Here is a 576,716-nt window from a genome sequence, read left to right on the forward strand (position 1 = left end):
TATGAATCTTCTCCACAACTTCACTTTCAGGTACAGCGGTACCTCGGGTTAAGTACTTAATTCGTTCTGGAGGTCCGTTCTTAACCTGAAACTGTTCTTAACCTGAAGCACCACTTTAGCTAATGGGGCCTCCTGCTGCCGCCGTGCTGCCGGAGCATGATTTCTGTTCTCATTCTGAAGCAAAGTTCTTAATCTGAGGTAATATTTCTGGGTTAGCGGAGTCTGTAACCTGAAGCGTATGTAACCTGAAGCGTATGTAACCCGAGGTACCACTGTACTTCTCCCTGTCACCCTGTCATTTTGATATTTGGCAGGGAATGGGGAAGGTGCAAAAGTATTTTTCTGAGGAAAATTTCTGAGATTTTAAAATGTTCTTTTCCGCATGCCTTAGGGGGTAAATACCACATTGTGGAATCTCCCCCCTGCCCCACCCTCATACCCTCCAACATTTCTCAGACGAAAATAGGGTTGTCCCATTCCACAATGATTTCCAACATATATATATATACATACACACATATATATATATATATATATATATATATATATATATATATATATAAACTTCCCTATACAGGATTGCCTTCAGATGGCTTGGGGGTTGGATAACTCCATACCTTCCAACATTTCTCCAGTGAAAATGGGGACGTCCTAAGGAAAAGTGGGACTGGAATCAAATCAGAAACTGGGATGGCTTCTCTAAATGAGGGACATCCCTGGAAAATAGCGACACTTGGAGGATCTGCACCCCCTCAAATGCCTCAGAATAATGCTAGGCCCACGGCATTGTAGAGGACGAAGAATGGCTACCAAGATAGTTGGCCTTGGGGGTGGGGAGAAAGAAGCTATGCTGCTACCATTGCTAACAGCAAATCCCCATCCCAGAGAAATCATCTGAGAATTTTCCTCCCACACAAAAAATTGTGTGATATGCTCCCCGCTCCTGACCACATGCTCCCCCTCAACCAGTTTCTCTGCCTACAAACAGGGTAGAGGATTCTGAGAGGCCTTTAAAAACCATTATTTTACTACGTACTTATTTTCCTCAAACCAAAGCTGCAAGTTGATTTGAGTATACATCAACACGCAGATAGATAATAGATTGTATTGCACTTCAATCACTTAGAAGCCTGAACTGTTTTTATGCTGTTTTATTTTAGTTGTCATTATTGTGGGCTTCCACTCCCCCTTTTTTCTTTCCTTTTTTTAAACTTTTATTCAAAAGTTACAATACAGTTACAATACAATACATTTTCAATCAATATATCCTCTCCACTGACACCTCTGTGATGATGGTGGCATTAAAATACCCTGTTCTTCTTCAAGAAAAGAGAAAAGGGAGAGCAGATCGTGTCAAAGGTATCTTTTTTGGAGATGCCTTTGATTAGTCGTCGAATGTATGTGAGGCGTTCTGATAGAGCAATACTCTAGATATTATTAACCCAAGTCTCTGTTACTATATTAGAAGTTCCCTTCCATCATTGGGCAATAACTAGTCTAGCTGCTGTGAACAGGATAGCAATGAATTATTTAGATTTAAGGGTAGAATTTAGGGTCAAATTTAATGATAACAAGGCAAGTGCCAAATTAGGAGGGATAGATTATTTAGTGATTTTTGGGGTCAGATTAAAAACTTTCCCCCAAAAGCGTGGACCATGGTACACTACTACTAAACATGAATATAGGAACCACGTTCTCCACAACCTTTCCAACATAATAGTGAGCTTAAAGAATTTATCTTTGCAAGGTGTGTGGGGGTCCAATGCTACCAAAAAATAATTCTAACAGGAATTTCCTGGAGGTGAGCCAAATTTGTTTTTAAAGCTGAATTTCACCATATAGATTCCAATGTGAGCTTTCTGTTATTGTTGTTGAGTGGCCTTGTTTATTTATGCAGCCTGTGCCTGGACTCCACCACTTCTGACTGCAGGAGTGAACACAACTGCAGTTGGCTCAGCAAGCAAGAGTCCTTATACATGATGTGAAAAGGGGGAGAATATTATGCTAATTTGCAAGGTCACAAGGATGCAACAATGTAAATGTCAGACTAAAGGGCTGACACCAATCAAACCTCTCAGTTAGCACTAAGCCCTAAGTCATATTGCTTCTTCATTTGTGTTGGAATGCTCCACTTCTTGACTTCTTCATTCAACTCCAGTTCTCAAAGCACTGCTTCTGAGATTGAGCTGCCCTTCTAAGGCTTCCTGTCGCCATGAGTAAGGCTGGAATTCCCATAAAATTGGTCCCTGGGGAAATCACAAAACCCCACCCAAGCTTCTGGGAACCAGTCACATCTCTTACAGTTTTGAAGGGGAGAGAAATTAAATGACACAACCTCCTCTGTATTCTCTGGGTTCAGCTTGCTCACCCTCCTCATTGATCTCTGGCATTAATTTTAAGTCTTTATGTAGCTGCTTCTGTTGTAGTTTTTCCATTTACTTGTTATTACATAATGGTCATATTGTATAATTGCGGATGCTTTCTTCTTCACCGGGGGCACAGGAAATTAATCCTTAAAATAATGATATGCCAGGAAGTAATGGCATTATTAATAGCTGTGATATCAAAAGGCACTGGCGCAACATAACTGGGAAAACAAGCAGATTTGGCAAGGTGCAAAAGGAAAAAAGACAGCACAGGGACATTTCAAATAGCAAACTAAATGTGAATGTGGGACTTTACATGAATGCTCTTGGGCTTTACCACTTGAGTGTCTGACTTTACTCCTGGTTTGCATTCAGCTCCCCACTCCTAACGAGCTGCCAGAGCCATCCCTGCCCATGTTCCTCACTGTCATTTCTGATCAGACAGAGCTATCACTGTAATCTGAGGGATGGGGCAACTCCCCTGTGAGAAAAGGTTTAAGCATTTACTACTTTTTAGCTTAGAAAATAGCCAAGTAGGAGTTGATGGCTGATAAGAGATGTCCAAAGTTTTCCCACAGTTTGCTTCAGAATACAGATTACAGTGGATGCTCGGGTTGCGAACGTGATCCATGCGGGATGCACGTCCTCAACCCGCAGCATCCACAACCTGCAGCGGGTTGCAATTCGGCGCTTCTGCGCAAATCGTGATTTAGTGCTTCTGCACATGCGCAACCGCTGAAACCCGGAAGTAACCTGTTCTGGTACTTCCGGGTTTCGGCAGTTCACAACCCGAAAAAATGTAACCTGAAGCGTCTGTAACCCGAGGTATGACTGTGTGTGTGTGTGTGTATATACACACACACACACACACACAGAGAGAGAGAGAGAGAGAGACTCTGAAAGTGTGATGTAGGGGTTAGTGTGTTGGATTAAGAAGGGGAAGATCAAGGTTCAGATCCTCACTCAGCCATGAAACTCACTGGGTGACCTTCAGCCTTTCAGTCTAATTTACCTCACAGGGTTATTATGCCTGAGCTTCTGGGACATAAGGGTAAAAACATACCGAGGGGGTGGCAGTGAGGGGAAGTTCTTTGTTGCTGATTTATATCTTGTATTATCTGTAAAAGAAAAATAAACACTTTAAAAAAGTGAAAAAGAGAAAAGTATATGATGCTGAAAAACAGTCAAACAAAAATCCACCCAATGAGCCACCCTTGCCAGACCCTGTCCCCAAACAAGATCAAAAAGCACTTTAGCTATTATTATTGTTTGGTAATTAAAATGTGCAGCCAGCCCTATGCACACTTTGGTGGGAAAGGTGTCGGTCTGTAATAGAGTATCTCCTTTCCATATAGAAGGTTCGATCCCTGGCATCTCAAGTAGGAGAATGAGAATGTCACCTGAGATCCCAGAGAGCTGCTGTCAGTCAGTGTAGTCACTACTGAGGTAGATGGACCCAATGGTCTGACTTGTTAAAAGACAGTTTCCTCTATTTCTGTGGGAGTAAACCCAATAAAATACAGTGGAACATGTTCTTCTGAGTAGTCACACACAGGATTGCAAGGTTAGAACTAGGCCAAAGTGCATACAAACTCCATTATATCAGGGAAAATTCTTTGCAAACAAGTGTATATTGATCAAAATTGCAAACAAATATGTGTACATTAGGTGAACCTTTCAATAAAATGCTGAGAAATTTTCATGAACACTTATTTTTATTTTTGCAAATGTGGAAATGTAGAGAACTGAATTTAAGACTGGAAATAAGAAAGTGAGAAAAAACTGAAATTATATTTGCACATTCCTGCTTGTTAGTGATAATCTTAAATTACATTTCATTTTCATTAAGCCTCCAAGAGACTAAAACAGAATACAGTACACAGATACATAGTACACTCAGAAATGTTCCATCTTTCTGTTAGATTTCACATGCAAATGTTTCAGGTCTCTGCAGGACAAGCCCTGAATTTATCATCATGTTTACAACTTTCTAAAAGTCAACAGAAGAAACAGGGCATCAGTGTTGCTGAAGCTACAGGGAAGAAATAACAGCCAAGACTATAGAGAGCTGATTAAAAACAGAAAGAAAAACAGACAGTGTAAGCATTAATTAAAATGGGGGGGCGGAACAATTTTTTCAATACAACTTAAGAGCCAAGATAAATGTTGTATTGTGTCTACACATATTGAAGGGACAAGCAGTAATTACGGCACAGCATTTTTATATTTTAAGTATGTTATTGACATTTTTCATTATGGGTGGATGGATGGATCGGCAGATAGACAGGCGGACAGTCAGTATATTGTATATATGGAATAGGAAATATGCACACCTGTCCCTTCATGGACAGATTATCTGCATGTTCTCCTTGAAGCCTACGAAATACACATAATTGCCAGATGTTATGCATGTTAATCGCTCATATTCTCCTCTCTCTTCTTCCATTTCTCTTTCTGTAAAGAGGAATGTAAGTTGAGTTGTTAATGTGTGTAAAAATGAGCCATTGTGCACATTCACCAAGCCTCTTGGATAATGTGCAAATAATCATTCCATGAAGAGGGAATTGTGCACATTTCCTGATCAATATACATATCCCCATCAAGCTTTGGAGGATGTGCATACATTTACTAAATTCTGCATATTCTCTGGGCAATGTCCACATTCTCCAGTTAGTATGCCTCGTCTCCAACAAACCTCCTTTCCCCACTATTTCTTATTCAGAAGTTTGCAATCTGGGCTGCCAGGGCTGCTTCTGGTCCACTGCTTAACCTGACATGACCACCTCCTCACATGACCAGCTATTCAACTTAGGGAAGACTACCAAGCAAGGGAATAAATAAATAATCTATATATGGAACTGTACCCCTCTCTTCCTATGTTGATTTCCAAAATCCATTAAATGCATGTCATATGTTTGTATATTGCTTTGGGCTACATATAGGGATAATTTTATCGTGCTTAGTTTCCCATTGAATTCAATGTGAAAAGGCGGTAATGACTAACTCACTAATGAATAGAAGCTAATCACAAATAAGTGCAGTGCAACCCTATCCTTTGCATGTTTACTCAAAATTAAATCACACTGCATATACAGATTTACGCCATAGTGATTGTGTTTAGGATTGCAAGCCTTTGTTGTACTCTACTTCCTTGCTGGTTCTCTAGTAACTACTGAGAAAAGGTCATTTAAACAAAGAAAAAGAATCAAGCAGGTTGTTCTCCCTTTCGAACCCTTACATAATCTGTATAGTTTTGACAACCTTGCATACACATAATAGTGTTCTTCCACATCCAGAGTCAGGATGTTATTGAACCACCAGTATTTATCTAATTTACAAGCCTATCATGCACGTAAGAAGTTCTCATTGTTTATAGGTCAGGACCTTGCATTTGTCAACAGGAATATGGAAGGATGTCCCAGCCCTCACCCTGATATGTGGACCTGTGTTGGATGTGCCTCTCAGCAAAAAGATACTGGAAGTCTCTCGGCAAGGTTATAAATAGCAAAGTAACATAGGAAACTGCTGCCTGCCAATCAGACTGTTGGCAAGCTTAGTATTGTCAACATCAGTCTTCCCCTAAGACTATGTTTGATGGGACTATTGTATTCCATAATATCTGTCAGTTGATGAAAGCTGGTCTACACTGGTTGGCAGTGACTCTCTGGGGTTTCAGGCAACGTGGAGATGCAAGGGATTGAACTTCAGACCTTCTGCATACAAAGTGAATGCTCTAGCACTGAACTCAGGAGCTCAATACTTCAAGGACTGCCTCTTTCCATATGAATTTACCCGGACCCTGAGATTACCTTCTGAGGCCCTTCTTCCTGTGCCTCCTCTTCGAGAGGTCAGGAGGGTGGCAACACGAGAACGGGCCTTCTCTGCAGAGGCTCCACCTCTGTGGAATGCTCTCCCCAGGAAAGTTCACCTGGCACCTTCATTATATACCTTTAGGCGCCAGGCAAAAATGATCCTTTTAAACCAGGCCTTTGGTTGATTTGATTGACATCTTAGGCCCTTTTAAAATGTGTTATTTTATGAGGGGGAGAGGGTTATTGGGTTGTTGTTTTTATTTTGATTATATATTTTGTGGCTTTATATTTTGCTTTTATTCTGTGAATTGCCCTGAGACCTCCGGGTATAGGGCAGTATATAAATTCAATCAATCAGTCAGTCAATGCATGGAAATTTTGTAATGAGGTTAATCTTGAAAGGTTTGCAAAAAGAGCATTTGCAGAGTTTCTACTTTATTTCAGAGCCTGTAACATTTAAAGGAGAAATACATTTGTGTGTGAAGAAGGCATGTGATGTTCCGATTCAGGGGCAACTAATTATTTTGCATTTGTGGCCTGACTTTCCTTTGGGAAGCTTATGATGTCATGGTTACCCATCCAGGCACAAGACCTACTAACTGTAATCTAGGCTACTGAATAAAGTGCTTTCACACCGTTTTGAGACTGGCAGATGCTACTCTAGTGCTTTTGCTATCTGCTCCTCCATGCTCAAGACAGATACATTTTACAAATAAACAGATACTATAAAAATACCATAAGTTCCAAGTATGGATGGGGAAGTCTCTCAATATCAGTTTCTGTCAGTTTCTTGTTTTTCAACTCCTTGGTTCAGTTCTCCACATTTCCACATCAGTTTATGATTTTTTAAAAAAGTTCTCATGAAAATTCAGCAACATTTTAATATGACTTTCTTCTTAATATACACATCTTTGTATATAATTTTGACCTGTACACACATTTTTTACAAAGCAACTTTTCCTTATGTAGTCATGCTTATACCATTAATTATTATTATTATTATTATTATTATTATTATTATTATTATTATTATTTGTGTACTCCCCTTCATTCACAGATCTCAGATCGGCCCATACCAGAAAAAATACAATATAAAAACACAAAATACATAATAAAAATAAGAACAAAAACAAACCAAGAATCATCCATCCCTCAACACATTTAAGAGGGTATGAGATGTTAATCAGCCAAAGGTCAGGTTGGAGAGAAATTTTATTGCCTGGTGCCTCAAAGTGTATAATGAAGACACCACCCAAACCTCCCTGGGGAGAACATTTCTCAAATGGGGAGCCACTGCAGAAAAGGCCTGTTCTCATGTTGCCACCCTCCAGACATCTCGTGGAAAAGGCACATAAAGAAGGGCCTCAGAGGATGATTTCAAGTTTTGAGTAGGTTCATAAGGAGAGGAGTTGTCCTTGAGGGATTGCGGTCTGGAGCTGTTTAAGGCTTCATAGTTCAAAAACAGCACTTTGAATTGTGTCTGGAAACTAATTGGCAGTCTGTGCAGTCAGGCCAGGATTGATGTTACGTGCTCAAACCATCTTGCCCCTGTGAGCAACCTGGCTGCTGAATTCTGCACCAGCTGAAGTTCCCAAACAGATGTAGCCGTATGTATATACACCCATTCAGAGGAAGTGTAACTCTATCAGGAGCAGGCAATCTCCCACCCATCTGGTCTAACAGTGCCTCAGTCTTATCTGGACTGAGTTTCAATTTGTTGGCTCTCATCCAGTCCATTACTGAGGCAAGACACTGGTCCAGCACTTCCACTGTGCCACCTGCAGTTGTAAAGGAGAAATAGAGCTGAGTGTCATCAGCATACTGCTGACAGCGTACTTCAAACCTCTGGATTTTAACAGCATAGGGAATAAAACAGAACACATTGAAGATGTTGGGATACTGCCAGGGAGATAAAGTCCATCTGAGCCCCAAGCTCGGTGCCGGACGATCCATCGACCTCCCTTAGTCACGCAGTATCTAGCAATTGTAGCGACACGAAGCCTCAAGAAAAGATAGCCACATTCTTGGACTTGTGCACACTCTATCAGCAGAATTCACACAACAGAAGTTGCACAGCATGAGAGCAGAACATGCATATTTACAGTTTATTAGGCGTTGGTCAGGACAAAGAAGGCATGACCGTCTGCTCCGACTGCTCAGGCAAAAACAGCCAGAAAACGAAACGAACTTACAACATAAACATCCTGTGAGACAGGAACTTACGCAGGCTGTTATACAAACATCCTGCTCCCTTTTAAGGTGGAACGGAAATATCCTAACATCCTCCCCCTTTCCGTGTAACCTGTAGTACCTGTGGTTCAACCCAATTGCAACCTTTGTGCGTAAACCTTCAGTTGTTCTCTGTTAACAACCTTAGACAACAGATCAGCAGGAATTTCATTTCCTGGCATGTAGGACACCTGAATGAGTCCTTTTTGAATACACTCTCTTGCACGATGTAGCTTAATCTGCAGGTACTTGGTCCTTTGCTTGCAACTCTCCGAGTTCAGCAAAGCCAAACAAGATCTATTGTCTTGATACACTTGTATAGGACATTTCACAGAAACCCCAATGTCCTTAAACTGTTGCATCAACCATTCACAATCCATGAGTGAAAATGACAGAGCATTGAGTTCTGCTTCACAGGAACTTAGGCTAACTGTGGTCTGCTTTTTGCACAACCAGTCAAACAGGCAGTGGTTGTACATGTAGCATACTCCAGAAGTGCTTGTACCATCCGTGGTGTCACTTCCAAAACTTGCATCTGCAAAGATTTCAAGACCTCCAGTCTTCTGACTGGTGAACCTCAGCCTGTAGTGCATAGTCCCTTTCAAATACCGGGCTATGCGCTTCAGAGCTTTCCAATCCTGAACAGTAGGATTGTTAGCATGTCTGCTCAGCAGGTTAGTGCTTACAGCAATGTCAGGTCTCGAACATCTAGCAATGAAATTCAACTTGCCTAGAATGCATCTGTACAGCGTTGTGTCAGAAAACGCTTCAGCAGTACTGTCTACCTGGTAACCTGTCACCATCGGTGTGTCTGCTGGGTTTGCATCAACCAAATTCAACCTGGTTAATACATCAGCAATTTTCTGTGTTTGGTGTACCAGAAAATTACCTGCTTGGTCCCTCTCCACCTGCAGAGAAAGATAGTTGGATACCTCACCAAGATCCTTCATGTCAAAGTGCTCCTTCAGCTGAGCTAGGGTGCTTTGGTAGAAAGCCTGATTCTTCCAAAACATCAGAAGATCATCAACAAAACATAAACAATACAGTTTGTTTTGCCCCTCCTCCTTGACAAACACACATGGATCAGCTTTGCCCTGGTGAAAACCTAGAGAAAGCAACGTTTCAGTGAGTTTTGTGTTCCAACACCTGGCACTCTGCTTGAGACCATACAAGGATTTCCGCAGTTTACAGACCATTCCCTTCTGTATCTGCATCCCGTCAGGTGGAAGCATGTACAGCTGCTCGTTCAAAATCCCGTACAAAAAAGCTGTATTAATGTCATGATGGGAAACATGCAGTTTCTCCTCCGCAGCGATCTTGAGCATCAGCCGAATGCTCTCATATTTGACCGTGGGTGAGTAGGTCTCGTGGTAATCCTGCCCTGGTACCTGTGAAAAACCTCTGGCAACCAATCTGGCTTTGTGTCTGACAACCTTGCCATTCTGGTCTGTCTTGGCCTTGAAGACCCATTTGCTGCCAACCAGTCTCATTCCTGGGACTACTGGTACCAGTTCCCAAGTCTGGTTCCTGTTCAAGGAATCAACTTCAGCCTTCATGGCATTAAGCCAAGGCTCAGCATCTTTAGAGGTTAACTCCTGAACCTCTTTGAAGCTTGAAGGTTCCCACACCTTCTCTGAGCTACTAAGAACAGCAGTTGCCATCTTAGCAAACTCATCAGCAAATCTCTTTGGAGGTTTGCCTTTGGTCGCCCTTTCAGACCTGCGAACCAGACGCAAGTCTTCTGGACTCATCTCCTCCTTCTTAGGAGAAAAACGACCAATGGTGAACAGTGGTTCTTCCAGTTCATTGTCAGACTCATCAGATGGTCTGACTGAGGCCTTTGCGCTCTTGTAGTCTGCTGTGTCATCACTGTCACTGACAGCAGCAGCAGCGCCGCCCACTGAACTGGAATCCGAACTCTGATCATCATCATCATCATCCTCATCCTCAGTTTCCTCAGCTTTCTCAGCATGATCTGCTTTCTTCACATCACCTTCATCCTCCTCTGGGTAACTCTGGAAAATTCCCACATTTTCCCCCCACTTAGGATTGTACTCAACACTCCTTGTGAACTTTATGGATTTAGAGTTAGTCATCCATACTCTGTATGCACCTTTTTCGTACCCCATGAACAAACCATGTGCCCCACGCTTCCCAAGCTTGTTGCTTTGTGGGGTGTGTACCCACATGTCAGAACCAAAGATTCTCAAGTGCTTGGTGTTAGGTTTCTTACCAAACATTTTCTCATAGGGAGTGCAGCCAATAGGTGATGACAGTCTGCGATTAAAACTGTAAACAAAATTCGAGAGAGCCTCCCCCCAAAACTTCTCAGGGAGGTTGGCATCATGCAACAAGGTTTTTATTCCTTGCAGCAACGTTTGATTTGCTCTCTCCGCAAGCCCATTCATCCATGGCGATCTAGGCGTTGACAAGTCATGCTGGATTCCCTTCTCAGTCAGGAAAGCTTCAAACTGCTGAGAAGTGAACTCCCCGCCCCGATCAGTAAACAGACAGCCAATACGTTTACCGTGAGCATTCTCCAACCAAGCACAGAATGCCTTGAACTTAGGAAATGCTTGCGATTTCTGCTCGAGCATAAACACATGAATGTACCTGGAAAAAGAATCAATTAGAACCATGAAGTACCTTGCTCCTCCCAAAGAGGGCGCTAGAGGGCCTACCAGGTCTGCGTGAACTAGCTGGTAGGGTTTGGAAGCCTGCCTGCTAGACTCCTTGCCTTTTGGAGCAACCTTCACCTTGTTCTCTGCACAAGATACACATTTCATGTGATATTTACAAGGTTTGATGTCCAAACCTTCAACCAACTCAGGCATCTTGGCTAGCGCTTGCCAAGAGAGGTGACAAAATCTGCGATGTGCATCGTGAATGCATCCTGCATGAAGAACCTTGTTAGTTTGTGCAACACAACAAGTATCAGCATTAGACATAGCAACACCATTGTCATCATAAGTTAGACAGAACAAACCATCCATCAACTTTGCATGCAAAATGTCCTCTTTGCCTTTTCTGATGACACAGACAGTCCTCTTGAAGGTAATTTCAAAACCACGCCGATTTAGCTGTGGGACACTAAGCAAATTGTCCGCAGCTCCTGGAACAAAAAGTACATTACTAATGGTAGTATGCAGACTTTCAAGTTTCACAGTCCCAACTCCTGTAGCTTGCAAAGTCCTTCCATCAGCCAGCTGGACCTCTCCATCTTGAGGTGTGAAGGAGACAAACAGATGGCGGTCTTTGGTGAGATGGCGCGTGGCCGCAGAGTCAACAATAAACCTGGCCTTCCCCTTCGAAGCAGATTTGCTGGCAAACAAAACCTTGTTTTCCACCAGCGTGGGCTTTTGCAGCTTGCCTTTAGCCTTTGGTGAAGCTGTGCCAGCAAACATAGCCTTGTTTTCCACTGGCGTGGGCTTTTGCAACTTGCCCCCCCGCTCCTGGCCACCTGCAAGCATCTTGCTCTGTTTACATCTGGTCTTCCGGCCTCTGCAAAGGCTCTGACCTTGGTTCTCACGGGAAACAGAGCTCTCAGCTGCCAACTCCTTGGCTCCCCCTGGAGGCTGGAATGCTGCCTGGGATGACATCACAGTCAGCTCCCCCTGCAGCTTGCAACCGGTGCCCTCGGCATCCGTGCATTCACTCGCATTCTGGGAAACAGCCAGGACCTCCGATGCAGTCAAACTCTGGGCTGGGATGACTGGCAGATGGGCTATCTTCAAAGCATTCCACATCTGACGTGCAGTCGTGTCGCCAGCTAGCGTAGCAATTTCCTCCAGAGAGACGGACAAGACTATTACGTCTATGGCTCTCGAATTCTGAGCCTCCCATCTCCCTGTCAGAGGAACTGGAGGGGCTTCTGAGACAGTATGCCAGACTCCAAACTGACGCAGCAAACCCTCACACCATCTTGCCCAGGTCTCATAATTGTCCCGATTTAATTTAGGACACTCAGCAGCTTCAGAGGCTTGGAAAAACTCCATTCCAGCTCTTAACGCCAGCCGTGAGTCTTCTTCACTTCAGAGACTCCTTATCTTGGCACCCATAAATCACGAAGCCTGCTTGGCTCGGTTCCCAGGCCAATTAGGCCAGCCGGACATCAAAGAGGCTGCCGCGGCAACAGAAAAGCCTCTGCTTTCGCTTTTCCCACACATACCTCAGCAGAGTGGCGCAGCGGAAGCGTGCTGGGCCCATAACCTGTTGTTGGGATACTGCCAGGGAGATAAAGTCCATCTGAGCCCCAAGCTCGGTGCCGGACGATCCATCGACCTCCCTTAGTCACGCAGTATCTAGCAATTGTAGCGACACGAAGCCTCAAGAAAAGATAGCCACATTCTTGGACTTGTGCACACTCTATCAGCAGAATTCACACAACAGAAGTTGCACAGCATGAGAGCAGAACATGCATATTTACAGTTTATTAGGCGTTGGTCAGGACAAAGAAGGCATGACCGTCTGCTCCGACTGCTCAGGCAAAACAGCCAGAAAACGAAACGAACTTACAACATAAACATCCTGTGAGACAGGAACTTACGCAGGCTGTTATACAAACATCCTGCTCCCTTTTAAGGTGGAACGGAAATATCCTAACAGAAGATTCCATGGGGCTGAAAAGCATTCCCCAAGTACCACCCTCTGGAAACGACCAACCAAGTAGGACTGGAACCACTGCAACGTGGTGCCACCCATCCATAACTTGGACAGTCACTCCATGGTTGATGGTGTCAAAAGCTGCTGAGATGTCGAGGAGAATTAACAGGGACATTTCTAATGCATACTTCCCCCTTGTAGTTCCTTGTTTGTACTCATTGCTTGGCTAGAAAACTGCATTGCAAATTCCAGAGAAGTGTGAGTTTCAAAGGATGACTGAATTTTGATTTGCATCTTGGTTTGGAAAGTGTGAACCAACCAGCTAAATTCACCTATAAATTTGAACTGAATGGAATTTCTCCCCAATCCTTAAACCCCAATGATTTCCCTCAGAAGAAAACAGGTCCTTTTGTGGTTTTGTATAAAAAAGAATTCCCACTTGGGGAAGTGTAAACAAAACTGTTATATTGAGTCACGGCCCTCCTGGCTTTGTACAGCTGAGCAGGTCCTCTCTGTCACATTCTGTCATTCTTCTGAGATTCCAACATCCCTCAGGTTAATTCCATCAGGACGATTGTTGGGCTGGATTTTGTGTTCAAAATGTGTGTGTGTACATAATAAGGAAATACCATCCCAGTGACCCTCCCCACTGTTCCTCACTTTTTTCTGCAGCACCCAAAGCCCACAAGTTTCTTATACTACAAAGACAAAGGTAGACTTTTCAAGGTTTTCCATTACTGGGCTATTAAAATGCAAGGTGCAGGTAACATCCATGTCAAAATCCCTTTGGAGCAAAAAGCTTTCATTTTGCCAGTCCACATATTCAGTCATGACAGTTGTGGGGAAGCTTGAGCATGTGATTTTATTATTTTAGCTATTTTTTGGTTCTACACTTCCTGACTTGCCTTGCTCTGTGAGCTCCTTCACCAGATCAGAACAGGACTCAAAGTGATGCTTTAAATGATGTTTGTACCTTTCACATAATTGCTTTATACCTCTTGTTCTCTTAGGGCTAAAGCAGCAGCAGCAGCCTAGAGTGTGTTGTACCCTTGCTGACCCTGAGCCTGACAAAGTAGTGCTCCTTGCATCAGCTTCTTGGTGGCCTAGAATGGTGTTCTCTTAGTAATTAGCCATTGCCACTCTGAGAGGATCAATAAACCATGGGGTGGGAGGGTTCAGTCTTCAATCAGCAAGAAGTATTTGTTGCATGAGCAGATGGCAGCATAAAGCTTTTTGCACACCTTGTAATCACAGAACCTCCAGCAGAGATAAGTGAGCATGGATTTGCAAATCTGGAAAGTATCTTCAGCAACTACATTTCTACCTTTCCCTATTCATGTAGCACTGTGATAAATTACAAAATTGATCCAAACTACTCATAATTAGGGCTTCACACAAAATACAGCTGGAGCCAAGCTTCAGGTGAGCCTGTTGGAGGCAGCCCCAGATAATCCTAGGCTGGGTTGGGCTATCCAAAGCAATATGAGGCTGTCAGTGGTTGGGAAGAAGGAGAGGCCAGTGGCCCCAAAATGCTCCCCTCACCAAACACACTGCAGTAACAGCATACCCCGGCAGAACTGAATCCTCTACTCCACAGCTAGGGAGCAGACTGGGTTTCAGTGCCGCAGGAATAACTCTATGGCAGAGGGGAAAGGAGACCTGTCTATCAGCTGAAGGAGCAGCAGCTTCAGTGAGCTCACTTCCTTCGCCCTGCCTGAAAGAACACTCAGCTCCAACGGTTTGGGACTGCAGAAGCAAGGCAAAAGGACACATCCTGTCCCCATTTATCTGGTGCTTTGCTGCAAGCACGGGCAATACACTACTGGAAAACACAGTGAGGGAGAAATGAATATGATAGTGAAGGAATAGTGTAAAAGGGCTGCAAACAGCTATGGACACCTCCTTCCAGTAAATGAGTTGGGGGTTCGGGGTGCCATTTTGGATCCTCAAATCCAATAATTTTTACCCCAGAATCTCCCCCAGGAAATTCCTTGGCTTAGTGCTAGAAAATGACATCTGTATTAGGTGTGCAGAACAGGTGACCCATCATGTCCAGGGTAACCCTCCATGTGGTGGAGCCAACAGTTGCTCAATAAGCTGTTGTCTTGTGCAAGTGGTCCTCAATTTTGGAAGGGCTTGTTAGGCTTTGCTAGGATCCTATAAAACAGGTGGACAAAGAACAATGTTCATTGATGTAGGGGCAGAATTGATGGAAAGTTGTGATTCATTTTCCTGAGAATTCCCCATATGATTAGAAAGTTCACCCACACAAAACTTTTGGTCTCAGGACACTTAAGCTCATATCTACAGCTGTTTTAATCAACACATAGAGGGAAGGTAGAAAAACTAGCATTTTGAAATGCAGTACAGTGGAACCTTGGTTGTCGAATGCTTTGGACGTTGAATGTTTCAGCTTTCGAACGCCGGCAACCCAGAAGTGGATGCTTCCATTTTCAAAAGTGCCTCGGATGTTGAATGGCTTCCGAGGTGCTTTTCTCCATTCAATGGATTTTGCTGATCAGCAATTACGCCTCAGTTGTCAAACATTTCGGAAGTCGAACAGTCTTCCGGAGCAGATTACATTTGACAACTGAGGTTCCACTGTATATATAGATTGTGATTTCTGCCACTGACATATTACCTGGATTTCAATTAGTATTAATGAGGTTGGATTTTCATCATGTCACAAAGTAACACACATTTTTAAATAATATTTTTATTGCACTAGTAGTGAAATACATAAGAAAATCAATCTAACATGTATGTGATACACACACACACACAAAATTGCCCCAAGCACTGATGTGCTGATTTGTGTTTTAGATGACTTATTTTATGAATATTTTAGTGCTTTATTTGTTTCAATCCACTGGTGTAATTCCATTGCTGATCCTTGGTTGTACATCACCCTGGGCTTTCTCAGAGGAAAGAGAGATTAATACATATATTTTATACTACTAATATTAAATATTTTAGATATTAAATGTTGTGCAATGCCTAATAAGATATATGGCTGGAAAACATCCTGTATTTTAGAATTCCAGTGCATTGATTCAACAGATAAAGAATGCTATTGGGTAAATTCTTAAACAATGCTCCCATACCTGGGAAGTTAAGAAATAACTTTAGATGCTGCTGGTGTTTGATGTTTTATTATACTTTAATTCAACTGCTACCTCTGCCCTAGTACTGGGTTTGCAGATATTGTTTTCATTTATGCTTTTCTATTATAATGATTTTATGACTGCAGTACCCATTGCACTTTGACAAAGATCATGCTTTTTCTATTGTTTGTTTATATTAAAACAAGAGAGAGAGAGAGAGAGAATTTCAGTATGTTACAAATATGCTCCACTTCTCTGTATATCTTTTATCTACCTGCCTACCTTCTCTAACTTCAAAGGCAAACCTACTCATGTTTGCTTAGGAGTCCTGTTGAGTTCAATGAGACTTCCAGGTGCGTATGAATTACAGTCATAATCCTACTATATAACCCTACTATATCCAAAGCAATTATTGCATTGGCAAGTTTAGATTAACCATATTTGGAACCAAATGTGCATTCAAGACAGGTTACTATTAGAATCCCCACTAAAATATTCTAAGTTGAATGATGATATACTTCAACCGTGTAATTACTAATAATATATATTATGGTGCCCCTTTTGACCGCTCTCCTCCCAGGCTGTGTGTCATTCCAGGTCTTCTGTGGGTGGGTGGGAATGGGAAGAAAGCCCTGTTCATCATGTGTGGGAGGGGATATAATGCAACTGGACTACAGCTGAAAATGAAAGACTATTATTCAAGGCAAGAGTAGCAACACAGTGACCGATATTGTTCTGTGAACCACCCTGAAACCTCTGGGTATGTCAGTATATAAATTCAATAAATAATAATAATAACTCCCATCGTATCAACACTTGGCCATGGAGGGTACCATGTTGGCATTAAAAGGACCAGTATATTTGGATATACATTGAGGAAGTCCCATTGTAATAAGGGTCAATAGAGAGAAAACAATTAGAATGAATCATTTTAGTGAGAACTAGTGAGTCATCAAGTGCAACTAAAGCCCACAAGGCATGTGTGGTGCTCTAGCAGATGCATGGCAGATGCTTTCTGCACCCTCACCATCAACAAGGGAGGTACAGTAGCTGAGACAACTGCAAAGCAAGTAAAATTGCTGCCACCATCTCTATGCTTTATTTTGCTATTGTGCCCCATGTGAGAAATGCTGAGGCATCACTGGAGGGCCTAACCCACCTACTTCTAGGTGGGGTGGGGAGTTGAAAGGGGGACAATTGTTGATTCAATGTGAATGGGTTTTTTTTTCTTTTTACTAGGGAGTGGGTTTGAGGTTTTGTTTATCTGCTAATTAGTGGGTGGGACTATTTCTTTGCTTATTATTTGAGTATTGTCAATGTCATTTGCTACTATTTACAGGGCTGGTGTGTTTTTGTTTTTCCATAAGTGATGTTATGCAAAATTATATGTATCATATGAGCCCCCCTAATGTATTATATAAGCGACTAATAAGTTTAATAAACAAACAAATGGATGACATTCCTACTTCCCACCATCTTTATAGCTACAGGCAGAAAGCACACACTGAAAGTTTGTAGAGCTCCTGATGGACACACCCCACTCCCCAATACGAACCTGTGGGTTGCATATAGTTTAGCAAGTTAATGGTGCATCCACTTTCTCCATCTTAGAATAAATTCATATATGTATGTACATTTATCTGTAGAGAGTGAATGTCTTTGCCCCTACACTAGGCATGGTGAACTGATGGCCCTTCAGATATTGTTGAGCTGCCATCTGCCTCAGCCAGCACTGCCAACAGTCAGGGATAATGGGAACAGTAGTCCAACAACGTATGGAGGCTCACAGGTTCCTTGGCTCTTCCATATGCAGTTCTGCTTGAAATTCAACTTCACCAGGTTCTCTGGCTGTGTGGATACTCATTGGGCTATTTGTCTTGCCTGATGCTCAGTATTCAGCAGCGGCATTTTACAGCTGATTCCCCCCCCCCAACAATAGCATTCAATAGCCTCTGGCAGCTGCCCTGCAGAGGATGCCAGGATCTGGCAGTAGCCAGACATACAGCTATCAACCTTCAAAAGTATTTGGCAGCAGGAATACAGGTAGCAGCCATTATTTGATAGCATCTGACTGCTGGGTTGCAGTGGAATTTAGGGGCTTTGGAACTCATTTAATTTACCTAGGCTGCAATCCTGTATCCACTTACCTGGGAGTAAGCCCCATTGAACTGAATAGTATTTATTTCTGAGTAGATTGTGAATAGGATTGTGATGTTAGCTAAAGAAACACAATGCTAAATGCTGGCATCCAGGTTTGATCCCACAATCCAAACAGCAATATTCGAGATCAAATTTTGCCATCAACACCCAAATTTAGAAACCCAAACTTGCACCTGATTTTGGGGTGGGGTGGGGAGAGATAATTTTGGGCTCTGAGCATCAAACAGCTGCATAGGCTTGCAGGTCACAGACTTGAAAGCAGAAGTTCATATCAACACAAACCAGACATTTAGACAGAGATTTTGTACCTGTTTGTGGAAAGGGCTAAGGCTGCAAGGTGTCACTGCAAAACAGCCAGATCACATATAAAAGGTAAAGGTAAAGGGACCCCTGACCAGTCGTGACCAACTCTGGGGTTGCAGCGCTCATCTCACTTTATTGGCCGAGGGAGCCGGCGTACAGCTTCTGGGTCATGTGGCCAGCATGACTAAGCCGCTTCTGGCGAACCAGAGCAGCGCACGGAAATGCCGTTTACCTTCCTGCCAGAGCAGTACCTGTTTATCTACTTGCACTTTGACGTGCTTTCGATCTGCTAGGTTGGCAGGAGCAGGGACCAAGTAAAGGCGCTCACCCTGTCACGGGGATTCGAACTGCTGACCTTCTGATTGGCAAGTCCTAGGCTCTGTGGTTTAACCCACAGCACCACCCACGTCCAGGTAGCTTAATGTGTGTTTTAAAAGAAAGTTGTCTCTTATATACAACAGCTGGGATAGCTCAGTTGGTAGAGCGTGAGAATATTAATCTCAGGGTCATGGGTTCAAGCCCCACATTGGGCAAAATATTCCTGCATTGCAGGGGGTTGGTCTGGATGTCCCTCATATTCCCTTTTGACTTCACAAATTCCATGATTCTATGATATCATCTTAAGCATAGCTTCAGTCCCAAGGGTTTTGAATATACCTAAAAATCACTATACCCAAACCCCTGGAACTGCTCCACTGTTAGCAGGCAAATGGGGAAGAGGGAGAGAGAATCCCACGTGTTCCCAGAACTTGTGCACCAAGTGGGTCTTGCCCAGAAGGCAAGACAAAGTGCTTAAAAGCTCTTTTCATGCCAGGTAGCCCAAGCAGACCCAGCAGGCAAAGAGCTTTTAAGCTCTCTGCCTTGCTTGGAAGGAAAGGCCATCTCAACACACCAGCTGTGGAAGCCTACAGATGCTCATGCGAGATATGACAGGTACTCAGATGGCATGAGATCTCTCAAAAGCACCTCAGAGCCAGTGCACCAAGCAGCCCTTGCCCCCTCCCCCTAGCAAAGTGAGGAGCTTAAAAACTCTTCCCACACCAGGTAAATCAAAGCAGACCCAGCACAAAATAACATTTACGCTCCTCACCTTGCTTGGCTTTAACTTGCGGAATTCCAACCAGCCTGCCTTCAACCACATATGGTTGAAATCGTGTATGTTAAATGTGCATAAGATGTGTTATGTGCAGATAGAGAACTCATTCTCTGCTTGAGAATCCTTAGGTGGCCAATGCAACACTAGTACAAGAGGAAGGTCTCAGCTGCCTCATGAGAACCATTGCAAAGCAATCTGCAGAGAAAAAGGTCCTACTGGGATGGTGTGTGTGTGGAAAACTGGTATGGGTGACAGAGTATCCTAAAAGATGGCATTTGGGCAGCCCTACATTTTAGGGACGCAGGTGGGTTAAACCACAGAGCCTAGGACTTGCCGATCAGAAGGTCGGCGGTTCGAATCCCTGCCACGGGGTGAGCTCCCATTGCTCGGTCCCTGCTGCTGCCCACCTAGCAGTTCGAAAGCACGTCAAAGTGCAAGTAGATAAATAGGTACCACTCCAGCGGGAAGGTTCTGGTTCGCCAGAAGCAGCTTAGTCATGCTGGCCACATGACCCAAAAGCTATACGCCGGCTCCCTCGGCCAACAAAGCGAGATGAGCACCACAACCCCAGAGTTGGTCATGACTGGACCTAATGGTCAGGGGTCCCTTTACCTAGCCCTACATTGGGGGGGGGGGGCTGAAGCTCATCACAACCAGCAATGAGGTTGAGGTGACCACTGTTCAGTGGGATTGTTCCACAACAGATCACCACGGATTTTTTTTATTAAAAAAATTAACTGCTATATCTCAGATTTTGATTAAAATTGTTGTACTGGATCATCTCATTTTACATAAAGCACATTTTACAAAGTACTGTTTTCCTGGTTTTTCTAGCGTGTTCATGTACGGTTTCATCATAGGAGAGTTTCCTTGCAATGCCATTTTCTGGAGACAATATGCATAAAGATTCAAGTGCTCTTCAGCAGAACAGCCACCTCACTGCCACACTCTACTTTTACAACCTCATCTGTGCTAATGACTCTTAAACTTTGGGATAGTTGAAATATCTAAAACAAATAATTAAGCAAATTGTGTTGTGTGACTCAAGTTGGGTCTACTAGACCTAACATTTTAAAGCAATGTGGTCTAAACTGCTTCTGGGTCACCTCCAGGATTACGGGCCCTGAAGCTGAAGATTCATTAGTTTCATAATAGACGCACCCCTGAATTTGGGCGACTGGTTGGATCTCTCAACCGAAGGACTCCACAGGGCAGCATTGAGTGCAACATTCTGTTACTGGCAAAAAATAAGTAAAATGTAGCCGATTGCACCAGTAGCTTTTGTACATCTTAGGCAGAATACTGAAAGGCAGAAACAATTTTACTTCTTAGAAAAATGACTAAGCATGGCCTACACACATTCCCCTTCTATCTCTTTATGTGAAAGAGCTAAAGATTTACTTTGCAGATGAAAGATGAACTTTGAGGGAAGGCTAGGAAGGCCAACACTTCAACACTGCCGCCTACTCTCACCTCCGTGACCACAGCCATGACTCAGACACAATACCTGTTCAATATGCAATCAAGGCCACATATTCAATTGTGCTCTATTGTGTGAATATATCAGTTCAGTCCTTGATCCCCAACCTACTTTTGATATGACTTTCTTTTTTCTCCTTGAATGCATGACTCTAAGAATACAGGAAGCTACCTTTTTCTGAGTCAGACCACTGATGCATCCAGCTCATTGCTGCCTACGCTGGCTGACCATAACCCTCCATGGTTTCAGCCAAGAGTCTCTCGCAGCCCTGCCTGGGGATGCCATGGACTGAAGCTGATAGCTTACAGAGGAGATGCTCTACCACTGAGCTATGTCTCCTTCTACTCTGAGGCAGTGGAAACCATTTCTGCTAAAGGGCAAGCTGTTGTGTAGTCCTGCTGTCCTGTGCAAATCCAAAATATTGCTGGATGTGTTTTTTTGAGATGCTGAGCTTATCTTTGGCTTCACATTGGACAATCTGGTTTGCTCTATTCATACAAAGCAGCCTGTTTACCTCATCCTGTGTTGTGTCTTCCTAGTGTCAGAGTGTATCCATTAAGGGATGTGTTGTTTCAGGTTGAGTCTAAGTGACAGATAAAACACTTATGGTAGCAAGATTTCCTGGAAAGGATGGGAACTGGTTGAAACAAGGTTTAACAATACTGAGAAAGCTAACTGGGGAATAGGGATGGGCTCAGTCCCCAGTTCTGTCCCATTGCATGCCACTGGTACTCAAGTCAGTTCTCTCAGCTCATGCATAATAATAAAAACATGCACAAACTTAAACTGTGCATAGTTGGTGCAGAAATTTAATGCAAAATACACACCTTTCTGTACTTTTTGGTGCTTTTGCCTATAAAATATGCATTTCATTTGCATTTCTTATTTTTGTGTGCACATTTCCTGCATCACAAAATCTGGAGAGTGTGTTAGCTGATGGGGAGTTGTGTTCTGATCCACATGCAAGCTCAAGAACACCTGATGACAATTGTTTCACTGTAAAAAACAACAACATATTAAACAATTGCCTTCCCATCCCTCCTGGGGACAGGAATAGCTTAGAAGGAGGAGGAGGAGGAGGAGGAGGAGGAGGAGGAGGAGGAGGAGGTGGTGGTACCCCACCCATCTTACTGGGTTTCCCCAGCCACTCTGGGAAGCTTGCAGCAGAGTATATAAAAACACAACAACAACAACAACAACAACAACAACAACAACACAACAGCATATCACGCATTAAAAGCTTTCCGATACAAGGCTGCCTTCAGGTATCAAAGGAAGCTCACATAATTATTTATCTCTTTAACATCTGATGGGTAGGCAGTCCACAGGGTGGGCATGACTACTGAGAAGGCCCAATGGTCTATTTCAGTATAAGGCAGCTTCCTATGTCACTATATGTGTGTGACCATTTCAGGATTATGTTTCTGCAGTGTCTTCTAAATAGGTGAGTTTGTTCTATAGCTTACTGATCGAAGCACCATTTATATCTAGGACAATGTTTACCAAAAATCATAATCTTGGTTTTAGAGTAATTTATATATAGGCTTTCCTGTTTGCAGTAGGTGCTGAACACCTCCAAGAGATTTTTGAGGCCCAATATGGAAAGAGAGGAGCACTAAATCATCTGTATACATCAAGATTGAGATCTTTCTGTTCCTAATTACTGGAGAAGGGGAGTTTGCATTGGCTAAATACGGTACCAAATCATTAATATAAACATTTTTAAAACGTGGGAGCCAGAATGAAACCTTGCTTCACTCCTCACTATGTTTTAATAGCATCAGTCCTTACTCTGTACCTCATTTCTGTGTTGCAGTATAGTTCTTGGATCAATAGCAGAAGCCTGCAGTTGATGTTGGCAATTTAAATTTTCTCCCATAGTCTATTTGGATTAACAGAGTCTAATGCAGCAGAAAGATCAATAAAGGCTACATAAATATTATTCTTAATGTTCTTAGTATATTTCCTTATAATACGGCTCAGAGTAAAACATTTGTTCAATGGTTATTGTTTCCTCCCCTGAATCCCACTTGTTCCTCATATTGGTAATGTGGGAAAGAAACAATTTGACTGAAAACAAATTTCCTAAATGCCTCAGTTCCACTTTGAAAATATGACCAGGTAATTCAGAACTTCAGAATCAAGGGAGTCATTGCAATGTTAGCATTTGTCCTTAGGAGTAACCAGTAATTCCAGCAACAAATGAAAGTGTCTCAGTTGCTGTGACGGTTTTCTGGGAAATGCAACAGACTTACTGATAAATCCAGGTTTCCATGATGGGAATAGGGTGGAGGCAGTTGTTCCAGTGAAAAGTTATAAATAAGTGCACAGTTTAAAGAGGGGACAGTTTATAAACCTGTCGTGCAGAGGTTAGACAAGTCTCCAGGTTTCAAGACATCCTGAACTTGCCTTTAGCTTCCCAATGCACCCAGTCATTGTAACTGCCGGTAAGTGCCAAGGGAGACAGACAGCATATCCTGGAAAATGCGGCATCCTGTTGCAGAGCTAAATAAATAAAAGGACGCACAGGAAGTATGATCTGCCAGAGATGTAAAATGGTTGTGCTTCCCTTCCCCTTAAATAAAGAGAGAGAGAGACTTTCTGACTTTGTGGTATAAACACTTGGTCTGATTCAGTTTTGTTTCTATTACAATTTCCTATTCAAAGTCCACTACAATCTTTGTTGTGCTCATAACAACCTCTGCAGCAAGGAGTTCTTCCTCATCCTCCACCTTATTGTACACTTGGGAAACTGGCTGTGATGCCCCCAGCATGCCCACCAGAAGGGATGAGCAGCTGTGTAATAAAGAAACCTCATTTCTGCAAGGAGGATCTATTGAATCAATGTCCATTTATTCCAAATATAAAGACAATGGTGGCAGTGGTGGCAATGGTTCTCCAAGAGAAAACACCTTGCTGAAGCTAAGCAGGTATGCATTTGGTCAGTGCCTGGATGGATGACCAGCTAGGAATTACATGCACAGCCACATACACTGATCCAATTTGCAAAGGAGGTTTTAGGATGGCATGACCAGTGCTGCGGCACTGGGTGCCATGCTGCAGGCGACAGGCTTTGCACAGAATGCCGCTGAAATTTGAGAGCCCAAAGACTGTTACTGCAATCTGGGGTCCAATCTGGTAGCTGGGATTAGATCCAAAGTGGGCTGATGCAGGGCTGACCCAACATGAATCCTGTCCCTGAATTGATTTGCGTTGGGTGTTGTTTCCCCAGTGCATTTGCTGTGGATGCAAGCTCATGAAGCAAAGCCCTTCAGAGCAGAATTGAACTGTCTACCCACCAGCTGATGGATAGAGGGTTCAATCCTGTTGGGTGCTGTTTCACCAGTCCATTCCCCACAAGGGGTAAACTGGCGAAGCAGACTCTGTTGTGGCTTCCTGCATCTCCTATTACCACCACCACCCTCCTGGTCTTTTGGCAGCCCTATATCAATCCAGGTGGGCCATCTCAACCTGGGGAGATCCAGGGCTGCCAGAGCCCAATCAACCAGAAGCCCAAACCCAGCTGAAATGGCCTTATTTGGTTCATGATTCAAGCCTCAGCTAGAACCAGTGTACAAGTGAATTAGAAATGTAATAAATGCTGTGTATTGACTTAGCAAGATTTATATGCCACTTACCGGTAATTTAAAAAAAAGTGGTTTACATAACATACAATAAAAACATTTTATATAAATTATAATAAAAACAGGCCTCAAAACTAGTAGACATAATAAAGTTATCAAAACTTCATCTGAAAACAATATAGCATTGGGTTAGGCTGAGGGTTGCAGAGAGTAGGTGTTGCTACATTGAAGGATTGATTTTTTTGCAAATGCAGAATGATTATTACCCAGGACATGTAAACGTGGTAGTTCCACATACTGAAGCAGCTGAATGCGGAGTAAGGAAACTGTCCCAAACTGTTCAGGTCTTCATATATACTAAGTAACATATTGAATTTGACCCGGTAATAAATTGGCAGCAGTGGCAGATCTCTGAACAATATACTGATAGGATCTCACTCACTTCTATCAGTGATCATTCTGTACTAACAAGTTTCTGGACCAAGAGCAAGTGGAGCTCCACTAAGAGTCAACTGCAAGAATAACAAGGGGCAGCCATTCCAGCAGTGGGGGAAGCTCCTTTGGCTCTGCTGTGACAGGCCAGCCCCACTAGGCCTGCTCTCCCCTCAGCTGTCATCTGGAGGCATTCATTGCCCCAGACTGCCTCAGTGGGAGAGACAGGAAGCAGAAGGCTCACTCCATCACATTTGTGAAGAGCCCAGCTCCATCAGGCACCTCCTGCCCCTGAACTGGGCCAACTGGGCATTAGAGGAGCAACTGTTCAGAGACTGGTGCCTGAGCTTTGGTTTTGATTTTCCTCTTCCCTCTCTGTCCCCTTTTCCTTGTGTGTTGTGGGGTTTTAAGCTGTAAGCCTGCAGGAAGGGACTGCCTTGTCTTGATTAATTGATTGATTGGTTGCATGTAAGTCACTCGGGAAGCCTTTTTGGCTGAAGAGAGGGGTACAGATGCTCCAAATTAAATAAACAAGTAAATCAAATCTTTGTACTCCATGATAGCCAGATTATGAAATGAAATAAAATAAATAAATAAATAAATACAGCTTCTTATGACTGAAATTCGTTAGAAGAACATGGTGAAAAGAAGCATAGGATGAGGACTCAGAGGAAGGGGAACTTGAAGATGAGAGACGACTGAATCCGGAGCTCTGCTGCCTCCAGGGCAGAAGATGGTGGCACTGGTGGGTGTTTTTCCTTTCCCCTCCTTTTCTGTGACCTTAAAATTTAAAAAAAAGAACCACAACAAAATTATTTCCCCTTCTATTGTTCCCAGTAGGAGAAAGCTTGGCTTTGCCCTAATAAGGGCACATATGTTCCAAAGGTGCCCTTCATAAGTGAGCTTTGCTTACTTGACCATAAACCAGAACAAAATCACTACAGATTAAAACCACTTACAAAACCACGAGTCACAACAAGACCTATAATTGGAGAAGCAGGAAAAAAGTTATCAGAACCCAAACCTTCTGTTTTAATTGTTGTGCTGTTTCAATGGGTTCATTTTATTGCATATTTCAGTTGTGGTTTTTTTATGGTTGGAATGAATTCTTTCATTGTGTATTTTAATTATGTGTGTTTTTATTCTTTAGTTGGCTTTACACTTGTAAACAACTTAGGACCTAGAAGCCATAACATAAATAGTGTATAGATGCCTCTGAACAAATTAAGATGAGCTTTGAAATGCACTCAGAATAATATCATGTCACACACATTTCCCAATGTGATATACAAGACACAATAAAAACCGCTAAAAGCAGTCAAGGCAACACAGGAAACAGAAATATGTTTAATAAACAATATAAACATTCATGTCAGAGACCCAGTCATGCAACTATCAAAGCCCACTGAAACAAAAATTACTTTTTTCTGGAAAGTACAGATAGGGTGACACAAAACCCCACACATACACTAACTAGAATAGAAGCATTACCACCCCACCCCACTCACCATTCCCCCTCCCCTTTCCCCCTTTTCTTCCTAATGTAACACTAATGTCTCACAGCAAATGAAACTGATCTGTAGAAAACATAACTTGAAAAAGAGACATTGCACATACTTTTGTAAACCAAGAAATCTTTAATAAAAATATATTTTTTTAAAAAAAGTAAATGAATGCAAAGGAAAAAAACAACCCCAAAAAACTCTATACTGACAGCTCTGTTCCTGAGCTTATGCCATAATAAATTTGTTAGCCTTTACAGTGCCAAAAAATAAAAAATAAAAAGTGACTGCAGAATATCTGCTGAATTCACTATGACTACATCTGAAAGGCATGATTGGAGGACTCTGTTTGGAGAAAATAAGCTCCCCAGCTGGTTGTTTTGTGCAATACGTGCTAATAGACATGATCAGTCTAGTTCCCTCAAAATCTGATTACCACATCAATCTGAAAATGGCATCCTGAAGTAAAATGTTGACTTGTGGTCAGGAATCTCAGTTTGTTTGGTGTTACGTGAAAGACCTCAGGTGGAAACTGTGTTAACTACTTACCTTTGGTCCTGGCGGAAGTTTTTTTTTAAGGGGTGGGGTGGCGGCAGGGTCACCCTGGGCCTGCCCTGTAGGCAGAGACCCTACAGCACTACCTGCTAAGCTTTTAAGAAAATGAATCATGCTTCTGGGTTGCGTTTATAAGTCTAAAATAATCAAGTTAATAAGGGAGGTTGCAATTGTTTTTCTTTTCAGCTTTTCAGGACTCGTCTGGAATTGCTGATTAGAACATATGTGCCTGTTAGATTGTCTCATTATGTATTAATCAACTCTGTTTTCAGATCAGAACCAAGTAAACCACTAAATGGAGCTCCCCCCCCCCCACGCCATCAAAGCTAAATGGCACATTCAGCGCATTTTCTATTTTGGAGTGATATTTAGGAGTGATATTTTAACTGGAAAATGTGCATACTCAAAAGTACAATAGAATCTGACATCCCATTATATACAGAGGAGAGTATTTCCAGTGCCTCATCTAGGAAAGTTGCTACTGCATTAGCCCTTTATGCCAGAAAACTGCAAGTTGTATGTATTTGATGCTAAGACTTGATGCTTCTTATTATTAATTGTCTTATGCCTGTAAAACATATTGTTAGCACTTGTTAAAAAGGGGGGGGGGGAGAGAAAGTGCAGATAGGGGCTTCCAGAGTTTCATCCCCTAACATTGTCTCTTCTTTGAATGGAATATGTCTTTAACAATAAACTAGGATAGAAAACTTTGTAAGATCTCTTAAATAGTACCCACTGTGAAATTTAATCACGAGTATTTTACTTTTGGAAGCAACCTGTTTCAATACTTCCCCCACCCTCGGAGTTTAGGATGTTAAACAGGGAGTGTGTTAAAAAGGGAGTTAGTAAAGGCTCAGCAGCAGACAGAGTGGCGTGACTGTGCCACTCACCTGACCTCCCTCCAGCTGAGTCAATTTAGCATACAGTGGTACCTCTGGCTGCGAACGGGATCAGTTCTGGAGGCCCGTTTGCAACATGAATAGAACGCAACCCGCAGTGGCGTTTCTGTGCATGCGTGAGCCGCGATTCGCTGTTTCTGCGCATGCGCGTGACGTCATTTTGCGCATCTGTGCATGCGCGAGCAGCAAAACCCGGAAGTAACCCTTTCCAGTACTTCCGGGTCGCCGCAGGACGCAACCTGAAAAAATGTATCATGAAGCAAACATAACATGAGGTACGACTGTACTGGGGTGGAGAGCAGGAGGAGCACCATGGCATCAAGTTCAGCTTGGTACAAACGCACCAGCAGGAGTACTGGATTTGTTCTGCTGGAATGTTTGCACTGCACCACACTGGGGGCGGCTTAACCCCTCCCACTCTCTATCACGGTGAACAGCAGGGACTCTGCTGGATGGAGATCAGGTAAGTGGTGCTGCCCCTCCAGGCCACCTGCCACTTTTTTGTTTCTTTTGATTAGTTGCTTATTTCTGTTTCTTACACAGTCTTTCGGTTAACAGGTGACTACAGGTTTGTGAAGTTATACAAATGGGTGTTTAATTTATTTTAAGACACAGGTATAAACATTACAAAGATAATTAAAATTAAGAACAAATATAACGATACAAGACTAAATGTCCATTTTAATTCCCATTACCACTGGACAAAAAGTATCATGAACATTATCATCCCAAGGATTTATTATTTTTAAAAAGCAGTTTTTCTGTAAACAAGATTGCCTTGATACCTTGCAAAAAATATGTTAGTTTTTTTATAGTGCTATTTCCCACAAAATTATGTTTAACTATTCAGAGATTTGAGGTTTGTGATTATTTTCAACAAAGAGCAATGCACATTCTAGTTGCTGTTCAAAACGTTGCTATTACATGTCTGATTCCCTCCTTTAAACGACGTAACACAGTTGTCAAAGTGCAAGTACCATTTCATGGACTATAACTAAAATTTCTTGCATATCAGGTGCAATGCTTGAGTATGGCCTAGAAACTGTTTCAATACGCCTTTGTGTTTTTGTTTCTTTGTTTTTTAAAAAAGCTTTTTAGCTATTGTAGGTTGACAGCCAGAAAAGAAGGCATAGCAATGTAATATGACCAACCACATCCTAGGCCAACCTCTCTCACCACCAAAGAAATACAAGTGAATAGAAAACGCAACTTTAAAAAAAGAGACAATGCACGTATTTTTGTAAACTAAGAAATCTTTAATAAAAAATATATTCCCCACTCACTCTTCCCTTGGTCAAGAGGTGGTGAGGGTGGTTAACCTTCTCCCCTTGAAAAATACATAGAGCTGAAAGAGGAAAGGATTGTTAAGGATCAGCTTAATTCTACTGCATCCAGCTTTTACCAGATCCCTTGGAAAAGTGAAATGTGTGTGCACACAACTAGTCTCCTAGAAGAGGGGGTGATCTTGAAGACAGGTGGAGTCCAGGGGTGGAATTGGCCAGAAGGGGTGTCACCCACTGCACTCACTCAAAAATTCAATAATTCTTTCCTCCTTAATTATTTTGTAAGATAGATGAAACATTATTCACACCACTGAGCAGTTTCCCCACCCACACCCCAGACTTGTGTCTTTTTTCCACCATCGCCGCATCTAGCAGTTGGTCCCTTACCTTTCCCGCCCCGACCTGGCCACAGTCATCCATGCGACGGTCACCTCCAGGCTTGACTACTGTAATTCGCTCTACGCGGGGCTGCCCTTGAAACTGTCCCAGAAACTCCAGTGGGTGCAGAATGCTTCAGCGAGGCTCCTCACGGAGTCTCTGCCATGGGAGCATATTCACCCAGTGCTTTTCCAGCTGCACTGGCTCCCGGTGGAGTACAGGGTCAGGTTTAAGGTGCTGGTTTTGACCTTTAAGGCCCTTCACGGCCTAGGACCCTCGTACCTACGGGACCGCCTCTCTCGGTATGCCCCACGGAGGACCTCAAGGTCCATAAATAGCAACACCCTGGTGGTCCTGGGCCCTAAGGAAGTTAGATTAGCCTCAACCAGAGCCAGGGCCTTTTCAACACTGGCTCCGACCTGGTGGAACACTCTGTCTCATGCGACCAGGGCCCTGCAGGATCTGATTTATTTCCGCAGGCCCTGTAAGACAGAGTTGTTCCGCCTGGCCTTTGGCTTGGAGCCAATTTGATTCCCTCCCCCTCTTTCTTTTTTCTTTTTCCTTTCTCCTCCTGTGATGAGGCTGCATTTTAATATTTTAATGTTTCAATATTTTAATATTGTATTTTAATCTTGTTTTTAAGTTGTATTCATTCAACTTGTTTTTATTATTGCTTGTTAGCCACCCTGAGCCCGGCCTTGGCTAGGGAGGGTGGGGTATAAATAAAAATTATTATTATTATTATTATTATTATTATTATTAGGGGTATATTCTTTGACATATTGTTGACACAATAGTATTTTATTATTGCTATTATTTATTGAACTTAAAAGTCCCTTGTCACTTAAAGGTGTCCAAACAACTGACTTTGAAGAAGAATATATGCACATATGCCATAGGAGGGGAAAGAGGGGTGTGTGTCATATAATACTTTCATATTTCATATAAAATACAGCTAATGGGGGAAAACAAAAACACCACACTAGCCCCATAAACAGCAACAAAAAACATTAGAAATACTCAAACAATAAATAAGGCAATACTCCCACTCACTAATTAGCAGATAAAAAAACCCTCAACCCCCTCCCTAGTCCAAAAACCATTCACATTCATGAGTCCAGGATAACACAGTGCATTGGTGCATTAGTGTTATATAGGACCACCCATAAATCGTTCCACTCTATTAGTTTTTCTGCAACGCTTCCCCAGTGTTCCTGCACTATTGCCATCAGGAGGGAAACTCTTGCACTATAGCACAACAAAAGGGGAAGAGAGAAACCAATCCCGGAACATTTGTGGTATGAAAGGGTATAGGATTTGAGCCCAAAGCAATGGGGCATGCACTGGATTGGAATCGAAGCAGTATGCCCATCCTGAAACTGTTGCAGGTGCAAATAGTATTGAAAGCGGAACCACATATAAACTCCCCAATACCACCATGAGCACAAGTCATCATGAATGAGCACTGAAAAAGGATTTCTGGAGGGGTCTTCAGTGCAGGAAAAGTGGCAGAGCTCAATTGGGACCACAGGACCACTTTTATCCCCCACCAGGGGTGGGTTGGAGTAGCACAAATGCTGTTCTCAGTGGAAGGAAGGCTCCCGTTCACATCAGCCTAAAACTCTTGCCCAAAGATGCATCAGAAAATCTGTCTATGAGACATTCCTTGAAGCAATGTAATTGCATATTAAACAGAAAAGGAAAAGGGGAAATACCCACAGCTATTTTTGCCTTTGACTCTGATGTTTCCTTGCAGGAAGAAACCTCTACCTAGATAATAAATGAATGATATAAATCATGGAGCTACAGAGTAGGAGATTAGTAGAGACAATGAAGTGGTTTATTGTTGAGCGTTGTTTTTTAGGACCCCCCCCCCCAAATGTAGAGCTTTTTAAGGCCAGGGCAAAGCTCCGTCTTTCAGAAATTCCATCTTTGAAATCCTGGCAATGGCAGTCCTATACTTTGTTCATGCATAATGTTAAACCAAACCATGACTTATCATGGTTTGGTCACTTTAGTTCTCTAGTCTTGCTACTGCTATTGCACTAGTGTTATCTAACCCACAGTTTGGTTTGGTTTGGTTTGGTTTAGCATATCATCTGAATTCAGGATCATGGTTTGTTACTGGTTTGCAGCTTGTGGTTTCTTTGGAGAGACAAACTGTGAGCCCAGGTTTGGATAACATGCATAGTTAAACTGTGGCCTAACAGCAGCAGTACAGGAATTGAAGCAGACAGGCTGCAGTCTCGTCTACGGGAGCCCATACAGTCACACATCTATACTAAACCATGGTTAAGTTTATAGTTACATGCAAACTAAGCTAATATCTGCTGGGTGTGAAATGCTCTTGAGGATCTGACTTAGAGGATGAGGTAAAAGCCTTCTCATTTCAAGTTAAAAATACAGCAGGGAGTGCTGCATGCCTTTGGAGAAGTTTGAGGTTAAGGCCTGTGCAAAGCTTGTCTGAGGCTCATGGTGGGAGTCTTATTCTTGGCATGACAGCATAAGTATGGCAGGCCCCTGGTGGGGGCCCCTCAGCTAGCTTAGCCCTCCGAGGCCTGTGGCAAGTGTACTTCGCTCCCCCAACCCTGGCATGGGCTTGTTTACAAATGCATGTCATGTTAAGGAAGGGGAGAGCAGATATTTTCATTTTGGTGGTCAGGAATGGTTGGTATATACATATACATTTATTTTCTTTTTATATCAACTGAATGGCTTTGTTGGAAATTAGCAACATCAGGTGACTTTCAGCCCTGGGGGGTGGGAAACAGCAAAAACTATGAAGAAAGGCTGCAATGATGTTTCTTGAGTGATGATGCTATTAGCAGAAACACTGGGTGCTGCTCTGTTAGCATGATCTAATGACGCAACAATGGAATCTCAGTACTTGATAGCATTCCGCCAATACATTTGGATTTGGATAATTGGAAAATTATAGATGAACAAGTTATTAAACTTTGGGTGCTTACAGATGACCTGCTTATTTAGCAATCATCCATAATTTGTTTGCTGGTAGATAAGACAATGTTGGCTATTTAATGAGCGCCCATTCTGATTTGTTTGTGAGGAGAAAAGATGACCTGTTTGCAAGGGCATTTTGCCGTCACTTTCCTTGCTGAAAAATGTCTGATATTTTGGGGAAGTGGGTTTGTTGTGCAAGACCTCCTAACCAAGTATAATTGTGCAACCTGACTTTGCTGGGATATGATTGAATTCCACCCCAAAATAGCAACAGTCCATAAGTGCCCTTTCTAACTCTTCAAATAGCTTTTATGATGGCATGGACCAGACTTCTGCTACAAGTACTAATGGAGAGTCAATTTAGCCATACTCAATTGGAAGAAAGAATATGCCCTTATGAAGAGGACCATTACAAAACTCTTCATCATTTTATAATTTATTGAAAATATTATAATGGAGTTAGAAGAATTTGATCCTCCTACTTTAAAATAGGTTATCTGGTAAACTGACAAGTGATGTAAAAAAATCTGTAAATTTTTCTTTCTCCCAGTTTCTCATTTTTCCAGTCTTCAGTTTTCCACACTTCCACAGCTTTTCTCTCAAGTATTCATGGGAATTCACCAGCATTTTAGTAGGAATTTCTCCTAATTGACACATTTTTGCTGAATACACGGATTTTCCCTAAAATTTATATTTCCCATAATATAATACATTTCTGTATATTATTTTCACTATTATGCACCCTAATGTGTTGTGCATGGAGTAATTTTTATGCCCACTTTAACCTGCTCATGCACATCTGCACACATTATATGGCCGGAGAACTACATTGCAAGATTCAGGGAAATGTGAATGTTGAAAGATTGCTGTTTTTCAGTTCTCCTGTTGCTTCAAAAAGTGAATTAGCAAGGTTCATCTTTAAATGTGAAGTGGATCAAATCTCTCCCCCACCACTCATACACTGACAGATGTCATATCAGAATTATGAATGAAGGAAGAGGAGATAGTATCTTCCTTTTAAAAGTCTGGTAAGCAGGACAAGAGGCCAGATGATCTCAGGTGAGTTGATCTTGAGAAGGGCTGTAGCTCAGAGGTTGAGCCTTTGTCCCATCTTCTGCAGGGTACCACATTGGCTACCCCAATGTATACAGTGCACATCGTTCTTCTGCATTGTGACATGAGTGTTGAGCAATACAAGCCTATTCAATAGGGTCAGCCCAGGAAAACAGAATTTGAATCCCTGCCTACAAGAGTGTTTGTTACCTGTCCTGAATGTGCTGCCAACTTCCTTGAAATCTGTTTCATGATATGGGTGAGGTTTTGGCAAAGGGCTCTGATCCTTTCTGATGGATGCAGAAGATGGGCAACCTGCCGCCCTCTCTGCTCCAATGAACTAGGAGGACGGAAAGGAGAAACAGAATACAACAGCCTGGGTGGTGTGTTTTTTATGGCCATAATTCCAAGGCCTCCTTCCTGTAATCCCTTGCTTAACGAAACATGTTGGGTTATACAAAAGCTAGTGTAGTGTAGCAGACCATTGTTTGTGCAATCTTATGTCTGCAACAAAGGTATAACATAATCCTTAATAATAGGAGTCTATGCACCGTAGAGATCATTGAGAGTCATCTGGACTAGAATCAGCTCTGAAAGTTGGTTTCCAGGTGGAAAAATCTAAATTGGAAACAGAACTGTTAGAACCCAAAACTAAGACTTTGTCAAAAATGTATAACTTGCTGCTGAAATGGAATACTCAGGATGAGACGGTTAAATCTGTAATGATTAAGTGGGCACAAGACGTTGGACACAATATTATGTTTGCTGACTGGGAACAGTTGTGGACCACCGGGATTAAATTTACGGCATGTAATGCCTTAAGAGAGAATATTATGAAAATGATATATAGGTGGTACATGACCCCAGTCAAGCTTGCAAAAATCTATCATTTGCCCGATAATAAATGTTGGAAATGTAAGGAAACTGAAGGTACATTCTTTCACCTTTGGTGGACGTGCCCTAGGATTAAGGCTTTCTGGGAAATGATATATAATGAATTGAAAAAGGTATTTAAATATACCTTCTTGAAGAAACCAGAGGCCTTTCTCTTGGGCATGGCCGGCCAAGTGGTGCCAAAGGACAGAACTTTTTTTATGTATGCTACAACAGCAGCAAGAATACTCATCGCAAAGTATTGGAAGACGCAAGATCTACCCACTCTGGAAGAATGGCAGATGAAACTGATTGACTGTATGGGATTGGCAGAAATGACTAGCAGAATCCGTGACCAGGGAGAAGAGTCGGCAGAAGAAGATTGGAAAAAATTTAAGGACTACTTACAGAAATACTGTAAAATTAAGGAATGTTGAATGATGTTGGATTGAAATTGAGTGGTTTCTAGCTGTAATGATATAAAGGAACATGGAAAAAAAAGGTTTGGATAGAAAATAAGGCGATATTATAAGCTGTAATGCTTTAAGTTAAGGATTTGCTGAACAAATAATTTGAAATGGAATACAAGAAGGGGAGGTATGAGGAGGTCAGAGAAATATGTTATTGAAAAGTTTGTATTATGAACTATATGTTTTTTTAATCTTTTTGTTTGTTTTTTGTTTGTATAAAAAATTGAAAATCTTAATAAATATCTTATAAAAAAAAATAGAATCAGCTCTGTGCATAGCTGAGCTATGCCATGCGCTTCCAGGACTGCAGCGAGGAGTGTCTTCCTAGGCACTTAAGCATTCTTGGGGTTTGGACTGCTCCTAACCAGCCAGGCAGCTCCACCAGTCTCTGCAGCTCACTCTAACTATTCCAGTCTGTTAGGCCTTAAAGCTGTCAGTCTCTGAGCTTGTGTTGCTGCTTCCATGAAGAAAGAGCAGGGGCCTGTCCTGTGATGCTTTTCATAAACTGAGAAATACCTAACAGTGAATCACCACTGTAAGAACTTTGCAGACTTTGGCCCTCCAGAGGTTACTGAACTACAACTCCCATCAGCCCCAGCAAGCATGGCCCATGGGCAAGAATGATGAGAGCTGTAGTTCAGTAACATCTGGAGGGCCAAATTTTGCCCATCCCTGATTCAAAGCACTAGGCTTTCTTTTACCATGGTCAAAGACTCAGTTCGGAACCCACCACCACCATGTGCATTTGCACACACGCACACATGCCTCAACACATTTGCTTTCGAAGGGCATAAGAAGTAGGTAATATATTATTTGAATACAAAATATATATTTATATATAATATTTTAATTGATCTCCAACATAATTTACACAACAAAATATCCAATGTAACTTATAACAAGTAAAAGAAGAAGAAAGCATGCATTTTACAGCTTTAGGAGATAATCGTGTATATCAATTTATAGCATTATAATTTTAAAGTGGTATCACTGATCAAATTAATCACTTTTGTTGAATCAATGCCAACAACTATATAGTTTTAATTCTATCAATGTTTAATTGTTTTTTAATGATTGGGTTTTTTCTTATTTTTATCTGTAAGCCACCTTGAGTACTCAGAGAGAAAAGAAGGGTTATAGCTAGCTAGCTAGCTAGCTAGATGATAGATAAATAGATAGATGATAGATGATAGATAGATTAGATAGATAGATAGATAGATAGATGATAGATAGATAGATAGATGATAGATAGATAGATTAGATAGATGATAGATGATAGATAGATAGATAGATGATAGATAGATATAGATAGATGATAGATAGATGATAGATAGATAGATAGATAGATAGATAGATGATAGATAGATAGATGATAGATAGATAGATAGATAGATAGATGATAGATAGATACAGATAGATTTGATAGATGATAGATAGATGATAGATAGATAGATAGATGATAGATAGATAGATAGATAGATAGATAGATGATAGATAGATAGATAAATAAATAGATGATAGATGATAGATAGATAGATAGATAGATAGATAGATAGATAGATAGATAGATGATAGATAGATGATAGATAGATGATAGATAGATGGATAGATGATAGATAGATAGATGATTGATAGATAGATGATAGATTAGATAGATAGATGATAGATAGATGATAGATGATAGATAGATAGATGATACAGATTAGGAAGCAAGTGGGGGGAGGGGCAGGAGGTGCTCAGATATGGCATGTGCATCACCACCTAGGGTGTGGCTACTGTGTGTATTTTGGGATGGGGTAGTTCGATATGGTATTTTCATGCATCCTTTAAAAGTGTGATGCTCCTTCAAGAGATGCCAATTTGAGGCACTGAAGCCGTTCCACTCTCTTAGTAGGCAACTGTGAAACGGCAGCAGCCCCATTTGCAGTTTCAAGCTGTTACGTGACAAACGATGCATTTCTCCTAATTATGAATATGTCTGCTTGACTGAAAGGAGCCCTTCTGCTGCTGCAGCTGGTATCAGCTTATCTGTTCAGCATCCTAAATCGGTAACCTGGAGATAGCTGATATGAGAGGCATTGATGCTTTCTCCACAAGGGATGCCCAAGACTTTGTTCAAGCTTCTCTCTCTTTTTCCCTTTTTGTTGTTGTTGTTGTTGTTGCACCAAGAGCATCTAATTTGGGGACAGGGAACATGTGACTCTGGATATCTGGTGCATTCAGAGAAAGTGAATATTGTGCTACTTTTCCTGATTCAATCATTAGCGCTTCTGTTCCATTTTCTACTGCTCCTTTCACACAGCTGTACCAGTTGTCTTATGAAACTGTGGCTTTTTGAAAGATATACCTGTGTTCTTAAAACAGTTAAAATGTTCTAAAAACAACTACAGCTTATTAGGTTTTTTAGTTTGTTTGTGTGAGCTGCTTAGAGATTTCTTTTTATATGGCAGGGGTGCTGACTTGGGCCCCAGGTTATGGGTGCCCAATGGCGCCCGTGATATAACATGGCATTGTGACGTTGTGACTTCTGGTTTCTATCAGAAGTGCAGGACACTACCAGAAGTTGTGTTTGTAAGCCTGGCAGGGTCTCTGACATCCTCTGGGAGTTCTCATTGGGGCTCTTGTGTGACTTCTGGTAGAAACTGGAAGTTGCGCCCATGTTGTGGGTGCTAAGCACCCCCCCCCCCAAAATGTGTGGCTGCCCTGACACACAGGGCCCCCTAGACCCAGCACCTATGTTAAATGGTGCAACCATGTGGCAGTTTGGACTTCTTTCCTCAAGTGCCTAAATCATCAACCCATTCCTACTTAGGAGCAAGGACTGGTGTTTTCCTTCTCCTCTTTGAGGGCACAATGTCAGACATTATTCATCTTGAAGGAATCGGGGTTTTCCACTCAAGATCCTGCCAACTACCAGCTACCTGTGAAACCTTACTGAGTTGTTGGAGTTCTTGGCCCTTAACTCAAAATATCACTGATAGCCTTGGAAAGTTCCCCTGGAGTATTCTCTGAGAGCCAGCTCCCCCCAACCAACCTCCTTCTCCCGTAGTCACCGTAAAAACATTTCCTACTTGCTGGAAAGCAGGAAAGTATGAGATGGAAGCATGGAGGGGGATATCTACAGATCCATGCGGATTTTCTTAAACTGGCAAACTGCTGCCCTGTGGGTCCTGTGAAAGAATTGGTTAGTGGTTTGTGAGAAATCAATGGTTTTGCTAATGGCTCATGCCATCTACCCTCCAGAAGACTGCCCATTAGATCATTCTGGCTTTGCCTCCTTCCAAACCGAGTCTGCTGTTTTTTCAAATTGTTTTCTGCCTCCCAATGCAGGGACACAGCAGGACTCCTCACTTCCAGAAGCAGCTAACTGTTGAGTCAATATGACACTAATCATATTTTACTGGGTGTCAGCTAATTTTGCCCTATCTCTGCAAGGGCCTACTTAATCACTCCTGATGAAGAGGCACATTGGAATTACCTGTCTATAGAGAATGTTGCATCCCCACATGACTCCCTGATCTGGACCCACTACATTCTAATAAAGAAGCATGGAGAAACATGAGGCATGTGTGTGAAGAGGTGAGGTTGCTTGGAGGGCAGATGGTTCTGATGCTTACCCACTCTAAATTAAAACTTTTGAGGCATAAAATGCACCTCCAATTCTATCATCTCCTTGCCAAAAGAAGTGTGCCTTTGGGGATGTTTGGGAAACACTATCTTTGACTCATCCAGGATTAATTTAGCCTTCTGGCTAAAGCCAATAACTGTATTTAACCTTCATTCTTGTTTATTCATTCCAGGTCTGGATTATTGCTTTGTAAATCAGGCTAACACCCATCCTACTATTGCTTAATTGAGCTTCCAATTAAAAGTACAATGAGTCTTCCCTGTCCGTCTGCATCTGTTTTAAAAATTAACTGGGAGGAAGGTGGGTGTGACAACTGCCACAAGAAAATAAAACACTAAAAGCTCTCCCCATTACCTCCTTCCCTTCATGGTGCATTGGAATGAGGATATATTTACACCATTGGTAGGGGAATTACCTGCATCAAAACACTGCCCAAGAAAGGCTAACAAAGGCTAGCATTCTTTGTTGTGTTAAAGCAGAAATGTTTGGTGGTTAATTGCTTTGCAAATGTGTGTGGTGGATTGAATCAACCACATGTTTCACTCTGCAGTAGAGGAATCCTACAAATAATGCTCTGTTTATAACAGGCAATCCAAATTTTTTTGGTATAACCAAGGAATAACCAGCTGCACAAATTTAAGATGGGGGACACCTGGATTGTCAATAGTACATGTGAAAAGGATCTTGGGGTCTTAGTAGACCACAAGCTTAACACAAGTCAAAGGTGTGGAGCAGCAGCAAAAAAGAGCTAATTCTGTTCTGGGCTGCATCAACAGTAGTATCCAGATCAAGGTAAGTCATAGTACTACTTTATTTTGTCTTGGTCAGACCACACCTGGAATACTGTGTCCAATTCTGGGCACCACAACTGAAGAAGGATATTGACAAGCTGGAACGTGTGCAGAAGAGGACAACCAAGATGATCAAGGGTCTGAAAAACAAGTCTTATGAGGAATGGATGAGGGAATTGGGTATGTTTAGCCTGGAAAAGAAGAGATTGAGAGGAGATATGATAGCAATCTTCAAATATCTGAAGAGCTGTCACATGGAAGATGGAGCAAGCTTGCTTTCTCCTGCTCCAGATGCCAGGACCCAAACCACTGGATTCAAGTAACAGTGGTACCTCTGAATGTGAACGGGATCCGTTCCGGAGCCCCGTTCGCATCCTGAAGCGAACGTAACACTTGACTGTGTGTGTGCGGGTTGCGTTTCACCGCTTCCGTGTATGTGCGTGATGTCATTTTGAGCGTCTGCGCGAGCGGCAAAACCCGGAAGTAATGCGTTCCGTTATTTCCGGGTCACCGCGGAGCGCAACCCGAAAATATTCATCCCGAAGCTACTTCAACCCGAGGTATGACTGTAAAAGAAAGGAGATTCATACTAAACATCAGGGAGAACTTTCTGACAGTAACAGTTCTTTGACAGTGGACTGTACTCCCTTGGAGGTGATGGACTCTCCTTCACTGGAGGTTTTTAAGCAGAGGTTGGATGGCCATCTGTTATGGATGCTTTAGTTGAGATTCCTGCACTGCAGGGGGTGGGACTAGAAGACCCTCAGAGTACTTTGTGATTCCATGTTTCTATAGTTCCCCTTTTTCCACTTGGGCGGATGGTTGGTGATGCTTCCCCCCCCCCGCTGTTCCACTAGTATTCTTCAGGTTACAGGTGTTCTGGGGCTGGGTGGGGCTGGATCCCAAAATGGACAGGGCCACCCACTTTCTCTCCTTTAATATCTCTCTGTCTCTGTCTCTCTCTCTTCCTCCTCACCTGGTGGGGCTGTTGAGAGAGGGCAAATCTCTCTTATTGGAGGAACAGATTGCTTTAAGAGAGCCTTCTCTTACCTATCTTCCTCTCAAAAAGCTCCATCCATTTTGGCTTTCCTCCTCTATTTCACATACTTGAGGCCTCCTCTCACTCTGGGCTTCCTGTACCCACGTGACATTCAATCTCCAGTTCTGCAATCCTGTGAATGCCAACTTGTAATTAAGTCCTGTTGAGTTCAATGAGTTGTTATCCCTGATATCAATATATAGGATTTGAGCCTGAGTGAGATTCATTTGCAGAAAAATACATGCACATGGACAGAATAGAACAAAGTCCTGCTTCCTTACTATAGTGATATAGTTTAGCACTGAGAGGCATTCCCACATATGGGGCACTGGTTAATAAATATTGAGGAAATTATTATTTGTGGGCACACCCTCAGGCCACAATAGATTGGAACAGAGAAGGGGTTCAGGCTGCATTCACTTTGCTGAGTCACTCTGCAGATTCAGGTTGGGATCTATATTTATGGATCTAAAATCATTTCACACTGTCAGAATACTCGAGTGAAGAGGACCTTGGAATAACCTGGCAGACACCATTTCTGGGATATACAACGTGTTAACAGCGGACAAGGGAACCATTAAGAGCAGAAGGCTTCTGTAAGTACTGTTGAAGTGAAAGAGATCCATAAAAACATGGATTTGCTACAACCACCTGCAAGCCTTCAATTGTCAGAGGCTATTGTGGGGAGTGACAAACAATGGTTAGAAGTTTACCTGGCAACAACTGGAGCAGAAAAGAGAAGTGAAAAAACAAAACTGTAAATGTTTCTACATGTTGTGGGAGTGAATGCCTTGGACTTTTGTAATAGCTCTAGGTTTGCAAAAGGTGGAGAATATGAAACTAAGTTAAATTTTGGCCAGAGTTGAAGAATACTGCATACCTAAAATGATGATGATAGTGGTGGTGGTGGTGAAAATTTGGAAAGAATTATTCTGTACATGCATGCAAAAAGCAGATCAAACTGTTTATCATTATGTCACACAGTTAAGAAGGGTCAGTAACAATTGCTGCTTGAGTGAATTAGCAGGATTTCTAACAAAGCCACTTCCGGACCTGTCCAGGAGGTGGGGTTGCAGGCTTCACGCCCACCCCACGTGAGCGGGGGCTGGTTTCAGCCCCCACGAGAGCAGGGGAATCCCGGCCGCGTCGTCCACCCAGCCAGCCGATCGGGTGGCTGGGGGGCGTGGCCTGCCCTACTTAGGGCCAGCGCGGCCGGGGCTCGCGCTCTTATGCCGGCTAGCCCCCACATTTGTTTCCCGCATATCAGCTGTTCCTGTTTGTCAGAGATCTTATCTGCATTGCCTGGAGCGTTCCTGCCTTGCTTCTTTGTTGCCTTTGTTCTTGAGCTGCAGGGCACCTCATGGAATTTGCTGTTGCTTGCTCGTGTGGCGGTTAGGCATTGGTAAGAAGGGGTTAAGAGGATGTGGGGGGGAGGAACGCCGTCACCTCCCCCCAGAGAATGAAGGGTGGTCCGGTAAAGGACTCCGGGGGGTGTGGCCCTGTCCGAAGCCTATGGAGGTGTGGGCCTAAGGCACGCCCCCGAGCGGTGACCCGGGGGAGCTCCTAGTTGACGTGCCTCAGCAGGAGACTCCCCCACTATGGTGTTAACCCTTCCCGTGTCTCCAGCAAATGGGCTGGAGCCGGATAGTCGATAGGACCAATGCCTAAGCCAATGCCTCTCATTCCTGAATTCAATAAAGTTGTGGCCTAATTCACCCATTTAACCTTAAATTCTGGTGTCTGGTGTCTTTATTTATCCTTGGTGGGGGGGCGGGAACTCACCACGCAAGCAATAGAATTGTCTCTGGTGGCAGAGGAGAAAGTCATCAGAGAGGTTTCTACAAGAATAAGATCACTCAAAGATATTAGGATTTGAAGAATCTTGAAGCCACAAGCCAAAGATTTGAATTTGTCTGAAGGTATTGTTTGTAAACAGATTATGACAGAACACTGTATAAGGAAGTCAGCTGGAAAACTGGAAAGGTCTCCTTCTACATACTAGACGAGAAAGGCTGAAGAGAAAAGCATTTCATTATTGTGCCATGGAGCATAGTCCTAAATAATGCCAAGCATTGGGGGGGGGGATGTTTTAACTGTGAGCATTATCATTTTGCAAGGTGTTATCAGAGCTTCACAGGCAATAGTCAAATAAACCCAGTGTACTAAGATTTTTCATTATATTTAACAGTAATGGAAATGAAAGAAAAGAGGCATAACTAAAACTGGAACAAAAGTTTCAAAAGTTTCAAAAAGCAAATAGGTGGTCCTTTTTGGGTGATACACAATTGTTGTGGAGAAGCTGTACTCCAAGGTTTAGTTAGTCTGGCTAATCTTTTTTGACCTGAGGCGTGCATTCACACTTGGCCAGCTGCCTGAGGGCTGCATGCCATTGTTGGCTCACCACTACCCACCCTCCCTATTTTATGTATGCACTGAGGATGGGTGAATCTGTCAATTCTGGTTTCTCTCAGTTTCTCATTTTTCCACTCATAAGTTCATTTCCCCACATTTTCATAGCATTTCATAAATTTTCTTTTTTTTTAGTGTGAATTTCTACTAATATACACACTTTTACAAAGCAAAATATAATGCATCTCTCTACCCTGTCTTTGCTAATATGTGCATTTTATACACTACACGCTTGTTGTATGTGCATTTTTTTAATACCTTGACTGGAGAAATGCATTGCAAAATTCAGAGAAGTGTGAATTTAGAAGGATAACTGTGTTTCAGATGGCATATTATTTTGGAAAGTGCAAATTTAGGTTGCTTCACCTGCAAAATAGGAACTGAATTGAATTTCTTTCCCATTCCTAAATGTATGCACGCGCACACACAGAGGCACACAGCCTCCATCTTCTGATCCATGCAGCTCAGATGAGAATGGGTGGTTATTGTTCCTTCTCTGCTCATCAAACGGTTACTCTGATAATCAGGGATGGTTTAATTTCCATCAGTGTTGAGCTCCATGCATCCCAGCTCTGTGCCTAGCCTACTTTAATTTTCTTTTTGCACCCACTGCCAAAATTAATTGGGTCTTGCTTGGCCAGAAAAAAACTGCTTGGTATGGGGTTGGGTGAGGAGCCACCATTAAGGCCCTAATCATTTAGGATCAGATCACCTGAAGGACAACCTGCACTTGTATGACTCTGCCCATAATCTTTCTTTTTTATCCCATAAGATTTTATTAAAGCTTTTTCATAATACAATAAAAGAAAATAAATTAATTTAAAAAAACAGAGATAAAGAGAAAAGAAAACTCTCTCAAAGGTAGCTCTTGACTATTGTCACCCATAGAAAGTGGTGGACTCTCCTAGCTCTCACCTGTGAGCTTCCCTTTCTTCTCCAAAACTCTCACACTGGAAGATCTTCACTTCCCTGTCACAGGGTCCTTCCACCAATGTTCTACCACCTTCATATACAGTGTTACCTCCATTTTTGAACGTCTCAGAAATTGAACGTTTCCGTTTTCAAACGCTGAAAACCCAGAAGTAACTGCTTTGATTTTCAAATGCTTTTGGGAAGTCAAACGTGCCACACAGCTTCCATATTGAGTTTTCCATAAACAAACGATTCCGTAAGTAAATACTTTTGCTTTCGAATGTTTTGGAAGTCGAATGGTCTTCTGGAATGGATTACATTCGAAATGACCACTCCCCACATCAAATGGGAGCACCTTTTGTGCCTTTTGTGGCCGTGTGCAAAAAAACTGTGGCGTTGGGTTGGCGGTTTCAGGCCTTGGGTGGAATCCTTTAGTCTCAAGCCTAAATGGGGAGGGGGGCGTGAAGCAGTGACCCACACCCCCTTTGTGGCAGTGATACCAGGGTTCCCCGTTAAAGGGGTCTTGAGGGGAGGCACTGGCCATATGCCAAGAGGTTGTCATTGCTCTCCCCTCCAATGGCGGCAAAACAGGGAGTGGGCTCCCTGCTTGAACATACGTTCTCCAGAGCCAGCCCAAACCCCACACATTCTGGATAACCTTGAAGTCTCCCAGATCCCCAGCTGGGGACTAGGAAGGATAAATGCCCAATGCCTGAGACAAGGGCTCCCTACACCTGAAACTTAATAAAGTTGTGGCCAATTTTAATCCCACAGCACGTTGTCTTGAGTCATTATTCCACTCGGGGGTCGCCTGGGGTTGGGGGACTCCACCTGTCCACACAAACCAAGGTAGCACTGTATGTGTCATCCTTGAACTCCAATAGTGGCCAAGAGCAGAGGACACCAAAGAAGAAAAAAGGAATAGAAGAAAGGGAAGGGAAGAAGAAAAGAAAGAAGAAAAAAGAAAAAAGGGGAAAGGTCTTCACATTTTCCATTTGTCAGTTACATTAAATAAATTATTCAAAATATTCACTCAAGGATGACATTCAACTATTCTACTTTCTGTCAAGAAATATTTTGTCCAATTTTCAGATCCAAAGGTTTCAAATACATTCATTTTTTCTTTTCACACAAAAAGTCCAAAAGGGGTTATCTAATTATTATTTTTAAAGGTCAACAATGGTTTTTCTCTAATCAACCATATCAACCTTGCCTCCAATAATTTCAACAACCATGCCTTCATAATAAACAATAATAAATATTTCTGTCTTTGTCCATATAAGTCTCCTCATTGTGTTCATATATTGAGATATTATTCCACAGTTCTTTTCTTATATATCCATTAATTTGCACCCAGTTCTGTATCCTCAGTTCCCATTTCCTGTTGTGTTTGCCATGGTTTTCCATCCTTATCTAAAACTATCCATTTCATTTGCATTTCTTCCATTCTTTTTCCAAGAGGAGTGCCAGAAATTTGATAGCTCTTTCCTCTGAGTTCACTCCAAGTTGTACACAAAGCGTTTTCTATCTCAGCTCTATCAATGCCAGATCCAGATGTTTCTCCATCTTTCCATCCAAGACTTCATTCCACTCCTCCAAAATCACAACTCTTCCATTTGGCTGTTTCAATCCTCCAAACACCTCTATGAAGGACTTTTCCATTTCACCATTTGTTCCCTCCAACTCTACCATTTCAACCTCTGCCATTCCTTTATCCGTATTCTTCTCCAAAGTCTCTGCATCATCTTTTATTCTGCTTTTCATTTCACTCATCCGAGGCTTACTTTCATTTCCCATTTAATCAATCTTTGATCTAATCAATTTCATTTGCTCAGCAAACATTTGCTGAAGAATACAAACAGTAAGTGTAATGTCCAAATATATACTTCCCATACTGAATGCTTTTGCCATACTGAATGTATTATGAACAACTGAGTCTCATTACATCTCACATCTCTACCTTAAGATCTTCACAGCCTTATCTCTTAATGTAACATGAGACCCAACAGACATAGTCCATGTAGAATGAACAAATTCCTTTCCCACACAGTATCAAATGGCAGAGTTACTTTCAATTTTTAAGCAGGACTTTCATTGAGAAAACAAAAAATAAAAAAATTTCTCAGTACAATTCTTGTTTGTTTAAAACTTGCTTGTCTCAAGCCATAAGACAGGCTTTTTGTTCTCCCTTCAACCCTTTAACAGTTGACTTCCCTTCCCTTCTTCTGGAAACTAGAATGCAGTTCATGCACCAAATGTAAATCTCCATGGAGACATCTCTCTCAGTTATAAATTATAACTGTCAAAGAACTAATTAAGAAAGGGAGGGATTTTGCAGATCTAATGCATATGCAGGGCTCTTATGTGACTTTTGGACTCTGCCCATTATCTTAAGATATTTGTGTGCCCATTAGTGAAATCAGGTTGGCAAGCACACAAGACAGAGCCTTTGTGGTGGTGGCCCCACAGTTGTGGAACTCTCTTCAATTTAACATTTGTTTTGCTCTTTCAGTTCTACTATTCTACTGCCTTTCCTGAAGAGAATTTTGCAACAAAAGGAATTATTAATTGTCAGCGCTGCCCAAGGTCCCAGCTCACACAAGACCAACGCTGCTTCTTGCTCAAGTTCAAAAGTCTTTATTGAAGTTCAGTCTCATTTCCAGACGTGCAGCGCGCAACGCTACATCTATCCGTCAGATCATAGAAGTCCCATCTGAATCTCCGCCCCCCTGACACCAGCTTAAGATTCTAGCTTTACTCCACCTCTTCCTCTGTTCCTTCTTTCTCTGGGTCCTTCTGCTAGTCGGAGTCTCTGCCCTCCGAGATTCTTCTGACGCTGATTCTCCCGACTCCTCCTCCCCCCTCTTTCGGGCTTTAGGACCTGGCTCCCAATCCGGGTTTTCTGCTGTCCCGCGCTCCTCCACATTTGAACTTGGCGCGCGCGCGCAGCCTCCCACTTTCCTTCTGACCGTTACACTTGTGTCACTGCTCCCCCTTTCGGGGAGGCTAGCTGGACCTGCCCTTCCCTCCGTCTCCCCACTCCCCGATGGAGGAGACGCTGGTCCTGACTCCCATGCCTCTTCTCCCCCACTGTGCTCTGGTGGGGGAACTGGCCCTACTTCTCCGCTACTCCTTTGGGACTCCCCTCTGGTTCCCTGTTTATGGATCGTCCCCTCTGGGATTCGCCTCGCCCTTACCATAGGCGCCCCCTCCTGGGAATCTTCTGATTCGCTGGAGAAGCTCATGGAATCTCTCGGTCCACTGTCATATTCCCCTACGCTCCCCTCTGATTCCTCTCCTCCGCTCTCTATTTGCTCTCTCCCCTGCTCTTCTGCTCCTGAGCCTCTGACATCCATCCCCCCCTCGAAGCCCCCCCTTCCCCCCTCCCCCTCTTCGGGTGTGGGTTCCAGGTGCTCCAGCGCTGGGGGTGTGAGTGCTGGCTTCCGTTCTCTCTCCCTGGTGTGCAACCGTCCAGCGGGATCAGGCCCCCCCACGATGGGTTCGTCGACGTCGACTTCCTCTGCTTCCATTTCTCTGCTGTCGTGCTCAAAACCAAGATCCTCCCCCCACACGTCCATGTCCTCCTCTCCCCCCGGTCCCTCGGGTGAGGCTGTGTGCAAGGGCCCCCTCAGCAGTTCCCTGCTCCACCCCACTTCTGGTTGAGTGTCCCACCAATAGGAGCGGTCCGTGGCAAACCCCGAGAGCGACCCCTCCGGGGAGCTCATCCCCGGCGTCGGCTCCTCATCTGAGGAGAAACCTTGGAACGTGCTGGCTGACAGTGTGGGTGTGAAAAGCCAGTCGTCAAAATACTCCGCCGGCATGGGTCTGTGTGGGAAGATCGAATGGAACTCGTCTTTGAGATAGTGCTCCTCCACGGCGTAGCACGGCACCCACTCGTTGGCGCTGGCCGGAGTACCCTCCCTGGCGAGGAGATATTCAACTCCCTCTTCCCCCCATCTGGAGTCCAAAATCTCTGTGACCTCGTTGAGTGGCGTCGCCCTCTGTGGTCCCTCCCCTGCTGGCGATGGGCTACGTGGAGCTGGTGCGGTCCCTGGCGCCTGAAACCTGTGGGGCGCCTTGTAAGGCGTGAGCACTGACCTGTGAAAGACTGGGTGCATTCTGGAGCCCTCCGGGAGTGTCAACCGGTAGGCCACTGGATTGATTTGTGCCGCGACCTGGTAAGGTCCCAGCTGCTTGTGTCCTAGCTTCCTCTTAGCTAGCGTTCTGGCCGGCACTGCCTGAGCTGCTAACCAGACCTAGTCCCCTACCTGTATGTCTTCCCCAACCCTCCTGTGCCTGTCTGCCTGCATCTTGTAGGCGTGTTTCGCGAGTTCCAAGTGCCTTCGGAGTTGCTCATGGACCTCCTGTAACTCTGCGGCTAAGTGCTCTGCCCCCCGTGGCTCCCCCTCTGCCTCGGTCTCCAACCCCGGGAAGGTTCTGGGGTGGCGCCCATTGTTGGCGAAGAACGGTGTCACCCCTGTAGACCCGTGCTTCGTGTTGTTGTAGGCAAACTCGGCTAGCGGTAGGTAGTCCACCCAGGTCGAGGGCTGTTGATTGGCGTAGCATCGCAGGTACTGCTGCATGATGGCGTTGACCCTCTCCGCTTGTCCGTTGGTCTGCGGGTGTCGTGCCGACGCTAAGTTGATCTTGACGTTCAGGATGCCCAGCAGCTTCTGCCAAAAGTTCGAGATGAATTGGCGGCCCCGGTCGGACAGGATGGACCGCGGCAGGCCGTGAGCTTTGAACACGTGGTCTATGAACAGCTTGGCGGTCTGTTCCGCTGTGGCCACCTTCGCGCACGGAATGAAATGCGCCATTTTGGTGAAGAGGTCTACGACCACAAGTACTGCTGTTTTGCCGCGCGAACTGGGCAGATCTGTAACAAAGTCCAGGGCCACTTTCTCCCATGGTTCGAGCGGCGTCTGCAGCGGTTCCAGCAGACCCGCCGGCTTCCTGTGTACTGGCTTGGCCCTTTGGCAGGTGTCACACCTGGAAACGTAATCCGCAACTTCTCCCCGCACCTTGGGCCACCAAAAGTCCCTGGTGACTAATTCCGCCGTCTTGTCCTTGCCGAAGTGCCCAGCGCTGGGCGCGTCGTGCAGCTGCTGCAAGACTCTCGCGCGAAGGTCTTCTCCCGGTACGTAGAGAGCCCCTTTGCGGAGGAGTAGTCCGTCGCGTATCTGGAACTCGTCGTCCCTCGCTGTGCCGTTTCGCACCTCCTCCATCTTGGTTTGCGCAAACGAATCCGCCTGTAGCGCACGACGGACTGCGTCCAGGTCCACTGCGGCTGAAGCGCACGCCCACACCTCTGGTGCGAAAATGTGTTTGGCCGCTGCCGGTGCCGCTTCCTCGAGATACTGCGGCTTCCTGGATAGCGCATCCGGAAATCGAAATCTGCAAAGAACTCCGCCCAGCGGATGTGTCTCTGGTTCAGGAATTTCGCCGTGCGCCAGTACTCCAGGTTCTTGTGGTCCGTGCGAACCTGCACCGTGTGTCTGGCTCCGACGAGGAAGTGCCGCCACGCCTTGAAAGCTGCATGAATGGCCAGCAACTCCCTGTCCCAGATGGTGTAGTTCTGCTCCGACGTGCTGAGCTTCCTGGAGTAGAATGCGCACGGTCTCCAGTCCCCTTGCGGATCTTGCTGCAACAGGACCGCCCCCACCGCTCTGTCCGAGGCGTCCGTTTCAACCCTCATCGGTTTGCTGGGGTTTACGTGTAGCAGCTGTTCTTCGGACGCGAAGAGACGCTTGAGCCTCCGAAAGGACTGCTCCGCCTGGTCCGTCCAGGTGAACTTCTTCTTCTTGGAGCTGAGGGTGTCCGTGATGGCCGCTGTCTCCTTCGCGAACCCCTTGATGAACTTGCGATAAAAGTTGGCGAAACCGACGAACTTCTGGACCTCCTTCCGGTTGCGCGGGCTCTTCCAGTCCAACACTGAGCGGACCTTGGCGCTGTCCATGGCAAGTCCCTTGTCGGACAGCTTGTAGCCCAGGAAATCCACCTCTGTCGTGTCGAACTGGCACTTCTCCAGTTTGGCGTAAAGTCTGTGCTCCCGTAGTCTCTGCAGGACCTCCTTGACGTCCTCCTCGTGCGCCTCCTGCGAGTCCGAAAAGATCAGGATATCATCTAAAAAGCAGACGCACTTCTTGTAGAGGAGTCCCGCTAGCACGTGGTGCATGAAAGCTTGGAAACAATGGGAGCCATTTTGGAGACCAAACGGCATGACTCTGTATTCATAGGTTCCTAAAGGCGTAAACATGGCTGTCTTCCACTCGTCGCCCTCCCGCATGCGTATAAGGTTGTAGGCCCCTCGTAAATCCAACTTGGTGAAGATCCGTCCCTTCCTCACCGTCGCGAGCAGGTCGTCAATTTTGGGCATGGGGAATGCTGTGGGCTTTGTCCTGGAATTGATGATTCTATAATCCACTATGAGCCTCCGTTCGGGCGTGTCTCTCTTCTTCACGAAAAACACGGGACTGCCCCCCACTGCTTTGGATTCCCGGATGAATCCCCGCTTCAAATTGCGATCTATGAACTCCCTGAGTTCTTGCATTTCGTCTTCAGACATGGAGTACAGTTTCCCAGTTGGCAGCGTCGCCCCTGGCAGGAGGTCAATCTTGCAGTCGTAGGGTCTGTGGGGAGGCAGCTTGTCTGCTTCCTTCTCGCAGAAGACTTCCAAAAAGTCCTTGTACTTGTTGGGCACCGCTTGCACCACGCCTAGGTGTAGCTGCGGTGCATCCTCTTGCCCCTCTCCTTCCTGGCAGGTCTGGATGCAGTGCGCTGCGCAGTAGGAAGAGCAGAAGGTCAATTGCCGCTGGTACCACGCTAATGCCGGGCTGTGCCTATCCAGCCAACTCATGCCCAACACTATGGGCGTGTCCGACAGGTGGGTGACGTTGAAACTGATGACTTCGCGGTGGTTTCCAATTTGCATCACCAGAGGCGGTGTTTGCTGTACCACCTCTCCTCCCAGTATCTTCCTGCCATCTACCGTGACAACATTTAGGGGCATCGTGGCTGGCAGGAGTGCTATGCGATGCTGCTTGACGAAGTCCAACCCTACAAAATCTGCGTTGCTACCAGAGTCAATGGTAATAGGGACCTCCAGGGTGAGCCCATCGGGCAGCTGGAGCGATGCAGTGAGTTGCACCACTGGTTTGGGTGGGAGGGGGTCTGTGGGCTGCAAAATCTCTGGGGACTGTTTCACTGACTCGCCTGGTTGAGCCCCAGAGCCTCCATCTCCAACCAGGCGTCGCCTTTTCCCTGCTGCTCAACTCCCTGCTGAATTCCTCCTTTAACAGTTGCTGAGGCTGCAGTGTGCTTCTGGAGCCTCTGGGGACACTCTTTCGCCATGTGCTGTGCACTGTCGCAGATGTAACACTTCCTGCTCCCTCTAGGAGCCTTCGCCTTGACTGCTCCTGGTGTCTGGGCTCTGCTTGCTGTCTGAGCCCTTGCACCTCCGATTTCCATTGGCTCCTCTCCACTTATGAGAGGAGGCGTGGACTGAGCGCGCTCTGTCTCTCTGGGTAGGAAGGGAGTCGTTCTAACTGACGTGTTTGCTCTTCGCCCCTCCTCCCTGCTCCACGGGCGTTCTTCCAGGCGCACCCCAATTGCAAGCGCCCTTTGGACTACTTCTGTTGTATTTTGGGGTCTCTCCCCCCTCGCCAGTTCATCTTTAACGGCTCCATTCAGCCCCTCCCAGAACAGATCCCTGACGGCAGCTGAGTCCTTCTGCCAGCCCAGCACATTTACTAACCCAAAAAAGCGGGAATGATACTGGCGCACCGTCGCTCTCCCTTGTCGCAATCCATGCATTTCCCTTCTAGCGACATCCACATCCACCGTTGATTTAAAGCAAGCGTCCATGGCTCCAATAAAAGCGCTTGAATCTTTGAGGGCAGGGTCATTTTCGCGTAGCAAGGTTCGCAGCCACGACTTAGCTTCCCCATGCAGATGAGTGATTATGAAACCCACTTTCTCCTCCTCATCTCTAAAATCTTTCCGAAGCAAATTGAGCGCGAAGACTACTTCTGCTCTGAAGTTAGGGTACTGCTGCAGGTTCCCGTCAAAATGGGTCACAAGGCTTGCCCCCCTTTTCCCGAGGCTAACTCCCTCCGGCTTGGCTCCCAGCTGCCCCTCCTTTCCCCATTTATCCCACCTGGCTTGCAGATCCTGGCAGAGCGCAGCTGTGTCTTCTTCTTTTTTCCTAGACGCAGCTAATTCTGCGTAGAGCGTTGACACCGCTTCCTGCAATTGCTTGACTTTTTCCTCAGTCGTCATCTTTGCCTATCTCCGTGAGCTCGCAGAGTTTATTGGAGATGGGACTTACTGTCAGCGCTGCCCAAGGTCCCAGCTCACACAAGACCAACGCTGCTTCTTGCTCAAGTTCAAAAGTCTTTATTGAAGTTCAGTCTCATTTCCAGACGTGCAGCGCGCAACGCTACATCTATCCGTCAGATCATAGAAGTCCCATCTGAATCTCCGCCCCCCTGACACCAGCTTAAGATTCTAGCTTTACTCCACCTCTTCCTCTGTTCCTTCTTTCTCTGGGTCCTTCTGCTAGTCGGAGTCTCTGCCCTCCGAGATTCTTCTGACGCTGATTCTCCCGACTCCTCCTCCCCCCTCTTTCGGGCTTTAGGACCTGGCTCCCAATCCGGGTTTTCTGCTGTCCCGCGCTCCTCCACATTTGAACTTGGCGCGCGCGCGCAGCCTCCCACTTTCCTTCTGACCGTTACACTTGTGTCACTGCTCCCCCTTTCGGGGAGGCTAGCTGGACCTGCCCTTCCCTCCGTCTCCCCACTCCCCGATGGAGGAGACGCTGGTCCTGACTCCCATGCCTCTTCTCCCCCACTGTGCTCTGGTGGGGGAACTGGCCCTACTTCTCCGCTACTCCTTTGGGACTCCCCTCTGGTTCCCTGTTTATGGATCGTCCCCTCTGGGATTCACCTCGCCCTTACCATAGGCGCCCCCTCCTGGGAATCTTCTGATTCGCTGGAGAAGCTCATGGAATCTCTCGGTCCACTGTCATATTCCCCTACGCTCCCCTCTGATTCCTCTCCTCCGCTCTCTATTTGCTCTCTCCCCTGCTCTTCTGCTCCTGAGCCTCTGACATTAATGAATTTGAGTGGTTCCAGCTGGGTAGAGTCTCTTGGGTAAAATCACAGAAGTGCATCATCATGACAATTTGTCTTAGGCAATTATACATATATGGGCACACCTGTCCACACTTGACTGTGATCTTAGGCGCCTCTGTACACCACATTACATTTCAGTTTAAAACTTACCTCTGACTCCTACAACATTTTTTTTCTCTCTTTAAAAAAATAAAATGCTTTTATGTTGTCTTATGCAAGAGAGAACTTTTGCACTTGTGGACAAACAAAATAAACTTGTATGTTCCAGTGCCATCTGGTGACACCTACTATAATTACACTGTTTAATTAAGGGACATTCATTCATTTGTGGTAGGAGCCAAACCCACCAAGGACCTTGCCATTTTTCTGCTCCCAGTGTAATTTCAAATCTCACAGAAAGCATTCCACTGTTTTACTTATCCACTAAATCTGCAATCCTATGTTTACTGGGAGGACACCCAGGGGCTATAGGGAGCATTGGATCTCCTGCTCTGAGGGGGAAGAGATTGTTCCAGACTTTGAGATGGTGATCCAATACATTTAAAGCAAAAATAAAATAATGCAAAATAGACGTTATCAGTGAAGACCCATTTATCCAAGTGGGAAAGCCTGTTGGAAGAAAGCCTCCACTGAACTCAGAGCAGAATTTTCAGAATGGCTGGGCTGCCTCTGTTCTGTGGAACAGAATTCCTGTTGAGATACTGCAGGTTCCCACTATCCACACTTTCCTGGAACAATTGAACACATTTTTCTTCCAGCAGGCTTTCCCACTTGGATAAATGGGTCTTCACTGATGGACCAGTTCAGTTAACCTCAGTATGTTCTCAGCCAGCCTCCACCTGCCTGCCTTTTTCTTTAAAACCAGTCCAGGGGGTGGTACAGCCTGTCAGCTTTATTCTCCTTAGTCTTGTGTTTGTCCTTTGAGGAACACAGCAGGGAGGATGAGGAAGAGTACAAAACTGGAATTAGTTGGCTCTGCCAGCCATTGACTCTGGCTCCAACTATTGCTGGGCTTTCCTGCCTTCTGCCCTACCAGTCTCAATGGGCACCAACCAATGATGTCTCAGCAACTGTGGAACAAGCTTCTGAAATCTTAGGAACTTGCAGGAGAAACTTTCATGCAGCAATCTAGTATAAGGTGGTCTCTCACATAACCTGGCCCTGAACTGTATATGGTCTTGTATTTTAAGTACCAACAACCTGGGCTGGCCTGGTAGTGAATTGGCAGCCAGTGCAAATCCTACAGACAGGGTGTTATATGTTGGTGGTAATTTGCCTCCACTAACAACCTAGCTGGTACATTCTGCACCATTTTCAGCCTCCAGACCAACACCAAGGGTAGCCTCAGATATTATGCATGGTTATTATCCATTGCAAAATGCAAGTGGCATCATCGTGCATGCTACCTCATTGGAAAGCACAGGTGTTGCTTATCACCCATCAAAGCATGGGCCTGACATAATTGTGCATCATTTACCAATGGGAAAGAAGAAACATGAGCATTTATTGACTGGCTTAAAGTGCACATCACGTCACTATGCTTTCACTGCCCCCTCATACTAACCCAAGAACACTTTGCTTATTGGGGCGTTTCTCTTCAGTACTGACTAAATATATGATTTTTTGGAATAGCTTCATTGCAGCAAAAATGTTAAGCACTGGGGATGTCTGTGAGTAATTTTATTTGCTGTGCTTCTTGTGTCTGTTTGCAGCTATAAGCCTGTCACATGCTGATTCAGACAATTGGCCCATCCAGCTTACTTTTGTCTAGACTGGCAGTAGCTTCCCAAGGGCTTAGGTGGCGGCTTTCCATTCTCTCTCTCTCCCTGCTGGAATATGATAGGCCCCATCAGTATTGGCTTTCCGCAGGCTCTTGAATCTTTCACTGGTTGTGCTTTGAATCACTATGAGTAATGGTAATTTTCTCTCTTATGTTACCAATGAAACAATATAAAGTGTTGGTCTATTGATGGATGTGAGAAGCAGATTAAAAATGAAGATAATAATTTATGTTTAAATTTAAATTTAGATCCAACCTCATTGAGACAAATGCTGAGGATGTGGGGGGATAGATTGTTTATTTTCTGGAATACTGACATATGTGGTGTATTAAACCACACTGGGGTAGAAACATCTTTCTTGAGCTAGCCACGTGTCAACTGTAGTTTATTTGTTTATCTCTCGAGGAAAGCTGTTTCCTAAACTGTTTTGTACTGATTGTCTATCATTGTGCCAGAAAAATATTTCCAGTGTCTGGTTATGCTGCGTCTCACCGCTTGTAATAAATGCCTTATTAATTATTTATTATGTAATTCAAGATTGTTGTCTTGAAATATATTTAATAAAGCTAATTCAAGTTTGATTTCCATTTTTTTTTGCTATTTTATTAATTTCTTGGAATATCAAATTCCAGAAAGTCTGGATTTTTGCACATTCCCACCACACATGCAGATATGTACCAAGGGTGGGGCAGCCCCTCCAGCAACATAGTAAGGCATGAGGATGGATCATTGCCAGCTTCCTAGGGGTCAGGTACCACCTATATATGTGTTTTAGGGTTAATTCTCTATTGCTTGCCAAAATAGGGTCAAGTGAACCCACCAATGCACTAAGTAGAATTTTGTAGATTGTGGAGGTTATATCTGGGCCTTGTCTTTCTGTGGATATTGCAAGTCTTTCAAAAGGGACTAGAGGTCTTGTGGCTGCTTTACTGGTAATTGGGTTAGCAGAAAAGTGTGGAGTAGCGGTTAAAGGGTTTGTAAATTTTAGTCCACATTTCTTGGTCTGATAGTGGTGTATTTTTGCTATAAAAGCCACATTACCAGTATAGAACTTTTGAAATAGTGGGTGGAAGATGAAGTGTCTCAGTGGGGACAGCGCTGAAGTTAGGATTCCTGCCTTCTCTTTCCATGCAATTAAGCATGATTTTTGTGTATTTTGTAATGTTTTAGTTATTGCTTATAACTACTTTTGTTATGTTATTGTTATGCATTTTTTCATATTGTAAGCCAACATGAGCATAGTTTGGACTGTGTAAAGGTAGCATATTAATAAACTTATGTATGTATCTATATAGGTTTTGAACTTTTAGGCCAGTTCTAATATTTTGCTTTAAGAAGGGGTATCCTGAGGCTGAAATTCCCTCAATTTGTTTTGCTTCCAATTGGACTCATTGTTTTGAAGTATCATCTAAAATAAAAGGGAATGTATGTCTTACTTGGCTAGCAATGAAATATACCTCCAGTTTTGGGACTCCCCAGCTTCCTTCAAGTGTGGGGAGGGGCAGGTGTTTGGTACTTTTTCTGGACCTTTTGAGGGGAAAATTATTTGAGGCTGTTTTAACAGGCTTGAGTATTGCACATTTTAATTGCAGGTATCTAAATGTAGATGTCTTACTATGTATACTATGTATACTATGTCTTACTATGTCTTACTATGTATACTATGTATACTATGTATATAAATTATTATTATTATTTTGATTGCAGATAGTTGTATTTTTTATGATTGCCATTCTTATTTTTCTGTTGGCTTCTATTTTTTGTGAACCACCTTGGTATTCCTTCTTAAAATGAAAGCTGGTATATAATATTTTATATAATTTTTTTTTATAATAATAATGAGGCACGAGCACCTTTTGATTGGAGCTGCTGGGACCTTCTGCATTCAGTGCCTGTATGCACCCACTGATGATCTGTAGACCCTTCCAACAGAACACAAACAGCTCATCACCATCAAGATCAAAGCTGTTTGATCAAGCTGAAGGACTAAACAAGAAGAGTCATCAAATGTTCAGGTCAGCTTGCACCACAACTTGTATGATACACTGAATGAAGTGGCTCACTGAATATGTACAGCTCACATCATTTGTCCTTATTTTATGGAAGATGTTCCTAGTGAACTATGTTACATAAGAGAGAAAGAAAAGAAGTCAGCCTTTTGGGGAGGCAAGGTATTCTTCTTCCTTAGAAACTGGTTGCTACGACAGAATCATTCTGCTCTGTGGACCAAAGGGAGAAGCAGCCTATCCTTTGTGTATTTGAAACTATTTTTAACAAGGAAAAAATATACATATGCAAACTGTGTCTTTAGTTCTGTGTTATCACAGCCTTGCCAAACACAAGATGAATGATTATTATGATGTGTTGGGTGTTTTATTATAATTATTATTATTCACCATCATCTTAACAGAGATTTATATCCCATCTTTCCTCCGAAGTACTCAAGGCAGCATGCATGGTTCTCCTCTCCACTTTCCCCCTCCACTTTCCCCCTGTGGGGAAGGTTGGTCTCTGATTGTCCATCTGTGGCTGGAGGGTTATACTGGTAGGCGGGTAGCAGAAACCCCCAAGTGGAGGAATCAAATTTCCTTTGTCATCCTGCTAGTCTTCTAGCCAACTGTATCTCAAGGTGTAGGTGGCAGAGTTCCTCCTCTTATCTCCTCCCTCCCCTCTCATTACCTTCCAGGCCCCACAGCCTCAGAAAGGAAAAGATCCCACTACACTTTGAATCCAGAAAACGTCCTGCTGGACCATGGGAAGGATGTCTTGTGCATGAAATTCTTGCTGGCAAAGAGCCAAGCTGGGGTGCCATCAGGGGGCAAGCAGACAGAAGGACCATGTGTATGCCACCTGACCCAGTGCCATCATCCAGATGTTTAACAGCAGATATGGGGAACCTGTGGCCCTTCAGATAGTGAATAGCAGGTGATCAAAATCACAATCATAACAATTCCCTGCTTAAAAAAATATATGGAGAATGGTGCTGGATAGGGCAGTGAACACAAGTTACCTTTGTCTGCTTGAGCCTCCTAACACTCCAGCAGGATTCTTTGCCAGCCAAAATGTCCTATCAACCACAGCCAACATGACCAATGGTCAAGGATTATGGGGGCTGCAGTCCGATAACATTTGGAAAGCCACAGGTTCTCCCATACCTGTTTTAAATGGTGGTCAACCAAACCTCCATACCTCTTTGAGGGTGGTTATCCAAAACAGAAGAAAAGAGAAATTGCAGATGGCTTGGTACTTTCATACTGTCATCACCACTGCATGATTCAGTTGTTTTGGTGTGATTAGACAAATGTTTATGCTTTAGTTAACCATGAACCACAATGGCCAAGAGCGGGTAATAAGAGTATTTTGGCATGGTGGGCTGTTGCAAGCACAGCATTTAGGATTGATTAGCATGCTTCTGCACAAGTATGAACACATAATCAACCCTCTTATTACAACAGTTACTGTATGTAAAGTATAATAAAATAAAATATAGCAGATGTGTGGAGTGGTCAGCCATAAAACAAATAAAAGGCTGGGTGTTTGTCAGTGGCAGACACTGGGGTTTCAAAGTTCAGTGGCATCCCGTGTGATGCCAAAATACAGAACCCCGTGCCTCTTCCCTTCCATTCTATATCATAGTTGTGGTGCCCCCAAGATTCAGCCCCCAGTGCAGCTGAACTGGTTGTGCTGCCCTAAATCTGCCTGTGTGTGTCCATGAAAAGAAACTTATTTAGCATTACATATTCTTCAATTATAAGTTGAGCAAATTTTGATTTTCTTTTCCTGGAAGCAATAATGTAAAATCAAGAGCTTTTGAAGAAAACTGCAGAGATTAATAAAGCGTATGGTCGGTTAAGGGCTTTCAGTGAGTCCAGTAAGCTTGTTACTCAGACACTAGAAACATTTGATTGAACACTTGAGACATGTAACTGAATTAGAAGTATTTTACAGTAGCATTTGGATTGTGGCAAGAATAGAATTGGCAGCCAGCTGGAAAAGCCATTGATTAGCTTCACAAATGCTCACAGCTACAAATCTGGTTGGTTGCAGAAATGGTAGTTAGCTTCCTTAGCTAGGTTCCAGCAAGGGAAAAGAACAACAGTGATCCCCAGTGACATGTGCAATTTCTTATTGCAAGCCTTTTTGGTTGCTGAGCAAACCATAGAAAGATTCTTTTCTTGTTCCTATTGCCATTGTCTAAAGAAGCTCTTTGTATTATGTTATAGATAGCTACTTGTGATTTCAGCAGGGTGTTTTGGGTTTTTTTAAGTCAGCTCTTCCAATTCTGTCAATTGCCATATTTTATTCTAGGTGCCTGGTTGCTGTTTCGTTTTCCTGGATTAGCCACATAGTAGGATCCCACCCAATCAGGGAACACATACTGGATGACATCCCAGTGCTTTGTAGCCAGTCAGATTTGGGTTTCCAATGTCACTGTGGGCAATTGTCAGTGAGGACTATTATTATTATTATTATTAAAAAATTGTATACCGCCCTTCATCTGAAGATCTCAGGGCAGTTCACAACATAAAAATACAAGATTAAAAACACAAATTTCATAATAAAAACAAGAACCAACCAACCAATAACCCCACTGTCCATTTAATTTCATTTATTTAAATGAATGCCTGGGTGTTTTCATGAGAAATAGTGAAATAAAAAAATTAAGGTCTTAGATATATAATAAATGTTCACAAATGTACCAAACAAACACGTACATATGTGTATAAACCACATGTCTGAAGCAGCACAGGAAAACAGCCATGAAGCCATTTTGGCTCCCAAACTGACCAAATGTTTTCTCTGCAAAGTCAAAGAAAAATGGAAAAGCCTCCCCATTGTCTTTTCCTTCACAAATCCTGTCTTAAGGGTATGTCTGTGTATGAATAGGGTGAGCCTGTGACCTGGCTCAGGAACTACGTATTTATCATTACAAAAGACTGGCCAGGCTCCCCAGGGTATCCAATCAAGTAAGCATTAACAGGTAACCTACCAGACAGGAGGTAAACAATGCACTCAGATTTCTGGTAAACAACGGACTCAGATTTCTGTTGTAGACCAGCTCTTTCTGTGATGTAGGCATGATGTGTCTGGGGGGTGGTCTTGAGCTACACCCCTTCTGTGATGTATGTATGATGTTTCTGGAGGTGGTCTTGGACTCCAGGGTGGGCAATTTAAAATGTCTATATAAGGGCGGGCACACCTGGGTTCTGGGTCCTCCTCCTTCTCCTGCATGTGAAGGGGGCACCCTGTTGCAACAGTTCAATAAAGATCAGGCTTACGAGCTGCTTTGCTTCTCAATATTCTCTGGTTGGCCTCTATTCTTTTCTCTGACCGATGGAGAACCTACAAAGGACTCTATAAGGGCTCTTGTGCCCCCCATAAGGGAATAAGGGCAGATTTTCGTTTATTACAGTAGTAAAATGTTATCAAAAGTAGATTTTTTTTGCATACAAAATTTTTGTGGAAAACTGTGAATAGTTTGGGACCAGCAATGGCAAGAAACTCTGACAGGCCCTCACCAGACTGTTTAATTACTGTACAAATTAATTTGCTAAACACGGCATGTTTAGCCTGGGGGGGGGTTAAGTCCTAAAACATTCGTAACCCTAATGAGTGTCATTAAATAACTGATTACTAGCTATTGTTAAGTGTTTTTCTAGAAAGCACTGAAAGATGAGCTTCAGTGCTTTGATTTATCAAAGTTAGAACTGGCAAAATAAGCTGCTTTGTTACACCTGTGGTTTAGGAAACAGGGGTGCTCTGCTCAAGAGCAAATATGATTGTGCACGGGAACAAATACCAATCTGAGCTTTCTCAACAGAATAAACCAGGAAGCAACCCAGAATTCAGTTTCTGTTCTTTGAGATAGCAAATGAATGTGCCTTTGCAACTCACAGCAGGCAGGCATTTTTATAGCACCAACTTACATTGGTGCAATAATCTCTCTTTTCTCTAGTGGCAGAGCATCTGCGTTGCATACAAAAGGTCTCAGTTTCAAATGCTGACATTTCCATTCTAGATGGACCACTGGCATAAGGCAGCTTCCTTTGTTCCCAGCTCTGAGAGCAGTAGGTCAGTGAGGTAGCCTAGAGGTCTCTAAAATCTGTTTTAGTACCATTGCACTTCTGAGGATCCTTTTTTTGGGGGGGGGGACACCTTTGCAGTTTTATTGGTGTGGGTATGTACCAGAGTGATCCCTGAGACTAGCAAATGAAAGTCAAATGCATAAATTCTCATGTCAATGTATCATCATATTTTGCAGTTCCATATTAAACCTTTCTGTTTCTGAAGCAGAACTGATGAATTATGAATTTTCCATTGATATGTTTTCATTATTATTTCAAATTATTATCCAGAACATGTTTCACGTGCAGTTTGCAATAGTCTTCAGATCCTTCAAGTCTACATTCCCCCTTCCACATGCAAGCATTGATAAAGCATTGCCAAAAAAGTGATTTTAATGAAATCATATATACAATCACATCATATCTCTTTGTGTGGCACCTTACCAATGAGCATGCTCATTCGTGTGCATGAATAAAACACTGCACAAAAATAATTTGGCATCAACACTGTGGTTTTTGTTTTTGTTTTGTTTTGTTTCAGCAGTATTTTATTAATGGTTACCAGGACAACTTCTTTTGCAATGTTTCACTCATGCAAATGTATGTGCTAGTAATGAAGGGCAAGGTGCAAAACAAACTGGGGAATACTGAAAACTGCAAGTAAATATGCTCCAGATCTGGAATTCATTTTATAAATTCTCCAAGTTAAAGAGGGAATTCAGGAGAAGTAAAATACAGTGGTTCTATGCAATGCTACTCTTACTCAGAGAAGACCCATTGCAATTAATAGACCTAAGCCAGGTCCACTAATTTCAATGGGTCTGCTCTGAGTAGGACTAATATTGGCTACAACCCCAGCACATTAGGGTGCCCCATCAACCTCATTCTGTCATCAGCCAGCCTCCTGTCTGCCTTCTGACTTAACAACCAGTCCAGGGGAAGGGCTACTTGTAACCTTACATGTCCTTAGTCTTGGTGTTGTCACTGTAGATTCCATCAGGGAAGAGGATTGGGACAAACCCAAAATGAGTTGGCTCTGCTTGGTGTTTGCTGCCGTGTCATCTGCCCTGCCAGTCTCAATGGGCACCAGCAATCATTAGGGAAGTGCAGAGTGGAGGAATGGACTCCTTAAATCAAGGAATGGACCAGGAGAAACCGTTTCCTTGCTAATTTGTTTACTTTCTCCAAAATGAAAAGGTTAAAAGGCCCTTATCTGAATTGTCCATCATAGCCACAGTTAAACCAACCCCTACCTCTTCTGTATAGTTTTGCCGAGTTCATTGAGATGAGATCAGGTAAACAAAGACATGGCCACAATTCTTTGTAAGGAGGCAAGGACATTACTGCTCATACATCATAGAATCATAGAGTTGGAAGAGACCACAAGGGCCATCGAGTCCAACCCCCTGCCAAGCAGGGGTGGTCAACCTGTGGCCCTACAGCTTCAGCCAAAGTGGCCACCAGTTGGGAATGATGGGGGCTGTAGTTGAGCAGCATCGGGGGTGGGCTGTCCACTGATTTTCTCTGTTTTACAGAATGGAACAGGTAAATGCTGGCAACACTGATCTTGTTCTGGGGTGGGGCCATGGTGGTGTGGTGGTGTATGTGATTTGCTGCCTCCTGACAGCTGCTCATAATCCATCACAACTGGGTTCCAATCCCACTGCACACGGCCTCAGTTCTTAACCACTGGCAAGCTTTATTCTCTGCTTGGTTCCACATTAGTGGAGAGGAAGTGACCCACGTAGCTTTTGTAAGAACAAATGAGGTAATCTGATGAACTAAAAGTACATTATAACAAAATATAAATGTGCCTAATAACAGTATGATCCCTACATGAGCTGTCAAGACACAGCAGAACTTCCATGTTTAGAAGCAGGTTTTCTCAGGTTACCAGATAGTGGAGAGAGAGCATTGTATCTTGCTTGTGAAATCCCCAAGGCACCAGGGTAGCTATTGTGTGAAAGCACAAAGTGGAGTGATGGATCTTCACTTGGTCCAGAAAGACAGCAGACAATAATTCGTAGAAGTGTTCCATAACTTTGTAATCAGAAAGGCATATATGTGCTTTGATAATTAGTCACTCTACTCCACATTAAATTTGGCAGCCCTACAGACTGGATGATGGGTCAGTTGTGCTTCCATGTGATGGTTTCTGGGTGGCATTGGGAACATAGGTGGAAAGCATATCCTATGAAGCAAGAGTGCCAAGTAGCATGGACTTGAGGGCACACAATGCATTAACTCTGCTGAAACTAAGCAGGTTTCAGGACTCATCTAGACTTCCTTTTGTAATGCATTTCTAGGCACAAGCCTGCGCTTTAAAGTTCCATGTATGAGTGTGTTTTCTTTTCCTCCAGCCCTTTCCTCATGAAAACCTGCTTTTTTTACCACTGAATCAGAGCAAATGTCAATATACAAAAAACCCAAACTGCATTTGTTATGATTCAGTGTTGAAGAGTGGGCTTTTCTGGGAAAAGCATTGGGGAATTTTTTTAAAAAAACGACAACACTCAGTCATGGAGCTTTAGAGTGAGGACCTGTGCCTAGAAAGCAGGGGGGTGGGGGGAGGTAAGTGTGGATGAGCCCTCAGTGTGTGTGGGGGGGGGACGATGACAGAGAGATGGAGGAATGCTCTGCTACACTTTACCAACCTAGGTACCAAAATGTCTGACATTCAGAAGCAAACAACCACCAAGTCTGGAGGTAGCAAACCTCATTGAAGGTCTGTGCTCCCCCCCCCCTTTTTGCAGTGGTTTCTGTGACTGCTGGAAACTGAATGTGTAAACTGGTCTCTGGTCACACCAGTGCTGCAGAACAGTGGAATTATCTGCTACCAACATCCAGTTGGAAGGAGACAGAATTAGGCTTTTACTCACACCAAGATACAGAATGCTGTAGGCTAGTCAGAGCTTTTTAATAATTAACTAATGTTGCCTGCTTTGTCATTGCATTTATTTATTTACTTGTGCTCTTTACACCTCAGGCCACATGTTTTGTAATGATGCTATCAAGAAAAGCAAGCAAACAAACATTTGGGTCACCAGATCGGTGACAGCAGGGACAGTGAAGTCAAAGGAGGAGCTGGATAGAAACAGCTGTCCAGGCAAAAAAGAGCACCAGAGAGCATCAAGGCAGTGCAGATACATCTGCTGACACCTAACATCGGAGTGGGAGGAGAATTCTGACCCTTAGGAAAACTTAAGAAACCTGGCCTGTGGCTTTGCCTTAGTCCTGAATGGAAGCATTGTCCAAAACCTGGTACAACTTCCAGCTATTAAGTTATCACTTCAGTGGATGTGCAGTCAAGGAGTGAAGAACTGGGTGTTGTGTTGGATTAATACCTGCTGCAAACTGCAGGAAATGTACCTCGGCACAGAGCACTGCTTTCTTCTTCTTCTTCTTCTTCTTCTTCTTCTTCTTCTTCTTCTTCTTCTTCTTCAAGGCAATGACTCATCCTGTGGGTCCCAGAGTCACCACTTTGAAAACCAAGCATAAATCTGATATGTGTAGAGAGAAACCATGTTTCTTTTTTTTAATAGAAAAGAAATGCCCAGAGATGTCTTTTTTTTAACTTCTTTTTATTTAACTCCATAAATATTTTTCATAAGGCTCAGTGTCTTTTACAACACTTTTTTTTAAAACACTGTTTGCTTGCTTTTTTTTTTTAATACACACAATTCTGACATTTGTTTGACAAAGTCAAACAATCCAATAGAAACAAAATAATAGAACTGGCAAGTGAGAATTAGCTGGGTTACCCAAATCCTCCATTTATCTGCTCCTTCAGACCATTAAAGCCTCCCCCACAACACACACACAAAAACCTCAGCATACGGCCCCAAACTTGGATTTTCAATCTTCTTCCAACCTCACTTGCATTCTCTGGCAAGAGCCTCTCTCCAGCCATCATGCCATTAAGCTCCGACAGGCTCATTCTTAATCTTCTCAAGGAAAAATAAGCTTGGTGATGCCATGCAGAACTTACAATAGCTACTAAATATACATGTTCCCTGAAATGTAGCTGCAATTAAAAAAGATGACTGAGCATAAAGAGAACGGAACCAGAAACCCAAAAGCACCACGGTGTACTATCAATAACATTGCAAAGGATGGCTAGCGTCCATCCAAAACTGAAACAAATTTCAAATATATGTTGTTGTTTTCCCCCTCTATTTATTGTCTATTTACAACTGTTAGATGCACCTTTGCCTTGCCTCCCCTCCCTTAAATTTTAAAAGAAGGTTAGGGAGCCAATAATCTTGAAGATAAATCCTTTGTATTTGCAAAGTCAAAGGGGTAATGTGATCAGTGGTCTAGGGAAAGAGGCGTGGGGAAATGCCCCCCTCCCCAAATATATCTATATATGCCAGAGAGATCCTGTGTACAGTAAGCGCATTACAACCGTCCTTGATGTATACCTTGTGATACCACAGCTTCCTCTTCTTCTGGCAATGGAAAGTTGAAGTCTATGTAACATGCTCAATCTCTGATACTCCTCCGACATTCTCCCTCCCCAAATCTGAGCAGATGTAAGCATTCGAGAATAACAAGACAGCCCAACCTGACACCAGCCCTCCCCGTCAAGAACATGTGGTAGGTAGTAACACTGGCACCCACGGCTGGTTCTTCATGGCAGCAATGCTTCGTTCCTCGTAGCACCTTGGCAACACATGGAAAGGAGGAGAGTTCTTGAATGCCACTAGCCGGGGCAAATGCACTCCCTCTGTTGGGAACAAATGCCAGCATCTGCTCTGCTTTGGCACTGAGTCGGCAAAGCTCTTCCCCTTTGGGTATTATTTTTTCCACTTTAAGAAAGATGCTGGGAGTCCAACAAGTGGCTCTTGTCAGACCAAGCGAATCTTGATTTATGATGCAAATAATGGTGTGACGATGTTGGTTTCTTTTTTTTTCCTAGCGCTGAATAGTTAGGAAGCATCTTCTCATAAAAATAATGGATGTTTCATTTTCGCTCTCTGGGGCACAAAACAGTAAATGAACAGGCTTAACTAATGTGTTTGTTACTCCCACCTCTTATGCAATTAAAAAGGCAAAGGAATAAGTAAAACTTTCATCATGTTGACAACTTGCCCCTAATTTCTCCATTTCTCTCTCTCTCTCTCTCTCTCTCTCTCTCTCTCTCTCTCTCTTTCTTGCTAGCCATTCACAAACTGCAATAAATTCTACCTCCAGTTTCATAACCCTGGTTCAATTCCTAAGCATCTGCCTAGCTAGGAAAACCAAGGTATTAAACAAATGAGAGTCTATATTAAAACCTGCTCTGTTACCCACTAACATGCAAAGTTAAAAAAGAGCACCCCACCCCCAAACCTGCAATAAAAATATGCTCTTTGTTGATACAAAACTTTGTCACTGACTCTTCCCTTTATTGGTCACTCTGCACTGAAAATCTGGACACACTAAGGTCAGTTGGGAAGACTGATCCAAAGCCAGCACCCAGGGAGTTGCTGCATAAGTAGTTCTGTGCATGAAGAGCCACCTCTCCCTGGAAATGAATGCAGATGGGACTGTTTCACACACACACTGCAGTGCTCCTCTGCAACAGTTTGCCTGGAATTAGGTGGTTAAATTTAACGGGATAAGATGAAGTTGGGAGAAAATGCTTAGACTGCCTTTGTGTTTAAGGCATGAGATAAGTTCAACCACTTATCTTGCCAGTTCATTTCTTTTCTTGGAGCTTGCTGTAGCCCTTCAGACCAGGATCACTACTCAGACCAGGAGCATCCTCTACTCCTGGTTTAGTAGCCCAAGAGAAGATTAAAAATTATGGGGTGCAGCTGAAGAAGCCCATATCAAACATCATGGCACAAACAGTGTTGTGCACATTGAACTGGCTGTTGTCATCTGTTGTGGGTTTATGGGACGAGGACCAGCAAGAGTTGAGACACATGTTACAGTGACATGTGTTAGTGTTAACAAAACATCCTATGGATGCACCTGAAAGAGGCTTCTTTCAACCTAATAATGCACTCAAGGGCTGTTATTCTAAAATTTTTATTCTAAAAATCTGTTTGTTTGTTCACTGGGTAAAATATGAAACTCCAGATGTTTTGAGCTACAACTCCCACTAGCATCAGCTTTATGAGCAAAGCTAATTAATCTTCCCTATTTAAAGGCGGGCCAGATTTGCCTAGGAAGGAAAGAGAATATTGTGACCAAAAAAACCCAACAGTGAACAGGCAAGAAAGCAAAGGATGTTGGGCCATTTTACCGTCTGTTTTCAAAGGAGTCTTTTTAAAAAAGAAAAGAAATTTAGCCTTTTTAGCCAAGCTCATCCTTTCTTTGCAAGCTAAGCATTATGAAGGTAATAGGCTTGGCATCCAGAGCACCTACCACCTAGCTTCTCCTTTTCTTCCTCCCACCTGCCCTGGTGACATATAGGAAGCAAAACTGTGTGGTGTCACCACTTTGTGGGCTTCCATTCCTGTGCAAATGGCAATCAGCGAAGGGGAGAGACTCACAACGCAGTGGAAGATGTCAGGCCAACCATTTTAGCTTCCTGGTTATTCCTAGGCACAGGGATGCTTCTTTCAGTGCAGCCTTCCACAACCTGGTGCCTTCCAGATGTTGCTGGACTCCCAATTCCCATCAGCTTTAGCCTGCACAGCCAATGGTCAGGGATGATGGGTAGTTCAAAACACCTGGGAGGACCAGGTGATGGAGGAAGGCTGCTTTAGATAATGCAACACTCTGTTATTGTTTAGCCTTGGTATCTTAGGTGAGCTACTTCTATGTCTTTGCAACTAAATGTGGGGTGCACACTTCACTCCTATACGTATTTGTTCAGTGCAGAGCTGTCCACTGAAATCTCGACCCTATTTGTGAGAGACAATTTCATCAAGCTTCTCAAGGGTTAGAAATTCTTCAACAGTTTCTCAGAGGTAGGATTCACCATTATCAGTGGTGGCAGCAGCTCAGCTTCTTTCTATTTCTGCCCTAAGGGGTTTCTTTTGTTGCAAATGGCAGCAAGAACCAACTGTGTTGGCAGCTCAGCCTCCATCCTGTATCCTCCACAATGCCCCGGGCCTCATGTTATTTGGGGCACTGTAAGTATGAACTGGCTACTGCAACACAAAATAAGTAGCTAAATAAAAGAATAAAATGGAGAATATCTGGAGGAAATTTCACAAAGTAGCATCCTTTTTTCTTTCTTTCAGGAAGCACTGAGGAAAACAAGAGGAATCTCTGGTATCATGCCTGCTGAGAAATTTCAGCTTTGTTCCACTGGGGCTTATTCCTTAGTAAGTGTGTTTAGGCCTGAAGCCTTTGACAACAATCACATTATGGAGGTGCCTCCCTACCAACTTCACTTGGGAGGCAGGTGGCCCTACCAAGGTGGAGGCATCCAATGCACCTGCTCAGTGGGTGGGAACTTAAAAAAAGCAGTGTTCCTCCTGCTGGTAGCAAGCATAGGGCCCTGAAACTGGGGTGGAGCAGCGCAGGCTGTGGATCAGCTGGATCCAAAGCTTCTCTGATTGGGAGCCCTCAGCTACACCAGCCTGGAGTTGGTGTGACTAATTGCTTTCAGTGGGGGTGGGGAAGTTAAAATGTTGGGATCTGCCAGGCCGAAAAGCTTGGCAAAACCACCGCCCCCCGCCACACACCCAAACCCTTTGCACCCTGGTTGACATGAGCCACCCAGGGTTTGGATGTGGTGGTACCTCTGCCATATAGCTCTGGTCGCCACTGAGGATTGTTCTTCTAGTGAGATGAGACCAGCGCCTATCTAGGAACTCCAAAGTGAAATTTACAAGATGGCTTTGAAAAAATGCATTTTTTAATAGAGAAAGGGGAGAAGAGAGAGAGAGAGAGGAGGGGGAGAAAAGAAGAGAGTGGGAAGACAGAAAGGCAGAAAGAGGTTGGATACTGACAGTGATGCCTGTTTGCTGAACAACTGCTATAACCTATATGAGAATCATCACCAAGCTATGAGCCTGAGCTCAGCACATTCCTCGGTCCAAATAAGCATTGCAGGTCTGCTCATATATGCAGCACTAAGCTCCTTCCATGGATTTGATACCTTAATAATGGGGGAAATGCTTCTGATTACTAAGGCAATGATCCTACAGCTAATAGCTCATTATTACTTGCTAATGCTGTGCATGGTAGTTAGAGACCTAAGGCTACAACTAGGGACAAATGAAATAGGTCAGACACAAATGTCTGTATAATAGTTTGTCTTCACTGGGAACAATGCATCTCTAAACATTAACCAATGGTGCATAAAAGCCACACTACATATGGCAGAATCAACAGGTCTCCTTTTATGGGGAAAGTGGCCAGTTCATATGGGATATGGACCCACAAACTCTTTCCTGCAAATTGTTTTGAGTCTGTAGGTTGTATAAATAGAGCACAGGGCACTGTAACTGGCAGATCTTTCAGATAAAAAATAAAACAGAAAATGGTAAAATCAAAGGGGAAACTTGTTTGCAATAAAATATATAACCAAAATGGGTACAACCCTAAGGATATTACTAGGGGGGTTAAAAAAAGATGAAGTTATGCTCAAACCACAGAGTAAGATGAAGGGAAGGGGGGGGAGTGCAATTTAAAAAATGCAACAACATCAGCTAAACTGACATAATTATTTGCATAATAAAGAATTGGATGCCCTCTTACCATCCTGCACACCTGGGACACAGTCCAACAGGTGCTTCTGCTTTCCAACCTCCATTTACCTGGGAGTTTGCGGAGCAGAAGGGTCTCATGTCCAGCATCCCTCTACCCAACATTAAAAAGCAACAGAAGTACTGAGCAGCATATTATACAGTGCACAATGGAGCATGGACTCAGAACAGAAGTATGTGGGGAGATAAAATGCAGCTTGTTGTCTTGTTTTAAGTCAGCATTCAATGTGTGTGGTACAATCGCCCCGGCACACCATCTGAGCACATCCCATTGAAGCAAATGAGGCCTCTCATTCCTTTCTCAATGGTGCTCAGACAGGAACAGGTTGCATCCATGGTGGGCTGTGGGAATGAGATGTAGGAACAGACACTTCTTTTCTTTTCTTTTCTCGCCATGCGCCCAACCCCCTTCTAAGAGAAGGTAATCTATAAATAAAACCCCAAAGGAAATATACACCAGTGTGGCGCTGGATGGAACATGTCAATGGAGGAAATGCACAATGAACAAGAAATCATCCCGGGAGACGATTCTGAGACAACAAAACAAATTATATATATAAGAAAAGAACAACAGTAACAACAATGGTTCCAATGGTGCCAAAATAAAGCAGGTTACATGATCAGAAGTACTTGGTGCTACTTAGAATATAGTAGCAGAGACTGCCTCCCCAAAACAACAACAACAAAAAGGTTTTTGGTCCTTCAAATATATATACATATATATGTATGTATATGTATATATGCATGTCTGTATATATACATATATCTATATATATATCTATATATATCTATATATATCTATATGGTTTTTTTAAGTTGCAACAGTGCTTCTCCAAAAAAAGGTCCATCTATAAATATATATTTTTAAAATATTTTTAAGCATTTTTTAAAATTTATTTTAAAATTCTCCATCTCACTCTATATATTATTTTTTGAATGGCGTTAACCTGCTGAAGTTTTGCCAGAATGGTGACTGGCTGCGTTTGGGTTCGTTGAATTCGTAGACCTGGGGTTGGGCTATGCCATCGGTCACCATGTATTGTCCCTGATTTAGTGGATCCTGGGGTGGTGGGTAGGCTGGAGGAACTGATCGAGAGTAGCCAACACCTGTATGAATGGTGGAGGAAAAAGAATATGGGGTGGGATGGAGTAGGAAGAAAGAAACACCCATCAGAATGTACTGGCTAAAGATATGAACATCCATTCATCCCAGTTCCCAATATTACATCACATTCTAGCACAAAGGCTTATTTACACATTACAAAGCTTCAAGCTGTCTCTTCAAAGGGCTGTCACATGGAAGAAGGAGCAAGCTTGTTTTCTCCTGCTCTGAAGGGTAGGGCCAGAACCAATGGATTCAAGTTACAAGAAAGGAGATTCCAACTAAAAATTAGGAAGAACTTTCTGATAATAAGAGCTGTTTAACAGTGGAATAGACACCCTTGGAGGGCTGATGTCCAGTGATGGACTCCCCTTCACTGGAGGTTTTTAAGCGATGGTTGGATGGCCATCTCTTATGGTTGCTTTAGTTGAGATTCCTGCATTGGAGGGCGTTGGACTGGAAGACCCTCAGGTTTCCTTCCCCCTCTGTGATTCTACTCATCTACAAGTGTTTGTATGAAAGACTGTGCACTTGTTATTTGTGCAGCTCAACTCTTGGATACGCAGGTTCACTTGTGGAATGTTACATGTGAATGACTATATCAATATAGAGATCAACTGTTTGTGAACACAGGTACACAGATTGTACTCTAGCTGAACGTAATGTATGAATACCCCTCAAGAAGCAGAATCCAGGGCAAGGCCACACAGGGAAAAGCAACCTTGTCTCCTACTTCTTAATGGTTCCTGTTGAGCTAGGAATATAGGAAGCTGCACACTGATGTGAGGGTAGCTTGACTACCAGGATTAGCCAACATAGTGCCTTCCATGTTGCTGGACTAAAACTCCCAACACCCTTGACCATTAGCCATGCTGGATGGGGCTCATGGATAGAAGTAGAACAGCATCTGAAGATCACCATTTTGGCTAGCCCATTGTACAGTGCCTCTCCAGGGTTTCAGGCAGGGTTCCCCTCTACCCTCTACCTGGAGATGCCAGGGACTAAACCTGAATAATTTCCATGCAAAGCATGTGCTCAAACACTGAGCTACCCCACTCCCAATATTAATGGTGGTTGAGAGCATACAGAAAAGAGGCGGAGAGGTAGCTCAGCTAATTAATAAACAAAGACGAAGAAAAATACCCAGGCAAATCAACACTGAAAAGATGCATAATAAATGCATTAACTTACTCACTTACTAATAAATGCATTTGTGGGTAAGATATAGCTCTCTGATAAATGCCAAACTGAACCATATTTTAAGGGGTAGGAAGAATGAATCATTTTCTGAATCAGCTCTGTTCAAAAAAGTAGGATATCCTTTCTCGCCGAATACTTGGTCATTAGCTATTAGTCATGATAGCTAAAAGAGGAAACCTTAACACATCTAACTGCTAGATGTGAAGCAATCTGCAAATGACAGTTATCTTCATCCTGCTTATTACTGGCGACTGACACAGGTGGAATACTGGGCATGGGGAAATTTGATCTGACTGAGCACAGCATAAATATGTCATTGCAATATTCTGCTTCACTGGGGTTTGCAAAGAATTGCACTGTTTGGTTGTATTATTATTATTATTTCTAGATTTAATATAGCATAGGGTAAGAATATTGTCCTATGCTCTCTGAATACTTTAACATTACAGATTTCCCTTTTAATTTTAATTACTCCAATAAAACCAACAAAGGCCAACATCTAATTGATTCTCAGAGCTCTGTATACTTATAAGCATGCTCAAACTCCAAAATGTCTCAAAAATTGAACAGCAAACCTTTTGAAGCCTGTGCTGGATCAGAGCAGATTAGAAAAAAGCCAGAAGGGGGCAGTCCTAGCATGGGAGCAGCTGGGCAATGAACTGCCAGGAGATATGGATGAATACATTCAGGTGGGAAGCTGGTGAGAATATTATTTAGAGTTCACATCCAGAAACATATGCCAGAGGGCATTACGCTTCATTTTTTGAGACATTTTGGAGTGATCTGGGAAAGATTCCTACCTGAAACTCTGGAGAGAAGAAATAGATTCATAAAAGTGCCTAGGCTTTATTGAAGTACAAAGCAGTTTGGAAATGGCAATCTGGGAATGTTTGTTTTTTACTCTAGGTCATTCCCCTAGCGTAAAAAAAACATTCTCAGATTGCCCCTGCAGAAAGGCATTGTGTTGCCCACATGCATCAATGTACTACAGCATGGGTAGCCATACACCAATGCTCTATGCAACTCCCACCATCCCTAGCCATTGACCATGCTGTCTGGGGTGAATGGGAGGTGGAAACCACATCATCTAGAGTGCAGCAGGTTGGCTACCCCTGCTCTGGGGTCCATCTGCACTGGATCCCTGTTGCCCTCCATGCTCAATTCAAGGTGCTGGTGTTGACTTACAAATAACCCTAAGCAGTCTTAAGCTCATATTTAGGAAGCTGTTTCCACCTTACATGTCTACACAGCCAGAAGTGCTTTCGTTACTCTAACTATGTGCTTAGTCAGAACCACCACTACACTCCTGGGATGCTTTTTCCATCAAAGCCCGAGCATTTTCCTGAAGCAATGCAAGGCATTTTAAATTAGTATAGTGTAAGGCATTGCAAACCACTGGAACAGGGTGGTTTGTATACATCCAAGCCCATCGTCCTAAACTGAGTGTCAGGTGCTTAGAACTATGAGTGGCAGCCACAAGATAGACAATGACCTGCCTGCAAATATTGTAAATTCCTTTGGACTAGCAGCAGAGTCATGGTAGGTGACAAAGGAGTTGAGAACAAGGATGCAAATACCCAGAACCTGTACAGACTTGGCCCTTGCATAAAATTCAATTTTCTCCCAGGCAGAAAAAAGCAATAATCATCCTACATGTGGGGAAAACAATAATAATACTTTACCAGTCGGACAATGTGGTCAGATAAAGCTCAGTTAAGGCAGCAATCCTAAACACCATTGGACACACTTAGATTTACTTCTGTTTAGGATTGTACCACATGTCAGCATTTAACCCCTACTAAACACATTATGATTTGACCCTGACTGTAATCTAATGCAAAAATACGAAACTGCATCATGTCTGTAGAAAGGTCTCTCCACCCCCACCAATTAAAGGTTGCATGGGAGGAGAGGGTTGAAATGGGGGGAGACCAGAGGAACATCCCCCTCCCACTTCCAGCATTGATGCTCTGATAAAAAAAAATGGACACCTCCTTGAGTGGATGCTTTAAAATGAACCAAACCAAGGGAAGTCACAATCGCAGGTCTCCTGTTGTGTCTTTGACTCTAAATCTGGAATCTTGTTCCTGATCACTGAATGCAATATTCTGTTTGGGTAAGAAATGCCTCCAATCTTTCCCTTGTGCACTTTAAGCTTAGCAGACTTAGGGAAAGTATAGAATTAGTTTAGAGTTGCCTTAAGTAGTTTAATATGGCTGGGTTTTCTCAATCTGAAACTGCAAATCCCAGGAAATCCAAACTCATTGTCATGATATCATTTCTGGAGGGGTCTTAATCCACCACAAAGCTCTGAAATCTTTTAACTAAAGAGGCACCTGGAGTTCTCACCATGCAAATTTCCCCCTGGATTACGAAGTTCTGAATCTAGGGATTCAGAAATCGATTCTGCAGTGGAACTGATGAATTAGGAATCCTAGGTGAGCCCTCCTCTGTTTGCTTGTGCAATTGCTATCACATGGTGTGTGCATGCATTTGTGTGCTACCAAATCCAAACCTTTCTGGCACATCGCTTTCTGCTTTACAGCCCACTGTGAGAGGGAGGGCAACATTACGAAGCAGGAAGCCTCCTATAGGCTCCTTAAAAAATCAATGGGGGAGCCACACCAATGGAGGTGGGGCTTGGCAGTGCACCCCACTCTCCTTCGTGTGAAGGCAACTGCATAGCAAAGAGAATGCCTGAAGAGCATTATGCAGGCTTTTTTGCTGCTCTTTATTACTGAATTTTGACAGTGATATGCATGGCAGCTTCCCACAGCTTTCTGGGCCAAACTACACAACATTAATCACTTCATTCACCCTGGAGTGAATGAATTTTTGTTTCAGAAACAGCCAGCATTTCCCCTCCAAGTGTATCAGAAACCTGGTGTAGCAGGTAGGGGTCCTTTAGTCCTCTGGCTCCCCACTGCGATCCCAATCCAGATTTTATCCTCCCTTGCAGAGGAAACAAAACCATGCACTCAAGGACAAACAGTGTGGTTAGCAAAGGGCCATGGAGGTTGGCTCTCTGTTCTGTTGTTCTTCCTTCCTCATGCTTCTGCAGAAACTAGCATGTGCCCAGAAGCAAGCCTGACATGAGCATTTTATAAGGAGAAAGGTGAGGGATGGTCTGAATGATCTCTCTGGGGTCCCCTCTTCCAAGATCATGTAGTTTGTTGTTGTTGTTGTTGTTGTTGTTGTTAAGTAAAGTAAAATTAATAGTGTGCTAAAGAGGTCTATACTGGTTCAACAAGTTTAGCCTGTCAGATCCCGTTTTTGCAGCAAGTTCTGGCTAAGGAAATAACCAGATGACATCTGCTTTGCACAGGGTAGCACTAGATGATCCTTGTGATTCTATGATTCAATTCCATGATTCAATTTCATGATTATCGAAGTGGGCTTTTTATTTTCTTTATATCCCACTTTTCCTTGAAGAAGCTAAAGCTGGTATACAGGAGTCCTCCCTCCTCTCCCTTTACCCTCACAATTCACAGAGCTACATTAAGTTTAAAGTGAGTGACTGGCCTAAGGACACCCAGTAAGCTTCATGGCTGAGTGGGCACTGGAACCCTGGTCTCCCAGGTCTAAATCTAGCACTCTAGGTGGTCTACTACACTGCTGTGGCTCTTGAATTTTTGACTCAGGCTGAAAGAACGAGAAAGAAAAGCAACTCATAGCTGAGTTGGGCTGCACAAAAGGGGTTCTTAATGAGAAAATTTCAATATATGTAAAGCTGTGGACTCTCCAGATATGCTCAACCTGTGTGTGTGTGTGTGTGTGTGTGTGTGTGTGTGTACCACATATCACAAAACACCAGTTAAGTGTCAAGTGATGTCCTTTAAATGAAACGAAAAGCTTGAGTAAGGATTGGGAGCCCTGAAACCACACCACTCAGGAAATTGGGGTTATGCATGACTATGCATGACTGCACCAAGATGCTTTCTGTAATGTTTTACTGATGTACTTGTCCGCACATGCCAGGAGTATGGTCCCAATAGTGTAGGGGTTTTAGAGATGATTTAGAATAGCCTCTGTATACACAACTGCATTGTGTTTGAAGAGCTAAGCACACATACTCCTGCAGCTTCTGCACTGTAAATCTTGATTTCCCCATCAAATGCAAGAGAAGTCGCTGGGCTTTTGTTGTGCACATTTGGATCAAATGCATTCTGTAGGTTTTTCTCCTTGCTATTGTTCTATTCACGTCTCCTCCCTGTCATTTTGCAGAAAGTGGTTACCTACACACTTCCATTTAATGAGTCTACTCCTCATCTCCTGTTGAATACTCTCGGGATATGTGGCATGCCCATTCATGAAGTAAGTGGCAGTTTATTGTCAAGTTCACCTCTGTTAGATTGGCTCGTGTTTTTATGTTTCATTCCCTTAAACACTTCTTTTTGCTCCTTCCCCACTGCCTTAGGAATTCTATCACTGACAAAAAAGAGGGTCTATTCCCCAAACACAGGGAACAAAGGAAAGAACTGCAACAGAGAAATATATTGTTGTGTTTTATATGTTTTAGAGGATGCAACAGACCAGAAACTGGGAACCTGTGGCTTTCCAGATGTTGTCCCACCAGCCCCAGACAGCATATGAAACAGCATATTGAATCAGGGGTGATTATTGGGAATCATAGTCCAACAACATCTAGAGGGTCTGAGGTCCCTTCTCCATGTAAGAGACAATTACTGGAAGAACCCACAAGAAAAAACACCTTGCTGGATGGGATGTTATAATCAGAAATTTTAACTAGTCTCCAGGAGCCACAATCTACAAATTATACAGAATGAGGTGGTAGATTTCTGGATAGTATCAGACTGCAGGCATGTGTTATATTAACTCCCCCTACCCCCAACATTATCTTAAACCTCCTTGCAGGTGATGAGCTAGTATATCAGAGGCAAAGCATACCTCCTTACTTTGAGTGCCAGCTTACAACACTTTGGGAGTTTGTTTTATTATGAGCTTTATTTGAGAAATCTATACACTGCCTTTCTGCATGCAGCCTTCAAAGCAGCTTATTGACACAGTTAAAATGTTTGTGTGGCAGCTTAAAGACTAATAACTTTCATGGCGGCACAAGCTTTCACAGACTAGGCACATGCATGCTACGTAACTGTTGTTTGTTTGTATAGAAATCCTTCTAATTGTTATCTCCAGGTTAATGTCTTTGGTTTAAAAGACACATACAGAGAGAGAGCACAATTGGGTTTTCACTCCATTTGTTTCTCCAAAGCAGGAAGACCAAAGATGTCTAATTATATAAGGAATTCCCAGTATTGCAGAAGACATTCACACTGCACAAGGAAGGCACAGCCTGATCAACTAGAGAAACAGAAACTAATTAATTTTATGTTGAAAGCAGCCTGGACTAACATTATACCTCAATTTTTCAGAGGATCCATAGAGAGACAAAGAAAATGAGAAAGCAATTGTTATGTTAAAAAACACTAAACACAATTAAGTATGCTGTTTTTGTTCGGATGAAGGTCTAAAGCAATTTAACTGTAAATTTAATTGGAAATGTTCATACAGAGTCTTGGGTTGACTTGAGTTTCATTAAGCATAATAAAGGCTATGTTCATAACCTGCTAGGAACTTTTCCTGATATAAATGAGAAGAGGAAATCTACTTCTGCAAGCTTCTTTCATTTCAGTGTACAGACGTATCTCGGAAGTCAAACAGAATCTGTTCTGGAAGTCTATTCAACTTCCGAAACGTTCGACTTCCAAAGCACAGCTGTTGATTGGCTGCAGGAAGCTCCTGCAGCCAATTGGAAGCCACGTAAGCCCCATCGGATGTTTGGCTTCCAGAAGAACATTTGAAAACCGGAACACTCACTTCAGTTTTCAATCGTTCAGGAGCTGGAACGTTCAACTCCCAAAGCGTTCGGGAGCCGAGGTATGACTGTACTTTGTTCAAGAAGCTGAAGGAGTATGTGTGCTTTGTTCAAAAGTTCTCCAGGCCATCTGGAGTATGGTTTAATTATGGGAAGATGGCATAAAAATAATGAGGATGACTGCCCCACTTAAAGGATGGAAGAATCTGCTGTTTTCCGTTTTTCAGTTTTCTGTTCTTCAGTTCACCGCATTTCTCTATCAGTTTGCAGTTTTTTTCCAAGGTTCTCATAAAAAACTTACTCATTTTCATGCACATTTTTGTAAATATACACATTTTTGCAGGCCATTTCTCCTATTATAATGCAGTTATCCTAATATTTGCACAACATACACATTTATGCACACACTTTCCTCAAATATATGATTTTTGTGTGTGCGTTTGGTTAGGAAACTGTATTGCAAAATCCAGAGAAGTGTAAATTTCGAAGAATATCTGCATTTTGGTTCATGTATTGGCTCAAAGAATGATAATTTGGTGGGATTACATGAACCAAGATGGATTCTTCCCCCTGCCTCCCCCCCCCCACCAAAGAGACCATGCACAGGTAATTTACCTTTCTGTTTACTGACTTTCCTTACTGTCATTGCTGCCTGCCGTTTCTGATTTTCAGAAATTTCAAAACCTAAAGAGGGTGTTGGAGGAAAGTGAATGTGACATAAAGGTCAAAACAAGCATTCTCTTCATCATGGTAAAAAAAATACAATCCCCAGATTTTATAGGTGAAATCATGTAGTTTTATTGTTGTGTACACATACTCTAAATGGAAGGTAAACTCCAGCTCATATAGTTTAAGATCTTGCCAATCAGCTAGTGTGCAAAATTAGATTGTCTGACTTAATGCCCCACACGGGTGTTCCCAGTGCTACTATCCTTTTGAAGGAGGAAACAAGGAGCCTGTACTCATACCTTGATAAACCATCAAATGCCTCTTCTACCCTTCCCAACTTCCTGTGCCCCTCCACACTATGGAATTTGTGATGAACTTCAAAAAACCAATAAAGATATGTAATGTGACCACACCACACTCCCTTGTGTGCGCACACAAGAGACATGCACTCATCATGCACATCCAGACCACAGAGACACATGCATCCCCCTGGTGCTATCTTTGTCACTCCTACATGCACAGACACTTCACACATATACAACTAGATCTCCCTCTCTCTCTGCCCAGGTACATCTCCCCCCCCCCTTTACTTTTAAGGAACACAATAACATGAGAAGAGCCTGCTGGATCAGGCCAATGGTTCATCTAGTGTCCTGTTATCAAAGTGGCCAAGCACATACCTCAAGCAGGACCCAAGTGCAATAGCACTGTCCCCTCCTGTGGTTTCCACTATGCACACATGCACACGACATTCTCACAAAAGAATGGCCAGACTCCCCAAGTAATGCAATCAGTGACCATTATCAGGTCCTGGCAGACAGAATTTCTGCTGTAGACCGCCTCCTCTGCTGTTGACCGCCTCCTTCAGTGATGTATGTATGATGGATTGGGGTGGTGGTCTTGGGCTACAGGGTGGGCAATTTCAAAAGTCTATATAAGAGCTTGCACACCAATGTTCTGGGTTCCTCCTCCCTCCTGCATGTGGTGAGTGAGCACCGTGTTGAACAGTTTAATAAAGATCTGGCTTCCTGGCTGCTTTGCTTCTCAGTATTCTCTGGTTGGCCTCTGTTATTTTCTCCTACTGATAGGGAACCCACTTAAAGACTCTATATGGGCTCTTGGATCCCCCATAAGGGAAAAAGGGCATATTTTGTTTACAACATACCCTTCAAGCTCAGGTAGCAAAATATCTTGAGACGGTCCTACTCGCCAGCAACTAGTCTCGGGTATCAGTAACCCACCAGCTGACTTGACCCATCGGGCTCACCTATCTTTTCATCTTCTTGCACCATCTTTCTCTCCTCCCGGAAAGCTCTCAGCCACCGCAGCTTTTCCTCCAGCTTCTTGGCAAAAAACAAGTGCATTTCATCCGTCTCCTTGTTGCGAAGCTTGAAGGCATTCTTCATGCTGACATTGAAGTCGTCATCCCTTCCATCTTCGATATCCAAAACCTCATACCGATCCATGTCAATGCGTCCTTTGTAGTACAGGATGTCTCTCCTTATCAGGTCCTATGTGGAAAGTTGAAAAAGAAGCCATTTTAGAATCTAGGTGGACTTAAATACCAACTTAATGTCCTTGGGATATTTAACAATGTAATCAAAGAGCATAATATGAAAGGCTGCTAATTAAGGTGGTCAGAGCTTTAGCTGCTGAGCGTTCTTAAACCTTATCCTTAATCGTAATCCTAGAGCACTAGGAAATGGGATGTCTGGGTGTGACTGCAGCATTCACTCAATGCTGGAGGTATGCAGGCAAGGATTGGATAGTAGTTTTCTATTCATCTATGAACTTCAGCCAGGAATCCACAACTCCACTTGCAAGTTTGCCAGGGATACCTTCCTTCCCTCTCCTAGTCTTTTGGTGAGCAACACATTCAGCACCCACAGAAATCCCTACCATAGGACACATATTCACTGTAATCTTCAAGCAGGGAATAAGCAGGAGTCCCTTGTAAGAAGCAGAAGAGACTTTCACTGTTCTCCATACCCCACACAATGGAGAGAAGATGCCATTTTCCTAAGTCCTCTGTTTATGCTAGACAGTGCAGGAGAGAGGACTCCAATCATATACTAGAATGAGCTTTACTTTGGCTTTTTTCCATCCTATGCTATCAACATCTTTCTTTTATACTCATTCTTCCAATGTTCCATTCTCTCTAAAAGTACAACCATTTGACAATGGGGGACATTCAGGATTGAGAGAAATCCAACAGGAGCCAAAACCAGTCTTTCCCTGAAGTTCAGACCTAGTTCAAACTGAGCTTGCTTCTAGAATCTTTCATTTCCCTTTTCCCAAGCAATGTTCTTTTTTGAAATGAGGGTGAATGGCAGTGAACATTGTCAACAACAAAGCCAGGAGGTCTAAAACATGCCCTGGAGCAGAGCTGGGGAAACTGTGGCCCTCCAGATGTTGACGGACTACAAGTCTTATCATTACTGACTAATGGTTCTCTATTGCTGATGCGAGAGCCACAGGTTCCCTGTCCCTGCTCTAGAGCATCATTTCCAACCAGGATGCACAGGACTTGTAATTTCCTATGCCTTAAATGTTCTGTTCTGGGAGGCAGAAGAAACCACACATTTCAAAAAGCCCAGCAGGAAATAGCACCCTAATGATACTCCATGACTGTCCAGACCATAAGGTTGATACATACATGGTTCTGGCCACTGTCAGCAAGCTCTTCCTATTGCTGATCTTACTCCTATAACTAGTTTGCTGGGGGAGCAGTGGGAGATGGAAACTGGCAGGGAGATTTCAGGGGGAACTCCTCAAGCCATGATTTTTTTTAGCTCTATCAAAAGAGCTTGGAATTGCAGGGTTTAAAGTGTGCATGTGGGATGTACATTTCCCAGAACTGTTTGCTATTTATTTCTAACAGTTTAGGTTTCTTAAACAAATTTCTCTCTGCTTACTGAACAGCTAGATATGTCTGGCAAAGCTTAATATCCCTTCCTGCTTCTGACTTGCTTGCATTGCTTGAGCCATCAGCCAGCCTGCCTGGTTGCTTATTCTAGCTCAGTGAATGTGCCACACTGCAAATATTTGGAAAGATCTTACAGGAAATTCAACAGAAGGGTACCACAAAACTTGCAGATGTTAGCAAACACCCATCTTATCACAGAACATCTCCTATTCCTATCCACATAGCAAGATATAATATAAATCATCCAAGATTCAAGACATAACTGTTTCTAAGGTCTTAACTTCTGATGAACCTCAGTGCAGCCCAAATGAAAAGCAGGCCCTGCTGTATCAATCATTTATATGACCTGGCTCTAGAAAAGCTAACTCATCAGGAAAAAACACAAACCCACAGAAACCAATTATGTAAAAAGGCACAACTTTATAAGGAGAAGCATACGATAACCCTTTAAAATTTAAATAGCTAATTTCAACAAAACTGAAGCAATGCTGTCTTTTACAAGAGAACCATAAACATATCTCAGGCTGTGCAATGTTGATCTCATGACCATTCAAGCAGCAAGGAGTTGAAATTTCTTGGAAATTTTGTTTCAAGGCTTTTGAAAACCACCTTTTGAAAAGATAAATGTCACACTGAAATACTAATCTTAGCAGCAGGAACAAGTAGCAGACCAAACATCAACAAGATTTAATGGTGAAAAGTCCAGGAGAGGTTTTGGGCCAAGGGTAATCGGCAAATGATAATTTATTTAGACACAGACACTCGTTTAGGACTGCTGGCACAGAGGTGGTGGTTAAAAAACAAACAAATCCCATGCTCTAGCTATCTGAATAGCTTTTTCATAGGAGCAGTAGGGGAATCAGCTGAGTCAGCTGACCTACATGAGTATTAGGTGACTCAGCAGATAGCCAGTACAACCTGGTCAGCTCACCTACAGAATTATCTGGTTTTCAGGTTTGGGTGAGCACAGGAAAATGGTTGTTTAAAAGGCAGAATTCCTGGGGTGAAACTTTGGTTCCCAGCTGCATGGTTTTTAAAGGGGAAAAACAACAGCAAGGACTAGGCACTTGAAGCTGGTGATGCAAGGAGGACTGACTGAGTGCCAGCCAGAGCTTAAGAGAAAAGGGTAATGGGACTGTAGTAATCAACTTCCCCAGCCTAGCACCCTCCTGATGTTTTGGGATATAACTTTCAACATCCCTAAGCAATGACTATGCTAGATGGGGCTGGTAGAAATCCAGTCTTAAGTTCAGTTTACCCTCATTTCTACATCAGTTTATGATTTCTCTGTGGATGCATTTCCATCCTCATTTCTTTTAATACACACATTTCTCAGTTCAATTGTGTACATTAATTCCACTAAAATACATACTTGTGTGCACTTTTCCTTAATATACACTTTTGGGGGGACTGCATTTTTTCAGTTGGAAAACTACAACACAAAATTTGGAGGAGTGCAAATTTCAAAGGAAAGCTGTTTTTTTAATTCATGTATTGGTTCAGAAAGAATCCATTAGGTGCAAATGTGCATGAACACATTTCTCCTGCATTCCTAGTAAGGTGATTGTTCGGTAGGGATACAAATGAAGGACAGAAGCACTTGAGGGGAAAGGTGAGCAATCCAAGTATGAATATACAGTGGTACTTCAGGTTAAGAACTTAATTCATTCTGGAGGTCAGTTCTTAACCTGAAACTGTTCTTAACCTGAAGCACCACTTTAGCTAATGGGGCCTCCTGCTGCCACCACACAATTTCTGTTCTCATCCTGAAGCAAAGTTCTTACCCCGAGGTACTATTTCTGGGTTAGCGGAGTCTGTAACCTGAAGTATCTGTAACCTGAAGTGTCTGTAACCTGAAGTGTCTGTAACCCAAGGTACCACTGTACTTAGTTTGAGATGCTAATAAGACACCCAAATGCAAATATCAGAAAAGTGTGTGTAGGTACAGATTGCCTTGTGGTTTACATTTTGCTTTTGTTTGGTTATGTTTGCACTTTTTTAAAAATAAATCAATGAAACATTATTTTAAAAAACAAAGTAAGTAAGTGCAGAAGGCTTGAATTGAAATTGCATTAAAGGTACAGTATCTGGTCTTATCTTGCAGAATAAGGTAAGTCCAAATGATTCACCAATTCTGCATTCATTCACAGCCTCTTGAATCAAGTCTTTGTTAGTTAGTTAGTAAGTCTACACTTCTGCAACTGGCTTTTGACAGACCAGTTTTATATCTTCCTTCCTTTCTTTCTTTTTTTTTGCCTAGATTAGAATGTTTATGCTGTTTGAAGGAGCTCTCCAGAGTGCTGGTCTGTTTCACTGTGGCAAAGGTTTCCAACCTTTCTGAGTCCACAGCTCTCTTGACCAACTAGCGTACTTTTCCGTGTATAAGACTAGGTTTCCCCCCTAAAAAATAGTGTCAAAATTTGAATAAGGAGGTTTCATTACAGATAGTATAGGACGCCAGCAATGCGGTTATGAGAGGGCTATTTGTCCAACAAAACTCAATAAAAAAGAAAGAAAAGGGACATAACTCTAATATGACAGGAGATCCTCCATGATGAATTCTGGTGACCTTGGTATAAGTCTGATCACAAAACATGACCTGAAGTCATTCAGGAAATGTCCAGAGTTTCTCACATCTTGCATAAAGGTCAGCATGTGTAAATTTAGCTGCCAATACAGTCTATTCACCACCTGAATAGGAGCTATCAAGATAATGGTGAGATAATTTGAAGGCAGAGAGAAAACAAAGGATGACACTAGGATGATATTCTTTCAACCTAAAACCTCCAGATTTCAGTAGTTAGTTTGGCTCTCCTTGCTCCAACAAAAATAACTCACTCACTGTTCTCAAGGAATCAGCACATGTCTGCTTCACTTAAGGACAGATATACTCCCCTCTGCATTGCTTAACTTATTTTTAGTGTGAGTCCTGCTGGTAAAATTGTCATGCTCACTTCTGTAGGCTTTTGAGAAGACATAGGGATTCTTTCACTCTTTAGATCAAGGTAGGATTTGCTGCCTGCTTAAACTGTATTTTTACAGCATTTATGTAGTCTGTCATTTTCATTTCATATAATAAACCAAGCTCTCTTTGTTAATTTGTCTCTCAAGGAACTTAATGTAAAGCTATTTGTTCACCTTTAGAAATTACTGGTTGTCCATCTGGCAGTTAAAGAGATTGTTAGGATCACCAGCCCAAAACAAAAAGTATTGGATGTCAAGAACATTCATAAATGGACACACATTGTAACTCTAGCAAATGACCCCAAACCTTTATTTAGTGTGTGTATGGATGCACATGACTGCTGGACATGCATGTGAGTTCAGACACATACTGTAATAACTGGATAAGTCTGACTTATATGCACATTTCACGCTCTAGGAGCAAAAAGCTAACTGAATTGTAGATCAACTTTGATCTAGAGATCAAAGACACGTAACCCATACATTTCTTTAGAAATACACATGGCTATGATTATGAATGATGCAGTTATTTAAGAGTCAATGATATTTTGCAGTAAAAATAATACAAACCCTCTTTATTAATTTTCAAAGGGAAATTCCATTTTGAGCTCCTTGGAGGAAATGTGGGATATTTATTTATAATGAATAGATAAAATGTGAATGAGATGCAAAAATTAAGTCAGTGATAATTGGAGCTTAAATCTACGTTAAATAAGAACACCTTTAATTTTTTACAGTGGCAGATTGGTGATAACTGTTGAGTTGATTGTATTAACACCTGCAATGGAACTTCTGCATTAAGGTAACCCAAACTCTGACCCCCCCCCCCGAATTCAGCAAACTGCATAAATAATTCTAATTGAGAGCAGAAACTTTGCTTTTAAAATCAAGCTGAGCTTTTGAGGGAGCTGCAATTGCAGGACTGTGGAATATAAACAGCTGTGTGTTTGAACTTATTCCTCAAGTCTTAGTTGGCAGAGGCAAATTCAGAGTTCTAAAATTCAAGGAGGAATTCTGGAGAAGGGAATTTAGTTATTTTTACATGGTCCAATTAACCACATCCTTTGAATGACTCACAAATTTAAAAATCAACAAAATGCTAACGCAAATGCAATCAAAGCTAAAAACAGCTGTTACAAAAAAAACCCAAAAACCTTTGTCAGCCTGTCAGTGCAAAACCAGTAAAACACTTAAGAAAATAAAATAATTTAGAGATAATTTCTCCTAGAAGACTGTGACAACGACACCAATTATTGTTGAGGAGGATATTCCAACACTGTGGCATCACCACTGAGAAGGTTCTTTCACTAAAAACTAGGTGGGAAAACCTGTAGAACAGCTTCTGATAAAGATCTCAAGGTCTGAGCAGGTATATGGAGGAGGAGGCCATCCTTCAGGTATCCCAACTAAAAGGCATTTAAGGCTTTGAAGATTAATACCAGTACTTTTCACCGTGCTCAGAAATGTCATGGTTATAAAACTATGCAAACCAGTATTACAATAGCATGATAATATTACTCAGGCGCTGTGTTTATCCCACAGCGACAGCAAACACAATAGGGTGAGTGAGTCATCTGAATGTATGCTCTCTTGCGCTCAGGAGCTGAATTAGAGGAAGAGTGAAACCCAATTCTATCACATCAAAGTTAATTGAATAATGTGGAAGGACCCCCTTTTGTCTTGCAAAGAGAATTACCCATCTCAACCCACAGGGCTTCGATATTGAACTTCCGACACCTTGACAGAAGAGACCTTATTAAAATTAATAAGCATCAACATGAAAGACAGAGCCATGAAGCCCTGAGATTCAAAGTCAATCCGTCAGAAGAAGTCACAGCTTTCCCTCATTGTGCCAATTCCCTGGTGGCAGGGAGGATGCATTCATTGTATCCTGATGTGCTCTGCTGACAGTGACATTACACTTCTGCTTTCCGTGCTCCCCCCCCCCAATTTAATCAAATTATGCTGGAACACAGAGGTTGAAAATGCAGCCTTCTTCTCTTTTCATCAATAGATTTCCAATGCATTTACAAAAGAAGGCATTAGGACCTTTACAAAAGAACACAGATATAGGGAGAAACTAACAGGAAGAGGTTATACAGAAACCCTACACAACAACTTGGTTATTTGACCCTAGCTTCCTCCCTTCCCACAGAATCCTTTATTCAGTTGTTTGAACTAGAGCTAAACATGGAATTTCCAGAGCTTTCCAAACTGTGTGTCGTGACACATTAGTGTGTCGACTGCAGTGTAACAGGAACGTTCCCCAAGCTCCTCCTGGAGGGTTAGTTTAACCTCTGGTTTGCTAGTAAAACGGAATTACTGTGTCACAGAATAATGCAAAACTGAATTACTGTGTCACAAAATGATGCATGTCCAAAAAGTGTGTCGCCAACTTGAAAAGTCTGGAAAGCTCTGCTGTACACCCTGAATCCCCCCACCCAAAACACCTAGTGTTAGACCAAATCAGACCATATTTTATTCTTTCGGGTTGAGGGCCTCTACCCATAGTTTGGACTAACAACATATCTGAACCATTTTCAGACTGAAAAGGATGAATAAGAAATTAAAGGAAGCCAACTGCAGTAAGCAGTGAGTTATGGTTCACCAGGGGTGTCATAACATTCAAAGACTCTCCTCCTTTTCTGAGGGGGAAGTAGACTAAACCCTTGCTGCCTCCAGAGGGCAGCTATAGATTTCACTTGGATTGGTCAAACAACATCTGATCCTTTTATATACGTTCATGCAAAAGTCTGTATTCCCTTTTCCCCGCATTAAACTGCACATTTTTCATTAAAAATTCTATTTAATGCCAATTTTTCAATGTATTTTCCACAAAATACTGATTTCCAAACATATTTTGCTCAAGGTACACTTTTCTAAATGTATTTTATCCTAAAAATACACATTTTAAACCACACTTTGGTAAGTGTTTTTGAGCTGAGAACTATATAACAAAATTCAAAAGTGCAAAAGTGGGTGAATATCTCTGTTCCAATGGGCACAGTAGTCTGTGTGGCACAGATCAGGTAAGTCCTCACAGGAATTCACAAAGATTAAATTCTTCATACACCCCAAATTTCACTACCTTTTTGCAGAGAACCATCTGATGATCGAAGAGGAAGAAGACACGCTGCTGGCTTCGTCCATACGGCTGATAAATCCAGGACATCTCTCCTGTATAGATCAGCTCAGAGCTGCGATCCAAGATGTCCTCCCCCTAGAGGGTATAAGACAGATGGGAGAATAAATTATCCTACCTCTCTAATTAATGGAGCATCATTTGACAACAGGGTCCTCCTATGAAATGCAATAGAATATGGAACATAAAACAGAGGTAGAAAATCTTGCTTGCAGAATGGGGAAAATCCCTTTTATTTTCAGGGAATACAAGCAACATGGACAGAAATTTAGTATGCTGTATGCAGAAATTTAGTTGTTTCAAACTTCCCACAGGGATTCACATGTACCAATGGGTAATAGTACATACTTGAAAGTGATAAGGTATTCCTTTTTTTCTAAATTGAATGTGAATTTTTTACTTCAAATTTTGACATTTTTACTTCAAATCTTGACATTTGAGAGCTTTAAGACATATCCGCATTCTTGCTTTGGCAAGCCTTAAAAATGAAATCTCATAAATAGCTGTCAAATAGTAAGTACCATTATATGCCAACTCCATCTATAGAACAGATATGCAGTGAAAATGAAACACCATTGCATGCTAACATCAAATAGTATCAGACACATCTACCATTGCATGTCAGCTATCAAATACTGTCAGATATTAACTGTCAAAATGAAATATTGCTGTGAGATAATAAATTTAGCAAACAGTTCAGCCTCCTGAAAATATCAGACATCAAAATTTGCAGGAGACAATTTCAGGTAACAAATTAACTATTCTAGATGTAGGGAGGAAGAATGTGTAAATCACAGGTGGACAGAAGATTGATCTCTGGGTGATTTTCAGTAGATGAGCAAGGATTCTTTTACCCTCAATAACAGCTGCAACAAACTTAGCCTCCACCTCCGAATTATATGGACTGTGCAAGGAAAAATTGCTGGGTTCAGAACTCTTTACAGTGGTACCTCTGGATACAAACGGGATCTGTTCCAGAGCCCCGTTCGCATCCTGAAGTAAACGTAACACGCGACTGCACATCTGCACGTGTCGCGTTCTGCTGCTTCCATGCATGTGCGTGACGTCATTTTGAGCATCTGCGCATGCGGCAAAACCTGGAAGTAACACGCTCTGTAACTTCCAGGTTGTCGCGGAGCACAACCCAAAAATATTCATCCTGAAGCTACTTCAACCCGAGGTATGACTGTAATTACAGGAGTTATTTACTGTGTATGTGGTTTTTTGCACTAGGTTAGTGAATCATTGAAATCTAGCAGAGTACTCTGCTGCAAGCCTGCTGATACCTGCTGTAAAGCCATCAAATATCAGGAAGGAAATTGGATTATCAGGCACTGGCTTCTTCTTCTTTTTTACACTGGAACCAATAGAAAGATCCAGCATACCTTGCTTGCCTAGATAGACAGTGGAAAGATGTGTACGTCTGTAGAAAGCTCTGTCATCTGCATGGTGGGAATGTAGCCTACTGTACAAAACTAAGGGTTGTGTCTGTTGTTTTGCCCTCTTTTACCTTTGGCTCTGCCATTATGAGCCTGTGGCCCCCAGAAAACTGCCCACAAGGCAATGAAAAAGGCCCCACTCCCATCCTTGTAGATCAAGGATGGGGAACCAGATGCTTTTGACTCTACCTCCCATCAGGCCAGGATGGTGGAAGCTGGAGTACCATCTGTAGTCTACACAGTGGAGGCAAGAATCTTCTCTTCACTACTTTATATTAACTTTATGTTACAAATTAATCCATTTTTTCAAAGGCTTCTGTTTCCTTTTTTAAAAGAGAAATTATTCAATAAAACACTTATTGGCCATCTTATGTTTTGGTCAGGAAAAAGGAGAAGAACCCCCTGCCTAACAAAAATAGAACATTTGCTCCTGGAGCCAGTTTTAGCAGTAGCTAAGGCCTGAGGACTTGAATGCCTCTGCAAGTGCTCCAAGATAATTAACTGAATCGAAAGTGTTGAGTCCCTGCAAGGGATGGAGAAATGAGACTGAGATTGAAAAAGATCAGGTTTTTATTACACTGAATACTTTGGGAGCCCCACTTAAATGCACTGTATCAAGGGTATAAATAGATGCATTTCAACTCTCTGTTTGCAAACATGCACAGACCAGCTTAGGTGAAAAAGCTGACAGCCTCAGAGGTCAGTATGAATTCCATATGCAAAAGTACAGTCAGCATTTTTCCTCCAAGACACGGTGATGTGCCCTGCAATGGTTAGGTTGGAGGAAAGATGCTTTGGGGATGTGGAGCCTAACATATAGGGAGGAGCTCCAGGATGCCTTCTTTTATTTTTTATTTTTTTAAAAAGACGTATTTAGTAGACTGCCCTGAATATTCAGACAAGGTTTCCCCTGACACAATCCCCACACACGTAAAATAGATTACAAAGAAACAATTTCAAACAAAATTTACATATGAACATTGAAAGTGTTTGTAATGAGCATAGTCAACACGAAACCCAAGCTGCCTCTCACACAGTGACCATTCAGCATCTTTCAGATAGGGGCTCTCACACAATGCCTTAAAAACACAATAGGTGACTAGAGTTCATTTAAGGACAGCTCTAAGGCAGGTCATCCATAGTTGCTATAAGTTCTGAAGCATACGCAAGACTCTGTCTCCTTGACCCAGATGTGTGCTATGTATAAACATACCGGTTTTCTCCTCCACCTCCCTAGGGAGACTGGTGCTTTGCTCAGAAGGTACTGGATTCTCTCCACATATTATATATCTTTTAGAAAGTGTGATGATGACATTTGGGGGGCAGTTAGGCAAAGGTTGCTAGTGTTCATGAATTTCAAATATCCCAATGACATCAGTGGGGATGTTCTTTAGAACTTAGTCCATACACCTGTGCGCTTATAGAAGCATGGAAGAACAATGGGTTGCACTTGACCAAATTATTCCATGATCTCTGATGTGGGCTTGCAATGAAATGGTAAACCAATAATCCAATACAAAGAATCTCCATATTTGGTTGGCAATTAAGTGCCCATGCCTGGTAAAAGGATGGTTTCTGCAGCCCTTTTCATTAGCAGGTTGGTCATGCATGACTGACAGCTAATAGCAAATCACACTTCTGCCAGTGTGTTGCTTCTCTTTCCTCTGCTCCACTTTGGGCCATTATGTAAGGCTTCTTTATACCCTCTTATCCGCCACATTCTATGCCTGGTTATGCAGAAAAATAGAGAACAACAATGCACTGTGGCATCCTGGGCCCTGATTCACAGCTTTCATCAGCAACAAGGATACTGACACTCAGGACCTCCAGGTATCACTTCTGCGATAGTCTCGACCCCCAGAGAGCATGGAGCATGAGACCTGCTTGAAGAGGATTGACTTTCTGGCCTCTCCCATGGTGGGCATAAGGGTTTTCGGATTCCCTATTGACCCCTTGAGGAGAATGAGGAGACTAGGGTTCAAACACTGAATAAGGTTGTGGTCCACCAGTTTCCAAGACTATTTTCAGGACATTTAAGACTTCCAATGGGAGTAAAATTTTGAGCTTACCTGATCATGTGAGGTGGCTGAGCATGGTATGTGAGAGTTATTTTCAGCAAATATTTATCCAACCGACTGCAGCCACCCCCATTTCCTCATCTCAACACCCTCCCCCGAAAGGAGGGATTCTGTGGGTCACTTCCAGATGACCTGTTCATTGAGCATTTACCCTGGTTTGTTTGTACAAAGTTTGCAAACATCAGCTATTCTTTTAGAACTCATTTTGATTTGTCTGCAGGAAAGTGCAATGACATTGCATCAAGCAAATGTTATCCCACACTTTCCAGTGCATTTCCCAGTCACTTTCCTTATTACAAAAGGTCCAATTTTGGGAGGAAGTGGGTTTGTTTATCAACTTTAATCATGCAACCTGAATTTGCCTGTATGCAATTGAATCCCAAGTGAAAAGAGCAGCAGTATGGAAGCACCCATGACTTTCACTGAAGAGTGATAAGTTGGGGAGTGCAGACCACTGGTGAAATGATTCAGACCACTGGTGAAATGATTCAGACACTCAGACACCCCTTGGCCACCTCACCAGTAAGGTAAGAGGGACAAATTCCTGGTACCCCACCCATGAAAATTTCATCAAAAGTTCACTCCCCTTTTATCAAACAAAGTTCTTTTCTCATTAACTGGTGGAGAATGGTTGAAGGAAATTGCAGAAGGATGGGGGTTTTTTTGGCACTGCACCAGTTGCATTATTCAGCAAAACATGCCCTTTCCATGACTGAGCCTCCAGTGCTTTAATGATTGATTGATCAAAGTTTTGGGTGATAGAAAGATAAGAAAGAATGGAAAAAAGCAGGAGAAATACCATCTTTTTCATCAGCCTCATTTTTCAGACCCTCTGTTGCCGGAGACAGGAGTGGGGGATAAAATAACCTTCCTTTCTTGCAGAACCTCCATATGAGTTTCCCCCTCCCTCAAAAGGTTATCTCTTGTCAGACTGCTCTAGCTTTGAAAACAGGAAGTTTGCTGCATGCATCATATTTTTTTATTCACAACGGTCTTTGGATTTAATAATGCGGCATTAGTCCGCAGCCAGCTCTCACACATTACATAATTAAGGGCACGGAGGCTTCCATTAGAGGTTCCATAAATAACTGGAAGGTTTCTGAGCTAGAAGAAATTTAAAAGGACAGTGCCAATTACATTTTTTTACAGTTATTCATCTTTCAGTGAATTTAATATTACTGGAAAGCGCAAAAAATCACACCTCAGAGAATGAGAGTAGCACATTAGGTAAGGATAAATCTGGCTGGGCAGGGGGATAGAAAATTTGACAGATTAGATGGTGGAACCATCTGAGCTTCAGAACGCCGTTTCTCAGACAGAACAGCTGTATTTAAAGTTAACTCTAGGGGCTAACATGGTGAGCACAAGGAAAACTGTAATCACTGACAGCAGAAGTTTCAATAACAAGTCTTGAAACACAGTAATTTATTGAATACAGAAAGCCAATACAGAATGGATCCCAGTTGCGGACAGGATCCATCTCAGAGCTCCGATCGGATCCCGAGGTTTCTGCAACCGGAGGGACCGCTTCTGTGCATGCGCACAGCGCAGTAGAGTGCTTCTGCGCATGCGCATGGGGTGAAACACTTCCAGATTTGCCGCTTTCGCAACCCAAAGTTTACGTTACCCAAGGGTAACGTAAGCCGAGGTGCTACTGTAAACAGCTGAATCCAATGAGAGAACATATGTATTGTATTACGCTTGTAGTAGTGAAATCTCGGGCACTGATTGGCTGAGCTGCTTCCTAAGGCACGGAATGTTCATATGCTCAGGGAATCAAACAGTTTGCGGTTCAGATTCTGGGAGGGAAGGACCAATAGTCTGTTTGGCTGAGATTAAAACCTCACACAGAGAAAGGCCAGGACTGGCAGGAAGTCCCGGGACAGAGGGTAGCCTAAAGATGGGATGGAATGATAGGTGCAAACAGTGCTCCCCCCCTAAAAAATGTTTAGGGGTTCTATCATTTTCCTACTCATATTGAAATACTGCCCCTCAATGAGGCCAAACTTAGATTAACAAAATGTTTAGGGGTATGCGTACCTCTGTGTCACCCCAGAAAAATAGCACTGGGTGCAAAGCATGAGAGAAGGCCGTGAAATGACAAAGAGAAACCTGAAGGGTAGGGCGTATCCAACAACCCTTGAAGACCCAATATTGCAGAAGACTGGCCCAGACCAGGCTGTAGCTTTAGGAATTGAATGATGTTATCACTACACTGTGACAACTAAGGAAAACCTAGTGGGACGACAGGGGACAACTGTGTATATCCCTGAATTTGTGCATTTGTGTGCATTGAAAGCAGTGGGGAATTTCATATTTGCATTTCAACTACCAAAATATTTTCTATGAGGCAATTGGAGCATAATAAACTAAGAGCATAAGAAGAACCTGTTGGACCAGGCTAATGGCTCATCTAGTCCATTATTCTGTCCTCATAGTGGCCAACCAGATGCCTGCAGGAAACCTGAAAGCAGGACCCGAGCACAAGAGCATTCTCCCCTCCTGTGGCTTCTAGCAACTGGTATTCAGAAGCACTACTACCTCCAAGCGACGGTGCTGCAGATGACACTCAAAATGCTGCAAATGACACCCACTGCACCATTTCACCTGCAAAACATCTCTTTAGTGGCTTTTTAGAGCTGCTTCCCCATGTTAACAATTTACACAAGGCAGGCACTGCACATAAGGTGGAGCAAGTCACCTGAGATACTGACTTCCCCTCCCCTGCCTGGTTAGAGCATTAAGTCCAACAAATGGACCATCCTGAATAGGTCCCCTGGTTCCAAGTGGTCCCCCCCCCCCAAGTAAACATGCTTAAGATTGTTCTGCACAGCTGATGACTACTGAGTTTTAGCTGCTCCCCGCTCCCAGTTTCCTTTCCCCTTGGTTGACTTCATAGCCATTAGTAGCTTACTCCCAATCTTGATAAGGCTAAAGGAAGATAAACTCAGAGAACAAAACCTGAGCTGGGCTGGAATTAAATGTCTGATGGCGGGGCGGGGGAGAACACCACTATCTAGCTAACCCACGGGCATTTGTGTTTTGCAAAGGCCGACCCCCAAATTTAACCTTCAAACTACAGGATTAACAGAACAACCTTGAGGGCCAAGCAGAACTATGAATACTAATGCTGACACAAATAGGCCAACAAGCTTGCTTCTACTTCATGTTTCCAAATCCTTCCTCAGATATGCCATGGTTTTTTTAGAGCAAGGGTGGCTAACCTGCTGGTACAGGAGCCTGATTACTCCTATCCCATAAAAAAAAATCTGCCCTCTCCAGCTCCTCTGATGATAGTGGCAGCAGGAAAAAAGTGTGGGAAACCCAGCTAAAGTAGACACAGTGGGTCACAACCAAGTAGCTCCTACTCAACATTGCATGGCTGACAATTGCAAAGACCACCAGGGGCACTGGTAGAGTTGTGTGTGTGTCCCAGACCGGGATCTCTTTCCCCTTCCCCTTTGAAACATAAAAATGTAACAACAACAACAACAACAACAACAACAACAACAACAACAACAAGTTGTTACCCTGCACATCTGGCTAGGTTTCCCCAGCCACTCTGGGCGGCTCCCAACCAAATATTAAAAGCACAATAAAACATCAAACATCAAAAACTTCCTTAAACAGGGATGCCTTCAGATGTCTTCTAAAAGTCAGATAGTTGTTTATTTCCTTGACATCGGATGGGAGGGTGTTCCACAGGGAGGGCACTACTACCAAGAAGGTCCTCTGCTTGGTTCCCTGTAACCTCACTTCTTGCAGGGAGGGAACAGCCAGAAGGCCTTTGGAGCTGGACCTCAGTGTCAGGGCTGAATGATGGGGGTGGAGGTGCTCCTTCAGGTATACTAGGTATACTAGGCCAAGGCCGTTTAGGGCTTTAAAGGTCAGCACCAACACTTCAAATTCTGCTTGGAAACATACTGGGAGCCACTGTTGGTCTTTCAGGACCAGTGTTATATGGTCTCAGTGGCTGCTCCCTGTCACCAGTCTACCTGCTGCATTCTGGGTTACCTTCAAAGGTAGTCCCATGTAGAACGGATTGCAGTAGTCCAAGCAGGAGATAACTAGGGCACGCACCACTCTGGCAAGACAGTCCACAGGCAGGTAGGGTCTCAGCCTGCGTACCAGATGGAGACATCTGCCCTGGACACATATGCATATATATTTGCCTATGCAAATTGCATACAAACCGATGCAGTGAGCCTGTGCTCCAGGTGTTTATAGAGGTTCAAAATACTTCTATTTGCCCACCTCTAAACTCTCTCTATGCTTCGAGGGAGCTGTGAGGCAGTTCATTAAATTAGGGTATGGATCAAGTTGTTAAGTCCCTTCGTGTTCCTTGTTCTCAGTTTTTTAATCACTCTGGACATACCCTTCTTTTGCCTCTGCACTCAATTCCTCTTAATTTCCTATGTTCAAATGAACGGATGGGTTGCCTGTTCAGGAAGCAAAGGGGTTGACAGGTGCAATACAGACCTGCAAGGGTAGGCAAACAGTTGCTGTTAATGCCATTACATTATTATCCCTACAAATTAATTTCAATGCAAAGGAAACACAATGCAAAATGTGAGGGGATGTAATTAATTATGGAAAATTAGCAAAATGAATGCAAGAACAACAGTGAATGCCAATCGTTTTCATTGCATTGATCTCTGTTCTGAACAGGAGACAAATAAGTCAACCTTGGCAATTTCCAATCCCCTTTCCATTTTTGTCAGAATTCTCCCACATTCCTAACTGCACAACAGCCCTCAATTCATTTTCAAGGCATTACCCTTCAGCTTGGCCACCCTTGTGGCAAATTGATCAGTTCCTCAGGCAATTGAACATTCCTTGCAAACAAGCACCTGCTCAGCCAATTAATACAAGAAGTTTAATAGCCACAAAAGCACTACAGTACTCTCCTCTAAATGGTTGGTATGCTTGGAGTGCTTTCATCTTCAAACAGGTTACAGTTTTCTTTTTTAAAGTGACTTGTGTTTGGGCAGCCTCCCGAATGATTTGGAAAATTAATGTAAAAAAGAAAATCCCAAGGAGAGAAAATTGGCAGATAGCCACGGTTTGCTAAAAGTGAATGCCTCAAAGTAGTAATGGTGGTGGAATAAAAATAGCAATCGATCCAAGACAGAGGTCATATTATCCTTCCACCCATACATGAATATTAAGCATCTTGAGGCTGAAATGTTCCTACACTGAGATTTTTTTTTTAACAGCATGAAGATCCTTACAAATGAGTCACATGAGATCACAGGCAGGCATCAAAATACAGGGAAGTCACATCTGAGGCTATATTGCCTCCCAAGCAACTGCTTTTGAACACAAGCAATAATTCCAGGGGTAGCCAATGTTGTGCCCTCCAGATGTTGCTGGACTACAACTCAGCTGGGGATGATAGGAACTGTAGTTCAGCACCATGTTGGCTACCCCTGCAATAACCCACAATCAATCTGTTGCAAACTGGTTTAGCACTTGCGAGTTTTCTTTCCAAGTTATACTTCCACTCATCAAAGTGACTCCCAGTGAGAATCAAAAAGGCTTTTGTTGGGATTGCACTGCTTAAAAAAAAAAAAAGGAAGGCTATTGGCCCTACATCTACTACCCCATTTTTCCTACATGAAATCTGTGAGCCTGACTTCCACAAAGAGCCCTAAGAAGAGAGAGAGCAAGAGGCCTTGAAGGAGCTGCCACAGGTACCTGGAGAGAACTGAGCAGGCACAGGGGCCACTTGTACACAACCTCTTCCACTCTGATGAGATGGCTTGTATTTCTATTTAAGTGATAGCGATAGCTGCATATATACGTGCAAAGCAACCTATGCAATTTCATGAAAAGTGTGTTCTGTTCTATTCTCCTTTTGGGGTTTGTGTGTGTGATGCATTAAGTGACGACCGTGTGTGTGTGTGTGTGAGAGAGAGAGAGAGAGAGAGAGAGAGAGACAGATGCAGGATTCAGCTAACACACACTAGCTCTTATTTAATCAGATCGCTTTGTTGCATATTTTAAGTATCAAAGCTTATATTTTAATGGGTTTGTTTTATTGGGTGTTTATAGTCACATGCTTGTGTGGTCTGTTTTCTATACTTGAAACCTGCTAACAAGCCTATATTGGCATCAGATGGCATATAATATAAATATATAAATCATTTTACTAACCAAATTCCTCATGACCAGTTAAATCTCTCTGGTGGTCTATCTCCACACTGTGGCAAAATAGCATTTGAGAGGTTGGGTGTGTCTCATTTTATCCTGGGATGGAATCTGCCTCCTAGCAACTCCCTTAATCCCAGCAGAAAATTTTAAGGAATCTGATCATTCCTTTCATTTGCCCACACAGTTATTAAATATAATTGGCTGTGACAACCCACATAATTTCTTTACTTCACAGCTCATGGCAGCTTAAATGTGTCTGCTGAGAAATCCCCTGATGCTTTTTGTGTTGGGAGAGATTAAAGAGTTAAAATGGACTGCCAGATCTACTATGCCACAGTAACCATGGTGATAGCACGGACATTATAATAATCTTTTCTACCTGGTCATTATAACAACTGTATAACAATATGCAAGAACTGAGACCTGGTTTGCTTATTTTCTTCTTTCCTTCTGCATTGTCTCTATTAAATTGCATGCTATTTTAAATTCATTTATGTACTTATTTTAAGATGTTTATACCACCCTTTGTAATATATATCCCTGGGCAGTTTACAATACAAATTAAAAATGGTAAATACAGTAAGACAAAAGCAAGTGTAAATGGAAAAAGCATTATAACATTTTTAAATGACTTGGTAAGCGACTGTGTAGAGAATAGCAAAGTATTTGCCTGGTGCCTTAAAGATAACAGAGAAGAAACCAGATGTGCATTTCTTTGAAGAGGGGCCTCCTTAGCTAGGCACCACAGGTGAAAAAGCCTGATCCTGCTTCCACCATCCACCTTATATCTGATGGCAAGGGTACCTAGAGAAGGACCTCAGTAGAAAATTGTAGCATGTGGGCATGTTGAAACGAGGGTAGGTACCTGGAGCCACAAGCTTTAATTTGCTCAGTACATTGGCAGAACATTAGTATGTAAGTGCAGTAAGTTAATAAACCAATCAAGCAATCAATCAATCAATCAATCAATCAGTGTGTCAGTTTCCTAGCCATTCCTACACAGAAGTAACATTAGCAGTCAAAACAGAGTCAGTCCAGGACATTTGGCTGCCGGGGGCAAAGGATAAGATGCCCTCCCCATTTTGCATAGAGAAGTCAGCTCTATGGGGACTTCACTCTTTCTTTAGCACCAGCAATGGGACAGCATCCTCCATTGCACCCAAAGGCAGCAAGCTAGTTTAAGGGACACAGAGCAGATTGGGTGGCCTGCTTCATGCCCCTCAACATGTGTCACCTGAAAGGGCTCTCTCACTCTGCCTAATGGTAAGGCCAGCCCGGAGCCCAAGGAAATGGAATATACTAACAGATATAACAAACTGGCATTTCAAATGAGTATCCCAAGGCAGCCCCATGCATTGCAGTAATCTAACTTTGAGGCTGCCAGAGCATGTGGACAAGCTATCTAAACTCCATCAAGAGTTGCAGCTGGAAATCAACAGGCAAAATAGTGCTTTATACTACAGAGGTAGCTTGGACCTCTCAAGGTAAGCCCTAAGAGTCTTTCGGTGAGAACATCACAGGCTGCGTTTGTCACAGAGAACCTCCTACAAATGCAACCTCCCAGGTAAAAGTGCAATAACTGTTTGCCCAGAACATAAGACACTGGATCTGATCTGGAGCATCACACTGAACGATGGAAGAAAATTACTATTCCGTGTGCAACATACCTCCCAGTCCAGAACTGAGGCCTGCCACTGAGCAATCTTGTCAATGTTTTCCAGTCTCCTTTTCCTCTCGTTTATCTGCTGAGTCACATTCCGCATAACGGCAAGAGCTGCAGCCACATACCTGTAATCACTATGCAGAAGAAGGGGGGGAGGGAGAGAGAAACCAGCCTGAGAAATGCAAATGGAAATTTTAATAAGATACTCACTGGTAAGCTGCCTTAGACCAGGCCGGGGCATTGGTTCATCATAGAATCCGAGAGTTGGAAAGGACCCCATAAGTCTACTCTGCCAGGCAGTGACCCTCTAGGGTCTTAGGAAGGGGTCATCTCCATCATCTCCTACCCAATTCTTTCAACTGCATTGAAACTGGGACCTCCTGTATGCAAAATATGTGCTATTACAAAGAGCCATGGACTCTTCCCCCATCCACTTTAGGCTGCCTTCGCTTGCTCATTCCATACAGGCAGTTACTCCCTGGCTCCAAGCAGAATTTTCTACCCAGCTGTGGTCTCATTATTCATTAGAATATCAAATCCAGAGCTCCATGGCTGGAGCCAGCAGAGAATACACAGTGCGTAAGTGGCCTTGCAGCCCCTGAAGACAGAAGAACGGAGGCCAGTCAGTTCAACTGCGCTGTAAGAGGTTTTTTGTGGCCACAGAGTGATTCAAGGAGTGCCATATGGCATCCTTCTCTGCCCTTTTAGCCCAGGCAGTGTTGGCTCTCACTGTTGATGGCCTGTGAGCTCTCTATGCAAATCAGAGGGGGATTTTTCTGCTTTCTGGATGTGTGTGTGTGTGTGTGTGTGTGTGTGTGTGTGTGTGCATGCACATGTGCGTCATGACACAGAAAGAAAATAGCCTCCTGCCAGGGCCAGCAAGGACAATGAGCAGTCTTTTGAAAAAGTGATGTTGGAATCAATGCTATTGATTTCTGCCTTATGCTTTACTTTCCATTCCAAGAAACCTTAATGTTCATCACAATTGGAGAGCCAGACAGGGCCAGCTGCCATCTCAGTGTCATCATAAATTTATGATTAACTCGGGACTTACTATTGACTGCTGACTAATGAGAAAAATGAAGAAGCCTGCTGAGCATATTTGCGTCCTGGTTGAGGCTGCACAGCTGCGCTGACTGGAGACAACAGGAGGTGTAGTGCAAAATATCTGGAGGGCACCAGGTTGGTGAAGGGGCTCTGCAGAGTCAGTTTCCTTGTTGAGCAAGAGGACTGGAGGTGTACAGCTGTGGTTCTGAAGTATAGCCCTTTCCCCACTAGGGATGAGCATATAAGTATATTCCCAGTTCATTTTGGATGTCTTCGTTCATAAATCCACCCTGTCCCATTTCTGCTTCAATTTGCAAATTGGCTTTTACACCACACAAAGCTTCACATTGTTTAGTGTGCGTGTGTGTTTTACAAAATTACGTATTTTATATGTGCCATGAGTTCCATGGGAATGTCATGGAGCAGATGGCCAAATCCTGAGGAGGAATGGGGAGAATTTTCAGAGATATGCAAAACCCAATGAATAGCTGGATCTGCACATTGATGCAAGAGGCATAGATCAGGTTGGTTTGTATCAAAGTCAGTCTGAATTCTTCAAGCACCTTTATCTCTGAGCCCCACATCACTTGACACCACATGGTAGCATTTCCATCAGAATCTAAAATGAGGGTACTGGCAGAATTAATCTGTCAATTTTTGTTTTCTCTCTTATTTTTCCAAGTTCAGTTCTTATCCAGAAGAGGGTTTTTAAAAAAAGTCATGATGAAAATTCATCAGTATTTTAGTGTGAATTTCTCCTTATATGCATAGTTTTGTAAACAAAATATAGGCATATCCCCCTGATATGTGTGATACATGCATATTTGCACACATTTCTTGACTGGAGAATAGCACGGCAAAATTCGGAAAAGTGCAGCTTTTGAAAGGCAACCATGTATCTGTTTTCATTTGTTTTGGAACGGGTGAATATTAGGGAGTTTGTCTTTAAATTCAAACGGAACCCATTTTCTCTTCTATCCTCACTAGCAGCATCCTCAGTGCATCTTGACACCTGCCCTGTGCAGAATGTTCCCATGTATTCAGCTTTAAAATGAGTTGCTCATTTTAGCACAGAGTTTACTCTGGCCTCCTACAAGCACCTGGTGTGTTCCCACGCGTCATTATGTCAGATAAAAAGTACGCCAGTTCCTGCTATTTATTTATGGTTTTGTTGCAGCCACCCATGCTGCTTTTGCATGTGGAAGAATGTGCTTGTTCAGTGGAGCCGAGGAGATGTGTAAGATGGCAACTGGACAGACACAGTCAGGCTCAGATCCCTGTGGCTGGAGAGGCTGCAGGTTGCAGAGGAGAAAAGCAAAACTAGAGGCTGAGGCCAATGGCAGAAGCCAGGGCCAAATGTTTGATGGATGTGAAGTACAACTAAGCAGAAAAGAGACTGGCAGGCTGAAGGCAAAAACCAACAGGAGGAAGTTGCAGGTGGCATCTGGCTGGGCAGAAAAGCATCCTAGTGGCTTCACTCAGTGATAGACAGCCCAAGCTGAGGCCACATGGACACCATACATTTAAAGCACACAGGATTCCCTCAAAGAATCCTGGGAACTGCCCACCGTTGTTGTAGCTCTGTGAGCAGCAAACTCTACTTCCCATGATTCTTTGGGGGAAGTCATGTGCTTTAAATGGCATGAATCCAGCTTGAGAGTGTGGTAGGCTTTGTAGCTATACAGCAGGGGTGGCTAACACTCTCCGAGTGTTGTGGAACATCAGCTCCCATTATCCCTACACAGCTAGTGTCAAGACAAACGCCCTCAGTCTTTGTGTGCCACTATGTGGGCAAATGCCTCTGTGCCACATGCTCACAGATCCGCTGATCAGCCAAATCAGTTGGTACCAAATTGTGTATACCTATAGTATGCAGCAGGGAACCTCAGAGTCAAGAGCCAAATATGTCCCTCCAGGCCTCTCTATCCGGCCCTCAGTACAGTCGTACCTTGGATCCCGAACGCTTTGGTATTTGAACGTTTTGGCTCCCGAAAGCCGCAAACACAGAAGTGAGTGTTCCAGTTTGCAAATGATCTTTGGAACCCAAATGTCCAGTGCAGTTTCTGCAGCTTCCGAATGTTTTGGAAGTCGAACAGACTTCGGGAACAGATTCTGTTTGACTTCCAAGGTACCACTGTATTGTACCCAAGCTGCACCCCTCCCCAGCCTCCCTTACACTCTCCTAGCTGGAATGTGTCCTTGAACCTGATGGTGCTTCTTGCTTTTGCAGATGGGGGATAGATGGTGGTGCATAGAAAACAGTCCAGTGAACAAATGTATAATTTACATCCATTGCTCCACCCACTGCTGCCTCTAGCCCTGACCACCACTGGCATGTGGCCCCTGGAAGTCATTCCCAAAAGGGAATGTGGCCCTTGGGTTCAGATTCCCCACCCCTGCCTTGTGTGCTGCTGCCCTTGTTCTGCCTCACTGGCTGACATTGGTGGAGGGTTGGGGAAGGAAACGGAGCATGATGACATCACTTTTGGTATTTTTAGCTGTCAGCAGGAGAGAGAGCCAAAGGGGAGGCGATCCTGGGCTGCTGATCTCAATGGCAGCGACGGATGCTCAACGTCTAATTCCAGCCTAATTCACTCATTTTATTAGAGGTGTCATCATGACCGAGGTCCCCTCCCCACCTCCCCTCCATTCATTAATAAAATGAACATTTAGAAAGAGAGCCTGCAGCTTCAGCTGAACCAGCAAAAACACACAGATGAAAACCATCAGAGGAGAGGGAGGGAAGGCATTTGGCCAGGCCTTATACCTTAATGCCATGAAATTGCTCCTTGGCTTTAGGTGGACAGGCATCGAGTTGTTCGCAATGCTTAAGCAGGGAACATGGATGAGGCTCTCTGCCAGCCCATCCTATGCTAATTAGCTAATTAATTCAATTAGCTAATTGAAATAAATGGCATTAAAAGTCTTGTTTGCCTAGATGGACACCAGAAAGGACCGTCTGGTATGGTCCTTGTTCTACAAACCCTTCATTATGGGAGACACAGAGATGTCCCTGAGGTTATTTAAACAGCTACCTGATGCTGTTGGTTCAGATCAGGGACGGGGAACCTGTCTGGCCAGGTGGGCTGGATCGTCGTCTGTCCCCACCCCTTATGTTTCTCATATGCAGACTATGAGTGCAGTTGCTTATTCTAGTCAAAATAGCAGCATCCATGCACGATCATGCAGTATAAGGAAGCTTTGGAGGATCCCAAAGTTTGCAGGAATAATAGTAATATAATGACAACAGCAACTCCCATCTTCCCTGATCAGTGGCCATCCTGGGGCTAATGGGTGTTATAGCAGTTGTACTATCTTCCTCAAAAGCTTAGGGCAAATCAAATTAACTATTTCTAAAATCATTTAAACTCCTTTGGGAGGACTTCCAAAAGATGCTCAGCCTAAGGAACTTGTCAAATCTCTGAAGTTCCATGGGTGATGGGCAGGCAGGGGCTGAGAGCAACTCCTGTTGCCCTCCTTCTACCAGATCCCTATTTTAAAGAATCCAAACCCAAACACCAGTGTACCTGTGGTCCTGTGCAGTGTACTTCAGCAGCTCTGCCAGCTGCAGTGGGTATTTGCAGATCTTCTGCACAGGTGTCAGAAGGAAACCATCAATGGCAATGTCAATCATCTGCTGCAAGAGGCGGCATGCTTCAAAGAAGTGCTGGTATCTGCCATCTTTCATTAGTTTGGATAGCTCCATGCACGCATCCAAGTGATTGTTGCAGTACTCTGAGTAGATCCAGAAGCCATCTTGCTGCAAGGGGTGGGAGCAGGAAAGTGGGGGGGGGGAGGGGAGGAAACAAAGAAGTGTATGAGAAACATCACAAACCATCAGCTACTCACCTAGAGATGGACCAATCAGTTTATTTTCAGTCTATCTCAGTTTTGCATGCATTCATTCACAAGTCCATTCTGTCTTGCTGCTGCATCAATCCACAAAAACATTGCATTTAAAAAAAAATACATTTCTATTTGCAGAGAGCTATTATTAATTTATTGGACATATTATCCATATAGATATTCATATTTGCAATTTCATAAAAACACCAATGTGATTTATAACAATTGTATCTATACTATGGGCAAACTAAGGCCAAGGGGCTGGATATGGCCCAATCGCCTTCTCAATCCAGCCCGCAGACGGTCCAGGAATCAGCGTGTTTTTACATGAGTAGAACGTGTGCTTTTATTTAAAATGCATCTCTGGGTTATTTGTGGGGCATAGGAATTCATTCATTTTTTCCCCTTCTAAATATAGTCCGGCACCCCTACAAGGTCTGAGGGATAGTAGACCGGCCCCCTGCTGAAAAGGTTTGCTGACCCCTGATCTATACATTGTAAGAGGTATTTTACATATTAGTCATTTAATGCAAGATATGTGACTTTTGAAAACATGCAGGGTAAAAATGGCACAGCATGAAGCCAAAACAATAGGGGGTGGGGTGGGCAGGGATGTGTGAAAAATGCCCTGGGGAAAAGGTGTTTTAACACTTTCAAGCCTAGCACTGCTCCTCTGGTCTGCTTTGAGGCTCCTCTGAATCTGATTTGATGCAAAGGAGAGGGATGGGAAACCTGTGGTCCTCCAGATGTTACTAGACTACAACTCTCTTACCATCGGCCACCCTGGTAGGAGCTGATGGAACATTCAGAGCAGCTTACATGATATCCTTATCTGGGCACAAGTGCTGAAATTCCTGAGTATGCCATTCCTGAAATTCCATCATCCTTACTACACAAGCTCTAAATTCTGGCTTATTTGTATTTGTATTCTATTTTCCTTCAACAAGGTCAAGGTGGCGTGCATGTTTCTGTTAGGATATTTCCGTTGCACCTTAAAAGGGAGCAGTCACAGAGTCTGTGTATTTCCTGTTGCACAGGATGTTTCTGTTGTGTCTTTGCTTTCGTTTCTTCTTCGTGCCTGAACGCTGAAGCAGGCGGTCATGTTTTTCTTTGTTCTGACCAACGCTGAATAAACTGTAAATATGCTCTCCTGCTGTGCATCTCTCGCTGTGTGAATTCTGCTGACAGAGTGTGCACCAGCCTAAGAATGTGGAATACTGTTTCTGAGGCTTCGTGTCGCTAATTGCTGATACTGTGTGTCTACGGGAGATCGATGGATCGTCCGGCAGCCGGCTTGGGGGCTCAGATGGACTTTATCTCCCTGGCAGTATCCCAACAGTTTCTTCTCCTGCCTGTTTTATCCTCACAAAATTCACGTAAGGTAGATTAGCCTAAGAGACAGTGACAAGCCCAAGGCCATTCATCATCATCAAACCTTTATTGCATTAGCATACAGCCATAGCAGGATAAGACAGAAATGCTAGAGAGAAGCAACCTAACAAAATTCAAAACAATATTACTGGCATTGTGACATTTAAATTACCCTAAAACAATAATGTAAAAATTTAGTTGCCAGCGCCGGGAATCTAAAATGCAGATGTATATAAAACATATAATGGCCCCAAAATAGGCTCGGCACATTAGGTTAAAAAGGTAATACAAAGAATTAAAACAGATCCAGGTCTGGGACACACTACCCAGTCAGTGTAGCCCTGAGTTTCAAAGCCTGCACTATAAAGATTGCCACCCCACGTGAAATTTGGGGATTTGCGTCCACAAGAAGCGATTTCAAACAGTCTTCCTTAGATGTGATGGTGGGCGGGATCAAGAGGAGGAGCTTAGTTCTTATTAGCTCATAAATAGGGCAGTAGAAAAAGAAGTGTATGAAGTCCTCTACTTCATTCATTGGGCATGGACATAGACGCTGAGTAATGGGGGTCTTAAAGTAAATCCCCTGCAAGAAGGACCCAAGGCCATTAAGTGGGCTTCGTAGCTGAGTGGGGATTTGAACTTTGGCCTCCAATATTCAATGCCAGGGCTAATTTTTGTAAAACCTTCTTGACCTAGGAGAATGTATACTATACTTCACAGATTTCTCCCTCCTCTGTGGAAAATGGGCAGAGCTGTCAGTTTTGGCTTCTTCTAGTTGTTTTTACAACCTAAATGTGAGTTCTCCATATTTCTGCACCAGTTTGTGATTTCCTTTTCAAAAGCCCTCTTGAAAATTCATCAGCAGTTCTCAAATTTTTGCAAGTAATTTTCCCTGATGCATTTTTGAATGATATTGCATCCTAAGAAATGCATCCTTATGCACAGTTAGCCCTAATCTTTGTGCAAACTTAGCCTTAGCATTTTTGTACACACCTTTTAGCTGGAGAATTGCATTACAATATTCAATGAATTTTGGAAGGATAGTCATGTTGCTGTTTGCGTGTGAATTAGGTATGCAGTAAAATGCTAAACCAAACCAAATTTCTCCTCCATCCCCCTCCCCTCAGCTTCCTTTTTTACGTGGTTCTGCCAACAAGGTTTCCTTACCCTCTTCTATTGGAAACCGACAGCTGAAGTTAAACTTTCTGACCTTTGTGGCAAGAGCTCTGCTTGGAGCAAAGCCATCACATCCACAGATGGATTTTGACAGTTTCCAGTTCTGCTTATTTCCTCTGCATGTTTTATAGCATGGACCTCTGCGATCTATTTTGTTTTGCGTGTGTGCTTTTTTACTAAAATTTTGATGTCTATCAACTGGAGCCAAGTGCAAATGGTAGTTCAGGTGGTTGAGCACGCCGTAAAAATTAAGGAACAGGGTGCCTCTGAGCACATGCTTCGAGTATAAACGTGATCAGTATCAGAACCAAGTTCACAAACCCTTTCATACAAAAACTCACTCCTAGTTTTCCCTCGATTATCTTTTCCAGCCACCTAATATGACGACAGCAGAGAGAGAAATGTTTTGGGCTGTTGTTTTTGTTAGAAAACTGGCAATCAGAGACCTACTAGTATATCCTAATCTACCTTCTGCTCACCCCTGCTCAGAAGCCTGCTTGCCAATAATAGCCTGAGCTTGAAAAGCAGAGAAAAGTGCTGCTATTACAACCTCATCCCTTTTTAAACAACAACAACAATGAAACTGCAGGAATGGGGAATCTATGGCACTCAGAGAGAAGCTGCTGTGAATGGTTTTAATTGTGCCCTGTTGTAATTTCATTAGCATTTACAGTGTGGTTCTCTAATAGTATCTGAAGTGTTGCCGGTGTGAAATATAGCCCAGCCAAGCCATAACTGAAAGTAATATATTTATGCATAAAAGGTTCTAGCATCCTAGATAGCTGCATCCGCTTACATAAGTGCCAAGATAGTGCTTTATTTCCCCCTCAAGGAAAAGCTCAAAAAGCAAGGCTGCATGATTTTCTTGACATTTCCTGACGTATTTACAACACTGGCCATTTCGTCAGCTCCCATAACAGTGGAGCTTATGTAACAAGGGAGGACGGGCTTGGTGGGATCTCTGAGAGTGAAGGCTGTCAGTTTAAGCATCCTACTCATTGTATATGTTTATGTACCAACTGGGAAAAGTCAGTGTGGTACAGTAAGTGTTGAACTAAGATCATCAAACCAAAAAAGGGGGGGGGGGGAAAGAAAGATTTTAATCTCTTCTCAGCTGTGAGGTTCCCTGAGTCACTTTGGGACATTCATTATCTCTCAAGATCACCTATCTCACAGGATGGTTGTGAGGATGAAATATGGGAATCCGCTTTTGTGGACTACAATTTAGTTCATCAAATGCTTGGAGCATTATCCTGAATTACAGATATATATTATATGCACATGGCTGGGAGAAAAGGAGACTTATGAACAGTGGGGCCAGAGGGGAATTAAGTGGAGAAAGTCCAGAAAGTAATACCTGCATTATTAACAGTGGTCATTCACACAATTTGGTGATATAACACACACACATTGATAAGCTAACTAACGCGTGTAGTGTGATTTTAAAAATGAAATGAAAACCTTTGTCCCAACTCAAGCCACATATGGAATAATTTAATTACTTGATTAATTATAACTCAGCCATTTCAAATTACACTCCCCTTTGTTCAAAAATGGTCATTGCAAGTTGTTGTTGTTGTTGTTAATTACATTTATATGCCACCCTTCATCTGAGAATCGCAGGGCAGTTTACATTATTAAAAAATAAAAATTCTTAACATAGGAACAAACCAAAACAATACCCCTCCTCACATGTTTAAAGGCTATAGATTGTTTAATTAGTGGAGCCTAAAATATGTAATGAAGGCACGGGGCGAGCATTCTGCAAATGGGGAGTCACTGCAGAAAAGGCCTGTTCTATTGATGCTGTCCTCCAGACCTCTTGGGGAAGGGGCACACGTAGAAGGGCCTCCGTTTATGATTGCAGGGTCTGGATTAATTCATATGGAGAAAGGTGGTCCTTCAGTTACAGAATGTTCTGCAATACTGAAAAGTTCCTCTACTGGTTTTTGAACTCTGTTATTTCTGATGTCAGATTTACATCCATTTAATTTGTTGTAGAGATTCACCTAATGGGGATGCAAATTGTTCATTCCCTGCTCATCAAATGATTAGCCTGATGCGTGGGAAGGGGAAGATTTGTATCTCCATACTAGGCTGGGTGAAGAAATTTAAACCTCTCCAACCAGCCAGCACTGTATTTACCTCCCTCATATGTAATTTTTTCTTCCCACTCACAAAAGCCCCCTGATTTTGGCAGTAGCAAAAAGAAAAAGATGGGGGGTAGGTGGGGGGAAATACGATGGAATCGCAGCCCCTTGCCAGTGGTTATCAACTCATCATGTAGAGACTGGTCTGAGACATACACACTGTATATTATATTATTATTATTATTATTATTATTATTATTATTATTATTATTATTATTATTATTATTTCAATTTATATACTGCCCTGTGTGGTACATCCCAGTGTGGTGTACAACATTAAGAACACATTTTTCAGAGCACAATAATAAAAAGCAGAATAATGGACAGCATAATAATAAAATAATCATAGTAACTGCCTCCCACACCCCCAGACCTTTAACATGCCATAGATTATTTAATGGCCAAAGACCTGGGTAAAGAAGAATGTTTTTGCCTAGCACCTAAAGACATGTAATAATGACGCCAGGCAAGCCTCTCTGGGGACAGCATTCCACCACCAAAAAGGCTATTCTTGTACCTCTCTATTCTGTACCTCTCAGGGAATGGGGACATAGAAAAGGGCCTCAGATGACAACCACAGTGTCTGGGTCAGTTCATATGCAGAAAGGCGGTCCTTAAGATATTGAGGTCCTGAGCTGTGGAATGCTTTAGAGGTCAACACCAGCACTTTGAATAGGCCCTAGAAACTAACTGGCAGCCAATGCAGTTGGGCCAGGATTGGCTTTATAGGCCAAAATCATCTTGTTCTGATGAGCGATTTGGTTTTTTGGTTTTTGCACTAGCTGAAGTTTCCAAACTGTTTTCAGAGGCAGCCCCATGTATAACGCCATTGCAACAATCCAGACTAGAGGTTTCCAGAGTGTAGGCCACAGGAGTTAGGCTATCCCTGTCCAGATAGGGGTGTAGCTGTGCCACCAGCAGAAACTAACAGAAGGCAGTCTGTGTCACCAAGGCCACCTGGGCCTCAAGCAACAGTAATGGATCCAGGAGCACCCCCAAGTTAAGGACCTGATCCTTAAGAGGGAGGGTAGCCCCTTCAAGACCATCCATCTGGTCTACAAAATCCCCCTCTAACAGTGCCTCTGTCTTATCTGGATTGAGCTTCAGCTTATTGGCTGAAACCCCGATTGAAATGGATCTAGGAAATCAGTCTCCTTCATGAGCCCCTGGATCTCGTCAGCAATCACCAGCTCAAGAACCTTGCCCAGAAAAAGGAGGTTGGCAACTGGCTGGTAATTAATGAAGTTCCCAGAATCCAGGGATGGTTTCTGAAGAAGCAGTCTTATCATTGCCTCCTTAAAACTCATTTTTCCACGCAGGGAAAAAACAGTAATTGTGATGGGGGTGGGGGTGGATTTCTTCACCTGAAGCAGGCTCCCAGTTCTACGCAATTGCAATTTCTATGCAATTATTCCATTTGAAGAGTAATTAGTAAAATCTGTGTAATACGTCAGGGATAGAAGTGAGTGTGCGAGAGAACTCTTTTTAACCATTCTTAGCTTGTTGAGATGAGCTAAGTCGGGGATGGAAGGTGAATCATCAGCAGGTGATTAAATCCAAACCCAGGGTGAGCGGGCATTTCCCAGCCATAGTGGGCATTCAGCGATGCATTGGGAAGGAGCCCAAGGGGGGAAAGGGGGTTTGCAGCATCCTGATGGTAGTCAGAGGTTCCAGTGGGCGGAAATGCAGGATTATGGGGCAAAAAGTAGAAGGTATGACAGCAAGCTTGTCAAACCAGCCCATTTCTTTAGGCAATTGTAAGATAATGGTCTTAACCAGCCACCATGATTAGCATAAACCACAGAAGTTCTGTGATATTATCTCCTGTTTAATTGCTGCACAGTTTTTAATGGGATTGTTTCATTGTAGATTTGAGTGGTGGACTTCAGAGTTTCAGAGGAGTTTATGCATGACTAACTCTAGATACAGGGCTAACTTAGATCTAGTCATTTCAGTGGGTCTACTCTGAGTAGGATTTAGTTGAGCAGAAAACAATTAACAATAATAACTGATGTAAACAAATGAAGAGTGTCTGATAGAATATCACTACGGAACAGGCTGCACTTATATAGGATTGCTGCAACTCGAAAACCTTTCTGAGCTGCATTCAGAAGCACTTAAAATCAGAATAAAGCAGGGAGAGTGAAAGCTAGTTGTGTACTGACGATTTATATTTAGAAAACCAAGAATGGATCAACTTAGACACAGCTTGAGCCTGATCACATGATTTAAAAGAAAAGAGGCTGTTTGGAGTAAGGATGTGCATGTGGGATGAGGGAGGGGGAGCCTAATTATCCTAAATTATGTTATCAGGCATAACAGTTCAAAATGAACTTCGCCAGCTGCAGTTTGTGGAACAGGAGGAGGCTCGCTACATGGTGCCTTACTGTTTATGGGGAGGTATTTAGTGCATGCATGTCTTTGAGAGTCAAGAGGCACCTGTTCTCTTTCTCCGATATTTACCTGCTGGTAGTTAAAGGGAAAGGCGTAAAAATTCAAAGAATAGCAATGCTAAAGCATGGACAGGCATTCAAATAAAAATGTTAACAAGGCAACCTCATGCCAAAAAACCCTCCAAAGGCAAGTCAAAGACTAAATTGAACAGCAACAGGCACCAGATAAGGATCCCTCTCCTTACACCCTTGTCTATGTTAAAATTGCTTTTGTAGTTGCTAATGTGCAAAGGCAGGGGTGGTGCTCTCTCCTAGGTCACGTTTCCTAGAATGCCTCACTCTGAGAATAGACCCCCCTTCCTGAGAGTTGAGAAAGCAGTAGCTTTCCTTTAAAAACCAATTTCAGATAAGCAAGGGGTAGGAGGGCAGAAGATAAGGAGAGCAACCCTCAGCCACCTTGTGTTTTATTTGGTCTGCTAATAAAAATCGTGGGTTTTTTAAAAAAAGCTCAACAACTTTGGGGTCATGCTCAACAACTTTCCAGGTATCCTGGTTTTTACATTTTGAAATATGGCAACCCAAGTTTTATGTAAAGGAAGGTGGTGATGAGTGGTTGGGAGGGCCACAGAAGGCACCTGGCAGTGCCACTACCTCACAACACACCCTTATGTAGCTTTTGCCTGCAGGTTGCAGAGTCAGATATCAGGTAGCAGTGCAAAAAGTTCAACTCCTAACTCCTCCTGCTCCTATCCTGACTACCTGTGCTACGTGTGGCTCCCATATAGCAAGCTCTGGCTGTTGCTGTTTCCAGTACAGTTTTATGAGCATCAAATTAAGCAAACTATTTGCGGCATCTTCTTATTGCTGACATCCCACACAATCTTTCAAAGCACACATGTTGCTATTGATCTGAATTCCATCATTGGTTTCGAAGCCCCAAAGTGTGGGCATAGGTGTGTTTGTTGTGGCGGGAAACATATGACTTATGAATCATTTTATTAATTTGAATGTTTTAGTCATTGCTAGTTCACCTTCTGTGTTAATTATCTGTAAAACATTTATTTAAAAATAGTTGCATCCCTCCTTTCTATTGTAAAAGAAGAGAGGCAGTAACAGCCATGGTCAATAAACACAACCCTAGAAGAAAGGGTCAGCTCAAAGCAATTCATCATTTGAGCAAAACAAGCACTTGCTGGAAAGAAACATTTTTAAGCAGATGGCACAAGGCCAGCAGAGATGGGTCATGCAAGCCTCCCTAGACAGGGACTTCAAGAATCTGGGTATGTCCACAGAGAACGGTCTCTCCCACGGATTATTATGATTAAATTTCTTAGTGGCTTTTTTTCTTTTTCTTTTTAACAAAGGTAGTTCAAAGTTACTTACAACAATAGCACATACATTAAAACCATCATAAAACAACATGGAAAAATCTAAAACTCATTCATATTCATAAAACTCAGTCATTTTCAAAAGGAAGATCCTACTCTCTGAAGGAGGCCACAGATAATTAAAAGCCAATGACCTGTCAGAAAAGAAATGTTTCTGCCTGGTGCCTAAAGATAAGTAGTGATGACCCCAGGTGAGCCTTCCTGGGGAGAGCATTACACAAGTGGGAGTCACCTGGGAAGAGAGCCATTGTACTGTTGCTACCCCCACAAACCTACCTGGAGGGGGCACATAGAGAACAGCCTTATATTATGTTTGCAGGGTCCGGGTCAGTTCATATGTGAAGAGGTATTATCTATCAATACTATGAGTAATTAAGAGTATATTGTGGGAACTGTAATTTAATATGTTAATGTTTGTTGTTAATCTATTCTTTAATAAATAGAAGTTACCATTAAGAACATAAGAAGAGTCTGTGAGAGAGGAAACTTGGCAGCAACAATACTGGAGAAGGAAAACTCCAAGAATGTTGTCCGTCTGCAGGAGGAAGGAATGGGTAACTCCTCAACGCAACCTCTATGATGAGTTGGGGCTTTATGTTCAAGAACAGATACTCCTGTCCTCTGATATAAGAGGTGGCAAAGAACACTCTTATGGGTTGTGGTCTTATGCAGAATCGCACAGGGGCCTTAAACAAGTGTACTTTGTTAAATAAATAAATAAATAAATAAATAAATAAGATGAGTTACTTCTCCCTCTCAAGCTATTTCCCCTCAAAAGCACTTACATGCTCCAGAAAACACGGCCCAATTTCACTGAGATGGGGGTCCTCATTGTTGTACTGCTTCTCTAAGTCCCTGACAAAGCCCATCTGAAACCGATAGATGTCTTCGATGTTGCCAAATATTATCTTCAACTGTTCATCACTGAACATGTCTCTTCTCTTCCGACATTGCTTCAGGTAACCCTGTGAGAAACAGAGAAAAGAGGACACCAGTGGATAAGGATGCTACAAATATTGCAAACAAATGCCCAGTGTTCAATTACACTTTTTCCTGAAGCAATGAAACTAATATTTTCTGCATTCTCTTGCTTTTCGAGGATCTGTAAACCAAGCCTTATGAGGAATGGTTGAGGGAGTTGGCTAGGCTTAGTTAGATTGGAGAAGAGAAGACTGAGAGATGACATGATAACTATCTTCAAATCTCTGAAGGGATGTCACATGGAAGAATGGAGCAAGCTTGTTTTTTGCTGTTTTGCTGAACAAATTCAAAGACAAGAAAGGAGATTCCGACTAAACATCAGTAAGAGCTGTTTGACAGTGTAACAGACTCCCTCGGAAGGTAGTGGACTTTCCTTCCTTTTAAGCAGAGGCTGGATGGCCATCGGTCATAGATTTAGTTGTGATTCCTGCATTGCAGGGAGTTGGAACAGATGACCCTTGAGGTCCCTTCCAGCTCTACATTTCTATGATTCTATGTGTACTGTTGTGAGCCCCTCAGTAGTGACACCTCTCACATTTTTGGGCTTGCTTCTGGCACATTTATAGAAAAGCTTGACCACCAAGCTGCAGAGGGAACATGTTTCTCGCTGAAATGCTCCATAGGATATGCCATGATGGCTTGGTGAAGTTCCCCAAGGCTGAACATGACTAATGTGCAGCAGGTTATCACCTGAAAGGGCTACTCCATGGATTTCCCAGTAAATTTATGCCTGTTATGCAAGATGAATGTCATACAGTCACTGCTCATATCCTCAGATTCAAAGGACAGATGATCAAAGGCTGGAGAAGTCTGTGCTTGGTGATGGGCTATAAATAGCCTCCAGACCATCTCCTTTTAAAGTACGTTTCCATGTAGTAGTCCCTGTGGTATTGCACAAAGTTGGGGAGTATTTGCAGGAGGTTAAGTGCTAAGTTTTCAGAGTCGTGGGTTAGGAGACAGATGCATTCCATCATTGTTCATCTATCTTCCCTCCTTTTCAAAGAACCAGGAGTGGATGGAATTTATCTAGTGGGTAGCCTGGAACTGTACTGAATTTGAGGTCTCTCAGATAACCCAAAAATTCTTTTTAGAAAATGCACACAAGTTCATTTATCATGCTTTTCCAATGCAGAAACTATGCCTATATTTACAGGGCTCTAGCAAAAAAATGCTACTGCCAGCCAGGGAGGTCCTGCTTCCCTCTGATATTCTCCCTCTCCCAGCACTGGCCCAGTAATGAGCAGCAAGGAGACAACTGTCTCTGGAAGTGAACTAGTGTTCCAGTGCCTGCTGTTTGCCTCATTATTAACATGGATGGGTTGTCAACCAGCCAGCAAGCAACACACCCACCAAGCAAGGTAAAGCTGCTTTATACCCAGACAACTGGTCCATCTAGCTCAATATTGTCTACACTGACTGGCAGTGGCTCTACTGGGTTTCAGGTATGGGTCTTTCCGAGCGCCCTACCAGGAGATGCCAGAGATTAAACATCGGCCCTTCTGAATGCAAAGCTGTTCCTCTACCACTGAGCTATGGTTCTAATAGTGGGGCTCTGTTGTTGATGGTGGTGGTAGTGTGCATGTTGGAGTGTCCACTGCAACATACTCAACCTGTGCTCAAGTGAGCACTACAATACTGCTGATTGTCCTCTTGCTGATGATCTCAGCGGACAGCTATGATAGTGGCATCTTCCGCTGAAGCGCTATTACTTGTACCCCATGTTACAGAGGCCTGACTGGCTTCCACTTAATGTTGCCAATCCCATGTTGTGGAACACTCTTAAAATATCCCTTTGGTCATGCCTCATGATGTGGTCTGGGAAGAGTCCTAAGGGGTACAAGGTCCCCCATCCTTGCCAAAAGGCAAGAAACCCATTTCCTTGCCTCCTTTGTGAAAGGCAAGCTCGTGCCAGCGCCCTTGGATTCCACTTAAGCACAGAACAGAGCCGACCAATTTAGATGGAGCCTATAGAGTGATTAAGCACTCTCTCTCTCTCTCTGGTAATCATGATGTCACTCTGGTTTCGAGCACTTAATCTGGGCAAAGTGAAGTCCGCCCCCTGCCCCCCCCCGAAAGTGGCATATAGGCCATCACGTTGCAAATGGGAATGTTTGCTGCAGTCGTCTCTAGTTTAAAAAGACGTCTGGAAGATTTGTCGCAACTCTCACCTTCTGGCAGGTTTTCTCATTCGATTCCATTTGGGATAATAAAGAGCAGAGTACAAGGCCTAGCAATATAGTTTGCCTTGACACAGTGATTTTAATTGCAGGCTGGAGTAAATGGGAGCAATTCCAACAGAGCCATCGGCCTGCTACAAATTCGACCCAGGAGATCCAGTTTAAGAGTATCAGGCACGGTCAGATGCAAAAGCTGCTAGCTTTTGCTGGCAGGAAAATAGGAGAAGATTGGGGGATGGGAGGACAGGGGAACACACACTGAAGATGCTATTTCTTCTGCGGTGCAGAAAGATTCCTCTGATTAAAAGGGGGTGTAAACAAAATTAAATGTACCTGCTTCTACACTAAAACCACAAAGCTCCCCAGGATGCAATAAGACTGCTACTCAGGAAACTGCCTTACACTGATTGAGCCTGGGTCCTTCTGCATGCAAATCAGGGGACACAAGTGTGGAGAAAATGTCTTTTTATTTGCTTAGGTGTTCTTGATCTTTTTTTTAGAAGCATGGTTTATTTAACCTGCATGTTAATGACTTTGTTTTTATGCTGTTCTGCTATTTCATTGATGGTTTTGTTGCTCTTTTACATGTTTGTAAGCCACATTGAGAGCCTCTTCAGTTGAAGAGTGGGATAGGGACGTAACAAGCTGCCTTATACGGAGTCATACCATTGGTCCATCTCGCTCAGTATTGTCTACACTGTCTGACAACGGCAGCTATCCAGGGTTTTGGGTGGGGTTCTCTCCCAAAGGCTGGGGATTCAATCTGGGACCTTCTGCATGCAAGTCATGTGTTCTTGCCCTTCTCATAAAAAAGAGCGAGAATCCAGCTTACATGGTTCAGAATAAAGGGATTTTTTAAATAGGAACATAGGAAGGTTCCTTTGACTGTTGGGGTCCCTTCCAACTCTACAATTGTATGATTCTAAGTTAGACCATTTGTCCATCTACCTCAATATTGTCCACACTGACTGGCAGCAGCTCCCCAGAGTTGAAGATGGGGAGGTCTTTCCCAGCCGTGGAGATACCAGGGATTGAACCTGGGACCATTTGCATGCAAAACAGATGCTAAAACTCTCATTTGGAGGCTCCCCTTCCTATGGAGTGAAATTTGCCTCTCAACTGAAACAGAGCCTCTCTGAGGCAAAGGAAGGGAGCCCCCTTAAGAGTTAAAGGCATCAGAAGCTGGACAACAGCATAGATTCTGCAGAGGCTGTAAGCAAGAGTTGTTAAATTTTAAACTTTCTGAGGCACGCAGCTCAAAGCTGAGTGCTTTGATTTCAGATCTTTTTTCCATTTTTTTGTTAAAGCAGAGAGCATTGAAGCTATGTACAAAGGAGGAAGAATGAGTGTGAGGGGATACTATACAGCTTGGCAAAAAACAGGCAATAATTGACTGCTTTCCCTCAGAAGCACGCAGTGTTGTTTAAGCAAAAGGAGTTGATGCTGTGGAGTTTGCCACTACAATTTGTATCCAATGCTGTCGTTCAGCTCACAAAGCAGACTTCTTCTTGCACACTGGAATTTCTGCCTGAAACCCTCTCAAATTCTCCTCCTAGGGATGGGAGAGACACTCTGGAGCAGATTTTGGGGGAGCATGGGGAGAGGAGAGGGAGGGGAACTCCTGTTTCATGAGCAGAACACTGCTCATGCAGAATTGGATAATGGTTTCAACCGCCTTTGCAGTGAACCTCGCCTTTGAACCTTGCACTATCAACCAGGAACTCCAAGTCTCACCCCAATGCAGAACGGATTGCTGGATTCTGAGAATCTGAGTCCCCGACACCAGTGGGAAATGATGCTCCAGGGGGCTGTGAGCATTCACCACCTCTGTTGCTCCCTCTAACCTAAGGTAGGGTTTGGGTTTGTTTTTTCCCCCAGAGGGTGGGGCAGGGAAAGGTAGTGGAAGAAAAGTTTAACTGGAACTGAATCAGGCACAGCCAGCTTGCTATGGGCTGGTGTTGCTGACAGCCAGGAGGACTTCTCCAATGGCAATGAAATGATTGTGAAAATCATTTGTTGGCTTTCCCCATTACGATTCCACCAGCACAGCCACTACCTTGTGCCAAACAGGGATAAGTAAGAATACATGCATACATACCTCACAAATGTCCTTCAGGTGTTTGATATAGTGGCGCTCCGTGCTCATGATTTCATTAATGACATTGGCTCTCATCTGGTCTCGGTTCTGGAGGGTCCTCCCGAGACAAAGGCAGTCAGCAGCATTTGGGTCCAGGTGCCCATTCTGTACTTCACTCGTCCCTTCCTCAACACCATCTTCCTGGTTGACCCATAGCTGTAGGGAAAGGAAATGCAACACTATGAAGTTTAGCTTTGGAGATAAGCTTCTCCATAGCTCATCTCTACTTCACCATTCTTTCAATTCTCCCTAATGTCTGATGTAAACCTCTGAAACGTCTCAGAAATCTGTACTTTCCACCTCCAACAATTTTTTAAATAGATTTTTAAGAACAGGTCATGAAATTATAGGAATTTGCAGCTATGACTAAATTGACACCTTTAGAGAGCAAAAGCAAAAGCATGATAGTTTTTCACTAAGATAAAATACATTTAATGAGTTGGTTGGCTTCCATCTGTCTCGGGAGACAATGGAGCAGTGCACCTTTGGAGGGTGAAGTCAAACTGTTTGAAGATTAAAGCGCCTGCTGTGGCAGTAGAGACTAATGTGGAAGAAACATGTTTTGTTGCAGCTGGGGTGGTAAAAGAAAACAGTTGTTGCCAGAAGCAAATTATTGGTTCATAATGTTTAAAGCATAAGGAAAAGCAATGTGTGAATTTACTATGTATTTATTTGCAATATGTCTCCAACCTGACATATGTGCAAATCTCCTTGCACATACCCATATTATATGCTTTGTTGAAGCTTTAGAAATGAATAATTGATTGTGCTTTGCAAAGGTTATCATCTGATATTTATAAGCTGACAATTTATTATTTTATTTCCCTGCCCACCCCCAGAAAAAAGAAGGAAAGAAGGCCACTTTGCAGAACCTTCTCCAAATGGTCTCCGCAGGGGGGCAATGCCCTGGAACAATGCTAGGCGGAGGATGCAATGCATTGTGGGAATGCAAAATGGGGACTAGGCTGCCCACCGAAGTTGTTGCTGTTGCCACCTGCAATGGCAACAACAAAACTTTAAAAGAAAACAACAACAGAGTTTGTGCTATTGCCACTGCTAATAGGGACCCCTATAATGATCATCATCATCATCATATTTAATACCCATTATCACCAACAGGTCCCATGGCCAGGTCACAACAATTTTTTAAAATAATATAGTCACAGCTGGAAACAGTAGGGAGAATTTCTCCCCCCCTTAAGAAATTTGGTGACATGATTTCTGCAGTTTGCACACAAATAGGGTGAAGAGTTTTGAGAGACCATTTCCATCTAAACCTTTTGAGGAGGAGTCTGAGTCCACGGTCAGCTCTTGGCTTCCTATATATCTTCAAAGGGCACTACTTAGCCATCCTCTCTTCTCCAAGCTAAACAAACTAGTGCTGTGCCAATAAATATTCCTTCTTTTTTTAAAAAACAAAAACAAAACCCCCCACTATTCATCAATTAATGAGAAAAGAAATTGCATCTCCAAATGATTAGAAGAGAGGAAAAAATCAGTGGACTCTTCATGGGTGAAGTTTAGGGTTTCTGATGTTGCCAAAGGGGTGTTTGTGAGTGTCCTGTTGTTGTTGTTGTTGTTGTTGTTGTTGTTGTTGTTGTTGTTGTTGTTGTTGTTCTACAAATCATCTCATCAATGCCTTGAACTCTGTAACTTTCCCTGGTGGCCAGCTTCAATTAAAGCCTAGGCAAGACATCATGAGGTAACTCCTCTCAGGAGGATTTTTCAGATCAGGAAGCACAGCCAGCTAGGGAGGATGCAGACTACTGGAAAATGTTTACTGGAAGTAAACAACAACAACAACACCCTGGGCCACCTTGCAATGATAACACTCTCATAACACCAGAACTCATGCATATTCAATGAAGCTGAATGCTGGATAATTCAGGACAGATAAAAGAAAACACATAATACAGTTATGCAGTATTTCTCTGCCCATTTCCAGCTGCTCAAATACAGCCTGCTAAGATAAGAATCACAAAACATCATGTAATGCGTAGCTTAAGCTGTAAGTCTCAAGTGATTTCAAACAGGAGAAAAGTGTAACTCATTTTCTCTGGACAGGAACCTAACTGGATTTCTAAACATGTTTTCTCAGTAGTAACTCCCACTTCATTTAACAGAATTTATGAAACCAAACAGTTAGTTTTATGAAACTAGAAGCTTGATCTTTGATTTTGATTTTTTTTTAGTATGGACATACGTCTCGACTGCATAGCTCCTTCTCTCTCCTTCCCTAAGACCACCTAAAAGGCACAGTCACATCAGACTGGACTATAACCATTAAAAATAAATTGGTCTTTTTTTATTTCAGATGGGACATAAGTGCAACTAAGGCTGCAATTTTAAAAACAAGCAGTAGGATTATCTTCTGATTAAAAATGCTTAGGATTGTACTGCAAATTTCTCTGGATTGGAGCCTAATAGTGCAATCCTGTGGGTGTCTGGCCTTTAGTAAGTAACATTAATTCAACAGGACTTTCTCTAAGACAAGGGTCTATGAGCTTGCAGCTTCAGTTTATAAAGTTAAGAGTTTTACTCCTTTAGTTTTGTTGATCTCCTCCTCCCCACTTTTTCCCCCCAAGATCCCTTAAAAATATGACTAGAAGGCGCAACCATCTCAGTCCGGTCTGAAAACATCCAACAATTTTAAAATAGAAACAGTGAGAGGTCGAAATAAGTCCTAAGTACATGGCATGGTATTCTTTAAATTCCAATGCTTCCTTCCCATTCATAATTGAAAATGATTGCCGCAAACAGAAGAACTCTGTTCATTAGCCATCACAGTCCAGCAGCAAAAAGCATGCATATTAAGAAAAGCATGCAAGTTATACTCTGCGCCAAAATATAATTTAGCAAGTACAAAGCTGCTGTTGCATTTACAACATGTACCTTTGAAATGGCTGTGTCCTTTTAATTTGCAAAAGGCTCCATCAATTCTTTTTCCCTACAATGTATGTTCACCACTCTTCTGTCTGATGATTGTACTTCGCTAAACAACATTCTTTTTATTACTGTGCCAGTGTTTTCTCTTCCTACAGAGAACTTTAAAGGTCAAGAAATGGGAGATCTCAGAGACGGCCTACCAATTTCCCTAACTTAGGATTTAAAGACACAGTGAGCATAAAATAGGTTATTTTCAAAATGAAGTGGAAAAAATACATAATGGGCTTTTTAAGAATAGAAAACCAATTCCAGAAACTGGGCTAAGCAAGGAAAAGAAATACTGTGTACAAAAAACAAACAAACTATGAGATAGGGGACAAATTACAAATGTCTTTGTTGAGATCCCTTTTTGTCTGATCACTGAGTTTTTTCGTGCACCCAATTCAGGGCCATTCCACACATTCTACAGATGTAAACCACAGTCCACTGCAAATATCAGGGAGTTCTATCCAATGCAGCTCCCTGTTGAATGCGGGACGTGCTGGTTTGCAAACAAAATTATCAAGGGACTGGAGTAACTCCTCTAAGAGACATGGTGACAATGTTAGTTTAAGGAAGAGGGGGAAATGGTAAGTAAGGGAAGATGTGACGGAAATGCTTAAAATTATGCATCATGTGGAGAAACTGGACAGAGAGACATTTTTCTCCCTCTCATAAAACTAGAACCCCAAGTGATCTAATTCCCAGTTTAAGGTGGAGCAAGGATCCTTTCCGGGATGCGGGTGGCGCTGTGGGTAAAACCTCAGTGCCTTGGGCTTGCCGATCGCATGGTCGGCGGTTCGAATCCCTGCGGTGGGGTGAGCTCTCGTCTTTCGGTCCCAGCTCCTGCCCACCTAGCAGTTCGAAAGCACCCCTAAGTGCAAGTAGATAAATAGGGACCGCGTTATAGCGGGAAGGTAAACGGCGTTTCCGTGTGCTGCGCTGGTGCTGGCTCACCAGAGCAGCTTCGTCATGCTGGCCACGTGACCCGGAAGTGTCTCCGGACAGCGCTGGCCCCCGGCCTCTTAAGTGAGATGGGCGCACAACCCTAGAGTCGGACATGACTGGCCCGTACGGGCAGGGGTACCTTTACCTTTACTTTAAGGATCCTTTCTAGGTGTGAACAGTGGTGACCCCAGACTTGTTATTCAACTATTCAACTGTCAAGTGTGTTTTATAATTGTTTTGAACGTGAAAATGTGTTAGTATATTCAACTTCTTCTGAAAATCAGGATATGAAAATGTAACTTGCAGAAAAGTGATTTTTATTGTTATTTTTTTAATCTGAGTTACAAAAGAGTGTGCGCGCGTGAGAAATCTCCCAGAAAAAGACCTTACACCCTTCTCTCCAACCACACCTACCCAGCGTTATATAAGAGGCTCACCTTCTGACTCCTAACACTTTGTACCTTTTCCAGCAATAGTAAAACTGAGAGCCCATTTTAATGTCTTACATGAGGGAGCAGAAATGAAATGCAGAGAATAAGGCTGTCAGCTCTTGTTTTTCATGTCCTGATGCACCTAAGGTGGAACAGGGGAGTCAGGCTGCAAAAAAAAAAAAAAAAAAAACACTTCCTCTACGATACTGAACCTACTAGTAGTGATGCTGGGGTCAAACAGAACCACTGTTGTAAAGGCAAAGCAAAGCTTTTACTTGGCAGGCTCTGAGTGAGTGGAGTAAAAACTAGAGGGTTGTTCTTAGAAAAGGGAAGAATCACACTGTTCCATGCAGTGGAAAGCTGTACCTTTGGGCTTGTTCTCATAGCTTGCTGTGAGTTATAGCCTAGAGACATGCTTTCAGTGCCAGCTTACGGAGAGTGAAAATAAAGGAGGTAGGTGCACTTAAAACATCATGTCAAACTACTATTGGTGCGAACTGTTGCTTAGAACCCAAAACCATGGCATGAACTTCCAACATGTTGACAGGCAAATAATGATTTCTACTCCCATTCTCCAGTCTTTTGACACTCAGCTTCATAACTACATTCTTGCCTCTGTGGTACATGGTTAGGGCTGAGCACACTGACTGTCTTAAAGGAGGTCCCAGGTTCAGTCTCCAGCTTCTCCAAATGGGGCTGGGAGAGTCCCTTGCTAGAAAATCTGAAGAGCAACCGCCAGTCAATGCAGAAAATACTGAACTAGATGGATCTGGGTCTGACTCAGTATAAGGCAATATAAGGGTCTGACTCAGTACAAGGCAGCTTCCTCTGTTCTTCTATGGCTTGTAAATTCAGACATCTCACCTAACCACGATGAAGCACAAGCCCACAGCTTGCAAAGCCACTTCATGCCAAAGTCACGTTTCGGTCTGCCATTTTGATTCAAGACGGTGCCTAGCATCCAAACATTGATTAAGATTGTCGCCTCCATCCCGGGATCTCTCATGGCAACAATATCTCAAGAGGTGGCTGAACCTATGCCAAGAAATGGGCAAAGTCCCTCCAAAGTCACATTTCGGTTTGCCATCTTGAATCAAAATGGCGCCTAATGTTCAAAAGTCTGTGGAAATTGCTGCCCCCACTGCAAAAACCCTCTGGCAAAGTTTGGCGATAATTAACTCAAAAAGTGTCCAAATGCAGAGAGAACAAACAAATGGACAGGTGTGTATACAATAAGAAACTAATTGAAGCTGTGCTGATGTGAACAGCTAGCAGAGAAAGAGCTCTAAAACTTATCGGAAAAATAACACTTTCATTGTTCTCTAAGGCAGTAATGTGAAAATACCCCTAGCCCTTTGAGGGAAGTGCTGCCTCATCCAAGAAGGATTGCAACCCTCCATCTGAAGAGACGGGTTTCCCCCATTCACAGCATCAGTCATCTTATCTGGATTAAGTGCCAGAATGTTCCCCCTCACCCAGCCCAAAACTGCCTCAAGGTATTGAGTCAGAAGTTTAACAGTCTCCCTGGGACACTTAGTTGGAAAAGCAGAGTAGGCAACACTTCAATCTAAACCACCAGATAACTTTCCCCAGTGGTTTCATGTACATGTTGAACAGCATGTGACATGGGGCGGGGAAGCACCTGAGGAAGGCTGGCCTTTGTCAATCTGCTACTCTTCAGATGTTTTGGACTACAACATGCTGACTGAGGCTGAAAGGGCTTGTAGTCCAAAACATCTGGAAGGCAGTAGCTAGTGAAGGGTGCTGTAGGACAAGGCCAATCACAGCCAGTTTATCACTTCAGCATGTAAAGTAAGCAAGGCTGGCCAAAGACAGTTTGCTGCCTCCTAAGAGATCCCACAGATTTGTCATTCTCTCTCTCTCTCTCTCTCTCTCTCTCTCTCTCTCTCTCTTATTGCAGGGGTGCCCTGATGGCAAAAGTGGTTTTTTGTGACCCTCTCTAAGGCCATCCCAATTCCCCCCATTTATATTTTTGATATTTAAAAGTGGAAGCTTCTGATTATCTTCCTCACTGTTGTGCCAGAGGCAAGGCGGGGGTGGGGGTGGGGAATAAGCCTTAGTCTTGATCATATAATGACATGGCACAGCTAATCATCACATGCAGTGAGTATTTCCCTCAAGCATTCAATAAGGGGTATCACTTCCAGGGGGTCCCACTGTCAACTCTGGCCCAACAGGTATAGAAATAATGCAAAATCTCTTTAACCAGAAGCAAAAGCATTTAGACAAGGAACACTGGAAGCTGCCTTATACCCAGTCAGACCATTGGTCTATATAGTTCAGTATTGTCTATGCAAACTGGCAGCAGATCTCCCAGGCTTCAGACTGGGTGCCTCCTAGCCCTATTTGAAGATACCGGGAATTGAACCTGGGGCTTCTGGATGCAAAATAGATGCTCTAACGCTGAGCTATGGTCCCTCCCCCACACCAGTTCCAGTCTCTGAAACCCCCACCCAAATCATCTCTCTCCAATTATTAAGACTTACAAATATAAATAAATTTCAGATATTTGTTAGGAGCTTGGGGATTTGAAGGATTGCTGCAGAGGTTTCATATAGTGGTGTCTAAAAGGTAGACAGGTTTTTGAGCTTCAAAGGGTTACACCCTGTACAGTTTTAATTGGGCCTGTTGGCCCAGTCACAACACTGCCAAGCAAATCTTCTATGCTTCACTTGCCTGCCTACTCAACCCTGCTTGATGGTTTGCTTTAGACAACAGTGCACTTGAAGAGACAAATTGGGGGTGGCATGCTCTTAGTTTGGTACCTTATTAGATGTAATCTTCACTTGGATGAGACACTGTTCCAGTTCCAACACTCTTTTCAGTGTTTTGCTGAAGCCTAGACCTCTCCATGGGATATGAGTGCACTCCCTGTGGAGACCCTACTCTAATCTCTCCCATTATGACCTAGGTTGTTTACTGTGAGAGACTGAGTAGAGGAGGCATCTTCCTTGCAAAAAGCCAGAGATGACAAGAGTGGGATCCATGTCAGGGGAGACTTGGATCTGAGAAGTGTCAGACTCTGTTATCTCAGCCTACCTCTGGCTGAGAGGAAAACTTAAAGTGGGGAGATGCATTGTCTGGGGAGTCATTGTTCCCTACACCAAGATCTTGCAGGTCAGAAGATATACATTTACTGCATTCTGAAGGCTCAGAGTGCCCCTCACTGCCCCATGCCATGGGAGACAACACTTGTAGAACTAGGCAATGCCCATTTAAGAAACAGAGATAGTTCCCCTGAGAGGAGCAGGATAAAAGCAGGTCCAGATCAGCCAGCCTTCAAAAGGCGTCAATATGCTGCTAAAAGAGCCATTCTTCCTGGATGACTTCCAGCCAACACCTGGCATAGTGATCTGTCTAGGGTGCTGAATAAGACTGAACAGTTGTGATCCTCCTGCCCCATTGGACTTGACTGTGATCTTGGTATAACCTTGCCCTTCCAGGTAAGTGCCTCTGCTCCAGTCTCTCCTGAGAGCCCTGAGCCAAGCTAGGATGAGACAGGGCATTACACAGGTGAATCAAATAGGTGAGAACAGTGTAGTCATGGAGGCAGCAGTGTCTTTCTGGCAGCTGACTCAGTAGGATAAGAGCAGGAGGTGAAAGACACACCCTCATCCAGAAAAAGTGACAACCCTACTCTTGGGGGAAATTGCCAGCATGCAAATGAGGTTCCTATGCATCAGCTGAGAGATGGGGAGTAGGACAGGAAATGAGTGCAGCTGGAGTCCTCTTCAGGCATTCAGAAAGAATGTGTAAGGGGTTAAATTGGAGGACGATGGCATGCACACAGCTCCTCTTCCCAATCCCCACACTGAGCAGGAAGGTCTGAAGGGAGCATCTAAGCATGTACACATGTAGAAGGCTCCCTGCAACTGGGAACTCTGTTATCCAATCAAGCACACTTAGAAACCCTCTTCCAGCCTTCCTGCTTGATCTGGGAGGATCCATTGTGGAGCAGGGCACAACCTGCACAGCTGCTCCCTCCCCAGTTTGGGCCTCACATTTTCTTTCTGACCTCCTAAAAAAGGCTTCAGAGGGCAGCCAGGCTTGTAATAATAAGATACAGTATTGGAAAAATTTGGAGGGTGCTTGTTTGGCAAATAGCACTTGTAAGAAACTAATAAAATACAACTGGCACAAGGTCTGAAGCATAAAGACTGGTACACGTACATGACTAATCATGAAAACAGAGAACTTCATTTTCTGGTTCAGGGTGAGATATTAAAGGTTATGTTTGTTTGATGGTTCAATATGCTGCAAGAACTTATTAATGATAGATATAGATATTAACTTATTAACTAACTAATTAATGATAGATAGATAGATAGATAGATAGATAGATATAACAAGAAAGCCCCATGGAAACACACTCATCCCGCATAACTACTCTCAATTCCTGGTATCTGCTACATGCAAGGTCAGCAGCTGAGGGAGAGAAATGAGCCGGGTTTTGCTGCTGTCCACTCTAGAGGAATAAGGGGTTTTAAGAGCCCTTTGTCTATGTCTAAAAGGGAGATGTGAAAAATGAGGGCTTTGTAAAAAACTTTGTTGCTGTTCCCACAGCAAATTAAGGTTTCAAGGCACCCTTTACCTCCATCTCCCTTGTGTATCTCATCTACACAGGAGAAAAGGGAGTGACATAAAGAGAGTCCCTGGCAACTAGCCCAAGGGTGCTGAGCCACCACATGCCCACCCCTACACTCAGATGTCCCAAGCACCCCTTTCCTTAAAAAGGTAAAAATAATAAATAATAAATCACATTTAGATATTTAAGCCTACAGCTATTTAAAAAAATAACACCTGCATTTACTTGGAGGCAAAGACAGTGCAGCAGGAAGATTCCTGCTTGCAAGTCTCCTTTGAGCATTTGACACAACTCTCCATTTAGCTGGTTAGACAGAACATTTTCTGCAGCTAACCTCACTCATGTTGCCTCTCACTGAGCTGCTCTGTGTTTTTGTGTGAGCAGAGTAGGAGTGAGAAACATTTCTGACAATCGTGCTTTTCATATTGTTGCGGGTGGGAGAACTGAGACTGTAAAAACCACAGGAGTCCCTTCAAGGAACAATGACAAGACTGCAGAGCCCAACACTCTGGTCTTAAGATTCCTCCTACCGAGCAATAGTCATGCGTAACAGGAAGGCCATCTTGATGAAAAGGAGAATTGCATTTAAGAAATCTGCAATTATTATTTTTTAAAATAAAATATTTAGCAGGATTTATATATAGCTTATTCATAAAAACCTTTAATGGTTTACATAAAGTGATTTATATTGAGAAGTGGTAGAGTGGTTAGAGTGCTGGGGTAGAACCTTCAAGAGCAGAGTTCAAATCCTTACATAATCATGGGGGTCAGTCACCATCTCTCTGCCTAACCCACCTCACAGGGTTGCTGTGGGGATAAAAAGGAGATGAGGAAAAACCATATATGCCACCTTGAGCTCCTTGGAGAAAAGGTGGGATAGAAATGTAATAACAACAACAACAACAACAACAACAACAACAACAACAACAACAACAGCCTTTGTGATAGGGACAGGGGGGAATTAGGTTCAGCTTGAATTTTAATGTGAACCCTAACTTGCACTTTCTAAACACATATAATCCTTCAAAATTAACACTGCTCTGAATTTTGTAATATGGTTTTTATTTATTCTTATTTATTAAATTTAGCTACTGCCCTTTGTCCAATGATCGCAGGGTGGTTTACAATATAAAAACACAACAATAAATTGCAGAGTAACAAACAAAAACAATACTGCCTCAGTTCTCAAACCAAAAAACCATGTGCATATTAATGGGATGTTTACCTAGGAACATATATATAATTGAAAATAACATACAAAAAAAGCAAGAATGGTGGGTTATGATGGTTCATTCCTGAAGACTCACAGAATTCATTGGATTCCTGAGTGCACTGGGTGAGTTTCTAGTAGCTAGAGCGTAGTGACCCTCTTGAAGCCCTCGTCATGCTGTGGAACAGTTAGATGTGTTGGGCTATTGACACGACTGTCCTGAGCACCCTCTCCTGCATTGTGGGGCCTGTTGTGTACTTTGGCTCACCACTGAACTAGGGGCAAGGAAAGAGACCAGACAATGGCTAGAGTGCAAGTGATGAAAGAAGCTGACAGAGTATGAGTGAAACATAACTGCAGAGCAGTCAGAGCGGTGAAGAAGGCTCACTTTTCTGCCTCCATTCACATCTTAAAGTAGCCACCACGTGGAACATTTTCATATTGTTCAGGGTCTGTTAACATCTACTTCAGGGAAGCGAGTTTTAGGCCCAGTGTAAATTGTATGCAAGGCACTTTGAGGGTAAAGTCACTTGCTTTCGTAGAAATATCAATGCCACATCCACACTCACTACATTCAGCGGCGTAGCTAACTGCTCCGGTGCCTGGGGCAGGGGGGTGTCCTGCAGCCAGGGGTGGGGTGAGGCGAGCCTCTCCGATGCTTGGACCCTCTCCGCTGCCTCCCCCTTAGCTGTAGGGAGGCTGAGGGAGAGGCAGTAGGCAGACGCAAATCCTATGCTGCCGTTTCAGGCAGTGTGGAACCTGCAGGCATCTATGCCACCATGTCACACCTAAAATGTTTCGTGAGCCCATTTTTTGAAAAAACACACACTCATTTTGTCAAACCCCCCTCCTCAGTGATGACACCCGGGGTGGACAGCACCCCCTGTACCCCCCTTCCTCTGCCACAGACTACATTCCCCAGTGAGGCATCCAGTGCAGCATCTGCTTCAACTTATTGGGATCAGCTTCAGTTGATGTCGCCTGACAATGTGGACAAGGTTCTTGGGACAATGCAACCAGTGGCCAGCAACATCTCTCTTCAACCCTTGCTCCTCTTGGCTTCTTAAAGCTTGCCATGGGATTATGAATGTGTGGGTACAGGGTGTGGGCAAAACATCCATGTGAAAGGGAGTGGTCCTGGCTGTCCTGAAAGATGCAGTTATCAAACCACTCCTGAAAAAGCCCACTGTGGACCCACTGGCTTGTGACACAATGTGACAACTACTGCCCAGTTGCAAATACTCTCTTTTTCGGGTAGGTGATTGAGAGGGTTGTAGTGCAACAATTGCATGGTCTCTTGGATGAAACCAATTTCATCCAACGGACCAATTTCAATCTATGTTCAGGCCTGGTTATGGGACTGCATTCACCTTGGCCACCCTGATGGTTGGAGAAGGATGTGGTGAATGCAACTCTATTATTCTTACTTGATCTGTCAGCAGCTCCCTGGCAATTGTGCTTTGGGCGCCACAGGGTACCATCTTGTTCCCTAATGCTGATTAACATATGTGAAGCTGTTGAAGTCACCGTTGCAAGATTTGGAACGTGGTGTCATTAGTATGCTGATAATACCTAGCTCTCCTTCACTGTAACATCTGAATCAGGAGAGGTTGTGGAGCCTTGGACCGGTGCCTGGACTCGGTGGTGGGCTGAATGAGTGCCAAGAAACTGACTCTAAATCCTGGCAAGACAGCGGCACTGTTGGTGGGTGGTTCCCAAGTCTGGATAATTGGTCAACTGCCTCCTTTGGATGGAATCGACATCCCTCAGAAAGAGGAAACTTGCAATCTGGGGATGCTCCTGGATCCATCTGCTGCTAGAGGCCCATATGACATCAGTAGCTAAGAGTGACTTCCACCAGCTTTGGCTGGTACATACCGTATTTTTTGCTCTATAAGACGCACTTTCCCCCTCCTTAAAAGTAAGGGGAAATGTGTGTGCGTCTTATGCAGCGAATGCAGACGGGAGGCTCTGTCAGCGCTCCCTTTAAAGAGCCACATGGAGCGTGTGTGCAGCTCTTGGGGCCTTTTCCTGAGCGCTCTTTAAAGGGAACGTGGCTCTTGGGGGAGCCTTAGCCGCGCACAGCCTCTCCAGGCCGGAGAGGCTGCGCGTGGCTAAAGAAGATGCCAGGACAGCGAGCGGGATGCATCCCGCTGGATGTCTTGGCTTCTGGCTTAGCCACAGGATGAAGTCTCCGCAGGGGAGTGGGGAGCCTCCCCTAAAAAGTAGGTGCGCCCAATCGTCCGGTGCGTCTAATAGAGCGAAAAATACGGTAATTTACATTCTTTTCTGGACCACAATAGCCTGATCACTGCATCCATGCACTGATAGTCTCCAGGCTGGATTATTGCAACAGGCTTTATGTGAGACTGCAAAATAATAATAATAATAATAATAATAATAATAATAATAATAATAATAATTTATTATTTCTACCCCGCCCATCTGGCTGGGTTTCCCCAGCCACTCTGGGTGGCTTCCAATAAAACACTAAAATACAATAACCTATTAAACATTAAAAGCTTCCCTAAACAGGGCTGCCTTCAGGTGTCTTCTAAAAGTGCAAACTTAATTCAACCTCTGCTTAAAAACCTCCAGTGAAGTCTACCAACTTCCAAGAGAGTCCATTCCTTTGCCAACAGGTCTTACCATCAGAAAGTTGTTGCTGATGTTTAGTCAGAAACCCCTTTCTTGTAACTTGAAGCCATTGGTTTGGATTCTACCTTCTGGAGCAGGAGAAAACAAGCTTGCTCTGTTTTACATGGGACGGTCTATTAGATATTTGAAGGTGGCTATCCTATCCCCTCTCAGTCTCCTCTTATCCAGGCTAAACATACCCTAATTAATATCATTAACAACAACAAAACCAAACGAAAAACCCTAAACAATACCACAACCCAAGAGTGTGTTCAGCAACTTTTGTAGCTGGGGTCAGTCCATGTCCCACTTTTCTAGGCCAGGTGGGAAAAGGCCAGCAAGGCAGGGAGCAAGTTTTCCAGGACTCACAGCCCAACCTGTTCTCAATCCTGAGTAAGCAGGGGACCTGCCAGCAGCAACAATGGGGTAGCAACCAAAGTGATATCCAGGGCTACTCCAAGATCAGAGTCCAATCAAGCAGAGTCCACAACAAAGAGGTAGGCAAGAGGCAAAAGTGAGAGGAGTCCATGGCCAGGTTTGTGATAGGCAGGACATAGATCTGGTATATTGATGTTGTCTAAGCAGCTCTTCCAACCCAACACTGGGGGTTTTCAGTGGGAGCTGCTGGAACCAAATGCTTACATCAGCTGACTCCTGTTAACTTCCTCCTTCCCAGAGGTCTTCTTAAGAGGAGGGCCTTATTCCTGAAAAGTTTGCTCTTGCCTGTAGTCCTTGCCTGTAGTCAGGTCCTTCTCCAGATGGGTCAGGTTTCCCTCTGGCATTAAAGGCGACACTTGATCTCAGACTTGGGACCCATTCCATCTCAGCGTCAGAGGCTAACCTCTCTCCTAGGTAAGAGAAGTTTGGGGAAGTGCTTGGTGCCCAGTTGCTTCCTGGTGGGTGCTAGCTCTAATGCAGATTGAAATGATTACTTTAATGACAGCACTGGATGCAAAGGGGGATTAGAAACCAATTAGCTGACCAGACATATCAATACTCTAACCTCAGAATGGCCAGAAGGTAATGAGGGGTTTCTGGCCAACCAGAACTTACAGCCAGGTTACTGAGGTGTCTCTCGTGAGGAAAGGTGGTGGCATCTTCCAGGAAATGCATATTTAGACTTAATCCAATTACCAGTGGAAAATGCCTTAGGGCCAAATAAGAGCACATGGTTGCATTCAAAATGGCAAAGGTTCCAAGGACTAATCAGGCTGCAACCACTGTGAGAGAGGATTTGGCTTAGACCAATGCAATGGTACCATATTCACTGCTCTGAGCAAACACAAAACAGACACATCATTTACAGGACATGTGCAAAGTTCCAGCTGACTTGAGCTTCTTGGTAATGTATGTATAAACATATATGTGATGCTTTAAAATAAGCTAGAATAAATAAAAAGTTGCTATTCTGAAATGCCCACTGTCTTCCCATTTCAACAAGAGGAGCTGATATTATATGTAATCTGTTTTAGCTTTTAAAAATTCTGAATATTAAATTGTTGCTACCTGCCCTGCTGGTGCAGGATGGATAAGAAATTTGATTTGATTTAATTCAATAATAAAATTATTTTAAAAGTCCTTGCACTAGTGGAAATGCTTATTTGGATGCTGATGCCCATATACATAAGCAGGCACTTCCCCACTGAGGTCCCATGCTGTAGACAGATTGCTACAGTAGTTCTTGGAAAGTCTTCACCGTGACAAATCTGGGAAGAAACTGCCAATTTTTTAAGATGCAAACCTAAAGCATCTGAAAAACAGTCCCTGCAGGGTTGGGGGAGAAGTATTTATGAAACAAGGTGAGGTGCTTGATTTGCTCTCCTTGCTGTTGTACTTTGAAGGACATTTGTCCAGAACAAACTGTTCTGCTGTAAAGAGGATGCTTAGTCCTCACATTTAGCCTTAGGTTTTGTTTTGAGTCTGGTTCCCACATTAACACCATCCATTTGAAACAGCATCCAGTTGCCAAGAGACTTCTGTTCTGCTCAAAGAGCTGCAATTGTCAGAGTGATTTAACAATCAATCCCTCTTCACAGGGAACCCTGGGAATTGTAGCTCTGTGAGGGGAATCATAGAACTGAGTTGGAAGGAATCCCAAGGGTCATCTAGTCCAACCCACTGCAGGAAACTCAGCGAAGGAGAGTCCACTACCTCCCGAGAAAGAATGTTCCACTGTCAAACAGCTCTTACTGACATTTAGTCGGAATTTCCTTTCTTGTAACTTGAAGATATTGGTTTGAGGTCCTACCCTCCAGAGCAGAAGAAAACAAGTTTACTCTGTCTTCCATGTGACAGCCCTTTAGATATCTGAAGATGGCGTTCATATCTCCTCTCAGTCTCTTCTTCACCAGGCTAAACATATCCAGTTCTCTCAGTCATAAGGCTTTGTTTGTAGACCTCTGCACACATTCCAGCTTGTCAATATCCATCTTAAATTGTGGTACCCAGAATTGGACACAATATTCCAGGCATGGTCTAAGCAAGGCAGAATACAGCGGTACTATTACTTCCCTTGATTGGGTGCTATACTTCTGTTTATGCAGGCTAGAATAGAAGTAGCTTCTTCTTCTTCTTCTTCTTCTTCTTTTTCTTTTTGCTTCTGCATCACACTGTTGACTCATGTGAAGCTTGTGGTCTACTAAGACCCCAAGATCCTTTTCACATGTCCCCCCATCTTATCCCCCCATCTTATCCTGGAGCAGCTGATTCTTCCTGCCTAAGTGTAGAACCTGACTTGTTTTTTTAGAAATCACAGCATCCTTTTCTAAGTGCTCACAGACTGACTGTTGAATGATCTGTTTCAGGACCTTTCCTGGTATTGATGTCAAGCTCACCAGTCAGTAGTTACCTGGGTTTTCTAACAACTCACAGTACCTTTAATGAACTACAGATCCCAGAATTCTTTGGGGGAAGCCATAACTGTTTAAAGTGGTATCACTGTGTGTTAACTATATAGTGTGCATGTGGCCCAAGAAACAGAATCAAGGAGGAAGCTCTGCAGATGAAGAGGCGGGACTCTGCAGACAGAAGACAGCTTGATTCTGAATGCCTTGACTCATGAGAAGCTCATTTGCACTTGACCCCAGTGGAGTGCCTTTTAACTTTCTTCCATATATGTCAATGGCTGCTATTTAATTCTACAGGGAAATATCTAGTAGAAAAAGCTTGCCTCCCACCCCAACTACAATTGTATAGGGGTGGGTGTTTGGTTTGCCTCTGCAGAGATGCACTACACCCCCAGACGTCTTTGTAATATACAAGCCTTCGCTATACACACACCAGTTATCATAAAGGCATTTTTCTTGCAAATGGTAATTATTACTGTTATCATAACTGGTTGACATTATGAACAGTGAACATAAATTACGGATTAAGACAAGCTAGGGTGGTTGGTATAACCTCAGGTGGAAGAGACAGAAAAAGCAATGCACCATCAGAAAAGTATTGCATGTGCTGCTTATAAAATTGCCTCCTCTTTCCACCCACCAGCACAGAGCTAGTCAAATTACCTGGAAAGTTAAGCAGATAACACCCAACTCAGATGATTTTGTAAGGAAAAAGGAATCGCCATATCTCTTAGGCTTCAAAAGAGATTAAAGCTATTGCCCTACCTATCACAGAGACGCTGTGCTGAGGAGAAGGATGGATGGAACTAAAAAGGACAGGGGTTAATATCTGGGTCTCAACCCCCCCCCCCCCACAACTGTCTGAGAAGTCCCTAGAAAAATGGTAAGGAATTATGACAGCGAGGAAGTTATCCTGCTGCACTTTTGCTCTCTTGGGACTAATAACAATAACACCATCATCAAAGTTCTCCTCCTATTGTTCCCAACTATGAAAGGTTTGCTGCATTCGAGACAAATTGCGGGGTTGCTTTGGGAGCCATGAGAATACACCACAAATCCTATCAACAAGGAAGGGAAGAATGACAGAAACACATCTGAGCTGACATTTTTTGGAGAGAAAATATCTGCTATTTTTTCTTTTCTCTGTCTGTCCACCTCTCCATAAAAGAAAAAAAAATCTTGCAGAATTTTCTCCACCACTTTATATGATTGCCACAATTCCCCCACCGAACAATACCTTGTTATGATGCTACATCACAAAAGATTGTGGTGGAAGCAAAATAGTGGCCAGGCTGCTAAATCAGATGTTGATGCTGCTGCCACTTGAAACAGATGCAGTGGTGGTGGGGACAATGAAATGACTTGGGGTAAAAGAATGGTGCTGTGTTACTGTCTCTGTTAATGGTCAGCCCCAGCCATGAGAAATAGATGGGAAAATTTCTCCGTCTCTGGAGAAATGCCATTAAATCTACCCCACCTGACATTTTTCTGTTCTCAAATAGGATGGAAAATTTCAATAGGCTGGTTACTTATTTGCTATATTTATGAGACCCTTTCGTGAAATATAGTTCCCTAGCATTGTACAGAAAAAAAGAATGAAACATAACAAGAAATATGCAATACACGTAAAAGAGACGTCCAGCCTACAAAACCAAACACAAACGCAGCAGAATAAAACAGCCAAGAAAGACATGTTAAAAACTTCCGGAATTCTTAGCAAGGCCCTTTGCAGCCCTGGCAGAAAGGTCTTTTCATGTGTTCCAACATTCCCTGATGTCACTTGGATGGTGTCTACGGCAGACCTGGGGACTCTCTCAAGGCCAAATTCCATCCTCAGTCACATCTCTCCTCCTCAGACCACACACCTCACCAATCCTATTATGAATCTTCCCTGAGTATTTCTGCCTGACTGGAACATATCACTGAACTCTGATAATGCTCATTGCTTGCTATGATGGGAGATATGGCTGTGCAGGAAGTAGCCTACTTTAGAAAGGTAAAATTGGCACCAGCTGCTCTGCCCACTTTTGCTTCTGGCCCCACCCATCACTGGCATGTGGTCCATTGAAGGTTTTCTAGATGGAAATGTATCTCTTGTGCTGTAAAGAGGTTTTCAACCCTGGTCTAGAGAGGGGGGTCTACTCAGGATTCATGACTGGGGTCTCGAATTCCCTCCTGGGGGAAAGTTTCTTTAGTTCCCCTTCCTTATGGTGTTTTGACAGATGCTCTACAATTAGGGTGCCCATGAAATTCATTGTAACAAAGAGGGAAAAAGTGGGCGCATATCTGCATAAAATTTGTATGTGTGCAAATATTTGCAGAAGCATATATGCAGAAACACACACTGTATGTGCAGTTGCTGGGGGAGCATGTGGAGATGAAAGTGAGGAGTTGGCCATTAGCCTAGACATACTACTGGCACAAAGCGTGGCAGGTGTGAACACGATGGTGGAGATACATGGTTGTTCATTAGGGTGGGCAAAAAGGGAAAGAGATCTGCATATCAAGTTGCATGTGCTACCTTATATGTGTTAACTTTTGATGGGTAATTCAAAGTGCCAGCTTTAAAGCCCCAAGTGGCTTGGGCCTAGAATACCTGAAAGATCATCTGCTCCCATATAAACTGACCCTAACGCCATCTACCAAGCCCCTTCTCTGCAGTGCCCATGCCAAATCAGGTGCAAGAGTGGCTATCAGAGAGTGGATCTTTGCAGTGGTGACACGCTGACTGTGGCTTGCCCTCCTCAGAAATGCTTGTCTGGTGCCCATGGTGTACTCATTTTGGTGCAAAGTGAAGACCTCCTTGCCACCCACCCCCTGAATAGCCAACCGGATGCTTCTTGAAAGTCTGCAGAGAAAGGCAATGGTGGCAAAAGTCTTCCCCTGCTGTGTGATTTTCTAAAGCAATGGTCATCACAATATCCATGAGCAAGATACAAATGTTCAGGAATAGAGGAAGAAGGGAGAGAGGGAGAAAAAAAGAGGATCTGACTCACCCTTACAAAGCTGGCAGGAAACCATCCTTCTTCATCATCGATCTGTCCCCACCACCAGTCCTTGTTGGAGGCATCCAGGACCTTGATAACGTCTCCTGCTTTAAATGCCAACTCCCGGTTGGCCATGGTGACGTGATCCCATACTGCCTCAGCGCTTACAATAGAACCGCCACTGATCAGCTTGAAAAACAAGATAAGAGACAATCAGCAAATACGTCTTCCCTGGGAAAAGGCTTGTACCCTTTCCTCCACCCTCTTAACACACAAAACATCAGCAGGCATTTCCTAACCATATCATTACAGCAGGTTGGTTTGTCCAATACTTCTTCCTTTTGAAAACAACAACCTTGCTGTGAGGAATTTCAGCTGTACCCCAGAGCAATGCTTTTACTTCTTTCCAATAAACTTCTACAGCATTTTCTAGTTAATGGAAAACCTACATTACACACACACACACACACACACACACACACAGAGAGAGAGAGAGAGAGAGAGAGAGAGAGAGAGAGAGAGAGAAGTAAACAGTATAACATTTCAAACACATAATTTATATTTAAGAACTTTATATTTTTATGAAACTCTTTCACATGTGACTCGCACACTACAAAACCCCCTGCACACCATGTATTAGGGCACACATCCAGTTGACACAACACACCATGCCAGTTTGTTGGGCCCTTCCTGGCACCTTGGGGGACTAAATCTCACCAAGATCACTCTGTGTCTGAGCAGCAGCACTCCAGAGGCTGCAGATGAGGGCACACACAGCTCCATGCACAAATAAAATCTCTGCAGAACTAGCCAGTGTGGTGTAGTGGTTATAGTGTTGGACCAGGACCTGGCAGACTAGGGTTCAAATCCCCACTTGGCCACGAATTTCACTGGGTGATCTTGAGCCAGTCACTGCCTCTCAGCCTAACCTATTTCACAAGGTTGTTGTGGGATTTATATGAGGAGGAACAGAACCATGTACACCACCTTGAGCTCCTTGGAGAAAGGAGAATGGCGGAGTATAAATGCAATAAATAAATTAAGCATCATGGTTATAACCAAGCTTTGTATTGCCTGGACAGATTTCCTATGCAAATTGTCTGTTGGAGTTGTTTCAGGAGAAAACACTTTGCTAAGCGTTTTCCACCTGAGGTGATATAACTGAGATGCAGGTTTTCTGTCTCAGTGAGAAAGAACTAGACTTTAGTGTGCACCCCAGAAAACACCCAGTCCCCCCAGACATGCAGGAAGAGATGGACAATGGTAGGTTATGAAAGTTTCTCCAGCATTAGTAATCTTCTCATTGAGGCAACCTTGATAAGTATCATATCCCCTGCCTCAGAGTCCCAGGGTTGGCCTGAGGAGAACGCAGATTCAGATGACTCATGAGTTGCCCCCCTCAACACTCCCTTCTACACCATCCTAGCCTAAGTATGTGTCTCTCCTATCATCCTCGGAACCTCAGCTTCACCTGCCGCAAACCCATGAAGATGTATACAGCTGCAGAATTCCTATGGGCTCTTTTGGAACACAAGAAAAGCCCCGTAGTTGGATCAGGCAAAGGCCTATCTAGCCACCCCTATCTTCTCACAGCGACCAACTAGATGCCTGGGGAAGCCTACAAACAGGACCTGAGCACAAAAGCAGAACTCTTCTTGCTTAGGATTTCCCACAACTAGCCTTCAGCATCAACATCTGGTCCTAGACATAAGATATGACCACCATGGCAAGTACAGTTTGATAGCCTTATTTCCCACAAAGCCTGTCTTGGGAGGGGAGGGTGAAGCCACTGGAGAGGGAAAGCTCTGCCAACCTTCCTAGGTTTTCAGAGCGCCCTGGTCTCTGGTTGAGAGAATGTTTTTCATAATTTAGCTGCTAGAGTCCACTGGGAGCTGCTGAGGGCTTAGGACTGGAAAAGACTCCAGTAATCACTACAATTTGCCCTGCAGACCCCAAAGCCCAGCAGAACAGGATAATAACATCCAAGGGTTCTCCAAAGAAGGCCACATTCCAGGTTTTAGTCTAAGCTCCAGGTCCAGCTGTCCAACTCTAGGTATACCACTGATTCAAAGCCTGGATTGGCTTAGATTGGCTCTGAAGAAGCTATTAATGAGAATCCCTTCAAATATCCAGCTGCCAATATGGCCCAGTCTCACACTGTCTCAGAATCTGAGGTGTGGTGGTGCTTGTTTGAGGCACACCATGTGAAAACTCTATGTGGACAGAATATAAGTCTTTCACAAGGCACGTGACTTAAGAATGGGGCTGCATGCATTTAAAAGCAGTAAACACGCATGCACACACACACACACGGCATATCTGAATCAGAGAGCCTACAAAATAATGCTCTAATTACAAGAGCACATAACATTCACAGTTATGTGATAATTCTCTGGCCATGCACCATAACAGGAAGAGAGGAGGATCAGTAGACAGACACAACAGCTCTGTTCAGAGCCCCTATTTGCAAAACATGTCAGTGAAATACAGCAGCTCAAAACACAAAGCCTTATCCTTGGTAGCAATTGATAGACATCAATGTTTGACTCCAAGTCTTGGCAATATTGCTTTTAGGGCTATCAAACACTGTCAAGATTCTAATACTCTTGCAGGTCATCTACTAAATGTTATCACTGCATGTCATCTACCACACTAAATACCAATACACACTAAATGTCAACTGAAGCTGGGAGGGAAATGTTTGCAAATATTCAACATTTGACATTTTCTAGTTTTTACTAGTTCGCAGTTTAAATGCAAAATTCTAAACTTGTAACTCCATTAAAAATGCATTTCCCTCCCAAAATTCAAAACTTGTAACCAAAAAAGAAAAAGAAAGGAAATATATGAGATTCGTCTGATATGACTTGCTTTTGAGAAACCCATGTTGGGTCTTAGTCATCACAGTCAAATCACTACCTCTACTGTAGTAGCAAACTAATATATTGAGTGACAATGCCTATGTACCCAAAATAGGGTGACATGTAAACAAGAAGGGGGTATCAGTATGCTTGAAGGAACCCCAAGAATATCAGAAGTATCTAATGAGACAAAAAGGGGGTCCCAGGCAGTAGTGGCTAGTGGGATGTGTGGGGTGCCTACCTCCCCACCTCCCCCACCCCATCCTGGGAAGTAGAACCACTATGTGGTGTTGAGAAGCTAGGAGAGCAATGCAGCCCCACCTGTGCTGCTCTGCTGGCCACTCCCACTCCCAGGGTATGGTCTGAAGACACGTGAGACCATCACATTGCTGAGTTCAAGCAGAACTTGCTCTGGTCAGTGTCTGGATGGGAGACTGCCTGAATACCACATGTACCCTGCCTTGGACTCTGCAATGGAAGAAATAACCTAAATGTAAGCAAATAAAGCCCAAACAGTCCAATGACGGCTGAGCCAATCCTAAGTGACCATAGAATGGGGGATGGAATAGGGTATCCTGGAGGATGGCATTGCTAGGTGGCTGGCACTCTAAACAAGTTCATTCCCCCATCCCACTCTGCAGAGGCTAAGGTTACACTGCAAAAATTTTGTACTGTCAAACACTAGATACTGCTGTGGCTCAGTTATAAAGTGTGCTGGATAGTAATATTAAGGCACAACAATTGTAGACTTCATCAAACACGGCTAAATAAATAACATCTAGGACACAATGGCAAATAACACAGTGTGTCAAAAACACATTCTGCAATCACATATTTAGAGAATATTCATTTTCAAACTTGGCATATGAGACTTTCAGGGAAAATTTATCACAGAAAACTCAGTTCAGCTCTAGAAGTTTTCCATTCTGTACCACAGCTGTCATTCTTGACTGCAACACTCTGACCCTGTTAAATGCCGCAGAATGCCTTAAAAGATTTCCAGAATAACTATCATTTTCTGTTACACTTTAAAAGGCTTAAGGGCAGCATCCAGAAATTGGATCTGCTTTTCAAGCTATGCCAGCAATGAAGAAGACAGAATCATGACCTCAATCAGAAGCAAGCAAGAGCTGAGGATGAAAGGAAGGAACCTAACTTAATATGTTGGCTAAAGTTTACTTTTCAATCCCCTTCTTCCGCATATTCAGTCTGTGTGTGAGTGGAACGTAAGAGACTTTCTTGCAACTGTGGGAGGAAAATATGAATCCCTGTGACCAGTGCTTTTTTCTGGGGGGACGCAAAGGTGCACATACCCCTAAACATTTTGTGAATCTAAGTTTGGCCTCATTGAGGGGCAGTATTTCAATATGAGTAAGAAAATGAGAGTACCCCTAAACAATTTTTTTAGAAAAAAAGAAGCACTGCCTGTGACCCACATGTGTGGGGTAAATAACAAAAGAATCAGCTGGGTACCTGGATTCAAAACATGGGACAAACTCCCTCTCCAGCAGGAGAGAGTCCCTAGTAGCAGAGTTTAAACTCCCCACTTTCTACCCCTCTTGTAATTAACAGACCACACACTGTTCAGTAAGTTTTAAATGACTTACTTACAAAAGTTCCAAAGGTCAGATTCATGCATTTATCTAAGCAGCAGCAAGGAAAACACAGGCATAATACTTCTTGGGTAGAAAATACAGATAGTTCCAAACATGTGCTCTAAGCTTAGAAGTTTGCTCAGACACATCTTCCCTGGTCAGTTATATGGTGTGGAGAAAGTGAAAGGAAGAGAAGCAGCTTCAATTCCTCCCTTACTGAGGGAGCATGACCACCTGAGTTTAGAAACAGACCTTTCTGGTCTTAACCCCTTCATGCACAAACTTATGCATAGTAAAGTTTGACTGAAATTTCCCACAATAATTACTATATTGTTTCTCAGCACAGTGGGGAATTACTATATTACATATTTCATCATTGTGGGAAGGACCATAGTCAGATAATTGGTGTGTCTGGTCTGTTTGCTGCCCAAGTGATAACTGTGGATGGGCAGTTTCAATGCCCCTTATGTACTTCTTTCATGTGTATCTTTAAGCTAGACTTGAACAGTACAGCCATTCAAACAGAGTATTATTTCAAATAGAGGGTTATCTTCTGTGATGTAGGGAACTTGGCTACCCTAGGGTTCACACCCCTCCATCTAGTGTCCAGAGAGTCAGTGTGAGAACCTGCTCAACATCTGGATTAGGAACTACTTGGAGGACTCCATCCCTTCCGTAGCTGTGGATACCCATTAATGTTATATAATTCATTTCCTTATGAAGATGACCCTCGTTCTCAAAATAGCTCCCCTGCCCCCATTGTTAATTTTGCAATTTGGAATTTCACCAAAACATCTTCAGTGGGATATTATACCTTGCTTCCATTCCTGCTCATTTTTTTGTTGCAGCTGTGAGAATCAATTGGTGGTTTGCCATAAAAAAAGAAGATATCTAGTGGAAGGAGAAAACTGAATCTTTATAATCTGCTGCCTCTGATTTGGAAAAACCACAGCCAGAGTCTGTGATAAAAAATAAAATAAAATCTGATGTCCTAATGATTCTGATAACTGCTTCAGCTCCTGCCCCTTATCAGTTGATCCCATCTCTCCAGACTGTAGAATAAGCTGCTTGGCTGTTCCTCTTTAATGGATTGTGATTTTGGCTCATTAGAAGCCTGGGTCTGAGAAGGACAGAACTGTTAAAAGGATGGCTTCAACCTGTGACCCCTTCTTAGACAGTAGGTCCATCCTCAGCAGACTTCAGAAAGGAAAGATTTGTCTTCAAAAGAGCCTGGGTTTCTAATAACCTTGAAGAATCTGAGTGCAAGCCTTTCAGGTGCCTGAAGTGGAAAATCTAAAAAAAGAACTCTGGCCCACTCCCCACCTTCAGACAATTAACACAGGGCACAATCCCTTGGGAGTTTATTTTTTAAGCAATTTTTTTCTACTCTCCAGTAAAAGAAAGAAAGACTCCCAGGGTGGCTTGCATATGTCAGTAATAAAACAGTCTCTGCCCTCAGGCACAAGGTCACAGGTTCAGCTCCCAGCAGCTACGGTTCAAGTGATCTAAGATAGCACAACTGACCTAGAGAGTCATTGGCAGTCACACCTTGGCTAATCTGAGCCAATGTTTTGATATAGTAGTAGGCAGTTGCATATGTGCTGGGGAGAGGTCAAAGCATAGCAGTCGAGGACCTATTTGCATTCAGAAGGTCCCAAGCCTAGAATCTCCATTTAAAAATATATCATACAGCAGAGAGAATGGTTGTCAAGGAAAGAGTAGCCAAGTTGTTGGCTAGATGGATCAGTGGTGTGACTGTGACTAGGGAGGGATGAGTTGCATCCATTTCAGTTTCCTTGAGTTTCAAGTTTTCACCACATTCAGTTCATCCCATCTTCACATCAGTTTGAGATTTTTTTAAATGAGCATGAAAATTTGCACACATTTCCCACTCACATTTCTTCTAATATGCCCATGTTGTAAGCAATTTTGCCTAATGCATGCCCTTTTTTGCAAAATTTTGCTAAACATAAAACCTGTTTGTACATTATTTTCACTAATGTATCTGCTTTGGGGGCACACGTTCCCATCACATAAACCTTATTCTACAATGCTTGTTATTTTGCATAACTGATTCTAATTTTGCGGTTTATGAGGAGAGAAAAGGTACTGGCCCTGACACCAACATACACACACACACCTGAAAATCTTATTCAACCTCCCATTGCCTGATATTTTGGCCACCATTGGTCACAAACCTTTAAGGCTATCTACTCAACCTGGGTGGCTAGAAATCTGGGTCTTTAAGAAAGAAACAGCTAAGATTCTCAGGAAGCTGAATTCTGGGTCTCGTCTAATGTTCTACACTTTTTGGAACTACTGCAGAATTACAGTATAATACTCAGCTCTGGTTAGGGACTGCTCATACAAATGTCTCTAATAAGGCCGTTCCACCATGATCACCGCACATCAGTAAGCTGAACTGGAAGTATCAAAAACAACCCAAAACATTGTGATTTCATGAGACTGAATTAACAGCTCCCCACAATCAATCAAACTGGCACCTCCAAAGTATAGGGTTGTTCTGACACACAAGCAAGAGGGGAGCTTGTCTCAAGGTAATTTCCACCAACTCTCCTTAGGTAAGCACTGCACAGAGAAGGTCACCTGAAAGGTGCTGCTGCCTTGTGGAGAAATCTTTTATGCTGCAAAGAGTGCACAAAAGGTCACACACCTTTCCAAGGAAGTGATATGAATTAAATAACCTCAGCTGCACCTTCCCTCTACTGTCATGTAAACTGGAAGGGTGATTAAAGGTTAGAGATGTTGGCAAAACTCACTGGGCTGAAACCTAGAAATGGGCTTTGGCGGTCTCAGTATTGCTCACCGCACAGAGACATTACAATCTGAGTCAGAGAAGAATTCCCAGCTTGCCCTATCAAGTGTGTTGGGTGTTATTTGTATCATGTTTTTTGGGGGTGGGGGGAGTTGAGCAAAAGAAAGACCCTTGGCACAAGAAGGTTTTCAGTGGTGGTGTGCTATTTCCTCCCTAACAGTTATTCTCGAGACCACGGTCTTATATTCCTATAAAAATCTTACTGACCTCTTCACTGATTTCAGGAGTTCAATCTGCTTGTTGAGTGATATTCTGAGCTCCAACATCAAAATAGGTGGATCCATCCATCCCTACCGCTGACTAAATATGAAGTAGACTAGGCAAGCATAAGTCTTACTGAGGCTGGCTCACTGGAGGTGGAAGGGCCCACGAAAATGAAACACAATTTTATGCACACAGAAATCTAATTAATGTATCCTTATTTTACGACGCATACTAGGAAGGGAATGCCATGCCAGCTGAGCTCTATGGTTACAAGTGCCCCTCCTTGTAACTTGTAATCATTCCCTCAGTAATAAAGACCTTTCATTTGAATCCTTTGCTGGAACTGGCTGGCTGTGAAGAAATCTTTGTTCTGAAATAAGTCTCTGGTCTCCTTCCAAGTCACTTTGCTGAAGCCCATCTCCCTGCTACGATTCTTTCCCTCTCTTCTTGCTTTGCACTTACTGCTTTTGAACTGTGTAGAAAGTCTCCAGCCGCAAAAGACAAAACGTAACTGAAGTTTCCATTACTTATTTACAAGCTCTTTTTGCCTTGTTCTATTACAGGCCTCTCAAATGGAATTCCACAAGTGTCCATTACATGGGGGGGGGGGGCTTATCAGACTGCAACAAGAACTACACAGCATCTATTTATTACATCAATATGCCACCTTCTTATGACACAGCTTAAGGTGTCAAATATGGAGTCCCTAGGCAGCCAATTGGTGCTTCCCATCCAGGCACTGAGCAGATCAAGAATTGCTTAGGCAGGTGCCTTCAAGCTGTGCTCAAGTCAAACTCAAGTGTGGTCATGTGTCTGCACATGTGTTGCATAGCTGTCAACCTTCCCTTTTTTTGCAGGAAATTCCCTTATTCCAGCGCCGTTTCCCACTGCTATCCCGGATTATTAGATATCCTGTAGACTGTCCCCGGAACAGGTGAGGCGTGAGGCTGCTGATCCGTTATTTTCGAGGCTGCTGATCCCTTATTTTCAAATCTGAAAGTTGACAGCTATGATGTGTTGCAACCTTGCAACCTGGACTCTGTACAATTAACTTAAATATTCCAACACATCAGAACACAGAAGAAGCTGGTCCATCTCATTTGTTGCCTAATCCTATTGTTACACTGGCCAACAGGACTGCAGGTGTGTCATGCAACTGGTGAGGAATGGATGATGGCTAGCAGGACCCAGGAGTAAAGTGAATAGCTCAGTGAGAAGCCTAACGTGTTCTCTCTCTCTCTCTCTCTCTCTCTCTCTCTCTCTCTCTCTCTCTCACACACACACACACACACACACACACATCTCTTTCAGAGACATGCATTTGTGTGACAGTTTGTAAAGTTCTTGCACGCTATCAAAATGCCCAGCATCACAATACAGTATTGATAATTACAGCTTATCTGAAGGACTGCCTGCCCCTATATAGACCTATAATATCACTAAGATTATCTGGGGAAATTCTGCTTCTGGCAAACCCTACAGAGTATCATGGGGCAGTGACCTGAAAACAGGCAATTCCCACTATTGCCTCTGTATTATGCAATTCCCTTCTTTCTACATGTATATGAAGCAGCAACCACCACCTGCTTCAGATTTCTTGTGCGAAGATTTATCTTTCTGCCTCAGCTTCTCTGACCCATCAGATGAGACCCTGCTTTTCTTTTTTCAAAAATTCCCCGAATTCCTGTTATTATATGATTTTATGTTATTGCTTCACTGGCTTCATGTTGGATTTTTGCTTTAATGATATCATTTATTGTTTTACTTTGCGCACCACTTTATTTTTTAATGAGCCATTTATAAATGCTTTTAAATAAAGGAATAAATCATAATGGGAAGGCTCTTAGCCTTATTTTCTTTGCCCGCTGGGGAGAAGGAAGAAGGTCAAGGGAGGGACTGTCTTTCCCTGCTCGCCCCCAGTCAACTTTAAACTTTACATGTATAATTAGTTTAAGCCCTTTAAAATTGTAAAATGCCTTGGAAGAAAGGTGGCATATAAATGCAATGAATTAAATAAATAAAAATTGCTTGGCCTCCCCCACCCCCTATTTGCATGTATTAATTAAAGACTCGTCGACTCTGATAGCCTAGAGGCAGGACAGGCTGTTCCATCCCTTTCCCTAAGTCAGTTTTCCCTCTGCAATACTCTCCCACCCATCATTTATGCAGGAATCTACCTTACATCAAGTTAGACTATTTGTCTGCTTCGGCCTTCCCCAACCTGGTGCTGCCATTCCATTAATCTCTAACTAGTAGTTACACCAGTTAGGGAACAAAACACTTGGAGGGTGCTGGCCTACTCTGTCTGCAGTGGATCTCCACAACCGGTGGACCTGCATGATCCTTCTGAATAGAGATTGAACCTGAGGCCTTCTGCATGCAAAGCAGCTGCTCTACCAGTGAACAGTGGCCCTTCCTTTATTTAGAAGACAGAACAGATGCACAGACAGAGCAGTTTCGGATAGCAGGAGCACACATGTGACTGCCTGATTCTTCATTTTGCTGCATTTGCCATTTTCATAATCCACACATTTCCCTAATATCTCCATCTCATCCTGCATTTCTAGATGCTATTCTGGGAACGTGCAGAATCAGTTTCATTGCTTTTTTTGGCTGGTGTGAACTTTCCTCGCCCCCATTTAAAATTATTGCAGATTAGCGCTGCCTTCTTCAATAGTTTTTAACAATGCTTTCCTGTTTTCCCCCCTTTTAATTGTTTCCCCCCCACAGAAATATACAAAGAACGTGACTTAAATATATGAACAAAATTCAGAACATCACTTAAAGCAGAAACAAAATCCAGTTCAAGAAACTAGTAGGCACAGCAAAAACCACACAGGAATTATTCTCCATGCGGTATGGTATAAAGATAACAAATGCTACAGTTATTCCTACTGCTACTACAGCATAAACAAACTGAGAGTTCCACAAGGAACATTTCTCTCTGCGCATATGGAAGAGGTGGCAGTGGGAGAGTAACATCAAGACATATATCAGATATTTACTTTGCTTTCTCTTTGTCTTTTTATCCTTGCTTGCGTTGTCCTCCCCAACTCTTTCAAAAACTGATTACAAAAACTGGATTACAAAAGGCCTCCTGGTATAACTGCTTACGAGAAATCATCCACTGCAATTTGTAAATTGGTGTTTGTTTGTTTGTTTTTATTGATTCTCTGAGAATATGAAGCTCCTAAACTGGGAAAGTGGGGGTAAAGCACCCAAGTCAATATCTCCTTACCCCACTATCCCAGTTTAGGAGCTTCACATTCTCAGAGAATCAATAAAAACAAACAAACAAATGCCACTTTAAAAATTGCAGTGGATTATTTCTCTCTATATATGATGGTGTGAAAAAGGCAGGCAAGGTGCCGTCTTCCTGTGGGACATTCCTGTGTGGGACAACTTCCCACACAAGTTGTCCAGGTTACTACTATTCTACTGTACTAACACTAGCGGGCTCTGCCATGGAGCATGGATGGGATTCAATTGCATTTTTGTCCCTTTTAGCTCTATGCTCCTATGGACACTGTTCCACGATGAATTTGCAGTGCCCTGGCACAGTTTAGGAAGCACAGGAAGTTGCCTTGTACAATCACGCCATTGGACCATTGGGCTCAGTGTTGTCCACACTAGGCATGGGATGCCTGTGGCCCTCCAGACACTGTTTTCTTTTTCAATCTATTAAATGTCAAGTTGACATAAACAGTGTTTTTAAACATAGATTCTATCAGCAAAGTTAACTCAACATAAGCCTTCATTTTGCCTAACTTGCACCTAAACTTCAGAAGGGTGGGGAGATGTAACAAAACCCATCAAAAAGGAAGAAGAGGAGGAGCACATCTATTTAAGCTTAACCTCCTGCTCATTATATTTTGTTTAATGTAATGGAAAGAGTGAACTCACATAAAAATTAAGATTTACAGTCAGGCAAAAGAAAAGATTTAATGATTAAGTGGGCTTTTCAGTCGTAGCTATTAATAATACCGCTAAAGAGTTGCATATTTTATGCCCTTATATAAAGTTGTTTGAAATTAGTTAGATTGGAGATTATTGAAAATATATCTATATCAATGCTTTGAAATTGTGATTACAAAGTAGTAGTAATAATAAAGATAATGCTGGTTGGATTTATCTTGTTATTTTTTTGACAAGTGACTTCCTCTACTTCCCTTTCAGGTGATATCTCAAAATTTCCAGTCCTAGGTAACTCCGTTCAATTTAACCATAGAGAAGATAAAGCAACTCCCATCAGCCCCAGACACTAAGGCCAGTTGGTCCCAGGGTTTCAGTCTGGATCTTTCCTAGCTTTACCTCCCTTGAACTAAGTTACACCACTGTGCCATCTAACTCAGTGTTGTCTACACCAGGTGGGCCACCAGATGTTATTTGGTGATTCCTGTCGGCCCTAGCCAGCATGGCCAGTGGTCAGGGTGATAGGAGCTGTAGTCTAGCAAACATCTATAGGCTCACAGGTCCCCCACTGCTGCTCTACACGCTGACTGGCGGCGGCTCTCCAAGTCTTAAGACTGGGTCTTTCCCAGTGAGGACTGAACCCAAGAGATCTACAGGCAAAGCATGTGTTCTACCACTGAGCTGCAGACCTTCCCTAAAAGAAACTTGATTCAAGCCACTCTTTTCAGGCCTGAGGGAATCCCACCCCCAACATCTGTAATGCTGTAAATCAGCCTGACCTTCCCTAACCTGCAGCTCTTCAAACGTCATACCAAACTATTGGCCATGCTGTCTGGGGCTGATGGGAGTTGGAGTCCAACAATATCTGGAGGGCACCAGGTTTGAAAGACAGCTATAAATATTCAGAGGTTGGACAAAGTGGAGGAAGAGGCTGAGTTCACGTACAAACGCCGCTGCCCCCTCAAAAAAGCCCTTAAAGACGGCTACAGTTTATTGAACTGACATTATTTTGAAAACAATTTCTCATCTACTGTGACTACTTGATGGTTAAGTTTTAAGAAAAGATGGAACCATTTGCCGTAACTACAGAATAATGTATTCCTGCAATTACTGCCCTCAACTCAAGGGGAAATGCTGTGGCTAATGTTAAAAGCGTGAGAAATTCACCAGCAATGGCCCTACATTTCACGTTATTTCCCTTTACTGCTATAAATAATTGAAAGGTCTGTGGAGAGAGCCCATCAAAATAGCAAGTCTGAAGAAAAGCTGAACTAGGGCTTGCTACTTTTCATGTTCAGAACCTTTGGGAATGGAGCAGAGCAAAGCAAGACGCTTGCTGACCTTTTTGCAAATTTCAGGGGTGACAATTTACAAGTTTATAGCAGAACGAAAAGGGGAATGGAAAACCCAGTGGTATTGGTGATGAGAACTGTTTTTTCAAACCTTCCAGTAAATTAATATCCATTTATTTTAAAGTTATTATCTCATTATGTTAGCAAGGGTTCTCTCTCTCTCTCTCTCTCTCTCTCTCTCTCTCTCTCTCTCTCTCTGTGTGTGTGTGTGTGTGTGTCTGTGTGTGTATTAGATATAGATACATATTTCTCTTTCTCATATGTGTCTCTCTCTGTGTGTGTGTAACATTTTGCAGATGACAGTGATCAAAACAAGAAAAATATGCATGCCTTAACATCCATCAGCAAGCACTATATGCATGGATACATATATTAACAGGCATATTCAGTTACACTTCATGCACTCATACCCACACCCATTCAACTAAGAAAGGAGTAGCCAGTGTCAACCCTTCCAGATATTTTGGGTGACAACGCCCACCACTCCACTTGCCATGCTGGCTGGAGTTGTTGGGAATTCGGAGTGCAAGAACATCTGGAGAGCACCACAGTGGCTACCTACTGGGAAATGAAGATATTTCATCTCCACGTTTAGATGCACTGCCTGTACAATTCATGATGACTTATTACCACTTCCACAATTAATGATTAAAATATAATACAGAGGATTAAACTTTAATTGAAAATGGGAAAATTAACATTTTCAGCTGAGAACATGTAGCTGTTTCTTGGGTGGGGGAGGAATTGTAGCTTTAAGTTTCTTTCGGAAGACTTTAGTTCTATCACTGTTATTACAACTAGGAGTTTTCTAAATATTTCCCTCTGAGACAGATTATCTTCAAGACTCTTTCTTACACATCTAGTTTTTGACTCTATGCCCTATGGGCATAGCCATTCGTCCCCTGTAAAGAATGTAAGACTAAAATACACAAACCACAAAATAATTAATAATTATTAAAAAAATGCATTAGTTGCCTTTTTGCCATGGCAACTTAAAGCAACCTACAATATTTTAATTAAAAACCACAGACATACATTAAAACCAGTTTTTTTTAAAAAGGCAATCTAAAAGACATTTTAGCTTTTTAAAAAAATGAAATTAAGACATCCCACCCATCCAAACAGGCCATAGATAATTTAAAGCCTGATGAAAAAAGAATGTTTCCATGTCAAGAGGGGCCCCCACTTGTAAACTATTGATTTTAAAGTTCCAATCATGGAATACTGAAAAAGAGCACAGTAGCTGAGAACCTGAGAAAGAGTTAGAATGTTGATTTTGCTGGGTTAAAGACCTCATGCAATAGTCCTGGGAAAGAAGCCCACATCAGTAAAGGCTCCCCCCCCCCCCCCGCACCAAAGTTAGAATTAAGCAAAGCCAGTTGTCTTACTGCCTCGCCATTCTCATTTCTGTACTATGTTAGTTTTGCATAAATCAACAAAGCCCCATCATTTGCGGGAAATATATCTTCTTCAGTAAAAGGGGCCTTACTGAAGGCCTTGTTGCCTTTACACAGCAGTCCTGAAAACGAATCCTTAGACAGGATATTAATTATCCAGCCTTCCAATGCAGCCAAAGCTATTTAGCTCTGGGAAACAAAGACCTTACAAATACAACTGTTCCAGAGTCTTGGAACAAGGAACAGCGTAATGGATGCCAGAAGAAACCCCAGACTGTCAATGTGGTGCCAGCAAGCAATTCTTTTCGAATCTCAGAATCATCAAGAAGCAATTTACTTCAGATGCATTTGATTGGGTGTTAACCTTCCTCATTGGTTTTAACAGAACAAAAGCTGTACAAAATTGGCAACTAATTCTGACATTTTTCTGGGAGCAAAGCAGTGGACAGGTTCTCTGCTGGCCTTCAACCTCCAAGGTCTTTTGGAAACATGGGTGGGGCTTAAGGCAGTGGTGGGTGGGACCAGAACTAAAAGCAGGTGCAACACTCCCCCCCCAATCTGTTTTTCTCTGTCTTTCTGACACCTCCCCCCTCTCTCTTCACACTCACTTCTCTCCCATCTCTCTTTCTGTCACCCCTTTTTTTTCTTTCTAAAATCAGGGTCATGAGGGGTCAACGTACATTTACTATTTCTGCAGCAGGGTCCCAAGAGGGTCACTGTCTCCAGCATTCTAAAGCCATCTAATCGCAACGAAATGGGAGCTTTTTAGCCACTGAAAAGAAGTATTCTCACCCTTTGTGCTGATTGGAGCCAATCAGAGTGAAATAAGGTGAGTCAGCCACTGAATGTTGGCTCTGACAGTCACTCTAGGTACATGGGAAGGCCTCTGAAGAGTTGTTCTGTATGCTCCAAAGCTAAGCATTTAGGAGCACTGAAAACACAAAGTGCCACGGTTTCAAGAGAATAGAGTGCAAGTTCTGTTACGTACAATGGGACTCCAAGGGAAACACAACTGAAGTCACTCCAAAAGAGTATATTGGAGTACTCCAAACCATTTACCCAGCCATGTGAACAGAAAATAGAAGGTATGTCTGAAAGGCAACACATGGAGAGCTGCACTGATTGTTGCAATGCATCCCTAATTATCATTGTTGTATAAATATAAGATCCCTCTTGCAAAGCAAATGCTCTTCCACTGAGACACAGGCCATCCCCACAGTCAGATGGAACTTGCTGATGTGTGTGAGATGCCACCAGAAGTCAGGTTCCAAGGCCGGGGGCATGTCCGTGATGTCATGACATCAGCGCACTGGGCAACCATAACCTGGGGGCCATGTTGGCTCCCCTGCCCCCTGCCAAGTCCACACACTCCAACTACATAAGAAGTTCTGCTTACGTACTGCTGTATGTGCACAGAGCTCTTCCATGTAAAGATGAACTCTGGATTTGGCCAGGATTCTTCCCCACTCCTTCTGAGGAGGAGGTTGTTGTTTGAAGGAACTGACACCAGAGGAACGTGGCAGTGCTATGAGGTGGGGGAGGGATTTTGTGCTCACCTGCTTTCCAACATTTTTTCAATAAGTGGAGGGCAAAGGAGCATTTTCATTTGTCATACCTGAAGGGACTGCCAATAATCTAAGCTACAAGTAGATGGATCTTGGCAGGTAAAGGGTGTGTGTGTGTGTGTGTGTGTGTGTGTGTGTAAGAGAGGGGGGCAGGCAGATAGAGAAGGGGAAAGGCAGACGTTTTAAAAGGGGAGTAAGATACCTGTCAGGTTACCTGCTTTTGTGCTCATATTTAACAGAGTGAAAAGAAGAAAATCTCCCTGCTGCAAGAAAGGCAGATATTAGCAACAAGCATGTTGGAAGGAAGATAGTTGCAGACTACCAATAATAATAATAATCATAATCATAATAATCATAATAATACCAAGGCTGTAGCATGCTGGAGATGGATGATGGAGGGAAGGAGAACAGGAGTTGGGAGAAGCCAATAATAGATGAGTGGGAGGTTATAGTGATTATCTGCCAAAGATATGAGAATTTCAGCAGCTTTGAAAAATAACAGATGGTGGTAGGAACCTCAAGAGTCTCATAGAAGAAGCAACACAGCACATAGTTCATATTCACCAATTATTGGTACCACTTATCACTAAAACCAGCCTTTCACTAGAAGAAGGCAAGGTAGACAAGCAAATACCTGTCAGTCAGAGGTGCAATCTTGCACCTAAGATCGAGGGGGACATGTCATGTTTGTGGGACATCGAGTGTGCAATGCGCAACACATGTGCGATATGTCAGATTGTCAGGAGGAGGCTGAGCATGGAGGCCAGCGTGGTGTTGCTTCCTTGCTCACGCTCAGCAGGAGCCAGCCACTGAACCATGCCACGCTTAGCTCCATGCTCAGCCCCCCCGCCCCCTCAATACTGAGGGGGCCTGGCCCCCTGCCAGCCAATTCTGAAGGGGTCCGAAAACACCTCCACCCCTAGGAGTTGGCACGCCTGCTGTCAGTTCATACATGCAGCTTGTGTAAACTGCTACTATCACACTGGTAGCAGATACACAACTGTCCTAATTCCTGTGGTGGTGATGTGATAATGGCTTTCCCCACACCATTTGAAAGATGGTTGGGTAATGCCTTCATTGGGACCAACTTTCTCTATTTTCCTCTTCTATCTAATGAACCAGCACTACTACCTGCCATTTTTATTTACTCTTCATAAAGATTTAAGAGTATACACATGGTACCTGCCCTGCAGGCTTCTATGGAACATCCCCCAAAGTGCCAGGCCCCTTCATGTACAAAGCACACAGAGAGGACTGCACTTCTCTCCAGCCATGTTATGCAAACTCTCAAACCAGACTCACATACACAGGCATTTTGCTATTAAATTGGAGGCTTTCCCCCCCCCCTCCACCTTTTCTTGCAGCAGGGAGGGAAAATATTACAACAGGTTAGCAATGTTGAATTTTAATGTTATAAGCCGCCCTGGGACCTTAAGGTGAAGGGCAGGTAATAAATAGGCAAATAACAACCTGCCTCACATTCTGCCCCAGCAAGGTGGGGTGGGGGGCAAGCAGGGGCAAGTGTGGAATAGGGAAGCAAACAACCATTGTGATTAGAAGTATCTGCAACTGTATATTTGTTCAGCTTGGCTGCAATGACTGAGACAGAAGAACAGCATCAGCATCTGACAGTGAGGGCAGTCTGAAGGTAGCCTCATGATTTGAGCGTTCCCATGACAGTAGCTGTCACTGAGCCCAGGAGGTGCGGGTCAGGTTAGATCGCACCAGAATTTGCAAATATACACCTTTTCAAGAACCCGTACCCAGACTATTGTCAAGCTATATGCAAATGTTTCTTAACAACGGTAGTAAGGACTAGAATGTCATCTGACTGTCTCGGTAGCGAAGCTCCTGGTTCAGTCCCTGCCCTTTCCCTGAAACCCTGGAGAGCTGCTGCCAGTCAGTGAAGGCAACGCTGATCTAAATGAACTGATGGCCTGACTTAGAAAAAGACAGCTTTCTGTGCTCCATCTTCCTAGTATTCCTCCTTGCCCATTTGCCCTGCCTGCCTCCTCTCTGCTTCGCTGGCACCCAATCATGCAGCAGGCAATTCTGAGCCAAAGCCTCATTAGCATGTGATATAAAAATAGAAGTGCATTTTTGCATCTCACCCTCACAGCTGATCACCCAGCAGCATGAACACAGGAGTATTAAGTATTTATATGAAAAGGAAATTAAAGGCAGCGCCACAGGGGCTTCTTCTGAAGGCAGGATGTACAGAGAGAGGAAATGTGAGCCTCGGTCCCAGCATGCATTGCACAGCTCAACAAACCTGAAGATTCTCCTTCCTCTCTGCCTGCAGCCATAGAAAAGACATTTTATTATTGCGCTTCCCTTTTCTCCCCCTTGCAAGAATTAAATAAAAAAAATTAGATATTTTTTATGACTATTATATTATTTTTTCCTCCAGTTGTAACACAGGAAGGACTCAGCAAATCTCTTGCAAAGCTTGTGCACAGAACCTTGTTTCTATATGACATGTGAATATTAGTACAGATAGATATGAATAGCTATCTCTCTCTCCATCTACATATCTAATCATCATCTATTATACAGTGGTACCTCAGGTTACATAAAGCTTCAGGTTACATACGCTTCAGGTTACACACTCTGCTAACCCAGAAATAGTACCTCAGGTTAAGCACTTTGCTTCAGGATGAGAACAGAAATCATGCAGCAGCAGCCCAGCGGCAGCAGTGGGAGGCCCCATTAGCTAATGTGGTGCTTCAGGTTAAGAACAGTTTCAGGTTAAGTACGGACCTCCAGAACAAATTAAGTACTTAACCTGAGGTACCACTGTACTAATATCTGATCAATATTACTATTTCCAGGGAGGCCATTATATGAATAAGTAAATAAATGCAGAAAAATCAGAGAACAGAAAAACAACAAAAATAAAGAACAACAAAACAGTGAAGGTTTGAGGAAATAACTATCCACCTGAAACCAAAACCATATACGCAAGCAAGTCTTCCTAGAGGCCTGATTCATAAGCTTTCCTTAAAAAAATAAAGTAAATGTTATATACAGTACATTGTCTCAAGAAAAAAATAAAATGGGGACATCTGGAGGAAGGCCTCGAAATATGACCTTTGTGTGTGTGAAAGCTTCTGTGGAAGGTAGTGCTTCGTCAGGTAGCTGGGTCTGCTATCCAAAAGTGCATAGGGCTTTAAAGGTAAATTGGAGCGAGTCTCTTAAGACTTGTGAGGAGAGAGGTCTTCCATACCCTCCAAGTGTCCCGATTTTCCACAGACAGTCCCGAAATTACGACAGCCATCCCAGCTCCTGATTTGATCCCAGAATGTCCCTATTTCCCCCACCAACGCTAAGCTTGAGGAGGAGAAGCCGGCACTTGTCCCAAGTGATATCAGTGGTGGCAGCAGCAGCAGCAGCTATGAGGGGTCATCTGGTTGCCTCTCCATGGCTGCTGCTGCCAGCCTCCTCCCTTGGGCAACTCGCAGCAGCTGCTGGAGAGCAGGTGAGGAGGAGAAGAGGCTGCTACTGCCAAGGCTAGCCCAGCATTACATGCCAGTTCTAAGGGTAGGACTGCCTGGGGCAGGAAGAAAGGGAGAATGGAGCACAAGTCAACCTGACGGGGTTTTTTGGTTTTTTAAAATGCTTTGTGCATCCATGTCTAATCTTGCCCCTTTCTAAAATTTATTTATTGGTGTTTTTCTTTTTCTTTCTGCAAATCTGCCAAAGAATCAAATAAAATAAAATTGGGATTAAGGGGTTTTCTCAGGATGGTGAAGAGCATGGGTGCTGTGTCCTTTTGCTGTGATGGTGGTGGCCATAAGAAATGGTCTACGGTGAGGGGGACGACAAAAATGGGATCAGCTGGAGGGGGGAGTGAGAAATGCCCCTATCTTCCTCTGAAGAACGTTGGAGGCTATGCTCTCCTAAAGCCTTCAAGAAAGAGGAGGCCAGAGTGAGCTTTACCTGTACTTAGCTCATGGAGGAATCAGCAAGTGGGGGAAGCATCATAGCTCAGTGGTTACAGCATCTGCCTTGCAGGCATAAGTCCCTAGTTCAATACCTGGCAACTCCAGTTAGGCTCTGTCTGAAATGCTGGAGTGCCACTGCCAGTCAGTGTAGACCAGGCACCCCCAAAGTCGGCCCTCCAGATGTTTTGGGACTACAACTCCCATCATTCCTAGCTAACAGGACCAGTGGTCAGGGATGATGGGAATCATAGTCCCAAAACATCTGGAGGGCCGACTTTGAGGGTGCCTGGTGTAGATAATACTGAGCTACATTGACCAGCAGCCTGACTTGATATAAAGCAGTTTCTTACTGGTCGGTGGCAAGTCACTCCTTTGCTGAAATCAGATTAGAGCCTGTAAGACTTAATAGTTGCCAGCCGGGATTCTAGACCAAAGTCAGTACAGCAGATATTCAGAAACTACTTAAGTGAGTTGACTGGATCCTTTATCAAAATAGTTTAGTTTTCCTCATGACTGAATTCACTGTCTGAGCCATTGTGACAAACTGTCAGAACAGATTTGGGGTCAAGTTTTTTGTTTGTTTGTTTTAATAGACCAAAAGTTATACCTAGACTTTAAAGGTGGGACCTGCTCTCCTCAGTTTTGCTACTCCCATCCTGTTCTGCCCAAAGGAAACTCAGCAGAACAGAAAACAACTTGCGCTCAAATGCCTGACGTTCAGTAGGAGTTTGTGTCAAACATGTTAATTTCAGCTTTGATCATTTAGGTTTAAGAATTAAAATTTGTGTTTGTGTGTGTGTGTGTTTTAATGATGCCAAGTGTTTGGCAGGTATGGCTGCATAGGAACAATCAAGAGCTTGATGTAAGCTCGAAATTGCTCCTTTGCAAGCAGGGCTAGCTAACAACACCGATCAGCTGACAACAAACCCCACTGAGATTGCCTGCACTAATGAGTTCCCCATTAGGAACTCCTAAGTGCAGCTAAAGGGGCTCACTTTGTCCATTTGCAAGTATTGCTTAAATCCAAATTGCATCTGCAAATAGACTTCAAAAGTGTGTGTCCCCACCTATTAAAGTTGGTCCTCATGCAGGGGAGGGCATTAAGGATCCAGCCCACTGGCTGGACCCAGTTCCCCACGTCCGCTGTACAGTAATTATTTCCTGACTCAGGAGCAACTACAGGGGAGATTGTTCAATCTTCAGAGAACTCGCTGCAGGAAGGTGTGACAATGGTTCAGTGTGTTTTTTTAAAGGAACAGAAGACTTATGGCAATTGAGCCTATCAGTAGTTATTAACCTTGACGGCCAAAAGGAATCTCCATGTTTGAAGGCAGTCTTCATCTAAATAACAGATCCTGGCAAAACACACACAAACAAAAATCAAATGAAGAATGGTTACAGTTATGGTATATGGCTTCCCACAGGTATCTGCCATTTTTAGAAAAAATAATAGACTAGGTATAATGCAGCAGCAGGGATCTATCTACTTAAAATGGGCTACAGGTTGCCCATCTGAGATTGAGAGTCAGCAGTTGAGACCAAGCCAAAGTTTTCCCAATCTGAAAAGAAAAGGAAATGGCACATTGCATTGAGATCTGCCAAGAATCTTAGAGGCTTCTGGCTGAAAATGCAAAAGCATGTAAGTCGCAAAGTGCTCATCATGATAGATCAGTTGTATTGCTAGCTAACCAATCAACCTCAAAATCTTTTTCAGCATATTCAGAGTTAAGGATCCCAGCTCCTTTATACATCTTGGACAGAGCCCATATATTAACACTCATAGATGACTCCCTTTGCTTATGACCCTGACACTAGTGGCTGCCAAGCTTCCAGGGAAAGTCTACTGCCATTTGTTCTGCCTTTCTGATGGCCAGCAGTGATCACAGGAGTTGCATTGCCCCATTTTCAAAAGCTATAAAGGATAGCTGGAATGCCCTTCCTTAACAAAGAGGAAACAGGTAACTGAGGTAAAGTCACCAGCCACACAGAGAAAGTCAAAGTATTCTCATATTCCCTTTACCACACCTGGATTGCCCAATAGTAAAGCAGGGACACACACAAACACATTTTTTTAATATAAAAGATTTTGTCATTAATTAAAAAACCAGAAAAACCCCACTGAAGTGGTCATTTGGGGGAAGATCAATTTTGTTAGACTTCATTACAGTCCACTACACTATCTTCCTCCATTTTTTCTGTTCTCTTTTTATTCCTTAACCCCACCTAAACCATCGGGTATCAGATATGGAACGACCACAGCTCATTTGAAGAGCACCTGCTGTGTGTGTAGATGCTCTCAGGTTCAAATCCTTGTCACTTCTACCTAAAAGAATCACATTAGAAGGAGATAAGACTCTTTTGCCTAAGAGTTTAGAGAGCTGGCTGTCACAATACTAGGGTAGACGGATAAATGGTTTGACTCAGTGTGCAACAGCTTTCATAGAATCATAGAACTGTGGAGTTGGAAGGGACCATGAGGGTCATCCAGTCCAATCCCCTGCAATGCAGGAATCTTTTGCCCAATGTGGGGCTTGATCCCACGACCCTGAGATTAAGATGCTCATGCTCTACCAACTAAAACATCTCTCAGGGGTTCACTGTGCCTGAAGATGACTACTGCCCCCTGCACTGTGAGGGCAGTACTTTGGATAGTGAAGAAATTGTGCTCACAATGCAACATTATATTAAAGAGCTGCTGATTTATTTATTTTATTTTTTAAACCAACACATCCACATACATGGGGGGAAAGTAGAAAGGTGATTGGGGTGATGCAAGCCATTGTTCATGTTTTTGTTGTCCTGCCTTGCCCTGTCACTTAGGCTTGCCCCAAAGGATCCAAGGAATTTTGATAGGCTGTGGCTACTGTGACAAAGCAACCCTTGTCAAGGGTCTCCCCAGTAGAAGAAATGACAGTTCAAGCAGTTTTAGTTTGTGATATGGATCGTCTAAATCAGTGGTCAGCAAACTTTTTCAGCACGGTGCCGGTCCACTGTTCCTCAGACCTTGTCGGAGGCCAGACTATATTTTGAAGGGGGAAAATGAATGAATTCCTATGCCCCACAAATAACCCAGAGATGCGTTTTAAATAAAAGTACACATTCTATTCATGCAAAAACACCAGGCAGGCCCTACAAATAACCCAGAGGTGCATTTTAAATAAAAGGACACATTGTACTCATGTAAAAACATGCTGATTCCCAGACCGTCCATGGGCCAGATTTAGAAGGCGATTGGGCCGGATCCGGCCCCCGGGCTTTAGTTGGCCTACCCATAGTCTAAATCACCTGTGTTTGTCATGGTTTCCTGCCACATACAGGCATGAGGCACAAAAGAATGGCACTATGTCATTAATAGTACCTTTGTTTCACTAGTGCTTTCATTGTAGCGCGTCTCTGTGCAATGTTCTTAGAACCTTTCATGCTTCTAAACTAGTTTTCTGCAGCCTGGTGCTCTCCAAATATTTTGGACTACAACTCTCATCATCCGTGACCAATGACTATGCTAATGGGAGTTGCAGTCCAAAACATGTAAACAGCATCAGGCTGGGGAAGGCCAATGCACACATCTACCTGGGAGTAAGGCCCAGTGAACTCAATAGGTCTTACTCCTGAGTAGACATGTATCAGACTACATTGTTTGCGGGGGGGGGGTTGTCCTGTGAGCCTTAACAAAAATAATCTCATAATTAAGTACGTAATTGACCATTCATTACCATTCTAAATCTTATTAGTGCTATGTGTGAATTCTAAAATGTGCAGAAGTTTGTGTTTTTTGTCTTCAAGATAAATTTGTTAAATAAAATTATGTGGAGTATTTTTTCTGAGGGTGGTAGAATCCAAAGTACCCCCAAAATGGATACTCTAACTAGATGCCCTAAAGATGTTTTGGGCTGCAACTCCCCAGTGGTGCTGTAGTCCAAAACATCTGGAGGGCACCAGGTTGAAAAAGACTGGTCTAGACATTATTATGCCTATGGTTTTTAGTTCTGTCTTCCCCTGCCCCTACTCCCCCCCACACACACTTTTTTCATTTTCAAGTCAAGCTGTTCTACATCCATCCGCCTTTATATTTTATTAAGTCAGGGATTACATTATGGGCAGCTCATACTCTTTGCTACATCTCCCTATTTATAGTTTGCCCGTGGCTAATATTCCTGTTTCAGGAACTAAAAAAGGGCTGCTGAGAGAGGACTTACAATGATGCTTGCACATTTAAGCAACATAACATCTGTTCTGGGAGCCACTGCATCAGTCGCATGATGCTCATATCATATGCTGAGCGAAGTAGAAACATGCACAAATGCACACACTCTTTTGCAAGTTCCTCTCAGCAAGCACTTGGAAAGAAGGCAAATATAGCCCTTCTAGATGCAATCCCCCTGTGGATTCTATTCCACATGAAGCCCCTCAAGATTCTTTTCCATACATTGCTCTTATACATTCCATTCCCTGCTAGATACAGTGGTGACTGCCAATTGGGACTAGTGGGTCTCAACCGGGAGACCAACACTAGGTGGAACTGGAGCCAGTGAGAGTTTGTATGTAAGAAGGCAGGCAGGTTGTAGCTGGTAGGATAGGCTGATGTTGGTGGGGCAATGCCCCATTTGCCCTTATAAACCAGCCTCCACTAGATTCTATTCCATTCTGTATTCTTTGCCACAGAGAAATTGGTGGCGATGGCTCAAAACCAGAAGTACACAACGGAGATGGCTTCTTGTTCGATTGTTATAAAATTCTAACTGTGAGTGAAGCCCTCAGGGCTATGTGTGCAGGCCCTGCCCCCTTTCACCTTTGGTATACTAAGCAGAAAGATCTGAAGAGGGTTGTGTGTTTGCCTGAACGTACTTGCAAGCCTCCCCACAATCATGAACCCCAGTATCAAAAAGGTGTTTGACAGGGATATCCACTTCCTTCCTTGTTGTTCACAGATCAAGTTGGTGGTAGCCAACATTAGGCATACACAGAGTTGTTGTTGTTGGCACCCATCTGTCATAAGAGACTGTTAACAGAGTGCATTTCGAGGGGGGATCTCAAACCACTGTGTGGGAGGCAGCATCAAAGTGACCTTCCTGGAAGAAAGCCTAGACAGTGTGCATGGAGGTCCTGGGCTGCCCAGACAAGAAATGGCTTACTGAAATCCAGACTCAAGTAACGAGTCCATTAATTTCAATATGTCTACTCTATGACTTAGCTAGATGTATATGATGGGGGTGGGGAACATGTGGTCCTCATGTTGTTGACCTCAATTCCAAGCCTATGGTCATGGAAGATGGGAGCTGTAGTACAATAACTTCATGAGGCCACAGGTTTCCCACTCAGCATTAGAAGCTCCCATTGTTCTAGGTGCATTTTGCGACAGGGGATTTCATTAGTGCACTGAAATCTGTTTCTGAGCTCTTGGCGCAGTACTGTGCCTAAGATTTCAGATTAAAACTGCAGAGTGGAAGGAAAGGAGGGCCTTTTTCTGCCTCCCCACTTCCAGCTACTCTCTGGAGACTGGAGACCTTCTTAAAAATATTGGGGGGTGGGCAGGGGAAGGACAAAGACCACGCAAAAAATGAACATATTTTAACTGCAGTTCGTTCATTTCCAGCTTTGTATTCTAGTTATTAAAAAAGCATACCTAGACATTCCGTTGTTGTGTCCATAACCTATGTTTAAGGTGCCATTTAGCTCCTAGCTTTCATATCTCAGTTTTTAAATACTGTTCCCACCTGTTATAAGAAGACACCTGGGCTACAGACTAGGCATGGGCAGAAATCATTTACAGTGCACAGGCAACATTGCCTTAACTCCAACAAGCCCTGAATAATATTTTCCACAACTCATAAATATATTATAATAACCCTGTAATTTATCTGGTTATAAAATCAACCACAGTAAATCAGAATGAATGATATGTAATATGCCAAGAGAATTAAGAAGCCTGTTAACCTTAAGGAGTAACATTCCACAGGAAACTAATCTAATCAAACTAATCTAATCCTGAATTGGAAACACTTGTACAATAAAACCACTTTAAAAATTAACAAAAGAACATAGGAAACAGCCTATTGCAGCATGACAACATCAGTCTGTCTATATTGTTCATGTTGACTTAGCAGCAGCTCTCCAGGGTTTCAGAGTTTATGACAGTCTCTCTCCCAGCCCTACCTAGAGATGCCAAGAAATGAACCTGGGACATTCTGCATGCAGTACAGATGCTCTACCACTGAGCTAAAAATAAACTGGGTGTCTGAGTTAGGGAGAACAGCAACTACTGTATTACAACGAATTTATTACCAAATGCAATTATTTATGTTTATCAACGGCCTATTCTTAGTAAGCTCATTGATTCTTAACAATTGGGAAAAGTTAAAAATGGTTATTATTTGGATGTATAAACCTGCTAGAATATCTAGTAAAGTGTCACTTCCCCCCCCAAAAAAAAACCCCAACCACCACTAATAAAGGAGGTCAAAAATTACACAGTACTAACAGCTTCTGCCCACCTAGCAGTTCAAAAGCACATCAAGTGCAAGTAGATAAATAGGTACTGCTCCGGCGGAAAGGTAAAACAGCATTTCCGTGCGCTGCTCTGGTTCGCCAGAAGTGGCTTAGTCATGCTGGCCACATGACCTGGAAGCTGTCTGAGGACAAACGCAGGCTCCCTCGGCCTATAGAGCTAGATGAGCGCCGCAAGCCCAAAGCTGTCTGCGACTGGACCTAACTGTCAGGGGTACCTTTACCTTTAACATGCTGTTATAGTAGCCATTTTACATGTCTGGTCTGGTGCAGGAATAGCTCAAGGGACCGCAGTTCCTGTGCCAGTGACCAGCCAAGTTGGGAAATAGCTAGGGGCTCCAGGGGCTCAGAAAGGCTCCTTACTCACTTGACCCAGCTGCTCTTCCATTCCCTGACTTCCCCACTGAGCCCCTGCAGGTTGTTTTAGAGCCAGACAGGTGGTAGTTTAACTTTTGAATCACATCTCCCATTTGCAGTCTTTGCCTACCATAAAATTTATCAAGATTCCAGTGCCCAAGCCTGCAAATAGTCTGGATAGGACTACAAGTCTATAAAACTTACATTTTCAAAGATTTATAGCTCAGGGCATTGCATAATTTGTTTCTTTGTTTGTTTATTAAATGTGCATAACGCCCCTTCATCTGAAGATTTCAGGGCGGTACAAACAGAGCTGTCTTAAGCATATCCAGCCCCGTGGTGCAAAGATCCCTCTGCCCCCCCCCCCGTTTCCCAGAGTCGACCTTTTGATCAATGTGGAAAATGAATCAACCCACAAAAAAGTCACTAAAAGTCAATGTATATCAAACATTTTCTCAATTGGAGCCATGGTTAGTTTTCTTTCATCTCATTAACACATACAGTGGTACCTCTGGTTGCGAACAGGATCCGTTCTGGAGGCCCGTTCGCAACATGAAAAGAGCTCAACCCGCAGCGGCGCTTCTGCGCACACGCGGGTTGAGTTTCGGCACTTCTGTGCATGACGTCATTTTGTGATTCTGCGCATGCGCAAGTGGCGAAACACGGAAGTAACCCTTCCCGGTACTTCCGGGTCGCCGCGGGACATAACCTGAAATAACGTAACAAGAAGCAGACGTAACATAAGGTATGACTGTACTGTATGCTTCAAAGACCAGTTAAGAGATTTTGCGTTCTATTGGTCAGATAATGTTATCAGCAATAGAATTCACAACAACAAAAATGCTTGCCCCTAGCACATTTCACAGCTTCACATTGCTACAGACTGTCACTGAAAATAATGCATTGGTCAGTCTGAACCATGTCAAGAAAACTATGGAAGTAGCATATCCACAACACAAACTTTCTTTTCAAATCTAATTCCATAGTGGGTACAATCTGAGGGAGCCACTATTCCCAGCCTGTAAAAAGTAGTCTTGGCTATCAGACATTTTGAAAATGTGATAGTTACAGTACATTCTTGCAGCCCAATGCCAGGTTCTAGGCATTGCAGAAGGCTGGACTAGATGATCCTCAAGAGGGTCCCTTCCAACTCTACAATACTATAATTCTAGGGGAAAGGAGCTATAACTCTCTCTCCCACGGTGGGTCTAGGCACTACTATTATAGATTTATCTATGCCCCATTGATCTTAAATGGTTTAAGATGCTGTACTTAAAAAGATGGAAAGTACTCTATTAATTGACAGCTTCTTTTTCTAGTGTAATGTTAATAAACTGACAGTGCAATGCCAAGCATGTCTACTCAGAAGTAAGCCCCACTGTGCTCAACTGAACTTACTCCCAAGTAAGCAGGTGTAAGATTGCAGCCTCGCATGCTGCTTCTCCTGCATTCTCCCTGTTCCTTCTCACTTTCCTCAAAATGTGAAATCCTTGCATCTAGTGGGGGGGGGGGGAATCTACTGACAGGGTTAGGGTTAGGGAGCTCACAAAAAATCCAAGCCCCAAGTAGGAGGAATCTGGGTGGGGGGAAGCTCTTTGCAGGCTGCAGCAGCTCCATGCTGTAGCACTCGCCTTCCCCACCCCACGACTGGTGAGAGGCAGCGGCCGCAGGCGGCTGGGCAGAGCAGCCTGCCACAGCCTGTGAGCGGACCTCGGAGCTGCCAGGCGGAGGGAGACGGGTGTAAGCCTCAGCCCAGAGCCACCGCTGCAGCTACAGCCACGGCTGCCACCATTCTGCCCAAGCCCCACCCCACCGCCTGTCGATCAGAGTGGGATTCTCCTGGTCCTTCCCTCACCCTGACCAACTGGATGCTCCACTGGGCATCTCCACCCCCCTCCTGTTAAATCAGCACCAGGCTAAGTCCTGCCCTTTGCTGCTTTACGTATTTAAAAGGCTAGAGTCCTAGCACTGCCTCTCTCTCCCCCCCTGCCCTCCCCTCCCAGGCGCACAGGACAGAGCTGGCTGGCCACCTCGGTGCCTCGCTCACCCCCGCCCCAAACTCGAGCAGAGCCGCCCACCCGTAGCAGAACAGCCTGTGGCACTCCAATGGGCTCTTCCCCGGACTCCAAATCTCGGCATTGGACTCTCGGCCAGGTGCCCTGGCTCCCCGCGCCAGTAACGCGTATGGTTAAGACGGCCATGGGGTCAAAATTAAGCCAGAACAGAACATAACCTTGGGTTTTCATGCACATTTTTTAAAGCCACAGAAGTGTGGTGCAGAACTGAGATGGAACAAATGGAAATGGGTGAACACATGAGAAAGTGATACAAACTGGAATTAGTTTCCAGTTTGCCCATTCTGAGTTTCTTCCTGTCTCCTTATCTTTACAGTGAAGCCCTAAGCCGTTAAGAGCTGTATGAATTGAACAGCTCCGACCACTCTGAATGTGAACTCAGTACTGAGGAATTCACCTGTTGAATTTACTTATTTACTACACTTTGTGTCCTGCCTTTTCTCCAAAGAATCTCAAAGCAGCATGCATGGTTCTCCTCATAATAACCCTGTGAGGTAGGTGAGGCTGAGGGATAGCAACTGGACCAAGGTCATCCAATGAGCTTCCAGACTGAGTGGGGATTTGAACCCTGGTCTCCCAGGTCCTAGTACAACACTCTAGCTCAGGGGTCAGCAATCTTTTTCAGCAGGGGGCCAGCCCACTGTCCCTCAGACCTTGTGGGGGGCTGGACTATATTTTGAAAAAAAGAAGAAGAACGAATTCCTATGCCCCACAAATAACCCAGAGATGCATTTTAAATAAAAGAACACATTCTGCTCATGTAAAAACACCAGGCAGGTTCCACAAATAACCCAGAGATGCATTTTAAATAAAAGAACACATTCTACTCCTGGACTGCCCGCAGGCCAGATTTAGAAGGCAATTGGGCTGGATCCGGACCACAGGCCTTAGTTTGCCTACCCATGCTCTAGCCATTATGCAATACTGGTTCTGCATGGCATGATGGAAAATAAAGGCCAAAAAGCCCTGCTCATCCAAGGGCCAGAAATTTTCCTGAAAAAGCTTGCAAAACCAAGCTGCGGCCAACTTGGGTTCAAGTCTCTGCTTAGCCATGAAGGAATGTCCACCTGAGGAATGTCCGGATAAGGACAAGCAGGTGGTGTCAGGGAAGGGAAAGGCCAGCTACCTTAAGGTAGAGAGGTCTTTTGAGAAATGGCTCGATGCCTTTCAGGTATTTGCAGGAGTATATCCCAAAAAAAGTCTGCACCTGTGGATTTACCAATCATTGGTGCATAAGGCTTTTGCATTGGCTGGTCAGGTGGCAGCTATAGGCTACGATGAGAGTTTTAGACGTTGTGCCGCCAGGATCCCTTCTGCTTAATGGGATCGAAAATACCTTGATGTGTGGACTACTTATGTCTCTCCGAATTTTGAGAGCAAGTCCACTGAGCAAGCAAAATCCAAGCAAGAGGTGAAGAAGCCAGGAAGGCTCCTTATCTGTTGGGAATACAGTGGTGCCCCACAAGACGAATGCCTCGCAAGACGAAAAACTCGCTAGACGAAAGGGTTTTCCGTTTTTTGAGTCGTTCCGCAAGACGAATTTCCCTATGGGCTTGCTTCGCAAGACGAAACGTCTTGTGAGTTCTTGCGAGTTTGTTTCCTTTTTCTTAAAGCCGCTAAGCCGTTAATAGCCGCTAAGCAGCTAATAGCCGCTAAGCCGCTAATAGCCGCTAAGCCGCTAATAGCCGTGCTTCGCAAGACAAAAAAACCGCAAGACGAAGAGACTCGTGGAACGGATTAATTTTGTCTTGCGAGGCACCACTGTATAATAAAGGACATTTGGGTGGCGGAGTTAGCCTGTTTCCGGCTTTCCGCTCATCCAGGTGTTCATCCTTGGCTGACCTATTCTGGAACCCTGGGTCAGCACTACCTGCATGGCAGGGAGCTAGTCGAACCAGAGCCTATGCAACCAATCATTTTCTGTAATCAATAAAGTTGTGGCCTAAATTCTGCCAAAAGCCAAAACCAAAATTTGAGTCATGTGTGAATTTATTTAGGGGGGAGGTTTCTGGGTCTGAACACACAAAGCTATTATCACTTAGCCTAACCTACCTCACACAGTTGTGAGGATAAAATGAATATTCTACATGCTGCCTAGAGTGCCTTGTAAATTAATTAATTAATGTGCAATCTGCACATGTTCATTCAGATGTGATTGCCATTATGGTAATAGGAAGCTGCCCTATCTGGAGACATCAGGGATTGGACCTGAGACAGATGTTTTACCACTGAACTTCTCCACTGATGAGTTCAATGGGGGCTTCATCCCAAATAAGTATGTATGCATAGGGCTGGAGCAACACAGAGCAGCCTGAGGAAGTTTACTCCTAAGTAAATACCACGTAATTCTATGGACCTTAGGGCCGGACAATTGTGTGTTGTATTGTAGCCTTATGTTTCCACTGCCTGCCAATGCTCAAAGAGCTTCACCTTAAAGTACCTGAAGCCCAATTCAATAATGCTTTTCATGATGATTAAAGCAAAATCAAACTTCTGCAACATTTACTGCACTCGTTTATCTACAGACTAGCTGAATGCTAGATATAATTTTTAGAGATTCCACAGAAGATGTTCCACATGTTTTCTTTTAAATATAATCATGAAATTTTAAAATAACAAATATACACAGAAATAAAGGCTGAGCTGTACTTTAAACGAAAATAAATAAAGATTAGTGATGTTTAATGCCCCACGTGTGTCCATGGTACTATTTTCTATAATCTGATATTTGTACAGAGGAAATGCACATATTAAGCCATCCTGGATAGATTTGTTCCTGCCATAACATCAGAGAAGTCAGAAGAGGTGACCAAGACATGGAACTAAATGGATGAAGAGCTGAAAACCTCTAAGGCACTTCTTTATTTACCTTCAGTGTTCTCACCCTGTCTTCTATTGATTTACTTTAGAGTAAAGTGGATTGAGGGCTGCACAAGTCACTGCCAAAATAATAAGGTGCAGGGAGAAGGCAAACAATTCTACTCCTTGCTCTTCTGGGAAACAAGGAAGCTGCCCTGTACTAGCAGACCACTCATGGTCATCCCAGCCTCCTGGGGAAGCAAATCCCACAGTTTAACTATGTGCTGCATGAAGAAGTACTGCCTTTTATTGGAGAGCCTCTTTTTGAGGGCATCATTAAAAAGCCCCCAACAATGCAACTTTTCCTTATAGGGACATTGCTCCAACCCCCTGATCATTTTAGATGCCCTTTTCGGAACTTTTTTCCAGGCTGTGGCTACCTGCATGATTTTGTATCTGGGTCCCTGTGATGCCACTGAGTTAGATGTGACGCCGTAATGTCACTGACAAAAACCATGTGGGCCATCGTAGCTGACCAGACTTGAATGCAGCGACAGCCAATGAAGCTGAGGCCAGTAGGATTTACCAAGGAGAGAGGTGCCACTAAAAATGATGGGGGCGGGGGGAGATACAAATCTATTTGCCATAGGTGCCAAAAGTCACAGAACACAGAAGGCAGATTTCGGAAGACGAAAGCAAAGGCAGGTAGTTTCAGCTTGACCCTCGGGAACCAATTTTGAAGAAATGCTTAGAATGGCATTCTTATTGTCTTTCAACAGCTTGCTTAAATGCTCATTTTCAACATGATGTCTGATCTCCTCCTGATTCTGTCGCCTTTAGCTTTAGGAAACCACTAAGATACTACTACAGCAGCCAAACACAGTTGTCTGCAAGCGTTTAGGAATTGGCGGCCCTCCTCAACTCCATCCAAATCTAGACCATTCATAGTTTCTTCCTTGGCAAGCACTGTCCCTTACTATATACACAGCTCACCCAAGGGCACAATCCACCAAGCATCGGTGCTATGCAAAGACTAACAGATTGCTCAGCAGGCACTGTCAGTGGAGTGAGCCCCCCAAACCACAGAGCTTACCCAAACAAGAAGGGAACTGCCTATCTGCTGCAAATGATCGGACACAGTATGTAAACGACAGCAGCGTGAAACCCTGTTGACCTGGCTTGTAAAGCTTCAGTGCTAATTAATAACAAAACTCAGATGGAGTTCCTAATTTACCATTAATATATACAGCAATCACAGGCGTGTACCCAGCAGGAGCTGGTGGGAGAGACAAAGGAGTCTAAAATCGGTGCACTGAAAGAGCACAGAGGCGCTACAGATCAGCCCTAAAAGTAGCTGTTGATTACAATTTATTTTGTACGTAGGCGGATGAGTGGGCGATAGTGTGTGGGAAGGCAGAAGAAAGGGCATTGCATTTATTTCTAGAAGAAACTGTGTGATTTTTTTTTTAAAGAGAGTGGGGAGGAAGTTCTCACTCCCCTCCCCTGAGCTCCACCCACCCACACGAAGCATGTTCTTGCACGTAACATGGGAAGGACAGAAAAAGCCACCCTCTTTAAGTTTTCACGCTCTTGCTTCCCCGCACTCCCCCCCCCCCCCATTTTTTTGCTTGGGGTAAGGCAGAATGCAACAAAGGTGATGTCTGACGGAAGAGGAGAAGAAAACAAGGCCAGTTGGCAGAACTGCACACCCCAATGGTTCGCTGATGCTAACAGAGGCTGCCTGCAGAGGAAGGCTGGTCTCAGCAGCATTGGGTTATTCCTTTCAAGGCATTACATAAGATGCTCTTCCTTCATTTATCAGACTGTGTGCTATGGACAATGCAGTCAGAAAATCGCACACGTGCCACAAACACATGGTCCATAGCAGGCGCTGGAATGCAGGGCGTGGGTGGGGGGATTCAGTGTTTTTTGCATTTTCATGAGAAACTCCCCACTTCACACTTTCTGAACCAATATGAAAGTCAAAACACAGCTATCACCTGAAATACACACTTTGTATTTTGCAATGCAGTTCTCCAACCACCCGATGTATACAAAAATGCATATATTAGGGGGAAGTGCATACATTAGTGAAAATAGCATACAAAAATTGCATTTTATTAGGAAAGATTGCTTGCCCAAATTTGGATTTCTAGTCAGAACTGCATATTAAAAAAATGTGTTTACTGGGAGAAATTGTGATGAATTTTCACAAGGAGTTTTTTTAAGTTTCAAATTGCTACGAAAGTGTGGCAAAAAAATTTTTTTTTTAAGTGTGGCTTAATGTTGGGAAAATGAGAAATTTAGAGAAAGCAAAATTGAAAGCTCATCCCTAAACAGGGATAAGCAAAATGTAGACTGGGATCTACTAGTGGATACCTGAGTGATCTGAAGTAGATTAGCAAGTATTTCTGTCCCCTGTTTATTTGAGATGACAGCAATGAAAGAACTCCTAAATTATATTGCTTGGGGAAAACATGGAGTGGGTTTTATCTATTCAGTCCAGTTCTGATACTCAAAACAAATTCCTGGGTTCAGAATTCTTTAATGCTGGTGAATCTCTGGGTTCTAGTAAAAAAAAATAACAACGGATCTTTCAAGCCAAAAGTCTGCCCTCCCCTTCTCTACAGCATGGGGCAGTTGGGTTGCACCGAGAAAAGTTTCTCTTCATGCCTGGGAAGACAAAGAAAATCTTCCAGGTTAAGGATGGTGACGAGAATGAAACTGTCCTATTAAAACGTGGTATTAAACACTATCTCAGGCACTCGCATTAGGTTGGAGACAGGCAATTATATTTAAGAGAGTCAGAAGGGACCAAAAAGAGGCTTCACTTTCTATGGCACACACAGGTTTTTCTTTTATCCCACCAGTCAAAGAGGTTTTGGAATCTGCTTGAAAGATCCTGCTAACACAAGGTGAGCTAATGATCACTGGCACAGGTAGCTTTGGAGGGGGATTAGACAAATTCACTGAGGGGGGTGGGTCTACTATTGGTTGTTAGCCATGGGTCTTCACTTTTAGGCATAACATAGCTACTTCCTGTAATCTCTGGTTCAAGGAGGGCTAGAGAATCTCAAGGTTCCAATGTGCTGGAATGGTTCAGTACCAACAGGTTCTGATTAACCCTTGAGAAACCCATTCCTTGGCTCAAATCATCTCTCAGGTTGGTCATTACTCTTGCACTTGACAGTGTGGTGCAGTGGTTATTATGGTAAAACATAATAGTAATGAAGCTCCCTGGGCCAGTCATTGTCTCTCACCCAGAACTACCTCACAGTTGATGCAAGCATGAAATGTTATGGGGCAGACCTATGTACCCCACCTTGAACTTCTTGGAGGAAATGTGGGATATAAATGCAACAGCTAATAAACAAACAACTATTTCTAGATATACAACATGCATTTAGGTGTACTAAAGGGGGGATCAGCCATCCTGCTTGCCACCTCCCACCATCACTCCCCACAAATTTGCTTGCTGGAGCTTCCCTTTCCCACTCCATGCAACCACGAAGCACCCTTTTCAACTTCCACTTCTTCTCCTACCTGTTTCCATTGGGAAACAGTCAATGAAACCAGCACAATGGCAGGCTAGTGCAAATACAGTCCAGAGAGAAATCCAGACCAAAGAACTATTTTTCCTCCCAGCAAGGTTTCAGCATCTTCTCTTTCTTCTTCCTTTTTTTCCAAATGGGAAGAGGGATGGACATAATCTAACTACCAGTTGTCTCTTCCCCATTAAGATAATGCAACCCTCTGTTCAAAACTATGGAAATGATATACCTGTGCTTCACAGAGGCTGATGGAGCTGGGGAGACAGCCTTCAAGAAAATCAGGGGCAAAGGGCCAAAAAAGAGCCTTTGCCTCAACCAAGGGGAAGGTTGCTGTTCCCAACCCATAAATCATTCTAAACCTTTTTCCTTTTTATTGCCTCTTGGTCAACATTGTCCCAACAGGAGCTCATAAACTGCGTTGAATTCTCAGCAGGATAGGAAATGATGATGGAGGCCCTGGATATGTGGCAGCAGATTGAAATAAGATTGGAAGGAAGCAGCTTAGCCTTTCCTCAAGCACAGGATATTATCATCTGGATAAGTGAGGAGACCATACCCTTTCCAGAATAGGAAGAGAGGAATTTGTCAGTTTCACTTTTTCTCTGTTTCACTGTTTAAGAAATTATGATAAGCAAATGGGTCACAAAATGCATGATTCAGTTAAAAGTGCGTCTTGGGTCTGAAAAAAAGTTGAAGACGCCTGCCCTAGAATATAGAAATAACTGTGACACAACATATTCTCTTTGTTATTTTTAGGAGGCCTATACTCAATGATCACCTGCAAACATGTTCAGGGTAAAATAATAACTTGGGAGGGGTGTTAATATCCCCACTTCTCTCTCTCTCTCTCTCTCTCTCTCTCTCTCTCTCTCTCTCTCTCTCACACACACACACACACACACACACAAAATGCACCAAAGCAACTTTTAGAAAATCAGGTTTGTACTAGGCCAATTATGTCCAAAAATAAAGGAAGTATAAAAACTCTAATAATACACAACATCCTAAAATAAGCAGTTTCCACAAAATAGTAACATGTTATTCAGATTCATTTATCCTTTTCTCATAATATAACCTATCAAGGTTCAAAAAAACAAACAAACCAAAAAAAAATATTCACCAGGATTACAAATGTGCATTATAGCCATAGCTGTCAACTTTTCCCTTTTCTTGTGAGGGATCCTATTCGGAATAAGGGAATTTCCCTTTAAAAAAGGGAAACGTTGACAGCTACGATTATAGCACATAAAATAAGCTTTGTAATTGCATTTTTTGGACTACGGCTGCTGATTGATCCGTAAGGCATTTATCTGTCAGTTTCACATGACCATTTATTCTTTTAAGAGAAACAGAAAATACTGTATATATAAAGTATTGTGTTCCCCACATTTGAGTAAACTACTGTGTTTCTATTCTACAAGTATGATTATTTGTCAAGTATGATTATTTGATCACTGTAATGGAGTTGTGACCAAAAGGGAGATTTCACAAGGGCTCTTGAGAGTCTGCTGCCAATCAAAAGACACCAGTAAACAAGTGACGGATGAATGCATTCTTCTCATAATTGACATATATGCAAGATTTTGGAATAGTTATCATCTGAAAAAGCAAACAAACTGTATGCAGGAGCCTAAGGGGACCATCTGGAGAAAAAGTTCTCTAGCAAAAGGCCTGTTGAACTGAATGGGAACTGTGCAAGAACAATCCAAGAACTTTTGTGCAGCACCTATTCATTTCAATGAGGTTTGCTCAGAAGCATTTCTTTATGAATTTTGCCCTGTGGAGCTTGGCATTTCCCCCCAATGGTGGGAGAAGCATATCAACAAGAGACACTATACAAAGGGCATCAACGTATGTCAACTTTACTGTCTTTATGGCCGCAGCAACCTAAAGCAATTACTTTGTATAAAGCACAAGATATATCCCTCCTCGCCCTGCAAATGAAATCTGTTTTACTATCGGTACCTTGGTACACTTAAGTTGGTTTGTACAATGCCTGGAATGAACCAATTCCAGTAGCGGTTGCCATGCACCACACTGGGCTAAGCTCCGCTGCGCCGTGGCTGTCACCTCTCCCTCTTGTTAAGTCCCAGTGACCCTCTGCATTGGAAAGCCAGGAGAGCAAATGTCCATTTGATCACTACTGACTAGTTACTGAGATGTTTCTCACATAGTAAATGTATATATTGTAAAGGTAAAGGGACCCCAGACCATTAGGTCCAGTCATGACCAACTCTGGGATTGCGACGCTCACTTTATTGGCCGAGGGAGCCGGTGTCCAGCTTCCGGGTCATGTGGCCAGCATGACTAAGCCGCTTCCGGTGAACCAGAGCAGCACACGGAAACGCCGTTTACCTTCCCGCCAGAGCGGTACCTATTTATCTACTTGCAGTTTGACGTGCTTTCGAACTGCTAGGTTGGCAGGAGCAGGGACCAAGCAATGGGAGCTCACCCCGTCGTGGGGATTCGAACTGCCGACCTTGTGATCGGCAAGTCCTGGGCTCTGTGGTTTAACCCACAGCGCCACCCACGTCGTTTGACATTAATTATCAGATCATTTTCATTAAGGGGAAGCATAAAAATAGTTTGAAGAACTAGCAAATTACACTATGGGTATAACTTGCTGCTACTCTACTTGCCCCACCACTGCTTGCTGCTTGCCCTACCCCAGAGACAGGGAACCAGATGTTGGTGGTCTTTTAAAACTCCTCTCTGACTACTGGCCATGCTGGTTGGGGTTCATGGGAGTTGTGAACCCAACAATGCCTGGAGGGCCATGAGTTCCCCAGCCCTGATCTACTCCTGAACCATGTCCTCTGGCTCATCCAAGTCCTGTCTGCTACCCAAGATCCTCTTGGCTGGAGAAGCAACAACTTTAACCGTGTGCAGTGACATAGCATGGGTTGCCAGTGCCGGTGGCTATGCAGAAGGTAGGAAATGGAGCATGCATGTACATTCAACTGCCTCACAGCGTCTGAGTCACCCAGGAGATCACAGCCACAGAGATAAGAACTGGATTTGTCTGGAGAGGTGGCTTCCTGGTTCGCATGGAGAAGCAGCTTTGCGCCTGGAGCAATCGCCTCTGTGCCCCCCCCCCAGCACTACGCCATCGACGATGTGACATTCTGCATGCAAAGCATGTATCTAGCTCTTGAATCATAACCACTGATTCGTAGGAAGTTACCTTATGCCGAGTCAAACCACCTAGCCCAGTAATGTCTGCTTGGGGGACATTTTTTGCTTCTGCTATCTGAGATCACATTCTGAATGGAGACATCTCCCAAACACACAACACAGGCTCTGCCCTTTCCCAAAACACTTTCTTAAAAGCTTTATTTCCTTATTTATAATTTGTGTTCTGCTTTTCATTCGAAAATAAATCCCAGAGCAAGTGGCAACAAACATGAAACCCCCCCCAACAACTACAGTGGTACCTCGGATTACAGATGCTTCAGGTTACAGACTCTGCTAACCCAGAAATCGTACCTCGGGTTAAGAACTTTGCTTCAGGATGAGAACAGAAATTGTGTGGCAGCGGGAGGCCCCATTAGCTAAAGTGGTGCTTCAGGTTGAGAACAGTTTCAGGTTAAGAACAGACCACCAGAATTAATTAAGTTCTTAACCCGAGGTACCACTGTACCAAGAAACCATCTATATGCAAAAATGGCAAAATATGCATGTGTTAGAGGGGGCCAACCAGTTCTACCTTCCTGGGTGAATCAAAGCAGAGTTCCTGGTTCCAAAGAGGCTTTCAAGCCATTCAAACACACAATTCTGCTTCAAACGTTCATGCCAAACCTGAAAAGGTCAGGAGTAGGGGGATGAGCAACTTTTCTTTAAAAATTTTTAGAAGTTCTTTAAAAAAAAAAAGATAATGTCTGTTAATTTTAAGAACAATACAGTGGTGCTTCGGGTTACAGACGCTTCAGGTTACATACGCTTCAGGTTACAGACTCCGCTAACCCAGAAATAGTACCTTGGGTTAAGAACTTTGCTTCAGGATAAGAACAGAAATCATGTGATGGGACACGGCAGGCCCCACTAGCTAAAGTGGTATCTCAGGTTAAGAACAGTTTCAGGTTAAGAACAGATCTCCAGAACGAATTAAGTTCTTAACCCAAGGTACCACTGTATACAGAAGACACCCATGGTAGAGACCTATTCATTCACCAGGAAAACCTTTTTGGAACGGAAATGTCTCCAACTGTTTCCGGAAACTGCAGTTAGGGGCACTTGACATATCTCAACAGGAATACTATTCCACAGAATGTGGCACCTAATAGTCCTGGTCCAAGTTACTGTAAAGCAGGCTTCAGATAATCTTTGTAATTTGCAGGTGTAGCTCTCCTATAGAACACAGTGACCTAGTAGGTATAAAAGAGGTAAGGCTATCTTTCCTTTCCTGGTTGTGGGTTTCTCAAAGGCATCTGGCCATATGTGGAAACAGAACATTGGGCTAGAACTGATTTTCGGTCTGATCCACCAAGGCTTTTTAAAATGCCCCATCACTATTTCCCACATACCCTCCAACATTCCTCAGATGAAAATAGGGACATCCTATTCTACATCAGTATGCAGCCGTGGCATGTGTTTCGCTTCCTCCCCTTGCTGCTGCTGCTACTGCTCCCCGACTTGACCAAACAGGGCACCTCGCGCAAAGATGATGGTAGGAACTCACGGCATTGAGCAGGGTTTCCCAAACTTGGGTTTACAGCTGTTTTTGGACTACAGTTCCCATCATCCCTGATCACTGGTGCTGCTAGCTACAGATGATGCAAGCTGTAATCCAGCAATAGCTGGAGACCCAAGTTTGGGAAACATGGGTATTGTTGTTGTTGTTGTTGTTGTTGTTTTGTCGTTTAGTCGTGTCTGACTCTTCGTGACCCTATGGACCAGAGCACGCCAGGCAGAGTTATGAAAAGTTAAAAGGTGCACCAAATTCCCTTCCTGTTTTTATTTATACATTTTATCTTGCACCACACGCAGGGGGAGGGGGACCTACCCATAGAAAAAAACAATGTGCATACCAGCTGCGTGCCCATCTCACAAAATAGAAGCAGAAGGACAAGTAACCAGTCTCTTTTTTAAAAACCAAAACTTATGCTTATTTGAAAAGGTTTGCAGCTGGAGCATAAATATTTTTAATAGCACATGGAAAGGGAAAGGACTCAAGATAGTTGAGGCTTGCAAGCCCCAATGCAAAGTTATATGCTGTTTACACGTCCCTCTCCTCCAACTGGAAGTGAGGCTTACTAAGTGGGTTGGGGAAGAGGGAGGCATAGATCTAAGAAATGTGTTTGAGAGTCTGGTAATAGACTGAAATGCTTTACTGAAGGGAAGGTCCCTTGGGAATTTGAGACCAGGGACACTGTGAGAAGCTGTGGTGGCTAGAGGGTTTTCAGGGACAGTCCCGGCATTTTCAAAGCACCTGGAGGGTATGAAATCATGGGTGCCATTAACAACAACAACCCTATCACTAAAAACAGGCCAAGAAGTTTCCAAAAGTTAATGGCATGGATCAAGGCCTCTATTAGTCATACATGCAACAATCAGTGACCTGCATTTGGATTAGAATGTGCACCCAGATATACAGCCAGTTCAATGGGACTTCAAGGAGCACTGCAAGGCAGAAGCAGATCTCATCCCACCTCAGCACCATGTGGCAAAACCTGCTGCTTGAAAATCTCTCCTTTGTTGGATTGGGGGCAATATCTTTCTAATTCAAATGCAAATTTTCCTCCAATATATTTTCTCATTTCAAAGTTTGCTTCCTCCAAAGACTTTTCTTCCTTGCTGCCCCTATTCATTTGGAACTAAGAAACAACTTGCTGGGTAGCGCAGAGTTGCTACGTTAAGCTACTTGGCAGGTGGGTTGATGTTGTTTACTGGGAGGAGGAGCGTTGCATGCTAGCTGGTGCAATTTAAATGCATTGGCAAGAGTGCCAGATTCTTTAGCTGTGATCCCTGCATTGCAGGGGGTTGGGCCAGATGACCCTTAGGGTCCCTTCCAGATCTATAGTTCTATGATTCTACGATTTGCACTACAAATCCTCACCACCTCCCCCCCCCCTCCTGGTAAGCAGAAATGACCCAGTTGTTGGGAGGAGTGTGGCTCTGCCTTGCATGACAAGCTGCTTCTGTTGGAACTGTCTTTCAGATCACCTGCCTGATCGTGTTCCTTCAGAACATTCCCCCAAACCCAACTTTGGTATAACTTCCTTGTTCCAAGTCCTACTGCAGCTAACCCTAAGCACATATAACTGCCGTGTGCATTCAATTCCTTTCCTTGCAAGTTCATCAGGGTAGGGACCTATCCTATTGTACTCGGTAAAGTGCTATGCACACTGATGGTGCTATGTAAATAAGTAAATATGCTTGCAAAAATGCTCACACCTAATATTTATATTTAAACCAGGGATAGGGAACTCCCACTGCATGGCCAGATTTCATCAGGCCCTCTTGGTCCCCTCCCACTCAGCAGCTGTTCAGCAAGGACTTTAATGTTGTGCAAAAAGAGCAACTGCCGCTCCTTCATCTGCTAGAAAATCGAAGCAGAGGGGAAATGTCTTAGCAGAGACAGGTAGAATTATGTTCCTTGCAAAAATGCAAATGTTGTCCATGAATTTTGCAACTGCATGAATGGAATTTTTAGGGTGCAATTGCATTTGAAGGTTGAGGCTTTAATAGCTGTAAGGCAGTTGAGCTGTGCACCTTATTTTGCATACTTCTTCTGGAATTTGTGAGTTATTTTTGCCTTCTGCACATTCAGAACACATAAAGAATGTTGGAGAGCTTGTTTCTTTCTCTCTTTTTTTTACAAACATTGGTTTTTTAAATTGTCCATGGAGAAAATTGAAGGCACAATTTTAGTGGAGTTAGTAAGAGTTCAATATATGCTTCAGTTTGAATGGAGAGAGTGTGTGTGTGGCGTGTGCATGTGTACAGATGTTTATCTAGCCCTATCCATGTTTGGATCTGGCTCCACTCAATAACTTGTTACTGGTTAATGAATCCCTCAGCTTAAAAAGTACTCCCCATTCCTGATTTAGAGCTGTTCTGAAGTGCCCAGAAAGAAACTTGTCAGACACTGACAGAAACACTAACAACAACACATTAAGGTAGGTGATACTATCCCCTTGTTGCAAAAGTGGGGAGGGGAAAGCATCAGTCTGCCTCAGGCCTCTTGTCAATTTCATGGCTCAGGAGAGGACTTGAACCAAGGAATTCCTGGCTCACAGCCCACACTCTTAACCAATCTATCAGAGCATATGATAGCCACAACTGGTGCTTTTTTCCTATATATACATACATATATAGAGATATATATGGGTACTCTCATTTACCTACTCATATCGAAATACTGTCCCTCAATGAGGCCAAACTTAGATTCACAAAATGTTTAGGGGTATGTGTCCCCATGTGTCCCCCCAGGAAAAAAACCCACTGGCCACAACTCTTGCAATGTGAATCAAACTACACTGATATCAGGGCACTAGATTCTGCATGAATTTCCACTTCCCTCATGCATTTTGAGGACCAGACAATGCAATGAAGACAGAATAATAACTTGCATTTACTCATAAGTTATCACTGCTAACTGCAAAGGGAAGGGTCAATACTGTAGCTATTAATGGCTCAATGATTATCTATCTCTCTCTTTTGCGAAGGCTGTGTGCGGACTTTGGTAAACGGGCTCCCTAGAAAGAGAAAGGGCGTGCAACCAAGAATCTTTCAGGCTGCCCCAAACTTCTGATATGTGAAGAGGAAGCACAGAGCAACAGTTATGATGGGAGCAACACTGTGACCCCAGCAAATTTGTGGCTACGCTCTGGGGCTTAGCCGTGAGTGTTGCCTTGAAATGCTTTGCTTGTGCGTCATGAACCACAGACTGTCCGAGCTGCATACTTGCAGGCATCAAATAATTCATCATCATCATCATCATCATCATCATCGTTACCACCCCCATATTAGAACAGTAACAATTGTGAAAAACACAGGCATCTAAATATTGCTTGGCAAATAAATACTGATTGGTGGGACCGAATGAGACAAAGCCCAGAAAAATTAACATGGAAAAATCTAGTCTATAAGAATTATTGAAATAATCCTCTTAGGAGCAAATCTTCAATCTTGTTCACATAGCAGGGGCACTTGATATGTCAAAACCATTTCTGTGTGCGTAGCTCAGAATACAAGTGTAGCTGCTTAGCAGCATACCTTAAAAAGAAATTTAAAAATCTGGGGTGACAAGCGATTTATTTCTTGAATTTGTATGTCACATTAGTGGCAACAGAGCCCTGAGCCAGCTCCACTTTGTATCTAGCATTCTTGTTCAGTCCTAAAGCCAATGTCCCACTTTACCTTACACCCACTGAAAACAAATTAACATGTACAAATAAAACTAGGGACATGTATGTGGCTCCCTCCAGACTCACTAACAAGAACGTATCCTTCTCTCGCCTTCCATACCATGAATTCTCCTTCCCCTTCCATAGTCGACTGTGGTTTAGCGATACATTAGCACTGAGTCAAACCATACTTAATGCATATTGTGGTTAAGTAAACCATGGTTTACTCAGAAACCACGGACTGAAGTCGTATATAAGCATGTGTTTGCCAAATCTGATTAAGAAGAAACCATGGTTAAAATTAACTATGGATACCTTGAGTGCACAGTGTTACACCAGAGATTAAAACTAAGAAGCAAAGGGAAGGGGGTTTTATGAGAGAGAGAAAGAAGAAGTGCAGAGTGCAAGGTCTCAAGGCTGGCTCCCAATTTACAAAACATAGTTTGCAGGGAGTCAGCAGGGAGTCTGGGCTAGGAATGGAAGAATCTATCAATTTCAGATTCTCATTTTTCCAGTCTTAAATTCAGTTTACCCATGTTCTGCTTCTGTTTATGATTGGAGAAGAGGGAATCATAAACAAAAATTCATGTGCATTTTCATGCATACTCCTCCTGATATAAACACTTTTGTATACAATTCTGCCTATGTACATTTTTGCAAGCCTTTTCCTCTAATGCATTTTTCAATGTCACTTCCACTAATATACACGCCTGCTCACACATCTCCCTAATATATGCAATTTTGTATACATTGTTTTAATTGACAAATTGCATCATAAAATTCTGATATGCACAAATTTCAAAGGACAGCTGTGTTGTTTTTCATGTCTTGGTTTGCAAAGTGCAAACTAGGTCAGTTTGTATTAAAACGCAAACCAAAACTAATTCCTCTCCGATCCCCATACTGGGCCTAAGATAGCTCATTGCATAGTCCATGCAATTGTAATAACCCTATTATTGTTGCTCATAAAGAAGTTGTGTGTGTGTTTTAATCTCATTCCTTTCCAGCAGGCAAATTCTCTCCTGAAGTCTTGGTGACACCATCAGAATCATTTTCACAGCTGCCTGTTAGGTGGCCCACAAAACAAAGGACATTGTGCATTCAAGGACTTGGAGCCAAAGGAAAGGAGTCATTGAACAGCAGGCACCTGCCTTCCACAGGGAACCAAAAAGATGCTCATGTAAATATATCAGAGTTATCACAACAGAAAACCCAGAAAAATAGAGATTTCTAGATTTGCCGTTGTTCAGCAGTGAGCATCCGAAAGATTACCAGAAGCATAGCTCAGTGAGAAATGCCTTCCAGGTCAGCGACAAATGGCATAATAATGTACTATGAATAACATGTCATTTTAAAAAGATCAGCATTGAGAGCCTGCTCTTAGTCTCTTCCTGAAATATAACAGCAAATACAGCCTAGTCTTTTATTTACGTATTTATATTTATAAATAAATTATAAACTATCTTTTGGCCCTCAAACGGAACCGCAGAAGCGTTTACAATAAATACCTCAATACAATAAAGGTGAAGGGTAAGAACATTGTAAAGAGCATTGGATTCTTTAAAAACTTCCTTTAAAAACAGCACCAAACGAGGACTAAACAACACTAGAGAAAAGCAGAACAGCACTTATATTCCGATGAGGTGCTGCCTTTCACACTCAGATATATAAAGCAGAATTCTTTCATTCACTACTACAGAGAAGCATCCACCTCTGGGGAGACCAGCACAGTTTGTTCAAGATTAAACAGCAAACTCGTTCATCAAATTATGAACACAGAACGACAGTGCCCACACTTTCCGTTACATATGGAATTTATGGGGATTTGTTTTTATTTATTATTTTTGCAAAGTAATAGCATTTCCCCCAGTAAGTCAGCGCTGTTAGGACATGTAGGAAAATGCATTTGCTGGCCTAAGTCAGATGCCAGAGGAATCTCTAGCAGGTTTATTGTGATCCTGAGGAATGCTGAAACAAGGAGAATCTTAGTTATAAGCATTACTATGAGAATTAAGAAGTCCTGCTCACCTTAATCCCGAATATTCTCTTCATACCAGCTCAGACAGAGGAAGGCTACCTCCCAAATTTTCAACACTGTGCAGAGCAGTCTCTTCGGTCCTTGTCTGCCCAAATACTGACCAGGATCAAATGCAGCTTAATCTGAGAGCTTTGGTAGCCTTACAGCTAAAGTGAAAACAGGGTTGTGGCTGACCCCTTTTAAGTAAGGAAAAAAGAGCCCAGCTGGAGGACACATTCTCATATTTTTGGTTGAGTACTGAACCTAAACTATTACAGACAGGAATCAGTAAAGCTTAATGGTTTTTCTTGAGACGCTCCACCTTTTATGTTAATGAATATCTAAGTCTCTTGACTAGTCAACAACATTTCGCAAAAAACACACCCTGAATTCAAACACACTAATAATGTTCCAAAAATATCTGCTCAGTGGTGGAAGGTGCTCCCTGCACATATTTCATGCACATAAATTTCCTGGATCTTGGTTTTTTTTAATATCCTGGAAACATCACTTTAAAAAAGCAGGAGGGAAGGCTAAATTTGAGGTATCCTAGATAAGACTAGAAATGGATGAGCCCGGATACCTAATTATCAGCCTGGTTTCCATGAGACTTCCAAACCAAACATGCTCAGACACATACAGAACAATCCCGTTCATGCTTTCTCAGAAGTAAATCCCGTTGATTTCAAACAGGATTCATTCTCAAATAATGGTGCACAGATTTGCAGTGGAAAAAGAAGGTCAGTTGAGCTGCATTAGTAGCAACCCATCTTATGAAAACAACTGTGATGCAAACAGTGCGTACAACCCAGCTGAAGTCTAAGTTACACGTAACTGCAGCTTGTCTGGATCTGTTCCTTCTTACTCTTCCCTTCCCCTTTTTACGCATTCTACTTCTGTCACCATACAGATTGGAATCTCTTTGAGGCAGAGACTCTAAATTTTTCATTATGTCACATTGTCAATCTCCACACTGTATGGTGACATAACAGCAGTATGCTATTATTAATGGTCATGGCCTGTATCCAGGTACCTTGTATTCAAGGTAGACCCTTGGAAATCAATGGACTTGTCAGTCATGACCAACTTAATGCCATTGATTTCCAAGGGTCTATTCTGAGTTCTTAATTGGATACTGTGCTATATCTATATACCGGTGCAGTGGAAACAGACATTACATCCTTCTGAACAACTGGAAGCTGGCTAGCTTGAATGTAGTAAAGTGATGATAATTATTGTATTTACCATGATATACTAGGCCTAGGCCCAACTGCACACTACAGGATAGAGATCTTACATGAAGGTGAGAGCGGGTGAATATGACCCCATATTTATCTAGAAGTGTTTTCTTGGCACCCCATTGCACAAAACCAAGCAAAGTGCAGGTAGTTACAGAAAAAGCTCTTAGATTCATTTTAGCAACTCCATTAATGCAAACTTTAAATTAATACACAACTCTTCTTTTTTTGCTTTTGTTTCCATCTCACAGCAGACAGTTGAACCATTCATTTAAAAAAAAAAAACCTGAAGGCTACCCTTGAAAGAGAGCCATTCAGTCCAAAACAAGTCAGAAAACTTTTGAAATCTAATTGCAATTTTGCAAATAAAGATGAAACTGCTCTTTGATTCTAGTTTGCAAGGAATTTTGGAAGCTTAAAAAGTGTTATCCAAGAAGTAAAACACATACAAATCACAAGTGCCAGATCTACTGTTAGCTGCCTTAAAAAACTTATATATAGAAGCTAGATCTCCTTGGGGCTCAGCTTTGCCAAAAACCCAGCCTTAGAAATGACAAACACTAATCCAGATTTTTGTCAAGTGCCTTAACCACGAATGCGACCTAAATCTCAGTACTTGTATTTAATATAGATTGAGCCTTCTTGCCTCTTGGGCTGTAATTCTGTGTATGCCTACCTAGGAGTAAGCCACATTGAGCATAGCTGGTCCTACTCCTGAGCCAACATGCAGTTGCACTGCACTAATGATAAAGCTGCCTGCTCACCAACGTAACACAAGTCATCAATGAAACGAGGGATTCTCTGTTGGCCTATTTGCTTGCCCTGTGAATGCTAGAGATAATGGTGCTCAATAAAGCAGAAGGCAGTATTATTTTTAGAAATGGGTTGGGGGAGATATATGTTGCAGTACAGCTAGCATGGGAGGATTTAAAAGCAATGGACTCAACATGGAAAAGGAGGAGGGCTAAGAGAAATCCCAGTTGTCTGCGGGTTCTCTAAAATGGAAGATAAAATGCTATTCCCTCCCGACCCCCCCTCTCTAAAAGGAAAGTCAGGTGTCACATGAAATCTGTCTACAGTGCATCGAATGAGACGCGCAAGCCCTCTTCTGGTTTCCTCAGTAGTCTTCCTTCTAAGAGCATCTATTTTTAGGCTGGAGCATATAAATCACTGCAGTTCACACTACGGCACACCATTTCCTTAGAAAGGAATGCTAAAAAAACAGCATTATCTACCTCAACTGATCCTGGCCACCAGCATATTTTAGGCATCTGCATTGCTTTTTAAATGCCATGTGTCATCTAACTGAAGGGTATTTCATCAGGCATCTCTCACAGCCAGCCCCCCACTCACCCTACCATAAGAATGTGAGGGCAACCTCCTCACCTCATGGAAGCATTGCTTTGGGTCATCTAACAAAATGAGGCATTGAAGAGGTAGCATAACCTTCCAGTTTTAACAGCTAAAAATAACCACCATAAAACCCATAATCTACTGAATACAACAGGCCATTAGATCAGTCATTCAGCAGAATTACCAGCTATGTTCCAGCAACTGGCAGTGTTTTTAAGTATGCTTTTAATACATCAGCTACATTCATATCCAGTTAATGGAGATGCACATTAATACGGTACCCAATTCAGCTCACAAAAAGAGACACACTGTAAATGCAACATATCAAATCAAAGCCTTTCCGGTGCTTTTTTTTTTTTTTTTGCTCCATATAGAGGCATTGTTCACAATCCATTGCACACACAAGCGAAGTGCAAGCAGAAAGATGCAGAAATACACCCATACATGCAGGCAGGCAGGCAGGCAGCATTCACCCAGAGAAATGAAGGAAAGGCATTTTCACTCAACTAGCATTCATTACATTTTTTTAATGGACAGGACAGCACAAGACGAGACAATGAACCATAAACTATGGGTTCTAATAATTTAAAATAAATGGGGGGGTGTTTAAAAAAAGAAAACTTACATTGATTTTTGGCAATTTTCCTTCGGTCATTATACACAGCAGTTGGGCTGTGTACAGAATACCTGATCCAAAGAGAAATATAACCACATTATGAAAAGAGACAGGGACGGAGGAAGAGGAGGAATTAGGTTAGGCATGCAGCTGTTAACAAACGTTAGAAGAAAGCACCTCTCTGCCGGGTTCCCCACTGCCCCCTCCAGTCAGAAAGACTGGATTCCAGTTAAGCTTTCCTGCCACTGTCTGAACTGGGAAAGAAGGGGAAAGCTCCCTAGCTACCCTTGCCCTCCACTGAAGTGGGGAGATGGGCAGGGAAGAGAATAAATAAATAGCTATTCAGCCTCAAATGCTCATGCAAAAAAGGCCAAAACAGCGTCAGAAATATCCAGAGCTCGCCTATTCCCCCTCCCTCTTACTTGACATGTGAAATTCAGAATGAAGGGGGAGAGGGGATGGAGAAGGAGGGAGGGAGGGAAGGAGGGAGGGAGGAAGGAGCTGGAAATGAAATAAAGGAGAGTTTGAAGAGAAGAATAAATAAAAATAATTTATCCTATCAGCCTGGAAGGATTCAATGTACTAGCCACCAGGAAAGCCCAATGGGTCTGGCATCAGCAGCGGTGGCATGAAAGACTGCCTCCCCCCCCCAATCCAGAGCATCAGGAGGGAGGGAGGGAGGAGAGATGTGTCAATGCTCCTCTTATCTTGAAAGGATCCTGGAGCTTTAAGGTGGTGGATTACAGATCAGGAGGAAATATGCTTTTTAATTTTTATTTTTAAAAAGTACAGTGGTGCAGGAGTTGCTATGATACAGTCAATAGCTTTATTCTTGGATATTGTAGAAAATAATGCATCTGAGACTTTTATCTATAAAGTACATGTGGTCACAGTTGCTAGGATTTCTCTCTCAGATTTGTCTATGGGGAGGGGAAATGCCACAGTTGGAGAGTTGCTATACATCCAGGAGGGGAACAGTGCTCAAATTATGGGGTAGGGGAAAACATAAGGTGGAGGGGATTGATGAAATACACAAGCCTCACTCCTTGACTATTGTCAACTGTATCCAAATTTTGACACCCCTGGTATCACCTAAAGCTGTAGCTAAGGGAACCTATCATCACAAAAGATCAGAGAGGCGAGATCCCCCTCTGCACCGTCTTGTGGTTTGAATACCAGATGGAGAGGGAGCAACTTTGCAAAATTTGAGGGCTTCTGATGCCGTAAAGCAGGATAGCTCAAATTTGCATGACAGGTGGGTGACATATTGTGCAGCAGGTGTATGGAGCACCCATTTCTAGGACTACAAAGCATAACCGAATGCCGTTGCCTACAAAACTGACCTCTATTCTCTCTTATAAAAATAATGACAACTCAACATAGGGAATTTGTGGCTCTCTGGTTGTTGGGACTTCAGTTCCCATCAGCCCTAGCCAACATGCCCAATAATCAGGAATTATGGGAGCTGGAGTCCAACAACATTTGGAAGGCACCAGGTTCTCCACCCCTATTCAAAGCTGATAAAATACTCACTCCCTCCTTAAGGCTTATTTTGCCCATCAAGCAAGCCAAGTTACCAAACCCAAAACGCAAAATTGTAGTTGCAGTTTTGTCCGGCACACACTAACATGTGCGTAAGTCTCGGTGATCTCAGTGGGTCTTTCTTTTAAGTTATATACTATATATGTATATAATCATATAACACTACAGCAGGAAGGGACCCAACCAACACCCTGCAAACTGGGGTACAAGTAAGTATCATGGGTTGCTGGTTCTTGTTTTGTTTTTAGTACTATATCTGCTCAGCTAATCACAAAGTTCAGCTGCTCTCAGAGTTCTCTGCCAACTCCAGGCAAACACACTACCAGTAGGCAGAGTATTAAGAATGGGGCTGTTTTCAAAATGTATCTTTAAAACATATGCAACAAGCATTTACTAATAATTATTCTGCAATCCTAGGCAGCTTTACCTGTGAATCAGTTCCATTAGACTCATTAAGTCTTTTACAGTAAACAATATTGAATTAAGGCTTTTAATGTCTTAAATACACCCCCAATTTTAACCCACTTCAAGTTTCCTATCTCCACCCCCCACCCTTAAACTCCAGGTGACATGACATAATGTCTGAATCTGGCATCCACTGTTCTTTATGTGTGGGGTGGGGTGAGGTGGGGTGGGGGAGAGATCTGATTCTGAATTGCAGAATTCCTGACAAAATTTAGAATTCAGGCATCTGTTGCTCTGGCAAGGAGTATCAGCATCAGCAAAATAATACGCCTGTTGCTATAAACTAACAGGCACCCCCAAATTAAAGCATCTAAAGGTACTTCAAGCTTGATTAAATGCACCTCCAAAATAATGAATAAATAAAAAGCACCAGTGATGTAATCAAAATGAGTCATGAGAGCCATGCCAAAAGAAAACAGATCCTTTGCATACTAAGTGTTCACACATCCATATGCACACACATGCATAGAGCAAACTGCCAACATCTGGACATGGAGAAATCTGATTCATCCAGGTGGTGGAATCTGACAGTTGCCAAGTGCAACTGTGCAATTTGTTTTGGCTAAACTGAACATCAGAGAAATAAGCAGCATTCTGAGATGCTAATAAAATCCATGTATCTTATTTCTTCCTCATTCCCCCCCCCCCAGTTCCACCATTCAGTCTTCATGCCAGATGAATGAATGAAAGATATTAACTTCATTATAACAATCTCTTGTTTCCTGGAAAGAGGCATTGGATAAGAAAAGAGAACCCTGCTAAATGCTGCTGTGTTAAGGGGACACCAACTTGTGTGTCTAAATACTCAGGGAGGGAAATATTCCAAGCCAAATTGTCTCACTGAATATTTATTTTATTTTTAAAGACCACCCACCCAAACTTGAATGCAATAACACCTGTTCCTTCTCTTAAAGCTACAAGTAAGAGAGAAGGGAAGAAATCAGGAAAGCTGGAAATCCAAGCAATAGGTTATGAATAAAAAGCGATATCACAATATATTTCTATATTAGCACTTGTTGTGAATGTCAGTAAATTTTCTATTCCTAAATTTGCCAAATCAACCATAGGTAACGAGAATCACTCAGTGTTCCCACCCAATTTTATTCTCTTTTTCTCGGTGATTTTATCAACTTGGTCATGTTTTAGTTATTTTCAAACACCAGCACTTCTACCTTTGTAAAATTATGTGCCGGTGTTTTAATTCATTTCAGATACCAGCACTTACACTTACACACACACACGGCAATGGATGGACATGATGTAAGCAAATAGAACAAGATAAAATTGCCTGTGCCGTTTCTTCCTGCAAATAAATAAATAAAGAGCAGGGAAGACTGCAATCAACCATACCCTTTCTCTATATATCGCAGCTTCAGGAGGCATATGACACAAAGGTACATTTGTACCACTTTGACTTTGTTTCACCATACCTGCATCCCTCATACCTGCCCCCCCCCCGCCATGCAAAGCTATCTCTCATGGAACAATTTCATTTTCTTTTTAGGAAGACACCTCTTTGCCAGAGTCTCATAAAACATAATTTAGCACTTCATTCTCAAGGAAATCAATGTGAATTAAGTCACCCTAAGCGACCCATATTTGAATCTTGTTATCTAAGTGGTGCATAAAGCTTTTTTTTCCCTCTCCCCTCCCTACCCCCACTCCCCCATCCACCTTGACAGACCAAGTCACTGTGAAAACATGGCTTCAAAAAGAAAAAAGGGGGGGAAGCATGCTTTAAAAGGAAACAAAACACCTCCTTCTATTTGCTTCGCCAGTCTGCAAAGATGGGAAGCACACTAATAGCCGAAGCCCAGCTGGTTGTGCTTCTAGTGGGCTGAATGGAGCAGCTGTGAATAAGCAGTGTAAAAGCAGATCTGAAAGGGTTGAAACGGGGGCCAGAAGGTCTGAGGATTCAAATCACACTTCCAAGGCAACCAAATAAAATAAACCTCTCCCCCACACACTCTTATTTCCCAATAGCTGACTAAAGCTTTCAATGGCATTCCTTTCCTCTCAAACCTCTTAAATATATATCAGGAAAATGCAAAGCTGAATGGGCACTCTCTCCAGCCCTGCAATCTCCTTTGCAAAGGCATTTGATTCCCACTTACTTGGCACAAAGCAGCCTTATTTTGGTATTAAGCCAAAGCATTCCAGTGCCCTTTTTCCGCTTTAAGAAGTAATAATAAATGTACATGCACACACTATGTAAAAACTAGCAGTGCATCCATTGCTCATTATTATGATGCAAACCCACATTTCACTTTGAAATATTTATCTCCCACTGATCCTTTGCAAACAACAAGAAATATAAGCAGGAATTAATTCAGTATAGACAGAGATATGGAGCTATAGCAGCACTCTGTGTCTACCTAGATAGGTAGGCACAGAGACATTGGCTTAGTGTGTGTGTATATATATCTGTATATCTATAGCCATCAATATAGAATTAACTGGGCATTAAGCAGATACACTTACAGGCATACTTAATAGACAAGACATGACAAAAGATTTAGGGAGAGATAATATACCAACGTCATACAGATCACAGCGAGGCCATGTTGATTCTCAAAGCTGCTCTCCCCCCTCAGTAAGGAAATTCCTTTCTCTCTCTCTCTTTTATGTGTGTGTAATCTCTCCCTTTCTCTCTGGATGGATTTTGTTTGTTAATTTGGAAACTTGGGATTTTTGTTTTGTTTTGTTTTGAGTTTTGCTAGTGGTATGCTGCCGCCGCCTCCTTCGCTGCCACCATCACCAACTCAGGAGCAAAAAATAAAAGGAAAAAGGGGGGGAGGAGAAAGGGGGAAGAGAGAGAGAGAGATCAAAAAAGGAAGGAAAAAAACACACTCCAGAGTCCATTCAACGGGTGCCCAAGAAGAACATGAGGACGACATTGACCAGCAGGAGCACCACGATGACAGCGAACACCACCACCGTCTGAACATCCAAGGTCATGGTGCAGTGCAGAACACTGTAGTGCTCCAGATGTGGAGCTTGGAGGCTTGGAGCTGTCAACCTCTGCTCTGTGAGACTGTCCATACATCCACCATGCTATAGGAGAGGAGGAGGCAAGGGAAAGGCACCGCTTCTCTAGCTCTCTGGCTCCCTCTTTTATCCGCTGGCTCTCTCCGCTTGCGGTTTTTTTTAGGGTGGCTGGTTTGGAGGATGATGTGGTGGTGGTGGTAGAGGCTCTGTTGGGTCTGCCTGCTTGTGTGTGTGTTTGTGTGGAGGGGAGGGGGAGAGCGTGCACGCGCCTGTTGCTTTGTATATTCCTCTCTCTCTCTCTCAGCCCCTGCTGGAACCTGCGATGCAAAACAGCAGCAGTATCGCCAACTAGTTGAGCGCTGGAGAAGATGCACAAGGAAGGGAGCAGGAAGGGAAGGAGCCACAGAAGAGGGAGGGGAGTCTCCTCAATGCTTTCTTTCTTTTTTTCTTTCTTCGCTTGAGATTGCAGGATGCTGTTGCTGCTGCTGCGGCTGCCGACTCCCGCAAAGGTCCTTCTCCCCCAGGAGCTTGCGTGTGTGTGTGGCTTCGGCTCTTGGGTAGGGTGGGGGAGCTGCCTTTGCCCGCTCAGTTCGCCAAGGCAGCGCCGAGCAGCAGAAGCCTGGCCGCGCTGGAGGGCTCTTCAAGCCGCCGCCGCCGCCACTCCTGCTGCTGCTGCCGCATCTCTCGTCGCGAGGCGGACCCCCTTCGCATACGAATCAATTGCCAGGAGCCAGGCGGGCGGGCGGGGGAGAGGCGGCGCTGTCACTCAGTGGCAAGGAAGAGAAGGAAAGGGTAAAAGGAGGAGGAGGAGGAGGAAAAACTGGAGAGGAGCAAAAGCTCCAAGCACGGAAAAGCAAAATCCAATTTCCTTCTCCTTCCTTGTTCCTGCAGAAGTTCCTTCTTCTTCCCTTTTTTCTTCCTCCTTCCTATTTCTCCTTTCATCCCCTCTTTCCCCCCTTCTTTCTTTCTTCAGACTTCCCTTCCTTCCATTCCTTCCTCTTCCTTCCTTCCTTCTCCCTTTCCCCGCCCCACATTTCCTCCTTCCTTCCGCTCTTTCTTTTCCTCCTGACCTCCCTTTGTTCCGCAAGGGAAGGAGGCGGCAGTGACTTAGGAGCAAAAGAAGAAAAAGGTATTGGATGCTATATCTGGCGGGGTAGGTCCATCTGGTCCAAATCTAAATTCCAGCGGGGCCGGAGGTGGGGAAGACAACCAGGTGCCTCCGGATTCCGGAAACCTCACATGCAACAGTGTGCTCCCATTACTATTCCCGCATCCCAGCCACTTGTGTTCAGAGATAGGCATCCTCTGAATACAGAAGTACCACTTAGCTATCCTGGATACCAATAGTCACTGACAGGATGTCCCTCTATGAAAAAGCTTATTCTTTTTAAAGACTTGCATCATCATCATCATCATTCAGTTTTGGGTGCTCCACTTTCAACTTAGCCAGCCAGGCCCTTTCCCAGCATACTCCATTCAATTATGGTGAAAAAGTGGCATCACATGTCCAGGCCTTCCGCTTCCTCCCAACGCCCACCCCAGCATAATGGCAGCTGCATTTTACACCAGTTTCCAAGTCACTTCTAGAAGTAGCCCCATGTAAAGTGCATTTATCCAAAACTCTGGTCTTAACACAACCACAAAGGTGCCACAAGAAATACAGGCATTCACTATTCAGAGGCTCCTGGGAAGCATTTTCCCACTGAGACCCTGCACTGCATCTTTGCATGAGACATTGCTGAGGGTTCCCCTCCTTTCTTACAGCCTTAGTCAGGGGTAGGTAATTCTGCCTGGTGAATTGCTATTATGGCTCAATCACAACTTCACAGCAATCTTAATTGTTGAATGTTTCTATCAATTTCTGCCTGCATTAAAACATTTGTGGTCGTTATTAGGTTCATCTATTTGGCAATTAATTGGAACAATTAAATATAATGGTAATTTGTTTTGCTTTTGATGCTTTTAAAGGCAAATGTTTCATGACATTGTACTGATATATTGTTAACCACCTCGGAACCCACTCAGTGAAAGAAAGATGGAGTAGATATGTTGAAATAACTAACTGAAAGGATGCATTTTGGGAATGAAAGAGTGTTGAAGAGGAGTCCGGGGATGGGGTGGGGGTGGGAAGGGGCACTTTTGGAAAATCAAAACAGCCAAAAGGAAAAATATGAAAACTATGCTGTCACAAATGGAACCCCAATTCTACCACCGTTCTAAATTGCCTGGGGAGCCTCCAAAATCTTGCCTCAGTTCAAAGCGGTTGTGTTAACAAGCACAGCAGAGTGCAAATGCACCAGCAGGAGTTCTGGATTGGCACTGATGGCACATTTGCACCATACCAACCTTGTTGCCACAGTGTCCCTCCCTCTCTCTATCCCAATATACTGCAGCAACTCAATTGGACTGATGTCAAGTGAGAGGCACAGCCTTACCATGTCGTTTGCTGCCATTTAAAGCCTTGATTTAGGACCAAGTTAACTTAGGGGGCATCTGCACCCATACTAATCTTCCCACCCCTTAAAATCTATGTTGGAGGCTCAACAGTAAAAATCATTTGGCTGGTAAGCACAAGGAGCAGTGTCTTTTCTGCAATGGCCCCTCACAGACCTCTTTTGAATGAGTTCTAAAGACTGGCCCTTGGGGATTAAATGTGAGGCTGGCAGTTGATTTAGTTGGGCCATGTGTCCAACACCAGTTATAGTGTATTTCATTATGTTTATTTACCCACTTGTAATCAAGCTGATCAGTTTTATTGCTACATTTTAATTATTGCTATTGATGCATTTTAGTGATTGTGAGATGATTGTTCTAAAAAGGCAACCTATAAACCTTTTAAAGTGATCGATCAAAAAATGCAAGACCTCCCTACTTAAGACAGTCTCCTTCCAACTCATGGAGGGCAGTGAGAACAGTAACAGGGGGTGGGTAGGGTGAGGGGTTTCTAGTTCAGTAGTACTTGCTGATCCACCTAATGCATATAGTTTTACTTGCAAACCAAATGCCGCTGCTGCACCAACCCCAGCCAGCCACCTGCCACCTGCCTGCCTTCTTACTAGGTTGGAATAGAACTGGATGACAGCTCCTTTCTCCTTGGCCTCAGTTTTGTCCTTTGTAGAACTCAGCAGGAGTAAGAATTGGGGGGAAACTGGAATGATTTGGCTCCACCTGTCATTGGCTCTGGCTCCACCTACAGTTGATCTCCCTACCTTCCACTCTGCAAGTCCCAATGGGCACCAGCCATCACTGGAGAAGGAGCTTCTGGCATAGAAGAGCTTCATTGTTTCAGTTTCTTTCTTTTTTTTAAGAATAATATTTATTACTTTTCCAACAATTTAAACACTACAAAAAAAAGAACAATACAATACAAAAACACTACATAACACTGACACATTGTTTCAGTTTCAAATGGTGCAGCCCAGATGCCAGTTGACCACTTTTGAAAGACCCAGTCCTAAAGTGTTTGCTGAACTAATGCAAACATGCTTCTCACTGATATACTGGGCTCATGCTCAACCGATGCATTCTGCACAGCACCATGGTGTTATGTTGGCAATAAGCAATGGACATTGAATATGTTTGCATCCAGACAGGTGTGACTGCTGACATCATCACAGCATAGGTGAGACTATTTAGCATTAGAAGTGGCATCAGCCCTTGATTCTCTCATGCCATGCTTAAGAAGGAAGGGTTGGCTCCACAGCCGTGGTGTGCATGGTTGCAGTCCTATACACACTTACTTGGGAGTAAGGCCCATTTAAGTCAATGGGACTTACCAACAAGTGGTTACGCTTGGGATTCTGCTGCTAAATGGCTGGACTATTGCAGTTTTAGGAATCAGGAATTTATATTTTTAAAAGCTCTTTTCTTTTTATCTTTCTCCCCTCAAATAATGCCAGAAACAACATTTATTGCTTGATTTTTAAATGAAAGAAAGAAGTAAAATAAATTTATTGAGAAATTTTAATTAGCAGGGCATAATAAATGTATTGCCCCACTATAAATTTTGTTTGATTCATTTTCTAACATTTGCATCCCACTTCTCTTCAATCGCACAACCCAAGGAGGCATGTGTATGGTTCTCTGAAGGTCTCCCATCCCATCAATGACCCAGACCGGCTTCTTTTCAGCAAGGGTAGTGGGCTCACGTGCCTTCAAACCATACAAAGGAATGGCTGTTAATGGACAACATGGTTTACCTTTGCTTTGTGCATGATACTTGAGAAAATTTGACTGCAATTTAGGAAGAATGTATCTTTCTTTTCTCTGTCTTTCACACTCCAGGCACCCCTAATATTTTGGCCTCCTATAAGCCATGACTGCATCCGCTCTAACATTTCTCCAATGAAAATAGGGAGATCCTAAGGAAAAGTGGGACATTTTGGGATCAAATCAGAAACTGGGATGACTTCTGTAAATCCGGGACTGTCCCTGGAAAATAGGGACACTTGGAGGGTCTGAGATTGCCACTGCCATGATCCAGGTCCGTTTGTTCTCCCCCAACAGCCCCTGTACTAAACCTTTCTCCTGGTGAGTCTCTGATGCTGCCCCAAACTGCCTCTTTCCGTGCCCTCCATGCCCATCATCAGAGTGAAATGCAAAAGTATAGAGGTGACTGAAGAGGTCCTTGATTCACAATAGCTGCTAATCAGCTTAAGCCTCATGGAACATATTTTGTATTCACAGCACAATGGCATTAAAAGCCTTGCTAGAAGATGGAAGCAGTGTGTGGGCAGAATTGATGCCATTTCATTCATCCTGATCCAAAATAGCAGGAGAAAATGAAATGAAAAGGGGTGAAGGTGTGTGCGGTGGGGAGGGGAGGGGAGGATTGGAAGGATCCAAGAAGGCTGTCGAAGGAAGAAGTACCTTCAGGAAGCTCTTGAAAAAAAGAGGTGAAGCAACTCTGAAAGAGCATATTGAGACTCCTGCTCTATCAAATGACTCCAGCCTCTGCCCCCCAACTTCTCACTCGCTAGCTTTTGAAAAGGCATTTATTTATTTATTTCCATTTATGAATTATGAAACTTCTGAAATGATTCAACAATAATATTCCTGGAATTCAATGGCCCAAGGGTGGTCAAATGCTTCTGGGAAGACTTCAAGCAGGGCTTATAGACAATAGCCTTGGCTGGTTTTTGCCTCAACCCCGTGTCCTGTAAAGTATACTGCTTCTGAACATGGATAGTCCATTATTAACTTTTGAGATGAATGGTGTGCAATATTTATTTAACAATAATTGTTCCCACACTTCCTCCATGGAGCACAGATCATCAGTGTGCATTGGTAAAGGCTATGGTGGGAAACATTGTGCAATACAGTGGTGCAACCTAAGACCAAACACTAGAACTGCCCTTCCCCTGGAAAAAGGAAGGAAGGAAGGAAGGAAGGAAGGAAGGAAGGAAGGAAGGCGAAAGAGTATGTGGGAATTCAGTCTACTGGGTTGTCTTTAAGATAAAAATCCATGGTAACAACGAAAGTTGCCCCCACAGTTGCCATTATCTTCAAGAGGCACCAAGGGGGGCTGTTCTTCCAGGGTTAATACTACCTGTTTAAGGGGTGGGGATTTTTGTTAAGGACCATGGCTTAAAACTCCCTTTGCAATGTGGCTCCAAATAAAACTGGGCATCCTTACACCTGCTATTTAAAGAAAGTCAAACTTGGGTGTATTTTCTAGTACCATTAGCTGCTAGTAGCCAGTTGAATCATAGGAAACTGTCTTCTAAAGAGTCAGACCATTGGTCCACCTAGCTCAGTATTGCTTACTGGCTGACAGTGGTTTCTTGGGGATTTCAGACAGGGTCTTTCCCAGCCCTGAGAGCTTTGAAACTGCATGGAGAAGAGATGCTGTGCCACTGAGCTACGGACTCTTCCCCAAGGAAGGTCTTGCATTGATAAGTTTATTGAATGGTGGTGTTTGTGTGTTTGTTTTCAATATGTAGCCTGCATTGGGATCACTCAGCAATGAAATACAGGATAGAAATTAAATAACAATGACAACAGCAATTAATCATTCAAAAATTGCATCTCCTGCTCTGTTATTTGGAGGCAACTGGACACCCTCAGAATCTGTTGTCCCATACAGTGAGCCACCAGGTCTGCAAGTCCTGGACATTCTTGGGCTGTGATGTGATCTTGGGCTGCACCTATCCAGTCTGCCCATTGACTCCTCATCACCTGGTGGACCACCCTGACTTGAGGCTACCTATCCTTCCACAAGTGGGCAATGAAACGTTTGAACTGGTAGTCCTCCAAAAGATTTGTAGTTGAATGTCTCTACCTTATCCTGTTCTGCACCCCAATTAGCATTTTATTTAAAATGTATGCATCTAAAAATTAGCACTCCGTAAAATGTATATTAATTGGTTTTTTAATTTATATTTTATCTCAACAATTATAACTCAAGGAATGATCTAGCTGCTGCAACCCTCCTCTCCTCATATCTAAATGATGATGATTATTTTCTGCCTCAAGATGGTAATCAAGAGCCAAAAGAAAAATGGTGCACTGGAAACTATATAGTTAGTTAGATTTTTAAACAAAAAGCAGAACTAAAAACCTCACAGAAGGAGTGGCAAGAAAGAGGGAAATTTTCAATCAGCTGGCCTTGTAGGGGGAAATGGTTTAACGAAGCTGTTCACTGCACAAATCCACCCTCTTGTCACAACAAGGGGTCAAGAACATCCTTGTTCAAGAGGCACCTACTTCAGTTGACTCTTCATGATCAAGGATAGGAAAATAATGCTGTGGCCTTCATCAAAAACTTGTGAACCACAAAGACCTTGTATGTCTTATACAAACTTTTCAGACAAACACCCCTTAGCACATCGTCTATTTGTTTCTCATTTTGGTCACCTGAATTAAACCCACTCCTCCAGTTACTTTTAGAGGTCAATTGGAAGATGCAATGGAATGTCAAACACTTTCTGGAGGTGTGAAAAAATAATAACTTGCATCCCTTGGGCAGCCTTCCCATCATACTAGGAATTGTAGTCCAATGCACCCAGAGGGCACCAGGTTTGTTTATTTATTGTATTTATATCCCACCATTTTCTCCAAGGAACTCAAAGTCCTTCCCCTATTTAATCCCTACAACAACCCTTCCTGTGAGGTAGCTGAGGCTGAGAGGCAGAATCTGGCCAAAGGTCCCCCAGTAACTTTCAGGGCTGAGTGGGGATTTGAACTCTTGTCTTCTAGTGTGATACTTCAACCACTGCACCATAATGTAGAGGTATGTTGTCCTAGGGCAGGTGTGGGGTTCCTTTGGTCCTCCAGATGTTGAGCTATAACTCCCATTAGTCCTGGCTATTGGCCTTGCTTAGCTATGGCTGATGGGAGTTGTAGATTAGCAACATATGAAGAGCCAATTTGTCCTAGGGTAACAAACTGAAGAAACCAAACATTATGGCCATATCTTCCATCTAAAAGATGTGGGCAAAGATTATAGCCTGGTTTATACCACATGGAGGTGGTAGTCTTATTGTGAAAGAATGGGACAATACCACTTCCATTCTTGAATTCTCCCTTGCATTAAAAATGAATAGCACACCAAGAACAACATGGGCTTAGACATTTCTCCTTGGTGTGACAACCTTCTACTCACAGGGAGGTTGTTGCACCAAGGAGCATTCAAAAGCATCGTCTCCTGCCTGAACCCAGAAGTGGAACAACCACTCTTAACCACCTTAGGATTCTACCTAGGTTCCTCATTCTACTGCATGTATAGACCAAGTCTTAAAGATTCACGTTCTGTGTCTGTGCTACAAGTTGACGGCTGTCTTATAAACAAAGAACTTAACGAAGGGACACTGATTGGCTCAAAACTTCAAGGCTGTGTTGAAATTTGAACCCATGACATGGAAGTACAAGGTTCACATGGTTTGTTAGATCTTGCTGCCTCCATGTTAATACAGTGGTTATTGTTCCCTCTTTATTGGTTCAACTATCATAGGCAAATCATTTGGTATGATATTCTTGCATTTTTAAATTTTATTTATATTAATTAATTAATCTGTATGCTGCTTAATGGCAAAATAGGCTTCATTACCAACTTAAGAGGGTAAGAAGGGGCATTAAGGACACGTAAAGCTCCTCTGTGGCAGTTATATGTTATTGTTAAACATTCCCTGTTGAAAATTAATGGTCTGAATCTCCTTTAAATGGTAAACTTGTTACTTAATAATTATCTCAATACTTCACTTCAGGGCCCCCACCACGAATCTATGCAATTTCAAGTATATTCCAGCACAAAATGGTTCAAGTTGATTCAATAATCAATAATATTCAAGTGATTTCTTGCACTATCCCATTCCTGTCTCTAAATGTTTAGAATAGGTTTCAGTCTGTCTAGAGATAAGGGCCCAGAGTTCAGTGATAAGCTATAAGCTCCGCATGCAGAAGATTGCACAATCCATTTCTGGCATCTTCCACAAAAAGAGTTCAGATAGCAAGAGATGCGAAAGATCCTGGAGAGCAGTTGCCAGAAAGGTGAACGGTCTTGTATGGAACAATACAGCTTCCTAATGTATGCATTTTTTAAATCTGATATATACTATATCAGCGGTGGGCAGAAGGTAGATTGAGTTACTTGCAGATCTCTAGCAGATTTCCAGTAAGGTCTCTGATTCACATTTGTTTAGCAACAGCCAACATTTTATTTCCTAAATTTGAAAAAGAAAAGAACCTGCCATAATCAAGTAAGGTGGAGGTGATCAGGAATGGGATTTTGGGGTCCCCCATGAATTTAATTTATGTACTAGGGGAGTAAAAATCTTTGCATCCTGGGTTGTGCCAATGCTGGTCCTACTGAGAATAATGGACATGACTTACTGAGGTCCATTATTTTAATAGGTTGACTTAGTTGGAGACAACCCTCTGATCCTTAATTCCAAATTTATGTATACCTGAGGGCTTAGGCCAAGCATGGGCTGCTATTTGCCCCATAAGAACATTTTCCCCAAGCCACAAGAAATCTGTGGCACACCTGATGTCATATGTGTGCGGCTAAAAAGGTGTAATTGGGAGCTTAAAGGGAGCTCTTGATGGTTCCTTGGCAAGTGGGGTGCCCTGTCAGTCCCAAATAGCAGATTAGCACTGACAATGAGTACATCTTGGATTGGCTGTACTAAGGAGTAACCTACTGGAACACTGGAAATTTGTATATACGAAATCAGACCACATTGCTCTACATAATTTAGCACAGTCCACATTGACTGGCAGTGGCTCTTCAGGGTTTCAGGTAGGAGATGCCATTGAGAGTCCTCATGCAGGGACAGTCTGCATGCAGATACTCTACCTCCAAGCATGCAGATACTCTACCTCCAAGCTACAGTCCTTTGCCCGGGGGTACAACTGAAGGGGCTCAGCTGATTGGTGCTGTCAGCAAACCTCACTTTGGCCATTTGCAGACGTGGGTTGAAGCCAAACCACATGTGCAAATGGACATCACAGGGGCTTTCTCCAATCAAAGCTGAAAGTTGGCCTGTGGGAGTTTGGATAAAATATGGTATATGGTTTTGTCTGAAAGACCAGCTTACCAAAATAGTGTAGTATGAGGGACAGCTAAGAAAGGTAAGCTTGATACAATATGGTGGCCCTTTATAGCCTATGTTAACAATGTGAGCATTTACTACAACCTCATCAAGGCAAGTTACATTATTGAGGTCTTACATTAGCAGACTGAATTCTGGCAGATAGTTTCTTTTCATATTTTTAGGCCACTTTGGCTTCTTCTTGACTTCTCCTGTATTTCTTCCACTGATTTATACTTTGGTTTTTCAAAGTACTCTGCCAGACGTATGCATTACTATAATGCAGTTTGTTCTGTTAATAACATCTCAGTAAAACTAATTTATGCATCTTTTAAAAAGTTGGTCAGTGGGAGAGGGAGAGAGGAATTAAGGATCTGGCCCATCAGCTGGATGCAGTTCTCTACCCCTGAGCTAAAGGAACACACTTGGCTGCAGACAGTGCTCCCAGCTGCCAAACAGCAACACAAAGAAGCTTCTACTAAGCTTCCAAAATGTGCTCAGGCTTACCAACTACTTATGCATTGGTACTCCTCCCACACTGGTCTCCAGCTAAGACTGGTATCAGCTGGACAGATCTGGCCTTCTGCAAACCACACTCGTAGTCCAGGGATTTATTGTCACCAAATGCCCCTGTTTTCTGGAACCTGGACAAATTGCTGCCTGTTCTTTTGTTGTTCTTGTTGTTAAGTTTGCCCTAAAATATGACAAAAAGTCAGGGAAAAGAGGTGTGTCTCCAGCATCCACATAATAAAGATGTCAGATGCACCTCTCTGAGGGAGTTCCACAATTTTGGGGCTGCCACAGAGGATGCTGTCTTCTGGACCATCTTCAGTCTAAACTTCTGAGGGCAGTGGAACTACAAAGAGGGCCCTCAGCAGATCTTAGCACCCAGGAAGGTCTGTAGGCAAGGAAGTGGTCTTTCAGGTATCTGGGGCCTGAGTCATTCTGGGAATGCCTTGCTCAGAATGTGTTTGTGAAGGGTGCTGTGTTCCCCCACCCACCTGGCGACTCAGCGGAAGAATCTCCCATACAGCTCCACTACTATCTATCAAAACGCAAGCAGGTGGAGTAGAGGTTTGATAACAGTTGGTAGGAGGGGGAGGAACTTGGGTAGTGAGCCTTGATTTAAGAATAGGAATGTGGTAAGTGTGTCCAATTTAAATATATGAAACGATAATGGATAGGCTGGCAGTGATGCCTCCATCAGGTGGCAGTTCTTATGGTAACATTAAAAGGCTGCTCATCTTATGAAAGAAACATAGGAATCATAAAATTGTAGAGTTGGAAGGGACCCTGAGGGTCATCAGTTGCAGATGAAGTCTAAGGGATGAAGCCAGTGATGATGCTCTGCCTCCACGGTCAGAGGCAGCGATGCTTCTAAATACTAGTTGCTGGGAGTCACAGGTGGGGAGAGTGCTCTTGTGCTCAGGTCCTGTTTGCATGTTTCCTACAAACATTTGGGTAGCCACTGTGAGAACAGGATAAGAGACTAGATGGGCCATTGGCCTGATTATTCACTGTTATCTCCTAGGTTGGCTTTAAAAGAGGACTGGACAAATTCATAGAGTATAAGGCTAGCCCTGGTTGCTATGTTTTCCCTTTGCTGTCACAGGCAATAATGCTTCTCAAGACCAGACGATGGAAGTCACAAAAAGGAAGAGTGTTGTTGCACTCAGGTTCTACTTGTGTCCATCACTGTATTATTAATGGTGCCTGCTGAAGACATTCTTATTTAGACAAGCCTACTCAGGTGTTTAGAAAGTTTGTATGAGTTTAAATTCATTTTAGTCTGTTATCTTATGGTTTTAACTTTGTGTATGTTTTAAATCTAAAAAATTTAGTGATAATTTTATTAGGGATGGTTGTGGTTTGTTTGTTTTGGTTTGGGGTTTTTTTGTATACTGCTTTGAGGTTTTTTCTACAATCAAGTGGTAATACTGTATACATTTTATGAAACAAACAAACAAATCTGGGTAGGCCACTGTGAAAAAAGGATGGTGTGATCCAGCAGCCTCTTCTTATGTTTTTGTGTTCACATAACAGAAAAGTTATGTATGGAAAGTAGATGGAAGGGGGGGTGGGGGGAGGAGAGAGGAGCAGCATCATGTAGCGGTTCTGGGCGGGTGTTCCAGAAATCAATACTAGACAATTACTTTGTTGCATTGCTGATCAGATGCTTATCTTTCATCTTCTTACTGGCAACTGAATTATTTTATGAGGTTGAAGAAGATACTCAAAAGATTTTAGCAACCCAGTACCAATGACGCATGCAAAAATACCCTCATGGGAAGCTGGCATGAATAGCCGTAGATTAAACTGCTTTTTTTTAAAAAAAAAGATGGATGGAAATCAGTGTGCTCAACCATTAAACAACTGAGTACAGTGGAGAGGAGCTGAGCAAGCCTGAAAAAAGGGATGAAAGGATTTCTAACATTCTGGTCCCATATTGTTTTGTCGCTTTGCTCTGCCTGCGTTTCCCACCTCCTGAATCCCAATTGAACCAGGAACATTTCTAAAATTAACTTTGGAAACGGAGCGCACAAAGTTAGCCACAGTGTCCACCGCCCGCCCCCCGCTTCGGCTTTATATATCACCAACACACATATGCGTGAATAAAGCTACAATGTATGGCTTTCTCTGGTTGTCAGGTGATAGGAACTGCTGGGTGAAAATCTACTACAAAAGGGATACACTGTTCTTTATTTGTTGTCACCTCATTTTGGTGGAATAGGTCTTCCCTAGACAGGATGGAAACCCTGAGGATGTTGCAATGAAATATACTGGAAGATCCTTCTGTGACACTTATCTTTCCTGTTGCAAACATGTTTCATTTTGAGAGCCAAGCTATAGGCAATGTTTTTCTTTATATGTTTTGGATGGCAGGATTTCCATGATAGATCGGCATGGGTGTTAGTGGGTTTGTTTCAGAAATCAGTTGCTATTTTGTTGTTCTCAGTGGCAAGGAGGGCATCAAGGAAAAGGATGTGTATCAGTGGTGCTATTTAATGAACACTTGATAATTGGATAAATGGAGCTGATGTAACTTATAAATTGTTCTAAGCGCTGTTTTTTCATTTGTCAGGGAAAGCTACTCCTTGTTAGCAAACTCTGAATGACCTCTTCTTATAGCATTTTGCTAGCCTTCAAATCTACAATCCTGAATCGCATCCTTGTAGTTCCAAATGTTGTATCAACTGTGTGAAGCTACCTTCAAAAGCACCAGTATGGATAGATCCTGCAAAAAAATGGATTGTCATATCTAATATGGAGGTAAAACTACAACCAAGCTATGCACACATTTTAGAAACCACAAATCTGCAATTTTGACCCCCAAAGTGAAGCAACCGGTTCATAAACATTTCGGTTCTGAAAACCACAACCTGTCAGACTTATAAATAATTCCTATAGAGATGCCAACAGATCCAACAGTGTTAGCAAAGGTGTACACACTGGACACAATAACATTGCACGGATTCAGCTTGGAGGATAGTAGCAGCATCACTTGCCTTCAGTGAATGATGCCCTTCTGAGCATTCAATCTTCAAAGCTCTGTAAGTACCACTTTGAAAACAGCATCATTTTCATCAGAAGCAGAAAGCAGAAGCCAAAACATTTTGCCACATACATTTTTTTTAAAAAACAACCCTCTATTTTGTTATTCATAGATTACCCATATCTATTTATTTATACCTCTCACTGTCTCTCTCCATCAGTCTTTCCCAATCTGATGCCCTCCAGATGTTTAGGACTACAAATCCCATCAACCCTAGCCACCACAGCCAACTGATGGGAGTTGTAATCCACAACCTTTGCATTGGAAAAAGCTATTGTGGATGGATAAAAACAATGGAGAATTCCTAATGTATCAGATATCAGTTTGACTTTGAGGGGTAAAGAGACCAGGTAATTCAGAACTCCAGAATCCAGGTAGAAATTTGGATGAGGATTATTTTTAGAAGTCTCCCTTGTTTAAGGAATATAGCTTAGAAATTAACAATTGTATGCCACCATCTGAAATCAGTTTATAGACAGGGAAGATATAGGTTGGGAATGAATGATTACCAAGATCAGGTTGTCTGCTAATCTTATCTGTGTCTATATTTCCCTTCAGCGCAACTTATTTAAGTCATCTAGATCTCCTTCTTCTGCTACCCCTTTTTGGTAATGCACCTTCTCTTCTGTTGTGCTATAAACAAGCTTATGATCCTTGTCTTGAAGCAGGTACTGGGATAAATGACTGTTAATTCCTTCCATAATTCAAGTTCAAAAGCCATCAATAAATCACTGAATTTATTCATTCTTTATTGTACTGAAGAAGCTATCTTGAACTGATCCACACAATGGGTTCATCTACCTCAGCGTTGTCTCCTTCACAGGTACCCTCCAGATGTTGTTGGAGCTCATTATTCCTGACCCATGCTAGCTGGGATTGACCAGAGCTGGAGAAGCTGGAGAAGCAACAATATCTGTAGGACTATTTTTGCAGGGACTCATGCAGAGGAGACTCATTCCCATCACCTCCTACATGAGATCCTCTCAGCTGGAGATACTTAAGATTTTCTCTGAGCACTCTGCTCCTGGGCTGAATTACAACCATCCATGATATTTAGTTGGTTTGCAGTGGAGGCTGATCCATTAGGGTGAATGAGGCAGTGCCCCACCAATCCCAGTCTACTCTCAGACAGCCCCACCTTCCTGCCTTCTTACTTATACCAAGGGTTCGGTGGATATGCCTATGGAAGTAACTATTACACCACACTGGTTTTGCACCTCAGCCACATCACGTGATCACTATCAAGGCTCTCAATGGTTACTAGCCATTACGGCTATGCTGTGTCTCCATGGTAAGAGGCAGTAATGCTACTGCATGCCACTTGCTGGAAACCCCAGCAGGGAGAGGGCTCTTTTGCTCAGGAACTGCTTGTAATTTTCCCACAGGCATCTGATTGGCCACTGTGAGAACAGGATGTTGGACTTGGTGGGCCATTGGCCTGGTCCAGCAGGGTTCTTCTTATGTTCTTTTGTTAACTTTCTCTTCATAGTCTCAGTATTGCCCTTGCAGAACTCAGCAGGGGTAGGATGGAGAACAAACTAGAATTGGTTGCCTGCACCTTCCATTGGCTCTGGCTCCACTTCCTGTCTGCTTCCCTGCCTTCCACTCTGCCAGTTGCAAAAGTCACAAGCTGCAACTGGCTGACTGAGCATGATTATTAAGTAACTAAAAATGTTTTTATTCAAAATGCTCCCTCCATTAAATAATTTTTCATACAAACTTGGAGGCACACCCTGAAATGGGTAATTCTTCCTCCTCTTCTGAGACGATGTCTGCCCTGATGCATTCAAAAGTGTAGTCCACTACATTGACATGCAAGACTGTGGTGAAAATGTAACAAGAAATTCAACCCTTCAATATCTTCCACCCAAGGCATACTGCCATTGTGTATAACACATGGAATTTCTAACAACACTCTCTATGTGTGCAGAAGCTGTTGTCGTTGATAATGATAATGATGATGGTGATATCCCATCCTTCCTCCAAAAAGCTCAAGGAACTTTTATTCTCATAACACTGTGTGGCTGATTAGGCTGAGAGACAGTGGCTAGCCTATGGTCATGCAGGGAGCTTGATAGCTAAGAGGAGAGTTGAACCCTGGCCTCCCAGGTACTACTCCAATTTGCACTTCAGCTACATCACAGTGTTTACATCAAAGCAGCACCTTCTCTGCAACAAAACAGTAATGTGCTGACTTGATTCCACAATAAAGGCATAATGCATTGAAAAGGCACAGCCCCCATTGATCCCATAAGTGAAGCTGGTCGTGCTGTGCAATGCTTTGGCTTCTAAGATTTTATAAATGCATTTTTCTCTTGGTTTTTAATAATAACATTCTCTATGATGGGCGCATCAATAAAGTAGAGAGCAAAGAGGAGCATCTTCATTTCTAGGTTGGAGATTAAACAGGAATGGGGCAATTTTAATTTAATATAGTAGATCATGTACAGTATTTTTTAAAAACTGAAATGGGTGTTTTTCCATGGAACCCTACACATGCTTATATATATAAAAAACCCCAATCAGTTTAATAGGGCTGAATCCCAGGTACGAGTATGTAGCATTGCTGCCCCATCTGCTTAGCTCAGGGATGGGGAGCCCGTGACCCTCCAGACAACTGCTGGAGCTGAACTGCCATCATCCCTAAGGTTGGCCCAGATGGGCAGGGTATAAATAATTTTATTATTATTATTATTATTATTATTATTATTATTATTACTACTACTACTATTATTATTAGGTGGAGAAGCTGCCTCAGGCATCAGGATCCACTGGGGCAACAGATCCAGGCTTCAAAGAAATGCACCGCCCACTCCTGGTGCCGCTGTTGTGGTGATAGCAACACACTCCTTGGAGGCCAGATCTGCCGCTGCCTCAGCAACAGGGGTGCCAACTTGAATAAAATATTGGTGGGGGCAGGTGAGTCCTGCCCCTCATAATCAATCATATGATAGGGCACATACACACCATTTGAATAGCAATGCCCATCAACTTGGGGGGGCAGCCCCTTCAAATATTTTATTGGGGAGGCCAAAGCTCCCTCAGCCCCTAGGAGCTGACTCCTATGCCCAGCAGCCCTCCCAAAGCTGCCTCTACAGTGGCCTCTTGGCGAATAGGAGGTGCTACTGGTCTCCTCCCACCCCAGGGAGGAAATAGTAGGGGCTGCCCTCTGGGGTCTCCTGGGGTCTGCACCTGCCCAGGGTGATTCAGAGTGCCCCTCCCCCTTGCAATGGCCTTTAATTCTCACTTCAACCATTGGGTAAGGTTTATTTGACTCCCCCCTTGTTCCCAACATGGATCTTTATCCCCTCCTTGTTCCTAATTTAGATCTCCACTCCCCCCCCCTTTGTTCCCAGTGTAAATCTTCATTCACACCTTCTTCTTCACTGGTGGGAGAGGAGGTGCCGTTCTGTGGTTTGCCTCAGGTACCAAAATGTTTTGGGCCAGCCCTCTCCCTGACCATTGGGCATACTGGCTGAGGCCGATGAGAGTTGGAGTTGAACAGCATATCTCAGATTCTTCACCCCCAACTTAACCAATTTACAAAACTGATTTACTTGCTGCCTTTGCAATGGGCACATGAAAGGAGTTGCATCCAACAGTGGCTTTGTACAAGTGGAAAGCATAGCCTAGCGTTTGTGATTCCACTCTGGCACCAAAACTGCTCACCAACTGCACCCTTTCACATAATAATAATAATAATAATAATAATAATAATAATAACGGTAATTGTACCCCGACCATCTGACTGGGTTTCCTCAGCCACTCTGGGCAGCTTCCAACAAAGATTAAAATTACATTAAAATGCCACACATTAAAAACTTCCCTGAACAGGGCTGCCTTCAGATGTCTTCTAAATGTCAGGTAGTTGTTTATCTCTTTGACATCTGATTGGAGGGTGTTCCACAGGGTGGCCGCCACTGCCAAGAAGGCCCGCTGCCTGGTTCCCTGTAGCTTTGCTTCTCGCAGTGAGGGAACCGCCAGAAGGCCCTGACAGCTGGACCTCAGTGTCCCATGCTATTCCAAAAAGTGTTTCAAGAGCAGGATTTCTGGGGTGCCGGGTGCTGCAGGCAAGGGGGGAAGGCAAAAATTGGGTTCCCTGTTTTGTGCAAGGGGAACTGCTTCCACTAAGGCAAAACCACTAGACGAAAGGAAAGAAGGAAGGAAGGGAAATTTTCTCCATTTTCTAAAGATTAGTAGGATGCACTGGCCAAACAGAACATGCTTGAGAATCAGATATACACTTACACAAATCAGGGTGTTTAAGCTGTCAGCCTATTTTTAGATATAGGAAAAGAGAATTATCAGTTATACCTTCAAGGCCTCTTTTGAAAACATCAAACAGTAGGGAATGTCTCTCATTATTTCCAATTACAACTGCCCTCACCTCTCTCCACACCACAGGGAAGACAGAATAGCTTTATTCCCCCATAACTATTTTTCTTCCGAAAATGTTACTAGGCAAATCAGCATGGCACAGCTTGAGTAGCTCTGGCACAGCGTGGGAACAAGCAAGGGACTTTGCTTGAATATTACATTCTGTGCATTGGGGAGGGGGGCAGGGGAAGCAGGAGGTAGATTGTGTGGGAGGATAAGAGTGGGCGCAGGAGATGAACACTGTGGAAGTTAAGCAACCCTCACTCACCGCCACCAGATGCATCCGAAGGATCATGATTCAGATCGCAGATTTATCTAGCGCTATTTGCATCAAGCTATTTAAGGAGATGGGTGGCCTCAAAGGAAGGGGGCACAGCTGAAGCAAAGCATAGCCTAGTGTTTGTGCAGAAGGGAGCCAGTGGTGGCGCTGAGGTTAGAGTGTTGGACTAAGACCTGGGAGAGACCAGGCTTCAAATCCCTACTCAGCCATGAAGCTCACTGGGTGACCTTGGGGACCACTCACGGCCTCTCAACCTAACCTACCTCACAGGGTTGTTGTGGGGTCAAATGAGGAGGTGGAGAATGTGTGCCACCTTGAGCTCCTTGGAGAAAGGGGTGGGGTATAAATGCAATAAAATAAATAAACATGCTCACAGGCAGAAGGTCACAGTTTCAGACCCCAGCATCTAGTTTGCGGCTCAGTCAGTAGAGCATCAAGGTCTCAGGGTCATGGGTTTGAGCCCCACATTGGGCAAAACATTCCTGCATGGCAGAGGGTTAGACTATATGACCTTTATGCCCCTTCCAACTGTACAATTCTATAATCCTATGATTCTAACCTCCATCTCAGGTAGTAGGTAATGGGGAAGACCCTGCCCAAAGCCCTGGAGAACCACTCCAGGTTGGTCAGAGTAGACAGCAATTGTGCTAGATCAGGGTTTCCCAAACTTGGGTCTCCAGCTGTTTTTTGACTGCAACTCCCACCACCCCTGCCTAATAGGACCAGTGGTCAGGGATGATGCAAACTGTAATCACAAAACAGCTGGAGACCCAAGATTGGGAAACCGTGTGCCAGATGATCACATAGAATGATCTGATATAATGTAGTTCTGCATGCTCCAAAGAAGGATATCTATTGCCATAAAGCTTCAGGGTCCAGGTGAGGCTTATTTGAACCAGGTAGTGGAAACCTTCCTGTCTCACTGTCACCCCAACAGAACAATATTGATATATCAAGGTGGGAATAGAGAGGTGTGGTGTGGACCACAATCCGCAAGAGCTGACTGAGGCACATGGCAGACAAAAGGATCCAGCCCAGTCTTTGCATCTCGCTTGTGTCAGGCCACTTTTGAGGACTGGAAGGCTGCAAACATGCACACAGAAGAAGGAGGGATGTTGTTGTTGTTGAAGCAAATGTTCCCCTGGGTTCACATATGCATTCTGATTTCAAGGGAGGCAAAGCACAGTTCATTTGAACACTAAATGATGCCCACCTCAGTCTTAGGTCATTTTGTGGGGATAAAAAGAAAGGACAAAGGCTTGTGGAACCCTATAATACTTATCTGGGGTGAACTCAATGGGACTTACTTATGAGTAGATGTGCATAGGATGGCACCAAAATGCCGAAATCCTATGCAGAGTCACTTAACCCAGGAGTAAAGCATAAGGGGACTTACTTCCGAATAAGGATGCCTGGCATTATGTGGTACGTACATCCCTCAGCAAATGCTTAATTATAAGGTTCAGGGTTGCTCCTTTCAAAGGGAGCAGAGGATTGCTTTGCAAATCCTCCCGTTGTGGAGCTGTGCATTCTAAGAATCTGAAGGACCTCACAGCTGGGTGAGTGAAAGATCCCCTCCTCCCTTTGCCCAAGTCATTCGCCACCAAATTGCACCGGAATGGAAACAAAGAAGAAGCGGCGGCAGCTTCTATTTTTAAGCTGCCTTGTCGTTCTATAACCCCTCAATACATTCCTCTGCCAGCACAAAGCTGGAAGACAAACCTTAAGGAACGCTCCTATTCCAAAAAGAAAATCTCCATTAACCTGCTACAGATCGCAAAGCTTTCACTTGCGCACAATCCTTTTAACAATAATGTCGTCCCCCCCCCGCCGCCGCTCACAAAAAATCCATCCCCCCGCCTTCTTTCCCTTGGGCAGAGACCTCACGGCAACTCTCTGCACCCGGGAAAGGGGATCCCCTCTCCACACACAAGCATCCTTCCTGAAACCCAACCTTCCTCCCCTCCACCTCCTTGCAAAAAAACAAATTCCGTTAGTGCCCCCCCTTCCTCCTCCACCTCCGCTTCGTTGTCTTGGAGGAGAGGATCTATAAAATGGCCACGGACCTATCGAAGCTATCCCCAAAGCAAAGAGAGACTCCTAAGCAAGGGGGGTGAAAACGAGGACACCCAACTACTGCAGGCAGAAAGAGCAGGGTGGGGGCGGTAGGGGTGGGAGGCAGAGAGCTACCTGAACTCACCATGGCAGGTCCGTTCCTGAGCCACTGCATCTTCTCTTTGGATGTCGTCCTCTTGGTTATTAAAGGGGGAGGAGGGGAGAAGCCTGCCTGACGATGTCTGGAAGGAAGGAAAGAAAGAAAGAAAGAAAGAAAGAAAGAAAGAAAGAGAAAGACAGACCCCCTCCTCCTCGCCTTTTGCCCAGTCTTTTCCAGCCCAGCAACTCAGAGCAGAGATCAGCCGCCTCTTTGCTACCTGGGACGTTATGGCTTCATTTGAGGAAGGAGCAGGATTCCCCTCTTCTCCTCTCTCTCTCCTCCCCTCCTTTTCCAACTCTTTCTTTGGGTTCTTTCCCCCAACCACTACCTGTGCTTGGGAAACTGGGTATGCTCAAGGGAAGGAGGGAGGGAGGGAGGGAGAAAGAGGGAACAGTGTTAACGTCCCGTCTCCCCTCACCGTGCGCGCAGAAAAGAGGGGTGAGGGCGTGGGGGACAGCAGAGACCCAAGTCGGGTTTGTAATGCTCTCTCTTTGTCTATGCCCCCTCCCCTTGGCTTTGCTGCTCCAGGGCTCTCTGCCCATCCACCCCGCACACCACAGCCTTTCTGCTAGGGGATCTCCCTGGTGTGCAGAGTCAGCAGATCTGCTTGTGTGCACACAGTTCACTGTTAAGCTTTCTGCTGACATTTGTGGAATGGCAAGAACTGCCTCTTAATGCCTTGTGGCACCCCCACACCCCTCTTTCCGCCTCTCACCCTTCCCATTTACCAGGGCTTCTCTACCCACAGTGGAGGAAATGCCTCGCCATCCACTAATACCCTCCAACCTGTCCCCTTCTATATCTCTCCCCCACCCACCCCGCTTTTTTGATGTGCCTGGATTTTAAGGCAGGAATTCCCTCCTCCCCATAACATTTATGCAAGATCACTATATGGAAAGAAAGAGAGATGAGCAAGAGCAAGATAATAAATCTCTCTCATAACTCTAGAACTTATGGACGTCTAATGAATGTTGGAAGATTCAGGACAGATAAAAGGAAGGACTTCTCCATGCGGCACATAGTTGAACTATGGAACTCGCTCCCACAGGAGGCCTTGATAGACACCAACTTGAATGATTTTAAAAGAGGATTAGACATGGATTTTCATGGAGAATAAGGTTCTCAATGGCTACAAGCAATTACAGCTATGCTCTGCCTGCATGGTCAGAGACACTAGCGCTTCTGAATATTAGCTGCTGGAAACCACAGAAGGGGAAAGTCCTGCTCTTGTCTGCAGGTCCTTCTTGCAGTGGCAGACCTTGGAGTCTCAATTTTTAGCAGCACCCTGTGCAATACCAAAATTTGACATGCCGTCCCACCTCTTGCCTTCCATTGTACCTCATCGTTGCATTGCCCCCCGCAGGGACACTGAGGCTTTATGCCCAGTGTGACTGAACCGGTTGCACTCCCCTAAATCCACCTCTGCTGTTTGCAGGTTCCCCACAGGTACCTTGTTGGTCACTGTGGCAACAGGATGCTGGACAAGATAGGCCATTGGCCTGATCCAGCAGGGCTCTTCTGATGTTCTTTGTATTCTACAACAACACCATTCTGCCACCCACACCATCCACCTGTTGCTTAAATATCCCTGAATGAACGAAGTCTACCACATGAAGTAGGGACATAGGAATAAACCATATACAGTGGTACCTTGGGTTAAGTACTTAATTAAGTACTTAATTCATTCCGGAGGTCCGTACATAACCTGAAACTGTACTTAACCTGAAGCACCACTTTAGCAAATGGGGCCTCCTGCTGCTGCCGCGCCACCGAAGCACAATTTCTGTTCTCATCCTGAAGCAAAGTTCTTAACCTGAAGCACAATTTCTGGGTTAGCGGAGTCTGTAACCTGAAGCGTATGTAACCCGAAGTGTATGTAACCCGAGGTACCACTATACTACCAAGACTATTGGTCCATCCACCTTTCATTGTCTATGGGGGAGACCATCTTGGAAGACATACCTCCTGCCTTGCAGGCCTTTCCCCCGCAGGCTTGGGAAGGCAGGGCCCAGACTGACTCCAACTACAAAAGCTGGGGCTGCTGATTGACTCTTGAGCTGGGGTATTGCTTAAGGGGTTTTGTTGAAGATGTGTGCTGTTGCTGTTATTGACATAGTTTTTTTTTGTATGTTTATTTTTTATCTTCTGATTTATGAGGAAATTGTTCAATTTGGTTGTGTATTTTTGATGTTTTATTTATTGTTTATGTCTACATGTAATTATGTTGAGCATGGTTTAAACTGTGGAAAGGCAGTATAAAATTAAAATTATGTAAGTATGTGTCAGGGAACTGCCATCTGAGACTAAGGAGGTGAAAGGGCTCATGGAGGGTGAGAGAGACCATTCAGCGGAGGAGGGGACCAGCAGGGGGAGAAGTGGAGTTCCAAGGGAAAGTGAGTCGGAGGGAGGGCTCAGAGACACTTCAAGCGGGAGCAGCGGGGAGATTTCAGGACCTCCTGTAGGGACACCCACTCCTCGGCGGAAACTGTCACGCCGAGAGTCCAGAAGACGCGTTTCCGTTAAGGAGCTTTTATGCTGGAAGAAGTTCCGTAAACGCCCACTGTCCGAATCAACGAGCGATTGATGGAGTCATGTTTAAGGAGCTCCATCACAGACAGAGGTTTGGGGACTTAGCCAAACTCTGAGGGATTAGGATTTTACGCACAAGCAGCTCATCATCCCATCACAGCAATCGGACAGTCCCTGAAAGCAGCTTGTGCAGAGAGGCATCATGAGTAACCCAGCCGGAGCCGGAGGAGCAGCAGGAGCTGGAGAGGGTCCAAGCCTGGAAGAAAGGTACAGAGTGTTGGAACTCCAGCTAGCAATGCAAACGGCGAGGCTAGAAGAAAGGAGGGCGCAGGATGCAGAAAAGGCAAAAGGCGCTACACTAGCAAGAAAGATGCCAGGAATGGTGCAGAAGTTTGGGGGGGACCCCAGGAACTACCAAGCCTTTAGGACAGAGATGCAGTATGCTCTTGAACTGCAGTTTAATGACTTTCCCGACGAGGCATCGAGAGTGGCGTTTGTGATTGGCCATCTCGAAGGAGGGGCGAGAGATTGGGTCAGACCCCTGATGGCAGGGAATAGTAACATGCTGAAGGACGCGAGGAAGTTTTTTCGCGCCATGGATTTGATGTTTTCCAGCGAGATTGAACAGGGGCTGGTGCGCAGACAATTGATGGCGTGCAAACAGGGGAGCCGATCGGTTCGTGAGTACTGGACTGAGTTTACAATGTTGATACATAGATTGGGGTGGGACCTTTCGGCGGAACCCATTCAAATGCTCTTTGAAGAGGGGCTTTCTTCGGCGGTGAAAGATGAACTTTCCCGGGCGCCCAGGGCGGAGTCTATGGACCAGCTGACCAAATCAGCGCTGACCATTGGAGCACGCCAGGAGGCAAGAGCCTTGGAGAAGCGGGAGGGGAAAGGAGAGCGTTGGAGGGATTTCCGCATTCCAGAGATTCCAGAACCAAGTTTCCCGCCAGGAGAGCCGATGGAAGTTGGAACAGCGCGCGCGCGCGCAGTTTCAAATCCCAGTGAAGGGAGGAAGAAGGAGGGAAAGAGCGCCAAGAAATGTTATCTCTGCCAGCAGCCAGGTCACTTTGCCAGAGTCTGCCCGCAAAGAAAGGAATGGCAAGGGATGGCTGGAGCTGTTGGGGGGAAGGATGAGGAAGTCCAGGAGCCAGTAAAAGCCAACGCCTGTCTGCCTCTGTCAGGGCACTGCAGACAGGCCAAGGAGCAGTAAAAGTGCCCACTCCGGAACCTCCAAGACCAGCCCTAGTAATAGAGGTGTTGCTAGAGCTGGCAAACGGATACCCACTAAAGACTAAGGCGCTGCTGGACTCAGGCAGCTCCTGTAATTTTATGAGCAAGGAGTTTGCAGCTGAACACCAGATACAGACACTCCCTTTAAGCAACCCCCTGCAGGTCACCACGATCGATGGGAGGGAGCTGCTGGGAGGAGAAGTCAGCCTACAAACCGTCCCAATGGTTATGAGGGTGGCCAGGCACACTGAGAGGATAGCGTTCAATGTAGCCACCCTGGGAGGGGCTCCAGTCATTTTGGGAATGAGCTGGCTAGCGTTGCATGACCCGCTAGTGGGCTGGCATCAGAGAGTGGTCTCCTTTGGGTCAGCACATTGTCTGGAACACTGCAGAGAGGGAAAGGTGCCAGAAGGGGCAAAAGCCTCTCTAGCAGGGACGGAAGTGGCGGACAAAGGGAAGGTGCCCAAACAATACGCTGACCTGAGCAAGGTCTTCAGTGAAAGGGAAGCAGATAAATTACCACCGCACAGAGACTTTGACTGCCAAATTAATCTGGTCCCTGGGGCCCAGCTCCCCGTGGGCAAGCTGTACGCCATGTCAGACAGGGAAATGCAGGAGTTAAGGGAGTTTATTGATAAAAACCTGAAGAGGGGCTTCATCAGAGAGTCCAGAGCGGTGGGGGGGAGCCCAGTGTTTTTTGTGGATAAAAAAAACACGGATAAACCGAGATTGGTAGTGGACTACCGGGCCCTAAATGCCGTGTCAGAACCAGTGACTTTCCCCATGCCCAGGATTGATGACATTTTGACCAGGGTGAGGAAGGGAAAGATATTCACGAAACTGGACCTGAGAGGAGCATACAACCTGATACGAATAAAGAAGGGGGATGAATGGAAAACCACCATGTTCACCCCTTTGGGGGCGTTTGAATATCTCGTTATGCCATTCGGATTACAATCAGGCTCCGCCTGTTTTCAATCGCTCATGAACCACGTACTGGGACCTTTGCTCTACAAGAATTGCGTGGCCTTCCTCGATGACGTGCTGATATATTCAGAGAATGAGGAGCAGCATGTAAAGGATGTCAGGGAAGTGCTGAGCCAGCTGCAAGCAAACCAGTTGTGGGTGAAATTGGAGAAGTGTCAGTTCCACACCAAGGAGGTGGAATTCCTGGGGTACCGCTTATCAGACAAGGGATTAGCCATGGATCCAGGGAAGGTCCAGGCGGTGCTGGAATGGAAGACACCGAAAACGAAAAAAGATGTGCAAAGGTTCTTAGGGTTTGGGAACTTTTACCGTAAATTCATCAAGAACTTTGCCCACTTAACGGCTCCCATCACGGACTGTCTAAGCAGCAAGAAGAAATTCGTTTGGACGGCGGAGGCGGAGCATGCTTTTGAGGAATTGAAAAGGGCATTCGCTTCGGAAGAACAGCTCCTGCATGTGGATTTACAAAAACCCATGAGAGTGGAAACTGATGCCTCAGACCGGGCGGTGGGGGCGGTGCTGCTTCAGCCAGGGAGCAATAAGTCGGAATGGAGACCGTGTGCCTTCTTTTCGCGTAAGCTGAACAAATCCGAGAGGAACTACACGGTATATGACCGAGAACTACTCGCCATTCACGAAGCGTTCCGGAGATGGAGACACTTACTAATTGGCGCACAACATAAGGTGCAAGTGTGTACGGACCACAAGAATTTGGAGTATTGGAGAACGGCACGGGTGCTCAACCAACGACAAGTGAGATGGGCCCAGGAGTTCTCCAGATTCCATTTTGAAATTTGCTATGTGCCAGGTCCAGAAAACATCAGAGCGGACGCTCTCTCTCGCAAACCTGAATATTTGGAGGGGGAGGGAGCGCCGGAAGAGAGACATATTATCCCAGAGGACCACTGGGTGTGTGGTGCAGCCTGGGTGGGGCAAAGAGAACTGGTAGAGGGAACGGTAAATGATGAGTACGCCCAGGACAAGCTCAGAGGTCTAAGGAGAGAGGGAGAAGACCCCGGGGGTTTTGAAGAAAGAAACGGGGCATTGTATTACAGAGGGGCGCTATATATACCCGAAGGGGAATTGAGGGGGAGAGTACTCAAACAGCTGCACGACAATCCCACAGCGGGGCATTTTGGGCAACACAAGACCATGTGGTTGGTGACCAGGGAGTTTTGGTGGCCCAAGGTGAGGGAGGATGTACGGGAGTATGTGAGAAGGTGTGACCAATGCCAGAGAGCCAAAGGAGAAAGGCGGGCACCAGCGGGGTTATTAGAACCGTTACCCACACCAGAACAACCGTGGGAGGCGGTGTCGATAGATTTTATGACTGATCTGCCCAAATCCCAGGGGAAAACCGCCATACTAGTCGTAGTAGACCTGTTAACTAAGATGGGTCACTTTGTAGCTTGCTCACATGCAGTCACGGCGGAAGAAACAGCGAAATTGTTTGTAGAACATATTTTCAGACTGCATGGCGCCCCCTTGAGGGTGGTTTCCGACAGAGGGAAACAGTTCACGTCCAGATTCTGGAGGAAACTTATGAGCTTATTGCACGTAGAGGTCAACTTTTCGACTGCCAGGCACCCTGAGACCAATGGGCAGGCGGAGAGAGCAAACGGTATTCTCCAACAATACCTGAGGTGTTATGTCAATGACAGAGAGAACGATTGGGTCGAAAAGTTGGCACTAGCGGAATTTGCTTACAATAATGCTGAGAATGTGTCCACCGGGATGAGCCCCTTTTTGGCTAATTATGGGTGCCACCCCAGGGCGTTTCCAGGGGAAGGAGGGGAAAGATGGAGTGTTCCGGCCGCGGAACTTTTTGTAGAAGAAATGGAAGCGATCCATCGTCAACTCCAACTCAACTTAGAAAGGGCCAAGGAAGAATATAAGAGGCAGGCAGACAAGAGCAGAAGGGAAGGTGAAACAATTAGGGTGGGGAGTCGGGTCTGGCTATCAACCCAAGGGTTGCCGTTCAAGGGGGGTTGCAAGAAATTGAGACCCAAAAGATTGGGACCATTTGAGGTCATCCAACAGGTCAACCCAGTGGCGTTCAGACTCCGGTTACCGAACCACATGAAACTGCACCCAGTATTCCACAGGTCATTACTGTCACCATACAGGGGGGAAGGTGAAGGGGTATCCACACGGGGGCCAGCCATAGAAGAAAGGGAAAGCCGCAACCATGTGGCGGAAATCATCGACTCCAGGTGGAAGGGTAATCAGGTGGAGTATTTGGTCGCGTGGGAAGGGGAACCGGAGTCGGAAAACACCTGGGTGAAGGCAGAGGAGGTCCGTGACGAGATCTTGATCGAAACGTTTCACCAAAGGTTCCCCAGGAAACCTCAGCCAGTAGCGAGGTTTCGGAGGGAGTACTTTGGCACCACCGACGATGAGGAGGAACTGGAGGGATTCAGGGAATCGGAGTTGGAAGGAGGAACAGACTCCGATGAGGAGGAGTACTTGGAAACCGGAGACAGCAAAAGGTGGAGGGAAGTGTTCGAAACTTCGGAAGATGAGGGAGGTTCCTTCAGGGGTTTTGCTCCCTCGCCTCCCGCAGAGGAGGGGAGGGAAGGGGGTGAAGGGGGCCCTGGAGGGGAGGTGGATGTCAGGGAACTGCCATCTGAGACTAAGGAGGTGAAAGGGCTCATGGAGGGTGAGAGAGACCATTCAGCGGAGGAGGGGACCAGCAGGGGGAGAAGTGGAGTTCCAAGGGAAAGTGAGTCGGAGGGAGGGCTCAGAGACACTTCAAGCGGGAGCAGCGGGGAGATTTCAGGACCTCCTGTAGGGACACCCACTCCTCGGCGGAAACTGTCACGCCGAGAGTCCAGAAGACGCGTTTCCGTTAAGGAGCTTTTATGCTGGAAGAAGTTCCGTAAACGCCCACTGTCCGAATCAACGAGCGATTGATGGAGTCATGTTTAAGGAGCTCCATCACAGACAGAGGTTTGGGGACTTAGCCAAACTCTGAGGGATTAGGATTTTACGCACAAGCAGCTCATCATCCCATCACAGTATGTATGTATGTATGTATGTATGTATGTATGTATGTATGGCAAGCTTCCCCAACCTTCCCCAGCCCTTCAGAAGCTGTTGGACTACAAATCCCAGCAGCCCCTGCCATCATGGACAAGAATCAGCAATGATCAGAGTTGGGTTGAGGAAGCCTGATCTAACACTGATTGCCAGCAGGTCTAAATGGCTAGATATTATATTTATATAGCTTTTAATGAAATTATACTGCTGCAGCATTCAAAAACACATTTTTAAAAGCAGTGATTTTAACCCGCCCCCCCAACCTGCTTTCCTTCCAATAAAAAGTATGGCATTAAGTAAAAACAAAAACAAAAATTATTGTACAAAGAGACTTGTCAATGGGCTAACTCACACAAATGGGCAGTTTATTGCAATAAAAATTCTGCAAATATAAAAAAATGAAAAGAAGAAAACATCTGATAGGTTTGTAAAAAGCTTTGTAAAACTAAATGTTCATACAAAGATGTACTGATACCATAGAACTGGAGAGTACTAATGCAAATGTAGGGAACATTTCTGAGCTGAGGATCACATTGCCCTGATGGAAAGTTGTAGTGGGCAGGACCTGCTCCAAAAGTGGCCAGTCCTGCACAAAATCGCTTGACACACTCTTGGCATGCGCATACACAGAGCTGTTTCCCATGGAGATGGAGGCATATATTAAATTCTCAGACATTCTGTTCAAGAGTCACTTTCCATTTTATTCAATAACTTTGTAATAAATTGGTAAAGAAAACTCTCTGGCATCTTTTATCTGTCCTCATTGTGCAAAAGGCAAAATAACTTGGTAATCCCAGAAAAATGCAAATATCATCAATGTACAGGTGAGATGTAAGCCTTATCTCAGAGGGATTTAAAACCTCCAACTTCAAAATGCAATTGCATACCATTAATTTCATGCACACAACTGCAAAATGCAAGTACACTTTTTACATATCTGCAAAGAATATGTCTACCTCTCTGCTGAGCAATTTCCTTCGCTGCTTTGATCTTCTTGCAGCAGACGTTGCTGTGGAGGTACATTTATCTTTTTAAGCAAATAAGGTGGCCAAGGGTTTCCCCGCATTCACAGACTTCCAGGACTTCTGGGAATGATCATGAACATGATCATTACCAGAAGAAGGGTGAACTTCACTTGGGGTAGGATCACAAGTAGGGCCACCTCCTAAGATCTTAGTGCATGAGCAGGTTATATCTTTCACGCAGTGTCTTTTAGATTGTAACAGGAACTGTTTTTAAATTGTTTACAGCACTTGATAAATTTCAGGCTTATAATGCATGATAAATAGATGTTGATGGTGAAAGTAACAACAACAACACACTAGAATTGAATTGCATGCTTTGATTGTCTCCTCTGACCTTGCACAATGTTTTAAAAATGAAAAAGAACAGCAGCAATAGTCAATGTCCCATAATGCTAACAAACTAAAGCTTAGCACAAATGAGCAAATGGAAAGGAGTTCAGGATCGGCCCACGCATGAGGGAAGGTGAGATGACCAGCTCAGGCAGCAGAATCCACTGGAAAAGCAGATCCTGTTGTTGATCTTTCTTCCCTACTTGATCCTGTTGTAGATCGTCCCTAGTTCCTTCATCGCTTGTGGGGAAGGGGACACCATTTTGGAGTCAGCCTCAGGTGCCAAAATATCTTTGGCCAGCCCTGATGGGGGCTCTGCTCCTCCCTTGATCCTGCTGTTCCTGTGTGATCTGGGGCAAAGTCATGGTTTGGCTTAGTTGCCTTAGTATTGTGTCTGACCCTAGGTTTATCGTTTGTCTCCCCCAGACAAACCATGAGCAGTAAACCAAGAGCAAACCTTACGTACAGCTCGTGGCATGTCGGGATCAAGACAAACCATGTGCCAAGATTCAGACATTATGCTCAGTCAAACCATGGCTTACCTCTGGGTATTGCAGAAGCAGTGTGAATGGGAGGGAAGCAGCCACAATTTCTGCTCCATGAACATGCATGTTTGCTTGTTAACATTAAGCCATGGTTAGACTTAGCACCATGTATTAACCATGTCACTGTTGCCTTCATTTTCTACACAAATGGGACAGAGAAAACCACAGTAAACAAGAAAAAGACCCAGGAGTCCTGTCTCACTGCCGGTTCCTCAGCATGGATTACTTTCGTATCCACAGACTATACCTGCTGGTGTTTATTATAATTATTTCTAATTTAAATATTGATGCTCATTTATTGTTTACTAGATTTATTATTTTTTAAAGCCCCATTTCAGAAAAGGAACAAGAATGCCAGGAGTGTGGAAGCTTGGATAGAGATGTAAAGGCTGGAACCAGAGTTGCAGACTGACCATCAAATTCCTTTGCCAATGCAAACTGACTTTGAAAGGAGTGGAAACACTTTGAGGATCACACATGCCTGTACCAATAGATTTCAAGCTGTGCTTTGTTGGATACCCTGAATGAAAAGATTGGTTGTGGCGGACAAACATTATTGAGAGACAGGTTGCCCATCATTATTAACCTACCCATCTTATGTAAAGCCAGAAAGCAATGCTCAGTGTGTCTTATAATATATCCTCAGCTCATGCATAAATCATGCCCTGCCACCATAATAGATGAACTGAGTTGGCACCTTCAAACACAACCAAGAATCCTTTGTAATGTGCTGGAGTGTGGTGGCAGATGGTATGGGCTGCTTGAATGCTAACAGGGGCTAAGCAGGTCCTTCAGGGAAACAGAAAGGCATGCATCCTGATGTGTAAATCAGGGGCACATTGGCAGAAGCTGGGAGATGCTGCAGGGCAGACTGACTCTCAATGACACTATGAGGAGTGGCTATGGGAGAAACAGCTTGCTGTCCAGGAGTCTGGATTTTTGACCCAGAACATAAGGAGGGATCATGGGATGGTGAACAGATCTTGCTTCCCCATTAGGTTTCCAGTGGAGCCCCAAAGTCAGCTTGGCTCTTGCTCAGGGGAAAATATACTTCTGCTTCCATCTTCCAGCCTCAGCCCAAAAACTCTCTCATACAACTCTCACATACCCAGCTCCCCTTGGCCTATCATTCTCCACCTGGGAAAGGTCTCAATGACTTTATTTGGAAATGCAAAATGATGGTACTTAACTTGCCAACCAAAGGCATTACAAAAGAACTGGTTTGTCTGGTTTGGCAGGCATCCCAGCCAGATGGGCAGGGTATAAATAAATTATTATTATTATTATTATTATTATTATTATTATTATTATTATTATTTCCTACTATACATTCTGCTCTCACAGATGCAGGATTGCAGATTTGGAAGGGGTCCCAGGATATCATCCAGACTGACCACCCAAACTCCTAACAACAACAACAATCTGCATATTAAAAAGTCTGTGCCCTGTGAAGTGCATGGAGATGAGACCTTTGTCAGTTTACCAAAAGTATAAGACAAAAGAAAACATCACTTTGTAGTACTGCCAAATATTTAATTCAATATATTCCTACATTCAGCTTTAATTTGGGGTGGGGAGGAAGTGTTAATCTTCCTTTCCCTTTGTTCCTTCCAGAGAAGTCACTAAAAGCAATACTAAGCTCGGACCTTGGTGTTCCCAAGCTTCGCACAGCTCTGTGCATGCTTCCTTGGGAGTATGTCCCATTGACCTCAGTGTGGCTTAACATCTGAGTAAATAAGCTTTGGCGGTCCACAACACCCTTGAGTCACATTGTGACTGCAGCCCAAGCACTGTCCATTCTACCTTCAAGGAGCTTTATTTATTAAGGCATTATACTTTGCCCTCTGCCTCACCAGCTCTCCTAAGGCCCATTTTATTTGCTAATATTCTTCACTCTCCTCCTTCCCCCTCCCCCAAAACACACACACACACGCTCCAACACCAGCATTTTCAACTCCCAAGCCTACTTTAATTAAACTTTGGGGTCCTGTTGCCAGGGAACGCAGTTGGTTGCCAAGGCCCTCTTATTTTGCAAGTGAGAGTTAATAACCAGCGGTCAAATTAGACTCACAGCATAAAGAAGAACATGCCCCAGTTCACAGCAGCAACATGCCGGTCTGGGAAAGTGTTTTTGACAAGAAGATGCGAAATTGGGCAAAGCTGCATTTACTGGCAGGACCACTTTCTATTCTGGGGAAATGATGCCAGCAACTAACATACCACCTTCAGTTCTCAAGAAAAAAACAACTTCTTTTTTTTGCCTCCGGATTCATGGAGGCTAGCACCTCTTCCTTTACAAGTGAGGGCCCCTCCATAAATCCTCATTTTTGTTACACATTTCTGATTTTATCTATTTATATTGTTGCACACAACCCTAGTCTCTGAGCAATGCCAGACTCCAGGGGTTCCAGGCATTTACCCAAGGCCTGTATTTCCTTGGAATGAGAGGCAGTGGAGACTGTGGTGCCTTTATGATATATGGCTTATTTACACATCTATACAACCTGAGCCTACATTGGAGAGGCTCACAGCATTAACACTCCAAGATGGTCTTGCTTCTCTCAGCATTCGAATCCAGTAGAAATCAGGCATAGTTTTGCCTCCCAGCTGCCCAGCCTGCAGCCTGCCAGCTTCTAGCTTCTACATCACATAACTCTCAACCTGTGTCTTTCTAAATACAGGTGAGTTGAGGGAGGGAGCCCCACCCATATGCTTTCTGGTACAGAGAAACTTCCTTTGTTACCTTAATGGTCCATACATAGAGGGTCATTACCAAGAATTTTGTCTGGCTCTTTCAATCATTTGAATTGGTTTGATTTTAATCCTTCTGGATCCAGGAATTAGAATGGGCTCAGGCATACAGCCTATTCTCCCACCCCAAAACTATTATTATTATTAAAAAATACATACTGCTTGATTGTAAGGAAAAAACCTTGAAGCAGTTTACAAAAAGAATAAAACAATTGATTTTTTAAAAAGTTTTTTAAAAAACTACTCCAAATGTTAAAAAATAATTAAAATCAACAATAAGCCAAAAACTAGATTAAAACACAAGTCAATGCTTTGCGTGTCCAGATAGGATTGTCTAAATGAAGGTGCTTTTAGCAGGTGCCAAAAAGAGTACAGTGAAGATGCATACTTTGTATCAATTGCCAGGGAGTTCTAAAATGTGGGTTCTGCCACACTAAAAGATTGATTACTTGCAAAACAGAGAACTAGTATTATGAGGCAAATTTAACAGTTATCAGTTCCCCTCATGGTGGTAAAGGCACAGTTATACCCAGGGCTTTTTTGGGGGGGTACGCATGCCCCTAAACATTTTGTGAATCTTTGTACTGTTGTCCATTTATTGTATTTATTTTTCCCGATTTGAATGATAAAATGGTGATTTTCTTGAGTCAAAATGAGAGTACCCCTAAACATTTTTTTTTTAGAAAAAAAAGCACTGGTTATACCTGATCACACGTTCAATAATATTTGCTGCTGCTTGGGGGAGGAAATACCGTTTCACTTCCAATCAGTGCATAACCTGTAACTTCCTGCTGAAATTCTATAACTTTTAATTTCACAAATGTTCAGGGTGGGTGTGTAGTGCTGCTTCTGTTTCACTATGCCCTCTTCAGGCAACAATGATGTGGTAGCATTGGGGAAGCATTGCAGAATGAATAAACCAGAATAAATCCACCACTAATGAACTATCATTGTGCCAAGAACACATTGCAGAAGGCACACACAATAGACCACCTGTCTGGAGGGGCCCCAGAACTCAGAATCCTTTGAAACAGTATGGCCACTTATATGCATCATAACAAATAATAACATGGATTTTCATAAAATATGCATATTATATGCATCACCATACTGGAACAACTTTGGCCAAGTAACCTGCACACCTGCTCAGTTTGCTGTCCAGGTGTTACTAACTGTGGATGGGTAACTTCAAGGCCCCTGCTTGCTCTCCTTTCTTATGGTTCTTTGTTTTCAAAATGGGCAGCTCTTCAGACAGAGGACTGTCATGTTCAGAGCCCTGGCAATGATGGTTTTGAGGTCTGCCATCAAAGGCAAGCAAGACATGTGGGCCTTTCTTTGAAACATATGAGGATGTAACAAGCTGATTCTTTCTACTGACATAAAAATCACCTATTCAGTAGCAGGACTATATCCACACCATACCTTTAAAACACTATGATACCACTTTAAACAGCCATGGCTTCCCCCAAATAATCCCTGTTACCCTCACAGAACTACAACTCACAGATCTCCCTGTGAAGAGGGATTGTTTTTTGAACCCCTCTGAGAATTGTATTCTGGTTGCTCCAAGCTCAGACCGCATGGCTTTCACAAGCCACTTTCAAGTTCCTATAACAATAATTTAGAAACTTTGACCACTGTAACTAAACCATGTTTAGGCAGCTTTTTACTTAGGCAGCTTTTTCTACATACTGTATGGAAAAGCACATGAACCAGACTTCTGAACAGTTTGTAAGTAAACCAATTTTTAACTTGCTAAGCGTGTGGTATTTTCCTGTGCTGGGATAAGGGGGGAATTCTCAAAAGGCCATATTTTAAATGTCTAACAGCCTAACAGCAAAGAGTTATTCCCCCAAAGTTGGATCTTGGCATCAAGGAATTCTCTCCCCCCCCCACGTCCTGCACCAATGAAAACAACATACAAGATGCACTATATTTCAGCAATTTCCTAGCAAATTTTTTTACTTAAGTAAAAATTATATATAAATGTGTTATTAGCAGAAATTCACAGTGAAATGTTGATGAATTTTCATGTGGATTTTTTTATGCAAATTGTTGCAGAAATGTGACTAACTGAATTTAACATTAGAAAAATAAGAAAATGAGGGAACCGTAATTGACAGATCAATCAAACCCTAGTAATAAGTAACAATAATATCGCTGCAGAAAGCTAAGTGAAAGAATTTGACTCTCCTCTGCTGCAAATTAATGAACTGATTTCATTTTGAAGTTACATAAGTGAGTGAGGAACAGTCTTCACCAGCCTGGTGCCCTCAATATGTTTTGAGTGGTTCTGAATGCTGTGCTGTCTGGGGCCAATGGAAGTTGTGGTCAAAAACATTCGGAGGATACCAGGTTTATAAGGGCTGCTGTAAAATGCTACCTGGGGACCCCAATGAAAGGTTGGAGGCATCCTGGATTGGAACAAAATTCTCAAGCAGTTTCACTTTTCCTTAAATAAATGCACTTGAGAATCTTGGAAACAGCCAGATGATGAGCATGTGGAAGAGAACGTAACTAGGTCTTCGAACTACCAACTTATCCTACAATTGAAAAGGCAGATAAATATCCATTGTGACAGTGATTTTCACATTGGGATCCATGGAGTTTTGAGTGGTTCTGAATGCTGTGCTGTCTGGGGCCAATGGAAGTTGTGGTCAAAAACATTCGGAGGATACCAGAAAATGCAAAATGGGGTGGGTTACAGAGAGGAGTGTGCATACTTTCTATGTCTTTTAACCACAGTTTTACCTGGAGCAAGTAGAAGGTACTAATATAAGTATCTCCTTGACCTGAAGAGTTTCACCTGCTAACTGCTGCCCCTCAAGCCACAGTTCAAGAAAGAGAAGCAGGGACTGGTTAAAGATCTGACCATTCTACAGAGGAAGCAGATACTTTTCCTCAGCAATTTTTAATAGCAGAAGGTGGGGTAACCAAATGACCTTGTGCGTGAGAATGTGTATGTGCTTAAAGCACACAAGAATGACCCCACATTCATCTGTGAAATGAGACAGTAACAGTGGGTGTACTGTAAGTGGAGAAAAAAACTGACTCAATTTCTGCCAGCTACTGGCACTGGCACAGATCTAAAGATGCAAATGTGGTCATGGTGACCTGGAGCAATATACTGTCCACAGAAATATAATTGCAATCTAATTCATCTAGACTTTTGAAGGGCACGTAATGCCAGGCAGAAGATGTAATTCACCACAGGTGGTGGGCAGAGAATTTATTGGTCAATGTAACTTTAAATGAAACCAACAAGGGACATAGTTTTGCTTGCATTAATTTTCCAGTTAGCCCTCAAAACACATGAAATGGTTTTATTTTTATTTATTGCACAATTGTCTTCTGTACTGCCTTCCTCTGCAGGGCTCAGGTTGATGCACATGTGGGTAATTTATCTTTGTCCTCACAATGACTCTGTAAGAGTCTGGCCCAAGTGAGAGTCTTTGCTCCAGTAAGCTTCAGTGCTGAGCATGGATTGATGCCCCACCCCATCCAAGCCTCAAGTGTGGATACCATGCCTCTTACTCATCCTATTTTTAACTTGCCTAGTCCCCAGTGGGTTAGTACTTAACAGCATAATGCATAAGAAGACAAAAGAGCTCTGCAGGATCAGGTCAAAAGCTCCTCTGGCCCAGCAACCTGTGCCTGTGACAATAATAAGAAATCCATTCATTCAGCATCCTGTTCTCAATGAGATGCCCATGGGAAACAGGGCCAGAGTGGACTCTCCCTACTTGGGATTCCTAGCAACTGGGATTCTGAGGCAGCATACTGCCTCTGACAGTGAGGGTCGAGCAAAGCCACTATGCCTATCACCATGAATCTGTCTTTTAAACCCATCCAGTCCTTCTGAACTAGCAGGACCAGGATAATATTCAGTGTCAACATCATGGCCTCGTGGTGTTTTTTAAAAAAACAGAAGCATTGTCTAGCCTGACAATGCTTCAATTTTTAAATGGCTGCTAATCTTGCTGACTTTTCAGAAACTAGCAGGGCTTTTGTATAGTCTCTTGTCCACCCACATATTGCTGTTTAACCTTCTGTCTGGCCCTCAGTGTGATTTAAATAAATAAAGTGTGCCCATTACACAGATTAAAAGAGCAGCAAAAAACAACAAACAAACAAACAAACAAACAAACAAACCACAGCTGGGTATCATATTCTCCTATTCCTAGGAGGGAAAGAAGCTTTCCTCAAAAACAGTATCCATCGCACTGGGAGTTCCCACCTCTTAGCAAAGCTGGGCTCCTTTTGTTATCCCTTCTTCAAAATTCATCAATATTCCATTTGGGCTCATTAAAAACTGCACTCTTTTCAGTGCTTTGTCATTTCCATCCCATTCAGGCAGTGTCTGACTCTGCTCTGCACCTGCATGGGCTGAATGGAGCACGGTAGGTACGATATATAGACACAAAATATGCATAGAAAGATGCCATTTCAAGTGAGTTCCAAATAGATTCTTTCCAAAGTTTCCCTCTTCCCCAGCATAGGAAAGGACCACACACTGCTAAGCTAGAAATGGTTTACAGTGGTACCTCAGGTTACATACGCTTCAGGTTACATACGCTTCAGGTTACAGACTCTGCTAACCCAGAATTAGTACCTCAGGTTAAGAAATTTGCTTCAGGATGAGAACAGAAATCGTGCTCTGGCAGTGCAGCAGCAGCAGGAGGTCCCATTAGCTAAAGTGGTGCTTCAGGTTAAGTACAGTTTCAGGTTAAGAACGGACCTCTGGAACGAATTAAGTACTTAACCCGAGGTACCACTGTACTTATAAATTCTCCAAAGATCAGATTCAGGTGATTCTCCATATAGCATTCAGAAAAAGTTGCACAGGCAGTAAAATTTAGCTTAGTTACAAAGTGGTGAAAGTTCCTACATTATCAGTATAGGAACGCAAGAGTGGCTTGTGAAAGCCATGAGGTTGAGCGGGAGCAACCAGCTCAAACCTCTTCATGCACAGAGCTTTTCAGTTAGACTGGGGGAGAACAAAGGCTTGATTGCCTAGTTTCTCCCAAGGTGAGGGGAAGTGGACAAAGCACAGCTTACTTTATAGCATTCACCCCTTCATGTATGAATTAGACTTAAGCATGTTGGTTATATGAGGTTGCTTATACCACAAGAACCAGTGTGGTGCTTGGAAATGGGTGACGTGAGTTCAGGACCCCACTTGGGTATTAGGTTTGACAAATGGATAAAAATTTCTTGGAGCAACTTCCTGGGGGACACAGATGTACGGCAAGAGGTAAAGTGGGTAGATGTGCCGCCTTTCCCTAGGAGACATCACTGAGCATACCTCCTCCTCTGAACTCTCTTGTTGTGTCCCATCAGGCTGGGCCCCCAAGCTCCCATCATCCCTCATAGGCTAGGAAGCGAATGTCCCTGGGTCTCCTGCCTCATCAGATCTAGGGGGTTCTCCATCAAGTGGACTCTGCTGCATAGTCACATTACCCCTCCTCCCACTTCAAGTCCTTGTCTTCAGGTTCCTCCATCCCCTACTCTGAATCAAAGGGAACCATGACAAACAGTGAGACCTCAAGCGCTGTGTTTGGTCCCCAGCCTGAGTTTCCCCATCGTACAATATGAATGGGGTATGAGGGCTTCCTATTGCCCTCCTAGAGTGACAGCTCCCGGAGTGATTTAACAATCAATCCCCCTTCACAGGGAACTCTGGGAATAGTAGCTCTGTGAGGGAAGAAGAAGAGGAGGAGGAGGAGGAGGAGTTTGGATTTGCTAGCCTGCTTTATCACTACCCGAAGGAGTCTCAAGGCAGCTAACATTCTCCTTTCCCTTCCTCCCCCACAACAAACACTCTGTGAGGTAAGTGAGACTGAGAGACTTCAGAGAAGTGTGACTAGCCCAAGGTCACCCAGCAGCTGCATGTGGAGGAGCAGGGACGCGAACCAGGTTCACCAGATTATGAGTCCACCGCTCTTAACCACTACACCACACCAGCTCCCAATTAGCAGGGTCTCCTAACAACTTTCAGCATCCTTAACAAACAACAATTCCCAGATTGCTTTGGCTGTCTGAAGTAGTAGCATGGTGCTTTAAAGGCATGGTGTGAATGTGGCCTCAGATTAAAAGGGGAGAGAAGGATCTGCCATCTTTTTAGGCTAGTTAACGCATCGTGTCATAATAAATGAGTTAGGCTCTGGTTGGTGACTCCATCTCATTTCAAGGGGATTGGGGATTAACAGTGACTAAAGTGAAGAGTGTGATTCAGAGAATTGCCTATATGCTCCTGCTCATTTATGGATTTCTGCATTTCCACTGTTCAGCATCCCCATCTACAGAGTTATTTGCATTTCTACTAGCGCTAACAAAAGACACTGCCAATCATTCCAGATTAACTTCTAACTGGAAAAAGCCATTTTGTGATTTATTAGCATAGGCTCAGCAATATTTTCTATGGCCAAATTGCACACATGGTTCTAAAATAATGAATCAGAGTGGAAGTGGGGGTGCCCAGATGAGATTATTTGCATGAATTTTTTGAAATGGTCCACTTTGGGTTGCCTCGGCCTTCAAACAAAGCTATGTAATTCATGCAAATGACTCTTATTCAAAAAGGGCATTTAAGCCATGCAAATCTGAATAATAAACATTTATTCTTCTGTTGAACACCCTGAAAGTACCCAACACATAATTAGAATAAAATAATGGAAACAGTTCTTCCCCATCATCACACACACAAAAATATACACAGGCACAATAGGTATAAATGGATGCACAGCACCCCAGTGAGAGAGAGGGAGAACCCAAGAACATCAGGAGCCAGCTATCTGTGGTTGGCTGCTTCCTAGCGTGACTCCTGATCTGTCTTGCCTCCTTGCAGAATTGAAGCCCTGACTGAGTCCCCAACAACACCTGACTAGGTCATCAAGCTTTGTTGGTGACACCAAAGAGGCTTTACACTTTGGGGTGGTGAGAGGATGAGGGCCTGTTCCCCTGCCAAAGAGAACAGGGGACTGCCTGCACCTAGCATCAAAATTGCACTTTATTTTTACTGGTATAGCCAGCAGGTAGGTACCAGAAGTGCATCTGCACAGTTCAAGCTAGTGTATCAGCTGCACCCACATTCATTGAGATGTCTGATTTGGCAACAGTAGTACACGCCTTAGTTACATCCTATTTGGATTGTTGTAACATACTCTACGTGAGGCTGCCTTTGAAAAGTGCTCAGAAACGTCCACTGGCTCAAAAAGCAACCCAAAGATATAGGGGGATAAATTAGGGCTCCCACCAACTTCTATGGGGGAAGACATGTGCTTTAAATCTGTAGTGTGTATGTGACCCATGGGCAGCAAACTGGGGTAAAAGTAACAACACAGTTTCAGTCAGATCAAGATGAAGAATATGTTTTGCAATCTATGTAATGAAGAAAAGGCTATGTTCAGAAATGCTATTTTGAGAGAAAATATATTAAGATATATATTTAAATGTGGGTTTTAAAAAATGCTGTATTCAAGGGTAACTGGGATGGAATGGACTTATGGTTAGGCAAATAAGCAAGAGATAAGGACCAGAAAAATAGACTGATCCACTCATCCCTAGTAGTTCCAAGTTGAGCATAAACATCCCTGAGCTACCAGCACTACTCCTCAAAAAAGATGGGGAGCTCCTGTATCCCACCTTCCCATAGCCCTTGTCAAGCCCTTATGTGCCGTGACCCAGCCGGAGAGAGCTCTAGCCCCAAATCCCTTGGTTCACAGCAGCTGCTGACTAGCCTTTGTCTAGTCATCCATCTGACAATTGGCCAGACATTGTTATGCAATGGGAAGAGCCTTAATCCCTCTATGACAAGAGGACCTAAAAGAGCCAGCACAATGAAGCTAAAACTCTGCTAACCTGGCATATTCATTGTCAAGAAGTCTCACCATGAATGATCAGGCACTGGATATGCAATGGAAAAGTGCAGAGGGTGAAAAGCGTCATTCAGGAATAGAAGCCATCTCATTATTTAGTGGGGCTCACCAAGATTACAGCAATATAGCTCCAGGCCACATACACTCTTTCCCACCACCCTTCATCTATTTCTATTCTTTCTTCCCTTTTCAGCCTAGGGGCTGCCTTCCCTTGACCATAGTCATTCTGGGGGCCACATACCAGGGTGGGAGAAGCCAGAGGTAAAAGTGGGGGGGGGCAATATGTGTGACTCTTGTCTTTGTACAGAAGGCTACATTCCAGCCATGCAAAAACTGTCCACATCTCCATCCTCCATCCAGGCAAGCAAAAGGCATTGACTAAGTTCAAGGGAACACACTGTTTTACTAATGCCACCAGCTGGTTTTAGCCAAACACAGAATCCACTTTACAGTTATCACTCAATTCAGTTATCACTCAATTCAAGATGAAGAATAAGTTTGCACATAACAAACTATTACAGAAACACTCAGTAAAGAGACTTCAACAAATGTCAATATATCTGGACCGCCTTAATATAACTTGAAAACTGCAAGCCAAAGATTTGGCTGGTTATTTCATACCAATATAGCAGCTTTTGCCTACCTGGAGATCTCTTCTCTGTCCAGTCACTTGCATAGTTTCTCTTGTGTGACTCTTACTCTTTGCCCCTCACTATTCTCTTCATCTCTCTGAAACACTCCATGCTTCTGTCGTAGCCTCCACTGTCCACTTAAGGAGGGGTAAATCTATCACCATGTGATGTTCACATGTTTTGATCCATAATCCACTTATACATTACTCTGTGGTTATTGTTTTTAATTTTTAAACTCAAAACACCCATTTAAATGCCTATTTAGTTCATATTTTACTTTATATTAAAATGTCCATTTTCTCTCTAAAAACATGTATTTAAAGAGGTGCAAAAGCTATGTTCTAACATTGGGAGGAGTACAAGGTCTGGTGAACAGATGAGTTCTGCAAATGTACCTCTTCTCTTTTTTGCATAAATTCTTCCAGAACACTTTGCACAATTTGTTCTGCTCTTTGTAGCCACAGAAAAGGACAAGGCACTGAGGCCCTGCTTCAAGTTACCCTTCTTCCTTTTGGAACTTCCATGGGTATTGTCCACTTGCTTTCAATTGTATCACTATAGCCACATGGACTAGGAACTTGATATTTAATTTAGAGACAAAGCTGAGATTCTCAGGGAACATAACTGAATTCAGCACTCAGTTCCATATTCCTGTACTTTCTCTATAGTTACACACATCCTGTTAATGTTGTGCGACTAGTTCCATTTGCTATTTAGTGCTTTTCTCTATTTTAGGGAAACTGCTGAACCCTAAACAACCAACTGTTACTTGAAGCATTCCTTCTGCTGTCCAGACCACTGACCAGATCTTTCAGTCCATTAGACAACTTCCCTATGAAACCCTTTTCTCCCTATAATGAAGCTTTTGTTTTTATAAAACAAAGTCACCAAAAACAAACTCAAAGCTTCTGGAGATTAAAGGTGTTATCCAATGATAGTCCTGCTCACTGTAGACCCACTGAAATTAATGGACAACTTAAGCACACTTATTTCAGTGGGTCTGCTCTAAGCAGGATTTAATTAGACACAATCCACAATCTGGTGTCCTCTTCTGGTTTGGACAAGGAGCTACAAGGTAAGGCAGCTGGTCAGGAGTTGGAGAAACATAAGTGGACAGCAAAGGTGAAAGTCAATTTAGGCTCTTTAAGCCTCTGCCCACAGACTACACCTCCCATGTGCCATTCCCTTGAGTAGAACTAAATTTCCTGTTTTTGTTTGTTTGTTTGTTTACTTTATAACATTTATGCAGCACTTTTTTAAAAAAAGCCCACCCTCAAAGGACTTTACAAAAAATAATGAAACAATTATCAACAGAAAAATTATCAATAAGAAAAATTAACAACAAAAAGTTGTTGTCAAAATGTTAAAATAACAAGAGACTAAAAATTTGCATAAGTTTTCTAAACTTCTAGTACAGTGAAGTACCTCTCTGGTATCAATAGGTGGGGAGTTCCAAAGGGCCTAAAAGGGCCAAGCATCTGGCCTGGAGAAGGCGGCTCCTCCTACATACTAAGGCCTCTCACACTCCTTGTGCCGTTGGACCTGGGATGTATGGTCAGAAGCATATGGTTCCTCAGGTTCAGCTAACACAAAGGTGTTAGCTTTGCCTATACAGGCTCTGCTGCTATGGGAGGCTTTTTGTGGGCTCTTGGCTGCCAGCCTGAGGCTCAGCTGCCTCCCACTCTCCAATGGGAGGCTTGGAGCCTTAAACTTGGCCTAGTTCCTTAGCTGGTGACTCTGCAGCCCCTGACTCTGTGCCATGACCACTACTGGACTCTGTGGTCATGATACCTGTTAAGCCCACAGCTGTAAACATTTCCCTTTTTTAAGGGAAATTCCCTTATTCTGAATAGGACTCCTGGCAAGAAAAGGGAAAAGTTGACAGCTATGGTTAAGCCCCTTTGACCCTCAACAGCAACCTGTCCTACTAATTGCAGAAGAGTCTGGAGAACAGTCTAATCCCTCTCTTGAGCCATTTCAGTGTTTGCATATAAAAACAGAATTTGCTCACCAAAACAATGTCAATCAGTGTCAACAGGGATGCTTTGCTCTTTTCCAAAGGCGATCTGTGCCCTCTAAAGGATGGGCAAAGATCAAAACAATTTATTCCTGAGTTTGTCTTTCTTACTGATCTGAAATGTTTTTCTTCTACCATTCTCACAGCAATTAAAAAGACTTGGAAACAGATGATAGATAGATAGATAGATAGATAGATAGATAGATAGATGATAGATGATAGATAGATGATAGATAGATGATAGATGATAGATAGATGATAGATAGATAGATAGATAGATAGATAGATAGATAGATAGATAGATGATAGATAGATAGATGATAGATAGATAGATAGATAGATAGATAGATAGATAGATAGATGATAGATGATAGATGATAGATAGATGATAGATAGATAGATAGATGATAGATAGATAGATGATAGATGATAGATAGATGATAGATAGATAGATAGATAGATAGATGATAGATAGATATAGATAGATAGATAGATGATAGATAGATGAATATATGAGTATAAATGGACTCAAAAATAAATACATTAGGAGAAATTGCTTGCAAAAATGTGTGGATCAGGTAAATTTGCATTAAAATGTAAATAATAGGAGATACCTTCAATAAAATGCTGGTAGATTTCCATGACTACTGATGTGGGCATTTGTGAACTGAACTTAGGATGTACCTTTGTGATGATACCTATCATCTGAATAAAGGCATGAGCTTGGCTAATTTTTCCTTCCACCCACCTTCCAAGTCTCCCATTACCAGCTAACCTGTACCTTAAGATCTGTGAGAGAGCCCCTGCTTGCAGTTCTATCAACAGTGGCAGCTGTGACATCTTAAAGCAGGACCTTTGATGTAATGGCACCCCATTTGTTCCTTTAGGCCTATGAAAATGAATTGGTTTCTTCTGCTGATGGACTTTTGTGTTATGTTATCTGTTGGCTTCATGGTTTCCATGTGATATTGCTATGCTGTATTGCAATGAATTGTTTGCATACTGCTTTTTAGCAACCTTTGGATTAAAGCGTAGGTTATAAATATAGTCACAGGTCAGGAGGAGTCAGTCTGGGTGATACTCTTCCAAACCTGTGATCTCATATATGTGGAGTTGGAATATTTAAGAGGAAAAGCTGCCAAGCCATTCCCTTTTTTAAGGTAATGGCCTTGGTTAGCCAGTTCAGTACTTCCATTTACATGTCTTAAAAGCTACCATAGAGATAAATGGGTGCGTTTTCCCCCCCAGCTCACCTGCCTGGATGCCACATAATCCTAGGATGGAGAACAATAGGCTATGGGGAGGGTTGCGGGGCTGTGTGAGACAGAAAGTTTTAACTGATACTGGAAGCTGGAGACACAGATGCTTGTCTTGTTCTGTGCTGAGCCCAAAGCTGTGGTTTGGGGCTTCCTTTGAAACCTGTGGGGAAGCAAGATCTGCTGGAGTGTTAATGCTATGAGACGCTCCAAAATGAAAAGTTCAGTTACAGCTATAGTAGTGGTGTTTTGTTTTGTTTTGTTTTACAAAAATACTCAACCACCATCAAAAGGGATACCAGGCTGGCATTAGTTTGCAGCTTCCTATGGAGGCAGTGAGAGATTTTACTTTCTTGGGCTCCATGATCACTGCAGATGGTGACAGTAGTCATGAAATTAAAAGACGCCTGCTTCTTGGGAGAAAAGCAATGACAAACCTAGACAGCATCTTAAAAAGCAGAGACACCACCTTGCCGACAAAGCTATGGTTTTCCCAGTAGTGATGTATGGAAGTGAGAGCTGGACCATAAAGAAGGCTGATCGCCGAAGAATTGATGCTTTTGAATTATGGTGCTGGAGGAGACTCTTGAGAGTCCCATGGACTGCAAGAAGATCAAACCTATCCATTCTTAAGGAAATCAGCCCTATGTGCTCACTGGAAGGACAGATCCTGAAGCTGAGGCTCCAATACTTTGGCCACCTCATGAGAAGAAAAGACTCCCTGGAAAAGACCCTGATGTTGGGAAAGATGGAGGGCAAAGGAGAAGGGGACGACAGAGGACGAGATGGTTGGACAGTGTTCTTGAAGCTACCAGCATGAGTTTGACCAAACTGCGGGAGGCATTGGAAGACAGGAGTGCCTGGCATGCTCTGGTCTATGGGGTCACAAAGAGTTGGACACGACTTAACAGCTAAACAGCAACAACAACAGAAGTCATGCAGCTACGGGAGGAGGCATGAGATCAAGCGGGCTGTTTACATAGTTTCATTCCTTGTAAATCCAGATGTTATCTGTAAGAAGCCTCATCTCTTGGCACCACACAATTCCATACTCTGCCAGCTTCAACCATTCCCATGTTATGGTGCAGATGGTGTAGCTGTAGCAGCAGGGATACAAACTCTTTAAGATGACATTTCCCATCAAAACAAGGAGTCCGAGTTCAAGGCTCTGTTGCTGTTATCCCCAGAATGTGTTTGCTCCTTCCTTTGGAAGCCCCATTTTAAAAAAGTCAACCAAGCATCAAATTGTCTTCAAGATTTATAAAGTGATCTGGCAGACAAAGAAGAGCTAGAGGGATGTCTGAATCCCTCAGAGATGACAAACAGCCCTTCTGCAGAGTGCTGAGGGAACACCCAGGATGCAAACATTTTCTCAGGTTCCAATGAAAATTCAGAAGCATTAAACATTAATGAGGGAGTCTCACCCTGCACTGGATCTAAAATTAGAACTCTGGAAAGAAACAGTCGAACAAGGAAACTTTCCCCATGGCTTTGCAAAACTGCCCACTAAGCAAAACAATCCCTGAACAGCGTTAAGAAAGCAACATGACAGCACTATTACAAATTGATGGTGCAAAACTGAAAGTCTTAATAGGGATACTATAGAGAAAGAAATGGAGGAGACATTCTCAGGGAAAAACATCTTAGAAAAACAGATTTAACATTCACAGCATTGCTAGCAATGATCGAAAGTTCCAGGTCTTTGGTCACCCATGCACTTAAAATATTGCTATCTGGATCAAGCTCAGATGGTGATTTTTAAGTCTAAAACCTTTTTCATTGCATTCTTATGTAAGCACAAGTCATCCTTTTTCAGAACAGGCCGCTGCTTCACTCAAGTGGTTTAGAGCAGGACTGAAGAAGATGCAACCCTCCAGAAGTTGTTAGACTCCAACTCCAATCAGCTTCAGGCAACATGATCAATGGTCAAGGATGATGAGAACTTCACATGCCTCTTCTGTGAGAGGTGCAGAGGGTGGCAAGACAAAAGCAGGCTCCCCACTTAAGCGATGCTCTCCAAAAGGAGGCCTGCCTGGTGCCTTCATTACATATCTTTAGGCACCAGGCAAAAACATTCTTTTTCTCTAAGCCCTCTGACTAATTAAACAATCTGTGCCCTTTTAAACTGTAGGTGGGTTACTGTTTTGTTAGTTAAGATGTTGTATATTTTTGTGTTCTTATATTGTAAACTGCCCTGTGATCCTTGAATGAAGGGCAGTATAGAAATTTAATTAATTAAGAGCCTTTCACATGGAGGATGATGCAAGTACATTTTCTCCTGCTCTGGAGGGTAGAACCCCAACAAATGGCTTCAAGTTACAAGAAAGCAGATTCCAATGAAACATAAGGAAGAACATTCTGGTGCTAAGAGTAGTTTTGTCAGTGGAGTGGACTCCCTTTGAAGGTGGTGTACTCTCCTTCATTGGAGGATTTTAAGCAGAGGTTGGATGTCCTGGATGATTTAGTTGAGATGTTTGCATTGCAGGGAGGTGGACTTGATGATCCATGGGGTCCCTTCCAACTCTACAATTCTATGATTCCATGAAAACAAACCATGGTGAGCCTGCTGGGCTGGATGCAGGCATTCAAACAAACCACAGCTTAGTGTTATGTGAGAACCAGGCGAACATTAAAAATGCTACCTTTAATGTTGTTTTCTGTGTTCCTTGTTGCACTAAAGCACCAAAGCCGATGTTGCCACCTGCAGGTGCTGTATGCCTGTCCAAGTGCCAAATCTGAGCTCGTGGCAACCCCTCAAAACAGCAGCAGGACCTCAAATGAAGAGCCCCAGCAGCCCTGCATATGCATGGTTGGATCAATCCCAAAATATCTATTTAAGAATAATTCCTGATTTGCTGGACTTTGGCCAGCAGGCTACATTTCAGCAATAATTATAAACTGAACCTATAAATAAATAAAATATGCAGAGAAGTATCTGTAGGCACTGGAGAGTTAGCTTCACAATGGGAAGAAAATAAGCTATGTTTAATATTTAATCATACTTTTAAACATGAAAGCATTTTTTTATTTTTAATTATTCAGACAGTTTTAAAGGACCACTGAATCTCCCTCAGCCTCATAATTTGGAATTAAACTGCTTGTCTTGATAAGGTGCTCAAGTTGATTAATAGATTCTGCCCCCTCCTAGCTAAGATGGACACTGTCAGCCAGCACTTTGTAAATAAAGCTGCCAAATGATTGGTGGAAAACGACACATCATGCTTATGTGTCTTTAACAGAAGTGCAACCAGATAAATCAACCAGCGGAGGCTTTTGTTGTTGTGTTGTGTTTTGTTTTGTTTTGTTTTGCAACATGGAGATAAGCATGAGCAATTGCTAATATCTACAGATGATGCTGCTGTTAGAGGCATGAGAGCACTGATTGGTTAAAAAATATTTGGCAACCCTACTTTAGGAGCATTATCTTCTTGCACTGAATCTGCCCTAATTTCTCATACCGCAGAAACACACAATTTATGGATTTAACATAAGCAGAATCTGTATATGACCCAGAAGGGCTGGCATGTCACAAGTAGAAGCACCTGGAGGAGTGGAAGCTAGGTTTGTCTACTTTGATCCTCTCACCCTGCCAATAGTGGCTGGTGCCAATGGGACTGGTGGGGCAGAAAGCATGTTGGCAAACTGTAAGTGGGGCCAGAGCAATGACAGGCAGCGCAAACTAATTCAAGTTTTGTCCCCATCTGCTTCCCTGCAATACTGATACCAACTAAGGGAGAAGAAGCCAACAGGCAGTGTCACCCTTGGCTTGGTTGTAAGAGGGCAGAATGAGGTTGGTGGGACAGTTACCCATTAAGTCCAGTGGCCTCCACTACACCCTGCAGTTAGGGACTGGCAAATCTGCCAATTTGGACTTTTAATTTTTTCCACTCTTAAGACCAGTTTTCCACCTTTCCACAACAGAGTACAATTATTTAATTTGTATTTGAAAAGCCCTCATGGAAACTCATCAATGTTTTAGCGCAAATTTCTCCTGATAGTTTCCTGCTTGTATGCAAGTGTCCTTGGACTTCCGGGTTGGCGCCATTGTTTAATGGCGGATTCCCTCCGAGCTCCGGAGGGAATCGGCTCCGTAGCGTCTGGGTCTGGCCGCTGCGGCGAAGCGGAGACCCTTAAAATCACAGGCGCGGATGCCTGTGAACACAGAGACTCGGCGGGCACCATTTGCGCCCCCCCAATCCGCGACGGAGCCTTTTTAAAGGCTTCGGAACGGAGGCAGGGTGAGGCGTGGTGCTGAGAGTACTCCCTCGCCTACGGAGTGAAGCCGCAAGCCATTGACAGAGAGCGCCAACTTCTTCCAAGACCGACTGGACTCTAAAACATAAACCCGTGAGTAATACGGAGATTGGAACCTTAAAAAATTTTTAATTTTGGATTTGGAACGAGCGGGAAGGGGCTAAAAAGGAAGTCCACCCCCCCCCTCTTTGTAAACAATTTAAAGCAAAGGACTGGGCAGCTAAGGTCGAGAGAATCTGTTTCTTGTTTTTTAATGAAAGATCCTGACTTCACGGTTTTGACACTATAAGAAGATTTACTGGAGGATAAAAAGAATTTTGGGAGCTGAAATTTCACCCCCCCCCCCGAGACCCGGGAACGTCCTATGAGAAAGCCTGTTGCATTGAAGATTTTGACAGCTGTCAAGTGAGCTGTTAGTCAGCTAGTTGTCAGCTGGAAAAAGAGAACATTGTTTCTGCTGTTTTTGCTGGTTTATTTGGTATAACTTTGTTGAAAATAAGGAGGGCTGATACAAAATAACTGGACTTTTGGTTTTGAGCTGAAAGGAACATTTAGGAACTAAAATCCCCCTAGAGGGGTAATAGGGACACTACATCACAAAAATGGCTGGAGTATGTAAAATCCAAGCAGAATTGGACAGAGCACTCGTTCTCTTGGGAAACTTGCAAGATGAATACAATGCTTTGTCTACAGAGGTATCACTACTACACTGGACAGTAAACAACAGTCTTGAGCCTGATAAGGATTTGAAACAGGAAGCCTATTCAACTGAACAAATAAATGAAACTGAAAGTGTAGATACGATGGAGCAATATGTTGTTTTTGAAGAAAATGAAGGAGGAGCAGGAGATTTGCAGGAGTCAAAGGAGAGTTACAATATGAGGCCTGACATGATGATAAAAAAGGACAATAAAAATTGGATGTGGAAAGCCTGGTCTGAATGGGAGTCTGGAAAATGGAGAGATCCCCTTTGGAGGAGATCTGAAGACCTGAGGATTACAAATTTGTTGAAGGTGAAAGCTGGAGCTTTGGGGACATCTGGGTCTGAAAGAAATTTGAAACAAGAGTTGGAGCACCCCATAGGCTTTGCTTTTAAGTATGGAGGACTGGCTGGAAGCAACATGGATTCTGTTGGGCCGGAGCCCCTCCGAGACTTGGGGCTTAACATCAAGGACTATCAAAGAGACCGGCAGAAAGGAACTGAGAGAGATATAATGGCCTCGGACGTGAGATCTCCAGGCTAAATAAATAATATAAAGACTGATGGATATTGGTTGGGGACTGGAACCGGGAAAAGGGTGGGTGGAGGTTGGGAATCTAAAGGGTACATAAGGATAATTTGCTTTTTATATTTTGTTAGTGGTAAGGAAATTGGGTAAATCGTGGAAGGGAAATTTTGGTCGACTTTAGGAAAAAGGTTTAAGAATAATTAATGAGGTATAAGTATTGATGTGTGATTTTAATAAGGTAAAATTGGTTTTTTTCTTTTTAAATTAATTGAAAATAAGGCTGTTAAAAATAAATTGAGGAAATGGAAAAAAAGAAGTAAAGTAAAACAATAGTATGTTAGAACAAATGTTTAAGTTAAGGTAAAGAAATAAGTTAAGGACTTGCTGAACTGACAATTTAAATTGGAATACAAGAAGGGGAGGTGTGAGGAGGTCTGAGAAATAAGGTTAAGAATAATAAGTATCAGAAACTTTATGTGTTTTTTCTATTTTTTTTTGTTGCTTAGTTTTGAATATTATGTATTTTTGTGTTTTTTTGTTTGTTTTGTTTATTTTTTGTTTTTGTTTGTTGTGTGTTTCTTGAAAATGCCAATAAATATTTAATAAAAAAAAAATGTATGCAAGTTTCCTTAACATGCACATTTTTGCTAAGCAACGTCCCCTAATATAAATGCATTTTTGCACATTGTTTTTCATTCATATGTGCATGTTAATGCACACTTCACTCTAGCATATCCATTACTGTACGTTACACATGATTTGGCTGAAGAACTGTACCATATAATTCGGAGAAGTAGAAATTTCAAAGAATGGCTGTGTTTCAGTTTGTGTACTTGTTTTGGAGAGTGTGAATTAGCTAGGCCTGCCTTTAAATGTGAAGTGAATCTACAGGTCGGAGCTAAACAATATAAACTGAGAGCATTTGCAGATGACCTAGTACTTACATTGCAAGAGCCAGAAGCTAGCACGAAAAGAGTCTTGGAAATAATCCAAGAGTTTGGTCAATTGGCAGGATTTAAATTGAATAAGCTAAAGACCAAGGTATTGGAGAAAAATTTAACACAGATTGAAAAAGAAAGGTTTCAGAATGAGACGGGGTTGACTGTGGTTAAAAAAGTGAAATATCTGGGTGTGAACATGACAACTAAGAATGTGAACTTATTCAAAGATAATTATGAAAAAACTTGGACAGAAGTGAAAAAAGATCTGGAGATTTGGTCAAATCTGAAGCTTTCCTTGTTAGGTCGAATTGCAGTTATAAAAATGAATGTATTGCCAAGAATGTTGTTTCTATTTCAAGCATTACAAATTTTGGACAAAATGGATTGTTTCAAGAAGTGGCAGAAAGATATATCTAAATTTGTCTGGCAGGGCAAGAAGCCCAGAATAAAATTCAAGATATTAACGGATTCAAAGGAAAGAGGGGGGTTTGCCCTGCCAGACTTTAAATTGTACTATGAAGCGGCAGCTTTCTGCTGGCTAAAAGAATGGCTGCTTCTTGAAAACACAGACATTTTGGATTTGGAAGGATTTAACAATATTTTTGGGTGGCATGCATATTTGTGGTATGACAAGGTTAAAGCGCATAAAAGTTTCAAAAATCATATTGTCAGAAAAGCACTATTAAATGTCTGGGTCAGATATAAGGACTTGCTGGAAAATAAGACTCCAAGATGGCTATCACCAATGGAAGCTAAGGCAGTTAAAAAGCTAAATATGGAGTCGAAATGGCCAAGATATTGGGAAATCTTGGAAAAGGAAGGGGACAAATTGAGATTGCAGAGTTTTGAAAAACTAAAAGGGAAGGTGAGAGATTGGTTACATTACCATCAAATAAATGAAGTGTTTAAATTAGACAGTAAAATAGGCTTCCAGGTGGAAAAATCAAAATTAGAGACTGAACTGTTAGAATCCAGTACTAAGAATTTGTCAAAAATGTATGATCTGCTGCTGAAATGGAATACACAAGATGAAATGGTAAAATCAAGTATGATTAAATGGGCTCAGGACATTGGTCATAACATCATGTTTGCTGATTGGGAAAAGTTGTGGACCACCGGGTTGAAGTTTACGGCGTGTAACGCCTTAAGAGAAAATATAATGAAAATGATTTATAGGTGGTACATAACCCCAGTCAAGCTTGCAAAGATCTACCATTTGCCTGATAATAAATGTTGGAAATGTAAAGAAAAGGAAGGTACTTTTTTCCACCTCTGGTGGACGTGCCCGAAGATTAAGGCATTCTGGGAAATGATTTATAATGAATTGAAAAAGGTATTTAAATATACTTTCCCCAAGAAACCAGAGGCCTTTCTCTTGGGTATTGTCGGCCAGGGGGTGTTAAAGACAGATACAATTATTTTTATGTATGCTACAACAGCAGCTAGAATACTTATTGCAAAGTACTGGAAGACACAGGATCTACCCACACTGGAAGAATGGCAGATGAAGGTGATGGACTACATGGGTTTGGCAGAAATGACGAGCAGAATCCGAGACCAGGGAAGAGAAGCGGCGGAAGAGGAATGGAAGAAGTTTAAGGATTATTTAAAGAAACACTATAAAATTAATGACAGTTAGAATGATGTTGGGCTTAAAATAAATGGTTACTATTAGTAATGGTTAAGACAGAGAGAATAAGGATGATTAACAGAAATTTATAGTAAAATAAGGGAAGATTCGCTGAATAATTGTAAGAACTTGGAATACAGAAACGGGAAGCAAGAGGAAGTCGAGGAAGTAAGGTTTAAGAAATTAGGACATGAAATGGTACCTGTTTTTTGTTCTGTTAATGTTTGTTGTTTGTTTTTGTATGTTTTGTTTGTGTTAATATAAAAATTGTTTAATAAAAAATATTATTAAAAAAAATAAAATAAATGTGAAGTGAATCTAATTTCTCTCCAGTATTCATTTATCTGACAGATGCTTGCACCAATGTTGTGAGCCTTTGGCATGAGTCAAAGGGCTCTTGTGCTGTGGCTCCTTGTGTGGCATGAGAGAGAACTGCTACAGAACAAGAAAGTAAATACGTGACTTTGTAGATCACTTGTTCTTTTTGCATAGTTTCTGGCACACTGTCTATTGCACCTTTGCAGACGCCACAGTTGTTTGTAATGATTAATTTGCTGCAGCGGGTGCAGGTGAATTTGCTTAGCGGTTTCCTGACATTCTGTTGCTATTACAGTGGTACCTCGGGTTACATACGCTTCAGGTTACAGACTCTGCTAACCCAGAAATAGTGCTTCAGGTTAAGAACTTTGTTTCAGGATGAGAACAGAAATTGTGCTCCAGCGGCACGGCAGCAGTAGGAGACCCCCTTAGCTAAAGTGGTGCTTCAGGTTAAGAACAGTTTCAGGTTAAGAACGGACCTCCGGAACGAATTAAGTACTTAACCCGAGGTACCACTGTACCTTGTAATTCTGTATATGAAATGCATTCTTGAAATGTGGTCTTCTTAGTGGTATTTTGAATTGTTATAGGTTGGCAAAGCAATTTTTCTTGTGTTATTTTGTCATTTCTATGGATTGTAAACGGACTTGAGTACAGCAGTTTTGAAAAGTGGTATAGAAATGAAAATGAAATTTATTTCCCCAACATTAGCAAGCAGTGCCTGCACATTTTCACACTATTTGATGCATTAGCAAATGATTTATTGGGAAGATGAGATAGGGACGCAAACTGGGGAAGGTATATGGAATGGAGTATCCTGGAAAAAGGGGTAGCTGGCTGGCTAGAGCTCTGAAGAGAAGCTCTCTATGCTGCATAGGTGCCAGGCGCCAGGTGCCAGGGGCTCTGGGTGTTCCAGCCCCCACAACAATCCCCAGGAAGGGACCAGACACCCACATGTTTTGCGCCAGGGCCGTGCACACCACAGGGGCGTGCATGCCCGATATCCGCATGCACACTGGGGTGTGCGCCCAATATCAGCCCGCCCACTGACATGCAGGTGTGACATCAGACACATGCTGCCTGCTGCATGAGTGGCCCCAGGCACCCACGGTCAGGCCTGCAACATTTTGTTGCAGGTCCCATTTGCATTGCTAGTGAAAGTTTGGTGGAAATCTGTTCCCAGCCTCTTTAAACACCTCCCCTTCACATCCCACTATTGCAAGCACTGCTAGAACAAACAAGACCATCTTTTCCTCTTTTCTGAGATTCAGGCACAGCCCCTACTGAGCTGAGTCACTAGCCTGGAACAAGTTTGTTCAAGTGGGTCTCTGTTTCCACTGCCTTCCTTTCCCAGCTTGCAAAAAGACACGCAAAAAAGCTAATATTGGACATTCCAGGAATACCTACAAAACTATAAATGGATCTAAGGAGATGAAAGCAGGCATGGGATGAGGAAGTGCTTCAAGAAGACGGTGTTGGCTTTTCTTCTTCTTCATGTCAGGCAATTATTATCCCTTAAACGGCGGCCTTTGTTCTCATTTAACAGAAAAACCTGAATAAAGTAACTCACTTGGTGTGCAGTGACATTTCTAAGGAAGCATCTGTTAACACCAACTGTGCAGAGTGAGAGGGTTGGCCTTGGGCATTTGGGGCACAAAGACACACTCACACAAAATAGTGTGGAACAGGGACGGGAAATGTGTGGCCCTCCAGAAGTGGATGAACTACAACTCCCATCAGCCCCAGCAACCATGGCCAATGGTCAGGGATGATGGGAGTTGTAGTCCAGCAACATCTAGAGAGCCAAAGGTTTCTCATCCCTGACTTGGTGGAGCAACCCATCAGGCTACTCTCTTATGCATACCTAACTGAAATAAAAAGGAGTTGATTTATTCATTGGTTCTGATGCGCTGTTGCTGGTTTTTTTGAAATCACTCAAAGCAACTAATGAAAGTGAAGAACAAAATTACATCAAAAATAAAGCAGCACTAAAAGCAGTAATTAATAGCAAATGTTAAAATGAATGCAAGGCAAGGCAGCAAATTAGCAGGTTAAAAATCCACAAAATAAAATTAAACTTTTTTTTCAAAAGTATTTTTTTTAAGTATCTTTTTTTTATATAAAAAAAGATGCCTTTAAAAAGAGAAAGCAGCTAGCAGTCCAATAACATTGTGATTTTGTTTTGTTTCTTTGCTATGAGGTAGAAGAGCAGATATGGACAAAAATGTAGCTTGAGACTTATTTATTAATGTGTGTAGTGTAATACATATATGAATGAAGTATTCACTGCAATCATGTTTGTAATTCATCTTGTGTGACAGAGTTTATTACATTTGTGAAAAATTCAAGGGGGTGTGGCCAGCTGGAAAGCTAAATAGTGGCATTATTCTGTGTCTCCAATTGCCCTAGGATGTAATATAAGCAGAGGGAATAGGGTTGCCATACGTTTGGATTTTGCCGGACATGTCCTCTTTTTCAGGTTTAAAATTTATGTCCGGACAGAATTTTAAAATGTGGCAAAATGTCTGGGGTTTTTTGCTTGGTGGCATGCGAACGCTCACCTGCCTGTCAGCATCCGCCAAACCCTGTCTCTTGGCACAGGAGTGCTCGCCTGCCTGTCCCCCTCCCCCCCCCGGCGTGCCTCCTCCACATTCCCCCCTCTCCTGCTCACTTTTTCCATCCCTTCACCCCCTTTGGGGGAGGCATCCTCCAGAAAATGAGGCTATCTTTGGCTCAGGGAGAACCTCCTTTCCCCCAACTGGGACTTAATGATTTAATTCTCCCCTCTCCTTCCTTTACCTGCATCTCTGCTGTGCTCCCCAACTTTTTCCCCCAAACCAGTTTGTTTTCCTCTTGCTGCGATTTCTAATCTCTGTCCCCTCGCTCGCTCTCTCTTTCTCTGCTGCTGCATTCCCTTGCCCCCGCCCCAGCCTTTTGCCATTGTGTGGCTTTTTCAGTCCTTTGCCTCTTGCCTCCTGCCTGGACAAGCTCCTCCAGCATGCCCCTCTCCTCCTCCTCCTCCAGGCCCTCTTCCTTTCCTTCCATCTCTCTCCTTCTACTGGGATCTCTCTTCCATTCTCTCCCCTTTCTCCACTTCCTCATCCTTCCAAGGGCTTCCCCATCCACCACCTGCTGCGTCCTCGTCCTCCCCCCCAAAGTCCAGCATTCTACCCTCTACACTATGGTGGCTGCCCAGCCTCTGCCTAATGACTTCTTCCTGCTAGTGAGAGCCTCATCCAGGGTCAGTCCATCTCTTTAAACCTCTCTTTGCTCATGTGATCTTCTGTTTGTTTTAGGGCCATAGCTCAGTGACAGAGCATCTGCTCTGAATGCGGAAGGCTCCAGATTCAATCCCTGGCATCTCCAGGTAGGGCTGGGAAGAGTTCCTGTCTGAAACCCTGGAGAGTTGCTGCCAGTCAGTGTAGGCAATACTGACCTGGAAGTTGGCAAACATGTCGTCTTTTTTTTTTTTTTTTTTTTTGCTCTTCAAAATACACCCCAGCAAGGAATAAGGGGCCCAAAAAGCAAATCTGTGAGGTTAGATCTTCAGGAAGAAATAGATGAAGCCCTTTCCGAGACTTAGAGAAGGCCTCAGATACTGACATGACGAAGAGCAAGATGAGGGCCCCCAAAAGCGGGAAAATATCTGCCATAATGGAGGAGGACAGAGACTCCGATGAATACTAAGGAGCAGCCTTAGCTCCATTCGAGCAGAAATTTGATATGCCATCTAACTAACTGTCAGATATTCCTAAAACAGCAAATGATATGCACTATCTTGTCCCCCAATACCACCCATACCACTGTCCCCCAATGACACAGAAAAAGCCCAGTGCATTCTAGGAGGCAAAATCAGAACCAGGGAAGCTATAAGAGATGTGGTAATTTGCCCTGAACACTATAGACTCAGTTTTCAGAGCTCTGTGGAATGTTAGAAACCTAAAATATGGCAAAGCCACCGCTGAAATATTCCAGGATATCAGCCCAGCCACACTGCAGCAGTGGAGGGTTTTCCCCCTTACACATCAGCACTAAAAGAAGCGGGCATAGAATATTGCTGGGGCTTCCCTTTTAAGTTGATGGTCCAGCACAAGGGCAGAACCTGGGTTGGGAGTGATAACCAACAGGCTGACAACATACTTTAAGAGCTGCAGCTCCAAGCAGCAGATGACTCTCCCCAGTGCCTGTTCTCAGCTCAAGCACACAAGAGCAACATCTCAGGCTGGACAACCAAAAAAAGGCAGAAAGAAATAAGGCAGCTCTAATTAGAAGTAAGAAATTGTTTTGTTTTGTTTCTTATGTGTGAAAAGGATCTGGACTCCACTCTAACAAGCGCAATAGTAAATTGGAAGAGCCCCAGTTCAGGGATGGGAGGAGAGAGCAATTAAATTGGATATTTGTTTTGTTTTGTTTTGCTTTGCTTTTTAAAAGGTACACATATACTGAAAATATTCCATCTGAGGGTTTATACCAGGGAATCTTGATCAGCCCATACATGAGCTGCATTCCCTTCTGGACAATTTTCTGACGACCACATGCAAATGCTGGGTGAAACCAGAGGTATAAGTATTCAGAACAAAGAATGCAAACCTAGCGCAGTAAAGCCTGCACTGATTAGCAGCAGCTCTCCAACTTCTCAGGGAAAGGCCCTTCAGGAACTTACTAGCCAAGATCCTTTCAGCCAGAGATGCCAAAACTGAACCTGGGTCCTGGCGCATGAAAAACATGTGCTCTCCCACTCAGCTTTCTAAGGCAGATGCAATTTCTCCCAGATTTCTCATTAAAACAGATACGAAGCAGAGGAGTACTCATAAGTGAGAGAGGGTTTGCAATTTTTCTTTGCATGTCAGTTGCCCCCTGAAAAGTGCTATCCACCCACCCCAAACATGAATTCATTTGAAATCCATTTTTCTTCCTAGCTGGGCTCTGGAAGCGAAGGTAGCCTGGGTGCGGAGTGAGGCCTTTGCAAGGGAGAGATCAGTGGGGGCAGGTAGTAATCAGCAACCTTCCCTATAGCCTTTCCTCCTACACTCAACATACTGTCCCCCACCCACCCTTCCATAGTCAGGTCACCTTGGCAAATGCAAGTTTGGAAGCAAACACTTGCCAAGGCAAGGTGGTGTTCCACCTCCATCCTAAAACAGAAGTGTCAGCTGACAAGGAAATGAAAATAAAAGATCTCCTTCCAGGCCTGCAATCTTTCACAGTGAATATTCAGACATCGCAGCCCTCAGACGTCGATGCCTCCCACACATGCTGTCAGGAGAGAGGAGTTAACAGCTTTCAAGACTCCTGAAAAGTCTGATTCATTGCTTTCCCACCCAGCAGGAGCCTGAGTTCTCCACTCTCCCACAACCATTCAAAATATGAGGTGGCAAGCTACTAAGTGTGCAGTCTTGATCCTAGCAGGCCCGGAGACAAAGGGGAGTTTGTGATTCCTGCTGCGCACCACCGGTATTCAGAAAAGGGCCCTTGACAGCCCACAAGAGTGTGCAACAGGCACACTCCAGGTGGCCCACTCTTTCCACATGATGCATGCATGGCACAGCAGATCCTGTGAGGCTGGCGAACATGTCACTTACATTGAGCAGGTGCCCTTCAGCATGCCCCAGATTTGTGTGTGTGTGTTGCACAGGAATTCCTCAGCAAACGCCACACCCAGCATCACCTGACCTTGGATTCTTAGGCACCCCTCAGTGCTCACAGCCACTGATACGTGCCCTGGGCTCCTGCAAGCGTCTGTTTCAATGCCCCACAATTCCCTGGAAGAGTTCTACACGGGGGGGGCACGGGGGGGCCTACAATTATGGCCGTTAGCAACATGACACTGCCACCTGGTGAGACCACCAGCAAAGGGTTCTTTGGACGGAATGGGGGCAAGCCCAAGTAGATGGCACTTGACAGAGTTGCACCTGTTCCTGGCAGGTGTGCAGAGGTTTCCTGACACACAGTGAGAGGTTGGAAGTTTGGAAATCACACTTGGAATTTATGGTTATGGGTTCACAGACCTTGGTTTTGGATACAGTCTGAGGACCAAACCATTTATTACATTAGCTACGAATTTGTTACATGCTACCTCAGTCTCCAAGTGATGTGAGATTCCAGGGGTTCCAGGAACTTAGGGTTTGTGCTTCTTTTTGGGAATGAGGCCTCACAGAGATGGTGGTGTCTTTATGATATATGGCTTATTTACACATATATACAACCTGAGCCTGCTATGGAGGGGTTCACAGCATTAGCACTCCAAGAGGGCCTTGCTGCCTACATAGCCGCAGCCTAGGGTAAGATTCAAGTAGAGATCCAGTATCATGCTCTGCCTCTTTTTCTCTAGTTCTCATCACAGCAACTCTGAGTCTAATCTCTCTAATTTCTGGCTTTATCTTCTAACTGAGTTGAGGGAAAGGCCCACCCATTTGCCCTCTCACAGCAAACTCCTTTGATTCTTTGTTTCTTAATGGCTTATCCCCCAAGCTATCACTTCATGCTGGAAGCCTAGTCTGGTTTAATTAGCTTTTAACACTTGGTTTTAATTGGTTTTTAACACTATGTATGAGAATTTGGGTGGGTGGGGGCTGAAACCACACTCTAAACTTAAAGCAATGACCTAATGCCTTCTGAATGTTGTTAGACTACAACTCCCATCATCCCCAACCATTTGCCATGCTGGCTGGTGCTGATAGGAGATGACGTCCAACCTCATTCCTGCCTTGGAGGAATGTCTGCATGTCTCACATAATGTGTATCTTGGTCCTGGATGAATGAACTTGAAGCAAAACCAGTAGCCAAGGAAGCATCAGTTACAATTTCCTTTTCCTATAGCTGTATTAAAGAAGCAAGCATTGGAGGGGAAAGTGGCCAGAGGTGTGTGTGAAGGAAACCCTTTTCTCTCAAGGCGAGGGTTTCCCAGCTTTCATAATTATAGCACACATACGCAGTTCCGTGTGAATTGCGTCACTGAACAGATAGCTTCCTTGTTCTCTCTGTAGTACAACTCCTCTTGTGAACCCACAAGTATCCATCAATCAGAGATGAGGAAGATTTATATAGTTACATTTTGAGGTCTCTACACGGACAAATCAAAAGGATGCCATTTTCCACCAGCATCTAATGAGGTCCTTTGCTATACGTGGATATGTATCCATGGAGACAGCTCGTATAATGCTGCAGTTTGAAATAGTGTATGTACAGACAGTTCCAACAGGATTTTTCTGTGGTTGTTTTTTTTAAAAAAAGAATCATGTGCAAATTATTCTTTTGCCCAAGATTTAAATTGAAATAGTTCCACCCAGGCCATCTTGAGACTACTGTAGGTAGTGGTATTCTTTCCTGAAACTGAACCCTGAAGTTTCAATCCCTGGAGCTCAAATCTCCCTCTTATTACTGTTCCTGCGACCCCATAAATTATTTAAAAACAAACACATTGCTTGTTCTTAAAGGTAAAGGTAAAGGTACCCCTGCCCGTACGGGCCAGTCTTGCCAGACTCTAGGGTTGTGCGCCCATCTCACTCTATAGGCCGGGGGGCCAGCGCTGTCTGCAGACACTTCCAGGTCACGTGGCCAGTGTGACAAGCTGCATCTGGCGAGCCAGCGCAGCACACGGAACGCCGTTTACCTTCCCGCTAGTAAGCGGTCCCTATTTATCTACTTGCACCCGGGGGTGCTTTCGAACTGCTAGGTTGGCAGGCGCTGGGACCGAGCAACGGGAGCGCACCCCGCCGCGGGGATTCAAACAGCCGACCTTTCGATCGGCAAGTCCTAGGCGCTGAGGCTTTAACCCACAGCGCCACCCGCGTCCCTTGTTGCTTGTTCTTAAAAGTGCGTAAAAGTCATAGCATGCAAAACAAACAAGATATGACTGTTGAAGTATATGCCTTCTTTCCCAGTAACTAATGAAAACTCCACTCCGGAAGAGAGGCATTGCAATGCAGAGCCAGTAGTGATGTCGTGGTTAGAGTGTTGGACTAGGCTGAGTAGACAGTGTAGCAGAATCAGCTTCCTGGTGGTTTAGAAAATTAATATTGGTGGCATAGGGAACAAAACTGAGGGCAGCTCAGTTTTCAAAGGCTCTCTCGCCTGTCACTGGAGCAATGAGAGCAAGAGGCGTACCTAGGGACCCTTGCATCCTTGTCAAGGAGCTGTATCAGTCCCCCCCCTCCAAATCATTTTACTGCAATAGTTGCATTAGAAATGATAGCATATTATGTGACCCAAGTACTCAAAGCATCTGGAGGGCAAGGAAGAAGGGTGAAAAAAATTGCATGCCTTTGTGCCATGGTGCAAAGACTGGAAGCTTCTCCCATGTTTGATCTTGCTGTGTCAGCGAAGGCACATTGCCACATACACATATATGCAGGGATTTTTTTCAGCTAGAATTCACAGAAACTCAATTCTAGCACCTCTCAGCTGGGTGCCTTTGCCATTCTAAGAGAACAAGGGAGACATGGTGAGTTCCAGCACCTTTTTCTGGGTAAACAGCACCGCATATGTCACACACTCCATAGTTTGATGGGTGATTTTCGTGCGCTCCTGGGCCTGGGCCCCCAGTGAGGGCTGGTTTTGCAAACCCCTAGGGATGCCTCTGATGAGAGCTAGTTAGTCAGCCTGGCTAAGAGAAATGGTGGGCCAGGGTCCTGTGTCACAATGGTCACCCAGACACAGGTTGAGAACTAAAGTCACCTCCTCACCATACATTTAAAGCACCCTTATACATTGCTAACTGTCATAGAGAATCCTGGGAATGAATGTTTGTAAAGGGTGCTGGGAATTGGAGGTTTGTGAGGTCAGCACTCTTTTGGGGAAGAAGCCATGGCAGGTGAAGTGGTAAAAGTGTGCTCCAAATGTGCTGCATGGATGTGACCCAAAAAGTCTTCCTCTCAAACTGGTCTGGAGCCCATATGTGAATCTGGCTGCAGACTGGAGAGGAAGAGGGAATGCTCTAATAGGCCTTGGGAAGTTGCTTGGTTTCATGCTGAAAAAACTTTTGTCCGAAAGAGTAAAATGGACAAAAACAAAGCAAAACAGAAAGCTGTGGAGGATTTTGCTTTGTTTGCCCACCCCTACCTGCTCTCCTATGATCTGAAGCTCCATTTAGGTTTAAGGCTCAAGGAACTGACATCAACATTTCCATTTCAGCCCATTTCCCCCCTTCTTGTTCATCATCCTTTTCTTGCAGAAATGTGCATCTTCAAGTTGTCAGTCTCTGATGGTTTTATGTAAATTGAACAAGCTTCTTAACTTAGATTTAGTTGTGTATTCGTTCATTCTCTCTCTCTCTCTCTCTCTCTCTCTCTCTCTTATTTTTTGCTTCTTTCTCTCCTGAATGCATGTTTTGTTTTTTAAAAAAATTATGGGCTGCTAGGAAAATACACCTTTTAACTCTCTCCTCTGAGAGGTCCACCTGTTGCAGCCCATGGCAGACATTTTATTGAGGATGCTGAAGTCGGTTTCTTCTCTCTCTCTCTCTAACACACACACACACACACACACAACCACCACAATCATAGATGTTCTGCCAGATTGTCCCAGAAGTAGCTTTGCTGGAGAGAAATCCAATACAAAGAACCTGGGGGAGTGGCAAGGGAAAGGACAGAGATGGCATCACATCTGGGAAAACCTGAAGAAATTCAATGGAAACACATACCTGAGCCTCAAGTGTGCCAAAGGAAAACCGAACAGCGTGCAAGGAAAACGTTGGTGGTAAAGCTAAATTTGCCCAGTGAACTTCATGGCAATCTGGGATTTGGACCTGTGGGCTTATCTACACTCACCTTTGCTCTGCATTTCTAAGCACAGGTCTGGGCTTTCCAGGTACCTATTTGTTTTTAGGCACATACCTCCATTATCTCCCTAGAAAGAGGCATGCCAATAAAAGCTTTCCCTGTGAAAACCCACTCTTTACCACTGAATTGGAGCAAACAGCAATCCACGGAAAACTCAAATTGCTGTTTGCTCTGATTCAGTGGCAAAGATTGGATTTTCCTGGGGAAAGTGGTGGAGCAAAAAAAAGAAAATGCTCGGACACCACCTGGAAAAGCGCACACCTGGAAAGATGGCCTAAGAACATCAGAATGTAATGAGAGTCTGCTGAATCAGACCAATGCCCCATTTTATCCCATGAGGTCAGCTAGGATGAGAGATAGTGACTGACCCAAAGTCAACCTGTGGCCTTCATGTTTGAGTGGCAATCTGAGTTCAAATCTCCTTTAACCACTATACCACACTGGCTGTCTAAGCCCTGTGACATAGACCTAATGGCAGGAGATCTGAAGATGGATCTCCTGTCTTTCTGCAGGACAGTTAAATGTTTTGTGGAAAGGAGCATCCCCTGCCCCCGTTTGTCTAGCTTAGGTGCCCTGTTACAGCTCATCTGTGCTTCTAGTAATAGGGTGGTATAGTATAATGGTCTGAGTGTTGGACTAGGACCTGGGTGACCAGGAACCAAATCAGCCATGCAACTCGTTGAGTGATCTTGGGCCAGTCATTCACTTTCAGCCTAACCTACCTCACAGAGCTGTTGTTGTGAGGAAAAAATGGGAAGTAGGAGAACTACGTGTGCCACTTTGAGCTCCTTGGAGGAAAGATGGGATATGAATGCAATCGATAGATAGTAATCCAACTGGGGTTTCTGAAGTACAATCTCAGCCACCATGCGCAGATATTGTTGGATAGTTCAAACAGAACACTTAAACTGCTGACAGAGGAAGAAGAAGATGAAGGAGGTGGAAGAAGAGAAGGAGACTTCCATCCCCTGTGGTGCTTTGGAGGGTTCCGGGGAAAACACTGCAAGGTTTACCAGCCCTAATAGCTGACCTGGCCTGAAAATCAGCATGCGTAAATATACAAAAGAAAGGGATATTAGCATTGGTTGATTAGCCTGTCAATTAAATAAAATCACAAGGATCCTCTCTGGGTGGCTGTGAAATAAACAATGCAGTGGTAGCAAAGATCAGTCTATCACACAGCCTTTCCCCCCTCTTACATAGAGGTTTTAAATTAAAATAATTATGGGCTTATCATGAGTCCTATCCTTTCTCTATATCGCTTTTGAGATTTGTTTTGAACGCATGCCCGGGTGATATGTTTGCATAGCTTGTTCTGCTTTCCTTGTCTATTATCAGGATGATGATAATTGGAGAAATTGCCTGCAGGTTTAATTGAGGATCAAGGGCACAATCAGAGATGAGGGCAAGAGAAATGGAGAGCATGAAATAAGAGAAGGCTTTGATGGTGGACAAACCCTGACTGATCTTGGAAGTTGAATGGAAATCAGTGGTCCATTTCCCTTTTTCTGCTCGCCATGCCTTTTAATGGTTCCTTTAAGACAGAGGTTTTCAACCTTTTTGAGTCCACGGCTCCCTTGACCAACTACATTCTTTCTGCGGCACCCCTGTGGGGCTCAGGAGCCCAGTTACGTCACCCCTTGCCTGCAGAGCTGGCAGCCCCTCACCCTTTTTCAAACACCCTCCTTTGCAGAGTATTCCCTCAGCCTCCTCTCCCCTCTGCTTGGGGGTCCTCTGGGCAGCTGCTGGTGCCATCCCTGGTCTCTGAGCTGCCCCACCCCACAAAGAGAGGTGCCTCCCAGATGCACCGTTCACCCAGGGAGCTTATAGCCAGGGCTGCTGCAATAAAAAGCTGTGCACGCCTTTGGGAGGCAAAGATGTGAGAGGGCAACAGAGGAGGGAGGGAAGGAAAGAGGGGGCGGGCAGAGGCCATTGTTGCCTGCAGCATCCCTGACCATCATTCAAGGCACCCCAGGGTGCCACAGTACACTGGTTGAAAACCACTGCTTTAAGGGCATGTGTTAAAGAATGGCTTTGCTAAAGCAACTGTGTGTGCGTGTGTGCGCGCGTGCGCATGTGCTCTCCAGATATTCTGAACTGCAACATTCATCAGTTCCAGCAAGTATGACCAAATAGTGAGAGCTGATGGGAGGTGTGGTCCAAAACATCTGAAGGGCACCAGGTTGAGGAAGGCTGTTTTAGTATTTTGTCTCATTTTATGTTTCCGAGCACAATTCAAAGTTTTGGTGCTGACCTTTAAAGCCCTAAATGGCCTCGGTCCAGTATACCTGAAGGAGCGTCTCCACCCCCATTGTTCTACCCAGACACTGAGGTCCAGCGCCAAGGGCCTTCTGGAGTTTCCCTCACTGCGAGAAGCCAAGTTCCAGGGAACCAGGCAGAGGGCCTTCTTGGTAGTGGCGCCCGCCCTATGGAATGCCCTCCCACCAGATGTCAAAGATAACAACAACTACCAAACTTTTAGAAGACATCTGAAGGCGGCCCTGTTTAGGGAGGCTTTTAATGTATAACTGTATTTTAATATTTGGTTGGAAGCAGCCGAGAGTGACTGGGGAAGCCCAGCCAGATGGGCGGGATATAAATAATAAATTATTATTATTATTAGTAGTAGTAGTATTAGTATTATTCTGGCCAAACTGTTTTATTTAATATATTTGTTTATCCTATCCTCCAGCACCTACTGTTTTCAGGATGGCTACCAGCATTGTCAAAAATAGCATGCAATAAGCAATAAAATAAAAGACCACCAAAAGTTACTTCTCAAACTGTTGAATTAAAATATTTAAATAGTTAGAAGACTTGAGGATATGCAAAGCTCTTCCTCACTTGACCCCACAAAACCTTTCATTGGCTGCATGTGATGTGGAGGGCATGATTCTTTGCTGGGGCTTGTCATGACTCAATAAGTCCATGAGCCCCAGAATGAAAAGATGCCTTATGCATCATTTGTATGTAAACAAGAGTAGACTCTGCAGGATCTCTACCACCTGCTACTCCTTCTCTCTTCTGTAAGGTAAGATTCCCCATCTGCTTTAGAAAGGTGAAAGGGGGCTTCAAAAAGAAAGGAAGGGGGAGCTGTGTGTTCTGATTTGACACAGGCCCTGCTCTAATGAGGCTCCGTTGGCAACCTGAGAAAATGCCTTTTCAGTGGTGGCTCCTTGCTTGTGGAATGCTCTCCCTGGGAAGACATGCCTGGCACCATTATTACACATCTGCAGGTGCCTGGAAAAAATATTTCTTTTTAAGCCAGGCCTTTTGGCTTTTGACTATCTATGGACATTTGTGGGGGGGAAGGGGGATGTTTTAATGTAGGTTTGGCATACTTTTGCTAGTTTTAATGTATATTTGTGTTTGTTTTTTGTTTAGAATATTGTAAGTCGCTTTAGGTTGCTGTAGCAAAAATCCAACTAACAACATTAAACAAACAAACAAACAAACAAACAAATAAATAAATAAATAAATAAGATGCTTGCATTTTGGCTCAGTTACACCCTGTTTCACCCAGTCTGTAATCTTAAAAAATCCTCTAATTATTTAATGTTGAAGCCTGATCATAATTTGAGTAAGAAGCCTGTCATGCTTAAAGATTCTTGCTGGGAAATACTTTGTAGCTTATTTTTCTCCCTTTCCTTAAAGCCTCCACGGACCATTTGCTTGAATTATTGATTGAAGCCATGTGCAGGCTCGTGGAAGCAAAGGTGGTGCTCACTGAATAATAGTCTTTGCATTATCCCCTTTGATCAATATGTTCCCATCGATTGCATGGCCTATTTGAAATGTGCTGATTTTGTGTTTACGTTTGCTTCTGACAGGGGCTCTTGGGGTGGGGGTGGGGGTGGCATTTCTGAAGAGTAAGACATATCTCAGTTAGGATTCCTAGTCTTCAGCCTTCACAAAAGTTTGTTTTATTTTTTCTTCATTTGCCTCTTGATTGCTGCAGACTTGTGAGATCTGTTCCCATCATTCATGTGCTGCCCAGCAGGCTCACTATATGCTATGTTATAAATGATTTTAAAAGGGGGGGATGTTATTATGTTCCTAAACTCCAGATTATCCTAGATCCCATTATCCCAGTTCACTGGCCATGGTTGCTGGGGCTGATCAGAGCTTGAGTACAACAGCATCTGAAGGGCACCAGGCTGCTCCAGATGTTGCAGGACTTCAACTCCCACCATCCCTGGCCATTGGCCATTGGCCATGCTGGCTGATGAGAGAAAAGTGGGCAGGATGTGGGGTTATCAGACCGGCCAGGTAACAAGAGGCTGATGCTGTTCCTTTTCAAGGCAGAACTGCCTGCAGAACTATGTGAACCGGGTTCCGTATTAACTCCATTCCACCCTCAAATCCAGTTTGCCAGACTGGCTATCATGCTTGATCATAACCTACATACATGTGCCTGAAATGAAAGATCAGCTGGTCTATTCATGGATACAGATCTACAAACCAGCTTTCTATCTGGAAATTCCGAAAGCAGTGAATAATAAACTATGAAACAAAAACTATGAAAATAAGAAGTACCCAATGCAGGCAACTCCCCGTTTGCACAGGGGTTGTATTCCAGGTCATTGTGCATGTTGCTGGATTGCACATAAGCCCACCCTTGCCCCCGTTCCACCCCCTTCCAAGGCCAAAAATGGTGCATGTGTTGGCGGTCGCACACCAATAGAACACATGCAAAATGGTCATGGCCTGTAGCAGAACATACAGGGTATCCAAAATGACCAAGGGGATGGAGCAACACCTCCGTGAGAAAAAGTTGTAGCACTTGAGACATTTAAATTTAGAGAAAAGGAAAGTAAGAAGTGACAAAATAGAAGTTTATATAATTGTGTAAGGAATGTTAAAAGTGGATGGATGGAGAAAAGTTTTTTCTCCCTCTCTGATAACTAGAACATGTGGACTCCCAGTGAAGCTGGAACCTCCCAGTGAAGTTGGAAAGTTCAGGATAGATAAAATAAAGTGGTTAAACTCTATGGAACTCACTCCCACTGGAGGCAGCGATGGCCACCAACTTGGATGGCTTTAGAAGAGGATTGGAGAAATTCATGGAGAGTAAAGCTATTGAAGGCTGAAAGCCACAATAGCTATGGTTTACCTCCACTGTCAGAGACAGTTTGCCTCTGAATGCCAGTTGATGGAAGCCAAGGGAGAGGGGAGAGTGCTCCTGTCCTTCTTGCGAGGTTCCCATTGGAGCATCTGACTGGCCACTGTGAGAACAGGATAATAGACTAGATCAGGGGTTGTCAACATGGTCCCTACCACTCATTAGTGGACGTTTCAGGATTCTAGATGAGCGGTAGGGGGTTCTACGGCACAACCTGAATCCTCCTTCTATCAAGCACTGGTGGGCGGTAAGGAAATTTTACCATCAAGAAAGATGCATTAGTGGGCGGTAGGTATAAAAAGGTTCACTACTCCTGGACTAGATGGCCTGTTGTCCTGATCCAGCAGAAGGCTTCTTATGTTTGTATGTGTTTAAATATGGGAATAATGCCACTGCCAGGGAAGATAGTTGCCAACGGGGTCTCTGAACGCTACCTCTGGGCAGGGATCCAGAGGTCTAGGGGGTCATATACAGTCCTCCAGGTGCCCAACTTCACACCCTCCTTGTGTGGTTTTGCATGGCTGGAATTCAATCTCAGACCCTCCAAGTGTCCCTATTTTCCAGGAACAGTCCTGGATTTACAGAAGTCATCCTGGTTTCTGATTTGATCCCAGAACGTCCCACTTTTCGTTAGGATGAACCCTGAGCTGTCTGAAGGGAATCCTGTATAGGGAAGCTTTTTAAATGTTTTCTTATGCTTTTTTTTATGTTGGGAGCTGTCCAGAGTGACTTGGGCAACCCAAGGTGGGGTATCAACATTAAAACAACAACAACAACTTGAATAGGATATCCCTATTTTCACTGGGCAAATGTTGGAGGGAATGCAATCTTTAATTCTGATAATGCTTGCTTGAATGGAGAATAAAGAGGTGTGTATGCGAGGGCGTGCAGAAACTAGCCAGCCTACTACTCACAGATAAAATGTATATTAATTGCTCTACAGTGGTACCACGGGTTACATATGCTTCAGGTTACAGACACTTCAGGTTACAGACTCTGCTAACCCAGAAATAGTACCTCAGGTTAAGAACTTTGCTTCAGGATGAGAACAGAAATCTCGTGGCGTGGCAGCAGCTGGAGGCCCCATTAGCTAAAGTGGTGCTTCAGGTTAAGAACAGTTTCAGGTTAAGAACGGACCTCCAGAACAAATTAAGTTCTTAACCCGAGGTACCACTGTACTTACTTACTTCTGGCCCTGCCCTCACGTGGCCCCAAGCAGGGTAGCGCAGAAGGGAATGTGACCCTCCGGCTGAGAAAGGTTTCTCTGCTCTGTACTACGCTATCAGATGAGTGAAAGGAAGGTATTGAAAATCTGTTTCAAAAGTGCACTGTTCAACATTTTGGTGACATAGATGGGCTCTTGTTCTTTCACACACTAAAACAGAGGCTAGAGAATCATGCAGCAAGCAGCGTATTATGTAATTACCGGGCAAATCCACGGTGATCTATTGCTGAGTGCCTCTGATGGAGACAGCATATTGTAACAGCTCTCCAAAGACAGCACAGGCACTTTAATAATATCCTGTGTAATTTAGGGACTGTTGATACCCATCAAAGCAGCACATTGCCTAGGAACAGATCACGGTTGCTATAGCTTGGGTTCTCCTGATTGCTATGGGCACCACCCAGATCTACCCAGTTCAGGATAATTTATACCTCATCCTCAGCCTTAAATAGATTCTCAGACAGTTGTAAACTCTGTCCAGTTTTTCAAGGAACATGTGAGGTCATACAGCAGGCATCACCAACCTTTTGGGGTCTGTGGATTCACATTTGTTAAGTGTTGTGGGCGTCACCCACCCAGATGCTGCAACCCATTCTATCAGCTACTGAATAAATGTGAAATTCATTGTTACTGTTTTGAATATCACCATGGTATTATGGTATATCATTTAAGGGGCTGAAACTTAATTTTTGCAAATTTCTTCAGTGAGGGGTTTAAAAATATGTTTTGGGGTATGAAGAATTCAAACCTGCTTTTAATTTTTTTGTGATTGGACAACATTTAGCTTGGTAAATCTGTGCTTGATGAAAAAGCTCTTAAATTGTTCTTGGTAAACCAAAGAATTTTAATTTTACCTTCTGAAAATGTCATGTAATACTAAATAATAATAGTAACATAGATGCTAATAGACACTAATATACAATATAACTGCAAGTAATTGGCAATCATTTTTAATGATTTCTATGCAATTTTACACACATTGTACTTTCCTAGCAAAATTAAATTATATTAATATAACAATAATATATTCTGAATTCCCAAGTCATGATACACCTTTTTAGCACCTCTCTTTTTGGAAAGTTGAAAAATTCAACATCCTTATTATCTTCCTTAGTGGATTTTGCAAACTGCTGTTCTGAATAATGCTTTTCATAGGGTAAGGTGGGATGAGTTCATGAAAACAAAGGGAAAGTGGTCTGAAAAAGTTTGGGAGCCACTGAGATAGGCCTTTGGGTCTGATCCAGTCATTATCAAGGACTCTCAGAGCTTGTGGAATCAATCAACTTGTGAAACTGAACACTGCAAACCCTCTTCCTCAAGCCCACCCCCTTTTAGCATTCACCTTTGGCAATATTCTACCTAATTGCAGAACAACTACAGCACCGCAGCTGCAGTTTGGGCGGTACCTGCCGCATCCTGCTTGATATTCAGTTCACTACCGTTTTTCCATCTTCACGCCAGCAGTCCCTTCAGCAACCCACTTCCTCACACATTAATGTCAGAGGGATCAAGTACATCAGCAGCAGGCCAAAACATAAAATAAAAAATCCTCTTTCTCTGCTGCTAAACCAGGAAAGCCAGCTTGATGCCCTCCAGATGCGGACTGCAACTTCCACCAGCCCTAGTCAGCATGTCCAGTAGTCCAGGATGATGGAAGTCAGAGCCCACAACATGTTGGCTACCCCTGTACTAAGCCTGGGTCTGGAGGGTGGTGCTCCCAAGATGCTGGGCATGCTTTGAAAAATCCACTGAATCAAACTAGACCCTCCACCACTCTGCATTCACATGCCAGCCTGACACCCTTGCAGGTCACAGATCCCCGGTGTTTTAATGCACTCTGAATAAGGAATGAACACACACACACACACAATAAGAAAATTTAGGCTGTCCGCCATATCTGCTTAGTTTCAGGTACGCAGTTAAAAAAAAAGAAAGCTTTCTCATTCTGCACAGCTTTCAATGGTACTATATGAAGATTTGATTCTGCTCTTCCTACTGACAAAGCAGGGGCTACCAACCATTTTAGGCCCATGGGCACGTTTGAATTATCGATTAAGTGCTGGAGCACCTTCTCCCTACTCTCCCAGATCAGCCCCCACCTAGAGACACTGACACACAAACAAAGCATGCACAGATTTACTTTGCTTTTCCAAGGGGCCATGAGTAACAGTCAGATGTAGTAGAATTTATCTGAGCCTTGGAAGGCACATAGAGTTGAAAAATAAAGTTCTACAAAGGCAACACTGCAAAGAGGAGAAGGAAGCTGATATGGCAGGGCCATTCCTTCAGCTGGTGAGTGAGAAGGCAGGCAGGTCAGGGGTGGGGCTGACTGAGAACAAAGTGAGTGGGGAAGTGCCCCATTTGCCCTTATGGACCAGCCTTCCTGGTTAGGCTGAGACAGGTTTCCATCCTAATATCACACAGCCAGCTCAAGGCTGACTAGGGATGTGAACCCAGGTTTCCTAATCCAACACACAATGTCCTCCTTCATGAAGAAAAAATGAGAAACACACACACACACACACACACACACACACACACAGTCGACTTGCAGCTTATGTGCATTTAACCTGTGCAAATTCAGCTTTGCATGCTTGGCTGATAAAAGTAAAAATAAATAAAAATGGTTGGGCATCCAGGGGGGAAAATCCCACTCTTAATTCCACTCACCATTGCGCTCACCTTGGGAGATTGTTTGAAGGTACAGCGAGAGTGTTTAGTAGCCTTGGAGTGTGTGGTCTTGGAAGAACATCTGAAGGTGCGGGGAGAGTGTGTTTTAGCTTTGTGCACTATGCCTGGAATGTAACCCCAGCAAAGGTTGAGAGCCACCTATATATATTTGAGCCATATACACATCACTTTTAAATGGGAAGCAACAAAAATCAACAGAAGTGTTGCTTTATTTATTTTCAGCCACACTGCACGGTTCCCAGCCCCACCTGGAAATGCCAGGGATTGAACCAGGGACCTTTGCACACAAGGTTCTACCAATGACCTACAGTTCTTCCATACAAGATGCTGCTACACTTCCTCCCTCTGGTCATTGCTTGCATGCTCAGAGAGTGCAGGTGGAAAGGCAGAGGCACCAAGGAGTCCCCAGGGTCAACTGTGGGCCTCCTGCACAGATAGCCCTCCAACAATGGCAAATCTGGATCTTGACCCTGCGGTGCAGGGTAAACAAATGGAAGCCTGCACCCTGTCCCCACTTGTCCTGTCACTCCACTTCCTGACTCTATCCAGTCAAAGTGATGCAGTCAGCAGCTCCTCCAATCACTTGCCTCTTTTAAAAAACACACACACTATGGTCATGCAGACACACCAATTGTTTTCCCCTGCCCCTCCGTGGATCTTTCTTGAACTCATCCACCCTGAGCTGTTTGAGCTGATGATAGACACTAATGTGGCATGACAGCTTGAAACAGCTCCCTCTTTGCTTTCCTTAAAAAAAATATTTTAAAAATCTCCCAGCTCCTCCTATGAAACACTCTGTGTCTGTGTATATTTGCTTGGCTACTGCAAGAACATGATGCTAGACTGGATGGGTCTTTGACTGGACACATGTCAAGGAAAAAGGAAAATATCAAAAGGTTTGAACACAAATCTATCTCCTAAAGACTGCAGCAAGGTGGCAGGCACAAAAAGCCAAGTTAAGTACCATCCTAACTTTTAAGATAGATTTTGAATTTTGCCAGATTGGTCTTTATGTTATCAACTTGAAAAATAGATGTTTTCTCCTATTCTACTAAAATCAATTATTTCCTAATAAAGTTTGATATGCACACAAACACACTCCAAATGTGCCCATGAGCCTAAAGCTGGGAGTCTCTAAACTATGCTTTCTGTTCCTGGAATAAAAGTCATTTCCCTTCCATGTAAAGAGCTGCTTTATACAAATCAAAACTGTGACCTCTCTACTTTGAGCAGCAGGCACTTCCCAGGAGAGCTTGGTGAGAGCTCACAGCTGGAAGGGGAAGGCTATACCTGCATGCACCTGCCCACCCAGATCTGAGGGTGAGGGTGAAATGCTGAGCATGGCTGAGAGGAACATCAGCAGAAGGTAGGAAGGGGCCCAGACAGAAGGGGCCCGGCTCTGATCCAGCTGTGTACATGTGTGAGCTTCTGACAAGGGGTCAACATCACCTTCACATCAAGTCATAGGCTTACATATGTGACGCGAACATCCCAGGAATCTATCTCCACCCTAAGGGGACGAGGGTTTTTTGCCCCTCGTCCTCCCTTTTGAGGTTTGTCATGGTCTTAATTCCATTTTTCCATACCAAAAAGCTTGGAGCACTCAGCTGCGGGAGGCTGATGGCCAATGCTGCATGGTGCTCCCTCTACAAGGGTTTGAACCAAGTCATTCGTTCCCAAGCCATGGAAGGGGTGAGGAACTTGAGTCTCAGAGGCCAAATGCAGCCCTCCATAGTTCTCTACCTGGCCTCCCCAGGCCACACCCTTCACTAGCCCTAGTCCTGCCCCCTCCTGGAGTGTCCTTGAACTGTCACGAATGCCTTGTGCTTTGACTGGGTGGAAAAAAAATGAAGAGTTATGTGTAGAAACATATGGTTTTTCTGTGGGTGGCATATAGCCTACCACACGAAGGTCAGGAATCACATCTATTGCTCTGCCCACTTTTGCCTCTGCTCCCTCCCTCCAGTGGCATGTGGCCTCTGGAAAGTTGATCATGAAAGAAAGCAGGCCCTGGGCTGAAAAGGGTTCCCTGGCTCTGAACTAGAGATACCACTGAATATGGGAACAGATACATTGATGTGCTAGAGCCCCTCAAGAAGAAGGCTGAGAAGAAATCTCCCCATATTGTTCAAGCAGGGACTGCTGCTCACAATTCCTTAACCTTTTGAGCACCTTCGCCAATCTGGTGCCATCCAGATGTTCCAGAGCACATTTTGCTGGCTGGGGTTGCTAGGAGGGCACCTTTGCTTCCATTCCCAAAGCATTCCAGGAAGCATAGCTAGCAAGTAGCTGCAGACAGAGCCAAGTGCCGCTAGGCTAGGCAGAAATCTTTCTTTTAACATTGGAAACAAAAACACCTTCAGTCACCTCAACAGATTAATGTAAGTTAAGTGTGTATGGGAGGAAGGAACAGACCCCAAAATGTTGGGGAAATCCTCTGCAAAAAGAAGCACAAAATTGCATCCTGTTTTGTTTTGCAGGGATTCATTTTGTTTTGCAGAATTTCGGTGAAACTGGAGAGAGGGTGTTGGCCCAGCTCTAGCTCAAATAATACCCCAGAATAGTAACACAGGTGGCCTTTTAATGAATCAGAGCTTTGTTCATCTACCTTAGTACTGCCTGCACTGACTTGCAGTGGCTCTCCAGAATTTCAGACAGAAGTCTCTCCCTGCCCTACCTGAGGATGCTGAGGATTGAACCCGGGCCTTCTGCATGCAAAGCAGGTGCTCTACCACTGAGCTACAGTCCTTGGGTAGTGATTGGCTAATGCATGGGGAAAATATATATTGATGCTCATGAAATGTGCAGAGCTTGAGACTGAAGAAAGAGACATAAAGGGAAGAGCAGGTGAAGATTTCTGGCTCTTCTACACAGATGCAAATAAAACCTCAGAGTTGACTGGTGCACTGGCATTAAAACTAATTAACCCAGATAAATTCACACCATTTCCTGTTCTCCTGTCTGTCATATCCTCACCTTAGATAAGGAAGGCTGTTGCTTACTGTCATGATTAAATACAGCTCACGTCTCCCCATGCAGCAGTTGACAATCTTCCCCACCACCACCACCCCGAGGAGAGAATTACAGTGTCAGCCATGTTTCGAAAAACAGCAAACGGAAAAGCATCTCCTCTAAAACAAATCGCTCAATCAGCACCCTGCAAGGAGCTGAAAATACAGCAGTTCCAAAGCCGGAGCAAGAAAGAGCACCCCAACCTCTTTATCGCCATGCACCATGCAAACTAAGAGACAATACCGCCAGCGGCCCACCCTCATCTTTTGCTCTCTGGAAATGCAGCATTTACACTGCTTCCTTGCATATGCATTTAAAAAAGCAAAGTGAAAGGAATTTGGAGGGGGCATCACCCAGAAGGGACCCTGTCCACAGACACTGTGACTGCCGACTTCTACTCCTCCTCCTGCCTCTAGAAATAAGCAGTAGTTGTTACAGAGAGAAGTGCATCCCTTGTGAATATTAAATGCTTTCTCCCCACAGCAGGTTTGCACTTGCTATTAGCACAGAGGGATGTTTATGAAACCAGCATACTGCAGATGCAGAATTTCCATCTTTTTTTAAAAAGGGGGGAGAGAAAAGAAAGTGATAAGCAGCCCAAAAGGGTTTTTGCTTTTGCTTTGCATAGGAAAGAACATTTAATGCTATTTGCTTGTGTAACCCATGTGGTTAGGGGACAGAAAGAAAATGGTTGCAAATTCTCATAATATACACATTTTTGCAAAGTAATTTTCTCTAACATACCATATTTTTCTGTGTATAACACCCCCCCCCCCGTGTATAAGACGCCCCCTATTTTGGGGTACTCAAAATTAAGAAAATGGGGGGAAGATTGCCCCATTGTATAAGACTACTCCCCATTTTTAAACCTTTTTAAAAGTAAAAAAAACAACAACGTAGCCTTATACACGGAAAAGTACAGTAATATTTTTGCATGTTGTTTTCGCTATTATAAGCACTTTAAGGAACATTTTGTCCTGTTATATCCATCTTTTGTACACATTACGCGGCTACAGAATTGCATTGCAACATTTGAAGGAGGGCAAATTTCAAAGTATGGCTGTGTTTTGCTGCACACATTTTTTTGGAAAGTGAAAATTAGGTAAGCCCATAATGCAAACTGAATTGAATTTCTTCCCCATCTCTAGAGACCAGGGGAAAGAAGCTTCATTCATTTGCTCTCCCCCTCACACACTCTGGCCAGATAAAGCCTTAAGGTTTGGAGGGTATTTGGGGGAGATGAGAGGAATATTTTTCAAACCTCAGATTAAGAAACGTGACAACATGAGAAGAGCCTGATGGATCAGGTCAACAGCCCGTATAATCCAACGTTCTGCTCTCGCAGTGGCCCATGAGAAATTTGCAAGCAGGACCAGAGTACAAATGCATTCTCCTCTCCTGTGGTTTACAGCAACTGGCATTCAGAAGCATAGCTGCTTCCTACCATGGAGGCAAAACATAACCATTGTGGCTAATAGCCGCTGATAGCCTTGTCTTCTATGAATTCATTTTAAAGCCATCCAGGTTGGTGGCCATCACTGCCTCCTTGTTAGAGAGAGTTCCATAGTTTAACCACACCCTGCGTGAAGAATAACTTTCACTTTTTCTGTCATTAATCTTTCAACATTAAAATTCCTTGAGTTCTTGGGTTATGAGAAACAAGGGGAAACTTTCCTCTATCCACTTCTTGCACGCCATGCATAATTTCATAAACGTTTGTCATATTACATCTCACCTGCGTCATCTCTAATGCGGTCTCCAATGCAGCAGCCTTTCCTTATGGGGGGGGGGAATGGCTCCATTCGCTTGGACATTTTGATGGCCCTATTCTGCTTTTTTCTGAGTCAGTTTTATTCCAGTCAGTCCAAGGTGAGCAGGGGCAATCTCGCCCACCTCTGGCTACAACTCCAACTTTGGGTCTGCACATGTGACCATGTGGGACAGCAGAGTCCTGAGGAATCAGAGAGGACTGTTCTACTTCAGATTGCCTATGGGTGAAGTCTAATTGCAATGGCCCTCCCATATAAAAAGAAAACAGCAGAGAAACAGAAAAGCTCCAGCCCATTTTTATGTGTCATCTAGTCTTCAATTTGCAGGGAGTTTTCCACTTGAAGGTAGTTGTCAGGGACCAGAATTGACAGGGACCAGAAACAGTCTGATTTGTCTACCCCTAGTTGGATGCTTCCATCTCTCTCTGAGCTGGGCTTATGTTTGCCGAAAAGAAATCCCTTCATTATACAGGGCTTATCCAGCCTTAAGCTTCTGGCAACTCTGTCATGATGGCATTTACTTGCAGGTAGGTGCTATTGATTTTTAAATAGACCAATATTTGTGTGCTTGAGCAGCCACATTTTTGCTACCTTCCACGAAGATTCAATAGATATCCTTTACCAAGGTGAAGGGCTGCAAATCTTACTGCAGCATTACAAACCTTACAAGGAGCTCCACAATTAGCTGGTCCTGATTTACAGATATTATTTGGGGCTACTGGAGATGGATGGAACCATAAGTGCTCCCATCACCACACCCAGGCTTACAAACCCCACTTGCCTCTTTTAACTTGGCAGACCTGATTTATAAACCCAATGGAAGATTTTAGGAGATGCTCTAAGAAGTGCTGTAATTCAGGCTCTGCACGACATGCATCAGCAGTCGGATGGAGAACAAGGCTCAAGAGGTATTTGAGTATGCATTTCAGACAGGACACTCTCATTTGAACTTCATCTGGCAGAGACACACAGTTGTCAGGGGTGGCAGTCTGAAAGCTAGCAAGTATCAACCAAAGATGTAATCATGCTGGGACAGACACTATTAACAGCAGCTGGAGCTGCACCAGAGAGACCCACTGCACAGCCTAAAAAGCGAGGTTAGAAGAATCAGTAGCTTGATGAGTCCCAACATTATGACTAAAATGGCCACCACATGGTAGGGGTGCTTATATGGAAATACGGCCATATGAATGGGCTGTAGGGTGGAGTGCCAAGCCCAGCTTCTTTTCCATGGTGTCAGCTGGGTTTCCCTTTGCAGCCTCCTTTCCTTTGAGCTGCAGCTTTATGGAAGGGCCTGGATCAGTACTAGAGCATCAGCTTTGAATGCAGAAGGTCCCAGGTTCAATCCCCAGCATCTCCAGGTAGGCCTGGAAAAGAACCCTGTCTGAAGTCCTGGACAGCTTCTGCCAGTCACATAGGAAGTTACCTGGTTTGTCCACCTAGCTCAGTATTGTCTACAGAGACTGGCAGCTGCTCTCAATGGTTTTAGACAGGTGTCTGGCCCTACCTGGAGATGCTGGGGATTGACCCTGCATGTGAGGCAGATGCTCTGCCACTGAGCTACAATATTAAGCTAGATGGACCAATGGCTGAAATCTGTGTTATTCACCAGAGTCAGTGTGGTGTAATGGTTAAGCAAGTTGGACCGGGGTTCAAATCCCTTCTCAGCCATGAAGCTCCCTGGGTGACCTTGGGCCAGTCACTGTATCTCAACCTAGCCTACCTTGCAGAGTTGTTATAAAGATGAGGTAGTTGCCTCCCTCTGCCTAATGGTAGAACCAGCCCTGGTGCACAGCCACTTCCTCTTTTCAAGTCCCCACTCATTTGCTTCAAACACCTGAACAGAGCTCTTATTTTTAAGCTTTTAAAAACGCTTTCAGATTCATTCAAGTGCATGGAATATTGTCATAGGAGATTTCCCAAGATTCATTTTAAAAGCACGTGAAATCTCTGCATTAAAATTTTTCTCCTATGGCTCGCAATGCTGACAAGATGATGGAGATGGTAAATTAACATGTTAGCCATGAGAATGCACATCAACTCTAGGAACTGGTTTCATTATCACACAAGGGCAACAAAACAGTGGATATGGTAATTTATGGTTGGTGCGTTTTGTTCTCTTGAATGAGTAGAGAATATGATTTATTAAAGTTGGCTGACCAGAACTATGCATCAGATAGAGCCAGCTCCTGGAAATGGTAATGTTATAGTACAATATGATGCACTTGACAGCATCCCTGGATAGGGCTTGTATACTGTACAACAAGATGAGTTGTACACTGTCACATCCGCTCTCGATGAACAACAGTGTCGCTTTCTTTGTTTAGGCCTTTGCCAACACCGCAGGCAACTAGGAGTTGCTGCCCATGCTTACTCCACTTATCAACCTACCCGCCCACTGGACCCCCCTTGCCAAACCCCATTTTTACAGGGATATATTCTGTCTGTTAGGGACGCGGGTGGCGCTGCAGGTTAAACCACAGAGCCTAGGACTTGCTGATCAGAAGGTCGGCAGTTCGAATCCCCGTGACGGGGTGAGCTCCTGTTGCTTGGTCTCTGCTTCTGCCAACCTAGCAGTTCGAAAGCACGTCAAAATGCAAGTAGATAAATAGGTACCACTCCAGTGGGAAGGTAAACAGCATTTCCGTGTGCTGCTCTGGTTCGCCAGAAGCGGCTTAGTCATGCTGGCCACATGACCTGGAAGCTGTACGCCGTCTCCATCGGCCGATAAAGCAAGATGAGCGCCGCAACCCCAGAATCGGTCACGACTGGACCTAATGGTCAGGGGTCCCTTTACCTTTACTCTGTCTGTTTGTGAGGGTCCTATTGCAAAATGCAGGCAGCCATTTTAATCAAAGCCAAATGTAAATGGAATGACAAGATTCACCATCTCCCTCCACCTCTGTCCCCCTAATTAATAGGATTCTTCTCTATGGATTATATTTCAGCTGGCACAATAAATGAAGAAACAAGGAGCAATTAAAGGTGGCAGCCTTGGCAGGGAGATAAAGAGGCTCCCAAAATTGAAAACCTTTTTCTGCAAGCCTTTCCTTCCCAGATGTTACAGCAAACTGTCTCATCAACAGCTGCAATCCCTTGAAAAGCATTTTCTCCTAAGCCGTGTAAAAATAAAAAAATTAAAAACCGTCATGCACAGTCAAGCCTAGTAATCCTTTCCATATAACAAATGAGTACAGAATAAACATGTATAGCCTCTGCACACACTTTTGAAGTTTAGAACAGCGCCTATAAGGTTCCTCTGCAATATACTTGGGATGGGTGACTATGTCATTATCTCACCGCTGCCCTAAGGGACACCAGACGTTTCATGGAAGTATGCAAATATTTCTCCTGACACAGGGACCCATCGCCTGCCCTTTTCCCCCATTCTTAAGTTTACATTACTTCCTTTCTCCAGCATGTTCCTCCAGTAGGCATCATATCTCTTACTCTCTGAATAGGGATTTCAAGGTCAAAACACTGAGTGTTAAACACAAATACATGTGATAATAAAACCTTTTTGTAAACACATTGGAAAGAGGGTGGTAATTCTGAAATAGAGAGGAGAGGCATGTGATTTCTTTTTCTTTTTAAAAAAGATTTGCTGCGTCCACAATTTACCTCCTATCCTAACTGGCAGCACTTACAATAGCCCAAACTGCATTCTCTATTCAATGATACACCACAGCTGAACTCCGGGACTCTGAATCTGCATGCCACCCGAAAGTCTCAAGGTCTGAGGTTCAGGAGACAAGCTCTAGGCTATTTTTCATGCCTCCTACCCCACATTCCACATACAGAAGCCAAACGTACTTAAAAAGCACAGGTTACATTCGGGGTCCCTGTTTGCATAAGCGAAAACCACGTTATGTGGGGAGCACCCTCTAAATACCATTTAAGCACCTTCTCTGCCACTCTCTCCAATCCAGACCAAAAATACTGTATCCAAAAATATCTGCAACTAGGATGGAGGCTTGGGAGCCAGCTGGAGGCTGGAGGATGCGTGGAAAATTGGTGGCTGCAGCTGCACTACTGCACGCATCAGCTATTTGTCGGGGAGGCTGAGCAACATAAACAAAGTCCCACTGTCCCTCCTGTCTCTTCAGGGCTTTCACTACTCTCATTGACATCCTCTTCAGGCTCGGAGGAGGGTCTCCTCAGGAGTCACGAGTACTCTCCAGCTCTCGCCCACCACTTCCAGGTTTGAATTGAATTATTTAATTATTTCCCGTGATGCGCGTATACACACAAGTTGATCGCACATAAGTTGGTGGACACCTGTACCATCACCCAGAATCTACCATCTCACTTTGTCTGATGGTTGGCCTTACGCTGTCAGGGAGACCAGGCAATTCTTATCAAAATACACATTTCCACAACCTAGTCTGCAAGCCCTAGACTACAACATGTGCACAGAAGTTCGAAATTCAACCAAGGTGCGAAACAGCCCTGCAAATTAACTGTATATGAGAAATGCACTTTGTAAAGAAACCAGTTGCATAGGCATGCTGCTGAGTTCATTTGCATTCTATTGCCACAAAGGATAAGGAAAAAGCAGATCGAAGCCACAAACGTTTTGAAAATTACTTCGTTTTTCAATCTTCAAAAAGTAAGACTGCCGAAGGAAGAATATTCCAACAGTAATATCCAACAGAAATGGGGAGGTTAATGTGCTAGTTTTTACTGAGTCACAAAATAATTCAGTGACTAATTGCTAATAATAATAATGCTTTAAAACAACAAGAATGTGCTGCTGCCGAAGCAAATTATATTTACGCAAGTTATACAGAGTCATCTTCTTCATCTTCTTTCACAGCTAGCTATGCAGCAGATAAATGATGCTGTCGACGCAGTTAGGCACACATTTTCAGATGGTGACTTACTTTATTGAGTAGCAACTGCTCCCCTCCAGGCTTGAGAGGTCTCCATCTACGCCTGCCATTCTTCCCAGCACGATGCACCTCCAAGGTTTTCGACCCCAGATCACTCTCAGCTGCCAGGACAAGTTTCAACAAAAAGTGGGATGAAATAAAAACATATTTGGAAAAGCAGATTTCTTTTTCTTTCTTTTTTTGAAAACTTGTTTCTCCCCAGTTCTCGAGTTCTAAATCTTTTGAATCCCCTAGAGGGAATTTGGGCATGCCAACATCTACTCATTGGGCAAGAAAGAATATCAGAGAAAGTTTGAGCAGACCTAGGTTCAAATCCCCCTCAGCTCTGGAGCTCACTGCATGGCCTTGGGTCAGTTATCACTTTCGGTCTAACCTACCTGGTGGGGGGTTTGTGAGGATAAAATGGGGATGGAGAGAAAACAACATACAAGGAGAGGCAGGATGAAAATTTAGTAAATATTTAATAAGTAATTATGCAGAGGGAAATAAAAGCTCAGAACTCTACAGAACTATTAAAACTCTGCTGATAACTTTATGCTTGAAACTAGGTTGAGGACCCCTCAAGGAGGGAAGAATCTATTAAGACAATCTATTCTGGAGAGGGACCCATAACAAGAGAAACAGAAAGTGACAACTGGGTCCACCAAGCCATGACAGACTAAAATATTTGCAATTGTGCACTCCCTGGACAGAGAATCTGGGGCTCCCTGACCCTTCCTGTCCAAGCCCTCACAATGTGACATATTAAGATAGCCACCAATCAAGAAGTCATCCTCCTTAAATTTCTCGAAAAGAGAAAAGGTGTGTACTAAAAACATACGCTGATGGGAGTTTAGACCATAGATAGAAGCAATAGTTAAGAATTTTGATCCCAATTTCCCCTTTAAGAATATGCAATGTCTCTCAGTATCTGAGTGACCCTTATTAGGAAGGAGGCATCACATTGGGCATCCCAGGATCTGAGAAATGCCCCAAAGTATCTGTGAGTCAGCAAGCAGGTCCACCTAGAATGAAGGTGTGTTTCCTCCAGGCAGATTATGTTTGGGCAGAACTTCCAAAGGTTTTCAGAAACTCCAAATCTCTTTATGGGATTACCTAGTCCCCACACATTCCATGACATAAAAATCCCATCCCCCTTATTCCCCTCCCCCATTACCATTTTGATAAGTAACCTGTCATTCCATTTATACAAAGTTCCCACAAAAACAAACCAATTTCCTTTCTGGGTCTTCAAGAGTTATTTTTGTACTATTGTATTGTGGTGCCTTAAAGATTCATATTGTCCCCATTTTTCTGAGCTGCAATATATTCTTTGTTGCCATTTTGCTCTAGTCGACGGGCCCCTAGGAGGCACATTAAGTTACCATTCTTTAGTGAGGGAGTAAATCTCCCCTGGTATTTTGTCCTTATTTTAAAGAAGGTTAACCTCCTCTGTTCCCCTGCTCAGATCTCTCTTGGTTGCTCATTATCTCTATATCTTCTTCTTGAATAATTATGCCTTTATCAAGGCCTCGTAGAGTGTATCTCAAGGATGATATTCTGTCAATTATTTTATCTTGTGACTGATTAGGTAAAGCTAAGAAAGAGTTTAGAAATCTTAGATGCTCCACAGAAAGAGTCTCTAGAATCATTTTCTACATAGGGTAGGTGCTGCTTTCTGCAATGGTGATTTACACTTTTGTGATAATCACAAATTCAGGGTTCCTCCAAACCAATAAGATCAACAATTTCATTATCATTTTGCTTAGGTCTTCTAATCCTCATGGAACAGGGGTGTACAAATGGGGTTTCCAAAGAATCTGATAGTTCCCTGATTCCAGAATTTATGTCTTTTTACCATATATTCCTTTTGCCATCTGCCATTTCTGAAATGTCACCACAGAGTGCATGATGGCAGTCATAAAAAGAAGTTCTCTATGCCTATTACGTCATCAATATTAAGAATCCCTGGGATTAATTCATCCATTTAATGCAGAAAGTGAATTAAGCATCAAGCAATGCTTAATAAGAACAAAGAAGAGCTTTCTTTTCACCCAACCATCTCCGTTGCCATCTTGACCGGAAGTCAGATCACTCTCACTAATAACAAACACAACCAGTGAGCGTGCAAACAAAAATGCCTATCATATTCACCAGATTAATTTCCATTCTAGACATGGGATAAAAAAGTGAACATTGGGAATTTATGGTCCAGTTTCCACAGAAATTACCCAATCTCCTTACTATTGGCCATGCTGGCCTGGGGCTACTGGGAGTTCCAAGTCCAACAACATCTGGAGTGCAACGGACTAGCCACCCCTGAACTGCAGGAACTCTCTAAAATAAATTACAGAAATGGGGCATGCATTGTCTCTTGATGCTTTCTGTTCCGTCAGTTTACTGCATGACCAGTATGCACTTGCGCTCCTGCGCATTGGTGCACCACATCAAAGAACTTTGGATACAACCAGGCATGCTATTCAAGATGGCTTTTTTAAAAGCAGTACTTTTAAAACTGTGTACTTGCAAGGGATGAGAGGGGAAATACCTATGTAGGAACAAAGAATGCTAGCACAAGTGGTGCATGGAGGGTGTTTTCAACAATATTAGGGGTAAACAATGGAGGGTTCTCTAATGCAGAGATGGAGAATGTGTGGCCCTCCTGATGTTGCAGGACTCCAACTTCCATCAGTCACAGCCAGCACAGCCAGCCAAGATGATGACAGGTGTAAATCCAGCAACACCTGGAAAGCAACAAGCTTCCCCACTCCCTGTGCTCTTATGCAACAGTGTTCCACTCCAGAAACAAGAATAAAGGTAAAGGGACCCCTGACCATTAGGTCCAGTCGCAGATGACTCTGGGGTTGCAGCGCTCATCTCGCTTTATTGGCCGAGGGAGCTGGCGTACAGCTTCCGGGTCATGTGGCCAGCATGACTAAGCCGCTTCTGGCGAACCAGAGCAGCGCATGGAAATGCCATTTACCTTCCCACCGGAGCGGTACCTATTTATCTACTTGCACTTTGTGCTTTCGAACTGCTAGGTTGGCAGAAGCAGGGACCAAGCAACGGGAGCTCACCCCGTCACGGGGATTCGAACCGCTGACCTTCTGATCAGCAAGCCTGAGGCTCTGTGGTTCAAAGCTCCAAAATCTGGGGGAGAACACGGATGAGAATTCTGGAAGCATTCCTGCTGAGGAATGAAAATTTCTAAAATTAAAAGGTATTATTTGAATTAAGCCAAGAATTAAGCTCCCCCTAGCTAGTGCTGTAAGAAGAGCAGCCTTTGAGATTTCCAGAGAGGCACGGCTGCCTTTTGATAGGGTGCAAAGCCACATCCTCCTTTTTCGCACTGTTCTCGCTTGGAAGTGACACACAATGGGAAGCAGAGGCTGCAGAGAAGCGCAGAGACCACGTGCAAGTCCACAGCTGCTGCTTAGGCAGGCTCCTGAGTCAGCAGGCTGCACGTGGCTTCAGCACATCACAAACTGCACATGTGGGGGTTTGTGTGTTCACTCCCTCCCTCCCTTGGGCTTGTCATCGCTTTAAGGGAGAAGAGCGCCTACCAAAAGCAGCTGGATTTGGGATGAATTCCTCAATAAAGTTCAGTCTGTATTTTGCTAAATTTCCTCCACTACACCAGACAATATAGGTGCACCCCATATTTATCTGGGAGTAAGCAGCACTGTAATACTCCCTATAATACTCTCCTAACCTGGTGCCATCCAGATGTTTTGGACTACAACTCCCATGGCCCCTGAGCACTAGGGCTGATGGGAGTTGTAGTCCCAAACTTGGGGAAGGCTGCAATAGATCTATGACCCCAAACTAGAGGATCCGGCAATGGGTGGGTGGGAAAGGGAAGAGCAGTGGGTTTGAATGGGTAAAACATAGTTCAAATCTTTGTTCAGGAACTCAGCTGACTAGTAAAATTCACTAATACACTGAAATGAAGTCATTCAATGAGATTAATTCATTAAGGATTATTTCTATCACCTCGAGGCAGTGTTCATGGTTCATTACACACACACACACACACACACACACACATTATCCTCACAACAACTCAGCAATGTAGGTTAGGCTGAAAAAGAGAGAGGGAGAGAAAGCACAACTGGCTCACCCAGTCATGCTGAGAAGGAATTACAATGCAGGTCTCCATGGTCCTATCCTGAAACTTAAAATCAATACAGTGCAATGGCACAACAAGGGAAAATTGAGATGCAGGCTGTAAACCTGGGGTGGGGAACCTGTGGCCCTGTTGAACTCACTGAACTAAAACTCCCAGCAGTGGCTGGGGCTGGTGGGAATTGGAGACCCACAACATCTGAAAGCAGCATATGTTGAAGAAACAAATAAAAGAAAGATGGACAGTGGATAGCACAGCATTGACAAACCATTGCACAACGCAATTTTTTTTTCTGAATTCCAAGGGGAGGCACCCATCATTCAACATCCTCACAGTCATCACTTTTTAATATGCAAAAGGGTCCAGAACCACCCACCTTCAGAGAAGCAGCTCCCCAATGTTTCTGATAGCACGCTTGATTGGGAGGAGGGAAGCAACTCAAACAGAGACACAATCTCCAGCTTTCCTCTAAAAAGTGGGAAATACTGCTACTCTGTACTGGGAGGGACTGAATGATGCAAACACACCCATTGCAGAGATATGGAGGAATTGAGCCTAACTTGGGGTTAGCTAATTAGAAAGGAATGGAGCCAAAGCAGATAATCATGAAGAGATGAAGTGTGGTAATTATGCTGCATCTGCAGTAGGAATGATGATAATCCAAGCATGTCTGATGCACAGACTTCAGTGTAGGCTGATCAAAGGAGGCAGGCCCAGAGCAGTGACTCATACAGAGATGCAGCAAACAACATTCTCTAGAGTCTAAGGGCTCGTCCTCACTTTCGCTTGTGCCGTGTCTAGAAAACATGAGTTTGAGTGGTTTTCCATTTGACCCACACTTTCTAGCCATAGATCTGAGTAGTTTTCTCACTGCCCTGCTCCTTTCCAAGGGAAAATCTGCTCTTTGGTGTTAGATCAGAAAAAATGACAATCCAGGGAAAACCCAAATTGCCGTTTGCTCCAAATGAACACTAAAGAGTGGGTTTTCCCCGCGGGAAAACAGCAGAACAAGAGAAACTGTACATAAGCCCTAAGAGTGGTTAATTTTGCTGCATCTCTGCATCAGGAGTTAATGAATGACCCAATCACAACCAATGGATGGACACAAAATTACTTGCTTCCAGCAGAAATCAACTGAAGAGGAAAACAGGAGTAGTGATTCATGCAGAGAAATAGTGGGACTTCCTCTATGGATGGGAGCTTTGGGCTCACAACAGTCTTTAATGAATCCATTTCTGAGTTTGGGAATCAATGGGATGGGGCATTACACTTGGACCAGGGAATCCCTAAGTTCAAGTCCCCTTTCAGCTATGAAGTCCACTCACATACTTTCCAACTAGCCTACCTTATACAGCTGTTCTGAGGGGGGAAATGGGGAGGGAGATGGAGAGTAAGACCCATGTTTTCAAGCATTATGTTCCATTTTGAAACCTTACTTTCATGGAAATCAAATGTCAGAACTTCAACCTCAGGGGCATGACTGGAAGAGATTTAGCCTTTGTACCTCAACCAGGACTTAGCTCCAAAGATGATCAAAGGAGCATAAGAGGAGTCTGACTGGATTAAGACCAGACTTCACCAACTTGCCCTCCAATGTTTCAGACTATGGTTCACACAGCTGGGGCTGAAGGGAGTTATAGTCCAAAACATCTGGAGGGCACTGTGTTGGTGAAGCCTGGATGAGACAGAAGGCCCATCCCATTCAACATTCCCATCCTCATGGTGATGAACTCAGGTGCCCCTGAGAAGCCTAGAAATGCAATGTAAAGATGATAGCCCTCAGCTGCTGTTGCTCCCAGCAGCTGGTATTCAGTGCCTTGCTGCCTCTGAAACCAGAGATGGTATATATCACTATAACAGCTTGTAACTTCACTGTGAATTTGTCAAATCACCCTCTAAAGCTAGCAGCCACGCCATGTCTGTTGGCAGTGAATAACTGAATGTTGTGTAAAGAACTGTCTATCAATTTATTTAGATGACCCAAAGAAGAAGGGAAAATGTGCCCTAATGCACTTTCTCTCCACTGTGCACAATTTCACAGCATTCTATCATGTTCCCTCGCCGTCATCCCTCATGCACCCCCCCCCATTGCAACCTCGCCTTTCAGAGCAAAGAACTTTGCTTCAAAACAGTCCATGCGAAACATTACTTACCACCAGAGCTCAACAGCAACTTCCGCTGCCGGCCAAGCTGATCCAGCCCCATTGGGGTACTTTGGGAGAGTGGCACAGACTGGCATCTGTCCAAGAGGAGTTTGAAAGGTGGAGATTCTGGTGATGGATGAGTTGGGTGGGACAGTGGCTGGGAAGGGGAGGAAAGCAAAACAAACGGGAGTTAAATTATTTCCCCAAAATTGCAGGAGTATTAAGAAGGCATCAAGATGCAGGTATAAGAACATAAGGAGAGCCCTGCTGGATCAGGCCAAAGGCCCATCTGGTCCAGCATCCTGTTGTCATAGTGGACAACCAGATGACTCTTTTGGGAAGCCCACAAGCAGGATCTGAGTGCAACAGTGCACTCCCCAGTTGCAATTCCCAGCAACTGGTACATGAAGGCATACAGCCTCTGATAGTACAGCATACAGAACATGTCAGATGTAGCACAGCCATTGTGTCTAGCAGCCATTGAAATCCTTACCCTCCATTAATTTGTCCAATCCATTTTTAAAGCCATTCAAGTTGCTGGCCATCAGGATCTCTCATGGGAGTGATTTCTACGCACTGTGAGCTTTTTACCACATTACAGAAGGCTGTCGGGGAACTGTCCAGAGAACACTCACAGGAGAACTAAAGCCAACCTGATGTGCATTGGGATGTACATCTTTGCCGCATCCTCACATGACATCCTGTGTGTACACTTTGAAATGCAGTATGTTCCTCTGCTCTGTCAGAACCTAGCCACATTCAAAAATAAGGTGCTCTCCTCTCACATACACATTTATGTTACATTGTGTTATATTTGCAGGGCCAGTTCAAGACATTTTATTGCCTGAGGCAAAGCAGTCACTAGGACCCAACCTCTGCAAGTCAAGATCCACAGTCCCCAAGTCAAGAGAAGTTACTCTGGTACCTGAGACAGGAAAATCGCACAAGCACTCCGACAGTAAAAATATACTTTTCCCTGACAGTAAAAAATACAAAATAATAAACTAAATAACTACCCATTTGTCTAATAATAAGGCCAGATAAACAGTATCAAAAAGAGGAGATCACACAGAAGATGCATACACAAAAACAACCTTGATACAAATAGGGATGGGTGGATATGTAGATTTTGGTCTGTCTCAGTTCCTTATTCTTCCAACAAACCTACTTCCTCCAATGATCAAACTTTCTACAATAAGGAAAGTGAGAGGAAAATGCATTGGGAAATGTGAGATAACAGTTTCTTTGGCACAACATCATATAAAATCTTCAAAAAGAACTCAGGATAAGCACTTATAAAATAGCCAACATCATCTAATCTCTCTGCAAAGAAATAAAAATGCTCAATAAGCATGGGCAGCCTGATTTCTGCTTTGTGCTTCTATTTATTTCATCACCACCTCTCTGTGTCTATCAGGCTGCATCCAGACCCATGAGGCATGGTCAGACGTTGTCGTCTCTAAGCTTTATGCCCCTTAAGGCTCCACTCCTCATTGCAGCAGGCATAAGCTCTTACCTTCCTGGCTCCCTCCTCCCCAAGTTCCTTAGAAACACTTGAAGCCTTTTAAAAACCTCTTAGATCCAGCAGCCTTCCAAACCTCTCAAAGTAAGAATGCAGAAAGCAAGACTTCATTTCCATTATAAAAGCAGCACTGAACCAGCATTCAGGGTTCTGCACAGTCTTCCTCTCTTTTCAGCAGACTCTTCTTTCTCAAGCTTGCCCATCATCCCTACCACAGAAAGCAGCAGGCCTCATAGGGGCAATAGCTGCAAAAGATGATTGATGGCATAAGTGCATTACCTACTCTGGTGAGGGACAAGTTATTTAAAACAAATTTTTTATTGATTGAGAAACAAGAGACTCCACTGAATGAATGATCCCTCCCTTTGGTCAATCTGGGGAAAGTGAATATGTATTACACTTGTAAACCACATGCCCTCCTAGAAGCTCAATACAGTATACAAGGGGAATTGCCCCTCTTTTACCCACAAAACAATTCTGAAGGTAGCCTAGGGTGGCCTGAAGGTTACTCAATGAGAGATGCAGCTGGGAGGGACTTTAAGCCAAGTCCAACATGGTATCACTACATCTGAACATCATGTGACCCACCCAACCAAGAACAGGTCACCAGCCCACCATGAACTCAGTAATCTTCCTTCCCTCCTCTTGCCTTGGACTACATGAACAGCTGGGGAGAAGGGTCACCCAATGTCTGAAAAACCATAGGAGATTGCCAACATGTTGGTGGGCTACAGAATTATGGATGCCATTATGCAATTCTCTGTAACAAGCTTGGAAGACCTATAATAATTGTTTTAGAAAGACCAAACCTCGAAAATCAAACAGAACAAAAGGAAAGTCAGCCTTTGTTAAAATTCAGAAGTGGTTTATTAACCACAAATCATTCATACCCTTAGAATAGCTTCCCTACCTATTTTTATTCACCAGTTCTTGTCAGTTTTCCAATACAGTAGGCTGACGTGAGGTTTAATGACTGAAAATTCTGTTATGGCCAACTGTTGCTGCCAATATACTATTACATTAAAGAAGACACAAATACAGCGGAGTAGATTGATGCAGTGCTAACTAATCAATCCTAAAGCCTGTATCTGAGCCTGCTCCGCTGTCAATCAATGCCACTGTTCAGGCGCGGTAAATAATGTGGGAGTCAGGAACTTTGCGGAAATTTCAGTGAACAGAAGCAAATGGGAAAGTGCCTTATTTGTATGCACTGGGAGTTGAGCAGAGGAGATGTGATTGGAAGCCAAAGCAACAGCCACGACAGGATCCACATTCAAGGTCATTGCACCAAACATGCTACTGTTCCTGGGATTTCAAACTTGGAGAAAATGCCTTGCTAAGAAGCAAAACCAGCTGGAATCTGTCGGTGCTGAATGTTTAGCATGATCCTTTAATTTCTTATCACAGTGACTGCAATCAGATTACACAGCAATCCTTATCATCAAACAGGGTCTGAGAGCAAGAAATGATGTATAAGATTGAATGCTCAGTGGTGTCTGTAAAAATAAAATGAGAAGTGTTTCTTCAAGGTGGAGCTGAACCTTAAACATGAAACTAGAGATCAGGAAATAAGTTGATTTCAGGTTCCCTGGGTTTCTCATTTTTCCAGTTTTAAGTCTAGTTCTTCACAGTCCCACATCAGTCTGTGATTCTTTTATTTTTAATGTCCTTGTGAAAATAAACCAGGATTAGTGTGACTTTCTCCTAATACATACATTTATGATTTTGCTGAACACAAACATATCTGCAGAGCAATTTTGCCTAATATGCTATAAAGGTAAAGGTAAAGGTACCCCTGCCCGTACGGGCCAGTCTTGACAGACTCTGGGGTTGTGCGCCCATCTCACTCAAGAGGCCGGGGGCCAGCGCTGTCCGGAGACACTTCCGGGTCACGTGGCCAGTGTGACAAAGCTGCATCTGGCGAGCCAGAGCCGCACACGGAAACGCCGTTTACCTTCCCGCTGGTAAGCGGTCCCTATTTATCTACTTGCACCCGGGGGTGCTTTCGAACTGCTAGGTTGGCAGGCTATATGCTATAGTTCTGTATAATATTTCCATTTTTCTGCACACTTCACAAAGCTTTCCAAACTTTTCATGATGGTGACTTTTTAGACATGCATCATTTTGCAACACAGTAATTCAGTTTTGCTAGAAAACTGGAGGTTAAACTAACCCCTTTCCTGCCCTGGGAGGAGTTTGGGGGAGCAACAGTAATCTGTTGCAGCATACAGTTTGGAAAGCTGTGCCCTAGTACCTCAAATGAGCAGTGAGCTTTACATGCCCTGAAATTCTTCTCCAGCACAGATCAGATCTGAACCAGACTCTATCTCGTATTTTATTTAAATATATTTAAAAAAATCTCACCCAACTGATTGGGAAAATTATACTTCCAAGATCCCTAAAAACAAAAATCCTCATTTGACCATCAGCCTGTAGAGGGCACTAAAAGATTACAATGAAAAAAGTTGTCTGTATTTTTAACTTTATTTAACTATGAGAGATATAGATGCATTAGATTGAAGGCTCAGTGAGAGTAAAAATAATTCTCTACATGTACCTGATTTTATGTGAGAGCCTTTCCCCAGCATTCTTTGCATCAAGCTGTTGGAATCCATTTCCTCAGCCCTGGGCAAACCTGCCACTGGAAAGCTTAACGTTGCCATACAATCATAGAATCTAGAGTTGGAAGGGGTCCCAAGGATCATCTAGTCCAACCCGCTACAATCACAGCTAAAGAATCCCTGACAGATGGCCATCTGACTTCTCTTTAGAAAACTCCAGGGAAGGAGAGCCGACCATCTTCTTTACAAAGCAATAGCAGAATCTTTAAAATCTTTAAAATGTTGAATATTTAAGCATGGCTTGAGGCTCAATAAAACAGGATAGAGAGGGTCAGTGTCAAAAAACAACTGAGTGTCATGAGCCCCATAGTGTTGTTGGGCTTGAACTTGCAAGTTCTGACATAGGAAGAGGGAGAAACAGAGGAGGGTTGCTGAATGGTGGGAACCTGGGCTGGAGAAGGGAGAGCTCCTCTTTCTACCCCAACGTCATTCATTTTGCAAGGGGGTGTAGAATATGGTTACCAGACATCCTCATTTCTCGGGGACAGTCTCCAGATTTACAAATCTGTCCCCAGACAAAATCCGTCCCAGGAATGTCCCCAGGTTTCATTTAATGTCCCCGGATTTATATTTTAAGTGTTGTAGATTTATTAGTAGGGAATGAATGCTGTGTGATTGGTTCAACGGCAGAAGACACATCATATGGGGACTTTCAGTGAGGCAAAATGGCGGGCGCTGCGGCAGCAAGCAGCTCCTGAAGCCAGCCAGAGCCAACTGCACTACCGGGCAGGCTCCAGGTTGCTGAGGCTGCCACTGCCACCGCCACTGTCGAGGGGAAACCAGGGACACCCGGCGTGTCAACTGGGGAAACCGCTGACACCCCATGACCCAAATCAAGCTGGGAGTGAGAGCACCCAGCCAACTGGCCAGCGGCATTCCAGGGCCAGAAAAACCCCGGAGCTGACACAGGGAGAAGGAGGAGAAGAGGAGAAGAAGGAAGAGAGAAAGAGGAAGGAGAAAAAAAGAGAGGAGCCCCGACCTTGCTGCACCCCTGCTGCTAAGGAGGGGAGGTAGGAGAGCACCGGGAGGGCAAGGACACGTGGCTAACCCCAGGGCCAACCTGAGCCTACTCCACGGCGGCTAGCACTCCAAGAGAGCAGGCCGGGGTCCAGAGGAAGGCCACGCGACAGAGGAGACCACAGAAGAGAAGATATTACTTCTTCATTTAAAAAAAATAAATACTTTTTTTTACTCTTTTTTTTTAAAAAAGTGTCCCCAGATTCTTTGAAAAAAATCTGGTAACCTTAGTGTAGAGCTCTCTCCCCTCAGGGAAAGCAGAGGAGGGGTTTGATAAGCCGAGGGGGGAACCTGAACAGGAGGGCTCAGCCTTGCCACCTAGAACTAGGTGCTACCTTTGCAGATGGGACCCAGACCCACTCTGAAGGAGTGCATTCAACAGCTTCAACATTCCCATAAGGTGAGAGAGTCTCATGAGTGAGCATCCCAGATCCTGCCTTTAAATGCTGCCAAGAAGTGCAGGGAAACTTGTTGGGATAACTTCATCACTTCCATACAGCTCTGAACTTCTTGCCCTGCTCTTGAACTCCTGCATCGTGACTCCTGAGCACTGCGTCTGGTGCCGAACCTCTACAACTCCTTGCCTGAATAAGTATATCTTCCTTATGTACAAATAAAAGTTGTCTGTCTGCATGTGTTGGACAAGACACCAAACTGCACAATTTAGTTCCAAACTAGGTGTCATTTTAATTTTCTGAATGTAATTAACCTGCTTTATTTTTAAAGTTTTAATTGCAGCTGTGCATGTATGGAAGAAATCAGGACTGTGCCGCATGGATGATTAACCCTTTCCCCCACTTGCCTGTGGTCTTGATGACATACCCACATCCACACCAGAAAGCATGAATGGGAGATTCCCCCTCAAGGCTAGAATGAAGCTTACGGGCAGATAATTTTCATCTGGACTGGAGTAGGAAGGCAAAGTCTTTTTCAAAACTCTCCCACATACCACAAGCCTGATCCTGATCCTGATGTTTTCCCCTCTCTGAAAGCTGAGATTAAACTTCAAAGTGAAGCCCATTGATTGCACTCACACCAATAAAGTAAGATGTTCTTTGGCTCTTAGAGCACACTGCGCTGCAATTGCCTTGCCAAATGAGCACAGGGTTGGGAGGAGATAGCCAGCACCAGGTCATTCTGTGACACCACATTCCTTCTTTGTACTGGCACCCTCCCTCTCACATCAGAGAAGAAGCTGTAGGAATGCAAACTAGACCAGGGTTATTGCTAGGAACTGAAAATAAAGAGTGGGAGATCTGTCAATTTCCCTTTCTCCCGGTTTCTCATTTTTCCAATATTAAGTTCAGTTTGCCACATCAGTTTGCAATTTTTTTAAAAAAAGTCCTTGTGAAATTTACGCAGCATTTTAGTGTGAAATTCTCATGATGTACACATTTTTGTATGCAATGCTGCCTAATACACACATTTTTGCAAAGCATATTTCCCCAAATATTTACATTTGCCTTAACATAATTCACATATGTATGTTGTTTCCACTAAATGTACACCTTTTAAAGCACACTTTACCCTAAGCATGCATATTTTTGCACTGATTACTTGTCCGGAGAACTGCAAGATTTGGAGAAAATGTGAATTTCAAATGATAGCTATTCTTCAGTTTGTGTATTTTTTTCAGAAAGTGCAAATTAGGAAGGTTTACCTTTCAGTGTGAACTGAACCAAATTTCTCACCCATCCCTAAAGTCAAGGCAGTGCAGATGCACCGGCAGAGCCAGTCTGGTGTGTTTTCTCCATAGCAACCTCCTCGCTGCCTTACCCCTCCCCATCTACCTCTGGGTTAGAAGCAACAGCAGTGCGACCAACTAGAAGTCTGGTGCATGGAAGCAACCCATTATTCTGTCTGCTGCTGATTATTGGTAATTATTTTTTAAATGTGCAACTGCAGTAATTATAAAATTACTGTGCAATTTTTATTATTTGTTTGTTTGCTTATTTATTATATTTCTATTCCACCTTTTTTTCTTCCACAGAGCTCAGTGTGGACACAGCTTTTCCTCTCCCCATTTTATCCTCACAGCATCCCTGTGAGGTAGGCTAGGCTAAGAGACAGTGACTGACCAAGCTCACCCAGTGAGCTTCACAGCTGAGTGGGGGCTAGAACACTTGTCTCCCAGGTTGTAGTCCAGCACTCTAACCACTACACCACATTGGGTCCTCAAATCTGGGTCAAATCTACACAAATCTGGGTCATCTCTTGTCTTTTTTAAGGGATGTGTTTCCTCTTTTTTAAGCAAGCCTTCCTAAAACAATTCTTCTACGATTTGTCAAAGCAATTTTCCATTATGTCTAAATGGGGAAAGTGTAGTTTAAATTCTGTCTACGATCATGAAACAGCATCTTGCAATCCTTACTTGTAGTCAGAGCTGAAACCAGGATTTCCTGATTCAGATACTAATAGGAAACCATGGTATAACAAACACAAACAATATTGCATCAATGTGCAAAAAAGAAGGGAGGATTCATTTTTAGTCTGATAAACCATGGTTTATCAGACTGGGATTACTACATATGAACAGGGCTAGACAGTAAAAATGCAAAACAAAAAACGCAAAGCAAAAACCCACATAAGCAGCAACTAGTTCAGATTTTCTCTAACTCTGCCAGCATTATGCAGTAGCTGGATGTTCATTACTGAGTTAGCCTACAGACAAAGAGCCAATGGTTTCAGTAATTGGGTAACAAGACCTAATTTAAATGTGGAAAAAGCAAAGTATCAATATATCTTTTTAAAAGTTTAACAGCATGTTACTTACTACATTTTTTCCTACCATTTTTAATGTGTTGTAAGCTGCCCAGAGTGGCTGGGGAAACCAAGCCAGATGGAGTGGGTATTATTATTACTACTACTACTACATTAGTGACTTACAATTGTTTAAAAAAAGAAAGAAATGCAAATACAAAAGTTTAAACAATATTTACTAAAGGAGCTCATCCTGCAATATTATTACAAAAAGGAGAAGTCCTACTTCACCAAATAAAACAGTTGAACACAACTTCAAGCTAGGCATCATTATACCATATGGTTACTATTAAAAATCAAATGCCTGGGTAAAGTGGAACATCCTCACCTAGCACCTAAAAGTTGAAAATAATGGTTCCAGCCTCACCTCCCTGAGGACAGCGTTCCACAATTGGGGAGCCACCACTGAAAAGACTCTTTCTTCTGTTGCCACACTGCACACCACCCCTTCAAGGGAACTGTGCACGAGAATAGGCCTCAGATGGCAACTGCAAGATCCAAGTAAGTTCATGTGAGAAGATGAAGTCCTTAACATACTGGGGTCCTGAGCCATATATATTTTCTTTCACCAGGTGAAAAGCAGCAGAGGGGGATTTTTAGGAAACAATTAGCATGTAAATTAAGGATTTAGTAGCCCCTTCTCCTCCTCCATCATTCTTCCACTAACAATTTCACCTTTCCAATCCAAGTCATTGAACATGCAGTTTCCTACTCCACACCCAGCAACAAAAGGAAGGCCACTTTAATAAGCTACTGTGCTGAGCACCTAATAAGTCACAATTCCAGGCTAATGTAAATACAGGTAAGAATGGGTAAGATATCCATTCATTTGACATTTTAATATGAAGCTATTTAATTTGCACTTCCTAAACCAAAACAGGGGTAGCCAACATGGAACCATCCAAATATTTTTAGACTCCAGTTCCCATCAGCCCCAGCCGGCAGGGCCACTGGTCAGGGATTATGGGAGTTGTAATCCATAACAGCTGGAGGGAACCAAGTTGGCTGCCTCTGCAAAGTGTCATCTGAAACGCTGCTATCCTTTGAAATTCAGACTTCTTTGAATTTTGCAATATAGTTATCCAAGCAAAAATATTGTACAACCCACCCACCCCCACCAATGTATTAGGGGAATGCACACACACACAAAATGCTCACATTGATATAAATAATGTCCAAAAATGCTTTCTATTAGGGGACATTGCTTGCAAAAATGCATGTATTAGGTAAAAAGGTACATGAAAGTACACAGAAATTCCCTCAAAGACTTCATTTTTTTAATTGCAAATCAATGTGGAAATGTGGCAGGCTGAATTTAAGGTTTGATTTAGACAAGAAACTGAGAAAGAGAAATTAACAAGGTTTGCCCATCGCTATGTACAGTCCTGTGCTTCAAGCCAGTTTCCTGAAGAAGTTTCCCTAGCCATCAAATCCTTGTGGGAAGAACAGCAGCCAAAAGGCCGATTAGTATAAACATTCCAAGAGGCATTTTCTCTGCAGCATTTTTAAGTCTGGTGCCTGATGCCACCCCTTCTCCCAAACATGGAAGCCAGTTGACAGCTATTCTGCCCTCTTCCCTAACTAGAACGCCACTGAACTACATCTGTTTTTCTAATTCTCTAGACATCACTTTATCTGAGCATGCAAAAATGGATTGTTAAAGGCCAGGGAGGGATATTTTTGTATCCCTTTTGCTCTTGATGTTCCTCTGGCCAAAAATAGCAAGAGGCTCCTGAATGCTTGAGGCCGGAAGGCCCAGGAGTCAACAGGTTGCTTTTATCAGCTTGATCCCCGTGCTTGTTGGGCTTTTTCGGGGGAGGAGGTTCCTGTTGTATTGTGTCAGCCTATTCGCTGGTCTGGGAGCGCTTTCCCCCCCTGTAAACTGTGGCAAGCCAACCACAGGAGAGAGAAAAGCACAAACCATGCACGTATTTTGCACACATTCACAGGCCTGCCCTGTGGAAATCATGGAAATGCAGTGATAGAGTTGAACGGTAAGATTACAGGGATTCAGCCACGCTAACTCCCTGCTAGTTGTCAAATTTAGGGGATTAACCCGCAACAGAGAGAAACTGCCAATTACATGTGACAACTTTGGTTGGGAAACCTTTGAGTGCTTTCACATCACCCTGATAAAAATGGCAACCCAGGTCAATGCGCTAGCTTCCCTGCGGGTGGGTTCCTTACCAGAAGGGTGAAGGGTGAGGCAGCAAGGAGGTCAGCACAGTGCAACCTGGCATTTATGCCTGTGCATCTGTCCTGTCCTGTGCCTAATTTCATTTAAGTGGCAAGGAAAGCAGAGGGAAAGGGGGTGGATTTAAAAGGGGGGGGTGCTCCTCAGACCCTGCTGGCAGGTATCCTCCACAGATGACCCCAAATTGCCAAGAAAATGTCAGTTCTCTCTACTTGAAATGTTCTGTACATTTCAATTTGAACAAACGAAAGGGTGTTTGCACAAAATAGAGGCCTAGCATGTTGTCAGGAACAGACGGGCAGAACTGAAAAGATATGTCCTCTATCAAGAGAGAAAATCCACAGAAAGAAGTACAGATAAATAAGCTCTGTCATACCAATAACAAACTTAGTTGGTCTCTAAGGTGCTATTGGAAGGAATTTTTTTATTTTGTTTCGACTACGGCAGACCAACACAGCTACCTACCTGTAACTAGATTGAGAATAGACAGACAGAAAGATAATGCAATAAAAAAAAAAATACCAAATACACATCAAGGTGCAAAATTCCTGCAGCACACTTGCCACTGGTGACCAATAGCTCCTTTGCAACTGTGTTTAGTGTTTGCCTTTTTAAAGTCAGTTTTTTCAGTACTGCCTTTGCCAACCAGGCGCCCTCCAGATGTTTTGGGCTACAACTCTCATCAGTCCCAGCCAGCACTAACATGCTAGATAGACTGATGGGAGTTGTAGTCCAAAACATCTGGAGGGTATCAGGTTGAGGAAAGATTGTTCTAGTGTATTACACTGTTGGGTCTGAGTGTCCCTTGTAATCAATCACTATGCAAATAGGGCAGTTTGGCAAAGTGTTTGGTGTCTGCAACCCATAGAAATTTCCTGACTAGCAGGAAAAGAATATTATAACAAAAAAGGACGAACAAAAAATTTTTACGGGTTGCAGAATGCAGCTTTTCTGATCACAGAATTCGAAAGATCTGCAATTAGCACATTGTGCACATATAGCTTTGCTTTAAGAATAGAAGGAATAGGGGAAGAGGCAATAAACGAGATTTATTTGGCATACTGCCTAACTGGAGCAAGATACTACCTTTGCACTGTTGAATTCAGCGAAGGGGACAATTGTACACACACTCATCTGAACTGGATGACGAACTCCCCTGCATTCAGGGCGTTGCGCTTTGCGAGCTTTCCTCACCGGATCCGGATGTAATTGAAAGGTGTCTCCGTTCATTTTGATGGGAAAATTCTCCCGATCTGGCACTTGCTGGCTGTAGCTTTGGCAGCATAAAGAAGCAGATGCAGAAGGGTTGTGAACATCCTCCAAGATGCTGCACAAACCTTGAGTAGCAGACAGAGTAGTGCTAATGTTCTCAGTATCCACAGGATAACTTTCTGAATTATGGGCATCTACTTGAGTCCTTGCTAAATCCTGGCTGTCTGCTTGCACAGTAGCCAAGGGCTGTCCATCCATTGGAACACTCTCCAGGATCTGGCTATGTGCTAATATAGTCCCAGCATCTGTGATATCTGCTGGTGTCATCAGCTCTAGGTCTGGGTTAATTCGTGAAATTCTGACCAGGTGCTCTGCATCTGCTGCAGTCCTATGGAGAGCTCTAGCATCTACTAAAGGACAAGCCAGATCTGGAGCATCAACAACACTACTTGGTACAGCGTTAACATCCTCTGATACAATGCTTAGGCCCAGTGTACCCTCATCAGTTTTACAAAAAACCTCCAAATCCAGCTCAGTGTTGCAAAACCCTTCATAATTCAGAGAGGCATTTTTGATATCCCTAACATCCATCTTGGTCAAATCCTGAGTCTTTAAATCACTAATATTCAAGCTCTTGGGGTCCACTGGGGTATCAGCAGAGTGTTCAGTATTGCCTTCTACCCAAGACTCTAATACCCAGGTGTCTACTGGAGCAGCACTTAAGCCCCAGTTGTCTACTTTGTCGAGAAGTGGCTCTTGAACTTGTGGCACATCCATAGACAGACCATGCACATCAAGAAATGAACAGTCACTGAGAAAGCCTGTTTGGCAAAAAGCTGGCAAACTTATGGCAGGGGGTGAAACTTCATTGAAACTGCTATTCTCACTGAAGACTTCGTGGGAATTCTCGGCATCTGTGCTTTCCTGGGGTGGCCCTTTACCAGCGGAACTTTTTGAACTACGGTTATCCCAGATTCCGGAATCCGGAGACAATCCTGGGGAAGAGAAACTGCCGGCCTTATCATTTATGATGACCAGAGGCTCCTGGTGAGGAGTTGATTCCTGCCTTTGGCGTCTGGAACTGGAGTTTGGCCTTTGTTCTTTCGAAGAGCCCCGCCATTTCCTAGCAAAGCTGTTGAAGAATCGAAGAACCCCACCAAAGTGGCTGCCCTTAACCCTTTGAGACTGGCCAACACTCTCTTCACATCCCACATCAAAGTCAAAATAAGAAGTGGGATCATCTGTTGCATTTCCCATGTCCTGAAAATTAGGTTCCCTGCTTATGTCGGGCAGCTTTTCACTGTCCTTGCTTGTCAATGAAATCCCTTTGATGTAACTCCAGACCCCAGAACTTCTTCCTTTTTTAGTTTCAGAAGCAGCTGCAGAACATCTCCTTTGAGAGTCCCCTTGTGCAACACCAGATTCCTGAGAATTCTCACATTCTAGAGCCATGCACCTCTGAGCCGATGGCATTTTGTGACAGTCATTATCAGTACTGTCGCTGTTTATTTCAGTGCCAAAATTCTTGTGCCATTTAATTTCACTGGCAGCGATATCTAGCACACAGCTATTCACCTCAACATCTTCAAAAGAAGAATCCAAATCCTCAATATGACCTGCATAGGAATGGCGGTATGGACGCTGATTGTTACTTAGCTTCTTAATTCGGTGAAGTGCTTTTTGTTCAAGATCTTCCTGAGTTTCCACAGAGATAATAACAGCCTTGGTTTTGGACATACTCTTGGCCATACCAGAAGATCTTAGCTTCTTGAAAGACCTCACCCTTTCCATTAAGGACATCTTACGATTTTGCTCCAAGATCTCCGTATTATCTCCAAAGAGGATCATGGACTGAGGTCTCTTGGAATTCATGGAGGATGCTTTCTTGAGGTTGACAAAATTCCAAAGCCGACTGCCCTTGCTCTTCTTCTTATGCTTGGCTCCATCCTCCTTTTCATCATCATTGAAATCACAAGAATTAGAATGCTTAAAATCACTGGATCTTTCCTTTTGATTAGTTTGAAAAATCTTGTTTCCATATCCATTTGGAACTGGCCTAGAGCAACCATGTTGGCAGCTGTCAACGAATTCCATACTTCCAGCTGACAAATCCAATGTCCGAATGTCACAGCTCCATCACCACCAGATGCTTATGTTCTGCAGAGCTTAAGGGGGTAAACAGAAAACAATTAAATTAGTTTCTGTGCCTTTTTTTAAAAAAAAGAAAGCCAGAGAAAGGAATTTCTGAAAATGGCATCTAACAGCTAGATCATTACAAGGACTAATTTGCAGACCATTCACAGAAATTCCCAAAACACACAGACACAAACATGTAAAAACATTCTATAAGTTGAGTAAGTAATGCCTTTGAATACATTTCTTAATAAAACACAGGCATATTCTATCTAAAACAAACATTTCTGTTTGTTTCCAGTACTGCTGAACATACATGCTGTCAAGGAGTGAATAAGGAACAATATTGACCTCAACTGCTACACCTAAAGCTATAAAACACACATTATCTCCATTGTGAAACTGGAAGTGCATTCCAGGTAACTTGGTCCTGTAGTTTGGCCTTGCATGGCTGATTTTTTTTTTTTTAATGAGTAGACGGTATAAAGCCCTCCTGATCTGGATCAGGACTGTGACATTGGGGAGGGGAACTTGAATCCTTATCCCCACCCCTGCCTGGCACCCATTTGCAACGAGGAGAAAGTTTCCAAAAGCACCAATGGGGGCTTTCCTCCAATTAGCTGGTGTATGGGGAGCAATTCCAACTGGGACTGCAGTAGAAACAATGGGAATAAGTTGTTTCCCCTCCCATGGTCCCGAGTTGGCTTAGCTTCCCCTTCATTCCAGCCATTTGTGAAAGAAAAAATAAATCATTCAAAGCCAGCCACATAACAAATGTCACATCTAGTTTGGCCCCCAGTGTCAACATCAGGGGTGGGTGCATGGTGGAGGATATTGGGGACAGGAAACAAAGAGGAACCAGCACATTTATGGGGCAAGAGCAAACCTAGTCCCAAAAGAAATAAAATAAGAACCACTGGTCACAAGGTTCAGTTCAGACCCCACAAACAGATGTGTAGTGCAGTCAGTTGACAAACTGCTCAAACAGATGTGTAGTGCAGTCTTGGTGGTGCACTGGAAGCACATGTGTGCACTGGAGATAGAGGCCTGGTGTTGCAGGAGGAAAGAGGTTGACTAGACACATTCAGAGAAGACCCATTGGCATTAATGAATGTGACTAATTTAGGTGCATTAATTTCAATGAGTCCACCCTGCATATGACTTAGCTGGATTCAAGAGAAGGTGCTAGAGCCAGATTTCGGGGAGCTCCATTTTGACGCAGCCTCCTGTCTATGTAGCATCTTACATGCAGCACCCGCATCTAATCACGTAGCAAAAAATAAGAGACTTAAGCCTGCAGACTTAAGATCTAAAATTGTGCTCAGTTTTTAAGGCAGACACAAAATTTGTAGACCATGTATGCCTTGGTTTGATGAAGACAGAAAATATGAACATGAAAAATGGCCCTTTTACGAAGATAAATGCACTCCTTGCAAAGCTTTGGCAACAGCTAGGCACTCCTTCTCCTGAGGCCTCTTGCAATGTGTATTTGTGTGTACATATCCCTACAGGGAGACGAAAGTGCACAAGAGGCCAATGCTTTGATTTTCCTCCATTTTTGATCCTTGCCAATTTATGAATGGCTGGGCTTTTCATAGAGCTCAAATGGAGAGAAAAGGAGGGATGAACTGAAAAGGAAGCATCCATTCAAACAGGATGTTTATGTTTCATAACAATAAGAAAGTACATCAGGCTTGTTCTTTCCATCTAAAGAGAACAAGTTGCAACAGGGCCAGATCCTGGCTGGGTGGCACCCACAGGAGTGTGGGAGTGCCAAGTGCCTTCAAGCCAACTGCAAGCTACGGTAGCCTTTGTGGTGCCAAGTCTCCACCCACCACCACCTTGAGGCTCTCTGCATACTCAAGTCTTCCATAAACAAAGGGACAGTGCTAGGAGATTTCCCTTTTGCTTATCAGTTCAGGAGTTGATTCACAAGAACCCTGAACTTCCAGCCAATCACTAGTTTGTAAGAATAGTTTAGAATGATTTTTAGGAGGAGAAAGAGATAGACAGTGACATTTGTGCCAGTACCTAAGATTACTGTACACAACAGGCAGACCCGTTCAACTTTTAAAAATAAGAAATAAATACCAGGCATCTCTCTCTATGAGGTGTCTCTTTGTACCAGCAACAGCATAGTGCTTATTATTATTATTATTATTATTATTATTATTATTATTATTATTTAAAAATTCTACCTCACCCATCTGGCTGGGTTTCCCCAGCCACTCTGGGCGGCTTTCAACAGAACATTAAAAACAAAATAAAACTTCAAATGTTAAAAACTTCCCTAAACAGGGCTGACTTCAGATGTCTTCTAAGTCGGATAGTTGCCTATTTCCTTGAATTCTGACAAGAGGGCGTTCAGCAGGGCGGGCACCACTAACGAAAAGGCCCTCTGCCTGGCTCCCTGTAAACTCACTTCTCGCAATGAGGGAACTGCCAGCAGGCCCTCGGAGCTGGACCTCAGTGCCTGGACAGAATGATGGCGGTGGAGATGCTCCTTAAGGTATACTGGGCCAAGGCCGTTTGGGTTTTGAAGGTCAGCACCAACACTTTGAATTGTGATTGGAAACGTACTGTGGGCGGTGATTGCATTTTTTGAGATCAATTGTCTTTGAGAACTAGTTATAGATTATAAAATAAGCCACACTGAATCCTGGAGCTAATGGTCCCCTTCATTGATACTGCTACAGAACAGAAAAAGACAAGAGAATGGAGCATTTGGGCCATTGCTTTGTTGGACATGGAGAGCACATAACATTAAGCACAGAGAGTTGCACTTTCCCAAAGGTGCCAAAGCAAGCTAAGGAAGTTCCGCCTGGCTTCAACGTACAGTACTCATATCCGTTCCTCTCCAGGAAGATAAAAAGAGAAGGGGGGGGGAGAGAGAGAAACTGAGTAACAATCATACAACCCTCAAGAGAAACCTCTCTGCTCCAAACATTCTTTAGATCCATACAACTTCCCCCTGCCCAGAAAAGGAAAGAAAGCCCCCCCAGCATTTCCACCAGTATATGCTGCATTCAAAAAATAGGAGGAAACAGATGTTTGTCATATAGCGACAGGAATATCTCTTTCATGGTACAGCTTCTTCAATGCAACTGGGGCAAGTAACCAGTGAGAGCCTTGCTGTGTGTTTTCTGTGCGTGGCAGTGTGGAGATAGTGGCAGGCTAAGTGCTGAGAGTCCTGGGCCTGAAGGGAAGGGGAGGCACCTGCAAACACAGTCCACAATGCTCTCTGTTGTGCAGTGTTGATTGCACAGGGAGAAGTATGCCAAAACAGATCTCTTACGAAAGCCTCACTTTGCATAGCAGAAGGCAAGGGTAATAGGCAGGAAGAGAGGAAAGAAATGCATTGTATTAGGGGGAGTGGCTTGCAAAAACACGTGCATTAGTTAAAACTGCTTACAAAAATGTGTATAATTAGTTAAATCCACAGTGGTATGCGAATGATATTTTTAAATTTGAAAAAAAATCACAAATTGCTGTAGAAATGTGGAGAACTGGGAAAATGAGAAATTGAGAAGAACCAAAGTGGACAGATTCATCCATCCCTCTCAGTCACTCACCTCACCTTTATAGCTGCACCAAACTGTCTTGGCCCACCTGTGCTTCTGGTTAACCCAGAGCAGGCATGAGGGGTACGCTTGGGCCAATGCAGCCTTGCTGGTCCCTGTGACGCTGCTGTAAACAACTGCAGAGGTGAAGGAGGCTGTACAGTGGTACCTCGGGTTAAGTACTTAATTCGTTCCAGAGGTCCGTTCTTAACCTGAAACTGTTCTTAACCTGAAGCACCACTTTAGCTAATGGGGCCTCCTGCTGCTGCCGTGCCGCTGGAGCAGATTTCTGTTCTCATCCTGAAGCAAAGTTCTTAACCTGAAGCACTATTTCTGGGTTAGCAGAGTCTGTAACCTGAAGCATATGTAACCTGAAGCGTGTGTAACCCGAGGTACCACTGTATTCCGTTAGGAGGTGCTAGCAGGATGTTAAGTAGCCTAGAAATGTATTTGCTGTCTCTAGCAAATGAGCCACATTACCTGGCACAGCAGAATCAAAGGCTCATTTGATCTGGGGAGCTCATAGGATCACCAGAAGGAGCCTTAATTGACTGATGCCATGGCTGTCCAGTGTTTTAGATGAGGACATTCCCAGTTCTACCTGGAGCTGCAGAGATTGAACCTGGGCATTTCTGTGTGCAAAGCAGATGCTCTACTAAGGTACCACCCAATTCCTTGCATACATCAGATACAGCAGCCTATGTAACAACTCAGGTCATTGATCAACTCGGAATTTGGGATCTCACGACATCAGCTGACGCCATAATACAAGTGGTTAATCTTTAAGGTGCCATGGGATTCTTCTTCATGCAACAGGCTCATCATAGCTACCTCTTTTATATCGGTTTCTTTGCAGGGCAGGGTGCTAGGAGTCAAACAGTGATTGTTATGTCTGCTGAAGAAAACCCTGGTATTCTAGAAGGCCAAATGAAAAGATATCCCAGTACCAAGTCCCTAAAGGAAATGAAGGTCTGCTGCAGCAAGAAGCCGTGGAATTAAAGCCACAGTTTTTTTTAATACATCAGCTGAAAAACATGTTGTATGCGAAGCATTAAGCTCTTTTATTAGCAAGAAGGAGACAAAGTGAAGGAGGAGATCAAACAGCAGAATGCAAAAGCTTTTTCACTCAAGGAAGGTCAACAGTTCAAACCCTACCCTGGGCTGCAAAAATTCATCTGATGATGATCCTTGATATCAAAGTTATTTCAATTCAAACAAAGCACCAGATCACCTTGGACAATGTGATATAACAGAGGTAGCATCATTGCCCAGGTCATGGAAACTCAGTGTGGACTCTACTTCCCATCACCCCTGTTGACTGGAGGGGCCCAGGTTCCCCATCCCTGCCCCAGGTAATAAGACAATGATCAAAGCATACAAGATAGCAACACACCTATGGCATTCCTTGCTAAAACATCTCTAGCCAATGAGTTATTCCTATGTTATGTATTGGAGGTGAGTGGTGAGTTTGATATGTGAATACCTACTTAATTCCCTTGATTCCAACAGGACTGGATCAGCTTAAAATGGTTAAATAAACACCAACTACCAACAGGGGCAACCCAGATGGTACTTTCCAGATGTTGTGCACTACAATTCCTTTCATCCCTGGTCACAGGTCATGCTGGATGCTGTTAATAGGAGTAGAAAGCACCATTGTCACCTCCATGTGCACAGCCTCAGAGTACAAGGTTTGGAGTGCGGGGGGGGGGTAAGAAAAAAAAAGTTTCAAACTCCTGAAAATCCACTATGACGAAAGCCAATAAAGGAGCAAGAATATCAAAGGGCTTTGTAGTAGCTTACAGACTAAAAAGTATGAAGGCAGAAGCTTTGTTGGACTAGCTAGACTCCACTTCATCTGATAAATATATGAAAGGCCAATAAATCTCTTTGTTTTTATGATGTAACAGTACGGGGGGGCGCATTCTGCAACAGACTAGCACCACTCCCCCACCCCTGGAGGTTATCACCATAGAGTGATTAGGGCTGGCACACAATTTAAGTTGAAATGGGATGAAAAGTCCCCCCTAAAGTGAAATATCTTGGAAATTACAAGGGTTATTGAAATTTGAATTAAAGCAACTTGTATAGTAAATGTAGAGTTTCTGCTTAAAAGGAACAATTGAGAGGTTTTTGTGGGAAGCCAAGGCTAATTAAATTTAATTGGGGGGTAGGTGAGTGGGTGGAGTGCCTGAAGTGGGAGACAAGAAATATGTAAATAGATGCTGCATTGAAAAGGGCATCTCTGTCAAACCATCATCAATACTCTTGAAAGCTATTGTTTATTTCCAGCCACATCTTATGTTTTGACTGGGCTTCAGTTGTATACTTTTTTTATGAAACAAAGAGAGCAGCATGTCTTACTGCTATCATGCACATGCAGAATTAAAGAACAAGTGGGGAGCCTTCATGGAGGAGAGAGAGCCCTGCACATTTCTTCATTGTTCTAATGCTCAATGCAGTGGCTTCACCCTGTCCAATACAAATCAAATAAGTGTTGAAACTAATCAAGCTAGACACAACGCATCAGTGTAGATAAGACAATGCAAATATGCACTTGCCCTTTCTTGCTTTTTTTAAAAAAACCAACAACCACCATTATTTGTTCAAGTTTCAAATTGCTTTGGGCACAGGGATGGAAGAGGGAATGTGTGCACAGCTCATCACAGGCGTTATTCAGTAAGTGCCCTCAGCATCGTAACAAAATTTACACTGTCTATTGCAGTAATGTTGGTTACCACGTATTGTGGCTGGTTTTGCCTTTGCTAAAGCCAGAAGTGCTTTTAAAAAATCCAAAACATCTAAAACAGTTTGTGCAGGCATTGCGATGCAGAAATTCCGTGAAATTCACTTCTAAGGGTAAACCTACTTAATCTGCACTTTCCAAAACAATATGCAAACTGAGCCTCAGACATCCTTCAAAATTCACTTTTCCAAATTTTGCAATGCACTTCTCCAGCCAAGTGATGTACAGTGGTACCTCAGGTTACATATGCTTCAGGTTACATACACTTCAAGTTACAGACTCCTCTAACCCAGAAATAGTACCTCGGGTTAAGAACTTTGCTTCAGGATGAGAACAGAAATCGCGCCGTGGCGGTGTGGTGGCAGCGGGAGGTCCCATTAGCGAAAGCGGTACCTCAGGTTAAGAACAGTTTCAGGTTAAGAACAGACCTCCGGAACAAATTAAGTTCTTAACGGGAGGTACCACTGTACACAAAAATGCATACATTAATGAAAATAACGTACAGAAATTCACCGCAGATGAGAAAAATGCTCTGCAAAGATGTATACGTTAGGCAGAATTGCACACAAAATGTGTATATCTGGGAGGGCACTAAAATGAGGATTCATTTTCATGAGGTTTAAAAAGAAATGCAAATAGCTGCAGAAATGTTTAAGATTGGAAACCAAAACTAATAGATCCATCCATCCCTATAGAAGCACCATAGAGCTGGTGTGTGTATCCTCAAACAACATAAACTTTACCACAGGTTCAGCCCACCCTGTTGGCCAGATTACAAGTGTGGAATGAGTATTATGTGGCACATCTAGTATTGTCAGTTCTGCAGGTAGAGGCAGTCAAGTGGGCAAATGTGGGGTAAAGCAATCCTGCCAGCTGCAGCGTTACTTAGCCACTTGCATTTTGATGAAAAACTGCCTCCAGGCCTCATTCTGGAACAAACTCCTGATTTGGATCAGACCCTCGTACATTTTCTTGCTGAAAATCATTCCCCTTCCAATTGCTATTTGCTTCCATGGGTGCTGTTTACAATAAGCATCCCAGTGGGGATGTCAAGCAGCAGCAGAATTTAGTTCTGGAAGCAAAGTGGCACGAGGCATTGATCCTCATGTTCTGGAACAGTTGGGCTGGCTGATTTTCTTTAAAAACAAAAATGGTCAATTAAAGCATGCGTTTTTTAATTTTTTAAAAAACCTGTTTATTGCAATGTGGAGTTTTGCACTTAAGTGTTTCCAAACAGCTTACTGAAGACATGTCTGACCAGTAAACTTCCTCTCCCTCATGTTATAAAAATCAGGTGTGAACAAGGTGGAACCTCTACCCATTCCTTGGCATGGCCTTGCGGATCAGACTCCCCTTCTTCAGGGAATGAAACTGAGGTCTCAGAGTCAGAAATTCATGCAGGGCCAGCCCTGCAAAAAGATCCTGTGGTGTCAGTGCCCCCTCCAGCCCAAGGATGTTGCATTGCTATCCTTTGACTCAGAGGACTCAGTCACAAAAGCCCCAATCCAGCCAGAATCTCTATTGCTCTATTGGACATAAAAGACTGCTGGAATGGGCTGGGCCTCTTTAACAGAAGAGTACCCTTCAGTGAAAGAGGAGCTTGCAAATGCAAAAAAAAAAACCCAGGTGCTCCTGGGACGCAGGTGGCGCTGTGGTCTAAACCCCTGAGCCTTGGGCTTGCCGATCAAAAGGTCGGTGGTTCGCTCTGGTGTCGGTGTTCCGTTGCGCCAGAAGCGGCTTAGTCATGCTGGCCACATGACCCGAAAAAACTGTCTACAGAGCGGACAAACACCAGCTCCCTCGGCCTGTAAAGCAAGATGAGCGCCACAACCCCAGAGTCATTTGCGACTGGACTTAACTGTCAGGGGTCCCTTTACCTTTACCTTATCTTTCAGTAAAAGTTGAGCTTGGAAATGCAAAATAAGAAAGGTGCTCCTATAGAGAGAGCTGAAGCAACACCAGAGCTCTGGTTTCCTGTAGCATTCATCCAGAGCCTTACCCCAACACTATACAGGATCAATGCTTGCAGTAGGACCCACTCCACCATCCTAAGAAATGACCCATCTTTGCACAATATGGATTGTGCCACCCATGCCTGATTAGAGAACAAAACAGTTTGACAGTGCATTTATTCGGAAGCAAGTTAATGTGATTTACTCCCCAGCAAGTGCCTATAAAATGACATCAGTCCATGCTGTGCCAGGACTGCAAATAAACTCTACGAATGAATGCAGACAAACCAAACTTTGTTTATACAAAGTGTTGCCCCGATGCCCAACTCACCGCCTCATCCAAAACATGAGACAAAACTCTTTTTTCATTGGGGGTGACCCAGGAGATCACCCATTTCCTTACTCGCAAAATAGCTCACAGACTATCATTTCCAAGACTGGGCTGATTGCGTGCTCCTCTCTTTCAGTCCAAACCTTTCCCCAGAAGGCACATATCCGACCCCATTGTTCCTGTGCAGCCATTTGAAAGGGTTATTTTTCCCTTACTCCTTTTGTGTGTGTGTTTTTGGAGTTTATTTGCTTTGTACTTCCTCCTTGCTGTGGAATTACTACTGGGGGAAGTGAAGACACAAAAGAATAGAAAAAATAACACCAAACCAAACCCAACATGGAAATGAAGGACAAAAGGCCTTTCTGGCTGCTTCTGGAATCCAGGGTGACTCAACTCAACACAGACCCATCTGACAAAAAGTCAACACAATGGGATGAGAGTCTAGTTTTCTAATCTGGAAAACCAAGAAGATTCTACTTCCAGATTATCATACATTGCTACTGCTTTCCTGATAAATAAATTCAGGCCAAAGTACACATTAATAGAAAGACACTTCTTTAAAAAAAAACAAAGAAAAAAAACAACCAAGTGCACATAACCTTGCCACATTTATTTTACATAAACAAATTCATTTATGAATTGCTTCCCATAAGATATCCAAAAGTGATTAACCATAAAAACTTCGATAAAAGCTATAACAATAAAATCAATTACAAATCCAGTACAGATAGCAGACTAGAGTAAGAATCTCCCCTGAAAAGACTTCTTGAAAAAGGAAGAGATTTGGGGAGGAATTTTTTTGGCAGCAGGAGATACCCTGAAGAAAACATAAGGACTTAATTCATAATGTGCTCCCAATCCACATACGGTCCCCAGATCAGCACAAAGTTAAACTATGGAACTCGCTCCCATAGGGGGCAATGATGGCCACCAGCCCAACAACTTGAATGGCTTTTTAAAAAGACTGAAAAATTCATGGAGCATAAGACTATCAATGACCACTAGTCACAAAGGCTGGGCTCTATCTACATTCTGTACACTCCTTGGCAAGAGGCAGTATGCCTTTGTATACAAGCTGAAAGGAATTGCAAGTGAGGAGTGTGTCGTTGCACTACTGCTTGTGGGCTTCCCAAAAGAGGCATCTGGTTGTCCACTGTGAGAAGGATGCTAGACTAGATGGGCCATTGGGCCATTAGCCTGATCCAGCAGCTCTTATCATTAGCCCATAGCCCTTCTTATCATTAGCCCATAGCCCTTCTGTTTCTTGGCTCCTGCCTCATATCTAGAGTGAGATTTGCCCAAACTTCTGTGAACTGTAGTTATATACAAATAAAGCCAGCGCTTACATTATTCCACCCCATCTCCTGTCTCGATGCACTGTCCTCTCCCTGATGAATATAGCAGACTGGCAAATTCAGGTTGGGCACCTGCAGTTGATAGGGAGCAACAAACCTGCTTCTCCAAAATGTCAAGACTTTTTGCAATCTGGAAAGTGACGGGGGAAACGCACTGGAAATTTCGATACTACTTTTGGTTTGATGCAATGCTATCTAACCTTCCCACAAATATATCAAAAAGCTTATCTGCTAAATAGCCCTTCCCAGCTAATCTCCCAGCAAACAAATCAAGATGAATGCTAAATAAGCAGTTAACCTGAGTGATGGTTTGAGTGATGGTTTTGACGAGTTACTCGATACTATACTTTTTCCAGATGTATTTTCCCTTTGCATTTGAAACTTCCCCGGAAGGAACAGCTACCTCATTTTCCTGTTAATGCTCCATTTTCCCCTTCTTTATTTAGAATACATAATTTCTTCCTACAAAAACCAATCAGCGTGTGTGTGTGTGTGTGAGAGAGAGAGAGAGAGCTGTTCTTTTTTGAAACCTTTACTTTAAATTGTGCCCAGGTGGCTTCCTCCCATTGTTTTCATATATATATATATATATATATATATATATATATATATATATATATATATATAAATCTAACAAAAGGATCATGAGATTCAGGGTGAGTTGAGAACCTACAACCCCAACCATGGAAGGGCTTTTAGGAATTCACAAGATATTTTGACCCCCAAATTGATTAGATCAGCTTTCACCCACTTGGTACCCTCCAGATGTATTAGACTCCAACCTCCATCAGTCCTAAGCCAGGATAGTCAAAAGATGCTGATGAGAGTGGCAGAGGGCACCAGGTTGGGGAAAGCAAGCCTATGAAAGCAGCAGAAGTGGCAGATGATGGCCACTTTGAGAAGGAGTGGCACATATTTTTTGAAAAGTATATAAATGCATGTTACATATAGGCATGGGTGTATCTCAATTTCAGTTTTTCTGTTTCTCTTTTTCTGCAATCCTAATTTCTGTTCTCCACATTCCCACATAAGTTTTCATTTTTTGATGAAAAAATGCCTCATGAAAATTAATGAACATTTTGATTAATTTTGAATTTCTGTTAATATATACCGTTTTGTATGTAATTTTGCCAAATGCACAAATTTTTCTAAGCCATTTGCCCCATTACTATGCATTTGTGTGTGTTATTTTTATGGGCATATGCCTTTTTTGGCACATGAGTATATGCCTTTTTGTACAGATTACTTGGCTGGAGAACTGCATTCCAAAATCCATAGAAGTTAAAAATTTGAAGGAAGGAGACTTTTCAGTTCACATATTGTTTTCATGTACTGTTTGACCACGGTGATAGTTCAAGGATACATTCCAGTCAGGCAAAAGTGCTGAGGGAGGGCGCAGAGATGAGCCACTGAGGAATGTGACTGAAGAAAAGTCCCATGAGCCAGACCTGGAGGGCCACACTTGGCCACCCACACCTGAGGTTCCCCATCCTTGTTTTGGTCCCTATGACAAACATCTGCGGCAAACGCAGCAAAGCACCCTTCTGGTGGGAGTTCTGCATGTACCACTTACATCTCTGCCACATGAAGTCAGAGGCCAAATACCACAGAACTTTTAGGGCTGCTCAGGAAAACAAAAAAGAACACCGCTTCCTCTAAGGTTTACCGCTCAAACCAAATTTTGTAGATAGATTATTTGACATTCCTACCTCCTTCAACATTTCACTTCTGATATGAACAAAAAGAGGAGGATGCTGTACTCTTTTCGCAGGGGCTGGTCTCAAGCAACAGAATACAGCCAAGGTTTTGTACGGAATGGCATTTCTTTCAGCTCACTTGTCAGCATGGAAAATCATTAAGACAGCAGGGTTGTGGGGCGGGGGTGGGGCGGGCCTAAGTCCCAAAAGAACAGCAGATATATATTCCCTACAGCCAGATTGTTGAGGGGGGAGGCTTAAGGTTGAAGACTGGGCCAGTAAAGCTCCTCTGGCAGAAAAGAATGACAAAAACCGTACAATCGGGAAAACACGTGTGGCTAATTCATTACTGAGCAGGGCACTCGGGAACATCTGGGCCCAGCTCTCTCTCTCTCTCTCTCACGCACAGTCCACAGCTTCACATAGACCTCCTAAAGACATCCTGTATGCAGCCCTTTCTTTTGCATTCCACACCATTCCAAACAACCCTATTACACACAGACACACTGGGACCACAGACAGTGGGGATAAATTTTGAAGGTGGCAAGCTCCATCTTGAATATTAAAACCTATCCAAAACACAAACCTATTTAGATTTGACGTTAACACCCCTACTCTCTTTAACACCGCTTAGTCAGCCCCATTGGCTTCAGCAGAATTCACATTCCTATGGATGTTCTCAAAATTACACCCTCTCTTAGCCGAAATTGTAATTCAATGTTCTATTTAAAATGGATTTGTTTTCAATCTACATTTCTGTGGATGTGGAAAAGTGAATTTAAGACTAAGAAAGTGAGGAACTAAGAGAAACCAAAATTGACAGATTAGCCCATCCCTAAACTTTATGCCAGGAATAGGCAAACTTGGCCCTCCAGATGTTTTGGGACTACAATTCCCATCATCCCTGACCACTGGTCTTGTTAGCTAGGGATCATGGGAGTTGTAGTCCCAAAACATCTGGAGGGCCAAGTTTGTCTATGCCTGCTTGCCCTTTGGCATTCTCTGTGTTTCTCCATTTATACATTCAGCTGCTGCTTCTTTTTGTAATGGGCATATTTTAAAGTTGGCAGCAAATATGCCCCCCCCCAAAGCAAGTAGAAAAATGGAATATCTGAAGTAACCTATGGGGAGTGCTGCTGTATCTCAACGGGCACCAAAGCTCCACTTTGAATCCCGAAAGTAAAGTGACTTTTTGCTGATGATGAAGGCTGTTCACACAAGGAGACTGGGAGCCAGAGTTCTTGTATGAACCCACCAAAATTCTGTTGGTGCTCCCGACATTGTTACAGCTGGGATTCTAGCATCTGCTTACTGGACAGGGCAAGGTTTACTAATATGGCCCAGGGGGCATTTCAGAACCACTGCTTTCATCTCTTGGGAAACATCATTAGACACAGACAGGCAGACTAACAGCAATCAGTCACCTATTGTTGTTAAAAGGAGTTTACATAGATTCATAGGAGGACAGGTCTACCAACAGCTGCAAGCTAAGATAGCGACATGGCTCTTCCATGTTCAGAGTCAGTGTACCTCTGAGTACAGGGAATGAGAAACAGGGGGCACTCAGTGTCTTGCATGACCTGCTTCTGGACATCTTGGGGCATCTGGCTGATCATCAGAAACTAGGCACTGGAACAGGTAAGAAGGGAGAAGAATTTTGTTTGGTCTGAATTTTAAAGCAATCTCACATAATTCACAGTTCCGAGACTGTAAAAAACTCAAACATCTGCATTTTACAGGAGCGGGTGCTGAGTGCACAAGGGGGACACTTTAGAACAGGATTGGATGCAAGAGGAGTATTTTAGGAGAAATACCTGAAATGGGTAGGGATGTGGGTGGTGCTGTGGTCTGAACCACAGAGCCTAGGACTTGCCGATCAGAAGGTCAGTAGTTCGAATCCCTGTGACAGGGTGAGCTCCCCTTGTTCGGTCCCAGCTCCTGCCCACCTAGCAGTTCGAAAGCACATCAAGTACAAGTAGATAAATAGGTACCGATTCAGCGGGAAGGTAAACGGCGCTTCCATGTGCTGCTCTGGTTTGCCAGAAGTGGCATAGTCATGTTGGCCACATGACCTGGAAGCTGTCTGAGGACAAACGCCGGCTCCCTTGGCCTATAGAGCGAGATGAGCATGCAACCCCAGAGTTGTCCGCGACTGGACCTAACAGTCAGGGGTACCTTTACCTGAAATGGGTACGGTTTAGATCCAATATTTTTCATGTTTTCCCCCACCTAAGAGGGGGGGGAAGCCTGCAGAAAACAGGATTAGTTTATGACTGAATGCCTGCAGTATTAAAGAGGCTGGTTTGTCCATTCCTTGGAACAGTTGGTCATGAATAAGCAGGGCTCCCCTTATGTGATGAAATCAAACAAGGTCCATGTCAATGAGCCTGGGCCAAAATTTCTCAGAAAAGAATATTCTGAGAAATAGCCTAAGAATTTCCTTTTTCAGTCTCCAACAAACTGTTGCAAGATTCTACCACCCCAAGAATGCTCCGTGGAATGGCCCTCCTAACTTATCTACCAGTATATGTAGTCTCAGTGCCAAAGGGTTCAACCTGGAATTTTGAGGTGACAAACACACTTTCATTGTTTTTGTATCTGCTGTATATGTGCAGGTGCCAAAACCAGACAATGTTACTCTGCAACCTTTGGGCAATATGAGATTTTTGGCTCTGTTGGCATCTGTCTGTCTTGAGAGACAATGGAGGAGTAATCCTTTGGGGGAAACGTAAAATTGATGGAGAGTTACAGTGCCTGTTGTGGCTGTAGAGACTGATACAGGAGAGACATGTTTTGTTGCAGCTGGGGCACATGAACGCATCCAGTCATGGTGCTGCAGATGAATCATGGCATTTCTTCTCTCTGCACTCCTCCTAATGGTCATGGGCACCAGTGTTTCAGGAACTAGAAGTTGAAAATTCTAATGCAGTAACACACATATGAAATCCCAACAGTTCTGCTGGCTAGAAATGTAGTGTAATATTTCTGGCACTGGGTTTGTGTAGCTTTTGTTCTGCTGCAACAGTTTTGTAATATTTTTGCCTTTTAATCTTATTTCTCTTTTAAGGATCTTATTTTTTTCATATATTGTATTTCTGTGATTGGAACACTGCACTGGGATCTGCTAGGTGAATGGTGAATGGTCTAGAATTATTATTTTTTAAGTTAATAGATATAAATAAAACTGCTTAACCTATTAAAGGCTACAGAAACTAACATTAAGAGGAATAATATCATTGCTGAGCAAAGTTGCTAAGAAACAATGACATGTCTTACATGTCCTCTTGCCAAAGGTTTTTGCTTAGAGCATTTCTTTCAGGAGAATTAAAGAGTTATTGAGTAAGTTAAAGAGTTAGTTTGGGAGTCACAGCATTTGAGAGTTATTGTGTTGGAGAGGGAAGTAAAGTGATTTGGTAAACCATTACAGCTATTAAAATAAAAGCTGTAGTGGCCTGGGTTGCAGGAGATCAAGGACCCATTACTACTTCCGCAGCGCGATCCTGGAGGGGTGCTTGTCTCTAGCATCCCAGAGCCTTCCAGTCAGCATGAAAGATGAGTTTTTTAGCCACCATGAAATCTTTTCGCCGTTTGTGCTTATTGGAGTCAGAGTGAAAGGTGGTGAGTCAGCCACTGAGAATTGGCTCCTATGGTCACTCTGGGGAAGGTTTGTGGGAATAATAGCAAGGAGCTGTTCTGTATGCTCCAAAGCGTCAGCTTCAAGATACAGTGGTACCTCAGGTTAAGAACTTAATTCGTTCTGAAGGTCCGTTCTTAACCTGAAACTGTTCTTAACCGGAGGTACCACTTTAGCTAATGGGGCCTCCCGCTGCCGCCGTGCCGCCGCCGCACGATTTCTATTCTCATCCTGAAGCAAAATTCTTAACCCAAGGTACTATTTCTGGGTTAGTGGAGTCTGTAACCTGAAGCGTCTGTAACCCGAGGTACCACTGTAATGTTGCACAAGTTCTGATATGTACAATGCAACTTAAACACAACTTAAGGCACTCTGAAAAGAAAGGTATTAGAGCACTCCAAATCGTTTGCCCAGCCACATGCACAGAAAATAGAAGATCTAGCTTAAAGGCAACACATAGGAAAGAAAGAGGCAAGTCTCTGACTGAAAAGTGACTTCAGCAGACAGCAATAACATCCTATTTAGAAAAAGGAGAAAATAATTTCTCTTCTCTTCCGTCCATTCCCATGAACAGGGTTTCTTGACTCATCCATTGGTTTGCCAAAGGAGGCAGAGAACAAACCAGCCATTAACAACATCAAGCATCTTGAAGCCTGGGAGAAAGGTACCACCAGCACCTCCTTCCTTCCTGCTTTTGAAGTGAACATCTGGATTTAATAGTCAGTGTCGCACAGCAGGGTTTGCCAACTTGGCAACTGCATGTGCATGTAAGACGGAACACAGGAAGCTGCCTTATATCAAGTCAGGCCATTTGTTCATTTTGCCCAGTACTGTCCATACTGCCTGGCAGCGACTCTCCAGGATTTCAGGCAGGGTTGTCTCCCAGCAAGAAGAAAGTAATGCCTGAAAGGATGTGATGTACTTTATGAACCAGTACAGTGGTACCTCGGGTTAAGAACTTAATTCATTCTTAACCTGAAACTGTTCTTAACCTGAGGTACCACTTTAGCTAACGGGGCCTCCCGCTGCCGCTGTGCCACCGTCGTGTGATTTCTGTTCTCATCCTGAAGCAAAATTCTTAACCTGAGGTACTATTTCTGGGTTAGCGGAGTCTGTAACCTGAAGCATCTGTAACCAGAGGTCCCACTGTAGTTACTAAAAGAGAAGGAATCAGTAGGGAGGAAGAAGAGTGGGAGAGGATGAACAGGTTGCCTTTCTATCACTGCCCAGTGGATCAGCTGGTTCCTGCATCTGATCTAGGAGGAAAGGGTGTTTTGGGGAGGCACTCATTATGGTGAGATACCCAGAACCACCACTCACAATGGCAAGGGGTTGCTGGTCTTAACTGAGTTATAAGAACTGTAACTTTGAGAACATGTGCTTAAGCTTGCTTTTCCCTCCTCCCTCCTGTTCCTTTTTCTTTGTGTGTCATTTATCTTTCTTTAGATTACAAACTCCTCTTAATGCTTTCTTTTTTTCCTTTTGCTAAAGGGAAGATTCTAAATGCAACAAATTAAGCCAAAAGCTCCATTTCCATACTCTAACACACACACACTGCCAGTTTTAAGCCCATTATCCCCCCCTCTCCAACCTTCTAAAAACAGCAGTTAAACAAACAAACAAACAAACAACAACAACAACAACTTGTTTATTTATATGCCACCTATCTGACTGGGTTGCCCCAGGCACAAAAGATAGGGCTGGGCATCATCTGTAGTTCAAACATTTCATTCACAACCATTTCTGACCAATGACATTCCTCTTCTTTCTGCTTTTATTCCAGAGGTTCATATACTCTCCATCCCATTGCGATATTCCCTTCCCCTCTGGCTTATGTAGGCAGCCTGGCGATTTCAACCTTGTGCTTGCATGCTGAGGCCAAAGTATGCCACATTGTCAGCTCTGAGGGAGAGAATAGGGTCCCGCTGAATGAGAGAGCACAGTTTAGCCATCCAGGGCTTTCACGCAAACAATGAATGTGAAAGCTAACAGGATTTTCTTTTGAAGGGCACTGTTGTAGTGGGACTTTCTAAAACACAGCAGGGATGGTGCAAGAGGAAAAGAGAGAGGCGGTGGGGCTGAAGCCTCCACAATTCAGCTTTGAAAACCTGTTTACCCACCTATTAAAGCTCTGCACAAAAACCAGAGGCTCGCTCCAAATGTCAAAGTGACTAACAGCATGATCCTACACATGTCTGTGCAGAAGTCAGGCCACTGAGTTCTACAAAGAAGCATACTTGAAGGTAAATGTTGTTACAGAAATGGTCAAATTAGACATCATGGCAGCAGATTAATGTATTTAATCTAGAACTATCTACACTGTTTAGGACATCTTCCTATGTTCCAGGGGGAGAGTTTAGCACAAACATTGCACCTGCGCATCTCCCTGCTTTCTGTGGGAATGGGGCAGATTGGGGCCTAAAACACAGATGTCCCACCATTGCCTAAAGGTAAAGGTAAAGGTACCCCTGCCCGTACGGGCCAGTCGTGTCCGACTCTAGGGTTGCATGCTCATCTCGCTCAAGAGGCCGTGAGCCGGCGCCGTCCGAAGACACTTCCGGGTCACGTGGCCAGCGTGACGAAACTGCAGCTGGCGAGCCAGCACCAGCGCAGCACACGGAAACGCCGTTTACCTTCCCGCTATACAGCGGTCCCTATTTATCTACTTGCACTTAAGGGTGCTTTCGAACTGTTAGGTGGGCAGGAGCTGGGACCGAACAATGGGAGCTCACCCCGCCGCGGGGATTCGAACCGCCGACCATGCGATCAGCAAGTCCTAGGCACTGAGGTTTTACCGACAGTGCCACCCGCGTCCCACCACCCACCATTGCCTAGTTTGGCCCAAAAAGTGTGGAAAGGCAGATCTACTCAGTTGTAGACTGATTGAAATTAAAGAGCCTATTAGGCAGTTTATTCTGTTTCCATGTTTCCCTGTTAATTTCCACATTATGTTTGAACTTTCAGACAATGTAGAAGCCACATCCAGAACTATAGTGGAATATAGTGCAAGTTTAGCCCATATGGCCATATTATTTGCAAACAGGTTTTTTCCCGGAAGCAAATAAAGGCAGTGACCAATTTATGTAGGGGTTATGTTCCATGGCACTGCAGGCTTACATGAAATCACATATAATAGGAACATCCATGGATAAAAGCTGCAAACACTCTGTTCCACCCCTGCCACTTTTTGTGATGTTTTCAGGTCATTTCTGGATTCAGCGTGGTTGTGCACATATCAGATGTGCCTGAAATGGTTGTGGCCTGTAATACCAACATGAGCACTAAGCTTGCACTATATTCCATTATAGTTCCAGAAGTGTCTTTTACATTTTTTAAAAGCCAGGAAGAAATAAGGAGCAGGAATGAAGGAATTGTTTTTTGGATGGAAGAATGAGACAACTGTAGGTGGTATCAGAATTTGCGTATAATAAGGTCAGGGGATGCATGCAGCTGTGGGGGGCCTACCTGTGCCACTGGCAGCTAGCACAGCAGCTAGGAGTCTGAGCTGTGAACCAGACATCCACATCTCAAAACTTGCCTCTGCCTCTCAGGCAATCCACAGACAGTCAGTCTCAGTTCCCGCAACTGCAAAATGGGAATAATACAGTCACCACCCCCACCCTATGTAGGGTTGTTGCAAAAGTGACCAAGTGAATGACTGTGACACTATTAAAATGTAGGAGTCCCACTACTAAGGGATGTCTCCAAAGTTAGTTCTACTCAGAAAAGGCCCAATGTAATTCATGAACATGAACCTAGGGCCATTAATGTCTACTCTGAGCAGATATTAGTTGTAAGGTAAAGGTAAAGGGACCCCTGACCATTAGGTCCAGTCGTGACCGACTCTGGGGTTGCGGTGCTCATCTCACTTTATTGGCCGAGGGAGCCGGCGTCCAGCTTCCAGGTCATGTGGCCAGCATGACTAAGCTGCTTCTGGTGAACCAGAGCAGCACATGGAAACACCGTTTACCTTCCTGCCAGAGCAGTACCTATTTATCTACTTGCACTTTGACGTGCTTTCGAACTGCTAGGTTGGCAGGAGCAGGGACCGAGCAATGGGAGCTCACCCCGTCACGGGGATTCGAACTGCCGACCTTCTGATCGGCAAGTCCTAGGCTCTGTGGTTTAACCCACAGCGCCACCCAAAGGAGACGGTAGTCATACCTAAATTTTACACCAGTTCTTTGTACCTGCCAATACCCTCCCAATCTTATCCTTTGCCAGAGGTGAGGAACCTTGCTCAGCCTATGGGCAGCATTCCCTCTTGGGCAACTTTCAGGGGGTGTGGCTGCATACCAGTCGTGGGAGGGGCCAGAGTGAAAATGGGAGGAGCAACGAACGAGTGACTCTTATCTTTGTACTGTGGGCAGTACTCCAGCCAGGCAAAATCCAGAGATTCCTACACCTGCACCTCTCTCCAACCTCCATCTAGGCAAGCAAGAGGCATTTTTGTAGTTCAAGGAAAAGGCCAGGCAAAAGCACCCAAGGAGGGCACAGAGCTGTACTGGTAGGGCTTTGGCCTAGAGAACATGGCAAGGGCCCGGCAGAAGGGCTTAGTGGGCCGCCATCGGCTCCTAGGCCTGAGAATCCCATTGTGCTGTATGCATTGGGGAGGGGCAATTAAATTTCTCCCTGAAAAGGGTTGTCCAGACTGCACCCTCTCATCCCTGTTCCAGAAGGGAAGGTGGCCCTTAGGTTGAAAAACACTCTATACCCGTGACGAAGACCATGTTGCCCCAAGGTTCTCTGGAGTTGAGCAGAGAATAGGAATTGTGCCCTGCCTAGAAGGTTTATGCACCATAATTTCACCACCATAGAGAGCTGCCTGTACTGGGTACTGGGTCAGACTGGCTCCACTTTCATCACCATCCTTCAGTAAAAACAACTCCCAAAACAAAAACAAAATCCACTGTGCTTACTGCATCCAACAAGAAGCGCCGCCAGGTTTTTCCTGCCGTAGAAGTTGTAAGAGTTCTACTGAGATAAACTTGGCATTTTTTTTCTCCTCTCCTTCCCCCAAAGCTAGTCATTCAAGGTACTGGTATGGGAGTAACCAACATTCCAAAAAAACACACAGTCTGAGCAAGTTCAAATCCACTGTACGGAGCATTCAGGTTTTTAAAGCAGCCATGAATCAGCATAGCCCTGTCTAGTGCTAATATTTGCATTGCAGGCCAACCCTTTTAAAAATAAAATGAGCACCGGTGTTCAAAAACAGCAATAGACAAACCCCTGGGAGGAAAAAGGCTGATATATTTCTCCTGAGAGGGATATTTACGGTAGATTCTTTAGAAAACATTACTCCTCCAGGGCCTTTTGAGTTAAAAATGACAGAAAAGGTATTGAACAGAAAATAATTTCATTTGTACCATGTGAAACACAAAAAGAGGTGTCATTAGGACAGAAGACAAATCCTAATGGATCAGGGGGGCCTTCTAGTCCAGCATCCTGCTCTTACAGTGGCCAACCAGATGCAAGAGCACTCTTGCTGTCTGTGAACCTCAGCAACTGACATTCGGAGGCACACTGCCTCCTAAATGCAATAAAATAAATGAAGTTTACTTATTTAAAATATTTATCTCCTGCCTTTCACATTGCTGCAGCATGAACTATTCAAAACTATTCAAAACCCAATGCAATGAAACACTAACACTGGATTACTGCAATGCTTTCTATGTGGGGAAGCCCTTAAGCCCGGCTTGGAAGCTGCAGCTAGTGCAGAATGCAGCAGCATAGCTCTTCATCTGAGAGGCACACTGTGGTGTGAGCATATATTACATCTGCTGAGGAAGGTGCACTGTCTGGCTGGCTACTTAGCTAGGTTTAAGGCTTTACTGTTCTAGTTCATAAAGCCCTAAACAGCTTGGCAACAATTTATTTGAAAGAGTGCCTTATCCCCAATGGACCTGTCTGCAGCCTGTGGTGTTCCATCTTCTATCCATCCAGAAGGATAGCACTCATATTTCACTGGTGGATCAGGACACACTAGTGGCTCACAACATGATCCGAGGTGGGTCACAACAGGAGCACTACCACCAGGCAAATAGATGGTAAAAGATTCAGAAAGCGATCCCCAGGTGTATGTTTGAGTTAAAACTGGGTCCTGGGTCTGAAAAGCTTGAAGACTACTGTTCTACAGGAATGGCACCGACCATGTGGAACAACTTCCCCTTGGAGAGCAGGCATGTGCAACCATACTATCTTTTTTCTGCATGCTTAAAACATATTTCTTCAAACACACATTTCCTGACAGCTATGTTGCCTACACATGCAAACATCAGACTGGATGGTTGTTATACATAAACACTAAATTGTTTGGTTTTATACTGCTTTATTGTCTTGGTTGTGTTTTATGCAATGCATTGCTTTAGATTATATATATATCAGTATTTATACGTATATAAATAACATGATCCTGCAGGCAAGCCTAAAGCCGTTTTGCGCAGCCCAAATCCAAGTATGCTCAGTGGGGGCCTAATGCCAGGTAAGTAACAACAAGATTGGAATTGTAGTAGTTTTTATGTGCCCCCCAAACTGAGAAGGAGCTTGTAAGAGAATCTTGCTGTGCTACTTCTGTAACCCCACTTCCTTGAAACCCACAAATTCAGTCCATTCAGAGATAAGCTAGGTAACGCTTTTCATGACATATACCTATCTTTCTTATCCAACTAAATATTTCTACTGGTGGTCTTGCAGAATAAAAGTGAACAGGTGGAGGGATGGAATTGCTGTGTATTCTAGGTCCTATGTGCATACAGCTGAAAGCAACGTGTGTAGGTTTCCTATGTGCAATCCACACCTTCCTGTTTCATATACAGTGATGTATTGAAAGGGCTATTATACAATTGCTTGGTATTGGCCCTGCACCATGCCTCATCCTTCTATTAAGCCAGAAATGAAGAACCTGTGGCCTTTGATTCCCCATGTGTAACACTGTCTATTCTCAAACTAAGGGATACAACTTAATTCTATCCCTACACAGATGATTAAGGGCCCAGTTCTACTATGCCATAAGCTGCTGCACACTAAATTTTAAATATTACATCTGGTATTTTAAAGGCATGGATGTGTTTCTACCCCCCCCCTTGATTTCTTAAATTTGGTTTTAATTGCATTTTTATAAGTTGCTTTGATCACATTTTTTCATGAAAAAATGACTAGTAAATGCAAGAAGGAAGGGAAAGAAAGAAGGAAGGAAGGAAGGGGGAGGAAGCAGTTTCCTCCTTGGTTTAGCACAATTGTTTGTTTGTTTTTCTCCCATCGACCACTTGAAAATTGTGTTTTTCTCCCATCGACCACTGGAAAATTGACGGAGGTCTCATCAAACCTTTTTCTTTGCTGGAGTTCAGGGTAAAGGTTTAATGCTCATCTTTTAAGCTTTGTGTACAGATTTTTACGTTAGTATAACTTTTTAAAATTCACTTGTATTAAGATGAACAAGGTCTTAAAAATGGATTATTAAGGTTATAAGGACGTGCATGAACAAGCATTAAGCAATGAAACCAAGAGGAGGAGGGGAGGGAAGTCAATCAAAAAGTATGGTTTAAAATTTTTGATTATGATGGGGGGGTAGTTTTGTTTTTTTGCATTTTTCTTTTTCCTTTTATTTTATATATTGTTGTTGTTATGTTTATTTTTGATTTTATCTTTTTGGAAAATTAATAAATTGTTATTAAAAATATATTCTTTGCTCTAACAGTCAGAGTGCAAGCAAAACTGATATTTTCATATGCACAGTCTTGCCTTTCCAATGTAGTGGATGTCATTGGTGAGAGTGGTTTCCTGATTCACAGGGAGATTTTAGAGTGATGGGGGAGGGATGTTAGCAAGAGGTGTGGGAGCAGAATGGAATGAGTGATGCTCGATGAGTAGTGGTACTGCAAGATTTCTGTTTACGTAGTGAGAAAAGTGGTTGGGAGGACATGTAAGGGAGAATCTGGGTGTGATATGTATCTGTTGGTGGGGTGAATGATGCATAATGTGAGTCAGGATTTGCCTTTGCAAAGGGAGAGTGAAGAGATAAAAGATCTCTGACTCAAAATGTTTTCGAAATAGGCTGCTGTTCTTGCTTTTGGGGAATTTTATTGATTTATTTGGTACTTGGGTTTTTAGTTCCTTTGTGTGTGTGTGTGTGTGTGTGTACACACACTTTTGTTGTTGCAAACCACTTGGAGATGCTTTTGATGTTCAGAGGTATATAAATGCACTTCTGGGTTATATTAAAATTAAAATTAAAATATTACGACAATCACAGGCCCCAGGTGAGAGGCCTTTCTAATAATCCAGCCCCAGTCAAAGCAGCCTTGATCTCCTGAAATTGATATTCAGCAATCATTTGTGGCATCAAGAACAGATACTCCTAACTGTGTAACAATTGGACCACAAGCAGTCCATGGGCAACAGTTTGCGAAATTCTTCCTTTGATTATTTGGCTGTTAGCCAGACAAAAAGATATGAGATAAAGATGAAGGATTGCTGGAATGGTTTTTGTTGTTGTTGTTACTGTTTCCTCACCTTAGAGAGACCTCTTGCTTGCTTGCTTTTATTTAAAAGGTGTTTACCCTGCCTTATCGCAAGCAATTCAATAAATTCAATTAAAAAACAACATAAATAAAAAATGCAGAGAGGAAAAAGACATAAACAGCAGAATAAAACCACTTCCATCATGAAAAACAGAACAGACTTCAGAACTCACATCATTCTCATTAAAACCACAGCAGAGGAGGTCAGCATCCAAAGACCATTAGGAAGAAACATTAAAAGGGGGCTGGCAAATAAATCATGAAAATACCTTTTCTTCTTCTTCTTTTTAAAAAGGGTCTTTCCCATACAGCAGAAGACTTGGGATGGAGTTGAGATGCAAGACCACAAAAGCACAAAGTTGGAAGCGGTGGGGAGAATATTTGGCATGGGGTGGGGGAACATGAAGGACAACCATATGGCAGCTTTACTCATGTGCAGGCTGCCCTCGTGAATGCCTTAGAAACGAGGCCTGAAAAGCAACTCACCCTGAGTTTGTGGTGGGTCGACTAATGGATGGATTCCAGGGCACGAAGGAGATTATACAGGGAAGTCAGCACCGGGATAGGGAAACTGACGAAGGAGATTATACAGGGAAGTCAGCACCGGGATAGGGAAACTTTGCTACGAAGCACTGACCGCAAGATGCAGAAGAAGGAAACAACACTTAAGGAACACTTAAAGGACACTTAGGGCTCAACCACACTTCCCTTTGTCCCAGTTTATTCCATTTGCCCCTTGATTTCTAGGCACAGGTCTGAGAGGTTTTTCTTTCGTTCTGCTGCTTTTCCCGGGAAAACCCTGCTGATTACTGCTGAATCAGCAGTATCAGAATCAGACCACGTGTCAATCTATAGAAAACTCAACTGACATTTGTTGCAATTCAGTAGTAAACAGGCGGGTTTTCCCAGGAAAAGCAGCAGGACAAAAGAAAAAACCTCTCTGACCAGTGTCTAGAAATCGTAGGGCAAACAGAAGTGTAGATGAACCCACAAGGGGCTGCTTCATATGGAAAGCAAAACAGCAAAACCCTGAAAACATAAGAAGAGCCTGCTGGATCAGCCGAATGGTCCATCTAGTCCAGAATCCTGTTTGCACATTAGCAAACTAGATGCATGTGGGAAAACTGCAAGGATTGTTTGAGCACCAGAGCACTCTTCACTCCTGTGATTCCCAGCAACTGGTATTGTGAAGCATAATGCCTCTGACAGTGGAGGAATTACATAGCCATCACAGCTGGTAGCCGGTTATACCCGCGTCTTCCACCAATGTGCCTATCAAAACATAATTAAATAAAAACAATTTCGAGTTTGCAGTTGTAAATCTAGCAAGGAAAAAGGAAAGAAAGAGAGAGGGGGGAATGAAGCAAACTTTAAAAAGAAAAAAGAGGAGGGTGAATTGTGCTGACAATAGTATTAACAAAAATAGTACTGCACAAAAAACAAGGCAGAGAGATAAGGTAAGAAAGTCATAACAGCAATGAAGTGCATGCTTCAAAGCCACACAAGGAAACTTATCCCACAGCTCATGTGCGGACTCTGGACTAGAGCAACAAGTCACATGGCCATTAACAGAAGCTTCCTTACAGAGTTAGACCTTAACAGTAAAGAAAAAACCCAATCTAGCAGATGGAAGCATCATCACTGCAGAAGGAATTGGACAAGGTTTTGTGAACTACAATAAGCTAAATGGAGGAATGCTAACCATACCAGTGCAGGGTATATTATACGTTCCCCCCTTGGAAGGAGGGCTCCTGTCAGTTAAGCGCTTGGCTTCCAGAGGGCTCATAATCAAGTCCCAGGGCAACAGATACACAATTCAGAAGGGGTCAAGCCAGAGCAATTGCAAATGAGCAGCTATATTACCTAAGCACAGCAGAGCAACAACCGAGTGTCACTGCACACAAGCAACATGGTGGCTGCATTCACTGGGGGAATTGCCGCCTGCGGCACAGATGCCCAGAAAGTCTAAAAGAATTACAGTGGACATAGGATCGCAAGGAACCTGCATGTCTCTATAGTAATATTTCAAGATGCTCTGAAAAACGAGAGGCAAATGTAAAATGTGAGGCAAATGCAGTTCCCCAAAACATGATGGTGTAGAAGATGCACAAAGGTGCTAAAGAAGGGGAATACAGCATCAGATTCGCCTCGCAAGTCCTTGGGGAAAGGTGACATTTGGTAGGCTGCATCAGGGAACACATTTTACAACAGCCTTCCCCAACCTGGTGCCCTCCAGACACCAGGACACCTCCCAGACACCACTGGGACTGATGGGAGTTGTAGTCCAAAATGTCTGAAGCCACCAAGCTGGGGAAGGCTGCTCTTATGTAACTTTCACATCCCTCACAGCTCTGGAAGAGAACTCTGCACCAGCAACATGGTTCAGCAAGAGAAGGCAGACAGACAGATTCTCCAGTTTGTGGTATATTATAGAATAAGGTGTACTGAGACAACCTAATTTTACAGACTTTGCTCACCAGAACAGCCTATTATGTGATGTATTATTACATGACTGTAAAAGGTACACCATATTATTAGGTGAAAGTAAGAGGCAGGATTGCTTTCACTTGTTGGTTTCTTGAGCCACATGTATATAAATCTCTATATATTTTAAGTGCTCCAAAGCAGCATATTCCCACTGTATATAAGTGCAAAGGCCTGGTTTGTTATGCTTGGAGTACAGTCAGGTAACCACAAAACCTCAAAGACCATTAGTCACACACCTGCAAATCAAAATACATTAAATATATATTCACTGTATGTCATCATCTGATCCATAAGGGCTTAGAATACTTGTAATACTGTAATATATACTCAATGAGAGCAAGAATCTTCAGCATTTAGATCTGGACCATTTTCACACAGAAAATCTGACATGAGAAAGGTGGAGCGTCTCCCTTATACAGTAATCTGAAAATGTATGAATGTCATCAGTGCAGCATAGAGAGAGGAAGAGGCCTGTTTTTAACTGATAATTACTGACATGGGTATTGCAAACATAGCCTTCAGTCACCCCAAGAGTCTGGCCATTTTCAAAAATTAAATTCCATTGGAGTGTGACTCAAGATTCTGCCTCTTCATTATTTAAGCTCAAATCTCATCCATGCTTACCTGAGAGGAAGTCCTATTGAACAAAGTGGGACGCATTCCTGAGTAAACATGCATAGGATTGTCCCCAAAAACCATTGCCCCTTGATTCCATAAATTAATCATCAGTGACCCCCATCCTACAAAAAACGTTCTTTATAATAGCAATTTGCACATCCCACTAAGGAAGATAACGTAATAACATTCAAAAAGGGAACAATTAATTGCACATTTATTCAAAATCAAGTTTGGGATACATTTCATATGGCATCCCTGTGTAGAAGGCTTTACACGCACATAGATGTGAGGGAGAAACAAAAGGCGGAAAAGTAAATGAACTACCCACTGACTTTGTCAGACCAGTTGTGTTCCTAGACCTGCATTCTGTTTCTCACAGTGGCAAGCCAGATGCTGCTGGGAAGCCCACAAGCTTAAAGGATGAAGGAAACAGACAGTCCTCTTCTACCATTAGCCCAGCAACAACTGTTATTGAGAGGTAGACTGCCTCTCAACAGAATGGCTCTACAGTATTTAGACATTATGGTTAACAGCCAGTGATAAAAATCACCTGCTGCACAAATTTGTAAAAACCCTTAAAGCAGGGGATAGCCAACATGGCATCCTCTAATTTTTTTCTGGACTATAGTTCTCATCATTGCTTACCACTGAACATGCTGGATGGAGCTGATGGGAGTCCAAACAACATCTGAAAGGCATCCCCAGTCTGTAGTCATTGCCACCAATTGCAGCAGAAAATTTCACAAGTCAATAATGGAATGCAGGAAGGAGTACTGGGAGTAGTGGAGCATGCCCTGTACTAGCTGTCAGTTGATTTTCAAAGTTGGGGGCTAATTAATAAAAATTAACACAAACTGAAAAAATGAACTCACAATGAACTTGTCCACTTTGGATTTGCCACAAGGCAATGCATTGATTATGAAGCAAAACAGACACTCACTTTTAAAGATCAGTGCTAGCTGTTTTGGCATGTTAGAAAAATTCCCAAGCCCTTATTATGTCAATACTTTTATTAGGCCAAGCAAAATGTCACCAAACCTTTGACTTCCACAGAACCCTTCATCAGGAGTGGATGTTTAAAAAGCTGGGATGGGTGAGAGAAAGAGAAAAGGATGTTGATGTTAAATCAAGCCATCTAGGTCTGCATCTGATAAGTTTTCAGATGGTGGGAGGGAGGAGCTAGCAGATATTCAAATAAGGTGCTTCCAGGTGCTTTTTAAAAAGAGAGAGCCAAAACTGCATACACACATTCCATCTGCAGCAGCTGCCCTTCTGTCCATCTGCCCTTAAATTGTGGGTGGGGGTGGTTTGAGAGGTTCCCAGCTAGATAACACCAGAACTTGAAGCATGTTTGCTAAAAAGTAAACAGGACTCACCAGCCAGTGTGTTTATAGGAGTTCAGTCTTCATAGCAAGTTTACTCAGAAGCACATCCCACTTATGGTCAATAGGACTTACTCAAAATTTATGGCACACAACGCCCAAAGTTAGGGATTAATTGATCTCATTAGGTCTACCTCCTAATCATATGAAGGTTGGCTCAGAAGTCAATCCCACTGAGTTAAATGCTTGTGCTACCCCAGGTGTATGTATGAGCTTGCAACTTGATCCTATACATGTTTACTTGGATCCAATAGGGCTGACAATAGCATAGAAGATGGGTGGGCCGGGCTGGGGGGGAGGTATCGGTCCTCTACCAGGACTTGATCTAAGGTGGTCACAACAACAGCAGTACCATTACCATATAAAGAAGAAGAAATAGCTCCTTAAATGCATATTATTGTTGTTGTTGTTGTTTTTAAGGTGGGCCATGCTGTGCCTGAAAAAAATTGAGATTACTGAAAGCCTAATGAAGTTTAATAAGTCTGACCTCTGCAGCCTACACGACCTCCCGGTCCTATACATGCTCAGGAGTCAGTTCCACTGCACCGATGGGTCTTTCACATAAATCACTCAGTGGATCCGGGGCTTAAGCTTGCATGACAAGCCCCTGTGGGGCTGTCACCCCAGGGATCTTCAGCCAGAGAACTCTTTCCCCAGCCCTTATGAAATAAACCCGTTGGGTTATATAGATATATAAACGGCATTTGATCTATTGAAGCTTAGGGGCGCGGGGGGGGGGGAGAAAGAGAGAGAGAGAAAAAATTAACTGTTCTTTTCAAAGTCTAGAGGTAACCCACCCCTTCAGACGACCAAGAGAAAGCGAACCCCTCCCGCTCCCGCCGCGGCTCCAGTGGCGCCACCAGGTCAGGACTTAAGGGCAGACGTTCACGACCCCCGACTCTGCAGGGGCCAAAAAGAACTGGTCTGCCTCGCAGCATTTCGCATGATGGGAAGCAATGCGCGTTGCCCCTCGCACCATACGTCCACGAAGTCTGGAGCTCGCAACGACTCGAAGTTCCCCGTGTGGTTTTACCTTGTCAAGTTTTGCGCGGCTCCTCCGCACGCGGTTCTGGCGCGGCCTGCCGAGGCTGGTGTCAAGGAAGGCGCCAGCTGGTTCCTCATTCCAGAGAAGCAGGCTCTAGCGGCGTCCCCGCAGCGGCCGTCTGGTTTCGCCGCCGCCGCTGCTGCAGCCGCCGCCGCCTCGTAGCGGAGGGAATTTCCTCCGTTCCCCAAGCGCGGCTGTTCTCTCCCCGCCGCTCCAAAAAGGAATCCGAATGCAGAGGGCAGTTTCCGCAACCCGAACACTAACACAGACAGCTACACACCCTTCCTCCTTCTCCTAGCCGAATCTACTTTTTACTGCTTTGCAAAACGTGCTTTAACTTTTTTTTTTAAAAAAAGTACTATTATTTTTCTCCACCTCCTTTTCCTTGTCACGCGTTTTTCCCCAGGCCAAACTGACGCGCAATACGCATTGAAGTTGCGGGAGAAACCGGAGAGCGAAAGAGGCTGCTCTGGGCTTGCGGGGACACGTCGAACAAGAAGCGTGGAGCAATTGCCGCTGCCGCCGCTATCCTCAAAGATTCACACGAGTCGGGAGGGAGGGGGGGCACATGCGTGTGAATTTGAGAACGCGGGAAGCCTTAATCTGTAAGGCTGGTTCCTCAGAAGCAGCCGGTTGTCCCGGGGCTCCCGTCGGAAAGCAACGCAGTCTGGCCTCACAGCTGCTACTCGCTGGCTGTTGAGAAACTTCCCACCCCTTCTTCCTGCCACTGGGATCGCTTGACAGGCTTCTTTTAAGGTTGTTTCTTAAAAAAAAAATAGTACTACACTTATGACTTCTAGGAGCTCAAGGTGGCGCTCTCCATTTTATCTTCATAACAACATGTTAGGCTGTTTTGCCTGAGGGACAATGCGTGGCCCAGTGTTACCAGTAAGCTTCATGGTTGAGTGGAGATTTGAACCCCAGTCTCCCAGGCCCTGGTCCACACAATTTCCTTCCACTTTATTCAACTTCCTGGAAATAAGCAGGGGGAGAGGAGGAGGTCTGGCTTCCTGTCTCTGACTAGTCTTCTATTTAGAGTGAGGTAAGCAGGTGGGTGGGGACCTTTCTGGCATCAGACACCTTGAGGGCAATCCTATAAACATCTGCCATGTCTGCTCAGAAACCATTCCTGTCCAATCCCTGACATGCATTAACTTTAAAGTACCATAAGCCCTCTGAAACCTTTTTTTTTTTTTTGGTAAATAAATTTTTACTGCTTTTACAATTTCAAATTCAACAATTATTTTCCATCAAATAAAAAGAGAAATACAAAATATCCAACATGGAATATAAGAACTAAAATAAAAATTTAAAAACATGTTTTCGGAGGTTCTCTATAACCTCCTGACTTCCTTCCATTTCCTTTCCTGGTTCATTGAATATACTACATACCATCAATTTTTATTGTTTCAGTTCAAATTTCCTTCCATAAACTTTATCTTATTTTAATTGCTTGCAAGTGTTTAGTCAAAGCCTGCCAATGTTTCTACTTGTTTACAATATTTTTGTACATATGCAATAAATGCCTCCCATTCTTTTTTAAATTTCTCAATGTCATTGTCTCTGAGCTTTTCTGTAAGTTTTGCCATTTCTGCATAGTCCATCATTTTCAATTGCCATGCTACTATTGTTGGTATCTTCCTTCCACCCCTCTTAATGCTTAACAGGGTTAGGGGGAAAGTTGTTGGACTACAACACCCATCATCCCTGACCATTGAATATGGGGGCTGGGGACTGGTGGGAGTTGGAGTCCAGCAAAATAAAGAGCACCAAAGGTTATCTTCCCCTGATGTATAGAAACATAAGAAGCTGACTTGTACCGAATCAGAGTCATTGGCCTGTCTGACTCAGAACTGTCAACACAGACTGAAAGCAGTTCTTCAGGGGTTTCATTCCCAGCCCTACCTGGAGAGGCTGGGGAATGAACCTGGGACCATCTGCCTGCAAGGCAGATGCACTGCCACTGAGCTATGAACCTCTCCCCATGATTTGGACCACTCTTGATAGAGTGAAAATGCAAGAAAGAGTATTGTAGCAGAATAAAGAATAAAAAAATGTATTATGACACAAGCTTTTGTAGATGACAAATATGTGGCATGCAGGCATCTTTTGGAACTCCCTGCCTATTTATATATCAGTGTACTCTTTTTAGCACCTGCTAAAAATATATGTAGAATGTTAACATTTAAGCTGCTAAAATTAAAATTTTTCATGATTTTGATTGCATTTTGTGCATGTTTTATATTTGTTTTAAACTCTTTTGGTAATTGTTTTTAACTCTTTTGGTAAACTTCTTTGAGGGATATTTTTACAATCAAGTGGTATATAAGTTTTAATAAAACAAATCATTTAAGTATGTCTCCCTGTCCCCTAAAGTCTATCATTCCTGCTAATAAGTCCAGATAATAAAACAAAACTTTTAAAAATGAGCTATGGGGCACTGGACTCATATGCTGATTTCACAGCATATGAAAGCTGATGGCTATCAGAGAAAGTTAGAAAGTGGTTGCTTCCATCCTGGAAAAGTTATTTCTTTCTTATTCTCCTATTTATATACCACCTTTTCCTCCAAGGAGCTGAAGGTTTTCCTTCATATTGTTTTCCTCCTCTCCATTTTATCATCACTACAACCCATTTAGGTAGGTTAGGTTGAGAGAATATGACTGGCCCAAGGTCAGCCAGTGAGCTTCGTGACTGAGTGGGAATTCAAACCATGGTCCCCCAGGTCCTATTTTAAAACTCTGACCATTACACTACACTTTCTGTATGCTGTCTTTCAGAGGCATTGCTAGCTGCTGGTTGAAAAGAGAGGAATCCCAGGCCTACAGGGCACAAACTTGCATATGCTGATTGGTTTAAAAAAAAAACTTTCTGCAAACATTGGGATTCTCTTGAGCCTGCTAATACCTCCTCCTTCTGTGTGAGTGGCACTGTTTTTGCTACATAAGGAGCATGAGTATGCTTGTGATACACAGGAACATCTGACAAAACCTACCATCCTCTAGACATTATTGAGTCCAGCTTCAATCAACCCCAGCTTGACTAATGATCAGAGATAATGGGATCTGAAGCCCAACAGCACCAAGACGGTACAAGTTCCAAGTCCCTGTTGTGCAGAGTAGTGTCATCCTTCTTCCCCGTATTTTGCATATTACATGGGTGCAATCTAAAACACACCTCATGGGTGTCAATGGAATAATTAAGTATATGCTCACCACTCTCTGAATTTAGCAGGAATCGGATGTGCTCAAGTTTAAATGGATTGTGCAAGTGAATAAAAGTCTTACTCAAGAGCTGCCAAGGTTGCTATGTTTCTTTTTTCCTCTTAGAGGGCAGAGGCTCATGCTTTTGCATGGCAAAAATCCACAAGTGAAACTCCCCTCCAGCCCACGCCCCGTCACTGCTGCCATGATTTAAAACACTGATCTTTTGCCTATAACCGAAGTGGTAGTACCCCATACCCATACCAGTCTCATAAGCACCTGCCTACCTCAGTGTGCCCTTAGGAAAGATGGATAGACAAAAGAAAGTACTTCTTCACACAACGCCTAGTTAAACTATGGAATTCACTTCTGTGGGAGGCAGTGATGGCCACCAAATTGGATGATATTAAAAGTGGATTTGACAAATTCATTGAGGATATAGCGATTACCGTCTGCTTCCACTGCCAGAGGTAGTATGCTTCTGCATACCAGTTGCTGGAAAACCACAGAAAGGGAGAGTACTGTTGTGCTCAGATCCTGCTTATGGGCTTCCCATGGGCATCTGTTTGCCCACTGTGGGTACAAGATGCTGTTGGCCTGATCCAGCAAGGCTCTTCTTACAGAAGAAATGGAGATGTCGCATTTGGTAAGGGAGCTGCACTTAGTTTGGGCATGCCCACACAGGAGATACCTACTCTTCCAGTCTGGTGCTGCACTGAAGCCCTTAGCCAGAAATGCTGGGGTGGTGCTTATTATATATAATCTGTTCATTTTAGCTGTAATGAACTTGGTCCTCTAGCTTAATGAATAGGAAGCTTGAGGGAGGCACATACACCACCAAACAGGAGAGGCTCCCTCAACCTTGTGCCTTCCAGATGTTTTGAACTACAATAGCCACAGCTGGCAGGGCAGTGCTAGCTAGGGCTAATTGAAGTCCAAAATTATCTGGTCACCAGTTCGGAGAAGGCTGATGTAGAACTCTCTCTCACTCACTCTCTCTCTCTCTCTCTCTCTCTCTCTCTCTCTCTCTCTCTCTCTCCATCAGGGCTATGCATGCTCCTCAATCCAATTTCTAGAGCTGAAATTGGGGCGGGTGATTTCCCCTGCCTCCTCCCAGACCCATGTTTAATCAAGATTTCCTTCTCCCTCTCACTGCCACACTGCAGCCAGCAGGACTGGACCCTCTGTTCACCAGCTGGTGACTGCAAATCCCTGTAGGCAGCAGGATTGAGCCACTGGCTCACAACCTAGTGAGCGGTGTATGCAATCCTACTGCGGATTGCTTTGCCAATGCATCTCCTGTGGAATGACCTGATCTGACCTGAGGCTATCTGAACCATACTGAGCCAATGCCCTGTTCCGCCTGAACTATCTACTATCTGCCTGAACTATCTATTATCTACTATCCACTCCACTAGCCATGCACAATTGCACATGCATGCACAGGGCCAGATTAAGATCTTTAGAGGCCCAAAACACTTAAAAGATTTTGGTGCCCCAAATATATCTAATTCAAAATATAAACAATCATAAACCATAAAATAAAATTTCAATTTTTGAAATGAAACAAAACCTATAGTAAGATGGACAATAATGTTTATTTTTGTATATTTCCACTTTACTTATATTTGAAAATTTTTCTCCTACATTTTCTAATTGCAAAGTCTTTTATCATATCCTCAAAAAACCAATCTTCTGTAACAGATCTGCTTCTATACTCAGTAGAGATAAGGCATCCAGCCTGCCTTGTTGCATAGTTGTTCTGTTGGGATTTTTAATATACTTCAGCTGAGAAAATGAATGCTCAGCTGAGCAATTTATGACCATTAATGTTAAAAATCCAGCAATGGTAAATTTCTGTGATGCCCCACTCCTCCATTCCTTTGATGCCCTAAGCTTGTGCTTATTTTGCTTAAAGGTTAATCCAGCCCTGTGTGCGCAGAAAGGGATGTATGCGGTCTAGTCCTTACTCTGAAGTAAGTCCCACTGTGACATTAATAATGTCATTAGGAATCATGTAGGTTTGCTTTTTAAAAATAGATACCACAAGCAAGATTATAAGTCGAAGGTTTCCATTCCCAGCCACAATTTCCACAAAGTTCACACACATAGCAATTAGCATTAGGAAAAACACCTTTCATTTACACCAATGGGAGTTTTCTCCTAAAGCTAATTGCTTGGCTGCATGGGTGCAGGGAGACCACAGCTGAGAAAAGAAGCTTAAATCTCTCTTTACTGTGCTGCAGTTTCCCATGCATGCCTATTAATTAACATAAAATGTAATAGTTAAATGCTGCAAGTGGTGAGGCCTGTTGTTTTGTAGGATAATGTGCATAGGATTGCAGCTTCCAGCTCACTCCTATGTCCTACCATGTTTAGATTCTACATCCCTGAAGAATCTGTTATCTAATCCAAAGCCATACCAACATCCCTTTCTTACACACAGACATACACATGTCTCATTTTGGGGACTCATTTGTCAGTTCAGTTTTGGTATGTTGCCAAAGTCTGCTGACATAATTTCAGGAGCATGGATGTGGGAGTAATCAACAGCCCAGTGCAGGAGAGGGGCGGCAACACTGCTGCCGCTGCCTCTCCTCCACTCTGCCCACAGGCCAGACTTGACCTGACAGTGGAGCTGTGGCTGGGCATGCTTTGACAGCTCCCTTGCACGCCAAAGGCAGCTTCCAATGAGTAGCATGTGGGGGGCCACTTGGTCGTACCCCCTCTCGAAAATGTGCCCAGGGCCATGGCCTCCCTAGCCCCACAGGCTACGCCCCTGATTACCATTCCCTCCTCCTGGCACTAGGAATGGGAGGAAATAGGAACATTCTACTGATAAAGATAATAATGTCCCTATTTTCTGAGGAATGGTGGAGGGTAAGCAGATCAGTTTGACTCAGCTCACATTTAATGGCGAATGTGCCCAATCCATAGTTTCTGAAATAATACATGAACTGACACACAACCGCCCTCTGAAATTTTGCAATGCAGTTCTCCAGCCAAGTAATATGTATAGTAGTAGTAGTAATAATAATAATAATAACAATAATAAATTATTTATACCCCGCCCATCTGGCTGGGTCTCCCCCGCCGCTCTGGGCGGCTTCCAACAAAGACTTAAAATACATTAAAATGTCACACATTAAAAACTTCCCTAAACAGGGCTGCCTTCAGATGTCTTCTAAATGTCAGGTAGTTGTTTATCTCTTTGACATCTGTTGGGAGGGCGTTCCACAGGGTGGGCGCCACTACCGAGAAGACCCTCTGCCTGGTTCCCTGTAGCTTTGCTTCTCGCAGTGAGGGAACCGTCAGAAGGCCCTCGGCGCTGGATCTCAGTGTCCGGGCTGAACGATGGGGGTGGAGACGCTCCTTCAGATATACTGGACCACTACTTCTCAGGAGTGGCACCCACCCTGTGGAATGCCCTCCTACCAGATGTCAAAGAGAAAAACAACTACCAGACTTTTAGAAGACATCTGAAGGCAGCCCTGTTTAGGGAAGCTTTTAATATTTGATGGATTGCTGTATTTTAATATTTTCTTGGAAGCCACCCAGAGTGGCTGGGGAAGCCCAGTCAGATGGGTGGGGTATAAACAATAAATTATTATATATTATTATTATTATTATTATTATTATTATTATTATTATTATATCCCTCTTAAAGAGTATTTTGATTGGCATTAATTAGCCTGTAATATTCTGCTGATCTCCATGCCATTAAAAAGCATCAGAAGCATATTCTGGTAGATTAAACATCTGGTAAAGAGACAGAATAGGTCCCCTGCCCATCCCGGGGGGTGCTGTTGACAATCTCAGCTTCTGTTTTAGGGGCTCCACCATCTCAACCTTTAAGAGCAGTTTTATCAGCACACATTTATGTGTTACAATGCTGTGAGTTTCACCTGATGAGTTTTGCAAATCAGGACAGCACCTGCAAGAAGTGCAGTTCTCTTTGGCAGTTGCCTGGTAGTTATCTGCCTCATGGTCAATTAAATTTAAATGAACATGCAGATTTTATGAAACCTCTACATAAGTGCCTTTCTGAGAAGTAAAATATCACTTACAATTTTAAACACAAAGGCTATCATAAAAAAGGGGGCAGAAAAGGCTCCTTTGAATGTTTTATGCTTCTTTTTTCAATCCACAGCTTTTATTAGACCCAGGCTGATCATCGGATTTTCATTCCCTTTAAATTTGTTTTCAAATTAGCTAGGGCGTGTGTGTGCTGAATTAAATTGTAGTGTTAGAAGGGGGTTACCCCTTGTAGTTTTGTTACAGAAAATCTGCTCTGCAGAAGGGAATCCAGAATACCCCCTTCCAGAAAGGTGTTTTTGTGTTTGTGTATTCTACAGTGCAATAGTAGTAGATTTATACTGGGCCATCCACACATAATTCCACTTTAATTATTGTTCTGTTATAGCATTTTTCTCAAAAGTGAGGTGGGGTGAGTGAGAAAAAACGCCAGAACATTTGTGGCATGAAAGTTACAGGATTTCAGCAGATCCTGAGGCATGCATCTATTAGAAACAAAACAGTAAGTACAGTGGTACCTTAGGTTAAGAACTTAATTCATTCCGGAGGTCCGTTCGTAACCTGAAACGGCTCTTAACCTGAAGCACCACTTTAGCTAATGGGGCCTCCTGCTGCTGCCGCGCTACCACCAAGCGATTTCTGTTCTCATCCTGAAGCAAAGTTCTTAACTCGAGGTACTATTTCTGGGTTAGCGGAGTCTGTAACCTGAAGCGTCTGTAACCAGAAGCGTCTGTAACCCAAGGTACCACTGTACACTTCAAAATGTTTACAGGTGCAAACCTGTAAACTACTGGTGATGATAGCTATGCTCTGCCTCCACTGTCAGAGGCAGCAATGCTTCTGAATACCAGTTGCTGAAAACCACAGGAGAGGAGGGTGATCTTGTGCTTGGGTCTTGCTTCCAGATTTCTCACTATTAGCATCTGGCTGGCCACTGAGTACAGGATGCAGGACTAAATAGGCCACTGGGCCAATCCAGCTGCAGGGCTCTTTTTATGTTCTTTTATAAGTTCTTAAAGCAGGACTGCCCCAATACCACCGTGGGCGCCAATAATAATGGATGAACAATTAAAAGAACATATGGAAGGGCTGAAAGACATGAAATAAACAATCCCCAGCATGAGGCAAAGGAACTAAATGGCAACAGCAGCCTGAGCTATCATCAGTACTGATTCCTATCCTCTCCAACCTTTTTTTTAAACAAAAAAACAAAAAAACAAGCCTGAGCATGGGGTGAAATAAGCTCCTGCCACTAGGTGGTGGCAGTAGCAGCTTGAGCATGTGGGAACCTCACCTGCCACTCCTTCTTTGGGGGTGGGCCTCTGCCCTTCCCCCACAGATTTTTGGACGGACAGCCTCTTCTCCCTGAGAGAGATCTTGCCATGAACTTGCATAGGGGAAAGGCATAGATCTATTTCAAAAGCATACTTCTGTCCCCTCCCCAAACCATTGTGACAGTAATTCACATTTATAAAAGCTAAAGCAGAATGCAAAGTTTCCTTCCCTTGCAAGCCATGGGTATTTCGCTTGCTTTCGTTTCTCGGAAGAAATGGCCACTGCATTTTGGACCAAATGAAGTGTCCAATTCATATTCGATGGCCGCTCCACATATAGCATATTAGCTCCTCCTCCATTCCACCCAGGGGTGCCAACTTGAATAAAATTTTTGGGGACCCAGATAAGCCCTGCCCTGCATAATCGATAACATTACACAGTACATGCACACAATTTGAATGGCAAAGCCCATTAACTGGGGGGACCCCTTAAATATTTTAGGGGTGGTTGTGAATGGACCTTGGCCCCTAAGGAGTTGGTTCCTATGACTTCATTTCTTTATGCCTTCCAGATATTGCTGGACTACACTCCCATTATACGCTGGCTAAGGCTGATTGGAATTAGGATCCAGCAATGTCTGAAGGACACAACAGTGGCCTACCAGTCTCTAGGCTCAACTGCTATCAACATTCTGTAACTTTATAGGTTGGTGTCATGTAGTCATGTAGTTTGGGACATATTTTTTAAAAGTCAGGGAGAGAGAGAGAGAGAGAGAGAGAGAGAGAGAGATGAAGACCCCCTTGTACGTAAAATCCACTATATTAGCTTCCCCAACCTGTTGACCTCCAAATGCTGCTGGACTGTTGATGGGACCTGGAGTCCAACAATATCTGGATAGCCATATATTGGGGAAGGTCACAGTGTATTATTTTTCAGTGGCCCTGTCCACACTGAAGAATGAGGGCTGAGGAAGGAGCTTTATAGGTCAAGATGGGAGCCTATTGGATGCTCATGTCACCTGATTGTTACTGGGTGGTAGTTGCAGTATCACTCTGTGTTCTCTACACCTAGCACAGGGGAGATTGGCTGATAGGTGTGGTAAACCTGTTGACGACTGTTAACGACTGCAATTGGTATTACAGGAAAAAGCAAGGGGTGAGATGGCTAAAAATATCTTTATCATGTATAATGAGATAAGAATCCAATGTCTCTATTACCAAACTTATTACCAAACTTAAAACCATGCAACTTATTACCAAACTTAAAACCATGGAGAGAACTAGTTTGAATAGAGACATTCAGACATCGACAGGTTTACCACATCAACAGGTTTACCATGCCAGTCACCCATTCCCACCACCCTTCTGAGTAATACCCCTCCCCACCCTCTCACTATATATAAGGGTCTGGTGACTTCTGTTTCAGTGTTTCTGATGAAGTGTGCATGCACACGAAAGCTCATACCAATAACAAACATAATTGGTCTCTAAGGTGCTACTGGAAGGAATTTTTTTATTTTGTTTCGACTATGGCAGATCAAAACAGCTACCTACCTCTAACTAAAGCAGGAACTAAGTTCAACTAACTCCACCAAGATCCAACCCTGTATTAATAACAGGTTAGGAATACAACTCATGTTGTTTTTACAGTCCATGGAAAATGATAATATGAGGAGGGTGTTCCCATATGGTGCATCACCTGTACAAAGACTCGTGGGGAAGAGCCATGACTCAGTGGCAGAGGACCTGTTTTGCATGCAGAAAGTTTCCGTTTCAGTCCTCAGCATCTGCATCTAGAGCAAGGAAAGTTCCTTGTCTGAAATCCCGGACAGCCATTACCAGTCATTTAAGACCAGCGGTTCCCAAAGTGGGTGGTACCACTTCCTGGGGGCAGTGGGATTACCTAAGGAGGGGCACTAAGAGGTAAGGAGTGGCAGGGGTGACTGAAGGTGTAAATGACTACCAGATTTTGAAAAGCTGGTATCACTGGATCAAGTTCATCAATTTTGTTGAATTAAACTAAATATTTTTAACTGGATTTTGAATAAAACTACGATTAATTGTTACTATTTTGAATGTTATTGTCTTAGTGAGTTGTGCAAACAGCTATTTAGAACAATACTTTTTATCAAGTAGGGGACACTGAGGATGAATTTATGGAACCAAGAACACAATGCCCCCAAAAAGCTTGGGAACTACTGGCTTAGACAACACCAAGCAAAATGTACCAGTGATCTACTAAGTAAGTAAGGCAGTTTCCTGAACATTACATTAACTACACCATCCATCACTGAGTGTCCCTTTCCATTGTTCAGTTTCAGTTCCTGATTTTGTGTGAAGGTGGAAGAGGTTTGGGCAAGATCCACTGACTCTCTGTACCACAACACCACTCCATTGGAGAGCACAACACATGTGGAAGATACTGCTTCTTCTCCTTACCATTGCCAGTGCTTGCAACTAAGAAATGTATATTTTCATGTCATGGTGAATTAAATATTGAAATGTGTGATTTTTGGGTAGGTCTGTATAGGTAATACAATGCTGACCATCATTCAAGGAAATCATTGGTATATGAGGGATTGATTGTCTCTACAATCAGAATCAAAATCTTACCCACAACTACCACTTCCAAGACATGTCAAACCATTATTTGATGCAGCAGTGGGAAACCCGTGGCCCTCCAGATATCATTGGATTCCAATTCCCATCAGCCCCAGCCAGCATGGCAAGTAAGGGTGATGGGAACTGTAGCTCAGCAACAACTGAATTGTTACAGATTTACCACCGTTGATTTAATGGTGCCTCCTCTTACAGTTTGATACGAGCTGTGTTTTAGCAGGTATATATAACAATGTTACTAGGTTTGCCTCATTCCTGATATATTTACTATGGCTGTGCACAGCTTCTCCCTCCCAGCTGCCCTGCCCTAGGTAACACCAGGACCACCTGCTCCTCATCAGATTCAGTCTCAATTAGTTTGGGGGTGGGGGCTAATGTTTAATTAGGGTTTTAAAACTAAGGAGGGGAGAGTGAGGAGACATTACATCTTCTTTACCCCCACCAAGCAGATTTAGGGAGGGTGCACAGAGAGGGGGGAGTTCTGTTGCACAAGTACAAATCCTTGTATTTATAGAACATATTAGTTAATACAACCCTTAATTATTATTTCTATTATTATTTAAATCAGTGCATTGGAGGGAACCTGGGTTTAAGCCACCCTCACCAGCATGTGTGATTTGAGCTTTCTTCATTCTACGCCAGAGAATTTTGCTGTATCTCAGTTAGAGATGGGGGAGATGTTAAGTTTGGTTAGAGATGGGGGAGATGTTAGGTTTGGTTAGAATATCAGTATGAACCTACCTATTTTGCACTTTCTGAAACAAAATGTGAATCAAAATTCATACTTCTCCACCCAAATAATGTTACTTCATATATTAAATAAACTAATATTGTATGTAAATGCATTGCATTATGGGAAAGTGTTTGCAAAAATGTCTGAACAGGGAAATTGTATGCAAAAATGTGCATATGATGAGAAATATTTCACAGCTCCTGCAAGCTGCTTATTTCATTGCATTTCCTCTTGACAAGTTGCCTCCCCACTTTGTCAAAAGCAGAACTTGGTAATGCATCAGAGTAATCCAAACATCCTTTTTAAAGCCTCTATCAGGGCCTGCCTGACTTTGATTCCTGAGAATTTGTATAGCTCACTTCCCACTGTTTTTTTTAAATATATATTGCCGCTCAGGGTGTTCATTCACTCTTGACATTCTCCTCTTCTACCAGATATGCCTTCTCCTGTCACCTTTTTGCTTTTCAAATCATTAGAGGCCTCCACATACAGCCACTATTTTGCCACCTTTCCCCTGCTATGTCTGTCATGTTTATTTTAGTCATGTTTTTACCAACAAGCACCCGCCCACTTGAATGGATTAGTCTTCATGTGCATCTCATCGTGCATCTGTGCTTCACACAGCTTTTGGGAAGGACCATACATGACAGAAAGAACACTGAGTCATCCTCCTGGAGACCTTTAGCCAATCAGGAGAGAGTGAGGATGGTAAAGAGAGAGTTTGGCAGTTTAACAACCAAATAGGACCTGGCTTATGATCCCTCTCACAAATTCCACATAAACAAATTAGAGATGAGCTTGCAGTATCTCCAAATTTGGGAGAGTTGTGTACAGCTATTAACCAAATGAAGAATAATAAAGCCAGCTGACCTGGGATATCTGCCGAAGTCTTCAAAGTGGGTGGAACTGAACTTAAACAACAACTTCACAAGCTCATCAGAAGATGACCTCCAAACCATCCTAAATATCTTCGCAGAAGCTTACAAAAACTTGATCTATCATTCAACATCCAAAAAACCGAAGTGCTGCACCAACAAGCATAAAACAATGGCTCTACAGTGCCACAAATCCAACTAAATGGTGTAATGTTGGAAAGTGTTGATCACTTCTCCTATCTGGCAGTTATCTTTCCACAAGGGCTGACATTGATGCCGAAATCCAGCATCGGCTGAGTTCTGCGCATGCAGCTTTCTCCCAAATGAAGTGCAGAGTGTTTGAGGACCGGGACATTCACAAAATGCTTTTTTACAAAGCTACTGTACTACCAACCTTACTGTATGCTTGTGAAACATGGACACACGCACAGCACACGGAACGCCGTTTACCTTCCCGCTGGTAAGCGGTCCCTATTTATCTACTTGCACCCGAAGGTGCTTTCGAACTGCTAGGTTGGCAGGCGCTGGGACCGAACGACGGGAGCGCACCCCGCCGCGGGGATTCGAACCGCCGACCATGCGATCGGCAAGGCCTAGGCGCTGAGGTTTTACCCACAGCGCCACCTGCGTCCCTACTCGGCTATGACCTCTAAGCACACCCAGCTACTTCTTCTTCTTTGGCGATTACTTGGCTATGACTGATCGCCAAAGAAGAAGAAGTAGCTGGGTGTGCTTAGAGGTTTGTCAAGCAGGATAAACCTGTTTAATTGCCTACAGCCTTAGGATACGGAAAAGGACATGGAAATGGGTTAGTGGTGTTTTACAGGCAGAGTTAAAATGGGCAGCCATTCTAGGAAGACATATTTTTAACAAAAAACAGTTCTGTTGTGGAGAATAACAAATAAAGTTCTTAGAAGTAAAATTATTGTTCAAACCTGAAACAGCATTTCTGACAGAAGTTCTGTTACTTTAATAGTGAAATTGTCAAGATTTATCCCTCATAGACTGTTGGTTAATAAAAATGTGCTTCGTGCTTCCATCATGCCTCAGCTTTAATTTATACTTGGTTGAGGGAATAAGGTATCATGGGAACCCCAATATCAAGAATCCTTGCTTCACTTTTACATTATGCGCAGCCACATATAGAGAATCCCTGAATTCTAAGTTGTTTAGACAGGTAATAAGGTTAAATCACTCCAGACTTAGTCATGTTGCCCTGCTCCCATCTTCAGCAAAATTGTTTGTCATATTATAGCCTAGTGGTACAGCATATCCCTTATACACAGAAGGTTCCAGGTTGAATGCTTGGCATTCCCAGGTTAGAAGACTCTCAGGGTGAGATTCACTGTGAAACTAATTCCAAAGGTGTCCCAAAAGCTATTTTAGTTCACATTGCTTTAAAATTTTGGTCTAGTAGACCTAACTTAAGTGGTCTCCCAGCCAACCAGGGACTTAATGGGTCAAACAGCCAGTGTTGAAACGCCCATGCCTGTCTGTATGCACTGCAAGGCTTCAATAGTAGGATCTGGAACTGCATTACTGCTTACTAGCATGTAGCATCAGATTAGATTAAACTGCAGCAGCGTGGCGGGCACGTCTCATGGAAAAGACTCCCGCTATGGGAGTCAGACAAGCTCTGCAGAGGCCTGTTGAATTTACACCCCACTCCCCATCAGATCCTGCCATAGGATTGCCCCCATAATATGTGATCTGTTGTAAGAAAGAAAGAAAAACCAGCAGCCAGGTTGAAGTAGAAACTGAAGTGCCACTCCATCAGGACAGCCCCTTCACCTTTCCCTCCTGTTCACACTTTTAACCTGCTGAAAAACCAATGGTGTATCACATGACCTAGTGTCTCAAATTGGCTCAAGCCTGTGTGTTTTGGCAGCTATTTTATGGGCACCCAGCAATACATTTGTGTCCTAGGAGGGCAGCTGGAATTGAAGCCCCTGTTAGTTTTAAAAGGCAAGATTCTGGTATTTATTTTCTTTCTTTTTTAAAACCAAGCAAATGGAATTAGTTGAGGGTGCAACCCAAGCCAGTGCCCTCCAGACAACTTAGGATACAACCCCCATCAGCCCCAGTCAACTCAACTGTAGTCTGCTCATGGCTAGGGAAGGCTGGTGTAACCTGGGGGCGAAATGAGTCAGGATAGGAGTGACTCTCTTTGTTATCAGAGGATTGAGTCACCATGATCTAGTTCTCACTGGGGTCATCACTCTGTCCTGGGCTGCACCACTTGAGACTGCAGGGTGAGACTGCAGGGTTGGGGGCAGGACTCACATGACTGCATCCTTGTCTATACCACCACCACCCCAAACACCTGTGCAAGTAGGGCAGAGATAAGGCTAAATTAGAGCATTATGTGCAATGCAGGGAATATCTGTATTCTTCATGGGGCATCATTAAACTCCATGAGCCCTCACTCTAAGTCTGAAGTGGTCCAGCTTTCCACACAGGCTTTCCGCTACAGTGAGAGAACTGGGCTTTTGTCAGATTAGACGTCATCTGTTTATGAACCTTCAAGCAGGAAGCCACAGTAAGAGCTGTTCCTGGCAAGAAAAACATCGGCTCCTTCTTCCCTTAGGGAGTGTGAAGGAATTGTGAGTCAGAAGCAGTGTGTGTGTGTGTGTGTGTGTGTGTGCGCGCACACACACACACACACGCACACACACACATATTCCTGCAAAGTTCCTCTCTGGCACGCCCTCTGCTCTTTAAGTTCCTTTTCCTTCCGTGAAAAGTTATCATAAGGGAGCAGAATAAAAATAGTCATGACACAATGCACTCACAGAGACTGCTCTTCCAACCCTATTTCCCTCATTTTTATTTTTTTTAAAGCTTTGCCTCCTAGTTAATTCGAAGAGGAAATATTGTCTGGCTGCCAACTAACCAGTCGGGGGCAAGTGAAAGAGGAGGGGACAGTGCTAGGCATTTTTTAAAACTAACTAAATTCAGAGAAAAAAGAAGCAACTTGATGTGTTTGTTTTAGTAAAGTTGGAATTTTCTGACCACAGTTCTACAGTACATATCTTTTTTGTCAGGGACACGTGCTTGAACTCTGTAAAAAACAAACAAACAAACAAACAAACAACCACATGAACTAATGTTATAGAGTAAAGGCCTAGTGCACAATTTCATAGGCTGTTGTATGGGATGGTGCATTCTTCCTACTCAACTATGCAAACACACACACACACACCACAGGCTCTGTTGAGCCAAGGGAGGCAGAGTGGGTGGCACCAGAGAAATGTGGACATTTGGCAACAGCAATATGAGGCTGCTGTGTGCAGTTCCTTCATCTCACATTAGAAACCAAGAATATGCTCCATTTATTAGCCACAGAAGAAAAAAGAAAACTGAACTGTCCCTTCTGCCCAGGAGGTATGAAAAGGGAAAGGGCATATAAGTAAGTGGTAGAACATTTTCTTTGCATGCAGAAGGCACCAGGTTCAATCCCTGGTACTTCCAGGTACAGGTGGGAGAGATTCCCAGCTGTAACCCTGGAGAGTTGCTGCTAGTTAGTGTCAACAGTACTGAGGCAGATGGACAATGATCTGACTCTGTATAAGGTAGCTTCCTATGAAAGTAAAACTGGGCAGTGCTACTGCAGGCTCATCATTAATGTTTATGCAGATATGCATCAGATAGTTCAAGGGCTTATTTGAATGTGCAGAATCAATGCAAGACAATCACTTCTGAATTGCATCATCGCCCAAATAAGGGGAAACCCATCAATCTTCAGATTCCTATGTGTACAGCTGAAATTTTAGGATATTAAGTATTTTCTCCCCACACCTGCATGAAGACAGGAAGTATTATGTGGCATTAACTATAAACTTATTTATTACATTTATATCCAGTCCTTCTTCTAAAGAGACCAGGGTGGTGTACACAATAACCACTATAACCCAGCCTTCCAACCTTGGGTTTCTAGGTGTTGTTGGACTATACATACCAGCATTTCTCACCATGGGCCATGCTGGCTTGGAATTTTGAGAGTTGATGTTCAACATCTGGAAACCCTTGTTTGGCTCTCCATGCTGGCTTTCTTTATTAACATGGTCTTGCTCAACCTGGTGCCCTCAAGAAGTTTTGGATACCAACTTCCATCATTCCTGACTATTGGCCAGATGGGAACTGGAGTCTGAAACATCTGGAGGACACCAGGTTGGGGAAAGCTGCAATAACACAAGACGCATTAACTTCTTTTGTACTAAACAACTCTTCACAGTGCTGATGCTTCCCTCTAAGAGGTAGGCAATATGTTGCAGACTCCAACTTCCACTAGTCACAGTCAGCATGGCCAGTGACAGGGGATGATAGGAACTGTAGTCCACAGCATCTGGAGGGAAATACACAGACTACTCCAAAAGAAGACAGCCAGTCAGTGTGAAAGGGATGCTAGGAAATGGAAAAGAAGCACTAGCACCTCTTAGACTATGGCATATTCCCCATGTCTGAATGCCCCCCCCACTCCAGAGACACATTTGGGCATTAATTATATTTAACAATTAAAAAGCTATTTGAAACAAAACTAAATCCCCTCCCCCAACAGACTCTTTGGTTCCTATTGTAATAAGAATGTATTATTACTCCTCAGCAGGTAAGTGTAGTAAAGAAGTACAGTAACAGTTTACATGCAAATCTACTCTCTCTCATCTTTTTTTTTTTTTTAATCTTTAATGTGGATCTGGACAAAACAGCCTTCAAATGAAGGAGTCTCTTTCCTGCGCAAAGCAGGGCACATGTTTACCCTAGTTCTATCACTATATACAGTGATACCTCGGGTTAGGAACTTAATTCGTTCTGGAGGTCCGTTCTTAATCTGAGGTACCACTTTAGCTAATGGGGCCTCCTGCTGCCGCCGCGCTGCCAGAGCACGATTTCTGTTCTTATCCTGAAGCAAAGTTCTTAACCCGAGGTACTATTTCTGGGTTAGCGGAGTCTGTAACCTGAAGCGTCTGTAACCCGAGGTACCACTGTATACAGCTATCATTTGGTAGCATATGGGTTTCTTTCATCCCCTCCTGCAACTTTTCATTACTGGGAAACTCTTGGCATTGTGAAACAATTTCATGTTCTAGAGAGCCACTTCTCCAGCATTGGGATTGTTCCAGCTTTCCGGAATCTGCTTGGATGTTGCAAAGGCAGCTGAAGACAAGTAGCATGTCTGTACTAGCACAAGCTGTTGCTTTAAATTAGGTTAATGGCTTCTGGGCAGGAGCTATTGAGGGTGTGACAACATCAAGGGAGGGGACCTCAATCTGGCAATGCAACAGAAATAAAACCATTCCACAGATTCCTGCATTGCAAGGGATTGGACTAGATGACCCTCAGGGTCCCTTCCAACTCTACATTTCTACGAATCTTTTCTCTGTGGCTTCTGACAACATAACTGGACCATTTCTATGGCAATTTTGCATGGCTCTGTTCAAATTAGAGCTTTAATTGCTTTGATTGGTAGATGAATGGATGACAATCTAGTAATTAGTGTGTGGTGGTAGTTTTAATTGGCAGGACCAAATTTTAATTGGTTGGACTGCAAGTAAAGAATAATTCCTAATTATTATTATCTAAAGTTATTTAACTATTAGTTAAAGTTACTTGATTCTGGTGTACAAATGTAAAATAGGGTTGGGAAACCTGTGACCCTCCACATGATGCTGGACCACTGACCATGTTGACTGGGAATTATGGGAGTTTGTTGTCCAATAAAAGCTGGAGGGCCACAAGTTCCCCATCTGTGTTTTTAAAAGAAAACTAGGAAGAGCTTTAACAAAGACCTTGCCTTGTAACAACAACAATGGTAAGTTTTGTTCATTAAATTGTTCATTATCTTATTCTTCCTCCAATAATGCACCTCTTGTGAGGCAACATACATACATGTTTATTTAAATTTTATTACTGAGTTGAGTAGCTGCTTAAAAGGCAGATGATTCATTAGCAAAGAGTTATGTAACTGATTCCTTTCCAAGGTTTTCCTGCCCCACACCTCTGGATTAAGGGGGAAATGTAGCTTTTGGGGCACAATATTGTTTCTGGGCATGACTGTCCCACTTTTCATTAAAGAGGTCTCCTCTAAGAAATCAAAAGGTTCATGGAAGATGTTCAGAAGTAATGCTCATAATTGCTTGCAGTATATCACAGAAGTACCCAGTCTCTGTTCCTCTAGGCATATGGATCCTGGCTAATACTGGCACCTGTGATCAACCTGAACAACAGATAAAAGCACCCATAGCTTTTAGGGAGGATGCTAGGATGAACCCCAGTTGTAAATCTTCCTGAGAAGCATGCGAAAAGATCTGGAAGGCTGCACCTGCTCCTATAAGTGAGTAGCCTAATTGCATGCAATGTGCAAGTGCATTTCAGAGCACCTCAATGTTGTGACTTGATTAAAAAATAATATTTTGAATGTAGGATGCTGTCCTATGTTACAGTGACTCTACAGGGTCTTTAAGGTCTTTTTTGTCATGAGTGTCTGTGGGGCAGGGGGGCACCCCCAAATCCTAAATATATTTATTTCAGTGTACAAAACACATGCACATCCAGCTAGTCATGAGTTACTGATTTGTCCATGCCTCCTTTCAATTAGTAAGGTAAAGGGACCCCTGACCATTAGGTCTAGTCGTGGCTGACTCTGGGGTTGCGGTGCTCATCTCGCTTTATTGGCCGAGGGAGCCAGCGTACAGCTTCCAAGTCATGTGGCCAGCATGACTAAGCCGCTTCTGGCGAACCAGAGCAGCGCACGGAAACGCTGTTTACATTCCCGCCGGAGCGGTACCTATTTATCTACTTGCACTTTGGTGTGCTTTTGAACTGCTAGGTTGGCAGTAGCAGGGAGCGAGCAACGGGAGCTCATCCCGTCGCGGGGATTCGAACCGCCGACCTTCTGATCGGCAAGTCCTAGGCTCTGTGGTTTAACCCACAGTGCCACCCAAGTACCCTCCTTCCAATTAGCTTCGGTCAATTGTGTCAAAGGTGCTCCCTAGCCAAAGGAATGCACACAGCAAATAGTTAACTCTTTATTGTCAAAGCTAACACTTAAGAGTTGTTCCTATAGCTCTGAATACCCCCACGCAGCAGTCTAGCGTCTAGACAGCTATTCCCAGGTCTGCGCTGTATGGAGCAGTTGCTGCAACAGGGGACTGTGCCTCCTCCACCAGCTTATGTACCTCCCCCTGGCCTGACAGGCCATTTACCTGGGAATAAACCTGAATAAACTCAGCGAGTCTAACTTTTGAGTAGGCATGTATAGAACTGCACAATGAATCTAATACAATTTATCATTTTGTTTTTTTAAAACAACAACAACAAACAACACTGGGTTATAGGCCTACTTTTCAGATCCAGGCATGAATAGCCCCAAGCAATGTACCTGGTTTTAGTTCAGAGTGGGGAAAGTGAGCCTCCATTATCATAAGTTTAAGAAATGCAGATTTGGGGCCAAACAACAGTTTGTGTTAAGCCAGTAATTAGCATTTCTGCACTTGTTTTTTCTTGCCTAACAGCAAGAGTGAGGGAGCCTGACTAGGGCCATGGCATGGAGAAAATAGATTTCGCTATTTGCCCCCAACATGGTCCTAATTCATATCAGCTTCACATCCATACCTCACCTCTCATCTGCCCCAGGAGAAAAGGTGCCATGCTGGAGTTAGATCTGAAGATGTGGAGGCTCTATGCACACTCTTAAAGGCTTGTGAGAGACTGCTAGAGACATGCACTAGTCTTGCCACACTTCAGAGGGTGGTGTAGTCAGGCATTTGTCCCTAAGTAGTGCTTCCTTTTTCTTTCTGTATAGAGCATCCAAGACAGAAGTGGGGAACCTTTCCTTCCAACCAAAGGTTGCATTCCCTTTCTGGACAGCCTTCTAAAAGCTGCATGCCAGTGGTAGGTGGCCTTTGGAGTGAAAGTGGTCAGAGCAATGAATGTAAATTTTATTTCCGCACAGTATGCTAGTGTCTTCACACACCATTCTCTATTTTCCAACTGCACAAGCAGAAGGCATTGCCAGCATTCAAAGACACTTCTGAGCAAGGAGAATGTGAAGTAAGGCTGGTGTGGGGCATGACCTGTGGAAAGCGGGTATGGCTGAGAAGAGGGTGTGGTCTGGGGGGAGTCCCAAGGGCTGGACAGAAAGGTCTGGTGGGCCACATTTGGTCTCTTGGTCTGAGGTCTCCCATCCCCATCTAAGAGCATGGACATCATTAGGGGGTGGCTCAGAGTTCTGTGACCTTAGTCTTTTGCACTGAGCCTCCCACCCTTTAAATTTTTTATTAGACTTATTATTATATTGTTATGAGTTTGGAGTTTTCCATTGATGTGACCTAGAAATAAAGCAGCAAACTGGAGAGAGGATATGAGCAATGTTTGAGAGCAATGTCTGATCTCTGTTTGAATCCAAAGCTGCAGTTATGCAGAAAATTGACTCTTTAGGGGTGTTAATGCTGTGTACCCCTCTATCATTGACTCAGGTTGTATATATGTGTAAATATATACCATATATAATAAAGGCACCACAGTCTCTGCTGTGCCTCTTTCCAAAAGGAAACATGAACCCTGGGGAAGTGCCTGAAACCCCTGGAATCTCACATCACTCTGAGATTGGGGTGGCATGCAAGAATATCATTATTACTTACTATTACTTATGATGATGGCGAGGGGAGCTGGGTACACTGCAAAGGCCCCATCCACCTGCCATCTTAATTTGCTAAAGACATCTAATACATATAAATTAGCATATGCAAGTTTGAGCCATGGGTCTATGCCCCAGTCCCAGAAACATCCCATCTAAGAGAAAGCATGAGACTATTCTTGGCTTCTTTGGAAAGCAAACAGCAACCCCAAATCCTGGGTGTTGATTTTCTTCAGACACCACCCAAGCTTCTAGGTCTTGAACAACACAGAGAACATAACATAACATAACATAACATAACATAACATAACATAACATAACATATAGAGCATCAGAGGACAGCTTCCTAGAGCAGATCCCAACACCAGGCTGGCAAATATATGCAGTGGTTTCCCAGCTGTGGTGGATAACACCATTGTATTGCCAAATCCTCAGGGGCATTCCAAAGCTTCTTTCACACTAGCTCACATTGGCAGGCATCATCAACAATTTGGCCAAATCACTCATAAAAAGAACACAAAAGTAGAAGACGGAGGAAATGGCTTCTCATCACTCTCAAACCGTAAGAAATCAGGTACAGCATAATTCACGGAGAGAACAATGTAAGTAAAACATACATTCAAGGGCAGGGAACAAGGGCTATCTATAGGCTTAGCATATTGACAAGTCCTCTAGAAACCAGAACGTCTGTCAAAGACATTAACAAAAGACAGACATTCCTAAAGTCCAGAAGGATAACAGTCTTGCATTATTTATTTGAAACATTTTTTATACTGCCAGTCATGAAAGGATTTCAGGATGGTGTACACTGTACATACAACATCTGCCCATCATAATGCAACAAAACTATCACTATAACTGCCAATTACATGGAACACATATAACAACAAATTACAAAACTCATACTGATCAGTGTGTACAATATCTTATAATAAACATTTCAAAAATTATTTCAAAAGGTCTGGCCATATTCTTGTGTGCACTGAAGGAGGATTTATTTCTGTCATGTTCTGGTTTCTTTACAAAAACCATTGATGATTGCCAAGTATTATAAAATGAAAAGGGACTAGAATTTCCTCTGGCAGCTTTGAGTCTGCTTATCAGTTTCTCAGCCAATGCTACTTACCATATTATTTGGATACAATATTTAAACCTTCCTCATGTTTCCGACACTTGGCAACTTCCATGCTCGCTACCATTAACACAAAGGAGAGCAAATTATTGTTCAGTGATCCCTGAGGGTGGGTAGCTCTTATGCCCAACAATGCTAGTTCAGGTGTCATATCTATTATCATTCCACACATTATTTACATTAACCGCCCCCACAACCAAAAATATTTTTACAACCTCCCCAATGCCACCACATGTGGACATAGGTACCTAGAGTGTTACATCCCCGCCAGCAGGCTTGATTAACTTGGAAATTCTAGAGAGCTGTGCTGGTGTGTTGGACTACCTATGTAGTAGCTTCAGGGTGGATTTCCAGATCTTGGAGGAGAATGATTTCAATGGTTTCTTGATCCATAGCGCTTTCCAATTTTTGTTTGAGATTTGTATACCTAGGTTGGTTTCCCAGAGTACTCTGCCCCACCCCTAAAAATTTAAGTAACTAAAACAAATAACACTTCTCTCCTAGCCTCACTCTTTAGTTCCTCCCCTTTCTCTAACATGTCTCATGCCCACATTGCTTGATGATTTTTAAGCCAGCAGCAAGAGATGTCACAAGGATGGCACTGTTACCTTGGCAACTGGAGCTGGGTGGGGGTGATTAGCAAAATCAGCCCTCCTGGCAAACTGGGAATATCCCCTCACCCACCCAAGTTTAAGATATTCCACCATTCTTCAGCAGAGCTTCTCTTCCTTTGAGAAAAATAAGTGGCTCACATATATCTAAACTAAGCTTTAATAATAAAGAAAACTGTAACAAAATAACATAATGAGACTCTCAGTGCTGGATTTACGTATAAGCTAAACAAGCTATAGCTTAGGGCTCCACTCTCTTGGGGTCCCCCCAAAAAATTAAAGGGGAAAAAACCTGGATGTACATTTCCAAAATACAAGATAAAAAACAAATAAAATAAAACCTACATACAGCAACAGTGTTTTGTGTTTTGTAGGTTCCTGTTTATTATCTGCAAATGTCTTTAGATACCTATTAGGTCCATAAATTACCATATAGCATATATTCAACACAAAAAACAGCGACAATTTGTTGTTGACAAAGGACAGCTGGACATATAAAGGGCCCCATTACCTTCAGTAGCTTAGGGCCTCATCAAACCTAAATCCAGCACTCAATGAGAGAAACTAAATACAACAACATGAGGCAAGTCTGAGGCAAAAAGCAAGAAGAGGCAGTTGGTCCCTCTTAACTGACATTCTTAACGGAACACAGACTGAAGGGAGGGGCTGATTCCGGAGAAAAACACACAAGCCCCGCCCACCACATACCCAACATTCTACTGATCAAATTAGACCCCAGTGTTTTCCTTACGGCAACTCACCTACCTGGACCATTATCACTGATCCTTCAGCGTCTTGGGGTTTCTTCAAAATGTTGAGGCACCTGCTGTTCTTACTTCATTAAACAACATTTCTAAAGGGAAACCATCCCAGCCTCCTTCTATGTACAGCAGAAAACTCATGCTTCCAATGTCTATGGGAAAGGTTGTAGTGCATTGGAAGAGCATCTGCTCTGCATGCAACAGGTACAACAGACCTGTGGGACAAATCAGCCACATACCGGTATACTGTAACCAGCATGCTTAGCTCTAGTAAGTGCATGAAGGGGTTAAGCCCATAGAGTAAGCTGTTTTCCCAGACTTAACTAGGTCATGCCCCCTCACCTTGGAAGGAAGGAAGGAAGGAAATCAAGTCCGTTTGTTTTTTGTCTCCCTTTTTTGCACTATGTAACTGACCAGGAAGGACATCTTTGCTGATCACTCCAAGTCCAAATGGTTGTGTGGCTTAAACAAGCCATCTTTGTGTTTCTATACAAATAAACTGGAAACACTTAGTCTACCATGTGAACTCCATGTGTAATAGAGGTCTGGATTTCAGTATTCTGCCCATGAGGTCTGCAAGACTTCAGGAAATGACCAGGCCATCTCGCTGCTGAAGATTCCTTTATGTCTCTTCCAGCTCTACAATTTATAATTCTATTATCTTCACACACACACACTTCCTCCACCAGTTGACCTCAGCAGATGCTGCTGATAACCCTCCCCCATTTTTTGCTCACAACAATCCTGTAAGGTAGGTTAGGCTGTGAGGCTGTAATTGACTCAAGGTGACCATGTGAGCTTTATGGGGAAGCTGGGATTTGAACCTGATATCTGAGTGTGTTACCATGTGCATTGGGCAGACAAGGTGGGAGCAACGCAGAGCTTACACAATTATCCTTGGTATCAAAATTGGAATGCTAAAAGTATGTAACCTTGAAAACTACAAAGGCCCAAAACACTGCAACTTGATGCTTGTGTGCTTCAGTGTGTGGGGACTACAGAGTGGCATGTATTGGAGTTGTGCTTAGAAGTCTGGTTTTGTACTTTATCCAGATAAAGCAAAATTTATTCCACACCATCACCTCCATGTCATTGTGCTGGTGGTGGCAGGGTGGGAGTGCCATTGTGTGGTTCGCCTCAGGTGCCAAAATGTCTTGAGCCAGCCCTGGAAGAAGGTTAGGGTAAGAACAAGGAGTTTAGGATGATGGCAGCTGGTGCTCAGGCTTCCTCCATAAGAAAAGTCTTACTAGATCAGGCTAAAGGCACATGTAATCCAGCAGTCTGTTCCCATAGTGGGCAACCCAATGCATTGGGGGTAAGGCCACAGCAGGAAGCATTCTGCTATATTCCATAGATTTTTATTGATCCTGAGTTGTCTGAAAACTTTGTGACCACTTTGGGAGATGGTACACTTGCAAAGCGTTAAGTCAGTGATTTCAGTAAGTATATACCCAAAATAATGGTCATGAAGGCCAGAGAGAGAGAGAGAGAGTGTGTGTCCTGGGCAAGGTTTTCTCCAGCAGGAACTTCCAGGGAAAGCCTTGCATCCCCTTCCTGTCAAACGAGGCAATGGGGTTGCCAGGCATTTCAGTGGTCAGATCAGCCACAGTGGGGACTGGTGGTGAGACTGGCAACCGTATCTCAGGAGTGCCTGGCTTTGAGAGGAAAATGCAAGGCAATGCAGCTGCCATCTTACGTTACCCACAGAATACCTCTGGGCCCAACCCCTGGCATTGCATGCATCAGTAATGCTATGCTGGGGTCCAATAGTTGGAGAAGTTCAATTATTGTAGGTTTGCTGTGTTTCAGAAAATGTGAATAAGGTGGGTTCACCTTTAAATGCAAACAACTGGATTTCTCCTCTATCCCTAATCTTTGACTGGGTAGGTTATTTCAATAGCAACCCTGCTCCTCCAGGGAGCATTTTGACACAACACACAGAAACAAATGCCCCCAGTACTCGGTCAAGGTCCATCCAGTTCACCTTAGCAGTTTAATATCAGGATTTGATTTACAAGACAGGCTTTGAAATCATGGCCTGGAGGGGAAAGGGTCCATCTCCTGTTTCTATTTTATTTTATATGGGGTGGGAGGAGTAGAAGAGCAAGGAGAAGTCCAAGCAGGAGGAAATATATAAAAAGCTGGTGCCTAGGAGACAACAACCTCTGTTCCCTTTCCGTTCTGTGTGGACTCGGCGTCTCCCGTTCCCTAAGGTATTATCAAAGGAAGCACTTCAGTCAAGAGAAATAGACAGTACTGCCTCCTTCAACAGCCACTTTCTCTGGTATTTGATGTGAGATTTCTCTCAGAAATAAATAGAACCCAGCTCCCCTTTGCTCTATTCTCTTCCAGTGAGCTGGCCTGTCACCTTTGATGTCACTAGGCAAAGACGAGCCTCAGACTAAATGGCGCCCCAGACAAGAAGCATATTCAGGCTCCCCTGCCTGTTTTTTCAATATTTGAATGCTTCCTACCCCCTTGCATTTATAGCCCGATTCAAAATGCAGCTTTTACATACATTAATCACCCCACTGTATGATACATTTTGATGCATGGATCTGATCACTATTGCTTGAATCCAAAGGACAGCTCAGGAGGCCTTTATTTATTTCATAAAATTTATACACGGCTTGATTGTAAAACAAACAAAACAAAAAACAAAACAAAAAAACACCACAAAAACCACAAAAAAAACCACACACCCTCAAAGTGGTTTACAAAGTGGCATGTCAAGGAGCAAGCCAGAAGTAAGAACAAAAGGATGAAGAACAAAGGGCTGCATCAGAGCTCATAAAAAACTTGTTCCTCAAGCAAATCCTAATCAGAACAGCTGGCCCTGCCAAGGATTCAATAGTCAGCATGGACGAGCAAAATCAGTCTAGGGCAGAAGAAGGGAGCCCTTTTCAATCCAAGGACTACATTCCTTCTGGGGCAACCTTCCATGCCCACCATGGCATGCCAGTGGTGGGTGGGTGGACCCACAAATAAAAGTGGGCAGTGCAACAAATGCAATTTTTACCTTTTTCACAGTAGGCTAAGTTCTACACACAATTACAGATCCCTCTTGTTTTCCATGCACACAACTAAGAGGCATTATTGGAGGTCAGGGACACATTCAAGGCACTTGGAATGTGCAGCAGGGCTGGTGAGCAGTGTAGGCTGGGAACAGGGGTGTGTGTGAGGACTAGGGAGAGTTCCAAGGGCCAAACAGAAAGGCATTGTGGGCCGCATTTGGGCCCCAGCTCTGAGGCTCCTCCCACCTCTTGTCTAGGGCCTGAAGGACCTTCACTGAGAAGGCACCTTTTGAAGTTCATTGTTTCATCCCATGGGGCCACTGCAGAAGGATGCAGCAATTCTCGATTGCCTGTGAAAGATAGAGATGGGGGAGAATTTCAGTTCAGTTCACATTTTAATACAAACATGCCCTCAAATGATATACAAACGGAATATAGCTGCTGTTCAAATTTCTCACGACTTAATTTTGCAGTGCAATTCTCATAGCAAAAAAGTGTAAATGTGTATATCAGAGGACAGTGTTGCAAAACATTAGTGAAGAAAACTTGCATTATATATGGAGAAATTTCTTGCAAAAGCATGAATATCAGAACAAGAAATGTGCACTTAAGAGATGGCAAACCCATGGACAGCCAGTTAAAAGCAGCCCACCTGATCCTTTTCCCTAAAGAATTACTCCTTTGCCTGTAACAGCGTCTGGACACATAGAAATTAAGTAGGTGCAGAACCAGAACCACATGCACCTTTCATTTTATCACCACTGCTCTGGCAAAAGTTTTGTCTGCTTGTTTTTTAAAAAAATATACCGTATTTTTTGCTCTATAGGACGCACTTTTTCCCCTTAAAAAATGAAGGGGAAATGTGTGTGCGTCCTATGGAGCGAAGACGCCATAGCCCTGCGACCCTCTCCCGGCTGGAGAGGTAACGCGGAGCTATGGCAGGAGCCTCTATAGCCGCGTGTCACCTCTCCAGCCGGGAGAGCGCGCGCAGGGCTAAAGCAGCCCCCCGCGACCCTCTCCCGGCTGGAGAGATGACGCGCGCCTATGGCAGGAGCCTCCATAGGCGCGCGTTACCTCTTCACCTGGGAGAGGGTCGCGGGGGGCTTCTTTAGCCCCCCGTGACCCTCTCCCGGCTGGAGAAGTGACGCGCACCTATGGCAGGAGCCTCCATAGGCGCGTGTCACCTCTCCAGCCGGGAGAGCGCGTGCGGGGCTAAAGAAGCCCCCCGCGACCCTCTCCCAGGTGACACGCGCCTATGGCAGGAGCCTCCATAGGCGCGTGTCCCCTCTCTAGCCGGGAGAGCGTGCGCGGGGCTAAAGAAGCCATAGCCCGGGACCCTCTCCCAGCTGGAGAAGTGACGCGTGACTATGGCAGCAGCCTCTCTGCTGCGCCTTTCCGCTGCTCCCTGACCTGCTCTTTGGGGCTGGTGGTGGGCTTCCCCCCACCAGCCCCAAAGAGCAGGTCGAAAGGAACCTGAAGCCTGGAGAGCGAGAGGGGTCGGTGCGCACCGACCCCTCTTGCTCTCCAGGCTTCCAAGGTAGCCGGCTGAACGCACCTTAAACGCACCTTGTTTTAGAGCGGGAAAACAAGAGGGGGGAAATTCTCCCACTCTCTGCGCAGCGCCTCCTGCCGCTTCACTGAAGGGGCGCTGGGCAGAGAGCGGAAGAATTTTTTTCCCTTGTTCTCCCCCCTCTAAAACAAGGTGCGTCCTATTGTCCGGTGCGTCCTATGGTGCGAAAAATACGGTGCTTTGCCTTTTGGGGCCAAATAGAGAAAATATGTAAAGATGGGGCAAAAATGTGCAAATACAATGTACCGCTGAGGTATAGCACCTTCTCTGCATGCAATAGGTTCCATCTCCAGCATTTTCAGGTAGAGAATGTCCTCCTTCTGAGACCCTAGAGCATGTGTAGGCAAACTAAGGCCCGGGGGCCGAATCCAGCCCAGTCGCCTTCTCAATCCAGCTCGTGGACGGTCTGGGAATCAGTGTGTTCTTAGATGAGTAGAATGTGTCCTTTTATTTAAAATGCATCTCTGGGTTATTTGTGGGGCATAGGAATTCGTTCACCCCCCCAAAGAAAAATAGTCTGGACCCCCACAAGGTCTGAGAGACAGTGGACCAGCCCCCTGCTGAAAAAGTTTGCTGACCCCTGCACTAGAGAGCTACTGCCAGTGTCAGCAATACTGAGCTAAGATGGACTAACTCAGTACAGTGATACCTCGGGTTAAGTACTTAATTCGTTCCGGAGGTCCATTCTTAACCTGAAACTGTTCTTAACCTGAAGCATCACTTTAGCCAATGGGGCCTCCTGCTGCCACTGCACCGCCGCTGCCCGATTTTTGTTCTCATCCTGAAGCAAAGTTCTTAACCTGAGGTACTATTTCTGGGTTAGTGGAGTCTGTAACCTGAAGCGTATGTAACCTGAAGCATATGTAAACCGAGGTAACACTGTATACTGTATGTGCCTAAATTCCACACACAGAAGCTAACAGGGTAGTCTACAGAATTCTTCCTAAGAAGTAAAGGGTCTCTGCAGATGTCATTTTTATTGTGCATTCATGATGGACACAAGGCATCGCTGTCAACGTTTCCTTTTTTTAAAGGGAAATTCCCTTATTCTGAATAGGATTCCTCACAAGAAAAGGGAAAAGTTGATAGCTATGACACCAGGAGGTTATACACGATCCTGCTTTTCAATACTGTTTGCAGCTGCAGAAGTTTCAGTGTAGACATATCCCGTAGCTTTCTCCTGGCATCCTGTAACTTTTTATATCACAAATGTTCGGGGGGGGGGGTTTGAGGGGTCCTATTTTTGCTGTGCTGCAGTGCAAGAGTGCCCTCTAGGTAGCAGTAATGTGGTAACAGTAGAGAAGCATTGTAGAAAAATTAATAAAGTGGAATAAGGTGCTGATAGCCTGGTATAAATCCACCACTAATGCATTATTAATGTCAGAAGAAACCCACAAAATAACCATCACCCTGGAGTGGCCCTAAGTCCCACGGAATTCAGTGGTGACTTACTATGGTGTTTTGCAGCACTCTGTAACATCTACCTGCGCTCATCTGCAAGGAGCATATGTCAAGGCATTGTTTTTCTTGTAAAAGAAATAAAAAAGCATTCTGTGTTTCTGTTACTTGTTTTGTCAGCCTCTGGAGTCCTCTTGCAGCAGTAGTCACCTTATCAGATATGTGGCTATATTATTTCTATCCTCCGGGGGTCAGGTATAGAAGATAGTTAATTTCAGGTGTGCTCATTGGTTTTTGTTTGTGTGCAGGCGGTATTCGTGTAGGCAACAGCCTAATAAATCTCCAACCTAAATTAGATTACGATAGAAGTTATGTGTAATGGTTGTCAATTGACCAGAAAATGCACCCTGGGCTGCTCCTATGCCTTTAACAGCAGCTTCATTTGCAGGAATCAGCAGGTGAAGTTTGATGCAAGGTCCTAAGAATTAGGCTCACCTGCTAATGTTGGCAGTGAGTTTTTGCTGTTCAAATACAAAAGCAAAATAACATAACTAAGCCCGAGACAAATATTGTAATAGAAACACCTAGTTGTCCAGTAACCTAACATCTTCATGGCACATAACCATTTAAAGTAAACTGCACCAGCTGCAGTATGGACACTTCCAGACGGTTGTTCTCTTGAGGTGGGATTCAGTCATATAGCAACAACTTCAGGTTGCACAATTATAGTTGATGGGGAGGTCTTGGCAATAATTACCCTGCTTCCTTCAAAAGATCAGGCTTTTGTGATAAGGAAAATAATGAGGAAACACTGCAAAATGTGGGATAATACTTGTTTTGATAGCATCATCTAACCTTTCCGCAAACCAGAATGAATCATCATTAAATATCCAGTGTCCTCTAATCTCCCAATAAACAGATCAGAACGAATGCTCAATAGGCAGGCTAATCAAGTAGCACCCTGGGTAGAATGGCAAGGGTCAGACACTACTTGGTGTTTCAGTGCCCATGGGGATATTTTTACATGAGCGCATAAATGCACTTTCAACAGCACTCAGATAATTTGTTAGATTTTTAATTTTGGTTTATATTGTTTATCAGCCACATAGCAGCCTCTACCAACCTGGTGCCATCTAGATGTTTTGAATGACAACTTCCACCAACCCCTCTGACATCCTGCACAGTGAACAATGCATGTTGGGAGGACAGCATGCCACTCTAACAGCATGGGGTGGTTATCATGAGGAGAGGAACTCTGTCAGATGCCTAGCTACGAAGATGCAAGGGTTTTATGTGGCTTGATAACATACTGGACATCAGGACTTCCAGGTTAGCGCCATCGGCAATGGCGGAGTTCCTCTGATCGAGAGGAACCCGCTCAGCGAAAATCGGGTCTTGCCGCTGCGGCAAAGGCGGAGACTCTTCAAAAATCCCAGGCGGAGGAAGCCTGGGAACGTGGGATTCGGCTGACACCAGGAGCGCCTCCCCTACTCGCAAGGAAACCCCTTTTTCGGGGATCTGAAGCGACGTAGGGTGAGCGGCGCAGTGTTTTGAATCGATCGCTATTTTTACGGAGTGAAGCCGCACAGCCGTTGCCGGAGAGCACTGAATTTTTCCTGTGGACAATTGGACTCTAAACAAGTACCCGTGAGTAGAACAGAAAATTGGATTAAGAAACATTTTAATTTGGCACTGAAGCGGGAAGGTTCTAAACAGGAAGTCCGCCTTCCGCTTTTGTAAATAGACTGAAGCAAAAATTGTGCAAGCTAAAGTCTGGAAAGTCGTATATAAAGGTCTAAAATTCCTCCAGTTTTAACCACCAAAACCCCTCTTGGAAGTAGGAGTAAAGAGGGGGAATTTTGATTGTTCAAGCCTGCAGGAGAGAGAGTAAAGAAAGATAAATTTCCACCGTCTCAAACCTGGGAACGGGGTGTCAGAGACAGAGATTTTTGGGGAAGTTCATTGACTGTGAATGGAACGTCTTTTGACAGATAGTTAAAGAAGAGAAGCAAATTGATTCCAATGTTGCGTTTTGCATTTAAAAGAAACAAAAAATTTGAAAAATGAAAGTAATTCTCTTTGGTTGGACCTGCTTTCAAAAGATGGATATAAATAGAAATTGTCTCCTCTAGAGGGAGCTTGTTAAATTGTTGCTGGAGTCGATCTGGGGATTTCACAGCTGTGGAGATTAGGATCGTGGGACCAGACTCTGACCTTGAATAAAAATGTGTTTGGAAGAAGTTTTGGTGCTTGCTTTTTGCAAGACAAGCGCTTTGTTGGAGCAGATGCATGAGAAGATGGATTTGATGACTGTTGCAGTCAAAAATTTTGGACAAACAGCGAATATTTATACAGAAACCATTCAGGAACCAACACAGGAACCTGTTTTGACAGGGCAAGTGCAAATGCAAAAGATAATGGAGGAGGTTGCTGTTGAACCTCAAGTAACACAAATGGAGAGACCCGAGGCCCTGCAGGAGCATAAGCCGCTGTTCTTGAAGACTGAATTTGGAGTGGGCCAGGGGGGGTCTGGAGTTGTGGGGGCCCTTAATTTTGGAGGGACTTTGAAACATGCTTTTAAATACTCTCTGGACTACACTGCTGACTGTGGGGAATGGGACTGTGGGGAATGGGCTGATCTGCTGAGGAGAGATGGAGATATTTTTGAGTTGGAGTATCCCCGAGACCTACTCCTCAATGAGAAAGGAAAGAAATTAAGAAAGACATCAACAAAAGACAAGGTAAAGTGCAGGTATAAACAAGAAGAAGATCTGCAGAAGGGACATGGAAAAGACTTAAGAGCCTCGGACATAAGATTACCAGGTTGATGGACTAGATGGAATGGACAGTAAGGACTGACATAACCCGAGACCAGGAAGAAGAGACGTTGGAGGAAGATTGGAAGAAAATTTATAAAAAATTATTTTGGGAATTAGTGTAAAATTAACGAGTATTAGGAAAAATGTTGGAATGAAACTATTTGGCTTTAGTAGAAATGATATAAGGAGTTATGTACAAATAAATATTAAGTTTTAAGCTTTAAGGTATTTTATGGTAAGATAAGGTTAAAATAAATTAAGGTAAATTGAACGATAGAATATAGTGAAAGATGGAAAGGATTTGCTGAGCTAATTAATAGGTTAAACTGTTAAGATAAATTACCCAATAAAAATTGAGAAAGATGGAAAGAATTTGCTGAAACAAATAATTAAACTAGAATACAAAAAGGGAGGTGTGAGGAGGTCGATGAAACAAGTAAATGAAAGATAAAGATATGGAATATTGGATGTGTGTTTTTTATTGTTATTGTTGTATTGGTTTTTATGCTTTTTTTCTTTTTTAATGTATTGTTATGTATGTTTTGTTAATTTTTTGTTGTTTTCTTTTCTTCCTTTTTCGGTAATTTTTGAAACTTCTAATGAATATCATTCAAATGATAACATACTGGACATCAGAACTGATCTCGCAAGATAGTTGTTAAATGATGTAGCATTGCATTATCAGTCGGTTTTCTTGTGGCTGCATTCTGCACTAGCTGCAGTTTCTTTGCAATTTTCAAGGGCAACCCTACACAGAAGGCATTACAGTAATCTTTATAGGAGGTAAATCAAGCGCAGGGCAGTAGCAAGCAGAGGCATTCCTAGGCACCCTTGGCAAAGAACTGCATCGGCACCCCCTGTCCCTTGATCACTGCCGGCTCTCCCATCTTTCTTTTCTCTCTCAGCTCCCAGAGGAGCCTGTGTGCCCTGGCAGCTGCCCAGAGCAGTGGAGGTGCAGCCTAGGGAGCACGTGGGTGGGTGGGCTCATAGCCACTCCAAGCTGCACTGGAAAGGCACAATTTTTTGTGTGCCTTTGGGCCTGTTGGTCCCTTGGCTGGGGACCATCATGGCCAACCCCTAGATTACACCCCTGGTGGCAAGGCTGTCTAGCAGAAGTAACATAGGAGACATATTTTGTACACACACATATAATAACATATATATATATATATATATATATATATATATATATATTCTGATTTACAATTTAAAATACTTATTTTAAGTGACTTCCCCTCTTCTCTTTTCATGGTTCATTTTATATATCATAAATACCTGCATATTTTACAAAAACTATACCATTTAATATTCCATTATTGCATAAGAAGGGGGATAATAGGCTGTGAAGTTTCCAGTTGACCATTGGTGCTCAGATAGCAGACTGAGTGGCACACCTGTTACCTGGGCAGTCTTCCCCACTGTGGTGCAATGTGACATGTTGTAGGACTATATCTCCCATCATCCCTGACCACTGGCCATGCTCGCCGGGGCTGATGGGAGTAGGAGTCCAACACCATCTGAAGGGGAGGGCACCCTGTTGACAGCACCCTACAGTCATGTCATAGACGTCTGTCTTTGTGGCCACACTAGAAGAGTCCCTGGTAAACGCAGGTAACAGGTACTGTGTGGTGGGGGTAGAACTGAAGCAGTGATGGGGCAAGGGCAGAGGTTGGCTGTTGTTACAAGCACCCAAGAGTTTCTGTTTTCATCTCTGGTGTGGCAAAGAATGGTGGAATCTCTACAAAACATGGCTGTTCAAGAACAGCTGGTGGTTGTATTTCACAAGGAAATTGCTGCTTTGAAATCCACTCCTGAAAAGCCTGGGGTTCCAAGTGTGCCAGTGTTAGAGGAGAAGTGGAGCGCAGAGGTGGAGGCTGGCAATGGGCTGCAGGAAATACAGTGGTACCTCGGGTTAAGTACTTAATTCATTCTGGAGGTCCATACTTAACCTAAAACTGTTTTTAACCTGAAGCACCACTTTAGCTAATGGAGCCTCCTGCTGCCGCCGCGCTGCCAGAGCACGATTTCTGTTCTCATCCTGAAGCAAAGTTCTTAACCTGAAGCACTATTTTTGGGTTAGTGGAGTCTGTAACCTGAAGTGTATGTAACCTGAAGCGTATGTAACCTGAGGTACCACTGTATAAGGTGAGGTTTGATCAGGGAGGAGTTGAAGCTCATCAGTGAAGCATATGCTCTGCATGCAGAAGGTACCAAATTTGATACATAAGGGCATCTCTAAGCAGTGCTGGGAATGTCCTCCATCTGAGAACCACTGCTTGTACTGAGCTCAATGGACAAATGGTCCGATCCAGTAACCTCCCATGTGCCAAAGCACAAACAGAAGACAGAGTCGAAGAGTGTAGCTGAGGCATTTGGACCAGGCCCAACAATTTCACAAAGAGGCTGAACAATTGACCTTTCCCTATGATTCCCCCTCCCCTAAAATATATTTGTTACAGGATGCAAACTAATTGGCTGTGCTCAGCTAGTGGGGGGGGGGGCCGGGGGAGAGGCTCGTTGCTTTCTGACTCATCCACTCAGACAATGGACAGGAGAAAGTTCACAGTGTCGTCATTGGGTTCTGCTTTCTTGACCACAGCTGAACTCTGGCACAATGAGGGCACAATGTATTGCCTGGATGAGAACTCTGGGTTTGAAATATTCTGGTACCAGGAGGGGCCAGAGGGAGCGGCTGGTGTTGCTGCTCAGAGGTGTCATAGAACAGGGACAAAGTGCTATTAGAATGATCTAATCTCCTGAGGCACTTTTTGCCAATTCTCTGTGTGCCAAATAAATAAGCTTTTCTTAGAGAAAATCCCACTAAATATGATCTGCATAGGAAGAGGTATGATACACCAGCGTTTCCCAACCTTGTTTCCTTCCTGTGCCCTCCCCCCGGCATTGCCAAGGAGGGACAGGGGGGCAGCTGCCCTCCAAAGTAAGTAAAAATCAAAACAAATCTGAGGTTCTGACCCCCTCTAACAAAAGCTTGCCCCCCCCCAACAAAAATCCTGGCTACACCCATAGCCCCCCTCCTACTGGTAGAAAGGTAGCTATTTAAATGTTTTGTTTGTAAATGGAACATGTTTTATTTATAATTTATACAATTTATACAAAATTCAATTACATAAAATGATAGGAACATATTGAAATATTGTTGAAGCAGAAGAACATAGAATCACAGAGCTGGAAGGGACCCAAGGGTCATCTAGTCCAACCCCCTGCAATGTAGGAAACTTAGCTAAAGCATCCATGACAGATGGCCATCCAACCTCTGCTTAAAAACCTCTTAGTCCAGAACCAACCAAGGGAGATTCATCTTCAGTGTCTTATAAAACTTTAACACTTATTTGACCCCATTTGTTTGATGTCGAGGGGTAAACCTACAGATACAGTCCAAAATGTGCACAGCGAGTTCTGTATGTATGGGTTAATTTTAAAAAGCAAGTGGTCCTCACTGACCAGGTGCAAAAAGATCTTGTCATCCTGAGGAGCCCTGGCTGCCTAGATTATTATTATTATTATTATTATTATTATTATTATTATTATTTATACCCCGCCTTCCCCAGCCAAGGCCGGGCTCAGGGTGGCTAACAAGCAATAATAAAAACAAGTTGAATGAATAAAACTTAAAAACAAAATTGAAATAGATAAAACACTATAGCCCCACACACCCTTACTTGGGAGTAAGGCCCACTGAACTCAGTGCGGCTTTCTTCTGAGTAGACACTTAGTTATTTACTAGATGCAAGTCAGCAGCACCAGACGACCCTGCTTGGCTAGGCCTGGAGAGGATTTCACCCTGAGTATTGCAGAGCCGGATCGATGCTACCAAAGGGCTCTGCCCCTTGGCAACATCCAAAGGCCCTGATCCACTAGGTGCTGGGGTAAATTGCACCCTGCACCTTGCAGAGTCAGTCCCAGGCTGCCACTGGGCCCAGCACTGGCAGCAGCAACAAGCAGCTCTGACTTGCCCAGCCCTACCCATTGCCACTCCACCACCGTACTTACTTGACCTGGGGGTTCTGGATTGTGGGCTCTACTGGTCAAAACAGAGGCCTCAGAGATCACCCTCTCCCGCCAGAAACAAACCAGGACTGTTCCAAGAAAACACACATGGCAAAAAGGAGCATTAGGCCCTGGTGGGCTGCCCCCTTATCCGCTCGTGATTGGCCTAGCAGATAGCCAGCCAATCAGGATTACAGTATTTAACTTCTCACTTCCCTTTGTGGTCCCCTAGCCTCACGATTTTCACCTGTGTCCCCCTTGAAATATCCGGGGGGTGGGGGCCAGGGGGCCACATGGCCCCCAATTGTGAAACGCTGGGATACACAAGCATACATAGGGTTGCTATATTTCAAGAAGTGAAAATCAGGGCAAAGTTGCCCAACATTGTTGCACTTTTTTGGCAAAACCACAAAAAATGAAGTTTTTGAGCCATTTTAAAGGGAAATCGCCAAAAGCGACATTGCCCACAAGGGTTGGCATACGTCCGGCTTTTCCTGGACATTTTTAGCAATTTCTGCCCAGACACTCCCTCTGACTGCAGTAATCCGGCTATGTCTGGAAAATTCTGGACATATGGCAACCCTAAGCATACACAGCTAAGGGTTTAACTGCCTGTTGTGAGTCTAGGCAGATGTGTCTTGATGATACCTATCGTCCCTTCCAAAGCTGCAATCCTGTATCAGTGGCAGTAGAATCTGTAAGCAGGAACCTGTTAGTCAAGGTGTCTTCACCAAGGTTTCTTTGTCAAGGTGTCTTCACCACTCAGTTAAGTACCTGTCATCCACATCTTAAAAAGTGAGCTTTGTTGCCATAGAGACAAAAGGGTGGGGGCGGACATTTGCTGCCTCAAACTGAATGCCTTTTGGGGACCGAAAGGCCCAGTAGTGTAAGTGTATGAGAAAGAGTTTTGGCTGACGCTGGGAGGTGGAGACACAGAGGCATGATTACTCTGTGCTGGACAAAATAATAAGTGAGCTTGGGGCTTCCAGGGAAACCTAATGGGGAAGCAAGAACTTTTGCAGTGTTAATGCTGTGAGCCACTCTATCCTATGCTCTTGTTGCATATATGTGTAAAAACAACAAGTATTCTGAAGACACCACCAGAGAGCACAGAAGCCTGGCTAGAGCAAGGAGGTTCACACCCCACAACGGAACAGCCAAGAGCATGATCCTGGGCACTGGTCCTGGTTGTGAGGTGGGCCTCCCTTCTGTGTGCAATGGTTTGCGTACACATAGCTGTCAATGTTTCCCTTTTTTAAAGGGAAATTCCCTTATTCTGAATAGGATGCCTTGCAAGAAAAGGGAAAAGTTGACAGCTATGTGCGTACATGTGTATGACAGAGATCTGTGGAGCAAACTGCCCAGATACCATTGATAGATGGGAAAGCTGTCACTGTACCTGAGCATCGCAAGATGCAAGTACAGCAGATTGCAGTCTATAAAACACTATCAACAAATCAGTTGAGAGGGGAAAAACAAAAAAGGGGGGGGGGACAAATTAGTTGAGACTCCTGCATTGCAGGGGGTTGAACTAGTTGACCCTTGAAGTCCTCTCTACTAATCTACAATACTCTGATTCTATGACTGCTGCAGTGAAGGGTGGTATAAAGATACCTTAATAAATCAATAAATACTTTCCCCCTCATCCAGCCCTGTTTTGTGTAACATATAGCCTGTTGAAGCGTACCCGAGAACTAAAAATTGTGCACTCTTTTGTGATATTTTGGTTGATCCGAAAAAATTTATTGTTCAATTGTTTATTCTAAAGTGTCCCGCCTGCTCCCCGATTATGGACCAATATATTTTTGTTTTTCAATTTTATTTGCTGGTTATTTAACAATAGCTAAGAAGCAGACAGGGACAGAAATGCAACGTTGCCACTAGGGGTCGCCGTAACACCAAGTAGAAGTTGGAATTTTGTGAAATGAAAGCTTCCCCTTAACGTATTTCCTTTTGGGGTTCATAATACGGACTAATTTCAGTTTTTAAAAATAAAGTATTGGCATTGCCAGAGATTTAACTTGGGAACTTTTGAATACAAAGCATATACCTGATTTCACAGTAGATACCACAAATTAACCATGTGCTGTGTGTGGGGGGGGGGGATACTTCCTTTTGTCTGTTCTGAATCTCCCACTGTTTTGCTTCATTGGATGATTCCTGAGTTTTAAGGCTCCTTCAGACAACCTGCTTATTAAGCATTCATCCTGATTTGCGTACACAGAATGTCAGACCATATCCTGTCTTTATCCAGAGCATTTTATTGGATTGTTTGCAGAGTAGTTATACGACAATGAGCAGCTATCCTGATTTGCTTGCAAGGTGTGTGTGCGTACCTTCCTGTTAATCACTCATTCATCCCATAATTTTTCAGTGCATTTCCCCAACTTGCTCACCTGCTTTCAGCCCTTAATTGGCTCTGCAGCTACAACTAACTTTATAAAGTCACCATTCACATTTCCCTAAAAAACAAAGCCCTAACAATATGCCAGGAGACTGGATAACAACACTGGAGTGTGCTGCAGGGTCATAATACACTACTTTCCCCTGTCTGCAGTAAAGTGGGTTATAACAAGACTGGACTGTTTTGCTGGGCTGGTGTAATCCCCATTCTTTCAGCCCCCACCCCGCTCCCTACAATATTAGTAAAATATCAATGGACTTTCTCTGTGCTGGCATTGTTAGGGTAATTTTTTTTAATGCTTACAAGGTCAACACTTTCTTGTATGAAATAAGATCAGAGTTGGAAACATCATTGCCTCTGTTGCAAACTAGTTTGGGGAGCAGGTACACTACTACCTTGTTGCAGCTGCACTCAGAATAATAATAATAGATTTCTCATGTTTTAAAAAATGAGCAGAATAGTACAGTACATGTATATTTTGCCTCTTTTCTTGGGTTCTACAAGGGCTACAAATTCACGGTAGGATTCAATTCAGAGTATGTCTATTGAAATTAATGGACAGTCATGTCCATTTATTTCAATGGGTCTACTCTGAGTAAAACTCAGCTGAATGTCACCTTTGCTCCGCTGCAGCCTCTAAATGACATCTGGGAATCTGTGGATTATGGGAAAGGGGAGCAATTGCCCCCTTACCCTCCTAAAGATGTCAATCATCATTCTACTTGTCCCACTCGCAAGGCTATTTGAATGCCTAACAACCAACACATCTTGCATTGGGCACTGACTGCTAAATGTAATAGGCCTGGGAAAGAGAGAAAAAAAATGAATTTTGGTATTAGCCACAACCAACACATTTCCTGTCAAAAAAGTCAACCAAGTTGGAATGTAAGTCTTGGGTAATTGGGGATACATTCTCCAAGGTTTAGGAGATGAATGAATTCTGCATAGTGTGCAAAGACCCATCCAACTTTAGGTCACATTTTCATTCACATTCTTACCCTTCGGTGGATGTTCTCCAATAGCCTCAGGGGTGCCTCTGACCATGTCTAGATAGGATCTTCATTACCACCAAAGAATTTAAGCTTGCCCCCAAACATTTCCATTCTCATACCAAAAATGTCATCCAGAATAGTTTGCACATCCTATGCCCACCCTGCAAATGTGTGCGTGTGCGTGCGTGCGCGTGCCTCCATTATTATTATTTAAATCTGAAGCACAAAAGAGACTGTTGCCCTAGATGTGCACTAAAAATAAAGAGATTAAAAATAAACCCAGAGAATGCTGTGCATTTTAATTCCTCATGAAAGCCATTGATGGTTTTGGGTTTTTTTACTGTCATCCTCTAGAGGCAGCAAGGAACAAACAGCTTTCACGAGAAAGGAGTATCAGATGCTGGCAGATGGTGTTGCTATGGCAATTTCAATTTTGCATCTCTGTGGTTTGATGTAAAGGTTTATGAAGGGCATCTCCTGGAAGAGTTATCACCATTATGGCTAGTGCTGCAGGTATCACCACAGACAGGTTAAAAAACTTCAGTGCATTAATTCTGCCCATCACATATAAGGAGACTTTCCTCAAATGACTTTGCAATGTATACTTACTCAGAAATCCTACTGAATTCACTAAAAGTGCTCCTTAGAGAAATTGCAAGGAACTATATCTTGTATTCCTGCTGGAGTGTATGCTAGAGAACTTGAAATCAAGAGAGCTGACATAATTATGGCTGCTACAAACATGCATATGTTGCAGGGTGTGCGTTCTGTTCTGTTATTGCCTCTGTGGACCAAACTACATGTGATGTTAAACACATGTTAAAATAACCATGCTCAATTGGCCACTTTCATTTTTGAGAAGAAACAGCTGCAAGGCCTCATTCTGGTACTTCCTCCCAATTGGTACAACCATGCCACGTTTTTACTGAAAATAAATAAGGGAGCTTAGTCTTTAGCAAAGCATGAGAATCGGTCCCTTTGAACTCTACAATTCCATGATTCCATGAATGCCACCTGCCTTGCTTCTTCTTAGTTTATTTTGGTCCACTTCTTTCTGATAAAAGTTAACTAGTTAGTCCGTTTCACATGCATAACACATCTGCATGGGGACTTTATTTATTACGCTTCAAACTCAAAGGTGCAAAATTCGCTGCCTATACCATACAAGGAAATTTAGCATTCATAATATTTTTGTTTTCTTTTGTAGAAATTGTTTCTTACCTAACATATCTAATTCTATTATTGTTAATTAAATTTAGTGGTCACATTTTTTTTTGCAATGGCAACTTAAAGTTACTTAAAGCATTTTAAAGCAGAAAACCAAACTCGTACATGCATTAAAACCAGCATAAAAATATTTATGTTCTGCTCTGTTTCTTTTTTGTTATTAATAGATCAATAAATATGAAAAAAAGAAAGAGCAAGCGAGAAGGAGGGGGGCAGAGAGAGTGGGGGGCAGTTTTCCTGCCTGATGTTGGCTTTAACCCTGCCCATCATTTGCATGAAACCTGCACTATTTGGACCCTCTCGCCTGGCCATACCAGGAACTGCCCAAGTCTGTTCACCAGCACTGTGCTTTTCATTTCTGTTCTGTGCTACAAGAAACTCCCCACTGCACAGTTTGCATTAAAGTTTTCTTGTCTATGCATCCTTTGTTTGATCACCTCTTTGTGATACATTTCATAACACCTTGCAGATTGCCTCTGAAGAAATGCAACCTCCCACCCCAAACAGGAGAAAAGGTTCCCCACACCTTTTTACTGCATCAACTGACCTTTTTTTGGAAAGGCTTTTCTTGTTGTTTTTAACTTTTACACCCCACCCTAAAGCTCTGGTGAATTAATAAGTATTGTGAAAACAACTAAAGCCTGGGTCACTGCAACCTGATGTTATCTGTGAGCCGCCATACACCTTTCTTCTCTGCACCACTGAAATGGTTCTCCAGAATTCTTGCTTTTCATCTGCTGTGAACCTCAGAACCTGTCCCTCCATGAAGCAAGTTTAAATAACTCCCACAATGAGCATCCATCACAAGTTAATTAGATAACAGCAGCATCTACGTGGCTGCTATAATTTCCCATTGCATCAATCTCTGGCAGAGAATGAAAGGTCATTTTTGTAAGTTGATTTGCTCTTGGGCAATGATCACAGTTTCATTGTGAGACAGACAATTATATTAAAGTTATGAAACCAGGTGGTTCAAAGCAGCCTGGATTGCTCTCTCTTATAGCTGTCCAGTAAAGTGTGGGGGTTGGTTGAGTCCAGAGAGTGGCTAATGCTTGATTTGTGTGAGGTGTTGGTGCCTACAGCCTTGAAATATGGCCACAGACTCATAAGTCAATACATTCTACTGCAAAATAAATTGTATAAATGACTGCCCAAATAATAAATTCAGTTGGCAATCCTATTCATCCTTGGGAGTAAGACTTACTGAAGTCAATAGGACTTACTTCTGCAGAGACATGCATAGGATTGCACTGTCAGTAGCAGAAGCTCTCAATATATATATATTTTTAAGTATAGTAAAAGATGTGTGTATATCTACCATTTCATTGGGGGACCTCTTGCCCAGCCCTCCAGACCACTCTTCCCAGCCCACTCCCTTCATCAGCTTTGCTCTGCACCCTCCTTGAGCCCTTTGGCTGCTTGGAATGTGTCCTTGAACCGTGACAATGCCTCTTCCTTGCCTGGATGGAAGAGGAGAGAGGTAGGGGTATGTGGAGGGTGGTGGTGCCTGGTGTTTATTTTGACTGGCAGGGCAGAGGAAAAGGAGACTAAGAGTCAATGGTACCAGAAGAAAGAAAGCAGGAGAACCCTGCCCCACCCTCCCACTATATATAAGGGTGTGGCAACTTCTGTTTCAGTGTATCTGAAGAAGTGTGCATGCACACGAAAGCTTATACCCAGAACAAAATTAGTTGGTCTCTAAGGTGATACTGGACAATTTTTTATTTATTTTGACTGTGTCAGACCAACACAGCTACTTACCTGAATGTTGTACCCAGCATTAAGGAACCTAATATAAGAAGAGTCCTGCTGGTTCAGGCCAATGGCCCATCTAGTCCAGCTTCCTGTTCTCAGTGTGGGCAACCAAATGCTGCAAACAGGAGATTCATAAGCAGGACCTGAGTGCAAGACTACTCCCCTCTTCTGTGGTTTTGAATGCTTCCGAATACAGAACATAACAGTGAAGCTAAAGCATAGCCATCATGGCTAGTAGCCATTGATAGCCTTATCCTTCATGAATTTATCTAATCCTCTTTTTAAAGCCACCCAGGATGATGGCCATCACTGCTTCCTGTGGGAGTGAGATCTATAGTTCAACTATGCACTGCATGAACAAGTAGACAACCAGGGCCTACCCATGGGTTGGATGCACGTAAAAAGGCAGGCAGGGAAGCAATTAAGAATTGGAAATCTACTATATATTTTCAAAGGTAGTTTGTCTGTTTGTCCTCTGTAGATTCAGACACATCTCGATATATCATTGCCAAACTCAGCATGGTAGTTCCCAAGGTGGGGGTGGAGGTTGGATGTCAGGTGCCATTTTGGATCAAGATGGGAGACCTAAATGTGACCTTGACATAACTTCACCTGATTTTTGGTGTTACAGGTCCAAACTCCTACAAGTTAACTATCCATTAAAAAAACACAATACTTTTAGGGTTCTACAAATTTCCGGGAAGCACTAGATACTCCCCATGAATGAACAAACAAACCAAACAGATCAAAACCCAGGCTCTGAAGAAATTTGATGTGGTGCATGGTAATCTACCATTTTTTAATCAAGGCCTCATAGAAAGTTTGCTCTGTTTTACTTGTGAGAAGAAATGGTTTCTACCATTTCATGTATGTGTGAGACATTTCACTTTATAATATCCCACCTCCCGCTTGTAATTTAAGGGAGGGCAGAGAAGCTGTCCCTGTTGGGCCTCTACCCAATTCAATTTTGCACTTAATTTTTACAGCCACTTACCCTCCTAATCTCAGGCTTCATTCTGTCCAAGCCATAATTGCCTGCCAATCACTCTTTGTCTGTTTATACCTCCCTCCTGCCTTTTTTCTGGTTTTGCCCCTGCCCTCCTGTCACTTCCTTAAATTGAATTAGGCCTAATTAGATCATGCAGCAAGATGGATAGCATATCACTGTCATGGCTCCCTAAAGGCACACAAGCAACCTCTTCCACTGCCACCTGACCCCCAGGTCCCCACAGGAAAGGATCTCAGCTTTTCTCTCAAGACCTGGTGACAGGTGCTGCCTTTGGTAATGGCTTTACACAGATCCAATTGAGGGGATGTCGGGTCAAAATGGGTTACACTTGCTTAGCCATAGTGATTTTAAGGAATGTTTATCATACTGGCACCACACTTTTCCTCTTTATGCTCATAAATTGGGTACCTGACAGGAAAAAAACACCCAGATCCTCATTTCTCTGTGCTTTCTTGAAGATCTGCATAACAGATAAGGCTGAAAGTCATTTTATGCAAATGACTGTTGGAGAAACCCTGAAACTGAGAGATTGGAACGAGGACCCTAAAATATTAAATTAAAATGACTACTCACCCCACATGAATTAGAAATAGTAATAACAATAATAGCAAACCCTCAAAGTGATGGTTTTTATGAACATACAGAGATTCCTTATACTAAGTCAGTCCATTGGTCCAACTAGCCCAGAATTGTCTACACTGACTGGCAGCAGCTCTTCAGGGTTTCGGGCAGGAGCCCTTCCCAGCAGTACCTGGAAATGCCAGGAACTGAAATGAGGACTATCTACATAAAAAGCAAATGCATTTTCACTGGGAGACAGCCCTTCCCCTTCATGTTGGGCAGCTATTTGTGCATAACAACCCATGCCGCTAAAATTCAGAATCACCTTGGTTCCAAATATGTTTTTGGTGATCTTGTAAGGCTCAGATGTATTACAAATTCCTCTGAGAAGTTCTTCTCTGGCTCAGAATATAAAAAATTCTGCAGATGGACAATCAGTCATTAGGTTGATTTTGTACTATGCAGTGCAAACATTCTTTAATGTCAGATCCATACTCTGAAGAAACTCAGCATACTTATTCAGACATAAGTTCCTCCAAAGTACAGTGACTTGCTTTTGTTCAATGACTGGGTGTTTAAGACTGCATCCCTATTAAGATTCTGATTCACTGTGAAAGTACATAAACAACAAAGCTTTTTAGAATTGTTATATAAAAAAAGGATAATCCTGCACTGATGTGTTTACGCCAAGACCATATAACACGGATCCTGAAAGACCTACATTGGCTCCCAGCACATTTCTGAGCACTATTCAATGTTGGTACTGACCTTTAAAGCCCTAAACGGCCTTGGCCCAGTATACCTGAAGAAGTGTCTCCACCCCCACCATTCGGAAGCTGCACCCTGACTAGTTGTAAGGCAAAAGGCAGGCTGGTGGGAGCTGGCTGAGGCCAAGCTAAAGTTGGAGGGTCAATGCCCACTTCATGACATGGTTGCTTCAAGATTGAATTACTGCAATATGCTATGAGGAGCTTCCCTTGAGCTTGATCTGGAATTTGCAGTTAGTACAGAATGCTGCAGCACAGTCACTGACAGAAGTGAGGCCTTGTCAACATGTAACACGTGCTCAAAGATCTGCACTGCTTGCCAGTTTGCTACATGGCCAAATTTGAGGTGTTAGGAAATGTATTTTTTGTGCATTCTGCACTAGGAGCATTTTACCTAAGAGATTGCCTTACCCCCATAATATGCCCACTCTGCTGTTTTGATCAGTGGAACTGGCACTGTTACAGGTGCCACATAATACTCTTTCTACATTTGTAAGAACTCAATCTTTTAACGTGGCAGCATCTACACTCTGGAACTCCCTGCCTATTGATATCAGGCAGGCAGCTTCACTGTACACCTTTTGGTGCCTGATAAAAGCATTTTTGTTTAGATAAGGCTACCCAGATGATTAGAAAGTTGGTGTGAGCTTTAATCTGTTTTTAGGGTTTTGTATTTTTTTATAAAATTAACATTTTGGAAGTCTTAAATCGGTGTTAATTATTCTTACTGATAGTTTTATTATTTTATCTTTTTTGTAAACATCTTTCAGGTTGGTTTGTTTGTTTTTACAAGCAGTGTATAATTGTTAGGAAATGAATGAATGGATGAATGAATGGATGCCCCATTTGCCCTAATGGACCAGCCTCCCCTGCTCACTGGGCTACTTTGGGGATTCCCCCTCCAGACGTTTTTTTCTTCTCAATATGTTTTGTAGTTCTGCAAAACTCCTCCAAGCCTGGTATTTCTTCCGTGTGTGGCTGATGCAGCTTTGACTCTGTAAGTACCAGCAGCCATGCCTGAACATCAGAAATAGCAGGAATAGCCAAGCTAAGCTTAGGCTTCTTTTTAAAAGGGGTTGGAATGGAATTAAGCTTTTTTTCTTTTAGTTGATTACAACACCCACTCCCAGATGATGTTCAGTAAGAATAAAACAGCTGGGAAGCCAAGAGCATCTGCTAATCTGTGTTTTTTACCTGGAATCAGCCACTGCACACACATCTGGTGTCCTCTCAGCAGCATCAACTGCCTCAATGAATCCACTTGTGGCCAAAAACAGAGGCTCATATCCTAAACCCTGTAAAGAGAGAGTTGCTTAAACTCAGCAGTGTGATCACAAGCTTCAGAAAATCAATATGATCAAGGGGGTGGAGTGACTCACCTATGAAGAAAGGCTGCAGTATTGGGGACTTTAGGCAAGTAAGAGGTAACATGATATAGGTTTATAAAATTATGCATGGCATGGAGAAAGTGGACAAAGAAAAGTTTTCCTTCCTCTCTTGCAACATTAGAACCTGTGGGCATGCAAAGAGGCTGAACATTGGAAGATTCAGCACAGAGGGAAGTAAGTCCTTTATGCATCACAGTTAAACTATGGCACCCACTCCCACAGGAGGCAGTGATGGCCACCAACCTAAATGGCTTTAAAAGAGAATTAGATAAAATTCATGGAGAGCTATTGATGGCTACGCTCTGCCTGCAATGCTTCCACATACCAGTTGCGGGGGACCACAGGAGCAGAGAGTGCTTCTGTGCTTCGGTCCTGCTTATGTTTTCCAAAGACAACTGTTCAGCCACTGCGAGGACAGCCTGCTGGACTTTATGGACCACTGGCCTTATCCTGCAGGCTCTTCTTATGTTCTTATAATACAGGAGTGCATTCTGTATACTGTTGCAGTGGGAGCTTAGTGTGGATGTCATAGCCCCCTCCCCCAGTTTGATTTTTTTTGGTGCATATGGCCAAAGACACACTTGGCTTAGTTCTAGCTTTCATGTTCAAATCAATAACGGTCAGCTCCTCCCTCCCTGCAAAGCACACACACACACTTCTAGGGTCTGATGCTACTCAAAATGGAAAAAAATGCACATAGCATTACAAAGGTACATACACATGTCAACTGTTTACCCAGATTTTTTTAGAAATAAAATTTCTAGCCTGGTGGCAGCATCACATTTGCTGTGTGCACCTGTGACATCCCAGTAACACCATTCATTTCAAATGGGGAGGGAGACTGCTCAAGTAATGCATAGGGTTGTTGCTGGCCTTCCATGGTTCAGTGAGGTCTGAGTGCAAAAACCTGGTGACTTGTTCAAGACCAAGAGCTTATATACCGTATTTTTTGCACCATAACACTCACTTTTTCCCTCCTAGAAAGTAAGGGGAAATGTCTGTGCGTGTTATGGAGGGAATGCCTACGGGTGGCATGCCTACGGATTTTCCTCCTCTAAAAACTACGTGCGTGTTATGGTCGGGTGCATGTTATAGAGCGAAAAATACGGTACATTTTATAAGCCAGTTACTGCTTTCATGCATTCCAAGCAGTTTTTGTGTACATTAGCTCACTAAACCCAGTTCTGTTTCTCTGTAGCACTGCAGTTGTAGCCCTGAACTGGTGCCTGAAATCTATAGTGAGCTGGAAGACCAATAAACTAACACTGAATCCTGGGAATGCAGAGGTGCTGATCATACTCTCCCTAAACGAGAAAATTCATAGTCTAGATCCGTAGAGGTCCAGGTGGCTTCAGTGGCTAGGAGTGCTTTTTACCAGCTTTGTTTAGTAAAATAGCTACAACCATTTCTGGACTGAGATAACATGACCACTGTTGGGAGACTTCCAGGTTAGCGCCATCGACTAATGGCGGATTCCCTCCGAGCTCCGGAGGGAATCGGCTCCGCAGGATTTGGGTCTTGCCGCTGCGGCGATGCGGGGACCCTCAGAAATCACAGGCGCTGAAGCCTGTGAACCTGGTGACTCGGCGGGCACCATTTGCGCCCCCCGACCCGCGAAGGAGCCTTTTTAAAGGCTTCGGAACGGGGGACGGGGCGAGCGGCGCGGTGCTGAGAGTCGATAACCACAATGTGGTCTATGAGGGCCTGAGCCAGAAGATGAAACTACTATAAGATATGGCAGTTCAACTGTTCACTGATGGTGGGAAAACCACCATCCTATGCTACTACTGCACTGACTGACATTCAGCTACTGGGTTAAGTTCAAGGTGCTAGTTGAGGTGTGCAAAGCTCTGTACAGCTCAGGAAAAGAATATCTGAAAGGTGGGCCTATTCTCTACATAACCCAACTGATTGCTGTGTTATGCAGGAGAGGGCTAGCTCAGTCAGTAGAGCACAAGATTGGTAATCTCAGTCGTGGGTTCAAGCCCCAAGTTGGGCAAAAAGATTCCTGCACTGCAGGGAGTTGGACTAGATGATTTTCGTGGTCCCCTCCAACTCTATGATTCTAAGAAGAGCATCCTGCAGGTACCATCTTCTCAAGAGGAGTGTTCCATACAGGAATCAGGCTCTATGGTGGCAACAACCCTTTGAAACTCCCTCCCTTTATACATCAGACAGACATGTCTTGTCCTTTCAACACCTGTTGAAGACATTCTTCTAAGTGATTTTTTTAAAATCCCAGGTACTATCTTATTTGTATTATGATTTGATGTGTTATTTCCATATGTTTGCTTTTATATATGCAAATGTTTGAGCTGATCTTATATGTGCAATTGTTCAGTGTATGTTTTTATTGCATTGCCAATATTTTTACCACGCCTCAGGGCATGCACTAGCACTGAGGCTCTGCCTATTGGAGCAGTCCCAAAACCTCTGGAGGGCACCAGGTTAGTGAATGCTGATAGGAAGACGTATTGCAAACTGTTTTGTTCTCCTTTTTCTTCCTCTTTGGTTAAGATTATGACCATGGCATCAGCAAGGAAGGAGCTCCCGTAAAAAGAAATAAATCAAAGGACACTAATGAAATAGGATGGTCTCTTTAAAAACCCTCAGATTTATTTATTAGACTTCAGCAAGGAGGGCATACATTGCAAAACAAAGAAAAACACATTAGAAACTTGAAGATAAAATGAAAATAAAATAAACCAATATTAATGAAACTTCAGCAAAAACATAAACCAGCCGACACAGCAATGGAGGATAATGGAGTGACAGTTTGTTTAAATCAAACCGGATAAATGAGTATCTGGCAGTGTTTAAATGAGAGGCTGAAAACCTGAAACCACTTACTTGTGAGAAATCCTACTGCCTTCAGTAGGAATGGTTTCAAAGTTCTAGGGTAAGAAGTAAAACTGGGCCTATGCATCCTAGGTCACCAATTAACTCAGGACGTGGGGAATCTTGAATCTCCATATATTATTAGACTTTAGTTCTCACCATCCCTGTCCATTGGCCATGCTGGCTGGGCTGATGTGGATTGGGAGTCCAACAACACCTGAAGGGGCACAGGATTCCACCACCGCTCTATATAGTCTCCCCCCCCCCCCGATCCAGCTATGTGGGGATCCTACTGAAAGCAGCAGAGTGGACATCTGGATTTGCCTTACGGCCACATTCCCTAATTTGGAGATCCATGTGTGCATCTTCTTCTCTGGATTAGGGTACATAAAATCACTTCTCTCTCAAGCCTTTACATGTAAACCCTGTACCAAAACAGCAACATTAGCCATTGACCAAAACCAGCCCCAATAATATAGTACTACAATGGAATGTTTAAGCCTACCAAGGCTTAGGAGGAACACTTAGTATACAATTCTAGTGCTTCAGTAATTTAAAGCATCTTACAGACATTATGTCACTAATTCCCATAACATGGGTGCAAAGCCCACACGCCTGTATCCAGCCCATGAAGCTACTTCCAGTGGCTCACCAGCCCTTTGCAAAAAACAGGGGCCTAGCCTCTCCCTTTGGACCTCCATTTACCTAGCAAAGGGGGCTTATCCTCTTCTGGCACAGCAATATTGTTAGGTCTTAGCACTTTAGGAAACAGGCAAAAGAGCAGATCTAACAAAGTTAAGTCAATGTTCTTCATCCCCATGACAGCTCTGGGGTGGGAGGTTTCTCCTCCTAGCCCAGTGTTGCAGCAAGGATGAAAACCACTCTCTGTTCTTCACAATGACTGTGAGCAACTCTGTAAAGTAGATCAGCGTTCTTATCCACTCATCACAGATTAAGAGCCAGCCAACAGTGAATAACTGAAGGTAGTCACTTACAGAGGTGGCAGCAGGGGTGAGCTTTGAGCCATTTTTAGCAAACCAGTATGGCAGACCAGCTCTTATAACTTATTTTGGAAAATGAGCACCAAGTGAACTATCAAATTATTCCCCCCCCCAAAAAAATAGGGAGATTATCTTCACAGCTTTGCAAAGCAGATACCAACTCCCTTTTGGGGGTAGAAAGGGGGGGCCTCTTACAATTATTTTCAATTCCTGCCATTCTCAGTTATGAATGTGTGCCTTCTCTCTCACTTTAGGTAACCTGAAGCAGGAAAACTGAAACTGGTAAGAGACCCCTCAAAAACACTGGGAGAAGCAACGCCCCACACTGAGGGTCCTGTAGAAAAACACGCAATGACGAGACATACACTTAGGAAATGCTCTGCAAAACAGTCATGCATCAGTCTCCAGGCATGACCCTGGAAGTATTAATAGGTACACAAGGATACGGACAGGAAAGACCAAGTGGTTGGAACCCCATATGTTACTGCACCCATCTTCAGTCAGTGCAGGAGTATCCAAGCATTGTGAAAGGTGAAGACTGATGTTACAGCTGGGTTCTTCATGGTGTAACCCAGCTTTGCAGCTAAGAGGTAGTTTCATCAGCCAGTCAGCCAGTCCTCAATCTCTTTCTTCCATTTGTGCAACAGATAGGGTTGGGCTTGTGTTTTTTTAAGGGGGGAATAGATAGAGAATTATATTCCTCTCTTGCAAAAAAGCAGAGATGCATTACTGGTTGCACAGGCATTACAAAAACCATATTGGCCCTGGAGATAAAACCACCTCAGCTGTAAAACAATCAGTGTCAGCCTGTCCCCAGTTATGCCTGAGAAGCTGCAGGACAGGTTTATCAAAACCCAGTGGCAGGAAATACACTGTCATCCTTCGAACACTGCATCACTATTTGCCTTCATTGCATACTTTCATGGCTGGGGTAGGCAGAAGGTGGATCTGCATCTGCTGGGAGATCTCAAGGATTTCTGACTCCCAACTGGTTAAGAATAGCAGCAACACAACAACTCTACTCCCTGCCTTAAATGGTACTGCAGAAATGTTAGAAAGCTTGAGGGTAGCCAGGAGTGCATTTCTGTATGGAAGGACTGGGAGCTCCACTTGGTTTTGCACTTCAAAGCAAAATTCCTGGGTTCAGTGGCACCTGACTTCAGCTGCTGGTCCTCAGTGAAAAGCAAAAGTATACCCCACAAGCCTGAAGGTGGTGCAATAAAGACAGATAATGGCAGGAATTGACACTGAGATGTGAACAGTGCTCTTCAACTGATACAAGGCCATATGAGGACTTTGCAGTGATCTCCTTCCAAAGAAAAGTAGAACTATTGGAATGCATTTGATTTTTACTTATTAGAATCAGTCCTCTTATCTTTGAGGGAGGAAGAATACTCAGATGTTTTAAGTTTCATCCAAATTCCCCCCATAACAAAGCATGATGTCAATCCACATTCTTGCCAATGAATGCGGAATGAAAGGCTATAGCTAACTCAAGGAGGCATAGTTTACTAAAAAGGACCAGCCAGAAAAAAATGGAACTTGGCTACCTTATTCAACAGAGAAAACATTTCATGGCATTTAGCATTTCCCTTTTTTCTGTTAATGTAAATCTAGGGGAGAACCATCCTAACTGTGGATCAAGTTTTCACCAAAAGGAAGGGGAGGGGGGAATATGCAAGTTTATTAGCTTTAAGTAGCAACCAAGATGACCTGCAAGAAAAAAATGGGACACCCTTTACAGATCAAAAGCAGAAATAAAGACACACAGAGAGAGAGAACACCACAAAACAGTATTCGACAAGGGTTACAAAAAGTTATTAAATGCATATTAGAGCCCATAAAAGCAAGGGGTATGTGTGAATGAAAAAGGTAGGGGGACTTAAAATCTTCCAAGATAGCTGTCAGTTTATAGTCCAGCAATGACCTCTGAACAGCATGCGCCCCCGCCACTGTTTTGCACATGTATAAGCAGTAGCCAATGCTTTCCCCCCTTTCAAAACTGCAAATTGCACCTTTCTTTAAAAATAGACAGTAAAAAGAACAGCCATAAAAATTTTCCATGAATGTATACAAGAACAATGAAACCTATAGAAAAATAGATAAATCTCGGATGTGCAGTGTAGGCACAGCACCTGGTAATCTGACCTGCATTATATATGTAGCATTAGGGGGGAGGGAGAAACATGTATGCCACAGTAAGCTCTATGGAGGAAAGAAGGGACATACATGGAATAGAATAAAATAAATGAATCCTAAGGCAGCCAATTCCGTAAGTTGCATTATGCATGCAATGAAGAAACTCTTGTCTTCTGAATCTACCACTAATCAATGTTGTTGTTTGTTTTTTATGATCCCTTCTGGTGTTACAAAGGAGGGAGAAACACCTGTACAATTTAAGCAGCCCATCATTCTGTGCCTTACAGTACAATCCTAATCATGTTCCATTAGAAGTAACCCCTATTGAATTCAGTAGGGCTTACTCTCAGGCAAGGTTTTTCTTCTTCTTTGATTACAGTATTTAGTCACTTCTTTCTTCCTTTAAAAAAAGGCCACATTTTAATTTTGTCCTATAGGGAAGGTCCTCCACCTTCCAGTTGCTTTTGGTTGCCCTTTCTTCTTTTTGAGATTCACTGACCATAACCATACACTGCATTGTATGCATGGCCACACCATAGATTTGTATAAGGGCATTATACTACTGTAGCTTTTATTTTTCAATCCTTTCCTAATAATCCCTAGCAAGGAGTTTCCCTTTTTCCCCAGCTGCCTCATACTGGCTTGATGTTTTCATTGATCTATATATTCATCATGCACCCTAAATGTCTTTCCTGATTAACTGTTCTTAATCCCCTCAGCATGTGTAGAACGTTAAGATTTATTTGTTCCAGCATACATCACTTTACACCCACACTGAATCTTAACTTTCTGTTTTGTTGCTCTTTCACCCCATTTGCAAAGCAACCCTTTCAGGGCTCTTTCCTACCCATTTGGACGTTCACAACACTAAAATAACAAGGTATGATCTGCAAACTCACTGCTCACTCCCTAACTCCAGGTCACTTCTGACCAAGTTAAAAAAAGGAACTGGTCTCGGTACAGGTTGTGGGGAGATTCCACATATTCCTTCCCTCCACTGTAAAAACTGTCCACTTATTCTTAATCTGGAGGGAAGTAAGAACTGGACCATCTGCCGCCTGCTGATTGTTGGGACTTTCGCAAATGTGCTGGACTTAGCTGGAGCTCAATATGATCCCAGCAAATGACTTCTTAAATTCTTAAGCAAGAGTGCATCCACAGGATCACTTAGCACAGCTTAGTTATGCCTTATCTGGCAAGACATCCTGAAGTCCTGTAGTTTTAAACACATGCTAATGGACTGTAAAGCAAACCCACCCCTAACCAACCCTAGATCACACTAGACTAGAAGTCAGCATGGCTTGGAGCAGGTATCTTCAACCTTTTTAGACCCACTTTTGACCTGAATATGCATTTCGGGACCAGTTTCTTAATTTTTCATCATATGTTTGCATGGTGGTAGTTCTCCTGTTGCAACCCACGTTGGAGCAGGACACAATGCACTAGTGGGTCCCGACCCACCAGTTGAATATCAGCGGTTGAGAGCATGTGAATTCATCTTGCCTATTCCTCTAGTAATAGTACCAACGCTATCTCCACTTAACACTAACCAACCAATTGTTGCCCCATTGCAACAGGAATCCCACCTTGAATCCCAGTATTCCTTGGCTTAAACCCAATGCCATCCAAAGGAAACCAAAGATACTTCCATTCTTAATGGAACTGCACAAGATTGCAAAACCTGAAAAGAAGCCTCTCCAAAGCAGTCCCACATCACCCAACAATTCCTACTAGAATCACACATGAAGATTCTGGACCTCTTGTTATAAAAACATTATGCTTCATGGGAAGAAAAAGAATCAGCCTCAAATAAGCATCAGCAGATATTGTAGGCAAACAGTGCAGAACTCTGAAAACAATCAGTCTTTGCTCATCAAGCAACAGTTCCAATGACTGGAGAGAAAAAGAGCTTTTTACCATGCATGGTGGCTTGCCTCTTCAACAATTGGGGAAACAGTTCAATTAAAAATTAAAAGTCAAAGCTATGTATTTGTACACATTGCTCTCTTTTGGATGCATTTCACCTCTTTGGATTGCAGCCAAATATTCAAGCTTTGATTGTACAGACTTTCATCTATTCATTGGACTACTGAATGTCTTCCTTGGCAAAGCTATTCTTAGTCTTAGGAAGACAACAGTATTGGTGAAGGGGCTACAGTGGGCAATGTTCTGGGTTATAGCCATAGACACAAATCAACATGGACTTTTATTTCTTTCCTAAGAGCCATCTGACACATTACTGAGGGGTGCAAGATGAGCTGGCATAATTCTAAGTTGGACTGCTTTAGATTGTCTGGGGGAGGTCCAATTTCTGAATGTTCCCCAACTTAAAATCTTCATGGTGAACTAGCCATGAAAAAAGGCCATGCTAAACATTTCCCCTCAAAACTAATTTCTGATGTGCAGTGAGGGTTCCACCCCCCCCTTTAGTGTGGGGAAACAGTCTAAAACATGACCCATATCCAAGATCCTACCACATTCTGCATAAATAATTCTAAAATACAATTAGCTTCACTACTGAAGTCAACCTTCCCTACCTTCTAGGTTAAGGTTACCAGATTTTTTCCAATGAGTCCGGGGACACTGTTCAGCTTCAATGGATTTTGTATGGGGACTGATTTGTAAATTTGGGGACGTCTGGTAACCTTATTCTAGGTCAGGGGTGGGGAGCCTATGGCTCTCCAGAGATGTTGCTGGACTCCCATCGGCCCCAGCCAGTTTGGTGAATGGTTAGGGATGATGGAGACAGTAGTCCAACAATATCTGGAGGGCCACAGGTTTGCCACCCTGTTCTACGTCTTTCAAGTCAGGAAGATGCCTTACCCTGAGTCAGACGATGGTCCATCTAGCTTAGCATTCTCTACACTGACAAGCAGTGGCTCTGCAGTTTCAGGCAAGCATCTTTCCCAGCCCTAAGTGAAGATATGGGAACGGAACCCAAGACCTTCAGAATGCAAAGCAGGTAATTCTACCACTGGCCAAGAATCCAAAAAACAAGACCACAGGAAGAGAGAAAGAGGAACAAGCAGCCAGCTTTTCATGCTTCTGCAACCCCATTGTCCTGCTGTCATTTCTGTGTGCCAAATAATTGTTTTTAGCCACAGACCAAATCAGATAAGATGGTAATTTTAAAAAGAGACAGAGGAAAGGTTATATAGTACGAAGATTGAAAAATCCTTTACAAACAGGTCAAATTACCAAGGCAGAGTCAAACTGTTGTACACACTTGTATAAAAATGTTTTTCTTTTCTTTTTTTAAATTTCCCCCATTAAATATGTAAAAACCAAAATGCTTATACACACACACACATTTGTAGAAGAACATTCTTATTAACACAGAGTTGTTGGTTGTTGTTTTTTTTTTACACAAATACATTATCAACAAGAGTTACGCCATTTGACAACAAACTTCACAAGATGTCTTTGGTGATGTGTTCAAAAGGAAAATGGGGGGCGGGGGGGCCTGCCATGCCACCAACCTAACCCAAAACACATTGAAGACTTGGCCAAGGCAGGCCACAGTGAAAACCTGTGTGCGACACAGTGTGATCATTAATAGTTCTAGTTTGCGGTAGCAATTCAGAAAAGAAGCAGGCCCGGCAGCTGCTTGACAAGGCTCCTTCACTGGCAGTCCCACACAGATACCAAAACATGGAGGCTTATTAGGCCCCCGGTGAGTTACCTTGCATGGTCAATTGGTTGTGTTTGGGTCAATGGGGCCATTAATCAGGCAGACATCAAGCCTAAAAGATCTATGCAATCTAACATGGGTGGATTTGCGAATCTGGACATTTGGTTCCCAGTGTCCCTGTCTTGCTCAGATACTTATCTTTTAGGCAAATGTTTCCATTCCATCCCACAGGAGGGATTCATTGTCAAATCAAGAGCTTGAGGAGAAAGACCTCATCCACAACTGCCCTCCAGCTTGTTTCCTAAGTCCCCTGAACACTTGAAAGCTAAAGCTTCAGAGGAGCAGGGATGTGAGTGCAAGCCCCACCCTCAATCTACCCCATGTGTACTGAGAACAAAGGTCTGACACCAGTTCTGTGAACATTCAACTGACTGCGCTTTCTACTGAAAGCAAAGGAGGATTTGGGTTTGATGTTAATTCAGTTGCTTAGTGAAGGCAGGAGTGATGAGCAGGCTGCAAGCTAGTCTACACATTACACAGAATCACAAGACGAGAAGTTCCAGCCAGGTGTCACTCCAGGCAAAGAAAGCAGGACAGAACTGATTTGCTAGCATGCAGCTCAACTTGCTGGCATGCATGCACTCCCAGCAAGAGAGCGTGAACTCTCTGCCTTGTCAGAGCACCTCTGTACTAGCATTTGGAACAGGGTGGGCTATCAGTTGCCTAGGTTCTCTCATGTGAGGAAGCATCCTTCATAGTGGGTGATGTATGTGGAAAAGGTCGGCATGTAGTTCTCAACTGAGGGGGGAAATTTTGGCTAGCTCAGAACTCCACACACACCCTTTTGCCATGTGCTTAGCCGCCTCTGAACTTCAGGGGATGTTTAGCCACATGAGATAACAGAAAGGTAAAAACCTGGCAACCCATCTCACATGGCTAATCCTCCTTTGGAGGTGGGCAAATGATGAGCAGACAGGAGATTTGTTGTGCCATGAAGTACTACAGGCAGAGACAGATCTGGCCTTTGGGTAAGTACATCAACACTCTCCCAGCTGAGCCCTGCTGGAATGAACAGAAAGTGCCCCACAAAGGAACAGGAAGAGCCCAGTGCAAGAAAACTTCTCGATGCTATCTTAATTAGTTTAAGGTATACATAATGCCTTCTTTGCCTCAGTCTTCTCCGATAAGGAAAACAATGCCCGACCTGAAGAATTTGGAGCAAATGATTCAGCAGAGGAAACACGGCCCAGAATAACTAAGGAGATAGTACAAGAATACTTGGCTAGTTTAGATGTATTCAAGTCTCCAGGGCCAGATGAACTGCATCCAAGAGTATTAAAAGAACTGGCAGATGTGATCTCAGAACCACTGGCAGTCATCTTTGAGAATTCCTGGAGAACAGGCGAAGTCCCAGTAGACTGGAGGAGGGCAAATGTTGTCCCTATTTTCAAAAAGGGGGAAAGAGAGGACCCAAATAATTACCGCCCAGTCAGTCTGACATCAATACCAGGGAAGATTCTGGAGCAGATCATTAAGCAAACAGTCTGTGAGCACCTAGAAAGGAATGCTGTGATCACCAATAGTCAGCATGGATTTCTGAAAAATAAGTCATGTCAGACTAACCTGATCTCGTTTTTTGACAGAATTAAAAGCCTGGTAGATGAAGGGAACGCAGTGGATGTAGCCTACCTTGATTTCAGCAAGGCATTTGACAAGGTGCCCCATGATATTCTTGTAAAGAAGCTGGTAAAATGCGGTCTTGACTATGCTACCACTCAGTGGATTTGTAACTGGCTGACTGACCGAACCCAAAGGGTGCTCATCAATGGTTCCTCTTCATCCTGGAGAAGAGTGACTAGTGGGGTGCCACAGGGATCTGTCTTGGGCCCAGTCTTATTCAACATCTTTATCAACGACTTGGATGATGGACTCAAGGGCATCCTGATCAAATTTGCAGATGACACCAAACTGGGAGGGGTGGCTAACACCCCAGAGGACAGGATCACACTTCAAAACGACCTTGACAGATTGGAGAACTGGGCCAAAACAAACAAGATGAATTTTAACAGGGAGAAATATAAAGTATTGCACTTGGGCAAAAAAAATGAGAGGCACAAATACAAGATGGGTGACACCTGGCTTGAGAGCAGTACATGTGAAAAGGATCTAGGAGTCCTGGTTGACCACAAACTAGACATGAGCCAACAGTGTGACGTGGCAGCTAAAAAAGCCAATTGAATTCTGGGCTGCATCAATAGGAGTATAGCATCTAGATCAAGGGAAGTAATAGTGCCACTGTATTCTGCTCTGGTCAGACCTCACCTGGAGTACTGTGTCCAGTTCTGGGCACCACAGTTCAAGAAGGACACTGAGAAACTGGAACGTGTCCAGAGGAGGGCAACCAAAATGGTAAAAGGTCTGGAAATGATGCCTTATGAGGAACGGCTAAGGGAGCTGGGCATGTTTAGCCTGGAGAAGAGGAGGTTAAGGGGTGATATGATAGCCATGTTCAAATATATAAAAGGATGTCACATAGAGGAGGGAGAAAGGTTGTTTTCTGCTGCTCCAGAGAAGCGGACACGGAGCAATGGATCCAAACTGCAGGAAAGAAGATTCCACCTAAACATTAGGAAGAACTTCCTGACAGTAAGAGCTGTTTGACAGTGGAATTTGCTGCCAAGGAGTGTGGTGGAGTCTCCTTCTTTGGAGGTCTTTAAGCAGAGGCTTGACAACCATATGTCAGGAGTGCTCTGATGGTGTTTCCTGCTTGGCAAGGGGTTGGACTCGATGGCCCTTGTGGTCTCTTCCAACTCTATGATTCTATGATTGTATTCTACGATTCTATAAACCATTTGGATTTTCCACCTCAGGTTCCTCACTCTCTTTGGCTGGCTCTGAGCTACAGCAGGAAATAAGATTAATCTTTCATAAGAGCTGGTCAGAGGTGTGGGTTTTTTATATAAAAAAAATTACGAGTCTTACTACATAGTATTTACATACGTACTGCTAAAAAAAGAAAACAAGAGTGAAGGGAAGATAGAATATAAGAAACTGCTTCATACCAAATCAGAACATTTTGCCAATCTAGCTCAGTGCTGTCTACACTGACTGGCAGCATTTGTCCAAGGTTTCAGGCAGAAACCCCTTCCAGCCCTACCTGCAGGTGCCACTGAGGAATGAACCTGGGATCTTTTGAATGCAAAGCAGTGAGGTAGGGCCCTTCCTCTGAAGTTGCTCTTGTACTGACAGCAGCTTCAGGGGACTTGGCTTTAATGTAGGATTTTCCTCTTGCTGGTCTTCTTCTCTGATTTATTAGCTAACAAATACTGGCAGGTATGGGCACTCCTTGAGCAAAGAAGCAAGTTGTGCACCACCTCTTTCAAAATGATTTCCCCTAAAAGCTACCATGCCAGATATGACTCTTCCAGAGCAAATTAACAGGAGGGCAAGGCCCACCTTAGCAGAAGAACATTTGCTCTGCATGTACAGCAGGGGAGGGGAACCTGTGGCTCTCCAGGTGTTCCTGGACCAGAAGACAAATCACAGCTCCCATGCTGGTTGGGGCTGATGGGAATCCAGCAACATCCAGAGAGCCATATTCCCCACCTCCAATATAGGACACCCCAGTCTTTGGTTCTTGCATCTCCTCCCCCTGCAACCAAAAAAGGCCCCTTGCATAGTGGGCTTTGAAGACCCCTCCCCCAAATTTGAATCCCTGGACAGCTTCTGCTAGTCAAGAGTTGACTAGATTCGACTAGACAGATCAGTGCTAGTTTCATGCATTTCTGAGGACCCTCCTCTACTGCCAGCCTTACCTTTCAGAAAGATCACTTCTGGGTGGAAGGCCATGGCAGGTTTCTCACAAGGCAAGTTGATCAAGGGGGGGGGGGGGGCTGGTCTGTTTCCTTCAAGCCCTGCTTGCCGCCTTCCTGGAAGCATTTAATGGGCCACAGTTAGAATAACTAAGCTGAACTAGATAGGCCTGATCCAACAGGGGCTCTTCTTATGTCCACCTCAAGCAGTAGATGTTGCAATCCCATAAGGGGCAGCTGAGTAAGAGGTGAACAGAATTGATTCCTAGGGGTCAATCCACCAAGAAGCCCTCCTGTACATCCCCACCAACAGCTCCAACATGCTTTCACAAGGTCCCTTCAAGTGGAGTTTTGATGGAGACCTTTCTGGCTGATTAAACTGTAGCATCTGTTTGCATGTGTGGAAAGATTTGGATTTTCCAATCAACTTCTTGGGCCAGCCCTGCATGGAAGAGAGGAAACAGATTTTCCAATGAAGGCTACATTTGGCCTTGCAACATAGCATCTATAAGCAGAAGTCCATCATATAGCTCCCTCCAGACCATAGCTGTCAATGTCTCCCTTTTTTGAAGAGAAATTCCCTTATTTCAAATAGGATTCCTGGCAAGAAAAGGGAAAAGATGACAGCTATGCTCCAGACAGCCAACTCCCATTAGCCCTAGCCAGCATGGCCAATGGTCAGGGGTGCTGGGAGCTGTAGCCAAGCCACACCTGGGGAGCCACAGGTTCCCCATCCTTGATATAGTTTATTTACAAACAACAGAATGCCAGCCTTGCATTACACAAGCCAGTTAAACCACAGTATGGTGAATACGCTTGCCCAGATTTGCATTAGAACCCAAGTATTCAAGAGTAAATTATTTTTTTGGGGGGGGAGGCTCTGTTCTGGGGACACACAGGAGAATTCATTTCATTGGACATCCCACTGAGTGAGATTTAGTCATAAGGAAATAATGGGACTCAAATCTTTAAAAAGGGATACCGTTTGAAACAGGGTTTGCTGCTTTTAGCTTAAAGCACACACATACTATATCTCCTTGAAGTCTGCAGTTCTGCAGTCACTTGGGTGCCACTCCACTCTGACACCATCAATAAAATACACCAAATTTTTAAATGTCTTCCTAGTACTTCTTTTCCCCTGGCCATACTTTGCCTCCTTATAACCACATACCCAATGCTTTGCCACTCTCACCCACCCACCCCTGGCAGGCAACACACTTTGCAGGTCTTATTTCATCTTCAAAATGCCACCCGATACAGATGGCTCTGCATGCACAACTGCTTACAAGTAGCCCCCCCCCCTTGGAAAAGGGTGGCACTTACGTCTGAGTAGATCTGCACAGGACTGCACTACAAGGCTGCAACCCAATGCACCCCTAGCTGAGAGCAAGCCCCACTGAAATCAGGGGGGGGCTTGCTTCCAGAGAAGGAATGCACAGAAAGGTTGTGCTGTCAAAAACACAGAACGTTTATTAAATAGGGGTTTTTTTTACCACCAGCAAACCATCCCATTTCTTAAAGTTCTTACAACCACTGTTTTTTTTTTCTTTAAAAGCACCCAGTTAGTCGGTTTAAGAAATTGTTTTTTCTGCTTTTAACTAAAGGGCAAGCTGGACATTCCAGAGCTCTCTTACATCATATCTGAATATCTTCAAGCCAAGGTGTTGGCACCTTTCCCCTGTATTGTGTTCAGGATTAACAGTGGTTCACACTATGGAAGTGCAATTCAGCATCAACCCAACAAGAAGCACCATCAAGCAGTGATGAGTGATAACAGAAGTCCTATCAGGCACACTCTGCCTTACCCACCACTAATGAAAGAATTGGTTACCACCACCACCCAATTTCAAATCAAAGTTAACCATCTGTAATGTTCCAAGTCTCCCTGCAGGCCCTAGGGAACCAAACCCACCCTAATCCTCCTTTAACCCTCTCCTGCAAGCTATTTGGCTACTGTTACATTCATTGCGGTGTTCCAACAGCTGGCAGCACAAGCAGCCACCTCCAACGTGGGGGCTTTCCCTTTCTGCAGATCAGAGAGTCGGCGCTCCCACGACGCTCAGCCTTGCCATCAGAAGGTCTCAGCACTGCTTGCTGTGAAGCTGGGACATTCCTTGCGTCACACCTGCAGGTTTGCACATTGCTGGCTTGTCGGGGGAATGGGTGAAGCTGGGGTCCGGGGGCAGGTCAGCCCCCTTCTCGCCCAAAGGAAGGACCCAAGCAAGTTTTTTACCTGCGCTGTCCCCACCAGGCCTGTGGGAGGCACACACCTCCTGGGGCACAGCAGGAGTCTGCAAAGGCAAATTGGATGGCCTGGCCATTGGTCTGGTTGCCATCAGCGCTGGATCGCTGGCCCCATCTGCGCGAGGTTTCCCACTAGGCTCCTTGGTGGATTCCTGCACCAGGGGCATGCAAGGTGCTTCCATACCTGGCTGTTCCGATGCACCCCACGTGCTCTGGAAGGCTGGGGTGCTCAGATCACAGTCCCACGGTTTCACACCTTGCGAGGGAAAATCCTCCCTGCATGATACATTCTGCTGCAGCTCTGCCCAAGGAAAGACAGCAGCATCACTTCCTTCCTTTCCTTCTGGAGAGCCCAGAGCATTTTCACGGTCTGCATCTAGACCAGGAGACACAGGATCCTTCCTGCAGCCACTCCATCGAGACCAGAGGTCAAAAGGCTTGAAGCCACCCTTGGAGAGTTGCAAGCTAGCCAGCTCGAACTCCAAGCTCTCAGTGTCAAGGGACCTGCTCCTCCTGCAACTGGAGAGAGGCTCCGGCATGGGAGGACTCATCTCCTGAAGCCTCATGCGCCGGGGAAGGCTGGTGACACCCCAGTTGCAGCTTTGGAAAGAGCTCTGGAAGCACCCAGGAAACATTCTCTCGTCACATTCGGCGAAGGATTCTTTTGCAGCGTAGCTATCGTCGAAGGCCTCAAAGGATGCAGCGATGTCCTCATCAGTGTTCATCCCCAGGTGCTGCTCGCACTCCCCTTCGCCTTCTTGCTCCACGTCGACAATGTCGAACGTGACCATCGTTGGGAGGGCAGGGAGGTTCTGGGTGAACGCAGAGCCTGAATCAGAGCTCCCAAGGCTTTCAGAGAGGCTGGAGAATAGAGTCCCGCTGCTGGTGAACTCCACCAATGCCTGGGAAAAATTAACGGCCTGTTCTGGTTCATTTTCCATGTTGGGGGGCTCCCCAAAGTCAGCTTCGGTTCTGCTTGGCTGCTCATTGAGTGGACAGCTGTGCGTTTTGAAGAAAGGGAATGCCACAGAATTCTCCAGGCCACTTAAAGCACCCGGTTCAAGCCCTGGATGCTCTCTATCTGAATCCAACACTGAGCCATTTTCCACGTGCTGAAAAAGGCCCCCACTGTGCACTTTAGGGCCCCCACTGCCATTGTAGTGCTTCTCTGGGCACAGCATCTCCTTGAAATCTTTCCACTCTTGCTTCTCAGTTAGAATTCCAGCATCCAGGCCACTGTTCAAAGCAGGGGGGGACATTTGATCGCCGCCAAGGCCACTCGGACTCTTGTCGGTTAAGCTGGTCACTTTCGTGTTACATTCCGTATGTAGCTTTTCTCTGGGGTGGTGCTGGTCTTTGCTGAGGATATCCAGGTCTTTCAAGGTTGGCTCCCTCTGCATCTCCCAAAAGAGCAGCTGCTTCTGAATGGCAGCCAGCCTCTCCTCCTCCGTTTCCATCACTTCCCTCTTCTGGCCCATTATCTGCACCAAATCCTTCTCGTCAGGGAGAGCAAAGTCCAGGAACTGGCTCATGGAAAAGATCTCTGGTGGGGACACTTTGCTACCAAACCAAGATTCATCAGCATGAGTGGGGCTCATGAGGGCATCATCAGGTTCATAGAACTCATACAGCGCATCGCCACTGTAGCTGTCCCTCGGGAGGCGGTCCTTCTTGATTTCTTCAAGCCCATCACCAGTTTCATCATCAGGACCTGGAGTGGTAGAGTCATAGTACCCCTCATCGCTGTTGGGAGCAGATTCTTGCTGGTCACTGTGTGGTGTTAAGAGGTCCACGTCACCCCTTGTGCCTTCAGGATAGAGGTGGACCTCTGGCTTGCCACCGTTCACTCCCTGATGCTCACATTTCGCCATGAGTTCTGGAAGGCGTGTTTCGTACCCAGCATCTGCTTTGACGGCACCTTCCCACATCTGCTGCAGATACTCCTCTATGTCATCTGGCATGGCCATCTCCTCCCCTCCACCCTGGTAAGTAACTAGGCAGGAGCTCCTCTTGGCCACATCCCTGCCGCGCTCTGCAGTGGTGGCACTCTCAGCGATGCTGTCGATATCTGGTTCAGCAATGATATCTCCGCAGCCGGTAAAGGAGTCGAAGCTTTTGAGGGAAGTGACATCTCCAAACATCAAGCTGAGCTGGTCCCCAGATGGGACACAGGGAGGGCTACTGTCTAGGTCCTCAGACTGGAGAGCATCAGGAAGCTCTCCGCACACAGAGTTAGCACAGAGGGTGTCATCTGCTTCCAGCTCTGCATCTCGAGAGCTTTCACTGCCCGTCCCTCCTCTGGCTGCATCCCCTACAGAGCTGCTTTCGTTGGCCACCGGTTGGACCTCCTCTCTTGACTCATTGAGACCAGCCGCTACTCCAGGTGAAGAAGAAGCGTCATCACGAAAATGCTCCCCATGTTCTGGGGGAAGTGCAGTGCTTTTTAGGCTCCCCTGCTTCAAGACTTGCTGGGTTTCGGCACCCCTCTTCTGCTTACTTGCACTGGGCAGTCCTTCAGCCACAGCATCCCTTGAAGTCCACTCCTGCAACTCAGTCCTCTCGGGCTCAGTGCTTTTGCTCTTCCTGTGGCGCCGGATGCTGTTGAAGAGGCCCCTGAGCCCCTTCTTAGAGCGTGGAAGGAACAAGGACTTCTCCCCACAGGGCTTCTTCTCAAAGCCCTCAGAGCTTCCAGACAGGGATGCCGACGGCCGGACAAAACCAACCCTGAGGCTGGCGTCTGCTCCTAGGAGAGCACTCTGAGAACTCGGCAGCTGTGCAGGAGGGAAGTCCGTTCCACCACCCAAGTTGGCCTCTTCGTACCCCACGTCGCTGATGCCATCGTGTGTCTTGCTCTTGCTCAGGCCCTTTTTTGCAGCTCCCTTTCCCTGGCCTTTGTTTTTCCCACCAAAGAAACTGGGCAGGGTGCAGATGCTTCGCTTCCCACCAAAGAGCTTGAAGGCAGTCTTCCTGAGCTTCCCAGCAGGAGGCGGCTGGCGGCTGGGCTCCACTGTGGCAAAGGAGGCATCGCTGTGCTCAGAGAGCTGGTCAGCTGCCCCATTCTCTTCCTGCAGCCGCTGATGGTGATGGCCTTCCTCTACCAGTGGAGATTTGGCTCCAGGTTTGTTTCCAGTGCAGGCAGCTTCTGTGGTGGCCATTCTGGCATGCAGGTTTAGCTGGAAGGGCAGTCTCTTGCGGCCGCATCTTCCTCAACATGCTCTGGGTGAAGCATCCTGGCTGATCTGAAAGAAAAAGGAAAGAAGGGGGAGGGGGGACAACAGGAAATGCATCAGGAGAGGATACTGGTGCTGAGCATTATTTCATCCAAGTGCATCGTAACCAAGCAAAGCCAGGGCCACAACAGCTGCCCTGTTTGGGGCTCCCATACCTCTAAATGTGGGAGGGACGTAACAAATGGGAGGAAAGCAGCACCTGTTACATTTCTCCCAGCTGTTCAAAAAAAGCAGAAGAGCCTACATTAGGTAAATAGCTGGCAGCCTTAGGTAGGAGCAGCCGCCGAGACCATATAACACCGGTCTTGAAAGACCTACATTGGCTCCCAGTACGTTTCCGAGCACAATTCAAAGTGTTGGTGCTTACCTTTAAAGCCCTAAACGGCCTCGGTCCAGTATACCTGAAGGAGCGTCTCCACCCCCATCGTTCTACCCAGGGCCTTCTGGCGGTTCCCTCACTGCGAGAAGCCAAGTTACAGGGAACCAGGCAGAGGGCCTTCTCGGTAGTGGCGCCCTCCCTGTGGAACGCCCTCCCACCAGATGTCAAAGAGAATAACAACTACCAGACTTTTAGAAGACATCTGAAGGCAGCCCTGTTTAGGGAAGCTTTTAATGTTTGATGTATTACAGTATTTTAATATTTTTTTGGAAGCCGCCCAGAGTGGCTGGGGAACCCCAGCCAGATGGGCTGGCTTTAAATAATAAATTATTATTATTATTATTATTATTATTATTATTATTATTATTATTGGAGAAATTGACAAATACACAAATGGACATTACATTTAATGTAACCCAATGTAAGCCTTATCGTACATGTGTCCACTCAACCACTTCCATGGGTGGAATTGGCACTGCAACAGGTGCCACATAATACCTGTTCTATATTTGTAAGAACTTGGTCATTTAGTGTGGCAGCACCTGCTCTCTGGAACTCCTTGCCTATTGACAGCTGCTAAAAACATTCTAACCAGATGATTAGAAAGCTGAAGTAATTTTAATATGTTGTAGTATTTTTTTGTGTGTGTATTAAAGTAGGGTTGTAGTTTTTTCTTCATTTTATTCTCTTATCTTTTTATAATCTGCTTTGAGGTTTCCCGGTGTATCCAATTGTATGATGTAAATTAAATAAATTTTCAGACAAGAGGCCTAAGAAATCCTGAAATTGGCTGTTCCACCAATTTATTGGTCATATTCTCTCTCTACTCTCCTGTGGCCCCACAACGGACTGATGAGAGAGCTACAGGCCTCGGGGTGGCACATTTAAGAACGAAATAGAGCTCTAACATCAGGTCATCGATCAAGTCAGAGCTTTTCCTCATTCTTTTTCGGACAGTCAACATTGGTAGCAATTTTTATTCCAAGACTAGTACAGGCCAAAGCAACTGCAGGGGACTCTGCAATGTTATTAATGTCAGACTTCTATCTTTCATTAGTAGTGAGCACCCACCAACTCTCTTAAAAGGGAAAGGGAAACTGCACTGAGCACAGAAACACACAATTTAGTCTTTTAATTAATTAATTACATTGAATTTATATCCCACCTTACCTCCAAAGACCTGAAGGTGACGTACATCGTTCTCCCCTTCCAAACTTTATCCTCACAACAGCATTGAGAAGTAAGTTAGACTGATACTGAGCAGTGAGTTTCATGCAGTGTTAGAAATTAACTAGGCATCAGGCGCATTTGCACCTGGCTTCAACAGCTTCCGACCAAGTGAAAATGCCTGTGCTCAAATGCAGCATTTCCATCATAGTAGTCACATCAGATCAGAGACAGCTGCTTCAAATTTTTCATTTATAAGCCCCATGGCTTGAAAACTTTCTACATCAGCACTGTTCTGTTTAAGATTATCTTGAGACAGTTTCTGGGATTAAATTCCAAAGCCTTGTTAGATAACTACAACCAGAGATCTGTCAATAGATGCCAGACTATCTTCCCTATGCCTCTACTTTAAAGCACTCAGAAGGGGATGTAAAAAAGGTTGTTCTCCAGGTATAATACCTGTGCTAACATTCATGTGAGGGACGCGGGTGGCGCTGTGGGTTAAACCACAGAGCCTAGGGCTTGCCGATCTGAAGGTCGGTGGTTCGAATCACCGCGACGGGGTGAGTTCCCGTTGCTCAGTCCCTGCTCCTGCCAACCTAGCAGTTTGAAAGCACGTCAAAGTGCAAGTAGATAAATAGGTACCGCTCCGGCGGGAAGGTAAACGGCGTTTCCGTGCGCTGCTCTGGTTCGCCAGAAGCGGCTTAGTCATGCTTGCCACATGACCCGGAAGCTGTACGCCGGTTCCCTCGGCCAATAAAGCGAGATGAGCGCCGCGACCCCAGAGTCGGTCACGACTGGACCTAATGGTCAGGAGTCCTTTTACCCTTTACCTTTTAACATTCATGTGATTCCCAGGTGGCCACCTATGCAGGCACTGGCCAGACCCAGATGTACTTCATTTCAGGAAGGGGGTTCACGTGCCTTCAGTCCATACCCTGGCAGTGCTAGGCCATTTACACAACCCAGACTGAAGACCTACAGCTGCAGGGATCTTGCACCAGCCGCTATCACCCAGCCTGGCCTACTCCGCAGGGCTATTGTGAAGATAGAGAAGAGTTGAGGGAAAACATTGCATGCTGTGTTGAGCTCCTTGGAGGGCAGGCAGGATATAAATTAATAAATATGGGTAAATAAATAACTTCCCAGCCAAGGCACTCATGCTGCATATACAAGCCCATCCCCACAAAATAAGAGTTTTATTTCACCAAAGGCCACACGACTTCAAAACACCATCTCACCTTTGCATTGCATCACAAGCCAACTTTTAATATCATGTCAAATCACTTTCACTCTCTCGCATAGCTCTCCAGCTACAATGGAATAGCCTTTCATTTGAATTGTCGCAGCCATCGCTATCGGCTGCACAAATTCTAAATTGATGAGCTCATGTTGGTCAAATGTTGGTGCTTTGCTTTACACAACTCATCTTCACAGAAAACAATTTCACAAGAGCTTAATGAATCTCCTGCATTCTGCAGGGGCTGGACAGCCATCTACTGGGGAGACTCTACCCCAGGTGTGGGGAACTCGTGGCCCTTCGGATGCTTCTCACCTATATCTCATGTCACCCCTGGTAATTAGCTATGCTTGCCAGGGCTGATGGGAGTTCTAGTTTAGCAACACCTGGAGGGCCAAAGGTTCCCTACACTTATGCCAAGCAAGGAGTTATGCTTGATGGTCTATCAGGCCACCTTTAACTCTAACCTTGTAAGATTCTTCTTTCTCCTACCCACTACACCACCAAATTTGAAAGGTGGGAGGCTGCCGCACCTGTCAATTACCTGATGTCAAATGAGGTGGCAATGAGTGTTAGAACCTTAAAAGCACTGTGCAGGATTCTCTGCAAGCCTCCTGCAAACAGCTCTGTGCAGCACTTTGAAGTGCCAGAAATCATCTGGTTGCTAGGAACTTCAAAGCTCAGCACGCAGTTCTTGGGAGGTCCCAGAGGATGGTCAGGACTTAAAAAGAATCGAGCATGAGCCTCCTAAAGTGCCAACTATCAGCTGGTGCTTCTGGCCCAGTGCAGCCACCTTTTTAACCTGTTCACCCCTGGCATCATATAAGACATCAGGTGACTGGCAGGTGAGTGTAGCATGGCCAAAACAGTCTGGTGAGCCAAATGAGCAGGCTTTATTAGTCTGATGGGCTGGAGGTTGCTCAGTCCTGCTATAAACTGTGTTCATGCATTCGCAGGACATACAATGTTGTAAAACGAGTAGGGAGGCAAGCAGATGCAAGCCTCCAACCCCCCAACCCCAATTAGGATATTTAAAAAATGGGGTCAAATGATGGTCAACATTAGCTCTTCTGTATGTATTCATTTAATGCAACTATCACAAAGAAAAGCTGACAGCGATTAACATAGATGTCATTAACTACTTTTACAAAACTGTCCAGATGATTCCTTTTGACACTAGATTTGCCTGACCTTGCCTACAGTCCTGTGCACTTAATAATGCACAGGATCTGGCTGGGAATTCTAAAATCTGGAAATAAATTATCCTAGCACAAATATAAAAATTTGTGCAAGAGATGTTCAAAAGAAGTGTCGCTTGACTTTTACTTGAAACCCAGGCTTCATTTTTTTCTTCTTTTCTTTAAAGGAAAAAACAAACCCTAGCTATTGGTATACCTAACTGTAGATAGATCTCTGTGTGCCTTGAAGAAGATTCAGCTAGGTTTTCTGACTCTCATTGCTTTATAATGCCCCTAAGGCCGATCCTGACCCTGCTGCTGGACTCCAGCTCACGTCATCCATGACCACCAGTCATGCTGGCTGGGGCTGATGGGAATTGTAGTCCAACAACATCTTGGAGAAGCTGGATTGATCAATAATAAATCTGTCAGGTTTTTTTAAAGGCGTGCCACAAGACTGTCACTTTTCTCTTGTGATGGACACAAGCCACAGATAACAGGGGAGAGCCAGTGTGGTGTAGTGGTTAAGAGAGTGGGAATATTATTACTTGGGAGACCAGGGTTCAAATCCTAACTCAGCTATAAAGCTCAGTGGGTGAGCGTGGGCCAGTCACTGCCTGTCACCCTAACCTACCTCACAGGGTTGTTGTGGGGTTTAAATAAGGAAGGGGCGAAACCACGTACATCACCATTAGCTCATTGGAGAAAAGGGTGGGAAATAAATACAATAAATAAATAAACAATGTCAGGCTCTATGAAACTTAAACACAGTGCAAGGAAGCCAAGTCCCACTGTAAATCGGCAGGACATGAAGGACCAGCCACAAAAACACAGGTACCTGCTTTATATTGAGCCATACCATCAATCTGTCTATTTCAGTATTGTCAACACTGACTGGCAGCGGCTCTCCAGGGTTTGAGGCTGGATTCTCTCCCAGCCCTACCTAGAGATGCTGGGGATTGAACCTGGGACTTTTTGCATGCAAAACAGATGCTCCACCACTGAGTTCATTGTCCTATCAAACCTGGATTTATGTAGGCCTAGAGAGAGAGAGAGAGAGAAATGTTTTCCCCAGAAATTTCATATATTTGCGACTGAGTGATGGAATTTGCATTCTATAAGAAGCTGCAGCCAATGTTAAAGTGTGCAATTTGACAACACTTGTGCATTTCCAAAGTGAAGAAGAAGAAGAAGAGTTTGGATTTGATATCCCGCCTTTCACTCCCTTTAAGGAGTCTCAAAGCGGCTAACATTCTCCTTTCCCTTCCTCCCCCACAACAAACACTCTGTGAGGTGAGTGGGGCTGAGAGACTTCAGAGAAGTGTGACTGGCCCAAGGTCACCCAGCAGCTGCATGTGGAGGAGCGGAGATGCGAACCCGGTTCCCCAGATTACGAGTCCACCGCTCTTAACCACTACACCACACTGTGAAGTTTGACACATCCACACATAGCATTTTAGGTGTACAATCAGGGAACTGTGTTGGGGGGAATAAAGTCTCTTTGTTTACTAAAAAAAAAAAAAAAGCAAAAAGCCCACCTTTCCAGGCACACCACTTTCACAAGGCTGTTTACAAGACTCTTAAACACATGAAAATAAAATATACACCCAAGGATAGTAGCAGCTAATGTTTTTTTCATGCACAACACAATTCAGCGAAACACAGACAACTGTTTTCAGGGTTTGGAATTTTTAAACACCAGCAGTCATGAGGTCATGTGCATCTCTGCGAGGAGGGAGTTCCGAAGTTGTGGGGCCACCACTGAAAAAGCCCTGTCCCTATTACCCACCAGCCTAACACCTCTTGAGGATTACGATATTAAAGGCAAGAGTCCACCAAGCCAGAATTTCATGGTGGAGAGGCCACACTATTCATATGCCTTTTTCCCCAGAGAGGGCAGTAAGATTGAAAAGTGGATAGAGCATAATCACATAGGAAAGTGTCATACACCCAGCCAAACTAGTTGTTCACCAAAACCTTTGGCCCTCCAGGTGTGGTGGTTGAACTACATCTCCCATCTTCCACTGCCACTGCCCATGTTTGCTGGTGCTGATGGGAGTTGTACTTCAAGAACATCTGGAGGGCCAAAGGAAGATGATGGTACAGGGACTCTATGATCTAGCCCAATATAGTCTGCGCTGATGGGCAACAGCTCTCTAGCGGAAGAGTTTCCCATCACCCACATTTTCTAAGGATCAAACCTGGTTCTTCTGCACTTAAAGGCTGTGCACCACCACAAAGCTACCACCCCATTTTCTGAAAAAGAGCACAGGAAGATGACAGATTCTGATTTCACCGATCGTGATGCTTTCCAACTCGAAATGCTTTCTGGTTCTGAAAAGCTGCAGAAGTGTGCTTCTTAGCACGCTACCTGGTCCTTTAAAAATAAAAGAAAAGAGGGAGGTACCAGGGTCTAATCCTAGGGCTTCCTGCAGGCAAACTATCACCAGGTTTGCCTCTAAGCTATCCTGGCCTCTTAAAAATAATAGGATGCTTAAGGAGCGCGGCGCGTCTGCGGTGGGGAAGGGGTGATCTCAGCAGGGGAGGCCAGCCACCACCAGCCACCGCAAGCTCCGGCAACTCAGCAACAAAGCTACCCAGCGCCCGGCCTACCCAAGGGTGGGGGGAAAGGGAGGGAGACTGCCGGCGGAGGTAAAGGAAGAGGCTAGAGAACCGGAGGAAGCCTCACATACATTCTGCGATGGGGTGATAGGTGATCGGCTCCGCTCCACAAATCCCACCCGCGCCTGTCCTTTCTTTCTTTCTCCTCCAAAAGAGATGGCAACAGCAGAAAGGAAGGGCGGCGGGGGGTGGGGGGAGAAGCAAGCGAAAAAGGCCTCCCGACTTCCTGCAGGAGTCGACACAAAAGAAAAAGACGCGTGCACACAACCAGTCCCAACACACACACACGTACACGCGCGCGAAAGACAGAAGGGAGAGAATGTGTCGGTAAACTGCAAACGCGTAAATATTGCAGGCTGTTTGCGCGAGCAAGCCCCGGGCGATTGCGCTGCGGCCGGCCGGGCGCCTCTCCTCCTGGCACTTCCAAGCAGGCCAGTATAGCTTGCAGGAGAAGGGCGGGCAGGCACCCTCCCTTCTCGCTCGCCTTGCAGTCCCCACTCACCCGCCTCTGCGTGCGCTCCCGGAGCGCAAGGACCCGCCGCACAGCGCGCGTCTGGAGGAAAGTTGGCAATACATTCATGGCTCTCGCCTCGCCAAACCCAGCACGGAGCAGGGGCAGAGACGGGAAGGTGGGGGCCGGAGGCTCCCGGCTGCTACTATTACCGAGAGGCAGGGCCGGCTGGAAAGGTGATAGACGGCCACGCAGAACCAATGAGGAGCGTTCGAGGCGGAGTCGGGCGGGGTTTTCTGTCTCCCGCCTGTGGTTTTCCAGCCTTCCTCCAACATTCTTTGAAATGCAAAGTGCTGCAGTTCGTAGATTAAAAGTTGTTATCACGAGTACATCTGCAATGCCAGGGTATGCATCTTTACTGAGAAGCAAGCCCCCAGTTGAGATCAGTGGGCGTTGCTGCTCCACGCTCCCCACCTGCGCTCCAATCCTATGCATTAGACTTCAATCCTATTCACGGCTGGGTTGCGTGGGAGCAAATCCCATCGAACTCAAGTGGGGGGCATAGATTGCACTGCGATCCTATACCTCTCTGGAAGCATGTGAATTTGGAATTTGGTTTTGAAGAAGCCCAATGCGCGCCGGGGGCGGGCAGCATTCGTGTATGTATATATGCATGCATGTATGTATGTATTTACCTACCTTTCTTTCCTCCAAGAAGCTCAAAGTGGCACACATGGTTCTCCCCACTTTTCATCCTCAGGTTAGGCTGAGAAAAGTGACCAGCCCAAGGACAACCAGTGAACGACTGAGTGGGGATTTGAACCCTGATCTTCCAAGTCTAAGTATTTGTAAAATGAAGGATGCACATATCTGTAAATGCACTTATTTTTAATAAATATATCAAAAGACAGATTTTACCCTGCACAAGGGGAGGGACAAAGTTTGGGACTAACTCAAGAGCCAAGCACAGGGCTGGCAAAGCCCCTTTTGCTACAGTTACCCAGTGTCCATTCCACATTTGTAAGAAATCAACATTTTAGCATGCCAGCACCTATGCTCTCAAACTCCCTGCCAATGGACATCAAGCATGCACATTCACTGTACTCTTTTTGGCACCTGCTGAAAACATTTTTTTTAACGGTGAATCTGTCCAGGCACGTGGAATGTTGATATACGCTTTATCTGCTTTTGTAATTTCTTGTTGATTTTATCCTTTGAAGTTTTAAAGAATTGCTTCCACTCTTTATACTGATAATTTTATTGTTCTATTCGCTTTGTAAACTTTTTTGAGGGTGGGTTGTTGTTGTTGTTTACAATCAAGTGGTGTATAAACCTTAAGGTAAAGGTAAAGGGACTGCTGACCATTAGGTCCAGTCGCAGACGACTCTGGGGTTGCGGCGCTCATCTCGCTTTATTGGCTGAGGGAGCCGGTGTACAGCTGCCGGGACATGTGGCCAGCATGACGAAGCTGCTTCTGGCGTACCAGAGCAGCGCACGGAAACACCATTTATCTTCCCGCCGGAGAGGTACCTATTTATCTACTTGCACTTTGATGTGCTTTTGAACTGCTAGGTTGGCAGAAGCAGGGATCGAGCAATGGGAGCTCACCCCGTCACGGGGATTTGAACCGCCAACCTTCTGATCGGCAAGTCCTAGGCTCTGTGGTTTAACCCACAGCGCCACCTAAAAATACATAATTAAATCAGATGGCTGCCAGGACACTTGGGAAGTACTGTGCAATGAGCTTTGACTGGTCGGTGGGACAAACCACCAGTCAACCATCTGACATCATGACATCAAGTAAATGACAGAGGGTGTCCCAATCACTTGTCAATGTTGGCTCATGGAAGGTGGGGACAAATAAGGACCTGGCTTGGTTAGCCATAAAATTGTTTCCCATCTCTGGACTAAACCATTCAGCAGCTGAACATCCAGCTTGCTGGTTTGACCAGTTGCAAAGTTGGGTTCATGGTGCAAATAACTCATCATAAAATGACTATTGCAGTCTTACCAGCCAAAGGCTTCTTTGCCGATATACTGTAAAGAAGGAAACACCCTTCTTTGGTCTGGCCCTCTTAGCCAAACAAAGGTCTGCTGTGGGCACTTTGCTGCCGCTTGCTTTATGTTGCAAACTCACAGGCAAACTGCAGCTGGACGATTCCATAGGAAAAGGTCAGTTGCCACTGGCTCTTTGAGCAGAAGTTCCCCCTCCAGATAGTAAATCTTTAGGCTTGCCATGGCAACCAGCCTCAAGTCGGTTTTCATTTGCATCAACTCTCATCCCTCGTAAAGCCCATCCAATTTCCACTGGAGTAATCAAAAGTGCAGAGCGGGAGAAGAGGAGTGTGGGAAAGATCTTTACAGGCTTTGAGTAGACAGATGACTTGCTGAGTGGACAGATGGTGCCTGTGGGCTGTTGCTGCAGCTTATAAACCAGGCGAAGAATCAAAAGTAATAGCACAAGCCAACGACCTGTGCATGACAGACCTGTGGAAAGCACTGAAACCATTCAGCTTAAGCCAAAAGAAGGACAGTTTCATGGGTTGTGTTCTGGACCACCTCCTTTAACTTGGGAAGATGGCAGCTGAGCATGTGTAGAGAGAACATTTAAGAAAGGCTTATCTGAGCCCAAACATCCACCCAAAAAGGAGCTTGTTTGCTGCCTCTCTGCCTGGCTCATTGCTCTGTCCTTGCCTTGGCCTGTGATGCACCAGAGCCATTCAATTGCTTTTGCTGTAGGGATGAAGCATAATGACCTATCCTCAGAGGGGGTTGCATGTTTCCTTCTTATGAGTCATTGCTCTGGACTTATCTCCTTCCAATCAAGCTCTGCTGAGGACAAGCAATCCTGCAGCATCTCCATTTGAGTGGAACATTCAATCACTACCAATGAAGAGAAGCAGCATGAATCAATTACCTACTAGGCTCAGAGGAGTGGCACCCCCCCCCTCGGCAGAGTCTCTTGCTGGATTCTAAGGAGGAGGCACACTCCAAAACACAGAGAAGCATAATACTGCCAATATTGGAGGCAATAGCCTAAACATTAATAGCCATTTACATTGTGATCCACCTTGAGGTGTTTTGACAAAGGATGGGATATAAATTGTTTAAATATGTCAACATGCAAATAAATTAATTCCTATATCCTCCATTAATTTGTATAATCCATTTTTAAGGCCATCATTTCATATTGTGGTAGAAAATTCAAACGTGTAACTTTGTGTTGTATGAATAAGTACTTTCTTTTGTCTGTCCTGAATCTTGGAACATTTGCAGCTTCAATGGATGACTCTGGGTTCTAATATAATGAGTGGAAGACAAACTTCTCTTACCCACTTTCTCTGTATCATGCTTAATTTCATATGCCTCTATCATCTCCATCTTCAACTCGCCTTTTTTTCTTTCTGAAGTGAAAGGCAGACGGAAGCAGTTCTTATTCCAAAATACTCTAAAAGTACACATTTGTGCTGCAAATGTAAGGAATGTGCTTCACTGTACTACTAAGATACACAATTTGTATCTTAGTAGTACAGAATTTTTGCAGAACTCTGCAAAATGGGTTGCAGAATGGGAGAATCAAGCAGCTTGACCAGAACCCAGTTAAGTCAGGATCTTGGATTTGAGGAAACAAGAGAAGAGGGGGAAACAGACATTTCGACTTTGTAAAGGAAATATAGGATCCTTTTATAGATTCTGCTGTTATATAAACATTCAAATTTTGCATGTAAATTTGTTTGGGGATTATGGCATGAACTTGTTAAACCTGACCCACCCTGGGATCAAATTGCAAGGTGGTAGATTCATTGAAAAATAGCATGTAGGCTGTATATAGTTGGCAAAAGACTTTAGTACTTGAACTGGTGGACTGGAAGGCTTGTAGCCAGAAGGTATATTGGAGAACTAGAACAAAGGATGAAGAGATCAAGGCATGATCTCAAGAGACAAAGGAAGAAATCCTGCTAAAGGGCACCATTCTAACATCTTAAGAACTGCCTGGCTGTCATATGTTGATAGGGAATGTTTTAGGCTGGAGGGAAAGTAGATTTGCTTTTAACTCTTTGTTTATATGCTCTTTTGCTCCAAATGGAAGGAAAGCTATGCATATTTACAGCTATTCCTATGTTAAACCTATTCCCTAACAATGACCTTAAAACCACCAAAATCTTTTACTAATCTTTTGTTCTTGTTTTCACATAACTTGCATGTTGTTGTTGTTTAGCCATTTAGTCGTGTCCGACTCTTCGTGACCCCATGGACCAGAGCACGCCAGGCACTTCTGTCTTCCATTGCCTCCTGCAGTTTGGTCAGACTCATGTTCGTAGCTTCGAGAACACTGTCCAACCATCTCATCCTCTGTTGTCCCCTTCTCCTTGTGCCCTCAATCTTTCCCAACATCAGGGTCTTTTCCAGGGAGTCTTCTCTTCTCATGAGGTGGCCAAAGTACTGGAGCCTCAGCTTCAGGATCTGTTCTTCCAGTGAGCACTCAGGGCTGATTTCCTTAAGAATGGATAGGTTTGATCTTCTTGCAGTCCGTGGGACTCTCAAGAGTCTCCTCCAGCACCATAATTCAAAAGCATCGATTCTTCGGCGATTAGCTTTCTTTATGGTCCAGCTCTCACTTCCATACACCACTACTGGGAAAAATAACTTGAATGGTCTCCTTTAATAGGCTGCCCCATGTCTAGTGCCACATGCTAAGATACCTGGAAGTGTTCTTGGGGGAGACACAGGGAGTTTTAGGTCGATTGGTGAAAGCCAACGACTATTTCACTTGGTAGCAGAAAAGGTGTAAAAGAAAGGGATCTACTCCAACCAGGCTGCATCTCCCTCTCCTCATCACAGCACAGGACCCAAGAAAACTGGAGTGTTGTGGCAGGCTTCAATGAAAGCGAGCATCTTCTTTCACACAATCTCCCCCACTTTGTTTTCCATCCAGTCTCACTATTCTGTGACATTTTGGTTGGTCAACAGTTTTAAGCTTTAGCCATGCACACTAATGTAACCTACCTCTTCCTCTGCTTAGCTTCTTTGGTAGTTTCCTCCGGGGGGTGTGTGTATGATTTTTTAAATTTGATGTGCAGAGGACTGGCAAATAGCACCCAAAATGATCTCAGCATCCCTGTGGTGAAGTAAGGGGAAGCACTTCATCCTTTCTCCTGCCTGCTACAGCACAGCACAGATCCTTACTGAGGCTCTAGGCTTGTCATTCTATCAGACTCAATGCAGTCATCACAAGGGATGGCTGAACCTCAACATTCATTTAAGGAAAAAGTTCTCCCAAAGGTTTTTTGAGCCTCTTGGAACCAAAATGCAGTCAATTTACAGGATCTTCTATAAGGCTGAGATTTTTGAATCCGAAAAGACAAGGTCAAAAAGAGAGCACAACACTTTCCTTTGTTGCCAGTTAAGTATGGAGGAGGAATTTGATTCTGCTTGTATTTAATGAGAAATGGCCTGATCTGCACTTTCAGAAACAAAATGATCAAGGGCATATAAACTCTCTTATGAAGAAAGGTTGCAGCGTTTGGACTTTATACTAAAAAGGTGTATCTGAAGAAGTGTGCATGCACACGAAAGCTCATACCAAGAACTAACTTAGTTGGTCTTTAAGGTGCTACTGGAAGGAAAAAAACTTTTTTGTTTTAAAAAGGTGAGTAACAGGTGACATGCTAGTTCCGGGATCAGCAACCTTTTCCAGCTGTGGGCCGGTCCATCGTCTCTCAGACCATGTGGTGGGCCAGACTATATTTTTTTGGGGGAAATAAACGAATTCCTATGCCCCACAAATAACCTAGAGGTGCATTTTAAATAAAAGCACACATTCTACTCATGTAAAAACACGCTGATTCCTGGACCGTCCACGGGCCGGATTGAGAAGGCGATTGGGCTGGATCTGGCCCCCGGGCCTTAGGTTTCCTACTCCTGTGCTAGTTTATAAAACTATACATGGCATGGGAAAAGTGGACAAAGGTTTTTCTCCTTCCTTTATAACACTAGAACTCGTGGACATCCAATGAAGTTGCAGGATTTAGGACAGATAAAAGAAAGTTCTTCACACGGAACTCACTCCTAGTGATAGCAGAGATGGCCAACAACTTGGATAGCTTTAAAAGAGGACTAGGTAACTTCATGGAGGAGGAGACTATCAATGGGTACTGGCCACGATGGCTGGGTGGCTGTGCTCTGTCTCCTGAGCTGGAAGCAATAATGCTTCTGAATACCAATTGCGTGGCGAGTTCCCGCCCCCCACCAGGATAAATAAAGACACGAGACACCATAATTTAAGGTTAATTGGGCAAATTAGGCCACAACTTTATTGAATTTCAGGAATGAGAGGCATTGGCTTAGGCATTGGTCCTAACGACTATCCGGCTCCAGCCCATTTGCTGGAGACACGGGGAAGGGTTAACCTTATATCGGGGGAGTCTCCTGCCGAGGCACGTCGACTAGGAGCTCCCCCGGGTCACCGCTCTGGGGCGTGCCTTTGGCCCTCACCTCCATAGGCTTCGGACAGGGCCACGCCCCCCGGAGTCCTTTACCGGACCACCCTTCATTCTCTGGGGGGAGGTGATGGCGTTCCTCCCCCCCACATCCTCTTAACCCCTTCTTACCAATGCCTACCGCCAATGCCGAGAAGTTGTGACGAGTTGCTACGAGGTAGGCGAAAAACCAAAAGGCCAGAAATCGCCAATTGGGAAAAATTCCTACCATGCCCCTTGCGGCGACAGACCGAAGTCCATAGCAAAGTCAAAGACCTACCTAAGCCTAGTTAAAGGGAGGGAGGGTGGGAAAACGTGGAGGCGAGCCGGCGAAAAGAGGGTGAGCCCCCTCCGCGCCGGCCCTAAATAGGGCAGGCCATGCCCCCCCAAGCCAGCCAGCTGATTGGCTGGCTGGGGGGGCAGACCCGACCGGGATTCCCCTGCTCTCGCGGGGGCTGGGACCAGCCCCCGCTCATGTGGGGTGGGCGTGAAGCCCACAACCCCACCTCCTGGGCAGGCCGGAAGTGGCTTAGCTGGAAACCAAAAGCAAGATGAGTGCTTTTGTGCTCAGGTCCTGCTTGCAGGATTCCCACAAGCATCTGGTCAGCCACCGTGAGAGCAGATGGGCCACTGGCCTGCTCTAGCAGGCTCTTACTATTCCAAAGCACAACAGTCCTTTGAAATGTGTGCTTCTCTGCATTCTGCAACGGAGCTCCCCACACAAACAATCTGTACAAAAAATGCATCTACTAGGGGAAAGGGTACAGAAAAATGCATGTTAGTGAAACTACCAAAAAAACCATTGTTGGCATAATGACTTGCAAAGTGCGTAATTAGTGAAAACTACATACGAAAATGTATTTACTGGGAGAAAATGGCACTAAAATGCTAATGAATTTTCATGAGGATTCTTGTTTAGAATAATTGCCAATTGCTGTAGAAATGTGGAGAACTGAATTTAAGACCAGAAGAACGAGAAACTTAGAGAACTGCAATTCATCCATTCTTAGCTGCCAGCTAGAGTTCTAAGAAACAGATCAGGGTGAAGAAGGCTGGTTCTAGAGGTAGGAGAAGGGGCAGATAGTTTTCTGGTTTTATTGCCGCTTTTTGCAATAGCTTCCTAGCTAGTTTTCATTGAGCCTGGTATGGCTTCAGCCTCTAGACGGCTTATTAAACTTCCCAAATCAAAGCCAATTATTCATCAGCTGAAGATCCATGGAAAATTGTTCATGCTTATTTTCCATGCAAACCATCTTTCTTTTTTTAATCCTTTGCTAAAGATCTGACTTTTTTCAGACCCAAGAGGGAGAATAGTAAGTGATCAAGAGAAAAAGCCCCTGATCATGAAACTTACAGGAACGAATAAGCATGGGCAGCTGTTAGCACTGCATCCAGCTGGTGCTTTCTGATTGCTTTAAAAATTGTTATCTTTTTGGTGCCCATTCAAGTATTAACAAATTACATTCCCCTTGGGTTGTCAGTTCAAATCCATCCCAGGTCAAGCGGTACCCAAAAGGCATTACATTCTGGATGGTTGCTTAGCTCAGTGCACTGAAAGGGTGGGATTAGTTGGTGGTGGTGTCAAAAGCATAATGGAAGACACAGCTTTTGGGGTCTCAGTCAGTATACTCAGGCGAGATGACTAGGAGCCAATGACTACCTCCTTTAATCTCATTGTACACTTTGGTAAACAATGGTCACACCGGCTTTCCACAGCCTGGTGCCCTCCAGATGTTCAGCCCCTCCAGACACCCTTTTCATCCTATATTCATGATGATTTGTGCTTATGATGCTCTCAGGGTGTAGTATGCAACCCTGCTTTCAATACTGCTTGTGTCTGCAAATGTTCTGGGTTAGGCATGCTTCAATTCTAATCTGCGCATGTCACAAAGCTTCCTGCTGAAATCTTGTAATTTATGTCACAAGTGTTCTGGCTTGTTTGTTTGTTTGAACTCTTGCTTTTGTACAGTACCAAGACTGCCTCTCTCAATGGCAATAATGCAGTAACATTGCGGAAACTTTGCAGAACAACTAATAAAGCAGAATGATTTGTGAATGCACCACAAATGCACTATTGAATCAATGACATGTTGCAGACTACACCGGCAGAAAAACACACACCCAATTCTGGAGGAGCCCTTAGTCAGGAGTTAAATTCCCACAGTTCCTGGCCTCTGGCCTGGCTGGCTGGGGCTGATGGAACCCTGAACCTTTGAAGGACACTAGGTTGGGGAAGGCTCCCTCAGAGCCCCTTACTTTTACAGTAGAATTGGCAATTGTTTTATCATTTGTGTGTTTGCTGCTCTGGGCTCCTTTGGGAGGAAGGGTAGGATATACATTTTAATAACGATGATAGTAATTATAATGATGATGATAATAATAATAATACTCAAGAGTCCATAGGCTGAGGAAGGTGGGGGGGCACACTTTTGCTTCAAATGCACAAACGTCAGCAAACATTGTCACAGCATAGGCCAAAGCTTGTTTTCTTAGAAGTAAGCCCTTACTGTGCTCAATGGGGTTTATTTCCTCGTTAGAGCATTTAAGGCTGCAGTTGAAGTTTCTCTGCGGATCAAAAATAAGTGTTTGTTTCTAATTTTCCATAGCAAGCTGAGATGTAAACACCCCACCACACACACAAACACACACACATAGGCTTGTTAAATATTGTAGCATTTCAGGGTTTGTTTGTTTTTTGCTTGGAGTCTCTTGAGCTTAGACATAGAATTTTTCCCACAAGTCAAGACAGAAGCAAAAGTCATTTTTCCTAGCGAAGCAAGAGTCAGGGTTTATGTTGAGTGAAACATCCACACAGATCAGAACATGCTCCTGTTTTTCAGTCTGTTACAGATAGAACATTTGTGAGTGTAACACTATACTTATTTGACTGTCTTAAGATGCGGTGTGTGTGTGTGGAACCTCAGGCTCAGGAACCCAATGTGGCACCTTAGACCTCTTTATCTTGCCCTTGAGACCCTCCCCAGATATATCGCTCCACAGCCACACCCCTTCTCCCCAATCAACACTTCTTATTGTCTTACCAATGTTGTTGCCTGGCTGGAATAAGTAGGATGGGGTGTATGATGGGGTGGGTATGCAAGTGTGTGAAGAAACTTGCATACTACTGTACACAGAAAAATGCTCACATTTGTGGCTCTCCTCACTTTTGCCTGTGGCACACTGGCATGTGACCCCTGGAAACCTAGCCAGGAGGAAATGTGGATCTTGTGCTGAAAAGAGTTCCCCACTCCTGGTTTAAGGCAACCTCTGTGAAGTGCGAAGCAGATGCTTATGCGTCAGAAGGCATCTCCACCATCTCATATCCACATAGATTTGGAGGATTCAATACAACCATCTCGCCTTCTGATGCACAGTTAATATCTTCATTTGGTTCTTCTCCCATGTACTGCTTGTCTCCATTGCCTTTGTGAAGCACACTAGTTGCAGACCACCTCGGAGAGGGACAGTGTAGCATAGTAGTTAGCGTTTGGACTAGGATCTGGGAGACCAAGGTTCAAATCCCCCCCTCAGCCATGAAGCTCACTGAGTGACACCGCCTCTCAGCCTAAACAACCTCACAGAGTTGTTGTGCAGATTAATAGAGGAGGGGGAGAACCCTGTACTGTACCACAAGCTCCTTGGAGGAAAAAATGGGATATAAAATGTGTGCGTGCGTGCGTGCACACACACAGAGGCAGCACAACCACCAGCTAATTTAACATCCACTCTATTACTGAGGCAACCAACTCTTGCTCTCCACAATATCCTTTCTAATTGTTTCTCCAGCTTAATTTTAACTGCACAGGGCCACAGAGCTTTCCAGCATCTCCCTTAAGAGACCTGCACACTGCTTAATAGATGGCTGGTTAATAGAGTTCACAGCCCTTGACATTATAATTTGATTTTGGATTTATAAATAATGCAGATCTGTTTCTAGACTTCTGTGTTTCCAAATATCGAGAATGCTCTCAAAGGGGCATTTGGTGCCCAAACTGAACATAGTCTGAGGCCCAATTCTCAAATACAACAGATGAGTCTGTAAGCCTGTTTTTAGATAGTACCACTATTTTATTTTATTTTAATCCCCCTGTACCCACAAAACTAGCACGTTGCGAAAGTGTCTAGTTTTGAATCCTAGTAAGAATCAAAGAAGAGCCCTTCTGGGTCAGGCCTAATAATAATAATAGTAATAATAAAAATATCAAAAATAAATAATTTATTACTTATACCCCACCCATCTGGCCAGGCCTCCCCAGCCACTCTGGGTGGCTTCCAACAGGGTATTAAAAATATAGTAAAAGATCAAACATTAAAAACTTCCCTAAACAGGTTATAAAGATTAATCTTGCCATTGTGCTTCACACGGTGGCAGATCAGATGCCATTCAAGGAGCCCACAAGCAGGAGTCTGAAGGCAAAATCCCACTCCTAACGCTACTCTCCAGCAGTCAATATTGTGGTACACTGCCTCTTGACTCATATCTACCTGCCTCACAATATTGTCCTATGACAGCCTGTAAATTCAAGATTGCCCAGTTAAGCTAGTCCTCTGTCATCAATAGAATCACATCACCTCCTCAGAACCCATCTAGCAAGGAAGGAGGAGCAAAGTATTCTGGGCAATAGCTTATCTCCTAGCTTCAAGAAGGTGTCAATCCCCTCTCACTGAGAGATGTGGGTGCCTTGTGAATGGCTAAATAAGGCTGTACAATTAAAGCACTATGATACCATTTTAAACATTCATAGCTTTCTCTCAAAAGAGCCGGAGAAGAATTGTTTGCGAAGAGGGCTGAGAAATACTAGGAGATCCCTATTCCTTTCCCAGACCTACAGTTCCCAGAGAGGTTTAACAATCAACTCCTCTTCACAGGGAACTCTGGGAATTGTAGTTCTGTGAGGGTGAAAGAGGCCTCCTAACAATGCTCAGCACCTTTGACACACTACAGCCCCCAGAATTCTTTGCAGGAAGCTGTGACTGTTTTAACAATATGGTTCAAATGTGGCCTAAAATGCATTTTCCAAACAAAACCCACCTTGGTCCGAAGTGCTTAAAAGATGACTGTAACAAACAGGTCCTTGCCCCTAAACTTCCACCGGGCTGTTCATGTTGCCAGCTTATATGTGAGGAGACTGAAAGTCTGCTTGGAAAACAGCTACAACAGAGCAGCGAGACTTGAACAAAAATGTTCTCTTTATTTTCTTAGAGGCTCATACTCCCCCTTCCTTTTCTTATATTTCTGAAAACTGGCTGCTGGGGCCTGTGCATGCATTTGTGCCAGACTTAAAGGGCTATTTACCCCTCACATGGTGAGCCATTATTTCCCAAACAGCATGTATTTGTAAGTTGAACTGAAAGGGGAAAGCAACAAGCCCCTGGAACTCTGGTGAGAAGCAGGTGAGCTGGATGCTCTCTCTGCCTTGCACATCCTGGTTTCACTTCCACCAGGTTAGAGGGGACACCAGGTAGGTGTGGCAATGGCCCTCGCACAGCTACCAGAAGTGGATGTGCAGGGTGGCCCCCCGCAGGTGTGCTTCAGGAATGCTGCTGTCCTATTGCCAGCATTGAGGTTTTAGTCAGCTCTTAGTCCAATTACCTTTTGAACATTTTATCCTTTGTCTTAGGCGGCAAAATGTCTTGGGCCAGCTCTGGGAGCAGCCATTATTATTATCTTGTGGCAGCAAACACCATCAGTGAATTGTGTGTGGTTGAAGGAGCAGCTGTGACTTCTTTCTCTTTTGAACCTGTCTATCTATTTCATCACACTGCATTTCAAGCCTGCTGTTTATTTATATATATATATATATATATATTTTAAAACCCCCACACAAAACAGTTTATACAGTGCAGATAAAAACCATAAAATACAATGATATTAATGCAGTATTAAAATAACAACACATTAAAACCCAATACAGGGGTACCACAAGTTACAAACGCCTCAGGTTACAAACGCTTCAGGTTACAAACTCCGCTAACCTGGAAGAGTTACCTCAAGTTGAGAACTTTGCCCCAGGATGAGAACGGAAATCGTGTGCCAGTGGTGCAGCAGCAACAAGAGGCCCCATTAGCGAAAGCACGCCTCTAGGTAAGAACAGTTTCAGGTTAAGAACGGACCTCCGGAATGAATTAAGTTCGTAACTAGAGGTCCCACTGTAATACAATACACAATCAGAATACAGCAACAAATGCGAAACCAATTTTGCAGTTCCTGGCATTAAAAGGTTCCAAGAGATAGGAGTCAGTGTCGTATAGTAGTTAGAATCTTGAACTAAGACGTGGGTTCAAATCCCCACTCAGCCGTTCACTGGGTGACCTTGGGCCAGTCACTTCCTCTCAGCCTGACCTACCTCACAGGATTTCTGTGAACATAAAACTGGGGTTGAGGACAGATAAATCATGGGTGCCACACTGAGATCCTTAGAGAAATGGTGGGATAGAAATGAAATAATAAATAACTAAATAATAAAAGCTTATTTGTCTTATGCTGACAACGAAAGCTCAATATCAAAGGAACTTAAAAAACAAACAAAGGCACTTACTGCACTTCTAGAGGCAGAGAGTTCCACAAACTGGGTGCCACAACAGAGAAAGCCTTGTATCAGGTCATTACTCCCTATCCTTAGGCTGCACTTACTGGTGGGATCACAGCTGAGCCTCCCCAGTAGATCTCACTGGCTGGGCAGGCTATAGGAAGAGTCAATCCTAAAAATATTTAGGTCCAAAGTTTATTTTATTTATTATATTTACACATCACCTTAATCTTCAAAGGAGCTCGAGGTGGTATACACAGTTCTCCCCACCCCCATTTCATCATCACAACAACCCTGTGAGGTAGGCTAGGCTAAGAGATTGTATCTGGCCCAAGGTCACTCTGTGAGCTTCATGGCTAAGTGAACCTTGATCTCCCAGGTTTACTGAACAAAGTTGTGCAGGTCCCAAATGACTGATGGCCCCATGTTTGCATATGGAGTTTGGGTTGGGGACGACGACATTATTATTATTATTATTAGTAGTAGTAGTAGTAGTATACTACTATATGCCCACAGGTCTCAGGGTGGTTCACAATATAAAATCACAACATAAAAACACATGCATTTCAGACCTCTACATGTCCCATGTTAGTTGCCACTTTTTTAAACTAAAAACAAACAAACCCAACACTCTCATCATAGGCAAGATGTTTCAATGCCTTGTTCATTTTGGTTGCCCGTTCCTGCACCCCTCCAAGATCTATCAAAACCATAATCTAGTTTTCTAGTGAAATCAGTCTCCCTTCCACCAGAATTAATAAATCTGATCCTTCCAGTTGCAATGAAACTGCAGGGTTGCTTTACTACTTTATTAGCTGCTTATGAGAAACAGAACAAAAAGTGAGCATTCTAACTCTTAGGAGCTGGGACTCTGCATTTTGCTGTCTATCTCAAGACTGAAACTACATCATAGATCCCTTCAGATTCACTTCCGTGGTCCCTGTGGCAATAGAAACACATAGCCTTTTCACCTGTGCTCTGCTGGACAGTTCTTCACACAGCTGTTGGACATCAGCTCCAACCAGCACATCCAATGGTCAACATGGCCTATGGTCAGAATTGGCTGGGGCTAGGGGGAGCTTTAGTTCAAAACATCTAGAGGGGCCCCCCAAGTGAAAAAGAAAGAGCCTTAGGAACTGACAATCCATCTGCCAAGTGAGTGGCTGCAGGCCAAGGTAAGTATTTCCTGGGGAGGTCCATTACTGGAATGCCTGGATTCCTGCCCCCCCCCCCCGTCCAAAGCAATTGTTGGAGCTTCCAAGATCAACTGAAACAGAAGCACTGGGATGGAGAGCAGTGCTTACTCCCCGTGGCATTTTCCCAGGCTAAATCTTCATTCATCAAAGCTGCTGTCAGCCCTGGGGACAAGGAGGAAACACAGGTACCTGTTTCCCCAACCACCTCCTCTGCAGGGCTAAATGCTTAAAAAAAAAGTTAGGGCAATATAGGTCAGGAAAATGGCCTGAGCATCCCTTCTCCCTGCAGTTACTCCATCTAAATTTGGAGCCTGCCAGGGCTGCTGTTAAGTAAAATTAAAAAAATAAAAACACCAGGAGATCCAATCATGCATTATGGATTTTGGCCTTGCATTTGGATCAATAGTGGCATCTAGTGGTAGTGATTTTATATGCCATTGTTTTTTAAAACTAACAAAACAACATATCTCACCACTCATCTCAATATGATGTGAACTGGGCATTATTGCTTAAGGTTAAGATAGAGCATGGGGCGTGGTCTAAACCACAGAGCCTAGGGCTTGCTGATCGGAAGGTCGGCGGTTCGAATCCCCACAATGGGGCGAGCTCCTGTTGCTCGGTCCCTGCTCCTGCCAGCCTAGCAGTTCGAAAGCACGCAGTGCAAGTAGATAAATAGGTACCGCTCTGACGGGAAGGTAAACGGCATTTCCGTGCGCTGCTCTGGTTCGCCAGAAGCAGCTTAGTCATTCTGGCCACATGACCCGGAAGCTGTCTGCAGACAAACGCCGGCTCCCTCGGCCTATAGAACGAGATGAGCGCCACAACCCCAGAGTCATTTGCAACTGGACCTAACGGTCAGGGTAACTTTACCTTTTTTTTAAGACAGAGTATACAAACAAGTCAGCTAGTTATACACTGGTCCATCTTTGAGTTTGCCTCTTTGTTCATCAATTCATCACCTTATAAAAAAAAATGTGCAAGCATTTTAATAATAGTTGCAAAGTTGTTCCAGGGGTTTGTGAGGTGTGTTGGTGATGACAAGGGTACTAGCCAATCAGTGCCTCCCACAGCCAGCTTTTCCACAATTCAAACCATGCCATGAACATGCAGAACTAGTTTTTAAAACCAATTTTGTTTTGTTGTCAGCTAACTTAGAAGGATTTGTATCCTGAAGAGTGGGAGTATAAATGGCTAAAGTAGATGAAATAAATAAATTCAAAACAAGAAAGGTACATTGTGCTGAGTGTTCTGAGGTTGCTTTCAAAATTGCTCAACAAATGTTGTGTCCTTTGCATTTTTAATTAATATTTCTTAAATATTCTCTGTATTTTGTAATGATGATATTATTTCAACCTATTTCCCCTTTTTCTGTAGTTTGCAATTTGGAGTGTGTGTGCTTTAAAATGTAAACAACATTATCTCTGTCCCCCCCCCCATAGAATTAATAATGTTTTTTACAAGTAACACTACAAACCTATTATTGCATTTCTTATTCCTGCCAATCAAGAAAAAGGTAACATTCAATAGAGTAGTGGTTCCCAAGCATTTGAAAATTGCTGTCAGTATTGACAGACCACCTAATGATTTTTCTTCCCATTGTAGAAATCATAATGTGGTGTGCTGAATGCTGTATGATCTTAAATTGAATTTTTATTCCTTCCTTTTATTTTGTAATATGTCGTATTTTATATTATGACAAATTTAATTCTATAGAATGAAAGAAAATTAAAACATCAATATGAATACTGAATGTCCCATCTCTCATCTTTGGGAGATGGCATAAATATCCACAATCCATGGCTGCCCCACTGGAGGCAACAGGAACAAACCAAAGAAAGAAAAACAAATGTTTCCCTTTTCTGCCTCCACCTGAGCTGGCTGCATTTAAGAAATGGTGGTAGCTCTGCTGAGGATCTCACGGCCTCACCTTTTCCCCAGTGGGACTGATCTGCAAAAAGGCAGTTTTAGCCTGCTCCCATCCTACACACAGTTATCTGGGGTGAGTCGTGGGTGGGAAGGTAAGCCTCATTAGACTCAATAGGTACTTCTGAGCAGGCATGCATAAGATCAGGCTGTTAGCAACCTTGGTAGAAATGCCCTACACTGTAAGGGGAACCAAGATCTCAAACAGTTGGTCTGGCTGGGGCTGATGCGAGTTGCATTTTGCTGCTGCAGACAAAACACCTAATCCCCCTGCCCCAACCCCATAGATCTGGGTCCTCTGCCTCTGCCTGACCTCGCCATCGCTCCCATGTTGCTGCCAGTCCCATCACTGCACCTGTACCCTCACCTGTAGCTGCACTGCTGGCCCAACTTTGTGGCAAGGGTGCAGTGAGTACATTATTGGCGGCATGAGTGGGGCTTGGAATGGGGCAACAGTGAAGTGGGGAGGGGGTCAGATCCACTGCATGAGGCAAATGGCTTCACCTTGCCTCATGCATGGTCAGACGCTGGTTGCAATCCAGAACGCCTGAAGGGCACCAGATTGGCGAAGACTGGTCGAAAACACCTTGGCCAGGTACTTTTAAAAAGAATAACAAAATAGGGTGTTTAATCTAGAATATATCTACAGGATACAGTGAGGTTTTCAGTTTTCATTCCACTTGATCAACTTCTGCTTAAAGAAAAGAAGAAGCGTTTGGATTTGATATCCCGCTTTATCACTACTTGAAGGAGTCTCAAAGCGGCTAAGCCTTCTTCCCCCACAACAAACACTCTGTGAGGTGAGTGAGGCTGAGAGACTTCAAAGAATAGCCCAAGGTCACCCAGCAGCTGCAGGTGGAGGAGCGGAGACACAAACCTGGTTCACCAGATTACGAGTCCACCGCTCTTAACCACTACACCACACTGGCTCTAAAGAAAAATAAACAGTGTTCTTGCATAATGCAGCATAGGCAATACTTAAACACACACACAATAAATCTAAACAATGCCACCAAATCACGCTTCTTTCTATTCTTAGAATGTTCTTTTTTTGCTTTACCCTTAATCAGTTACAATACTTGGTAACCCTGGGCAGTTCCAACTCTGATCTTCAGTTACGACCGGTGTTTGAGGTAGTTCAGCAGCGACAGTGGGATATCCAGTTGATCCACAGCAAAGGGACGGTTGGCCAGTTTTAGGAACTTCCTGATTGCTAGTCTGCATTGCGACATCAAGGATTTGGGGACAGCTGGAAAGGGGGTGGGAAGGAAAAAGGAAATGGAGAGACTATGATGATTGTACCGCTGAGCTTCCAAGCCCCCCAGAACTCCTCAATGTCGGAGGCATTAGCCAAGAACAAAAGCAGGGAGCTGAACAGAAATCTGGGAAGGCACTTTAGAGAAACACCTCAGGTGTTCATAATTTTGCAGTTCTAACATTTACTGAAATCTACATCCACCTCCTCATGACAGACAGGGAGATGATCTATCAGACATGAGTGTCTCCTAATCCTACCTGGAGTTGCCAGGGATTGAACCTGGGACTTTATGCTTGCAAGGCTGATGTTCTACCACTGAGCTATTCCCTAGTATTTGAAGTATTTGATCAAATTCTGGAGAGCTACCCTGAAAGATATATATGGTGAGAGGGGTGAAGCCAATGCACATTCCTTATAGGAAAAGTGGCTGGAGCCAAATACTTTTGGCAGGAAGGGCCACACATCTGATTAGGCATTTACACAATACAGGTGGACGGGTCCTAAATTTGCAACTGAGCATATTAAGGGGCCCTTTTCGTTACTTTATCAGAGTATCTATTCAATTTAAACAGTATTTGTTAATTGACAAAGTAGTTGCACTTTAGTGAATTTAGTTGGCTGTGTTTGCTTTAACAAGTAGGTCCTTTCCAAAGACAAGACATGAATGTCACAATAAAAAACAGTGACGCAAAAACAAACCCGTGTTGCAATAAAAACTAATCACAACAATGCAAACACAACACGTAGAAAATATATAATAGAATAATGATATCATTAGCCTACGTGTTGTGTTTGTATTGTTGTGACAATAAAAAACAGTGGCTGTGTACACACCGTACATTTAAAGTGAATTTCTCTCCCCAACAAATCCTGGGAACTGTAGTTTACCCCTCACAGAGCTACAGTTCCCAGCATCTTAAACAAACTACAATTTCCAGGATTCTTAGAAGGTGTGTGTGCGCTTTAAAATGTATGGTGCATACACAGTAATGGATGTTACAAAATAATAATAATAATAATAATAATAATAATAATAATAATAATAATAATAATAAATGGCAAAAAGTTACCTCTTTCTCTGGCCAACAAATCCAGCATCTCAGAGTTCACTGAGATCTTATCGAGCACAATACCCGGTAGGTACACATTGGCTCCAAAATCTATCAGGAGTTTGACGAATTCCGCTCCACAACCGTGCCTCAAGCAGATTTCCAGCAGACTCTTTGGGTGCTTAATGCGGGTGATCATCTTCTCATCAGTGCAGTTGTAGTTGGGATCTGCACCGTGGAGCAGCAGCATCTTGAAACACTCCAAGTGCCCATAGACAGCGGACAGGTACAAAGGGCCCGAGCAGGCAACAGAGTTGGCTGCCCACTCCGGGACTCTGGCTTTGACGTTGGCCTCTGCCCCATGTTCTAAAAGTTCTTGAAGGATGTCGATGTCCCCTTCTCTTGCTGCCGTGAGCAGTGGGGTGCAATTGTTGTGGATGCTGCCAGAAGGACTGGCCCCTGCCTCCAAGAGGGCAATCACGCAGTTGAGGTGGCCATTGTTGACAGCTGTGAAGAGTGGTGTCTGGGCCTTCACGTCCAGGCTGTCCACTTCGGCTCCATGGGCCAGGAGGACCTTGACGCACCTCACGTGGCCCTTTGAAGCCGCCAGGCGGAGCGGGGTCCCTGGCACCCCCCAGCCGCTCCTGCTGTTGATGAACCGCCTGTATCTCTCTTGGCGCAACAGTTCGTCCAGAAGTCTGTAGTTGTCCTGGGAGACGGCGAGATTCAGCTCCTGTCTTTCTTCATCGCCTTCTTCATCTTCACTGGGCTGGAGCATGGAGAAAATCTTGGTTATGTCCACCAGGCTCATCTTTGCTTGTCTCTTGAGGGTGATTTTCATCATGAACTGTGCAATGCTAGAGAGCTATAAGGCAAAGCAAATAAACAAAACACAGTCACAATGTCCTGGTTATACATGGGATGCATGTGTGATAGGGGCTCCTGGCTGGTGGGAACGGTGAGCAAAAGTTATTATTATTGTTCATTATTATTATTTCATTTGTCATTTGCTTCCCATGAGGCATGCCAAAGCTATTTACAATTAAAGCATGCATAGAGCACAATTGCATATTTGAAAGCAGGTGTCACCATTTTATATATTAAAACAATTGGGGGGGGGACCAATTATGGGATGCATGCTTGTATCCCCCAGGACCTGTATGTTTACCATGGTGAGCCCAATTTTGTGGAAATCTGCCTCCCCACTGTTGAGGTCACACAGGTCCCTTTACAGTTGAACTCCTGGCCTCACTAAAGACTTTTTAATTTTATTTCAGGAGGCATTTTAAAAGCAGGTAAAAACTATAAAATTACATATGACTCAAAATGCCAGCTGGAATTAAAATTAAAATTCAGTGGGCACTGGAAGTTCAACAGGGAGGGGCCTGCCTGACCTCAACTCTAAGGGATAAAATAGAGCCCACAATACTGAATGCATGGTTTCTAGCAGATTCAAGCCATGCATCTCAGCCATGGGGGGTCCACTAATAGTGGCTCCCCACAAAGATCTCAGTGATCAAGCAGGAATATAAGGTATCAGGTATCCTGGAGACAAAATGTTAAGGGCCTTGAAAATGAATACAAGAACCTTGAACCTGGTCCAGTAGCGTACAGGCAGCCAGTGCAAGCTTTTGAGTTATGTGCTGGCAATAGTTTGTCCCCTTCAACAGTTTAGCTGCAGCACTCTCCATCAGCAGGAACCTCCAGACCAGGCCCAAGGATAGCTCCATGTAGAGTGAACTGCAATTACTGAATCTTGAGGATACCAATGCATAAATCAGTGGCCAGACTTTCCCCATCCAAGAACAGTTGTAGCTGATAAAAGGCCTTCCTTACTGTAGGTGTGTTTTGCAGGTTCTCATGCAGAGGTGGGGAAACACAGGGCTAATTGTGACCCTCCATGCCTTTCTTTTGGGTCCCTGGGATTCTTCCCAAGCAACATCCCTCTCTATCAGGCTGCACCCCTCACTGGACCTGGTCTGCACTCTCCTCCTGTGCTTTTGACTGGTTTGAAAGTATGCTGGAACTTCCTCTTGCTTGTCTGATGGAGAGTAGTCTGTCTGTCTCTCTTTCTCTCTGCATATGTGTGCATGCATAGAAACTTGAAACATCTGCCTTTTGCATGGCTGGAATCTAGCCCACTTTACAAAGTAATATCCTTTGCTCCACCCACTTTTGTCTCTGGCTCCACCCACTGTTAGCACACTGCCCCCACCCCCCACCCCAGAAGGTTGGCTATGCCCCTCACATTGAAATAGTTTTCCCATCTCTGCATTAGAGAGAGGCATTACTGCAGAAGCACCTTAGCAGTGCTGTGCTGTTTTTAATGTTTTTACTGTGTTTTATTAAATTTGTTTTTTTACATAATAATAATAATGATGATGATGATGATGATGATGTATTATTTGTACCCCGCCCAACTGGCTGGGTTTCCCCAGCCACTCTGGGCAGCTTCCACAGACCAAAAATACACTAATACATGATTTCAAATCCATTATAAATTACTTTTAAAATGGTACGTTATACGTACTGTATTTTGCTTTCAGTGTTTTAGCCTTGCTTTAATTTTTGTAAGCCACTTTTTTTTTTAAAAAAAGGCAGGGTAGCAATAAATAAAAAATTAATTAATTAATTAATTAAATGTGTTTCTGCATGAGTCACTGCTTTGGATTTGACTTCATACCAAAAAAAAAAAAAAGGTCAGATGCCTCATGAAGGAACAGAATTGGTTGGAGCATCACTGGATATAGGGCATTGCGTGCATTTCCCCCACGCAGGGTACCAAGCTGAAGGGGGTGCAAAATTGAGAAGATCCACAACTGAGAATATCCATTTGGGGCCGCCAAATGTTGGTCTTGCACTGGACGCAATATTACGAATGATTACCAAAGTCTGCCTCTTGCAGGCAGGATCTTCTGTGAGTGGCTAATTTTTACTCTTATCCTGATGCTATTAACATTTCAATCCGTAAAAATCACAAGTGCTTCTGCAACCCGAGATCGGGGTGATAGTGGTGGGGGCTGCATCAGATGTTAGCCAAAAAAGGGGGGCAGAAATATATTCCAGACAGGCAGGGAGGCCCTTTGGAAGCCAATTCCTAACATTTTTCACTTGAAGGAATGCCAAGCTCCACCTGCCCAGCTACGAAATGCTTTAAGCTCGGAGGAAGGGTAAAAAAAGAATTTCAGATGCATTCCATCTCCGAAGCATCCAAATATATCCTCTCGGTCAACCACCCTACTCCTCCATTCCTGTTCCTCTTGCAAAGCATCCATCTCCAGCTGCTCACCTCGCGACCTCAGCCTGGACGAGTCCACCCTGGTTTTGGAAAGAGCCACCCACAAGCCTTAGTTACAGCCTATCCAGGGAGGCCTGTATCAAGATCTTGGGACTGGAACAAGTCCCCTAAGAGGAAAGGTTGCAACATGTGATTTGCAACCTATCCCTCCCTCTCATAATACTCGAAGTCAAGGAATACAGGAGATAAAATACCAAATACAGAACCTAAAAACCATCCACCAGCCATACCACTGAAAATAACTATATCTTAAAAGGATTGAGAAATTAGGCTGGTGTTGAAAGGGCGATATAAGAAGAGGCCAATGGCCCATCTAGTCCAGCATCCTGTTCACACAGTGGCTAACCAAATGCTTATGGAAACCCCTCAAGAAGGCCCAAGCACAAGAGCTTCTCCCCTCCTGGGGTTACCAGCAGCTGGTTTTTGGAAGCATTCAGAACATAGGCTCCATCATGGCCAGTAAGTAGCCAAGAACAGCCTTATTATCCATGAATTTTAAGCTACGCAAGTTGGTAGCCATCATTACCTCTTGCGGACGTACATTCCATTGCTTAACTATGAAGTGCATGAAGAAGCACTTTCTTTTTAAAATTGTCCTTAGTGATTATCTTTCAGCATTCAGATTCCTTGACTATCCACGAGTTCTAGAGTTATGAGATGCAGGGCAGGGGGGCGGAACAGGAGTTTTCTCCAGGCCATGCACAATTTTATTAATTTCTATCATGTCGCCTCTTACTCACTTTTAACTAAAATCTCCCAAACCCAGCAACCTTTCCTCATAGGGGCATTGGGAAAGCCTTTTTGGATGCCCTTTTCTGAACCTTTTCCAGCTCTGCAATATGTTTTCTGAGGCGATGCGATCAGAACTGTGAACTACCGTATTTTTCGCTCTATAACACGCACCCGACCATAACACGCACATAGTTTTTAGAGGAGGAAAACAAGAAAAAAAAATTCTGAATGAAACAGTGGATGTATCATTTTTGTGCTTCATGCTGCGGCCACAGACATGTGATTTGATGGTGAGTTTGGGGTAGCCCAATGCAAAGATCCTGAGGATCCATGTGGATCCATGCTTTGTAACCATGTTTTTGTACCATTGCAGCCCCAGGCAACAGTGGGTGCGTGATTTTTTTGGTGCAGGCTGTAGCCATGGACATGCTATGTGATCTGATGGTGAATTTGGGGTGACCCAATGCAAAGATCCTGAGGATCCATGTGGATCCATGCTTTGTAACCACGTTTTTGTACCATTGCAGCCCCAGGCAACAGTGGGTGCGTGATTTTTTTGGTGCAGGCTGTAGCCATGGACATGCTATGTGATCTGATGGTGAATTTGGGGTGACCCAATGCAAAGATCCTGAGGATCCATGTGGATCCGTGCTTTGTAACCACGTTTTTGCACCATTGCAGCCCCAGGCAACAGTGGGTGCGTGATTTTTTTGGTGCAGGCTGTAGCCATGGGCATGCTATGTGATCTGATTGCGAATTTGGGGTGACCCAATGCAAAGATCCTGAGGATCCATGTGGATCCATGCTTTGTAACCACGTTTTTGCACCATTGCAGCCCCAGGCAACAGTGGGTGCGTGATTTTTTTGGTGCAGGCTGTAGCCATGGACATGCTATGTGATCTGATGGTGAATTTGGGGTGACCCAATGCAAAGATCCTGAGGATCCATGTGGATCCATGCTTTGTAACCACGTTTTTGTACCATTGCAGCCCCAGGCAACAGTGGGTGCGTGATTTTTTTGGTGCAGGCTGTAGCCATGGACATGCTATGTGATCTGATGGTGAATTTGGGGTGACCCAATGCAAAGATCCTGAGGATCCATGTGGATCCGTGCTTTGTAACCATGTTTTTGCACCATTGCAGCCCTGTTTTTGCATCAGATCATTGCTATGTGATCTGATGGTGAATTTGGGGTGACTCAATGCAAAGATCCTGAGGATCCATGTGGATCCGTGATTGGAACCACGTTTTAAGTAGGGAGGGAAGGAAAAACATAGAAGCGACAAGGAGAGGGGTGTGCAGAGAAGCAGCTGGCTAAGAATGCAGGAGAGGGGTTTTACCGGAGGGAGGAAAGGAAGGCAAAAGTCCCCCCCCCCACAAGCCAGCCAGCTCTCTCTCTCTCTCCCCCCCCCCCAACCTGCATGTTGCCTTCGAGTCCCAGACGCACGGAGAGGAATTAGAAGGAAGGACGCTCTGCTTGCCTGGAGGGGAGGGGTTTTCTCTGCTCTTTGTTCCGTTTGAGCAAACACAGTAAGGAAACAGAAGCGGGAGGGCAGTAAGACCCTGAGGCAGAATGCAGGAAAGCAGCAGCTTTCCTCCCTTCTCCGGACGATTTGATATTTGCCTGATTTTTGCCTTCACTCGCGCTTGTCAGCTCCAGGGACCACACATTCGCTCAATAACACGCACAGACATTTCCCCTTACTTTTTAGGAGAAAAAATCTGCGTGTAATAGAGGGGAAAATACGGTATATTCCAAATGAGCTTGCAAGCCTATATAGAAAGGCATTATGATGTTTCATTTTCCCCTCACATGGAATTTGCCTTTTTCACAGCTGCCGCACACTGGGCTGGCATCTTCACTGAGCTACCTACTATGACCCCAAGGTCTCATTCCTGCTCAGCCATCTCCAGTTCAGACCCCATGAGTGTACATGTGAAATTAAGATTTATTTTTTTGCCCCAACATGTATCACTTTACACTTGTTTACACTAGATTGCATTTGCCATTCTACTTCTCATTCACTCAGTTTGGAGAGCTCTTCACAACCCTTTTGTATTAAGGATTCTGAATTGAGTACCATCCACCAACTTGGCCACTTCACTGCTCACCTCTGATTTCAGATCATTTATTAACAAGTTAAAAAACACAGTTCCCAATACTGATCTTTGGAGGACTGCATTTTCTACACCCCTCCATTCAAAGAATTGTCCATTTATTCCTACTCTCTGGTTCCTGCTACTTAATCAGCTCCTGATCTACAAGAGGACCTCTCATTTTATTCCAGGACAACAATGTGGGCACCAGGCGAGCTTCTTTAGGGAAACCAATTCAGAGCCGAGGGGACTACCACCAAAGAGGCCTCATGGCAACCCTCCAAACTTCAGGCTGGGGCAGCATACTGAAAGAGGCCTACCATAATGAGTTCAATGTAAAGAAGGGTACATACAAGAGGGGTGTTCTATACAGTTGTGCAGGACCTCAGCTCTGGGGTCAGGAAGCAGTAGGTGATGGGACCAGCAGCAAACAGGTCCAGCTTGCCACAGCATCCTTTATTTTCTTCTCATTATTATTATTCTATTTAAAGTCGAGGTGGCCAGCAAGGCAAGTACATTATTAGAAATGCTCATTTTGTTATCTTTACTTTAACCACATTATCCTTTTCTTCAACAAAACGGGGCTCATTTCTAAATCAATGAAGCACTTAGCTTCACAGCAGCAGACACAAACCCTATTTTATTCCCAATCTCATGATCATGCTATAGGTGAGTCTAAAAGTAAAACTTTTAGATAATAATAATAATAATTTGGGTTGGCCAGAATGCCTTTTAGTTTTAGCATATAAGGCAGAGCTTTCTAAACTTTACATGTTGGTGACACACTTTTTAGACAGGCACCATTTTGTGACACAGTAATTCAGTTTTACTAGCAAACCGGAATCAAACTAACTTATTTCCAGCCTTGGGAGGAACGCAGGGAGCAGTTGCACAGCACACCCACACACTGCAGCTGACACACTAACATGTCGCAACACACAGTTTGGAAAGTTCTGATATAAGGAATGTAAAGAGCCGGGTGTAAAGCATGGTGTATGGGGGGTGGGGAATGTTAATTGTGTGCTTCACAACCAAAGTAATAAATGTCTGTCTAAGGAAGCCCCTGTGAGAGCATTAAGGCCAGGGTCTAAACAAGGCTGTCATTGAGCATCTGCTTTGCATGCAGAAGATTCCATGTTTAATCCCCAGCATCTCCAATTGGGGTTGGGAATGTACCCAGTCTGGAATTCTGGAGATGCTGCCATTCAGTGTAGACAAAACTAAGCTAGATAGATCAAAGGTCTAAGTACAAGGCAGATTCCTATGTTCCTGTGTTTGTTCACTTCCATAGACAGTTTTTCCAGGTCATGTGTCCAGCATGACTAAGCTGCTTCTGGCGAACCAGAGCAGTGCATGGAAATGACATTTACCTTCCTGCCAGAGCGGTACCTATTTATCTACTTGCACTGCGTGCTTTCGAACTGCTAGGTTGGCAGGAGCAGGGACCGAACAACGGGAGCACACCCCATTGCAGGGATTCAAACATCTGACCTTTCGATAGGCAAGCCCAAGTGGCACAGTGGTTTAACCCACAGTGCCACCCGCATCCCATTATGTTCCTGTGTACCCAAGCTTAATATTATTATTTGCATTATTATTTAGTCTGCAAATCACTTTCCACATAATATGCCCCAAGGTAATTTACAGGCATATCCTTCAAAACAGCCAAAATAATTTTTATAACAGTTACAAGGACAATCAAGTGCAGTTTTGAAATTTGTGCTAATACATACCACAATAATTTTAATCATCTGAATGGCCCCAAGGTGCACTTATTCCTTCCACAATCCCTATGGCAGTATGATAAATGAGGTTGGACTGGGACCTGGGAAACCAGGGTTCAAATCCTTGCTCAGTCCAGGAGTCCATTGGGTGACCTTGAACTAGTTGCTAGCTTTCAGCCTAACCTGCCACACAGGGAGGTTGTGAGTGTGAAATGAGGGAGGAGAACCATGTGTGCCACCTTGGAAGAAAAAGGTGGACAAAAATGCAAAAAAATAAATCTGCACAATGACTGTACACAAATGTAATACGTCTGTTGTAGGTGGAGACATGCAGTGGAACTCGGAATTAGAATCTTGAAAGGATTGCACCACCATTTCTCAGGGCTTCCTGTCCGAAAACAACAGAAAAACCCATTCTACAAACCAACAAATTTCACTTCATATCAGGGAAAAATATTCTGGTTTTGTCCACGTACGAGGGTTAATTGCCCCCTTCCCCGCCCCCTAAGTGCGGCAATCCATCCCCGCCACCTCCTCCGCTTAGTAGGCCAGGCCAAGTGGGCAGCGATCCAGCGCGTAAAAACAGAGCCTGGGAGTTGCTTGTAGGCGCGCACGTGTGAACCGGGAGCAACTCCCAGCCGCCCCGGGAAAAAAACGATCTGCCACTCCAGGTGGAGGACTCGGAGTCATGGCCAGGCGGATGGAGAGACGGGTAGGCCACCTGGCTGAAGATACTCACGAGCTGGTTGCTGGCCGGGCGGGTTGCTAGTCGCTTGGCTGTGCCTCGACGGAGCGGTGTCTGGTGAGCCGCCGGCCAGCCTGGCTACGTCGCCGCCGGGCCTCTGTGAGGTCGCTGGGGACCAGCTAGGGCAAGGGGCTGCCCCACATCGCGGGTTTCTCCCTGGGCCAGAATAGCGAGAGAAGGGAAGGGGACCGGGGGGTGGTCGTCGGGGCACCGACTAGAAGGAAAGCGAAGGCTAGCGCCAGCCGGCTAAGTGGACAGCTGCGCTGCTGCCGGCCGCCGATCAAATAAGGGCTCTCGGGCTAATTTTAGCCCCCTGCTTGGGCGTCTTATCTGACAACTTCCATTCTTGGAAAGTGCAGCCTGCAGGAGGCAAGTTAGAAGGGCTTGGGTTGGGACCTGGACGTCGGACCTCGCAATAGCACACGGGACGCATGGCGCAGATCAGCCTTTTGGTGCTCTGCAGGTCTTTTGGACTACAACTCCCATCATCCCCAGGGATTGCCGTCCAAAGCATAGGAATATATTGAGTCAGATGATTGCTCCATCCAGCTCCGTGTTGCCTACACTGATTGGCAGCAGCTCTCTAGCGTTTCTCTAGCAACCCTCCCCCACCAGAGGGCACTAGGCTGGAGAAGCCTTCCCCAGGTGTTCTGTTCCCTTGCATGGGGATTTAGCAAAGGGGATGAGTAGGTTTATGGCGGTAACAAGGCACTGTCGGCAACAAGTTCTCAGGCCTGGAAGAGATTTGCAGTGCCAGGATTCAGCCCAGGTGAATGATGCATGTGGCTGCATACTCTTCCTGGCCGTAGCTGTCAACTTTTCCCTTTTCTTGCGAGGAATCCTATTCGGAATAAGGGAATTTCCCTTTTTTAAAAAAGGAAACGTTGACAGCTATGTTCCTGGCCCTGAGTGGCCCCACAGCCTAGTTCAGGGATGAGGAGGAGCCAGGTGGCCTCCAGTCAGGGGTGTCAACTTGAATAAAATATGGGGGGGGGAGGCTCCAGGTAAGCCCCACCCCACATAATCATTCACAAGATGTGGCACACACGCACACCATTTGAATGGCAATGCCCATCAACTTGGTGGAGGCCAAACCTCCTCATATACACCTACAGACAGAAGTATCCTATCAACTCAGCCATTTCTCGACAAAAATGCTTTTCAACTGAGTTGGTTCAAACATTCAGCCACCACTTACCAAGTGTTCAGGGATCAAGTCCGGGGGAAATTTAACAATATCTTTGCATTATTTATTTAATTATTGCAGTTATAAAGGTAAAGGAACCCCTGAACATTAGGTCCAGTCGTGACTGACTCTGGGGTTGCACGCTCATCTCGCTCTATAGGCCGAGGGAGCTGTCGTTTGTCCGCAGACAGCTTCCAGGTCATGTGGCCAGCATGACTAAGCCGCTTCTGGCGAACCAGAGCAGCGCAAGGAAACGCCGTTTACCTTCCCGCCGGAGCGGTACCTATTTATCTACTTGCACTTTGACGTGCTTTCGAACTGCTAGGTTGGCAGGAGCAGGGACCGAGCAACAGGAGCGCACCCTGTCACGGAGATTTGAACCGCCGACCTTCTGATCGGCAAGTCCTAGGCTCTGTGGTTTAACCCACAGCGCCACCCGCGTCCCTATTGCAGTTATACCCCACCCTTTTTCTCCAAGGAGCTCATGGTGGCATACGTGATTCTCCCCCCATCTCAATTAATCACCACAACCACCCCACGAGGTAGGTTAGACTGGAAGAGGCAATGACTAGACCAAGTCCACCCAGTGAGTTTCATGGCTAAGTGGGGTTTTGAACCCTGGTCTCCAGGCCCTTGTTCCTACTCTCTAACCACTACACCAAACTCTTTCTCAGCCCTGGTTGATGCCTTTAGGATTAATGAATCTCACACATCCGGTCTGGAGAGGGAGAAGAATGTTCTGCATTGCCCGTGTCACATATACTGTACACTCATCGTCCCGTGAGCATCATTGGTCAAACAATTTCGTGGGACAGAAGTAAAATGAGATGGGCAGCAAAGGCTCCTGCAGCTCTGAGACAACAACAACAACATTATCATCTGTCTCCCCAGTGTGTTTGGTTTATTATTAGACTGGGGAGAGAACGTGTTGCTAAAGCCATCTGCTCCAGACTTGCAATGCCATTAAAGTGCCTGCAGGTTTAGAGATGTGTTTGCTTACTTGATTAACATGAGGATGGGATCTGGTGGGGAAGCTGGGCAATTTCAGAACTTGGACTTAATGCGTTTTGGATGGCTCCCTTTTAGGCCAGGTGCGGGCTTCAAAGGGTAGGTGGGGATGTACTGGTAGATCTCTGTGTGCACTGCAAGTTAGATCAACAATGATTTCTTACTCCTAGCTGTTTAATGATGGCAACAGCAAAAAGAACCACTAAATTATAGTGGTGAAACGGGGTGGGTGGGAAACCCCATGAATGGATTTGTTTATTTATTTGTGCTTTTTATATCTCATCTTTCCTCCAAGGATGTCATGGGCTCTATCCCTTCCCCCATTTTATCCTCACAACAACCCTCTTCCCTTCCCTTCCCTGTGCTCAGTGGCTCCTCTCTTGATCCAGTTCTCTTCCCTCAGTTTTCACCAGTTTACCATGTAGAATATCAGAATATCACTGAGAGGCAGTGACTGGCCCAAGCTCACCCAGAGAGCTTCATGGCTGAGTGGGAGTTTGAACCCTGGTCTCCTCAGTCCAGTCCATCACCCTAACAACTATGCCGCACTGGTTTTGCATGCAAGAACTGAGCTCAGTTCAGATCTGGGACTGGAAACAAAATTCTGAGCTCAATGGGAAATGATCTATAATGAACTGAAAAAGGTATTTAAATATACTTTTCCCAAGAAACCAGAGGCCTTTCTCTTGGGTATTGTCGGCCAGGGGGTGTCAAAGATAGATACAACTTTCTTTATGTACGCCACAACAGCAGCTAGAATACTCATTGCGAAGTACTGGAAGACGCAAGATTTACCCACACTGGAAGAATGGCAGATGAAGGTGATAGACTACATGGGCTTGGCAGAAATGACGAGCAGAATCCGAAACCAGGGAAGAGAAGCAGCGCAAGAAGAATGGAAAAAGTTTAAGGACTATTTAAAGAAATATTATAAAATTAATGAAAATTAGAATGATGTTGGATTGGAAAGTAAATGGTTACTATTAGCAATGGTTAAGACAAGGAGAATAAGGAAAATTAGTTTAAATTTTAATTAAAATAAGGGAAGATTTGCTGAGTAATTGATAAGAACTTGGAATACAGAAAAGGGAGGCATGAGGAAGTCGGGGAAGTAAGGTATAAGAAACTAAGATACGAAATGGTACATGTTTTTTGTTCTGTTTTTGTTTTTTGTTTTTGTTTTTTGGTTATGTATTTGTTATATGTTTGTGTTGTTATAAAAATCTGTAATAAAAATTATTAAAAAAAAAAAATTCTGAGCTCAAGATTATGTAATTTTAACTATATGTCTTCTGCGTCAGGCTTCAGCTAATGAATCTCAGGGTTACACTTTTACACCACAAATTAGATGCTGCAAGCTTGAAGTTTGCTGTTTCCTGCTTTAGAAGGAAATGTGTATCACCACCTGAGGTGAAGTGGGAATACAGTGGTACCTTGGGTTAAGTACTTAATTCGTTCAGGAGGTCCGTTCTTAACCTGAAACTGTTCTTAACCTGAAGCACCACTTTAGCTAATGGGGCCTCCTGCTGCCGCCGGGACACGATTTCTGTTCATATCCTGAAGCAAAATTCTTAACCTGAGGTACTATTTCTGGGTTAGTGGAGTCTAACCTGAAGCGTATGTAACCTGAAGCGTATGTAACCCGAGGTACCACTGTACAGTCAAACCTCGGGTTGACGTAGCTTCAGGTTAAGCATTTTTGGGTTGGACTCCGTGGCGACCCAGAAGTAATGGAGTGCGTTACTTTCGGGTTTCGCCACTCGCGCATGCGCAGACGCTCAAAGTGACGTCATGCATGGAAGCGGCAAATTGTGACACACACGGACGCAGGTTGCGTTCGCTTCAGGATGCGAATGGGGCTCCGGAACGGATCCTGTTCACATCCAGAGGTACCACTGTATGTCACTCTCTGCCTTTCTGCTGCACCCCCTTGCCCACCCTGCCACTTCTGCCGCTGCCAAAACTTGGCAAGAGAGGTAGCATTCTGCCAAGGCCCTGATGCCCATCTCCTCTGCTCCAGGGATGGGAAGGATGAGTGGAAATGTGAAGGTGCTAGACTGCCCCACTTTCACTGAACTTGGCAATGGCTGGGGGCATGGGCATAGCCAGGATTTTTGTTAAGGGGGCAGGCTTTTGTTAGGGGGGGCAGAACCTCAGATTTGTATTGTATTGGATATGTGGGGGCGTTCCACAAGGCCTTCCCCAAAGATTCATAGGAACTGTAGTTAAGAGTGCTGGGAATTGTAGCTGTGCAAGGAATAATGTGTTTTAATTGTATTGTGTGCACACAGCCAAAAGTGCCCCCCCAAGAAGGTGTAGAAAGCAGCAGCTATGCTTACAGCTATGTGCTACTATTGTGACTCTTGCTGTAAGTTGCATCTTGCATTGCAGATCCCACACTGTTTAGGGGGTGGACTGGAGGACCTTCAAGATCCCTTCCAACACAATTTTAAAAAATGTTTTTAGCACATAGCTGGAAACAGTGCAGACTCAAAGGTGACAGAGGTTTCTGATCTGGCACTTGAGTGCTCAATGGGCGAGTCAATGAACTGTCTCCACACACAGACATCCTGCAAGCTGTCCTGTGGCAAGGTGTGGGTTGTATAAGGATTTCACCTCTTCATCCCTTCCCTTCCCTGTGCTCAGTGGCTCCTCTCTTGACCCAGTTCTCTTCCCTCAGTTTTCACCAGTTTACCATGTAGAATATCAGTATTACAGTGCCAGCCATGTGCCAGTGCTTGAAGGCACCAATGCACTGAATGAGAGCATCAGACCTGCTCCTGAAATACCTTCTGTAGGCATGATAGAAAGCAGCAGGTACACCAGGTTTCCGCTTGTGTTCAGTGACAGAACTGGACGTGTGGAATACTGTCACAAAGGGAGGCTTGGGGCATGTGCAGAGCGCCTGCTTCTCAAAACTGAACAACTGTGGTTTGCGCCATGCTCTTAGGATTAGAGCAGGAACCTCCATAGATGTTATTGGACTCCAACTCCCATCAGCTCCAGGCAGTACAGCCAGTGGTCAAGGATGATGGGAGTTGTACTCCAACAACATCTGGAGGGCTACAGTTTTCCCATCCTTAGATTAGAAGGTGGGGCTTCTGCAAGGATGGGGAGGCTGTAGCCCTCCAAAGGTTGAATTAACTTCCATCAGACTCAAGCAGTGTGGCTGACTATGGGAGTTCCCATCCAGTAACATTTGGAGGGCCTAGTTCAGTGAGTGTAGTACGTAGGAGGCTTTAGTCTAAGCATGTCTCTTGGACATTAAAAGACTGCAGAAATGGTTGATCACATTAAAGAGTGTGCGGCTATTCATGCAGCGGCAGTTTAGCCAGCCTTATCAGCCTCCTCCCCGCCGGCCCTCCCAGGGAAAGGCATTCTTGGATTTAGACTGGATGATTCCACACCTTAATAAAAGCAAACTGCCAGGAGAATTTATCTGACAGGTTGAAGGGTTTTTATCAGGACTTTGAAGTGGTAAATAAACAAACTAAATTAGTCACATGAGAAAGACTCCTAGGATGGAAGAAAGAGAGCATTCCTTGGGGTTGGCTTTTGATTCTGGAGGCAACCCTGACCTGATATTGGGGGCAGGGGGCAAAGGAGTGTGTGTGGGAAAGAAAACTACTTATGCAAAGTGTTCAAAATTAAAAGCAATTGTCATCTCGCAAGCATATACCAGTACATTGGTACCTCGGGTTACATGCGCTTCAGGTTATATGCGCTTCAGGTTACAGACTCCGCTAACCCAGAAATAGTATATCAGGTTAAGAACTTTGCTTCAGGATGAGAACAGAAATCGTGTGGTTGCGGCGCAGCGGCAGCGGGAGGCTCCATTAGCTAAAGTGGTGCTTCAGGTTAAGAACAGTTTCAGGTTAAGAATGGACCTCCGGAACGAATTAAGTACTTAACCCGAGGTACCACTGTAATGCACTATTTATTTATTTTTTAGCACAATATGTTTGATAAAAAATAAGGTAGATTATTGCTCCTCCCCTGTGAGAGGCAAATTGCATTATAATGTGATGTTTTCACTTCACACAAAAATGTTTGGGGGGTGGATCACACACCTGGAGGGGGACTTTAGATCTGAAGGCATGAAGAGCTGAGATTTTTCAGGGCTAACTATTTCAGTGATCTATGCAAAAGTTAGTTTTTGTATAATGGAATGATGGTGACTATGTTGCCTTCTGGGAATGTGTCCTGATTGTCACCCACTTTCCCTGTCCCATACAAATGAATGGAGCAAATGGAAACAGCTAAAACTAGGGGAAATGGGGGAGAAAGAAGGGACAGTGTTATGTACTGACTTGAATAGGATCCAAAAGGCAGCAGTCTGATTGGTCCCAGAACAATAGGATTCAGAATGCAGCAGTCTGATTGGTCCTAGAACAATAGGCTCCAGAATGCAGCAGTCTGATTGGTCCTAGAACAATGCAGCAGTATGATTGGTCCGCTCCAGGTGGAAGTGAATCCGCAACCTGATTGGCCTACAGGAGAATCCCAGAATTAGCCAATCACGTGTGGCCCATTGTGTAAATAATGTACGTAAAGCAGATATTTTGGGGGAACTTTCATTCCTCACTACTATGAGCTGAATGAAATCCACACTTGACTCCGAGGATATTTCAGACAGAGTTAATACAATATCATCCGCGAAAGCTTTTATCTTATGTTCTTTAGTCCCTACCTTAATCCCTTTCACTTCCGCTGCCTCTCTCAGTCTCTTAGTAAGTACTTCAAGTACTGTTATAACCTGAAACTGTTCTTAACCTGAAGCACCACTTTAGCTAATGGGGCCTCCTCCTGCTGTCGCGCCAGAGCATGATTTCTGTTCTCATCCTGAAGCAAAGTTCTTAACCTGAAGCACTATTTCTGGGTTAGCTGAGTCTGTAACCTGGGGTACCACTGTACAGTGATACCTCGGGTTAAGTACTTACGGTAATTTGTTCCGGAGGTCCGTTCTTAACCTGAAACTGTTCTTAACCTGAAGCACCACTTTAGCTAATGGGGCCTCCTCCTGCTGCCGCACCGCCGGAGCATGATTTCTGTTCTCATCCTGAAGCAAAGTTCTTAACCTGAAGCACTATTTCTGGGTTAGCTGAGTCTGTAACCTGAGGTACCACTGTACAGTGATACCTCGGGTTAAGTACTTACGGTAATTTGTTCCGGACGTCCGTTCTTAACCTGAAACTGTTCTTAACCTGAAGCACCACTTTAGCTAATGGGGCCTCCTGCTGCTGCCACGCCGCCGGAGCACAATTTCTGTTCTCATCCTGAAGCAAAGTTCTTAACCCGAGGTACTATTTCTGGGTTAGCGGAGTCTGTAACCTGAAGCATATGTAACCTGAAGCGTATGTAACCGGAGGTACCACTGTATATGCAGCAGAGCTTCTCTCCCTCTCCCTCTTTAATGTGCCTAATTTGAACAAAAAGGTTATGTTTCTCCTGTCTTTCCTGCTCTAAGCCGCTAGAGGGCAGAATGGTACTAGATGTTCTGGAAAGAAGACCAACATCCTAGTATTACCAAGCTATAGAACTGATGCCAATTGCTGGATAAGAGTAGGACGGGAACACAGATAAGAAATATTTAAGAAAGAGTTCACGATGACATGAGCTGCTTGATAGTGGAACAAAGAGTCTTTGGAAGTGCTCAGTTCACCTTCATTAGAAATTTTCAGAGGGCTGCCTAGCAGTAGATTTCCTCCAGTGGTACAGGGTTGGGCTGGATAATATTTTAAGCCTTTTCCAATTCCGAGTATGAGCTTATGGAAGCATCTACTTCCTGTTTTAAACTAACCTGAACTACTTATGTCTGAACTTTGGGGTGGTTGGGTGTACCTTTGGTTACCTTAAACTTTAAATTAAACTATGGTTTGTTGAAAGAAGTCACAATCAGGTCATGGTTGTTGATCGCAGCTTATTAAGAAGCTACAGCTAAACCAAGCTCTCCACAATTCAGACATAATGACAAACTTTGGCTAGTTTAAAACAGGGAGCAGGTGCTTCCAATTTTCTTACACCCACACTGAATGAGAGGGTGGGTATGCAGGGCCTGTGCCCATAGTTTGAGCAGGAACATCGGGTAATGCCCAGGCTTACACCTGGCATCATACAGCTCTTGAGAGACCTATGCCAACACCTGGAGCTGGCTTCTGTTACACAACTCCTAGCAACATAATAACAGCAGGTGTTGTTCAAGAAAGCACATAAACCTCCCTGCTTAGTTAGATTCAATCAAGAGCCACATAGAAAACTGTTTTAACCAGGAAATTAACTTCTGTCTGGAGACTGGTTAATCCTTCCAGGGTAGCATTTGCCACAGATTTCATTATCTGACCTTAGTTGATTCATAAATACCCCACCCCCACTACGGGGTATTAGAATACATTCAATGTTTTTTTTAAAAAAATGTCTCCTTTTATCTATTCCCTCACATCTGAAAGGGGTGGTGTGGATAGAATGAATATCCAGAAGGGAATAAGGTCCCTAACGTGCATGTTGTATTTAAAGCGAGTGTCAACACTTTGCCCACCCAGGTGCCACAAAACCCATATATTTTCTTGGATAGCCCAAACAACCATATTCTTCTGTTGCCTTGATCAGGGTCATGAGAGCTTTGGATCCCTGCCGTTTATGCAATTTGACTTACTAAAATGTGCATACGAATAACCTGTGTCATTACCTAAATTGCTATTAGCCCTGTGTGAAATATCTATGTATTCAGATATTCATATGCTCTTCCATAATTTCCCACCTCCTTTCTCCTTTGTGTGGTTTCTTAATGAAACGGGGATGTATTGTGCCAACATAAACATATTTTTCCTGACAAATACTGTACAGTGGTACCTCAGGTTACATACGCTTCAGGTTACATACGCTTCAGGTTACAGACTCCGCTAACCCAGAAACAGTGCTTCAGGTTAAGAATTTTGCTTCAGGATGAGAACAGAAATCGTGCTCCGGTGGCGCAGCGGCAACGGGAGGCCCCATTAGCTAAAGTGGTACCTCAGGTTAACAACAGTTTCAGGTTAAGAACGGGCCTCCAGAACAAATTAAGTACTTAACCTGAGGTACCACTGTATCTGAATTCAGGTGCCACGTGGCTGTGGTGAGGACTGCAGGGCCTGCTCCCTTCCAAGGCCTTTTCCATCTGGCCCAGGGGGCGTGGCCCAGGCCCTCACTCTCCCAGCTACAACAGGGCTCCTGTGGCAGTGCCTAGAGAGTGGGGCTGGACTCATTTGGAACAAACCCTTGGGGAAGTGCGGGATTGTTCCGCTATTGCTTCCCTGTTCCAAGTGGCTAATGTGTTTTAAAATGTCCTTAAGCAGTCGGTGGCATTTTAAGTTTTTTCCCCTCCCCCCCTTTTTTGCTTTGTTGGGGGGTGGGTGGGATTAATTTTAGTATAACTGTTCTGTTTTTTGTTGTTTTATTGGTTGTTGTATTGTTTGCGTTTTGTTTTTAAGGGGCGGGATCAGGGCTGCCTGGGAGTTGGCCCCAGCCAACACAATGGCTGGGGCATGTTCCACAGGGCGGGAAACACTGGGACATGATCATGGGCAGGAGGAGGAGTTACGCTAAGACCAGACCATGTCATTACCGAGGAGGCAGGCATAGTCATTGTTTGAAGACTATCCTTGCCTCTGGGTCTGGTCTTGATGAGATGGATACTGGAATCAACAAGGGAAACCCACATGACCTGAAGGTGTTGCTGTGTAATGCTAGGTCAATGATTCATAAGACCACCGCCACCCATGACTTGATCGTGGATGGAGGACTTGACCTGGCATGTGTAACAGACTTGGTTGGATGAAGCAGATGGGCCTGTCTTAGCTGCTGCTTGTCCACCAGGTTTCTCTTACGCACAGCAACCCAGGTCATGTGGGCAGGGAGGGGGGGTTGCAGTGATTTTTAGGAAGTCACTAGCTTGCATCAGGCATCCTACTGGGAAGACCCAATTCTCTGAGTGCATGTTCTGGAAGTTGGGCAATAGAGGCAGTACAGGATTCCTTTTGGTGTACCAACCTCCTCGCTGCACCAAGGATTCCCTGCCTGAGCTGCTTCAGGCCGTGGCGGATGTTCTCCTGGAGACACCTAGTTTGGTTATCCTAGGGGATTTTAACATCCATGCCGACACGACCTTACAAGGGGCCACTCAGAACTTCGTGGAAAGCATGGCCTCCATGGGGCTGTCCCTGAATAAGTCTGGCCCAACTCATAGTCACAGACATGCCTTAGACCTGGTGTTCACCTCTATGGATGTTGGTGATCTGACATTAAGTAAAAGTGAAACGAAAGAAGTGCCATGGTCAGATCACTTCCTGGTGCAACTGGACTTCTCCACAACCCTTCCCCTCTGCAGGGAGGTGGGACCAATTTGGATGGTCCTCCCCCGCCACTTAATGGATCCAAATGGTTTCCAGAGAGTGGTAGGGGATGCTTTATCCCATGTTGATAGCCTTTCAGCTGATTCCCTGGTGGCCCGCTGGAATGTGGAGTTAACCAGGGCTATCGACTGTCTGGCTCCGAAGCGCCCTCTCCGATTGCATGGAGCCCGGACAGCCCCATGGTTTTCTTCGGAGTTGAGGGCGAGGAAACAATCGCTGAGATGGCTAGAGCGTCGGTGGCAGAAAACTCATTCTGAATCAGACCAGACTCGGGTTAGAGCTCAACGTCAAGCCTACCAAGTGGCGATAGCGATGGCGAAAAAGACTTTCTTCACCGCCTCTATTGCATCTGCAGAAAATAGTAGCAGGAGACTCAGGTGGTTCACAATTTAACAGAAGCACCTGTACCACTGGGGCCTTGTAAAGACACCAAGGTCTCCTGCAATGATTTTGCAAAGTTTTTTGCAGATAAAGTTGCTCATATTTGGAAGGAGGTAGACACCACCATATGGGACGCGGGTGGCGCTGTGGGTAAAAGCCTCAGCGCCTAGGGCTTGCCGATCGAAAGGTCGGCGGTTCGAATCCCCGCGGCGGGGTGCGCTCCGGTTGCTCGGTCCCAGCGCCTGCCAACCTAGCAGTTCGAAAGCACCCCCAGGTGCAAGTAGATAAATAGGGACCGCTTACCAGCGGGAAGGTAAACGGCGTTTCCGTGTGCGGCTCTGGCTCGCCAGATGCAGCTTTGTCACGCTGGCCACGTGACCCGGAAGTGTCTCCGGACAGCGCTGGCCCCTGGCCTCTTAAGTGAGATGGGCGCACAACCCCAGAGTCTGTCAAGACTGGCCCATACGGGCAGGGGTACCTTTACCTTTACCTTTAGACACCACCATGGGAGCAGGGCCGGGGCGGGAGAGTGCTAGAGCCCTGTCTGGTCAAGTTGCATGGAATCAATTTCAATCCGTTACCCCCGAGAATGTGGACAGGCTGCTTGGATGCATGAAACCAACCACTTGTCTCCTTCATCCTTGCCCATCCTGGCTAATAAAAGCAAGCCGGGAAGGGCTGGGCGATGGGCTCTGCAGGGTGGTGAATGCTTCCCTCTGTGAGAGAGCATTCCCAGATCTGCTGAAAGAGGCAGTCATTAAACCATTTCTTAAAAGAACATCTTTAGACCCGGCCAGTATGGCCAACTATCACCCAGTTTCAACTATCGCCCAGTTTGAAGGAGCGTCTCCACCCCCATCGTTCTGCCCGGACGCTGAGGTCCAGTGCTGAGGGCCTTCTGGCGGTTCCCTCATTGTGAGAAGCAAAGCTACAGGGAACCAGGCAGAGGGCCTTCTCAGTAGTGGCGCCCACCCTGTGGAATGCCCTCCCATCAGATGTCAAAGAGATAAACAAGTACCTGACATTCAGAAGACATCTGAAGGCAGCCCTGTTCAGGGAAGTTTTTAATGTGTGACATTTTAGTGTATTTTTTGTCTTTGTTGGAAGCCGCCCAGAGTGCCTGGGGAAACCCAGCCAGATGGGCGGGGTGCAAATAATAAATTGTTGTTGTTGTTGTCAGTTAGAATTCACTTAGATGTACCGTATATTATCTTCAGGTATCCACCTGATTAGATGTAGAAAACCATCCTGTGGTATTCCATATAGGAAAAAAATGAATGTACGCCAGTCAAAGGGTATCTATCTGTAACTGTCCCCTGGAAGCACTCCCAGCAATCTGACACATCTCCAGCCTTGACAATTGTGTTTGTGATCTGGAGGTGTGCATTGGACTGTCACCCCCATTTTACACCTGTGATCTGCAAATTGGGCCATGGCCTGAGGAAGGGAAGCAGGTGCCTATAGGCTTGGACCTGTGGTCCTGGGCTGTCCAGACAACAACACTCTCCTTGGGCCTCGCTGATGTGGTCCAAAGGAAAGTAGAGCAATACGTTTGGCACCAGCTTGACTGCAGGAGTTGCCAGGAGGCAGCATAGAAGGTGCTATCCAATCATCTTAGGGACTCCACTCCGGATTTGGGTTTACTCCTTTGTCTTTTCTTCTCCTGAAGATGTCCCACTAGGTAGCGAGTACAGATTGTTCCTCCCAAATAAATAGGTAGCGAGTACAGATTCTTTACTCCCAAATAATTTCTCATGAATGAGTATGGCCAGAAGGCAATAGAGGTTTAGGATCAGAGGTTTCCTTCTCCTGGATGGGCTACCTGCCCAGATTGATGAGGCCCATTTGCCCCTCACTTCCCTCTACAGCACCTGCAGAAACCACCTTCTTAACCGTTGGACCCACTATTGGTCTCGTCTGCTCAATCTGCTGGAGCTTATCTTTGCATGCAGGGAAGTCCCTAACTCACCAAGGATTTGAGCCCCATCAGCAATCCGCACCTGGTTTAGCCGGCCAATTGAAGTTGTTCTCAGGGTGTGGATGCTGTTGCATGCTGACAATATTTGAAAATCCATAAAATGACATTTCCATTGAATAAGTCACAATGCACGTGAAAAGATCTTCCAATTAAATCCACTCTCTTTGCTCCTTCAATATCTAGCATGTTTACCTGCAAGATTACTCGAACCCTTTGCAAACTTTTGATCTTTCTCTTTCTTTTTACCCCTCCTAACAACATTTATATCTGTGTCAATTCACATGTCCCCCTTACTGTCAATGTCAGGGTAGCCTGGTTATCTCACAATTGCCAGCACCCTTTGCAGACTAGTTCCCAAGATTCTTAGGGAGTGTGTGCTTTCAATATATAGTGTGCACACAGCCTGATACAGAAACAGGGAAAGTTCAGTTTAGGACTGGGAAAATTAGAACAGATTCTTCCCTCCTTAATCATGAAGGCCACAGCTGCCTCATCTCTGCCATAGGGAATCTATTTTTTCATAGGCATCCACCAGTTTCAAAGAGAGGAGAGAGGCTCTGTCAATAGCTTCTTGCAAAAAGAGATGGCCAGGGATTCAGTGATTACTTATTATTTTTTAAGGAAATCCATTGCTGGAGAATTTGCTGGATTTATAATGGAGAAGGATTAAGGAGCGTTTAGTTGAAGGGTAGCTAAGCTATGGCCCTCCAGCTGCTTCTGCAGTTCCCATTGCCCTTGACTGTTGGCCATACTGGCTGGGCTTGATAGGAGTTGGAGTCACAAGCTGGCCGGTTGTTATTAGTTTGTTCTAGAACTGCCTTTTGCCTTTTGCTTATTTCTAGAACTGCCTTTTGCTTATTTCAGGCAATTGCTCTCCTCCACAAAACTTGAGAGTATGCAAGCCATATTTTGCTGAATGATCGAGCCCCTTCTTTACCTGAAGCAAGATTGGCTGGTATGAGGGTCTGGAGTAGAGAAGCCCATCACACCTGTGCAATTCCACCCACTCCCCATTAAAAAGAGGGAAGGATGAAAAGGAGCTAAACACAGTTATATTCCAGCGGGTGTTGGGATCATTCTGTCTAATAAGTATCTTTACTAAGTGTTTTATCAGGTGCCTGAAAGTGGATGAGGATGCAATACTTTTTGCACTATCGTATTTCCTGTGTTTATAAATGGTGGTTAGGAATGAATTTCATTGTGTGGACTCTGAAGCTTCCTTGAAACCATGGTGGTGATAGGGGAGAAACCTGATCTTACTTTTAAAATTGAAGTTTTTACAAATCTGCTTTTCTTTACACAAAATTCCGGTACATTTTAAGCAGAGGGTATATATAGTTCTGCATTTCATAATCTATGCCTGACATCCACAGGTGCTTGGCATCTCTAAATTGTAGATAAATGCTCATTAATAGAAAGAGGCTGAGAATGACTCCACAACGGAAGCCATTACCCTGCCAAAGAGTTCCAAAATGAAAATCAAAGGCTTAGCATTTAATTTCTGTATTAATGTTAGCAATTTAATTATGCTAATAGAAAAAAAGACTAATTTGTGTAAAAGGGCAAAAAAATTGATGGCAAGTTTTTTTCCCCTCTCTCTTTTTTTAAAAAAGTCTAAGCCCACGTAAATATTTAAAGAGCACCCAACTTCTGCAGAGTTCAGGAGGCAATGAGTACAATGACGGGATGAATAGCAGAAATGTTGCCTTTGAACCCTCTCACTGATAGGGATACATTCTTATTGCATTTTATTTACGTAACTAATTCTGTTGCAAAATAGGAATACCAAACAAAATTCTCTATATACAATTTGTATACAGCTTTGCCTTGCTGTAGTGACAGTGCATAACTGCCTTTTTTATTGTGTTTTAAATATGCTGCAAAAGCCGCCTTAAGAACTACAGTTAGTAGGCAGAAGACAAACAAACAAACTAACAAATACCCCCCCCCCCGGCAACTTACAACTCACAGTAATTAAAAGAATACTACAGGGTTGCATGGCATCTTGGGATTGGTTGTTCCAAAATGTTACCAAAAAACAAAACCCATTCTCTCATAAATCCAGTATTATTTCTCTCTTCTTGATTTCTAAGAGAAATAAGCATGATGTGCCAGGTTCTGAAATGCCCGTCTGTCTAGGGCGAACATGCATTTTTATTGTATTTTACAATGTCTGTTAGCTGCATTGAATTGCAGAAGGAAAAGCGACATGAGTATTTTAAGTACCTAAATATCCTTGCTGCAGACTGGCAGGAGTCAGTAAACAGAAGGCACATCTTGTCTCCCATCTGCACATCTTGCCAGTTCTGAAAGTTGTATCATGCTACCTACATTTCTGTGGCCCCATGTTTGCACTACCCCATCTAGTTGTCTTAATAAAACCACCAAAAGATCAAGTGGTACATCGCACATAGTCATGGTTTAATTTCATTTAGTTACTTTGTTCTAAATATATCCAGTTCCCTGGTGCAATGCAAACTCCCGATTCAGAAATAACAGCACCTCCCACCCACCTTGCTGCCAGTTTTTGGATTTCTTTCCCCAGGCAGCTCACCTGGCACCAAATTTACTATCATTCTGGTGCCAGGTAACATCAGTTACGGTACACAGGCAGCTTTAATGACATTGCTGTTAGCTACTCAATCCACTCTTTTAGTGTGTATGTTTCAACAATTGTTAGGTAAAGGTAAAGCGACCCCTGACCATTAGGTCCAGTCGCTGACGACTCTGGGGTTGCGGCGCTCATCTCGCTTTACTGGCTGAGGGAGCCAGTGTACAGCTTCTGGGCCATGTGACTAAGCTGCTTCTGGCGAACCAGAGCAGCGCACGGAAACACTGTTTACCTTCCTGCCGGAGCGGTACTTATTTATCTACTTTGACATGCTTTCGAACTGCTAGGTTGGCAGGAGCTGGGACCGAGCAACGGGAGCTCACCCCATTGCAGGGATTCAAACCACCAACCTTCTGATCGGCAAGCCCTAGGCTCTGTGGTTTAGACCACAGCCCCACAGTGCCACCCGCGTTACCACAGTGCTATTGTGTATTTTTTGGTATGTTTTCATCATGTTTTATTGCATTGTATATATTGCAAATCACAACGAGACTTTTAGTATAAAGCAATATACTATAAGGGATGCAGGTGGCGCTGTGGGTTAATCCACAGAGCCTAGAACTTGCCAATCAGAAGGTCGGCGTTTTGAATCCCCACGACGGGGTGAGCTCCCATTGCTCGGTCCCTGCTCCTGCCAACTTAGCAGTTCGAAAGCACGTCAAAGTGCAAGTAGATAAATAGGTACCGCTCCAGCGGGAAGGTAAACGGCGTTTCCGTGCGCTGCTCTGGTTCACCAGAAGCGGCTTAGTCATGCTGGCCACATGACCCAGAAGCTGTATGCCGGCTCCCTCGGCCAATAAAGCAAGATGAGCGCCGCAACCCCAGAGTCGGTCACGACTGGACCTAATAGTCAGGGGTCCCTGTACTTTTAATATACTATAAGCAATATAGTATAAAGTCAAGGCCCATCCCCCCCAAAAAAAAAGCAGAGTGAAGATTTCAAATTCCCTTAGGTGCTTTCTGCAGCTTCCAACACCCATGACTATTAGCCATCATGTACTGATGTGAGCTGGAGTCCAAGAGCTTCTGAAGGGTCCCAAGCTCCCCACCCTTTTTATACCTTTTCCAAAATGTGGGAAAGGCACAGATGGTGCTTTTGTGCACCAAATTTTGGGTTGAAATGATGGAAGGGAATAGTAGTATGCTCCACCAAAGAAGTCTTTGAAGGAAGGCAGCCAATGGTGAGGTTTCAGTAGTGTGTGTATGTGTGTGAGACAGAGAGAGAGAGAGAAAAAAATGGGAAAGGATGCTACCCTTCATCAGGAAGGCTGACTTTGAAACAGGAACATCAATCTTAGCATGGTACTGTCCCTTTCCCACTAGGCTTCAATTTTTAATTATGCACCGGATTCGCTGTTTTCTGGGAAGGACACACAGAGTCTAAGCAACAGATGCTATCGTGCAGCTGAAACTACCTTCCTGTGTTATAAGTACTCAGCTAGCAACAAATACCATCCATGCGATAAGATTTTGAGAAACTTGAAAGGCAGCTGCATTAGATACCTCCTCCCCCTCAGTTGTCCCATGGGAACAGCAGTTCCGTTGGATTCTTTTGGTGGGAGAGTTAGAAAGCAGAGCTCATTGCATTAGCTTTGCCAAAAGACAAGCCTCACCAGACACCTCCTGCCCCTGAACTATGCAAGCTGGTCATTAAAAAAACAACACGTTTACAAATTGGTGTCCGATTTTGATCTTCCCACTTTCCTTTGTACCCCTATTCACTGGTGTGGTGTGTGTGTGTTTTGGATTGTAAGCCTGCAGGGGATGGGCTGATTGTTTTAATTCCAGGAATGGTTCTGAGACGGCACCGGTATCTTCAAACCCACGGTTGGCGCCAAAGGTGTTTCCCAGGAAACACAATTCTTTCATTCAACAGAAACTTCTCTGGACAGAAAGAAGTGGTATTTTGTGATTCTTACCACAGCTCTCTTAATCAATATTCAAGAAATATACAAAAGCTTTATCTTTTTTTAAAAAATGCAAGGAATTTATTCATTTTCATACGAAATAAAAAAGCAATACGTACAAATTAAACCCTCCATGAGACTTGTAACCACATTTTAAATAATGCAATGCACCACTCTAAGGGGCAGTAGCATTCTTTCCTTGTTAGTTTTTTAAGCAGTATATCAAGTGAAACTGGACCACGGAAATGTATTCAAACTGACATACAGTGAGGCATTAATCACATAGTTCAAGACAGCAATATTTTAAGACAAAATATGGCCAGTATGCTTACAGAAACTGGAAAAAAACACACATTTCAGCTTGAATATTGGATGTAATTTAAACTTACTATAAAAGTTTCGGCAGTTTCGGAAGCAATCTCTGTATGCTCACTTTAAAAAACAGAAACAGACACACTGCACAACCCAATAATTACATTGCTCCACAAACACACATATATACATACAAATATGCACACACAGTTGGATTAATGTTTGTGGTGAGTAGTACAGATGTTCCTACCCTCTTTTGGCATCCCTTAAGGGCCAAATACATTGGGGGGGGAGTGTTCCTCAGCTAGAACAGGGTGAGAACATGTGTTGCCTGCAGGTGTTGCTGGACTATAACTCCCATGATTGCAGACCCTCCAAGTGTCCCTATTTTCCAGAAATGTCCCTGATTTAGAAAAGCAGTCCATTTCTGATTTTATCCCGGAAAGTACTTTTCCTTAGGATGTCCCTATTTTCATTGAAGAAATGTTGGATGGTATGGAGTCCTGTGGGTCATTCAGAAGCATTTCAGCCTCCTGCTGATCCACAGAGAAGAAGCAGGTGTGTTCTGTGTCATGTTCTAGGGTCACAAGGCTCATCAATAAGCTTGGTCAAGTGCTCTACTTCATGGTAGAACAGCCTTCCTGAAACATACACTTCTAAATGCTTTGGACTTCTACTCCCATCAGCTCAAGCCAAGATAGGGGGTGGGGTCGCTGGTGAGAGTTACAGTCTAAAACCGGGGTTGTCAACCTGGTCCCTACTGCCCACTACTGGGCGTTTCAGGATTCTAGGTGGGCGGTAGGGGGTTCTACGGCACAAGCTGAATCCTCCTTCCATCGAGCACTGGTAGGCGGTAAGGAAATTTTACCATCAAGAAAGATGCATTAGTGGGCGGTAGGTATAAAAAGGTTGACTACCCCGGTCTAAAACATCTGGAGAACACCAGGTTGGGGAAGGCTACTGCAGAATATGTCCTATTATCCTCTGCAATGCACTGGGGTTCTGTGGGAGTTGAAGGCTCTGTGTAGGTAAAATGTGCTCTTGAAGTATTCAAGGTACAAGGTGTTATTGGAAGGAAAAGAGAGAAGTGCCATTATGCAAGAAGGATGACTTTTGCCATGAAACCATGAAGGCTGAATAAAGCAGAAGGAGGGATGTAAAATCAGAAGTCAGTTCCACAATTGCTCGTGTCCAACAGCTATGTTCAAATGAATTATATAACATGCAATGACAACCAGACAAGAGCCCAAGCAATATGTGCTGTGTCTCATTGCATCACTAGTGCAAATGCTCAGCAAGAACTGGAGAATGGGGCCTCTCACCCTTGCTGTGCAAATTCTACTTTCCCTTTCATAGTCATAGTTTATGGTTTAACCTGGTAACAGGGGACACTGTATGGACTGGAAGTCATCACATCACACAGCTATTTTACACACAACTACCTGCAGGTGCGTAGGGGGGCAGTGTTTGACAGTGATGAACCCAGGCTTACTCTGTCCATGCTACCCTTTCTTCCATGTGGTAGTGATGGCATGGTAAGCTTGGCTGAAGGACTTGTGAGCCTCCAGGTGTTGCTGGTCTACCACCTCCCATCATCCCTGGCCGCTGGCTATGCTGGCTGGAGCTGATGGGAGTTGGGAGTCTAAAAACAAACATGTGGAGGACCACATGTTTACCTCCTTTGTTGGGAGGCAGTATGTCTCTGAATGCCAGTTGCTGGGAATCACAAGTGGGTACGGTGCTATTGCGTTTGGTTGCTGCTTTGGGGCTTCCCATAAGCATCTGGCTGACCACTGTGAGAAGATGCTGGGCTAGGTGGGTCACTGGCCTGCTCTACCAGGATCTTTACCTATTCATGGCATAATCACTCACCATTACAAGTAACAGCTCCCCACCCAGTTGCAAGGTTATAGGTGTCTATGTGGCATCATGTTGCCCAACTCCACATACTGATCATAAGCAAGGAAGCAAGCAAGCAGCCAACAGGAACTCACTTTGCTTCGACAGTATTAGCCAGTGCCTATCTTGTGTTTTCATAAAAGACTGGGGCGGCGGCAGCTATATTGTGAGTCCTGAGACTCTCGTCAGACTTAGGGTTGGAAAGTTGTGGAGAACAAGGAAGGTGATGAGGAGAAAGGGATAGTGGGAGCTGTGTCAATGGAAGAGAGACTGGAGGAGGCAGAGTCCTTCCCCAGAGTCCGGCAGCCCCAGGTGGGGAGGTGGGAATCCCTCCAACAGAGAAGTCAGTATCAGTGCAGTCTGGGGAGGGCATCAGCCAACTACTCGGGGTGTGTGTGTGTGAAGGATACAGAAATGAAGGGCACAGCCTTGTCATTCAGGACCTCATGGCAGCTCTGCAGGTGGGAAGACACCCCACCATCACCAATGCAGTGCATGTCTGCAAGTTCAACATTCACACAAGGTATAGGGATCTCATGAATAAGCAAATCCCACCTTTAAAAGCTTGGCAGTTGGTTGTGAGAACTCTGGCTTCAGTGCATTTCTGAACCTCTTGCCCTGATCTTGGACTCTTTGAACTTGGAATGCCTGCTTCTAGCCCAACGAATCCTGCCAATTACTGTCACTTTCTCAGAGCTCTGATCCTACTATAATTCTATGCTGGTCACTGGGTCTGTACTGTTACTTCTGCTTCACTAAAGATCTATTCCACCCTTTCAAGGAAGAGCAGCTGCCATTGTGTTTTGAGTGGGAACCAGGAGAGGCCGTGCCTTCTCTTTATAATGTCCATGACAGGTGTAATGTAAACACCTGGCACTGGTTCCCCCCTTTGGCATTTTTTCCTAATTGCGATGGCATACTGAGCAGAAGGAAACACAAGGGAGTCAAATAAAGACCAGAGTTAACAGCGATGCAAGGGGGATCAGAAAAGACAGACCCTTAGGGAAGACCAGTGGGAGTGATCAGGTAAATCGCTCCACATCCATTGAGAAAAGGAGCCTCATGAAACCTATTCATGGATAGACTTGGGCAGACGTTTTCAGACTTCCCATTTCCCATTCATCCCTAAACACTATTTTTAGCAGCAGGTAAGAGCTTTAAGAAATCTAGACTCTGCTTGGTGCCACAGTGGGAAGCCAATTATATCTGATATAGGAGGCCCAAGGACGTGCTACAGCGTTTTCAACAGTCTTCTGTATTTCTGTTCTTGACATGGAAAATGTTGTTCATAATTAGAGAAGTCAAAAATGATCCAACTGCTGAAGAGAAGAGCTACATTATGCAGTCTGGTGAAATTGCCTGCTAATGCACTACACGTCAGTGCAAGTGACCTGGTACATTCAGGTGTGTGTAGACCTTTAGCATACAGATCTTACACACAAACTTTATGTAGAAAGTGTACTGCTCAAAATAAAAGAAGCCTATTTTTCTTTCGTCTCATCTCAGAGCTTGCCTGCATAAGAATTACTTGCATCTCTTAACTGAACCAGTCCACCTCTGGTACAGACATATACGTGAAGAGATATAGCCTACCTCCAGAATATGTATATCTGTCCACATGCAAAGATAGTCTTTCAGATATGCCTGTCTCTTGGACAACAACGTGAGCAAGGCATGAGATGGAAAGTTCTGTCATGTGACAAAGGTCTTTGAGAGCAGAAGCAGTAAAGTGTTGGAAAAGGCTGAAAAGTGCAGATTCGTTCTTCTAGCTGACTCACTCTAACTCATTTCCTTATATTGTTTCAATTACAGGAAGTCACATGGAGCCAGGAAGGATAAATACATGGGCTCGGTGTGCACTTTGCTTCTTTTTACTTTGCTCTCTTTCATTATTGATTGTACAGTGTTTGTAAAGAAGTTTGTTTACCTCAATAAAAGTTTTTCTTTCTTACTGTGAATTTTGACTCTGTGTTCTGACTTCGCTGCGCAACAAGTTCAATATAAGAAGAGCCTGCTGAATCACCACAAAGCACATCTAGTTCAGCATTCTGTTTTTCAAGTGGCCAACAATGCCTAAGGAAAATCCGCAAGTAGGATCCGAGCACAAGAGAAGCCTCCCAGCATCAAGTGGAGATAGAACATAACCATCTTGGCTAACAAACATTGATAACTTTATCCTCCATGAATTTGTCTAATCCTCTTTTATAGCCATCCAAGTTACTGTTCATCACTACCTCTTGTGGGAACAATTTCCACATTTCAACTATTTGCTGGGTGGAGAAATACATTCTGTCCTGATTCTTCCAGCATTGGATGTCCCTGAGTGCTAGTATTATGGGGGACAAAAAACTTCTCTCTACTTTCTCCATGCCACAAAATCTTACTTGCTTTTTCTCCAAACTAAATGCTGTAACCTTTCCTCATAGGGGAGCTGCTCCACCCCCTTGATCATTTTAGATGCCCTTTTCATAACCTCTTCCATGAAAAATATCCTTTTTGAGGGAAGTATTCCAAGAGTGGCTGCATCATAGATTTGCATTATTTGCATTATGATATTGGCAGTTTTATTTTACCATGGCATTCACTTTTTTCGCAGCTGCCACACACTGGGTCAACATTTTCATTAAAATATCCACTACAACCCCAAGGTCTCATTCCTGGTCACTCACCAGCAGTTCATCCCCCAAGAGCATATATATGTGAAATTAATTATTTTTTTGCCTCAGTATACATAACCTGACCCTTGCTTACACTGAACTGCATTTGCCATTTTACCACAATCCCTTTTTGCTTAAACCGCTTTGAACAATTAGGTATTATATTTTGTTTTAATAATATCTATCTACAGAGAGAAAACAATGCAATAAAATCAGTTTATTAACAGACTACTTCACATTAGCAAGGAATGTTTGGCTATCTCCTCTGACGAAGTCTGAAGGAAAAGGGAGAGAGCAAATTGATCTCTGAATATAATGAGAGGTAGATGCTACAGAATCTGTTTCCAGCATAAAGGGAACATTTCAGTTCTTACAAAACACTCTGTAACTGAGTCTCACAAAATATAAGCTTACTTGCGTACAAAAATGAAATAACTCTTATAATAATTATTTCTGTTCTAGTTTGTTATGGATCTTCCTTCCCTGCCTTCCTTCCTCCACCCTAAATGTTACATTTCATGGCACAAGTTAAATATCTTTAAAGTTAGGGATGGCTAGTTCCCTCCCCACACCCCAATTTTATTCCATGGATTTACTGGGTCATGCATGACTTCCTAGATTGGGCAAGGACTATAAAACCTGTGAATTTGTAGCAGGTACTGCAGTTCTTAATCCACATATTTCTCCTACTTCCATGTGACTAATGCACACACCAATGGAATCCAGATTGATTAAATCACAGTCTGGAAAAAAGGATCTCAACCTACCATAGCGATGGGGAAAGCTTTTTCCCTTGAGGACTGTATTTGCTTCCAGATGGTGGTGAGTGGGGCCAGAGCTCAAAGTGAACAGGTCCCCCCTGTCATTCCACCCCACTCCAGAAGAGGCTGCAGCTCAGTGGTAGAGCATCTGCTTTGCATGCATAAGGTCTCAAGTTCAGTCTCCAGTAGCATCTCCAGGAAGGGCTGAAAAGAGACTCTGTCTAAAATCCTGGACAGCTGCTACCAGTCAGTGTGGGCAATGCTGAGCTAGATGGGGCCTGACCTGGTATAAGGGTCAAGGGCCTGACTTGGTATAAGGCAACTTCCTCTGTTTACCTCTTCCTCAACACATGCAAGAAATTAGTCCAAGAGCCACAGATTGATCATCCCTGATCTACGTATCAGGATTCCCACAGCTTAATCAATATACGTACTAGGCTCTGGTGAATGTATCTGTACAGTGGTACCTCGGGTTACATATGCTTCAGGTTACATACGCTTCAGGTTACAGACTCTGCTAACCCAGAAATAGTGCTTCAGGTTAAGAACTTTGCTTCAGGATGAGAACAGAAATCGCGCAGTGGCAGTGCAGCGGCGGCGGGAGGCCCCATTAGCTAAAGTGGTACCTCAGGTTAAGAACAGTTTCAGGTTAAGTACGGACCTCTGGAACGAATTAAGTACTTAACCTGAGGTACCACTGTAATGGGGGGGGGAACAGACTGAAAACTGTGATGAGTTTCACATGATACCAAACAAAACACCTAGGAACTGAAATTTTTTGGACTAATGATACATTAGTGCCACTTCAGCAAGTTTAAGGTAATATGGAGTAATGTGGATCCCCTCCACATTGATTTATAAGGAATTTAGATGGGGAGAATTTTGTAAGCATCCCTATTTGAAAGCTTATCCTCTTGTTTACCAAGAACTAAAATTAGAGTTTTCTATCAATCTACATGAGGAAAGGAACTTTAATACTAGATGAAAGACTAGAAAGGTTTAGCGATCAAAACTACAAGGCTGCAAAAGTTTATTAGATTGGATGGGATTGTGTTTAACAAAATGAAGGAACTAGATATACAAGGAAGGAAAAATATATTTTAAGAGGTGTCGCCCAAAGAAAAAGATAGCAACTGGTGATCTTCTTGAAGAAACGGAAGAAAATGTGATCACTTCAGGCTAGCACAGAATGAAGATGTTTCAGTAGTGATAAAAGACTGAGATAATGAAATTTATGACTGAGTCTTAATGGCAAGAATCCAAAATCTCAGCAATCAGGCAAAGATTCAAGTGCTTTCAGAACTTTCTCCAGAGACATGAATCACAGCTTCAAAGCTTGCAACTACCATTCTTTCAGAAGACTGAATTTAGTTACTAGGAGATAGCTCAGTCGGTAGAGCATGAGATCTCAGAATTGTGCATTCGAGCCCCACGTTGGGCAAAAGATTCCTGCATTGCAGGAGGTTGGACTAGATGACCCCCATGGTTTCTTCCACCTCTACAATTCTATGATTCTAATGCTGTTTTCCATTCAAATCACACTGGTCAGATAACAGGTGCTTTTACCACAGGAAAAGGCAAGTTCATTTTGGAACATAACGAACAACATTAATACTGAAATTTAAATGGAATCACTTAGCAAATGCTATATAGTAGTATTAGAAGATAATAGGTGCTTATTACAGAGGTACATTTGAATGCATAGTTTAACATTTTCTCACCTTTGACTGGAATGTCTTACTCCTACATAATTCATATTTTAAAAAGTTGCTTTCCTTTTAAAAACAGTGTAACAAAGGACTTAATTTATCTATACAGGAGGGGTGGGGAACCTCGGGCCCAAGAGGCCAGATGTGGCCCTCCAGGTCTTTTCCTCTGCTTCGGACTCTCACTATGCTGCCCCACAACATGAGGCCACCCCCACTCTTCAAGCCATGCTACTCACTAACGCTCTGGTACATGCTTGAGTGTTTTTGCATGGCTGGAATCTGTGCTTGAATGATAACTATGACTCTTGCTTGCCTGCATGGTAGCTGTAGTAACATCCAGATTTTGCGCTCCTGGAATGTGGCCTACTGAGAGTTACATCCTTACATCTGCCCACTTTAGGCTCTGGCTTCATTTACCACCAATATGTGGCTCCTGGAAGGTTCTCCAGGAAGGAATGTTGCCTTTGGGCTGAGAAGGTTTTTGCACACCTGCTTTACAGGAACTACAACTACAACTTGTGTGACTTTTAGTGCCTATGGATTAGCATCAATATATTTGGTCACACATTTGCTTGCTAATAATTGTTATGTATGTGTACTGTTTCAACTCTCTTCATCAGGACCCGGTGCTTAATTAGGGTTTCAAGTCCTGACTTTTCTTCCCTTTTCTATATTCTGAAAATGAAGATTTTGTGTTTTTTCGTTTTTGTTTTTTTAAAAAAGACCAGCAGGTCAAAAAGCAAACAAGCAAGATAAATATGCATTAGCGTAAGCTTGCATCTTCTCTAGCAGCATATTGTTAATGGATTTCTGAGCAGCAAGGCTAAGAGGAAGTGAGGCGAAATGTTCTCGTCTAACCAGGCTGAGATTCTTAAGAAGCACCTTTATTAGAATACCAGAGCTCAGTGTCCTGGCAAAGCATATACCATTCTGGCAATATTACATGCGGAGAAAATGCCAGGCTGGTCATAAAGACCGGATAACTGTACAATATTTCAAAATGTATTCCATAAAACACAGTCCTGAAATCAGCTGCTAATGGCAAGTCAGGAAGTGTGACTAACTTATGAAGAGACTTTTTTTCTATCATAATAGGATACAGTGTTTTAGTGCCTGGAATCTCATTTCCCTGGATAAGTGCAGAAGATTCCAAGGAGCAGTGCTTCACTTTGATCCACTCCTGTTGCCAAGACTGCAAATACACAACAGTGGGGTGGGGGATGGGGAGTAAAAAACAAATGTAGGATGCTACACTGTATGTTAGTGCTTTGTGGAAAAAATAGTATTTTGCAAGTGCAAACTGTTCTTCCTCTTGTTAAGTCAGCAGGAATCTCCAAGCCTACGTATCACTATTTTACCCAATAAGGAATGTATTAAAAGAAAGATAGGGAACCCGTGACACTCCAATTGTTGCTGGAATACAACTGCCTCTCATCTGTTCCAACCAACACAGAGAACGGCCAAGGATGATGGGAATTGGGATCAAACATCTGGAAGGCCAAGGTACCCCACCCCTGATCTATAGAATGGTGGCAGTTCACTCACTCAGATAAGGAGTGGACCACTAACAAGCATAAAACAACACAAATCTTGTGCATCTATTTCAATAATGGTGGAACTGGAAGCACTACAAACTCATACATTTTATTTCCAAATCCTTCACTCTGGGAGGTCAATAACAAATCACACAAGGCAATTCCCAAGAGATGAAATGGGAAACCTCGGCCCCATTTTGTCTCAAATATGTAACAGTAATCACACTTTGGTCCAGCTCAGATATTTAGGAAGCTGACAAGAGGCTTCCCATGGTAGAATAATAGGTGTGCTGCCCTCCTTCCTTCCATGCATGAACCAGGTGTTCCACAAGGTTAATGAATTCATGTGATTCATTATCCTGAAAGCCAGGAAGATTGAGAATGTGTTGTCTTATGTAACTGAGTTTCTGTGCACATGTAATACTGTATGTGGGGTGGAGTGGAGAGTCTGTGCACCCATTCCTATGCCAGCAAAGATGCACAGTAACCCAGACAGTGCTTGGACTAGACCTCCAGGAATGAGTGGAAGCTAAATGGCATGTCACTGAGCAGCCAAGACTTCTATAGATGCTTTAAGACCTTTGACCATAGTCTATCGCCACTTCATCTACATGCCACAATATTATTCAAGCTCATTAGCATTGATAAAGATATAAACTATCAGCAAGACAGGTTCAAAACAGGTTGTTTTGTGTTTTAAAAAAGGTATCAATAAAAAAGATCACAAACTTGCACATTACAGCCACATATCACAGTAATAAAACATCACATTGCTAATGGTTGGACATGACAGTAATCTCTAGTTAAAAAAAAGAAAAAAGAACAAAAAAGGCACAACTGCTTACAAAAATATGTGCAGGGGCCAGCAAATATTAACCCAATGTTGCCACTGAATAGAATTCCCATGCAAGGTGTCAGAAGCCAGCCAAGGAAAGCCTCTCTAATATGGACTGGCATTTTCTTCCATTCGCTAGTAGCTCACAATGCTTTTGAATCCATGTATCTGAAACCTTGTGGCTTTAAAAAACTTCCTCATCTTGGAAACGGCTACCTGCCTCAGAAGCCATGTGTACTTGCACCAGAAAAAGGAACATGTGTGGCTGTTCTGGAAGATATGCCCAGAAACTATTTGTGGCAGCCCCAAAACCAGCCCCATACAAACCCATGGGTTGCTCTTGAAAGCCTTTGAACACCAGCCTCCCCCCTTGCTTCCAAAATACATAACACAACACTTAGCCATACGTGAGTGAGGTGGCTCTCCCAGCACTGGGCCACAGGTCTTGCATGCTTTATTGCCAATTTTCTATGGCTCAGGGCAGATGCAAAGATCAGTTCAATGGAGATTTCTTGCTTGAGCCTCAGGCTGGATGGTCCCACGGATGCTACTGCTGCTGCTGCTGTCGCCACCTGGAATGTCACGGGGATTAACAAGACCCTCTTGGCTCTTCAGCTGCTGATCAGGTTCATCTCCCTCCTCCCTTGCCAGGATGCCATTAGCCAACAGGGCAGGAGGCTCATCCTCATAGTCCTGGGGTGTGTTGAGCATTGGGGACTTGGAACAGACAGTTGATGCAGTAACCATTTTGGATAAGATGGAAACCTCATCTGGCAGTGGTCCCTCTAAGGGAGGCAACTTCTATATCAGAAGAAAGAATGAACTATGAGAATAAAAGCATTTTTGAGACCAGCATATGGAGCATCATTGGCTTTACATATATCAGATCTTCTGGTGAAGCAGGTTGGAATGGAGGAAGGAAAGCACCTAGCTGATATTATGTACCTATTGGGTAACATCTTGAACTAACCCTAACTGGTCATAGTAAAATTGGCAGACAGCATTATTAAAGATAGAGTTACAGAGCACTTGGAAGACTCCCACCACCAAACCAAAACACAGCCCACAGTAAGCTTCACAAGTACTTTGGCTTTGCTGGCTGCCTAGGACTGCAAAGGCATGAAAATACTAAGGCACAGTTTGGGATAATTCCACACCTACCTTCCAGTGAAAAGTGCCTCCTTTTTCCCAATCTCAGTTGTATTGTGAAGGCCTGCATTGCAAGATTAGGTTTTCTTTTTCTGAACACGTATTTCATTGCTGTGCACTACTTACATTTTCCAAGTCAGTAGCAACACCCTCCAGCTCCACTTTCTGGCTGATGCAGCCAAGGAGATGATCCAATACACACTGTTTTGGGTGCATTCCTTTGTCAAAGTGGTTATACATGCCACACCAGAACCTCAAGGAAAGGGGGAGAGAAAAATAGAAACTAAGATCTGCGAAGGGGATGATGATGATGACAATGTAGGTGTGTTTCCTTATTACAGAAAGTGATCTGAAGTTTTTATAAGGTGTAATAACCCCCATCCTCCTCATGTTAAATAAATCTGATAGGAAGAGGTACACTTCAGAATTCAAAAGAGTTTTCGACATTTGATTGATTTAATATTTGTATGCAGCAATTCCAGTAACACTGAACTCAAAGCATCTCACAATAACAAAGCATTAAACATTGGCAAACATTTCTCTCTGGGAAGGGGCTTCTTCACCCAGTGAAGCAGTACAATCCCAGGCAACAACTTTTTTCACAGTTCTGGCCACAAGGGAATTGTGTCCATGCCTTTTGATAGACAACACTGTGTACAACAGTATACACAATCAGTTATTTCTATTGGAATTGCTTCTAGTGAAGGATTTCAAACATGCGTTTTCCTTGTTTTGAGGTCAAGCAAAGCAATAAAATTTTAATTTTTCCTTACAGCAGCCTTCCCCATCCTGGTTCCTTCCAGATGTTGTTGGACTATATCTCCCATCATTCCTGACTATTGGCTGTGATGCCTGGGGTTGATAGGAGTTGTAGCCCAAAACCTCTGAAGAGCACCAGGACTGGGGGAGGCAGCCTTAGTCTCTTCATTTTCATTATGCAGTTACAAAATTAAAGCAGAATCAGCACTGGGACAACTCAAGAGTCAAGGCAGCAGCAAGGTTCCTTGTTTCTCTACTTTCCGGCAATAAGCAACTTTTGTTGTTTAGTCGTGTCCGACTCTTCGTGACCCCATGGACCAGAGCACGCCAGGCACTCCTGTCTTCCACTGCTTCCTGCAGTTTGGTCAATCTCATGTTAGCAGCTAATAAGCAACTTACTGGAAACTAAATGGCAGTGTGTTCGGCCGGAGTTCCTTGTAAGCTGCAAATCCCTTATAGAGAGGGTTTCTGAACTCCTGCTTCTTCTGGAGAAGGAAAGGCCACAGGGAATGAGTCTTCTCAAGGATTCTAGGAAATAAAAAGTGAGTGATTACAGTAGCCAGTTTTTGATGATAGGAGATATAAACAAAAGGATCTAGGGAAGCAGAAGGGTGCTATAGAGGGAGAGAACTGCTGCAATTCAGCCAATCATAGGAAAGAACTAAAAGTGACATAAAACATGCTGCTGCCACCAAAAATGGCAGCCCTGTGTCAAGTTCCTGCATCCCTACCATGAAGCATCCCTTTCAATCTTCCTGACTGTCACCATTACATTGTACACTTTCCCATCTGCAGTAGAACGAGGGTGGTGAGGTGAAATGAGCGGTGTGCTAAGATCAGGACACAGGTTAGTTTCTTGGCATATTACAAAGGGATATTACAGGGGTACCACATTCAATGGCAGGCCCAAATTCTTTGTCATCTGTTATTCCATCCATATACAGTCCCCCTTTACAGGTCTGGCATAGCAGTTCATAGGAGGCAAGACACACCATGGGGGTCTAATGTCAGCTGTCCTCTTATCTTCTTGAGCTTCCTGCAAATCCTGAAGGTTTACATGGAGTTCCAAGAACACACCTCAGGCTGCTTCTATGCGGGAGAACATTATGCAAATACCCTGCTGGATGAAACCAAAGGTCCATCTAGTCCAGCATAATGCTCACCACAGTGGCCAAACAGATTCCTCAGTGAAGCAGGACATAAGGGCAATAGCACTTTCCCTGCTATTACCAGCTACCCAGCAACTGCCTCTGAACATGGAGGTTCCATATAGCCGTCAACTTCTCTCTTATAGATTTGTTTAATCCCCTTTAATGCCATCTCTAAAATATTTTCTGACTCAATGGGACAATGCATTTAAGAAACACATACACATTTGCAGGGGCCTCAACTAATGTTTTTAGAGCATTACAGTGGTACCTCGGGTTAAGTACTTAATTCATTCCGGAGGTCCGTTCTTAACCTGAAGCACCCTTTAGCTAATGTGGCCTCCCACTGCTGCCATGCTGCTGGAACACAATTTCTGTTCTCATCCTGAAACAAAGTTCTTAACCTGAAGCACTATTTCTGGGTTAGCGGAGTCTGTAACCTGAAGCGTATGTAACCCGAGGTACCACTGTACTCTCCAGAGTTCAGGTGGGTTTAGGGAAATTATTCCTTCATTTTAATCTTCAGGGAACAAAGGAGAAAATACTGAATTTTGCCGGCTGGAAATGCCAACTCACTTCATATCTTCCCGGTCCTTGTGACAGGTCCCCAGGAAATTGCCGAACTGGCAGGAATAGACGTGATCGTGAATTTCAAGAAGACACCTCTCATTAAAATCAAATGCACAAGGAAACTGTTGCATGAGCTGCCAGGTACATTCAATGAACTGGGTGAAGACAGGAGACACTTCCTTGGGGTCCCCTTCTAGATGGCCACACCTGGAGAGACAGAAAAGTTTGAGGGTATCATCAAAATAATAATAATAATAATAATAATTTATTATTTATACCCCGCCCATCTGGCTGGGCCTCCCCAGCCACTCTGGGCGGCTTCCATAAAAACCAAAAATACAGTAAAATATCACACGTTAAAAACTTCCCTGAACAGGGCTGCCTTAAGATGTCTTCTGAATGTCAGGTAGTTGTTTATCTCTTTGACATCTGCTGGAAGGGCATTCCACAGGGCGGGCACCACTACCGAGAAGGCCCTCTGCCTGGTTCCCTGTAGCTTTGCTTCTCGCAATGAGGGAACCGCCAGAAGGCCCTCGGCGCTAGACCTCAGCGTCCGGGCAGAATGATGGGGGTGGAGACGCTCCTTCAGGTATACTGGACCGAGGCCGTTTAGGGCTTTAAAGGTCAGCACCAACACTTTGAATTGTGCATTGCTGAAGGAAGACAATAGGTGTTTAACCTTCAGTGGATCCTCATCCTTCACCAAAGAATCTGGTCAGAGGTGTGGAGAATTCAGTTATCCTTCACAAAACTTCTACTGTAATTTTGGCTGGGGGTAGGGAAAAGACAGATTTTAAGGACCTCAAGGAGAGAATCAAGAAAGGGGATGATCTGGTGGAGAAGTAGCAGGAATAAACACTCTGGAGAGATTATTCTGATAGACCAGCTGACCTTATGATTATTAGTAAGGAGGTCTGGGCTTATCTGATGACTAGACAGAAGTTCAGCCTGTAAAATTATGTGTGCCAGTTTGAACTCCCTGAAGGAAAGGCACAATATCAAAGTACTATTATGGTGCCTTGAATGATTATAGCAATATCACTGAATATTCTGTAACAACTAAGATGTTAGTAGGATTTTCTATGGTGACGTTCATGCAACAAGTTTTGGCTTAGCGCAGAGCTCGCAGGGAGGAACTGGGTAAGAAGAGTATGATCTTCCAGGGTTCTAAATTGTGTGAGGAAACTTTGTGGATAGAAACATTTTCAAAGCATTTTATTGGTTCTTATATTATATTTTATCTCATCTATATTGTTGTACACTACCCTGATATTTTATGATGGGGTGGTGTGTGTATGCGCATGCGTACAGGCAACTCCCCACCTGCACACGACCAGCATGTGCGTGAATGACTTGCGCATTGTTTCTGGTAAGAAAAGGGGGCAAGGCGGGGACAGAACAGGCTGGAACTTGCTTGTGCATGTTCTGATGATGTGTGCAGTGACCAGGAACAAAACCCCTCAATAAGCGGAGGACTCCCATGTGTGTGTGTACACACCACCCCTGCCTGAGAAGGTTATGCTTGGGGATGGGCCACAACCCAGTTTTAGAGTATCTACCTTGCATGCAAAAGGTCTCATTTTAAATCTCTGTTGTCTCAAGGTAGGCCTTAAAAAGGCCCCGTGTGCTGTCCTGTGTAGATAATACTGAGCTAGATGAACCAATCATCTGACTTAGAAAAAAGCAGCCTCCTACATACCTAACTGGTGAGGGGTTTAGAGAAGCTGCACAACCTCAAAGGCAGGACTGAGTGTAAAAACTCGTAGTCCTTTGTAGCCAAGCAACTCCAGTTGCTAAGCTGGATGGGAGAGCGCTTAGAGAAGTTTGTCTTATCTGTGGAATTTCTTAGCACAAGTCCTTATCTTTCCTTGTACCAGTTCCACTCTAAGGAGTTCATCAGGTGCTATGCAGAGTTTCTCTCTCTGCATTGTATCCTCACAACAATTCTGTGAGGTAGGTTAGGCTGAAAGCTAGTGGTTCAAAGTCACCCAATGAGCTTCAGTGCTGAATAGGGATATAAATGTTGATGTCCCTAGTCATACTACAGCCCCTTAACCACATTGTAACATCAACGGAAAGCACTTGGCCAAGAAGAGCATATACAAGAAGGATCCCCTTTCCAGACATTCTAATCTTAGCACACAATTTGGATTTTACCTGTGTGAGAACTTGTGGCCCATTGCAATCCATTCCTTTTCTATCAGGACCTTTAATGATAAATTAGAGACAGAAATTAAATTACAAAGTGGCTTACAAAGAAAAATAAGTGGCACCATTCAGGGCAGAACATCAGGACTTACTTCGGGCTAAACAAGTGTAAGACCAGGCTGTCAGGTCCATCGGAAAAACCAACTGTGCCTAAACACCGTCCATTTGATCTTTCAGTGTGGCAGCACCTACACTCTGGAACTCTGCCCATTAACATTAGGCAGGTGTCCTTGCTGTACTGTTTATAGCACTTGCTGAAACCTTTTCTGTAAAGGCAAGCCTACTACAGTATGTAAAGCTGACATGTAATATTATTTTATAACGTATATTTAACTGCTGGTTTTATTTATATTTTGGGTTTCTGTTTTACAGTAATAGGTTTTTAACTCTGGTTTGCATTTTATTTATTATTTAATTATTTATTATTATTATTATTATTATTATTATTATTATTATTATTATTATACCACCCTATACCCTGGGCTTTCAGGGTAGTTCACAGAATAAAATCAAGATATAAAACTATAAAATACATAATAAAAATAACAACAACCCAATAGCACCCCCCCACAAAAAACACATTTTTAAAAGGGGATAGGATGTAAATCAGATTATTGTATATTTTATGTAAACTGCTTAGAGGTGTGTGGTTTTTTTTTTAAAGCACTATACAGATAAGTAAATTAAAAAATTGCAAGCAATGGTTGATCTATCTGGAGCAGGAATTGGGCAAATTTTAACCCAACGAGGCTCTGAAGCAGGAAGAGGGAAAAGAAATCCTCAGCCCACATTTTTCAGTAACAGAAGACCCCACTCCCTTTTCCTGAGAGTACTGGGACAGGGCTTAAGTGTGCTCTCACTGTGTTCTGCAGTCCATTTCAAATGCTGCAAGTCATTCTTAATAAGGCAAGGGTGTCCTCCTGGATGCAAATTATCCAGACCAGTCTTTCCCAAACTTGAGAGTCCAGCTGTTTTTGGGTTACAACTCCCATCATCCCTAGTTAGCAGGACCAGTGATCAGGGATGATGGGAACTGTAGTCCAAAAACAGCTGGAGACACAAGTTTCGGATACACTGGTTTAGACAGAGGACAAGGGAGTAAGGTTTCTAGGGCAGAGTGCAGTGAAGCATTTTGGGGGGACAACAGCTTTTGCTTTTAAATTGTGGATATGTTTGTTACCCCTGGGCTCCTTTGGAAGAACAGTGGGACATAAAGCCAATAACCAAGATAGTGAACAGCAGCAGCAATAAGCTCAAGCCTCAGTGCAGGAAACTCCTCAATGCTCTCCCCAATATTGTTCAGATATAAACAAATTACACTAACACAAATCAATCTGAAGTTCTTTCACTTAGGATTTCTAAAGGTTCTTCTCCCTCCTAAATACAGAGAAAGCTTAAGTTTTTTTTGGGGGGGGGGTAGAAATCATATCCACTGGTGGAGGAATGGCTATGAAAACTAGCTACGAAGAATGGAGTAAAGGGTCTCATGGGACCCTCTTCTCCATCCATGGTAGCTTATTTACCGTAGGAGTTGGGATGGGGAGAAGTGGGAAATGGTAGCTACTATGAAAGCAACAGCGTGATGTAAAACAACAGAAGGCAAAAAGGTAGCCAGTTGTTCCTCTTGCACTGTGAATAACTGAACTGATTTTATTATACCATTGGTGTATATCTAATTAACTTTAAAAGGGTCCAGTGCAGCAATGGCAGCAAACAGCAGCAATGAGAAGCCTAGCATCAATAAATAAAGACATGGTCAATTCAAAGATCTTAATCGTTAATCGTATCTCTCTACTACCCGAAAAGTAGCTGCTTGATAACCTTTGGAATATCATAGCAATTTCAGTTCTTTATTAAATCATGAAGCTCTTGCCAAATGCAGGTCGTTTCAGGGCAAGATCAGAACATCAAGAATTCTGAACATCAGCGTCATGGAGATGCTTTAATAGGGTGAGCATTGTGTGCAAAATAGCTCTAAGTGCCTAGCTATACATGACGAATGAGGCAGTATAATTCTAAACTATACCACATCATGTATGTGTCATATTCTTGAATGCACTCCCACTCCACAGAAAGCTTATAGCATGTAATAAACAAGCACTTCACCATGAGAGATTTTAACACAGCCCTTTCCCTAATGTACTAGTGTGCTATAGGATTTTTTTTATATAGGGGAGGGGGAAGAATAAACAACAACACCTTCAGACTGATGTGGTATAGCCCAGAATTCTACTACCTCATTCTGCACAAGGGAAGCAGCGGCCTATTAAAGGACTGTTAATATGGCAAAGCAACATTTATCAGATCTTTTACAATTTTTCCTCTGCAGGAGGGCTTCTAGAAAGATGCCCAAGGAAGAAATGCATGTGGAGACACAGTAGAACTGAAAAATCCTCATTTCCCTTCCCACAAGTGATTTTTGCTTTCAAAAGCAACACTGCCACACACTTAGATTTCCAATTCTAAGACAAGCATTTCTACATGATATGGGATTGCTCCAGCAGCCCTCCCATGGAAGAAAACAGACAACATACACAGATGCATGACTCATCTCCTCGAAGACCAATTTATGTCAACCTCAGAGTGACATAAAAACCGAAAAACCATTTAGAATCATGAAATGCCTCCAGTGAGTATTTTTTAAGTGCCTGGAAGCATTCTGAGGTACACCTTGGGATCAGATTATGCAGTGCCGCACATACGCTTGTATCTTTAATTATATGAAATGCTTGTCGGCAACGCTGTGCTTATACAATGAGCATATGCATCTCTAATGTAGGACAGACCACGTCAACTTAGAATCCTGACTGTGTGGAGCCCATGATATGGAAATTCAGCAACACATTCCAATATTTAATATCGTTCTTTTCGTTCAAAATAAATCTACCCTCTAATAAAGCCACACAAATATGAATTTGAATCTGATAGCCAATATGTAATGAAATCTCTGAAGCCAGAATGAGTCATATTTCTGTCATCCATTGTGCTGTTTATTTTTAGACAGCAAACCTGCATTCACTGTGGTGTGTGTGTGTTTTCAAAATCAGCATTTTAACTGCCTAATAAGTGTAAGGAAGCTTTAAAAATAATGCTGGTTGTGATTTAACATACAGGGCATTTTGCACAGTAATTCTTCAGCATTTTGCACAGTAATTCTTTCCTTACTATGTCGAGTAGCAGTAGCAGATATCAGGCAGACATAAGTTGATGCATATAGTTGCTAACTTTGTTTACTTTATAATCCTAAAAGGCAGCTTACATTACAGGAATTTGAAATCACAAGTCCCCCAGCACAGTTCCTCTAGAAGGGTTTAAGCCTTTTTCCTCAGTGGATTATAAAGCTATAGCATTCAAAAAGTATCTTGTTGTAAAAACTGGGGAGTAAACCCAAAGAGTGCTAATAAGCAACCTAGTACAACCCTTCACTTCAGTTCTCAAAGAATGTTAATAAATGAAACAATCTCAGTATCAGCTAGCATTCTTGGTTAATTCTTGGTTACCCCACATCACTGCTTGAAAATACAGTGGTACCTCGGGTTAAGTACTTAATTTGTTCTGGAGGTCCATTCTTAACCTGAAACTGTTCTTAACCTGAAGCACCACTTTAGCTAATGGGGTCTCCTGCTGCTGCTGCACTGCCAGAGAATGATTTCTGTTCTCATCTTGAAGCAAAGTTCTTAACCCGAGGTACTATTTCTGGGTTAGAGGAGTCTGAAACCTGAAGCGTATGTAACCCAAGGTACCACTGTATATAAAGAAGTCAAGGGGCATGTCATATATGATATATCAGAATCCCCCAGTCCCACCGCTGTTCAAATTAATTAGATTACAAGCATTCAACAGAAGCAATCAGATGCTTTAATTGGGATTTGTTTACACATAGACCAATTCTAACCATTTACATGAATCGACCATATGGTTTAAAAACAAAAAAGCGAAGACAGATCTTCTCCTGCTCTTACCATAAATCCCTTAAAGGTCCGATAAAAGGGGTCCAAGAGGAGGCTGGCCACTGAGCAGACCTGGGCAGTGCGATCCCAGCCATCAGAGCAGTGCACTAGGACAGTGGCACCTTCATCTTTCACTGCCTATGACAGGTGAGATGGCACACACAAATAAAAACATACCATATAAACCTCCTGAACATTTCACAGCAAAGTATTTTGACTGCTGCTTTAAATAAAATGCTGGATTACATGATACCAATATGGAGAGAAGGCCAAACAATGAACTATGAAGCAGGTGGAGCCTAGAGGACAGATGGGGAACCTGTGATCCTTCAGGTGGTACTGGACTACAACTGCCTTCATCCCTGACTGTGGGCCATGCTGGCTGGTGCTGATGTGAGTTGGGAGTTCAGCAACATCTGGAGGGCACCACGTTTCCCATTCCTAACCTACAGAACACATGACCCCCTCCAACACCCCTCATTTAAGTAGGTGGCCCTCCATTTGTTTTTAATAGCCTGGATATGAAAAAACAAACCTATGATTTCCCCTCTATGGTTCTTGCCATCAAGGACTTTAACGATCTGTTAGTTTTTTTCTGCTGTCCTTAAGAGTGCCCCAACACTGAACAACTTCCTAACCAAGCTGAATAGTGGAACTGCCTCCTCTTGAGCACACTGAAGTGCCAATTCCATGTAAAAGTCATGGAACTATGACAGGTTTAACACAGAAGACCTACTTTTCCTAGTGTTCATTCAAGATCTGCCTCGCCCAAGCACAGCCCAAGCAATAAAGCTTTCACTCCTGCTCTCCCATTTCTCTGATAACGTATATCTTTGGAAATTCAGAGGTGGGCCTTACCTTAGCAAGAAAGACACCAGCATCCATTACAGCTTTAATGTGCCGTAACCAGCCAGAGTTCTCTAAGCCAGTAAGGAAATCACTCATTGAAGGAGATTTCGTTTCACACACTAAAGGAACAAAAGCGGAAGGTATGATAAACATACAACTGTCTCTATCATTATGGAAGTTTCTTCCAAGCATTGAGAAATTGTTTGTGTGAAGGCCACTCAGAAATTGCTACCCAATATAAATTCCTCCTTCATGTAGTCAGAAACTAGGGAGTCTTTCAGCCATGCACCTTGCAAAAGGCTGATTTAAAAGGCATGTTAACTGAGAAGCAAAAATTGTGTTTTTAATAATCTCTTGGGAGCCACTCACAAGTGGCTGGGGCAACCCAGTCAGCTGGGTGGTATATAAATAAAATAATAATTACTATTATTAATATTATCAGGTTATGTGCTTCGCTTAAAAAAAAATATTTTGCAGATTCCTAAACTTCATTCAAGCATGGATTCCAGGGCAGTGTGCATAAAAATTCTAAATATCAATACAATATTAAAACAATAAAAATGAGATGGGAATAAAATCTGAGGAATATTAATCCAAAACGAAGTGGCAAAAGGAGTACACACCATTCGTCCCTTCTGTGGGAGGGTATGCCAAATCCAGGGCAAAACCACCAAGAAGGCCCTATCCTTTGCAGATGCATAATGCATCTCTCCAAGAGATGCAACCCACGGATATGAAAACCTTAATGCTTGGGCAGGCTGGAATGGAAAGAGGCACTCCATCACTGCTATGTACCAAAGGTGAAAAGCCTTTGGGGCATCCAGTCACCTCACAAGGTACCCTCCAAAGTGGAAACACAAACTTGTGTGCAACAAAGTGCCATCAGGTACCGTTCTGATTCAGTTGGCAGCTTGTGAGAAGTGACAGAAAGCCAGCTTATTCACCCTGCAGGATCAGATTTCCCTTGGTGATATCATGACTGGAGAGAATCCTGCCTCCAAACAGCTTGGCCAGGAATGATTCGACCCTCCTCCTCCATATAAAGAAGTTGGTCACTTCTGATTTCACAAGGACGACTCTGAACTCTGCAGCTCAAATAGTTCAAACCCTCCTTTCTCAATATGCTTTAAAATTAAAATGCAGGTGTTTATCCCCCACCAGCTTTCATCTCTCTAAATATTGCTTTTTAGAGCAAGCTGTAACACCAGCAAGCCACTTCAGCAAGCCGGGAGAGCTGCCAGGTTATTTACTCTCCTAATCTCTTGCCTGTCCCACACCTGCAGAGTACACAGGCTCCTGTGTCTACAGTAATTGCTTGTCTTACAGCAAAGTAGCTCAACAGGTGATCATCGCAAGTGGCCAGCCAAAATAAAAAAACCAAACACACCTTCCAGTAGCTTCTGCAGGCTGCTCCTCATAACATGGATGTTTTCGATACCAATGAATTTAAAACGAATGTTGTCGTAGTTATCAACATTCTCATAACCCTTTCCAGCAGCTCGGTTGGCCATGGCATTCAGCTGGAAAAATTGGGTAGCAAAAAATGATTATGCACAGCCCTTTCTGATACATACACACCCACTGGCCCTCTTTAGCATTATTTGAAAAAGTAACTTAAAAAGTGGAATTCATGCTATATACAGTGTGGTGTCTCACAAAAAATTCTAAGACAGAAACTAGAACATTATCAGAACTGCAAGGCTACAATCCTACAATAATGTTCTCCTCTTTCCCCTAGGGATGCTAAATATTAAATGATGCATCGTCAGTATTTTTTGCCACATCCTGCAAGTAGCAGCCGATTAAGAGGAGATAAATATGCCTTCCCTGACCTGGTGCCTTCCATATGCTTTGGACCATAACTCCCATTGTGCAGGCTAGGGTTAATGGGAGTTTCTGCCCAAAACATCTGGAGAGCATCAAGTTGCAGAAGGCTGGTTTAAAAGGCATACTAACTGAGTAGCAAATATGAAGTGACTGGCAGATCCTTTTGTGCATGTGTGAGAAGCATCAGTAGTGTCAAGAGCTGGTAACGCTTTTTCTGCTGATGGCCACATTCCCTTGTGGATAATCTGTTGTGGGAGGTACATGCAGTGGTGGGCTGGGAAGAACAAAATGTGAGCAGGTCACACTCTTCTCTATCTTTTTGCCAACCTCTTTCCTCCTCTTTCCCTCCTTCTTATCACCTGCAAGAAGTTAGCCCAAGGTCCACATGAAACAGTCCAAGGACTATGTAAGGCCCACCCATGAAACTAGGAAAAGGATGTAATGATTCCCCTCCCTAGCAGAATCCCTTTAGGGCCACACTGTGTTTAGGCAATGTCAAAGTCAGAGTTGTTGACCACACAAGTGCCCACAGATCCCATGAAGTGATACCTTTGGCCTTGTGTCTACAACATACATGAAGGGACTTCCTGGATTAGCTTCCCTAAGTGCTTGCAGCAGCTGTTCATCCTCTGGGCAACGAGCACTTAACCCAGACAAGGGCTGACTACAACGGCATATTGCAGCCTGAAAGACACAAGAGTATGTCACGTGTAGCAGGTAAGAAGTTCTCCAGCACAGAATTGTGCAGTAAGGCACCTGCTTTTCTCCACCCACCACTTGCAGATAGAAGCAGCAGTGTATTAAGCAATTGCCTTGGTCTACCAACATGCATAAATATTATGAGAGAAACTTTTATGAGAGTATACAGAAGTGACACAATTGTAGGGAGGGAAACCAATTTATCTTTTAACAGCTGTTTGAAGTTTATCTGGCCTGCCAGTGCTTAGGAGGGTTAGGAGAAACAGCTTTAATTCCAAGAATACCTCCTTTTGGATGAGACAGTGCCTTTTGTGAAATGAGATCATCACCCTCATATCCATTTACTTTTGATCATCATTCTTCTCCCAAACCAGTGACAATGCTGAGTAACCAGAATACTGGCATGAAAACGCATATACCACCAACCAAGGGAAGTTCCCCCCAAATGCAGTAACAAAATAATTCTGTCCATACTTGAACCTAGGGCACTGCAAGGACAGCAAAGTTAAAAGCTAAATGCTCAGCATTTTATTCCACAATGAGAACCAGTGCCATTTAAATCAGGCCAACAATGAATAAAAGAGGGTTCTCTGTTGCAAGCTATTTCCTGTTTTAAAAAGCTGAGATTAGCAGAGTTGAAATATAATTAGCTGAACATTGCCCAACATAACCAGATCTGTAGTTTTCAAGAAGAAAAATGCTCTTCTGAATTGATCTGAATGAAGTGTTGCCACCAAGTTCTGTGCAAAATGGAACTGAGTAAGAGAGTTTCAGGTGAGACCAAGAGGAGAAGCTTACTGCTGTCCATGGGGTTTCCCATAAAGAGATTCTGGCAAGGCCCCCACTGAGTCACCACAAGGCCAGAGCCAAGGCATCTGTGTGCACTGAAGACTTCACCAACACTTGCAGGCTGAGGTGCATATAGCCAGGAGCTGGTTCTCCCCATCATTCCTGCATTGTCTCCCTAGGACAATGTGGGGTGTGTGTGGAAAAGGAGACACCAAAAAATTGCTGTACATGCCTCAGCCAGCCAAGAGCTAATAGTCATCAGGAGCCAGTAGTTGCTGAACCATCTAACTTTACTCATTTCACCTCCACATCCCCTCCACAAATTGTGGATGAAACCCAGCTGGAAAATCAGAATTCCAGGCTCCTGATTTTAGGAGTCCAGTTTAAAACTGTAATAATATTTAATTTTAAGAAGCTGCTTTTCCTCATCTCTTCTCTAAATGAAATTCTGAAAAAAGAACATCTAGTCAATTTAGGATGGGCCCCCCAAAACTGGGCAAAATAATTTTGGCCGTGCTATGTCGTAAAGCGATAAATCATGGCCAAAATTATTTTGCCCAGCCACTTCTGTAAAATGTTGCCAAGAAGTCATATGGTATGGTAGAGGAAGAGAGAAGACATGAGCAATATTTACATGTGTTTAAAATGTAAAGCTAAAATAGTTTCAAGGTAGCAATTTCAGTACAAGAAGACAAGACTGCCCTCTGTATCAATAAGCATTGCCCAAGGCTTGATCTATCCTAGCGGTGGGGAACCTGTGGCCCTCTGCATGTTGTTGGACTTCAGCTCCAAATATTGATACTGATCAAGGAAGATGGGACCTGTTGTCCAGTAATGTCTGGAGAGCCATTGGTTCCCCACCCCTAGTCTACACATACAGCACAATCAGGTTGAGTCCTGAGGAAGACGACGGGATTGACTATGGAGGAAGACCAAAACCCCATGAAAAGCAAAGCATGTGTTACTAACATTATTCTCTTTGTAGAAGTAGGAAAGTGCTGGTATCCGACCCCGGCTTCGAAACTTTGAGCTCCCCAGCACCATTGCCCTAGTAGCTGCTTTAGGCACCACTAGATCTGGAGAGTATGTGCTGCAAACCTAAGATACAAAAAGAAATGAAATGGAGAGAGGACTGGAATCTTAAATTATTAACTTGTTGAGGCATTTATTACAGGTTTGCAATTAGCAGCTGCTGGCTCTAACAACTCAACATTGATATTAAAGCTAAGTTAACTGCAAATGTGTTAAGGTGTTTAGCAGTATTTGTTCAGGAGTAAGATACTATTGCTACAAGCAAGCACCAAACACTCATTCTAAATTGCTCTGACTGACAGAATGCACAACATTACTGTTCATTATGATCTAGAAGAGTGTCTTCTACAAGTGATCTTTCTGCAAGTGTCCTGGACATGTAAGGTCAGTTTGATTAACAAGTCAGACCTTTTCAGTTGTAGTTTCACTGTTGTACAATTCCCCAGGGAAAGCTCACCAAACCCAACAGTAACTGTTTTCAGGAGATGTGTTACAGGACCCTTTTATGTGTGGTTTGTTTCAACAGTCTTTTATAGAATGCAAGGCTAGAGAGAAGAGCAGGTTTTCTCCCTGACCTTGTACTGTTTCTCATAGATTTATTATCTCCTTAATACACCTTATTGCAATATAAAAGCTTGTATCCCAAAACAAGTGATGCATAATTAGTTCAGTTTTATCCTTCCTTAACATATCCAACCTTATTTTATAAAATTATGGGCCTTTTCCAAATGGCTTTCCAGCCTTCCAGAGCCCCATCCATGGGATGTCCAAATCACTTAAGACATACTTAACCAAGTTAAGAGTAAAGGGAAAATAGAAGGGGTTTTAGGGTTGGTTTTCTTTTTTGAGATTCTTTATCTGCTGCCCCCAGAAATCAAAGGTTCCACCTCTGTACTTTCAGCATTCAGCTTCATTCTACTGGCTCACATCCATTCCATCACTGCCTCCAAGCACTGGTCTAACACCTCACCCGCCTCTCCTGATTCAAAGGGAACAAAGAGGTAACGCTCTCGGTGTCATCTGCATATTGATGACGTGTCACTCCAAATCTCATGACAACAGCTCCCAGAAAATTCAAATAGATGTTAAATAACAACAACAACAATTTTATTATTTATACCACAACCATCTGGCTAGGTTTCCCCAGCCATTCTGGGCGGCTCCCAACAGAGGACTAAAAACAGAATAAAACTTCAAACATTAAAAACTTCCCTAACAGGGCTGCCTTCAGATATATTCTAAAAGTCAGATAGTTGTTTATTTCCTTGACATCTGATGGGAGGGCGTTCCACAGGACGCACACCACTACCGAGAAGGCCCTCTGCCTGGTTCTCTGTAACCTCACTTCTCGCAGTGAGGGAACCGCCAGAAGGGCCTCAGCGCTGGACCTCAGTGTATGAGATGAACAATGGGGATGGAGATGCTCCTTCAGTTATACTGGGCCAAGGCCATTTAGCGCTTTAAAGGTCAGCACCAACGCTTTGAATTGTGTTCGGAAACGTACTGGGAGCCAATGTAGGTCTTTCAGGACTGGTGTTATATGGTCTCGGCAGCCACTCCCAGTCACCAGAGCATGGGGGATAAGATGGAATCCTGCAGGATACCAGAGGACAACTTCCATGGTGCTGAACAGTAGCCTACTTTCTGGAAATGGACCTGGAGGTAGGAGCAGAGTTACTGAAATACAGTGCCCCCAACCCTTACCTCCCTGAGCTGCCTCAAAAGGATACTATGGTCAACAGTATCAAAAACTGCTCAAGGAGTAGGAGCAGGGGCACAGTCTCCACATCTCTCTCCTGATAAATGTTATCAACTACGATGACAAAAGCTGTTTCAGTGCCACGACCAGGTCTGAAGCTGGAAGGGATTGGATCCAAGCAATCAGCTTCCTTTGAGCATGCCTGAAGTTGGACTGCCAACACCTTCTCAAGCACTTTGCCCAGAAAAAGGCATATTTGCCACTGGAAAATAGTTGGTATTCTTCTGCTTATTTATATCCTGCCTTTAAGGATATTCATCTTTTGAAGCAGCTCACAAGTAAAATAAAAAATACATGAATAAAATTAAAATGAAAAATGTAACGAGCCATTGGAATGAAACACTGCATTAAGCTGCTGTCTGAACAGGAATTACCTCATAGTCTTTGTTAAAATCGGTTATTTCCCAATAGTCATTTGGAATCCCCATGCGCTGGTAGTCTACTTTGACATCTATCAGCTTCCAGCCCATCTCCCGGTTCTCTTTGGGCATTTTGGGATTGTAAGAGAATGCATAAAGCTCTTCCGGTTTCACTAGAGCACAAAAACAATTTTGAAAGAGGAAAAAGTTAAGTGATTGTGTAAGCCAGAATCCTTCATAAATCACAGGTACACATACACACACACAAGTGGAATCAGGAGTAGGGATGGATTACTCTGCAAATGTGCTCTGCTGGGTTACTTGTTTTTCCAGTTTTAGGCTCAGCGTGCTTTATTTATGCTTTTTTAAAATAGATAAATAAATGTGCCATTTTAAAACGGCATACGCTTTTCTTTTCAAGTCAGCACAAAATCTGTACTCATTTTTTTGGCAATTCCCCTAATATAATTATTTTCTATGGGGTCTGGGTGGGGACAGTTCATTCACTATTATACATATTTTTGCACACACGTTCCTCTAACATGTGCTTTTTTTATATACACATTTTTGGTGGGAAAACTGCATTACAAAAAACTGCATCACAATTCAGAGAAGTGTGAATCTAAAAGGATAACTGTGTTTTGGTTTAGAAGGTGTGAATTAGGTAAAATAGAATCACAGAACTGTCGGGTTGGAAGGGACCCTGAGGATCATCTAGTCTAATCCCCTGCAATGCAGGAATATGCAGCTGTCCCATATGGGAATCAAACCTGCAACCTTGGTATAATCAGCACCACACTCTAACCAACTGAGCTATCCAGCTGATGTTTGAGCTGTAGCAGTAAAACAGAACAAATTTCTCCTCTATCCTCATCGAGAGGTTTCCTTTGTGTTCAGTTTTGTTCCAATTTCAGATTTTGTTTTAACAGCCTCCCCCAGCCATGGGGAAAAAAGCCCTTAAATTACTAATTCACACGACATTTACCAATGTTCCCTCCTATTCATCTACATATACATATGATTGTCCATTCCACTGTTAAAAGAAAGAACAAACTTTCATGAAGCTTCTGCAACAGGTTGAATGGGAGGTACATGGTTTTTAGGTGCCAAGAAAGAATATTTCTATTTGCCCAGGCCTTTAGGCTCCTTCTCAAAACAAAACAAAACCACTGATACTTTTATTGTTTACTATTGTTAAAAAGAATTTTGGTGCTCTGTGAGGTTATAAGTTTTTATTGTGAAAGACCCATGGATATATTTTAGAATACCACTATTATTATTATTAATTACCATCACCATCACCATCCAATTTCCCCCCAGTCTGGGAATTGAGGTGGCTTATAGATGAAAATACAAAAACACAGATAAAATAGAAAAAGCTAAACCCTAAATTCTACACTTAAGCAGGAATAACCAGCTGCACAAAAAGAAGATGGGGGACATCTGGATTGTACACAGATAGGATCTAGGGATCTTCGTAGACTACAAATTTAAAATGATACAACAGTGTGATGCAGCAGCAAAAAAATAACACTATTCTACGCTGCATCAACAGAAGTCTCTTGTTCAGCTCAAGAGCAGTGACAGTACCACTCAAGTCGTCAAGTCCTTTTATTACGGTCAATGACCGCAATAAAGTATCAAAAAATAGTACCACTCTATTCTGCCTTGGTCAGACCACATCTGGAATACTGTGACCAGTTCAGGGTGCCACTATTTAAGAAGGATGACAAGCTGAATGTGAGCAGAGGAGGCAACCAAGATGATCAAGGGCCTGGAAACCAAATCTTATAAGGAACGGTTGAGGAAGCTGGGTATGTTTAGCATGTAGAAGAGGTGATGGAGAGGAGATATGATAGCCACTGTCAACTGTCTAAAAGGCTGTCACATGGAAAATGAAGCAAGCTTGTTTTATCCTGCTCCAGAGGCTAGGATGTGAATACTGGACTCAAGTTATAAGAAAGAGATTTCAGCTAAACAATAGGAATAACTTTCTGATGGTAAGAGCTAGTCAACAGTGGAATGGACTCCCTTGGAAGGTTCTGCACTCTCATTCATAGAAGGTTTTTAAGCAGAGGTTGGATCTGTCATGCATGCTTTAGCTGAGATTCCTGCATTGAGGAAGTTGCACTAGATGACGCTCAGGTTCCCTTCCAAATCTACAATTCTATGATTCTATGGATGTGCAATAACCCCAAAAGATGCCTTTGTACATACCGTATTTTGCACCCCATAGGACGCACCTAGTTTTTTTGGGGTGAAATAAAGGGGAAAAAAATATTTCCCCCCCCCAGGTGCGGGGCTGGAAGAACCAGGTCAGGGAACAGCGGGAAGGCGCGCTCCGCCTCCCCGCTGTCCCCCGAGCTTGTGGGGCTGGCGATGGGGAGAAGTGCGCTGAGCCCGGGACTGCAGGCAGCTCTGCGCAGCCATCGGGAGCCGGGCAGGACTTCGCACCCCGCTCCTGATGGCCATGCAGAGCTGCGCTGAGCCCGGGACTGCAGGCAGCTCTGCGCAGCCATCAGGAGCCGGACGGGACTTCGCGCCCCGCTCCCGATGGCTGCGCAGAGTTGCGCTGAGCCTGGGACTGCAGGCAGCTCTGCGCAGCCATGGGGAGCTGGTCTCCCGAGGGTTGCGGATAGCTTCCTGAAGCCTGGAGAGTGAGAGGGGTCGGTGCGCACCGACCCCTCTCGCTCTCCAGGCTTCAGCGAAAGCCTGCTTTCGCCCCATAGGACGCACACACATTTCCCCTTCATTTTTGGAGGGGAAAAAGTGCATCCTATAGGGCGAAAAATACGGTATATGACCAAAACCTGTAGGTAGCCACATTGGTCCTTTGGAGATGAAGTCAAACATAAAAGCATTTATAGTACTTTTATCATCAGAGGTTAAGAAAGCTTTGCAGGCCTTTCTGGTGAGGCAGACATTTGACATTATCAAGATTTCTGCTCCCTCTTACATAGTACAAGGTCGGGGGGGGGGAATACCTTGCTCTTTTCTCTGGGAAGAGGCTTGTTTTGGTTTTGTGCTTGCATTCAACAAGTAAAGAGCCAAAACAAATCCAAGGTTTCAGCCCACAGGGATCATATTCTCAGGCTAACTCCAATCTTAGTGTAGAATGTGAAAACATGTAACCTTGCTGATTAGGACCAACCAAAGAAGTCTCCAAAAAAGAAAAGAAGGAAAAGGGGAATAAGCAAACTTTTGCTGGATGTTAAAGAGGGAAAAAAGAACCAGGGAGAACACATCCAGCTTGTGGGCTTCCCAAAGGTATCTGCTTGGCCACTATGACACAGGATGCTGGACTAGAAAACCATTGGCTTGATCCAACATGTTATTCTTATGTTTTTGGGAAGCAATATGCAGAATAAATTAGATTAGGCTCATGTTGCACCAAAGACTAATGAAACAGGCAGCAATGGCTGCTCTCCCTTGGAAATCAGAAAAACAAGCTGTCATTCTGTGGTGTTTCTAGCACTAATTGGAACACCTGGGTTTTGCTGCTTGTGTGTAGGTGCAAAGTTGATCATGTGGGTGCCTGAAACTATCTAGTTAATGCAAAATGCAGCAGCTTGGCTGTTCACTGTGCAAACATATCACCATCTTATTGCACCACTGCTTTAAAAAATTGAACGCAAGTGGAGGAAAGATCCCAATGAATGCAATCAAACACTGGTAAGGGCTCATTATTGAGCCTACCTAGTGGCAGTGAAGGCAGAAAAGAAGGCATACTTTGCTGACTCCATTGCATTCTTGTTATGTCATCTGGCAGAGCTTTTCCGGGTTGTATGGGGCCTTTTATAGGCTGGCCCAAAGGAGGTGATAGAACCAACAGTAGCTCACTATGACTTGTTTGCAAAGCATTTTGAGGATAAAATTGCTTGCATCCACCAAGACCTTGACTCTGCTGTTATAGCAAATGGCTCTCATGGGGTGTCTAGAGCACAGTCTAGTCCTGTTGTGTTGGATGAGTTTCAGTTGGTAAGGCCTGAGGATGTGGACAAGGTGCTAGGATCAGTCAGGGCAACCACTTGTGCTCTAGACCTTTGTCCCTCTTGGCTGATAAAAACCAGCAGGGAGGGAACAGCTGGCTGGGCCAGAGAGGCGATGAATGCATCCTTACGAGAAGGGGTGGTCCCTGCCTGTTTGAAGGAGGCAGTGGTAAAACCACTCCTTAAGAAACCTTTCCTGGATTCAGAAAACCTAACTAACTACCGGCCAGTTGCTAATTTCCCTTTTCTGAGCAAGGTTCTGGAATAAGTGGTTGCAGACCAGATTCAAGCACTTTTGGAAGAAATTGATTTTCTGAATCCATTTCAATCAGGGTTTAGGCCCAGTTTTGGCACAGAAACTGCTTTGGTTACCCTGTATGATGACCTCTGTTGAGAGCGAGACAAGGGAAACATGTCCTTGTTAATTCTTCTTGACCTCTCAATACCATCAACCATAGTATCCTTCTGGAGCGACTGTCTGAACTAGGAGTGCGTGGCACTGCTTTGTGGTGGTCCAGTCCTACTTGGATGATCATTCTCAGAGGGTGTTGCTTGAGGAATACTTTTCAGCCCCGTGGAATCTTCAATGTAGGGTTCCACGGGGCTCAATCACCCCCCCCCCATGTTGTTAAACTTCTACATGAAACCGCTGGATGGGGTTATCTGGAGGTTTGGAGTACGCTATCAGAAGTATGCAGATGACACTCAGCTCTATTTCTCCTTTACAACTGCAGGTGATGCAGTGGAAGTGCTGGACCAGTGTCTTGCCTTGGTAATGGACTGGATGAGATCCAACAAACTGAGACTCAATCCAGATAAGATTGAGGCACTGTTAGAGGGTGGTTCCCTAGACCAGATGGGTGGGAGGTCGCCTGCTCTTGATGGGGTTACACTGCCTGTGAAGGAGCAGGTTCATATCTTGGGGATACTACTGGATCCTTTGCTGTTGCTCGAGGCTCAGGTGGTCTCAATGGACCGGAGTACCATCAGTCGTCCAGCTATGCCCCTATCTGGACAGGGATAGCCAAACTACTGTTGTCTATGCTCTGGTAACCTCAAGGTTAGATCACTGGAAGGCATTATATGTAGGACAGCCTCTAAAGAGTTTGGAAACTTCAACTAGTGCAGAATTCAGTGGCCAGGTTACTCACTGGAGCAAGACAGTTTGAGCATATTACACCAATACTGGTCTGACTGCACCAGCTATCAATTAGTTTACGGGTCCAATTCAAAGTGCTGGTTTTGACCTATAAAGCCTTAAACGGCTCAGGACCGCAATACCACAAGGCCTGCCTCATTCCATATGAACCTACCCAGATAATCTACTGAAGCCCTTTGTGTGCCTCCTCCTTGAGGTCTGGAGGGTGGCAACACGAAAACGGGCCTTCTCTGCAGTGGCTCCCTGTCTGTGTAATGTTCTCCTCAGGGAAGTTCATCTGGCGCCTTCATTATACACCTTTAGGCACCAGGCAAAAACATTCCTTTTTAACCAGGCCTTTGGTTGATTTGACTGACATCCTATGCCCTTTTAAAATGTGTTTTTTGGGGGGTGGCTTATTGGGTTGTTGTTATTTTGATTACACATTACACATTTTGTGGTTTATATTTGGATTTTGTTCTGCGAACCACCCTGAGACTTCCAGGAAAAGGCGGTATATAAATTCAATAAATAAATGTATAAAATTTCACTGGCTGCCCATTAACTACTGAGCCAAGTTCCAAGGGGCTGGTACTGTTACACAAAACTTTATACAGCTTGGGAGTTGATTCCTAAAACAGGATCTCATCTCTTATATCCCTTATATCCTCTGCAGGAGAAGGCATTCTGCAGATACCATCTCAGCAGGTCTGCTCCATATAATGTAGGAAGTGGGACTTTAATGTGGCAGCATCTACCCTTTGGAACTCCCACCCATTACTTTTCAGACAGATGCCATCTCCATTGGTCCCTACTGAAGACCTTCCTTTTTCAGTTATTACTGTTAAATTACAATGAGATGCTTCACAGGAAGCAATTCATAAAGAAACTGAAATAAATAAATATGTTTGCTTGTCATCTGAACCTGATAACCTCATCTGCCTAGAACTGTTACAGCAAAATGATGCTCTTGGATTTGCTGGGAAAACATGGTAGCTCTCTGAAACATTATTGTCAAACTCAGTGACAGCTTTGAAATTCAAACAGATCAACAATAACTCACTGCTTGCCTTTTCACTCCCTGCCTTTCCAGGCCTCCTTCCTTTCCGTTGCAAAATGCAAATCCAATCGATAACTTACCCTGTTGACTCTCAAGTAAGCAGATTCTCCAGAGACAGATTGGTCTCTGCCAGCATCTGATAAAATAGCCAGTTTGCCAAACAGGTAACCTTCAACCGTCAGTCACCCACTAGTGAATAATGAGTAATTATTTGTGCTCTGCTGAGGAAAGACAGTGTGGGATTCTGTGGAGGTACTGAACCACAACAAAACTATGGGTATTCAAGCACAAAAGAAATAAAGACCACGATGCCCTAAATTAGAGAGAAAATGGAAGCTGCTGGCAGGACTCTCTAGTGCAGCCTGCCCCCCAATCTGGTACTCTCCATTTGATTCCCATCAATTCTCATCAGCCCTGTTCTAGATGGAACTGATGGGAAATGTAGTCTAAGTCACCTGGAGGACACTAGGTTGAGGAATGCTGCACGTGAAAGATATTCTAATCTCAACAGTGTCCCGAGGAGCTTCATCAGGCCTATGCAGGGTCCCCAATACAGCCTGTAGGATTTCTTCCAGATCCTACACAAATTGCTCTGTCTTCAAAGGTGAGGAAGCCAGCTCATCCATGGCCCATTATTACATGCAATAAGGTATTAAGTGCAGATAATTTTTTTCTGTTATCATATAGGTCCTATAAACGCTGAAACAGTATCTATTTTTTCCAGTTTTAGTGACTAGAGTAGGGTTGCCATATGTCCTCTTTTCCCAGGACACATCCTCCTTTCCATGGGTATGTAAAACAAGAGTCATTATAGCAATCCATAGTTAAAAGTAAAAGTCAGCAAATGTGTTCTCTTTTTTGCTCTTAAAAATATGATTCTAAAATGAAACTGATAATGTAATTGATCACCACACAATCCAGGCACTTTCCCCTCTCAACAATAACTACTTTTGAGGGTTGCTTTGTGGTTTATTATGGATTTCATGTGTTTTATTTTCATGTGTGCTTGTGCTCTTAAATACACTGCAAGTCACTTGGAAATCTTCTTTGTGCGACAAGCAACTAACAAATTTAATTACTACCCACCAACATCAAATCACTGCAGAAATCTTTTAAGCAGAATACAAATACTCTTGACTAGCAATCAGGAACCTGCAGCCCTCCAGATGTTGCATGGCTACAGTTCCCATCATTCTTGACCGGCAGGGACTGATGGGAGTTAAAGTCCAAAAACTTCTGGAGGGCCTCAGGTTCCTTCTTTAAAGGGCCAAAAGATTTTTTTTTTAACTTTAAAGACAATTTTAATCTATACAAACACCAAAACAAAATTAATGTTTTAATCATTACCAACATTCTGAGAGGAGAAAATGCAAAGTATTTCCACTCTTTTAACAGCGATGGAAACAGTTGGAGCTATTGATGCTTTCCTTTCTTCCTGTCTGGTTTAACAAGAGCTCAAAGTTCAATAACCAAAGCTCATCATCAACAAGCACTTGCATTGCCAGGGTATGAAATATAGGAATCAGACCATTGGTGTATCCACTCAGTACTGTCTGCCTTGGCTGGCTGTGGAAATCCAGATAGACAGGTGTCGTTTTTTGCATACCTGGAGATGCCAGAGATTGAACCTGGAATCTCTGTCATGCAATGCAAGTATTGTATCACTAAGCTAAGTTCCTTCCTCCATATGGAAGCAAACTGCACTTTCCAAGTACCTGGTTGAGAAAGTTTCAGCAGGGAAGTGTAGACTTCATGACAGTCCCGCTCATGACCAATAATAAAGTGAGCAACACGGAAATTCTTGCAGTGAATAAGCAGTGGACAGCCAGATGCGGTCAGAGGCAGTTTCTCCACAGTAGCAATATGGTGGTGGAGAATCTGTAAAAAAAAAAGAGGAAGAAAGCTTACAGGGTCAATACTGACTGCAGCTTAAAAAGCCATTCTGACTGAATTCTAACTAAAACTAGAGACTATTTACATTATAGAAAAACCAAATAGTCAGTATTTATGACTGAGAACTACAATTTGTCATGAAAGATGTAATTTTACTTCTAGAAAGTTAAATCTCTCAGTTAGGCCATCATACACCACAGCAACATTATTGTTTACTAAGATGATTAATTTCATAAGCATGAATTAAATCTCAGCTGGTACAGATACTTTGAATCAGGCTCATAAACAGCTACTTTCCTGGGGCAAGTGTCTCCAGGCAGGAGTGCTTTATAGGAGTAGATTCTCTTTTACTTTGAAGGCACAAATGACTAAGATAGGGATGTGTGGGCAGTAAAACTGTGGGCCAGATGGGGGAATGAGTTATTTGCTAGCCTGCTTTAAGATTTTCCTTTTCATGAAATAAGATTAACATAGTGCGAGAAAAAATACGAAAAGGAAACTATTAATTGGGGTAGGTGGGTGTGTACTTGTTGCAGTATGGAGATACCATTTTGGTAATGCAAAGTTGAGCAAATGTTGCTTACATTTTATAGATGCAAACTTAGTCCTCAGTCAATTGATGTTTATCTCTAACAATGGCTATGGGCTTAATATCATGTTAAAAACATCACCAACACCACTATAGAAACAGTATCAGAGGAAGTATGCTCCTGAATACTAGTTGCTGAACAACAAGCTGTGCTATTGCCTTCACAGATCGCTTCTGGCTTCCAATACACATTGAAGTGACTGCTGATGGTTCTGGACCACTAGGGCTGCTTTTATCCATATGCTCATGAAATGATCACCAGACAAATCCTGAACACATCATAGTACATTAAAAGCTCTGAACAAATTAGGCTTGTTAAATAGACACATGGACATCAATACAACCCTTTAGGTCACAAGACACCCCCAACCTGTCTCCCAGTGCTCAGCAAGAGAGTTACACTGCACTCTGACATTACCCATGTTTCCTTTCGAACTTCAGCTGAAGCATCTACGTAGATTAAATGTGTTGCAGTCAGGTACAATGTTCCATTTGCTGGCTTTCTGTTGGTGTAACGATCTAGTAACTTGACATTTTCTACCTGTAGGGTAATAATAAAAGGAAGAGTGCCAGGGGGTGGGCATTAGTTTAGAACGTTTCTAAACTATCTGCAGTACACCAGATAAGTTGCAGAACGTAAAAGTCATCTGCGCTGCCCAGATAGGGTGCACACTTGTGAGATTTAATGTTTTATTTCATTTTTAAATTAAATACAACATATAAAAAGTGGTTTTAAAGAAAAGTGGAGGAAAAGAGAGAGAAAAGAGATATAGTATATCATTATAACTGTTAACAATTACAATTTTTAACCTACTGTATTTTGTATAATGGAGTTCCAAATTTCATTATACAGTGGTACCTCAGGTTACATACGCTTCAGGTTACAGACTCCGCTAACCCAGAAATAGTGCTTCAGGTTAAGAACTTTGCTTCAGGATGAGAACAGAAATCGTGCTCCAGCGGAGTGGCGGCAGCAGGAGGCCCCATTAGCTAAAGTGGTGCTTCAGGTTAAGAACAGTTTCAGGTTAAGAACAGACCTCCGGAATGAATTAAGTACTTAACCCGAGGTACCACTGTAATTGTTTATGCAAAGTCTATGCCTATAAGCAATCTTCTCATAGGTGGCAGGTGTAGTCAGGTCTTCAAACCATTTAATAAATGTACATAGGAGCCAACTCCTAGGGGCTGAGATCCCTTTTGCCCCCCTTGAAAAAATATTGGGGGGGTCACCCCCCCAAAGTTGATAGGCATTGCCATTCAAATTATCTGTGTGTGCAGCATCTTGTGATCAATTATGCAAGGCAGGGCTTACCTCCCCCCACCCAACAATATTTTATTCAAGCTGGCACCCTTGGAGTCGTACATTTATTTTTCCAGGGCAGCAATATCAGACTTTTAGCCACAGTAAGGGCATGGGGAATCCATTTATGTTGTCCAGTTGTCAAATTCCAAATAGTAGATATGTAGTTCAAAAGAGTATTATCCTCTGAAAATTTTAGCATTTTTCACACAGTCATTGTTATATAATCCACTGCTTCTCCCAAAACTTAGAAAGCACTGGACATTGTAAAAACGCATTTTAAAGAAACATTATCCTTATTAAATCTCCAAATAAATCCTTTTCTATACAAACATGGTGGAATACAACAAATTCTAAATATTATTTTTTGTTTTATGTCATAATTTAAGGTCCACTAACACCCTTGGTATAAGAGTTAAAAAGCTCTCCCATTGTCTAGGCCATATAAGTACCTCCAGTTCTTTATTCCATTCATTTCTTAACATCTGCATATCAAATTGATTTATTGATAACAAATAACTATAAAAAGTAATTGAGGGTTTTTTTTAAGTTTTAAAATATCTAACCAGTTCTTCTAGTATCTCAGGTATCCCAGAAGCTGAAAATGCTACTGGTCCAAACAAAGTACAGTAGAATAGTTAACAAATGTGGTAGCTGTAAATACTGCCATTGGGTTGCACGCAATAGCTACTGTTTATCTTGTAACACAGTGTATGTTAAAATTCATAATCTATCAGTTGATCCAAAGTCAATATGCCCACTTCCATCAAATTTTTCCATATCACCATCTTTCCCCCAATTTTTAAAGGGGTCAAATCCTATTTTTTAAGACATTGCATTCCACAGCTCTCAGACATAATCGTTTCAAGAGATACAAGAGTTCTAATGTATTTTGATCCTAATACCATCCACCCAACCAAAGATGCTATGTATGGTATATTCCAAAGTTGCCCACTTCAGAAAATTAACACCAATTGTTAGCTTCCAGTATTTAATTCTTTTGTTTATTTCTAAACCTCATACTACTATTCCTCTGTTGATGCAAATGATAGATGCCTTTAGTAAAATATCAAGATACTCTATTAACTGGTCCAAATCGGAATTGATGCCTATAGGTGAAAATTTGCTTGCCCAAATCAATTTTGTCTTTGTACCAAATCTTATCAAATCTTTAGGTATGTCTATGCCAAAATATATCTCAATTAGTAACATGCAATATAAATAAAATAAAGGGAGAGGTTTATTCAGATATTGATAGATGAGAGTCATTAAACCTCACCATTTGGGGAAAAGTGAATGCTCTCAAAATGAACATTATTCCCAGATTAATTTATATTCTGACAGGATCCCAGTTCATATACAGTATCTGGAAAATATGTTCAGAAAATAAATTCTTTGCTTAGACAATTTCTATGGAGTTATTCAATTCCAATAACATCTTTATAGAAAATGCAAATCAAGAGGGGAGGATTCATATTCCGAATGTGGAGCTTTATCACCAAGCTTATTTACTTTCAAGCATTCAACATTAAATGAGAATGCTTTGGTCTGAACACCAGGTTTTTAATTATTGAGCATATGGAAACAGCATTATTATTATTATCATTCAGCATAGATACTCATATTCCAATCTCCCTACAGAGGTGGGGAACCAGTTGCAACAACCATTCCCCTGATCACCCATGATGAGGAAAATAATGACTTTTAGGCAAACAAGCAAGGAAGATTTTCTAAGTGCAAGTAGTGTTAGCTCTCAACTCCTTTTCAGCACCTCAATGTGTTTGTAAGAACTCTATCCAAAAGAATCATGAGCCAGAGCTCTGTAGGAAACACTCCTACTAGCTTTGATAGCTCTTCCGCCAATGGCCTTGCTAGCCTGTGCAACAAAGAACGGATTTTTGGATCACTGGCAAAAGAGATTCCAAGCACAAGTTCCTGCTGCTAGAGGACTCCTTGGTATACAGATAATACGAAAACAATCGAAGAGGAAATGGAGAGGAATGCAGCACAGCTGACTCTGGATTCATACTCAAAACAACCAACTTGTGGCATATATCATATTTTAAGAAGATGCCACAGTAGTGATAGCAACCGAGCCAGCGATCCCTCCTGTTTTCTCATCTGCAAAGTGAATATTTCATAAGTAGTGAACCTAGCCTAAAGAGAGAAATGCCTACCTGTTGAGCTTTTGGGGCTCAAGGTTAAGCAAATCACAGCTGGAAGCCTGCTTTTGTTACTTGCCTCACATTTTTGAGATGGGTCAGGTTATAAAGCTACGTAAATGAATTAAACAAGTGCACTTCAGAATTTTCCAACAATGTTAGCATTGTCAAAAAACATTAGAACTTGCATGCTTTCTATTTTAATATGCATTTGCACAGCTCAATGTTAGGACAGAAAGTCAGGATAGAAACTTTTGAATAAAAAATGCTATGGAGAACTAAATCTCTAGCTTTTTCTCTGTTAGCATGGTGCAGACTAAGGAAAGAGCTTGTCATGTCCCCCCATGCCTTCTGAAAGGCAACAGCCAGCAAAACAGGAAGTTGGAGTGTGGATGTAACAAGTTAAAAGGACACAGCAGCAGCAAGATGGCTAAGCCAAGAGTTTCCTGATCCTGATATATGAATGACTCATTGGGACCCTTTCATGCGGCGTTTGCTTTTCTTATCTATTCCATTCAGATAAACCACTGTTAGGTTAAAGAAAAATATTGCACGTAGATTTCTTCATCTTAGGTAAGAGTATGATGCTTTAGTTAAAGAGACACCAACTTTCTAAAGTCATAAATATTTTAAAATGGGGGTGGCCAACTTGTGGCCATCCAGATGCTTCTAGACTACAAGTCCCATAATCTCTTATCATTGTCCATGCTAGTTGGAGCTGGTGTTTGCTTATCATTTCTCAGTGATGTTGCTTATCATTTCTCAGTGAAGAATGCCTAAACTATACAGTACAGTGGTACCTCTGGTTACGTACTTAATTCGTTCCGGAGGTCCGTTGTTAACCTGAAACTGTTCTTAACCTGAAGCACCACTTTAGCTAATGGGGCCCACCGCGCCACTGCCGCGCAATTTCTGTTCTCATCTTGAAGCAAAGTTCTTAACCCAAGGTACTATTTCTGGGTTAGCGAAGTTTGTAACCTGAAGCATATGTAACCAGAGGTACCACTGTAAATGCTTTCATGCTCTTGCTAGATAATGTTCATTCCTGAATTCAGAGAATGCTCCAGCAAGTGAAAAAACCCACTAAACAAAATATTTTCTTCACATTCTTCAATATTCAACCAAAGACTTCGAAAGAAAAAGTTTTGGAGCAGTAAGTACAATTATGGATGTTGCTTTTAATTTATTATAGTTCTCGATTTAGTAGCATCTAAATTGCTGTGGAGCCAAGCAACTTTATCCTCAAATTGTTTAGCCATCTGGTTACAGCTGGCGACTGTGTACAGTGGTACCTCGGGTTACAGATGCTTCAGGTTACAGACTCGGCTAACCCAGAAATAGTACCTCGGGTTAAGAACTTTGCTTCAGGATGAGAACAGAAATTGCTTGGCGCCAGCGCAGCGGCAGTGGGAGGCCCCATTAGGTAAAGTGGTGTTTCAGGTTAAGAACAGTTTCAGGTTAAGAACAGACATCCAGAATGAATTACGTTCTTAACCCGAGGTACCACTGTACTCCAAAGATCAACCCTTGCCTCGTCAGGAATAACCAATCTCTGGACACGGAAAAGGTTTGCTGGATGGCTCCCTGAGGATGCAATGGAGGCAACGGAGTAGGATCCCTTCACGGCCCTCACCACTGTGTGGAAGGTCAAATTATGAGCATGTGCTCAGCCAGCTTCCAATCAAGATTTACACCACTTGTGCCCCAGCCCTTGACCATTCCATTTCATCAACCACCGTTCTTCAGTATACTAAGGAGTAAAACTGACTCCATAGCACCCAAGGGGGTACTCAGGAGTGAATTTGTCAAAAGACCCACGACTCACTATTCCATAGTGAAGCATTCCATAGTGAAGCCATTCTCTACAGTAAGCATGGGAACAGAGGTTACTGGCCACTTAGCATGCTTATATATTTACATAGTCTTATTTACATGGCTGATTTAAATACAGAAAAACTACAGGAAAAAGCACTGGAAAAAATATGTAGTGAGTCCAAAAAGGCCATGATACGCAAGACTACGACATTTTTACACAAGCTCAAATGTTTGCAGAGTATCATGTAAACAAGCTAAAAGAATAGATTAGTACATTTTACCAATCTGAATTTTGCTAATGAATTTCAATCTACCATTTAAAGTGCTAAAAGTGGGAAACATATTCTGCACATGCTCAGAATCCCTGTGAGATGCCTGCACAGTCTGGCACCAAGTCTGGCAATCAATTATCCCTGCTTTCAAGACCAGATTCTAGGGCCAAGATCTCAAGAAGCCCACCTTATGTGGATAAGTGGCAAAGGTTGAGGAGCACCTTGGGAAGCAGGCTCAGGGTTTCAGTATGCATTAAGGGAGAACAACAAGCAACCAATCATTTATAGAAATATTATTATTTTCAGTGATGAGCTGAGCCATTTCCAAGACTTGTTGAAAGCATATTCCATTATGTCAATGCTAATCAATTCCAGTTCACCAGCAATAATGTAACATCTGAAAGATTATGGGAAGGCACTCTATTACAAGCTCAAAAACTCTGAGATTACATTACACTGCATATAACTATGCTTCTAACCACTGCCCCCCTTCAACACCCCAACCAGCTGCTGAGACTAAGATCTAGGAGTCTGGAGCAAGGCTGGATGAGAATGAGGGTCTGATTAGGTTTTGTTGTGGGAGGAGGAAAACATCCTTAAGACTAACAATTCCTGTGTACAGGAAGGCCAGGTGGCGTTATCAAGACCTAACTCCACAGTTTAGCAATTCAGCAACAGCCTCAAGGCTAGCATACAGTAATACTAGTGCTGTCTGGTTTAAAAAGGAAAACAAGGATTCCTGGCAGGCTTTAAATGGGTATCATCATCATTACTATTACTACTACTACTACTACTACTATATCACTTAATGCTGAAACAGGCTTCTAAAAGATATAAAAAGCACAAAAACCAGTCACACAAACACTTAATGTAAGCATTTGTAATTAAGATGCACAATAAAATAACCCTACAACATCAGTGTGGGGTATTATCATTACTGAATTATTTCTATTTTAAAGTTATGTATTTTAATAATGTTCCATTTTGCATATTCTACTCACTGGTATGTATGTTTATTTATTTTTACTATAGTGAGATTTTTTAAAGGGTTGTAGCACGCACCCTCCCGTCCTGCCCAAGCAAATAGGAGATTGGGGCATAAGACACCAGAAAGACGGACATACAGACATGAAATGCACTCTGCACGTGCTCAGGGACCCCTTACTTTACACTGCATATGGTTTACCAAAAGGGGGGGGATTGGGGGGAGAAGAAGGAAATATCCACAACAGGCCTTCCTCACCCTCTTCTCCTCCGTTGTCTGGGGATGGGAAGGACTAGCTGAAAATTGGGGGGATAGGGGGGGTGGCTGAAAAAGCCTCATGAGGAGGAATGGCCAGCACCTGCCACATTTCTCTATCACACACACATCACCCCTTACCTTGGGCGTCGTGATGTGCTCCATGGCTGAGAGAGGCCCACCCCAAAGCTGGGCGCCTCTGCCCGGTTACCTCGCGGCGGAACCCTCGACCGAACCTTCCCCGCCCGCGCCGCAAAAAAGGAAAACAAAAAAACCCGGCCTCTTCCTCAGAACCTCAGCCCGGTCTCTTCACCGAACCTCGCGAGATTCCGAGCCCGACGGAGGCCTGCTCCGTGGCCTGAAACCTCAAGCGCCATCTTGCGTAAGGGCACCGTTCACCAGGCAACAGGCGGAGGAGAGGACCTCCGCCAAGGCTTGAGTTCGAAACACACCGCTTGGGAGTAGAGGCCGGGGAAAGAGATCCAGGGAGAGAAACACGTTAGTGCTATGATCATCATCATCATCAACAACAAATGATAATAGTACACAACTGGCTGTGGGGGGAAATGTGGCATTTGCTGCGTTGCCTATTTATATTCCCAAATTTTCCCAAAATATGGAGCAGTCTTGAAAATAAGTGTAAACAGGTATCCGTCAATCAGAGAGCCCTGGCCGTATACACGTTTACATCGAGCGAGGAAGTCACATTGCACAGGATTGCAGGATAATGGTACAAGCCTAGGTATATTTACTCAGATACAGACTGCACCGAGTTCAAATTCAAAAACTGTATATGCATATGTGCCTGCATTGGATAAGCAGGGAAAGAGCAAGGTTGGAGGATTCAGGATGGATACAAAACAATACTTCTTCATGCAGTGCGTGGTTAAGCTATGGAACTCTCTGCCACAGGAACAGAGACAGCCCTCAACCTAGATTGTTTTAAAGGGGATTGGACAAGTTCATGGATGAGAGGGCTATCCATGGCTGCTAGCAGCAATGGCTGTTCTCTATTACAACAGTTGCCAGCAGCAATCCTTTTGAATACCAGTAGCTGGAAGCTGCAGGAAGGGAGAGTTCTGCTTTGTGCTTGGGTTCTGCTTGCAGGTTTCCCATAAAAGCATCTGGTTGGCCACTGTGAGAACTGTGGAAGACATGCAGTCAAAGCTAACGATGTGTATTCTTGCTAGTTAACATGTGGTTAAGACCATAGAGCTGCATTGCTGATAGGCAGACCATAGAAACAGGATTGTTAGAGAAGGCTCTGTGTGATGTCATGTCCCCTCCTCTCCTGGGAGATAAGAAGCAAATAAGTATGTATTTTATTAAGTAGTGGGTTGACAAAGATGACCCAGAGATTTCTCCAAGTGCTTATTTATAGTAAGCTGGAACTGAACTGAACTGATCAGCTCAGCCAGCCTGCTTTTATAGGCAGCCGGCTGTCAACATTGTAACAACACCCCAGGGTTTCCTACCTAAATTAACTGACGTGGACCTGAGTGAAAACTACAGTGGTACCTCTGGGTGCGAATGAGATCCGTTCAGGAGCCCCGTTCGCATCCTGAGTAGAATGCAACCCACGACTGCGCATCTGCATCTGACGTCATTTTGAGTGTCCGCACATGCGCGAGCGGCAAAACCCAGAAGTAACGCATTCCATTACTTCCAGGTCGCCGCGGAGCATAACCTGAAAACGCTCAACGTGAAGCATATTTAATGGAAGGTATGACTGTATATACACAGTACCCCTGGTGGCCAGGGTGAGAACTTCAATACATAACACCCCTCCCCACTGAGATAAGGCATTACAGTGGTACCTCAGGTTAAGTACTTAATTCATTCCGAAGGTCCGTACTTAACCCGAAACTGTTCTTAACCTGAAGCACCACTTTAGCTAGTGGGGCCTCCTGCTGCTGCCGCGCCGCCGGAGCCCGATTTCTGTTCTCATCCTGAAGCAAAGTTCTTAACCTGAAGCACTATTTCTGGGTTAGCAGAGTCTGTAACCTGATGCGTATGTAACCTGAAGCGTATGTAACCTGAGGTACCACTGTAGTTACAGTCATAGTGGTTCCATTACATACAACAATACCCTTATTGGTTTCAGTAAGGCACATAAGCATATTAATTGACCCTATTCATCATACAGCTTTACATGTGCAGTTTGTCCAGTGAACATAGTCTTTTAAATAAGCTGGGTGCTTGGAAACCCTGCCAGACCTCTAAGGGCCAGTACCAGAGTCCGGGTGGCTGCCCGATTCTGGCTGCGACTGTGGTGCGACCAAATGTGGCATTGAGCCCAAGTTCCCTGGCTCCGCTGCTGTCGAAGGAACCATGAGCGGACTCGGTGGATGGTCAGGCCCGGTGGTGTTCCGAGTCTCTGGAGAGCCAGGCAGACCCACCAAAATGGCTTGGCTTGGCTCCATGCCCTCAGTTTGTGAGGAAGATGTAGGTGGAGCCTCGCCTGCCATTAGCGATCGCTCCGGAGCTGGGGCTACAGTTGGGAGCACAGCGGTAGTGTCCAAATCCCCAACCCTGCGCCTTAGCTAGTCTATGTGCCGGTGCCACAAGTGTCCGTTCTTGAGTGCCACCTGGTACGAACAGGGCCCTGTGACTCCCACTACCATGGCTGGCACCCAAGGAATGTCGTCTACAAAGTTCCAGGCAAAAACCTGATTCCCCAGAATAAAGGACTGTGGCACGTTAGTACAGCCCGTGGGCTCGGCCACATCAAAGTCTGGGTGCAGCCAGTCGAGCGGAGACGGGAGGTGGCGGCCCATTAGCAGTTCAGCCAGGCTCCGCCCTGTGGCTACATGAGGGGTGATGTGCTGCATGAGCAAGTATTCAGTGACCTGCTCGTGCCATTCCCTCTGTTCCAGGCACACCAGTGCCTCTTTTGCTGAATGCACCATTCTTTCTGCCTGCCCGTTGCGGGCTGGGTGAAATAGTGCTGTTAGGGCATGGCGGATGCCTAGCCCCAAGAGGTACCTTTCAAAGGTGCCCAATGTGAACTGAGGTCCGTTGTCTGAGACAAGGACATCAGGACATCCATGAGTTGCAAACAGGCTCCGCAGCACCCGGATGACGGCTTCGGTAGTGGTGGAGGGCATCAGGGCGACCTCCAACCATTTGGAATAGGCGTCCACCACTACCATAAAGATCCGGCCGTGAAAGGGGCCGGCAAGATCGATGTGCACCGGCATCCAGGGTGCCTTGGGCATCTCCCAGATGTTGCCCTTAGCTGCTGGCAGTGCAGGTCTCAACTCTTGGCATTCTTGACAGGAGTCAACCCACGAAGTGATGCCATCGTCCATGTTAGGCCTCCAGACATAACACTGAGCCAACGCCTTCATTTTGACAATCCCTGGGTGGCCGATGTGCAGAGCCTCGAGGATGCGTTGGCAGAGTCTTTGGGGAACCATGACTTGGTCTCCCCACAGTAGGCAGCCGCGATGAGCCGAGAGCTCGTGCTGTCTGGTTGCAAATGGCTGGAACTCTGGTGCAAAAGACCCTTCCGGCCACCCCCTCTACACCCAGTTGAGTACACGTTTGATGATGCAGTCCTGGGCAGATGCAGAGGCCACATTGGCGGCTGATACTGGCGCTGCTGGAAGGTCCTCAGTTAGGAGGAGCGATGAAGCAGGAGCCGGGTCTTCCACAAGCGCTGGAAGTGGGCAACGACTGAGAGTGTTGGCGTGACCCATCAATTTTCCAGGGCGATGGACGAGCTGGTAGCTGTAAGCTGCCAGAAAGACAGTCCATCGCAGCATGCATAGCGAGAGGACCGGTGGAGTTGGTCGATCACTGGCGAGGAGGACCAGGAGCGGCTTGTGGTCAGTGATGAGGTCAAAAGTTCTCCCATAGAGGTATTTGTGGAACCTCTTTACTCCAGCCACAAGTGCCAGTGCCTCCTTGTCGAGCTGGCTGTAATTCCGTTCAGCCGGAGACAGCGTCCGGGAGAAGTAGGCGAGCGGTGCTTCGCTACCATTTTTTTTAAAAAAAATAAAAGCTCAGGGGTGCCAAATAAGACCTGGTGCCAGGTTGGTGGCCCCTGCCCTAATGGACTAGCCTCTGCTGACTATAATCAGGCAGTGTGAGAAACGAAGAGTGGAAACGATGCAACTAACTTACAAACTGGAATTCAGCTATGACAATTCATTGTAGTCACATTTCAGTGATATCCTCTTAGTTAGCAATGTATGCTAATAACTTTGGGGGCTCTCAGCTGCAATGTGTCCTAATTCTATGCATATGGCACATATCTATATAAAGTGCTTTTTTCTTTAAAAAAATGTTTAGGGGTACTCTCATTTTCCTACTCATCTTGAAATACTGCCCCTCAATGAGGCCAAACTTAGTTTCACAAAATGTTTAGGGGTATGCGTAACCCTGTGATTTAGAGCCATGCCTGAACTGGCAAACCATAGTTATAGTGTTTGTTCCATTTCTAGAGGACCTTGAACTAAAGAAACTACAGTGCCAAACAGGTGGAAGAGTGAAGCAGACAAGCAGCTTTAAACCATAATTTATCTGCATGTTTGCCAAAAAAGCAAATCTCCTTTACACCCACAAAGGTGGGGTGACCTTTTCTGACAACATTCCTTGGGTTATTCTGAAGAACACAGCTCTGCTGCAATAAACGCAGTAAAAGTATGTTTCATTTATAACTTTAGCTTAAACATATCTAAGAGTAGACATTTAAAATGAGACTAAGACTAGACATTTAAAGTGAGAAGCAGGGCTCTTCCCAATTCCCTGAAATCTGAAATGATTATGCTGTAAGTCAGTTAAAGCAAAATATTTATTTTTTTGCCATTACATTTAGCCTCCTAGGTTGCTGAGACCCAAGCTGCACAAATTTAGAACTTTCCCCTTTAAGTAAGGCCTTGCTAGCAGAGCCTGAAAGCTACAAAGGAGATAAGGCAATTCTTAAACAAGTGTGTTGTTCTTGCTGCAGCTGGATATTGTGAATTGAAAGGAATGAACAACAAAATTCCCCTGATGCTCAATCTGCTTCCAGCAGAGCTGGGAAAGCTGATAGATGAATCTTGAGCTGCCTATCCCATGCAGTTTTCTTTAGTTTGTTTGCAATTAGGGCAAAGTGAATAATCACTAATGGGTAATTTATTCCACTGTATTTTCCAACTTTTGATCTGAAGAAGAACTGCAGAAGAAGAAATCCTAGCCACAGGTCACAGGCACAAAGCTCAATACTGTAAACAAGGTGCTGAAATCTAAAGCTGGAGAAAACAGCTAATAAGAAAACTGAAAAGTGAGGTGTTTGCAGAACAATTATAATCATCATAAAGTTCTAATGCAGTGCTGAAAGTGACCAAGCTAGATTCTCAAGCTTGCCTTCCTGGGGAAGCTATTCCACATTTGTGATGCCACCCAGGAGGAGGCCCTGTTTGGTACACCCCTATATCACCTCTCATGGGGACTGAGTCTAGGAGTTTCCCTAAAACAGGAGTAGTGGGCACATGGCTTGTTCCTTTGGCAAAGTGACAGCTTAGTTCCAAGTCTTCCCGATCAACAGGGTTTTTCCTGCTTGGAAATCCTTAAATCCTATTGAGACCACTCACCTTTCAATCTGCATGCAGGTAATGTCTCCTGAAGCTCCATCACCTAAGAGCAAATTATGGGAAGGGCCATCATAACTACTAATTTAGAAAAGACCCATATCTTAATGTGAATGCATCCACCTCTGTATACAAAAGACCCAAGTTCAATCCCTAGCATCTCCAGGTTGGACTCCCTGGTCTGAAATCCTGGAAAACTGCTGCCAGCTAGATGGATTCAGTATAAAACAGCTTCCTATGCTTCAGCCTCTACCAGCAGGCTAGTTGGCAACAAAGCACAGGGAGGCCTTAAAGCTAGCAAAAGCAGGGACTGAGGTTCAAATGAACACATTCAAAAAATTAGGGAAGTGCTTAATTCCAACTGGGCCACAGCCCTTCATCTGCTAGAGTCAGAAATGAAAACCCTCTCAATATACCGTATATCTCTTAATGCCAGTTTGGTGGTGGAGCTAGAGAAGCTGACAACAAACTGGCATCACAGATGCATTGACCTATGCCACCGCCTTATAGGATGTCATAAGGAATATGTTATCAGCAAAGTATTATGCTAGGTATTCAGAGACCATTATGGCTAATAGACATTCATAGATATTCATATCCTTCATGAATTGGCATTGCCATCAGGGGGTTTGTTGGGTGTTCATCAGTATGCGGATGATACCCAGCTCTACCTCTCTTTCAAATCAGAACCAGTGAAGGCAGTGAAGGTCCTGTGTGAGTGCCTGGAGGCTGTTGGAGGATGGATGGTGGCTAATGGATTGAGGTTGAATCCTGACAAGACAGAAATACTGTTCTTGGGGGACAGGGGGCGGACTGGTATGGAGGACTCCCTAATCCTGAATGGGGTAACTGTGCCCCTGAAGGACCAGGTGCACAGCCTGGAGTCATTTTTGGACTCACAGCTGCCCATGGAGGCACAGGTTAATTCTGTGTCTAGGGCAGCTGTTTACCAGCTCCATCTGGTATGCAGGCTGAGACCCCACCTGCCCACAGACTGTCTTGCCAGAGTGGTGCATGCTCTAGTTATCTCCCGCTTGGACTACTGCAATGCACTCTATGTGGGGCTACCTTTGAAGTTGACTCGGAAACTGCAATTAATCCAGAATGTGGCAGCTAGACTGGTGACTGGGAGTGGCCGCCGAGACCGTATAACACCAATCCTGAAAGATCTTCATTGGCTCCCAGTACGTTTCCAAGCACAATTCAAAGTGTTGGTGCTGACCTTTAAAGCCCTAAACGGCCTCGGTCATGTATACCCGAAGGAGTGTCTCCACCCCCATCATCCAGCCCAGACACTGAGGTCCAGCGCCGAGGGCCTTCTGGCAGTTCCCTCGCTGTGAGAAGCCAAGTTACAGAGAACCAGGCAGAGGGCCTTCTTGGTAGTGGTGCCTGCCCTGTGGAACGCCCTCCCAGCAGATGTCAAGGCAATAAGCAACTATTTTACTTTTAAAAGACAACTGAAGGTGGCCCTGTTTAGAGAAGTTTTTAATGTCTGATGCTGTATTGTTTTTAATATTCTGTTGGAAGCCGCCGAGGGTGGCTAGATGGGCGGGGTATAAATAATTTATTATTATTATTATTATTATTATTATTATTATTATTATTATTATTGCCATTCAAATGGTGTGACTGTGACACGTCTTGTGATCGATTATGTGGTCAGAGGGAGAAGAAGGAGCAGACTAGGAGGAGGAGTTGTCAAAAGCTGAAGAGGTAACAAGGTTTGGTAAGAAGGAAGAGGCCTGAGCAGAGTGCAGTTCAGGGAATCTCCCCCTCCTGTTGCGACCAACCCCACTCCCTGCTGGTCTCTGAGAATGCACAGAGAAATGAAAAGAGCAGAACAGAGATTAGTTGTGTGCAGTCACAGATTGGTACTGTGTGGTAAAAACCTTGGTGAGGACGAACCTTAGAGAGGGGTGGGAAGGTGGGGACCTTCAGTCCTCACAACTGCTTCATTGGGGCAGGACCTTCTGGGAAGAGTTTGGATTTGGATTTGATATCCCGCTTTATCACTACCCAAAGGAGTCTCAAAGCAGCTAACATTCTCCTTTCCCTTCCTCCCCCACAAGAAACACTCTGTGAGGTGAATGGGGCTGAGAGACTTCAAAGAAGTGTGACTAGCCCAAGGTTACCCAACAGCTGCATGTGGAGGAGTGAACCCAGTTCACCCGATTACGAGTCCACCGCTCTTAACCACTACACCACATTGGCTCACCACACTGGTTGTTGAGACCACTAGGCCTGAGCTTTGTGGTTGGTTTCCTTGAATAAAGATTTAACTTCACTGGCCTCAGGTGATTTGTTGTTTTTGTTTTCCTTTCTGACCTGCACCTGACTTGAGCCCTGAAAGTGGCACAAACTTGTGTGGCACATGAGTTTGTCATCATGCCTGCTGGAATGTGTGGTTAGGATCAGCTGTTTTTCTACCTGGTGGCTCAGTTAGGGTCCTTTCCCCATGGAATACTATCTATGGAATACTAGAAGAAAGCCACTAGGTGAGAGGTCCAGCCAGCTCAACCCAGCCACACTGCAGTCCGTACTCTGCCAGCTCAAGAGGATGGGAATGGCTAGTGATTGGGCAGCCACAATCCCACCTTCCCTCAACAGCCACGGTCAAAGACAGTCACCTCACTTTGCCTAATAGTAGGGCTGGCACTGTCATTGTAACTACACTGTTTGGATCAGTGATGAGAAACTGCAATTGCCCTCCTGGCACACTTAGAAAACAAGCAGATCCCGGGTACCCAAGAAGATTGTGCAGCGAAGCCAACATCAATTCAAGCCACTTGGGGGAAAGGAATACAGACTGAACTATGTACAACAATAGTTGTACAACAACAATTGTGGGAAAGGGAAGAGAGATTGATTGGAAGGAAAATCCAGATAACCTCAAGAGAGCCAGGGATTCAGCAGGCCAATAGAGAAGAGCCAAGATTTTGTAGCATCTTTTTTATTCTCATAAAAATTTTGAGTAATTGCATTATTGACCAACACATATACCCTTGCTTTAAAAAAAGGAGCTCTGCTGGACCAGGCCAAGGACCCACCTTGGCCAGCATCTTGTCTCCACAGTGGTCAATTGGTTGCCATGGAAAGCCCACAATCATGCCCCAAGCACAACAGCATTCTCACCACTGGAATTCAGAGGCACAATGCCTCAGACCTGAAGTCGAACACAGCCATAACAGCTACTAGTCATTGATAGCTTTCCACATCCCTCCATTTCCTCCTCCTTTCAGCTTCCTATTTCTTCATCATTACTCATGCACAAGAGGACCAACCCTCTTTTCACAGCTAGATCATCATCACCATCACTTTTGATTTATATATCGCCTTTTTATATTCCTATACAGAAGGTGCTTTACAAGCTGAAGAAACAACAAAATATAAAACAAAGACAATTTTTTTAACAATGCGATCCAATGCAAATAAGTCAAAATAAAAAATATGGCTTAAACAACTTAAAGCCATATTAAATACTTCATTAGACTATAAAAGTACACAATAAAATTAACTCTCAGAATATCAGCAAATAATAATTGTACAGAAATTCACTCTAAACAATTGCGCTAAATTATTATCAATAAAAAGAACAGCAAAATTACAATACTCAAAATACCACAAACCATGTAAAAAGATTGAGTTGAGCAGCAAGGTCACAGAACTTACTCCCCTCTCTGAACTGAACTCCTGTTCTCTCTTCCCAGATCCCCAGCTGGACTTGATTGTACGCATATTTGCTGTTTTTGATAAGGGTCGTGAAAACATTGACATGATTAGAGAAACAGAAAAGCAGCAGCCATTATAAGAAGATGGGTAGCTGCCTTTTACCTAGTCCAACTACTGGGTCATCTAGATCAGTATTGTCTACGCTGACTGGCAGAATCTGTCTTGGGTTTCAGACAGCGAGTCTCTCCTTGCCCTCCTTGGAGATGTTGGGGACTGAACCAGGGACCTTCTGCATTCAAGGCAGATGCTCTACCACTGAGCCCAAACATAGCAAAAGCAAAAAGGAGAGCATAACTTGTTTTGGCAAACCAACACTGGGAATGTGTCAGAGTACCCTGCATGGGGAATCACTGATACAGCAGATTCCCAGTTGCTCAAAACATCTGGAGGGCCCCCCCAAGTTGTGGGAGGTTGTTCTAGAACGTATAGAATCCATAGACTTGTAGAGTTAGAAGGGACCCTGAGAATAATCTAGTCCAACCCCCTGCAATGCTGGAATATGCAGCTGTCCCATATGGTGATTGAACCTGCAACCTTGGCATTATCAGCACCAGGTTCTAACCAAAACAAAAAATTTTTTTTCCTTCCAGTAGCACCTTAAAGACCAACTAAGTTAGTTCTTGGTATGAGCTTTCATGTGCATGCACACTTCTTCAGATACACATGTATCTGAAGAAGTGTGCATGCACACGAAAGCTCATACCAAGAACTAACTTAGTTGGTCTTTAAGGTGCTACTGGAAGGAAAAAAATTTTTTTGTTTTGACTATGGCAGACCAACACGGCTACCTTTCTGTAACAGGTTCTAACCAACTAAGCTACCCAACATGGGAGTGTGATTTCACATTTCAAGGGAAGTCAGCCAGTAATAACGACCTGGTTGCTTTAACCCGCTGGCGTGGTGGGACTGGCCCCTGGATGTGAAGAGAAGCCTTCATCAATGACCATAATGTAGGGTTGCTATATTTCAAAAACTGAAAATCTGGACACAAAGCTTGTTGAGCTTTCTCCTGCCCCGCCCCCCCAGTTGTTGAGCTCCCTCCCCTTCAAATTGTTGAGCCCGAAATCTACACTACCAGCATGGGCTGCCATGTCCAGGTTTCCCTGGATATTCCAGCGATTTTTAACTGGACATATGACATCCTTACCATAATATTTATGCAGGTTCATGTAGCACAAAGTGCTCTTCATAGGATAGGATCTGTGTGGAGCTGATCACATCACATTATCTTGCACATGTGCATCACATTGCATAGGTGTGAAGTAGGAAACCAGTCTCTCTGATTACATTAGGCAGTGAGAACCTGTCCTTCTCTCCCATTGCTTCTAAGATAGTATTTTCTTGCTGATTTAATAAATAATTAAATTTATTAGTCACTTTCATCATGAGATTATTTAATGAGATTTACTTCTGAGTAGACATGTGCAGGAATACACTTTTAATGCCACTTTTCAGAATCAGGGTCCAGCTGAACTTTAATCAAAGTTTTTTTTCAGTGCTGCCCTGTTTTATTCCTGTTCAAAACGCTCAAAATACCAGATGCTGAGTAAAAAAAAAAAGAAATACCATATTAGAAGTAAGATTTTGTACAATTTCCTTTCTTGGATTCACAGGTTAGTTTGTGTCAGATTGAGATGTGTTAAGGAGAATTAGAGGAAAATTTAGATTAGTTAATTTCAGACCAAAGTAATCCTTCACAGAGTTTTCTCAACGCATCAAAACCCAGATATTAAAAAGGGAAATACAGAAATCAACCTACTATTTTTGATGCCAACCTTTAAGGTAAAGTTTTCCAAACTTGGGTCGCCAGCTGTTTTTGGACTACAACTCCCATCATCCCCGGCCACCGGTCCTGCTAGCTAGGGATGATGGGAGTTGTAGTCCAAAAGCAGCTGAAGCCCCAACTTTGGAAAACCCTGTTTTACCGTGTGTGTTGCAGCAAAGAGGTTTTTCTTAGCACTAAAAGTAAAAAAGTAAAAAAATCAGAACACTTCTAAGAAGTCCGTTTGAATGTAACTTCGGGAGGAATTTTGTTAAATCAAGTGAGATTGTGGGCTTTTTGAAGTTCGATATGGAAAATCATGCCACATTGCGTATTTCTCTATTTGCATTGGCAGCCGGGAAATTGAGAGCCAAATTTGTGCTTCAGTGCTCAGTGCCACTTTGTTGTTGTTGTTAAGTTAAGAGCATGAGATGCTTCACCTCAGAGTCGTGGGATCGAGCCCCACATTGGGCAAAAGAGATGACCCTTATGGCCCCTTCCAACTTTACAATTCTATGATTCTATGAAGAAGAAGAAGAAAATGCTGCACACATTCATTATTGGGAAGTGTTTGGAGTCTAGGTAGGAAAAGAGGGTTAATCCCCACCCCACCCCGCACATTTATCTTTATTCCTTGTCTTAGCTGCGAAATATGAGAACGGGATACAGCGTTATTTGCTTGCTTGCTTATATGGAGGACCGCTCTAGACATAATTTTTATTGTGCGTTCACGAAAGTGTGTGGGGCAGGTAGGAGCAGCCCCTCTTTCAGTACTGTTTACGCCTGCAGAAGCTTTGGGGTGGACATGCTGCCTCATTTTCAACCGACGCATGTCCAGAAAATTATTGCTGAAATCCTGTTACCTTTTGCATTACCACACGTTCTGGTTACTCCTATACCGACTTAAATCTGTGATTGGTTTTTTTGGTTCTGGGTCTTTTTTTTCTCCCCCCCCCACCCCACTTCCATTGCGCTACGGTACAAGAGCACTCTTGCAGATAGCAACAATGCAGCAACGCAGGTATAGGATCACAGAATAATTAACGCACTGTTATCGTGCCGATGGTATGAATTGCACCTGCAGGCCCCCATCCCACCCGTCTGGCCCAGAGCCATCAAGTGGGCGGGGGGGTGAGCAAGCCCTGGGCTCAAGGAGCTCCTAGCTTTCTTAGCGGCGAAGGAGTCTAAAGAACTATGTTAAGGGTGAAAACACGTCTATACCTACTTAAATTTGTGTCTGTGCTTGAAACACATATACTTCTCACTTACCCAGGATTTCTTTTTAGAAGTACTGTCATTATAAAACAAAGCGAGAAGACTATAACTTGTGCTATCTATGGCCCCCCGTTCTTCCACGCCGTCCCCTGCCCCCACAATGAGAAAACAAAATGCATTCTCATGAGAGCACAATAAGTTGGTGGAACTATCACAGGCAGTTTCCAGGGAACTTTGCCTTGTTTCCTTTGGTTTTCATGTGACCCTGGGATGCTCGTGCGTGTTTCTTTAAAACGCAGAGCGACTAAGGCCTCGTCAAGGACAGTTTGATGTAGGGAAGAGGCTGCTTAGTTAAACAGGATTGTTAGACGGAGAGAGTGGAAGCAATTTGTTCGTGGAGAGGAGCAGCGACTTTGGAAAGGTGTTGTCGCGCGCTGAAGGGATCCCTCGAGTCCGTGTGCACCATGGCGAAAGCCGTGTCTTGGATCCTACTTTTTCTGGCCATTGAAGTCCAATTGTGCCCCGAGGTCGAAATGTGCCCAGCCTGGAGATACGGGTTCGGAGCCGTTGACTCCAAGGAGCGCGGCGGGAATGACATCTTGCCTCGCTGTTACGAGTTGGGAAAAACCGGCTTAAAGAAACAGCAACAGAAGCCTGCCGCAGGTGTACGGATTACAAAACTTCCGTTTGAGAGACCCTCACGGCGAGGTAAGCCTACTTCGCCCACCAACTTGAGGGCGACTTTTTTTTGGGGGGGGGAAGGTAGGAAATCAGTCTGTCCTCTTTCCTATGGAATAGCTATATTCCCCAGCATCTGCAGCCTCCTGGCTTTCCCCTTCAGATCAAGGCTCTATCCTTCTCTTCTCTCACTTTCCTTCCCCTTGGCTTAGTGGTGTAGTGGAATAGGGAAGGGGGGGGGCACGGGGCGCCGGGACAATGCTCTTCGCTCCGGGTCTGCTCTTTGAGAAAACTCTGCACGCCGAACAAATTAGCTTTTCTCTTAAAGATAATCCACTAAGGGCCCGTCTATACCTCGTCTTAATGTGAATTATGAACCCCTCGCTGTCACCTCCTTTAATTCAGTCTTATACACTCGGAGCCCCTGCTGTCCCATATTTCCTCCTGCCTGACGGAGATTCCCTGCGCTTTGCAAATTTAGGAGCGCATCTTACATAAACGAGTAAAACAATAAAATCATCAGTAAAACCAGCTATTTAAAAGAATCCAAAAATAATTAAGATCCACAATAAGCTAAAATGACTAGCTGGGGGAAATGGGATTTCTGCAACAATAGTTGACTAGCCTTTTCTTCTGTCATGGATGCTTTAGCTAAGATTTCTGCATTGGAGGGGTTGGACTAGATGACCCTTGGGGTCCTTTCAACTCTGATTCTATGACTTTTCTGTTTTCCAGGTTCCTTCCCGTTTTTCACTCTGCTGGCCTCTGTCATATTAGCTTGGAACACCTTCTGCCATTTCAGGATAAGTTTCTACCGTCGCAGAAGAGACCTCCGGGATGAGGACACATTCGATGAACCCCTGGAGCAGATTCAGCCGGACTCTCCTCCACCACACCATCTCATTGACATTCCTCCCCCTTATATTGCAGACCCTCCTCCCCCCTATTTTGAAGGCCCCCCTCCTCCCTATGTTGATGGCCCCCCTCCCTCTTATGAAGAAAGTCAGTCACCATCTAATGTTGGAGCCTCTGCGTTTTTTGGGAATCCACCCTCACAAAATCCCCGCCTAGCTTATGTACGGTATCGTTTACGACGTCCTGTAAATGGAGAGAATGGGCCTGTCATGTGGCTTATCTTGCAAAGAGATGCTGCTGGGAATGTTTCAGCATCATACCTGGAATCTGATTCTGATTCTGATGTTGACCACTGATGTTTGGAGAGGGACAACTCTGTTTCCAACATGGTTTACTGGGTACAGTGGCAGGTCACCTTCAAGTTGCTTTTGCGATGCAGAAAATGGATAAACCCCCAAAATGATCTTTAAGAGTGTGTTCTTCACCAACCATGTTAGTTCTCTCAAACAGTATTTAGGTTTGTTGTGATTAGGAACAGTGTGGAGATGTTCACAACCTCACTGTTGCATACCAGTCAATGCAGCATTCAGGGTGGGCAAATGCCAGTCTAGATATGGAAATCTGCATAGTTACTATGGGAGGTGTATATTACAACATTAAACTTTTGAACTGTAATGAGCACTATCACTTGTTTAATTGTACCAACTGCACTTGTTTCTAGTATCAAATATATTTGTATCAGATGCTTCTGTTTTGTAACAGGCTCATGAATAAAAATATGTATAATGGCTTCTATGGTGTGGTTTATGGTTGAGATTTTACTGCAGGTGGTATGTTTACAGCCTAAAGTTGTAGCTGTCTCCTGTATCTCTCCTACTTTGATGACCATTTGGTGACGCTATTCCTCAATTGCATGTGGGCTGGAAATGCATGGAGTAGGCTAAACCATCCTTATATCTGGGAGGTTTGTCAGTGCTTCCGAGGCAAAGACTGCAGGCTGGTGTGCTGTGACGTACTGGACAGGATAAGTGTATGTGCTTGATTACTGCTGCCCCCTTGCCTCCCCTACCAGGATTCAATATCTATTGTGTGCAATGGAAAGTAAAGCAGCAACCAGCTGCTCCACCTGCGTATTCTCCGTGAAGGAGCCTAATCTGACTATATTTGGCATCATCATTTGAAAGGGGCCTTAGCGGCTTGTGGCCATCTAGTTGCACCCGTTATTGAATTAAGGTTCTACAGTGCAGGTTTGCAGATTCTACAGCATCCCTGATGGTGGACTCTTCTTAAATACTGTACCTGCAATGAGGTATGTGTATGTGTGTGTGTGTGGGGGTAGTCTGTGCCACTGACAAACTGCTCTTATTGTTAGGGTGTTTCTCCTAAACTTGCTTCTCTGTGATTTCTGTCTCCAATTATTCATGGAGTGGCTTGAAGGGTCAAAACACTACGGCTGCAATCCTATTGCCACCTACCTGGGAGTAAGACCCATTGTGTTAAATAGATCTTGCTTTTGAATAGGATTGCATTCTAAGGCACTTTGAGCAAATATGCAAGCTACAACATGCTGGTGTACATACATTTAAGTGTACACCAACATGCTTGTAGTCCCCACTGTGAAGTTTAATGTTGAGAGGCTGGCGGGGGGGGGGCAGGGGCAGGGAGGGCCACTGAAAGGTTAGAAAAAACACCCTGCACTAGAAACTCACATTAGCTTTTAATGTCTAATGCTGTATTGTTTTTAATATTCAGTTGAAAGCTGCCCAGAGTGGCTGGGGAAACCCAGCCAGATGGGCGGGGTATAAATAATAAATTATTATTATTATTATTAAGCGTAATATTTGGGGACAAGAATATAACATTTTTTTCCTAAACACAAAAATGGACAAAACAGAAGTTAATCAAAGCCAAGCTCATGTCCACAATGTAACTTCAATGTACAGTTCTTGTTTTTAAAGCAAATTTCCTACTGCACAGGTTCCCTGTCAGACACTCCACACCGAAAAACAACAACAACTCCCAACTGTAAACAAAGTGTGCTTTGGTCCTTGCTTATATCCTTGTATTAGTGTTGATCTCTCCATAGCAGTTAGTAGTTCTCTACTATACAGTAACTAGTAGGACAATCCAATGGTCCTTGTGCCAATGCAAATCGCAACTCACACCAGTAACTTACACCCTTGCAAAGGCCATGGGATCATTCTGAATGTTATCAATCTATTCCTGCCACCTCATATAACTTGTGCTGCCAAAGTGGTACCTCCCAAACACCAGGTAGGTTGCATTAAACCAGCCCTATACCAGAATAGATACACTGAAACAAGTTAGTCCTGTTCATTAACTTCAGTGGATCTATTCTGCATAGAACCATAGGCATCTCCAGTTTTCACCAAGATTTTCACCTTCAATGCCCTTGACAAGAGGAAGGACTTCTGCACACACTGTTGCATCACCGAAGGATGGAACTCCCTGCCACTAGCTAAGGGGACCGCTGCCATATTGGACAACTGTAGGAGAGTATTGGAGAAATTCATGCAAGATAAGGCCATCAATGACTCAATCTTACCCCCTAGGAGAAGAGGCAGTATGCCTCTCAATAGTACCAGCTGTTGGGGATCATAGACAAGCCTTTAGCCTTATCCAGCAGGACTCTTCTTATGGGGGAAGCCTGAGCACCAGCTGCCATCATCTCAGACTCCAGGCCCTCGCCTTAACCTCCTCATCAACAGCCTCACCTGGTCTGGCTTCACTGGCAGGGATGACTTTGTTCTTCCACCAACTGAAACAAGGGAGCTTCCACATTCTTTTGGAAGAGGCCCCTAAAGGGGTTGCCTTTGCAGTCCTGTGAGACAGTAGGTTTTGCCATTTTAAGATCCATTTTAAGGGTGTGGGGGGAAGGCTTTATGATGCATGGGCAGAACTGAGTTATCTGTGTTACAGTCTGTCAGTTATGTAATTTTATTTATTTACTTGATTGGGGGGGGGCAGATGCCCCCTCCCAGCTATGCCCAAGCTCTTGAACTGCAGTTTGCAGACATTGCTTCTACCATTTTTAGGTGCATCAGGATCGTGGGGAGGGGGGACTGCAAAAGCCTCTACTGATCCCCATTAAAGCCCCAATTATTATTCCCACACTGCAAACAATGGAGAAAGCAATCTTTGATACATCAGGATGAAGATGCCTCTAGGGGTATCCTGAGCATCAGGGTGGAAGAGAAAAGTGAGCAGAAGAATGTTGGAGCCAGCGTAGATGGAGGGTGTTTACTGAGGCTGACAGCTGTAGGGATGACAAATTTGGGGGTGGGGTGTGTGAGAGAGAGATAATGAGAGCCGATGAAGTGGAAGGGAGAATGGAAACACAAGGGAGTTTCATTAGCTATGAACCCCAAAGTTTGGGATCCTCTCCAAACCAGTGCCAAAGTTTTGCAATTTTTTTGCAACACAAAGCCTGCAGTATACAGTGCCCTCCTCAAACTAAGTAACTGATACTCAAGTCAGGGGTATCACCTAAAATCCCAACATTGTCTAATTCCAAACCAATGCCAAATGATACTCCAAACCAGTGGTAAGGTTTTGCAACTGTTTTGCAGCATGAACCCCTGGCTTGATGTATCTATTTCTCAGTTTGAGGGGTGTTGCAAAATGCAGGATTCATGTTGCAAAATTATAGCAAAACTTTGGTACCAGTTTGGAATAAATTGTACAATTTTGGGTTTTGGGGGCGATACCTATGAACCCCAGTTCACTGACTATCATTTATCCAATTTGTGGGGTGCTGCAAAATGTGTGGCTGCACTGCCAAAGGCTGCAAAATGATTGCAAAACTTTGGCACTGTCTGGAGGGGACCTCAAATTTCACACGTAGTTAATGAAACTCAGCTGTCTGTCTTGGGAGACAATAGTAGAGTTAAACTTTGGAGGTAAAGTCAAACTATTGGAGACTTACAGTGCCTTCTGTGGCTGCAGAGACCAATATATGAGAGACATGTGTTATTGCAGCTGGGGTAGATGAAGGCGTCTGGTTTTGCTGCTACAGGTACACTCCCTGTGTATTTCCCAGAGAGCATATATTCTCTCTGCTCTTCCCAATGGTCATTCCTTCTCTGGTCACTTCTGTGGATACAGGATCTGGCTTGCCTGTCTCCAGGCACTATGATCATCTGCAGAGTTGAAATTAGAACAGTGATTACTCTTTTCTCCCACCTCTCTGATAACTTATTTTGAAATTCTCCCTCAAAGAGAGACTCATATTATAACTGTCTCATCTCATTATTGAACGTTGTGATCAAATCTGGAAACTTTTTCCTGCTTACTGCACAGAGGGGCAAACTGTTTCATTTCTCTCTCTGTTGTACAGTATGCAGGATTAAATTCTTCGTGCTCTGGAAAAGTGGGGTTTGCTAAGGGTCTTGAATCAGAGTTGTGTTCACAGGTTAACAAAAGTTTAAAATAAAAATGAACTCAAGTAACAAAGTTAGGAGCAGTATTTTCTGCAAAATGGGTGGGGTGGGCATTTCTTTGAAAATAAAAGCAGCTGTGCTGGATCATGCCAAAGATCCATTTATCCCGCATCCTGCTCCTCACTATGACAGCCATATGCACAATGAAGCCCACAAGCAGTGTTTGGGGTCAATAATGCTTTTCTGTTGTTTGTCTCCTTCAGAATATTCACTGATAGACTGCACCTCAACTTGGAGAAGGAAATGTAAATGTCAGTTGATTGCTATGTGGCCATCTAGAGGCCATCCAGCCCAGAATAAGCTGAATCTGTGGCTAGCAACAGGAGAGGGCTTTTGCCTTTGTCTAGAACCACCATCAACAACTGTGAACTAATTTATTTTGTAATGTCTACACTTACTGGCAATGGCTCTCCAGGGTTTTAGACAGGAGTGTTTCCCTACCTGGAGATTCCAGGGACTGAGCATGATACCTTCTTCATGCAGTGCAGGTGCACTACCACTAAGCTAGGGCCCTTCCTTCTATGACATAACTCTCCCCCCTAAAATTGTAAGTTCATTCTCACTTCATCCATACCTGTGCACACTTCATTAGGTGAAATCTCCATTGCACCTAGAAAGGAGTCTCCATTGCACATGCAGACTCACTACTAAGGCTGCAATCCTATAGCTGATTACATGAGAGTAAGCCCCTTGGAACTCAATGACTTACTCTTGGATAGACATTACAGGATGTACTGCAAATGTGTAAGTCTTGGAGAACTCAGGACCTTACTTCCAAAGAAAGTAGATGGAGTGATTATGCTTATTCTAGAATATTCACCAACACCATAGAGTGTGATGATACACTATTCACAGGCGGAGCTATTTTGGTTCCTTCTCAGTAGAGGAAGGAGGTGTGGTCAAGGGCTGGGATCAGAACCAGGCCAGCTGCAATGAGTTGTGCCTCATTAAGGGAAGTGCTCTAGAGATATAAAGGCTGCTTCTGGGGCAACCTTGGCTGTAAAAGAACAACATTTGAAAAAGAGGCGTTACTGCAGTGGACTCTCTTGCCTGGAGAAGAGTGTACCGTGACCATGGCTGTGTTATACCTCCTGCTTCTGCTGTTGGTTGTAGGGGGTGTCTCTACGAAGATCAATGATGCAATGTGCCATGCCTGGACACAAGGGATAGCTTCGCCAGTTAAATCTTTCTACTGTCCTGAGGATATGAAGTTCTGCTGTGGGAATTGCGCCACACCCTACTGTTGCTCCTCTGCAAAAGCCCAAGTAGACCAGCAGCAGTGCCGCCAAGCTGCTCCTTATGAAGTGATCACCATGATTTCATACACCATCCGGCCTCTTAATCAAGAAGCTACAGTGGGTAAGTAACACTACTTTAATGATGTTTTTGAGAGTACCTTGACCAAATAAGCAGATTCTAGAATATTTGGGATACGCTTGCTGTGAAGAGAGGAGAGACCCTAGCATGGGTGTAGCCAGGATTTTTGTTGCGGGGTGGGGAAAGCAGGCTTTTGTTGGGGGGTGGGGGGACCTCATGTTTTTATTGGTTTTTATTGATTTGGGTACCTTGACCAAGTAAGCAAATTCTAGCATATTTGGGATACACTTGCTGTGAAGAGAGGAGAGGCCCTAGCATGGGTGCAGCTAGTATTTTTGTTGGGGTGAGGAGAGCAGGCTTTGGGGGGGGCAGGACCTCATGTTTTTATTGGTTTTTGTTTATTTGGGGTGGAAGCTGCCCCCCTCCCTCCCAGCTATGCCCATAGGCCCTAGCTCAATGGGAAAGGAGCCCACAGAGTAAAGGAGCAAGCATCTGCTTTGCAGACAGAAAGTCCCATATTCAAACGCTTTCATTTCCAGGAAAGACTTGAAGAGAACACTGCTTAAAGCCCTGGAGAGCTGCTGCCAGTCAGTGTAGTCACTGCTGAGCTTGATGGACCCAATGGTCTGACTATAAGGCAGCTTTCTATGTGTTATGGATCTGTAACTGGTTAAGAGACAAGGTGTTTAAAACAAAAAAGAATGGGGAAGAGCTCTAAAAAGATCTCTCCAAACAGGGTAAATGGGTAATAAAATGTGATTTACTGTAAGCGAGTGTAAAATGATACATTCTAGAATTTAACCCAGTGCAATGCATTTATGGAAAAAGGTGAATACTTTGTTGGGAATCACTAGGAAGGGAATTGAAAACATGACTGCCATGGTTTTTTTTGGGGGGGCGCAGCACACTCAACCCAATCACGTCATGCACAAATGTTGGGTACTTTATGCACACTCTGCGTGCATGCCAAGTCACATATTCCTCCCAACACGTCACATGCCTCACAACATGCTTGTGCCTTGTGCACATGCCATGTGATGTGTGCATGTTGGGTGCGCACACAGTACAACATGCAGACAACATCCACACATGCCACGTCAAATGCTCAATTCATGTGTGCATGCCATGTGACATGTGCAAACTCTTTGCACATGCCATGCTCATGTCATGCACGCACACTGTGCAACATGCTGATGTGCTGCACTCGCACAATAACATTTAGGAGGTAAGGTGGCCAAAACATTCTAAGTCTACCCTATCACGGGCACCATTGGGGGGGGCAAGGGACACCCAAATTATTGAGGGGGCTGGGCCTCATCAAAATTCAGTGGCTCCATCAAAATACCCTCCTTGGTATTTTGGCCGCCACTGTGTGCATACGTCACCACAGAATTTTAAGGGGGCCCATCCCCCTCCTTGGTAATTTTGGGGTGCCCTTGCCCCCCAGATGACACTGTGTGCATATGTCGCCATAGAATTTTGAGGGGGCCATCCCCCTCCTTAGTAATTTTGGGGTGCCCTTGCCCCCCCAAACGGCACTGTGTGCATACGTCGCCACAGAACTTTGAGGGGGCCCATCCCCCTCCTTGGTAATTTTGGGGTGCCCTTGCCCCCCCAAATGGCACTGTGTGCATACGTCGCCACAGAACTTTGAGGGGGCCCATCCCCCTCGTTGGTAATTTTGGGGTGCCCTTGCCCCCCCAAACGGCACTGTGTGCATACGTTGCCACAGAATTTTGAGGGGGCCCATCCCCCTCCTTGGTAATTTTGGGGTGCCCTTGCCCCCCCAAACGGCACTGTGTGCATACGTCGCCACAGAACTTTGAGGGGGCCCATCCCCCTCCTTGGTAATTTTGGGGTGCCCTTGCCCCCCCGACGGCACTGTGTGCATACGTCGCCACAGAATTTTGAGGGGGCCCATCCCCCTCCTTGGTAATTTTGGGGTGCCTTTGCCCCCCCAGACCGCACTGTGTGCATATGTCGCCATAGAATTTTGAGGGGGGGCCATCCCCCTCTTGGTAATTTTGGGGTGCCCCTGCCCCCCCAGATGGCACTGTGTGCATACGTCACCACAGAATTTTGAGGGGGCCAATCCCCCTCCTTTGTAATTTTGGGGTGCCCTTGCCCCCCCCGATGGCACTGTCTGCATACGTCACCACAGAATTTTTAGGGTGGCCTTCCCCCTCCTTGGTAATTTGGGGGTGCCCTTGGCCCCCCTGATGGCACTGTGTGCATACATTGCCACATAATTTTGAGGGTGGCCATCCCCCTCCTTTGTAATTTTGGGGTGCCTTTGCCCCCTCCGATGGCACTGTGTGCATACATTGCCACAGAATTTTGAGGGGGCCTAGCCCCCTCCTTGTAATTTGGGGGTCCCTTACCCCCCCGATGGTGCCCATGATGGTCAGACTATACTTGGAATGTCATGTACAGTTTTGGCCACCTCACCTCTTAAGTGTTATTGTAGTGCTAGAATGAGGCAATGTGTGTGGTTAAGGGATACGAACATCTCCCTTTTGGGAAAAGTTATATTTGGGGCTTTTCAGTTTAGAAAAAAAGAAAAACCAATGGAGTACCTTGGAAGGTGGTGGATTCTCTTCCCTTGGAGATTTTTGGACAAAGGTTGGATGGCCAGCTTTTAGAGATCCTTTGACTACAATTCTTGAATTGCAGGGGGTTGGACTGGATGACCTCTGGGGTTCCCTTCCAACTTTACAGTTCTATGATTCCATGTATAAAAATGTCAATGGTGTAGAGCAAGGGTGGCCAACTCCCAAGAGACTGTGATCTACTCACAGAGTTAAAAACTGGTAGTGATCTACCCGCTTTGGGGGATTGAGGTCAAAGTTTTTGAATTTTATGGAGGAGGAGGAAGGCCACGCTTTTTAGGGGTGCAGGGCAAAGTTGTTGAGCTTTTATTTAGGGAAGCCAAAGTGATCTACTGTGATCTACCGCAGATGTCCCAGTGGATCACGATCTACCTGCTGGCCATGCATGGTGTAGAGAAAGCAGATAGCAGTAAGGTTTTATCCCTCGTGATTCTACAACCTGAGCCCATCCTAGAATGCTAGAAAACCCAGGGCTAATTAAAGAAAGTGCTTTGCACACTGCGTACTTAAACTATGGCATTCATGCCAGCAAGAAGTGATGGTCATCAGCTTGGGTGGCTTGAAAGAGGATTAGACAAATTCATGGGGGACAAGGCCATCCATTGCTAAGAGCCATAATGGCTGTTTTCTCCCTCCACTGTTGGAGCCAGAATGCCCCTGAATGCACACTGTTGGGAATCACAAAGGGGAGAGTGCTGTTGTACTTGGGTCTTCCCATGGGCAACTGGCTGTCCAATGTGAGAAGAGGAACCTGGGCTGGACAGCCCTTTAGTCTGATCTGGCCGGGCTGCTCTTTTGCTTATTTATCATTGCTTAAAGGAAGAGAGAGAGATGGGTCATCTTTAACAAGTGGTGACTGGAGCCTTCTTCTGTTTCCAGGTCGGATCATGGTTTTCCTTTTCGCAATGATATGCGGTGCCGTATTATTATTTGGCTTGTACCGCTGTTGTACCAAGGGTTACAGAGAGATTTGGCGTCGGAGGAGAAATCGCAGTCTTGCAAGAGCAATCAGTGACTACTACAATCGGGTCGAAGAGGAACATATTGATCCACTTGATACGCTTGATGTCCCTCCATCTTTCTTTACGGTTATGCCACCATATGATGATGATGATCAGCAGTCCAACAACAGTGATTGGCGCCCTCGAGAAGATGTGGATTACCCCCCGCCCATCTCAGTTGCTCAGATCCATAATACTGCAGATGCCGAGGCTGAGACCTGCTTTTTGGGACACAGAATTGTTCCTGAAGCTGCTTCTGAAGCCAACCTGGAACTGGAGTCATTACTAAAAGAATGATGTATGGAGGGCGGGGGAAACAGATCTGCCTTTAAGAATATTTATTTGCATGTCATGCTGGATCATTATGAATTGCTATATGAAATAAATATATAATATAAATATCAAATAAATCACTATATGAAATATATAATATAAATATCAAATAAATCACTTCTATAAATTCATGCTTAAAACATGTGTGTCTGGTGTTTTGTCCTGAAAATGAAACCTTCTCCTTCAAAATGACACTTGAAAGGTCTTCTTCAACTCTAAAAGGCCCAATGTCTAAAAGGAAGTAGCATGTATGGGATGATTTTGCCCAATTCTGAGGTGAGGAGGGAAAGGAATTGCTGCCAAAGGCCTTGCATGATCCTTTGATGTGAAGAGCTAGCTCTTGCTGTCATTGCAGCCATCTATAAAGAGACCAGGAAACAAGAGCCATAGAGGTTGTCCTCCAAGCAAACTCCTTAGATGCTGCTGGGGAATACAATACAGTAGTGAGTTTTTGTTGAGGTACCCACTGAAACCCTTGGGTGCAAAGGCACCTTTAATCCTTTGGGAAGGTACTCTGGGCCACCTTAATTCTAAGTGGCAGCTCCTTTTTGAGGTGCAATCTTTATTGCACAAGCCAGGGACAGGTTTGCAACATTACCATGGGAGGTGTATACCACATGATACCCTCAAGGCCTTTTAAAACTTTTGAACTGTACTGATGGCTTCTGTATACCAATCCCAAAGGGGCAGAATAGGCAAGTGGCAATGTATGCTTGCTGGGGCTGATGAGAGTTGTAGTTCAGCAGCAACCAAAGGTCCAAAGTTTCACATACCTGCATTATAGGAAAAATAAATGTATCAAAGCAACTTAAGAAAATAAAAATGGATAAAATCCACTAAAAGTCAAATTTAAAGGAATAGTTTTTGTACAATACAAGTTTCAACAAAAGAATTAGGACAAGTATTACTGCTTAAATAACTTGGGGTGAAATTTCTGCTGGTTGCTAATTGTTGGGCAATGCATGCACTGATGCTGGCCCAACTGCACTGGCTTCCAATTAGTTTCTGGGCCCAATTCAAAGACCTGGTTTTGACCTATAAAGCCTTAAATGGCTCAGGACCGCAATACCTCAAGGACTGCCTCTCCCCATATAACCTGACCCAGACTCTGCAATCATCATCTGAGGTCCTCCTTCCTGTGCCTCCTCCTTGAGAAGTCCACAGGGTGGCAACATGAGAATGGATGTTTTCAGCAGTGGCTCCTCGTTCGTGGAATGTTCTCCCCTGGGAGGTTCACCTGGCACCTTCATTAGGTGCCAGGTGAAAACATTCCTCTTCAACCAGGCCTTTGGCTAATTGATATCCAATGCCCTTTTAAATGTATTGTGGAAGGCCCCCCCCCCGTGTTATTGGTTTCCTTTTGTTCTTATTTTTATTATGTATTCTGCGTTTTCTATATTGTAATTTTATGTTGTATACGACCCTGAGATCTACAGATGAAGGGCAGTATACAAATCTAATTAAATGAATAAATAAGCACAATTGGTTGTGTGGTGGGGCAAAATTGCCTCCCTTTTGAACCCCACCCCCCATTACAATGACAAACATTACTGAATACAGTGGTACCTCGGGTTAAGTACTTAATTCATTCCGGAGGTCCATTCTTAACCTGAAACTGTTCTTAACCTGAAGCACCACTTTAGCTAATGGGGCCTCCTGTTGCCGCTGCACCACTGGAGCACAATTTCTGTTCTCATCCTGAAGCAAAGTTCTTAACCTGAAGCACTATTTCTGGGTTAGCAGAGTCTGTAACCTGAAGCGTATGTAACCTGAAGCCTATGTAACCTGAGGTACCACTGTAGTTAGCTGACTAGCAAGGCACTCTTAAGGACTGCACTTCTTGCCCTGCACACTTTTGAACTGTGGCCACACCCATTCTGATGTGCAGCTGACCTCTCCCCTGTAGGTTGGATGGTGGTTCAATATAGTCCTTGGCCCTAAAAAGTTTATTAATGCCTAATCTATCCCAGTAATGTCTATTCCAGTCTTCTCCCCTAGCTTAGTGTACGCCAGACATTGTTGGACTACAATTCCCATCAGGCCAAGCATCACTGGGACTACCGTTCTGCAGAGGCGGTTGCCTCAAGCAGAGGAATCCTTGCAGGATCCAGGAGTGGAACCTCCCACTGCTATGCCTGCTGCTTCTGAGGCTTGTGGCCTTTATCATGTTAGATACAGTGTTTTGAGAAACGCATTGTGTTTACTAGTTGTTTTGACTGCAAAATCTTCTACAGAGTTGCAGGGGCAGAAAAAACGTGGGAAGGCCTTGAGGCAGTAAGTGACCAGCCGATTTCTGTTTCCCACCTGAAGTTCACTTAGGTACATATACACGTTAGTAATCTTCACAATTTCTGGGGTTTCTTTCTACAAGCTGAGATGCTGCTTGTTTCCACAAGCAAAAATCCATTGAAACAGGGCACATACTCTATAATGAAGGCTATCATGAATAATGCTATACAAATAAATATATCAAGATTTCTCACGTCATTTGTATAATCACAAAAATAGCATAATAAATTTGGGAAAATATCTACAACATACGTTTCATTATTAGTGGTCAATGTATAAGTTCTCAGTTCATGAATTGGTTTAAACAATTAGGACGAGGAGGAGGAGGAAGAAGAAGAAAAGGGAAGAGGGGCGGGAATGGTGTGTGTGGGGGTAGTTATGCTTCTATTACAGTGGTGCCTCGCAAGAGGAAATTAATTCGTTCCGCGAGTTTTTTCGTCTAGCGAATTTTTCATCTTGCAAAGCACGAAATCCCATAGGAATGCATTGAAATTCAATGCGTTCCTATGGTCAAAAAAAGTCCAAACAAAGCCAAATTTGGTACAAAAAGAGTTTATTAAGTGCTCTTTAAAGTCACACATACTGTAAAGAGCATTTCAAAAATTGAAGGAACAATAAATTAAGTTTCGAAACATGACAGAAAAACATTTAAAAATCAACAAAGTGTACAGTACATTTTCTAAGACTCTGGGGGAAAACTCAAAGAAGGTTCCTCTTCCACTCTTTGCTTCTTGCTGAAGAACCTGTCCATGGTCTGCTGCTTCATCCGCCTTTTCAGCACCTCCCTGAAAGGCGACATGACCCTCGTATCAAAAGTGTTCACAAGGTCATGTGCCAGGTCCTTGTCAGGGTGGTGCCGCTGTGCAAAAGCCTGCACATCCTTCCACTTCAGGCAAATGTCCCTCAGTTCTTTGGAGGACAGCCGTTCCTCAGTTGCTTCCTCCTCTTCCAGCGAGGCCTGCTCCTGCGCAGCCTCTGCCTGCAGTTCGACCAGCTCCTGGGTGGTCAGCTCGTGGTTGTGCTCCTCCACCAGCTCGCTGATGTCCTCCTTTGTGACCTCCAGGCCCATGGTCCTCCCCAAGGAAACAATGTCCTGCACCACTGTTGACTCTGGTGCATCAGAGTCACTTGGTGCCACACAGTCTGGCCACAGGCTGCGCCAAGCACAATTCAAATTTCTCTGGCTGATCCCGTTCTAGGCCGTGGTGATCATCTTCAAGCAGGTGACGATGTCAAAGTGGTCCTTCCAGAATTCCCGCAGGGTGATGTTGGTGCAATCAGTCACCTCGAAGCATCGCCTGAAAAGCTCCTTGGTGTAGAGTTTTTTGAAATTGGCGATGAGCTGCTGATCCATCGGCTGGAGCAGTGGCGTGGTGTTAGGCAGCAGGAACATGATGCTGATGAAGCTGAACTCCAACAAGTCCTCCTCAAGGCCTTTAGGATGAGCAGGAGCATTGTCCATCAGAAGCAAAGCCTTCAGCGGCAGGTCGTTGTCCAGCAGGTACTGTTTGACAGCAGGGCCAAAAGCAAGATTGACCCAGTCCACAAACAGCACACGTGTGACCCAAGCCTTACTGTTGGATCGCCACATGACACTCAGCTGCTCCTTGTCGACCTTGTGTTTCTTGAAGGCCCGTGGGTTCTCTGAGTGGTACACCAGCAGGGGCTTGATCTTCAGGTCGTTGCCTGCGTTGGCACAGAAGAGCAGGGTCATGGGCTTGTGGCCAGGCAACTTGGCCTCCTCCTGTGTGATGAAAGTCTTTTTGGGCATCCTCTTCCAAAACAGCCCGGTCTTGTCGCAGTTGAAGACCTGCTGTGGAACGTAGCCCTCCGTCTTCACAACCTCCAGGAACTCCACTGCAAAGTCTTCAGCCGCAGGAACATCAGAACTGGCAGCCTCTCCATGCCTGACCACGCTGTGGATTCCAGATCTTGTCTTGAACCGGTCAAACCAGCCTCTGCTTGCCTTGAAGACTTCTGGCTCGCCTGAGGTTCCTGGCTGTTACCGGACGAGGTCTGCGTGCAAGGCCTTGGCCTTCTCACAAATGACGGCCTCAGTGACTGTGTCCCCTGCACGCTGCTTCTCTTCTAACCAGATGAGCAGCAACTTCTCCACCTCCTCCAGAACAGCTGGGCGGTTGTTCATGATCCTGGTGACTCCCTTGGCTGCATCAGTCACAAGGATCTTCTCCCTCATCTTCAGGATGGTCCCGATGGTCGATGGATTCCTCCCGTACTCCCTGGCGAGGTCTGTCACACGCATTCCACCGTTGTGCTTCCGGATGATCTCCTCCTTCATTTCCAGCCTAACCTTCTCCTTCTTCCTCTCGCCGGCCTCTGCAGCAGCAGTCTTCTTGGGTCCCATGGCAGCACAGCTCCTACCTTTGCAACCCCCCCCCAAATCAGTGCTTCACATCCAAAAAATTCAAAAGCACCCAGCCACCCACCACACAGAAATTCAAACCCAGAACCAAGTCCTTGAATTCCAAACACCCCAACCCAAAATCCAAAAACCCCCAAAAGAGTTTTAAGAGTTTAACTTACCAAATGGCTGCAAAAGAAGTTTTGGAAAAGCTTCAAAAATCACCAAAGTCTTCAAAAACCTCAACTATTCCCCCAGCCACCCACCACACAGAAATTGCAAACCCCTCCCCAACTGTTGCAAACCCCTCCCCAACTGTTGCAAACCCCTCCCCAACTGTTCCCCCAGCCCCTCCCCAACTCTTGCAAACCCCTCCCCAACTGTTCCCCCAGCCCCTCCCCAACTCTTGCAAACCCCTCCCCAACTGTTCCCCCAGCCACCCACCACACAGAAATTCAAACCCAGATTTTTTTTTAAAAAGCAGCCGAGTGGCCCAATGGTCACAGAAAATCATAAAAATGCAGAAAAAAACCACACACGCTTCCAGATTCTTGCAAACCCCTCCCCAACTGTTCCCCCAGCCACCCACCACACAGAAATTCAAACCCAGAATTTTTTTAAAAAAACAGCAGAGTGGCCCAATGGTCACAGAAAATCATAAAAATGCAGAAAAAAGCCAGACAAGCTTCCAGATTCTTGCAAACCCCTCCTCAACTGTTCCCCCAGCCACCCGCCACACAGAAATTCAAACCCAGAATTTTTTTTAAAAAAACAGCAGTGTGGCCCAATGGTCACAGAAAATCATAAAAATGCAGGAAAAAACCACACAAGCTTCCAGATTCTTGCAAACCCCTCCTCAACTGTTCCCCCAGCCACCCGCCACACAGAAATTCAAACCCAGAATTTTTTTTAAAAAAACAGCAGTGTGGCCCAATGGTCACAGAAAATCATAAAAATGCAGAAAAAAACCACACAAGCTTTCAGATTCTTGCAAACCCCTCCTCAACTGTTCCCCCAGCCACCCACCACACAGAAATTCAAACCCAGAATTTTTTTAAAAAAATAGCAGTGTGGCCCAATGGTCACAGAAAATCATAAAAATGCAGGAAAAAACCACACAAGCTTCCAGATTCTTGCAAACCCCTCCTCAACTGTTCCCCCAGCCACCCACCACACAGAAATTCAAACCCAGAATTTTTTTTAAAAAAACAGCAGTGTGGCCCAATGGTCACAGAAAATCATAAAAATGCAGAAAAAAGCCAGACAAGCTTCCAGATTCTTGCAAACCCCTCCTCAACTGTTCCCCCAGCCACCCACCACACAGAAATTCAAACCCAGAATTTTTTTAAAAAAATAGCAGTGTGGCCCAATGGTCACAGAAAATCATAAAAATGCAGGAAAAAACCACACAAGCTTCCAGATTCTTGCAAACCCCTCCTCAGCTGTTCCCCCAGCCACCCACCACACAGAAATTCAAACCCAGAATTTTTTTAAAAAAAACAGCAGTGTGGCCCAATGGTCACAAAAAATCATTAAAATGCAGGGGGAAAAAACAAGCTTCCAGATTCTTGCAAACCCCTCCCCAACACCAAGTCCTTGAATTCCAAACACCCCAACCCAAAATCCAAAACCCCCCAAAAAAGTTTTAAAAGTTTACCTTACCAAATGGCTGCAAAAGAAGTTTTGGAAAAGCTTCAAAAATCAGCAAAGTCTTCAAAAACCTCAAAAAAGGCTATGAGTTGCTCCTCGAAGTCAAGTCGCAACTGCACCTCTTCAAGCAATGCACCCTGGGTATTAACGGTTTTACGAAAAAGGAAACAAACTTGCAAGACGTTTTCGTCTTGCGAAGCAAGCCCATAGGGAAATTCGTCTTGCGAAGCAACTCAAAAAACGAAAAACTCTTTCGTCTAGCGAGTTTTTCGTCTTACGAGGCATTCGTCTTGCGAGGTACCACTGTATTCTACTTAGTGCGGGGGGGCCTTGTGTCAGCATTACTTGTATGGGTTCTCTTATTATTCACTTGTTGTATTTCCTTGGTGGTGAGAGAGTGTGGCTTAAGGTGTGGTTGGTTGTCTTTGGTTGGCTGTAGTGAGAATTGTTTTTGTGAGGGAGTGGGGTGTAAGTGTGTATTTTTGAATCAGGTTAGCTAGATTGATATGTATGTTGTTGGCAGATTCTTCTTGTTGTCTTGTTGGGCTGTGTATGTGATAAAGGGGAACCAAACCAGGTTGAAGGCATCTTCTTCTATTTGTCCCCATGTCCGTTTCTTTTTATTGGTTAGTTTTTCCTAATAGGGAGGCGGGTGGTGCTGTGGGTTAAACCACATAGCCTAGGACTTGCCGAAGGTCGCGGTTTGAATCTCCGCAGCTCCCATTGCTTGGTCCCTGCTCCTGCCAACCTAGCAGTTCGAAAGCACGTCAAAGTGCAAGTAGATAAATAGGTACCACTCTGGCGGGAAGGTAAACGACATTTCCATGCACTGCCCTGGTTTGCCAGAAGTGGCTTAGTCATGCTGGCCACATGACCCAGGAGCTGTATGCCGGCTCCCTCAGCCAATAAGATGAGCACCGCAACCCCAGAGTCGGTCACGACTGGACCTAATGGTCAGGGGTCCCTTTATCTTTACCTTTTTCCTAATAAGGCTGTTTAAGGACCTCCAATATTGACACTCATCCCTACAGTGTGGACCAGGACACAATCAACAGTGAGAACTAAGAGCATAACCATCTGGAAAATCTTGGACCTCTTCCTCTGCTTTGCCCCTACTCCAAAACCCAGCACCACATCCTTGTACCAGCTGATTCTCAACCACCATATCCTAACAATGATCTGCGACTGCCATATAATACTGTGGTACCTCGGGTTAAGTACTTAATTCGTTCCGGAGGTCCGTACTTAACCTGAAACTGTTCTTAACCGGAAGCACCACTTTAGCTAATGGAGCCTCCTGCTGCTGCCGCGCCGCCAGAGCACAATTTCTGTTCTCATCCTGAAGCAAAGTTCTTAACCTGAAGCACTATTTCTGGGTTAGCGGAGTCTGTAACCTGAAGCGTATGTAACCTGAGGTACCACTGTATTGAGGTTCCTCATGGCATCATGCCATCTCCATGGCTCAATTCCACTACTGAGTAGTTTTATCGTGCAAATTATGGAGATCCTCAGGATGAGGCAACAGTGCAGTTTAATCATGCAAATGCTAGAAACACAGAGGTTGAGGCTACAATTCAGTTTTTACTATACAGAGTTGTTCATGGACATCAGTGCATCCCATGGACCCAACAGCCAACCAGCAGCATAACTGGAGGCGCACTTCTACGTAATGAAAGAGATTGGTGCACCCACCAAAGCAAAACTCCACATGGCACAACCATAACTTGCTTTTATTACTATCTGAAGATCCCAGGGCAGTGTACAACTTTAAAAATATAATTTACATAGCATAATAATAAAAAACAATAAAACAACTGCAGAAAATATAAAAACAAAAGTCCCTCCAAATTTAAAAGGCCATAGATTGTTTACTAGCTGAAGGCCTGGATAGAGAGAAATGTTTTTGCCTGGTGCCTAAAGACATGTAATGATGTTTCCAGACTAGCCTCTCTGGGAGCCACCACAGAAAAGGCATGTTTGCGATATGTCAGCCTATGGACCTCTAGAGGAGAGTGGATACTGAGAAGGGCCTCAGGTGACAAGCACTGGGTCCAAATTGATATGAGGAGAGGTGGTCCTTAAGGTATTGAGGTTCTGAGACATGTAAAGCTTTTATAGGTCATCATCAGCACTTTGAATGGGGCCCAAAAGCAGCATTATATGCTCGACTTGTCTTGCCCCCATGAGCAACCTGGTTGTCAAATTTTGCACCAGCTGAAGTTTCTGAACCATATTCAGAGGCAGCCCCATGTATAACATATCAGAGTAATCTAACATAGAGGTTACCATAGAGGAGGCCACAGAAGTTATGTTATCCCTGTCCAGATAGGGCCGTAGCCGAGCCATCAGCTGAAGCTGACAGAAGACACTCTGTGCCAGCAAATGGGATCCTCCTTAATGAGGGTCCTGGTTGTGCGCGGGCCCCTAAGCCACCCCCACTGGGAGAGTTGTTGCCAGGTGTGGCTCAAGCCTTAACCGTTGGGCCCCAGGATTGTGCCTGACTGTTTGGGCCAATCGGGGCAGTTGGCGCGATTCTTGGGATCTATAAAAGCAGCAGCGCAGCATAACTAGGGGTACTTGCATCACACTGCCGAACACCCGCCCTCCCTCCCTCGTTTTAGATGCTGCTGCTTTGGCCTTGCTTTGGATTGGGTCGCCTGCTTTGGAGCAGGGGCTGGATAGGAATGTTTCCATTTTGCAGATTGGATTAAGCCACTGGTTTTTGCTACCCCCTTAGCAATCGTCACAACTTTGTAAGGTTTGGCGGTTAGGCATTGGCTTATTGAAGTGTGTGGGAGGGGAGGTGCGGCCATCACCTGCCCCTCCATGAAGAAGGGTATTCCGGTAAAGGAATCTGGGGGTCCTGGATCTCATCCGAAGTCCGCTTGAGGGGCTAGGGCCATGCCAGGACCACAGGAACCCCGGGGTGAGCTTTGTTTGTCTTCATCGATGTTGCTCCCTCGTTTGGTGTTTACCCTTTCAGACTTCCAGCCGGAGAGGCAGGAGTCAGTGATAGTCTGTTGCCAATGCCTAAGCCAACACCGCTCACTTTGCTGTAATCAATAAAGTTGTGGCCTAAATTTTGCCCAATAACTTAAACTAAAATTACGTGTCAGTGTGAGGTTATTCCAGGGGAAGGGCTTGGGGGCCTCAGGGCGCAAAACCACCTGGGCCTCAAGTGACAGCAATGGATCCAGGAGCACCCCAAAGCTACGTACCTGCTCCTAAGAGGGAATGTAACCACCTCAAGACCAGGCAGTCTCCCATCCAACCAGTCTAGGGAACCACCCACTAACAGTGCCTCTGTCTTATCTGGATTGAGCTTCAGTCTATTGTCTCTCATCCAGTCCATCACTGAGGCAATACACTGGTCCAGCACATCCACAGCCACACCTGTAGATGTAAAGGAGAAATTGTGCCAGGAGCAAACACTCTAGATCCCCATTCAGCTGGACAGAAAGCCTGAAGAGAGGAAGAGGATTTCTATAGATCACAGTACCCCCTGATCCCTGGCCCTCAGGTTTGCCCCAATGCTGTGCGAAGTATCCAGGTGGGCACAGCTGGGGAAGACTAACTCCATCCTGTTCACCCATCCAGTTCTCAGTAATGCAGACCAGGTCAGCCTTCTCATCCACAGTCAAGTCATGGATGAGAGACTTTATTCATGGCTGATCTGGTATTCAACTGCAGCAGCCATAGACCTGAGGGCTGGCTGATAGAACAATCACAATTCTTCAGGTTGGAAAGAGGGTTGGCACACAATCACCAATTGTCTCTCATGTCTGTCCTTTATCCTTTTTGCCCTACCTCCCACACCATACCTCACCTTGCCCAGAACCAATGTGATTGGGCCACCACAGCTCTCCCCAGTTCTTCCTCCCCAAGCACATTTTCCCACCTTCCTAGAGAGCTGCCAAGATGGAGACTTGTGAAAAATAAAAGTACAACCAATCCCAGACTTAGATAGATAGTTTGGCCTTGTAAAAACCCCTGCCCTTACTGGAGGATATGTTGTTGGAGAAACAAGGGTTCTGATCCATTGGCCTGATCATATTTCTTCTAATATCATCGCTGAACCCAGTGCTGTTAGCCTACCTATCTCTTCTAGAGGAACAGATCTGGATATTGTTGGAGTGGGGGGGGGGAACGGGACGGGACTCTGCCCCATGGAATCTCTCTTGTACTTCCACTCCAAGAATTATTTTTACTCTACCCATCCCTTCCTCCAATATATATAGGTGAAGTACTTCAGATCTGATGCCCTGCAAAGTTATTTTTTACATTCTTTTAGTTCAAATAACAATCCTCTGTTGGCAGACAAGTAGATAAAAAACCAGAATGTATCCCACTGCTAACTGAGGTTGAAGTCCAGGCAGAAATACAAGCCATTTTGGGTTGTCTCTGATGGTAGGAACAGCACCCATGCCACTTGGGCACCCAGAGCGGTGCACATGCTATGCACCCGGGGGGGGGCAAGCCACCCAGAGAGGCAATTGGCATGGTGATTGGTGCCCACTGGGGGCAATCAGTGCAGTGATCGGCACCCAGGGGGTGATCGGTGCGGCGATGGGTGCCCAATGGGGGCAATGGGCACAGCGATGGGCATCCAGGGGGCGAAGGGTGCGGTGATGGGCGCCCGGGGAGCAGAGCAGTGATCCGCCATGGGGGGATTTTGTCACCCTCCTCAGAGATGACAACTGGGCAGTGTGGACAACTGGGGCGCCCTGCCCCCCCTTCCTACACCCCTGATTAGGAAATGGTTTTTGATGTAAATATTTGAGCCTTCAAAAAAAGCATGGTAGTATTGAACATACTTTTAAGGCCCAACATCAGGACAGATTTGAGGGCCGAGAAGTAGGGGGTGTTGTGGTCTATAGAAATTCTCTCTCTCAAAGCTTTCTGTCCAGCTGACTGGGAATCTAGAGTGTTTGTTCCTGGAACAATTTCTCCTTTACATCTACAGGTGGATGTGCTGGACCAGTGTCTGGCCTCAGTAATGGACTGAATGAGATGGCATTGTACAGTGGACGCTCGGGTTGCGAACGTGATCCGTGCAGGAAGCACGTTCGCAACCTGCATGCTTCTGCGCATGCGCAAAGAGCAATTTAGCACTTCTGCACATGTGCAAGCGCCGAAACCCAGAAGTAACCCATTCCGGTACTTCCAGGTTCAGCACGGTGCGCAACCCAAAATTGCGCAACCCGAAGTGTTTGCAACCCGAGGTATGACTGTATATTCTTTTCCTACAGGGCAGAGTTAGTTCTGTGCTGCCTCAGCAGAGATTACTAAACTGGTAAGTACAAGACAGGGTGTAAGTACAACCCAGAAAGTTGTTGGTTCGGCTGAACTACCCCAGCTGCCAGTAGCAGGGAAGACACCATCTCATAGCTGGATAGCTCAATTGGTAGCTCAGGGGGTAGACTAGAAAACCCTCGTGCTCCCTCCCAACTCTGCAGTTCTATGAGTCTATGATTCATCCCTGCAAATGATGGTTGTGTTGCACTCAAAGCACAGATGATGCCCTGAAAATAATCTCTGCAAATGGGACCAGTGAAAACATGATGTATCATTGTTGAACTGCTACACAACAGCTTGTTACGTTTACTTTGGGACAGGGGTGGGAGAGATGTATTTTGAGTCAGCTTGATCTTTCCCATAAATGATTTTGTTTGCATGTCTGTTCCTACTTTTCATATTTATTGCCTACATAGAGACAAGCGGGGGGGGGGGCATCTTTGTGCAGTTACCATGGGAGTTAATATGTCATGTATTATTCCTTGAGCGGTCAAGTACAATATTTTCCTATTGCCTAGAATAGACACACAGGGGGGGAATGTGGCTCCGGACTGGGAGGACATTGTCATACCTGCTGTGGAGCCTTCTCTCCCCCTGTGTGTGACTAAGTAGATGGGCATGAGCCTAGCTGACCAGATAAAAGGGCTGGCCACGCAACCATCTCTCTCTTACTCCCTTACTTTCTTACTCTTACTCTTGCTGTCCGGACTCTTAGTCAGCACATGGCTCAAGCGTCACAAGCAGAAAGTCTGAGATGTAGCTCAGACGTCTTTTCACTGAAATCCCAAGATAAAGCCTGCCTTCAGATGACTGCTGTGAACTGAATGTGAGTAAAACTTTGTTCTTACGTTTAAAGAAGACTGTGTTTTTGTATTATTATTTTAAGAGGGAAATAAATGGGAAACTTACCAGGAACAGTGCAGACTGGACAAGCCAGACTGGATTGCTTAATTAAAGGATTCTAATGAATAATCAACTTTCTTCCAATAAGTTGCAAAGGGAATGTGCTCTGTTGTTTGCTCCCTAGTGTGAGTGAGGAGGGAAGATATCAAAACAATACATCCCCTCCTACCTTCCTTAACATTCCTACATTATGTTGTCCCAAAGCACTTTTGTTTGATCTTGAGATTTGTATGACCACTTCTATATATGACCCCTCAAGAAGCAAAGCAGGCAAACCTTGATGGGTGCCTCACTAATCTATTGCTCGTGCGATGCAGGAAGATGTTTTTATAGCACAAACACTTGTCCAAATTTATGTTTACAAACCACATGTACCAATTCAATAAAAACATGTGATTTGATATTGGTCTCTGTCTTAAATTGATTGGTCTCATTCTTGGGTCACCAACGTGGTGCCCACATGTACCTACAGAGGCACTTCCTTGTGTCCTCAGGGTTCCCTGCTTTCCCTGCCTCACCCTCACAAAACTAGGGTTTAAAGATGTCTTTGGAGCCTAGCTTTCATATGCTGTGTGTTACACCTGCAGAGTGGAAAGCAAACTTCTAAAATACTAATTGACTTGAAGGGAATTTGAGGGTGTGTGTTTGCAGTGTGTACATGGTATCAATGGTTTACAAAAGGGCCAAAGAAATTTTGCGATCTCTAGTCTAACTTAGCCTTAGCTGGTAATTGGCATCCTCTGACTGAAAGCTTTACCTGCCTTCCACAGCTCTCATTGTCTTGATTAGCATGTAAGAGTGCAACAGCAAGCACAAGAAAATAACATACTTCTGTGTGTGTGTGTGTGTGTGTGTGCGCGCGCGTGCGTGCTGTCCACATAAATAAAACATTAAATTAAACAGTAAAACAATGTGAAAAAGACAGATAAAAGCAGGGTAACACAGTACAGGTAAAACTGAACTAACAGAGATTCCTGTTCTCTATGTGCCGCAATTGAATTTCAATATGCTTGGTGTGTATGCTTTGGGCAGAAGAGGTTTTGACACACAGTTTAGGAAATGGAAAGTGCCAAATGGAGTTAGACTGTGAGCTGGTGATGGGCCCTTGGCATGAAGTAACTAAAACCAATGATGAGTCAAGAGAATTTAAAATGGGGAAAACTGCACATGCTCAGAGTATCTTCTTCCTTTTCTATCAATATTGGAAAAAAATGTTGGCATCTTATTTCAGGTATTTCTTTTGCATGGAAGTGGTGGTCTTATTTTGAGAACTTCACCAGGACCCCCAGGCACCTTAACCTAACCATACCTTTTGAGTTTACTCCAGAGTAAACATGCATGTGCATTGCAGGGGTTTGGACTAGATGAGCCTTGGGCTCCCTTCCACCCTATGGTTCTAGTATGTATGTATGTATGTATGTATGTATGTATGTATGTATGTATTTATTTAAATATACAGCTATTCAGCCAAAGATCACAAGGCAGTTCACAACATAAAAATACAAAATGAGAACACAAAATGCTGAAAAACCCCACAAACCAATAACCCTTTTCCCACACGGTTTAAAAGAACATAGATTGTTTTATTAGCCAACGGGCTGGTTATGCAGAAATGTTTTTTCCTGGCACCTAAATATATATATTGAACACTCCAGAGGAGCCTCCCTGGCAGAGCATCACACAAATGGGTAGCCGCTACAGAAAGGGCCAGTTCTTGTTTTGTCAACCTCCTGTCCTCCAGTGAAGCAGCAACAGGAATAAAGGCTTCAGATGATGATTGCAGGGGGGTCCAGGTTGATTCCTGTGATTCTATGTGCTTCTTCAGTTATTTGGAATAAACACCATTAAAATCTGAGCAAAATGAATAATATTGGGCTGTAACCACATACAGCCAGGATACCAATTACAGAACTGCTTCTGAGTAAAGATATCATACTATTAAAGAACTACCGTATTTTTCGCCCTATAGGATGCACCGTCCCATAAGGCGCGCCTAGTTTTTTTGGGGGAAAATAAAGGGGAAAAAATTATTTTCCCCCCAGACGCGGGGCTGGGGCAGGGGAAGCCCGAGCTTCCCCCGACCCCAGCCCCCAGAACAGGCAACTCTCCGCAAGCTGTGGGAGCCCAGCGCCGGCTCCCGCTGCTTGCCGAGAGCTGCGCAAAGCCTGGGCATGCTGAGCTCAGCGCGCCCAGGCTTCAGCATGCAGGCAACTCTCCACAAGCTGTGGGAGCCCACCGCAGCTTCTCGTGCGCACCGACCCCTCTCACTCTCCAGGCTTCAGCGAAAGCCTGCGTTCGCCCCATAGGACGCACACACATTTCCCCTTCATTTTTGGAGGGGGAAAAGTGTGTCCTATGGGGCGAAAAATACAGTATATGCCTTCCCACAAGTATGCATTCTAAGTATATTTTGTAGTGGAAAGTCCCCTCTTTTCAGTGGAGTTCACACCCAAGAAGGTGAGTTCAGAGATCTTGCTGGAACCCGGAACCTGCTACCACTTCTCCCACCACCTGAACCCATGCGCCTCCCCCCCCCCCAGCTCAAATGAAAGAGCAGCAGCAGAGGAGGCAGCTGCAGAGACCAAAAACTAGTTCAAAGAGGACTTGAACTTCACATGGTGGCTGCACTAATCATTACTCGGAACATGTAATGCTGTAATTTTGTTTAAAAAAATCTTTCTCATAAGCACATCAGAATAAAATAAAACACACTGAATAATTAAATACTAAATTTAATTAGTCCTAAGAATCCTAGCATGGATGATATCTGTTATGGGGACGGCTAGTTAATATGTGTAACAAGCGGCCATTGTGCACATTCACCACACCTCATGGAGAATGTGCACCCAATGCATCCGTGAAGAGGGAATTGTGCCTATTTCCTAGTCCGCATGTATAATGTCCCAAGAGGTTTCAGGGAATGTGCATATCTGGCCTGTATTTGGTAGATTTTCCACGCAATGCGCACACTCTCTGGTCACGGCCCCCAGGACATATGCCCCTTTTCTATCTGAACCCCCTTGGCTGCTTCTGGACCACTGCCTCCTCTTACGCAGCCCACAACCTTCCCTTCCAGTAATCAGATGAGCAGTGGGGTCAGTCAGAATCGGAGGTGATGGGGGAGGGGAGCTGAAGAAGGGCTCCCCAGCAGGGCAAAGGGGGCTGCGAAGGAAAAGGTGTGATGTCCATCTGATCCATGCCATGGCCATTTTGGGCCCAGTCCACCACTGGCAAGTGGTCTGACCCCTGCCTTTCCCCCCAGCTGGCATGAAATGCTCTCAGTTCCACTAAAAAAAAGGGCAGGCCACATTGCTGCTTCTTTTACAGTTCTTCAGAATTGTACGCAAGCTATACCTCTATAATGCTTTGCCCATCCTTACTTCCCTGGTTTGAAGTTGTTTGATGTTAGAAATGCCGTCATATTGATGGAAGGATGCATTCACTTCTCTGACGTCACTCCAGAGGCTAAGCATGTGGCCTGCGTCACTTCTCCACACTGCAATCCAAAGGCAGCTTCAGAGCTTGAGGAAATGGCAGGGCCACCACTGGATTTGTAGTCCTGCTGCTCATGCCAGCAGAAAAAGCAGCAGAAGGGAAGCGAGGAGGGGCCAGAGGGGCAAATTGCTTCATGGGTGAAGCCATCATATGATGGTATCTGGCCTGACTTGGGCTCCAGACTGGCAGAGCAATTTGGATATGCTGCTCTGTCATGATGCTCCCCTGGCTGAGGTTTGGAATGCCCCCATGCTGTGCTTGCGCCCTGCCAAAACACAGTGCTATGGACTTGAATAAAGTGTGGCAGTGAGAATAGGAGTGGGCTGGATTCTCTTGGAGTAATCTCTCGGCAGAGGGTAGAATCAGAGATGCTTCACGCTTTTCTTCCCCCACTTCCTCCTCCCTCCCCCGACCTCTTCTCCCCTGCTGGCTGGCTGAATCTTCCCTCCCCATGATTCCCATGATGACTGAAGCTTGGGGGGGGGGTACTTCCATCAGAATTGTGGAAGAGGGAGGGGAGGTTTAAAACATTCTGTTCCCTGAAAAGTGGGGTGAACTGCCTATCAGTATCCTAAGGCCCCACCTCATGGAGGGCAAGGAGGGAGCAGAGAGAGAGAAACAGGAACATTCAGGGCGAGAGCACCCAGAACCCTCCCACCAGTTCCACCAGTTCCACAATCTGGCCCAGCATGTTTTTACATGAGTAGAATGTGTCCTTTTATTTAAAATGCATCTCTGAGTTATTTGTGGGGCCTGCCTGGTGTTTTTATGTGAGTAGAAGGTGTGCTTTTATTTAAAATGCACCTCTGGGTTATTTGTGAAGGGCAAGAAGGGAGCAGAGAGAGAGCGCACCCAAAACCCTCCCACCAGTTCCACAAGCCAGCCTACAATCTTTGCCTGAGACAATCACCAGGGTGACCTGTGACTATTTAGGGCAGTCTTTCTCAACCTGTGGGTCCCCAGATGATGATGAACTACAACTCCCATCATCCCTAGCTAGCAAGGCCAGAGCTCAGGGATGATGGGAGTTGTAGTCCAACAACACCTGGGGACCCACAGGTTGAGAACCGCTGGTTTAGGGTCTTTAATCAAGTCTAGGGTAGTGGTGAGAGTGTTGGGCTAGGGATGGGGAGAGCAAATCCCTCCTTCTGCATGGCACTCCTTGGGCCACATCTGGACATTTACTGTCTCGCCTACGGCTCCTTGGAGGAAGGGTAAAATATAAACATAATAGAAAGCAAATAGAATTGCATCTTCAAGAGCTAATCAAGGCTAGAGATCTAATCGAGGCAGTTATACTGCTGGGCCACATCATATCAAATCCCAGCTGCAATAGAATTTAGTCAGAAGATGGAAAATTAGAATTGAAGAGACCAGGTTGCAAAAAACACATTTTTATTGATGATTTGGTAGATACATTGACAAATGATACAAACATGATTCTATGCATTCAAGAAGCAAATTATTCAGGACCCGTCCGGGCTTTCCTGATTTGCCTCTGCAGGAGTCATACACAGAAATGATTATACAATGAAAGATTAAGGAAACATCAGAGACTATCATATGGCAAAAGAAAAAAATGCCCTCCCATAAGACATATCCCCGGCTTGTGCCAATATAGAGCAGGTAATAAGCCTCCAATAGGAAAAGTCAAACACAGTGATGCAACATGCTGAGCCACAACAAGCTTTTCAGTGCACTTTAAATGCACACTTAAAGCACGTGACATAATGATAAAAACACTTTATTACAACAAAGCAGTGACTGATAGTATTGAATATTAGTAGGTGACATTCTAGTTAATAGATTGCAAGACATCCTCCTCATAGGATCAGCTAATTTCCCTGATTCTAAAAAGCATGTTGTGGGTGATCAGCTTTAGCAGGGGAGCCTAACCCCTTAAATTAGAGGAGGGTCTCCTACTTCTTCTCTGACCTAGCCGGGGGTTTTTTGCCGCCCTGGTTTGGCTGTGAGGCAGAAGGGGGGCCAATTCGGAGTGGGATAAATCCTGTTGGATACCACATGATGGTCACATTCTCAGAGCCCCTAGCTTGGGGCTGCACACTCGGTGGGCTGCCAGATGCAGCAGCAGGAGCGCCACGGACACTCTGAAGACCCTCTCCACCAGCAGACGACGGTGCAGCCAATGTGCTGGAGCGATCGGAGGAGTCATGGGATCTCTCAGAAGGGGTGACCTCTAGCTCGATCCCTTCCTGTGCTTCGCGGGTGGATCTCTTTCTACGCCAGAATATCTTGTAGGTACGGTAAACGGCCAAGTAGAATATCACGCTAGCAGCAACTCCTCCGGTAAACAAAGTCACCCTCTCCCACTCTGAAACAGAAGAAAGACTGTGATTAGTGCTTGTTCTGCTACCCATTTGCTCGAGAGTTCGGCTCAACCGGACAAACTGGACTCCCCAGGAATGGAGCAGGGGATTTTGAATTCCAAAACTAGGAGGAGCGCGGATATGGCTAGCATCCTAAGGTAACGTATCTCAAACTGAAGCCATTTTTCAGGAGTCAATACGCCAAGAAATAAAGTCCACCACATACTGAGTACAGGAACTACCTTCCCCTCCTTCTTTAGGTACCAAGATAAATATCCTAATATTCTCAAGGAAAGGAAAGTGTTTCATAGTAACCGAAGTCTTACTACACTCATCTGAGAAGACTCCCTGGGACAAACGTTCCTATACGGGAGCAGCCTAGAAAGCAGGACACTCCGGACTTTTTCGGGAAAGTTGCCCGCTCCCCACCCCGTGTACAAATCTTGCCAAACTCTTTCGGAGCTACTTGCATGCCCATCAGCAAGCTAGTCCGATGGCGGCAACCCAGAGTCTTCTGCGCATCACCGCAAGCTCAAGAGCGGGACGGACAGAAATAGAAGGAAATGGGAACCAGCTGGGGAGCGGGGAACCTACGTCTAAAAGAGAGAGGACGGCAGGTTCGCATGCAGAATTAGGGGCAGCGCGCAGGTAGTGTTCACCCAAGGTACTAAGAGATAGAAAGGGAGGTGGTCGCCTTACGGGTCACTGGAGGCGGAGTAGGGCACTGCTGTGGTCCGCCGTCGGTGGGGCGCGCTGGGGAGCCCTTGGCGAGCTCTTCGAAGGAGCAATTGCGCATCGGATCGCAGGTCCCGCAGCAGAACTTGACTTCGGCGCCGTCGGGTTGCCCCGCGCACTGGAAAGCTTCCACCTGCGGCGGCTCGGACCCGTACAGCCACTGAGCGCACATCGATCCATTGGTCTCGTTCAGCATCAAGGGGTATTCGGTGGGAGCAGGGGCCGTGCTCTGGGTCTCGCCACAAGGCAGAAGGCGCAGCAGCAGCAGCAGCAGCAGAAGAGCGAAGAGCAGAGAACACTTCATGGCGGCACAACTGTCAGCTGGGCTCACCTCGAAGAACTGACCGACTCTCTCCAGCAAGCGAACGAAGTCTGCCTGGCTAGTCTAACCCGCCCCCCACACGGACAGGTCCGTCCCACTCAAGCGCAGCCAGTCAGAGACAATGTCCCGTTATCAAACATCCTCTCTTAAAGGCTGCATAGGCGCTGTATCCGCTGGGGCGGCCCCGATTCTGGCTGCACGAGCGCTCCGAGCAGAAAGCCAGCTTACACTGGAAGCCAGACCCTTGGTCTATCTCCCTAGGTGTCCTCTCCGCTATACGGCAACTCTTCTCTGGGCTTTCAAAGGGGTGCGGTGGGTGGAACATTCCCGACACTGCCCGGGAATTGAACCAGGGACCTTGCGCCTTCGATGCAGGTGCTCTAGTATGGAGAGCTGGTGGGGTTTAGAGGCATCGAAACGTTCCCTTCCCGTGGCAAGTGGGCTCCAGAAGCGGACTGAAATTTGTCTCCTTGCCGGTTCGGGGGGGGGGCCTATCCCCAGGAGTCTACCCAAGCTTACCCAGGAGTAACAGAACAAACTTAGTTGGTCTCTAAGGCGCTATTAGCCAAAATCCATGTTTGAGTTACAAACGGAGCTTGAAGATATATACTCGCAAGAAAAGCTCCGTCTAGACGCATCACTCTTTAGAAAAACAGCTGGCTCTGCCGCTCCAAGTCTGGACCACTCATGAGTCTCCGTTGTTCAGAGGCGCTTCTTAAGGGGCAGTGTGGTGCAGTGGTCAGAATGCTGTCCCGTAACCTTGAGGCAGTCAGTTTCTCTCAATTTAACCTACCTAGCGCAAAGTCAGAAGCTATGTGTTTCAACACCCCTCCTCACACCCAAAAAGAACTCACTAATGTCACCAAGATAAAACTTTGCCACACCAAGTTCAGATACCTAGGGGTACAAATAACCAGAAACCTCAATAAATTATACCTGCACAACTACAAGCCCCTGTGGCAACAAATAAACAAAGACCTAAAGAGGTGGAATAACATGAATTTCACTCTCTCAGGCAAAATAGCCATGATCAAAATGATCACCCTCCCAAAACTAACCTACCTATTCCAAACCCTCCCAATCTGGATTCCCTCAACCCAACTCCGCAGATGGCAGAGAAAACTACACTCTTTTATCTTCTCACAGAAAAAACCAAGAATAAGCCCCAAATACCTGCACCTCCCCACCTCAGAGGGAAGATGGGGAATCCCCAACATAGAAGCATATTACAGTGCCAACCAAATACACCATATAATACTCATAGAAGATGAGACAAAACAATGGGTACACCTAGAGAGGGACACAATTGAAAATACCTGCACCACAGCATACCCACTCCTCCCAAACAAACTGAGGAAAATTCCCACAACACTTAACAGGTACACACAGACCATGCTCAAAGCATGGAAAACAGAAATAGGCAAACTATCCCCAACCCCATCCCCACTAACTCCCCTGGCGTACCACCCATTATTCCATCATACAGCACAAAATCTCCAGATAAAAACCTGGCAAACCAAAGGCTTATATCGTCTAATAGACTTCTATAAAATACAGTAACAAACCTTTGTCAACACAAGAAATACAAGGCAGACTAGAGGACACCCAAATGTCCTGGTTAACACATCATCAATTACATGCCCTCTTAAGCAATCCAGTAGTAAAATCAGCAGCAACTCGGCCACTGACAACCTTCGAAAACCTCCTCCTAACAATAAAGGGACACGGTAAAGGGATGGTATCTGCAGTATACAAAATACTACTACAAAATCCCACAAACTCCCTTGTTGTTGTTTAGTCGTTTAGTCGTGTCCAACTCTTCATGACCCCATGGACCAGAGCACGCCAGGCACTCCTGTCTTCCACTGCCTCCCGCAGTTTGGTCAAACTCATGCTGGTAGCTTCAAGAACACTGTCCAACCATCTCGTCCTCTGTCGTCCCCTTCTCCTTATGCCCTTAATCTTTCCCAACATCAGGGTCTTCTCTTCTCATGAGGTGGCCAAAGTATTGGAGTCTCAGCTTCACGATCTGTCCTTCCAGTGAGCACTCAGGGCTGATTTCCTTAAGAATGGAGAGGTTCGATCTTCTTGCAGTCCATGGGACTCTCAAGAGTCTCCTCCAGCACCATAATTCAAAAGCATCAATTCTTCGGCGATCAGCCTTCTTGATGGTCCAGCTCTCACTTCCATACATCACTACTGGGAAAACCATGGTTTTAACTATATGGACCTTTGTTGGCAAGGTGATGTCTCTGCTTTTTAAGATGCTGTCTAGGTTTGCCATTGCCTTTCTCCCAAGGAGCAGGTGTCTTTTAATTTCGTGACTGCTGTCACCATCTGCAGTGATCATGGAACCCAAAAAAGTAAAATCTCTCACTGCCTCCATTTCTTCCCCTTCTATTTGCCAGGAGGTGATGGGACCAGTGGCCATGATCTTCGTTTTTTTGATGTTGAGCTTCAAACCATATTTTGCGCTCTCCTCTTTCACCCTCATTAAAAGGTTCTTTAATTCCTCCTCACTTTCTGCCATCAAGGTTGTGTCATCTGCATATCTGAGGCTGTTGATATTTCTTCCGGCGATCTTAATTCCGGCTTGGGATTCATCCAGCCCAGCCTTTCGCATGATGAATTCTGCATATTGTGGGATGTAAACACAGGAGCAGTCAATGACAACATTCCTAGAGTGTACATGTTAGAACATGGGGAGGGATGTCTGTCTAGCAAGCAGGTAAACTTCCTGGGGACGGACTTCCTCCGCATGTGACCAGAGGTGGGTGTGGCCTCACCTGTGCAGGTAAATGACAAAAGCACAGGGCAGACAGCCATCTCTCTCTCTCTGCCATCTTCCTTCCATGAGGAAACATCTAAGGATGCTCTCTTGGCTCCCAGCCAAGAGAGGAGATAAGGACTATCTTGCTACAAGATAGATTCTAAATGTATTTTACCTTTTTAAGCCTGTGTGCCTTCTGGGATCATATTGTGAACAGAACGTGAGTAAACTCTTTTATACTTTTATAAAGACTGTGTTGTGTCTTGTATTTTAAGAGGGAACAAAGGGGAAATTACCAGAGTAATTATTATAGAGGTTCTAGCGAACCTGTGCACACGTTACCGTTGCGAACTTAAAGGGGAATGTCTATAAACTCTGCTGATATTTTGGGAACTTGTTAGCACAAGTTGGATCAGGATATAATCTCACAATATATCCTCTCCTGCACCCCTGAACATTCCCACAAAGGGTTATTGGGCCCCAGTATTGCATATTTTTGCGTATTTTTTGAAGGATTGCATTGGATTGTGATTTTGAGTTGAGTAGTATTTTTCTGAGTTAACTTCCTGGTAAGCACATGGTCCTTTGTTCCATTGTGCAGTGGGGATTAAGCAACCCACCCCTTCCCTCAGAGTTCACAGTGACCCAAGGCAGTGAAGAATTGTTTTGCATTTGAGATTTTTGAGATTTTGATTTTAAAATTTTGAGAAATTTTGAAATTTTGAAGAATTTTCAAATTTTGGATTTTAAGATGGCTAGAGCAGCTTTTGATAGTGATGCAAAGCTAGGAATGCCTGTGCTGAATGAATACAATTTCATGCACTGGAAGCAGCGCTTGATAGCATGTTTAGATTATAAGCACATTTTGGAAGCTTTAGAGCCTCAGCCTACAGGATCGTCTGAGGAGGATTTAGCCAAGATAAGTGCTTGGAAACGCATGAACAGCGAAGCTAGACACATAATTTTGAGTGGACTTCGTGATGAGCAGCTATCATTAATAAATAGTACAGATGATGCATCTCAAATCTTAAGAGATATTGAGCGTGTGTATGGAGAATCTAGCATAAACTGCTTCAGAAACTTGGTGTGTAAATTAACCAGAGTGAGGATGAATTCAAAAGAGGAATTCACAGAGCACATCAACAAGTTTACTGAGATTATTCAAAGAATTGATCTGACTCCCAAAGCTTTTGATGAAGATACAAAGATAGCATTTTTGTTATCATCACTTGGACCACGCTTTAGCGCATTTGTAAGTTTGATGGATCATAGACAAGGTCTGACTTTTAAAGACTTGATTGGTTATTTAAAAGAAGAATGCAGAGATAGAGCTGAATCTCCAGTGAGAAATGCTAGAAGCAAAGACAGCAGTTATGCATCTAGGCAATGTACAAAGTCCAAAGAGATGCCTAAGAAAGTGATTTGTTTCAATTGTAACAAAGAAGGACACATTGCAAAGAATTGCAGGGCTCCTAAAGCAAAGAAACCCCACCCCTTTCAGCCAAAAGGGGAAAAGAAGGGGAAATGTGAATGCACATGGCTACTGCAAGAAAGGAATTTAACTGTCCAGAATCGTGAAAATAAACGTAATAAATGGATTTTAGATTCAGGAGCGAGTTCGCATTTTTCATATAAAAAGGACTATTTTAATGAGATAAATGATGAAGAAGGATCTGAAATTGAAATTGCAGATGGGAACATTGTTAAAGCAAAAGGTGCAGGTTCCATGAGTCTGAAATGCAATATAAACAATGAATGCATTGAGAACACAATCTCTAGAGTTTTGTATGTTCCAGAGCTGAGCTGCAATTTAATCAGCGTGTCCACATTGGACAAGAAAGGTTTCCAGATCACATTTGGAAATGGAGAATGTAAAGTAACTAGAAATGGCAAAGTGTTTGCTCAAGCAAAGCTAATAAATGGTGTATATGAGCTTGATCTTTCAGAGAACCAGTCTGCAAAAGTGGCACATTCCAGCCAGAAGGATGAAGCAGATCTGGACCTATGGCACAGAAGGCTTGGACATAGAGACACCAATGTCATTCTGGATCTACAGAAAAGAGATCTTGTAAGAGGTTTGCAGGTAAAGCAGAGCAACAAAGCTCCAGCAAAGTGCATAAGCTGTATTACTGAGAAGGCTGTAAAACCTTCATTTCCACGTTGTGCAGAACAAAGAAGCAACAAAGTGCTTGACATAGTGCACACTGACATATGTGGACCCATGAGTGTTCCCTCACTGGGAAAGAATAGATATATTTTAATATTTCTGGATGACTTTTCAAGATTTTGTGTTGTATATTTCCTCAAAGAGAAGAGTCAGACAGTGGACAAGCTCCAGGAATACATTGCCATGGTCAAGAACAAATTCCAAAGAGCTCCAGCTGTGTTAATGAGCGACAATGGAGGTGAGTACTGCTCAAATGAAATGCAGGCTCTCCTGGCCAAGGAAGGAATTGCACATGTAACCACAATTCCTTACACACCACAGCAGAATGCCATAGCTGAGAGAAAGTTTAGATCCATTATGGACATGACAAGGTGCATGCTAAAGGATGCATGTTTGCCACAGAAGCTGTGGGCCGAAGGAGTATACACGTCGGTCTATTTGCAGAATAGACTGCCAACTAAAGGTGCAGAGCGCACACCATTTGAACTTTGGCATGGGAAAGCTCCCAATCTGTCGCACATACGTGTGTTTGGAAGTCCGTGCTACTTCCACGTGCCCAAGGAACACAGACACAAGCTTGACTCCAGGGCAAAAGCAGGTATCCTGGTGGGATACGCCTCTGGAGGCAAAGGATACAGAATTATGGACTTACAAACTGGGAAGACAAATGCATACCATGCGGTTTATTTTGATGAATATGGAAAAGTAGACACTAAGAACACTGTTGTGGATTCTTCAGATGAGTCAGAAAAGACTCAAGAGTTCGTATATTTCCCTTTTGAGACCCCACAAAGTAATAATCTGCCTTCGAGTGTTACAGCGCCCCCTACAGGCGACGCACCAGAAGAAGCAGAGGATCAGAACCCTGGCGGCACCAGAGACGAAGATGAGGACTCAGATGGGGACATGCCTGCATTGGAGGAGGATGAGGAAGCTGATGCGGTCGCAGAACCAGAGGTCAGGCGCTCGTCCAGAACCAACAAAGGTGTCCCACCATTACGGTTGTCCTACTTTGCAGGGTCGGCGTTTCCGCAGGAACCTTCCACTTGGGAAGAGATACAGGAGATGCCAGCTGCAGAAGCCAGTCTCTGGAGGAAGGCCGCGCAGGAGGAGATGGATGCACTGCATCAGAACAAGACCTGGACACTCACTGAGCTGCCTCCCGGTAAGAAGGCCATTGGCAGTAAATGGGTTTTCAAGGTTAAGAAGGGGTCAGAAGGAGAAGTGCAGCGCTACAAAGCTAGACTTGTAGCACAGGGATTTTCACAGCGTTTTGGTGAAGACTATGATGAAGTTTTTGCACCAACGGTGAGGTACAGCAGCGTAAGAATGCTTTTAAGCATCGCAGCCTCCAAGAAAATGAGAGTGAAACACATTGACATTGCTACCGCTTTTCTACATGGGCAGATTTCTGAAGAAATTTACATGAAGCAGCCCAAAGGTTTTGTAAAACCACATGAGGCACATTTAGTGTGCAAACTCCAGAAAGGACTTTATGGACTTAAGCAGGCTGCCAGAGCCTGGAACCAGAAGTTGCATAAAATGCTGACGCAACTTGGGTACAAGCAAGGTGACGCTGACAAGTGCTTGTACAGTAAGTCAAATAATGGACAATTCTCATATATCTTAGCTTTTGTTGATGACCTGATTATTGCCACAGCAAGTGAGAAAGACTATACACAGATAGTAAAACACCTTAGCAAAGAGGTGGAGGTCAAAGAGCTAGGAGATGTCCAGTACTACCTCGGGATCCAGGTGGAAAGAGAAGAGGACGGCTCATTTCTTCTCAGCCAAAGACAGAAGATCCACGAGCTAATTGAGCACTTGCAGATGCAAGACGCACATCCAGTTGCTACACCAATGGCCACTGACTTCCTGAAGAATCAGCAGGATTCGAAGCAGTTGCCAGACAACAATGACTACAGGTCGGCGATTGGTAAACTTTTGTATTTAGTTACCACATGTAGACCTGACTTAGCTAATGCTGTGGGGATTCTTAGCAGAAAAGTGAATTCTCCCACTGAGCATGATTGGGCAGGTGTAAAGAGGGTGGTGCGATATTTGAAGGGTACCATGAATTGTAAATTAAGGTTACCAGCCGTCAGAGACCCTAAGTTGGTTGGGTATACTGATGCGGATTGGGCTGGGGATAATGCTGATTATAAATCAACAAGTGGTCATATTTTCATGTTTGGGGATGGACCTGTTTCATGGGGCAGTTATAAACAGAGCTGTGTAGCATTATCTTCCACAGAATCAGAATACGTTGCAGCAACAGAAGCCTGCAGAGAGATCGCCTGGCTTGATCAACTCATAAAGGACTTTGGGTTGGTGAGGAAAGGGCCTGTCAGCTTGCTGGAGGACAATCAAAGTTGCCTGAAGCTGACGCAGAGTGAGAAGTTCCTGGCCAGAACAAAACACATTGGGGTTAAATACCACTACATACGCCAGATGATCCAGGATGGACTTGTGGAGCTATCCTACTGCAGCACCCAAGAGATGACTGCTGACATCCTGACGAAACCCCTACCAAGAGAGAGTTTCCAGAATCTACGTGTCAAGCTGGGACTCTGGGTGGTTGAATAAAGTTGTTTATGTTTTGTATATGTTGTATTGCCTGAGAAGGGGTATGTGGGATGTAAACACAGGAGCAGTCAATGACAACATTCCTAGAGTGTACATGTTAGAACATGGGGAGGGATGTCTGTCTAGCAAGCAGGTAAACTTCCTGGGGACGGACTTCCTCCGCATGTGACCAGAGGTGGGTGTGGCCTCACCTGTGCAGGTAAATGACAAAAGCACAGGGCAGACAGCCATCTCTCTCTCTCTGCCATCTTCCTTCCATGAGGAAACATCTAAGGATGCTCTCTTGGCTCCCAGCCAAGAGAGGAGATAAGGACTATCTTGCTACAAGATAGATTCTAAATGTATTTTACCTTTTTAAGCCTGTGTGCCTTCTGGGATCATATTGTGAACAGAACGTGAGTAAACTCTTTTATACTTTTATAAAGACTGTGTTGTGTCTTGTATTTTAAGAGGGAACAAAGGGGAAATTACCAGAGTAATTATTATAGAGGTTCTAGCGAACCTGTGCACACGTTACCGTTGCGAACTTAAAGGGGAATGTCTATAAACTCTGCTGATATTTTGGGAACTTGTTAGCACAAGTTGGATCAGGATATAATCTCACAATATATCCTCTCCTGCACCCCTGAACATTCCCACACATATAAGTTAAATAACCAGGGAGACAATATACAGCCTTGCCGTACTCCTTTCCCAATTTTGAACCAATCAATTGTTCCATATCCAGTTCTAACTGTAGCTTCTTGTCCCACATAGAGATTTCTCAGGAGACAGATGAGGTGATCAGGCACTCCCATTTCTTTAAGAACTTGCCATAGTTTGCTGTGGTTGACACAGTCAAAGGCTTTTGCATAGTCAATGAAGCAGAAGTAGATGTCTTTCTGGAACTCTCTAGCTTTCTCCATAATCCAGCGCATGTTTGCAATTTGGTCTCTGGTTCCTCTGCCCCTTCAAAATCCAGCTTGCACTTCTGAGAGTTCTCGGTCCACATACTGCTTAAGCCTGCCTTGTAGAATTTTAAGCATAACCTTGCTAGCGTGTGAAATGAGTGCAATTGTGCAGTAGTTGGAGCATTCTTTGGCACTGCCCTTCTTTGGGATTGGGATGTAGACTGATCTTCTCCAATCCTCTGGCCACTGCTGAGTTTTCCAAATTTGCTGGCATATTGAGTGTAGCACCTTGACAGCATCATCATTTAAAGTTTTAAATAGTTCAGCTGGAATATCATCACTTCCACTGGTCTTGTTATTAGCAGTGCTTTCTAAGGCCCATTTGACTTCACTCTCCAGGATGTCTGGCTCAAGGTCAGCAACCACACTACCTGGGGTATACGAGACATCCATTTCTTTCTGGTATAATTCCTCTGTGTATTCTTGCCACCTCTTCTTGATGTCTTCTGCTTTTGTTAGGTCCTTTCCACTTTTGTCTTTTATTATGGTAATCTTTGTACAAAATGTTCCTTTCATATCTCCAATTTTCTTGAACAGATCTCTGGTTTTTCCCATTCTATTGTTTTCCTCTATTTCTTTGCATTGCTCGTTTAAGAAGGCCTTCTTGTCTCTCCTTGCTATTTTTTGGAAATCTGCATTCAATTTCCTGTATCTTTCTCTATTTCCCTCGCATTTTGCTTGCCTCCTCTCCTCCGCTATTTGTAAGGCCTCGTTGGACAGCAACTTTCCTTTCTTGCATTTCCTTTTCATTGGGATGGTTTTAGTTGCTGCCTCCTGTATAATGTTACGAGCCTCCATCCATAGTTCTTCAGGCACTCTGTCCACCAAATCTAAATCCTTAAACCTGTTCCTCACTTCCACTGTGTATTCATAAGGGATTTGACTTAGAGTGTATCTTACCGGCCCAGTGGTTTTTCCTACTTTCTTCAGTTTAAGCTTGAATTTTGCTATAAGAAGCTGATGATCTGAGCCACAGTCAGCTCCAGGTCTTGTTTTTGCTGACTGTATAGAGCTTCTCCATCTTTGGCTGCAGAGAATATAATCAATCTGATTTCGATGCTGCCCATCTGGTGATGTCCATTTGTAGAGTCGTCTCTTGTTGGAAAAGAGTGTTTGTGATGACCAGCTTGTTCTCTTGGTAGAACTCTATTAGCCTTTGCCCTGCTTCGTTTTGAATTCCAAGGCCAAACTTGCCAGTTGTTCCTTTTATCTCTTGACTCCCTTCTTTAGCATTCCAATCCCCTATAATGAGAAGAACATCCTTCTTTGGTGTCATTTCTATAAGGTGTTGTAAGTCTTCATAGAATTGGTCAATTTCAGTTTCTCCAGCACCAGTGGTTGGTGCATAAACTTGGATTACTGTGATGTTAAAAGGTCTGCCTTGGATTCGTATCAAGAGCATTCTATCATTTTTGAGATTGCATCCCAGTACAGCTTTTGCCACTCTTTTGTTGACCAAATGAGGGCCATTCCATTTCTTTTATGGGATTCTTGCCCACAGTAGTAGATATGATGGTCATCCGAATTGAATTCGCCCATTCCCGTCCATTTTAGTTCACTGATGCCCAGGATGTCAATATTTATTCTTGCCATCTCATTTTTGACCACATCCAACTTACCAAGGTTCATGGTTCTTACATTCCAGGTTCCTATGCAATATTTTTCTTTACAGCATTGGACTTTCCTTTTGCTTCCAGGCATATCCGCAACTGAGCGACCTTTCGGCTTTGGCCCAGCCGCTTCATCAGCTCTGAATTTACTTGTACTTGTCCTTCGCTCTTCCTCAGTAGCATGTTGGATGCCTTCCTGAGGGGCTCATCTTCCAGCGTCAAAACTTTTATATGCCTGTTGCCTTTGTCCATGGAGTTTTCTTGACTGGGATACTGGAGTGGCTTGCCGGTTCCTGCTCCAGGTGGATCACGTTTGGTCAAAACTCTCCACTATGACCTGTCCATCTTGGGTGGCCCTGCATGGCATAGCTCATAGCTTCTCTGAGTTATTCAAGCCCCTTCACCATGACAAGGCAGTGATCCATGAAGGGGACAAACTCCCTAGACACAATCAAAAAACAATGGGAAGATGACATAGGCTATGAGATTAACCCCACTCAATGGACCAGAATGTGGTCTAAACCCCCCTTTAAATCCATATCAACAAAAAGAAAAGAACTCACTTTGAACATCACCTAACACCAAGAAAACTAGCGCTAATACGCCCAGGAACCTTACCAAAATGCTGGAGAGGGTGCACCTCCACAGTCACATACCTCCACATGAGGGTACTGGGTAGGTAAAGGTAAAGGTAAAGGGACCCCTGACCATTAGGTCCAGTCGTGACCGACTCTGGGGTTGCGGCGCTCATCTCGCTTTATTGGACGAGGGAGCCGGCGTACAGCTTCCGGGTCATGTGGCCAGCATGACTAAGCTGCTTGTGGTGAACCAGAGCAGCGCACGGAAACGCCGTTTACCTTCCCGCCGGAGCGGTACCTATTTATCTACTTGCACTTTGACGTGCTTTCGAACTGCTAGGTTGGCAGGAGCAGGGACCGAGCAATGGGAGCTCACCCCGTCGTGGGGATTTGAACTGCTGACCTTCTGATCGGCAAGTCCTAGGCTCTGTGGTTTAACCCACAGCGCCACCAGTAGGACCATTCAAATATTTGGCAATTATACACAGAGGTTAGGTGCCCAATTGTGAGAGGTTATTCAGCTGTGATTCCTGCATTGCAGGGGGTTGGATGAGATAACCATTGGGCTTTTCTTCCAACTCTACAGTTCTCTCTATGACAGTTCTCATCTATGCTGCCATTTCCTGGATGGCCCCCTCCCTCATTAGGCCATGTTGCTTTCAAGTGTTCAGCACATTACTGCCACTTTCTGCAGCCCTTGCCTCCCACTTGAAAGGAAGCTAAAGTGTGGTGCTCTGCATTTGATCACTATCAACCTTGGTTAGCCTCACTGTCTCTTAATCTCAGGATCATGGGTTCCAGGGGCATAGGAAGAGGGGGCAATGGGGGCGGCCTGTCCTGGGTGTCATCCCTGAAGGTGTGACAACCTCCCCCCGGACGGATTGCTGTGCTGCCCCCCTGGGGGCCACACTGATCGCCCCCTGGACACCAATTGCTGCGCTGGTCGCCCCCCTGGGCACCAATCGCTGTGCCCATTGCCCCCAATGGGCACTGATCACTGCCCCTGTTGCCTTCCTTGGCACCAATTACCACGCTGATCGCCCCCCCGGGCAACTTGCCCCACTCCCAACTGCACGGCATGTGTGCCGCTCTGGGTGCTAGCTCTGCCACTGATGGGTTCAAGCCCCGTTGGGCAAAAAAATTCCTACATTGCAGGGGGTTGGACTAGATGGCCATTGGGTTCCCTTCTAACTCTATGATTCCATGCCATTTCTGTTGAAAGTTTAGGTGAAACTCAACTTGCAGTAAGGGGTTTACCTTGGGTTATAATAGACCTCCAGGTTCCTAGGCTATTCCTGCACCTTTGACCTGTATGCTGATTTATTTGTCCTTTGAAGTTTAGCCGGACACAGTCTTAACTTGCAACACACTTACAACTTTCTCCCTTTTGCACTTCAGGATAAGAGTTCATCTTGGTTCTGTTGTCTGAGAACAAGCATGGTTGGCTTGGTTTTCTCTAGAGCAATTGAGATGGGGGTTGTATGCAGAAGAAGCACATCTAACTAATGGTGTATGTAAGACTGATTTTTCAGAACCCCAGAGTGAATGTGTGGCCCAATCCCTCCAGAAGGGTGACACAAATGTGGAAGTTTGGCACAGAAAACTTGGCCACTGAGACATCAAAGCTATTATGGCTATACAGTACTGCACAAGGAGCTTGAAAGAAGAGTAAAGCTAACTCAGGATGCTTCCATCACCAAAAAGTGTGTGAACTACATTACTGTACTGGGAAATGGTAAAACCTTCTTTTCCTCCATGCACAGAGCAAAGTACCAGAGTACTTGATGTTGTTCACACACTAATATATGTTTTCCACTGAATGTTCCCTCACAATAGAAAATTAAGCACCATCTAACCCATCTAACCCATCTGTGGGTTAAACCACAGAACCTAGGACTTGCCAATCAGAAGGTCGGCGGTTCGAATCCCCGCGACGGGGTGAGCTCCCATTGCTCGGTCCTTGCTCCTGCCAACCTAGCAGTTCGAAAGCACGTCAAAGTGCAAGTAGAGAAATAGGTACCGACGGGAAGGTAAACGGCGTTTTCGTGTGCTGCTCTGGTTCGCCAGAAGCGGCTTAGTCATGCTGGCCACATGACCCGGAAGCTGTACGCCAGCTCCCTCGGCCAATAAAGCGAGATGAGTGCCACAACCCCAGAGTTGGCCACGACTGGACCTAATGGTCAGGGGTCCCTTTACCCTTTACCTAATTTTCTTAGATGTTTTCTCAAGATAAAATGTTGCATATATTCTTAAGGAGAGATGTGAAACCATGGAGGTGTTCAGAAAATACCTCACCATGGTGAACAACAAGTTCCAGAGGAAACCCAACATTTTCATGAGCAATGGATGCTGGTGAGTACACTTCACACCACATGAGAAACCTTTTGGAAGAGGAAGGCATTACACAGCTGAGGAGTGCACTCTACACCCTGCAACAGAACTCAGTTGAAGATAGATTTTTTTCTCTCAGATGCATGGTAAGTGATACAAATCTCCCCAAACACATGTGGGGAGACACAGTATCCACTGCAGTGTACCTCCAAAACGTACTGCCTACTAAGGGAGCTACACACTTGTGGGATGTAACCCACTGGTGCAGTTAAGTACAACATTACCTGTTTTGCTAGAGTGGACATGCAGGGGAGGTTGGTCCAGCCAGTTGAACTTCCTGTTACACCTGGCTGGAGCATTCTTCTTTTGCATGTGACTAAGCAGGTGGGACCTTTCCAGACCTGGTAAAAGGCCAAGTCACGTAGCCACCTTCCTTCTTCCCCTATTTCTTTTTTGTCCTGCCTGCTTCTTGCTTCATCTGGACTACACTGCTGGCTCTCAGCCAGCAGTCCCTGGGTTATCTCCCATATGGGAGATATTTGTACTTACAGTATTTGTAACCTCAAGCCTTAAGCCTTCCTTCAGGAATCACACTGAGCTGATCGTGAATAAACTTCTTTTTGTTACTTATGAATAAGACTGTTGTGTCTTTATTCTTTTAGGAGGGATTCAAGGGATCTTAACCAGGAATAATAGAACTTAAGAGATTCTAACGGGTCTGCAAGCAGTTTCCTGCTGTGTAATAGGGGAATGCACTCTGCTATATGAAGAAACTTGCTAGCGTGAGTTAGGAAGGATAATATTAATAAATATATCCTCTCCTGCTACCCACAACATTCCAATAACACTCACCTTTTGAACTTTGGCATGCAAGAACATATGTGACCCCCCCATAGGCAAAAACCAGACTCTAGAGCAGAACTAGGAATCGTGGTAGGATATGCTTCTGGAGGCAAAGGATACAGAATTTTAGACTTAAAGATGGGAGAGATCAGTGTAAGTAAGACATGTAGTTCATTTTGATGAATGGTGCAAAGCTGATAAGAGAGGAACTGCAATAGATCTTTCTGAGCAACCAGAGGAAGAATCCCAAGCTCTCGGGTGCTTCCCAAAACAGGTATGCTGTACAGTGGTAACTCGGTTTAAGAACAGTCTGGTTTAAGAACGATTTGGTTTACAAACTCTGCAAAACTGGAAATAGTGTCCCGGTTTGAGACCTTTACCTTGGTCTAAAAACAGAATACAAACAGTGGAAGGGCACTTGTGGTGGGAGGCCTCATTAGGGAAAGCACGTCTCGGTCTAAGAACGGTTTTGGTTTAAGAACGGACTTCCAGAACGGATTAAATTCATAAACCAAGGTACCACTGTATGTCAGTCCAGATCTGTTTCCTATTGTCACAGCATCCAGATGGAGCCATGAAGAGGAAGTAGAAGCAGAGGGTCAGGCTCCTAGCTGCTGCCTCCTCCTCCTCCTCCTCCTCCTCCTCCTCTTCTCCTGTGATCACTCGTAGCCGAGTAAGATTGTCTTCCATAAACACGGTTTTAACAATGAGTCCGTAAGTGACTGTAGAGGCCAATTCTGGTTCCACATGTCCTTCCACAGTGGGGGCATTGGTTTCTGGGTGAGAGTTGATCATGGTGTGGATTTGCCAAGCGTGCCTTCCTCTTAGCATGATTCTCCCTTGTGTCCTGCGTTTGCGTGTCTTCAAAGCCCATGTCACCTTTGGTAAAGGCTGTTCTCCAATTGGAGCACTCGCAGGCAAGTGTTTCCCAATTGTTGGTGTTTATACTACATTTTTAAAGATTGGCCTTGAGACAGTCTTTAAACCTCTTTTGGTGATCTTTGCTTCTTCCAGTACACTGGTATTAGTTCGCCTGTCTTCCCAAGTGATGAGTAAAAATTTTTGGAGACACTGTTGATGGAATCTTTCAAGGAGCTGGAGATGGCGTTTATAAGTGGTCCATGTTTCACAAGCATACAATAAGTTTGGTAGTACAGTACAATAGCTTTGTAAACAAGCATTTTGGTTCCCCTGAGAATGTCCCGGTCCTCAAACACTCTGCACTTCAATGGGAGAAAGCTGCATGTGCAGAGCTCAGGCGATGCTGGATTTCGGCATCAATGTTGGCCCTTGTGGAAAGATAACTGCCCGAGTAGGAGAAGTGATCAACATTTTCCAACGTTAAACCATTGAGTAGGATTTGTGGCGCTGCAGAGGAGTTATTTTGTACTTTTTGGTGCAGCACTTTGGTTTTTTGGATGTAGAGCGATAGGCCAAGCTTTTCACAAGCTTCTGCAAAGATATTTGGGGTGGTTTGGAGGTCATCCTCTGAGCATGCACATACTACGTTGTCATCAGCATACTTAAGCTCTATGGCGGAAGTTAAGGTAACCTTACTCTTTGCTTTCTGCCTGCTCAGATTAAAGAGCTTTCCATCTGTTTGATATATGATTTCTACTCCAGTGGGGAGTTTCCTTTTGACAAAGTGTAGGATCATGGCAATGAAAATAATGAATAGAGTATTGGTGATAACACAACCCTGTTTAACATCTGATCCCACCTTGAATGGTTCACTTTGAGAGCCATTGTTATCTGTGCTTGTTGCTATCATATTATCATGGAGGAGCTGAATGATGTTCACAAATTTATCTGGGCAGCCACCAAGATTCTCCTAGACCACAAGATCTGCACAATCCCTAGAGCCTTCTACCTGGGAAGAGAGAGAGCAGATGCCAGCCACTGAAGCTTAGCCATCAAAGGATGCTGAGCAGGAAGAAATAGATGCAGTGCACCAGAGAAAAATCTGGATCCTTACTGACTGACTTCCTGGAAAGAGGGTGATAAGCAGAAAATGGGTTTTTTAAGTAAAACAAGGTGTAAAGGGAAGTTCAATGCTTCAAAGCAAGTGTTGTCACGAATGGCTATTTGCAAAAGCATAGAGAAGACTGTGAGGAAACTTTTGCTCCTGTAGTCAGATACACAACTATCAGAACACTTTAAGCACAGCAATTTCAAAGCAAATGGAAGTGAGGCACATTGACATTAAGACTGCATTTTTGCATGAGGAGATCTAAGAGGAGGAGATCTACATGGAACAGCCCAAGAGTTTTGTTAAACCCAGTGATGCCTGTTTAGTATGTAAGCTTCAGAAGGGGCTATATGGACTGAAACAGGCTTTTAGGACATGGAATGATCACAGCAGAGAGACTTGTGTGGACAAAGATGGGAAGGCTTGTTATTGTTTAATATGGAGGAATGATTCTTGAAGTCATTGCAGACAATGTTGCTATGTTCAGAGGAAAAACTATTGCTGACGTGCATTAATAATCATAATTAGAGAACCCCTTTTGGCCTTTTTGTGTAGAAAGGAAAATGAATTAATCTGTTTGGTTTTGAAAATAGGGAAAATATTGCCTAACAGAAAGTAGATCAGTTGAGTGTTATTCTAGGGTGAATATTTTGAATATTTTTTGTATGTAAGTTACATACAAAGAATCAGCAATCCTTTTAATTTTTTTCCTCTTCTCTTATTTACTTTTCCTTCCATTTTCCTTTTGTTCTTCCTTTTGTATTGTCTTTTCTCTTTCTCCCTTTGTTTTTGTTTAGATCAGGTTGTTTTATTTTATTGCAATATGAAAAAGCTTCAATTAAAACTTGTTTTTTAAAAAGAACTTGGAAAAGTCTCCTAATATCTAGGGAACCAAATTGAAAGGGAGAAAGATGGATCATTCCTTCTAAGCCAGCAGCAGAAGGTCACTTGACAGTCTTAAACCATCCACTTGCCAGACTTATGGCTACTGATTTTCTAATCTTAAGAATCAAGTTGAATGTGAACTATTTATTGCCTGTCAACAACCAGTACAGGTCAGCAAGAGGGAAATCTCTGTACTTGATAAGTCCACTCACCCGCAGAACACAGGAGAGCTGGGCATTGGGGAGTTAATCCCAGCTGGGGTGTGAGTTTCAGCTCTGTGCCAGCTTTCTCAATTGGGTAAGTCCTTAGCTTTGGATGGGCGGGGAGGTGGGTACTTCAAGACTACAAGACCAGATATCATAGATGCAGTGGGAATCCTTAGAAGGAAAATGAATGCTCCCACTGAAAAGGACTGGGCAGGTGTCAAACGAGTTGCCAGATCTCTGAAAGAACTATGAAGTGTAAGCTTAAGTTGCCAGCAGACAGCAATCCTGCACTGATGATGTTTTCTGGGCTGAAGACTATAAGTCAACAGTGGTTATGTTTTTAGGTATAGAAATGGCCCCATTTGCTGGGGCAGTTATCAACAAAATTGTGTAGCTCTTTCTTCCACAGAATCTGAATATGTAGCAGCTATAGGAGCATGCAGAGAGCTTGCCTGTAATGATCAACTGACTGAGGACTTTGTGTTGGTTTGAGAGAAGCCATTTTAACTGACGGAAGACATCTAGAGCTGTTTGAAGTGAACACACAGTGAGAAGTTCCACTCAATAACCAAATGTATCAAAATAAAGTACCACTTGGTACATGAGGCGATCCAGAATAGACTTGTTGAGTTGACCTATTGGCATACCAAGAAAATGACTGCTTATATTCTCATGAAACCTCTACCAAGAGACAGTTTCTAGAACCTTTGAGTTAAGATGGGACTCTGGGTAGTTTAATAAAATTGGGTATGCAATGTAATGTTTTCCTGAGAAGGGTTTTGTGGGAGAATTTGTGGCCAAATCACAAATGCATGATTGCTAGACAGTTGCAAACAGGGGACTCTATGATGTCACATCCTATAAACTTTTGTGGCGGGAAAGGGAAATTTAATCTCTACTTCTTCCTATCACCACACTCTTTTTCCTACCTGTAATGGGGAAAACATATCTTTGCTCTCCCCCAAAGACCAATCTTCATTTTGAACTGGACTATGGGTGTGTGTATTTTTTTTTTAAATTATATTTTTATTGGTTTACAAATACAAAAAACAAAATTGTACATTTCAGCTTCTTAATTACATATTAATTCCATTTTTTACTTCCCTCAATTTGTCTGAGCTTCCTTCATTTTATCACTTTTAACACATTCCTACCCCTTGTTATTAAAACTATTAGATTCAATTCATTATTTTTACTTATTGTTACATTTTCACATCACAGAGCTTCTTTAAAACTTACAAACGTAATCTGGTTATCACTTAGTTTTTGCAAATATTGAATAAACTTCTCCCAATCTTCTGTAAATCTTTGATCTCGTCCATTCCGGATCCTTCCTGTCATTCTGTCCAATTCCGCATAGTCCATCATTTTAGTTCTCCATTCTTCTATCGTAGGCAGCTCCTCTTGCTTCCATTTCTGAGCCATCAATATTCTTGCTGCTGTCACTGCATATAAAAGAAACTTCTTCTCTTTCTTATTTATCTTATTCCCTGTAATGCCTAGTAAAAATGCTTCTGGTTTCTTAGTAAATGTATATTTCAACATTTTCTTCAATTCATTATAAATCATTTCCCAGAAGCATTTTACCTTCTTACACTCCCACCACATATGAAAGAAAGTAACTTCCTTTTCTTTACATTTCCAACATTTGTTACTTGTCTTATACATTTTTGCTAACTTTACGGGGGTTATATATCACCGACACATCATTTTCATAACATTTTCTTTTAAAGCAGTACATGCAGTGAATCTTAAGCCATCTTTCCAGAGTCTTTCCCAATCCTCCATTTGTATGTTATGTCCTATATCTTTGGCCCAATCAATCATCACTGATTTTACCTCCTCATCCTTCGTATACCATTCCAGCAATATTTTATACATTTTTGCTAAGATCTTATAATCATTGTTTAATATGTCTGTCTGAAAATTGGATTCTTTATCAGCAAAACCCCTTTGGTTTAAATCTTTTCTAAACATCTCATTAACTTGAAAGTAATGCAGCCAATCATTCACATAATTCTTAACTTCTTCAAATGGTCTCATTTTCCATTTTCCTTCACTTTTACATATTAATTTCTCATATGTTACCCAACCCCCTGTCATATTGATTTTCTTCACACTCATCGCTTCCAGCGGTGATAACCAATATGGGGTTTTTTGTTCCAACTGATTTTTATATCTTTCCCATACTTCAATCAAGGACCCTCTTATAATATGATTTTCAAATCCTTTATAGACTATGGGTGTGTGTAAAGGATGCGGGTGGCTCTGTGGGTTAAACAGCAGAGCCTAGGACTTGCCGATCAGAAGTTCGGCGGTTCAAATCCCCACGACAGGGTGAGCTCCCGTTGCTCGGTCCCAGTTCCTGCCAACCTAGCAGTTTGAAAGCATGCCAGTGCAAGTAGATAAATAGGTACCGCTCTGGCGGGAAGGTAAATGGCATTTCCGTGCGTTGCTCTGGTTCGCCAGAAGCGGCTTAGTCATGCTGGCCACATGACCCGGAAGCTGTACGCCAGCTCCCTCGTCAATAAAGCGAGATGAGCACCACAACCCCAGAGTCGGTCGCAACTGGACCTAATGGTCAGGGGTGCCTTTACCTTTACCTATGGGTATCTGTAACATTTAAAGATTATTGCCTTCCTGGTTTTCATCACTGTACAGTCATACCTCGGGTTGAATGTGCTTCGGGATGAGCGTGTTCGAGTTGTGCTCCACGGCAACCCGGAAGTAACGGAGTGCGTTGCTTCCGGGTTTCGCTGCTTGCGCATGCGCAGATGCTCAAAATGACATCATGCACATGCACAGAAGCGCTGAAACGTGACCCGCGCACGTGCAGACGTGGGTTACGTTTGCTTCTAGATGAGAACGGGGCTTAGGAACAGATCCCGTTCGCATCTAGAGGTACCACTGTATCTGTTAAATCGTGACAAGACTTTGATAAGTGAGTAAACCTTGTTTACTAAACAGCCTGAGAGTGATTTCCCCATTAAGAGGGAAATATAAAACAGGAAAAGATAATCTAAGCCCACCTAAAATAAAAGTGAAAGGGGATTTTTTTTTTTTGAGAGGCACTCCATTCTTTACAACAACCCAATGAGGACTGAGCCTATTCCATGTTTTGTGGGGAATAGAAAAACTAGGGAGAGGGTCATTGAGAGAGAGACCATAATTTTGAACAGTGAACATCCTGCATATGTAGTGACAATGGTGATATCCCTTTATTACATTAGAATGCTAGAGAGTTGAGTGTCAAATGGATGGGTGTACCAAATCCATTGGAAAGCCTTGTGCCAGAAGAGATGTGAAAGATGTGGCTTGCTTGCTAGATCATGATAGCAAGGTTTTACTTGATGTGGCAGGCAAGACCCAAATGAGATGGCCAGTCATACTCCTCTGCCTTTAGTTAACCCTGTGATTCACAAATTTTAAACTAACTAACTAACTAACAACACCAGGTGAAGATACGTATCATCACCTAGCAATGTCTAGAGATTGCACTCCTCTTAAAAGCATAAGAAGGAGAGCACAGCCCACTTGATCAGCACAAACCCTAGTCTACTGCATTTGCCAAGTGAGTGCAGGTATCATTATTTAACCTATCAATTTATTTAAAGAGTTTATATATCTATTTTTATCACCAAGTGTCCTCAAATGGGTTTACATAAGAAGAAAAATAACTTGATCTAAGTGTGCAATAACAGAGTGTGGAGAAGTTGTGCCGTTTATTCAGTAGACCTTCATCCAAGGATGAACTGTGTTGTTGAACTCCAACTCCTATTATCCCCAGACAGCATTATCAGTGGTCAGGGCTTATGGGAGCTGTAGTCCAGTGACAAGAGGAAGGCCCGTTCTCCACTTCTGATATCTGAAATCCACAAGGTTGCTACTTTTTCCTTCTGTTCCAAAGGAGCTGTAGTGCTGTAAGCAGAATAATGCTGACCACCCATGCCAGCTTGGGAAATATTATTATTATTATTATTATTATTATTATTATTATTATTATTATTATTATTAAATATGAATTTCTTAGTATTTACCCAGAGTATTCCAAAGCAATTTAAAGCCAGACAGACATCCCTACCAAAGAGACATCAAAACCAATAGGAAAAAGAAATACGTTAAAACATAAATCCTGGGCATAGCCAGGATTTATGTGAGGGGGCAGGCTTTATGTTGGGAAGGTAGGCAGGGGGCAGCTTCCCCCCTGCCCACCCGGCCTATGCCCATACCTAAAACATCCTGCCCATTTCTAAAAGGCTACAGATTATTGAAGTCCAAAGGTCTGGTTATAAGGGGATGTTTTTGCTGGGGGCCTAGAGATAGAGATAGATAGAGATAGAGATGATAGAGATAGAGATAGAGAGATAAATTATGGTGCCAGGCAAGCCTCCCTCGGGATAGCATTCCAGAAGCAGGGAGCCACTGCAAAAAAGGCCCTTTCTCATGTTGCCATGGTGATTGAGGCACCTCACAGGCACTGATGGCTTGCCTTTGGCAGGGCATCAAGGGTGACCTATATGAGACTCTTCCAGTGAGAAGCAGCAGGTTAGGATGCAAGTCCCAACACAGATCTTTAAATATGGGCCACAATGATTCCAAAAACTGGGAAGCCTTTGCAGATGGCTCTTTCTCTTCTGAACAGTTCTCTGCCAACAAAAACAAAAAAAGAGGCTGAATTGGAGAATTATCTCACCTCTGGCCCAGGTTTGTGGGGGTATGCCAGCTCCAGATTGTTTCAACTAGTTCAGAAGCAAGCACATAACTGCTAACAGCCAACATACGCTTACTCTGAAGATAAGATATACTGAGTAATGAAGCACTTGGCTAAAAGAATCACATTTGTATCTGACTTTGTGGGAAGTGGTAGCCTTATTATGAGAACCTCACCAGGGCCCCCAGCCACCTTAACCTAACCATACCTTTTGAGCTTATTCCAGAGTAAACATGCATGCGCATTGTAGGGGATTGGGCTAGATGAACCTTGGGGTCCCTTCCGACTCTATAATCCTATGATTCTAGTTATTTATATTATTTATTAGACTTGTATTCAGTTATTCATTCAATGATCAAAAGGCAGTTCACAACATAAAAATACAAAATGAGAACACGAAATACTGAAAAAAACACAAGCCAATAACCCTAGTCCCAAACACACAGTTTAAAAGGCCATAGAATGTTTTATTAGCCAGAGGCCTGGCCCTAGAGAAATGTTTTTTCCTGGCACCTAAAGATACGTATGGAAGGCCCCAGGTGAACCTTCCTGGGGAGAGCACCCCACAAATGGACAGCCATGCAGAAAAAGGCCACCCTCCAGACCTCTTGTGAAGGAGGCACACAAAGAAGGGCCTCAGATGATAATCACAGGGTCCCGGCTGATTCATATGATTCCAGGGGCAAAGCTGCATGCTCCGCTACCAGGGGCGGAGAGCAGGCGGGGGTGTGGCGTGCATCCCGGGGGCATGGCACACTGCCCGCAGGGGCGTGGCACACATTCTGGGGGTGTGGCGTGCTGCCTGTGGGGGCATAGCGCCCGGCACACGTGGGGGTTTACAACACATGTAGGGGGGGCCACAATGGCACCCTACCAGAGTAGTGGTGCCGGGGGCGGTGCATTCCCTCTGCACCCCTGTTCCTCCGCCAGTGTATGATTCTATGTGCTTCTTTCACTTCCTTGGAAATAAGCACCATTAAAATCATTGAGCAGAAACGGATACCACTGGGCTGTAACCATATACAACTAGGAGACACATTTCAGAACTGCTTCTGAGTGAAGATATCATATTATTAAAGGGCTACCTGCCTTTGCACAAGTGTGCATTCTAAGTATATTTTGTAGTTAGAAGTCCCCTCTTTTCAGTGGAGTTCACACCCAGGCAGGTGAGTTCAGAGATCTTGCTGGAACCCGGAACCTGCTACCACTTCTCCCACCCCCTGAACCCAGAAGGTAATGCTGCAGCCATGCAGCCCCACCCTTAGTGGGACAGTGGCAGAGCCAGTGGCCGGGTGAGATGGCACTCTTCCATTTTGCCTCTGGCAAGGGAGCAAAAGGTGGTGTACTGGAAGGCAGGGGGTCAGGAGTGCACTAGAGGATGTTCCCACTCGAGGGTTTAATGTTGCAATGGGTCCCTGGCATGTCAAAAAAGGTCATTGGCGTTAGACTTTCTTAAGTTATTGTTTTTCCTCTTGAAAAAGGTAGATCTGTACTAAAGTGTGGGAAGGGATATAGGCTGGCATTTTGATAACAGGAATTTATTTTTGTAGGCTTGCAAAAGCTTTCCTGAATGAGTGGTGCTGAACCCACAAGCAGCATAATGTGATAATATCCACTTCTTACTCTGAGTTGAGATGCTTGGGGTGAATGCAAACCCATTGAGATTGTGATCAAGATTGGGCTAGAGACTTTGGATATAATATCCAAATTTCATCCTGGGAAAAGTTATGGAAAGTGGAAATAAAATTTACTGCCTGCTGTTCGTTGAAAGAAAATTATATGAAAATGATGTACCATTGGTATCTAACCCTGAATAAAATTGCTAAAATGTACAAAACAAGTTCTAAACTGTGTTGGAAATGTAAAGAGAAAGAGAATACTTTTTACCATATGTGGTGGACATGGACATTGGTAAAGGCTTTCTGGGAAATGATATATAATGAACTTAAGAAAATGTTTAAAAATACCGTATTTTTTGCACCATAACACTCACTTTTTTCCTCCTAGAAAGTAAGGGGAAATGTCTGTGTGTGTTATGGAGGGAATGCCTAAGGGTGGCATGCCTACGGATTTTCCTCCTCTAAAAACTACGTGAGTGTTATGGTCAGGTGCGTGTTATAGAGTGAAAAATACGGTACATTTGTTAAAAAACCAGAAGCCTTTTTACTAGGCATTATAGGTGAAGAGGCTATGCATGTGGCCTTTGTAACTTCTCTACTCTGGAATCCAAAGGGAGCTTCAGAGCTTGAGGAAATGGCAGGGCCACCACTGAATTTGTAGTCCTGCCGCTCATGCCAGCAGAAAAAGCAGCAGAAGGGAAGCGAGGAGGGGCCAGAGGGGCAAATTGCTTCGTGGGTGAAGCCATCATATGATGGTATCTGGCCTGACTTGGGCTCCAGACTGGCAGAGCAATTTGGATATGCTGCTCTGTCATGATGCTCCCCTGGCTGAGGTTTGGAATGCCCCCATGCTGTGCTTGCGCCCTGCCAAAACACAGTGCTATGGACTTGAATAAAGTGTGGCAGTGAGAATAGGAGTGGGCTGGATTCTCTTGGAGTAATCTCTCGGCAAACGGTAGAATCAGAGATGCTTCACACTTTTCTTCCCCTCCTCCTCCCCCCATCTCTTTTCCCTTGCTGAGTGATGCTACCTCAGCTGGTTGAATCTTCCCTCCCCATGATTCCTATGATGACTGAAGCTTTTTTTGGGGGGGGGTACTTCCATCAGAATTGTGGAAGAGGGAGGGGAGATTTAAAACATTCTGTTCCCTGAAAAGTGGGGTGAACTGCCTATCAGTATCCTAAGGCCCCACCTCATGGAGGGCAAGGAGGGAGCAGAGAGAGAGAAACAGGAACATTCAGGGCGAGAGCACCCAGAACCCTCCCACCAGTTCCACCAGTTCCACAATCTGGCCCAGCATGTTTTTACATGAGTAGAATGTGTCCTTTTATTTAAAATGCATCTCTGAGTTATTTGTGGGGCCTGCCTGGTGTTTTTATGTGAGTAGAAGGTGTGCTTTTATTTAAAATGCACCTCTGGGTTATTTGTGAAGGGCAAGAAGGGAGCAGAGAGAGAGCGCACCCAAAACCCTCCCACCAGTTCCACAAGCCAGCCTACAATCTTTGCCTGAGACAATCACCAGGGTGACCTGTGACTATTTAGGGCAGTCTTTCTCAACCTGTGGGTCCCCAGATGATGTTGAACTACAACTCCCATCATCCCTAGCTAGCAAGGCCAGAGCTCAGGGATGATGGGAGTTGTAGTCCAACAACACCTGGGGACCCACAGGTTGAGAACCGCTGGTTTAGGGTCTTTAATCAAGTCTAGGGTAGTGGTGAGAGTGTTGGGCTAGGGATGGGGAGAGAAGGGTTCAAATCCCTCCTTCTCCATGGCACTCCTTGGGCAAGATCAGGACACTCACAGTCTCGCCATCCAAGGCTCCTTGGAGGAAAGGTAAAAGATAAGCATAATAGAAAGCAAATAGAATTGCATCTTCAAGAGCTAATCAAGGCTAGAGATCGAATGAAGGCAGTTATACTGCTGGGCCACATCATATCAAATCCCAGCTGCAATAGAATTTAGTCAGAAGATGGAAAACTAGAATTGAAGAGACCAGGTTGCAAAAAACACATTTTTATTGATTATTTGGTGGATACATTGACAAATGATACAAACATGATTCTATGCATTCAAGAAGCAAATGATTCAGGACCCATCCGGGCTTTCCTGATTTGCCTCTGCAGGAGTCATACACAGAAATGGTTATACAATGAAAGATTAAGGAAACCTCATAGACTATTATATGGCAAAAGAAAAAAATACCCTCCCATAAGACATACCCCCGGCTTGTGCCAATATAGAGCAGGTAACAAGCCTCCAATAGGAAAAGTCAAACAAACAAAGTGATGCAACATGCTAAGCCACAACAAGCTTTTCAGTGCACTTTAAATGCACACTTAAAGCACGTGACATAATGATAAAAACACCTTATTACAACAAAGTATAGGGTAGTGGCAAGTGTTGGACTAAGGATGGGGAGAGCAGGGTTCAAATCCCTCCTTCTCCGTGGCACTCCTTGGGCCATTAGGACACTCACAGTCTTGCCATCTAACCTACAAGGCTCCTTGGAGGAAGGGTAAAATATAAGCATAATAGAAAGAAAATTGAATTTAATCTATGGGTTCTAATCAGGGCTACAGATCTAATGGAGGCAGCTAAACCTTGGGCCACAACATATCAAGTACCAGCTGCAAATTTAATCAGAAGATGGAAAGCAGGAATTGAAGAGACCAGGTTGAAAAACACACATTTTTATTGATAATTTGCCTCATTTCTTCTGCAGTCCCTGATTCTACAAAGCATGCTGCTTATCAAGCTACTCTACTTTGGCAGGGAACCCCAAGCACTTCACTGAGAGAAGGATCTCCTAGTTTTCGGGGCGAGTCAGGGGTCTTCGGCGGCCCCGGTTCCGCTGTGGGGGAGGAGATTCCATCCGAATTGGGACAAGTCCTGTTGAAAACCACACGACGGCCACATTCCCAGGCATCCGAGCTGGAGGCTGCACACTGGGGGCATTGCTGGGGGGAGCTGGAGGCGGCACACTGGGGAGAGCTGGAGGCTGCACACTGGGGGCATTGCTGGGGGGAGCTGGAGGCTGCACACTGGGGGCATTGCTGGGGGGAGCTGGAGGCGGCACACTGGGGGGAGCTGGAGGCTTCACACTGGGTGCTTTGCTGGGGGGAGCTGGAGGCGGCACACTGGGGGGAGCTGGAGGCTTCACACTGGGGGCATTGCTGGGGGGAGCTGGAGGCGGCACACTGGGGGCATTGCTGGGGGGAGCTGGAGGCGGCACACTGGGGGCATTGCTGGGGGGAGCTGGAGGCGGCACACTGGGGGCATCGCTGGGGGGAGCTGGAGGCGGCACACTGGGGGCATCGCTGGAGGTAGAAGCAGGACCGTCATGGAGACTTGGAGGACCCAGTGCACCAACAGGCAATCGCTGATCCAATCTGGTGTAGGTTTCACGGGGTTTCACAGAAGAGCCGTTCTCTCCCTCGATCTCCTCTGGTACTTCAAAGGTGACTGTCTCCGTAAGCCAGAATCTTCTGCAAGGGCGGTAAAAACCCCAGTAGAATATCACAGTAGCAAGAACTCCAACACAAAAAACGGTCACCAACAGCCAGTCTGAAACAAAAGAAAGATATTGATCAGTGCTTGTTCTGCTACCCATTTGCTCGTTTGTTCTGCTCAACGGGACAAACTGGACTCTCCAGGAATGGAGCAAGGGATTTTAACCAAAAATCCGGAGAGGGGTGGTATAGCTAGCATCTTTAGGCAAAGTATCTCACACTGCAACAATTCCCCCCATCTCTAACTTTAGGAGTCAATATCCTCAATGGAGCCTGATTGCACTCGGCTGAGAAGACTCCCAGGGACAAATGTCCCTGCACCGAAGCAACCTAGAAAACAGGACACCCTGGACTTCGTTGGGAGAATTCCCGCCCGCCCCCATACAAATCTTGCCCGTCCGTGCTAACCCAGAGTCTTCTGGCACGTTAAAAACCAAAGAATTTCTCACAGCACCATAAGGCGTCTTAGCGCAGCCTAATACTGGGCCCACGCGACCCCCCTGAAGCACCTTCGAAGCCCTTCCTGCCCTCCCCGCAAGTCTTCTGCGCACTGGACTTCACCCTAATGGAGTTCCTGTTCCCAGCCACCCTTCCCAAGCGATAGCGCGCAGCCTTCATGGGGAGGCGGAAGGGGCACCAAAGGTGCTCTTCTCGTCCAGTGTACACCTCTGCGCTTCACCGCAAGATCATGAGCGGGGAAGACATAAATAGACCGAAAGGGGAGCGGGAGACCCATGTCCAAAAAAGAGAAAGCAGCAGTTTCGCTTTCAGAATGAGGCGCACAATGGGCGCAGCCAAGGGGCCCCAGGGGCAGCTGCCTCCCCAATTAATCAAAATTAATACAAATAATAACAAATCTGAGGTCTGCGTCCCCTAACAAAAATACTGGCTACGCCTATGAGGCTCAAGTAGTGTCCCCCCGGAGGTGGCAAAAGATGCGAAAGTAGGTGGCTGCCTTACATGGCACTGGAGGGCACGGCTCCGGTTTGCCGTCGGTGGGGCGCGCTGGGGAGCCCTCGGCGAGCTCTTCGAAGGAGCAATTGCGCGTCTGGTCGCAGGTCCCGCAGCAGAACTTGACTTCGGCGCCGTCGGGTTGCCCCGCGCACTGGAAAGCTTCCACCTGCGGCGGCACGGTCCCGTACAGCCACTTGGCGCACGTTGATCCTTTGGTCTCGCTCAGCGGCCGGGCGTCTTTGTTGGGAGTAGGGACCGCGATCTGGGTCTCGCCCCAAGGCAGAAGGCGCAGCAGCAGCAGAAGACCGAAGAGCAGAACACACTTCATGGCGGCGCAACTCACAGCTGGGCTCACCTCGAAGAACTGACTGACCAACTCTCTCCAGCAAGCGAAGTCTGCCTGGCTGGTCTAACCCGCCCCACACGGACAGGTCCGTCCCACTCAAGCGCAGCCAGTCAGAGACAATGACTCGGTATCAAACTTCCTCTCATAAAGGCTGCATGGGCGAAGTATCCGCTGGGGCGGCCCCGATTCTGGCCCCGACAGGTGTCTCGTGCAAAAAGCAAGTTTACACAGAGGGCCAGATCCTTGGTCGATCTACCTGGGTGTTCTCTCCGCTATCCGGCAATTCTTCTCTGGGCTTTCAAAGGGGGGCACTGGGTGGAACATTCCCGCCCTCCCGGGAATTGAACCAGAGACCTTGCGCCTTCGACGCAGGTGCTCTAGTACGGAGAGCTGGTGGGGTTTAGGGGCATCGAAACGCTCCCTCCCCGATGGAAGTGTGTGCCAATAGCTTCAGAAGTCGAATGTAGAGGCTCTTGATGCGCTCGGACAATTTCCCCATCTCCTGTCGATTCCTGGGGGGCTATCCGCTCGAGCTCACCCAAGCTTCCTCTGTAGTAACAGCCACAACCCCCATTTGAATTAGAAATAAGCAGACAAGCAAAAACGGAGCTGGCGAATATTTGCTCGCAATAACTGCTCCTTCTAGACGCATCACTCTTTAGAAACAGCTGGCTCCGAGGCAGGTGCACACAGAAGTCTCCATTGTTCAGAGGCGCTTCTTGAGGGGTAGTGTGGTGCAATGGTCAGAGTGCTGGTCTAGGAAGACCAGGGTCAAATCCCTGCTTGTCCATGACCTTGACGCAGTTTCTCTCAATCTAACCTACTTTGAGGGGTTGTTGTGAGAGTAGAACTGAGGTGGAGAGAATTATGTAGAATCATAGCATTGTAGAGTTGGAAGGGACTTCGAGGGTCATCTAGTCCAACCTCCTGCAAAACAGGAAGGATGCTTTCACTCCTTGAAGTAACACAGGATTCAAATCTAGCAAATACAAAAATAAAATAAATACATGCACTGAACACTTAGAAATCAGTACTGTACCAAATTGGACTGGATCCTGGCTCTCTTTCATGCACATCTTCTACTTATTGGGTAGTAGCACCATCCAAATCTTTGGCAATTACTTGGGCTGTATTCAGATATCTGAACGGATGTCTGAAGGGATGCACGATGGTGCAAGCTCATTTTCTGCTTTTCTAGAGGGTAGGATCCAAACTTATGGATTCAAATTAGAGGTAAATGGTAGCTATAACTTTGTAACAAGAGAAGCCGTTAGACCGTTGAGACGATTACCTCGGAAATATAGACATGTATATAGATGGTAGGAGAATATGTATTTATTAGATATTATCCTTCCTTTGTCACGTTTGTGAATTTAGAAGAGTGCATCACATTGCAGATTAAAAGGGAACCCTAGATTGGTTAGTTTTAGCCTCTTAGATTAAGTAATCCAGGATGCTGTAAAGCAGATTGAATTATCTTGGTCTTTCCCCTCTCCTTTAAAACAATAATCATACATATTATATTGGAAAAGGTAAAAATAACAATTATTTACTCAGAATATTTGTTGATGAGTAAGAGATACAGCAGCTTTAGATCTACTTTAGTCTAGATTAAGGTGGTGTCTGAGCAATGGAGCCCAGACAGGCAGATGTTCTCACATTTTTGCCTTGGCAATGAGTTTATATATGGTTACGCCCGCCCCCCCTCCCCCCGACAGGGCACAGTGGAAGTGGCTCTCACAGTTCTCTCTAGCAAACTTACAGGAAATATCTGTGAGCTCCAAACTCTCTTCAGCTCCTATCATGTGCCTATCTAGCAAATATGAATTGTTGTTTTGACTGCATTGTAAATATCCTACACACCCCTTCTCAAGCAAAACAACATACATTCATATACAGTTTTATGAAACTACCCAGAAACTCATCTTCACTCAAACATTCTGCAAACTGTCTGTTGGTAGAGGCTTGGTCAGGATACCTGCAGTCATCTCTCTTGTGTGGCAACAAGCCAATCAGGGTGGCCGTCTTAAGCATATCTGATGCCATGATGCAAAGATCCCTCTCCCCCCCCCCGTCTCCCAGAGTTGCTGACCTTTTTTAGGGAGGACGGCGCTGCGCCCAGGTTTGCGGGGCTGGAGGCGGCGGGCAGTGGCTGGAGGGCAGATCCTCTGGTGGGGAAGAGGTGGAGGCTGGACACGGCGACTCCTGGCTCAGCTGGCCGCTTCGTGCCATGGTGGCCACTGCAGGTGGAGGCTCTGGGCACAGTGCTGCTTTGGTGCAGCATGGCGGAGGTGGGCAAGGGTGGTGAGCTGATGCCGGAAGGCGCTGCGTCCAGCCTCCGCCTCTTCCCTGGCACCCTCCAGAACTTGGCACCCTGGTGCCCTGCGCCATTAGCCTCTATGGGTAAGACACCCCTGAAGCCAACTCCACAAGTCCATCTGGAATGGCCTCATGTACATAGTGATACTGCACCCCAAGCCGGACTGGATTGCCTAACTCAAATGTTTCTAATGAATCTATCAACTACCGTATTTTTCGCTCCAGAAGACACACCCGACCATAAGACGCAACTAGTTTTTAGAGGAGGAAAACAAGAAAGCAACACAAAGCCTCTTGGGCGAAGAGGCAGGAGCACTCCAGCTGTGCTCAGGAGGCTTTGCGGGGCTATCGCTGAAGCCAAGAGAGCAAGAGGGATCAGTGCGCACTGATCCCTCTTGCTCTTCTGGCTTCTGGGATAGCTGCGCAGCCTGCATTTGCTCCATAAGACGCACACACATTTTCCCTTACTTATTAGGAGGGGGAAAGTGCGTCTTATAGAGCGAAAAATACGGTCGCTTCCTGCTACGTATAAGGGAATGTGCTCTGCTACTAGCTCACTAGCTTGAGTGAGGAAGGATAATATTTAATCCATATATCCTCTCCTACTATCCTCAACATTCCCACAAAGGGTTATGGGGCTCAGAGTTGAGTATTTTTGGTGGATTCAGCATTCCCACACCTTTAAGATAGGAAACTGCTGTTTTCACACCCACCCAGTAATGTTCAGTGGGAGCATTCACCATTCTGCATAGAATTCCCACTGCATTGGCTATGTCCAGTCTGCAGCTTGTGGCCAGGTGTAAGTTTACCTATTGCTGACCTGTATTTATTGTTGTCGGGCAAAGAATTGAATCCTCTTGATTCTTTGAGAAGTCAGTGTTCATGGGTGTGGCAACTAGATGTGCTTCTTGCATCTCGAGATTGCCAATCAGTTCAGCAACCTTCTGCTTTTGACTTACAAGAAAAGAACCATCTTCTTCTCTCTCAACTTTGATTCCTAGAGAGTACTAGATCTTTCCTAGTTCCTTGACCTCCAAATCCCTGCTTAAATGTTTCACAACCTGTATGCAATCTCTATCATCGACCACGGCAACAATAAAGTCCTCAACAGAGGCAAGAATGTAAGAAAATTGTCCAATTTTGCACTTGGTGTACAAACACTTTGTGGGATGTAGTATTACTTGAGTAGTCAAGTACAACATTTTCCTGTTGCCTAGAATGGAAACACAGAGGAATGTGGCTTCAGACAGGGAGGACTTCCTACCTGCTCTGGAGCTTCCCCCACCCTGTGTGACCAAATAAAAGGGCTGGCCACACAACCAGCTCTCACTCTTGGACTATTGGACTCTTACTCTCTTACACTTGGACTCTTAGCCAGCACGTGGCTCAAGCTTCACAAGCAGAAAGTCTGAGATGTAGCTCAGACTTCTTTTCACTGTAACCACAAGATAAAGCCTGCCTTCAGATGACTGCTATGAACTGAATGTGAGTAAAACTTTGTTCTTATTTTTAAAGAAGACTGTGTTGTGTTACTGTTTTAAGAGGGGGAAATGGGGAATCTTACCAGGAACAATTCAGACTGGACAAACCAGACTGGATTGCTTAATTAAAGAATTCTAACGAATCATCAACTTTCTTGCAATAAGTTGCAAAGAGAACGTGCTCTGCTATTTGCTCATTAGCGTGAGTGAGGAGGGATTATATCAAAACAATATAACCCCCCCCCCAGCTTCTTTAACATTCCCACATACATTAGGTCTTGTGTTTCTTCTTCTGATTGCTTAGAGAAGTCAACAACACTTCCTCTTGTGTCATCCTTACTCTGTTCATAGAATTATCCATGTGTTTTGACCTGAAATCCTGTTTCCAGATCCATAATTTTGTAGCCTTTTCTTCCCGTTCCAAATACATGTATGTGTAACAGATTGGGAGTTCTCTCATGCCAAAGCTCAAAAGGTTTGAGTTTTGCTCCCTTTTTCTGGCAATCTGTTCTGGAGATTCACTGCAATCCCTGCTGCATCTCCCCACATGCACTGGGGTAGAGATGCATATTTTAACATGCACCTTTTCATCTTCATGATGGATCTAAACTTTCTTTCTGCTACTGAGTTCTGTTGTGGGGTGGAAGGAACGCTTGGAACATGCTTAATCTCCTCTTTTCCTAGGAGAGTTTCCATATTGTTTGAACCCTACTGACCCCCACTGTCAGTCATCAGAATAGCTGGCTTTCTCTGGAACTTGTTCTGCACCATGGCAAGGTATTTCTGGAACATTTACAGCCAGTGTTCCTTGAGAAAATATGCTACACAATATTTTGAAAAGCCATTGAGAAATATTACTATGTACTTACTCTTCCCCAGTGAGTGAACATTCATTCGAACCACATAAATCACTGTAGACTATGTCAAGCACTTGGGTGCTTCTTTGTTCTTTGCAAGGAGAAAATGAAAGTTTAACAGTGTTTTCAGTGACTTAACTTGCACATTTTGTTGTTTCTACGCAAATGCAATTCTGGTTCTAAACGCAGCATAGTATAGTATAGTATAGTGTCTCTATAGTATAGTGTATTTTAAAATGGGGTTTTAGAGTTTTTAGGGGTTTTTGAATGTTTTATGTAGTTTTGTAGTAGTTTTATGTAGTTTTGTGGTAGTTTAATGTAGTTTTTATGTAGTTTTATGTAGTTTTTCAATTTCATTGTTCTTCATGGGACAATGACAATAAAGATATCGTATATCATATATATATCATTGTTGAGATGCTCCGTGTTACCTGTAGTAACTTTTCCAGCTCTTTAGAATTGTATGCAAATAATACCTCTGTAGTGCTTTGCCCATCCTTAATTCCCTGTTTTGAAGTTGTTTGATGTTAGAAATGCCATCGTATTGATGGAAGGATGCATTCACTTCTCTGACATCACTCCAGAGGCTAAGCATGTGGCCTGTGTCACTTCTCCACACTGCAATCCAAAGGGAGCTTCAGAGCTTGATGAAATGGCAGGGCCACCACTGGATTTGCAGTCCTATTAATAATATAAATAATTTTTTATTTATACCCCACTCCTCCTGGTTCAGAAAACTGGGCTCAGGGCAGCTAACAACAAATTTAAAACACTTTAATTGATGCAACAAAAAACAGCATAAAATACAGTATAAAACATGAATAACAATAAATTCAGAATTCAAAAATCAATTTAGGGGGAAAATCCATCCAATAAACATTAGATGATCCCCAGGGCTAGCTGGCTAAATTAGTCCTATTTGGGCCAGCAAGGAGGCCAGGGGAGAATTAGCTGTGAGTTCCCAGAGCGGGTAATCTTCATAAAAAGGGGAGAGGGAGGGAAGGAAGGGGAATAAAAGATCAGGCTAAGTGTAAATCGAAAGCCAGGTGGAATAGCTCTGTCGTCTTACAGGCTCTGCAGAAGGAAGTTAAATCCTGCAGGGCTCTGGTCTTATGGGACAGAGCATTCTACCAGGTCGGAGCCATCACTGAGAAGGCCCTGGCCCTGGTGGAGGATAATCTGATTTCCTTAGGGCCCGGGATCTCTAAATTATGATTATTCATGGACCTTAAGGTCCTCTGCGGGGCATACCAGGAGAGACAGTCCTGTAAATACGAGGGCCCTAAGCCACAAAGTCCCGCCGTTCATGTCAGCAGAAACAGCAGCAGAAGGGAAGAGGGGTGGGGAGGGGTAAAAGGGCAAATTGCTTCAGGGGTGAGGGCTGAGACAATCCCACTGCCATCATATTTGATTTTTTGGAGGACACCCCTAAACCCTTGAAAACCCTAGAATAATAAATGGTAGGGTTTTTTATTACCGTATTTTTCGCCCTATAGGACGCACTTTCCCCCCTCCAAAAATGAAGGGGAAATGTGTGTGCATCCTATGGGGTGAATGCAGGCTTTCGCTGAAGCCTGGAGAGCGAGAGGGGTCAGTGCGCACTGACCCCTCTCGCTCTCCAGGCTTCAGGAAGCTATCCGCAAGCCTTGGGAGCCCGTGGGAGTTCCTGCCGGGCTCCCTAGGCTTGCGGATAGCAGCCAGCATCCTGAAGCCTGGGGCATGCTGAGCAGCGTGCCCCAGGCTTCGGGCAGATATCCGCAAGCCTGGGGAGACCGGCGTGACTTCCTGCCGGCTTCCTAGGCTTGCGGATAGCAGCCTGTTCTGGGGGCTGGGGTTGGGGGAAGCTCGGGCTTCCCCCGCCTCAGCCCCGCGCCTGGGGGGGAAATATATATTTTTCTTTATTCCCCCCCCCAAAAACTAGGTGCGCCCTATGGGCCAGTGCGCCCTATGGGGCGAAAAATACGGTATCATAGACATGAAGTGAGAATTGAAGCTGCAGAAGAATTCCTGAGCAAAGGTGTCAATGTTTCCCTTTTTAAAGGGAAATTCCCTTATTCTGAACAGGATTCCTCACAAGAAAAGGGAAAAGTTGACAGTAGCCTATTTAAAATGGCCTGGCCAACCTAGGACCATTAAGGAACAATACAAGATCATTGAGGGAAAATGGCAATCAAGAGAACTGTCCTTCCCCTTTTCCTGAGGTGTGAACAGAGACTTGGTTTGGAAGGTTGTTAGGGTAACGTGGGTGTGAGGTGACAGGAAAAGAGAGTTTTGAGCAAGGCTTACTAGGAAGAAGAAGCAGGAAGGGCTGGGATCCATGATGGGTTGGGTTGCTGCAAGCTGGCTGGAAGAGGTGTCATAGATTCCACGGCTACACTTCAATGGCGTACAAGCCCTGTTAAAATGACCATGTTGTAAGATTTGGACTCTATATAAAGATTAAAGCTGTAAATAGGTGAATAAACCATATTTCTAAAAGCTATGTCTCTATTCCCCAAGGAAATACAGACCCTGAATGAGTGCCAAGAATCCAATGAGTTTTTGCCACCACGCGCAAGAGAGGGGGAAGGCTCCCAACTTTTGATGGTATCTGGCTGACTTGGGCTCCAGACTGGCAGAGCAATCTGGATGTGCTGAGCAGGACTCCCCTGCTCAGCGCCGGAGGGCCCCAGTCCTGCCACGCAACATGTGGCCCAAGGAGGGGCCTGAGAGACCTATAAGAACTGCTGCTGCGGCTGACATCCAGGAGGACTTTCCTGCTCAGCGCCTGAGGGCCCCAGTCCTGCCACACAACACCTGGCCCAGGGCGGGGGCTGAGAGACCTATAAGAACTGCTGCTGCGGCTGACACCCAGGAGGACGTCCCTGCTCAGCGCCTGAAAGCCCCAGTCCTGCCACACAACACCTGGCCCAAGGAGGGGCCTGAGAGACCTATAAGAACTGCTGCTGCGGCTGACACCCAGGAGGACGTCCCTGCTCAGCGCCTGAGGGCCCCAGTCCTACCACACAACACCTGGCCCAGGATGGGGCCTGAGAAACCTATAAGAACTGCTGCTGCGGCTGACACCCAGGAGGACTCCCCTGCTCAGCGCCTGAGGGCCCCAGTCCTGCCACACAACACCTGGCCCAGGATGGGGCCTGAGAAACCTATAAGAACTGCTGCTGCGGCTGACACCCAGGACTTCCTTGCTCAGCGCCTGAGGGCCCCAGTCCTGCCACACAACACCTGGCCCAGGGAGGGGCTTGAGAGACCTATAAGAATTGGTGCTGCGGCTGCCACCCAGAACGACTCCCCTGCTCAGCGCCTAAGGGCCCCAGTACTGCCACCCAACACCTGGCACAGGGAGGGGCCTGAGAGACCTATAAGAATTGATGCCGCAGCTGACACCCAGGAGGACTTCCCTGCTCAGCGCCTGAGGGCCCCAGTCCTGCCACGCAACACCTGGCCCAAGGAGGGGCCTGAGAGACCTATAAGAACTGCTGGTGTGGCTGACACCCAGGAGGACTTCCCTGCTCAGCGCCTGAGGGCCCCAGTCCTGCCATGCAACACCTGGCCCAAGGAGGGGCCTGAGAGACCTATAAGAACTGCTGGTGTGGCTGACACCCAGGAGGATTTCCCTGCTCAGCGCCTGAGGGCCCCAGTCCTGCCACGCAACACCTGGCCCAAGGAAGGGCCTGAGAGACCTATAAGAATTGCTGCTGCGGCTGACACCCAGGAGGATGTACCAGCTCAGCGCCTGAGGGCCCCAGTCCTGCCACGCAACATGTGGCTCAGGGAGGGGCCTGACAGGCTTATAAGAACTGCTGCTGTGGCTGCCACCCAGAATGACTCCCCTGTTCAGTGCCTGAGGGCCCCAGTCCTGCCACCCAACACCTGGCACAGGGAGGGGCCTGAGAGACCTACAAGAACTGCTCCTGCGGCTGTCACCCAGGAGGACTTCGCTACTCAGCACCTAAGGGTCCCAGTCCTGCCACGCAACATGTGGCCCAGGGCGGGGCCTGAAAGGCATATAACAACTGCTGCTGTGGCTGACACCCAGGAGGACTTCCCTGCTCAGCGCCTGAGGGCCCCAGTCCTGCCACCCAACACCTGGCACAGGGAGGGACCTGAGAGACCTATAAGAATTGCTGCTGCGGCTGCCACCCAGGAGGACTGCACTGCTCAGCGCCTGAGGGCCCCAGTCCTGCCACGCAACATGTGGCCCAAGGAGGGGCCTGAGAGACCTATAAGAACTGCTGGTGCGGCTGACACCCGGGAGGACTTCCCTGCTCAGTGCCTGAGGGCCCCAGTACTGCCATGCAACACTTCGTCAAGGGAGGGGCCTGAGAGACCTAGAAGAATTCCTGCTGTGGCTGCCACCCAGGAGGACTGCACTGCTCAGCGCCTGAGGGCCCCAGTCCTGCCACGCAACATGTTGCCCAGGATGGGGTCTGACAAGCCTATAAGAACTGCTGCTGCGGCTGCCACCCAGGAGGACCTCCCTGCTCAGCGCCTGAGGGCCCCAGTCCTGCCACGCAACATGTGGCCCAAGGAGGGGCCTGAGAGACCTATAAGAACTGCTGGTGCGGCTGACACCCAGGAGGACTTCCCTGCTCAGTGCCTGAGGGCCCCAGTACTGCCATGCAACACTTCGTCAAGGGAGGGGCCTGAGAGACCTATAAGAATTGCTAGTGCGGCTGACACCCAGGAGGACTTCCCTGCTCAGCGCCTGAGGGCCCCAGTCCTGCGACGCAACATGTGGCCCATGGCGGGGCCTGACAGGCCTATAAGAACTGCTGCTGCGGCTGTCACCCAGGACGACTCCCCTGCTCAGCGCCTGAGGGCCCCAGTCCTGCCACCCAACACCTGGCACAGGGAGGGGCCTGAGAGACCTATAAGAATTGGTGCTGCGGCTGACTCCCAGGACGACACCCCTGCTCAGCGCCTGAGGGCCCCAGTCCTGCCACGCAACATGTGGCCCAGCGCGGGGTCAGACAGGCCTATAACAACTGCTGCTGTGGCTGACACCCAGGAGGACTTCCCTGCTCAGCGCCTGAGGGCCCCAGTCCTGCCACGCAACATGTGGCCCAGGATGGGGCCTGACAGGCCTATAAGAACTGCTGCTGCGGCTGATACCCAGGAGGACTTTCCTGCTCAGCGCCTGAGGGCCCCAGTCCTGCCACCCAACACTTGGCACAAGGAGGGGCCTGAGAGACATATAAGAAGTGCTGCTGCGGCTGACACCCAGGAGGACTGCACTGCTCAGCGCCTGAGGGCCCCAGTCCTGCCATGCAACACTTCGTCAAGGGAGGGGCCTGACAGGCCTATAAGAACTGCTGCTGCGGCTGCCACCCAGGACGACTGCACTGCTCAGCGCCTGAGGGCCCCAGTCCTGCCACGCAACACCTGGCCCAAGGAGGGGCCTGAGAGAGCTATAAGAACTGCTGCTGCAGCTGACATCCAGGAGGACTTCGCTGCTCAGCGCCTGAGGGCCCCAGTCCTGCCACGCAACATGTGGCCCAGGATGGGGCCTGACAGGCCTATAAGAACTGCTGTTGCGGCTGATACCCAGGAGGACTTCGCTGCTCAGCGCCTGAGGGCCCCAGTCCTGCCACGCAACATGTGGCCCAGGATGGGGCCTGACAGGCCTATAAGAACTGCTGCTGTGGCTGACACCCAGGAGGACTTCGCTACTCAGCGCCTAAGGGTCCCAGTCCTGCCTCGCAACATGTGGCCCAGGGCGGGGCCTGACAGGCCTATAAGAACTGCTGCGGCTGACTCCCAGGAGGATGTCCCTGCTCAGCGCCTGAGGGCCCCAGTCCTGCCACGCAACATGTGGCCCAGGATGGGGCCTGAGAGAGCTATAAGAATTGGTGCTGCGGCTGACATCCAGGAGGACTTCCCTGCTCAGCGCCTGAGGGCCCCAGTCCTGCCACGCAACATGTGGCCCAGGATGGGGCCTGACAGGCCTATAACAACTGCTGCTGCGGCTGTCACCCAGGAGGACATACTTGCTCAGCGCCTGAGGGCCCCAGTCCTGCCACGCAACATGTGGCCCAGGGCAGGGCCTGAGAGGCCTATAACAACTGCTGCTGCAGCTGACACCCAGGAGAACTCCCCTGCTCAACGCCTGAGGGCCCCAGTCCTGCCACCCAACACCTGGCCCAGGGAGGGGCCTGAGAGACCTATAAGAAGTGCTGCTGCGGCTGACACCCAGGAGAACTTCCCTGCTCAGTGCCTGAGGGCCCCAGTACTGCCATGCAACACTTCGTCAAGGGAGGGGCCTGAGAGACCTAGAAGAATTGCTGCTGCGGCTGCCACCCAGGAGAACGCCCCTGCTCAACGCCTGAGGGCCCCAGTCCTGCCACCCAACACCTGGCCCCGGGAGGGGCCTGAGAGACCTATAAGAAGTGCTGCTGCGGCTGACACCCAGGAGAACTTCCCTGCTCAGCGCCTGAGGGCCCCAGTCCTGCCACGCAACATGTGGCCCAGGGCGGGGCCTGACAGGCGTATAAGAACTGCTGCTGCGGCTGACACCCAGGACGACTTCGCTGCTCAGCGCCTGAGGGCCCCAGTCCTGCCACGCAACACCTGGTCCAGGGAGGTGGCTGAGAGACCTATAAGAACTGCTGCTGCGGCTGACACCCAGGAGGACGTCCCTGCTCAGCGCCTGAAAGCCCCAGTCCTGCCACACAACACCTGGCCCAAGGAGGGGCCTGAGAGACCTATAAGAACTGCTGCTGCGGCTGACACCCAGGAGGACGTCCCTGCTCAGCGCCTGAGGGCCCCAGTCCTACCACACAACACCTGGCCCAGGATGGGGCCTGAGAAACCTATAAGAACTGCTGCTGCGGCTGACACCCAGGAGGACTCCCCTGCTCAGCGCCTGAGGGCCCCAGTCCTGCCACACAACACCTGGCCCAGGATGGGGCCTGAGAAACCTATAAGAACTGCTGCTGCGGCTGACACCCAGGAGGACTCTCCTGCTCAGCGCCTGAGGGCCCCAGTCCTACCACACAACACCTCGCCCAAGGAGGGGCCTGAGAGAGCTATAAGAATTGGTGCTGTGCCTGACACCAAGGACGACTCCCCTGTTCAGCGCCTGATGGCCCCAGTCCTGCCACGCAACATGTGGCCCAAGGAGGGGCTTGAGAGACCTATAAGAACTGCTACTGTGGCTGACACCCAGGAGGACTTCGCTACTCAGCGCCTAAGGGTCCCAGTCCTGCCTCACAACATGTGGCCCAGGGCGGGGCCTGACCGACTTATAAGAACTGCTGCGGCTGACTCCCAGGAGGATATCCCTGCTCAGCGCCTGAGGGCCCCAGTCCTGCCACACAACATGTGGCCCAGGGCGGGGCCTGACAGGCGTATAAGAACTGCTACTGCGGCTGACACCCAGGAGGACTTCCCTGCTCAGCGCCTGAGGGCCCCAGTTCTGCCACCCAACACCTGGCACAGGGAGGGGCCTGAGAGACCTATAAGAACTGCTGCTGTGGCTGCCACCCAGGAGGACTTCCCTGCTCAGCGTCTGAGGGCCCCAGTCCTGCCACGCAACACCTGGCCCAAGGAGGGGCCTGAGAGACCTATAAGAACTGCTGGTGCAGCTGACACCCAGGAGGACTTCCCTGCGCAGTGCCTGAGGGTCCCTGTCCTGCCATGCAGCACTTCGTCAAGGGAGGGGCCTGAGAGACCTAGAAGAATTGCTAGTGCGGCTGACACCCAGGAGGACTTCCCTGCTCAGCGCCTGAGGGCCCCAGTCCTGCCACGCAACACCTGGCCCAAGGAGGGGCCTGAGAGACCTATAAGAACTGCTGCTGCGGCTGACACCCAGGAGGATGTCCCTGCTCAGCGCCTGAGGGCCCCAGTCCTACCACACAACACCTGGCCCAGGATGGGGCCTGAGAAACCTATAAGAACTGCTGCTGCGGCTGACACCCAGGAGGACTCCCCTGCTCAGCGCCTGAGGGCCCCAGTCCTGCCACACAACACCTGGCCCAGGATGGGGCCTGAGAAACCTATAAGAACTGCTGCGGCGGCTGACACCCAGGAGGACTCTCCTGCTCAGCGCCTGAGGGCCCCAGTCTTACCACACAACACCTCGCCCAAGGAGGGGCCTGAGAGAGCTATAAGAATTGGTGCTGCGCCTGACACCAAGGACGACTCCCCTGCCCAGCGCCTGAGGGGCCTAGTCCTGCCATGCAACACCTGGCCCAAGGAGGGGCCTGAGAGACCTATAAGAACTGCTGGTGTGGCTGACTCCCAGGACGACTCCCCTGCTCAGCGCCTGAGGGCCCCAGTCCTGCCACGCAACACCTGGCCTTAGAAACCTATAAGAATTGCTGCTGCGGCTGCCACACAGGAGGACTTCCCTGCTCAGCGCCTGAGGGCCCAGTCCTGCCACGCAATATGTGGCCCAGGGCGGGGCCTGAGAGACCTATAAGAACTGCTGCTGCGGCTGCCACCTAGCAGGACTTCGCTGCTCAGCGCCTGAGGGCCCCAGTCCTCCCACTCAACAACTGGCCCAGGGAGGGGCCTCACGGGCCTATAAGAATTGGTGCTGTGGATGACACCCAGGAGGACTCCTCTGCTCAGCGCCTGAGGGCCCCAGTCCTGCCACACAACACCTGGCCCAGGGAGGGGCCTGAGAGACCTATAAGAACTGCTGTTGCGGCTGACACCCAGGAGGACTTCCTTGCTCAGCGCCTGAGGGCCCCAGTCCTGCCACGCAACACCTGGCCCAAGGTGGCGCCTGACAGGCGTTGAAGCACTGCTGTTGCGGCTGACACCCAGGAGGACTCCCCTGCTCAGCGCCTGAGGGCCCCAGTCCTGCCACTCAACACCTGGCCCAGGGAGGGGCCTGAGAGACCTATGAGAACTGCTGCTTTGACTGACCACCAGGAGGACTTCCCTGCTCATCACCTGGGAGCCCCAGTCCTGCCACTCAACACCTGGCCCAGGGAGGGGCCTGATGGGCCAATAAGAACAGCTGCTGTGGATGACACCCAGGAGAACTCCCCTGCTCAGCGCCTGAGGGCCCCAGTCCTGCCACGCAACACCTGGCCCAGGGTGGAGCCTGACAGACCTATAAGAATTGCTGTTGCGGCTGATACCCAGGACGACTCCCCTGTTCACGTCACGCAACATGTGGCTGAAGGAGGGGCCTGAGAGCTATAAGAACTGCTGCTGCGCCTGACACCCAGGAGGACTTCCCTGCTCAGCGCCTGAGGGCCTCAGTTCTGCCACTCAACACCTGGCCGAAGGCGGGGCCTGACAGGTGTATCAGTACTGCTGCTGTGGCTTCCACCCAGAAGACTCTCCTGCTCAGTGCCTGAGGGCCCCAGTCCTGCCACTCACCACCTTTCCCATGGTGGGGCCTGACGGCCCTATAAGAACTGCTGCTGCTGCTGCTGCCGCTGTGCACAGAGGGCTCCATTTTATTTTGTCTTTGTTTTTTGTTTAAATTGCTGTTATTTTTTACCTATGTCATTTTAAACTTTGATATTCATGCTGTCTTCTTAGTTCTAGATTTTGATTTATTTGGAATTTGTTTCCCATTTGTTTGTGTATTTTTAACGTGGTTTAGTTATTGTTTATTGCTTTTGTAATTATGTAAATCTTGTTATGCTGTAAGCCACCTTGAGAATTGTTTTTTTAACTGTGGAAAGGTGGCATAAAAATAAAAAATGATGATGATGATGTTAAGTCATGATTCTATCTGGCCTGACTTGGGCTCCAGACTGGCAGAGCAATTTGGATGTGCTGCTCTGTCATGATGCTCCCCTGGCTGAGGTTTTGAATGCCCCCATGCTGTGCTTGCGCCCTGCCAACACACAGTGCAATAGACTTCAACAAACTGTAGCAGTGAGAAGAGGAGTGGGCCACCTTTCTGCCAACAAGAGCTGGATTCTCTTGGAGTAATCTCTCGGCAGAGGGTAGAATCAGAGATGCTTCATGCTCCCCCCCATCTCCCCCCATCTCTTTTCCCTTGCTGAGTGATGCTACCTCAGCTGGTTGAATCTTCCCTCCCTGTGACTCCCATGTGGATTTATGTTTGTGGGGAGGGTCCTTCCATCAGAATTGTGGAAGAGGGAGGGGAGGTTTACAACTTTTTGCTCCCTCTCAGTATCTTAAGGCCCTACCTCATGGAGGGCAAGGAAGGAGCAGAGAGAGAGAGAAATAGGAGCATTAAGTGTGAGAGCACCCAAGACCCCCCCCACCAGTTCCACAAGCCAGCCTACCATCTTTGCCTGAGTCAATCACCAGGGTGACCTGTGACTGTTTAGGGTTTTTAATCAAGTATTGTAAAGGGTAGCAATGAGAGTGTTGGACTAGGGATTGGGAGAGTGGGGTTCAAATCCCTCCTGCTCCATGGCACTCCTTGGGCAACATCAGGCCATCACTCTCTCACTTTCTAACCTACATCACAAGGAGGAAGGGTGAAATATAAACATATTAGTAAGCTAACAGAATTTCATCTGTAGGGACTAATCAAGGCTAGAGAGCTAATGGACGAAGTTAAACCCTTGAATCACATCATATCAAGTCCCAGCTGCAAATTTACTCCACCAGTAAATTTGGAAGTTGGAATCCACCAACAGCATACAAATCAATATGGCTAACCTGATCCTAAACACACACACACCCCACTCACACACGAAAACAAAGATCACCACAGCCAATCACAAACAAAGAACCACACCCTAGGCCAACCCCAACCTCTCTCACCATCAAAGAAACACAAATGAACAGCACGAGCAATGCTGACACCAAACCCTACATACATTAAGCAGAATAGAAACATCGCCACCAAACCCCAGCCCCACCCATCTTCTCCCCTCCCCCCCTGCAATGTCTCAACAAATGAAACTGATTTGTAAAAATGCTACATGGAAAAAATACAAGAGACATTACACATACTTCTGTAAAACAAGAAAATCTTTAATAAAAAAAGAAGGAAAAAGTAGAACTGAAGAGACCAGGTTGAGAAGCAAACATTTTTATTGATACATTTGACAATACATAGCAGGCAGCAAACCACCTATAGGAACAGTAAAAAAAGAAAAAAGGGGGGCTGATCCACACTGATAGCACAATCAATGCACATTTAAGTGACAATACATAATTAAAAGGGGGCCTGACAGTATTGCATAACAGTAGTAAGGACGCAGGTGGTGCTGTGGTCTAAACCACTGAGCCTCTTGGGCTTGCCAATCAGAAAGTCGGCAGTTCAAATATCCACAATGGGGTGAGCTCCTGTTGTTCTGTCCCAGCTCCTGCCGATCTAGTAGTTCGAAAGCACGCAGTGCAAGTAGATAAATAGGTACCACTGCGGCGGGAAGGTAAACAGCATTTCTGTGCACTCTGGTTTCCGTCACAGTGTTCCGTTGCACCAGAAGTAGTTGAGTCATGCTGGCCACATGACCCAGAAAGCTGTCTGTGGACAAAGGCCAGCTCCCTTGGCCTGAAAGCGAGATGAGCGCTGCAACCCCATAGTTGCCTTTAATTGGAGTTAACCGTTTAGGGGTCCTTTAACTTTTTACCTTTTTACCAATAGTAGTAGTAATTCTAGTTAATAGATGGTTAGACACCCTCCTCATAGGATTAGCCAATTTCAATGATGCTACAAAGCATGCTGTGGATGATTAGTACTAGACTCAACTTTGACAGGGAAGCCTAACCCTTTGAATGAGAGGAGGATCTCTTACTTCTTTGCCTTCTTTGCCTTCTTTGCCTTCTTTGCCTTAGCCCGACGCTTTTTGCAGCCCTGCTTTGGCTGAGAGGGAGAAGTAGCACCAACTCGGAATGGGACAAATCCTGTCCACATGATGGTCACATTCTCAGAGCCCTCAGCTTGGGGCTGCACACTAGGTGTGCTGCCAGGTGCAGCAGCAGGACCCTCTGCACCTTCAGACGATGGCGGAACCAATCTGGTGGAGGCACCAGAGGGGTCACGATGATCACTTGATCTCCCAGAAGAGCTGGTGTCTAGCTTAAGGCCCTCCACGGGTCTTTCTCGGGTAGTCTTCCTCCGCCAGAATCTTCTGCAACTGCGGATAAAAGCCCAGTAAAATATCGCATTGGCAATAACTCCTCCCCAAAACCAGGTCAGCCTGTCCATGTCTGAAACAGAAGAAAGATATTGATCAGTGTTTGTTCTGCTATCAATTTGCTCACTTGTTTTGCTCAACTGCACAAACTGGACTCTCTAGGAATGGAGCTAGGAATTTGTACCCGCCCCCCCAGAAAGCCTAGGGCGAGTATAGTTAGCATCGTGAGGTGGAGTATCTCATACTGCAACGCCCCCCCCCCCCCGTGTCTCACTTCAGGAGTCAAGACTCCAAGACAGGAAAGAAAAGTGTTTGGTAGTATCTGGGGCAGCCTGCACCGAAGCAACCTAGAAGGCAGGACATTGCGGACATCATCGGGAAAAGTTTCCCGTCCCCACCCCGTGTACAAATCTTGCCCATGTCTTTCGGATCTACTTGCAGAACCGTCAGCAAGCTAGTCCGCCCGTGGCAACCCAGAGTCTTCAGGCACGTGAAAGACCGACGAATTTTTCACAGCACCAGAAGACGTCTTAGCGCAGCCTAAGACTGGGCCCACACGACCCCCTTGAAGCACCCTCGAAGCGGTTCTTGCCCCCCCAAGTCTTCTGCGCACTGGACTTCCCGTTCCTAGCCACCCTCCCTCCCGGAGTGCCCGTTCCTAGCCTCCCTTCCCACCCGAAAGCGCGCAGCCTTCTTGCAGAGGCGAAAGGGGCTTCGAAGGTGCCCTCCCCGTCGAGTGGAGCCTCTGAGCCGCATCCCCAGTTCAAGGGCGGGGAAGAGAGCGATAGACCGAAAGGGCAGCCGACAGGGAATGGGGGACCCGTGTCTAAAAGAGAGAGAACGGCGGGTTTGCATGCAGACCGAGGCCCAGATAGTGTCGAGTTGCTAATAAAGCCAAGGGAGCTAGCCGCCTTACGTGGCGCTGGAGGTGCAGGAGGGAGCAGTTCTAGGCCACCGTCGGTAGGGCGCGCTGTGGGGCCCTCGAGGAGCTTTTCGAAGTAACAATTGCTTGGCTGGCCGCAGGTCCCGCAGCAGAACTTAACTTCGATGCCGGTGCGCTGCTCCACGCACTGGAAAGCCTTCACCTGCGGCGGCTCCGTCCCGTACAGCCACTGGTCGCACGTCGATCCATTGGTCTCGTTCAGCAGCTGGGGGGCTTCGATGGTAGCAGGGACCGTGCTCTGGGGCTCACCACAAGGCAGAAAGCGCGGCAGCAACAGGAGGAAGAACAGAGCCCGCTTCATGGCGGCGCAACTCCCAGCTGGGCTCACCTCGAGGAACCGAACCTCTCCAGCGAGCGAACGACGTCTGGCTGGCTAGTCTAACCCTCCCCACACCCGGACAAGTCCGCCCCACGCAAGCGCAGCCAGTCAGTCAGGCGCTGTCCTTGGTGGCAAACTTCCTCTGATAAGAACTGCAAGGCCGCCGTCTCTGCTGGAGCGGCCCCGATTTCTGCGCCGCCTGCAGAAAGCCAGCTTACACTAGAAGCCAGACCCTTGGTCGATCCACCTAATCGATCTATCCGGCAGCGCTTCTCCGGACTTTCCAAACAGGGGCCGATGGGTGGGGCATTCCCGTCCCTGCCCGGGGATTGAACCAGGGACCTTGCGCCTTCAACGCAGCTGCTCTAGTACGGAGTGCTGGTGGGGCATCGAAATGCTCCCTCCTCGTTGGAAGTGGGCGCCAGAAGCTCCAGAAGCGAACTGAATTTGCTTTCCTTCCCAATTCCTAGGGGGCTATCCTCACGAGTCCACCCAAGCTTACTCAGGAGTAACAGCCGAAACGTTTGAGTTACAAACAAACGGAGCTTGAAGATATTTGATGGCAAGGAAAGCTCTGTCTAGATGCGATACAGGACCACTTAGAGGCCTGTATTGTTCCGTTAGGCTTTTTAAGGGGCAGTGTGGTGTACCGCCTCTCCTGGTATGCCCCACAGAGAAACTTACGGTCTTCAAATAAAAACATCTTGAAGGTCCCAGGCCACAGAGAAGTTAGGCTGGCCTCAACTAGAGCCAGGGCTTTTTCGGCTGTGGCTCCGACCTGGTGGAACACTCTGTCACAAGAGACTAGGGCCCTGCGGGACTTGACATCTTTCCACAGGGCCTGCAAGACAGAGCTGTTCCGCCAGGCCTTTGGCCAGGGCACAGCCTGACTCCCTCCCTCAGCAATCTTCGCGGAGCTCTGGCCCAATGGTGGCCAGTGGCTTGAATTTAATTAATTTTATAATGAATGATTTTAGAGTGTTGTTTGTGTTGTACTTTTGTACTGTTTTATTGTTGTTAGCCGCCCTGAGCCCAGCTTCGGCTGGGGAGGGCGGGATATAAATAAAATTTATTATTATTATTATTATTAGTGGTCAGAGTGCTGGCCTAGGAGGACCAGATCCCTTCTGGACCATGAAGCTCACCTTGAGTCGATCAGTATCTCTCAATCTAACCTATACTGCAGGGTTGTTGCGAGGGTAGAATTGAGGTGGAGAGAATGAAGTAGAATCATAGAATTGTAGAGTTGGAAGGGACCACCCCCTGCAAAACAGGAACTCATTTAACTGCCTTCACTTCCTTGAAGTAACAACGGAATTAAATGTAGCAGATACATAAAATAAAATAAATACATGCATCAAACACAATAAATCAGTATTGAACCAATTTGGACTGGCACTCCCCCCCCTTTTAAAATGCTTTATTGAAAATTAGAAAAAAGGAACATAAGACAAGGTTATCCATAACAAAAATAAAAAGAAAATTGTAATTTTGTTACACTGTATCACACTCTTCTCCAGATTCTAACAACTTCCTGTCAACCTCTCATGCCTGTAAACCTTGGTTAACCTAACACACTAATTACTTCAGTTATCTTTGTTAAGTTTCATGAATAAAATATTTCCTTATACTTATCTGATGTATCACAGAAATTATTCAAAGGCTGCCACAAACATCATGTTTTTACAATGATCCACAAAATATTTTTTAAACGTGCCCCATTTCCCAGCACTGTAAGAGGTCTCCTAACAGCAGTGTGGTGTAGTGGTTAAGAGCGGTGGACTTGTAATCTAGTGAACCGGGTTCATGTTCCTGCTCCTCCACATGCAGCTGCTGGGTGACCTTGGGCTAGTCACACTTCTCTGAAGTCTCTCAGCCCCACCCACCTCACAGAGTGTTTGTTGTTGGGGAGGAAGGGAAAGGAGAATGTTAGCCACTTTGAGACTCCTTCGGGTAGTGATAAAGTGGGATATCAAATCCAAACTCTTCTTCTTCACCTTCACTTCCCATAATTCTTCAGGGGAAAGTATGACTGTTAAGTGGTGCAGTAGTGCTTTAAATGTATGGTGCAGATATGACCTATATTCCTGAAGGCAATGCACTTAATATACTGCCCTGCAATCTAGTTAGATTAGAAGCATGTGAGGATCCAACCCCGCTATGAATGCACTGATGTGCTTAAAAGAAGAGAGAGCATGAGAGAAGACAACAGCAAGGAGGTGCACTTTCCCACTATAGCCTCTCCTGAACTAATGTATTAACTGGAGTCAGCAGGTATAGTGAATTGACAGCGCTTACAACACACGCAAGGGGATGTGGGTGGCACTGTGGGTTAAACCACAGAGCCTAGGACTTGCCGATCAGAAGGTCGGTGCTTTGAATCCCCATGATGGGGTGAGCTCCCGTTGCTCGGTCCCTGCTCTTGCCAACCTAGCAGTTCGAAAGCACGCCAGTGCAAGTAAATAAAAAGGTACCGCTCCGGCGGGAAGGTAAACGGCATTTACGTGCGCTGCTCTGGTTCGCCAGAAGCGGCTTAGTCATGCTGGCCACATGACCCGGAAGCTGTACGCTGGCTCCCTCGGCCAATAAAGCGAGATGAGTGCCGCAACCCCAGAGTCGGCCACGACTGGACCTAATGGTCATGGGTCCCTTTACCTTTACCTTTACAACACACCCATGCAATTTTCACAAACAAATGAAAGACAACTTAGGGTAAGCAGAGCAACATACTCTATATCTAGAAGATTACTTGGTCTATTTAATGCAAAATGAAAACGTATCTATGTAGAGCTGATTCATTTCCCTGATCCTCACAAGGTTTCGTCATGTCTCTTTGCTGCCAAGATCCCCCTCCCCTCCCCCCGCAAACTTACACCACACCATTCTCAGCACTTCCCATCCATCGTCGAGAAGGATCCCTTCCCACTGACCTTCGGTGCGGCAGAGAGTTTGGTTTAAGCAAGCTTCTTCCTTTTTTTAAAAAAAGAGTATTTTCTTGTTTTGTTTTTACACATATTTTCCAGAATAACATACTTTTAAACATCTTTTCAAAAATTTTGGCTATCACATCCTAAGACTTCCTTCAACCTCAAATGATGGTTTTCTAAAGTCTTTTTAATTATGCATTTTATTTCTATAATTATTGCTATAAACTCAAATTTCCAATACATCTATTCTTAATTCTTTTCACAATAATTTATAAATTACTCCTTACAAAACTTATTTTAACCATACAAGTGATGTCAATTGATTACAAGATAGATAGGTAAAAACTTTATTCGCATTAGCCAATGGCCATAGCAACAATAAAACATTACAGTATATGCAGAAAGGGAAATTTGATATAAGAGCACAATTTAAAGTCCTGAATCAGCAGTCAGTTAGTGGCCCTTATTCTGATTGCCCCTGCTATGAACCTAGCAACCTTTGCTGTTATCTGCTCATTTTGATCTGATAGGAGAAAGGACATGGTGGCAGTGGTTGAGCACCCTGGATTGGTTAGTATGAGTGGGGTGATTATCTTATTCCTCAGGTCTTTGTAGAGAGTGCAAGACAGAAGGACATGTGCTACTTTTTTGGTGCTACTGTCTCCACAGGGGCAAACGTTTCTCAGGCGGGATCTTTTGGAATTGACCCATAAGTACTGCAGATGGCAAAACATCCAGTCTTGCAAGTGTAAAAGCACATCTGTATTTTGGATTAATAAGTTTGTGCAGATATGGGGCCAGAGAATCAAAATGGAAAGGTGGAAAATGAACATACCAAGGGCAGAATTTCCTTCTAGTGGCCTGGTTGTTCTGATGCTCGATATCTTTTAGACGTTGACCAATTAGACTGTTTGCTTTAGTAGGGCCCATAGTGAGTGGGTGTTGTGGGGATAGGCCACAAGAGTGGAGTTTTTGATAGATGGTTTTAAGCCAGGCACTTTTATGGGAGTCTTGAAGTACTAGGGATAGTAAACCAGGGGGGTTTGAGTTTCGGCGGAGCCAGAAGTTTAGAGTTCTTTGCCAAGTCCGTACTTCTACTGAAGGGAGACTTGCCTCCAGTCGCAATGATGTGTTTGGGACACAAGGCAGTAACTAAATATGGATACCAAGTGGTGGAAACCACATATTTCTAAAGTCATTGTATGAGGTGTGGGGTAGATACAAAAATGTACTAGAAAGTAAGACACCATGGTGGCTCTCGCCATTTGAGGCAATGAGTGTAAAAAAGACAAATATGAGGAAAAACTGGGCCACCTATGAACAACTAGTAATAGAGAGGGAGAACCAATGGAAATTAAAGCCATATGAATATGTAAAATGTAAGGTGAATGATTGGTTGCATTATTGTCAAGTCAATGAAATGTTTAAAGAGGATAAAAATGAAAATGGATTTGGATATACAAAATCAAGATTTGAATTGGAGTTATTAAGTAATAGGGTTAAAATATTATCTAAAATGTATAAATTATTATTGGAATGGCATTTGAAAGATGAAGAAGTTAAATCAGTTATGATCCATTGGGCCAATGATATTGGTCATAATATACAAATAGAAGACTGGGAAAAATTATGGCAAGAATAAATTTTACTGCCTGCAGTGCATTGAAAGAAAATACTATGAAAATGATGTATAGGTGGTATATAACACCAGCGAAATTAGCTAAAATGTATAAAACAGATAATAAATGTTGGAAATGTAAAGAAAAAGAGGGTACCTTTTACCATATGTGGTGGGAATGTAAGAAAGTGAATGACTCCTGGGCAATGATTTATAATGAGATAAAAACAAATATCGAAATATACATTTGTTAAAAAACCAGAAGCCATTCTATTGGGTATGGTGGGTACAGAAATTCATAAGAATGGTAAAAAAAATGTTTTTATATGCAATAGCTGCAGCAAGTGACCGACTCCGGGGTTGCGGTGCTCATCTCGCTTTATTGGCCGAGGGAGCCGGCGTTTGTCCGCAGACAGCTTCCGGGTCATGTGGCCAGCATGACTAAGCCGCTTCTGGCGAACCAGAGCAGCACATGGAAACGCCGTTTACCTTCCTGACGGAGCGGTACCTATTTATCTACTTGTACTTTGATGTGCTTTCGAACTGCTAGGTTGGCAGGAGCAGGGACCGAGCAATGGGAGCTCACTCCGTCACGGGGATTCGAACCGCCAACCTTCTGATTGGCAAGTCCTAGGCTCTGTGGTTTAACCCACAGCGCCACCCGCAAGGATACTATTAGCAGCAAGGATTAGCAAGGATACTAATAGCAGCAAGGATACTATTAGCCCAAAGATGTAAGCGAGCTTCTTCCAATGAGCAACAGTAGGGGCAGCTGCAAGTCCTGCAACAGAACTTGGCGTCCTCGCCATCTCCCCACTCAGGGCATGAGGAAGCTCCCATGGGGAACGCCGACCCATGTTTCCAGGCACCGCATAACTCACCTTGAGTCTCACACCCTAACATTAGCAACGTGATCAGGGCACACAGAAGAACCTTTCTCATACCTAAGAGCAAACAACTTATGAAAAAGGCTTCTTCCTAAGGCCAGCCCAGCAAACTCAACCAGCTTTGGATACAAACCAAGTCTATCCATCCCCAGAAGTGTCTTTTATGAGGCCAGGAAATGAGACTCGTCTCACCTGCGCTGGCCCAATCCCAAGAACATCTTTAACCATTTTTGCTCCAAATGAGGAATCAACCAAGCACATGGTCCTGATTCACTGGCCTTAACAGCCCTCATTGTTAGCCTGTCTTTTATTGGAAATATGCTCCTCTGAGCTAGAAAAACTGGGCACAAATGTTGGCTGAGTAGAAGCAAACCCTGAGCAGTGGTCCGAGGCTTGCTCCTTGCAAGAGCTGAGCCTGAGACGTGTCTCCTCAGAAGTAAGTTGCACTTAGTTCACTGTGACTTCCTTCCATGTAAGGTGCATGGAACTGCCAGGCGCAAGCCATCTTGAAGTAAGTCTGAGCAGAAAGGCATAGATTGAGGCCATAAGTGAAAGACCTTGCATCCTAGCATGTTTAAAGCTTGGAAGGAACATCAAGTTCAGTGGGACTTACTTCTGTGTAAACAGATTCAATATTGTGCAGCAGTGCTCATCTCCCATGTGCATTCTTAGCATGATGCTAAGCATGTTTACCTGATTAGTAAGATGGGATTTACTCTTTAGGGAAGTGTCCTAAGACTTGTATGAAAGTATTGCCCACAGTGGAGCTGAGTACACCTCCATTAGAAGTGCCTTGTACGGAGGAGTGGAAAAGATGAAAGCCCTTGCACTCATATCCATCCCCAGCAAATCCATTTCCCAAGTCCTGTAATCTGTGATTTTTAAAACTAAAATAAATAAATAAATAAATAAATAAATAAATAAATAGAGAAAACAATCATTTTAACAAATACATATATTGGACTACAGTGTAGGGATTTTCCTTTTGTTTTGCGAAATACTTGTATAAGCAAAAATGTTCCAAAAGTCTCTTGCAAACTCATCTCTCTGGGTATGCCCAAACTGAGGGGGGGAGGAGGAGGAGGAGGAGAAGGAGTAGAAGGAGAAGAAGAAGAAGAAGAAGAAGAAGAAGAAGAAGAGGAGGAGTTTGGATTTGATATCCCGCTTTATCACTACCTGAAGGAGTCTCAAAGCAGCTAACATTCTCCTTTCCCTTCCTCCCTCACAACAAACACTCTGTGAGGTGAGTGGGGCTGAGAGACTTCAAAGAAGTGTGACTAGCCCAAGACTTCAAAGAAGTGTGACTAGCCCAAGCAGCTGCATGTGGAGGAGCGGAGATGCAAACCCGGTTCACCAGATTACAAGTCTACCGCTATTAACCCCTACACCACACTGGCGAGGGGGGGACGGACTCTGTGTTGGCCAGCAAGTAATGTGGGTTGCATTATTAATTGAGCAGTCAACATTTTCATTTTGCCTAGAATGGACACACAGGGGGAATGTGGCTTCAGACAGGGAGGACTTCCTGTCATACCTGCTTTGGAGCTTCCTCCCCCTGTGTGTGACCAGGTAGATGGGCATGACCCTAGCTGATCAGATAAAAGGGCTGGCCACACAACCATCTCTCTCTTGGACTCTCGGGCTCTTACTCTTGCTCTTGGACTCTCCTGGTTCTTAGCCAGCGCATGGCTCAATCTTCACATAGGATGGAGCCCACAAGCAGAAAGCCTGTGATGTAGCTCAGCCTTCTTTTCACTGTAACCACAAGATAAAGCTTGCCTTCAGATGACTACTGTGAACTGAACGTGAGTAAAACTTTGTTCTTACTTTTAAAGAAGACTGTGTTGTGTTATTATAAGACTGGATTGCTTAATTAAAGGATTCTAATGAATCATCAACTTTCTTACAATAAATTACAAAGGAAACATGCTCTGCTATTTACTCACTAGCATGAGTGAGGAGGGAGAATATCACAACAACATATCCTCTCCTACCTTCCTTAACATTCTCACACAACTCCCTCACTCATTATAAGGCTGGTTTCTAGACCGTTGATCATTTTGGTTGCCCTCCTCTGCACATGTGGCACCCAGAACTGGACACAGTATTCCAGATGTGGTCTGATCAATGCAGAACAGAGTGGTACTACTACCTCCCTTGCTCTTCTGTTGATGCAGAACAGAATGGCATTTGCCTTTTTTGCTGCTGCACCACATTGTTGACTCATGCTAACCATGCAATCTACTAAGACCCCAAATCCTTTTCATACATACTACTGGTAAGTCTGGTGTCCCCATCATATATTTGTGCAGTTGGTTCTTCCTGCCAAAGTGTAGAAACTGACATTTGTCCCTAATGAAATTCATTTTGTTAGTCTGGACTCAGTTCTCCAATCTGCTAAGGTCACCTTAAATCCTGGGTTTGTCTTCTATGGCATTAGCTACCTCTCCTAGTTTGGTGTCATCTGCAAATTGGATGAGTATCCCCACAATTCCTTCATCACAGCCATTTACAAAGACTTTCAACAACAATGGGTCTAAGATAGAACCCCTCAACACCCCTTTTGTCACTTTTTTCCAGGATGAAGATGAACCATTAGTGAGCACTCTGAGTTGGATCTGTCAACCAGCTACAGGTACAGTACATCCACCTCACATAAGATAACAAAAGTGAAAAAAGAAGACATTAGCATTTTTTTTTTACAGTATTAGCAGATGACAACAACAACAACTTTATTATTTGTACCCCACCCCTCTGACTGAGTTGCCACAGCCATCATATGATGGCTTCACCCATGAAGCAGTTTGCCCCCTTGCCCCTCCCCTTCTGCTGCTGTTCCTGCTGGCATGAGCGGCAGGACTGCAAATGCAGTGGTGGCCCTGCCATTTCCTCAAGCTCTGAAGCTCCCTTTGGATTGCAGAGTGGAGAAGTTACAAAGGCCACATGCTTAGCCTCTGGAGTGATGTCAGAGAAGGTGAACGCATCCTTCCATCAATATGACGGCATTTCTAACATCAAACTAACTTCAGACCAGGGAAGTAAGGATGAGGAAAGCAAATGGATCAGATCAGATGGACGTCACAATTCTTCCTTCCCTTTCCCCTGCTGGGCAGCCCTTCTTCAGCTCTCTCCCCCATCACCTCTGCTTAGGACTGGCTCAACTGCTCATCTATTACTGGATGGAAATGTTGTGGGCTGCATCAGAAGAGGCAGTGGTCCAGAAGCAGCCAAGGGGGTTCAGATTGCAAACTTCTGGAAAAGAGATAGAAACGTCTCCCCGTTTGTGGGATGCTCTCCCCAGGGAGTCTAACACGGAATCTCCAATATATATCTTTAGTG

At 44.3% G+C, this 576,716-nt stretch overlaps 5 protein-coding genes and 1 non-coding gene across 17 annotated transcripts; 2 read left to right on the forward strand and 4 right to left on the reverse strand.

The window, feature by feature from the left end:
• Window positions 1-19,036: 19,036 nt before the first annotated feature.
• Window positions 19,037-19,109, forward strand: TRNAN-AUU (transfer RNA asparagine (anticodon AUU)). The gene has a single exon. It is a non-coding gene; the product is annotated as a tRNA-Asn (tRNA).
• Window positions 19,110-65,158: 46,049 nt separating this feature from the next.
• ARHGEF9 (Cdc42 guanine nucleotide exchange factor 9) lies at window positions 65,159-343,224 on the reverse strand. Of its 11 annotated transcripts, none has more exons than XM_053374041.1 (14): window positions 343,203-343,224; window positions 287,987-290,277; window positions 276,796-276,943; window positions 270,529-270,638; window positions 135,987-136,166; window positions 117,349-117,543; window positions 112,878-113,057; window positions 103,296-103,528; window positions 98,726-98,855; window positions 87,335-87,466; window positions 79,624-79,867; window positions 78,303-78,371; window positions 70,467-70,656; window positions 65,159-65,874 (listed from the first exon to the last, which is right to left on the reverse strand). In XM_053374041.1, the coding sequence occupies exons 2-13, from the start codon at window positions 290,204-290,206 to the stop codon at window positions 70,475-70,477; spliced, it is 4,023 nt and encodes a 1,340-aa protein (XP_053230016.1). In that variant the 5' UTR covers window positions 290,207-290,277; window positions 343,203-343,224; the 3' UTR covers window positions 65,159-65,874; window positions 70,467-70,474. The 11 variants fall into 11 exon arrangements, with proteins under 11 accessions (XP_053230016.1, XP_053230017.1, XP_053230025.1 ...); XM_053374042.1 differs by having other exon boundaries at window positions 70,497-70,656; window positions 343,203-343,217; XM_053374050.1 differs by lacking the exons at window positions 270,529-270,638; window positions 276,796-276,943; window positions 287,987-290,277; window positions 343,203-343,224 and adding exons at window positions 184,511-184,572; window positions 209,437-209,529.
• A 38,140-nt stretch (window positions 343,225-381,364) lies between these two features.
• AMER1 (APC membrane recruitment protein 1) lies at window positions 381,365-392,527 on the reverse strand. 2 transcript variants are annotated; one of them, XM_053374054.1, is made up of 2 exons: window positions 392,348-392,527; window positions 381,365-385,268 (listed from the first exon to the last, which is right to left on the reverse strand). In XM_053374054.1, the coding sequence occupies exon 2, from the start codon at window positions 385,182-385,184 to the stop codon at window positions 381,867-381,869; it is 3,318 nt and encodes a 1,105-aa protein (XP_053230029.1). In that variant the 5' UTR covers window positions 385,185-385,268; window positions 392,348-392,527; the 3' UTR covers window positions 381,365-381,866. The 2 variants fall into 2 exon arrangements, with proteins under 2 accessions (XP_053230029.1, XP_053230030.1); XM_053374055.1 differs by lacking the exon at window positions 392,348-392,527 and adding an exon at window positions 391,917-392,008.
• Window positions 392,528-409,438: 16,911 nt separating this feature from the next.
• On the reverse strand, window positions 409,439-419,736 carry ASB12 (ankyrin repeat and SOCS box containing 12). The gene is made up of 3 exons (XM_053374057.1): window positions 419,322-419,736; window positions 410,753-411,596; window positions 409,439-409,673 (listed from the first exon to the last, which is right to left on the reverse strand). The coding sequence occupies exons 2-3, from the start codon at window positions 411,573-411,575 to the stop codon at window positions 409,540-409,542; spliced, it is 957 nt and encodes a 318-aa protein (XP_053230032.1). The 5' UTR covers window positions 411,576-411,596; window positions 419,322-419,736; the 3' UTR covers window positions 409,439-409,539.
• Window positions 419,737-444,842: 25,106 nt separating this feature from the next.
• On the reverse strand, window positions 444,843-479,410 carry MTMR8 (myotubularin related protein 8). The gene is made up of 14 exons (XM_053374056.1): window positions 479,191-479,410; window positions 472,679-472,801; window positions 471,494-471,656; window positions 463,607-463,764; window positions 461,411-461,539; window positions 459,503-459,637; window positions 458,514-458,646; window positions 457,136-457,245; window positions 456,290-456,415; window positions 452,277-452,326; window positions 450,126-450,326; window positions 448,801-448,929; window positions 447,769-447,895; window positions 444,843-447,294 (listed from the first exon to the last, which is right to left on the reverse strand). The coding sequence occupies exons 1-14, from the start codon at window positions 479,212-479,214 to the stop codon at window positions 446,992-446,994; spliced, it is 1,911 nt and encodes a 636-aa protein (XP_053230031.1). The 5' UTR covers window positions 479,215-479,410; the 3' UTR covers window positions 444,843-446,991.
• Window positions 479,411-491,677: 12,267 nt separating this feature from the next.
• Window positions 491,678-493,654, forward strand: LOC128406882 (uncharacterized). The gene is made up of 2 exons (XM_053374696.1): window positions 491,678-492,039; window positions 492,745-493,654. Exons 1-2 carry the CDS (start codon window positions 491,796-491,798, stop codon window positions 493,218-493,220), a joined length of 720 nt encoding a protein of 239 aa, XP_053230671.1. The 5' UTR covers window positions 491,678-491,795; the 3' UTR covers window positions 493,221-493,654.
• The last annotated feature ends 83,062 nt before the right edge of the window (window positions 493,655-576,716 follow it).

This window comes from Podarcis raffonei, chromosome Z (genome assembly GCF_027172205.1).
Source record: "Podarcis raffonei isolate rPodRaf1 chromosome Z, rPodRaf1.pri, whole genome shotgun sequence".
Taxonomy (NCBI): domain Eukaryota; kingdom Metazoa; phylum Chordata; class Lepidosauria; order Squamata; family Lacertidae; genus Podarcis; species Podarcis raffonei.

Coding starts and splice junctions, on each gene's coding strand:
- ARHGEF9 (XM_053374041.1), bottom strand. CDS start 290,206: ATGGAATTCGTTGACAGCTGCCAACATGGTTGCTCTAGGCCAGTTCCA. Junction 113,058..117,348: donor ACCTGAAGGACATTTGTGAG/GTATGTATGCAT, acceptor TGTTTCTCACAG/GGTTACCTGAAGCAATGTCG. Junction 78,372..79,623: donor GCAAGAAGATGAAAAGATAG/GTGAGCCCGATG, acceptor CACCCTCTTTAG/GTTTTGAAATTTCTGAAAAT.
- AMER1 (XM_053374054.1), bottom strand. CDS start 385,184: ATGGCCACCACAGAAGCTGCCTGCACTGGAAACAAACCTGGAGCCAAA.
- ASB12 (XM_053374057.1), bottom strand. CDS start 411,575: ATGATGAAAATCACCCTCAAGAGACAAGCAAAGATGAGCCTGGTGGAC. Junction 409,674..410,752: donor TTTGTTGGCCAGAGAAAGAG/GTAACTTTTTGC, acceptor CCCCCTTTCCAG/CTGTCCCCAAATCCTTGATG.
- MTMR8 (XM_053374056.1), bottom strand. CDS start 479,214: ATGGAGCACATCACGACGCCCAAG. Junction 457,246..458,513: donor CCTGCAGAAGCTACTGGAAG/GTGTGTTTGGTT, acceptor TTGTTCCTTTAG/TGTGTGAAACGAAATCTCCT. Junction 450,327..452,276: donor GGCCACAAGTTCTCACACAG/GTAAAATCCAAA, acceptor CTGTCTCTCCAG/GTGTGGCCATCTAGAAGGGG.
- LOC128406882 (XM_053374696.1), top strand. CDS start 491,796: ATGGCGAAAGCCGTGTCTTGGATCCTACTTTTTCTGGCCATTGAAGTC. Junction 492,040..492,744: donor TGAGAGACCCTCACGGCGAG/GTAAGCCTACTT, acceptor TCTGTTTTCCAG/GTTCCTTCCCGTTTTTCACT.